General features: G+C 43.5%; 4 protein-coding genes across 20 annotated transcripts; 2 read left to right on the plus strand and 2 right to left on the minus strand.

The window, feature by feature from the left end:
- The first annotated feature begins 235 nt into the window (after positions 1-235).
- Positions 236-346,307, plus strand: DNAH14 (dynein axonemal heavy chain 14). The gene is made up of 86 exons (XM_078078658.1): positions 236-247; positions 546-637; positions 6,352-6,497; positions 23,180-23,323; positions 28,671-28,801; positions 31,413-31,565; positions 32,674-32,786; positions 42,804-42,866; positions 47,482-47,626; positions 51,299-51,430; positions 62,130-62,380; positions 88,953-89,082; positions 94,436-94,715; positions 95,173-95,218; positions 95,306-95,403; positions 105,775-105,941; positions 106,630-106,974; positions 112,753-113,094; positions 117,026-117,395; positions 118,935-119,125; positions 122,288-122,533; positions 127,392-127,513; positions 129,676-129,847; positions 139,896-140,000; positions 140,089-140,207; positions 140,940-141,014; positions 153,570-153,657; positions 156,524-156,777; positions 161,236-161,467; positions 162,151-162,204; positions 163,504-163,649; positions 165,857-165,925; positions 166,550-166,736; positions 167,567-167,643; positions 172,134-172,305; positions 181,569-181,658; positions 186,223-186,357; positions 190,074-190,289; positions 194,505-194,598; positions 195,880-196,088; positions 197,059-197,311; positions 209,087-209,171; positions 211,908-212,137; positions 221,215-221,331; positions 223,542-223,700; positions 224,808-224,943; positions 226,519-226,580; positions 227,478-227,662; positions 228,598-228,726; positions 229,945-230,082; positions 230,969-231,136; positions 232,094-232,264; positions 235,181-235,348; positions 236,051-236,143; positions 243,471-243,668; positions 245,592-245,753; positions 247,691-247,882; positions 249,232-249,410; positions 253,336-253,444; positions 253,975-254,100; positions 255,959-256,053; positions 258,993-259,152; positions 262,557-262,688; positions 263,341-263,436; positions 272,746-272,886; positions 273,769-273,984; positions 278,702-278,932; positions 279,639-279,760; positions 281,464-281,708; positions 284,727-285,148; positions 285,227-285,413; positions 291,448-291,684; positions 293,395-293,480; positions 297,553-297,709; positions 298,600-298,810; positions 302,391-302,493; positions 304,382-304,609; positions 311,159-311,356; positions 313,254-313,453; positions 317,155-317,315; positions 318,217-318,413; positions 338,488-338,600; positions 339,471-339,610; positions 341,909-342,072; positions 345,552-345,698; positions 346,092-346,307. The coding sequence occupies exons 1-86, from the start codon at positions 236-238 to the stop codon at positions 346,305-346,307; spliced, it is 13,878 nt and encodes a 4,625-aa protein (XP_077934784.1).
- A 2,052-nt stretch (positions 346,308-348,359) lies between these two features.
- On the minus strand, positions 348,360-370,322 carry LBR (lamin B receptor). Of its 5 annotated transcripts, none has more exons than XM_078077837.1 (16): positions 370,230-370,320; positions 368,932-369,101; positions 368,443-368,526; positions 366,128-366,306; positions 364,416-364,619; positions 361,532-361,615; positions 361,089-361,284; positions 359,663-359,859; positions 358,632-358,686; positions 355,668-355,859; positions 355,028-355,131; positions 354,020-354,145; positions 351,390-351,558; positions 350,041-350,121; positions 349,821-349,943; positions 348,360-349,450 (listed from the first exon to the last, which is right to left on the minus strand). In XM_078077837.1, the coding sequence occupies exons 4-16, from the start codon at positions 366,290-366,292 to the stop codon at positions 349,290-349,292; spliced, it is 1,857 nt and encodes a 618-aa protein (XP_077933963.1). In that variant the 5' UTR covers positions 366,293-366,306; positions 368,443-368,526; positions 368,932-369,101; positions 370,230-370,320; the 3' UTR covers positions 348,360-349,289. The 5 variants fall into 5 exon arrangements, with proteins under 5 accessions (XP_077933963.1, XP_077933962.1, XP_077933964.1 ...); XM_078077836.1 differs by having other exon boundaries at positions 368,932-369,178; positions 370,230-370,312; XM_078077838.1 differs by lacking the exon at positions 354,020-354,145 and having other exon boundaries at positions 368,932-369,178; positions 370,230-370,313.
- Positions 370,323-388,548: 18,226 nt separating this feature from the next.
- LOC144382654 (uncharacterized) lies at positions 388,549-400,480 on the plus strand. The gene is made up of 2 exons (XM_078078659.1): positions 388,549-388,971; positions 399,943-400,480. Exons 1-2 carry the CDS (start codon positions 388,549-388,551, stop codon positions 400,450-400,452), a joined length of 933 nt encoding a protein of 310 aa, XP_077934785.1. The 3' UTR covers positions 400,453-400,480.
- A 7,333-nt stretch (positions 400,481-407,813) lies between these two features.
- Positions 407,814-544,021, minus strand: ENAH (ENAH actin regulator). Of its 13 annotated transcripts, none has more exons than XM_078077842.1 (16): positions 543,635-544,021; positions 477,888-478,053; positions 468,194-468,371; positions 447,117-447,173; positions 442,257-442,341; positions 428,119-428,459; positions 426,168-426,962; positions 423,858-424,162; positions 422,835-422,980; positions 422,625-422,682; positions 421,957-422,005; positions 420,256-420,322; positions 417,620-417,682; positions 414,279-414,357; positions 411,314-411,371; positions 407,814-410,730 (listed from the first exon to the last, which is right to left on the minus strand). In XM_078077842.1, exons 1-16 carry the CDS (start codon positions 543,637-543,639, stop codon positions 410,693-410,695), a joined length of 2,490 nt encoding a protein of 829 aa, XP_077933968.1. In that variant the 5' UTR covers positions 543,640-544,021; the 3' UTR covers positions 407,814-410,692. The 13 variants fall into 13 exon arrangements, with proteins under 13 accessions (XP_077933968.1, XP_077933965.1, XP_035924820.1 ...); XM_078077839.1 differs by lacking the exon at positions 543,635-544,021 and adding an exon at positions 543,328-543,504; XM_036068927.2 differs by lacking the exon at positions 543,635-544,021 and adding an exon at positions 543,328-543,495 and having other exon boundaries at positions 426,168-426,278.
- Positions 544,022-576,716: the final 32,695 nt, after the last annotated feature.

Here is a 576,716-nt window from a genome sequence, read left to right on the forward strand (position 1 = left end):
TAGATTTCCCTCAGTAATCAGAAAGAGAACGCTTCTTTTTCATATTTCAAAACCCACTCCCTTTTGTTCTGTTCTGTCTAAAGAGTGCTAGTAGTATATGGATATGGCCTTTTAGTACTTAGTGAATGGTGAAACAAATTTAACAGCTTAGGCCACCAGTTCTATTGACTTCCTTATGTTCTTTCTGATGATTTTCCCTGAGGAGAGGATCTTAAAACTTAGCATTATCTTCAGGATGGAATTTAAGGTAAATTAGAATTGTATGTACATAAACCCATCAATGTAAGAAAGAAAACCTTGTGTTAGAGAGGAAGGTAGACGATATGGAGGCTGCCCTGAGAAGAATAACTAGCATAGTGAAGGGTCTGGAAAGCACAGTATATGGAGGAAACATTTGAAGGTAATGGAGATATTCAATTAAGTCTAGTGGGAAGTTCAGAACCATATATGCAGTTTTGAAACCAATAGTCATAGCTGTGAAAGCATCTTTTATGTTTAAAAGGTAACATGAACATATTTTTTTTTTACAGGCTGTTACTTCATAGTTCTGTTTAGAAAAAAATATTGAAAATACACCCATTGATTTGACAACAGTAAATCCAGACATGGACAAGGAGAAAAGCAACACAAAAGCAAGGTAAAATAAGATATAATAAAATTAAAATTTCAACAATATATGACTAGTGGTAAGCCATTCTGACAATGAAGAATGTACAGTGTCATGTGAGGAATGGATGAGGTGCTGGAGTTTAGCAAACCTTAGGGAGGGGTTCCTGACAAGAAGGGCAGATTAACACCGGCTCCTTCCCAGACCAGTCTTGGATATGCCAAAAACGTGAGACAGGAGTTGCTGGAAATGAGAAGTTAACCAACAGCTGAAAAACCCTGGGAAGGCCGAAGGTGATTAGGTGTAAGCAGACGGAGAAGAGGTTGGAGAGATTCATGTGCTTCCTTTTTCACATTCCTCTCGGTGGATCAGCATCCACTCAGGAAGAAAATAATGGAGTGAGGAAGTACTTGAAGAAACAGACTTCTATTTAAACCTGATGGGTTGAACTCATGCTCTTACTGCTTTCCTTCCTGAAATCCCACCAAGTGATCAAAAAGGAGTAAACCCACAAGAGAAGGAAAGAGGAGACAAACACATGGGAGCTGCCCGTGTCGTTTTGGAAGCTTGGGAACAGAAGGATAAGTGATTACTGATTTTGCAGAGCTGGCAGTGCAAACTGAAGGTGGAAGGGTGAAGCCCGGAAGCAGCTTCTTCATCCCTGCTGCCACCTGACCTCCCACCTCTAAGGATCCTCTCGAAGTGGCAGTGGCAGCGAAAGCAGTAACCTGACAGTTTGTAGAAGAAACAGAACGCAGATCCCCTTCCTTAACCTCACTCAGCCAGGAGAATGTTTCTTCCTTCGTTCCAACAGAAGACATCCAGGATGTGGGGACACCAAACACAGCTGAGAGTACATTACTGTACCCAAGTCATAGGGAACCTTAGTATTCTTCCTGTGCTGGACTTTGAGGAAGCTCACAGCCAGAATCGAAGCATATTATTCTCTGGGAATCTGGCCAGCCAACAGGAAAGATAAGGCCACTTGGGAAAACCTCAACCAAGCCTCAGATATCCCACAGTGAAATCTGCCAGTTGACAGATTCCACCAGTGCATGAAGAGTGGTCTCATTGCTGCCTCAGTGATGATTCTTAAATATGAGCAGATGACCCATGATCGTTTGAGGAAAGTTTATAGCTTGACGGAAACTCAAATCATAGAAGCCTGGAGAAAATAGACCATGCAGGGAGAAGAAAAGTTCAGTAACAACCAGCACAAGCTTATCCTGGGTTGTCAGGTGACAGAAGAACTAGCATTAAGAGAATAAAAAATAGGGGACATCTGGAGGAAAAAAATAGCTTTTGGAAATTAAATATGTGATAACAGAAATGGAGATTGAGAGAATAGGTGAAAGATAAAGCTGAGAAAGTTCTCCAGAAGGAAAAAGGGAAAGCTAGAGATAGAAAGTAGGAGAGTAAAGATAAGAAGGAGGATACGTAGGAGACAAAAATAAGATGATAGAAATAAATTCCAAAAATTCCTGTAATCACAGTAAATGCAAATGGGCTACACTTTGGTCTTTTTTTTTTTAATGTCAAACTGGATTAATGCATGTGTGGAAACATCTTAGAAAGCTAAAGGGTACCAACAGATGAAAAGTAAAAAGATGCTTTCATATTCTCTACTGGGTCATAGGGAACAATTACAAGACTTCACCATTGCAGACCGTAAAACTTGTTTAAACAAATTCTCAAAACATCTCAATAGATCTACTTCTTAATCACAGTAGACATCAGTTACAAGAGGTTGACTTGAAAACCAGTCTACATTTGGAAATATGATGTCTGAAAAACAGACACTTTTCTGAAAGAGCCCTGCCCCAGGAGGAAACAATGTAGAACTGAGTCTAGAAAAGCAAGAAACAAGAAGGAGTTGAACTTGCCCGGCTAATCCTGTTGCACTTACAGGCGGTGTGGTGTAGCCGATTCAGCTGTGCAGAGAGAAATTTATAGTCTACAGCTTACATTACCAAACAAGATAGGCTGGAAAATTAATGAGGTAACAATCCATTCCAAGAAGTTAAGGAGAAAAACCTGAACAGACTAAACCAAAACAAAATCGAGGGAAGGAGATAAGCAGTATCAGAAATTAACAAAATAGAAATCAAAGAGAGAGAAAATCAGGAAAAGCAGCCGCTGTCGATCAATCGGCAGATCTTTGACAGAACGGAGCAGGAAAAGGGAAGTCACAAGTGGACGGTCAGAGTTGTGCATTGCACAGCTCTAGGAAGCTCCGCTTAGCGTGTGTTCTCTCTACGTACTGCCTCCCTGCTTTACAGGGGGAGCGGAGCAGTGCCAGGCAGTGGCTCTGTAACCACTACCAAGGGGGTGGGAGATGGGAGCTCCATCAGCACAGAAGGGTCTGCAGTTAAAAAGAGGAGAAAATTAACTATTTCATGGCAATTAGTCTGAAACAAAATGTCAACGTTTTAAGAAAAGTATGAACAAAATAGGCTCAATAAGTAATAGGCAAGGTGAACTTTTTAAAGTTTTTATTTAAATTCTAGTTAGTTAACATACAGTGTTACTACAGTAGTTTCAGGTGTACAATATAGTGATTCAGCACCTCCAAAGGACACCCAGTGCTCATCGGGACAGGAGCACTCCTTAATCCCCATCACCTGTTTCACCCAGCCCCCCCCACCCTCACCCTTCTGGTACCTCACTGTGTTCTCTACAGTTAAGAGCCTCTTTCTTGATTTGCCTCTCTCTCTTTTTTGCTCCCCTCTGCTCATTTGATTTGTTTTTTAAATTCCACATGAGTGAAATCATACGGTATTTGTTTTTTTCTGACTTATTTTGCTTAGCACAGTACTCTCTGGTTCCATCCACATCATTGCAAATGGCAAGATTTCATTCCTTTTTATCCACTAAAATTGTTGAATTTGTAGTTATGAATCATGATTGCCTCCCCAACTTCCCCTTCCCCCATAGACCACACATACTAGGCTCAGGCAGATTTCCAGAGTTTCTGAGTTCTAACAAATTCAAGAAATGAATAATTCCAATCTTATACAACTTCTTCCACAGAACAGAAAAAGAGAAAATTGTCCCTAAATTGCGCACACACATCGGGCGGGGGCAACGGGAGGGAGAGAGAGAAACTTAAGCAGACTCTGTGCTGAACTCGGAGCCTGAGCTGGGGCTCAATCTCATGACCCTGAGAGCACAACCGGAGCCAAAACCAAGAATCCAATGCCCAACCCACTGCGCCACCCAGCGCCCCCATTTATACAATCTTCTAAGTCAGTTTCATTCATAACCTTAGAAGCAGAAAACCCTGAATAAGATACTAACCTACAGGTTACAGTAGCATATAAAAATGGATGATACACCGAGATCAAATTGAATAGCTTATCTCAAAAATGCAAGGTTAGTTCAGCATTAGAAAGTGCATCAATACCAATTACCATTAATATAGTAAAGGAAGAAAAGCCTTTGATAGAATGGATTATCTCTTAATGATAAAAACCTTTAGCAAACTACATGATTAAGGGCATTTACCAAAAACCTGAAGCAAGTATTTTTAATGGTTGGGTCTTAAAAGTGTTCCTTTTAAGTTGAGAAAAGTGGCAAGGATACTTGCTATTGCCACTTCTGTGTGACATCCTGTTAAAGGTCCTAAGTCAATAAGACAAGAAAAAAAAAAGATGAAAGCTGGAAGGTTTGAAAAAGGAGAAACAAACCGTAATCATTTTTAGATGATATGATGTCTAGTAAGAAAGTACAAAAGAATTTACAGTTTTGTAATTAATAAGTTAATTTAACTTAGCAAGGCTGCTAGTTTAAAATCAGTGTATGTAAGTGAATTTCATTCCTATAGTCCAGCAATAGATCGAAAACTTATTTTTAATCATAACTACCATTTGTAATAGTAATGAAAAACCCAGTACCTAGGAAAAATCGTGTGTTTGGCCTTTGTGGAGAAAATTACAAAATTTAATTGAGAATGCAACAAAATTTATATGGAAAAGCAAAAGGCCAAGGATATGTAAGCACTCTTTAAGAAAAAAATTTGGAGGCATGAACCTACAGCTGTGACAACTATAGCAATTAAAGCAGTGGGATAGAAAAACAAGGATAGACAAATAAAAATAAAGAACCAGAGGTGGATACTTGTATACGTTTGGAGTGATGCAGACTTGTATACAATTGTATACCTGGAGTTACAGGTCAGGGAAGGAAAGGATGGGGGTGTTTAGTAATACATGGTGACAATTGCATATCGTTATGGAGTGGGAGCAGGGAGAATTGGATCTACCCTTCACATCATACCCCAAACTCAAGGATGAACTATAAGACTTGTGGAAGGCAAAACTTTAAAACTATTTGGAAAAATAAGAGTTTTGTCAAGATTGAAGTAAGGACAGATTTCTTAAGAATAAACACAGATTGTAGGGGCGCCTGGGTGGCTCAGTTGTTAAACATCTGCCTTCAGCTCAGGTCATGGTTCCAGGGTCCTGGGATCGAGCCCCGCATCGGGCTCCCTGCTTGGTGGGAAGCCTGCTTCTCCCTCCCCCACTCCCCCAGTTGTGTTCCCTCTCTTGCTGTGTCTCTCTCTGTCAAATAAATAAATAAAATCTTTAAAAAAGAAAAGAATAAACACAAATTGTAGATGCAAAGATAGATAAATTAGGTTATATTAAAGTGAAGAACTTAGATTTATGAAGACTTCATCAAGAAAGTGAGAAGTTGAGTCCAAACCAGAAGAGGTTTTCAGCACATGTAAAATGACAAAAGATTACGATATAAAATGTGAAAAGAACTTCTGAACATTGTTAAGAAAATGGTATACAATTCACTATAAAAAAAAAGAAAAAAGGATATGGATTAGACATTTCAACAAAGAGGAAACTGTTCAAGGTGTTTATAAACCAAAGGGGACTCAGAATGCTCAAGGGAGAAGGGTTTAAGAATACCTAATAAAGGTGTCCATGAACAAGTATGAAGAAGTTGTGTTCTGTCTTTGAAGAGAAAGTTTGCTTTCTTATTCATGTGACTAAATATTTTTGTTTAATATACCAATGGGTAGTTTTGCCCACTGAGCAGCATGTGAGGATCTACAGAGCTCTGCATTTCCTCCACCTTGCAAAAATATGGTCTATGGCATAAGTCAGCTGTAGGCACTGATTTTGGATTCTGTTCTTATGAAAAGATTTTCTAACATTTACAGATAGGCAGTTGGCTAATGTATTGTGAAATATTTGGTTTTAGTCTTGATAAGGGTGGTTGTTGGTGTTGGTTTTATAAAGAAGGGTAATATATGAGTATTGAATTTCAAAAAACTGTATTCTGACCTCACTCTGCTGCTAATTGGTTAATATTTCATCTTTTAAGTTAGATGAGGGTTCTTAAGTCCTTTCCAGCATTAAAATTTCCATGATAATATCAGACCTCTTTTGCATTTAACTAGACTCTCCATGTTTCAGATCTGCTTTTTATATTTTTTATTATTTATTTATTAAATTTTTTTTTTTTTTTTTTAATTTTTAAGTAGGCTCCACATCCAGCATGGAGCCCAGGGCAGGGCTTGAACTCACAACCCTGAGATCAAGACCTGAGCTGAGATCAAGAGTCGGACACTTAACTGACTGAGCCCCACAGGTGCCCTCAGATCTGCTTTTTAAAGTGTATCAAAAATTGCTTGAAAGATAGATATTATATTGTACAGTACAGTATAAGGATTTAAACTTTGAGTCCTAGAGTTTGTTAACCATAGTGTCTTACTTTCTTTGTCATATTAGACTTCAAAAATATGAAAAGCAAGAATATGAAGATGTCACCCTGTCAGAGGATCAACCAGCTAAAGTAGCAGAAAAAGAAACCTCGAAATATAAAACATTCAGAATGCTTTCTGTACCCCTGAAGTCAGAGGAAACAGGAGAAATCTGTCGAGATTACTACTCTCCAGGCATGCCAGTTTATGTTTTCTTTTATGGAGATGGAAAGAAGTTTTCATAGCATTAACTTAAGAATAACAAGTGAACTACACTGCAATACTAGTCTATTTTCAGAGTACGAGGTTCGGTACTTTATTGATTTCGTTAGTCGTAGCTGTTGGTGAGATCTTCAGATATAGAGCTTGTCTCTTAAAAGGAACGTGATCTAAGTAATCCTCACCATAAAAACAACAGTGCTATCGCTGCCACCGCCAAGAATATCTGACATTTCTGGAGCAACTTAGAGTTGACCTCACTCTTGCCTGCATGTCATCTTTCTTGGGGTTTGTGTGAGGTGAGGACCCTCAAGTTGGGTCCGTGTTCCCTGAAGGCCCTGCTGCCTTCTGGCTGTGCTGTGACCTCCTCTGTGCTCTTGTCTGCCGGGACCCTGACTGCTCCTTCACGGGCCCCTGTTCGTCTTCCTTACCTCCACTTGTTCCCCCCAACTGCACTATTAACAGTATGTAAAACGATTTGTTTAACCACACTTCCTTTTTTACCCTGCTCTTCTCTATCCTCACTTTTACAAAGCTTGCTCTTTGATCTCCATCCATGGCCCCTTCTCCCCCCAGCAGCCTGTTAGCTGTGTCCCTAACTCTTCCCACTTCTCTCCTCTGCTCCTGGGTTGGCAGAACTGCAACTCAGTGTAATTGTCCGTTTTCCTGGCCTTCCGCCTCATACCGGTAAGCCTTTTTGCAGAAAACTTTCTCACTCACGTGGGTTCGTTCTTTTCCTCAATCGTGGTCTCCAGCATCAGTGGGGCGTTCAGCACTGCCTGGTGCCCTTTTATGTCTCCATTGAGCTTTGCCTCTCATTACTCACTGCATCTCTTTACACTGTCACAGTTTAACCATAAGCTTGTCCTTGATTATGCTTCCTACTTTATAAAAAATAAAAATAGAAGGAATCAAAGGGAAACCTCTAACTTGCAGCTCCCTGGCCCCATTTTGGTACTTGTCTCACTTCTGCAGCTCCTTTTTTGCCACGTCCTCAGGAATGTGGGGTCATCTTCCATTCTGATAGCTCTTCTCTCTCCGTGCATAAACACACTGCAGGCTCCCTGTCTTCGACCAAATAGCCCAGCAGCACTGTTGGGCCTGTGATGCCTTTTTGCACGACAAGAGCAGGCCCCCTCCCCCCCACATACTTCCTTCTCCTTCCCTCCTCACGTGAGTTCTGACTCCCATTCCACTCTCCCCAGTGTCACCAGATACCTCCACATGGCTAATTCCTAGTAAAACGAATTAGTCTGTACATCAAATAATCTTTCTCTTACTGGACTAGTCTACAACATTTTATTCTTTTGACCACTTCCTTCCTTCCTTTTCCCTTGACTTCTGAGGAGACTACTCTGTCGGCTCTCTGTCTACTTTTCTGTCTGCTCTCTTTTGGTCTCTTTCATGGATCTTTATTCCTTTGTCTGCCCTTTAAATGTTGTTGCTTTTCAGGTTTTTTAGGTTCTGCCAAAATTAGTGTTCCCTCTGTGGACTAGACCATAGCTTGACGATTTTAAATAACAATACATTTTTTTTTATTTCTTATTAAGTATATACCCAGAGCATGTAGGTGCTTCTTGCAGTTGCCTTTAGTCTTTGTCTGAATATGGTATGTTTGCTTTTCTGAAGGAGCCTAAGAACTTTGGCATACATTGGGCAAGAATGTTTTATCTGACAGATTAAGACAGAGAGAGTGCCTGGGCCTTCTAGCTAAGTGTTTGCAGGCCTGACAAAGCTTCCTTTCCAGCAGAGTGGAAAGTAGAAGTACCCTGACCCTTCTGTTACTTTCCTCAGTAAAGAGGGAGCAGAAGTACAAGCTGGATAGGAATATAAGGGCCAGGCCGAGCAACAGCTTGTTGGCTTTGTTAGGGATTTGGGGCATTATACCATGAAGATAAAAGCCACAGAAAGGTTTTACACCAAGAGTTAACACGATCAGATTTCTGCTTTGCAGAGATCACTGGCTGCAGACTGAAGAATAGATTGGAAGGGAACAGGAATTGATACTGGAGCTCAGTTACGAGGCTTTGGATATTCTGAAGGTAGGATTATCAATTAGGGTAATGGGTTGGTGAGAGAGGTGGTGTCAAAGGTGATAGCTAGGTTTCTGGTTTGGTATAATGAATAGTGGTGCCACTCTCTGAGATAAGAAGCCCTGAAGAAGGGATTTGGGAACGGATCATGGTTCAGTTTGGGTCATGTTGCATTTGAACTACCTTTGGTCCATTCCAGTGGGGATGTCAGGGAAGCAGTTGACTATATGTGTCTGGGGCTCAGAGAAGCCAGGGCTGAGGTGATGCATTTGGAGTAATTATGTGGGTGGAAACTTAAGGCACAGCCATGGGTGAGATGGCCTCAGGAAAGTGTCTGAAGTGACACAGAGACAGGGCCAAAGAACTGTAGCAGCTCTGGCCTGGATAAAGGAGGGTGGCTGCAGTGCACACACAGGGATGGTCAGAGTCAGGCTAGAGAGAGTGATGAGCAAGAGGGTGGCTGTGGGGTGTCATAGAAGCCAAAGGAAAAAATGTCATCAAAAATGAAGGAGTAGGTCGTGGTAAGTTGCTGATGTAAAAGGATCCTGAATTCACCTCTTCCCACAGACACACCAAATCTACAGCCACATATGTGACAGTTTTCTCTGGAAAACACCCCAAAACTAGCTGGTCAACTCCTGTACAGTGGGTGAATAAAGAAAAAAGCCACTTCAAAATGGGTAGGAGAGGCCAAGACACAGTCTCACTGTAAACCGTACCCGTGGTACAGCAACCCACATTCAGGAGTGAACTCACAATCCTGAGCTGCTCCCTGAGGAGCAAAGAGTTGGAACCCCCACATTGGGCACCTCAACTTTTAAGACTTGCGCCTGAGAGATGAGCCCCCAAACCAGCTAGCTTTGAAAGCCAGGGCTTGGATCCACGAGACCTACAAGGCTACACTGAACTGAGAAACAGTTCTTAAAGGGCTCCTGCAGGCTTGCCACCCCAGGGCCCAATGCACAGGCAGGTGGGAGACTAAAAATTCCCAGTTGTTCAGTGAAAGAGGCCTATTTGCTTATCTTAAAGCTTTGCTCTGAGGTTCAGGCTTCTGATTTAACATACATCCAAGTGCCTACTGAAATGTTCTCCAAAAATGGAAGCTGGTAGATGCCATCCTTACCCTCTCCCTCTCCCTCGCTCCAGGTCCCCAGTATCTCCCAGAAAGGAGCATGTCCTCTCATCTGATTTTTGTGGCTGCCACCGTGGGGATACCACTAGATGTCCTGACTGGTGGCCAGAGGGCCTATACTCTCAGGTCCCATAGTCCTGTAGTAAGTGGAGAAAGAGTTCTTAACTGGCTCCACCCAGGGCCCAGCCCAGACCCAGCAGACTGAAACACACCCCCAGTCTCTCTGGGAAAGGGGCCTATTGGCTTGTCCTGGAGCTTCAGCCTGCAGGACAGGCTTCTTGTTTGGGGCACATCTAAGAGCCTACCTAGGTACTGTCCAGGGACAGAGGCCAGTGGGCACCATCTTGGTGCTCTCCTTCTGCTTCATTCTGGGTCACTGGGATCTCCTGGGGTGGGAACGTGTGCACTGGTCTGGCACCCTGATTTTTGCATCTGCCACGTAGGAGACGCCTTTTGACCTCCTGGCTCTGGTGACCATGGGGCTTGCACATGTGAGTCCTGCTGAACTGTTACAAGTGAAGAAACATTTCTTATAGGCTCCCTGTCCCCCAGGGCACAGAGCAGAGATAGCATACTGAGGTGCACCCACAGTCTGGGAGAATAATGTTGTAATGAGGGTTAATCACTTATATGCTAGTTTGAAGGTTAAAAGATAAAAGTAGTAAAAAGAACTACAAACACAAAATTTTGTTAATGGATACAGAGGATAAAAAGATGTAAATTGTGAACATCAAAGACATAAAAATGTGGGATGGAGGAGTAAAAATGTAGAATTTTAGAATGCATTCAAACTTAAGTTGCTATTGACTTAAATAGGTTGTTATAAATATAAGTTGTTTTATGTAAGCCTCATGATAAGCACAATACAAAAACCAGTAATAGATACACAAAAGATAGAGAGATGTAAGAATACACTATAGAAAGCCCTCAGATCACAAAGGAAGAGGACAAGAGGAGAAGAAAGGAACAAAGGAATTACAAAACAGCCAGAAATCAGTTGTCATTCTTTTAAATGTAAATGTACTAATTCTCCAAACAGAAGATACAGAATGGCCAAATGGACTTAAGAAAAAATGACCTATCTATATGCTCCTTACAAGAGTCCCACTTCAGTTGCACAAACATGCACAGACTAAAATGAAAGGATGGAAAAGATTCCATGCAAATGGAAACCAGAAGCTGTGGTCATAATTGACTGTAATGAGATGAAGAAGTCAGTATATAATAATGATGATAAAGGGGCCAATAGAGCAGGAGGTTATAACATTTGTAAATATGAACTCAACATAGGGGCACCTACATACATATTAACAGACCTAAAATTGATAAAAAGACAGGAATAGTGGGGGACTTTAACACTGCACTTAAATCAATGGGACAGATCATCCAGACAAAAACAAAAAAGTCCCCCAAAACAATAAGGAAACATTGGTGTTAACATGTAAGCCCAGATGGATTTAATAGATGTAGTAGAACATTTCATCCAAAAGCAGCAGACTACACATAACTTCTCAAGTGTTCATGGGATGGATGTTCGCTGAGATAGATCACACAACAGGCCACAAAACAAGTCTCAATAAATTTAAGCAGGTTGAAATCATGCCAGGTATCTTTTCTGCCACAATGGTAAAACAAAACAAAACAAAACAAAACAAAACAAAACCTAGAAATAAGTTAGAAAAAGAAAACTGGAAGATTCGCAAACATGGAGATTAAGCAACGTGCTACTGAACAACCAAAGGCTAGGGCACTTGGGGTGGCTCAGTTGGTTAAGCGTCTGCCTTTGGCTCAGGTCATGATCCCAGGGGCCTAGGATTAAGCCCCGCATTGGGCTCCCTGTTCAGCAGGAAGCCTGCTTCTCCTTCTCTATGCCACTCCTCCCGCTGTGAGCTCTCTGTGTCTCTCAAATAAAATCTTAAAAAAAAAAAAAAAAACTGGAGGGGGAGGAGCAAGATGGCAGAGGAGTAGGAGACCTAAATTTTGTCTGGTCCCAGGAATTCAGCTAGATAGGGATCAAACCATTCTGAACACCTACAAACTCAACAGGAGATTGAAGAAAAGAATAGCAACAACTCTCTGAACAGAAAAGCGACCACTTTCTGGAAGGTAGGACGTGCAGAGAAGTGAATCCGAGGCGATATACGGGAAGATAGACCACAGGGAGAGGGAGCCTCTGTCAGCTGGCTACTGGCAAGTGATAGAGCAGCGAAGCACAAAATCGGAACTTTTAGAAGTCGGCTCCGCTGAGGGACGTCGCTCCAGTGGCTAAGTGGGGGGTGGAACCCTCACGGGGCAGTGTGGTCTCAGGACCCTGGGGGTCACAGAAAGACCAGGGGTGCCTCAGTGTGGCAGAGCTCCCAGGTATCAGAGCAGGGAAGCTGGCTGCAGAAACGGAGCCGAGGAGTGGGCTCTCAGCTCGGGGTTGCCATAAACCGTGATCCGCGGCACAGTTGGGCCCCTGCTCCTCCAGCAGAGACCCAACAAATAGCAGATCTGGGGAGACTCCCTTCCTGCCCCGGGAGGAGCGGCGCGGGAGCGAACTGCAGGGATCTGCTGGGTTTGGAGACTCCACACGGGGTCGGTTGCCAGAGATAGAAACTCTCGGTCACAGGCCAGGTGAGCACAGAGTGTGGCCGGAGACCGGGGAGACGGGAGTGATTGACTGCTTTTCTCTGGGGGCGCACTGAGGAGTGGGGCCCGAGTTCTTGGCTCCTCCGGGGTGGAGATTGGGAGGTCGCCATTTCACTCTCATCCTCCAAAGCTGTACGGAAAGCTTGCAGGGAACAAAAGCTCCCGAGAGCAAACCCGAGCAGATGACTTAGCCCGTACCTGGCAAGGGTGTGGCAATTCTGCCTCCGGCAAAGACATCTGAGAACCACGGCAACAGGCCCCTCCCCCAGAAGATCAGCAAGAACAGCCAGATAAGACCAAGTTTACCGATCAATGAGAATGGCAGAACTCCAGCACTAGGGGAATACAGCACATAGAATTCATGGCTGTTTTCCCATGATTCTTTAGTCTTTCAAAGTAAATTTTTTTAATTTTCTTTTTTTCTTTTTCTTTTTTCCTCTTTTTCTCTTTTTCAACCAACATCTTATCAATCCCTTTTTTAATAAATATTTTTTATTTTTCATTTTTAGAGTCATATTCTATCCCTTCATAGTAGTTAACCTTATTTTTGGTATGTATATATATAAGTTGTTCTCTTTTTAAAATTTTGGGATACAGTTTCTTCTAACAGACGAAAATATACCCTAAATCTCTAGTGTATGGCTTTGTTCCAGTTTCCTGCCTGATCACAGTCTCTCCCTTTTTTTTTTTTTTAAAATCCTCTTCCTTTTTTCAACCAACTACTTATCAATTCCCTTTATAAAATCTTTTATAATTTTCATCTTTACAGTCATATTCCATCCCTTCATCATACTTATCCTTATTTTTGTACATATATAAGTTTTTCTTTCTTTAAAATTTTGGGAGGCACTTTCTTCTAACAGACCAAAATATGCCCAAAATCTAGTATGTGGCACTGATTTATGCACCAGCCTGATCATATTTGATCATATTCTTTTTTTTTTTTTAATCTTTTTCTTTTTTCCTTTTTCTTTCTTTCCCTTTCTTTCCCCCAGTTTCAGGTCTCTTCTAATTTGTTTAGTGTATATTTTTCTGGGGTCATTGTTACCCTGTTAGCATTTTGTTCTCTCATTCATCTATTCTCTTCTGGACAAAATGACAAGGCGGAAAAAATCACCTCAAAAAAAAGGACAAGAGGCAGTACCAACTGCCAGGGACCTAATCAGTATGGACATTAGTAAGATGTTGGAACTAGAGTTCAGAATGATGATTTTAAAGATACTAGCTGGGCTTGAAAAAAGCATGGAAGATATTAGAGAAACGCTTTCTGGAGAAATAAAAGAACTAAAATCTAACCAAGTCGACATCAAAAAGGCTATTAATGAGGTGTAATCCAAAATGGAGGCTCTAACTGCTAGGATAAATGAGGCAGAAGAGAGATTAGTGATATAGAAGACCAAATGATGGAAAATCAAGAAGCTGAGAAAAAGAGAGATAAACAAGTACTGGATCACGAGGGCAGAATTCGAGAGAGAAGTGATACCATAAGATGAAACAATATTAGGATAATCGGGATACCAGAAGAAGAAGAAAGAGAGAGAGGGGCAGAAGGTATATTGGAGCAAATTATAGCAGAGAACTTCCCTAGTTTCGGGAAAGAAACAGACATCAAAATCCAGGAGGCACAGAGAACCCCCTTCAAAGTCAATAAAAAGAGGTCAACACCCCGACATCTAATAGTAAAACTTACGAGTCTCAGAGACAAAGAAAATCCTGAAAGCAGCTCGGGGATAAGAGGTCTGTAACCTACAATGGTAGAAACATTAGATTGGCAACAGACCTATCCACTGAGACCTGGCAGGCCAGAAAGGACTGGCAGGATATATTCAGAGCACTAAATGAGAAAAATATGCAGCCAAGAATACTATATCCAGCTAGGCTGTCATTGAAAATAGAAGGAGAGATAAAAAGCTTCCAGGACAAACAAAAACTAAAGGAATTTGCAAACACCAAACCAGCCCTACAAGAAATACTGAAAGAGGTCTTCTAAGCAAAGAGAGAGCCTAATAACATAGACCAGAAAGGAACACAGACAATATACAGTAACAGTCACCTTACAGGAAATACAATGGCACTAAATTCATATCTTTGAATAGTTACCCTGAATGTAAATGGGCTAAATGCCCCAATCAAAAGACACAGGCTATCAGATAAAAAAACAAGACCCATCGATATGCTGTCTGCAAGAGACTCATTTTAGACCCAAAGACACCTCCAGATTGAAAGTGAGGGGGTGGAAAACCATTTACCATGCTAATGGACACCAAAAGAAAGCTGGGGTGGCAATCCTTATATCAGACAAATTAGATTTTAAACCAAAGACTGTAATAAGAGATGAGGGAGGACACTATATCCTACTTAAAGGGTCTATCCAACAAGAAGATCTAACCATTGTAAATATCTATGCCCCTAACATGGGAGCAGCCAATTATATAAGGCAATTAATAACAAAAGCAAAGAAACACATCGACAACAATACAATAATAGTAGGGGACTTTAACACCCCCTCACTGAAATGGACAGATCATCTAAGCAAAAGATCAACAAGGAAATAAAGACTTTAAATGACACACTGGACCAAATGGACTTCACAGATATGTTCAGAACATTCCAACCCAAAGCAACAGAATACACATTCTTCTCTAGTGCCCATGGAACATTCTCCAGAATAGATCACATCCTAGGTCACAAATCAGGTCTCAACCGGTACCAAAAGACTGGGATCATTCCCTGCGTATTTTCGGACCACAATGCTTTGAAAGTAGAACTCAATGACGAGGAAACTTGGAAAGAACTCAGATACATGGAGGCTAAAGAGCATCCTACTAAAGAATGAATGGGTCAACCAGGAAGTTAAAGAAGAATTAAAAAAATTCATGGAAACCAATGAAAATGAAAACACAAATGTTCAAAATCTTTGGGATACAGCAAAGGCAGTCCTAAGAGGAAAGTATATAGCAATACAAGCCTTTCTCAAGAAACAAGAAAGGTCTCAAATACACAACCTAACCCTACACCTAAAGGAGCTGGAGAAAGAACGGCAAATAAAGCCTAAAACCAGCAGGAGAAGAGAAATAATAAAGATCAGAGCAGAAATCAATGAAACAGAAACCAAAAGAACAGTAGAATAGATCAATGAAACTAGGAGCTGGTTCTTTGAAAGAATTAATAAGACTGATAAACCCCTGGCCAGACCTGTCAAAAAGAAAAGAGAAATGACCCAAATCAACATAATCATGAATGAAAGAGGAGAGATCACAACCAACACCAAAGAAATACAAACAACTATAAGAACATTATGAGCAACTATATGCCAGCAAATTAGATAATCTGGAAGAAATGGATGCATTTCTAGAGATGTATAAACTACCAAAACTGAACCAGGAAATAATAGAAAACCTGAACAGACCTATAACCACTAAGGAAATTGAAGCAGTTATCAAAAATCTCCCAATAAACAAGAGCCCAGGGCCAGATGGCTTCCCAGGGGAATTCTACCAAACATTTAAGGAGAATTAATACTTATTCTTCTGAAACTGTTCCAAAAAATAGAAATGGAAGGAAAACTTTCAAACTCGTTTTATGAGGCCACCATTACCTTGATCCCAAAACCAGACAAAGACCCCATCAAAAAGGAGAATTACAGACCAATATCCCTGATGAACATGGATGCAAAAATTCTCACCAAAATACTAGCCAATAGGATCCAACAGTACATTAAAAGGATTATTCACCACGACCAAGTGGGATTTATCCCTGGGCTGCAAGGTTGGTTCAACATCTGCAAATTAATCAATGAGAAACAATACATTAATAAAAGAAAGAACAAGAACCATATGATCCTCTCAATAGATGCAGGAAAAGCATTTGACAAAGTACAACATCCTTTCTTGATCAAAACTCTTCAGAGTATAGGGATAGAGGGCACATACCTCAATATCATAAAAGCCATCTGTGAAAAACCCACAGCGAATATCATTCTCAATGGGGAAAAACTGAGAGCTGTCCCCCTAAGGTCAGGAACGCAGCAGGGATGTCCACTATCACCACTGCTATTCAACATAGTATTAGAAGTCCTAGCCGCAGCAATCAGACAACAAAAAGAAATACAAGGCATCCGAATTGGCAAAGAAGAAGTCAAACTCTCACTCTTTGCAGATGATATGATACTTTATGTAGAAAACCCAAAAGACTCCACCCCAAAACTGCTAGAACTCATACAGGAGTTCAGTCAAGTGGCAGGATATAAAATCAATGCACAGAAATCAGTGGCATTCCTATACATCAACAACAAGACAGAAGAAAGGGAAATTAAGGAGTCGATCCCATTTACAATTGCACCCAAAACCATAAGATACCTAGGAATAAATCTAACCAAAGAGGCAAAGGATCTGTACTCAGAAAACTATAAAATACTCATGAAGGAAATTGAGGAAGACACAAAGAAATGGAAAAATGGATTGGAAGGACAAATATTGTGAAGATGTCAATGCTACCTACAGCAATCTACACATTTAATGCAATCCCCATCAAAATACCATCCACTTTGTTCAAAGAAATGGAACAAATAATCCTAAAATTTGTATGGAACCAGAAAAGACCCTGAATAGCCAGAGGAATTTTGAAAAAGAAAAGCAAAGCTGGTGGCATCACAATTCCAGACTTCAAGCTCTATTACAAAGCTGTCATCATCAAGACAGTATGGTACTGGTACCAAAACAGACACATAGACCAATGGAACAGAATAGAGAGTCCAGAAATGGACCCTCAATTCTATGGTCAGTTAATCTTTGACAAATCAGGAAAGAATGTCCAATGGAGAAAAGACAGTCTCTTCAGCAAATGGTGTTGGGAAAATTGGAGAGCCACATGCAGAAGAATGAAACTGGACCATTTCCTTACACCACACACAAAAATAGGCTCAAAATGGATAAAAATCCTCAATGTGAGACAGAAATCCATCAAAATCCTTGAAGAGAACACAGGCAGCAACCCTTTGACCTCAGCCACAGCACCTTCTTCCTAGACACATCGCCAAAGGCGAGGGAAGCAAAGGCAAAAATGGAACTATTGGGACTTCATCAAGATAAAAAGCTTTTGCACAGCAAAAGAAACATTCAATAAAACCAAAAGACAATCGACAGAATGGGAGAAGATATTTGCAAATGACATATCAGATAAAGGGCTAGTATCCAAAATCTATAAAGAACTTATCAAACACCCAAAGAACAAATGATCCAATCAAGAAATGGGCAGAAGACATGAACAGACATTTTTCCAAAGAAGACATCCAAATGGCCAACAGACACATGAAAAAGTGCTCAACATCGCTCGGCATCAGGGAAATCCAAATCAAAACCTCAATGAGATACCACCTCACATCCGTCAGAATGGTTAAAATTAACAAGTCAGGAAACAACAGATGTTGGTGGGGATGCGGAGAAAGGGGAACCCTCCTACACTATTGGTGGGAATGCAAGCTGGTGCAGCCACTCTGGAAGACAGTGTGGAGGTTCCTCAAAAAGTTGAAAATAGAGCTACCATATGATCCAGCAACTGCACTACTGGCTATTTACCCCAAAGATACAAATGTAGGGATCTGAAGGGGTACGTGCACCCCGATGTTTATAGCAGCAATGTCCACAATAGCCAAACTGTGGAAAGAGCCAAGATGTCCATCGACAGATGAATGGATCAAGAAGATGTGGTATATATAGACAATGGAATATTATGCAGCCATCAAAAGGAATGAGATCTTCCCATTTGCAACGACGTGGATGGAACTGGAAGGTATTATGCTGAGCGAAATAAGTCAATCAGAGAAAGACAGGTATCATATGATTTCACTGATATGAGGAATTCTTAATCTCAGGAAACAAACAGGGTTGCTGGAGTGGTGGGGGGTGGGAGGGATGGTGTGGCTGGGTGATAGACATTGGGGAGGGTATGTGCTGTGAATTTTGTAAAACTATTGAATCACAGACCTGTACCTCTGAAACAAATAATACATTATATGTTAAAAAAAAAAAAAGATAGTAGGAAGAGAAAAATGAAGTGGGGGAAATCAGAGGAGGAGATGAACCATGAGAGACTATGGACTCAGAAACAAACAGGGCTCTAGAGGGGAGTTGGGTGGGGGGATGTGTTAGCCTGGTGATGGGTATTAAACAGGGCATGTACTGAATGGAGCACTAGGTGTTATATGCAAACAATGAATCATGGAACACTAATCAAAAACTAATGATGTAATGTATGGTGATTAACATAATATAATTAAAAAAAAAAAACCAACCAAGGGCCAGAGGAAAAAAATCAAGGGAGAAATTTAAAAAAATGCCTGAGACAAATGAAAATGGAGATACAGCATACCAGAACTTACAGGATGTAGCAAAGCAGTTAGAAGAGGGAAGTTCATAGCATCACAGGCCTACTTTGATAAATGAGAAAAATCTCAATTGAGGAAGTAGAGAAAGAACAAACAAAGCCAAAGGTTAGTAGAAGGAAAGAAAGAACAGATCAGAACAAAAATAAATGAAATAGAGACTAAAAAGACAATAGAAACGATCAATGTCACTAAGATATGGTTCATTGGAAAGATAAAGTTGACAGACCTTTAGCAAGAATCACATACACAAAAAAACTTGAATAAATAAAATGAGAAATGAAAGAGGAGATGGTATAGTGGATACCACAGGATCAAAGAGACACTATGAACAATTATGCACCAACAGATTGGATAACCCAGCATAAATGCATAAATTCGTAGACACCTACAACCTACCAAGACTGAATCATGAAGAAATAGAAAATTTGAACAGAACAATTAGTATTAAGAATTTGAATCGGTAATCAAAACCTCCCAGCAAACAAGTACAGGACCAGTTGGGTTCACTGGTGAATTCTGCCAAACATTCAAAGAGGATTTAATACCAATCCTTCTCAAATCCTTCCAAAAAATAAGAGAATGCTTCCACACTCAGTTTACAAGGTCAGTATTACCCTGATATCAAAACCAAAGATGGCACAGGAAAAGAAAATGACAGACCAATATCCCTGATGAATATGCAAAAATTGTCAACAAAATATTAGCAAACCAAATTCAGCAATGCATTAAAAGCATGAAGTTCCTAAGAGAAAACATATGTGGAAACATCTTGGATATTGGTCTTGGCAGTGATCTGTTTTTGGATTGACACTAAAAGCAAAGGTGACAAAAGCAAATATAAACAAGTGGGGCTATATCAAACCAAAAATCTTCTGCACAGTGAAGGACAACACCAACAAAATGAAAAGACTGAAATGGAAGAAGATATTTGCAAATTATGTGTCTAATAAGGGGGTCATATCCAACATATATAAAGAACTCCTACAACCCAATTGCCATAAAAACCAAACTCCAGTTAAAAATGGGCAGAGCACCTGAATAGACACTTTTCCAAAGACATGCAGACAGCCAACAGGTAATTATCAGGGGAATGTAAATCAAAACCACAATGAACTATAACCTCACACCTGTTAGGATGGCTAGTATCAGAAGACAAGAGATAGCTAGTGTTGGGGACAATGTAGAGAATAGGGAACCCTCATGCACCGTTGGTGGGAATGTAAGTTGCTGCAGCCACTGCGGAAAACAGTATGGGGGTTCCTCAAGAAACTAAAAATAGAACTACGGTATGATCCCATAATTGCCTTTCTTCATATTTGTTTAAAAGAAATGAAAACTCAGAAAGATGTATTACACCCCCATATTCATTGCAACATTATTTACAAGACATAGAAATAAACTATTGATGGTTAAAGAAGCTGCAATATGTATATAGGATGGAGTATTATTCAGCCATAAGAAAATGAAATCTTGCCATTTGTGACAACATAGATGGACCTTGACAGCATTGTGCCAAGTGAAATAAGTCATCAAAAGACAAATACAGTACGATCTCACTTATATATGGAATGTAAAACAACAACCAAACTCAGGAATACAGAGAACAGGTTGGTGGTTGCCAGAGGCAGAGGTTGGGAGTGGGTAAAATGAGGGAAGGTGGTCAAATGTATAAACTTTCAGTTATAAATAAATAATGGGGATGCAATGTACAGCATGGTGACCGTTGTTAATAGTAGTGTGTTGTAAATTTGGAAGTTGCTAAGAATAAATCTTAAAAGTTATCACAAGAAAAAAATTGCAACTATGTGATGAATGTTAGCTAGACTCATTGTGATGATCATTTTGCAATATGTACAAATATCAAATCATTATGTTGTACACCTGAAACTAATACAATGTTATTTATCAATTATGTCTCAACTTTAAAAAAGGAAGGAGCAGTAGAAAGTAGTAATAGTCAAATGAGGACTGAAAATGCCCATTGAATTTACTGACACGAAGGATGTGGTCACTTGAGTGCTATTTAAGTGGAGGTCTGAAACTCAACTAGAATAGATTAAGAAGTAGGAGTAGATGAAAAAATAGAATAGTGAATACATGCAACTCTTTTGAGAAGTTTGTGAAGAAAGGTGAGAGAGCTCACCAACTAGAGGGAAAAGTGGTCTCGGAATAGGTGAAGCTTGGTGGCAGCTCGAGCTTTATGGTGGGAGCTTGATCCGCAAAGGAGAATAGTTAATGCAGGCATGAGGGGATGGGGTCCAATGGAAGGGCAGAAAGGATTGGTTTGGATGGAAGGAGAAACAGCTCCCCTATGAAGTCAGAGGGGCAGGAAGAAAGGACGGTGCAGGGGTGGGTTCGTTGGCTTACTTAGCACAGGCACGTTGAAGGAATTCCCGTCTGGTGCATCTGTGTGCCCTGGGAAGTAGGCATGGAGATCCGTTGAAGGAGAGCAATTGGAAGGTGAAGGTGCAGGGCTTTGAGGGGCATCTGAGCTAGCCATTGCAAAGCCAGGCGGGCAAGTGAGCCAGGCAAACAGTAGGATTTCAGATGAGTGTTCAGGGGCCATTTGTGATTCATTAACGTGGATTACGGAAGTTACCAGTCCACTCGTGTTTGGGCCTTCGTGTAACAGCACCGAGCTGTGCAGACATAGGCACACTGAGCATAGAGTTGGCTTCTTCCAGGGCCGCTGTTCTACCTAGGAGATGAGATCAAGGGTGAGCGTTGAGGCTACTGGCAAGAGTGTTGTTGAAAGACAACGTAATTTCAGCGGGGTCAAGAGCAAGATGAAAAGCAGCAGAGGGATGATGGGTAGTAAGTCATGGGGCCGTGAACTGGAGGTGCCGATGAGGTCAAGAAAAGTGGTGACGTCGGGAGTTCCGAGCAGGCTGGGAGAGGTCGGCTGACGCGGACTAGAGAGGAGAGGGTGTTTAGAGAGTCAGGCGGGGGTGTGGTGTCAGCCACCAGAGTAAACCAGGGGGTTTACTCCTGGGACAGTAGGCCCTCCCTGAGCCAGGGCTCCAGTCACTGAGCGGCCATGCCTGGGGCGGAAGCCAGCGAAGCCTGCAAGGGTCTGAGGTTGTGGGAAGGCATGAGCTCTGGGGGAGTGTTTTTTTTTGTTTTTTTGTTTTTTTTTGAGAGGGCAATTTGTAAGGATTTGGAAGTGGTGAACGGGAACAGGGAGAGAAACAAGCCCACTTTCGGATATCGAGGCATTTGGGGTGCTGGCTTATCAACAACCCCTGCTTGAGAGGCCTGCATGTTGGTGAGGTCTGGGAAGTCACCAGGCTCCCATTCAGGCCTGGGAGTGAGCGGGAGAAGCTCTTGGAATAGCCGTCAGGGAGAAAGGCAGGTTTGCATGGTTCTCTCACATACGTTCCACCGGAGCCCATATTTCGTCGTGCGGTCTCCTGAACAAGACTTCCGTTTTCTTACCTTTCTCTGTCCCCCACCTGCAAGTAAAAACCTTACCATCATTCAGTGTTTGATTCCATGGAGCAAGATGGGTGTGTGGTCTCTTGATTATACAAATAGGGACATGTTCTTTCTCTCTCTTTCTCTATCCCTCCGTCTGTGTCTCCTCTCAGTTATGATTATTGGCTGAAATAGAATTTACTGGCTGTTTCGCTTGTATTTGTTTTGTTTGTAATTATTGTGTCTTACCCCCTACTTAATTGTAGCTCAGTGCTGTACGCTACATAAATCTTCCTTAAATCAATGAGAAAGTGTAAAATTAATTGCTTTTGAAAAACTGCATTTTCAATAATTTCCCCATTCTTCATGCTGAGAATCCACCAATCAGGTAAGTCATAGAAGGAATCTGAGAAATAGGCTGTATGTGACTTTTCTGCATTTCTAAGCATTTTCTGACCTCAGTTATCAAACTATAGTAATAAAAAGCTTCTGTTATGTTTTTTACATTTTAAAGATTTATTATGATAAAATTAATATTTATCTTTGTAAGCACTTACTGTGTGCTTTTTTAAAAAAAAGATTTTATTTATTTGTTTGAGAGAGAGACAGAGAGAGCATGAGCAGGGGGTGGAGGGAGAGGGAGAAGCAGACTCCCCGATGAGCAGGGAGCCTGATGTGGGGCTTGATCCCAGGACCCTGAGATCATGACCTGAGCCGAAGGCAGATGCCTAACCGACTGAGCCACCAGGCGTCCCCTACTGTATGCTTTAAACATCCTTTTAACACTCTGTGAGGTTCTCACTTTAACAGTCCTCGTTTCACAGCTGGGTAAAGAAAGGCGGATGGGTTACTTACAAAGTAAATCACAGCACTGAGTGGCAAAGCTTCTAACTGCTTGGAATACAGGCGGTCTGACTCACAGCCTGTGCTCTTAAAAACTGAAATTGTATCCTGATCCACCGTATGGCCTGGCATGTGGAATTGCCATGGTATTATTTATAGCTCTTGCTGGTTACTCAGTTAATAATGCTTTTCTTTTCAGATTACTTCCAAAAAATTGGAACTCAGCAAGATCCTTCAAAACCCGATTCTCATAAGAAGAAAGAGAAATCAAAGGGAAAAAAGGATCAAACTCACGCTTGTCCAAAGGTTAAGAAAAAAAGGCTTGTGTCATATGATACAACAGGTGCGTAGTATCACCAACCCAGGCTTTTCAGAAGACGTGACATTTTTTTCAGATAATTTTGTGGTTTTATGTATTTGACTTTAGAAGAAACGGTCTAACTGAATTTTATGTGTTTGGTTGCTTAAAGAACTGTTAGTTTTTTTAAATCTTTTTGAAAATCTAAAATATCAGTAGACTGAAAAATTGGCAGAGTCTGTACCCTGACTATGTTCTTAAGTAGGAACAATCTCTGAAGGTTATGGTTATAGGATTGGAAATACAGTTGTATGGCTTTGTTTTATCCTTTTAGTAAAACTTTGTGGTCTCATTATATTTAATTATTTTGTGTCTTTGTCTGACACAGAGTTTAAATTCCCAAATAAATAATTCATTTAAACTGATTTTCCTCACTCAGGCTTTCCAGTTTGTACTTTCTCTATACCTGAAATTCTTATTTGTATTAATATCTTAAGTTTGACAGGAAAAGGGAAACCTTTCTGTGTTTCACTGATACACTGTGGTCCGAGGCAGATTAGTCATAAAGCTATTGAAACCTAAATAGGCTTCATGTTTTTAATTAAAAAAGAAGATCTTCACTATTATAAATGCCTCCAGTGGCACAAAACCCCCCTCCCGGCAAGTGCACACAGCAGCTGGGAGTTTGATGGAGCTTTGCTCCTAGGACTAGGTCAGTCTATGTGGCATTTTTGAGATGCAATGGGGATGTAAAAGGAGATTTTCCTGGGTGAGCCTGCCCTAATCTGATGAGCCTTTAAAAAAGACCAGAGCAGTAGTGGATGCCACACCGCTGCCTTTGAAGGGGCAGACTGCCATGCTGTGGAGAGGGCCCTGGGGCAAGGACCCCAAAGCAGACTCTCGTGGCCGACAGTAGTGCCCGGTCAACTGTTAGCCAGGCACGCAGCCCCCGAGAAATGACTTCTGCCAACAATCCAGGGGAGCTTGGAGGCAGTTCTTTCCCTAGCCATGTCTCCGGTTGAGGGCATCGTCAGCCAACACATTCATGTCAGCCCTGTGAGACCCTGAGCAGAGGACCAGCTAAAATTTGCTAGATACCCGACCCGTGGAAATTGGGGGGTCATAAACCCCCAGTTTGCGGTAATTTGTTATATGGCGGCAGAAAGCAAGTACGGAAGTAAAGTGGTAAACAAGTAGCTCAAGGCCCTCCCCTTTCCGCCGCTGTCCTCAGTTCCACTTGGGCCAGCTGACAGTCACACTCACATGGGTGACTGTCCTTTCCATGGATGCTTTTATGTGTTGTCTACATTTATATTTGTCCATTGCGGGAGTTTAAAAATTTGTCACATAGGTTTTGACACTCCTTCCTTCTAAAGCCCCGGAGCCTTGCACTTCTCCCTTTAAATGAAGGCCCAATTTAGTGACTCAGTTCTAACCAATAATGCAGTGGACGTGGTAGTTTGCAGTTGTACAGAGTAGAACATGGTGGAGTGATGCTCTGTGCCCTCCAGGACTAAGTCAGGACAGACATAGAGATCCTGTCTCCTGCACGCTCTCTGGGGGCCGCTGGTGTCCTGTAACACACATACGCAGCCCTGCAGAGAGGTCCACTGCAGAAAGAGCTAGACCTCCTGCGCATCGCCACGTGAGGGAGCTGACCGGGGAAGGGGTCCTCCAGCCCCAGGAAAGCCTTCAGCATTTTGCTTGCAGCCTCATGGGAAACTGAACTCCTGACCCATAGAAACTGTGAGATAATAAATACTTGTTTTAAACCTCTAGATTTTAGGACAGTTGCTCACACATCAATAGATACCTAATGCATCCATAAAACATATGGCATTATTTTGTGTATGACAGAAGTGCACACACCATATTGACCAGAATAAGCTAGATAGAGAAAAATGCATGTGGTGTGATTCTACTTATAGAAAGTAAACACTAGGAAAAATTGGCCTCTACTCTTAGAAAGCAGGATAGTGGTGACTTCTGTGGGCATGGGCTGAAGTGGGAATAGGAACTGGGCAGGGTTTCAAGGCAGACTTCAGGAGGCCTAGTGATGCTTTTTTTCTTGATTGTTCCAGTGCTGGTTCCAGGGTATATTAATGTCTGAAAATGCATCAAGCTGTATGTCTATGAATGATATGTGTACTTTTCTGTGTGTATGTTATACTTCAGTAAAAGCTTTAAAATATGCACATACATGATGTTTTATTGTGTCCTTTTGTAACCTGTCCTTTTGAGATCACTCATGTTGATGTGTGCTTTTCGAATTTACTCTTTCTCTTTCTTTTAAGATGCCTTTTTGTCTAGAATGTCCTCTTTTCTCTTTTTAACCCTCTCAAGCCTTATGTCAAGATCCATTTTTATGAGACTTCTATAAAGCTCTCAGTGAGGTCCCTAGTCTGCAGTGATCCTCTCCTTGGAGTTAACACAGTACTTACTAGCAGTATGGCTCATTTGACAATTTCTATATGTTATCTTTCATTATGAGGACACATTCACATGGTGGAATAATATAATTACTTACATTCTAAACTCCAAGGCAGCAGAAGTTCTGTTTTAAACCTTTTTTTTTTTTTTTTTTTTTTTGAGAGAGAGAGAGAGTGGGGGAAGGGGCAGAGGGAGAGAGAGAATCCCACACAGACTCCATGCCCACTGCAGAACCTGACGTGGGCTCGATCTCATGACCCTGAGATCATGACCTGAGCTGAAATCACTAGTCAGACGCTTAACCGCCTGAGCCACCCAGGGGCCTTTCTTAAACTTCTTAAAAGAACGGTTTTATTTTCATCCTAAAGATAGGTGATTTTACCCTTAAATGCCAGAACTCTTCATTAAGCACTGTCTTCACTGTTAACTCCTGTTGAAGGTTCTGTCCGGTGATAGTGCTTCTTCGAGGCTATAAGATTAGAAGGTGAGGGCACTAGAAGCTCAGCCCAGCACTCACTGATGAGGTTTTATTGTGTCTGTAACAGAACGGTTGTGTTACGCCGTTCTCCCTCTCTTTTTTTTTTCATGGTTTTTTTCTCTTGAAAGTTGCAATTTCCTGACCTAACTTACTTCTGGTACCTGTATTCTTGACTCACTGTGAAAGTGGAATACAGGCTAGTCTCCTCGTAGTTCTGATATAAAGAATTGCTGTCTTGGATCATACCATACACCCAGCATGCTAGGACAGTGCTTCACCCTGCCATGCTAGGTGTATAATGGATTGTCTCATTTTAGTAAATATCCGTGATTTTCTTTCTTTCTTTTTTTTTTTAAGATTTATTTATTTGTCAGAGAGCGAGAACACAAACGGGGGGAGCAGCAGAGGCAGAGGGAGAAGCAGGCCCCCGCTGAGCAAGGACTGACCTTAACGACCCTGGGGTCACGACCTGAGCTGAAGGCAGACACTTAAACGACTGAGCCACCCAGGCATCCCTATCTATGATTTTCTGAATTAATCTGGCTTTTTAGAAAAATTTCCCCCCAGCATTTTGGAGGATACATATTTTCTTTAAGTTTACTACTACTTATTCCGAAAAATCGTTATCTTAAATTTGTCCTAAATCGCTTCCATTCTCCAATGGTCTCTATCAGTTCATTAAATCTGCCGGGTCGCCACCAAGAATGGATGTGTTAATTTATGCTTTTGCAATATTGCATAAGAGGAATACCGTGGTCAGCAGTTGATATTTTCTAACTTAATTTTTTGCAAGTCTGGTGGGTGAGAATGGCTTTTTCATTGTAATTTTAATTTATTATTTTCTGATTACTAATGGGGTTGAATATTTTTTGGTATGTTTACTGGCCATTTGTCTTTTCCAATAAATCATTCACCGTTCTATCAAAATGTTTATTTCTTATTGGGAAGAACTTCTTAAATATTTGATATGTTAATCCCTAGCTTCTTATGTAGGTTATAAACATTTTATCCTAACTTGATGATTACAGTGGCTTTTCTGCTGTATAAATTGCCAAGTTTGAAGAAGTCAAATTTATTATTTTTTTTTAACATGCTTTGATTCTTTTTCAGGAACATATATTTTCTTCTCATATTTCTGTAATTCCTTTTCCACATTTACTTCTATAATCCTTCTATAATTTATGCTTGCATATAACTGCATAGTTTTCTAAATGTCTAACCACTTTCCCATTATGATTTATGAAGTTAATGATTGCTCTCCTGATTGAAATACCTTTTTCACTTACTAGATTGTTTTTCGTAAGTGGTCCTATCTCTGGTCTCTAATTGGTTTTGCTGATCTGTTTTCCTATGCCATCAGCATAGGAAGGTGATTTCGATAGGTGTGCGTTGTTATAGCCTAGTATGTATGGCTTACCGCTCAGCTGGATGTAAACACCTTGTGCCATCCCTTATGCTAGTGTCAGCCCCTCCCCTTCTCTCTTCTGTACCTAATACTAACTAGCTTTCTTCTCAATTAAGTATTTTAAACTTCTCTCCTGTTTAAGCAACTGAGAGGGCCCAGACTAGGGTGAGACAGGTGAGGTGCCTAGGGCACAAGGTTAGAAGAAGAATTTACTCTTAGGGTTGTGTAGGACCATATCCTGGTCCTGATGTTGTTTTATACAACAGTTCACGTCCTATTTAGTCCTGAGTTAAGAAAGCTGTTTTGATCAGTTGGTGATCTAGAGAACCAGAAATCTTGAACAACTTCATAGCATTGCTGGTTTTGCCAGCAGGGTTTCTGGGTTGCTTCTCTTCCCGTGATTTGTTTTATCAAGAAAAGCAGAAGGGCTAAGAGGACAAACTGTAGAGCATGGTGAATAAAAGGCAAGAAAAGGGAATGTTTCAAGGAGATTATCATTAGCTGCTAAGAGATCAAGAAAGACGGTCTCAGGAGCACCTAGGTGGCTCGCTCAGTTAAGCGTCCAACTCTTGATCTCAGCTCAGGTCTTGATCTCAGGGTTGTGAGTTCAAGCCCCGCCCTGGGCTCCAAGCTGGGTGTGGAGCCTACTTGTAAGGAAGAAAGGAAGGAAGGAGGGAGGGAGGGAAGGAGGGAGGGAAGAGTCTATTGCATGAGAATCTTTAGGAAGAATATTTCCACCTTGCATGGTCATCACTTTTTTCCTGATCCTACTGCTTCCACCCCATCTAACTGGCTCCTGTTCGAGTGTCTTTGCGTGCCAGCTACCTGTGTAACTGTGGAATTAGGTCTTTTGAAATATCTTTTTTAAATGGAAAAAATATTATTCCTTTTTTCCAGCTTCTGTTAAATTTTAAGCTATACTTTCTTGTCTAATTATATAGTCTTTGTGTAAACTTTAAGTATAAGTTTCCATTTAAATTTTTTCTCTATGTAGAAATATTTGGAATATTATACATTACCCTTAAGTGATGCCTGTACTCACATTTACATTAGATCTTTTTTTCAATGTTCTAAACCAGAACCAGAGGATGATGATGTCACAAGACATATTATAAGGCTAAGAGATAAGTTTGGTTGGCAAACGATGTTACCACAGCACTGTTTGGAGTATAAAAGTTCCAAAATTGTAATTCAGAAGATTATTCTAAAGGTATTAGCCTGTTTTATCCAGTTTTGTACTATAAAGGTTAATATTTAAAACTGTACCTTAATCTTAATTTCATTCACTTCACATATTATATCAAAATTAGACATTATTACATTAATACCGAATTACAATCATTGTTTCATAGTAAATGCTTGTGAAAGTGTTGGGCATCATTTCACTTGTCTTATTTCAAGGATGGAGAACAGATAAAGATATATGCCTGAAATTTGAATCTACTCTCATATTCCTGTTCATCAGGGGTTTTTTTTTTGTGAGTTAAAAAGAAATGCTAATGTACTTTTGTAACATTGTATCCTCGCTCTTACTTCCTGGTACCCAATTCTCTATCTCATTATCTTTGTATTTCCTTATCCTTTCTTTTTCGGAGAAGTTTTAGCATGTGCAGAGTCACATGACCAGAGGGTACAAGCAGCGATGAGGAGTAAGGTCTGCCTCCTGTGTCCTTCTTCATTACAAGAGATGGAAGATTGAACAGGATCATCTATAACTACTTTTAGACCCAGGGTTCTCCAAGGGCAATTAATTCCCAGGCAATCACATCAGCATCAACTTGGAGCTTATTAGCCATGCATAGTCTCATCTCCACTCCAGACCTTCTGAATCAGAAACTCTGGGAGTGGGACCCAGTGATCTGTACTTTACGAAGCTCTCCAGGTGATTCTGATGCACAATTGAGAAGTGTTGTTCTAGACCGGGGGCCAGCTAATTTTTCCTGAAAAGTGTCAGATAATGACTGTTCTAGGCTGTGCAGGCTCTCTGATCCCTGTTGTAATTTCTCAGGCCTGTCGCTGCAGCGCAGAAGCAGCAACAGACTTAAGCAAATGGGTGTGGCTGTGCTCCAGTGAAACTTTACAGAAATAGGCACAGAGTCCTGGCCGGAGTTTGCTGGCCCCTGCTCTAACCTGTTACCGGGAGGACAAATGGTCCTGGGATCACTGTCAGAGGCGGCATTAATGCAAAGCAGAGTACCATGCATAATGAAAGCAGAGTCACCCAGCTTTGAATCTCTATTTATATGCTCACTGTGTGGTTTTGGGCAAGTTCCTGACCTCTCTGAGCTTCAGCTTCTTTGAGCTTGAAATGGAAATAATAGTACTTAACCTTAGAGAGTCGTGAAAATTAAATGAGGAATGCAGGTGGCATAGTGTCTGGCACATAATGGGCATGGTAATTTAGAAAACACATAGCTGTGCATGAGCCAGATGTCCTTGGACTCACTGATAAGGGATGTTTCATTTGTTTGTAAAGAAAGGATTGAGAATTTGAAAAAATACTTTTAATTCAAAAACAATAATTTAATTGGAACGTATTATGCTTCTAATAAGTGGGTGATTTAATTACATACATGACCCATTTGGATAATGGTGTCTACATTAAGTTACTAGTATCCTCAGCTTTCTGGAACATAGAACAAAAATGCCTCAAGTGGCCACATAACTGTAACCAAGCCACGTACTATACAAATCATCACCTGTAGCTTATTTATTTCATTTTACTTGCAGTTTCTAAACTTGTTTCTTAAGGTTTCCAGGTGCGTATCCTATCAGAGGTCAGAATAAGACAGTGAGGGGTGCCTCGGTGGTACAGTTGGTTGAGCATCTGACTCTTGGTTTTGGCTCACGTCATGATCTCAGGGAGTCTGCTTGAGATTCTCTCCCTCTCCCTCTGCTCCTCCCCCCGCCCCCCCCACACTCTCTCTCTCTCATAAATAAATCTTAAAAAAAAAAATAATAAGACAGTGAGCACTTGGGACGATTAGGGAGAAACAGTAACAGTCTTCAATGAGGACAAAAACTTTTTTAAGAAGTAAAACTGGATCTGAAATTTTAAATTCCAATACTTAGAAAGTCTCAAAGTAAAAGAAATAAATTTCACTTAAAATTTTTTCTTAATATGAAGTGGCTGATTTCTCAGTAATGCCAGGTAAATAAAAAAGAGGCGTTATAGTATATTGCAGTGTCTCAGAGCATGGGTTTAGTCAGACTTGTATTCACATCTCAACTTGCCTCTTCCTGTCTTTGTGACTTTTCCCAAATTACCTAATTTCTCAAAATATTAATTTCTGCATCTGTTTAATGAGCTTAAAAAGATCATCATCTCTGCAGATAATTTAAAAGATTAAATTTAAAAGATTAAATTCTTGTGTATAATGTATATGAAACACTTGTTACTTATTAAATATTATTTACTTCACAAATATTAGTTATTATTATAATACTAAGCCACCATCATTATCAAAATAAATGATTAACATGCTCCAAAAGCTTCTGGTATTGGCAGACAAATTTACTGAAAGTGGAACATGGGTGTTAAAGATATATTGCCATGTTCTTTGTGTGAATAAGCATGCATTAGGAAGCATATAGATGAATTTTCATGAATGTTTCACCACATTATAAGAATGAAAATTACATATTTTAAATCTTTCGTAAGACTGATCTTGTTGAACTTTGGACACAATTTGATGTTAGCTTTCCTCAGTGATATTACACTTAATTTAAATCTAAAATTATTTCAATTTACTGAGTAATCTGTTGTTCAGCCATTTTATTACTTAATCTGGTCAAGTTAATTAAAATTTTTTTAACCTCAGGAACCTTTAAAAGATGATGGAGAATTTGTATATTGCCTTCCTCGGAAAAATCATCAAGTTCTCTATAATCCGTATGATCTTCAGGTGGTCTCTGCCCACAGAGCTAGACATTGCAAAGAATTTTGGATTATTACTGCATCATTTATCTCAAAGGTAATATAGAATGGGCGTTTTCAGCTTTTAGAATCATAATGGAAAAATATTATCTAATTTAGATTGTCTTTGTATGTTTCAGATAAACCTGGTCATTTGAGGGATAGTTTATGGTTAAGATCCTCTTTGGGAGAAAGTTACTTAACAGCAAGTTTTTTTCTTTTCTGTAGAGAGATAGTTTAAGTATTCAATTTTAATAGTATTTTTATCTCAAATAATTAACTGTAGTTTTTTTTTAAAGGAAACTAGACTATAGGGATTTGTTGACATAATAGGAATTACAATAGTAAAAGAAAAGTGTTTCCTCAGGTTTGTCAGAAACTTCATTGCCAGATGTAGAAACCCCCATTACACTCTTACATAGCGCTCTGATACCGCAAGTTGTAATTATAGAGTTACTTGTTTTGATCATTTTCTTAGTGTCTGTTTGCTTCCCCTTACCCTCCCAGCCTCCCAACTACACTGTAAGCACACGTGGGCAGGGCCACATCTGAATGAAGCAGATCTGTAGGTGTAGATGTGGAGATATCTCTGATGTGTATTATCAGCTGAAAATGGGAGGAACAATTTCTATGCACATAAGTACATATGTGCTGATATAGGCATACTTTTATTTACAGAAGAAATTTTAAAAAATGTTAACATTCAGATGGGGAAGAGCGACTCTGGGGAAGGGAATTCTTGATGAAAGGCCTGTGGTTCTTGGATGTCAAAATAGGGTATCTTGGTAATGGGATTATTGGTCCCTTTGGAACTACTACATCCCTGTAGTTAAAATTGAGCTCATAAATATTACTTTTATAGAAAATGTGCAGATTATGAGACTGAAAAAATGAACAGATATTTGTGAAAAGTATCTAAGGGTGAGGAAGAAGTTTCTCTTGTTCTTTCTCTATTGGAGCATGAGAAATAGCTTTAGAAAAATGGCAAGTGTAGAATCAGTGTGGGAAGGGAAATCAGGTTTGGGTATAGATGAAGTGGTGGAGGTCATATATAGAACAAGCTGAATTATAAAAGCAAGTAGTTATGAGGCAAACACAGGCTTTCTTAATTTCTTGAAAATAGTGCATATTTTTTGAAGAAATGGTTTTGTGCTTTATATTTACAGGTTACTAAAATAGGTGATGTAGAAGAAATAGAACTCATACCTACTTTGGAATGGCTTTTAGAAAGAACATGTTACTATTTATTACAGCAATTCAAGATATTTTCCAATTTTCGGTGAGATGAAAGAAAATGAAACCAATTATTTGTAGTATGGTCCTGTTGAAATAGCAACTGCCTGGTTGATGGGTGGGTTCTACTACATTATGCCATGTTTATGGGGAATGTTAGAGAGAATGGGGTATTCCATAAAAGTTTTTTAGACATGATAGAGGTGTAGGAAGATCCTGAACTCACTACCTCCCACAGACACAATAGACCTACAGCTATATGTGGAATAATTTCCTCTGGAAGAGTTCTGAAAACTCGATGGACAGTACCTCCACAACAGAGGATAAAGGCAACATGGAGATCGGTAGGAGAGACAGAGACCTGCTCTCATCAAAAACCCACCCCCAGTGCAGCAACCCGCAAACAGGAAGGATCTCAAAAATGTGGAAACTGAGGAGTGAGGAATGTTGCCCACATCAGGCACCCCAATCCTTGGGTTCTGCACCAAAGAGATGAGCCACCAAAATGGAAAACAATGGGAATGATGTCCAGGAAAACCGTAGAACCTAGGGAATGGAGAACCTGCTCATAAAGGGTTTGCATGCACGCTCAACTCACCCTGGGACCCAGAGCAAAAGCTGCACCTTGAAAAGCATCTAGGCCACATGTAAAGGAGACCCACTTACTATTCTTAAGTGAATGCCAGAGAAGCAGGAACTTTTTGGGACTCTTTCTCGGACAGAAGTGCTGGCAAGTGCCATTTCTGCAATCCCATTCGGCTTTGCTAAGGCCAGTGTTGGCAGTCCCTGTTTTGGCAATCTTCCTGTAACTTGGGCACACCCCATGCCCCCCCACACCACAGGTGCACCACAGCCATCTGGGCAAGCATCCCATCCATCCCTAGCCATAACTGCACCCCAGCTTGCCAGGTGAGTGCCATGCCCCTCCAATGCCACAGCCTTGCCACAGCCAGCAGGTGTGTGTAGCCCACACTTGGGACTCCATTTGAGCACCTGGCACCAGTGGCCAGAGGGGATTGTGCTTCTCAGCCTCACAGGTCACCTACACACGGCTACTTTAGGTTTGGGAAAGGTAGCTGTTTCCACCTAATATGTAGGGGAAAAAAAACCACACACAGAAAATCAGGCAAAATGAGACAGAGGAATATCTTTAAATGAAAGAACAAGACAAACCTTAGAAAAAGACCTTAATGAAATGGCAATAAGTAAATTACCTGATAAATAGTTTCAAGTAATGGTCAGAAAGATGCTTACCAAACTTGGGAGAGGAATGGATGAACACAGTAAAACTGCAGCAAAGAGCTAGAAAATACCAAATGGAAGTCTCAGAGCTGAAGTAGAATAAATTAATTGAGAAATACACTAAAGGGGTTCAACAGCAGACTGGATGAATCAGAAGAGCAGGTTAGACAGCGAGCTAGAGGACAAAGCAATGGAACTCACCCAGACAGAGCAGCAAAAAGAAAAGAGGTTTTTAAAAAGTGAAGATAACATAAGTGAGCTCTGGGACAATTTCAGGTGGAATAACATTCTCTTTATAGGAGTCCCAGAAGAAGAAGAGGGGGAAGCAGGGGCAGAAAAACATATTTGAAGAAATAATGGCTGAAAATTTCCTTAACCTGGGGAAGGAAACAGACATCCATATCCAGGAAGCCCAGGGAATTCCAAATAAGAAGAACCCAAAGAGATTCACACCAAAATACAGTATAATTAAAATGTCAAAAGTTAAAGATAGAGAATCTTAAAAGCAGCAAGAGAGAAATAACTTGTTGTATACAAGATAAACCCATAGGCTATCAGAAGATTTCTCAGTAGAAACTTTGCAAGGCAGAAGGTAGCAGCAGAACATATTCAAAGTACTAAATGAAAAAAATTGTGACCAAGAATAATCTACTCAGCAAGGTTATAATTCATAATTGAAGGAGATGAAGAGTTTTCATATAGCAAAAGTAAAGGACTTCATTATCACTAAACTAGCCTTACAAGAAATTCTAAAGGGACTTCTTTAAGCTGAAAAGAAATGATACTAATTAATGATGAGAAAACATGTGAAAGTGAAAATCTCACTGGAAAAGGTAAATATATAGTAAAGGTAGTGAATTAATTATTTATAAAGCTAATACAAAGGTCAAAAGACCAATATAGTAAAATTAAAACTACAATAATTAGTTAAGGAATACATAAAAAGTTGTAAAAAGTGACATCAAAAACCTAAAACATAGGAGAGGGGGATAAAAATGTACAGTTTTGGAATGTATTCAAATTTAAGTTGCTATGAACTTAAAATACACCAGTATATATGTAGGATGTTATATATGAACCTCATGATAACCATAAAACAAAAGCTTACACTGGATACATAATAGAAAATGAATGAGAAAGGAATCTCAACACTAAAGAAAGTTATAAGACATCAAGGAAAGAGAGAAAGGAAGAATAAAGGAACAGAGAGAAGCTATAAAAACAGTGAGGCATCCCACGTTGCCCAATTTCAAGCTATATTACAAAGCTGTGATCACCAAGACAGCATGGTACTGGCACAAAAACAGACACATAGATCAATGGAACAGAATGGAGAACCCAGATATGGACCCTCAACTCTATGGTCAAATAATCTTTGACAAAGCAGGAGAAAACATGCAATGGAAAAAAGACAAGTCTCTTCAATAAATGGTGCTGGGAAAATTGGACAGCCACATGCAGAAGAATGAAACTCCACCATTCACAAAGATAAACTCAAAGTGGATGAAAGACCTCAATGTGAGACAGGAATCCATCAAAATCCTAGAGGAGAACATAGGCAGTAACCTCTTTGACATTGGCCACAGCAACTTCTTTCAAGATACATCTCCAAAAGCTAGTGAAACAAAAGCGAAAATGAACTTTTGGGACTTCATCAAGATAAAAAGCTTCTGCACAGCAAAGGAAACAGTCAACAAAACAAAGAGGCAACCCACAGAATGGGAGAAGATATTTGCAAATGACACTACAGATAAAGGGCTGGTATCCAAAATCTATAAAGAACTTCTCAAACTCAACACCCAAAAAACAAATAATCAAGTCAAAAAGTGGGCAGAAGAGATGAAAAGACACTTCTCTGAAGAAGACATACAAATGGCTAACAGACACATGAAAAAATGTTCATCATCATTAGCCATCAGGGAAATCCAAATCAAAACCACACTGAGATACCACCTTACACCAGTTAGAATGGCAAAAATGGACAGGGAAAGAAACAACAAATGTTGGAGAGGTTGTGGAGAAAGGGGAACCCTCTTACACTGTTGGTGGGAATGCAAGTTGGTATAGCCACTTTGGAAAACAGTGTGGAGTTTCCTCAAAAATTTAAAAATAGAGCTACCCTATGACCCAGCAATTGCACTCCTGGGTATTTACCCCAAAGACACAGATGTAGTGAAAAGAAGGGCCATATGCACCCCAATGTTCATAGCAGCAATGTCCGCAATAGCCAAACTGTGGAAAGAGCCGAGATGCCCTTCAACAGATGAATGGATAAAGAAGATGTGGTCCATATATACAATGGAATATTACTCAGCCATCAGAAAAGATGAATACCCAACTTTTACATCAACATGGATGGGACTGGAGGAGATTATGCTAAGTGAAATAAGTCAAGCAGAGAAAGTCAATTATCGTATGGTTTCACTTATTTGTGGAACATAAGGAATACCATGGAGGACATTAGGAGAAGGAAGGGAAAAATGGGCGGGGGGAATTGGAGGGAGAGATGAACCATGAGAGACTATGGACCTGAGAAACAAACAGGGTTTTAGAGGGGAGGGGGGAGGGGTGATTGGTTAGCCCGGTGATGGGTATTAAGGAGGGCACGTACTGCATGGAGCACTGGGTGTTATACAAAAACAATGGATCGTGGATCACTACATCAAAAACTAATGATGTATTGTATGGTGACTAACATAACATAATAAAATTAAAAAAAAAAAAAGCTAGAAAACAATTCACAAAAGGTCAAAAAGTACATACCTACAAAAAAAAAAAATTTTCTTTTTCTTTTTGGTGAGCAGCAAAGCAAGGTTTATCGAGGGATAGCAAAGTGATAGTACAAAGCTCCCAAGGAGGGGAGGGGACCCAAAGAGTTGCCCTCAAAAACTGAATGTAAATGGACTAAATTCTCCAATCAAAAGATGTAGAGTGACTGAATGGACTTAAAAAAAAGACTCATGTATATGCTGCCATCAAGAGACCCACTTCAGGGGCGCCTGGGTGGCTCAGTCGTCAAGGGTCTGCCTTCGGCTCAGGTCATGATCCCAGGGTCCTGGGATCGAGCCCTGCATCGGGCTCCCTGCTCGGCGGGAAGCCTGCTTCTCCCTCTCCCACTCCCCCTGCTTGTGTTCCCTCTCTTGCTGTGTCTCTGTCAAATAAATAAAATCTTAAAAAAAAAAAAAAAGACACTCACTTCAGAAGTAAAGGCACACAGACTAAAAGTGAAGGTATAGAAAAAGATATTTTATGGAAATGAAGTCTGTTGTAGCTGTATTCATACGAAATAGACTTCATTACTTACAGAAAACAAGGTAAGGCATTACATAATGATGAAGGGGTCAATCCAGCAAGAGGATATAATATTTATAAATGTATATGCACCCAGCATAGCACCAGTATGTGTAAAGGAAATATCAACAGACCTAAAGGGAGAGAGACAGTGTGATACAGTAATAGGAGGGGAACTTTAACACCCCACCCATGTCAATTATTAGATCATCCATGCAGGAAATCAATAAGGAAGCATTGGCCTTACATGACACATTAGACCAGATGGACTTAATTCAAAAGCAGCAGAATACATTTCTTCTCACAAGCACGTGGTACTCTCTCCAGGATAAATAACATGTTAGGCCACAAAAAAGTCTCAATAAATTTAACAAGATTGAAATCATATCAAGCATCTTTTTCAACCATGATGGTATGAAACTAGAAATCAATTATAAGAAGAAAACTGGGAAAACCACAAAAACAAGCTTAAGCAACATGCTACTGAATAACAAAGGGGTCATTGAAGAAAGCAAAGAAGAAATAAAACACCTAGACTTTGGAAGCATTCCTTCCTCTTCCTTTTTTTTTTTTTAAGAAGAGTTTGAGAATAATAGGTATTAAATATTCTGTTTAGTAGAATTCACCAATGAAGCCAACAGGTCCTAGACTTTCTTGGGAAGTTTTGGATTACTGATTCAATATCATTACTAGCAATTGGCCTCTTCAAATTTTCTATTTCTTCATGATTCAGTCTTGGTAGGTTGTATGTTTCTAGGAATTTATCCATTTCTTACCAAACTTGGGAAAGGAAGAAGTAAAACTGGTTTTTAAAGATGACATTATATACTATACATAGAAGAACAAAGCTGTAGGTATTGCAATCTCAGATTTTAAGATACGTTACAAAGCTGTAGTAATCAAACAGTATGGTACTGGCACAAAAATAGACACACAGATCAATGGATCAGAATAGAGAGCCCAGAAATAAACCCACGATTATATGGTTAATTAATGACAAAGGAGATAATATGCAATGGGAAAAAGTCTCTTCAATAGATGGTGTTGGGAAAACTGGACAGCACCATGCAAAAGAATGAAACTGTACCACTTTCTTATACCAAACACAAAAATAAACTCAAAATAGGTTAAAGACTTGAATGTAAGACCTGAAACCATAAAACACCCAGAAGAGAAGTAGGTCATAATAAACTCCTTGATGCTGGCGACATTTTCTTGGATCTGACTTAAAGGCAAAGGCGGCAAAAGGAAAAATAAGCCATTGGAACGGCATCTAACTGAAAAGCTTCTGAACAGTGAAGGAAACCCATTAGAATGAAAAGGCAAACTACTGACTGGGATGAGATATTTGCAAATCATAAATATAATGAGTTGATATCCAAAAAAATATAAGGAATTCATCCAACTTGATGAAAAAAATAATCCAATTAAAAATGGGCAGAAGGGGCAGTGGGTGGCTCAGTCAGTTGTGTGTCCAGCTCTTCATTTCAGTTCAGGTCATGATCTCAGGGTCCTGGGATCAAGCCCCACATTGGGCTCCATGCTCAGCGGGGAGTCTGCTTGAGATTCTCCCTCTCCCTCTGCCCCTCCCGCCTGCGTGCTCTCTCTCTCTCTCTTTCTAAAATAAATAAATCTTCAAAAAAAGAAAATGGGCAGAGAATCTGAATAGATATTTTTCCAGGACCTACATATGGTGGCCAACAGACACATGAAAAGATGCTTAACATCACTAATCATCAGGGAAATGCAGATCAAAACCACAATAAGATTTTACTTCCTACCTGTCAGAATGACTATTAAGATTTGATGAGGATGTGGGGAAAAGGGACCCTCGTGCACTGTTTGTGGGAATGTAAATTGGTGTGGCCACTATGGAAAACAGTATGGAGATTCCTGAAAATACTAGAATTAGAACTACCATATGATCCAGCATTTCCACTTCTGGATATCTATTCAGAGAAAACGGAAAGACTAATTTGAAAAGATATATGCACTCCTTTGTTTATTGCAGCACTATTTACAATAGCTAAGATAAAGAAACAACCACAGTGTTCATGATAGATGAATGGATAAAGAAGATGTGGTGTATACATACAATGGAGTAGTACCCAGCCATAAAAAAAATTGAAATCATGCCATTTGTGTCCATATGGATGGGACCCTAAAGGTATTATGCTAAGTGAAATAAGACAGAGAAAGATACCATATCACTTCAGTTATATGTGGAACCTAAAAAACAAAACCTACACTCATAAAGACACTCTTTATGACACAGAGGACAGAGTTGTGGGTTGCCAGAGGGGAAAGGTGTTGGGAGGGGGATGAAGTGAGTGAAGAGAATCGGAAGGTAAAGACTTCTAGTTATAAAGTAGACCATGGGGATGTAACTCTTAATTTGCCTTTTGTTTTTCATGCATTTATTCATTAAATATTTATTGAGAGTTTGCTACGAACCAGTCATTGTTCTAGATGCTGGGGATAGAACAAAACAAATGTCCTGCTCTCAAATAACAGAGTGGGAGAGAAATAAACATGTAAATATGTAAAATATCAGGTAGAGAAAGAATGTTGTAATGGAAATCAGAGAATTAGGGAGCTGGGCCGCGTGTTGATTCAAGGTCATCATTTAAAAATTTATCTAGTTCTAAGTGACGTGACATGACATGACACCAGGATTCCTGAGATTCTGATCCCTCACCCAGAAGTCCCAGACTTGTTCTTTTAGTGTTTGTATCTAGTTTTTTTCTTTGCATATCATTGCCACATGATGTTACTTACATTAGTTTCGGGTGCACAACATAGTACTTCCGCATCTCTGGGTGTTTTGCGCTCCCCACGAGGGTGGCTCCATCTGTCCCTGTACAGCGCCATTGCACTCATCTTCTAATGTCTGTGTTTTCTTGTGGTCTGCTGCTATCTGCTGGAGGCTAGGAAAAGAGAGAGGTAATATTTTAAATTGTTAACATTTAATATGATAAAGAGTTGAAGTGTTTTTGTAAGAGAAGTGAATGATTTTGTGGCAGAGAAGTTACTACAGAACAGATACTTGCTGGTACTTCTTCTGTTCCCCTCTTACGGGCACTGGAGATGGAATCATGTAAAAAATAATACAAGGTCTGTGTTCCTCAAGAACTTCCATTCTAATGCAGGGAGATCAATAACAAGTAAATACGATTATCTCAGCTAGGGGTAAGGGCCAGAAAGGTAGTAAAGTGAAGTTAAGCAGAGACGTGTATGTGTTGCTGCTTTAGATAGGATGGCCAGGGATGTGCTATGTAATCCGAGGTCTGAATGTTGAGAATAGTTTCAGACAGTATGGCAAGATGAAAAGTTCTGAGGCAGATACGGGTCAGTGTGTATGCAAGGGTAGAGATGGTGCGGCTGAAGCTCTGGAGAGGTTGGGACGCGAGGGCGCCGGACCTGTGACGGCACCTGTCACGTGGCAGTGGACGTGGGTCACGGAGACACACTTCTGAGCAGGTCCCCTTAAAGAACGTGTGTGATGGCTGCATCCCTGTCCATCGGGCGGCAGCTTATGATAGTATGGAAAGTACTATTCTCAGAATCTGTTTATTTAAACTGTCAGTGTTGGACTTTCCACTGTTGTCCTTGCCTGTGATAAATCCTTGGGGTCCACTCCACTCTGAATAATTTTAATTGATTAAACTTTCGAAACACAGTTGGAACTGGGATGAGTCATCTTTTTATATGACATTTAGCATCAGTCAGTCCATGGTCAGAATGATTCATTTTCTTTATTCATGTTACGAAAAGTATAAATTAAAGTTTAGGCAGGGGGCACCTGGGTGGCTCAGTCGTTAAGCGTCTGCCTTTGGCTCAGGTCATGATCCCAGGACCCTGGGATCGAGCCCCGCATCGGGCTCCCTGCTCCGCGGGAAGCCTGCTTCTCCCTCTCCCACTCCCCTGCTTGTGTTCCCTCTCTCGCTGTGTCTCTCTCTGTCAAATAAATAAAATCTTTAAAAAAAAAAAAAAAAAAATTAAAGTTTAGGCAGGTTAAAACTTATAAATTCATTTGATTTTTATTCTTTTCTTTTATTTTTTTTTGAAGATTGTATTTATTTGAGAGAGAGAAAGAGCACAAACAGGAGGAGTAGCAGAGGCAGAGGGAGAAGCAGGCTCCCCGCTGAGCAGGGAGCCCGATGCGGGACTCGATCCAGGGACTCCAGGATCATGACCTGAGCCGAAGGCAGTCGCTTAACCAACTGAGCCACCCAGGCGCCCAATTTTTGAATTTTATTTTTAATATGTTCTGTGAAGTTTTTTATGACTAACATTGTAACAAGTAACATTCCAAGCAGAAAATGAGGTAAATCTGCAGCGTGGGTGGCTTCTGTTGGCTATGCGGTGTGTGCTGTGCAGGGGTGACCCTGAGCAGCAACACCAGCTTCTTAACCTCGGGGGCCTGCCTGGAGGCGTCGCTTCTGTGGCCTGGTGCTTCTGTGGCCCGATGTGGATGCTCCTCATGCCTTCAGTGGGGGGATTCGTCTGGGATTCTTTCCAGGGGTCTTCTGGAATGCTGAGGTTCTGTGACTGGAGAAAAGTGAGATAGTAACTTAGCTGGAATGCCTCCTAGGAGCCTGACTTAAAGTCAGAGTGCTAGATTGGAGGCATTTCTGATTTCTGAGGCCTCAGGTGTGCCCGTTTGCGTGACATCACGGGCTTCTTTTGGAGCTGCTTCCGGCTTCTGTGATTCTCAGTCAGCCAGTGAGATGGGTGGGTTGTCCTCTTGGGGAGTCCTGGCCCCACCAGTTCCTCTTGCTGCATAAGGAATCTCCCTCTGGCCAACAGGCATCACCATTAAATTCCTTCTCAGACAGATTCTTTGAGTTTTTAAAACTATAAATGCATCTTTTCAAAAACACAAATATTAAATATCAAAATGACAAACACTAGCTTAATTTTTTACATATTGGTATACAAAAATTTCTTATCAATGTACCTTTTCATCATCACTGGAAATTCAATCTTGACTCTTCTTGAAATATGAGTCTCTTTTAAAAATAGTAAGATAGTAAATGTATAGAGAGAAGAAAATATTTATTTATTTTATTATTATTATTTTTAAAGAATATGAATTGGGAGGAGGGAAAGAGGGAGAGGGAGAGAGAGAATCTCAAGCAGACTCCCTGCTGAGCGTGGAGCCCCACATGGGGCTCGATCCCATGACCCTAAGATCGTGACCTGAGCCAAAATCAAGAGCTGGACACTTAACCAACTGAGCCACCCAGGCACCCCCGAGAAGATTATATTTTTTATAGTTTTTATACTTATTGGGATTTTGTAACTAAATTATGTGTCTGTGAGAATTACAATGACTTGTTCTATGTTCTGTTGATAGTTTGGCAGAGAAGTGATATGATCTAGTATGTACTTCAGGTAAAATTTATGAATGAAACATGTGAATGAAACATGTTCTAGGGAATCTAGCATTCCTAAGATGTTACTAAATGTATTCTATATAAATACATGATTTGTGAATATGGAATATAAGAAATGTTTTTCTTTTCAGAGTTAATAAATCATTTGTTACTTGGAAATTGAATGTTAGAAGAATTAAGACAGAGAAGAGCAGGTAAGTTTTGATAGGCAATGTAATTTTAAAAATTTTATTTATTTTAAATATGTAGTATGGAAGCAGGTATAAGTCATTTTTCACTCAGTGATTGGAAAGTCACTTTATGATTATGATTAAATTTAACCTTTAATGGGAATGCCTGGGGGGCTCAGCCGGTTAAGGGTCTGCCTTCAGCTCAGGTCATGATCTCAGGGTCCTAGGATCGAGTCCCACATTGGGCTCCCTGCTCAGTGGGGAGTCTGCTTCTCCCTCTGCCTGCCGCTCCGCCTGCTCGTGCTCACTCTCTCTGACAAATAAAATCTTTAAAAAAAAATTTAACCCTTTATGATTAAATTTAACCTATCTTATTTTTAAACACTATTTATAAGTAAACATAATAATAAACACTGTATTTCCCGGTATGCCAATCTGTGATATGAGGAAATCATAGTACTATAAAGCACTTAGGATGTCTTCCCGTGGTCACTTGATTTAACTTTTTCTTCCTGAAGGGGAATGACTGCATCACAGCAGTTAGATGGCTGTTAATCCTACTTTGCAGGATGTCCAGCAGCCATATTCTGTTGTTGAACTTTTTACTTTGCGGTAACTCTGATTGAGTGCAGTTGTGAGAAATGATACAGAGATGATACCGAGATGCCCTGTTTTCCCAGTGGTAACATCTAGTAGACCTACTGTAGGACAGTGGTATGGTGACCAGCACAGTGGCGTTGACGTACTGAGTGTACAGTAGACCTCTGTTGTGGCAGGACCCCTCCTGTTGCCCTTCCCTCCCACTCCACCCCCCTGAGCCCATGGCAAGCACCACTCGGGTCTCCATTTCTGTGGTTTTGTCTTTTCAAGAATGTGTCAGTGGGACCCTGCAGTCTGCGATCTGTGGGAGTGGGGCTCCATCCAGGCTGCTGCCTCCGTGTCAGCGTTCCTTTGCTGCGGGCCGAGCGGTCCGTGGTTAGTCACTCCCTCGTTGAAGGACAGCTGCTGCCTTCCAGTTTTCATGTTAGACACAGAGTTGCTATCAACCTTCATGTGAACAGAAGTCTTCATTTCTCGGCGGGAAATGCCCGGGAGTGCCGTCCTGGGTCACACAGTAATTGCATGTTCAGGTTTCTTCAGAGATGATCGTACCATTTTTCATGCCCACCAGCAACATCCGAGACCATTTGGAATTATCACTATTTTTCATTGTAGACATTCTGGTGGCTGTGTGGTAGGATCTCATTGTGGTTTTTTTTTTTTTTTTTCAATTGGTGTATTTAGACCATGTACATTCAATCGAATTATTTATATATTAGGACTTAAGTTTGCCATTTTATTTTTTGGTTTCTGTTTCTTCTCTCTGCTTTCTGTTTCTTCTTGCTGTGGATTATTTGAATATTTCTTAGAATTCTTTTGGGATTTTTTCTATAGAATTTTTTAATGTCTCTTTTTGTGTGGCTTTTTAGTGGTTGCATTATATATACATAACACACAGTTTACTAGTGTTGTCATTTTATTAGTTTGAACTGTAGTAACCTTAGCTTTGTGTCCCTTTACCTCCTCCGTTTATAGTATAATTGTCTTAAATATTTCCTCTCTGTGCATTTGGCACTATATCAGAAGAGTTACCATTTTTGCTTCCATCATCAAACATAAGTTATAAAACCCAAGAGAAGGATAGTCTATAGATTTTTATTTTTGTTTTATTTTTTTAAGATTGGTTTATTTGTTTGAGAGAGAGAGAGAGTGTGGAGGCAGGGGTGAGGGGCAGAGGGAGAGGAGACTCTGTACTGAGTGTGAAGCCCACTGGGGGGCTCCACCTCATGACCCTGAGATCGTGACGCAAGCTGAAATCAAGAGTCAGACACTTAACCTACGGAGCCACCCAGGCGCCCTGCATTTTTAAAATGTGTTCGGTTTGGTTTGTTCATCATGTTCTTGGTTCCTTCTCAGTGTTTTGGGTTCCTTCTTTTATTGTTTTGTTGTTTAATCTCTGTTTAGAGAACTTCCTGTAGCCATTCTTTTTTTTTTTTTTTTTTTTTAAAGATTTTATTTATTTATTTGACAGAGAGAGAGATAGCGAGAGCAGGAACACAAGCAGGGGGAGTGGGAGAGGGAGAAGCAGGCTTCCTGCCGAGCAGGGAGCCCGATGTGGGACTCGATCCCAGGACCCTGGGATCATGACCTGAGCCGAAGGCAGACGCTTAACGACTGAGCCACCCAGGTGCCGCTTCCTGTAGCCATTCTTTTAGGGCAGGCCTGCTGGCAGCAAATCTCTTGCTTCTCCTTTATCTGAGAGTGTCCTGATCTCCCTCCCAGTGAGGAATGTTATTGCCGAATACAGGACTCTGAGTTGACTGTTCTTTCCTTTCAGCATTTGAAAACGTGCGCCCCTTTCTTCTGGCCTCCATGGTCTTCGAATTGCTTTTCTTCTATACATGTTTCTTCTCTTGCTGCGTTCGAGACTTTTTCTTTTGCCTTTGGTTTTCAGAATGTTGACTTTGATGTGTCTTGGTTGGGTTTCTTTGTCTTTATCCTGTTTTAGGTCACCCTGGCTTCTTGCACCTCTGTGTTTGTTCATCCTTTGACAAATTTGGTAAATTTTCATCCATATTTCTTCAAGTATTTTTTCAGCCCTGCCCTCCTCCTCCTCTCCTTCTGGGACTTCAGACACAAATGCTGGATCTTTTTTATAGTCCTGCTGTCCCTGAGGGTCTGAGGTGTTGTTTTTTTTTTCCCCAGTCTATTTTTTTCTCTATTGTTCAGATTGAGTAATTTCTATTGTTCTTTCAGTTCATTGATTTCTCTGTCCATTCCATTGTGCTATTGAGACAGTGTATTGAGTTTTTAAATTTTAGTTCTAAAATTTCCATTTAGTCCTTGTTTTGTCTTCTGTTTCTTTGTTTGACTTCTGTTTCTTTGCTTGCCTCCCCCCCCAGGGAAGGTGAAATTCCTGATTCCCTACTCCGCTTTCCCTGGAAACCCCCAGAGGAATGCTGGGGAAGCCTGGTTACCACTTGCCACAGGTGAAACTCCATGCTCTCCACGTGGCCTTTGTGTCCTGTGGTACCTCGCTGGAGTAGAATGGTTATTGTTGATAATGTTCTGTCCTGCTCAGCTGCCCCTTTCCTGATCCTGTAGCTGGACAGCAGACACCTGTTGGTATTTCCAGGTTGCTGGTTTCTCCAACTCCAAGCCTGGGATGGAGGAGGCACGAGAAAACCCAAGGACCCTAGTGCCATGTCATTTCTAGCCAGTCCGCCTTAGCTCCATGTCATTCCTAGCTGGTCCATCTTCTCTGCCTGTCAGGGTCGTCTTACGTTCCCTTCATGTATGATGTTCACAGTGTTTAGTTGTGCTCAGAGGGAAGAATGGTGAAGAGTACACTTGCTCCATTTTTCTAGAAGCCAGGACCTAGGTTTTAATAGATTTCTGTGGTGTATTTTCTATTATCAAGAAGTTCTATCTTGTGAGTAAAGTTTTGGAGAATGTAGTTAGTTTTCTGTTATAATAGAATGGAATTTGTTGGTGAGTTCCTCATAGTCCCTATGTTTGAATAGTCATCAGATGATGCATTATTTTTCTCTTGTCAGATCTCACCATCACAATTCTAAATTTTTTCATGCTTTCCCCACTGTTCATTATTTTTATAATGCACCCTCCCTAGTTTCCTCATAGCTGTGTTAAAATATGCAAATAAAATCAATTATATTTTTTAAGGGAAGAAAAGAAAGCCTTAAACAGTGTTGAGTAATGTGAATTCATTACTGTGTGACTTTTGATCATCATTCTCTTATCAAGATTGGGTCTGATTTTTGGGATGTTTCACTTTCTAGAATGTGCCATTTGTCTTTAGTGTGATCTCTTTTCCTCCCCGTACTAGATACTCGGGAATGTCATGAACCAATTCCACCTCTGTGAGTAGCTCAGGTTACGTGAGGTATGTGTAGTGAGGAGGCCTTCTTTGAGACAGACAGCACAAGGCTTTGGGACAGGCAGGGAGAATAAAGGGCCCATGGAACTTAAGCTTCACTAGCCTCATGGTATATAAAGCTTTGGCCAGTAAAATGGGAAGCCAGGAAGGGGCTAATTTCTGATAATTATATTTTTTGTGTAAAATACAGAAATCAGCCATAAAATCAGCCATCCCACAAGGGATCAGTGAAGGGCAGAAGACCCCCTGTTCTTTATACACTGTTGCACAGGGAAGTTTGCTTTTCTTGATCCAGTTTTTCTGGAGCCTTCTCTCTCCCATTCTGCTCCTTTCTCCCTCGGTCTGTCTTGTGTTGTTGGCAGTGGTCTGTCTCACCTTTGTGACCACGACCAGACAGTAGGAAGGGGCTGAGGAAAGAGAAGGGCCTGTCTTCTCTAGAATTTGGCTGGTTGGAGAATTTAAGAAACGTGTCACTGCCTACTATTTCAGAATTACTAGAACTCAGTGGCATAAACTCGTAACGTCATCCCTTGTCTCCCCTATTTTGTTCCTACTCAACGCACCCTGTACACAGCCTTGCTTTCAGCATTACCAGCCAAACAAACCTCATATGGATACAAAACAAATTATACTGGGTACCTCTAAATTCATTGTACTCATTTTTGAATGGGAGATAAGTCTGGAAATTCTTTTAACTTTCAGGTCGTTTTTGTACCGCCATCTTTTTTGGGCCGATGAGTTATTTCAAGGCTGTTTGCTTTATATAAAGGGACTTTGTGAAGATGCAGTTGATATCAAAAAAGGTAACGAACACGAAGACCATCCATCTGCCATATGCCTCATAAAGGTGGGTAGAAGTGCACTGCTCTACGCTAGTGTTTGTATATGGAAACCAGGAAGACAAATAGAGTTTTGAGTCAAAGGAATTCATACTGCTAGATCCATCAGTAAACGGTCACGATGCATGACTCATGTTCTAAAATACTCGCAAAGAACATTATTCCCTTGGATAGTCATTTTTAATAATTAACAACATTCCTTATACATAATTTCTTCCCTAACCTCAACCAAAGTCTGTTATGAGGTCTTTTCTCTATTTTCAAAACTCTAAATGTGCAATATCATTTATAAATAATTATCTCAACTACAATTGATAGTTACCAGCTAGTCTCTCAATATAGCATGTCAAGAAATTGTCATGAGTTACAACACAGAGGTTTTGGTTAAATTTATGAATTCGTCTGTTCCACAGTTCTAAGAAAGGGTGACCTTCTTAGTGGATGATTGAATTCAGTTTATATAGAATAGTTCTTTTAAAGAGGTTAAAGTACGTAGAAGTGTATGTTTTAAGTGTTTAATATACAATTGAACAGGATTCCAGCAGCTTTTACTTCATTTACCCACTGAGTGAGGAAGGTACTGAAAAGTAAAATTGATAGTCACCTAGACTTAAAAATAGTAAAAGGATGTGGACAAGTTATAAATTTGATCATCAACTCAAAAATTGTGTTGACTATACACATGTAATAAGTTTAATACTTATAAATCAGTAGCTTACTTTTAGAATTGATTATATACAGTGGCTGATACATGATAGATGCTTAATAAATAGTCTTTGAATGAAATAATGAAGAAAGATGAATTAATCACTACAGATCAAGTACATTTTTTATAGCTATATTGAGATGAATGTTTCAAGAGGATTACCATTCAAGTTAAGGACACATTTCATAGAGGAGTATTTTTGATATGGTTTTATTCTAGAAGGAGATTGGTCGGGCAGCTATATTAGATTGTTTTATGAGTGACTTAGGGGCAGAATTTATTGATTAATGGTGGGCAGTAAGGCAGAGGAGACTTCGGAATATCTGTGAATGCCCATGCCTGCTGGATGGTAATGCTAACGGAGTGACCTTAGACCCTATCAGCTTCCCCCAGAATGTCAAGAGGAAGGGAACACAGCTTTCCAGACAATTTGTAAATATTTGTTAATTATTATATGCAAAGGGGATGGATACAAACTAAAAATGAGTTACTGCTATTTTTAATTTGCTTACAGTTTATTGGAAGAGATAATTCTTTACATTTAAAAATGATTGCTAATTCCAGAGGTAGTCCCTCGGTTTTTCTGTTCATTGTAACTAGCCAGTTAGCAAAATATAAGGCAAGGGAGGTTTCCTGGCACACAATACCTGTAAAATACTTGTAAAATATTCTTGCCTCAGATATTCAGAGGAAGCAGTTAAAGTCAGGGCATGTTTCATGAAGGAAGCACATTATGAGCTAGGCCACGCTGGATTGGAATAGCCAGGCAGCAGAATGTGAGTAAAGCATTCAATATGTTTTTTTTTTAATTATGTTATGTTAATCACCATACATTACATCATTAGTTTTTGATGTAGTGTTCCATGATTCATTGTTTGTGTATAACACCCAGTGCTCCATGCAGAACATGCCCTCTTTTCAATATATGTTTGATATCAGAGTTACGTTGGGTCTTGAATGTTGGGCCAAGAATAACAGAATAAGGGAGAAGTAGGAGCAGAACCTGGGCATTAGGGCTGGGGCACTCCTAGTGGGAGTTGTGAAGAAAGTTAGCAAGAATAGGAGTTTCTGAGATTGTCTGGAAAGACCAGGGCCAATTGGAGGGAGAACAGAGTTTCATAGCCAGGAGAACCTGAGATATGGAGGTCAGGAATCTGAAGGTGGCCACTTGTATGTTAGGACTGCTGGGGATGCAGGTACCAATGAGGATTGACGAGGAGGCAGGGAGGACGAAGCAGGGGCAGGAGTGCGGACAAGGGACCGTTCAGAAGTTAGAGTGGAGTGCATGCTGGTGCCATTGTTCTGCCAGGATGAACCAGCACTGTGCAGGGGCTGGGTGTCTGGAACTGTATGGCGCAGGGCACACGTGGATCATTGTATCCAGACCTTCCCTTTCAACTGAGAAACCAAGTCCTAGAGAGACAGTGATTTATCCAAAGCCACAGAACCAGCTAAAGAGTTGGGACTTGGGGTTCAAGAATGATTGCGTTGGGGGAGGAAGTATTTTGAATGCTTAATAAAAATGTAAATTTGTATCCTACCCCTTTTGGGAGAAAGTGCGGTGAGTGGTGCTAGTAATCTACACTTTTTGCAAGCCCGCTTGGTGATTTCCTATGCAGAGTAAACATTGAGAACTATTCTTTTTTTTTTTTTTTTTTTTTAAAGTAGGCTCCTCCTTGCCTAGTGTGGAGCCCAGTGTGGGGCTTGAATTCACAATCCTGAGATCAAGACCTGAGCTGAGATCAGGTGTCAGATGCTCAATCCACAGAACCATCCAGGCACCCTGAGACCTATTTTTTTTTTAAAGATTTTATTTATTTATTTGACAGAGATAGTGAGAGAGAGCACAAGCATGGGGGGTGGGGGGCAGTAGGGAGAGGGAGAAGCAGGCTCCCTGATGAGCAGAGAGCCTGACGTGGGGCTTGATCCCAGGACCCTGAGATCATGACCTGAGCCGAAGGCAGAGGCTTAACCGACTGAGCCATCCAGGCACCCCATATTCTTAAAGAACAATTAATGAAAGTTTCTGAACATGTTATTGTAGGCAAATCAATGTGATGTTGGTTTATGGGAAAAACTGAAAGCAAGGAGATACAGAGTTAAAGAGATTGCTAATAGAGTGCTAGAATAATGCAGGTGTGAGCAAGGATGGCTTCAGGTAGGAGGTTAGCAGTGAGATCAGAAAGGAAGGGAGATTTTGAGATACATGTACTGGAAAAATCAGGACCTGGTAGCCAGATATGGGACCAGGAGAAGGAGAACACAAAGAAAGAGTTAATCCAGAATTTTAAGGCTAGAACAGCACTTTTCTATTTTTTTTTTTTGAGGGAAGTGTACATTTATAAAATATTGCAGTATAACTAGGGATAAAGATGTCTGCTATTTATTGATGAAAATGTATTTTGGCAAGAGAATTAACAGAATGTGGGAAAAATGAGAAAATTCTGAAAGAGGAAGGATGCTGGGATATACGTTGTTTGTGTATGGCAGGGCTTGGTAGCATAGGAGTTGGAATTTCTCCAGGCCACATTTCGAATGAGCTCAGTAGAACATGCATGTCACTTAGATTATGTAATTTTAGCCTCTTTATCCCACATTTAGTGCTCGTGTTTTTAAGTCTTAACACATAATTGGGATTTCAAAGGTAAAAGCAATTCCTGGATTTGGTGGTTCCCTTGGGTTCATAGATATTTCAAAAATACATCGAGTTTTGAATTTTTCTGCTGAGGCTTAATCTTAGTTACAATTAAAACAAGAATGTATTTTTCTGTCTTTTATCAAGATTTAGTTTAACTACTGGTGTTTGGATTTGAAGAACGTAAAAAGCATTTGGTATATAAAGCATAATGTATACAAAAGGAAGGATAAAATATGCTCTTTATGACATGAAGGTGTGACCATAATATTTTATATCTCTTTTTTTTGTAATGAACTTTGACTTTGCAACACTCAACGTTTACTGTCATTTAATTAGCTGGATAGGTCTCGAACATATTCTCTAGATGAATTTTGTAAAGAACAGTTACAGCAAGCCACCCAGGCACTGAAGCAGCTTGAGGATATCAGAGATAAAGCTATTTCCAAAATCAAAAATACAGTTTTACAGGTAATTCTTTAATTATAGCCTCTCTTTTTATACATTTCTGGTGTATTGAGTAAAGCAGTTGCTCCAGCTTGCATCTCTGGAAACAGTGGTGGAAACGGGCAGGTGGATTCGTCAGCTGACCAGCTAATGCTGCACATTTACTGGGTGCAGGGCATTTTCCAGGTGCTGTGTAGAGTGCAAATATTGATGTGTACAGGTGTATCCTCTGCTTTTTGAAAGTTCGTGTTACACCATGTTGCTTTTACAAAAGATCTATATTCGTGCCTGTTTTTGCTAGCTAAGTGAAAGAAATCCAGAGAGCATTTTCACTTTTATGAAAAAAAGCCAGAAGCAGAAATAGCCTTCAGAGTCCATTTTGCAGCGAGCTGTTATGGGGCAACACCTGGAGCAGCGAGAGGCCCCCCCCCCCCCCCCCCGCCCCAGCTCCTGCCCTGGGACCCACATGCAGCATCTCAGCATCAGGCCACCAGAGCTTTGGGCTGTTATCTGTGAGCGAGCATCTGTGCTTTTTCTTGACTTAGTTTGTGCATCCATTAGCAAGATGTGTCCTACAGTATCAGAAAAGCCTAACAGAGGTTATTTTTTGGGGTCTGGGAATGCTCAAAAATTTTTCCTCTTTGCTTTATGCTATTTTGGCTTATGGAAGTTTTCATAGCAACTCTACTTTTGGATAGTGGGGGAAACCTGTAAGAGAGAGAGAGAGAGAGAGAGAGAGCATGTGTGTGTGTAAATGCATGTATATGTATATTTACATATACACCTTCAAGATACTTCAAATCTAATCTGAGCTGACATATATAGGGAAATACAGTTTGTTACAAATTTCAGTATTTCTAAGATGAAAACTAATTGTTCAAGAGAAACATACCTAGATGAGACAAAACTTCCCTAAGGATTTTATAAAAAGGATTCAATAATACAATGAGCATTCTTACCTGAGATGCTGTGACTCATTTCACAGGGTTATTTTCTATAGCTTCCCTATATAGGGAATGACAACACGTGGAAGCATGGTTCACAAATGCAGTTTGTAAGGGACTGATGCAGTGTCTCTTCTTATGGGCTTGCTGCCTCTCTCTGCTGGTTTGTCGGAATCCAGGTGGATATTTGAGGCTCTCTGATGGAATAGGTGGACTGGGTCTCCCTCAAACCATTTTCAGATGTTATTTCTCTGAATTAAACTTTTTTTTTTTTTTAAGATTTTATTTATTTATTTGACAGAGAGTGAGACAGCGAGAGAGGGAACACAAGCAGGGGGAGTGGGAGAGGGAGAAGCAGGCCTCCCGCAGAGCAGGGAGCCCGATGCGGGGCTCGATCCCAGGACCCTGGGATCACGACCCAAGCTGAAGGCAGACGCTTAACGACTGAGCCACCCAGGCGCCCCTCTGAATTCAACTTTTAATAAATACAGGGTAGCAGTGACTTCAAGGCTTTGCTTCTTGACAAGAAGATGAAGTGCAGCTGTTTCACATCAGTGAAAGAAGGATCTCTTTCCTCATTGTATTCCGGAGTCACCCTAACCTCCCTAAGCCCCAGCATATGGGACACAGTTTGGGCTCTGGGACAGTTTGGCCAAGGATCGTATAAATCGATATGTCTTAGGCCACTGAGATAGTAGTTACACATTCTAGTGTCTCCCATTCAGCATCACCAGGATCTGGTCATAAATATTAAGAGATTTCTATTTAAATAAATTTCAGATAAGAACCCATTAGACCCACATGCCAACCAACCCTGTTTTTGAAATCCACCAAAATTATTCACTCCACGGAAGTAAGCAGATTTAATAAAAATGGCAAGATCATAAAACTGAGAATGGGCGTGAACAAAAAGGATATGGGGAATGGAAGTATCAATAAAGTATTGCATTGCTTTTTCCTCTTTAGGTGTTATCTCTCTAACAGAGACTTGTGCCCTATTTTGACATGGCTCTTTATTTTTTTAAATTCAAATTCAATTACCCAACATATAGTAGTTCATCATTAGTTTTTGGTGTAGTGTTCAGTGATTCATTAGTTGCATATAACACCCAGTGCTCATCACATCACATGCTCTTCTTGATGCCCATCACCCAGTCACCCCATTCCCCCACCCAGCTCCCTTTCCACAACCCTCAGTTTGTTTCCCAGAGTCAAGAGTCTCTCATGGTTTGGCTCCCTCTCTGTTGACATGGCTCTTTAGCCAACGCATGGCTGAGTTGCTGGGTCCCATCCCGTGCAGCTACCCAAGGCAGGCAGCATTCCCCATTTCCAGATTAAGTGTAATTAGAAAGCACTGACATTACCTCTACTATTTTGTTAGGGCATTTCATATTGAAATGCTAAGGACCATGATTATCAAGCTTTTGTGGGCAAGAGAATCACCTAGGAGGCTTGCTAAAACAAGGGGTCTCAGTTTCAGCCACTATAGCTGGGGAGTTCACATTTCTAACAAGTCCCTAGGTGAAGCTTGATGCTGCTGGTCCTGGAACCACTGCTCTAGAATTCCTCCAGGAGAAATTTTTTTTTTTTTTAAGATGTTACAGAGAGAGACACAGCAAGAGAGGAAACACAAGCAGGGGGAGTGGGAGAGGGAGAAGCAGGCTTCCCACTGAGCAGGGAGCCTGACGTGGGGCTCGATCCCAGGACCCCGGGACCATGACCTGAGCCGAAGGCAGACGCTTAACGACTGAGCCACCCAGGCGCCCCCTTCCAGGAGAATATTGACTGTTTATTTAAATGTTCAGACTCAAACTTGAAATGTGAATTGAATACACTCTAAGATTGTATTTATTTCTCACTGAATTTTCCTGAGCTCGGTAGAAGCATTGATTTCAAGAGAACTTCAGAGCTATCTGTTGGAAATAAAGTCACAATTTCAGAGGTAGATTTTAACAAATAATGAATCATGCTTTAAGTTTCAATGGCTGTACCCTTTAAGAATTTGAATTATTAAGCATTTGTCCTATCAATTTGACTTGCCAGGAAGTTTCACCACTCAGAATTTTTTGAAATGATGGACACTTCCATCATGTCACATAATTACTACTACTTTTTTTGCAGTGAGAATATTTAAAGCAAAGGAAACCATCAACAAAATGAAAAGGCAACCTATTGAATGGGAGAAAATATTTGCAAACGACGTATCTGAAAAGGGGTTAATATCCAAAATATATAAAGAACTTGTACAACTCAACACCAAAGCCCCCAAATAATCCAATTAAAAAATGGACAGGGGACCTGAATAGGCATTTTTCCCAAAGAAGACATAGAGATGGCCCATAGACCTATGAATGCTCAAATCACTCATCCTCAGTGAAATGCAAATCAAAGCCACAATGAGGTATCACCTCACACCTGTCAGAATGGCTAATATCAAAAAGACAAGAAATAACAGTGTTGGCAAGGATATGGAGAAAAAGGGAACCTCTGTTGGTGGGAATATAAATTGTGCTGCAATCACTATGGAAAACAGTAGGGAGGTAAATTAAGAATAAAAATACCGTGTGATTCAGTAATTCCACTACTGGGTTATTTACCCAAAGAAAATAAAAACACTAATTTGAAAAGATCTATGCACACCTGTGTTTACTGCAGCATTATTTACAACAGTGAATATATGGAAGCAACCTAAATGTTGGATGATAGATGAATGAATAAAGGGGTGGTACGTATACGCAATGAAATATTACTCAGCCATAGAAAAGAATGGCATCTTACCATTTGCAACAACATGGATTAGACCCAGAGGGTATTATGCTAAGTGAAATAAGAGACAAATACTGTATGGTTTCATTTATATGTGCAGTCTGAAAAAAGATGAACAAACACAACAGATTCATAAATAGAACAATCTAGTGGTTGCCAGAGGGAAGGGGCTTTGGGAATAGGCAAAATAGGTGAAGGGGATTAAAAGGTACAAACTTGGAGATGAAAAGTATAGCATAGGGAATATATGTTGTAGTAATGTTGTATGGTGACAGATGGTAAGAACATTTATTGTGGTGAGCATAGTATATTGTATAGAATTGTCAAATCCTACGTGGTATACCAGAGACTAATATAACATTGTACGTCAGCTGTACCTTGATTTTTAAAAATTGCAGCTTTCAGTGTGTGGATCTTTGACCTTCTTGGTTACCTATATTCCTAAGTATTTTATTATTTTGAGGCTATTAAGAATGGGATTGTTTTCTTTATTTCTTTTTCAGATTTTTTGTTGTTACAGAAATGCAACTGATTTCTGTATCTTGATTATTAGTTTTAGGATATTTTTGACAAATCCTTTAGAATTTTCTGTGTATAAGATTATATCATCTGAAAAGAAAGACAATTTTACTTCTTTTTTTCTGATTTGGATAACTTTTGTTTCTTTTTCTTGCCTGATTATTCTTGCTGGGCTTCCAGTACTATGTTTAATAGGAGTGGAGAGAGTAGGCACCCTTGTCTTGTTTCTGATCTTAGAGGAAAAGCTTCCAACTTTTCACCATTGAGTATGATGATGTTAGCTGTGAACATGTCATATATGGTCCTTATTATGTTGAGGTATGTTCCTTCTCTACCCAATTTGTTGAACATTTTTATCAGAGAATGTTGTATATTTTGTCACATGCTTTTTCTGCATCTGTTGAGGTGATCACGTGATTTTTATCCTTCAGTTAATGGGATATATCTTATTTTCTGATTTGTGTATATTGAACTATCCTTGCATCCCAGAGATATATCCTGCCTGATTATATTTTATAATCCTTTTAATGTGCTGTTGAATTTGGTTTGCTAGTATTTTGTGGAGAACTTTTGCATCTATATTCACCAGGGATATTGGTCTGTAGTTTTCTTGTGGTGTTCTTATCTAGCTTTGGTATCAGACTAATGCTGTAAAATGAGTTTGGGGGTTGTGCCCTCTTCAGGGTTTTTGGAAGAGTTTAAACAAGATTGGCATTAATTCTTCATTAATGTTTGGTAGAATTCACCAAGGAAACTGAATAGTCATGGATTCTTCTTTGTTGGGAAGTTTTTGATTACTGATTTAGTGTCCTTGATTGTTATTTGTGCTTCCTGATTCAGACTTGGTAGGTTCTATGTTTCTAGTAAATTATCTATTTCTTCTAGGTTAACCAATTTGTTGGTATATAACTGTTCATAGTCATCTCTTTTGATCAGAGAATTCAATCCATTTTTATTTAAAATAATTATTGATAGGTAAGGACTTACTAATACCTTCTTATTGTTCTCTGGTTGTTTTGTAGTTCCCTGTTCCTTTCTTCTCTTGATGCTTTCCATTGTGAATTGATGATTTTCCATAGTGCTGTGCTTCAATTCTCTTTATATTTTGTGAATCTCTTACAGCTTTTTGCTGTGTGGTTACTATGAGGCTAGCTATCACAATCTATTTTACACTGATAACTTTGATCACAACAAAACTCTACCATTTTATTCTTCCCCCTTTTATGTTTTTAATGACATAATTTACCTCTCTCTATATTGTATTTCCATTAACATTAATGTTAGTGGAGCTATAGTTCTTTTTAATACTCTCGCTCTTTAACCTTTACATAGAGGTCAGTGGTTAATAGCCCACCATATTACATTTTTAGAGTATTCCAAGTCTGACTATATTTTTTCCTTTATCACTGTGTTGTATATTTTCATGTTACTACCTAGCACCTTTTCATTTCAGCTTGAACACTACTTTCCGTCATTTCTTGTAGGGCAAGTCTAGTGGTAAGAAATTCCTTCAGCTCTTGTTTGTCTGGGAAAGCCTTTATTGCTCCTTCATTTCTGAAGGGCAGTTTTGCCACATAAGGTATGCTTCATTGGCAATATTTTCCCCAGCTCTTTGAGTATATCTTCCTACTCTCTCCAGGGCCATAAAGTTTCTACTTAGAAATCTGCTGATGGCCTTATGGGAATTCCCTTGTAAGTTATAAGCTTTTTTTCCCACCCACTCTCTTGCTGCTAAGATTCTGTCCTTGTCTTTGATTTTTGACAGTTTTATTATGTGTCCTGGAGAGGATCTCTTTGATTTTTGTTTACTGGCTTGTGAGTTTCATGAACTTGGATACACAAGTCTCTCCTCAGATTTGGGAAGTTCTCATTTTTTTTTTACAAAATTTCTTTTCTGTCCTTCCCCCCCCTTTCCTTCTTGGACCTTCAATAATTTGAAAATTGGTTCTTTTCTTGGTATCCTATAGATTATTTGGCTTTCTTTACTCTTTTTCACTCATTTTACTTTTATCTCTGGTTGGATAATATCAATTGATCTGTCTTGCAGTTCACTTATATTTTTTATGCTTTGTGAAGTCTGTTGTTGAAGCTCTCTGTTGAATTCTTCATTCAGTTACTATATTATTATTAGTTACTGTGCTATATGTTTAGCTCCAAATACCTGCTTGTTTCTTTTTTACGTTTTCTGTCTCTTTTTGAGCATATCATTTTGTTTGTATTGTTTTCCTGATATCATTAAATTGTTTACCTTTGTTCTTTTCTTATAGATCTCTGAGCATCTTTTTTTTTAAAGGTTTTCGTTAAATTCTAGTTAGTTAACATATAGTGTAATACTGGTTTCAGGAGTAGAATTTAGTGATTCATCACTTACATATAACACCCAGTGCTCATCACAAGTGCCCTCCTTAACACCCACCACCCATGAAATGAACTAGTTTGCATTCCCACCCACAGTGTCGGAGGGTTCCCCTTTCTCTGGATCTTCGCCAACATCTCTTGTTTCTCGTATTTTTTATTTTAGCCATTCTGACAGGTATGAGGTGCTATCTCATTGTGATTTTGATTTGTATTTCCCTGATGATGAGTGATGTTGAGCATCTTTTCATGTGTCTGTCGGCCATCTGGATGTCTTCTTTGGAAAAATGTCTATGCGTGTCTTCTGCCCATTTCTTAACTGGATTTTTATTTTTTGGGTGTTGAGTTTAATAAGTTCTTTACAGATTTTGGATACTAACCCTTCATCACATATGTCATTTGCAAATATCTTCTCCCATTCTGTAGGTTACCTTTTAGTTTTGTTGATTGTTTCCTTTGCTGTGCAGAAGCTTTTTATCTTGACAAAGTCCCACTAGTTCATTTTTGCTTTTGTTTCCCTTGCTTTTGGAGACGTGTCTAGCAAGAAGTTGCTGTGGCCGAGGCTGAAGAGGTTGCTGCCTGTGTTTTTCTCTAGGATTTTGATTCCTGTCTCACATTTAGGTCTTTGATCCGTTTTGAATTTACTTATGTGTATGGTGTAAGAAAGTGGTCCAGTTTCATTGTTTTGCATGTCTTGTTTTCCCAACACCATTTGTTGAAGAGACTGTCTTTTCTTCCATCGGATGTTCTTTCCTGCTTTGTCAAAGATTAATTGACCATAGAGTTGAGGGTCCATTTCTGGGTTCTCTATTCTGTTGCATTGATCTGTGTCTGTTTTTGTCTCTGAGCATCTTTAGAACAATTAATTTGAATTCTTTGTTGGAAATTCCTGGATATCCATTTCTTTGGGGTCAGTGACTGAGTTTTACTTTGGTGGAATCATGTTTCCCTGATTTTCATGATCCCAGTAGCCTTGCAAAGGTGTCTGTGCATTTGAAGAAGGAGTCACGTCTTCCAGACACTATGACCTGACTTTGATAAGGAAAGAATTTCGCCTGCAGGTGGGGCATGCTGGAGCATCTTGGGTCTTGGCGCTAGCGGTGCAGGGTGCCAAATGTGGGGCTGTGTAACTGCACCAGGTCCTGGGGCATCATGATGTCTCTTTGCTCAGGCCTCTGGGGACCAGAGCTTTGACAGCTGTGTGGTCCTTCGCAAATATTCTGGAGGTCTGTAGTGGCTGTAAGGATTTTCAGTAGTGGCTCCAGGTCCAGGGGCTCGGGACCAAGGCAGACAGTGGTGGTGGCCGGAACTGGTGGGGTGTACACACTTGGCTGTTCGGGTCATCTGCAGGTTTCTCTATAGTGGCAGGGGCTGGTTGGAGACACACCCATTGGTGAGGGTCAGGGTAAGCAGCAAGGTCCAGGCCAACTGTGGGTGCACGGGTGTCAGCATGTTCTCCTGTGGCTGCTGGGTCACACCACAGGGGCATGGCATTCAAGGCCAGTGACAGGTGTCAGGCCAGCAGCATGCAAATGCACCTGAAGAAATAGCCCAAGCATGTGCACGGTGGGGCTCAGTGATGGGGCTCTAGGGGGGTGTCCTGTACTCATGCACCCATAGAAACCTGGGCTGGCTGACAGTGTGGGGTCGGGGAGGGGAGGGGGCGGAGAGGGACTTAGGCAGCGGGCATCAGTGAATACAAATATCTGCCTGTCAAAAGCTAGTGAAATTGGCTGGGGGTCTGTGGCAGCTGTGCTGGCTACTGATTCCTTCTTCAGTGGCAAAAGTTGCCGTGTTTGTGTGTTGAGCAGGTCACTGTGAACGGGGATCACTCCCGCTGCATGGCTGCTATTGGCAGTCCATGTTTTTCTTCCTTGTTCAAGCCATCTCTGTCCATCTCAGCTTTGCTGGTCTGGGCAGGGTGAAATCGAAGTGGGACCTTTGTTCAGTGCCCCAAAGCCTGGGGAAGCTGGTTGCTCACTCTGCTCTTCCTTTCCTGATGAGAGAGGGGACTCTTTTAGCTGGGAAGTTTCCTCTTGGCACTGAGCAGTTCCAGCTGGGGATGGGAGGAAGTGGGCAAATTGAAGCTGTCTTCCTTCTCTTTTTGCGTGGTTATTCTCAGGACTTTTGTTTCACAGTGTTGCTGAAGTTTCTTCAGTGGACTCCAGAGTTCTCCCAGAGCTGTTTTTGTTCAGGGACACCTGTCTTACTTGTAGATCTTTGCTGGGGGCAGAGGCAGGGCTTCCCTACAGTGCCATTTGGGTGAATTTTTAAAACTGAAATGTGTGACTCCTCAGTGGCCAGACCCTAGGCAGCACACTAGAATCAGCTGGTGGGGTGGGATGGGGGGCTCTTAGTAAATATTGATCTCTGGGACCACCCTAGACTAATTAAATCAGAGTTTCTGAGGATGGAGCCTCTGCCAGCAGTGAAAAAGCTCCTCAGGTGAATCTAAAGTGCAGCTACTTTAAAAGGTGTTCTGGCAATGTTGGGGACTGCCCAGACACAGCACAGGCGTAGAACTGATGAAATGAAAACTGAAACCCACCATCAGGATGTGAACCTAAGTCAGACTTGAGATATGCCTGACCCAAAATATAGCCTGTGATGCTACAGACTATCTACCTATCTGCCTATCGGTGTCAGAATCTCCATTAACCTCAGAATGTTCAATAAAAAGGCCAGCATTGCCAGGCTTACTACTGTATACTTTTATATTGATACAGTTATTAAGCTATTTAAAATTCCTTTAGTACCAATGCTAAAAATCTTTATTTTGAATAGTTAATAGACTCTCCCTCACCATTTTACCAGTTAAAATGCATTTTGCATATGAAGTTTTCAAATCATGTGGCCACTCCTGGAAAAACATGACCTTTTCAATAAAAACATAACCTATTAATAAAGTCAGTATTTCATTTGTCAGGCCCAGCATAGCTGTGCCCATAACTGGTATATGAGTTATCTTGTCTTTTTTTAGCCCAATTTCTACAAGCATCTGTTGTATTAGTAAAGAACTACATCACCATGGTAAACCATTCCTCCAGAGAGTCAACCAGTACTGGAAAAAACTTGCCAAATTGATAATCAACTGACCTAATTCATTTTAAAAAGAAAGAAAAATACAAATGAAAAGAAAAAGAAACATGAAGAGAGGCAACATAAATGCAATTGTGTTTTTAAAAATTAGAATCGGGGCGCCTGGGTGGCTCAGACGGTTGAGCGTCTGCCTTCAGCTCAGGTCATGATCCTGGGGTCCTGGGATCGAGTCCTGCGTCGGGCTCTCTGCTCAGCAGGGAGTCTGCTTCTCCCTCTGCCTCTGCCTGCCGCTTCCCCTGCTTGTACTCGTGCTCTCTCTCTAATAAAAAATTAAAAATCTTAAAAAAAATAAAAAAATAAAAATTAGAATACAATTTGGAAAGGACTATCAAGCATTTAAGTATCAATGGAGCAAAAAATAAAAAGAACAACCAATAGGTGAACAAATACTGGAAATATTTTTAGAATTTTAAAGGTCCATCAATAATTTAAAAAAATGTTTATGTGTCTAAAAAGAAACAATTTGACCAACTTTGAGATTATTTTAGAGGACACAATTTAGAAGTTTTGGTGGTACTAGTAGTACTGATTTTATTCCCCAATAACATACTAAGTCAATTGTCTTAAGAGCTACATTGTTTAAAGGATAAAACTCTGACATCAGATTTGATGAACTTAAATTTTTTCTTAATTCTGTATTATGTATCGTATATGTGTTAAAAACAAAGTAATTGCTATAGCCTAGCATAAGGGAGGCAGCATTGGACTGGATTTTAGGATACCTATTATTACACTTGACTCTCCCCCCAGTAGCTCTACTCCCAATGGTATACTTGAGGAGGGTCCCTCTGTGTAGGAATGCTTAGATAACCATTAGTATATACTTCCTGTTTGAGTTCCATAAACTCATCTGCTTATAAGTGAGACCCCAAACTTCATAGGCTTCTTTTTTGTCTGCTGTTTAAATACAGTGCATAAAGTTTTCCAGGCATAAAGTTTTCATGAAAATTGTCATAATAATGTTTAGTTGCAGTGTTGTAATCATGCTATATTAACATAGGAAATTATCACTTGTTTCTCAATTGTTTATTGAACTGTAGGTGGCAGAAAAGAAAGAAATTAAAGAATATTTTGAGTCAAACGTCTCTGAAGATGACACAGTACATTTCAAGCTGCCTAAATATCGACGTTTATTAGAAACAATTTTGAGGTTTCTGCTACTGGTTGACTACATATTTCAGGAACTCATCCGTCAACTAATGAATACTGCAATCACACTACTTTTGGAATTATTTAATAATTCTGCTAGAATGCCATTTTCAATGGAAAAAAGGAATGAAGATCTCATTAAGTAAATCACAATTTTTTGACTTATAAAAGGAATTTATGATCATAATGTAATATATTGTCACTTATGGAGGAAATATCCAATAATTTAAGCTAGAATTTGAAAATTCTCCTCATAGCAAATTATATGTACTAAGTTTTTGCAATTATCTGAACTTCTTATCTGGTAATACTTTCATTAATAGTATGCATAAAATATAAGAAAATTTCCTTCCCCCCCTAAAAATATTCTGCATAGGCTAGGTTGCTATGTGAAGTATATGATACCCAGTGAAATTTGAAATTCAGATAATGAATAATATCTCAGTGTAAGTATGTCCCAGATATTACCTATACTAAAAATTATTGGAATTCAGTTTTAATTTGGTGTTCTGTATTAATTTGCTAAATCTGGCAATCCTATGTATAGGTATGCTGTATCTTCAAAGTTCAGAACTAGTTTTTTTTAATTTAATTTTATTATATTAAGTACATCATTAGTTTTTGATGTAGTGTTCCATGATTCATGGTTTTCGTATAACACCCAGTGCTCCATGCAATACATGTCCTCCTTAATAACCCATCTCCCCACCCCTCTCCCGTCTAAAACCCTCAGTTTGTTTCTCTGAGTCCATAGTCTCTCATGGTTCGTCTCCCCCTCCAATTCCCCCCCCCTTCATTTTTCCATGTCTTCTCCTAATGTCCTCCATACTATTCCTTATGTTCCACAAATAAGTGAAACCATATGATAATTGACTTTCTCTGCTTGACTTATTTCACTTAGCATAATCCCCTCCAGTCCCATCACATGTTTTTTTTTTTTTTTTTTTAAGATTTTTATTTATTTGACAGAGAGATAGCGAGAGCAGGAACACAAGCAGAGGGAGAAGCAGGCTTCCCGCTGAGCAGGGAGCCCGATGCGGGGCTCGATCCCAGGACCCTGGGATCATGACCTGAGCCGAAGGCAGACGCTTAATGACTGAGCCACCCAGGCGCCCCCAGTCCCATCCATGTTGATGTAAAAGTTGGGTATTTATCCTTTCTGATGGCTGGGTAATATTCAGAACTAGTTCTTAAAAAATCATTTGTAAGAATGATTCTGGAAGTAGCCAGCCACAAGGTTCAATTGGAATTTGAGGCAATTCCAAGTATCTATTGAAAACCAAATATTTTCACCTTTTTAAAAAAAAAATTATTGGGGCACCTGGGTGACTCAGTCGTTAAGTGTCTGCCTTCGGCTCAGGTCATGATCCTAGGGTCCTGGGATCGAGCCCTGCTCTCACTGTGTCTGTCTCTGTCAAATAAATAAAATCTTTTAAAAAAATTATTTATTTGAGAGAGAGAGAGAGAATGTGTGCACACTCACAGAGAGGGAGAAGCAGACTCCGGCCCAGCAGAGAGCCTGATGTGGGGCTCCATCCCAGGACCCTGAGATCATGACCCAAACTGAAGTCAGACACTGAACCACCTGAGCCATCCAGGTGCCCCCTATTTTCACCTTCTATTTAAATACTACTGTTAATACTTTTTTCTTATTTACCACAACTGGATCTATTGCTGTGATTTGTAAACTATGGAATATGAATTGACATTGTAGAATACTTTATGTTCAAACTGTCAAAATGTAGGAATGTCATTTTAAGTCAAATCAGAGTTTCAGTATCATAACTAGAGAGTGAAAAATAAATTCATAAAATTTTGAAGAATCTTAAAGATAATATACTGTTTCTCTAATTTGTTATTGAATCCAACGGAGCTTAAATCACTTTTCTAAAGCTTCATAAGTACTTTGAGTCAGTGCTAGGACTTTAACCTATATAAGAGCACAACTATTTAGTAATAGCACATTATAATTTTATTTTTCCTAAAACTACAGGTGTGTGTTTGTGTGTTTAGAAGTTTTTAATTTTGAACATAATTTTTTAAAAGATATTATTATAGTTAATTCATTATATAATAGAAAATTTGGAAAACAGAAATTACCCTAATTCATCACTTAAATACAATGTCTTATTATTTTGGTATAATTTCTCCTAGACTTTTCCTATGTATTTTTCTGTTGTAATCCTAGTGTACTATTTCATAGTTCATTTAAAAAATATAACATGTCTCATATATATATATATATATATATATATATATATATATATATATATATATATTAACGTTATAGGAGGAATACGTGTGTAGTGGTTCAAGTACATGTGTTTTTGGAGTCATACCGTCTGGGTTTTAATCCCTGTTTCATCTCTGACATGTTGTGTGACTTAGGTTAGCTAGTAATAGTAAGCTAGGAGACATAAATTCTTTAGACTTCAATTTCCTCATCTGAGACTAGAGATAACAATAATACCTATGTCATAATGTTGTTTGAGAATAAACAGAGTAAATGCCTGCTAAGTAGGAGCTATCATTATTTAATCTGTTTCCATTGACCTTCTTAACAGTATTGGTTTGTATTTCCATGATGACTAATGATGTTGTACATCCTTTTATACGATTATTGGCTATTTGTGTATCTTCTCTGAAGAAATGTCTTTTCATGTCCTTTGTCCATTTTTAAATTGTGTTGTCTTTTTATTGTTAAGTTCTCAAGAGCTTTTTTTTTTCTTAAAGATTTTATTTATTTATTTGACAGAGCGAGAGAGCACAAGCAGGGGGAGCAGGAGAAGGGAGCAAGGGAGCCCGATGTGGGGCTCGATCCCAGGACCCTGGGATCATGACCTGAGCTGAAGGCAGACGCTTAACCATCTGAGCCACCCAGGAGCCCCTAGGTTCTCAAGAGTTTTTAAAATATGTTTTGGGTACAAGACCCCTATTATTACCAAATAATAGATTATTTGCAAACATTTTCTCCCATTCTCTGGGTCATCTTTTCACTTTCTTGATAGTATCCTTTGGAGCAAAAGTATTTAGTTTTGAAAAAGGCCAATTTATTTTTCCTCTGATTGTACTTTAAGTATTGCCTAATGCAAGGTTATGAAGATTGATACCTATGTTCTAAGATTTTCAATTTTAGCTCCTACATTTAGATCTTTGATCCATTTTTGTTTTAATTTTTGTTTATAGTATGAGATAAGGGTGTAAATTCATTTTTTTTCCTATATGGATGTCCAGTTGTCCCAGCACTACTTGTTGATAAGACTGTTCTTTCTCCATTTAATTGTCTTGGCACTCTTTTTGACAGTCAGTTGACCATAGATGTATGGGTTTATTTTTGGACTCTAAATTTCATTCAGTTGATCTATATGTCTATCCTTATGCTGGTACCACACTGTCTTGATTACTGTAGCTTTGTAGTAAGTTTTGAAATTGCAAAGTGTGAATCTTCCAACATTGTTCCTTTTCAACACGGTTTTGGCTCTTCTGGCTCCCTTGGTTTACATATGAATTATAGAATAAGATTGCCAATTTCTGCAAAAAAAAAAAAAAAAAGCTGGAACTTATATAGGGATTGCATTGAATCTGTGGATAAATATGGGGAGCATTTCCATTTTTATAGTATAAAGTTTTCCAATCCATGAATGTGAGATTGTCTTGCCATTTATACAGGTAGTCTAATTTCTTTCAGTGGTCTCTTGTTTTTCACTGTGTATGTTATACTTTTTTTATTTATTCTTTTTTTTCATTGTTTTTATTTATTTTATTTTATTATGTTAATCACCATACATTACATCATTACTTTTTGATGTAGTGTTCCATGATACATTGTTTGCGTATAACACCCGGTGCTCCATTCAATACGTGCCCTCTTTAATACCCATCACCAGGCTAACCCCACTCCCCTCTAGAACCCTCAGTTTGTTTCTCAGAGTCCATAGTCTCTCATGGTTCGTCTCCCCCTCCAATTTCGCTCCCTTCATTTTTCCCTTCCTACTATCTTTTTTTTTTTTTAAACATATAATGTATTATTTGTTTCAGAGGTACAGGTCTGTGATTCAACAGTTTTACACAATTCACAGCACTCACCATAGCACATACCCTCCCCAATGTCCATCACCCAGCCACCCCATGCCTCCCACTGCCCACCACTCCAGCAAACCTCAGTTTGTTTCCTGAGATTAAGAATTCCTCATATCAGGAGGGGGGAAAGATGGCGGAGGAGTAGGGGACCCTATTTCAACTGGTCCCTGGAATTGAGCTGGATATCTACCAGACCACTCTGAGCACCCACGAAACCAGCCTGAGATGTAAGAAGATCTGGATCTCTACAAACAGAATATCGCAGGCGGTTGGTTTCGAGGTATGAAGCAGGGAGCCGTGATTCCACGGGCAGACATCGGAGGATAAATGGCAGCGGGAGGGTGCCTGGCCGTGGGGATCCTACACCGCTGGTGAGCGACAGCCTCGCACGCTGTGGACGGGGCACAGACGCGCAGACTGGTAGCGGTGGGGAAAGGACTTTAGGGCAGCACCCAGGGTGGAAACCCGGAGCGGCGGCGTTGCGCCTGCGAATTGCAGCCCCCAGGATGGAAACCCGGAGCGGCGGGGTCGCGCGCGTGTGAACTGGGAGCGGCTGGTGATTTTAGAAGCACAAAGGGCAGAGACGTGCTCCAACCTGGAGGCAGGACTGGGAGCGCTGCAGAGGGGCGCACAACCCAGGACGCTGCAGTTTATAGCAGCACGGACAGAAACGGAGACGGTGTGGCCTGGAGAGCTCACTGAAGAACAGACTGCGATCTCTCTCCTCTGAGGCAGAGGGTTGGAAACGGTCTCTTCTGCTCTGACTCGCGGAAGAGACGCGGAAAGCCGCCAGGGAAAGCCGCCAGAGAACAAAAGCCCCAAAAACTGATTCCCACTGAGCCCATCCCCTGCCACAGGGGCACAGGGCAACTCCGCCCAAACAGGGTTGCCTGAGTAACAGTGCGGCAGGCCCCTCCCGCAGAAGACAGGCTGGGAAAACAAGAGGCCAGCAACCCTAAGGCCCCAAGAAAACAGGTGCATCTTGCTTGGGTTCTGGTCAATAATTTGGACTCTATACATTCCCTCAAACACCCATCAACAGAATGACTAGGAGGAGGAGCCCCCAAAATAGAAAAGACTCAGAGATTATGACTTATGCTGCAGATTTACAAGTGGATGCAGATATAACCAAGATGTTGGAGATGGAATTCAGGCCAGCAATTGTGAAGACAATGGCTAGGATGGAGAAATCAATTAATGGCAACATAGAGTCTCTAAGGGCAGAAATAAAAGGTGAATTGGCAGAACTTAAAAATGCTATCAATGAGATCCAATCCAATCTAGATAATCTAACAGCTAGGGTAACTGAGGCAGAAGAGCGAATAAGCGACCTGGAGGACAATATAATAGTTAAAAAGGGAAAAGAGGAGGCCAGGGAAAAACAACTCAGAATCCATGAAAATAGAATCAGAGAAATAAGTGACACCATGAAGCGTTCCAATGTCAGAATAATTGGAATCCCGGAGGGAGTGGAGAGAGAGAGAGGACTAGAAGATGTATTTGAGCAAATCGTAGCTGAGAACTTCCCTAACCTGGGAATGAAACAAACATTAGAGTCCTAGAGGCAGAGAGGACCCCTCCCAAGATCAAGGAAAACAGGCCAACACCCCGGCATGTAATAGTAAAACTTGCAAATCTTAGAACCAAGGAAGCCATCTTAAGGGCAGTTAGGGGGAAGAGATTCCTTACGTACAGAGGGAGGAACATCAGAATAACGTCAGACCTATCCACAGAGACCGGGCAAGTCAGAAAGTCTGGCAAGACATATTCAGGGTACTAAATGAGAAGAACACGCAGCCAAGAATACTTTATCCGGCAAGGCTTTCATTTAGAATGGATGGAGAGATGCAGAGCTTCCACGACCGGCAGAAACTGAAAGAATATGTGACCACTAAGCCGGCCCTGCAAGAAATATTAAGGGGGGTTCTAAAAGGAGAAAGACCCCAAGAGTGAAACACAACAGAAATTTACAGGGACAATCTATAAAAACAACATCTTCACAGGCAACATGATGACAATTCATATCTTTCAATAATCACTCTCAACGTGAATGGCCTAAATGCTCCCATAAAACGGCACAGGGTTGCAGATAGGATAAAAAGACAGGACCCATCCATATGCTGTCTACAAGAGACTCATTTTGAACCTAAAGATACATCCAGACTGAAAGTGAAGGGATGGAGATCCATTTTCCATGCCAGCGGACCTCAAAAGAAAGCTGGGGTAGTAATTCTTATATCAGACAGATAAGATTTTAAACTAAAGTCTGTAATAAGAGACACAGAAGGACACTATATCATTCTTAAAGGATCTATCCAACAAGAAGATCTGACAATTGTAAATATCTATGCCCCCAACATGGGAGCAGCCATCTATATAAGCCAACTGTTATACAAAATAGTCATATTGATAACAATACGTTAATTGTAGGAGACCTCAATACTCCACTCTCAGCAATGGACAGATCATCTAAGCAGAAAATCAACAAGGAAACAAGAGCTTTGAATGATACATTGGACCAGATGGACCTCATAGATATTTACAGAACATTCCACCTTAAAACAACAGAATACTCATTCTTCTCGAGCGCACATGGAACTTTCTCCAGAATAGACCATATACTGGGTCACAAATCAGGTCTCAACCGATACCAAAAGATTGAGATTATTTCCTGCATATTCTCATACCACAATGCTCTAAAGCTGGAACTCAATCACAAGAAAAAAATTGGCAGGAATTCAAACACTTGGAAGCTAAAGACCACTCTGCTCAAGAATGTTTGGGTCAACCAGGAAATCAAAGAAGAACTTAAACAATTCATGGAAATCAATGAGAACGAAAACACATCGGTCCAAAACCTATGGGATACTGCAAAGGCAGTCCTAAGGGGGAAATACATAGCCATCCAAGCCTCACTCAAAAAAACAGAAAAATCCCGAATTCACCAATTAACTCTACACCTTAAAGAACTAGAGAAAAAGCAACAAACGATGCCTAAGCCATGCATTAGAAGAGAAATAATTAAAATTAGAGCAGAAATCAATGAATTAGAAACCAGAAACACAGTAGATCAGATCAATGAAACTAGAAGTTGGTTTTTTGAAAGAATTAATAAGATCGATAAACCACTGGCCAGACTTATCCAAAAGAAAAGAGAAAGGACCCAAATTAATAAAATTATGAATGAAAGGGGAGAGATCACGACAACACCAAGGAAATAGAAACAATTATTAGAAATTATTATCAACAACTATATGCCAATAAACTGAGCAATCTGGATGAAATGGAGGTCTTCCCGGAAACCTATAAGCTGCCAAGACTGAAACAGGAAGAAATTGACAACCTGAATAGGCCAATAACCAGTAATGTGATTGAAGCAGTGATCAAAAACCTCCCAAAAAACAAGAGTCCAGGGCCTGATGGATTCCCTGGGGAATTCTACCAAACATTCAAAGAAGAAATAATACCTATTCTCCTGAAGCTGTTTCAAAAAATAGAAACAGAAGGAAAACTTCCAGACTCATTCTATGAGGCCAGCATTACCTTAATCCCCAAACCAGGCAAAGACTCCATCAAAAAGGAGAATTTCAGACCGATATCCTTGATGAATATGGATTCCAAAATCCTCAACAAAATCCTAGCTAATAGGATCCAACAATACATTAAAAGGATCATCCACCACGACCAAGTGGGATTTATCCCCGGGATGCAAGGGTGGTTCAACATTCGCAAATCAATCAGTGTGATAGAACACATTAATAAGAGGAGGGAGAAGAACCATATGGTTCTCTCAATTGATGCAGAAAAAGCATTTGACAAAATACAACATCCTTTCCTGATTAAAACTCTCCAGAGTATAGGGATAGAGGGAACATTCCTCAAGTTCATAAAATCCATCTATGAAAAACCCACAGCGAATATCATCCTCATTGGGGAAAAGCTGAGAGCCTTTCCCTTAAGATCAGGAACAGGTCAAGGATGCCCACTCTCGCCACTATTGTTCAACATAGTACTAGGAGTCCTAGCAACAGCAATCAGACAACAAAAAGAAATAAAAGCTATTCAAATTGGCAAAGAAGAAGTCAAACTCTCTCTTGTCGCAGACAACATGATACTTTATGTGGAAAACCCAAAAGACTCCACCCCCAAATTACTAGAACTCATCCAGCAATTCAGTAATGTGGCAGGATACAAAATCAATGCACAGAAATCAGTTGCTTTCTTATACACTAACAATGCAACTGTAGAAAGAGAAATTAGAGAAATGATTCCATTTACAATAGCACCAAAAACCATAAGATACCTCGGAATAAACCTAACCAAAGAGGTAAAGGATCTATACTCTAGGAACTACAAAACACTCATGAAAGAAATTGAAGAAGACACAAAAAGATGGAAAAATATTCCATGCTCATGGATCGGAAGAATAAACATTGTTAAAATGTCTATGCTACCCAGAGCAATCTGTACCTTCAATGCCATCCCGATCAAAATTCCAATGACATTTTTCAAAGTGCTGGAACAAACAATCCTAAAATTTTTATGGAATCAGAAAAGACCCCGAATCTCCAAGGAAATGTTGAAAAAGAAAAACAAAGCTGGGGGCATCACGTTGCCCGATTTCAAGCTATATTACAAAGCTGTGATCACCAAGACAGCATGGTACTGGCACAAAAACAGACACATAGATCAATGGAACAGAATAGAGAACCCAGATATGGACCCTCAACTCTGTGGTCAAATAATCTTTGACAAAGCAGGAAAAAACATGCAATGGAAAAAAGACAAGTCTCTTCAATAAATGGTGCTGGGAAAATTGGACAGCCACATGCAGAAGAATGAAACTCCACCATTCTCTAACACCATTCACAAAGATAAAGTGGATGAAAGACCTCAATATAAGACAGAAATCCATCAAAATCCTAGAACAGAACATAGGCAGTAACCTCTTTGACATTGGCCACAGCAACTTCTTTCAAGATACATCTCCAAAAGCTAGTGAAACAAAAGCAAAAATGAACTTTTGGGACTTCATCAAGATAAAAAGCTTCTGCACAGCAAAGGAAACAGTCAACAAAACAAAGAGGCAACCCACAGAATAGGAGAAGATATTTGCAAATGACACTACAGATAAAGGGCTGGTATCCAAGATCTATAAAGAACTTCTCAAACTCAACACCCAAAAAACAAATAAGTCAAAAAGTGGGCAGAAGATATGAAAAGACACTTCTTTGAAGAAGACATACAAATGGCTAACAGACACATGAAAAAATGTTCATCATCATTAGCCATCTGGGAAATCCAAATCAAAACCACACTGAGATACCACCTTACACCAGTTAGAATGGTAAAAATGGACAGGGAAAGAAACAACAAATGTTGGAGAGGTTGTGGAGAAAGGGCAATCCTCTTACACTGTTGGTGGGAATGCAAGTTGATACAGCCACTTTGGAAAACAGTGTGGAGTTTCCTCAAAAATTTAAAAATAAGAGCTACCCTATGACCCAGCAATTGCACTACTGGGTATTTACCCCAAAGATACAGATGTAGTGAAAGGAAGGGCCATATGCACCCCAATGTTCATAGCAGCAATGTCTGCAATAGCCAAACTGTGGAAAGAGCCGAGATGCCCTTCAACAGATGAATGGATAAAGAAGATGTGGTCCATATATACAATGGAATATTACTCAGCCATCAGAAAAGATGAATACCCAACTTTTACATCAACATGGATGGGACTGGAAGAGATTATGCTAAGTGAAATAAGTCAAGCAGAGAAAGTCAATTATTGTATGGTTTCACTTATTTGTGGAACATAAGGAATACCATGGAGGACATTAGGAGAAGGAAGGGAAAAATGGGGGGGGGGGCGGAATTGGAGGGAGAGATGAACCATGAGAGACTATGGACTCTGAGAAACAAACAGGGTTTTAGAGGGGAGGGGGGAGGGGTGATTGGTTAGCCTGGTGATGGGTATTAAGGAGGGCATGTACTGCATGGAGCACTGGGTGTTATACGAAAACAATGGATCGTGGATCACCACTTCAAAAACCAATGATGTATTGTATGGTGACTAACATAACATAATAAAATTAAAAAAAAAAAAAAGAATTCCTCATACCAGTAAGATCATATGATACCTGTCTTTCTCTGATTGACTTATTTCACTCAGCATAATACCCTCCAGTTCCATCCACGTCATTGCAAATGGCAAGATCTCATTCCTTTTGATGGCTGCATAATATTCCATTGTATATATATACCACCTCTTCTTTATCCATTCATCTGTCGATAGACATCTTGGCTCTTTCCATAGTTTGGCTATTGTGGACATTGCTGCTATAAACATTGGGGTGCACGTACCCCTTCAGATCCCTACATTTGTATCTTTGGGGTAAATAGCCAGTAGTGCAATTGCTGGGTCATATGGTAGCTCTATTTTCAACTTTTTGAGGAACCTCCATACTGTTTTCCAGAGTGGCTGCACCAGCTTGCATTCCCACCAATAGTGTAGGAGGGTTCCCCTTTCTCCGCATCCCCGCCAACATCTGTCGTTTCCTGACTGTTAATTTTAGCCATTCTGACTGGTGTGAGATGGTATCTCATTGAGGTTTTGATTTGGATTTCCCTGATGCCGAGCGATGTTGAGCACTTTTTCATGTGTCTGTTGGCCACTTGGATGTCTTCTTTGGAAAAATGTCTGTTCATGTCTTCTGCCCATTTCTTGATTGGATCATTTGTTCTTTGGGTGTTGAGTTTGATGAGTTCTTTATAGATTTTGGATACTAGCCCTTTATCTGATACGTCATTTGCAAATATCTTCTCCCATTCTGTCAGTTGTCTTTTGGTTTTATTGACTGTTTCTTTTGCTGTGCAAAAGCTTTTTATCTTGATGAAGTCCCAATAGTTCATTTTTGCCCTTGCTTCCCTCGCCTTTGGCGATGTGTCTAGGAAGAAGGTGCTGTGGCTGAGGTCAAAGGGTTGCTGCCTGTGTTCTCTTCAAGGATTTTGATGGATTTCTGTCTCACATTGAGGACTTTTATCCATTTTGAGCCTATTTTTGTGTGTGGTGTAAGGAAATGGTCCAGTTTCATTCTTCTGCATGTGGCTCTCCAATTTTCCCAACACCATTTGTTGAAGAGACTGTCTTTTTTCCATTGGACATTCTTTCCCACTTTGTCGAAGATTAGTTGACCATAGAGTTGAGGGTCCATTTCTGGGCTCTCTATTCTGTTCCATTGGTCTATGTGTCTGTTTTTGTGCCAGTACCGTACTGTCTTGATGATGACAGCTTTGTAATAGAGCTGGAAGTCTGGAATTGTGATGCCACCAGCTTTGGTTTTCTTTTTCAACATTCCTCTGGCTATTTGGGGTCTTTTCTGGTTCCATACAAATTTTAGGATTATTTGTTCCATTTCTTTGAAAAAAGTCGATGGTATTTTGATAGAGATTGCATTAAATGTGTAGATTGCTCTAGGTAGCATTGACATCTTCACAATATTTGTCCTTCCAATCCGTGAGCATGGAACGTTTTTCCATTTCTTTGTGTCTTCCTCAATTTCTTTCATGAGTATTTTGTAGTTTTCTGAGTACAGATCCTTTGCCTCTTTGGTTAGTTTTATGCCTAGGTATCTTATGGTTTTGGGTGCAATTGTAAATGGGATCGACTCCTTAGTTTCTCTTTCTTCTGTCTTGTTGTTGGTGTATAGGAATGCCACTGATATCTGTGCATTGATTTTATATCCTGCCAGTTTACTGAATTCCTATATGAGTTCTAGCAGTTTTGGGGTGGAGTCTTTTGGCTTTTCCACATAAAGTATCATGTCATCTGCAAACAGTGAGAGTTTGACTTCTTCTTTGCCGATTTGGAAGCCTTTTATTTCTTTTTGTTGTCTGATTGTTGTGGCTAGGACTTCTAATACTGTGTTGAATAGCAGTGGTGATAGTGGACATCCCTGCCGTGTTCTTGACCTTAGGGGGAAATCTCTCAGTTTCTCCCCATTGAGAATGATATTTGCTGTGTGTTTTTCACAGATGGCTTTTTTGATGTTGAGGTATGTGCCCTCTATCCCTATACTCTGAAGAGTTTTGATCAAGAAAGGATGTTGTACTTTGTCAAATGCTTTTCCTGCATCTATTGAGAGGATCATATGGTTCTTTTGTTTTTTCTTTTATTAATGTAGTGTTTCACATTGATTGATTTGTAGATGTTGAACCAACTTTGCAGCCCAGGGATAAATCCCACTTGGTCGTGGTGAATAATCCTTTTAATGTACTGTTGGATCCTATTGGCTAGTATTTTGGTGAGAATTTTTGCATCCATGTTCATCAGGGATATTGGTCTGTAATTCTCCTTTTTGATGGGGTCTTTGGTTTTCGGATCAAGGTAATGGTGGCCTTATAAAACGAGTTTGAAAGTTTTCCTTCCATTTCTATTTTTTGGAACAGTTTCAAAAGAATAAGTATTAATTCTTCCTAAAAATGTTTGGTAGAATTCCCCTGGGAAGCCATCTGGCCCTGGGCTCTTGTTTTCTGGGAGATTTTTGATTACTGCTTCAATTTCCTTAGTGGTCATAGGTCTGTTCGGGTTTTCTATTATTTCCTGGTTCAGTTTTGGTAGTTTACATCTCTAGGAATGCATCCATTTCTTCCAGATTATCTAATTTGCTGGCATATAGTTGCTCATAATGGTCTTATAGTGTTTGTATTTCTTTGGTGTTGGTTGTGATTTCTCCTCTTTCATTCATGATTTTATTTATTTGGGTCATTTCTCTTTTCTTTTTGACAGGTCTGGCCAGGGGTTTATCAGTCTTATTAATTCTTTCAAAGAACCAGCTCCTAGTTTCATTGATCTATTCTACTGTTCTTTTGGTTTCTGTTTCATTGATTTCTGCTCTGATCTTTATTATTTCTCTTCTCCTGCTGGTTTTAGGCTTTATTTGCCGTTCTTTCTCCAGCTCCTTTAGGTGTAGGGTTAGGTTGTGTATTTGAGACCTTTCTTGTTTCTTGAGAAAGGCTTGTATTGCTATATACTTTCCTCTTAGGACTGCCTTTGCTGCATCCCATAGATTTTGAACATTTGTGTTTTCATTTTCATTGGTTTCCATGAATTTTTTAAATTCTTCTTTAACTTCCTGGTTGACCCATTCATTCTTTAGTAGGATGCTCTTTAGCCTCCATGTATCTGAGTTCTTTCCAAGTTTCCTCTTGTCATTGAGTTCTACTTTCAAAGCATTGTGGTCCAAAAATACGCAGGGAATGATCCCAGTCTTTTGGTACCGGTTGAGACCTGATTTGTGACCTAGGATGTGATCTATTCTGGAGAATGTTCCATGGGCACTAGAGAAGAATGTGTATTCTCTTGCTTTGGGTGGAATGTCCTGAATATATCTGTGAAGTCCATTTGGTCCAGTGTGTCATTTAAAGTCTTTGTTTCCTTGTTGATCTTTTGCTTAGATGATCTGTCCATTTCAGTGAGGGGGGCATTAAAGTCCCCTACTATTACTGTATTGTTGTCGATGTGTTTCTTTGCTTTTGTTATTAATTGGCTTATATAACTGGCTGCTCCCATGTTAGGGGCATAGATATTTACAATGGTTAGATCTTCTTGTTGGATAGACCCTTTAAGTAGGATATAGTGTCCTCCCTCATCTCTTTATTACAGTCTTTGGTTTAAAATCTAATTTGTCTGATATAAGGATTGCCTCCCAGCTTTCTTTTGGTGTCCATTAGCGTGGTAAATGGTTTTCCACCCCCTCACTTTCAATCTGGAGGTGTCTTTGGATCTAAAATGAGTCTCTTGCAGACAGCATATCGATGGGTCTTGTTTTTTAATCCAATCTGATAGCCTGTGTCTTTTGATTGGGGCATTTAGCCCATTTACATTCAGGGTAACTATTCAAAGATATGAATTTAGTGCCATTGTATTGCCTGTTAGGTGACTGTTACTGTATATTGTCTGTGTTCCTTTCTGGTCTATGTTGCTTTTAGGCTCTCTGTTTGCTTAGAGGACCCCTTTCAATATTTCTTGTAGGGCTGGTTTGGTGTTTGCAAATTCCTTTAGTTTTTGTTTGTCCTGAAAGCTTTTTATCTCTCCTTCTATTTTCAATGACAGCCTAGCTGGATATAGTATTCTTGGCTGCATATTTTTCTCATTTAGTGCTCTGAATATGTCCTGCCAGTCCTTTCTGGCCTGCCAGGTCTCAGTGGATAGGTCTGTTGCCAATCTAATGTTTCTACCGTTGTAGGTTACACATATCTTGTCCCGAGCTGCTTTCAGGATTTTCTCTTTGTCTCTGAGCCTCATATGTTTTACTATTAGATGTCGGGATGTTGACCTATTTTCATTGATTTTGAGGGGGGTTCTCTGTGCCTCCTGGGTTTTGATGCCTGTTTCCTTCCCAAAATTAGGGAAGTTCTCTGCTATAATTTGCTCCAATATACCTTCTGCCTCTCTCTTTCTTCTTCTGGGATCCCAATTATCCTAATATTGTTTCGTCTTATGGTATTGCTTATCTCTCGAATTCTGTCCTCGTGATCCAGTAGTTGTTTATTTCTCTTTCTCTCAGCTTCTTTATTTTCCATCATTTGGTCTTCTATATCACTGATTCTCTCTTCTGCTAGGATACTAGCAGTTAGAGCCTCCATTTTGGATTGCACCGCATTAATAGCCTTTTTGATGTCAACCTGGTTAGATTTTTGTTCTTTTATTTTTCCAGAAAATGTTTCTCTAATATCTTCCATGCTTTTTTCAAGCCCAGCTAGTATCTTTAAAATTGTCATTCTGAACTCTAGTTCGGACATCTTACTAATGTCCGTATTGATTAGGTCCCTCGCAGTCGGTACTGCCTCTTGTCCTTTTTTTTTTGAGGTGATTTTTTCTGTCTTGTCATTTTGTCCAGAGGAGAATAGATGAATGAGAGAACAAAATGCTAACAGGGTAACAACAACCCCAGGAAAATATACACTAAACAAACCAGAAGAGACCTGCAACTGGGGGAAAAGAAAGGGAAAGAAAGGAAAAAGAAAAAAAAAAGAAAAAGGAAGAGCTTAAAAAAAAAAAAGAATATGATCAAATATGGTCAGGCTGGTGAATAGATCAGTACCACACACTAGATCTTGGGCATATTTTGGTCTGTTAGAAGAAACTGCCTCCCAAAATTTTAAAGAAAGAAAAGCTTATATATGTACAAAAATAAGGGTAAGTACGATGGGATGGAATATGATTGTAAAGATGAAAATTATAAGAGGTTTTATAAAAGGAATTGATAAGATGTTGTTTGAAAAAAGAAAAGAGAAATAAAAAGGGAGAGAATGTGATTAGGCAGGAGACTAGAACAAAGCCATACACCAGAGATTTAGGGTCTATTTTTGTCTGTTAGAAGAAACTGTATACCAAAATTTTAATGAGAGAACAACTTATATATATATATACACCAAAAATAAGGTTAACTAGGGGCGCCTGGGTGGCTCAGTCGGTTAAGCGTCTGCCTTCGGCTCAGGTCATGATCCCAGGATCCTGGGGTCGAGCCCCGCTGTGGGCTCCCTGCTCAGCAGGAAGCCTGCTTCTCCCTCTCCCGCTCCCCCTGCTTGTTTTCCCTCTCTCGCTGTCTCTCTCTCTCTCTGTCAAATCAATCAATCAATAAATCTTTAACAAAAAAATAAGGTTAACTACTATGAAGGGATAGAATATGTCTATAAAAATGAAAAATAAAAAAGATTTTTTAAAAAAGGGATTGATAAGATGTGGTTGAAAAAGTGAAAAAGAAAAATTCAAAAAAAAAAAGAAAAATTAAAAAAATTAACTTTGAAAGACTAAAGAATCATGGGAAAAAAAGCTATGAATTCTCTGTGCTGTATTCCCCTAGTGCTGGAGTTCTGCCGTTCTCATTGATCGGTGAACTTTGTCTTGGCCTGCTGTTCTTGCTGATCTTCTGGGGGAGGGGCCTGTTGCTGTGGTTCCCAAATGTCTTTGCCGGAGGCAGAATTGCCCTGCCCTTGCCGGTCCGGACTAAGTCATCTGCTCGGGTTTGCTCTCCGGAGCTTTTGTTCCCTGCAAGCTTTCCGCACAGCTTTGGACGACGAGAGTTAAAATGGCGACCTCCCCATCTCCACTCCAGAGGAGCTGAGATCTCGGGGCCCTACTTCTCAGTGCGCCCCCAGAGAAAAGCAGTCAATCACTCCCGTCTCCCCAGTCTCTGGCCGCACTCCGCGCTCACCCGGCCTGTGACCGAGCGTTTCTGTCTCTGGCACCCGACCCCGTGTGGAGTCTCCAAACTCAGCACATCCCTGTGGTGCGCCCCCGCGCCGCTCCTCCCGGGGGAGAATGGGAGTCTCCCCAGATCTGCTACTTGTTGGGTCCCTGCTGGAGGAGCAGGGGCCCAACTGTGCTGCGGATCACGGTTTATGGCAACCCCGAGCTGAGACCCCGCGCCTCGGCTCCGTCTCTGCAGCCGGCTTCCCTGCTCTGATACCTGGGAGCTCTGCCTCACTCAGGCACCCCCAGTCTTTCTGTGACCCCAAGGGTCCAGAGACCACACTGTCCCAGCAAGGGTTCCACCCCCTGCTTAGCCACTGGAGTGACGTCCTCAGTGGAGCCGACTTCTAAAAGTTCCGATTTTGTGCTCCGTGGCTCTATCACTTGCCGGTAGCAGCTGATGGAGGCACCCTCTCCCCGCAGTCTATCTTCCCGTATAATGCCTCAGATTCACTTCTCTGCATGTCCTACCTTCCAGAAAGTGGTCGCTTTTCTGTTCAGAGAGTTGTTGCTATTCTTTTCTTCGATCTCCTGTTGAGTTTGTAGGTGTTCAGAATGGTTTGATCCCTATCTAGCTGAATTCCTGGGACCAGACAAAATTTAGGTCTCCTACTCCTCTGCCATCTTGCTCGCAGGTGGTCTCTTTTATTTACTCTTTTTTTTTTTTATTTTTTTTATTGTTATGTTAATCCCCATACATTACATCATTAGTTTTAGATATAGTGTTCCTTGATTCATTGTTTGTGCATAACACCCAGTGCTCCATGCAGAGCGTGCCCTCCTCAATACCCATCACCAGGCTAACCCATCCTCCCACCCCCCCTCCCCTCTAGAACCCTCAGTTTGTTTTTCAGAGTCCATCGTCTCTCCTGGTTCTTCTCCCCCTCCGATTTCCCCCCCTTCATTCTTCCCCTCCTGCTACATTCTTCTTCTTCTTTTTTTCTTTCTTAACATATATTGCATTATTTGTTTCAGAGGTACAGATCTGAGATTCAACAGTCTTGCACAATTCACTGCACTTACCAGAGCACATACCCTCCCCAGTGTCCATCACCCAGTCACCCCATCCCTCCCACCCCACCCCCCACTCCAGCAACCCTCAGTTTGTTTCCTGAGATTAAGAATTCCTCATATCAGTGAGGTCATATGATACATGTCTTTCTCTGTTTGACTTATTTCGCTCAGCATAATACCCTCCAGTTCCATCCATGTCGTTGCAAATGGCAAGATCTCATTCCTTTTGATGGCTGCATAATATTCCATTGTATATATATACCACCTCTTCTTTATCCATTCATCTGTTGATGGACATCTTGGCTCTTTCCACAGTTTGGCTATTGTGGACATTGCTGCTATAAACATCGGGGTGCACGTACCCTTTCGGGTCCCTACTTTTGTATCTTTGGGGTAAATACCCAGGAGTGCAATTGCTGGATCGTATGGTAGCTCTATTTTCAACTTTTTGAGGAACCTCCATACTGTTTTCCAGAGTGGGTGCACCAGCTTGCATTCCCACCAACAGTGTAGGAGGGTTCCCCTTTCTCCGCATCCCTGCCAACATCTGTCATTTCCTGACTTGTTAATTTTAGCCATTCTGACTGGTGTGAGGTGGTATCTCATTGAGGTTTTGATTTGGATTTCCCTGATGCCGAGCGATATTGAACACTTTTTCATGTGTCTGTTGGCCGTTTGGATGTCTTCTTTGGAAAAATGTCTGTTCATGTCTTCTGCCCATTTCTTGATTGGATTCTTTGTTCTTTTGGTGTTGAGTTTGATGAGTTCTTTATAGATTTTGGATACGAGCCCTTTATCTGATATGTCATTTGCAAATATCTTCTCCCATTCTCTTGGTTGTCTTTTGGTTTTGTTGACTGTTTCCTTTGCTGTACAAAAGCTTTTTATCTTGATGAAGTCCCAATAGTTCATTTTTGCCCTTGCTTCCCTTGCCTTTGGCGATGTTTCTAGGAAGAAGTTGCTGCGGCTGAGGTAGAAGAGGTTGCTACCTGTGTTCTCCTTTAGGATTTTGATGGAGTCCTGTCTCACATTGAGGTCTTTCAACCATTTAGAGTCTATTTTTGTGTGTGGTGTAAGGAAATGGTCCAGTTTCATTCTTCTGCATCTGGCTGTCCAATTTTCCCAACACCATTTGTTGAAGAGACTGTCTTTTTTCCATTGGACATTCTTTCCTGCTTTGTCAAAGATTAGTTGACCATAGAGTTGAGGGTCCATTTCTGGGCTCTCTATTCTGTTCCATTGATCTATGTGTCTGTTTTTGTGCCAGTACCATACTGTCTTGATGATGACAGCTTTGTAGTAGAGCTGGAAGTCTGGAATTGTGATGCCGCCAGCTTTGCTTTTCTTTTTCAACATTCCTCTGGCTATGCGGGGTCTTTTCTGGTTCCATACAAATTTTAGGATTATTTGTTCCATTTCTTTGAAGAAAGTGGATGGTATTTTGATGGGGATTGCATTGAATGTGTAGATTGCTCTAGGTAGGATTGACATCTTCACAATATTTGTTCTTCCAATCCATGAGCATGGAACGTTTTTCCATTTCTTTGTGTCTTCCTCAATTTCTTTCATGAGTATTTTGTAGTTTTCTGAGTACAGATCCTTTGCCTCTTTGGTTAGATTTATGCCTAGGTATCTTATGGTTTTGGGTGCAATTGTAAATGGGATCGACTCCTTAATTTCTCTTTCTTCTGACTTGTTGTTGGTGTATAGGAATGCCACTGACTTTTGTGCATTGATTTTATATCCTGCCACTTTACTGAATTCCTATATGAGTTCTAGCAGTTTTGGGGTGGAGTCTTTGGGGTTTTCCACATAAAGTATCATATCATCTGCAAAGAGTGAGAGTTTGACTTCTTCTTTGCCAATTTGGATGCCTTTGATTTCTTTTTGTTGTCTGATTGCTGTGGCTAGGACTTCCAATACTATGTTGAATAGCAGTGGTGATAGTGGACATCCCTGCCGCGTTCCTGACCTTAGGGGGAAAGCTCTCAGTTTTTCCCCATTGAGAATGATATTCGCTTTAGGTTTTTCATAGATGGCTTTTATGATATTGAGGTATGTACCCTCTATGCCTATACTCTGAAGAGTTTTGATCAAGAAAGGATGCTGTACTTTGTCAAATGCTTTTTCTGCATCTATTGAGAGGATCATATGATTCTTGTTCTTTCTTTTGTTAATGTATTGTATCACGTTGATTGATTTGCGGATGTTGAACCAACCTTGCAGCCCAGGGATAAATCCCACTTGGTCGTGGTGAATGAACCTTTTAATGTACTGTTGGATCCTATTGGCTAGTATTTTGGTGAGAATTTTTGCATCCATGTTCATCAGGGATATTGGTCTGTAATTCTCCTTTTTGATGGGGTCTTTGTCTGGTTTTGGGATCAAGGTAATGCTGGCCTCATAAAATGAGTTTGGAAGTTTTCCTTCCATTTCTATTTTTTGGAACAGTTTCAGAAGGATAGGTATTAATTCTTCTTGAAATGTTTGGTAGAATTCCCCTGGGAAGCCATCTGGCCCTGGGCTTTTGTGTTTTGGGAGATTTTTGATGACTGCTTCAATTTCCTTAGTGGTTATAGGTCTGTTCAGGTTTTCTATTTCTTCCTGGTTCAGTTTTGGTAGTTGATACATCTCTAGGAATGCATCCATTACTTTCAGGTTATCTAATTTGCTGGCATAGAGTTGCTCATAATATGTTCTTATAATTGTTTGTATTTCTTTGGTGTTGGTCGTGATCTCTCCTCTTTCATTCATGATTTTGTTGATTTGGGTCATTTCTCTTTTCTTTTTGATAAGTCTGGCCAGGGGCTTATCAATCTTGTTAATTCTTTCAAAGAACCAGCTCCTAGTTTCGTTGATCTGTTTTACTGTTCTTTTGGTTTCTATTTCATTGATTTCTGCTCTGATCTTTATTATTTCTCTTCTCCTGCTGGGTTTAGGCTTTATTTGCTGTTCTTTCTCCAGCTCCTTTAGGTGTAGGGTTAGGTTGTGTACTTGAGACCTTTCTTTGTTCTTGAGAAAGGCTTGTATTGCTATATACTTTCCGCTCAGGACTGCCTTTGCTTTATCCCAAAGATTTTGAATAGTTATGTTTTCATTTTCATTGGTTTCCATGAATTTTTTTAATTCTTCTTTAATTTCCTGGTTGACCCATTCATTCTTCAGGAGGATGCTCTTTAGCCTCCATGTATTTGAGTTCTTTCCGACTTTCCTCTTGTGATTGAGTTCTAGTTTCAAAGCATTGTGGTCTGAAAATAGGCAGGGAATGATCCCAATCTTCTGGTACCGGTTGAGACCTGATTTATGACCTAGGATGTGATCTATTCTGGAGAATGTTGCATGGGCACTAGAGAAGAATGTGTATTCCGTTGCTTTGGGATGGAATGTTCTGAATATGTCTGTGAAGTCCATTTGGTCCAGTGTGTCATTTAAAGTCTTTATTTCCTTGTTGATCTTTTGCTTAGACGATCTGTCCATTTCAGTGAGGGGGGTGTTAAAGTCCCCCACTATTATTGTATTGTTGTCAATGTGTTTCTTTGCTTTTGTTATTAATTGCCGTATGTAATAGGCTGCTCCCATTTTAGGGGCATAGATATTTACAATGGTTAGATCTTCTTGTTGGATAGACCCTTTAAGTAGGATATAGTGTCCTTCCTCATCTCTTATTACAGTCTTTGGTTTAAAATCTAATTTGTCTGATGTAAGGATTGCCACCCCAGCTTTCTTTTGGTGTCCATTAGCATGGTAAATGGTTTTCCACCCCCTCACTTTCAATCTGGGGGTGTCTTTGGGTCTAAAATGAGTCTCTTGCAGACAGCATATCGATGGGTCTTGTTTTTTAATCCAATCTGATAGCCTGTGTCTTTTGATTGGGGCATTTAGCCCATTTACATTCAGGGTAACTATTGAAAGGTAGGAATTTAGTGCCATTGTATTGCCTGTAAAGTGACTGTTACTGTATATTGTTTGTGTTCCTTTCTGGTCTATGTTGCTTTTAGGCTCTCTCTTTGCTTAGAGGACCCCTTTCAAGATTTCTTGTAGGGCTGGTTTTGTGTTTGCAAATTCCTTTAGTGTTTGTTTGTCCTGGAAGCTTTTTATCTCTCCTTCTATTTTCAATGACAGCCTAGCTGGATATAGTATTCTTGGCTGCATATTTTTCTCATTTAGTGCTCTGAATATGTCCTGCCAGTCCTTTCTGGCCTGCCAGGTCTCTGTGGATAGGTCTGTTGCCAGTCTAATGTTTCTACCATTGTAGGTTACAGATCTCTTCTCCCGAGCTGCTTTCAGGATTTTCTCTTTGTCTCTGAGACTCGTAAGTTTTACTATTAGATGTCGGGGTGTTGACCTATTTTTATTGATTTTGAGAGGGGTTCTCTGTGCTTCCTGGATTTTGATGCCTGTTTCCTTCCCCAAATTAGGGAAGTTCTCTGCTATAATTTGCTCCATTATACCTTCTGCCCCTCTCTGTCTTTCTTCTACTTCTGGGATCCCAATTATTCTAATGTTGTTTCGTCTTATGGTATCGTTTATCTCTCGAATTCTGCCCTCGTGATCCAGTAGTTGTTTATCTCTCTTTTTCTCAGCTTCTTTATTTTCCATCATTTGGTCTTCTATCTCACTGATTGTTTCTTTTGCCTCATTTATCCTAGCAGTTAGCGCCCCCATATTTGATTGCACCTCATTAATAGCCTTTTTGATTTCTACTTGGTTAGATTTTAGTTCTTTTACTTCTCCAGAAAGGGTTTCTCTAATAACTTCCATGCTTTCTTCAAGCCCAGCTAGTATCTTTAAAGTGATGATTCTGAACTCTAGATCTGACATCGTACTAATGTCCGTATTGAGTAGGTCCCTGGCAGTCGGTACTACCTCTTGTTCTTTTTGTTGAGGTGATTTTTTCCGTCTTGTCATTTTGTGCAGAGGAGAATAGATTAATGAGAGAACAAAATGCTAGCAGGGTAACAACGTCTCCAGAAAATATACTCTAAACAAATCAGAAAAGACCTGAAGCAGTGGGAAAAGAAAGGGAAAGAGAGAAAAAAGAAAAAGAAAGAAAAAAAGAAAAAAGAAAAAGATAAAGATAAAGATAAAAACAAACAATGGCAGAACAAAACAAAACAAAACAAAAACAGAATGTGATCAAATATGATCAGGCTGGTTTATAGATCAGTGCCACACACTAGATATTGGGTGTATTTTGGTCTGTTAAAAGAAAGTCCCTCCCAAAATTTTAAAGAAAGAAAAACTTATATATGTACAAAAATAAGGGTTGATATGATGAAGGGATGGAATATGAGTGTAAAGATGGAAATTATAAAAAATTTTATAAAAGGATTTGATAAGTTGTTTGAAAAAAGAAAGAAGAGGATTTAAAAAAAAAAAAAAGAAAGAAAAAAGGGAGAGAATGTGATCAGGCAGGGGAGTAGAAAAAAACCATACACTAGAGATTTAGAGTATATTTTGATCTGTTAGAAGAAACTATCTCAAAATTTTAAAGAGAGAACAACTTATATATATATGCCAAAAATACGGGTAACTACTATGAAGGGATAGAATATGACTTTAAAAATGAAAAATAAAAATGTTTTTTTTAAAAAAAGGGATTGATAAGATGTTGGTTGAAAAAGGGAAAAAGAAAAATTCAAAAAAAAAGAAAAAAAGAAAAAAGAAAAAAAGACAGTTAAAAAAAATAATTTACTTTGAAAGACTACAGAATCATGGTAAAAAAGCCATGAATTCTATGTGCAGTATTCCCCTAGCGCTGGAGTTCTGCCGTTCTCATTGATCGGTAAACCTGGTCTTGGCTGGCTGTTCTCGCTGATCTTCTGGGGGAGGGGCCTGTTGCCGTGGTTCCCAAATGTCTTTGCTGGAGGCAGAATTGCCCCACCCTTGCCGGTCCCGGCTAAGTAATCTGCTCGGGTTTGCTCTCCGGAGCTTTTGTTCCCTGCAAGCTTTCCATACAGCTTTGGAGGCGGAGAGTGAAAATGGCGGCCTCCCAGTCTCCGCCCCGGAGGAGCCGAGAACTCGGGGTCCCGCTCCTCAGGGAGCCCCCAGAGAAAAGCAGTCAGTCACTCCCGTCTCCCCGGTCTCCGGCCACACTCCGCGCTCACCCGGCCTGTGACCGCGCCTTTCTATCTGGCACCCGACCCCGTGTGGAGTCTCCAAACCCAGCAGATCTCCACGGTGCGCTCCTGCACCTCTCCTTCCGGGGGAAGAAGGTGAATCTCCCCAGATCTGCCGCTTGTTGGGTCCCTGCTGGAGGAGCAGTGGCCTGACTGTGCCGCGGATCACGGTTTATAGCAACCCCGAGCTGAGAGCCCGCGCCTGGGCTCCGTCTCTGCAGCCGGCTTCCCCGCTTCGATACCTGGGAGCTCTGCCGCACTCAGGCACCCCCGGTCTTTCTGTGACCCCGAGGGTCCTGAGACCACACTGTCCCGCGAGGGTTCCACCCCCCACTTCGCCACCAGAGTGACGTCCCTCAGCGGAGCCGACTTCTAAAAGTTCCGATTTTGTGCTCCGCGGCTCTATCACTTGCCAGAAGCGGCCGACGGAGGCCCCTCCCCCGCCGTCTATCCTCCCGAATAACGCCTCGGATTCACTTCTCCGGACGTCCTACCTTCCAGAAAGTGGTCGCTTTTCTGTTCAGAGAGTTGTTGCTATTCTTTTCTTTGATCTTCTGTTGAGTTCGTAGGTGTTCAGAATGGTTTGATCCCTATCCAGCTGAATTCCTGAGAGGAGACGAAATCCAGGTCTCCTACTCCTCCGCCATCTTGCTCTGCCCCCCTCTTTTATTTACTCTTAAGTATTTTATTCTTTTTGATGCCATTGTAACTGGAATTATTTTAAATTTTGTTTTGGAAAATTAATTGCTAATGTATTTGAAATAAAGCTGATTTTTGTATATTTATCTGGTATCCAGCAATCTTAACTTGTTTATTAGTTCTAAGTTTTTTATTTTTTTTTTCTCCTTAGGATATGCAGGATCATAACACCTGCAAATAGAGATAGTTTTACTTCTTTTTTTGTCCAGTCTTACATCTTTTATTACTTTTTATTGCCTAATTGCCCTAGCTAGAATCTTCAGTACAATGTTACTAGAAGTGGGAAGAACCCATTCCTGTTTTATTCCTCATCTCAGAGAGGAAACTTTGGTCTTTTTTCATTAAATATGAAAGAAGTTAACTGGGGTTTTTGCAGGTGCTTTTTATCAGGTTGAGGAAGTTTCCTTCTCTTGTTAGTTTAATGTTTTCACATGAAATGTTAGATTTTGTTAAGTGCTGTTTTTCTGTGTCAGTTGAAATAATCGTGTGCTTTTTATTTTATGCTAATATGGTATACTACATTAAGTTACATATATATGTGTATATATATATCTTTAAAGATTTTATTTATTTATTTAATTGACAGAGAGAGAGAGACAGACAGCGTGAGAGGGAACACAAGTAGGGGGAGTGGGAGAGGGAGAAGCAGGCTTCCCGCCGAGCAGGGCGCCTGATGCAGGGCTCGATTCCAGGACCCCGGGATCATGACCTGAGCTGAAGTCAGTCGCTTAACCAACTGAGCCACCCAGGCGCCCCATATGTATATTTTTATACATTGAACCAACCTTGCATTCTTGGGATAAATTCCACTCAGTTATGGTATAGAATCCTTTGTATATGCAGCTAGATTGAGTTTGTTGGTATTTTGTTGAGGGTTTCTGTGCCTCTGTCCAATAAAGGATATTGGTCTGTAGTTTTCTTGTGATGTCTTTGTCTGGTTTGGGTTCCAGGAAAATAGTGGGCTTTTTGAATGAATTGGTATAATTTCTTCCTTAAATGTTTGACAGAATTCACAAGAAAACCTATCTGGGCCTGGGGCTTTCTATTTTGAAAGCTTATGAATTGTTCAGTTTCTTTAATAGATGTGGTCCTATTCAGATTGTTTATTTTTCTGATCTTTATGAGGGTATGTGGAAAGATTTTCTTAAATGGTTCTGTGCCATTATCTTGCTGCCAGAAATTCCTCATAGGTTTATTTTCTACCTTATTTTTTCACCTTAAATTGAGATGTCTATTGTATCTTACTATGATTTGATACTGCTTTTTAACTCAGTCTGATAGTTTCTGTCTTTTGATTAGTAGGAGATTGAACCTGTTCACATTTAGTAATAAACGGTATGCTTTGCTTTTATTCCTTCCATTTTATTTATGCTTATTATTTATTTTACTTTGTTAATTTTTCTCTTTCACTTTCTCAATTTTCTCATTTTTGTTGATTCAGTTGAATGGCTCTTAATTCCCAATGCCTCCCTCTACCTCCTTGATTTAGTGTTTCTTATGCTTTTCAGTGTGTTTATGAAATCTCCATCTTCCTAATAATTATGATTTAAATTTTATCTCCATATTAGCATATATTTGTAAATCTTCACTTTTCCATAAAAATGCTTCATTTTTTTATTTCCCACAATTAAGAGTAATAGAATATTTTTACTTTTCCATCTTGCTGAAATGAGACATATGATTTTTTTATTGTAGTAAAATACAAGTAACACAATTCAGTATCATTAAGCACATTCACAGTGTTGTGCAACCTTCACCATATCCATTTCCAGAACATTTTCATCATCCTAAACTGGGACTCTGTGTGCAGTGAACAGTAACAATTCATTCCCTGTGCATGGCCCCCGTCCTTCCACCAAGCCCTCGTGACCTCTAATGTACTTCCTGTCTCTCTGAATTTACCTATTCTAGGTAACTTATTCGGTGGAGTATTCATACCATATTTGAACTTTTTATCTGGCTTATTTTGCTCAGTATAATGTTTTCAAGGTCCATTCACGTTGTAACACGTATGAGAATTCCTTTCCTTTTTAAGGCTAGATAACAGTATAGTATGTATACACCATGTTTTATTTATTCATTCCTCTATTGATGGACATTTGGGTCGTGTTTACCTTTTGCTCTTGTGAATGATGTTGTTATCATTTCTGTTTCTTTTGCTGATATGCCCTGAGTTGGAGTTGCTATATCATATGGCCATCCCACATATACCTCTCTGAGGAGTGTCCAGCTATTTTCCACGGTAGCTGCTCTAGTTTGATTCCCACCAGCAAGCACCAGGGTGCTAATCCTCAGTGACAGGATTACTGAGAGATACTTTTAGAAAATAGGAGCCATCCTAATTGTTGTGAAGTTATATCTCACAGTGGCCTAGATTTGTATTTCCCTAATGATGAGTGATACTGAGCATCTTTTCTTGTACTGATTGACCACCTGTACATATATCTCCTTTGGAGGAATGTCTAATTATTGATGTGTTCTGGATATTAATAAGATATAAAAGTTTGGAAAGACTATGTTTTTTTCCTTCTTATTTCTTAATCTAGAATATACAAGAATGTTTTCTCTGTCACTGAAAAGATAACAGATGATTACGAAGAATTTGTTGATAATTCAAACTTACGTGCCACTTCTGTTTTAAAGTCAGAAGTAAAAACGGAAGCAGATATTAATGAGGTAAAATGGTCTTTGAAAAATATAAGCATAGATTTTTTTTATGTAAAATGAATAAGTTTGGAATTAAAAATATGATTTATGATTATTCACAGTCTCTTGCACACGTGCACACACACACACACACAGACATCCTTCCCACTGTAGAAAGCTATAATTACACTTATATCAGTTGGTTCATTTGTTCACGCGTTATTGAGTACTTATTATTTACCAGTCACTGAGCTAGGCACTGGAATACAGCAGTGGGCAGAACACGTCCCTGACCTCTTGGAGTTTATATTCTGCTAAGAGAGACAGATAATGAAGCCATGAGTGCCATGAAGAAAAGCAAAGGAAGATAAGGGAATGCAGAGTGATGCTGTATGCTACTTTACATGGGAATGGTCAGGAGAGACCACCCTATCTAAAGTAGCAGCTACCCCCTTCGGCCCCCACTACTATATACCTCTAAATCTTTGCTGGTCTTCAGAGTACTTTTTTCGTTATTACTAACTCAAAAATGATACAAGACAAATATGAGAAATCTTGACAGAATCCTAGAAAAACTTTAATTAGGAAATCTTTTCTTGCCATGAAGAATTGTATCCCACCCCCCTAATATTTTATTGGGATTAAACTTTATGTGCTAGATGCTTGTCCTAGTTGGCAAAGCAGCATTTTTATGAGATAGCACTGTATAATATGTATACTTTACACATTTTTCCTTTAAAAATAGGTAGATTTGGTAACAAGGGAAAATAAAATATCTACATTTTTTATTTTAATTTGTATTTCTGTTATTACTGGTATATTTTAAAATATATGTTACTGGAAATTTTTGCCCATTAAGCTCCTGGATTGATTTTTCTTATTATTTTGTAGGAATTCTTCATGTCTATATTGCAGTTATCTTTTCCTACTAGATGGCTTGTTACTTTTATTCCCTTATGATGTATTATTATCAATAATTCTTTTTTTAAGATTTGTTTATTTGAGAGAGAGAGAGTGCGAGCAGGAGTAGGGGCAGGGGGAGAGGGAGGGAGAGAGAGAGGAAAACAGACTCCCGCTGAGTGTGGAGCCTGACATGGGGCTCAATCTCATGACCCTGAGGTCATGACCTGAGCCGAAATCAAGAGTCAGACGCTCAACTGACTGAGCCACCCAAGCACCTCTATTATCTATAATTCTTAATTTCAGTGTAATTGATTTTATCAATCCTTATATTTGTGTTTGTGTTTGTAATTATTTACCATCCTGAGTCATAAATATATTCTTCTCTATTTTCTTATGAAAGCTTTGGAGTCTTTCCTTCACATTTATCTCTAAATCTGTGCGTAGTGTATGTTAGGGTTCATTTTCATTTATTTCTGTATGAGTGACTGTTGCTCAGGCACAATTTCTTTACATCCCTTCCCTGCCGATCTGCACAGCAGCTCTTTCTTTATCATTTATCATATGTCTCCATACACGTGTCTTCTCTTTCCAAACTGTTACTCTGTCCCATTGATCTACTCGCCTGTTACTGTGCCGATCCCACACCAGATTAATGGTATAGCTTTGAAATAAGTCTTCTCCTTTTCTAAGAGTGTCTTGTCTATTCTCAGCTGTTTGCATTTCCGTATACATTTTAGAATCAGACCCTATTTGGATTTTGATTGAAATTGCCTAGAAGGTGGGGAGAGTTAATATTTTATGATACTAGGTCTTCCCACATGATTGTAAAATTCGTTTAAGTCTTCTTTAATGTTTTTCTATGTCTTTTATAATTTTTTTCATAAAAATCTTGTGGGTTTTTTTGTTTTGTTTTGTTTTGTGGATTTAGCCTGTGTGCTTTATAGTTCCAGCCCATACTCTAAGGGAATTGCTTCTACTAGTTCTTTATGAACACTTCAGAATAGAAATATTTTTAGATAAAAATATATGCACTGCTTTAATTTTTTCCTTAGGGTTAACATTAAATCAGCACTATGGACCTTTTTATGGCCTTCCATTTACATTGCAGAATTTCTCTTTAGACAAGGTTATACCAATTTCTATTAAAGACTGCCTTTTAAATGTATACTATTTTATACTTGCTGTTGCTTATTGATAACTGAAATCTGGGATTAACTGGTCTTAATTTTTGCGTATTGCTCATAATCTTAGATATTTTTCTTATGCTCATTAGCCATTTGTATTTCTCATTTTTATGACTTTTTGGTGTTCTTTCCCATTTTTCTGATGGAGTTTTTTTCTTACTGAATTACAAAACTATTTATAAAATACAGACCATAACCATTTGTTAGGCCATGAAAATATAAATCTTCATGCATTATTTTTTGTGCATTCTTCAATCTGCCCTCCATAGTTCACAGTAAATTTTTTTTGAAATATATTATTGATTACTGGAATATACATGTTAAAGTTTGCATAGGGTCACAGTGCTATGCTGCATCTGTACATTTTCTCACTCAACATTATGTTGTCAAGACTCGTGTCACATATCGGTGGGTCTGGGTCCAGATCTCACAGTGATATGCCACCAAATGCCCTCAGTGTGGGACTGGAAGTGTTGTCAGCAGATAGCCTTTAGCTGTCTGCTTTTTCAGAGATGGCTTCAAGTGCAGCCCCCTTGTTCAAGGTCATGCCCCTTTTTGGGGGAGGCCCACATGCAATGAACAATTGTTACAAGGATATTAAAAACTCTGAAGGGCCATTCCTGCTCCTGAGCTCCCCATGGCTTGGCCAAGCCTATGGTGTGGCCTGTATAACAGCTCAGCCTTCCCCTCTACCCACCCTGCTTGCTTTCTCTCCCTTCCACACATGTTGACCCAGGCACATTCCTTAGTGTTTACATCCTGCCTGTCTCAAATTGGCTTCCCAGGGAACCCAATCTATGACAGTATGTACAAACAGAAACACACACACACACACACACACACACGTACGTAATTTATCGTTTCTGATTGTTACACAGTATTCCCACTTTTCTTCTTTGAATTGCATATTGATACTTTTGAACATTTTTTCTATTGGGTTTCTTACTGATTTTTAGGACTTTTTGTGTATTCCAGATATTGATTCTTTGTTAATTTTAGACTTTGTTAATACTACCTCTTAACTTTGTCCTTGTCTATTAATCTTAGGTATAGATCTTTGGTAATAGAAATTCTTAATTTTGATGTTTTAAAATTCAATACTGATTCTGATTTTCCAGTTTGCTTATGAGTAGATTTGATGTAGACAGTGTTGTGATCCTGTGTATCCCTGGTTCCACTTTTGCCCCACAGCCCTGATTGTAGCATCTCGCTCATACTCTGCCCTCTAGTATCTGACCTTGGTTCTCTCCTATTTTTGCTAAACTCATGTTGGTATGGACTGAGTTTTTGAGCACATTCTAATATCTAGTCCAAGGGCGACTGACTGGCTCAGTCGGTTAAGCGTCTGCCTTCAGCTCAGGTCATGATCCCAAGGTCCTGTGATCGAGTTCCGCATCGGGCTCCCTGCTCAGGGGGGAGCCTGCTTCTCCCTCTCCCTCTGCCCCTCCCCCTGCTTGTGCTCTCTCTCTCTCTCAAATAAATAAATAATCTTAAAAAAGATAGATAATTATTTTATTTGGGATGTGTTGAGTCAGAGGTACCTGTGGGCAACCAGGTGAAAATATTTCTATTAGGATTTTGGAAATCTAGATTTGACTCTCAAGAGAGAGCAGGGCTAATTGGGGGAGGTCCCCACTTCCCATTGCATACTGTAGAATTTAGATGTAGCTATTTCTATCTTGTAATGTACAGTCTTGAGGAAATCAGACTATTTGCTGAGATCCATTCTTGTTGGCATGAAAAAAGACACCCAAAAAATTTATTACAAAAAGATTTTCAAGCCCCACTTCATATTTTAACTGTGGGCTTTGGAGTCACAGACCCACAACAAACTTTAGCCTTAACTACATGCTAGCAATATAGCCTTTGACAATATAAGCTTCCCGAGTCTGAGTTTTCTTTTTATGCATAATAAGAGTAATAATTTCTTCCTCAAGGTTACTGTGAAGATGAGGTGAAGGTAACCTGTTTACTATAGTGCCTAGGACATGATAAGTACTCATCAATTTGTAACTATATCAAATTATGGTATGCTATGAGTATACTGTATCAAGTATACTTCAGTATTTGATATAGATCCAAGTATACTGTATCAAGTAGTAAGTCCAGCATACATATTTCAAGAATGAGTCTATGCAAAATATGTATGTACTATAATATTAGAATGTGTGTAGGGGTTGAGGTCCAGTCATTATCAGAATTAGAGGTATTTTCCAGAAGAAGCTACACAACACATTATATATTTGTTTGGAATTGTCTGTGAACTTCTTTATTGTGATAAAATGTACATAATGTATAATTTACCATTTTAACCATTTTTACAAATAAAATTCAGTGGCACTAGGGCATTCACAATGGGGTGCACTATCAGCACTATCCATTTTGCAGAAGTTTTTAATCATCCCATAGAAACTTCCTATTTATTTGTGTGGAACATTTAAGGATTGCATATCACCCTCAGCATCTACTCAGGCTCTTTCCCCAGCAGCTTAATAGGGTGTTAATGGTGTTTGTTTATACTGTTAACTGCCTTTATTTATAAATGAATGGTCGAGGTTCTAACAGGCAAAATAGCTAACCACTGAGAAACATTGGGTGCCTCAGAACAATGGATTGCATGTGGGCTCTGAGGAATCCATTCATTAGTGGAGAACCCATGCCGAGACAGAGCCTAAGGGCAAACACATTGTATAAGTAAGATATTTATACGTAAAATACTCCGGCTATTTCTCGTTAGAGATGGATACCCGTACTAGGATATGTATGTTAAAGTGAGGAACTAGTGTCTATAGAAATGGATTTGAAGTATATTCCTGATTCATAATTCTTAATGTGGATTACACAGTAAAGTCTCCTGCTCAGCTTTTAAATGATTCAAATTCTTGGTATAAAATTGCTCAATCAATATATTGTAACCTGAAACAAATGTAACATTGTATGTTAATTATACTTCAATTAAAAAAAAAAAAGATTCTTGGGCCCTGCCCCTGACCTTTTAACTCATAATCTCTGGGGATAGGGCCTAAGAATTTGTATTTTTAATAAGCTCTCAGATGATTACTATGTAGCCACTCTGGCATTAATTTACAGTCTTCTGGGGGAGACTACTGCATTATAATGTACCTGTGTTTTACATTAACTTATTTTAACATGCAAATGTCAGTTACATGGTAACATAATGTTATTCAGTTATACTGAAGTTATTATTGGTCATTTAAAAGTTAGAGCTGTATCATTCTAATTTAAAGGAATGTTCTTTCAGTTAGAACTGTCATCCTAACGTGTCTATTCATTAGATTTTGAATAGGATTAAAATGGATGAGGATTTGAGAAAAATATATGCACCAGTATTTGAAGTAATTCTACACTTGAGTATTCCCGAAGAGAGTGAGTCTTCAGAAATTTCCACAGAGAACTCTCATGAGTCTGACAAGTCCTCCGAAGAATCTGAGTTGTGTGAAGAAGATGAGGCATCAAAAAATGAAGTTGGGTGTCTCATGAAACACTCCAGTGAAGAACTGCAAATAATGAAGAAACCAAAAAAAGGCTCTTACAACTTTGAAGGAATTCTTTCAGGTAAGATGAAGGAGACTATTAAGAAAGAAGGAAAATGTCCTAACAGCTGGAAAAGACAAATGAGAGAAAATTATAGTAGTTTATATAAGACCCGTGACTAGGTTGTAAATGTTAAGAATGCTCAAAGTGAGCATAAATTTAGATCATTTGTGGTGTGTGTAAGTAATAACACCATCATTCATTTTGGTCTCAGTACTCACACCATTTCTCACTAAAGGGACCTGGGGACCCCCTCCGTGAGGATGAACACCACCTGGGATGCTTGTTAACAGTTAAAGCTCTCGGACTCCATCAAGATCTGGGGGTGAGGTGTCCTGCTGGAACATTACCTTTTAGATGACCTTTCCAGCTTATTCTTAGGTGTTTGGGAACCACTGACACATGTCAATTGATCATTTAGCTGGTTTAAATACCAATCAGTGTTTTATTCTCTCTTTTTTTCAATGGATTCTTACAGACATCGAAATCATGACTGAGTTTGAGAATAAATACATATATGATGAGTAAGTAGTCGACATTTTAAAAATTACAAGTAATTATAATTTCTGTTAGTTACTGCATTTTTCTGAAATAAGCTTTTATTTTCTCAGATTTTCGGAATTTGCTACAAATCTCTTCTTAGCTCCCAACAGATTAGAGTTTTCGATAAAAATTCAAAATATGGTGACTGACATTGAAAAATGTATAAGTAAGTATTTTAAAAGTTTAGCTAGATACATTGCCTCCTTTGGCAATATTTTCTTAGATGTAGGCATTTGATGCTTATACCCAGAGATGTGGCACATACTACAGTGTATCAGGAGATCAGAAAGTCCCAGTCTTTGGGATCAGTGTGAACTTGGGATTATTTGAGGATGTGTGAATTACACGTACAGCCACAAAGTGCATAAAAGATGGGCATTAGGAAAATAGCCTAAGGTTTGGATTTTTCAATGATATACTACAGAATTTTATGAGACTTAAATAAGCCATATCTTATAGCGTAACAAGATTCTGTTTCCATCTTTTTAATTTTTTTATTGTTATGTTAATCACCATACATTACATCATTAGTTTTAGATGTAGTGTTCCATGATTCATTGTTTGTGCATAACACCTAGTTTGTTTCCTGAGATTAAGAATTCCTCATATCAGTGAGGTCATATGATACATGTCTTTCTCTGTTTGACTTATTTCGCTCAGCATAGTACCCTCCAGTTCCATCCACGTCGTTGCAAATGGAAGATCTCATTCCTTTTGATGGCTGCATAATATTCCGTTGTCTATATATACCACCTCTTCTTTATCCATTCATCTGTCGATAGACATCTTGGCTCTTTCCACAGTTTGGCTATTGTGGACATTGCTGCTATAAACATCGGGGTGCACATACCCCTTCAGAGCCCTACATTTGTATCTTTGGGGTAAATACCCAGTAGTGCAATTGCTGGGTCATATGGTAGCTCTATTTCCAACTTTTTGAGGAACCTCCATACTGTTTTCCAGAGTGGCTGCACCAGCTTGCATTCCCACCAATAGTGTAGGAGGGTTCCCCTTTCTCCGCATCCCTGCCAACATCTGTCGTTTCCTGACTTGTTAATTTTAGCCATTCTGACTGGTGTGAGGTGGTATCTCATTGAGGTTTTGATTTGTATTTCCCTGATGCCGAGCGACGTTGAGCACTTTTTCATATGTCTGTTGGCCATTTGGATGTCTTCTTTGGAAAAATGTCTGTTCATGTCTTCTGCCCATTTCTTGATTGGATCATTTGTTCTTTGGGTGTTGACTTTGATAAGTTCTTTATAGATTTTGGATACTAGCCCTTTATCTGATACGTCATTTGCAAATATCTTCTCCCATTCTGTCAGTTGTCTTTTGGTTTTATTGACTGTTTCTTTTGCTGTGCAAAAGTATTTATCTTGATGAAGTCCCAATAGTTCATTTTTGCGTTGCTTCCCTCACCTTTGGCGATGTGTCTAGGAAGAAGGTGCTGTGGCTGAGGTCAAAAGGTCGCTGCCTGTGTTCTCTTCAAGGATTTTGATAGATTTCTGTCTCACATTGAGGACTTTTATCCATTTTGAGCCTATTTTTGTGTGTGGTGTAAGGAAATGGTCCAGTTTCATTCTTCTGCATGTGGCTGTCCAATTTTCCCAACACCATTTGTTGAAGAGACTGTCTTTTTTCCATTGGACATTCTTTCCTGCTTTGTCGAAGATTAGTTGACCATAAAGTTGAGGGTCCATTTCTGGGCTCTCTATTCTGTTCCATTGATCTACGTGTCTGTTTTTGTGCCAGTACCATACTGTCTTGATGATGACAGCTTTGTAATAGAGCTGGAAGTCCGGAATTGTGATGCCACCAGCTTTGGTTTTCTTTTTCAACATTCCTCTGGCTATGCGGGGTCTTTTCTGGTTCCATACAAATTTTAGGATTATTTGTTCCATTTCTTTGAAAAAAGTGGATGGTATTTTGATGGGGATTGCATTGAATGTGTAGATTGCTCTAGGTAGCATAGACATTTTCACAATATTTTTTCTTCCAATCCATGAGCATGGAACGTTTTTCCATTTCTTTGTGTCTTCCTCAATTTCTTTCATGAGTATTTTGTAGTTTTCTGAGTACAGATCCTTTGCCTCTTTGGTTAGATTTATGCCTAGGTATCTTACAGGTGTAATTATAAATGGGATCGACTCCTTAATTTCTCTTTCTTCTGACTTGTTGTTCGTATATAGGAATGCCACTGATTTCTGTGCATTGATTTTATATCCTGCCAGTTTACTGAATTCCTATATGAGTTCTAGCAGTTTTGGGGTGGAGTCTTTGGGGTTTTCTACATAAAGTATCATATCATCTGCAAACAGTGAGAGTTTGACTTCTTTGCCAATTTGGATGCCTTTGATTTCTTTCTGTTGTCTGATTGCTGTGGCTAGGACTTCTAATACTATGTTGAATAGCAGTGGTGATAGTGGACATCCCTGCCGCGTTCCTGACCTTATGGAGAAATCTCTCAGTTTCTCCGCATTGAGAATGATATTTGCTGTAGGTTTTTCATAGATGGCTTTTATGATATTGAGGTATGTACCCTCTATGCCTATACTCTGAAGAGTTTTGATCAAGAAAGGATGCTGTACTTTGTCAAATGCTTTTTCTGCATCTATTGAGAGGATCATATGATTCTTGTTCTTTCTTTTGTTAATGTATTGTATCACGTTGATTGATTTGCGGATGTTGAACCAACCTTGCAGCCCAGGAAAAAATCCCACTTGGTTGTGGTGAATAATTCTTTTAATGTACTGTTGGATCCTATTGGCTAGTATTTTGGTGAGAATTTTTGCATCCATGTTCATCAGGGATATTGGTCTGTAATTCTCCTTTTTGATGGGGTCTTTGTCTGGTTTTGGGATCAAGGTAATGCTGGCCTCATAAAATGAGTTTGGAAGTTTTCCTTCCATTTCTAATTTTTGGAATAGTTTCAGAAGAATAGATATTAATTCTTCTTTAAATGTTTGGTAGAATTCCCCTGGGAAGCCATCTGGCCCTGGGCTTTTGTTGGGAGATTTTTGATGACTGCTTCAATTTCCTTAGTGGTTATAGGTCTGTTCAGGTTTCCTATTTCTTCCTGGTTCAGTTTTGGTAGTTGATACATCTCTAGGAATGCATCCATTTCTTCCAGGTTATCTAATTTGCTGGCATAGAGTTGCTCAGGTGTTGGTTGTGATCTCTCCTCTTTCATTCATGATTTTGTTGATTTGGGTCATTTCTCTTTTCTTTTTGATAAGTCTGACCAGGGGTTTATCAATCTTGTTAATTCTTTCAAAGAACCAGCTCCTAGTTTCGTTGATCTGTTCTACTGTTCTTTTGGTTTCTATTTCATTGATTTCTGCTCTGATCTTTATTATTTCTCTTCTCCTGCTGGGTTTAGGCTTTATTTGCTGTTCTTTCTCCAGCTCCTTTAGGTGTAGGGTTAGGTTGTGTACTTGAGACCTTTCTTGGTTCTTGAGAAAGGCTTGTATTGTTATATACTTTCCTCTTAGGACTGCCTTTGCTACATCCCAAAGATTTTGAATAGTTATGTTTTCATTTTCATTGGTTTCCATGAATTTTTTAAATTCTTTAATTTCCTGGTTGACCCATTCATTCTTCAGGAGGATGCTCTTTAGCCTCCATGTATTTGAGTTCTTTCCGACTTTCCTCTTGTGATTGAGTTCTAGTTTCAAAGCATTGTGGTCTGAAAATAGGCAGGGAATGATCCCAATCTTTTGGTACCAGTTGAGACCTGATTTATGACCTAGGATGTGATCTATTCTGGAGAATGTTCCATGGGCACTAGAGAAGAATGTGTATTCCATTGCTTTGGGATGGAATGTTCTGAATATGTCTGTGAAGTCCATTTGGTCCAGTGTGTCATTTAAAGTCTTTATTTCCTTGTTGATCTTTTGCTTAGATGATCTGTCCATTTCAGTGAGGGGGTGTTCAAGTCCCCCACTATTATTGTATTGTTGTCGATGTGTTTCTTTGCTTTTGTTATTAATTGGCTTATATAACTGGCTGCTCCCATGTTAGGGGTATAGATATTTACAATTGTTAGATCTTCTTGTTGGATAGACCCTTTAAGTAGGATATAGTGTCCTCCCTCATCTCTTATTACAGTCTTTGGTTTAAAATCTAATTTGTCTGATATAAGGATTGCCACCCCAGCTTTCTTTTGGTGTCCGTTAGCATGGTAAATGGTTTCCCACCCCCTCACTTTCAATCTGGGGGTGTCTTCGGGTCTAAAATGAGTCTCTTGCAGACAGCATATCGATGGGTCTTGTTTTTTAATCCAATCTGATAGCCTGTGTCTTTTGATTGGGGCATTTAGCCCATTTACATTCAGGGTAACTATTGAAAGATAAGAATTTAGTGCCATTGTATTGCCTGTCAGGTGACTGTTACTGTATATTGTCTGTGTTCCTTTCTGGTCTATGTTGCTTTTAGGCTCTCTGTTTGCTTAGAGGACCCCTTTCAATATTTCTTGTAGGGCTGGTTTGGTGTTTGCAAATTCCTTTAGTTTTTGTTTGTCCTGGAAGCTTTTTATCTCTCCTTCTATTTTCAATGACAGCCTAGCTGGATATAGTATTCTTGGCTGCATATTTTTCTCATTTAGTGCTCTGAATATATCCTGCCAGTCCTTTCTGGCCTGCCAGGTCTCAGTGGATAGGTCTGTTGCCAATCTAATGTTTCTACCATTGTAGGTTACATATCTCTTCTCCCGAGCTGCTTTCAGGATTTTCTCTTTGTCTCTGAGACTCGTAAGTTTTACTATTAGATGTTGGGGTGTTGACCTATTTTTATTGATTTTGAGGGGGGTTCTCTGTGCCTGCTGGGTTTTGATGCCTGTTTCCTTCCTAAAATTAGGGAAGTTCTCTGCTATAATTTGCTCCAATATACCTTCTGCCCCTCTCTCTCTTTCTTCTTCTTCTGGGATCCCAATTATCCTAATGTTGTTTCATCTTATGGTATCGCTTATCTCTCGAATTCTGCCCTTGTGATCCAGTAGTTGTTTATCTCTCTTTTTCTCAGCTTCTTTATTTTCCATTATTTGGTCTTCTATATCACTGATTCTCTCTTCTGCCTCATTTAACCTAGCAGTTAGCGCCCCCATGTTTGATTGCACCTCATTAATAGCCTTTTTAATTTCGACTTGTTAGATTTTAGTTCTTTTATTTCCCCAGAAAGCGTTTCTCTAATAACTTCCATGCTTTTTTCAAGCCCAGCTAGTATCTTTAAAGTGATGATTCTGAATTCTAGATCCCACATCTTACTAATGTCTGTATTGAGTAGGTCCCTGGCAGTCGGTACTACCTCTTGTTCTTTTTGTTGAGGTGATTTTTTCCGTCTTGTCATTTTGTCCAGAGGAGAATAGATGAATGAGAGAACAAAATGCTAACAGGGTAACAACGTCCCCAGAAAATATACTCTAAACAAATCAGAAAAGACCTGAAGCAGGGGGAAAAGGAAGGGAAAGAGAGAAAAAAGAAAAAAAAAAGAGAAAAAGATAAAGATAAAAACAAACAAAAACAGAACAAAACAAAAAAGACAGAACATGATCAAATATGATCAGGCTGGTACATAGATCAGTGCCACACACTAGATTTTGGGTGTATTTTGGTCTGTTAGAAGAAAGTGCCTCCCAAAATTTTAAAGAAAGAAAAACTTATATATGTACAAAAATAAGGGTTGATATGATGAAGGAATGGAATATGACTGTAAAGATGAAAATTATAAAAAATTTTATAAAAGGAGTTGATAAGAAGTTGTTTGAAAAAAGAAAGAAGAGGATTTAAAAAAAAAGAAAAAAAAAGGGAGAGAATGTGATCAGGCAGGGGAGTAGAAAAAAACCATACACTAGAGATTTAGGGTATATTTTGATCTGTTAGAAGAAACTATCTCAAAATTTTAAAGAGAGAACAACTTATATATATATGCCAAAAATACGGGTAACTACTTTGAAGTGATAGAATATGACTCTCAAAATGAAAAATAAAAATGTTTTTTAAAAAAAGGGTTGATAAGCTGTTAGTTGAAAAAGGGAAAAAGAAAAATTCAAAAAAAAAAAAATTAAAAAAATAACTAACTTTGAAAGACTAAAGAATCATGGTAAAAAAGCCATGGATTCTATGTGCAGTATTCCCCTAGCGCTGGAGTTCTGCCGTTCTCATTGATCGGTAAACTTGGTCTTGGCTGGCTGTTCTTGCTGATCTTTTGGGGGGGAGCCTGTTGCCGTGGTTCCCAAATGTCTTTGCCGGAGGCGGGATTGCCCCACCCTTGCCAGGTCCGGGCTAAGTCATCTGCTCGGGTTTGCTCTCGGGAGCTTTTGTTCCCTGCAAGCTTTCCGCACAGCTTTGGAGGACAAGAGTGAAAATGGCAGCCTCCCAATCTCCGCCCCGGAGGAGCCAAGAACTCGGGGCCCTGCTCCTCAGTGAGCCCCCAGAGAAAAGCAGTCAATCATTCCTGTCTCCACGGTCTCTGGCCGCACTCCGTGCTCCCCCGGCCTGTGACTGAGCATTTCTATCTCTGGCACCCGACCCCGTGTGGAGTCTCCAAACCCAGCATATCCCTGTGGTTCACTCCCACACCGCTCCTCCCTGGGTAGGAAGGTAAGTCTCCCCAGATCTGCTGCTTGTTGGGTCCCTGCTGGAGGAGCAGTGGCCCGACTGTGCCCTGGATCATGGTTTATGGCAACCCCGAGCTGAGACCCCACGCCTTGGCTCCGTCTTTGCAGCCGGCTTCCTTGCTCTGATACCTGGGAGCTCTGCCGCACTCAGGTACCCCCGGTCTTTCTGTGACCCCGAGGGTCCTGAAACCACACTGTCCCGCGAGGGTTCCACCCCCAACTTAGCCACCGGAGCGACGTCCCTCAGCGGAGCCGACTTCTAAAAGTTCTGATTTTGTGCTCTGCGGCTCTATCACTTGCCAGTAGCCAGCTGACGGAGGCCCCTCCCCTGCTGTCTATCCTCCTGAATATCACCTCGGATTCACTTCTCCGCACGTCCTACCTTCCAGAAAGTGGTCACTTTTCTGTTCAGAGAGTTGTTGTTATTCTTTTCTTCGATCTCCTGTTGAGTTTGTAGGTGTTCAGAATGGTTTGATCCCTATCCAGCTGAATTCCTGGGACCAGACGAAATCCAGGTCTCCTACTCCTCCGCCATCTTGCTCCGCCCCCTCTGTTTCATCTTAAACAGATTTTTATTAATTCTTTTCTAGCTATGTGTATACAATCTGAAATTACATGGCTATTACTAGCCCGACCAATGAATTTATGCCTTCTCCATGATCTAAGTCTTATAAAGATCTTAAAATAGCAGGACCCTTGTCAACTCTTTAAATGTTTATATTTCCTCTTGTTATTAATAAATTTGGGAAGGGATGTCTTGAGATGGTCAGATATCTTTGTTTCTTCTGAAAATTTTGCCCACTAGTTTTAGCATTTATTTGTGGATCTTGCCACTAATTAATTAGTGGATCCATTTCTTTATTCAGTTATTTATTTATATAAATATGGATTTACTGATCTGTGTACATATTCATGTATGTATGTAATGTATACATGTATGTGTGTGTGTGTATATATTTACCTGAGAAAAAACAAAGCATCTTGATCACCCCATCATTTCAGCTACCCTCATATAACAGCTATTTGCATTTTGCATTTTTACTTTCATTGGCATACATTAGTGAAATTATATTTAAAATATTTTATTATCCCTTAGCATTATATTGTAGACATTTTCCACATTCCTGCATATGCTCTTATAATTGTCACTTAGATGGCTGTGTAACATTCCATTACTGTGCAATAATATGTTGAACCATGAGTGCAAAGTTAAACATGCTCATTACTGCACGCGGTCATGCCGTTGACATCTGGTGCACAGCTTGTGGCTTCCATGGGACATTCTCACAGAGTAATTGCCTGAGGTTGAAACTGATGGGTCTAAAGTCTTCCTCTTACTGATTTGTGGTTCTTTTGGATTAAGAAAGTGAATCCTTAATGTTTAATATGAGTTTTAAGAAAAATAAGTAGGTTGTTTGGCTTGATATTATGGTGATATTTTTGCCATGGAGAACATTATTTTTATAGTATAACATGTGCAGAGCCTTTTAGAAGAGGCTCCAGGATGTGGTGCCCTAGTTACACAGGCTTGCCCAGTGACCACATCATAAAAACATTCTCCTACTTGTTTTCTAATTCTATTATGATTTCATTTTTATGCTTAAATATTTGATTGGTCTAACATTTATTTGGCATATGTAGACTTGTAATTTTTTCCCAGATGACTGATGATCTGTCTGTCCCAGTACCAGTCACTGAGTAATCCATTCCTCACCCTCACTGGTTTGAAATGCCACTTTTATCATTTATTATATTTTAATATGTTTGTTTATGGACTATATATAGTTGATCTGTCTGTAACTCATGAACCAGTACCATTCTGTTGTAATTCTGTAACTTCTTTTCTCCCCCAGGAATGTCCTAGGTTCACTGATACTTGTTTTCATCTGGGGAGTATAACAGTATTACTGTTACTTATTTTGTTGTTCGAAGTGTCTGGCTTTGCTTTTGCAGAACAGTTCTTTCCAAATGGGTCCTGTGCCCTTTCACCTTACCCTCACCCTTTGTTGTGACCGCTGTAGCTGCTGGGGCCACGGGATGCCCCAGGCCCCTCTTGTGGTTCTCCGCCTCAACCCTGGGGCGTGCCTGTTCCTTGTGGGGGTGGCGCTGCTGTGAGGCCCGTAGTGAAAGGAGCTGGGGCAGATCTGTGTCACACACAGAAGGTCACGTCAGCATCGCTGCTCTGTACCTCCTTGAGAAGAAATGTGTCAGCCAACACATACTGTTTGTGTGTGGTTCTTTTCCCCTGTGTCCTTCTCGTTTTCAGTCAAAAGTTTTCCAAAGTTCCTTGGATCAACTTCCTTGTTGTCTACCCTCTTCAATGAGGCTATAGAGTTTATTTGTAATGTAGCTAGGTTACTTTGTCCCAGTTGGTATTGCATCTTAGGTTCTCCCTGGTTGTCCTGGTTGGTCCTTCACAACTTTGCCTGTGGTAAGATTCCCTGTGTGTGGCTCGCAGTGAGTGGGCTCGACAGTTCCCTGTGCACCATCTGAGCTCCACACATCCCCAGCTTCCCCGTCCTGCTGCTTGACAGTCAAACCCTCCTCTACACCTTCTTGTCCCTGGCAACCGGTCTGCCTTTTCCAGAATGTCGTATAAGTGGATAGGTAGCCTTTTGGGTCCGGCTTTTTTCATGTAGAAAAATGCACTTAAAATGCATCCATATTGTTGCGTGAAGCAGTAGCCTGATTCCTTTTTGTTGCTGAGCTGTGTTCTCTTGTCTGGATGTACCACAACTTGTTTACCCACTCGCATCCGGTCTGTTCCATTTTGGGGCAATGGTGAATAAAATTGCTATAAACATTCACATACAGGTTTTTGGATGAACATAAGTTTTTCTTCTCTCTTGAGTTGTTAGTCACAGGTGGGATTGCTGGGTCATATGATAGGTGAATGTTTAATTTTATGAGAATTTCAAAGTGGTTGTATCATTTTGCTTTCCTGCCAACAATGTCTAAAGTTCCAGTCACTCTGCGTCCTTATCAGCACTTGTTATTGTCAGATTATAAAAAAAAAAATTTAGCCATTGTAATAGGTGTGTAGTGATAATCTCATTGTGGTTTAATTTACATTTCACTAATGACTAATATTATTCATCTTTTCATATGTTTATATACATACGCTTATGTACATTTTTTTGTGGTCAAATCTTTAGATCTTTTGCTTATTTTTTTATTGGGATGTTTGTTTCCTTATTGTCAAGTTGTGAGAGGTCTTTATATGTACTCTGGATACAAGTCTTTTATCAGAGAGAAGATTTGCAAACATTTTCTCCCAGTCTGTGCCTTATCTTTTCATTTTTTCTCACAGAGCTAACCTTCGTAACTCTGATAAAGTATGGCTTGTCAATTTTTTTTCTGTTATGGATTTGTTATGCTTTGGTATCTACAAACTGTTGGTCTAACTCAAAGTTACACAGATTTTTCCTGATTTTTTTTCTCTTGGGATATTTATAAATTTGTGCTTTATATTTAGGTATATGATTCGTTTTGAGTTAATTTCACATAAGGCATGAAGTGTACGTAGAAGTTTTGTTTGTGTGTGTGTTTGCGTGCAGACATCAGTTTTCAGCTAGACTGTAAACGCGCTGCTGGTGGATGCATGCTGCTTTCATGCTTTCCATGTGGCATCACGTAACACGGACGTTTCAACTATTTCTCAACTTAATGATTTTTTCTCAGCTTCTATTTTAATTATGCCTTGGCCCACCACCACCCCGTACCTGTGAGTGATTCTGTTGTTCCCATAAAATTAAATCCAAACTTTTACACCTGTCTTAAATTCCATTTATCAGTATAGAACACTCTCTAGCCCTCATAATAAATCAGCCTCAGTTACCAGTAGTTTTAGATTCATGGATAATTTTAAGGTGATGCTTTTGGTGGGACTCCTGAAAATACTAACTTTTGAATTCTGTATTTTAGCCAAGATTATTCCTCTTTGCCGAGATCCTCGCCTGTCTCTTTTTACTGAATTGTTTTTAATTACGAGTTTGCCTAATAAGACTGAAAGTGGAATGGCCTGTAAGAAGCCAGCCAGATGGCCAGATTGTCAGATCCTTTTTGAGATGGATCCTATCTACCAAAATAAAGTAAGTTTAAAAAGAGTTTCTCTCAGGGACTACTTGGCTCTAGGAGCAGAAACCCACGGAGATTCTTAGATTAAAGGGACTTGCTGAAAAATTCGAGTATCCTAACTTAGGGCAATGGACGTGTCATTTCCGGCTCATGTCCCCATCTGTCCTTCTCGTGGGCTTTCAGCTCCATTCACCTCTTTTGTTTTTTCCAACTTCTGCTACGAAAAGGAGCTTTCTCTTGCATGGTTCCCTCCCAGTACTGAATTGCCAGTGTGTTGACGTGCCTTGGCTGGGACTTCCCCATTCCGATCCCGCTGGGTATTGTGGTTCAGATCCACAGGAGAATCTCATCATCTCCACTTGGTTCAGATTCTGCCCGGTCAGGGAGCTGTCTCTTGGGAATGGGTGAGGTAACACAGTGTGGGGCTGCGCATGGAGCATCTGCTCTAACACAGGAATACATGACTGGTGTTTCTAGCAGCTTCAAACAACATGCTGACCAGAAAGAGAAATGGCCTGGACATTGAAAAAGCCATCTAAATTTCTTGAAGTCTTAGGTTTCCAACATAGCTCTGCAGTGTGGGTTCTGCACAAAACAGACCCCACAGAGAACTGTTGTTGTATGTATTCTGACAGAACCATCAGCCTGTCAGCCCACACTTGTTACTCTTACAATTCTGACCTGTTAACACTTTATTTACAGATTGCCAGTCTCCTGACTGTTGTTGGTAATTCCATGGGGCAAGTTAATGTTTACAGCTGCAAGTTTATAAAATACTGTTCCATGGTACAGAAGGCCAAAGCCATGAGTATGAAAATCTCATCGATAGACGAATTGACTTCAGTACAGTTTAAAACTATCCTGGCTAAATTCAGGAACTATCTTCAATATATTATTAATATGGCCATTGAGAAACGCATTGGTATTTTCAAAGTTGTAAGTCTCAATTATCAGTCAGAATGCTTACCATATGTTGAGAATGTCATACATCTGATCCACAACCTCTTGCGATCTGTAATTGAAAGAAAGAATACAAATCTACTGGAAGTAAGTATTGTGGAAATGCCTATTGCATGAGAATCTTTATGATCATTAGATTATTATTTTAAAATGTGTACTTAGGAAATATAAATGATGAGTGTTATCCTCAGAAAATTCTAATATGTGTTAATACTTGTTTGGGTCTCTGATCAGATATCACTTCCTCAAAGAAACATTCTTTGTCCACCATTTCTAAAATGGCGCCGCATGTTCCTTGTTACGTCTTTTCCCTGTTGGGAATCTTTGCAAACTTACGAACATGGACATGACATGATACAACTTGCATTTTCATAGGGACCACTCTGGCTGCAGTGTAGAGAATGGGTTGAAGTGGGACAGGACAGGGGGAAAGCTGTTTCTGGCGTCTAGGGGAGCGGTGACACGTGCCCGAACCAGGGCAGGAACAGTGTGGAGTCTGAGAAGCAGATGGCTTTGAGATCCATTAAGAGATGGAATCTTCAGGATGTAGTGATTGGCAGAATGTAAGGAATAAGAGAAAGGAATTAATGATACTTTGAGCTTTTGGGTTGGGTTGCGGGGCGAGCAGGGCTGCAGTGCGCGGCTGAGGGAGCACAGTGCTTGCTTCACCGCGTGACCGTCAGGCAGAGATGCAGAGTGCACGTCCGGCCATCAGCAGGGAGTCTGGACCAGAAGCACATGTTTAGGTGACCGGCAAACAGGTGCTCTTCAAGGTCACCCTTCAGGAGGCTGCGCCTGCTGTATGTGTGTAGCGAGGAAGGAAAAGGACCCCCTAGCAGAAGCCTGAGGAATGCCAATATGCAGGAGGCTGCTAGAGGGAGAGGGGCCTGCAGAGGAGCAACCAGAGAGGGTGAGGAAAGCAAGGGAGTGGCCTGAGAAAGAGGGAATGTTTAGTAGCTTTTAATGCCTCAAAGAGTTTAAGAGAGGGTTGGAAAGTGTCTGTCTTTGGAGCCACAACAGTCCTAAAACGCACACAGAATTAACCCCTATTTCGCTGAGGCTGGTATTCCCCAAGTATCAGAAACCGAACCCAGTGTACCGCCCAGCACAGCGGTTTCCCTGATGCACAAGGACGTCTCGGCGCGGGTGAGGCGGGCCTTTGCTCTGTCAGCGCCGCTCCCGTGACTAGGGCCGCTGCTGCCCCAAGGCCCTGTGCTTGCGTCTGGGCAGAAACACGGGGACGCAGAAGCAGCAGTGCGCTGTGTTTCACTTCGCTTGGCTTCGCCAGAACCGGGTCACAGTGCCGCCACCGGCTCAGAAGGACCTGACTGAACTGGCACGTCGGAGCTCCTCTGCCTCAGTGGTTGAGGAAAGCAAGCAGAAGATGGAGTGGGCTGGGTTTCAAGTCAGACTTACTGCATCTGCCGCAGTCGGTGCCTTGGCTGTTCACACCCGTCTTCCCACATAGTGAGTTTTAGGGGGCATCACAGATCTTACCGCTTACCTGGCTGGGTACTGAACCAACCGACTGAGAAATAAGACGACAGGTTAAGGCAAAAGAGATTCAAGGATTTCCTTTATTACTAATGAAGTAGACCTTGGAGAATATGGCTTCTGTTTACTTAAAATTAACCTTCCCCAAACGGAAGCTCAGACTTAGGGAGAGACTTAGCCCGCTCAGCACTGGTTGCCCTGAAACATGACCAACATCCTGGCCACAGTGAGCAGAGAGGAACGCGTACCTTCTGCGGATAGGTCGGCTTTTGAGAGGAGTGTCTAGGCTTTGCCTATCCACCTTCTCCTTCCAAACTCCCCAGTCCCAGGAGTCACTTCACCTTCCCCAGGAAGTGAGTGTGGGGTGGAGGGGCCACCAGGAAGGCTGGACGAGCGGGGGCCCCCGCCTCATAAAAACATCAGAAGTGGGGCTGAGTGCTGCCCCCCTCCCCCCGGCTATGCACACTCTATCAGTGTAATGTGGCGCTTAGTGTTCCAGTGAGTTCTAAACAAAGGGCAGAAGAATATAAACTGGTGGAGAAGGAACAGGATACGTGTAACTGAAACTTCCATCCTATGAAGAAGAAAATGGGGAAACAGCCACCTAAGGTGGTCTAGAGCAAATATCAAATCTTGCTGGACAGAAATACCTAGAGTTCCTTTATTTGAGGGCACGGTAAGCTCTGTGGCTGATCAGTCTGGCAGTCTCTGGCTCAGGTCTCTTGTCCCCGGTGACCCCCAGTTAGGTCCTGTAGGAGGACTCTCTGGGTTTGGTATTCTTCACCCCCTCATCCAAGCCGGGCATCGTGGGCTTGTACTCGCTGGGCCCTGAACAAGTACACCAATGAATCTCCTGTTGGCCTGAGTAGGGACACCTGCGTCTGCCTTAGGCAATGTCATTGATGGTTATTAGACTTGGACTTGCTTCTTAAAATAATTTTTTCCTGTTTGCTTCTGGTTAATTCCACACTTGAGTCGAGACATGACTTTGAACCCTGAGAACTTTTTATTTTTAGCTGCTGTCTGTTTGACACTTCCCTCTCTCCCCTAAAAGTGTGGTTCCGTATCTGATGCTGTTTGGAACATAGACTTGGGAGGAAAAGTTACACCCTTAATAGTCTCTGCCCGCAAGCTTCCTGCCAATCCTGTTGTCCCACCTTCTTCGGCGAAGGTGCCTGATTGAAGATAAGGGCTCTTCTCTCCTGCTAGGGCTGCCACTTTGAAGCCACCACTTTCATTCAGAGCGCAGAAACCGTTAGCTGTCTCAGCTTCTGCAAGCCTTTGAATGAAAGAATCCTCAAGTCGGCTCTGCAAAAGGCAGAGAAGAATTTTCTTATCAGAACATAGTTCCCTCAGTCTCTGCTTAGCTCATTTTAGCAAGAGTCTGTCTCTGAGGATTTCACTGGAAGTACTAAAGGAACCAGAATACGAGACCACGTGTTTCCGACTGTTTACCCAGTGCTGCAGCTGCAGTCTCTCAGTCCCAAGCACTGGCAAGACAACATGGTGACCAAAGACTTTGCTGGCCACCCTTCACCAAAGAAGCTGGCCAGGAGTTACAAAATACTCTCAACATGACAGTCGTCAGGGCAGTGAGAACCACACATCCATTTAAGTGGCCAGAATTAAAAAGACTGACAATAGCAAGTTCTGAGAGGATGCGGAGAAACTAGAATGTTCACACGTTGTTGGTGACGATGAAAATGGTGCAGTCACGTTGGAAAACTGGCGACTTCTTGTAAAGTTAAATTTTCACTTACCATTCGACCCAGCTACCCCATTCCACATTATTTACTTACAAGAAATAAAAACAGGTCCACACAGACTTGTACTCACATAGTCATAGAAGCTTTAACCACAAGTGCCAAAACCTGCCAACAATCCAGAGATCTAGCAAGAAGCAAGTAAGGAAAAACAAAACAAAACAAAACGGTGCATTCATGCATTGGAATAGCGTTCAGCAGTGAGAAGGAATGAACGAGTGCTACATACAGTTTGGATGGACTGCAAAAATATGTTGACCGAAAGAAGCCGAAAGGAGTTCCTGCTGGATGATTCCATACATATGGAACTTGACAAATACAAATTTAATCTGTAGCCACAACAAGCAGATGGTGGTTTTCTGAGGCCAGGAGTTAGGAGGGATGGGGCACAAGGCATCTTTTAGGGCAATGAAAGTTTTATATATGTTGATTACAGAGGTAACTAAAAAGGTGTATAGATGTGTTAAAACTCATCATGATGTACAGTTAACATCTTTTGTATGTAAATTTGGCTTCAACTGATTTAAAAAAAAATCCTGGCTTTTCCATTTACTACTTGAAAGACCTTAGTTAATATCCTTATTCTTGCTATACCTCAGTTTCTTTATCTGTAAATTGGGGATAATATTACTGACTAACCTAGAGAGTTTGTGAGAGTTAAATGAGCTACGGATTATAAAACCCTAAACACATTCTGGCACATAGTGAGCGCTAGATGAACGTGAGTCACTGCAAACTCGATTTCTGCACTTAGAAGGGTCAGGGGTTTTAGTTCCAGAAAACTTTCTGAGCTATAATTTTTTAAAAAGATTTATTCACTTATTTGAGAGAGAGAGCATGCGAGCGGAGGGAGGGGCGGGGGAGAGGGAGAGAGTCTAAGCAGATTCTGTGCTGAGCGTGGAGCCTGATGCGGGGCTCGATCTCAAGACCCTGAGATCACGACCTGAGCTGAAATCAAGAGTCAGATGCTTCACCGACTGAACCCTCCAGGTGCCCCTGAGCTACAATTGTTTTTTAGGAACCAGCTTTGAAAGTTGCTTATTCATCCTCTCTCTGACTCCCGCATGCCCCAGGTGTGTTTTTATGTATTTCCTGAGGCTTTGAGTTGCTTTCATTTATGCAGTTAAGGAGTTTCCCCTATTTTGATGAGAGTATTTTTTATCATAAATGAGTTGTATCAAATGCTTATTCTGCATCCCTTGAAACAATCACACATTTGTTTTCTTCAGTCCTTTAATGTGGTTATTACATTAACTGGCTTTCTTGGGTTGGTGGGTTTGGTTGCCAGCATGCACATGCACTGACTTGTACGTTCTTTGTAAGATGTTTGCATTTATGCTGGCAAGCGAGATTGCTCTGTGACTTGGCTTTACCATTCTCACCTGTCTTTGGTATCGGTGTACTACTAGTGACAAAGGGAGTTTGGGTGTGTTTCAGCTGTTTCTACCGTCTATTTTTTGCATGAAATTGGGGTTAGCTGTTTTCTTTGTGATACAAACCAGCATTTTCGTGTGTTTCTTTCTTTTTTTCTGGCATTTAAATGGCATTTGTGGTTAGAGTCAAGATAGCCCTGTTTACTGTCTTCTGTGTTGGTCATGAATTTCAATTAAATGTGGTAGGTACAATTATCAGCCTGTTACTAGACTATATTATCCAAGTTCATTAAAGGAAAGCTACTTGCTTAGGGTCACACAGTTAGGAAACTCTGGAGCTGGGATTCAAAACACAAGCCTCTCTGGTTTTAAAGCCTGTCCATATAAACTGTGGTGGGTTAACAGTGGTTATTTCTGAGTGGTGGAATAATAAGTATTTTCTACATTAAAAGCTTTTTTTTGTATTGCAGTTTTTGTATGAGCATCTATTTTATAATCAAATAGAATAAAGTGTTCAAAAAATTAGAGACATCCAGGAAATTAATTCAAGGCTGTGAAATTGAAAATTGAAATGACATTGATTCCAAAATTATGCATGAGTATTCATTAAGAGCCCTGAAAACATGAGGAAAAAATATGACAAAATTGTAATTTGAGTATAGAAATGCAATTATTTTGAAAATTTCATGGAATGATGTACATACTATACTTAGAAAAGTATTGATATTATACATATAATGAATACATACATTTATAATAGATAAAAATGGGATTTGGAATCAGACTTGGGTTTGATCAGTAACTCCCTATATTTCTGGTTTTAGGCTAATGAATCCCTCTGAGACTGTTTCCTCCTGTGCAAACTAGTGAGCAGATGTGCTATCAAAACAGAACTAGCACATCAGCGCCCCAAACGGGGTGGCGGTTATACATTGTTCACAATTCAGCCATACCCTTGCTGTAGCTATTAGTCTAGTTATTCATAATATTACTTCCTTAGTAGCATTTATTTTATGTGCAAGTTACATTCAGGTTCCGTCTGTTAACAATAGGAAGGATTTGAGCATGTTAATGCTCCAGTATTTAAACAATAGTTAGAATAATGTTTAGATGATGTCGTCATTTTTTTGTGAAATTATAATGATGTAAGTTAGTGAGAGATACTAAAAGAGTAGTCTTGTAAAATAGTGTCAGAACTCATTATATAAATCTCATTAATGTGTTAACAATTGCAGGTCGTGGAGTCATCACTGCGAAAGCTGGACTCTGATCCCACTGAAATAGAAGAATTTGTGGAACATTTTACTTTTTTGGATGCAATTTCCTCAAAAATATTTGCATTAGAAAAAGAGTACTCCACGGTTGCTCAGCTGCATTCCGTTGTACGGTATTACCAGATCCAGATTTCAGAAGAGCAAATTGCCATACACAAAATTCTTCTTGGCAGGTTTGGTCAACTAAAAACTTCTGTGAAGCTAAGCAAAACAAATAAAGATGCGGCTATTTCTAGATTCAGAGACAATCTGGAAGCACACATCACTGGTTTGCGAGTTGACCTCAGTAATTTAAAGGCCAAGGTCAGTATTTTGTTCATTAAATATCAACTGGATCTTAGTTTCACGTAGGCCTAAGCTTATAGGTATTTTCCTTCTGTGGAGTCTTAGGTCAATAATTTAATCCAAGTGATGTTAACCTAGAATCCACAGACAGAATCTTGGTGATTTGTGAGCTTCACTGGAGAGAGAAATTGCATGTCTGTTTTCACTAACCTCTAACTGAAATGTAGCCTTTTCTTCAATTATGAATGAATGTAGACAACAAACAGCAAAGCAGCGACTTTTCCCATACGATTCAACAGTCGGCCACAGGAGGCCTCTGGCCCGAGGGGCTGAAACGCCCCTGACATCTGTCTGGGCCTGAGTCTGGGCTGGATGTAAGGAGAGGTATGATTTCAGTCACTCATGGAGAGCAGACTGTGAAGTAAACCTCCAGCGTTTGCTGAGCCCTTCCCAAGTGTCAGTAACTGTCCTCCGTGTTTTACCCTTTTATCTGCCTGAAAAAAAGAAAATGAGACTTAGAAAGGTCAGCTAACCTGCTGGAGATCACACAGCAAGTAATAGCCAGGGCTCCAGAAACCTCGCTCCATGCCCCGTCTGTCCTCGCCGGCGCTGCCAGGTATTAGCGCCCAGGCAGTCAATGCAGTGTGAGCGCCTGGCGTGGATTAGACACAGCGTGACTCACTGCAGTTACTGGGTTTTCGGCTTCTCCATTGACACGGCTGATCTGCACCGTTTCGCACAAATATAGTGAAGACGAAACAAATTAGTCATGAAAGCACTTGATACACATACCCCATCTGCAGCCTTTAAAATCGTACTAGAAACGTACAGACGCTCCCAAACAAAAGTTTCGGGTGTACACAAGTTCTGTTTGTTAAAGTGTATGAGGTTGTGGACACTGCCTGAAATGGGGGTCTATGTTGCTGTCAGTTTACTGCCGAGTCCTGGGCAACCACACGGCAGGCCAGGGGCATTGGGCTGGGACAGGAGAGAGTTTGTGCCCTTGTCACCAAGGGTTCAGAGACCCTGCAGGAGTCGAGAGCCGGGGGCGACTCTGTAGAGCTGTCCTGAGCCGGGCCTTCGTTCCTGCACCCCCAGCCCTCCCAGGGGCATGACTGTGGGTGACTTTAGCTCTTTTTGGCCAAGGGCAGCTCCTGGGAAGGGGCTCAGCCATGCCAAGTGAGCGTCTGTCCTCTCCCCACCTACTGGGCCCTGCCCAGTAAGCTTTCATTTCTGCCGATTATGTTTTTCACTTCTAAACTTTCCACTTGGTTCTTGCCTACATTTTTTCATTTTTCTTTGCTAAGACTTTCTGTTTTCCCACTGGTTTCAAGAATATTCATCATTTTTTGGTGGAGCATTTTTTATCATACCTGTTTTAAATCCTTTGTCAGATCATTTTAAAATCTGTGTCATGGAGACGTTGGTGTCTGTTGATGGATTTTCTTATGTGAGTTGAGCTTTTCCTGATTTTTTATATGCTGAATAATTTTGTGTGATATATTTTGGATTAAGTATTGGGTTGTCAGACTGTGTCTTATTCAAACCACATAGAAGGTTGGTCCGGTCCCACGTCCCAGCCCATGCTCTTTGGGCGGCAGTCCCATTGTCACTGTAGGTGTAATGACTTCAGCAGGACAGAGCAGATGCGTCCCCCCATGCGCCATGCAGCGCTCCATCTCACACTGGGTGGTGGTCCCCGAGGTGCTGAACAGGAGCCAATCCGCATGTGTGCAGCTCACAGGGGGTGCACTCACTTCGCAGGGAGCTCACTTTCTGGAGTCTCTTGCTCTCTGTGATCGTCCCAGAATTTTCCACATTCCTGGCACTCTTCCTTTTCAGTCCTCTGTTCAGAAAGCTGGGGCTGGTTACTGTGCTCTGCCAGTCACTTCCATAACTGCACACACATCTGGGGCAAAGCAGCAGACACAGAGCAAGCGGTCCATGGGGTTGCCCCTCCCTGGAAGAGAGGACAGTTGTCTCCCCTGATGTCTTTACTGCCACCTGCTGTCACACTCCCTTGGGATTGTCTGAGGGCCGGGGTGGGAGAGAACAGGAGAGAGAGGCCTTCCACGCACCGTGTGAGCATCCGCAGCGGTCAGAGAAGAACAGGGGCTGCACGGCAGTGAGACCTGCATGGACAGCAGGGAAAGGGAGCTCAGGAGAGAATGGCTCGCCTCTGAATGCACCTGGCAGAGCTCAAGAGCCAGGCACCGGGAGGGGAGCGGCGCCTGACACATTACCAGGGGCAGATGTCCAGGGTGAGGAGGCCTCCGGCCAAACCAACCCGTCGGGATTCTGGCTGAAGACAGGCCAGAGTGAAGTCAGTCCCATTCCCCGGGGCAGTGGACGGTGTAGGACTTGAGCAGACGTGGCGGGTGCAGGCTCTGGCTAAACAGAAACCGGCCTTGACACAGACGTGCACCGATGGGCCTCAGAGAAGCTTTAGGAGCCTGACTCTGGTGTGTCAGGCAGAGAATCCTTGCCAGACCCTCTCCTGCTCCTGAGTCCCCAGTAGTAGTGTCTCCGGAACTCTCAGGTTTGTGGCCCTGAGGCTCCCGCCACATTGCCCACACACCGAGCAGAGGTCAGGGTCTGCTAGGAGGACACTGGGATCAATTTACCACTAATCTGGTGGCGCTTTGGATGACCGTCTGCGTCCCCGGCCTGCCTTGTACTCTTTACTTTCAGACTCCTCGGATGCTGCTCCTGGGGAGAGCCAGGGTGGGGCACACGTACTCTGTCTTCTGACTTTGTGTAACCTTTCACACGATTTCACTATTTACCTGATGGCTGAGATCATTCTGTGAAGATCTCGAGTGGAACACTGCTGGTAGGACTGGCAAAACGTGACGGGATATAAGCCAGTAAGATCATTTCTCCAACTATCTCCCCCTGAGATAGCTCACTGACAAACATAAATAAATATTAATGAGTGGAAAACTATGGGAGAAGCCTAAGGAAAACTTTATTATATGTCCATTAAATGAGCATCCCTTTTACAGATCATATATTAAGCTCTATCCGTTATCATGAGTACTGTTTATCAGTTTTGTACGGCATGACCACACCACACAGAACACAGTGTCACTTGTGATTCCATGGGTTGGATTTTTTAAAAGAATAAGGTGATAGGATCCAAATTCATTTATTTGTTCAATAACTTTTTAATAAAAATTACTGTCTACATCTTATTGTACTAGGTTCTGTGAGGTGTTTGGAAATAAATGGACGAAACCATCCTTAATCCTGAGAAGCTTATAATTTAATAAGGGATAAACTTCTACTTATGTCTTTGTTTGGAGGTCATTGTTGCAAATGTCCACAATCTCATGTGTAACATTTAAACTCTAATACAAGGCAACATGTGATAAGTACCATAAAAATAGAACAAAGTTAAGGGGCGCCTGCGGGGCTCAGTCAGTGGAACAGCGTGCGACTCTTGATCTCAGGCTTGTGAGTTCAAGCCCCACTTTGGGTATAGAGATTACTTCAAAACGTACAATCTTCAAAAAAAAAAAAAAGTACAAGGTTAAACAGGATCAGAAAAAGGAAGAGACCTCTGGAGTCAGTACCATGCCCTGGAGGCCATACCCTCAAACTGCCACTTACCATTGGATGATGTGACAATTATTTGTAACTTTAGAACTTTCTCGAAAAATTGTGAAAAATATTAACTCTCTTTCAGGATTGTTGTAGGGTTTTAGTAAGTAAGGTAACGTATTCCTTATCACAGAGCCCAAGATAGAGAAGGAACATGACAGATTATACATATGATGGTAATAATAATTAAATAATTAAAATGAATCTTAATAAACACAATTATAAATTAAGGACAGTGTCTCCCAATGATAATTGCAAATAAGGGTTGATAAGGCTTCGATTACGGGCTGACATGCCGTCAGTAAACACGTGTGAGTCCTGACCCCGTCTTGCTGTCGTGCTTTAGATAAGAACTCCCATCCTGTTGTGCGCTGGCAGCCGTGTGGACACCGTCACAGAGATGATGCGGACGCTCACAGAGGAAGCTGCCGCCCTGGCGCATAAGGCTAAGACCTACTCCAGCTACCGGAACTGCTTCAATGACGCCCAGTCCCATATGCACTCTCTCAACATGGAAGAGATCACACAGCTTGTCCTTGGGGAGGTTTCGGACATTGAGTACGACCTCACCTTGAGGAAGATACTGTGGGAGGTCCAAGAGGAATGGAAGACGCTCTTTTGGGAATGGAGGAATAGTACCCTTCGCAGTATTGATATAGAATCAGTCCAGAGAAACGTTTCAAAATGGATGCACAAAATCCTTGTCCTAGAAAAAGGTAAAAGTGTCTTCCTCGGGGTTCCCACCTACGATTATACACAGAGTGGCCCCTGGGCCGGGAAGATCATGGTCCTCGACCTTATTTCTTTACCTATTGCCCAGGCCTGGCCATTAATGGCCGGAGAGGCAGTACAGGAGCCTAGGGGTAGGAATCGTTCCTGAAACAAGAAAGAGAGGAAAACTTTGCAAAAAAAAAAAAAGTTAAGTACTTAAGAACAATGTTTTGTATCCTTTAGAAGTTGTTTCCCTGGGCAGAGTGGTGGAGGCTTCCCCATAACCGTGGCTCTTCCTTGGGCCACACGTGCTTTGATGACAGAGGCCCACCTTCAGAGCGCTCACCCACATCCTCACTGTTTACGCCTGCCGTTTGCTTTGGCCGGTGGGGAAAATAGCTAAAAAGTCATTTTGAGAGGTTTCCCTTCTGCTGATGCTCACATGTGAAGCACAGAGATGTTGTTTCTGTTTGGTCGGTTCTGTAAGATCTGACCTCTCACTTGGCAGGAGAGCTATAATTTCCTCTCCAGAAAAATACTTGAATCGGCTTGTTTTCGGATTATAACAGAAATAGAAGGATACCACGAGAAGTTTACAAAAGAGATAAGCTGGGGACAAACCTCCCAGAGCCTCACTGCTTCGACATAACACTCATTGTGTGCGTCTTCTCTCAGGGTTTAGTCCTGGGTGTTTCAGAGGACGGGGTGTGGAGTGACGAGCAGACAGTACCTTCTTTTATCTGTGGTTTCCCAGATAAAATCCTGCTATTTGCCAAAATGTAGATTTACAAACACTGAAATTATTCTCTTGTCCTTTTCTTTCACTGAGCCTTGAAACCATTTTATTATTCAACATGGCTTTACAAAAGAAGCCCCATCTGTACCAACTGGCTATTCAAGCAGATAGGCATACTTTTCAGTGCTCCTGAGTCCCCAACTCTGGCTGTTTCTCGGCCTCCTCTCTTTGTCTTTTATGAGTTGAGTAAAAAGGTTTTGAGGTTTAAAGTTTCAACTGCAGAGGTTGTGAGTCCTGGACAGCAGGGGTTTGTCAACGCCAGAGGACGGACCGGTCCTGCTCTGTGGCTAGATCTTTACTGACATTTCCTACGTTTCAGTGTGAAGTATTTTCTTTATGACATGATAGTGACAGATTTTTGCTCCTCCTTGATGTTCCTCCTTAGCAGAATTTAAAAGCCCCAAACCTGTCACAGTCTTTTGAATGTATGTGCATGTACCTATCTGTCTGTCTGTCTAGTCAAGAGAAACCTGGGAAACTCTGTGGTAGCTGGCTATCCCTAGTATCAGATTTTCCAAGAAAACTTGGCTTTGAAGGTCTCGGATTGTAATCACCAGTCCTGGTAACTGTTTCTCTTTGCTTGAATCCACAGTTGACTCTTCTGGGAGGGTGATGTTTATAAAACTCATCATCTTAATGCAGACTAATCCCTGAGAAACTAGAATTACACTAAATAGCAGACGTGTTTTCTGGTTTAAAAAAATAGGATGAATGGATCTTAACCTTCTGCCCCATTGCTATTTATTAGGTCTACCTAAAAACGACATGGTGGCCCGTCTCAAGCAGTCGGTGACGGAATTTAAGCAGGAGGTGCCTATTATCACGGCTCTGGGAAACCCCCGTCTCAAGCCGAGACACTGGGCGGCGCTCCAGGAGGTTATCGGAAAGTCCGTTTCTCTTGACAAAGACTGTACAATAGAGAATCTTCTAGCACTCAGGGTAAACAAATAATATCTGAAAAAAAAGTAGGTTGAAATACCAGAGGGGCTGGGGCACCTGGGTGGCATCGGCTCAGGTCATGATCCCGGGGTCCTGGGATCAAGTCCTGCATCGGGCTCCCTGCTCAGCAGGAAGCCTGCTTCTCCCTCTCTGCCCCGCTTGTACTCTCTCACTATCTCTCCTTCTCTCTCTCAAATAAATAAATAAAATCTTAAAAAAAGAAAGAAATACCAGAGGGGCCAATTTTAAGCAAGCAAGTACATCTACAAGGAATAGGAATTAGAAAAGGGAGTTTTTTTGTCAATTGTCTGGGAAGGTGGGAGCAGACTGGCGGGGGTCAGGTGGCCGACGTTACATGTAGCTGCGGGTTCGAGGGCGCCATTTGTTATGGCATCGTCCCGGTGGTTCAGAAACGGTGATTGTGCTTTTCCCGTGTGACAAATGAAGCTAACAGTGCTACTTCTTACAGAGAATCCGGGAACAGAAACATCCAAAGTACTGGATTCCATCTTACATAATATGAAAATGCATTAAGAGCATGTTAGGATAGCTCTGCCCATAACTCGATACTATAAATACACAGTTAGGAACTATTTGATTTGCCATATAGGCGTTGTTATAAAAATAGATTCCATGATTTTTAGTTAAAAGTTTTTCTGTTTTCAGACCTGATTTACAATAAGCTTCATTTATATTTTAGGCTTCGGGGTTAACAGTGTCAAATGTAATTAAAAACACTATTTTATAATTTTCTACTATATGATCTGTTATAGTGAGGAAATGGGAAATTTTAAGGAATTTAAAAAGAACTTATAAAAGGCCATTTTAGTTGATCTTTAAAATTAGGTTGCTGTGTATCTCGGGCCCTGGCCCCCATCTTCCTCCTGAACTCACATATCCACTTTCCTGTTTAGTATCTGCTCTTACATGTCTCAGAGACATCTCACTGTTAGGGTGCTCTGCCTCCTCTCCCCATCTCAGCTAAGGGCACCTCCATTGTTTTCCAGCTGCTTAGGCTAAAAATCATGAAATAATCTTTAAATCTTCTCTTGCTCTCCCAGTCCTCATCCCATCTAAATCTCTCATCTTTTCCTGGATCATTACCGGGCCTCCTGACTGATCTGTGTGCCAACAGGGAATTCAGCAAAATATCTAGATTATTTCAGAACATATACGTCAACAGTTAGGTTTATTCAGAACAGCATTCCAGAAATGTTGCTCAATTGAAATGACATTTTCCTTTTCAAAGTCTTGGGTTATTGGAATTGTCCCTGGGCAGGTCGGGTGAAGGGTGAAATTTGGCAGTCTAGCAGCAAGCAGTAAAAGTGAGGGCAGACAGGCCTTCCTGGGGTTGGTGACTACGGTAGCTCAGAGGGTTCCAGTGAGCTGTCCCTGCATTTCTAACATGAATAGATAGTTTAAAAAGGAATTCCCATGCAGTTTTTGGAGGATCCAAATTAAGAGAATTCAGCATCTGAACAAAAGTGAACACAGTCTTCAGCCTCTGAAATACTGTAGCCAGGAGTCAGAGGAACCCTTTCTTCCTGAGGTGGATTGTTTAGTAGTCAGAAGGGATAGCAGGCGATGAGCTGCCAATCTCACCTGAGCCCAAAGAGTTCCTGGAAGACTGTGATCATCCTCTTTCTACTGGACAGCTTATCCAGTATAATATGTGTACCTAGATGGACAGGATTTGGCCCAGAAACTCAGCCTTCATGTCCTAGAGCATGCGTGTCGTGGGGTCGACCCAGGGACAGCGGTCATGCTGCGGGACTGCCCAGGACAATCTGTGGCAGAGGTTCACTTGCCGTCCTATCAAAGGAATAAATGATGATGTTTAGTGACAGCCGTTTCTGTCCAGCGCAGTATGTAGGCTCTGTAAATCCTGTGACGTGAAAAGCATGTCCCAAAGTAAATTAAGAGGAAGAGGTCAGTAGTGTGCATAAAATGCTCACAATCACTTCATGGTTGATCTTTTTCACTTGAGAAACCAGGTGCTTTATCAGAGAGGCAGATAATCAATTATAGGCATTAAGATTCATCTGAAACCTCCTAGTATTACCTAGTTGATTGGGAGATCTGACCATTTGTCAGTCAGGTCCCAAACCTTGACCAGAAGGACTTGAAAGGGCTCAATGCACATGGTTGAAATTTTGCTCTACACATTATCAGTGTCTGGATTTAGTTACTAGCAGTTTCAGAATGTCAGCATTAAGCAACAAGTTCTTTCTTCAGCATAGAAACTTGATGGTCCTGTGGTTCCTTATCTGCCTTTGGCTGAATAACCTGTATCAGAAGGCAAGCCTCCTTCTCAGACTGTTAGTGAAGGCCATAAACAGTCGACTGATCCCACCATTCTGACACCCATCTGTGGCAGATGATGAACACTAGTCCTATTTGCTCAGAGTCCCCACTGAGCTGCATTACCAAAACCTAGGGATTAGGCATCACTCTTTAACCCCATGAAGATGACATATGGGAACAGTGGTAGATTCTTCTTTCAGGGATAGAAACAATTAGCCCAGCCAGTTAATTCTACGATATGGGAATGAGGAGCCCTCTGAGTATCTCTGTTGCAGTGAGTGAGCCTGGAGATCTTGTGTCAGGATCTTGTCCTGAGGGAACTGGCAGTTCATGCCCATTGGAAAGAAGGCCTATTTATACTCCACTAAAGTGTTTTGAGAGCTGTGTATCCTCATGGCGATTGGGCCAAGAAAGGGAAGCCATGGAAAGCTTGGGTCCATTAGGATTACATCCTCTCAGGTAATTGTATCTCGAGAATTATTGCAGAAAGTAAAAGCATGTCACAGAGTGAGGAAGCAGTTGGCATTAGTGCAGAGAAAAGAAAGCTGGAGGGGCTAATACCGTCTGCACGTGTACAGAAGGTGCTGTTACTGTTCTTCACATGGGCTCAAATTAGAGGAAACACGCACGGTGACTAGGAATTTCCCTGAGCGTGCAGAACGTGGAAGGGTTCGAATGGATGAAGCCAGCCAAGGGCCCTGTCGTGCGGGTCGGGATTCGCAGTCTCCGGTCAGGGTGTCACCGGGCTGGGACCAGGTCTCCAGGGCCTGGGACGTGCGCGTTCGTGTAAGTCTTGTGTTGTAAATGCATCAGGAACCATTCGTCCACTGAATATTAATGAATCTGTTTTCATCTTAGATGTTTCAGTACGAAAATGAAATTAACGAAATCTCCACCTCTGCCACTAATGAAGCTGCTCTTGAGAAGATGCTGTTTAAGATTATTGACCAATGGAACACGACCCCGCTACACTTAGTCGTTCATCAGTCAGAGACGGTGTCCATCCTGATAATTTCATCGATAGACGACATATTAACTCAGTTAGAAGAGTCTCAAATCATACTTGCAACAGTTAAAGGATCTTCCTCTCTCGGGCCCATTCGGGTAAATATTGGGGCAAAGGGAAACTATTGTAATTGTTTATAGTTTTATTTATCACTTTAATTTTTTGCATTTTGCAACCTTTTGAATTGTATAAATCACTCACATACTTACAAAGAAATGAGAATGAATGTTAGTAGTGTAAATACTAGAAGTAACTTCTAGAAATACCTGCATTTCTAGCAGAGCCCATGTCGAGCCCATTGCCTGCGGACTCTGCTTGCTGACGCGGAACGCTTCTTTCTCGTTTCCTGTGCTGTTGCTCGCAAGGGTTAGTCCTGCCTGCACCGCTGTGTGTCCTGCAGCCACTGCTGAACACCAGCCTGCTCCTCTGCGCTCGTATGGTTAGGAACTGAAGCACAGGGCCAGCAGGTATTCAGCATTCCCCAAAAGGCCCCTCTTTGGACTGCCCCACGTCCAATACTGTGGCCAAGAATCATTTATGAACGTCAGAAAACTCAACAGGCAATGTAATAATATACAGATACTTAATAGTAAAGTTACCATAACTGATAGAGAGAGAGAGAGAGAAATGTGGACCCATCAAGTGGAATTCCCATTATTTGCAAACACACAAACACACAAGCACTTAGAGAAAATGTCAGTTAAATGTCAGTTAACTGAACCTTAGACCAAAAAAAAAAAAAAAATCACAAAAAAGGGTTGAACCAATAGACTATATTCTCTAACCACATGTATTAAAATAAAAAACAGCAGAGAAACAGCAAAAAATAGGCAACAGCAAAACTATCACACACAAAAAAATCTGATTTCAAAGCATCCATAAGAATATACAGGAAATGTAATAAAAAAATTTTCATTAAAAAAGAATTCTAAATCAAACTTTGTCATAATTGGCTTAGAGCCCCATGGAAATGAAGGTTTAGAACACCAAATGCCTTCATTAAAAAGTAAAAATGAAGTTAGTAAGTGATATATCGCGCATCCTTCAAGAAGCTGAAAAACACGCGCACACACACACGGACTCCGGCTTCCAGTAAGATACACCGTCCTGCCTGAAATACCCAAAGCAGAACAGAAAAAATTGGAACTGTGGTTTTCAGGACACTTGACATCAGGCATTGAATGACAAGGATCCTAGAGAGATGAGAAGCAAACAAGAGGAGCCCCATGGTTGCCCCAACCTGAGTGTGCAGGCCTCGGTTGGGCCTGGCAACTCCCTGATAGGGGGAGACGCTGCTGAAAGTCAGAGGAGGCCAGAGGTTGCAGGGCGAAGTACCAGCGAGGATAGAACTCCAGAGAGCCGTGGAAGCTCCCTACTCAGGTACTCTGCAGCCCCAAGTGCTGGCATGTGAATTCCAGGGAATGCCCTGAAACCAGGGGGATGACCCCTTGAGAGGATCTGAGGGAACCATTCACCCAGGGCTGGGAATAGGGCCCATATTCACCAGCCGCAACAGGAGACTAGGATTTGTGAGCATTATAGACGGAGCACTGGAAAGGATCTTGCCACAGTAAACTAAATGCTGCTCTACAGCTCTTTAAAGCAAACCCCCAGCTGATGAAACTGTTTCTAAGTAATTTAACAGCACTCAGAACAAGAATATTTATGGGAATACAAAAATAGGGGCACCTGGGTGGCTCAGTCAGTGAAGCGTCTGAATGTTAATGAATATGTTTTCATTTTAGATGTTTCAGTATGAAACATCTAAAGTTTACCGAAGGAAACTGATCCAGAAGTGACACAGATGTCAGAATTAGATGAGGACAATGAAATGATTTTTTTTTTTTTAAAGATTTTATTTATTTGACAGAGAGCATGAGCGGGGGAAGCAACAGAGGGAGAGGGAGAAGCAGGCTTCCCGCTGAGCCGGGAGCCCGACACGGGACTCGATCCCAGGGCCCCGGGACCATGACCTGAGCCAAAGGCAGGCGCCTAACCGACTGAGCCACCCAGGTGCCCCTGCAACAATTATTTTAACTCTATGCCATATGTTTAAAAGTAGATATGTAGAAGATAATACAGACCAAATACAAATATGAAGACCAAAGTCAAACTTCTACAGATGAAAACTATAATATCTGACATGAACTATACACCAGATGAGATTGACAGCAGATTAGACATTGCAGGAGAGAAGTTAGTGAATTTAAATAATTTTGAAAAAGAAGAACAAAGCTGGCAGATCAACACTACCTGGTTTTAAGACTTACTGTCAGTTTTATATTGGTTTAAAGACAGAAAAATGGGACAGAATAGAGAGTACAGAAATAGACCCACATATATATGGACATGTGATTGTCAACAAAAGTTTAAAGACAATTCTGGAAAGAAGTCTTTTTAGAAATGGAGCTGGCAAATCGGACAGTTGCATGCAAAACAAATTTTTAAAAATCCTTCAAGCTATGTCTTGTAGCATTTATAAACTTTAACTCAGGAATGGATCATAGGCCTGAATGCAAAACCTAAAACATCAGAAGAAATTTTTGAAACATTGGGAAGAAAACATCAGAGAAAATTTTTGTGACCTTGGGCTAGACAGTTTTCTCCAATATGACACCAAAAGAGTGATCAATAGAAGGATTTCTATTAAAAATTAAAAACTTGTGCCCTTCAAAAGACACTTAATATCAAGGGGAAAAAATACAAGCCAAGACTGGAAGGAAATATTTGCAAAGCTTGTATTTGGTAAAGGACTTGTTTCAAGAATATATAAAGAATTCTCAAAATAAAAAAAGTAAAGAAATGGGCAACAGATTTAAGCAGACACTTCACCAAAGAAAATATTTAGATGGGAAATAAATGTATGCAAAGATGCTTCACTTCATTATTCCTCAGGGAAAAGTTAGAATCCCAATGAGGTACCACTACACACCTTATGGATTGACTAAAACGAAAAAGACTGATCATCCCCAGTGTTGGTGAGGATGCAGCGGAACAGGGAACTCTTGCACACTGCTGTGTGAAAGGTAAAATGTTACGATCGCTTCAAAGGTTTACTAAAAGTTAAAAAATAGACCTACCACATGATGTAGGCATTCCACTTGTAGATATTTACCCCAAAGAAAGGAAAGCTTATGTCCATACAAAGACTTACACCTGAATATTCATAGCAGCTTTATTTGTAATAGTGAAAAACAGGAAGCAACCCAGGTGTACACTTGCTGGATGGTAAATATATCATTGTCTATCTATACGGTGGACTACTACTCAGCCGTAAAAAAAAGAAATACACATGCAACAACATGAATGAATCTCAAAATAATTATGCTGAGTGAAAGAAGTCAGACCAGAAAGAGTACATACTATACGGTTTCATTCATAGAGAATTCTAGAAAATGCCAACTAGGCTTTGGTTTCAGAAAGTAGATCGGTGGTTGCCTAGGGATGGGAATAGGCTGGAGTGGGAGGAAGGGACTGCATCAGGGCACAAGAAACCTTTCCAGGGTAATGGATGTGTTCATTATCTTGATTGTGGTGATTGCTTCACAGTTTTAAACAGATGTCAAAACATTAAATTGTACAATTTAAAGAGGTGCCATTTACTGTATGTCACTTATACCTCAATAAAGTTATTGAAATATAAAATAGAGTTTAAATGAAATAGGGAGGTGCAAAGCAGAAAGGAGATCTAAATGAGTTACACATGGTTCCCTCCGAGGAGTCCAAGTTAGGGGATGGGCCAGTCTGCTGGTTTCCAGGCATTTTAGTACTAATTGATTTTTAACCATTTTCCTCTTACTTTAATAAACATACAAGCTGGAAAAAGATGTTATAGCCACACAATGTTTGTTTGTTTGTTTGTTTTTAATTAAAAGAATGAAGAAAACCTTTTAGTACTAATGTAAAGCCTCTCAAACACACAATTAAGTTAAAAAAAAACAAGTTACAAAACAATGTGTATAATATGGTTGCATTGATGTAAACTATTAAAGATATTACATGTACGTATGTACAAAAATATTTAAAGAAAGGACTGAAACAATATACATACCAAAAAATATTTGTTAAAAATAGAGCTACCCTGTGACCCAGCAATTGCACTACTAAGTATTTACCCCAAAGATACAAATGTAGTGATCTGAAGGGGCAAATGCACCCCAGTGTTTATAGCAGCAATGTCCACAATAGCCAAACTATTGAAAGAGCCCAGATGCCATCGACAGATGAATGGGTAAAGATGTGGTGTGTATATATATATATATATATATATATATATATATATATATACACACACACATATATATACACACACACAATGGAATACTACTCCGCCATCAAAAAAAAGAAAGAAATCTTGCCATTTGCAACAATGTGGATGGAACTAGAGGGTATTATGCTAAACGAAATAATCAGAGAAAGACAATTATCATGATCTCACTCATGTGGAATTTAAGAAACAAAACAGAGGAGGAAAAAATAAAACAAGATGAAATCAGAGACAGAGACAAACCATAAGAGACTCTTAATCATGGGAAACAAACTGAAGGTTGCTGGAGGGGAGGGGGGTGGAGGGATGGGGTAACTGGGTGATGGGCATTAAGGAGGACACATGATGGAATGAGCACTGGGTGTTATATAAGACTGATGAATCACTGACCTCTACCTCTGAAACGAACAATACACTGTATGTTAATTAATTGAATTTAAATTTTAAAAAATTAAATAAAATATGCATATATTAAAAAATATTTGTATGTTATGTAAAAAATAAAACAGAAAATTGCATGGACAGAACATATCAAATGTCTCCCAAAACTAAATGTAATTAGATTTACATTTATTTATGTGACCCTCCATAATACTGTCTGTATGTCAGTGACTGATAATCACTTTTGATGTCAGTATTTTTACTAAATGAATCTTTAGACTTTATGAATGTGTGTGTTCATCTTATAGGATCTTGTGGATGAGTGGGATCAGAACTTGACTCTCTTCTCTCATACTCTTGAGGAATGGATGAATTGTCAAAGAAATTGGCTTTATCTTGAACCAATCTTTCATTCTGTAGAAATACAAAGGTAAAAAGCCATAAAGAGTTTAAAAAAAAATGCATGGTGGGTGTTTATTGCCTATAATCCCTGAGAAGTCATTTCTTCAATAAACGCTCTAAAATAATCCACCTATGGGCACAGGAGTATAATCTGAATTTGTTTTTCATGGAAGATCGTAAGCATCATCTTTTTTTTTTTTTAAAGTCCTATTTCTCAATTATTGATATAAAGCTATTAAGGACTGGGAAAGGAGTGTCAGGTCATTGTAATCCCTAAACCACAATACTGTGTGTCTGTTTAGTTCTAGAATATTAGTGTGGTTTTGATATGAATAATAAACATGTTTTAAATAGCATTCATACATGAATGGTAGTTTCTTACTTTGGACCATGTGAAAGAATGGAGGTTATAGACAGTTGGTGAAAATTCTACCTTTTCTTTTTATTCATACCATTCAAATTAATTGGTTTCTCTTTAAAGTGACTGGTCTTAATAGTACGTAAGTTCTGACACATGTATTATCTGGACAGAATTTAAAGTGTTGACCATAAATCATACAAGCTAGTATAGAAGCCTTTCTGAAATAAGGTAGGAAGTCATAGAGCGTGTATTTATAAGGTATATTAGAGCAGATGATAGAAGACCTTGAATATCAGGTTAAGTGTTGTGAATTTTATTTTAGGGGCAAAGGGGAGCTATGAGAGGCTCACAAAAGAAAACTGTTTAGATGTGAGTACTGCTTTGCAGGGAACAATATCCATTTTCGTTATACATGTGTATTTCTTGTCATATGAATGCTTTAGTTTCTTCTATCTGTAGTTATTCTAGAGTTCCCAGAGGTGAAACCACATACCTAAGGAATGTACCCTTTGTGATTATAACAACTTACTGCCTTAAACTCGAACTTCAATATTACTCTTTCCTAAAGATTTCTTAATTGATGGAAAGATAAGACCCCTAGTTCAGAATGTCACCAAGTTGTTCTTCACAGGATTTGCGAGAGAAAAGGGGGCTCTTTTTTTTTTTTTAAAGATTTTATTTATTTGACACAGAGAGAGAGACAGCTAGAGAGGGAATACAAGCAGGGGGAGCAGGAGAGGGAGAAGCAGGCTCCTGGCTGAGCAGGGGGCCCGATGCGGGGCTCGATCCCAGGACCCTGGGATCGTGACCTGAGCCGAAGGCAGACGCTTAACTGCTGAGCCACCCAGGTGCCCCGAAAAGGGGGCTCTTAATGAAGTGTTGCTGGAGTCCTGTACAAGAGCGCTAAAGGAAAGAAGACACGGGTCTGTAATGGACCTGCCTTTGACTAGTGGAGAAGGATGGGGGGCACTCCTACCGGGGGGAGTGTGAAAAAGAGGAAGGGGAAGAGAGATTCATTAGCAAGGAGAATTGTTCAAAGGGAAAGCTGTCCATTCCCCTCCCACCATACTCACTGTGAGGTCACACCAGAGCCTCCTGTGGGTGTTGGGAGGGTGCCCAACAGAGGGGAGGTTGAAGGCTCCTCCCCAATAGGATTTTTACTGCGTTGAAGAAATTTTTAGGCCCATCGCCCAAAATGGGGACTGGGATAATTGGCGGGGTGGGGGGAGGGGGCTAGTGGAAGAGCTTGACGTGTATTGATTGCCCTGGGGCTTGGGGCGTTAGAAACTAGGCCTCGCCTCTTCTCTGGAGAGCTCTGAAGCATCCTTCAGTAGCAGAGCAGAGAAGTACGAGAACACGCAGTTACGGGGACCACAGGTGCTCACCCACAGGTGGCGGTGCCCTCTAGGGGACGTTGGGCAGTTCTAATGCCAAAAATCGCTTCTCCAAGATCAGTAGCTTCTTCTCAAGAAGCACTCTCCAGATCCCATTTCCTCTAGAATTTCAGTAGCCTTTGTTTTATTACATTTCCTAGGACACAGGTCACTTTTACTTTATGTAGAACTTGTGTATGCCTATCTTACATCTCTCACTAAGTATAATCTTGTTAAATGATGGACGCATGTCTGATTTATCCTGGTATTTCCTACCGTGTACATCACCATACATAATAAACACTATAAACTATCTTCAACTAATGATCAGCAAAAATAAAACAGGTCATAACATTTTAAAAATTGAACAATATTCTGTGGAAAATGCATTTAGATTATAGATTTTAATTATAGTACCTTCAAAAGATAAAATTATCTCTAATTTTCTTTCTAAAGGCAGCTCCCAGCAGAAGCAAAACTCTTCTCTCATGTGATTTCCATGTGGAGAGAAATAATGTTAAAAATACAAAACAAACTGGATGCTTTGCGAATAACCACCTCTGCAGGAGTCCTTGAAATTCTGCAAAATTGCAATACATGTCTTGACTATATAATGAAAGGTCTGGAGGTAAAACTATATAGCAATCCTAAAGTGGAGAATCATTTACTCTTCAAAATGTAATGTAATGCACAACAGAAACTCTTCCAATGCAGATTTTCTTTCCTCTATTTCCAACTCTCACCAACTATAGGGTTAATGAAAATACTATCAAAAAGAAAAAAAAAAAATTGGATAGATCAATCTAAATGGCCTTAGACAAAATACCACATTTTTTAAGTGCCTAGATTTCCTTATCTTTAAATTGGGAATAATGGTAGTGCCTACCTTGAGGGGCTTTGTGCTAAATGAGATAATGCATTTAAAGCATGAGAGCTGGCACAAAGAAAGTATTCAATGAATTACTTATATTAGCACTACGATTATTATTACATTGACAAAATCAGCAAAAATTGAAATGGAATAGTTTGATTATTTTATTTATTTTATTTTAAATCCAGTATAGTTAACATAAAGTGTTGAATTAGTTTCTGGGATACAATGTAATAATTCAACAATTCTATCATTATTCAGTGCTCATCAAGGTTCGTGTACTCTTCATCCCCTTCACCTGTTTCATCCGCTCCCCCCCGCCCCCCCCTCCCCCCCGGTAACCAGCAGTGTGTTCTCTACAATTAAGAGTCTCTTTCTTGGTTTGTCTTTTTATTTCCTTTGTTCATTTGTTTTGTTTCTTAAATTACACATATGAGTGAAATCATACGGTATTTTCTTTCTCTGCCTGACTGACTTCATTTAACATTACACCCTCTAGATCCACCCATGTTGTTGCAAATGGCAAGATTTCTTTTTTTTTAAAGATTTTATTTATTTATTTGAGAGAGAGAGTGAGAGAGAGCATGAGAGGAGAGAGGGTCAGAGGGAGAAGCAGACTCCCGCTGAGCAGGGAGCCAGATGTGGGACTCCATCCAGGGACTCCGGGATCATGAGCTGAGCCGAAGGCAGTCGCTTAACCGACTGAGCCACCCAGGCGCCCAAGATTTCTTTTTTTTTTTTTTTTTATGACTGAGTAGTATTCCATTGTATATACAGACCACATCTTCTTTATCCATTCATTTGTGGACACTTGGGCTCTTCCATAACTTGGCTATTGTAAATAATGCTGTGATAAACATAAGGGTGCATATATCTTTTTGAATTAGTGTTCTTGTATTTTTTGGGTAAATACCCTATAGTGGAATTACTGGATCATATGGTAGTTCTTTTAATTTTTCAAGGAACCTCCATACTGTTTTCCACAGTGGCTGCACCAGTTTGCATTCCCACTAACAGTACGCGAGGGTTCCTTTTTTCCCCACATCCTCACCAACACCTGTCGTTTCTTGTGTTTTGGATTTTAGCCATTCTGACGGGTGTGAGGTGTGATCTCATTGTGGTTTTGATTTGTCTTTCCCTGATGATGAGTGATGTTAGGCATCTTTCCATGTATCTATTGACCATCTGCATGTCTTCTTTGGAGAAATATCTGTTCATGTCTTCTGTCCATTTTTTAATGGGATTATTTGGGGGTTTTGGTATTGAGATGTATAAATTCTTTATGTGTTTTGGATGTTAACCTTTATCAGATATGTCATTTGCAAATATCTTCTCCCATTCAGTAGGTGGTTGTTTAGTTTTGTCGATGGTTTCCTTTGCTGTGCAGAAGCTTTTTATTTTGATGTAGTCCTGTTGGTTTATTTTTGCTTTTGTTTCCCCTGCCTCAGGAGAAATATCTAAAAAGAAGTTGGTATGGCTGATGTCAGAGACATTACTGCCTGTGCTCTCTTCTAGGATTTTTATGGTTTCAGGTTTTCACATTTAGGTCTTTAATCCATTTTGAGTTTATTTTCGTGTATGGCGTAAGAAAGCGGTTTCATTCTTTTGCATGTTGCTGTCCAGTTTTCCCAAGACCATTTGTTGAAGCAACTGTCTTTTTCCCATTGCATATTCTTGCCTCCTTTGTTGAAAATTAATTGACCATATAATTGTGGGTTTATTTCTGAGCTCGCTATTCTGTTGTATTGATCTGTGTATCTTTTTTTTTTTTTTTAGAGAGACAGAGCATGAGTGGCAAGGATGGGCAGAGGGAGAGAGAGAGACAGAATCCCCAGCAGGCTCCACAGAGCATGGGGCCGATGCACAGGGCCTGATCTCACGACCCTGAGATCATGACCTGAGCCAAAATCAAGAGTTGGACACCTAATCGAATGAGCCACCCAGGCGCCCCTCTATGTGTCTGTTTTTGTGTCAGTACCATATTGTTTTGATTACTACTGATTTGTAGTATATCTTGAAATCTCAGATTGTGATGCCTCCAGCTTTGTTCTTCTTCTTCAAGATTGCTTTGGCTTTTTGGGGTCTTCTGCGAATTTAGGATTGATTGTTCTCATTCTGTGAAAAATGCTGTTGGTATTTTGATAGGGATTGCATTAATGTGTAGATTGCTTTGGGTAGTATAAATATTTTAGCAATATTTGTTCTTCCTGTCCATGTGCATGGAATACCTTTCCATTTGTTCATGTCATCTTAAATTTATTTCATCAGTGTTTTATCATTTATAGTCAAAGTACAGGTCTTTCACCTGCTTTGTTAAGTTTATTCCTAGATATTTTATTATTTTGGGTGCTTTTGTAAATGGGACTATTTTCTTAATTTCTCTTACTGCTACTTCATTCTTAGTGTATAGAAATACAATGGATTTCTGTATATTGATTTTATATCATACAACCTTACTGAATTCCTTTATCAGTTCTAGTAGTTTTTTGGTGGAGTCTTTATGATTTTTTATGTATAGTATCATGTCATTCTGCAAACATCCTTACCAATTTGGATATCTTTTATTCCTTTTTTCTTGTCTAATTACTGTGGTTAGGACTTCCAGTACTATTTTTTGAATAAAAGTGGTGAGAGTAGATATCCTTGTCTTGTTTGACCATAGAGGAAAAGGTCTCAGTTTTTCTGTATTTAGGATGGTATTACCTGTGGGTTTTTCATATATGGCCTTTATTATGTTGAGGTATGTTCCCTCTAAACCTACTTTGTTGAGAGTCTTTATCATGAATGGATGTTGTACTTTGTCAAATGATTTTTTGTGTGTTTATTGATATGACCATATGTTTTTTATCCTTTCTCTTGTTGAGGTGATGAATCATGTTGAATGATTTGCAAATATTGAACCACCATTGCATCCTGGGAATAAATCCCACTTGATCATGGTGAATGATTTTTTTTAGTGTATTGTTGGATTCAGTTTGCTAATACTTTGTTGAGGATTTTTGCATATATGTTCACCAGAGATATTGACCTACAGTTCTCTTCTTTTGTAGTATCTTTCTGTGGTTTTGTTATCAGGGTAATGCTGTCTCATACTATGAATTTAGAAGCTTTCTTTCCTCTTCAATTTTTTTGAATAGCTTGAAGAATAGGTATTAACTCTTCTTTAAATGTTTGGTAGAATTCGCCTGTGAAGCCGTCTGGTCCTGGACTTTTGGTTTTTGGGAGGTTTTTGATTACTGATTCAATTTCATTGCTGATAGTCTGATCAAAGTTTCTATTTCTCCCTGATTTAGTTTTGGGAGGTTATAAGTTTCGAGGAATTTATGCATTTCTCCTAGGTTGTCCAATTTGTTAGCATATAATTTTTCATAATATTCTCTTATAATCCTTTGCATTTCTGTGATGTTAGTTGTATTTCTCCTCTTTCATTTCTTATTTTGTTTATTTGAGCCCTCTTTTTTTTTTTTTTTAGATGACTCTGGCCAAAAGTTTATCAATTTTGTTGATCTTTTCAAAGAACCGTCTCCTGGTTTCATTGATCTGTACTATTGTTTTTTTAGTTTCTATTTTGTTTATTTCTGCTCTGATCTTTATTATTTCCTTCCTTCTACTAGTTTTGAGTTTTGTTTGTTCTTCTTTTTCTAGTTCCTTTAGTTGTAAAGTTAAGTTGTTTGAGATTTTTCTTCTTTGTTGAGGTAGACCTGTATTGCTATAAACTTCCCCTTAGAACCATTTCTGCTGCATCCCAAAGATTTTGGACCATTGTGTTTTCATTTTCATTATAATGAGTACTAGGTATTACATAAGACTGATGAATCACTGACCTCTACCTCTGAAACCAGTAATACATTATATGTTAATTGAATTTAAATAAAAATAAATAAATTTAAAAACCAAAAAAACCCACAAAGTGTCCCCTTTAACATTTCTTGTAGGGTTGATTTTGTGGTTGTGAACTCCTTTAACTTTCATTTGTCTGAGAAACTCTTTATCTCTCCCTCTGTTCTGAATGAGAGCCTTGCTGGATAGAATATTCTTGGTTGCAGGTTTTTCCTTTTAGCACTTTGAATTGATCATGCCTCTCTCTTCTGGCCTGCATAGTTTCTGCTGCATAATCAGCTGATAGCCTTATGGGGTTTCCATTGCATGCAACTGTTTTCCTTTCTCTTGCTGCATCTAAAATTCTCTTGATCACTTCTTTTTGACATTTTAATTACGTGTCTTGGTGCAGACCTCCTTGGGTTGATTTTTTTTTGGGGGGGGGGTGCTCTCTGTACCTCCTGGATCTGGATTTCTGTTTCCTTCCCCAGATTCAGGAAGTTTTCAGCTATTATTTCTTCAAATAAATGTTCTGCCCCCTTTTCTCTCTGTTCTTCTTCTGGAATCACTATCATGTGACTGTTATTACGCTTGATGGTGTCCCTGAGTTCTCAACCTGTTCTCGTTTTTTATTACTCTTTTTTCTTTGTCTTGTCCAGCTTGATGGCTTTTGATTACATGTCTTCCAGGTCACTGATCTGTTCTTCTTCCTCTAATCTATTTATACCCTCTGGTGTATTTTTAATTTCAGTTATTGAGTTCTTCATTCTGATGGTTCTTTTTTATGTTTTCTATCTTTGTTGAGGGTCTCACTGAGGTCTCCACTCTTTTCTCAATTCTAGCGAGCATCTTTATGAGCGTTACTTTAAATTCGCTATCAGACATATTACTTATCTCCGTTTCGCTTAGGTCTCCTACTCTGATTTTGTCTTGTTCTTTGATTTGGGACATATTCCTCTGTCTCCTCATTCTGTCTCTTGCGTTGTCTGTTTCTCTGTGTTAGGAAAGTCAACTCTGTCTCCTGCACTTGAAAGTAGTGGCTTTATGAAGAGGTCCTGCAGTGCAATGTCTGTTCCCCAGAACCTGGTGCTTCAGGGGGTGTCTCCTATGTGTGTTGCCCCAGGGGTGTCCTCCCGTTGTGGCTGGGATGTGTTTGCCTTCAGTCCTGTTGTCTGCGATGGCTCCCTGCCTGTTGTGGGCAGAGTCTGGTGCCTGTGGTATTAGTGGGCTGCTCCGGGGCTGCCTTGGGCTGGAGTTGAGTCAGACCAGGCGTTTGCCAGAGATGCAGTAGCACCAAACTGCAGGCCCTGTCCCTGTGTCGTCCCCGGAGAAGCTTCTATTCGTGGGTGGGGCCTGCAGTCAGACCAGCTGCCTGCCCTCAGCCCACTGCTGGGGTCACAGTCAGACAGGTGTGTGCTTATCTTCCCCTCTCCCTGGGGCAGGACTCACTTTGAGTGGTGCTGAGCCTTGTCTGGGCCACGCACACACTGCCAGGCTTGTGGCACTGCTTTGACGGGCTCCTGCTGAGGGCATGTTGGAACTGGCAGGTCTGCAGAAGAGCGGGGGGTGCGGGGTACATAGTCTTAGCAGTGTCTGCAAGGTCTGCCGTGGAGGGGACCTGCGGTGGAGGACTGGCGGGAAGGGGCGTGTGTGAAGAGGAGTGTGGGGGGGCAGAGCTCACTGTTAGCATCCTTGGTGGGGAGCGATCCAGCTGTGCTGTTCCCACAGGTGTCTGTGGGCTGGGGGAGGGAAATGGTGCCTGCCGGCTCCTTTGTCCCTGGAGGGGTCTCCTGAGGATCTCTGTCCCTCCAGCACAGGCTCTGTGATGAGTAAACAAATTTCCCTCCCACAGGACTCACTTTTGGAGTGGTGCTGACCCTTGTCTGGGCCGCGCACACACTACCAGGCTTGTGGCACCGCTTTGACGGGCTCCTGCTGAGGGCCCATTTGGGGTGGGGGGAGTGGATCTGCAACATGCATGTGGGCAGGGGTGCAGGTCTGCTGTGTGAAGGGACCTGGAGCCGAGGTCTGGCTGGAGGGGGCGTGTCCACGCCAGAATGAGGGGGTTGCTGTTAGTAAGTTAGTTCCAGGCAGTGTCAGAGTATCTATGCTAGGGGAGGGAAATGGAACCTGCCAGCTCCTTTGTTTCTGGAGAAGTCTCCCACTGATCTCTGTCACTCCAACACAGGTTCTGAGATGAGTAAATGACGCTTTCCTGTGTGCCCCAGGTGTTTCAAACTGCAGCTTCTATGCTGTATCTCTGTGGGGCTCTTTGTCATGCAGTCTCTTTAACGGTGGGGACTCCCTTTCCTCTCTTCCTCCCAGCTCTCCCAGAGCTGAACCACTGATGTTTAAAATTCCAGGTTTTAAGTCCTGCTGGTTGTAAGAACTCACAAAATCTGACCCATCTCATTTTCAAAGCCAAATGTTAGGAGGATTCATCTGCCCCATGCTGGCTCCCTGTGAGAGGGTCTATTTCTCCCCCTCCCCACCCCCACCCGTGCTCGTGGGTGTCTCTCTTCTACCAACAGACCCACAGGTCCATTTAGCTCCCCACCACCTCTCTGCCCTTCCTCTCTTCTTCAGTGCGGCCTCTTTTCTACGTTTAGTTGTGGGGTTTGTTCTGGCAGTCTTCAGGTCATTTTCAGAGTTATTTATGCTGATGTGGGTGTTATCTAGGTTTACCTGGGCGACAAAGTGAGCTCAGGTCCTCCTACTCCACCATTTCCCCAGAAGTCCTCGTTTGATGATTTTATAAATTATTGATTCCATATATTTAAACATTGCCAAAACGCTTGTCAGCTAGACATACATATTTTAAAATACCGGGTTTTAATATCTGAGATTCGTGGTGAATATATTCACTTCACTTCATAAACCAAGATCTCTTTCTGGGTTTTTATATCTTTTCCTTGTTGAACACAAGTCACAGTGGTTGTGATGACCCCTCCAGAATACCCACATATGGTAGTTACAGCCTATAGAAAGTTCTCTGCCCAGGAAGACCCTCTGCTATATGAATCCATGATCTGGTTAATAATAGCAAGTTTACTGAGTAAAGATTGAGATAAGCCCTCTAATTATTTCTAGCGTTTCTTTGGACTATTACTAAGCATCATTACCAACCAGTAATTTTCCATTTATTCACGTATTGAGCACCTGCTTTATACCAGGTGCTGCTGCTACATGCTGGGACTCCCAAGATAATTCCCTACTGTTACAGAACTCAAGATCTATTATAGGAACCAAAGTAGAGAGATACTAGCATGTGATGTATGCTGTGATAGTTTGGGTGGTATGGTCACATGAAAGAAGAGAGATCAACCCAGCCTGGGAGAAGTGATCCTTCAGCTGGGTTTTGGAAGAATGTGTGAGTTAGGCAGGTAAAAGGGTCACTGTGTGTGGGTGGCTGGGTGGGAAGAGCATCCTAGGCAAGGGGGAAGTTCAGATCTGCAACCATGAACAAGTGTGGCATGTTCCAGAGACATAAACAAGATGGTACAAATGGAACCTAGTTTGCAAATGGCTAAGTGATGAGATTCCCCAGGGAGGCAGGGCCAGATGATGAAGGGCCTTGAATATCATAATGAAGGATTTTGAGCAGGGGAGTGAAATGATTCGATTTAGAAATGTCTCCCTAGAAAGAGCATAGAGTTATGTGTAGAAGGGGGGTGGTCAGTGAGAATAGATGAAAAGAACCCCGTTACAAGACTAGAAATCCTGGGAGACTAAGGTAAGACAGTGGTAGGGGTTAAGGAAGGTGGAGCCAGGAGCTTCAGATGGGCACAAGGAGGAGAGAGGAAGGAGGTCCAGGCTTGTGCCGAGATCTCTGGCTTGGACACCCAAGTGTAAGGGGATCCCAGTGCAGAGAGAGGAAGTAGGAGGGAGAGGCTTGTGTAGAATTATATAAGTACGTTTTGGACATGTTGAAAATCTAAGACTTATGGGACAGCCAAATGAACATCTGCAATCAGCAGTTGGGTATACAGATCTGGGGCAGGGAGAAGTGACAGGAGCCACAGAGCCCGCAGGACAGGCGGAGAGATGGGGTGTGCGCCATGTCAGCATTCAAGTGTGGGGACCACGAGGGATCCTGAAAGCAAATGGTAAGAAGTGGCCGAGGGATGAAGAAAAACAGGAGAGTGACTTCCCAGGCAGAATGAGGGACAGAGCCAACCGTCAGATGCAGCAGCGGGGCCGCACGGCAGGGCCCGGGGATGGCTGAGAGATGAGTCAGCAAAGATCCCGAGTTGATAGATGATCTTTTCTTTTCTTTTTTTTATTTATTTTTTACTATGTTATGTTAATCACCATACATTACATCATTAGTTTTTGATGTAGTGTTCCATGATTCATTGTTTGCATATAACACCCAGTGCTCCATGCAGAACGTGCCCTCTTTAATACCCATCACCAGGCTAACCCATCCCCCCAGCCCCCTCCCCTCTAGAACCCTCAGTTTGTTTTTCAGAGTCCATAGTCTCTCATGGTTCATCTCCCCCTCTGATTTCCCCTCCTTCATTTTTCCCTTCCTACTATCTTCTTCTTTTTCTTTTAACATGTAATGTATTATTTGTTTCAGAGGTACAGGTCTGTGATTCAGCAGTCTTGCCAATTCACAGCTCTCACCATAGCACATACCCTCCCCAGTGTCCATCACCCAGCCACCCCATCACTCCCACCCCCCACCACTCCAGCAACCCTCAGTTTGTTTCCTGAGATTAAGAATTCCTCATATCAGTGAGGTCATATGATACATATCTTTCTCTGATTGACTTATTTCGCTCAGCATAACACCCTCCAGTTCCATCCATGTTGTTGCAAATGGCAAGATCTCATTCCTTTTGATGGCTGCATAATATTCCATTGTATATATATACCACATCTTCTTTATCCATTCATCTGTCGATAGACATCTTGGCTCTTTCCATAGTTTGGCGATTGTGGACATTGCTGCTATAAACATCGGGGTGCATGTACCCCTTTGGATCCCTACATTTGTATCTTTGGGGTAAATACACAGTAGTGCAATTGCTGGATCGTATGGTAACTCTATTTTCCTCACTTTTTGAGGAACCTCTATACTGTTTTCCAGAGTGGCTGCACCAGCTTGCATTCCCACCAACAGTGTAGGAGGGTTCCCCTTTCTCTGCATCCCCGTCAACATCTGTCGTTTCCTGACTTGTTAATTTTAGCCATTCTCATGGATGTGAGGTGGTATCTCATTGAGGTTTTGATTTGGATTTCCCTGATGCCGAGCGATGTTGAGCACTTTTTCATGTGTCTGTTGGCCATTTGGATGTCTTCATTAGAAAAATGTCTGTTCATGAATAGACGATCTTTTCAAGCACTGTGACCGTGGAGGGGAGGTGGGCAAGTAGACAGTAGCTAGAGAAAAACAAAGTGCGAGAGGGGGCTGCTTACGAATATTTTTAATGAGAGAGAGGTAAAAGGGAGCCTGTTGCAAAGGAGAGCTTGCAAGTGTAGGAGAGTGATCAGTGACACAGGATGGCTTGTCTGGGATGTGGAAATGGGCGTTTCCTCCTCTGGAGAAGGGGGAGTGGAGTGAAGACAGGTGTGAGTGCAGCTAAGCGGTGGGCAGGGCTGGGGCTGGAGGGGCTGTGTACGCAGCAGCAGGGACGTGAGGTGACAACTTATTACCTGAGGACTGGCAACAAGCAGAAAGGTGGGGGCATGGGAAGTCAGTGCTGGTGGTCCGACGTACAGCGGGGTGTCTGTGTGCGTGTGTGTTCACGGGTGGGGTTTTTTGGGTTTTACTTTCATTTGTTTTAGTTGTCTTTATTAAAAATTAATTTAGCAATTTAAGAATCAATTAAGCATGGGCTCTTAGTTTTACTCCTGCTACTATGTATACTGCAATTTAAATATCATGCTTTTTGTGTGCAAATGTAGGCCCAAATGAGGCTGTGATCCTATCATGATTAAACATACATTATGAACTGCAGTTTCTTTTGGTTCTGGACAGGATTACCTTGAAATTAAAAGAATGATTTTCCCAAGATTTTACTTTCTTAGCAACGCTGAACTCCTTGATATTCTAGCTGATAGCGGAACTCCTGAGTCCGTACAGGTAATATTATTATTCTCTGCTCAGTGACATTATTTCCCAACCAGGTCAGAATTTTATAGTGTTATTGACACTTGTTTCTGGTCCACAGCCTCATCTTGTGAAGTGTTTTGAAAATATAAAACAATTACTGATATGGAAACAAGAAATTGGACCTCCTGCTGTGATAATGCTCATATCTGCTGAGGGGGAGACTCTTCTGTTGCCCAAGTAGGACCTATGTGTTATGAATTAAGCATTCAGACTCTATAAAACTTCACTATTTAAAACCTCTGTTTGGAAATTTCTGATATTTCGTAGAAGTTTGCTAAGCAAACTGTCTCTTCAAAGATACGTACTTAATGCAGATTTTTACTTTTCCATGTGTATATTCATTGGTATTATCCTGAATGCCAAAACGGGGTTTTATTATAGGCACTTAGGAAGGAACTTTACTATTTATTTGGTGTTGTTAATGCTGCCCCCGGCCCCCGATCCCCGGCCCGGCTGGCTGTGAACAGCTCCAGGCCGGTGTCAACAACTGGGTCCTGCCACCACACTGGTCCAGTTTGCCCACCAGCCTGTGGCATGTGGCTCCTGATGGGAGTTGATGAAAACATGCTGCGTCCAAGTGTTCCCATCCACCAGAGTCCCTAACCCAACCCTGATCTCAGCTGGCTGTTTAAAGAGCTTTGTGATATAACTTACCTACTTCGTCAGTTCACGTTTTACCAGAACCTCTTAATTTTGTAAATCCATGGTTTCGATGTCAGAATTCCCTAAAGTTAGGTGATATTTTGTCTGTGTAGCTTTCAAAATTGAGATCTAGAAAAAACAAAATTAGAGAATTATGGTCCTTTGGCCTGTGAATGGTGTAAGTGTAGAGAAGTTAGTCTACAGCCTTATCAAAGGAGTAAAACATGGATAAAAAGTGTTTGCAAATTATTTTTGAAAAAATTGTAGGAAAATTCGTGTAAGAAGTGCTGTGGAACAGTGGCTGGTGAATGTAGAGAAGAGCATGTTTGATGTGCTGAAAAAGTGAGTACAATTTTTAACCCTAAGATTACATTGTATGTATTTAAGCTTGGTTAATTATCTGCTAATCCAAGTGGGAAGTATCTGCAGAAATGTATGGAGTAAAGTTTCATGAAATGGGTTTTGATAGAACATGACAGCACATGGCTGAAGGGAAAATAAGCATTTTTTTACAGTGTGAATATTTCAGTTGGAAAGCATGATCAGGGAGTGCATTCGGGCGGGTTCTGTGTGCTTGGGACTCACGCTTATCTGCAAACTGGCCAGGAGCTGGACTCGTGGCGGCACGTTGCTGCCTGCTTTCTGAGACCCCATGCGCAGCAGGCTCGGTTTGCAGCCCACCCCACTTCTGCTTCCTCGCAGTGCTTGCTTGGTTCAGGCCTTGTAATGTTCTCCTTTGTAACTTCCAGTCCGTTTAGAGTGAAGAAAGAGCCTCAGAGCGTGAACTTTTCAACGAATTTCCTAGAGCCGTCTTGTGCATTTCTAATTATTTGTGGTTGGTTATAGAAAGGCTATTTATTGGTCTTGGGGTTTTAATATCTATATTTATGAATATGATCCTGAATGCCAACACAAGACTTCTAGAGCAGAGCAGATTATTACTTACTTCCATAAATAACCAGGATGACTTTCCTTGGCTCCATTTCTTCCCTGGGGTGACGTGATGAGAGCCAGATGTCTACGTGTGAGGGCAAGGAACCCTGAAAAATGCATCTGGACACTTGAGGGACAAACCGATTTTCACTTGTTGCACTGGGACTTTTGTCAGACAATCTGATCATTTACTGTTAATGATAGTTCTTTCTCTTTTTTTACAGTCCTTTTAGAAATGTCTCTTCCTCTTCCTGTTATTTAGGATGATAAATTTTGTGCAGTGTTGAAAAGTACAGATGACAGTGAGCATCCTTCTTTGGTTCCTAATTTTACTGGGAACATTTCTAACGTTTCATCGTTTGTTATGATGCTTGGATTTCTGGAATATACCCCTCATCAAAGTAAAGAGTTTTATTCTATTCCTTGTGTGTAAAGTTTTTAATAATTAAAGGATGTCTCATTTGTTCAAAGTTTTTTTAATGAATCTGTCAAGAAACCCAAATACTCTTTTGCCTTTAATTTGTGGTTGTCATGAATTTCCTTATGTTGAACTTCCCTTGATTTTCCTGTTCATTTTTTGGTCCACTTACTTTATTTTCTAGAAAACTGTATTAAACATTTCCTCCTTTTCTGTGGGTTTGTCCTTACCCTTTTTTTTTTTAATTTCTAGCATTTATTTCTAATAAATAACTGTGTCACCAGCCCTGTTGGCTCCCTTGACCTTGCCCCCATGTCTGCAAAGAGTCCTTTCATTGAACTCTCGAGGTACCCTTTGCATGCATGTGCCCTCCTGCTTCACTGCTCCCCATCCCGTTGTATGTCTTCCAATCACCAGGCTTTTGGTCTGGGGGGTTTCACTTACTGTTGTTATATTGAGTTTCTTCATGTCTTTTGGGGCAGCCATGCCAAAGTCATAAGCAGTTCCTTTTATCTAGTGAATACTCTTTAAATGTTAATGTACAAAGTGAAACATATTTTTATCAAAGCCTACAGTAAATATCTCTGATTTGTCTGCAGTGAGCATGGATCACTTCATAATACCCTTCCATCACCGCCTCCTTGTTGTAATCATGCAGGATTTTTTTCCAAATGGCGCTAGTTCTCAGTTTATGGATCAGTAATTATCTAGTCTTAGTAAGGTTCTTGGTTTGTTTTGTTTTTGTTCATTACCGATTCATAGGTCTCACATTTTAGAGTTTGTTTTCCTTGTGCCATATATATTTCCAAGTAATTTTTTCCGGAAAACATCTGTGAGTGGCAAATATTTTTATTTTTCCCTCTTGCAGGCTAGTTGAACGGAATTAATTTTAAGTTCAAATCCAATTTGTTGAATGCTAGCTCCCCAAAATGTGACCCAAACAACGTGTTGATAAGACAGAGCTGAGTGTGTGGGGTAAAGGAGAAGCCCTACTGAGACCCCCCCAGAGCGCCCAGGCGAGGAAGGGTTAAACTGGGATGTGTGTCCTGTTGCAGTCTGGTTTCAGGCAGGCCTTGCAGTGTGGGGCTTGATTACAGCTGGGTAGAGATCAGGGGACAGCCGTTTGGGATTGGAGGACACAGAGCAGGGGCTGCCCTTTGACGCTGGGTTTTGGAAAAAGCATCATTTTTGTTTTCACACGTGACAGAATGGTGAGGTATTATCTTCATCACGCATTCAATTTGGCAAAACAGTGTCTTCTACCTGGAACCTTTTCTGAGCTTTTGAGTACATACTTGCACTATTCCCTTTGGGGAAATGATTTCTCTTTCATCAAATATTGCAGGGCCTGGCGGTGTTTGATCTCACCAGAGCATGTTCGCACGGCACACGCCCTGCTGGTGGAGCGATTGTCAGATGCCAGAGATGCCCCTGATCTCCAAGAGCTTCAGCCGGTGTTAGAACCGGTAAAGGAGCGGTCTGTGGCTGCGTGAGCTTTGTTAACACTGCTTCCCCAGGTTCCTGCTTCTGTTGGTTGTCCATTCACAGTCAGACCAGCGAGCCCCTCTCCCTCTCCCAGTGGCTGCTCCTGGGAATCACAGCGGCCCCCTGTGCGCACGGCTGCGGGTCGCAGGACGGATGCGCAGCCCCAGGCTGGGAGTGGCACACCTTCCAGTGCATGTTCCTTTCCATTTCTCCTGGACGCTGCAAACTGCCTTTGTCACTTCCCTGGCGCACGGGTTCCAGCGCTGTTTCAGATACACCAGCCATGTCTTATGGGAAAATGCCGGGGTCGACAAACTTTGGTTCCTTTCTTCCCCTCTCTCCACTTCCTCTCTTCCTCCCTGTGCTTCCCACTGTGTTTTAGGATGTGTGGTGTGATTGCAGGCCCTACTCTGCTTCTCTCTCCAGCCTCATTGGCCCTCGGAGATTTCCATTCACAGTGGCCACCGGCCGCTGAGTAGGGGGCGGGGGGTGTGGGGACAGGCAGAGGCCACTGCAGTCCCTACTTAGAAAGCTCTCTCCTCATCGTCCTGAAGAGCCAATCCCACCTCCCTTTTGGGTGTGTCAAACTTGGCAAGAGTGTTCTTTGGTGGCTCTGCTCTTCTTTCTATCATTCAATCCAACTCTTCAAGTTGTGGATGCCCTGGAGCACACTTTCTTGTGTTCCAGGGTTTTCTATGTGTGTGCATGTACATATGTGTGTATGTAGAATATATATGACATAGGTATTATTATATAGTATTCATATATTATCTGTCATTTGAAGGGATATGGTTCACGATGAAGACAGGATTATTAGGTCAAAAATCTTGATTCACTCTCTCCCAAGAGACTATAAAAAATCAGAATAAATATTTCCAAAACCCTGGAGGAAATAAAATATGTGTGCTGTGTGTGTGTGTGTATTTATATAAATATAAACACAGGGAAAGTGTCAAAATAGAAGTAAGATCTTAATTAAAAGAAGATTTTGTCAAAAGAGAAATGGAGGGGCGGAGCAAGATGGCGGAGGAGTAGGAGACCTGGATTTCGTCTCCTCTCAGGAATTCAGCTGGATAGGGATCAAACCATTCTGAACACCTACAAACTCAACAGGAGATCAAAGAAAAGAAGAGCAACAACTCTCTGAACAGAAAAGCGACCACTTTCTGGAAGGTAGGACGTGCGGAGAAGTGAATCCGAGGCGATATTCGAGAGGATAGACGGCGGGGGAGGGGCCTCCGACGGCCGCTTCTGGCAAGTGATAGAGCCACAGAGCACAAAATCGGAACTTTTAGAAGTCTGCTCCGCTGAGGGACGTCACTCTGGTGGCGAAGTGGGGGGTGGAACCCTCGCGGGACAGTGTGGTCTCAGGACCCTCGGGGTCACAGAAAGACCGGGGGTGCCTGAGTGCGGCAGAGCTCCCAGGGATCGGAGCAGGGAAGCCGGCTGCAGAGACGGAGCCCAGGCGCGGGCTCTCAGCTCGGAGTTGCTATAAACCGTGATCCGCGGCACAGTCGGGCCACTGCTCCTCCAGCAGGGACCCAACAAGCGGCAGATCCGGGGAGACTCACCTTCTTCCCCCGGGAGGAGAGGTGTGGGAGTGCACCGCGGGGATCTGCTGGGTTTGGAGACTCCACCCGGGGTCGGGTGCCAGATAGAAAGGCGCGGTCACAGGCCGGGTGAGCGCGGAGTGCGGCCGGAGACCGGGGAGACGGGAGTGACTGACTGCTTTTCTCTGGGGGCTCGCTGAGGAGCGGGACCCCGAGTTCTCGGCTCCGCCGGGGCGGAGACTGGGAGGCCGCCATTTTCAGTCTCCGCCTCCAAAGCTGTACGGAGAGCTTGCAGGGAACAAAAGCTCCGGAGAGCAAACCCGAGCAGATTACTTAGCCCGGACCGGCAAGGGCGGGGCAATTTTGCCTCCGGCAAAGACATTTGGGAACCACGGCAACAGGCCCCTCCCCCAGAAGATCAGCAAGAACAGCCAGCCAAGACCAAGTTTACCGATCAATGAGAACGGCAGAACTCCAGCGCTAGGGGAACACTGCACATAGAATTCATGGCTTTTTTACCATGATTCTTTAGTCTTTCAAAGTTAATTATTTTTTTTAACTGTCTTTTTTTCCTTTTTTTTGAATTTTTCTTTTTCCCTTTTTCAACCAACATCTTATCAATCCCTTTTTTAAAAAAAAACATTTTTATTTTTCATTTTTAAAGTCATATTCTATCCCTTCATAGTAGTTACCCGTATTTTTGGCATATATATATAAGTTGTTCTCTCTTTAAAATCTTGAGATAGTTTCTTCTAACAGATCAAAATATACTCTAAATCTCTAGTGTATGGTTTTTTTCTACTCCCCTGCCTGATCACATTCTCTCCCTTTTTTCTTTCTTTTTTTTTTTTAATCCTCTTCTTTCTTTTTTCAAACAACTTATCAAATCCTTTTTTAAAATTTTTTATAATTTCCATCTTTACAGTCATATTCCATCCCTTCATCATATCAACCCTTATTTTTGTACATATATAAGTTTTTCTTTCTTTAAAATTTTGGGAGGGACTTTCTTTTAACAGACCAAAATACACCCAAAATCTAGTGTGTGGCACTGATCTATAATCCAGCCTGATCATATTTGATCACATTCTGTTTTTGTTTTGTTTTGTTTTGTTCTGCTTTTGTTTGTTTTTATCTTTATCTTTTTCTTTTTTCTTTTTTTCTTTTTTCTCTCTTTCCCTTTCTTTTCCCACTGCTTCAGGTCTTTTCTGATTTGTTTAGAGTATATTTTCTGGGGACGTTGTTACCCTGCTAGCATTTTGTTCTCTCATTAATCTATTCTCCTCTGCACAAAATGACAAGACGGAAAAAATCACCTCAACAAAAAGAACAAGAGGTAGTACCGACTGCCAGGGACCTACTCAATACGGACATTAGTACGATGTCAGATCTAGAGTTCAGAATCATCACTTTAAAGATACTAGCTGGGCTTGAAAAAAACATGGAAGTTATTAGAGAAACCCTTTCTGGAGAAGTAAAAGAACTAAAATCTAACCAAGTAGAAATCAAAAAGGCTATTAATGAGGTGCAATCAAATATGGGGGTGCTAACTGCTAGGATAAATGAGGCAGAAGAAAGAATCAGTGAGATAGAAGACCAAATGATGGAAAATAAAGAAGCTGAGAAAAAGAGAGATAAACAACTACTGGATCACGAGGGCAGAATTCGAGAGATAAACGATACCATAAGACGAAACAACATTAGAATAATTGGGATCCCAGAAGAAGAAGAAAGAGAGAGAGGTGCAGAAGGTATAATGGAGCAAATTATAGCAGAGAACTTCCCTAATTTGGGGAAGGAAACAGGCATCAAAATCCAGGAAGCACAGAGAACCCCTCTCAAAATCAATAAAAATAGGTCAACACCCCGACATCTAATAGTAAAACTTACGAGTCTCAGAGACAAAGAGAAAATCCTGAAAGCAGCTCGGGAGAAGAGATATGTAACCTACAATGGTAGAAACATTAGATTGGCAACAGACTTATCCACAGAGACCTGGCAGGCCAGAAAGGACTGGCAGGACATATTCAGAGCACTAAATGAGAAAAATATGCAGCCAAGAATACTATATCCAGCTAGGCTGTCATTGAAAATTGAAGGAGAGATAAAAAGCTTCCAGGACAAACAAACACTAAAGGAATTTGCAAACACGAAACCAGCCCTACAACAAATATTGAAAGGGGTCCTCTAAGCAAAGAGAGAGCCTAAAAGCAACATAGACCAGAAAGGAACACAAACAATATACAGTAATAGTCACTTTACAGGCAATACAATGGCACTGAACTCCTATCTTTCAATAGTTACCCTGAATGTAAATGGGCTAAATGCCCCAATCAAAAGACACAGGCTATCAGATTGGATTAAAAAACAAGACCCATCGATATGCTGTCTGCAAGAGACTCATTTTAGACCCAAAGACACCCCCAGATTGAAAGTGAGGGGGTGGAAAACCATTTACCATGCTAATGGACACCAAAAGAAAGCTGGGGTGGCAATCCTTATATCAGACAAATTAGATTTTAAACCAAAGACTGTAATAAGAGATGAGGAAGGACACTATATCCTACTTAAAGGGTCTATCCAACAAGAAGATCTAACAATTGTAAATATCTATGCCCCTAACATGGGAGCAGCCAATTATATAAGGCAATTGATAACAAAAGCAAAGAAACACATCGACAACAATACAATAATAGTGGGGGACTTTAACACCCCCCTCACTGAAATGGACAGATCGTCTAAGCAAAAGATCAACAAGGAAATAAAGACTTTAAATGACACACTGGACCAAATGGACTTCACAGACATATTCAGAACATTCCATCCCAAAGCAACGGAATACACATTCTTCTCTAGTGCCCATGGAACATTCTCCAGAATAGATCACATCCTAGGTCATAAATCAGGTCTCAACCGGTACCAGAAGATTGGGATCATCCCCTGCCTATTTTCAGACCACAATGCTTTGAAACTAGAACTCAATCACAAGAGGAAAGTCGGAAAGAACTCAAATACATGGAGGCTAAAGAGCATCCTACTGAAGAATGAATGGGTCAACCAGGAAATTAAAGAAGAATTAAAAAAATTCATGGAAACCAATGAAAATGAAAACACAACTATTCAAAATCTTTGGGATACAGCAAAGGCAGTCCTAAGAGGAAAGTATATAGCAATACAAGCCTTTCTCAAGAAACAAGAAAGGTCTCAAGTACACAACCTAACCCTACACCTAAAGGAGCTGGAGAAAGAACAGCAAATAAAGCCTAAACCCAGCAGGAGAAGAGAAATAATAAAGATCAGAGCAGAAATCAATGAAATAGAAACCAAAAGAACAGTAGAACAGATCAACGAAACTAGGAGCTGGTTCTTTGAAAGAATTAACAAGATTGATAAGCCCCTGGCCAGACTTATCAAAAAGAAAAGAGAAATGACCCAAATCAACAAAATCATGAATGAAAGAGGAGAAATCACAACCAACACCAAAGAAATACAAACAATTATAAGAACATATTATGAGCAACTCTATGCCAGCAAATTAGATAACCTGGAAGTAATGGATGCATTCCTAGAGATGTATCAACTACCAAAACTGAACCAGGAAGAAATAGAACACCTGAACAGACCTATAACCACTAAGGAAATAGAAGCAGTCATCAAAAATCTCCCAAAACACAAAAGCCCAGGGCCAGATGGCTTCCCAGGGGAATTCTACCAAACATTTCAAGAAGAATTAATACCTATCCTTCTGAAACTGTTCCAAAAAATAGAAATGGAAGGAAAACTTCCAAACTCATTTTATGAGGCCAGCATTACCTTGATCCCAAAACCAGACAAAGACCCCATCAAAAAGGAGAATTACAGACCAATATCCCTGATGAACATGGATGCAAAAATTCTCACCAAAATACTAGCCAATAGGATCCAACAGTACATTAAAAGGATTATTCACCACGACCAAGTCGGATTTATCCCTGGGCTGCAAGGTTGGTTCAACATCCGCAAATCAATCAACGTGATACAATACATTAACAAAAGAAAAAACAAGAATCACATGATCCTCTCAATAGATGCAGAAAAAGCATTTGACAAAGTACAGCATCCTTTCTTGATCAAAACTCTTCAGAGTATAGGCATAGAGGGTACATACCTCAATATCATAAAAGCCATCTATGAAAAACCTACAGCGAATATCATTCTCAATGGGGAAAAACTGAGAGCTTTCCCCCTAAGGTCAGGAACGCGGCAGGGATGTCCACTATCACCACTGCTATTCAACATAGTATTGGAAGTCCTAGCCACAGCAATCAGACAACAAAAAGAAATCAAAGGCATCCAAATTGGCAAAGAAGAAGTCAAACTCTCACTCTTTGCAGATGATATGATACTTTATGTGGAAAACCCCAAAGACTCCACCCCAAAACTGCTAGAACTCATACAGGAATTCAGTCAAGTGGCAGGATATAAAATCAATGCACAGAAGTCAGTGGCATTCCTATACACCAACAACAAGTCAGAAGAAAGAGAAATTAAGGAGTCGATCCCATTTACAATTGCACCCAAAACCATAAGATACCTAGGAATAAATCTAACCAAAGAGGCAAAGGATCTGTACTCAGAAAACTATAAAATACTCATGAAAGAAATTGAGGAAGACACAAAGAAATGGAAAAACATTCCATGCTCATGGATTGGAAGAACAAATATTGTGAAGATGTCAATCCTACCTAGAGCAATCTACACATTCAATGCAATCCCCATCAAAATACCATCCACTTTCTTCAAAGAAATGGAACAAATAATCCTAAAATTTGTATGGAACCAGAAAAGACCCCGCATAGCCAGAGGAATGTTGAAAAAGAAAAGCAAAGCTGGCGGCATCACAATTCCAGACTTCCAGCTCTACTACAAAGCTGTCATCATCAAGACAGTATGGTACTGGCACAAAAACAGACACATAGATCAATGGAACAGAATAGAGAGCCCAGAAATGGACCCTCAACTCTATGGTCAACTAATCTTTGACAAAGCAGGAAAGAATGTCCAATGGAAAAAAGACAGTCTCTTCAACAAATGGTGTTGGGAAAATTGGACAGCCACATGCAGAAGAATGAAACTGGACCATTTCCTTACACCACACACAAAAATAGACTCCAAATGGTTGAAAGACCTCAATGTGAGACAGGAGTCCATCAAAATCCTAAAGGAGAACACAGGCAGCAACCTCTTCGACCTCAGCCGCAGCACCTTCTTCCTAGAAACATCGCCAAAGGCAAGGGAAGCAAGGGCAAAAATGAACTATTGGGACTTCATCAAGATAAAAAGCTTTTGCAAAGCAAAGGAAACAGTCAACAAAACCAAAAGACAACTGACAGAATGGGAGAAGATATTTGCAAATGACATATCAGATAAAGGGCTAGTATCCAAAATCTATAAAGAACTCATCAAACTCAACACCCAAAGAACAAAGAATCCAATCAAGAAATGGGCAGAAGACATGAACAGACATTTTTCCAAAGAAGACATCCAAATGGCCAACAGACACATGAAAAAGTGTTCAGTATCGCTCGGCATCAGGGAAATCCAAATCAAAACCTCAATGAGATACCACCTCACACCAGTCAGAATGGCTAAAATTAACAAGTCAGGAAATGACAGATGTTGGCGGGGATGCGGAGAAAGGGGAACCCTCCTACACTGTTGGTGGGAATGCAAGCTGGTGCAGCCACTCTGGAAAACAGTATGGAGGTTCCTCAAAAAGTTGAAAATAGAGCTACCATATGATCCAGCAATTGCACTACTGGGTATTTACCCCAAAGATACAAAAGTAGGGACCCGAAAGGCTACGTGCACCCCGATGTTTATAGCAGCAATGTCCACAATAGCCAAACTGTGGAAAGAGCCAAGATGTCCATCAACAGATGAATGGATAAAGAAGAGTGGTATATATATACAATGGAATATTATGCAGCCATCAAAAGGAATAAGATCTTGCCATTTGCAACGACGTGGATGGAACTGGAGGGTATTATGCTGAGCGAAATAAGTCAAACAGAGAAAGACATGTATCATATGACCTCACTGATATGAGGAATTCTTAATCTCAGGAAACAAACTGAGGGTTGCTGGAGTGGGGGGTGGGGTGGGAGGGATGGGGTGACTGGGTGATGGACACTGGGGAGGGTATGTGTTCTGGTAAGCGCTGTGAATTGTGCAAGACTGTTGAATCTCAGATCTGTACCTCTGAAACAAATAATGCAATATATGTTAAGAAAGAAAAAAAGAAGAAGAAGAATGTAGCAGGAGGGGAAGAATGAAGGGGGGGAAATCGGAGGGGGAGAAGAACCATGAGAGACGATGGACTCTGAAAAACAAACTGAGGGTTCTAGAGGGGAGAGGGTTGGGAGGATGGGTTAGCCTGGTGATGGGTATTGAGGAGGGCACGTTCTGCATGGAGCACTGGGTGTTATGCACAAACAATGAATCATGGAACACTAAATCTAAAACTAATGATGTAATGTATGGGGATTAACATAACAATAAAAAAATTAAAAAAAAAAAGAAATGGAACTACATGTTGAGAGATAAAGCAGTGCTATACAAAGTTGTGAATAAAAGCAGGAAAGACAGGTCACGTAACAGCAAGCAAAAAGAAAACAAAGACATAAAATAAAAGGTCGTTTTAATTGATGAAACATACATTTGCCACTGATGTTGTTTTGAAATATATAGAAAGTTGTTATAAACCTATTTCTCCCCAGTGGCAGTGATAAGAAGAAAATAATAAGAACAGACACCATTTGCAATTACAGCAAAATTTAGAAGAACAAATATTCATTTTAAAAGTAAGCTAAATTCTTTTTTTTTTTAAGATTTTATTTATTTATTTGACAAAGAGAGTGACACATGGAGAGAGGGAGCACAAGTGGGGGGAATGGGAGAGGGAAAAGCGGGCTTCCCGTGGAGCAGGGAAACCGATGTGGGGCTCGATCCCAGGATCATGACCTAAGCTGAAGGCAGATGCTTAACGACTGAGCCACCCAGGTGCCCCAGTAAACTAAATTCTAAATTAAGTTGATAAGTAAGAAAAGAAGCCATCAAAGTAGAAGAAAATGAGTAAGTTTAGTGTCGAGAATTTCCGACACATGACGTCAGTGATGAAATGTGAAGATTGATCGATTTGACTATGTAGAAACTAAACACTTCTGAGTGAAACAAACCCACTGTAACAATATGCAGACATACTCTGTTGGCACATATTAACTTGATCTTAAATAAAAATGTCTGCATATTTTTCATGAATCCTATTTTTTCCTTATGATTAATTTTTTAAAATTAACATATAATGTATTTGTTTCAGGGGTACCAGTCTGTGATTCATCAGTCTTACACAATTCACAGTGCTCACCATAGCACATACCCTCCCCAATGTCCATCACTCAGCCACCCCATCCCTCCCACCCCCCTCCACTCCAGCAACCCTCCATATGTTTCCTGAGATTAAGAGTCTCTTATGGTTTGTCTCCCTCTCCAGTTTCCTCTTGTTTCATTTTTCCCTCCCTTCCCCTATGATCCTGTGTCTTGTTTCTCAAATTCCTCATATCAGTGAGATCATATGATACTTGTCTTTCTCTGATTGACTTATTTCGCTCAGCATAATACCTTCTAGTTCCATCCATGTCATTGCAAATGGCAAGATTTCATTCTTTTGACAGCTGAGTAGTATTCCATTGTGTATATATATATATACCACATCTTCTTTATCCATTCATCTGTTGATGGACATCTGGGCTCTTTCCACAGTTTGGCTATTGTGGACATTGCTGCTATAAACATCGGGGTGCACGTACCCCTTCGGATCCCTACATTTGTATCTTTGGGGTAAATACCCAGTAGTGCAATTGCTGGGTCGTAGGGTAGCTCTGTTTCCAACTTTTTGATGAACCGCCACACTGTTTTCCAGAGTGGCTGCACCAGCTTGCATTCCCACCAACAGTGTAGGAGGGTTCCCCTTTCTCCGCATCCTTGCCAACATCTGTCGTTTCCTGACTTGTTAAATTTAGGCATTCTGACTGGTGTGGGGTGGTATCTCATTGAGGTTTTGACTTGTATTTCCCCCTTATGATTAATTTTTAAAGCTAAATGCAAGGCTTTACTGCTAAAATTCATTTGATGGTTTCAAATTATTTTAAATACTGATTTTGTCATTGCTAGTATTAGAAATTCAAAGCTAATACGTATCATCTCCCCCTTCTAGTTTTACCACCCCAGAAACTCAGTGGCTCTATTGGAGAAGTACTGGTGTTATTAAAGGGAAATTTAAGGAATACGCGTTATGCATAAATGAATAAGGCTCTAACAACTCTAGCATTTGGTCCCATACACATATACCTAAGTTAGAATTAAAAAACCAGAGATCCTAAAGGAAAATCCCCTCGTGATGTTGTCATGCTTGATCATTAAATGGCCAGTATGATTACACGTAATAATAGAAATAAAATGTTTTGTTTGTAGGTTTGTAAGTCAAGGGGTCGAAGACTGGAGCTGTCAGACATTTTCTACATGGGTGGTGTCTCATCCAGGACAAGTGGTCCTCATGGTGGTGAGTTAGTTTGTGGCTATTCTGCCAAGAAAGCAAAGATTTAGAAATAAACCATTACAATGGGTACTGATACGTGTCGCTTACTTTGAAATGCATCAAAAAATGAGATGGATGGATTAATGGATACACGGACAGATATGTGAGAAAGTAAATATAACAAAAAATTAGTTAGAATATAGGTGGTGGGTATATGGGTGTTTGTTTTATAATTCAACTTTTTTATGGTTTTAAAATTGTTTCATAATAAAATGTTGAATGAAAATAAGTCATGAATTATTTTCTCAGGGATATCCCTCTATTGCATTGTATTTGGTGTCTATTGCTGTCATTAAAAAGTTGCCACAAACTTAGTTGCTTAAAACAGCACACGTTTGCTATCTCGCAGTTGTGTGGGTTGAAGGCCTCCCTGGAGTCGCTGGTTAAAATCAAGGTGTCGGCAGGGCTGCATTCCTTCCTGGAGGCTCAGGGCAGAGTCCCTTCCCTTCTCTTTCCCAGCTTCTAGAGGCCACTGGCGTGCCTTCATTTTTAAAGCCAGCCCTGTTTACATCTGTCTGCTCTTCTGTAGTCAAACCTCCCTCTGCTCGCAGGCAGAAAAAGTTCTCCAGGTTTAAGGGTACACACGGTCATACTGGCCCCACTCAGATAACCCAGAATACTCTCTCCATCTGAAGGTCTTGATTTCATCACACTTGTGAAGTCCGTTTTGCCATGTCAGGTGGCAATGGCACAGACTCTGGGGACTCACTCAAGGATGTCTTTCCAGGGAGCCTCCGTTCTGCCCAGTGTCACTGTTCTGGACCTCAAAGGAGGAAGAGAAACGAGGTGTGTGTGATAGCAAAGGAAGCCAAAACACGGGGTTCTTTGGAGAGCTCGTGAAGTAGTGGTTAAAGCCAGGACAGTAGGGAATTCCCCTGTAGACCATGTAGAATGAGAGAAGGACGAGGGTAGACCCCAGGGGACATCCCCCATTTAGCAAGCAGGCGAAGGAAGGGGCTCCATGAAGGAAAATGCCAGAGGCGTCCTGGAAGCTACGGGAGCAGAGGGCGAACTGGACTGACTTTCCTCTGGAGACAGTGAGCGGTTGTCATGTTAAAATGCTCTGGAGAGGTCTGAAAAGTCTATTACGCCTGTCGGTGATGAGAGTCCCCACGCACTTGGGGACAGCGGTTCTCCTGCCCTGATGGAGCTCAGCCCCATGAGGTACCATCATCAAGTGTTTGTAAAGCAGACTTGACTCTATTAAATTTAAAGATAGCATCACATCTTTTCACTGTGCCTTGCCCCACCACAACTCTCACGTCTCTGTTCAGATCACCTAGGATTCTGCACACAAATAATGATGTCCAATCTCCCCGGTCCCTTTCGTCGTGCATTTGACTGAATATTGATAAAATACTCGAAGATCCTGAGCTGCGAGGACTTGTTTAAGCTGTTGTCTACGAAGGCAGCAAAATGATGATGAATCAGTCTGGACATTTCTGTGGTTGACCAGGCATCCAGATAATCAGATCTGCTCTACGAAGAGATCATCCCCAGGTCCCTGGTCCTCCAAATATGCTGACCAATAAGAAGCGGCTTGAACTGAAATCATTGAACAGACTTTACCAAATTTCCTCCCCTGTCTGCCCAGCCTGCTGCTAATTTCCCATCCCAGTGCACCACTGACAATGTCCCCTTCTCCTGCGCTTCTGCATGTGGAGCACTGGGGGGGTGGGGATGATAATGTGCCTGAGTGTTCTGGCCACTGAGAATTTCAGTGCGGATTTATCCAAGCCACAACAGAGGACATTTCCCTTCTAGTTGTCTAAGGAAAGAAAGATCTGGTTCACAGCCCACCTCCCCAGAGCCCGCACTGACGCAGCCTAGCAAGGGGACCCAGCCCATCAGATGCTCTCTGTGAGGCTGTGACTCTTGAATAAATGCTTCAAACGCAGCAGGGCAGTGGCTTTTGAGCGGACTCCTCTGTGCTGTGGCCGTGACATTGGTTCCTGCCGCCTGGCCCAGACTCACTCCTGCCCACTTCCCAAGCCACGGCCTTTCGCCTCCTGTCGATCTGCCACGTCCTCTCAGAAAGTCAGAGTTGGTTTCTGCTGCATGCAGCCAAGAACACGGACTGATGCATCAGGTTCCACATCCTCTCCCCTTTTACCTTGCTCTGGAAAAAAGTCCCACCGCTATACCTCTTACCCTATGCTAAATATTCCAGTGTTTATTTCTTTATAGCCTTAGGCACTTCAAATTCATGAAATCCCAAGACGAACTCACTGTGCCCCTTCACCTCCAGCACGCTCTTCCTTCGGTAGGTACTATCCTAGGGACCGAAATCACAGTTCACCCAATCACAGGCCAGAAACCTACAAGCCTCCCGATGTATTCCCCTCCACTGACTCCCAGGTCAATGTGACATTAAGCCAGCGGCCTTCTTAAAACAACTCTGGCACATAGGGAGAGAGCCTCAAAGATGGATCAAATAACAGAAGTCCTACAGAGTTTCTGAAAATTATGATCACAGATGACATATTCTAGGAAGAGTATTTCTGGGTTCTGCTCAGCACACAGTCCTAATTTCATGCTGGAGTTTTCTACCATTATTACTATCCTGGGTTATTACTCAGTCTAGTGATGATGGCTAAGAATATCTGATTTTGAAAGTAGAACTATTGGTGGTAAATATATTTCAATTTATTAAAAAATAAGGCCCCATGAGCATTAATCAAATTCAGTGTCTAACTCTCAAATACATTCAAATGTGTAAGTTCTCTTTCACACACAAACGTACTCACACACACAGAGACATCATGAAAACATCTGGTTTAATTTATAAAGTTTATTTTTCAATGATCATCTTTCTATCTTAATTTTTCAGAGCCAGATCATGTTTTATAATGATTGCATCAAAAGTTTTATGAGTTCTCATTCAAGAGCAGAGTTGGAGAAGGTCCATGCTGGCGTGATCCATCACCTAGAAGAGATTGCAGAGCTGGTGGCGCTGGACACCAATAACTCCCGCACGCAGGTTGTCCTGGGAGCATTGCTCACGCTGTGCGTGCACTGCAGAGACATTGTGAGAGATTTACTGCTGAAAGGCATCTCCAGTGCAGGCGATTTTGAGTGGACGAGGTAAGTAGATCCCAGTTACGACTCTGCCTAAAATAACTCGTCACACAGCTACCTCTAGGTAGATTCATTCTCTACTGCAAATTTTGTCAAACCTGCCTTTGAATTTTCTGGGATTTATAGAAATTCTGGGCAAACTGTGTCAGTTTGAGTCCCCTATGCCTGTGCTTTCTTCCTTCTCTTTTCCGCTGTCCCTCCCTTCATTTTAACTTCCTTCATTTTTCTGGATTGGCTTCGCTCTCCCATCATTCCGCCAGAGTGCAGCCCTCCCTCAGGCCTCAACTCTCCCCTGTGTGCTGTACGTTCTGGAATACTCTAAACTGGGAAACAAACCAGAGAACATTTCTAGCCAGTTCTGTACCTCAGAGCTTCCTTTCTTCTACCAGGAGCCTGGTATAGTATATACTCATACATATATATTTCATATATGAAACACCACAAGTGTGAAGCTGTAGGAAAATAGAGCCACTGACCCTGGGGAGAAGAGGAGAGCAAGCATAAGATTCCTATGATAAACGTGAAGTTTCAAACTTCTGAGTTTTTTTTTTTCTAAAGATTCCTCTGTTCGTGGAAAAATAACTGTCCTGACTGCATAAGGTCTTTGATTCTCAAGAAAAGTTAATTTTTAAAGAAATTCTGCACAAGTATAAATTTCCTTATTTTAGATGTGACAATTCCTTTAAACTCTAGGGAAAAGGGAGCACAGAGGCTGATATATTTGACTAACACCACTTGAATTTTACTGAATACTTTATATTTGATATATATTCACATGTTCATTTTACTGCAGAAGTATAACTGTATACCACTTTTAATTGCCAAAGAAATATGCTGTATTGATGAACCATCACCCAAAAGTTCAGTATGTCATTATTACTTTCTAGTAACTCTCTTTGAAAGTGAAAATGACAGGTGGAAGAGCATACTTAGAAAAGTAAAATAGGAAAGACATGATTCTAATCAACTCTGTGAGCATCTATGATTCTAGGGCTACAGTTCCCAAGTTGTATGCCAAGGTGCCCCAAGGCCCCATGGGAACTCACAGAGTTGAGTTCTCACTGCAAAACATTTTAAACTTTTGAAGGACTCAGAGGGATATGTATCATGTGTCAGACACCAAGCAAACTTGTAGTTCAAAGTAGTTGACAAGTTTAACATTAGACCATTACGCATTAGAATCATCATAATGATGATTTCTTATTCTTGCAAAGCTATGTTTTGGGCAGTTGCTCTGATAAAAAAGCAAGCACTAAATGAAAACATGGTATAGGAAACAAAATTAACAGTATCCTATCTGATTCTAGGGTTTGAGAAATTGTGCAGTGCATGACAGGTACACACATCCCATTAGTAAGTAATGGTGATTATTCAAGAATGAAATAAAAATTTCATTTCTTTTCAATTTATTTGTGTATATTTTAAAAATAAGCTACCAAGTTCATTAAGACAAAAATACCTTTAAACTGCTTTGGGCCTAAAAATTAATGAAATTAACTGTGAAGTATTTCTTTTGACTGTGGTAAACAAGAAAAAAATTACTGATATACTACAGGTGCAGTAAATCAGGCAAGTTTGGGAACCCCTGTCCTAGGGGAAGAATAATAGGGTGAGTAAAGCTCTGGAAATTAAAATTTAAATGATGATTTAGTACTTGAATCATAAAACAAATCCTGGGTCTTAGGATAGCAGATAGCTTTTACTTTAGTTTATCATTCCTTTACTTCAGTACAGTAAAAGCCATATATGAGGAGCCCACAGCTAACATCATACACAACAGTGAAAAGCTGAAAGCTTTTTTCTTTAAGATTAGGAGCAAGACAAGGATGTCCACTCTCCCCACTTCTATTCAACGTAGTACTGGAGGTCTTAGTGAGAACAGTTAAATAAGAAGAAGAAAGAAAAGGCATCCAGATTGGAAAGGAAGAAGTAAAACTCTCTCTCTTTGCAGATGACATATGTGTAGAAAACCCTAAAGATGCCACCAAAGAACTGACAGTCCTAATAAAGGAATCCAGTAAAGTTGCAAAATGCAAAATCAATATACAAAAATCAGTTGTATTTCTATCTACTTACAATGAACTATCAGAAAGAGAAATAAAACAATCCCTTTTACAATTACACCAAAGAAATAAAATACTTAGGAATAAATTTAACCAAAGAGGTGAAATATCTGTACACTGAAAACTCTTATGACATTAATGAAGGAAATTGAAGAAGATGCAAATAAATGAAAAGACAACCCATGATTGAGGATTGAAAAAGTTAATACTGTTAAAAGCCCATGCTACCCAAAGTCATCTATAGATTCAATGCAAAACCTCTCAAAATTCCAGTGACCTTTTTCACAGAAATAGGAAAACCTAAAATTTGTATGGAACCACAAAAGACCTCAAATGTCCAAAACAGTCTTAAGAAAGAAGAACAAAGCTGGAGGTATCACACTTCCTGATTTCAAGCTATATTACAAAGCTGTAGTAATCAAAACAGTACGGCATTAGCAAACACATAGACCAATGGAACAGAATAGCCCAGAAATAAAACCACACATATATGGCCAATATATAACAAAAGAGCCAAGAATATACAATGAGGAAAGGACAGTGTCTTCAATAAATGATGCTGGGAAAATTAGACATCCCCACACAAAAGAATGAAACTGAACCCCTACCTCGTGCCACTCCCAGAAACCAACTGAAATGGATTAAAGACTTGAACATAAGACTTGAAACCATAAACTCTTACTTGAAAACATAAGGCAGTAAACTTGTCATTGGTCTTGGCAATAATTTTTGGATTTGACACCAAAAGTAAAGGAAACAAAAACAAAAGTAAACAGGTGGGACTACATCAAACCAAAAGCTTCTGAACAAGAAAGGAAATCATCAAGAAAATAAAAAGGCAACCTACTGAATGGGAGAAAATATTTGCAAACCATGCATCCACTAAGGGATTAATATCCAAAATATATAAAGAACACCTACAACTCAATAGCAAAAAAATTTTTTTTTGGATTCAAAAATGGGCAGAGGAACTGAATAGACATATTCCAAGGAAGACATACAGATGGCCGACAGGTGCAGGAAACACTGCTCAGCACTTATCATCATCAGGAAAATGCAAATCAAAACCACAATGAGATACCACCTCACACCTGTCAGAATGCCTATTATCAAAAAGACAAGAAATAAATTTTGGTGTGGATGTGGAGAAAAGGGAAATTTATACGTCATTGATGGAAATGTAAATTGGTGCACCCACTATGAAAATTGTATGGCATTTTCTCATAAAATTAAAACTGTAACTACCATATGATCCAGCAATTCCAATTCTTCGTATTTTCCCTAGTGAAGTAAAATCACTGTCTCAAAAAGGTATCTGTACCCCATGTTCATCGCTGCATTATTTATAATAGCCAAGATGTTCATTAACTGATGAATGGATAAAGAAAACGTACATGTATAGAATGGAATATCACACAGCCATAAAAAATGAAGTCCTGCCAATTGCTACAACACGGATGGACCTTGATGGCATTATCCTAAATGAAATAGGTCAGACAATGTGTGACCTCACTTATATGTGAAACCCCAAAACACTGAATTCATAGAAACAGAGAAGTGATTGGGGTTGCCAGAGGCTAGGGGCAGGGGATGTGGATAATGGATGAAGGAGGTCAAAGGTAACAAATTCCAGTTAAAAGATAAATAAGTTCTGGGGATGTAATGGATAGTGTGGCGGCCATAGTTAACAATACTTGATTGTATATTTGAAGGATGCTAAGACAGATCTTAAATGATGTCATCACAAGAAAAATAAATTCGTAACTATGTGAATGATAGATGTTACCTAAATCTGTTGTGATCATTTCACAGTATGTGCATATATCAAATCATTATGTTGTATACCTTAAACTAACACTAAGGTCTGGGTCGATATCTCTGTAAATCTGGGGAAAAAGAATACATACTCTAAAGCTACAACTGGGTTGCAAGTTTTACTCATAGCCTTATAGAGGAGAAAACTTATGGTTAGCCACACGATTCTCAGTGTTCCTAAGATAAATACCACAGTAGCATCTCTCTGAGTTACCCTTGTAGTCAGGATCCTGGTTATAATGAACAATGTCTGAGCCACATCTTTATTGAAAACCATAATACACTTCTTGGGGATGATTCTTGTATAAATCCTCTGTTTGTGCGGTGCCCACATCACAGCAAAGCAGCAGGACTCCGCGAGACCGTTTTCCTCGCAGGGAAATTGCTCTCATGCTGGTAGGATTCAGAGTTCTAATATTTCATGTCTAACATCGTCACTGATGAACTGTCCATAGCGCTTTTCATTTTGTTTTAACGTTTTTGTTCTTTTAGTCAACATCCCAGTTAATCTTTGTTATGTTTCTACATGTGAAAACTAAAACTAATTTTGCCCAAATAATATGCACACTTTTAATATTGTTTTCAGGCATTTGCAGTATAAATGGAATGACAAACAGAAGTTGTGCTACGTGTCTCAAGGAGATGCCAGCTTCACGTACGGCTACGAGTACCTGGGCTGCACTCCCCGGTTGGTTGTTACGCCCCTTACTAACAGGTGCTGGCTCACCCTCACCGGAGCACTGCTCCTGAATCTTGGAGGCTGCCCTGCGGGCCCTGCCGGCACGGGCAAAACGGAGAGTGTCAAAGATCTAGCCAAAGTAAGTGCTTCGGTAGCCAAAAATACTGGTTGTTCTGGTCACGCAAACCTTAACAGTATCTTAAATTTACACCATTCCTGCTATTAAGATGTTCGTAACTTTTAACAAACACCTTACCACATTTGTTAAGTCATGTAATTCATCCAGTCACTACATGTCTGCTGTGTGCTGGGACGTGGGACCTCTGCAGGCCAAGTATGCTTCTGTTTACTTGGGATTCGACTGTGCTAACTGATGAGTGAATGGCAGCATCGTGCCCTTCATTTATGGGTGATTTTGAGCTGCACACAGACTTCAACCTGGTCATGTGTGTGTGTGTGTGTGTGTGTGTGTGTGTGTGTGTGTGTGATAGACAGACACAGGGAGAGACAAGTAACTGATGAAAGTGGAAGATATAGTTGGATGTCCTGGAACGACGTCATTGAAATGCTTTTTTCTTAGTTTTTTATTCATTTACGTGTTTTAAAAACATGACTTTAGTGTTCCATGCACTAATCAACCTAACTAATAGTGTATGTGCATTTATACTCTACTAAGTTTTGTGAATTTCTAAATTTGGTATGTAATTCATCTGGAGATTGCAGTTTTCTCAAAAGAGTAAAGGCATTACTCTGGAAGTTTTAGTGTTAGTATTTTGTGTCATAATTCAAGAGATCTTTTAAAATAATTTCTTTGTTTCTCAGTCCTTAGGCAAACATTGTGTGGTCTTCAACTGTTTTGAGGATTTGGATTATAAGGTAAAGCTTATTCATATACATGCAAGAAAAAAATATTGTGCACGTAAAAGAAATAATTCATTAAGGATTGAAAGAACAAGAAAAATATTTCCCTTAGAGAGACATTAAGTATTAACAGAACTGTAAATGCTATTAATTCTTCTAAATTAATAGAATAGAAACTTAGAATGTAATAGAAACTTAAAACACTATGCAATTTGCTTTTATGCAACTGAACTACTTCTTAAGACAGTGGTTTTCAAACTTTTTGACAGGGGGATTTTTCCAAACAAAATCTGATATGGAACATGAATTTATTAAAAAAATAGAGTACTGCTCTATTAATCTAAGTTTATTTTATAAGTTCTAACCCTATACTTTTATTTACTGAAAAGGTAATCATTAAGAGCAATGAGGCTATTATAATTATCACAAAAATTTGAGTCAGGGTTTGTATTGATGATTACAATTTTATGTCAGCCTTACTTTGTTTTGGTGGCATATTACCAAAGACATAGCTCATAACATTCTGAAATATTTATTGAAATGTCCTGTACCTCTGCGCCGGTCACAGATTTACTTAAAGTTTCGAAACACTCCCATTTATTTTGTTGTGCATGTTAAGTCAAACCATTTACCTTTTATTACAGTCATTGTATTGGCAGCTAAAAGCACATTACCTGTGAGATCCTGCGTTTTCAGTTTGTGCTCAGCACATTAAAAATATCAATAAACATAAGTCAGCTGTTTGCATGAGTATTGTTAAGACATAGGGTCCCTAGTTTCCTCCCTGGGAACTGCCCTCCAGTGGGGTGAGCAGGGCTGGGAGCAGTGGAGTGGGAGCCAAGAAACCTGCTAATCAAGATAAATTATCTTTTAATGCAATACTTTTTTAGAATCAAAATTAATGCCAGAAACCCCATGATAAATGAAATATCAAAATGTTCAGGCAAGACACGACCTGATTCCCACAGCCAGTGAGAAGAACCGGCTTCTGTGTCTTGGGCGCAAGGGGCTCTGGTGTGTGCTCCCCGCTCTGCCCCGAGAACAGACATTCCCTCGCCCGTATTCATCCACATGTGTTGTGTTGGGCCTACAGCGTTCTGCTGGTTTCAACTGCCGGCACGTAGGCATCACTAGGTTCCCCATGCTGGGGGACAGGCCGTGCTGCCCTGCACCTGCCAGGGGCGCTCCGCGGTCATGCCCAGTGTGCTGGGGGAGGGGGGGCGGGGAGGGCCTGCACTGGCCTCGGGGAAACTGCAGAGCCGCACGGAGCCCAGGCCTACGGAAAGCTTTCACCCACGTGTAATTGTTTTCAAGATAATGGGAAAATTCTTCTTTGGACTGGTGCAGTCGGGTGCGTGGTGCTGTTTGGATGAGTTCAATTGGATTGATGTGCAGGTCCTCTCGGTGATTGCGTCGCAGATCCTCACAATCAAGGCGGCAAAAGACAGCTATTCTGTCAGGTACAGGGTGGATGTGTTTGGTCACTTAATGTTCGATATTTCTTCTCCAAGAAGGGCTTGGGTGTTGTTTTCTTTCTAAACACAGACCAAAAGGAATGACGTCTTGGATGTCTCCTTTGCTGGGCAAGTACCATGCGAACATACGTAACTAACCTTCATGCCAGCCTAGGGTACCCAGGCTCCCGTCCAGCCTTGGAACGGTCTCTGGGCCACCAGGACAGGTCACAGATCTATCCAGTTACTTTTACTTCGGGGTTTAAATTCCCTTAGTACCTTTCCATGTTATGATGTTGCACTTGAAGAAACTGAAGTATTTTTCTTTAATTCTACAGCTTTTTAAAAAACAAATTATACTGGCCACATACCTGAAGCCTCTCTTATCCCATTACTCTGAATTAATATACTTTTATTTTTTTAAAAATCCTGTAAAAATAATATTTGTATGTTAGGATTACTAACATTTACTAATCTAAGCAAAATTTTTTTCTCTTCAGAAAAATTCAGGAACTCACATGATTTACTTTATGGGCATAATTGAATTTGTGGGTGTAAAATTTCTATTACGATCTAATATTTCTTTTTTTTTTTTAGTTTTATTTTTTTAAGTAATCTCTACACCCAGCGTGGGGCTCAAACTCACAACCCCGAGGTCAAGAGCCACACACTCCTCTGACTGAGCCAGCTGGGCGCCACCCCCACCCATATTTCTAATTCAGGCTAATGGACGCTCACTTCTGGCTTTACTCTCAAGGGTTTTGTTCCCACCATGAGAGTCAGTGTCGCAAGGCCTCACACATCTGTGGGTGTAAGTGGGGGTCACAGGAGGCCACACGTCACCAGTTCTCAAATGCGCCTCACTGTCTGCCAGGCTTTCCTCTGTTCTGTCCAGGGAGTCCTCAGCTTCTGTTCCCAGTGTTTTTCCTTTCCAGCTTCGACCACCCTCACTGGATTCACCTGTCCGTAAGGTCACCAGAGCATTTCTCTCCATGGTCCCTATCTCTGGTGCTGACAACAGGACCCTAATCTCCAGGCCAAGGTTCTACTTCACAGCGGTCCCAAAATTATTTGATTGGGGAATTGGAGGCGGGCTGCATTGTGTGCTAACACAAGAACTCTGTGCCATGGCCACTCTTTGCTCTGTGGTGTCACCCAGGGAGAACTCTGTGTCCGAGGGTCTCCTCGGATTTTTTTCCCGGTTCAGTCAGGTCATTCACATGGTTGCCTTCTGGCCTTAGGCCCCACAAACTCTTTAGACATGATCAAATAAATCTGAAACCCCAGAGCACCTGGGTGACACAGTCAATTAAGCATCCTACTCTTGGTTTTGGCTTAGGTCTTGATCTCAGGGGGTTGTGAGTCTGCTTGGGATTCTGTCTCCCTTTCCCTCTGCCCTTCCCACCCGTACTTTCTCTCCCCCTGTCTCTCAAATAAATAAATAAATCTTTAAAAAAAAAAATCTGAACCCCAGCAGGGCTCACAACTTTGGCTCAAGATGACCCTCTTCTTTCCCCTTTTAAAATTATTTTTTTCGCAGCATGTGCTGTTTGGATTTAAGTGTAACACAACCTTAGGAACGTTCCCAAACTCGCTTATTGTTTTAACATACTTTGACTTAGAGAAAACAGTTCTCTTAGTAATGAATACTATAATGGACAGGCGAGGGAAATTTTTCCTTTACCTGTCTCGGTTCTTTTGGCTGGTCTATTAATTAAATTGGCATAAGATAAATTAACAGGAGAAAAGGTTAATTGTGTACATACATGAGCCTCACACAGACATGAGAGGTTCAGAGACAGGCAATTAAGGTTTGTATGCCATCCTGAGCTAAGGAGAAGGGGGAAGGGGTCTGGGGCTACACAGGGAAGAAAGAGAAGTCACAGGGAACTGGAAAGAGTAAATGTTTGGTGAACAAATATTTGTCATGCCCTGCAGAGACAGCGGGACAGAGAGGAATTTGAATGAACGGGCCTGCTGAGCTCCCCACAACTTACCACACCCGGCCCATATTCTCTGTAGTTGTCTCTGGTGAGAGCTGTCTTTCTGGACCCGTCCCTCTGTCTAAACTCTTAGAAACAGTTAAAGGGGGGAGGTAAAAATCTCTTTCTGAGTCTTTTGGGCCTTCATTGTCTTCAGCTAAAAATAATGCACATAATGAAGTGGCACATTTTGGGGGGTGCTCATTCTGAACCCCTTCCAATGTCTTGTAGGTTTGTACTGGAAGGAAAAGAAATTCGTATCAACATGTCTTGTGCAGTATTTGTCACCATGAACCCTGGGTAAGCATCAGTTAATCTAAGTTAGGAATGGAGGCAAAGTCGTTTTCTGAGATCTTAGCCATGATTCAGTTGTATGACACTGTAATATACCATTCACCGCCACCACCTGACTCCCTCCTCTGCCCGCACACTTATAAACAGCTACAGCTCCGTACTCGTCCACATGGGTGGTCTCACATTAAGTTTCTGACTGAGGGACATTTTCACTTCAGGAATAGCCAGAGAGAAAGGAAAAGGTCAGCTGCTGGTCACAAAGGAGACAGACAAAAAAGCGGAGAGTAGCAGAAGGAAGGGAACTTGGTGGTTACAAGGAGTGGAAGCCGGGCAGGCTCAGTAAACACCTGTTGAGAGAATGTGGTGACAGTCGAGGCAGGAGCAACCTGATGTGAGGTGCACTGTGGGAGGAGGCACAGAAAGAAAAGTCGGTAGAGGGGGAAGCTCCTGAGATGAAAAGTACAATAGAAACCGTCTTATACGCTTGTTTTCCCAAATGAAGGTCACGTAGGAAGTGAACAGGATTATTCTGGGGAAAACGATATTGTGTGGTTCCTCATCAGAACAACTGAAAACTGAAAAACTGCTTTTTTGTTGTTGTCGTTTCTTTGTTTTTCTTACCCTCTTAAGGTACAAAGGTCGAGTAGAACTCCCAGATAACTTAAAGTCTCTGTTTCGCCCTGTGGCAATGATGGCCCCCCATTATCAAATGATTACTGAAATTATGCTGTTTTCACTTGGTTTCAAATCTGCAAAATCACTCTCTGGAAAGCTGGTTAGCGTTTATGAATTAGCTAGTAAGCAGCTCTCACAACAGGTAACAAACTGCTTCTCTCAACGTAAAGATGATTATAGAAAATTCTAAATAAGACTTTTCTGGTCTTATTTAGACCAGGGATGACCTGGGGAAATAACGGAGCGAGAACCCCATCAGCGCTTCAAGGTGGCGAGCCAACGTGGATGTGAGGTGGTGTGTAAAATCAGTAGGGTTGCAAGCCTTACGTCCGGGACCTGGAGAGAATGATAGAGAAGCCGCTGTGTTAAATCATGGACTACTTCCTCCGTATGAGGGAGTTAGCTTCTATAGCAACGACTCTCACACTTTTTTGTGCTTTGAGATAATTGGGGGGATTTGTTAAAACACAAATCACTGGACCTTACCACCAACCTTCTGCTTGTCTGGGGTGGCCCTTGAGAATTTGCATTTCTAACCGGTTCTCAACAGTTCCTGATGTGGCTGATCTGAGTATCACGCTTTGAAAATGACTGTTCTGGGATATGCTGGCTTAATGAGTATTTGTTTATGACTCAGCATGGTTTGGACAACCAGCCACACTAAGTGTTCTTCTTTATCATATTCTTTCAGTTCCTCTCTCCAGTTCAGAGAAAATTTAATTTAGATACTAATAGTTTTTAACAGCTTTAATACTTGTGACTCTCTCTTTTAAGAAAGAGACTTAGGGGCATCAGTTTGGTGGGGGAAGTGAGGGCATTGGAAGCTGAATGCAGGCTTTCTTGAGTTACATCACGGTCTCTCTCCACAGGGTACAGATTAGGGATTTAACTGCATAGGATATGCATTTATTTCCAAGTCATCCCATTTTTCCTTCAGAAACTTAATAACTCAGATATTTTAATGCTTTATAGGATCATTATGATTTTGGCTTGAGGTCTCTGAAGACAGTTTTAATAATGGCTGGAAAGAAGAAACAGATGTTTAAATGGTGAGTTGAATTTTGAATCGTTAAGTCAAAGGGAGTTATACAACACAGGGAAAATAATTGGTAAAAGTCTAAGTTAACAATGACAAGATAAAACAGGGAGCTCCCAGAATGTCACAGTGAAATATGGTAGAGATGTTTAGGAACGTGAAATAAGAGGAAGAAAAAAATGCACAAAATCCCTGGGTACTTTTCCCCCGAAGAACCTATTCTTTAAAAAAATGTATCTTACCTTTAAATAATAAAAGATACACAGTAATAAAAGCCCTCACTTAAAAGAGCAGTAATTTAGGGGGCACCTCAGTGGCTCAGTCGGTTAAGCATCTGCCTTTAGCTCAGGTCATGATCCCAGGGTCCTAGGATTGAGCCCCACATTGTGCTCCCTGCTCAGTGGGGAGTCTGCAAAAAAAAAAAAAAGTGCAGTAATTTAATGAGAAATGTAAAACCTGTATGAATATACCTGTATGAGAAGTGTGTAAAACACATATGAAGAAAACATTTGTAAAGGACACAAATGAAAATAGGAATAAATGAAATAATATATCATGTACTTAATATCATAACATCTTAAAGATTTAAAGACCCTAAATGTTCATTTATGAATGGAAATACACCCCAGTGAAAATACCAAAGGTTTCATTTGTTTATTTTTGGGCAAAAGCAGATTCTAAGGTTCACATAGAAAGGGGTGTCTCAGTGGCGCAGTCGGTTAAGCGTCCAACTCTTGGTATCAGCTCAGGTCATGGTCTCAGGGTCGTGAGATTGAGCCCCGCATCAGGCTGTACACCCAGCAGGGAGTCTGCTTGGAGATTCTCTCCCTCTGCCCCTCCCCCCCACTCGCACTCGGTGTGTGCACATGCACTCTCTCGCAAATAAATAAAATCTTTAAAAAAAAGAAAGATAAACAATTAAAACCTATTATAGAGCTTCATTGGTTAAACACTGTGGTGCTGGCTTCTGAACAGAGAGCAGCAAGCCATCGGGACAGAACAGAAGCCCAGAGACAGGACTGCACACGCTGGGCATGTAGTCTGTTGTCAGTCGTGAGACAAGAACAGACTAACAACTTTTCAGTGATTGCCATTGGGAAAACTAAACTGCCATGTGTGTGAAGACGCAGTTGGAACCATGGCCACTGTTATTTACCTGGATAACAGGATCAAAAAAGGACTAAAAACATAGAAGTATTTGAAGAAACAAAATGTCCTTTATATGCTTGGACTACAGAAAGCCTTTAAAACTAAGACTCAAAAATCTAGAAGCTATAAAGGAAAAGAGTGACAATGGTCAAATAACACTGTGAGGTAAGGAGCCGAATGATGAGCTGGGAAGAAGGATATTTGCAGCTCTCAGCGCAGGGAGTTAGCTCATCCTCATAACATGTGAGGACTGCCTAGAAAACACGGGGAACAAATGGTATGGAAAATGGGCAAAGGACAGTTCTCAGAAAAAGAAACATAAAAGTTTTTAAATATATGAAAATATACTCAACCCCACTCTTAATCAGAGAAATGCACATTAAAAATTGAAATGTTGTTTCTCATCAGATGGGCAAAAATACGAAAGTTGGACGGGACTTTGTTGGTGAAACTATAGGGAAACGGGCATTTGTTTTCATTATTGCTAAGGGGCGGACCTACTTGTGTGGGTTTGATTTGGGACTGTATTCATGTATTACCTATTAAAAATTAAATGAGAAAAACATGAATATGTTGTAAAAGGACATGTCAATATGCCATTTACATGAACGCAGTAAATGTTATAGATTGTTTGTGGTACCTAGATATAGCACCAAGCACAGAACGTAGTGTGGGAGGGGAAGAGTCAGGGATCAGGCTGTAGCTTGACTGTAGTATGTTCTTTCCTAAAAATGAAGGAACTGAGTCATGTATTGCAAAATGGCCTAAGATTGATGGCAGGTAAATGGGTATCTGTTAGGAAATGCTTTGTAATTGGGAAGAATTAGAGACCGGAGTACCAGGACTCAGCTTCCTGACGTCCTCCAGTCCTCCAGTCTTTCTTACATACGAGTACCTGTTCCAGTGAGGGAGTCCCTGATCCGTGTTCTTCCTGTCACAGAAAAGCCTCCGTTCTCCCAGGCGCCTGGACTGCGGCTCCCGTGTCCCACGTGCTGTCAGTCTGTCTGCTGCCATGGGGAGCGGCTGTCTTCTGTCTGTGCTTACACAGCTGTGACAGCCCACCTCCCTGGTCCCCCCAAAGCAAAGTAGATGATGTGATTGTGTGAAGTTGACTGTATTATGAACAGGATTGGGGAATTTTTATCAGAGTAAAGCACAGCAAGCATTTAAAAATAGACTGTTTTGCTTTTTAAAAATCCACTGGCCCTCCCTGACACCAAAAACTATCATTGTTCTTCTTGTCTGTCCTTTTCCCTTCCGTCCCTTCTGCTCCAGCCCGTTCTCCCTCAGGCTCCTGGCTTTGCCTCCGGGCACCGAGGATACCACAAAAGTCCCTCATTTCCAGATGCTTTCTCCCACCTTTTCTGTCTAGAGCGCATTGGCGGATTCTAGCTCTAACTCCCAAAGAGTTCTGAGGTGCTTACATTTAAAAAAATAATAAAGGACTGTGAATTCGCTTTGTAGGTTTACCATAACCAATCACTACAGACTTGACGTCTTTAAACACCAGAAAGATGTTTTCTCCAAATACCTGGGACCAGCAGTCTGGAATCAAGGTTGTGGGCAGGGCTGTTGTCCCTGCAGGGGCCTTGGGAGAGAGTCCGTCCTGGGCTCTGCCAGCACCCCAGGGCTTGTGGGCGCATCACGCTGGGGTCTGCCCCGTCTTCCCACTGCCTGCGTGTCTCTCTGCCTCGCTCTCGGTAGGAGCACGTGACTGCTTTTAAGTCTGGATCATCTGGGATAAACTCAGTCACGTCTGTTGCTGTATGGGATAATATTCTCAGGTTCCAGGGATTAGCAGGTGAATTTATCTCTGCGGGACATTTTTGTCTGCCTCCCGCAGGCAGCTTCTCTGTCAGTCCCAGAAAGGAGGTTTCCCTATCTCCCCTTTGGTTTAGAAAACAAACTGCCCAGGAGCTGGAATCCTAGGATGTCCTTGGTAGAAAAGATTTGCTTTGTCAACAGCTGGAGAATTAATATCTCTTCAGGTAAACACTTAACAAAACTTACCATAGTAAGCCCATAAAGTGAGTCTTAACTAATTCCAAGAATGGGTAGGTATCATGAAGACAATCAAAATGGGTAAAAAAAAAATAATAATAATAAGGTTTAATAACTATCCTTTTCTTGAATTTTAGTTGACGTTAGTCTAGAGATTTCATTTTTTATTCTTAAATGACAACAGATATTCCCTATGATAATCTCAGATGCCATCCCCCAAATTATTCTTCTGTAGAACTTTAGTCAAGTCTTATTTTTATATCTAATAGCAAAGTATCATAACAATATAATTATATATAAGCTGTGATCGCTTCCAGATATAGTGGTCATTTCTTTCTTTCTTCCTTTCTTTCTTTCTTTCTTTCTTTCTTTCTTTCTTTCTTTCTTTCTTTCTTTTTCTTTCTTCTTCCTTTTTTTTTAATTTATCTTCCTTGAATGTAAAGCAAGCTCTGTCTTGGGAAAAAATGAGCTCGCTGACACCCAGCAGCTGTCTGACCTTGGTCATGTTGAGTATTACTCTCCCTCCCTCTTAAGTGGTTGAAAGATTAATGAATTCTTTGATTAAAGAACTAAGCAGAGTGGCTGGTAAAAAGTGCTCACTAAACGTTAGCTATTAGCTGTTTTTATTAAGGATCAAAGACCTAAGAATCATCTCTGTCCTGATGAAGAGTTTTGGACATTGTCCACAGGAGGATGGGAGGGCCCCTCCCGCCCAGAGAACGTCTCTTCCTTTGCATCTCTGCAGCCCGATCGTAAGGCATGCAGTTCTTTCTCCTGGTTGCATGTTTAATGTGTACAATATGTACTGAAGTGTTCAATAGGCAAAATATTGTTATTATGGGGCAGTATATATGTGATGACTTCTTACATCTGGGGGCTTTCGTGACAACAACCAGAAACCTTAAGCTGGCGTGAACGGCAGGGGGAGTTCACTGTTTCTCTCCTTCAGACACCCCAGAGGCGGGCAGGGGAGGATTGCTCTGACGAGGGTTTCAGGTTTATTTGTCTCTACGGGACCACTTCCGTGGCGTAACTTTGGCCACAGTTGCCAGCTGCATAGCCTGCAAGCCTGCTTCCCTGGCTCGCCTAGAGATTTTGAGTAAATCGCTGTTATTTTTAATTTGATATTAGTTTGAATTCGTTCTGTTATTTGCAGAATCAGTGACTGGGGAGTGGACAGTTCGAGACCAGCCCGGGCCCGTCTCTGGATCCGGGGACCACATTCACCTCACGCACACCGCAGAGCTGCTTTGCAGTGAGGGAGAGGAGGAGGGGCTGTTGGGAGAGTAACGGCCTTCAGTGTCAGCGAAGCATACTTGCTCACTTTATCTTTCTTTTCTTCTTCCATTAAAGTCACACCAATGACCATCTTTCTGAAACGGATGAGACTCTGATCATTATTGAGGCTCTGAGAGAAGCTAGTGTGCCAAAATTTCTCCCTGAAGACGTCCCACGTTTTGAAAAGATTATAGGAGATATTTTTCCTGGAGTGGCAGTTTCAACAGCAAATCAGATTGCCTTGGAGGTAATAAGACTTTTGAAAACCATCACAAATGATTTAGAGGTGGAGCGTTAATTAAGATAAGAAACGATGTAAGTAAAAAAATATTACCGCTCTTCCGGAAACACTCTACTTATGTTCTAATTGGAGGGATAAACATATTCGGAGATGTATTTCTCCTTGGGAGAAAAACAGTGTTGCGGCCTCTGTCAAGGAAGGCTGCTACTTACGTTGTTCCCCAGTTTTCTCGTCTTTCCAATGGGAATGATAATGTTTCCTCTTCCTACTTTAAAGGGGTACTTTAAGGATCAAATTAGATCAGAATTATGAAAAAGGACATTACAATGTGAACTTTTGTGGTCATAAAAATGACATACTGTGACTGGAGAGCCCTCTATTTCCTCTTACCTCTGCCGCCTTGCGGTCACCGCCACTGTCCAGGTGGGGTGTCGACCTCTCTCCTGCTGCCCTCACACACAGAGCCCACAGAGCCCCCAGCAGACGAACCCAGAGTCAGGTCCCCCGACACAGGTCACACTGCCTTTTGAAGTCTGACCACGTTGGGCTACTTTGCCGTGTGTCCTTTTACCTCCCGCAGCTTTTTCCACCCTGAACTTCTCTCTGCTTTCTGGCTCTTCCTGGGTCCTTATCAGGTCTCAGGCCATCAAACCCAGGCATTCCTTTCTCTGGGGCCCTGCCCAATTTTTTGAAACACTGTTTTTTAAGTTTATTTTAAAATATGTGGTTTATGTAGCTTATAGTTTAAACAGCTTCATAATTATTTCTTTTTAAAATATAGGTATAAGCTATGTGCACAGCCTCATACCTGGCAGGCACAGAATACATATTTTGAAGCATACATGAAGCGCTTAGCGAAAGAAGATCATTCATGAGGTTCTGTAGGAAAGTTTGCGAAAATTTCCCTTGCAAACCACCCAGACCAGGTCTTTTATGACACGATAGTTCTTTCATGGTTCTGGTCTAGTTGGATTTCAGTAGGCTCAATTTCATTGAACTAGAGAGTATTCTCATTGTACTCATGTGTTAAAATGCTCTGTGTGGATTTGAACAAACCACTGTCTCACAGCCCTTGCAGTTTCCTGTTTCTGATGTTACTCTCCCAGGCAGGTCTCATTGTCTTAGCTTGGGTTTTCTTCACTATATAGATGACCTAGAAGTATTTCTAATTGTTTTCTTCAAAAAACAGCTTTTTATTTATTTAATACATCTTTTTGATTCCTAATCTTTTAATATCCATATTAATATTTTTAAATACCTTCCTTTATTCCTCTGTTTTGTGTTTTCCCTCCAGCTGTCTAAGTAAGATGAATAGTTTATTTTTTATTAATGTAAGTTTATAAAACAAGGGGCATCCACGTGGCTCAGTTGGTTAAGCATCTGGCTCTTGGTCCCAGCTCAGGTCTTGCTCGCAGGGTTGGGGTGCAAGCCCCACGCTGGGCTCCACGCGGGTGTGGCACCTACTTAAAAAACAAAAAACAACAAAAGAAAACTATATAACTTCATCCAAGCACTGCTTTAGATATATAGGCTGTAAGTTCAGGTAGATAGGGTTTTCCTAAGCATTTTTTCTCAGAAATTTGGTAAGATAGTTAGTACTTCCTTTCTTTCCTAAAACAGAAGTTTTTCATGCTTTTAATTTCCAGGTAAAGGATCTTTTTATTTTCTGATTTTGTTACCAATTTCTGGTCTTACTGAATTATGATCAGAGAGTATTATCTTTGTTATTTTTCCTTAAGAATTTAATTTAGACTTTTGTATGGCCTAATATATAAGTAGTTTTTGTGAATAGTCCCTATGTACATGAGAAGAAGGTATCTTCTCATGGACCACAAATATAAGACAGAGTTTGGTTTATCTGCATTTGTTATGACTGTTCAATTAGCATTTGTTAAGAGCAGCACAGGGAACCTGCTGGTGAGCTACAGTTCAACAGAGACACTGAAATAGAGACACTTGTTACTCACGGGCCGTGGAGCAAGTTCGTGGTACAGGCCTCCAGAGCCACATGGGGAGGATGAGGCCGGGTGCAGGCAGAGAGGCCGGCCCCGGGGCACACGCCTTCATCAGGGTCCATGGCCGGACTGCTTTTGGGGTTCCCAGGCTAAGGCTGGATTGGCCAGTTCAAACCAAGCAGAGCGGGACTTTGGTAAGTTCCCCATGGGTGCCGTCTAAGGAGCGTGTAAGGGGCAGGCCCCGGCAGGGGGGACATCCTACCAGCAGCGTGCACCTGCTCACGGCTTCGCGGGCTGCCGTTGGGGCCTGCGCTGGTGTGAGGGACTGGTGTCATGTCCCCGCAGGCTGTTCTGTGGGGCTGAGCAGATGCAGAGGCAGCAATATCCTGAAGCAGTTTAGCTAAACCCTCGACCCCATTTTCTCTCTCTTATCAGTGGTACTTGCACTTGTTTACTAGTTTTCCTTGGACTCAGGTGCATTCATGTCTCCTATTAACACATTCCTGTTTACTCTTATAATCTCTGCTTCCTAGTGGTCGTTACCATGTTGTTTGACACACGAATATCAATTACAAATCATTGTATGAGTTGCACCCTTCAATACGTAGTGCTTTTGTTTTCTTGTCTACAGTTATTTGGCTTGAATTCCACTTTGTTTGTTAAGACGGTTACCCCATGTTTTGTTTGCCTTGTACACTTTTGGACTTGTTTTTTTTTTTTTTTCAAACTTTATCAATTCCACAAAGTGAAGTGGTTTTTAAATTTTGTTTTATTCTACTGATTTTTATGCAGGTTAGTATTTTTATTCTAAGGGTAACTTTATACATCTTTATAATAATATCTCCGGTTTTCCACTTACTTGGATATTATCTGTTAGTCCCTAATATGAACAATGATGTATGTCTTCTTTTCTCCTTTATGCATTTCTGTCAATTGCTGGCCTTATATAGTTTGAAAATATAAGTGGTATATATATTTATATCTTATTCTTCTTCTTAAAGTCCTCATGTGAGTGAAATCCTATGGTATTTGTCTTTCTCTGACTGACTTATTTCACTTAGCAATATACTCTCTAGATCCATCCATGTTGTTGCAAATGGTAAGATTTCAGTCTTTTTTTATGGCTGAGTAATATTCTAGTGTGTGTGTGTGTGTGTGTGTGTGTGTGTGTGTGTGTGTGTGTATCTCACATCTTCTTTAATTCATTCACCCGTCAGTGGGCATTTGGGCTGTTTCCATACCTTGACTGTTGTAAATAATGCTGCAGTAAACATAAGAGTGCATATTTCTTTTCAAATTACTGTTTGCATTTCTTTAGGTAAATACCCAATAGTGAAATTACTGGATCATATGGTGATTGTTTTTATTTTTTTTTTTGAGGACCGTCCATACTGTTGTCCACAGTGGCTACACTAGTTTGCATTTCCATCAAAAGTGCACAAGGGTCCCTTTTTTTCCACATCATCGCCAACACTTATTGTTTCCTGTGGGTTTTGTTTTTTTTGGGGGGGGGGATTCTTTATTTTTTTTTAATTTTAATTCCATTATGGTTAATATACAGTGTTGTATTAGTTTTAGGTATACAACATAACAATTCAGCAATTCCATATATTGAACGCATTCTTATTCCTCCCCCTCCCACATTTTAGGTATATGGTGGCATACTTTACATCCTTTTATTTTGTGAATCTCTTGACTGAGTTTTATAGATACACTTATTTTTACCTCTTTTGTGCTTCCTACTTTTCTTACTCCTGCTTATGATCTTTCCTTTCCACTCAAAGAATATCCTTTAACATTTTTTGGAGGGCTGGTTTAGTGTCATTAATTCCTTTAACTTTTGTTTGTCTGGGAAACTCTGTCTCTCCTTCTGTTCTGAATGAGAGCCTTCCTGGTTAGAGTATTCTTGGCTGTAGATTTTTTCCTTTTAGCAGTTGGAATTTATCATGCTGTTTCCTTCTGGCCTGCAGAGTTTCTGCTGAAAAACCCACTGATAGTCGTATGGGGTTTCCCTTGTATGTACCTGCTTTCCTTTCTCTTGCTGCTTTTAAAATTCTCTCTTTATCACTACTTTTGGCCATCTTATTTACTTTGTGTCTTGGTGCAGACCTCTTTGGGTTGGTTGTGTTGGGGGCTCTCTGTGCCTCCTGGATCTGGATTTCTCTTTCCTTCCCCAGATTCAGGAAGTTTTCAGCTATTATTTCTTCAGACAAATCTTCTGCCCCCTTTCCTCGCTCTTCTCCTTCTGGGATCCCTGTCATGTGACTGTTATTATGCTTGACAGCGTTGCTGAGTTCCCTGGGTCTATTCTCATTTTGCATCACTTTTTTCTCTCACTGCTCAGCTTGATTACTTTCCATTACTCTGTCCTCCAGGTGGCTGATCCATTCTTCTACTTCCTCTTGTTTGCAGTTTATTCCAGGTGGTTTATTTTTAATTTCATTTAGTGAGTTCATCATCTCTAATTGGTTCTGTTTTGTTTCTGATCTCTTTGTGGAGGGTCTCAAAAAGTGGAGGTCCTCCTCTTTTTTCTCAAGTCTAGCAAGTATCTTTATGATCACTATTAATTCTCTACTAGGTGTATTACTTATCTCCATTTCACTTAGGTCTCTTGCTATGATTTTGTTCTCTTCTTTCACTTAGAACATATGCCTCTGTCCCCTCATTTTGTCTAATTCTTTGTGTCTGTTTCTCTGTCTTAGGAAAGTCAGCTCCCTCTCCTCTTCTTGATGGAAGTGGCTTTATGAAGAATTGGCCCTGCAGTGCCCTGCAGTGCAGTGTCCCCTGTTCCCCAGAACCCGGAGCCTCAGGCATGTCTCCTGTGCGTGTTGCCCTGTTGTGGTTGTGCTGCATTTGCCTTCAGTCCAGTCACCTGCGGTGGCTCTCTTTACCCTGTGCGGAGAGTTTGGTCCTTGTGTTGATAGTGGGCCAGTGTGGGGCTTGAGCTGGGCCAGACCAGGCATTTGCCAGAGCTGTGGTGGCACCAAAGTTCAGGGCACTTTCCCTGCGTTGTCCCCTGAGAAGCTTTCCTTGGTGGGTGGGGCCAGAGTCCAACGGGTGTGTGTGGTTATCTCCCCCTCTCCCTGAGGCAGGAGTGACTTTGCAGCGGTGCTGGCCCCTGTCTGGGCTGTCTGCACACACTGGCACGCCTGTGGCGCCGCTGGGAATGGGCTTCTGTCCAGGGCACAGTGGAGGGGGCAGGTGTGCAGGAGAACGTGGAGGGCCGGGATGTGCAGAGTTAGCCAGGTTTGTTGGGTCTGTTCCGGGAGGGGACCTGGAGCCGGAGCCTGGAGCTGGGGCCAAGCAGCTGTTAGTGAGGCAGGTAGAGAGTGTTCCCACGGCACTGGTTCCTGCAGGTGTCCATGTGTCTAGGCTGGGGGTGAGGGAGGGAAATGGTGCCCACCAGCTCCTTTGTTGTTGGAGAAGTCTCCTGAGATCCCTGCTGCTCTAGCACACATTCTGAGATTAGTAAGTAAACCTCCTCCTCGTGTACCCCAGGTGTTTTTCAAACTGCTGCTTCTGTACTTATCTCAGAGGGGCTGCTGGTTCTGCTGTCTCTTGAAGGACAGGGACTCAGCTTCCTGTCTGCAACTGCTGATTTTTAAAGTTCCAGGTGGTAAGCCCCACTGATTGTAATAACTCACAAAGTTAAGCCCCTCTGGTTTCCAAAGCCAATGTTATAGGGATTCTTCTTCCTGGTACAGGTCCCCAGGCCTGGGGTTCCTGGGCTGGGGTCTGCTCCTCTTCCATGCCTGCGCCTGCAGGTCCCTCCCTCCTGCGGACAGTGTCGCAGGTCCATTTGGTTCCCAGCTGTGTCTCTGCCCGTCCTACCCTCTTCAATGTGGTCTCTTGTCTACATTTAGCTGTGGAGAGTCTGTCCTGCCAGTCTTTGGGGGATTTTCTGGGTCATTTACCCTGATGTGAGTGTTATCTAGTTGTATCCAGGGGATGATGTGAGCCCAAGATCCTCCTACTCCACCATCTTCCTTGCAAGTCTCTCTGGAAGCTTTGAAAACTTTCATTTTGTCTTTGATATTCTAAATCACACTTTAAATTCGCTAGTTATGTGTTTTCATATTCTATTAGCCATTTTAATATGGAGCCATTTATTTTTAGTTCTCTATGTTGACAGGAAGGGGACTTCGGCTGTGAGATTCTTTGTTCCACATAATTCAGTGAGTTGGATTTTTCCAGACCAAGAAACTGTAGGTCCAAACTCTAAGCTAAATAGGCTTAACTATTTTCATAGCACTTACATGCGTTTTAGGTTTTGGAGATTTTTCCGTATTCTTATTTTAATGAAAATGGAATCTGAGATCTATAGTTATCTATATATCTGTCTTTGTGGTTTTGTGCTGTGTGGCTTCCAGGAGACGTACAGTGGATGGTTGCACCTAAGCTATTGCCTACATTTTGCATATTTATACTTACATTTTGAGGATTTTCACTCTGCTAAAAAAAGGGAAGGAAGATGTTAGTTGACAAGTTTTGCTTTCTCTGTCTTATATAAACATCTTTCCATCTCTCCCCGGCGGGGCCTACACATTCCTTCCTCTCCTTTCTCTAGATATGTGTTTACCTTTAACATTTTTCAAGTCACAGCTAAAACAAATAACATTGCCATCATAATAGCATTTCTAGGTGCACGTTGATGGTTTGACTTTTTAACCTTATTATATATTCATCTCTTCATCAGTTTTATAAGCATCCATTTATTCTGCTACTTTCCCTTCATATAATTTTTACATTGATAAATATGCAGGCTATCAACTGTTAAATAAATAAATAAACTGTTAACAAAATGTTGCCAAATACTAATGTATGGCTCAAGAAATGGCACAAAGTTCATAATTTATAGGTCTAATATTAAATTTGGAATAATCCAGTCTTTTATTTAATGGTGTATTTTTGATGGTTTACACAGTGACCAGTCACATATAGCATATCCATATAGGAATATATGTTGTTAAATAATATATTGTAGGTGTGCTGTTTACACTTCTTGTTCATTTGAGGTACAGGAATCTAAATTGCATGCAATAGGCAATTGGAATCTCTCTAACTTATTCACATTTCTGTCTCTAACAATATCTACAGTGTGGGGGTGGGGGTGTCGTTAACTCAGGGCAACCACAGGATTAACAGAATTACCGAAACCATATCCTGGAATAAATGATGTATAGTTTGCCATGCAGTTGACTCTACAGAACATCATTTACACCCATAAATACTTTACAGTAGGATTATGATTTTATTTCAAAACCTTCCAAAGTAAGGAATTGTGAAAATCTTTAACCAGGAGGGATGACCTGTCTGAATATCTCTTCTTTTGATTATCCCACTTCTGCTGATCCTCTGTGTATCCCATGCTATCCCTAGTCCACTCCTGTGGACTGTTGGCTTACATCCAGGCAGGTGTCTAGGTTTGTATTGTCTGTGATAGAGAATTCCTAGCCCCCGCATCTAAAACTGCTCGACGTTCAGGCCTTAAGGGTGTGTCTCATCACCTCCATTTAAAAGAGTTTGCTCTCATTGCACTACTGGGTATTTACCCCAAAGATACAAATGTGGTGATTCAAAGGGACACCTGCACCCCAATGTTTATAGCAGCAATGTCCACAATAGCCAAACTACGGAAAGAGCCCAGATGTCCATCGACAGATGAATGGATAAAGAAGAAGTGCTGTATATATATATATATATACAATGGAATATTATGCAGCCATCAAATGGAATGAAATCTTGCCATTTGCAACGACGTGGATGGAACTGGAGGGCATTATGCTGAGCGAAATAAGTCAGAGAAAGACAATTATCATATGAGCTCACTCATAGGTGGAATTTAAGAAGCAAAACAGAGGAGGTAGAGGAAGGGAGGGAAAAATAAAACAAGATGAAACTAGAGACAAACCATAAGAGACTCTTAAGTACAGGAAACAAACAGGCTTGCTGGAGGGGAGGTGGGGGGGGGATGGGGTGACTGGGTGGCGGGCATGAAGGAGGGAACATGATGTAATGAGCACTGGGTGTTGTATGCAGCTGATGAATCACTGACCTCTACCCCTGAAACTAATAATACACTATATGTTAATTAATTGAATGTACATAAAATAAAATTTAAAAAAATAAAAGAGGTTTCTCTCAGCTGATTTCCAACCTCCGGTAGCCTGGCCACAGGAGCTACGTTTTCTCCATTTGCACAGTCCTGCTGAGTGTCTGTGTCTCCTTCAGCAGCACCTTTGCCCCATCGTGGGAATGCAAGGAATGAGAAGTGCAGTAGGAGAGGTCAGTGAGGAAAAGGATAGATCCCGCTTTTTTCTGTAGGCAGTTACCGATAGTATAGACACTGAAATAAACCCCACTTTATTTTTTTAAAGGTTTTTTTTTTTTTTTTTTTTTTGAGATAGAAAGAGAGAGAGAGAAAGAGAGCACTGAGCCAGGGGACAGAGGGAGAGGGAGAAGCAGACTCCTCGCTGAGCAGGGAGCCCGACGTGGGACTCGATCCCAGGATGCTGGGATCATGACCTGAGCTGAAGGCAGACATTTCACCCACTGAGCCCCCCAGGCACCCCTAAACCCACTTTAGAAGGAAATGGGGCTGCCCTTATAATTCCTGCATTAAAATATTAAGAATATTTCCAAGCTGCAGCCACTTACTGGATGTTTGAATGTCTAACCACGTCAAGTCCTCAAACTTACAAATTATACTTACTATCCTAGAATATTCTTAACAGTGAAACATTAAAATAATTGTTACAAAGCTGAAAAACTACCTTAATGTGATTGGAATTACACAAAGATATAGACTCTTTTAAATTTTCTTTTAGTGTATGATAAATAGACAATGGTACTATGGTAACAATTCTTAAATACATCTTAAAGAATGAATTCTTTTTTTAAAGATTTATTTATTTAGAGAGAGAGCATGAGCTGGGGGAGGGCCAGAGGGAAAGGGAGAGAGAGAATCTCAAACTGACTCCTTACTAAGGGAGGCGGGGCTCAATCCCAGGACCCTGAGAATGGGACCTGAGCTGAAATCAAGAGTTGAATGCTCAACAGACTGAGCCTCCCAGGCACCCTAAGAATGAATTCTTAAACTGGGGGAGGGTCTATAAGTTTGCTACCGGGGATCTGTGAACATAACATATTGTGTGTATTATATTTTGGGGGTAAGTAGTATCTCAGGTTGGTGAAATTAAGAACTACTGTCTTAAAGTGCAGTATTCGGTACATCATTAAGAGAGATTTTGTAGGATTATGTATTAAGGGTCTAATTTGCAATGCACTTTAAATTAATGTATTTATTTTCTTTAGAAAGCAATATTTATTGCAACACAACAGTTGGGCTTACAAATATGGCCAGCTCAGAAAAAGAAAATCATACAGTTTTATAATCAACTTCAGGTAAGTGTGGAATGGCATGTTAGCAGCTCTTTGCTCCTGAATTTTAATAGTTCTGATCAAGGAGAAAACCAGGATAACAATGAAGTGATTGACTCAGTTATTTACCCTCACTTAACTTTGAACAGATTAATCTTCTTCCCCTTTGTCCCCTTACCACATGATTCTAAAAAACCCTACACATATGGTATAAATGTTCTGCCTCACATAGCTATACCTTCTTTGAATTTTCTGTCCCCATGAATGAACCTTTGGAAAAGACGGTGCATTTCCCTGATTATTAGTAAAATTGTACATTCTCATATCTATTTCTTTGCCATTTGAGTTTCCTACAAATTGCCAGATTATGTAATGTACTCATTTATCATTTGGGTTTTTTGTCTTTCTTACCAAGTGTGTGTAGACTTTTCATTACGCATTTTAATATCCTATCTCCTTATTGTTTATATGCATTACAGGTAAATTCTCTAAGTCTTAGGTTTTCAGAAATGTTCCTAGTGTTCAGTGGTGCAGGAGACATTGTTAATGCATTAAAGTCCATTGATCTTGTTTTTATGGTTTGTGTTTTTGTGAATTTTTAGAAATCTTTTCTATCCTATTTCATAAAGATATTTTCTATGATTTTTTTTCTAAAATTTTTTTGTATTTGCATTTCCTACTTTTAAATTGTCTGGAATTTTTCTTTAAGATGCCAAATATGGATCTATTTTTCCTCAGATGGATAGCCAGTTTTCCCAAGACTTTTCCCCACTGATTTGCTATTTCTCTCACATACCATGTTTCCAATCTAAATTTTTCTTTGTTGATGTCTTCCATATTTTATTATTTTGGTCTTTATCTTATGACAACACCAGTCTTAATTGCCATAGCTTTACAATAGGTCTCCATATCTGGTAGTACCAATTGTAAGAGAAAAAAAGAAAGCTATCCCTGACCCTCTTAGGGTTCCTGGCTGAGTCTGAAAATCAAATTGACAAAGACAGATTAGCAGGAGAAAAACACGCACATTTTACTGTAATTGATATTTTTTTTACAAGGGAGCCTTCACAAGAGAATAGAGAGACCCAAAGAAGTGACCAGAACTGGAGGCTTTATACCTTTTAAATAAAGAAACAATGACTTTGTGCAGAGTTGGCGGGGCAGAGGGGTTTGGGCTGGGGGGTAGTAGGTGTGAAGAAGTAACTAGGAAGATACGGGCAGTCGAACCAGGTTTGCTCATACAGCCTGTCAGCCCCACATTCCCCATAAGGATGTTTCTGTCCTTCGGGTACGAGGAGGGCACCTCTCACGTGGGACTTTTATGACCTGTTTCAGGGAAGAAAGGTGAGGTGGGGGAGGTCAGAGTGAGCGTCCTGCTTCTGCCGTGGGAAAAGACTCCTCCAGCTTAATCTATCTAACACGCCAAGGTCAGGGTGCCTGTCTTGTCCTGAGCCCTGCCATAATCCTCCCTCTTTGTTATTTTCCCGATTCTTCGATAATCATTTGATTGACTGCCAGTAAAATAATAAAAATTAAAATTAAAATTAAAAAATCCTATTTGGATTTTTATTGGGATAGAATTGAATGAATAGCTGGTGGTGAGAATTTTCATTTTATGATATCACATTTTTCCCTTCATGAACATATTGGGTGGATTTAACAAGTTAGCCTGGCACAGCTTCACGGCGGCAGAAAGCACCAGACTCCTGGGTCAGAAAGGACCGTTTATCACTCAGCAACAGCAGTAGCTGTGTCCCCAAGATTTAATTCTCAGAGGAGACTATCTTCAATAGTCATCCGTCCCCCCCTACTCCATGGTCCGAGGCATGTCCCCCCTAGGTGTCTGGGTTTTTGCTGTGCTTGCATTGCCACAAAATTGGTATGCCCCAGTTCAGCAATTATCCTTATATCCCCATTCACTACCCTTATGGCCTAAGACCAGGTCAATCCAAGAGAATCCAGGCAGTTGAACCAGAATTAAATGTGAACCCTCTGGGCCCCATTTTGGAATGTGTACAATCAGGGTGGCCTGGGGTTGTCATTAGGGAACAGAAAGAAGCACCATGCTCAGGAATGGTTAGGATGAATCCCAAATTCTCAAAATAGATCTCTGTAATCCCCCATCTCTTTTATGCTGATAATTACCCAGGAAGCAGATGAAAGGAAATGATCCCCTTCTAGGGATGTCCACATTCAATGACCAACCCTCCCTGGTAAGGTGTGTGGACAAAGAGAAGGGAAGGGGGATGGAGTCAGAAATCTTTGGAGTCAGTCTTTGAGAAGGCTGTTCCAATGCTCAATAATACCAGATGCGTATGGATGGTAGGGAACAGAGAAGGCCCATAAAATATCTTGACCATCAGCTCATGGTTAAGAGACTCTTGCAATAAAAGGTATACCATTGTCAGACTGCAGATGGTCCAGAAATCCAAATGACACAAATTTCATCTCAAGAAACATAATGGTGTGGCTAGAGTTAGCTGATTGGACCAAAACAGCAGTCCCATAGCTTGAAATAGTTAGTGTTAGTGAGTCACCACCAATAGCCCCAGGAGAGGGGGGCACAGATCTGATGTAGGACCTGCCAGGAGTATGTGGGGGTCATTCGTGCCCCAGGCAGTGCGACTTTTCCCACCGTGAAACTGGAGTCTGGAGTGCAGCAGTAGTCCCTGTGTCACAAACACATAGTCCTTTGTGAGTTCTGTGACGGAGAACACGTTGCCACATCCAGTGTGACGTGTGTCCATACAACGATCATGATAGTCTGGGAAGGGCAGGCTTGATCAGCAGCTTGATTCTGGGTCCTTGTCATGGGTCCACGAGTAACTCTGGTAGTTTGCTTAGCAGCCCCGATTTGTTTCCACAGTTCACAACCCCAGAGAGGATTATTTTTAATCTTGTAGTCTGTAATTTCCCAAGGGACAGACCAAATAGCTAGGCCACTGCCCAAGCCACAGAGTTCTCACCATGAGCAGACCTGACACGTCTGCTCTTGGGTCTTCATAGCTGGCTCTGAGGAGGAACAGCGGGAGCCTTCAGGTCTCAGCTAGGCTGAGCCACCAGTAAACCAGACCAAGGCATTGACGGGATCTTTGTAAATCAAGGGCTTCACTGAGCCAGCAGCTTTGCTCCAGGAGGGGAAGTAGGGGGTAAGGTTGCTCCCAGAGGGACAGCTGCCCCTCTTTCGTGTAAAGCCAGGACACCAGTGTGGCCAGTTAGCTGCGTTCTTGAACATCTAATTCCATTTGTCATGCAAGGCTTCTGGACCCCTTCTCACCTTGCCAGTGATAGACCAGAGAACCACAAACCTACATGAGGATAAAGAGATTAGAATGGAAGTGAAAACTCTTTTAGCTTTATCCGTATTTGAATTTTAATGTATTTATTTGATACATTATTAAAGATAATCATTTCTTTAATGCTATTACAATAGTCTACAAGAGATGGTGACGGACACTTTTTAAGAGCTTTAGCATCTGACCCTTTCCTCCTTGGCTTAGTCCATTTGGGCTGACATAACAAAATACCATAGATGGGGTGGCTTAAACAACAGACATTTATTTCTCACAGTTCTGGAGGCTGGGAAGTTTAAGATCAAAGTGCTAGCAGATTTGGTTTCTGGTAAGAGCGCTCTTCCTGGCTTGCAGATAGTCACCTTCTCGCTGTGTGAGATCTCACATGGTGGAGAGATGTTGAACTCTGGTCCCTCTCCCTCTTGTAAGGACACTAATCCCATCACAGGCCCACCCTCTTGGCCTCATCTAAACCTAATTACCCATCAAAGGCCTCACCTCCAATAGTATCCCATTGGGTGTCAGCCTCAACATTTGAATTTTAGGGAGATGCAAACATTTGCTCTGTAACACCAATTGTGATTGGGTTGGGCAGAAGAAGATAGGATCAAGCAAATTTTATAAGAGATGAAGAACTTTGGACAATGGGTACTTAGTGGTTTTATTAACTAGATCAGGAAATAAGAGAAGCAACAAGTGGGAAAAGAAGGTGTAGATTAGATTATGTTGACTCTGAAAATCATGTGAGACATCCAGATGGAAGTATCTAGTAGAGCACTGAAATGTCACTCAGGCACATAGAACCAAAGACTGGAAAAAATAAATGCATTAGGAAGTCATTAGCACTTAGGTTGTAGTTAAAGATATTCAAGTTGATGAGATTGGTAGGGCCAATGTAGAGAGAAGAGAGAGAGAGAAGGATGAATTAGGGAAGACTAACATGGAAATGACATTCAAAACTCAAAAGAGAGAAAAGACTAGAGAAGAGGAAAGCTGAGATAAATCATATTACAGAAGCCAATCTTAGAGAAAAGTACAGAAATAAAGGAGATTTAGAAAAAGATAAACTGTCAAATATTAAGAATTGAAAGTTATCCTTTGAATTTTAAAATTCGGAGATTTCTGTTTATTTTGACATTAATCTAGTCAATGAAAACAGAACCCAGATTATAATAGATTAAACAGTGATTTGAAGGAAGGGTTTGTGAATACAGAGATGTATTACCTTCAGATTTCAGCTTAGCTTATCCATCAGTGAACCAAAATTAAATCATAAATCTGCACTTTTGTTTTAGGCTTGTGTTGGTGTGATGTTAGTAGGTCCAACATGTGGAGGAAAGACAACAGTCAGAAGAGTTTTAGAAAGAGCATTAACACTATCACCAGTTGAAGACTTCCTATCAAGTAAAGAAAGGGAATCTATTTCACAGGTAAATACTAAGTAGTATGTTTCCCTATTTCTTCAGATCTTACTTTATACTTCAGTAACATTTTATGTCCTATTTACATAAGTATAGTCTTGTTAAATTTATTGCTAGGAATTTTGTAGTTAGGAATCATTGTAGTAAGTGGGATTTTTTTTTTGAATCTCAAACTAGTAATTACTAGTGTAAAATAAATTTATTGGATTATATATTTTGTATTTAGTCACCTTCATGGACTGGTAACGTTAAATTGTAATTGTTTTTATAGGTGATCAATTGAATCGTCTTCGAATGAATATAATTTTGTCTCGTAATATTTATATAATTTATATTACTGCATTGATTAACCCTCCAAGACAGTGTTAACTGTAATAATATCTTGTTCCTTACTTTATCTGAAATGCAGTTAATATTACTACATTTGATATGGTATTTGCGGGGTGCCTGGGTGGCTCAGTCAGTTAAGCGTCTGCCTTTGGCTCAAGTCGTGATCCCAGGATCCTAGGATTGAGCCCGACGTCAGGCTCCCTGCTCAGCAGGGAGTCGGCTTCTCCTTCTCCCTCTCCCCCTGCTTGTGTTCCCTCTCTTGCTGTGTCTCTCTCTGTCAAATAAATAAATAAAATCTTTAAAAAAAATAATAATAATAATACTGTATTTGCTTTTTGTGTATGATAAAGTTCTTTCATACATTGGGAATTTTCTTCCGTTCTCATTATACTTTGGTTTTGACTTTTGGAATTTATGAAATAACTTTTCAGAATCCATTTTTTATATTTTAATTGGTTAATAAGCTATGTTGATAGATTTGCTAATGTTAAATTGTCCTTGAATTCCTAGAATAACTCCTGATTTTTCATGATATGTATATATATATTTTTTTTAAATGACATTTTTATTTTATTTTTTTCACATTTTTATTTAAATTCTAGTTAATAGTGTAATAATGCTTTCAGGAGTAGAATTCAGTGATTCATCACTTATGTATAACACCCAGTGCTCATCATGACAAGTGCCCTCCTTAATCCTCATCCCCCATCTAGTCCATCCCCCACACCCCTCCCTCCATCAGCCCTCAGTCTGTTCTCCCTCATTAAGAATCTCTTATGGTTTGTTTCCCTCTCTTTCCCCCCTTCCCATATGTTCATCTGTTTTGTTTCTTAAATTCCACATATGAGTGAAATCAGATGGTATTTTTATTCCATATAAGGTTAGATTCCAATAAATAATGTGTACTTCAGTTATCTTATTTAAAGACTCAGCAGTCTATTCTGAAAGTTTTAGAAAGTCAGCTTTTCAGTTCTGCAGATTTTTTTTTTCAGCTAGTGTGCAGTTTCTTTCCATTTTTAGTTCGTTCTTTCAGTAAGCAAGAAAATTTGTTTTCTTTTCTGTAGTTCTCAATATATGTCTTTCTCCTTCTTGATTAAATTTATTCCAAAGCATTTTATTCTTTGGATGCTATTATAATGGACTTGGAATTTCTTAATTTTTGTTGTTGCTGAAGTGTGTTCATTGCTGCTATATGGAAATGAACTGATTTTTGTGTTGATCTTGTATCCTACAAATATGCTGGTTCATATATTAGCTCTAGTAGTTGTTTTGTAGATTCTTTGGGATTTTCAAAAATAGAATCATGTCATATTTAAATAGAGATACTTTTACTCTCTCTTTGCAATTTGGATGCTTTTTATTTTATTTCTCACCTAATTACCAGGCTAGGACTTTCAGTATAGTGTTTATAGCAGTGGTGAAAATGGGAATTCTTGCCTTGTGCCTGATTTTAGGGAGAAAGCTTTCAGCCTTTCACCATCGAGTATGATATCATCTGTGGGTTTTTCATAAATACCCCTGATTATAGTAAGGAAGTTCCTTTCTAGTTTGTTGAATGTTTTTATCATGAAAGGGTGTGAAATTTTATCAGATGTTTTTTCTGCCTCTCTTTTTGTGATCATGCAGCTTGTTTCTTTTGTTGTGTTAGTATGATTGATTTTCTTTTGTTGAACCCACCCTCCATTGCTAAGACAAAGCTCATCTGGTCATGGTCAATCATTGTGCTGCTGCAGTCAGTTTGCTAGCACTTTCTTGAGGGTTTTTGCATCTCTATTCATAGAGGACACGGGTGTGTCGTTTTCTTAGGGTGTTTTTGAGTGGATTTGGTATCAGGATAATTCTAGCCTCATAGAATGTGTTAGGAAGTATTCCCTCCTTTTCTGTTTTTTGCAAGAATTTGAGTCAGGTTGGTGTTAATTCATTTTCAGATGTTTGGTAAAACTCATCTACTATCTGATTTTGGACTTTCTTTCTTGGAGATTTTAATTACTGATTCAGTCTCTGCTTGTTACAGATCTGTTGAGATTTTCTATTTCTTCTTGAGTCAGTTTTGATAATTTTTGTTATTTCTAGGAATTTATCCATATCCTGGAGATTATATAATTTGGCGTACAGTCATTCATAGTGTTTTCTTATAATCCTTTTAATTACTGCAAGGCAGTAGTAATGTCCATACTTTATTTCTGTTACTATTTATTTGTGTCTTTATTTAATACATATTTCCTTTTTTATTGAGGTATAATTGACATATAGTATAATATTGTTTCAGGTGTACAACATAGTTATTTGACATTTATATATATTGTGAAATGATCACCACTAGTCTAGTTACCACGTCACTGTACAGAATTAATATAGTATTGTTGACTATATTCCCCATGCTGTGCATTGCAGCCCCATGACTTATTTATTATATAGCTGGAATTTTGTACTTCTTGATTCCTTTCACCTATTTTGGTCCCCCTCCCAATACCTTTCCCCTCTGGGAACACCAACATACTCTCTGTATCTATGAGTCTTGGGTTTGTTTTGTCTTTTAGATTCCACATATAAGTGAAATCAGGTGGTATTTGTCTTTCTCTCTCTGACTCATTTCCTGAGCATAATCCTAAGATTATTCTTGGCTTGTCTCTCTCTCTCTCTTTTTTCCCCTTTTCTCATTTGTTTTGTTTCTTAAATTCCACATATGAGTATTATATAGAATTGTTGAATCACTATATTGTACCCCTGAAACTAATATAACACTGTATGTTAACTACAGTGGAATTAAAATTAAAAAAAAACCAATCTTCCAATCCATATATGTGTGTATATATATATATATATATATATATAATTTTCTAGATACAAGTCCCTTATCAGAGACTATGATTTACAAACACTTTCTTTCATTTTGTGGGTTGTCTTTATTTTCTTGATGGTATCCTTTGAAACACAAAAGTTTTTAACCTTGATGATCAAGTTCAATCTATTTTTTCCATGTTGTTACAAATGGAAAGATTTCATTCTTTTTTTAATGATGAGTAGGATTCCATCATATATATACGTGTGTGTGTGTGTGTGTGTGTGTGTGTGTGTGCATGTGTATGTATACACACCACATCTTCTTTATCCATTCATCCATCAGTGGACATTTAGGTTGCTTCTACATTTTGGTCATTGTAAATAATATTGAAATGAACATAGGGGTGCATGTAACTTTTCAAATTAGTGTTTTTGTTTTCTTCAAATAGATACCAAATTGCTAGATCATTAATTGATGATCAGAGATTATTAGGGTCTCTTTCTTTGGAGGGTAAGAACTCTCCTAAAACTCTTTGGTGTTAACAGTGCAAAAATTTAAACAATTGTACTATAGTTAATGCCTTTAAGAAACCACACTGGATTTTTTTCAGATTCCAGGAAGAAAAGGAAAAGTAGATATTTGTGTTTTAAATCCAAAGTGTATCACTGTTGGTGAACTATATGGACAACTGAATCCTAATACTATGGAATGGACTGATGGATTATTATCAACAGCAGTTCGAAATTATGTATATTTTAACACTGCAAGGAACTCAAAGAAAGACAGCGATTTTGGACTGAAATCAAGAATCTCAGATGCATCTAATGTAAGTTAATATGGAAGGATTATTTTTATTTGATTATTGTGGATTACTTTATTGTTTAAAGATTGATATTTAAGCATTATTAGATGCTTACCAGTATTAAAGTAAATTTAAAAATTATTATGATCAGTTTTAAAAAAGGAGAAAAATTAGAAGCTATTAAAAAAACAGAAAATATGACACTGTGCTTCAAAATGCTTGGTAAACAATAAAATAAAATGAAAGATACTGGCTTTTAAAGTAACACAGAGTGGGTTAAGTGTAAGCGGAGGATGATCTAGTGATTCTGTCACCACCGGTATACCTTATAAATGAATGAGGTATGGAAATACTTTACTGGAAAGGTGAAAAAGTTTTTGATACAAAATTCATCACAAAATCAACATAAATCGCAAACAAAAATTTAAATGTTGTATTCTCATTAGTTATAAGTAGAAAATACTAGTAAATTTCATTAGCCAAAATATATTAACAGAAGAATGGCGTTTACAACCAAACAGATAAGCAAAGATTTTTTTTTAAGTTTTTATTTAAATTCCGATTAGTTAACATAGAGTGTAATATTAGTTTCAGGTGTACAATATAGTGATTCAGCAGTTCCATACCTCACCCGGTGCTCATCACGGCAGGTGCCCTCCTTAGTCCCCTTTCCCTATTTTCCCCATCCCCCCACCCACCTCCCCTCTGGTGACCATCAGTGTGTTCTCTAGAGGTAAGAGTCATTTCTTGGCTTGTTTCTCTTTCTCTCTCTCTCTTTTTTCCCCCTTTGGCTCATTTGTTTTGTTTCTTAAATTCCACATATGAGTAATGTATAGAATTGTTGGACCACTATATTGTACACCTGAAACTAATATAACACTGTATGTTAACTACACTGGAATTAAAATGAAAAAAAAATATTAAGTCTTCCAATCCATATGTATTTTTTTTCCCTAGATACAAGTCCCTTATCAGAGACTATGATTTACAAACACTTTCTTTCATTTTGTGGGTTGTCTTTATTTTCTTGATGGTATCCTTTGAAACATTAAAGTTTTTAACCTTGATGAAGTTCAATCTATTTTTTCCTTTGTCACTTGTTTCTTCATATCTGAAGAAAGCTTTGTATAATTCGAGGTCAAAAGACTTTCTTCTATGCTTTATTGTAAGAGTTTTATAGTTCTCACTTTTATATTTAGGTCTTTGGTCTATTTTGGGTTGATTTTTGTGTTCAGTATAAGGAAGGGATCCCAATTCATTCTTTTGCATCTGAATATCCAGTTGTTCCAGAACTATTTGTTGAAAAGCCTGTTCTTTCCCACATTGAATTGTCTTGTCACGCTTGTCACGCTTGTCACGCTTGTCAAAATCAACTGATCCATAAATGTAGGGATTTATTTCTAGACTCTCAATTCTGTTCCATTCATCTTTGTCTACCCTTATGCAAATGCCACGTTTGATTACTGGAGCTTTGCATTAAGTTTTGAAATAGAAAGCAAAAGTAGTTTTTAAGACCTTGACAAACTGATTCTAAAATGTGTATAGAAGAACCAAGATCCCTGATATTCCTGAATTAAAAAAGCAAAGGGAAGAATCTGGATCTGCCAGATGTCAAGAATTATTATAAAATTGGGGTACAACAGTGTGCTATTGGTGCACACTGAACTATTGGTGCAGTTCTGAACTATTATGTGCCTATGATGTAATGTAAGAATGTGTAGAGAAAACAACAGAATTTTGTAGAGAAATTGATAAATCACATTTAGCGTGAGATTTTATTGCATCTTTCTCAGTAATTGATAGAGAAGGAATATAGTAAAGTGGCCGTAATTAAATTCTTTATACTAATTGTCACCAGTTAGAAATGGAAATAAGAAAAATTCTGCTAACAGTGGCAAAAATCTATAAAAAATATATTGGAATAAATGTAAAAGAAAGGAACTTGTCATGGGGGGGGTAGCAGGGAGGGAGACAGGAATACCTATACAGTTGGCAAAAATTGAATAAATGAAAGAGATACTGTATTCCTGTATGGAAAGACTTCCATCCTAAAAATGCCAATCTATACCAAATTATATATAGATATAATGCCTTTCCAAGCAAAGTCCCACTTTAAAAAAATCAAATTAAATGACTTTAAAGTTCATTAGGAAGTATAAATGTTCCAAGAGTTCAAAAAAATCTGGGCAGAAAACCATAGTGCTTTTGTATTTCTAAAATGTTCTATATTAATTTTAGAACAAATCCATACTGTAATCAAAACAGTGAGGTACAATATAATACAGTGACCGTAGCTAATAATACTGTATTGTATATTCAAACGTTGGTAAGAAAGTGGGTCTTCAGAGTTCTCACCACAAGAAAAAAATATTTACCTATGTGCGGTGATGGATGTTAACTAGACTTATTGTGGTGATCATTTCACAATCTATACAAATATTGAATTCATTATATTGCATACCTGAGACTAATGTAATGTTGAGTTTTGAGTATATTTCAGGAAAAGAAAAAAAAAGATAGTACCTTTCAAAACCTGAATAAAGGGGCGCCTGGGTGGCTCAGATGGTTAAGCGTCTGCCTTCGGCTCAGGTCATGATCCCAGGGTCCTGGGATCGAGTCCCGCATCGGGCTCCCTGCTAGGCGGGGAGCCTGCTTCTCCCTCTGCCTCTGCCTCTCTCTCTCTCTCTCTCTGACTCTCATGAATAAATAAATAAAACATTTTAATAAAAAAAAAAAGCTGAATAAAAACCCCAGAACGTACTCACACAGAAATGGAACCAGACGGAGTCCAGAAACATTCAGATATATATAGGAATTTAATATGCTACTGAAGTAATATTTCTAATCAGCAGGAAAAACATTCCTTACTGAATTCACTGTTTATATAGTTTGCTATTTTCTGATGTGAAAACATAGAAAGACCCTTACCTCATTCCCTACCCAGAAATAAAATTCTAGGGGCACCTGGGTGGCTCAGTCGGTTAAGCGTCCGCCTTCAGCTCAGGTCATGATCTCAGGGTCCTGGGATCGAGCCCCTGCATTGGGATCCCTGCTCAGCGGGGAGTCTGCTTCTCCCTCTCCCTCTGCTCCTTCTCCCTGCTCTTGCTCACTCTTTCTCTCTCTCTGTCAAATAAATTTAAAAAAGAAAGGAAAGGAAAGGAAGGAAGGAAGTTAAAAAGTTCCAGATGAAATAACCAACTAAATATAAAAATGAAATTATAAAAACATAATAATATTTAGGGACATAGTTTTAGAATTAGGAAGACCTTAACTAAAACTGGGAAAACCCAAAAATCATAAACAGAAGATAAAATTATTTGACTGTAAGTATAAGAAAATGTTTTTTTCAATAGTAGCAACAAACAGCTTCTGGAAGAAAATATTTACATCATCTTATAGGAGTTAGTGTCCCTGCTGTAGATGAGGTGCTGTAAGAAATAGGCGCGAATAAGAAAGGATGGAACAGCTCGGGAGATGAGGAAGGCTGTGAATAGGACGTTGATAGAACACATGAAAATTGTCGACATATGAAAAATGCTCAGCCTAAGTATCAGTCAAAAAATAAAAATTGTAACAATGATAGGTGTCACATTTTTTCTCATCAGGTTTTCACAACATAAGAATGTCAATAGCTGAAACATTTGGTGTGAACGAAAGATGTGGAGAAACAAACATTCCTACATCTTATTGGTGGGAGTATTATTGTCACAAACAATTTCAAAAAGAAATCCAGTAGAATTTATTAAAGACTAAAATCCAGAGAACATTTGACCCATAATCCCACATTTAAAAAAAGAATCTAGAGAAAGAAATGCAGTAGAACATAATGACTTAGGTACAGGGCTGAGAAGTGCAGACTTTTGCAATAGAAATAATCATGGGAAATAGCCTTGTCCCTGATGAGCCTTGAGTATTGGAAGTGGCTGGCTACCATCTGCTGAGTTGCAAGGCCTGTGCCAAAGCGTGGTGCTCACTCCTGTGTGAGGTCTCTCTGTGGAGCCCACTCTGTGCCCAAAGCATTGCTCTAGTGTTTGGTCGGCTTCCCCTACTCTTGGGGGCAAAGAAAACCAGTGCTAACCAGCTGATTATATGGGACTCAACCCTGTTGAGGAGATAAATAATAAAGTCTGCCAGATAATTAAGACTTTCCCGTTTTTATACTCAAGAGAGCATATTGACATACAGTCCATTGGGCTTGGAAAGCGTGATCAAATTAACATTATTGATTACATATTTTAGGTTTTCAAACTCGATTTCTCTGATGCAGCAGATACTGATGTTAATATATTTGAGAAGGAGGAGGGGAAAGATGTTAACATTCCAGAAAGTCAGGGTAAGTGTTATTATTAGATTCAATAAAGTGATTGATTAACTGAGAAGACAAACTGAACCAAATGAGCTTTATTACTATCTTTAAAAACATTTTGATTAATGATATTTTGTCCTTTTCCTATGTATTTTTTCTGAATTTGTTTATTTAGAATTTGGGGACTGTTACCACATACTATGGTATGTTCATCTCCAATTCTGTTATAGAAGCAGTAGGTCTCATATAACCCTTTCAGTTTCTAAAGCAACATTAATATCTCCCAAGAACCAAGTAGATATTAAAGTTAGAAGTGACATTGTGTGGAAACCTAACTAATGTCGCCTCTGAAGTGGGACTCGAGACAGTGTGCGTATTCCCAGGCCAAGCACTACAACCCAAGCATACTCCTCTAAAAACAGTTGCACACCTGCTGTGTGTGTGCGGGGGATGGAGAGCCTGTGCGGGGCGGGGGAGGGGGGGCTCTGCTCCGGAGGAGGGGGCAGGGTGCTGTTGGAGCCCCATCCCCACCCCCACCGGTGCTGTCACGGCCCCATGGTGACCCTCTAGCCACACATTCGTGCTGAAAGAGGCTTCCAGAAGTCCTCCATTGTTGTGTGTCCCTTCTTGGGGTTCAGGTTCGGGAGCATAGTCCTTGAGCACAGCAAGCTCCCTTCCAGGGTTTGAAGACAGGCCCCGAGGCACCTATGTCAGCCAGTCCGACCATCCACATCCTGGCTGTCCTCCCTCTTCTGCTGGGCTCTCATGTCCTTCAGGTGGCTCACTATTTTCTATGTCCACAGTGACCCACACGTTCCTCCCCTAGCTTGACCAGTGGATTTTCTAGAACTGTGCAGCAGGGCGGTGCCTGTAGCAATGGACAGAGCAATCAGTGGGGTCACAGTGTGAGCTACCTGAAATCTTTTTGAGTCTTTCCTTGAAGGGCATCTGCTTCCCTTTCCTATTTCCCAGAGGCGGCACATCCGCACAGTGTCCAGGTGGAAGGGGAAACTCACAAACCGCATTATTATGGAAAAGAGAAATCCGTGGATCTTCTCTTATCCAGAATCTAAGGGCTGATTATACAATGCAGTAATCTAAGAATATTGAAACAATGTTTCAAGAATTACTAGCTATATACTGTGGATAGTTATTTTTATTTATTAAATGTTAGAGACTGCATATAAACATATTTGGTCTAGTGTTTTCTAGGATATCATTTTCCAAACGAAATAGAAAATTTGCAAGATTGTGATAAAAGGAGACTGAGATTATTCTCAGTTACCTTAAAAATATCTTTCTCTGCAGACTACGATTGGCAGTGGATTATTTTAGATGGTCCGGTGGATACGTTCTGGGTAGAAAATCTAAACTCTGTGCTGGATGATACCAGAACATTATGCCTGGCAAACAGTGAGAGAATTGCCCTAACTAATAAAATACGAGTGATTTTTGAAGTAGACTGTCTCTCTCAGGCCAGTCCTGCTACTATCAGCCGATGCGCAATGGTCTATATGGTAAGTTTCCAAAAACACATTTCTTAAAGAAAATGTATTGTTAGTCATTATCTACAGCATTTCTGATGATTGTTCTGTCATTGCCCCTGGACTCAGCAGGGTGATTGCAGTGGTTCAGTTTTGTGTCCCCTGAAGCCTCCTAACCCAGAAGTGAGTATGAGCGTAATTCCGACTGCTCCGTACCTGCAGGGTCCGTGTTCCCCACAGCGGCGAACGAGTGCGGCCCTCGCTAGGCAGGCCAGGCCGCGGGCATGGGTTATTTCTCCAGGAGAGAAATGACTGCCCCAAAGCCTTTTCGCTCGTGCTCTCTGACCCTCAGGCCTCGTGGAACCCATGGTGCAGGGGATGGAAGACACAAAGACTAAGTTTCTTCTCTCCAGGACATTAATTACCAGCCATGACTAGCCCTGTGTTCTGACCCGTTTAGCTCACCGTGGCGAAGCTACATGCTGCCTTTCCCGTCACCACGGCGAAGCTACATGCTGCCTTTCCCGTCACCACGGAGGCAGGACCTCAGCGCTCCCCCCTCCATGCAATCCCCCAGTTGCTTCTAGTCTTGTAAGACTGCTCACAAACCACACATCGTTTCAGAGACGGGTCATTCTTTTTTTTTTTTTTTTTAAATCCAATTAATTGGCATATAATGTATTATTGGCTTCAGAGGTAGAGGTCAATGATTCATCAGTGCTCATTCCATCACATGCCCTCCTTCATGCCCATCACCCAGCTACCCTGTCCCCCAACCTCCCGCTCCTCCAGCAAGCCTCGGTTTGTCTCCTATGATGAAAAGTCTCTTATGGTTGAGACAGGTCATTCTTTAAGCTGTTTTGATCAGTTGCACTTTAACGAATGATGATTCTGAACCATATTTTGCCGGGGGCAGTGGTGAAGTAAAGAGACTGTAAGAAAGAAGATGGACACACTATTTTTCTTTATTTACATAAAATTATCTTGTGCTTTATATTGTTAGGATCCTGTTGATTTGGGATGGGAGCCTTATACGAAGTCATGGCTTTTGAAAACTTCTAAAATTATGAGTCAAACAGGAGTGAGTTGTCTTGAATTCATGATGAAAAATAGTGTTGCAGATGGACTACAGTTTATAAAGAAGTATCAGAAATATCAGCCATTTCCTGTCCAAGGCGTAACGATCGTTATAACTCTGTGCAGAATTCTTGATGCTTTCTTTGACTTCATGGGTAAAAATGGAGGCTTTGGAAAATGTGAGTTTTTCCCCCTTATGTTAGTGGTCTTGTATCCTAGCTCATCAATGCCAATTATATTCATCACCTTCTATTGAGTTTTATAAAAGAACACAAAGGAAGGAACACTGGGAATTTTTAGTCTGTTGGAAACAACAGCAGACATGCACATGGAACAAACTAGAAACCATTTATAAAGGAGCACATCAATAAGGTAAAGTGATATCATATGTTGAAGTGTCACAAGAAAAATGAGTATAAGGAATCCTAAGAGGGTCTCTATTAGGGAAGAATGCTTTTGATGTGTTTTAAAGATTCTTAGAGATAGAAATAGTGGGGAAGATGTGTCCAGAACCCAAGGTGTAAACTGTAATCATGCAAAGGTGTAAATGTGGAAAGTAGCGTGAGGTGAGAGCAAAAGATTCAGAAAATAGTGTAGCATAGTCTCTGGACTCAGGACGCCTACCTTCAGACACTGGTTCTTATCTGGCTCCCAACGAGACGGGTAATTAGTACAGGCTCCCAACTCTGCCTCTAAAACCCAGTTTGTGATCCATCAAACTAACAGACATTGTGAGAAATCCCTGGGACGACAAGATGGTTAAGGTCCCAGTTGGGGGAGCAGCAGTCCTGAGCAGAAGAGAGCTGGATACCATGGCTGGGAGAATATTTACGTGGGCCTCTCCCCTTCGCACGGCTCTGAGCAGACCATCGGCCTTCCCTTTGCAGGTCAGCACACCACAGCCCAGCTAGATAGAGGCTGCAAGAACATAGCGTGTTGGCAGTGACGCCTGACTAGGTTAAGGAACAGCTACAAGCATATTTCTTCCCACTGCCAATCCCCTTTGTGTCTTAAAGTCTAAGTGATTAAGAGAAAGAGACTGCATTTGAAAAAGAGCAGTGTCAGTGTGGATACAAGTTGTTAGCGCACAACTTTCCTGCCTGGAAGAGTGTCCACTTCCCCTCCAGATGCACAGTTCTAAATTCATCAGAAGCATAAGCCAGGGAAGTGGGAGTACTAGAAACAAGGCAAGAAGGAATTAGGAGAAGGAACACAGTAAATGGTTGAATGCTGACATGGTTAGCTGGATGACAGCACAGCCCAAGGGCTCTCCCGGGTCACAGCGCACGAGGCGCCAGAGAGAGGAAATACCGCATCTGTGCCTGTGTGCACTTCAGCAGAACTAACTAGAAGTAGTCATTTACATAATATATGCGTACGTGTATGTTTATGTTGTGTGAGGGTGTGTATTTAGTTGAAAGATGAATAAAAGTTGAAAGTTTAGTATCCATATAACAGAACCTCCAGAAAGAAATTTTTTAAAGTAAATAGAAGGGAGGAAGTATTTCAAGAAATAATTACCAAGTTGTTCTAGAATTTGAGAAAATATAAGACCTAAGATTGAATAGGAGCCTGGACTATTAAATAGATTAGGAAAGTAAAAACCCACACCTAGAAGTATTATATTGATATTTTTTCATTCCTCCTCTCCCCTCCCCCCCCCCCCCCAGTTCTAGGATGCTCTGTTCTTTTGGTTTGTGGGATTTTTTTGTTTGTCCTTTCTTCATATTTCAGTTTGAATAACTTGTGTTGATTTATAATCCAAGTCACTGATTCTTTGCCACATGCAGTCCAGTGGATAAGCCCATTGGAAGAATTCTCATCTCTGTCATTGTGATTTCTATTTCTAGCATTTCCATTTGACTCTCTTTTTATAGTGCTCAGTGGTCTGCTGAAATTCTCTCTCTGTTCATTTTATGTCAGATGTTTAACAGTTTGATTGTAGGGCTGTTTTAAATTCCCAACACCTGGGCCATGTCTGGATCTGTTCTATTGACTGCTTCGTATCTTGGCAACAGGACTCTTTTTCATGCTTATTTTTGTGTCTCATAATGTTTTATTGAATGCCAGAGATTGTGGGGAAAGGAAGAGTAGAGACAGGTGTATTGAGTTTATACCTGGAAATGGTTACACCTTTTCTTCTGCCAGATTGTTGAGTTAATAGTGGGGAGAATTGAGTCTGTCTGGACCAGGACTTGGCTTTATTGTTGCTTATATTTACCTTCAACTTCAGAGTCTCTGTGCTCCCCCATGTCCTCTGGAGATAGATGGCTGTTGTTGTTACTTGGTGTAAGGCTCACAGTGGGAGCAGGGATGATTTCTGGGTTCTCCTACTCTAGCCTCATTCTAAGGCGGGCTCTGGGCACCTGAGCCTCAGACCTGGGGTTTCTCAGCAAAGAAACAATTTGTTGTGATTTAAGACTATCTAAGATTAAAGGGAGATTCTAAGAAATTCCAGAGAGAAAAAGCCAAAAGGATTATAAGAACAGTTTAACACAAGATTTCTCAACAGCAGTACTGATTAAGGGAAAAAATGTCTTATCTTCAAAGCATTGTATATTTAGCTAATTAAACATATTCTCAGATATGCAAAGCCTGAAAAAGTTTAACACAAGAGACTTAAGGAGTAAATACTGCAAGAAATGGATTAAGGAGAATTATATGAGATATTGAAGTTAGATGTGATGAAATAATTTAGTAAAACTTAATGCAACCAAAGTAAACAAAGAACACTTCTCAGAAGTATTAATATAAAAATTCAGAACAAAATTTTAGACAATTCCAACATAAAGTGGATAGGAAGGGAGGAAGTGGCAGTTCAAAGAAAGCTGAGAGAGAATGATTACCTGCATTGTCTGAGGAAAAAACAGAAGCAAAGTCTAAAAAGTGATGGAGAAAAATAAACATAAGTATAATTTTAATGTGTTAGGAGTAAGCCTCCGAGTAATAATAAAATCCATAGAGGGACGCCTCGGTGGCTGAGTCAGTTGGGCATCCGACTCTTCGTTTCAATTCAGGTCGTGATCTCAGGGTCGTGGGATCGAGCCCCGAGTCAGGCTCCACGCTCAGCAGGGAGTCTGCTGGAGATTCTCTCCCTCTGCACCCCCCACTCATGTTTGTTTTCTCTCTCTCCTTGGAAGTAAATAAATAAATCTTTTTTAAAAATAATAAAATCCATAGCTTTAAATATGCAAAGGAATATTCTTTACAACAGAGGGTAGCAAAGGAAACCAAAAGAAAGAAATTTGAATAACAAAAAAATTGATCCAACTTTAACAATAATTATAATAATATGAGTTAAACTCCCTCTCATTTAAAAGATAGAAACTGATTTCAGTTTGTTTTATAGTTTCTTTTTTCTTATTTCAAGTTTTTATTTAAATTCAAGTTAGTTAACATATAATGTCATACTGGTTTCAGGTGTAGAATTGAGTGACTGATCACTTATCACACCCAGTGCTCATCACAACAGGTACCGTCCTTAATCCCCCCCCCCATCTAACCCATCCCCCTCTCACCTCCCTCCATCAGCCCTCAGTTTGTTCTCTATAGTCAAGAGTCTTTCATGGGTTGCTTCCCTCTCTCTCTTTTTTGAAACTGATTCAATTTTAAAACAAACAAATAGTAACTTTTTCTCTACAAGTATCATCATTAAATCAAAAGGATACAAATGGAGCTGCCACTTTGGTTAAACAGTTTGGCAGTTCCTCTAATGTGAAACATAGTTACCATTTGACCCAGCACTTCCACTCCTAAAAAAACACACCCAAAAGAAATGGAAATGTGTCCATGCAAAAAGTTGGACACAAATGTTTATAGCACCACTATTCATAATAGCCAAAAAGTGGAAACAAGCCTGTTAAATGGGTAAAGGAATATTATTGGGCCATAAAAAGAAATGAAACACTGATTACATGCACAGTATGGATGAACCTTGAGAACATTATGCTAAGGTAAAGAAGCCAGTCACAAAGAGCATACACTGTATGAGTCCATTTCTCTGAAGTGTCCAGAATATGTGCATCTTATGTAGGTTGTGCTTGCTAGAGGTTGGGGGAAGGAGGAAATAGGCAGTTCTGCTAATGGGTGTAGAGTTTCTTTTTGGAGCGATGAAAACATTCTAAAATTATAGTGGTGTTGTCTGCACAACTCTGATTATACTAAAAGCCACTGAACTGTGCATTTTTAAAGGGGGAATTCTATATTATATGAATTATATCTCAATCTATTATTTACAAAGATGGACATGGAATGGCTGGAATAAGGGGTAGAAATAAGATACATAATGTAAATGAAAAGAAAGCCAAGCTGTCAACTTAAAATATCAGCCCAAATTTTATTTTAGCATGAAAATTATCTTAAGCATAAAAGACTAAGACCTACTAAGAACATTTAGAGATATATATTCCAGATTATGATACCTACACAGCCACATGGAGGGAGGGCGAGAGAGAGGGGAAATATATAAACAACAGACAGAAGAACTAAGTGTTAAATAAGCAAATCGGTAATCACAGATACTTTAGCAGCCCCTCTTGGGAGGCCTCCCAGGTAAGCATACAGAGAAATTCTTTACATCCTGCAGCTGAAGGGAAATGAAAGCTCCAGGCCAGGACTTGGTCATCAGAGTGGCCATGCTTTAGAAAATGACCAACCCTGACACTCAGGGTGGAAGCATCTGAGCAGACATCACCCCAAATACTGACCCCCCCCCCCAGGCTCAATTCTCCAAAGTGTGTGTTACTAATAGGTTCAATGCTGGTGGCTCTGGAGACCAGAGCAGACAGCAGGGGCGACCATTACTGAACTAGTCTCACTGGAGGGCCTAATGTAGTGCTTACTGCCAGAAACCAGAAGAATTCAGCCAAACAAGGGTGGGGGAGGCAGAGATGATTCTCAGAGTTATTAAGATAAGTTATTAGTAGAATAAGATATTAAGATAAGTTATTAGTGGATAGTAAGATATTAGTATCTAATATATTAGATCGTATTATATATTAGATATTAGATTAGATATTAGATTGTATTAGATGTTAGATTAGATAGTAGATAATGAGATACAAGATAGTATCTAATATATTAGATAGTAATATGTTAAGATAAGTTATTAGTAGAATGTAGCATCCCTAGAGGCAAAATATATGGGCAACCAACTAGGTACCATCAGCTTGTATCATGAGCAAAAGTCCAAGATGAGTGATCAGGAGGGGAGGATAGCTGCCTCAATAATAAGTCAGGACCCCCTGCCCATTTCCAAACCCAAACCAGCTTTCAGGCCCAGAACTCACTGAATAAAGAGGAGGCTGGGACCTTCTGCAATATCATGGGAAGTATTTCTAAAAATAATTATACTGGTCCTTCTCCAAAGGAGACTGCAGCCATTTACTTGAGTAACTTACACTAGGGAGAGAGGGATACTCAACGGTTTTTAGAACTGTTGGACACAGGGTCTGACTGATACTGATATCCAGAAACCTAAGGCATCTTCATGCTCCCCTTCCATTAGAGTGGGGCCTGTGAGGGCCAGGTAATAAAAGGAACAGGGACTCTTGACCAAGGTTCAATTTACTGAACTGGCTATTAAGAATTCCACTGGGAACTAAGAATTTAATTTTTTAATGCTATTGTTTAAGTTTTAAAATCTTAATTTCCATTTGGTTATTGCTGGTACATAGAAATACAATTGATATTTTATACTGATAAAGACATGAGTGTTGTATTTCCAATCAGTGTGCATTTTATTTCTTGTATTTGTCTTATTGTACTGGGTAGGACCTCCAATATAAAGTTCATAGATGTTTTGAGAGCAGACATACCATTTTTTCTCCCAATCTGAAGGAGAAATCATTCATTTTTCACCATTTCAGTATCATTTTAGCTATAGGTTTCTTTCATAGACGTTCTTTATCATGGATAGTGTTTTCTTTTTTTTAGTTTTTTCTGCATATATTGAGATTATTAAATATTTTAAATAAAGCATTTTCTAATTTCCTTGGTGATTTATTCTTTGTCCTATGGTTGGGAATGTGGAGGAGTTTATTTCCAAATATTTAGGGACTTTCTAGATGTCTTTTGTTATTGTTATTAATTTCTGGTTTAATTTTTCCTGTTATAAAATGTACTTTGCATGATTTTAGTGCTTTACTTTTATTGAGACTTGTGTGATAGCCCAGAAGTTATCTATCTAGGTAAATGTTCCTGTGCACTTGAAAACAAGAATATCAACTTAGTCTAGTTGATAGTTTTGCTCAAATTTTCTTTATCTTTTCTGAGTTTCTTGCTCCATATTCTATCGGTTAATGAAAAAGGAGTATTAAAATCTCCAACTGCAATTGTGATTTGTCTTTGTATCCTTTCAGTTCTCTAAGTTTTCCCTTTGTGTATGTTGAAGCTGTTATTAGGTGCATACATTTAGACTTGTTATCTCTTCTTGGTGCATTGAATCCTTGGTTAATTATTTCTTTATCTCTGGTAATTACCCTTTCTCTAAAATCTACTTTGCCTGATATTAACAAAGCCACTTCTGCTTTTTTATCAACATCTGCTATACTTCGTTCCATCGTTTCACTTCTAACCTGTGTTTTTGCATTTGAAGTGCCTTTCCTGTTGACAGACTATATTTGGTTGTCACTTTGTTATCATCTGATGGTCCCTGGCTTTCAGGTGGAGCATTTGGACCATTTATTTAATATGTAAGTTTATACATTACATAACATATATGTAAATACAGGAGCAGTTTGAGAGACTAACAAAATTTATTCAACAATACAAAAAATAACCAAACATAACTTCTAAAATAACACATGTAGTCACTGAATGGAAAACTGAGCGGATGGGCTAATACTGACTTAGTTTTATCTAATGCTGAAAAGGGAATGAGCAAACCAGGGTATAAAAAAGATGGCACGAAGACAGGGAAATTCTCACATACATTTGTTTGAAGTTCCAGAAAAATCATGAGGAAAAGGCTATATGCAAAAAGTAAATGGGTGAGAATTTTCCAGAACTGGTAAAATAGATGTATTCTCAGTACAGAAGGTGAAACAAATCTCAAGCAAGATAAATAAAATGAAGCACTCACCTACATTTACCATCATGAAACTACAGAGCACCAAAGACAAGAATACATTTGATAGGTAGAGAAAGGGAGACAGATTACCTACTAAGGCATCATAACTAGATTAACAAGACTTTTCAACAACAAAAATGGAAGCCAGAAAACAATCTAATGTATAATATAGGCTGAGAAAAACTAACTATTAATGAAAAACAGAGATGATTTAGACAAAATAAATAACAAAAGTAGCTCAACAGATCAATAAGAATAAACATTTTAGTAAATTGTGTTGGATTGACTAATTATCTTTATTTTTTAAAAAAAGAGCTTGTTGCCTCACATTATACACAAAAACAAAGTAAGTCTCAGGTAGATTAAAGTGACTAATTGAAAAAAAATGACACTGGAGAACTTTTAGAAGGAAATATAATAGAATGTGTTCATGATATTGAATCAATGATGGGCTTCTAATATACAAAATTTCAGAAAAAGATTGGTGTATTTTTCTATAGAAAAATTAAGACTGTTTCTCAAGCATCAAAAGTTTGAAAGACAAGCCCCAGATTGTAACACATATAACCAACAAAATATTATTAGCCAGAATGTATAAAGTATATGGATTAAAACCTACATGTATCAACACACATGATGCTCCACAAACCTAATGAGTAGAATAAGCAAACTGTTAAAGTACGTACATTTGACACCACATATATAGATTTTTAAAATCCTAAAAAGTGAAACTGTATACATTTTAGGGATACATACTACTGAAATTATTTTCATTGCTCATGACAGTAATAAACAACAACTTCAGCCTGGTAGCAATGTCTGCAGGATACAGCTAGAATGTGACCTGAAAGCTGCAGACAGAGGTCTGTGGATGTATTAGGAATGCTTCATAGCTCAACCCAGAGGGAGTCTTAAAAAACACTTACTGTTCAGGTTTTATACTTTTTATATACTGTGACTATTGCACAATGAGTATTTTTTATGAAATGTACAACTCGTACTATGGAGGTAAAACAGATCAACAAAAACAGTGATCAAAATAATGAAATTTAAGAAAAGGGGGAAACAGAAAGCATGTTTAAACACTTCAAATAAAATGACAAACAATACCAAATATATCACTGATTGCAGTGAAGATGAAGATTCTCAAATCTGATTTTTCAACCCTACTATAAAAGACACACTTAAATCATAATGAAATGAAGATCGAAAACAAAGTAATGGGGGCGCCTGGGTCACTCAGTCGGTGAAGCGTCTGCCTTCAGCTCAGGTCATGATCCCAGGGTCCTGGGATCGAGCCCCGCATCGGGCTCCCTGCTCAGCGGGGAGTCTGCTTCTCCCTCTCCCTCTGCTCCTCCCTGCCCCCCACTCATTCTCTCAAATAAATAAAATCTTTATTAAAGAAAGAGTAATGGGAAAGATACACAAGAAAACCATTAGCTGTACTTGTACATATGTGTTATGTGTACATATTCATCTATATATGGGTTGGCAATAGTAATAGGAGGCAAGAGGAGTTGTAAGCTAAAAACATTGAAGGGACAAAGGAAGGGCATTTTGTGTTGGTGTAATTGTAACTATCCAATAAGAAAGTACACAGTTATGAGCATTTATGCAATTAACAACATGCCCTCAAAATACTTAAATCAAAAACTGACAGAATTATAGGAAATTGTCAAATCCACAATCGTAAAAAAATTTTTTTTGATGATTTGACATTTATTGTCTAATTTTATTGAGAAATAATGACATCCAACACTGAATAAGTTTAAGGCATACAGCATGATGGTTTGATTTACATCTATTGTGAAATGATTACTACACTAGGTTCAGTTAACATCCATCTTTTCATATAGATACAATAAAAATAAAAGGAAAAAAATTGCTTTTTTTCATAAAGTTTTATTCTCATGGTTTTCCTTCTTTTACCATTTCAACAGATTTGTTTTCTGTTGTCTTTCAGATTTTAATTGTATTTTCCCAATTTATAAAAAAGAGTTTTAAGTCAGAAAAAACAAAACATAAAAGAACCAAAATTATTTTAAACAAAAAGTCATAAAAATGATAACCATCCTCATCAGTTCATTTAGTTCTGTGTAATTAATTGTTGTTGATCTTGATCTTTTGGTATCGGTTTTATGAATTTGTAAGTTTTTTTATTAGAGTTCTGTAAATTCTTAGTTCAGTATCAGCGCCCTGTCCTCAGTAGTCTTTTCTGCGGCTCTTCTGGAACATGAAGCATTAGAGGAAAACAACTGTCTCTAAGTGACAAAAGACTTAAAAACAGCTCTGGTTAAAGATCTGATGAGAGTTCATTATAATGCAATTGACAAGGAGATTTGATTATTTTTGTGATATCTTAATTTAAAAAATAACTAAAATGATTGATAACATTATACTAAGACACCAGATTTGTAGGAATTTCATATAATTTTTAGAATATTTACATTAATAACATACATCTTTTTATATATAACCTAAAGAAAATTTAGTATCACTTTTATTTGAGAATGCTTTCTGTGTAATTTAATATTTCAAATAAGCCTAATTAGTTGAAAAATCTCTCTTTTATAGGGAGAGATAGCAAATCTTTTGAAATGGTCCAGGGACCTGCTTGAAAATCTCAAAGTTATTTCAAAGTCAAAAAGACTTCCTTTAGAATTTGATTTGGGGGAAGTTTATCAGAAATTTCACAAAGTTTTTTTTTTTTTTTTTTTTTTTTTAAAGATTTTATTTATTTATTTGAGAGAGAGAGAGAATGAGAGACAGAGAGCATGAGAGAGAGGAGGGTCAGAGGGAGAAGCAGACTCCCTGCCGAGCAGGGAGCCCGATGCGGGACTCGATCCTGGGACTCCAGGATCATGACCTGAGCCGAAGGCAGTCGCTTAACCAACTGAGCCACCCAGGCGCCCTTGAAATTTCACAAAGTTTTAAAATACTTGATCAAAGAGGATTGTATCACTGTGAAATTCATATTTAGTTATTAATTTAACCAAAGTGACAAAGACTTGAGGCAAATACAAAAAGTTACATAGTTGTTAAAAAACTTAGCTCTTATACTAGAGAAGACTCAGTTTTCTTAAGTAATCAAAGACCTGATAAAAACAACATGAATCCCTGTAGATTATTTTGGTAAAACACCAATCATTGTTTTCTAGGCAGATTACTTAAAAGGTAAAGAAAAACCTCAAAAAAAAAAAGAAAAAAGAAAAACCTCATATAATCCTATCAAGAACAAATCAATAGTCCCAGAAAACTTTGTCTTTTTAGCAGATTAAAGAAAATTAAGTTTTAGTTTCACATAAGCTCATTCTTGATATTAAAGCTTATTTTTCTTTAAGCCAATTAATAGAGATCTTTTATAAATTAATTTTGACAATATCGTCTAGATACAGAAAAATGTTATCCATACACGGCATATATCCGTTCAGACACATAAACAGACAGACAGACACAAAGAGAGCCCCTATAGCTCCAAGAGTAACATTTATCTGTGAATCCGGCACAATAACATAAAACTCACTGGTTTATAAATAACTGTTGAGTTCCAGTTGTGTCTGTGGCATATGGCACAAGGGGCTGGAAGGATAGAGGGGAGGCCGGTACAAATGCCACCTGGTCACAGGGGTCTTCTCACAACTACGAAAATTTCCGATAAACGAAACTTAAAATTCTTAAGAAAATGTTTAACCTTACAGATAATGAAAAGAGCATTTATTTGAAAATGGCATAAAATTTTCATCTAATACAGAGATTTTTGAATGGGGAAAACACATCAACAGCTAGAATGTATTAATATATAAACTCTCACAGAAGCTATTCAAGGTATAAATTGATTCAGCTTTTCTTGGAGAGCCATCTGGCAATATATGTCAAGAATATCCATGTATTTGCCCTAGAATCTCTCATTCTAGGAATTCATTATAAAGAAATAATCACAGAAGTGTACAGATTTATGCACAAGGAGTTTTATTTTATAGCAGCGTTATTTATTATAAAACAGCAAGAACCTGAATTCCATCAATAGGGGAACGGCTTCAGGAACCATAGGGCAGCCATGTCACGTTTCAGTGGGAGACACGAAGACACACTTAAAAAGCAAGATGAGAAGCCAACTCTTCTTCACTTTTGATTTGGGTTTAAATTTTAAAATACTGTATTTAAATATTACGTATTTATATAAAGGACCATAATGAAATGCATCAACATTTAATCATTTGTTAACCTATGTGTGGTAGAATTATAGAGTGATAGGTTCTACAAGAAGCCTATATTATTTTAATATAAAGAAAACAAACATTATAAAAGAGAAAATAAGCTAAAAGGAAGAATGAGTAATCGCTCACTCTCTCTGTTCCTCTGCGGCGTGCACGACGTAGACAGAACAGGTGGGTGACGGGGGTAGGAGGGACATGGGTACAACCTGCCTAAAGTGCACCTGTTTGATGTTTGTTTTAGTAAATTCATTATTTGAAATTACATAGCTTTCTTTTCTAATCCTTCACTTCATTAGGACCCATTTACTATTTAGTTTGTAATGTACACCACTTTTGGAGGTAGTTACCTGAATGTCCTAAAGTTTTCATGTTGGAACGATCCAACTTACAAAAAAGTTGCTAGAATAGAATGAAGAAAAAAGTATGTTGATTTATGCTTCTAATAGATTAGAATCACTTCAGACAATTGCAGGTACATTCTCTGCTCCTCTTCTCTTAGAAAGGTAACTCCCACTTTGGTCTGATAAGTTACCTACGTGATAATGCGTGAAAGAAAGATGTTCTGTGACAATTCACAAATGAAACAATGTTGAAGGTTAAACCTCACTAAGTTACCAGGTAAATTTGGGGTCTGTTGTTCACTGTGAAAAAAAACTCTTCCCTTTTAGGTGAAGATTTGAAGGACATTTCAACTGAGGAGAAAAGTTCTTCACATTCAAAAGTTTCTGTCAAATTCAAGAGTATAAAAAAGAGGTCAGTTACCTTCATTCAACAGACAACTGTTTAAGTACCTACTAAGTGACAGACCCTCAAGCAAGCTCAGGATTACCCGTCAATAAACCAGGACCTTTGTGACTTATAATATCAAAATTCACTTAAATTTATCTTACTGCAGCTTAAATAGAGCCCTTGTGTATCTAATGCGAGTTTACCAGATTTTGATGCTAAGTAAATTGGATAATATGAATACATCTGTGCAGACTCTGTACATATTTGAGAAAGGAATAAAATTGGCATGAATTTATTTCATGACTCTGCCATTTATGACCTGAGAAATGTTGAGCCAGTTACTAAATATTTTTAAGCTTTGATTTTGTCATTTATAAAACTAGAATAATAATGTGATGTGCTACATGTCTACAGTAGTGCCTGGTACATAGTGAGTGCTCAATAAATTATAGAAATTATTAGCTGTGCACGTCTGCCATTTTGCAAAGTGGACAGGAGAGCCAGTGTTGAGGCCTTCCTGTATGCCATTACAAGGCCCTGACACATTCATGTCACATTTTCTTTTAAATGACAGAACATTTGGGGATGCCTGGGTGGCTCAATCATTAAGCATCTGCCTTCAGCTCAGGTCATGATCCCAGGGTCCTGGGATCGAGCCCCGCATCGGGCTCCCTGCTCAGCCGGGAGCCTGCTTCTCCCTCTCCCACTCTCCCTGCTTGTGTTCCCTCTCTCTCTCTCTGTCAAATAAATAAAATCTTTGAAAAAAAAATAAATGACAGAACATTTAAATGCAGTTTTTACTCTGTCAACTCCCCCTTTGATTCCCCCTCTTGTCCGCATCTTCACTGTCCGCATCCTGCCCAAACCTTCACTGTTTCCTACCTGTCCTGTTGCAAGAGCCTTCCAGTTGGTTTTCCCAGTCCTTCTAGTCCATTCTCAACATGACAGCTATACATTATTGTAAATTTTTGTTAAATGGTGAGTAGCCATAAAAGAATATTTGTAAAGTATGTGCAAGATACAAACGGTATACAAACATCCCTGTACACACCACATAGCTCTAGAAAACACTTGTGATTTATCTTTGAGGTCCCCTGTGTATCTGTCCAGATCTTATGCCATCCCATCATCTGAGGTAACTACCAGCCTGGATTTTGTATTTATCAGTACATTTCCGAACAACGTACTTTTCACCTTTACATGTTTTCAAACTTTAATGCAATCACTGTGTTCTTGGGTGACTTACATTTTTTTGTTCAGTGTTCTATGATTAATTCATTGTGCATGTAGGGATTCTTCATTTCACTGCTGTCTACTAGTCCATTGTATAAACCTGTTGATGGACATATATGTTGTTTTCAGTTTTTGTTATGACAAATTCTACTGCGATTAATATGCATGTGTCTCCTGGTATTTATATGCAGACGTTCAATTTTTTTAAGGTTTTTTAAAATGTATTCATTTGAGAGAGAGAGAGAGGGAGAGAGAGAGCATGAGCAGGGGGAGAGGCAGAGGGAGAGGCAGACTCCTCACTGAGCAGGGACCCCGATGCGGAACTCAATCCCAGGACCCTGAGATCATAACCTGAGCTGAAGGCAGAGGGGGCTTCACCGACTGAGCCACCCAGGTGCCCCGCAGATGTTCGGTTTTTAAAGAAACATACACTACAATAAATAAATAACAAATTAGAATGTTTCTTTTTTATCGACATTTCATGCCTTCCCATTACACTCAGAATGGAAGGACAGAAGCCTTGTAGAGCATGAAAGCCGACCTCTGCACCGACTCCCCAGCTTCTTGTCTCAGTTCCTCAAACCAGCCTTGATCCTTTGACCTCCTGGTCGTGGCACATGTGTTCCTTGTGCTGGAAATGTTAATCCTCCTACATTTTGCCAAATCTCACTCAGTCTTCACGTCCCCAATCACCTGTCACTTCTCCCCGGAGGCTGTCCCTGCCTCCCGCAGGCTGACGCAGTCCCCTCTACCACCGCTGTGCCCAGCACGTGTGACTGCCTTCCTTACTCACATCGTGGCTTAGCATCCATGTTCTTGTGGAGAGAAGGGGTCATGTTCACTTTGTCCTGGGGAGCTGATACATAGTAGGAATTCAGTAAATATTTGCTGAATGAACTATCACACGTGACTAGAAATTTTAAATAGAATGGTGCATGTGCATTGGACATTCATGATTGCCAATAAATCCTGAACTATTTTAAATGCCTTGAAATCAAGCCCAAACCTCTCATTCAGTCCATCAGCATCAACGCTGTCACTAGAGAGCCTCGGGGTCCACAGACCAGGGTGACCTTGCTGGCCCAGACTGGACGAGACTCTCCTCAGACTCACAGGGCCTGGCTTTAGCCAGGTAGAACTAGATCAGCCTCTAGAACTTGGTTGAGAGGAATACAGAGTGAGGGACTATTCACTTATGTTTTTGTACAGAGAGACCAGATCCTCTCCCAAAAGATAGGTAAACTCTCAACTAATAAACTGACCTAATAAATAAAAGTGAATCATTTGTACTAAATAAATGAAATAAAGGTTGACTACAAATCTCTTACACAAATGGTACCTTAAAAATAGTAGCAGTGTATAATTTACATGGCTTATCAATGAAAATTGTACATTAACCTTAAAACATTTATGTCAACACCTAACTGTATTACAATTTTTAATAATGAAACTTTGACATGATATTGAAATCACTGAACTTCCTTCTAAAAATTTTAACTCTCACCCTTCCACGTGTGTCTGCCCCAGAGCTGAAAATACATGGTATCTGGAGAAGAATCCTGATAAATTAAAAATTATGCTTCAAAAGCTCTTCGTGTTTGCATTTACTTGGGCGTTTGGAGGAACTTTAAAGCGTGAGGATGAGCATGAAGATGACACAGTACTGTATTCGAGCCACGAGCCTGATACTCCTGCCAGAGTGACCTACGATTTTGACAACCTTGTGCATGAATTATTTGAAAGCAATCCACATATAGGTAAGTTCTAGGGGAAGCAGTCATAATCATGCTTACTTTAGAATATTAGTTTGGGGGCGTCTGGGTGGCTCAGTCAGCCGCTCAGTCCGACTCTTGATCTCAGCTCAGGTCTTGTCTCAGTGTCATGAGTTCAAGCCCCATGTTGGGCCCCTTGCTGTGTGTGGAGCCTACTTAAAAAAAAAACACAGATACTTTGTCAGAGCCAATATAAATCTCTGGATAAAATTTTAAAAAAAGAGAGACACCTGGGTGGGCTCAGTCAATTAAGGGTCTGACTCTTGATTTTGGGTCAGATCATGATCTCAGGGTTGTGAGATGGATTCTCTCTCTCCCTCTGCCCTCCCCCCCCCTTAAAAAATTAGTTTGAAACTCTTTATGGTTGGGCTCAAATTAAAAGGCCCATCTTTTAAAATGTGAGATTAAAGGTAAAAGCACATTCCAGTACTCTTACTCCAGCAAAAGGAGACTGAAGTATATTCGATTCCTGGTTGATTCTTGTTTCTAAGGAAGCTTTAACACAAGTAAGACAGAAGAACTAAGATAAAGCCTTGAAACTATGGCCTCAGCCCAGTTGAGCCCACTAGCCATATAGCTGGATCTGTATTACACATATCATCATACACCAAGAACTTCTGTAGGTTGTAGCTTCATTTACTTTTTAAAGACTAATATTGTAAAAATTATTTTATGAAGTCTTAGATTTCTTAATTATGTGTGTTTTTTGAGTCAGTTCTAACAAATGTAATCTAGTCTAATATTCTGGAATGGTAAGCCTTCCCAATTAGCTGTTACTGATTAAAGGAACTTGGAACAGATGAAGAGATCCTTGGTGCAGGGACCAAAAAGGCACAAAATAGTGAACATGAATATATTTAGAAGAACTTTGTTAAATAAAGATGAGAGCTAAAAATATTTACCAAAAGTACAGATTTGACCAGTTTGTGTGATGTTAACTCTTAAAGTATCCTTTTGAAATTATTTGTAAAAGTTCTACTTAAGATATCTTTGATCACAAAGTCTTATGTTATTTCCTATGGAAATTAACTTTTTTTTGTTGTTATGTTAGTCACCATACAGTACTTCATTAGTTATTGATACAGTGAATCATGGGAAATTAACTTTTTAAAAAATATTTTATTTATTTATTTGAGAGAGAGCCACAAGCAGGGAGAGTGGCAGGCAGAGGGAGAGGCAGAAGCAGACTCCCCACCGAGCAGGGAGCCCGATGCCAGGCTCGATCCCAGGACCCTGAGATCATGACCTGAGCCAAAGGCAGATGCTTAACTGACTGAGCCACCCAGGTGCCCCAGAAATTAACTTTTAATATCAAAGCATTGCATGTTAATTTGTTGTTGAACTTAGTGATTCAACTGGATATTGCTAACTCCTAAGATAAACAAACTGCCTGATTTATTTGTCAGGCAGAAATACCTCAAATTCCATTATTTCTTCTCCCTGTGAACCTAAAGACAAGACAATAAATTATACATCATATTAGATTGTTTATCTTAAAATGATGAATATGAAATTTTGTTTTGTCATCTGAAGTACCAGTAGAAAAGCTAGTTTGAGACAGGGGTGTAGGAATGAAAGGAGAGGCAGGTGGTCGCAATCGTAAAAAGTACAAAACCATCAGAATGGAAATGAGAAGAGAAAAAAGGGAGTCCAGAAACCTCCCACTTGTAGTCATCCTAGTCATCCTATGAACAAAATTGTAAAACACAAAATAATTAATACTAAGAAAGTCTACCAATAAAATCACCTATCATTAAATTAATTCATTCTAGGTGAAATTATTATAGCCTAACAGACTTTAATATAAATGTATTTAGGGTTCTTTTTTGAAAGATTGATAAAGATTTTTTAAATAAATAAGCATATATGAAGGAAAAAAAATATTGGAAATGAAAATAGAACATATGGCTATGAAAAAGGACCAGATAGAAATTCTGTAGTCATTCAAGTGAAAGAGTCAGTAGACCAGATGAACTCTATCCTTGGGACCATCAAAGAAAGAATTAGTAAATTGAGGGGTGCCTGGGTGGCTCAGTCAGTTAAGCGTCTGCCTTCAGCTCAGGTCATGATCCCAGGGTCCTGGGATCAAGTCCTGCATCGGGCTCCTTGCTCAGTGAGGAGTCTGCTTCTCCCCTCCCTCTGCCTGCTGCTCCCCCTGCTTGTTCTCTCTCTCTCTCTCAAATAAATAAAATCTTTAAAAAAAAAAAAAATGAAGGCGAGATAAAGACTTTCCCAAATGAACAAAAGCTGAGGGAGTTCATCACCACTAGACCTGCCCTACAAGAAATGCTAAAAGGAGTTCTTCAAACTGAAGTGAAAATGTTTATTAGAAGCAGGAAAACATATGAAATTATAAAACACATTGGTAAAAGTAAGTATATAGTCAAACTCCAATGCTCTAATACTGTAATATGGTGGTGTATGAATCACTTAACTCTAATATAAAAATTAAAACCCAAAAACATTAAAAATTACTATAGCCGCTTAGATGTGTAATGGATTCACAGTATAAAGAGAGATAAATTGTGACATGGAAAACATACAGTGTGAGTGGAGGGTAAAAGCGTTTTTGCATGTGATTGATATTAACTTGTTATCAGCTTAAAAGATGTTTTATGTAAGTTTCATGGTAACCACAAACCAAAAACCAACAGTAGATACACAAAAGATAAAGAAAAGGAAATTAAAGTATACCACTAGGAAAAATCATCAGTTCACAAAGGAAGAGAGGAAGAAGGAACAAGGGAACCACAAAACAGCCAGAAAACAATCAGATGACATTAGTCTTTTTGCTTCTCAAAATTACTTTAAAAGTAAATGTATTAAATTCTGCAATCAAAAGATATAGAGTATATAAATGGATTTTTAAAACAAGAGCTGCCTACAAGAGATTCACTTCTGATTCAAGGACACACAGAAGCTCAAATTGCAGGGACAGGAAATGATACTCCATGCAAATGGAAAACTGAAAGAGAGGCTAAGCTATACTTATATTGGACAATATAGACTTTAAGTCAAAAAGTGTAAAAACAGACAAGGTCGTTAAGTGATAATAAAGGAGTCAATTCATCAAGAGGATATAACAACTGTAAATGTATATGTACCCAACATCAGAGTACCTAAACTTATTAAGCAAATACTAACAGATGTGAAGAAATAGAGACCAGTCCATTAATAGGGGAATTTAATACCCCACTTTAAACAATGGATAGATTGTTCAGAGAGAAAAATCAATTAGGAAATATTGGAACTGAGCTATACTTTAGAGAAAATGGGCCTACCAGATATATAGAGAGAATTCAATCCAACAGCAGCAGACTACACATTCTTCTCAAGCACAAATGGAATATTCTCCAGCATAGATCATATGTTAGGTCACAAAAGAAGTCTTAACAAATTAATAAGATTGAAAATTATACCAAGTATCTTTTCTAACCATAGTGGAATGAAACTAGAAATCAATACCTTGATGAAAACTAGAAAATTAAAAATATGTAGAAATTAAATGACACACTTCTGAAATATCAATTAAAAAAATTTTAAACCTTGAGAGAAACAAAAATGGAAACACAGCATGCAGTAACTTATGGGTTTCAATAAAAATTTCTTAGCAGGAATTTTATAGCAATAAATGCCTACATGATGATAAAAGAAAGTTCTCAAATAATCTGACTTTACACTTCAAAGAAAAAGGAAAAGAAGAATAAACTAGGCCTAAAGTTAGCATAAGGAAAGAAATAGCAAAGATCAGAGTAGAAATGAATTAAAAGAGACCAGAAAAACAATAGAAAAGATCAATGAAACGAAGAGCAGGTTTTTTGAAAAGATAAACAAAATTGACAAACCTTTACCTAGATTAAGGAAAAAATAAAAGAAGACTCTAATAAAGTGAGAAATCAAAGAGACATTGCAATAGACATCATAGGAATACAAAAGATTGTAACACAGTACTATGCACAATTATACAACAACAAATTAGATAGCCCACAATAAGTGGGGACATTCCTAGAAGCATACAATCTGCTAAGGGTGAATCATGAAGAAATAGAAAATCTGAACAGACATAAGTAATGGGATTGAATAAGTAAGCAAAAAAACTTCCCATCAAACACAAGTCCAGGACCAGATGGCTTCACTGGTGAATTCTATCAAACATTGAAGAAGAATTAACACCAGTCCTTCTTAAAATCTTCAAAAAAAAACTGAAGACAAAGGAAAACTTCCAGTGTCACTTTACAAGGCAGCATTACCCTAATGCCAAAACCAGATAATGACACCACAAAAAAAAAAAAAAAACCTCTACAAGCCAATATTCCTAATGAATACAGATACAAAAATCTTCCCCAAAAATGAGCAAACTAAACTCAACAGCACATTAAAAGAATTACAAACTATGATCATGCAGGATTTGGGGTGCAAAGATGGTTAAGTTTATGCAAACCAATAAATATGATGCATCACATTAAAAAAAAGGAAAGATTAACAACATATTATTTCAATAGATGCAGAAAAGGCATTTGACAAAATCCAACATCATCTCATGATAAAAACACCAAACAAATGTGATATAGAATTAACATATCTCAACATCAAAAAGGCCATAAATAACAAGCTCACAGCTAACATCATACTCAATGGTTAAAGAGTGAAAGCTTTTCCTCTAAGATCAGGCATAAGACAAAGGTTCTCACTACTCCAATTCAACATAATACTGAAAGTTCTAGCCAGAAAAATTAGGCAACAAAAATAAATAACTGCGAAGTAGGTCAACATAATAAATCCTTCTATGAGAAACTCACAGCCAACATCATACTCAATAGTGAAAAAACTGAGAGCTTTTCCCCTAAGGTCAGTAACAAGACAAGGACGTCCACTCTCACCACTCTTATCCAACACAGTACTGGAAGTCCCAGCCATAGCAATCAGACAATAAAAAGAAATAAAAGGCATCCAGACTGGTAAGGAAGAAGTAAAACTCTCACTGTTTGCAGATGACATGATACTAAATATAGAAAACTATAAAGACTCCACTGAAAAACTACTAGAACTGATAAATGAATTCAGTAAAGTCACAGGATACAAAATCAATGTACAGAAATCTGTTGCATTCCTATACAGTAATAATGAAGCAGCAGAAAATGAAGTTAAGAAGACAATCCCATTTAAAATCGCACCAAAACCAATAAAATATCTAGGAATAAACCTAACTGAAGAGGTAAAAGACTTGTACTCTGAAAACTCTAAAACACTGATGAAAGAAACTGAAGATAACATAAAGAAATGCAAAGACATTCCATGCTCATGGGTTGGAAGAACAGATATTGTTCAGGTGTCTCTACTATCTAAAGCAATCTACAGATTTAATGCAATCCCTATCAAAATATCAATGGCATTTTTCACAGGGCTAGAAAAAACAGTCCTAAAATTTGTATGGAACTGCAAAAGACCTCAAATAGCCAAAGCAGTCTTGAGAAGAAAAACAAAACAGGAAGCATCACAATACCTTACTTCAGGTTATATTACAAAGCTGTAGTAAACAAAACAGTATGGTACTGTCATAAAAATAGACACATAGATCAATAGAACAGAATAGAGAGCCCAGAAATAAACCCACAGTTAGGGGCACCTGGGTGGCTCAGTTGGTTGGGTGTCTGCCTTCAGCTTGGGTCATGATCTCAGGGTCCTGGGATCGAGGCTCGAGTAGGGCTCCCTGCTCCGTGGGAGCCTGCTTCTCCTTCTCTCTCTTCCCCTCCCCCCAACTCTCTCTCTCTCTCAAATAAGTAAAATCTCTAAAAAAAAATAATAAACACACAATTATATGGTCAATACATCTTCACAGCAGGAAAGAAAATGCAATGGGAAAAAGAGAGTCTCTTCAACAAATGGTGCTGGGAAAACTGGACAGCCACATGCAGAAGAATGAAACTGGACCACTTTCTTATACCATACACAATAATAAACTCAAAATTAATTAAGGACCTAAATGTGAGACCTGAAACCATAAAAATCCTAGAGGAGAACACAGACAGTAACCTCTTAGACATGGACATAGCAGTATTTTTCTAGATATGTCTCCTGAGACAAGAGAAATAAAAGCAATAAACTAATCAAAATAAAAAGCTTCTGCACAGCAAAGGAAACAGCAAAACTAAAAGGCAATTTATGGAATGGGAGAAGATACTTGCAAATAACATATATGATAAAGGGTTTGCATCCAAAATATATAAAGAACTGATACAACTCAAACCCAAAAAACAAATAATCCAATTAAAAAATGGGCAGAAGACATGAACAGGACACTTCTCCAAAGAAGACATACAGATGACCAACAGACACATGAAAAGATGCTCAACATCACTCGTCATCAGGGAAATGAAAATCAAAACCACAATGAGATACCGCCTCACACCAGTCAGAATGGCTAAAATCAAAAACACGAGAAACAACAAGTGTCAGCTGGGATGTGGAGAAGAGGAACTCTTGCACATCATTGGTGGAAATGCAAACTGGTGCAGCCGCTGTGGAAGACAGTACTGAGGTTCCTCAAAAAATTAAAAATGGCACTACCCTATGATCCAGTAATCACACTATGGGTATTTACCCCCAAAATACAAAAACACTAATTCAAAGGGATATATGCACCCCAGTGGTTATTACACCATTATTTACAATAGCCAAAATATGGAAGCAACCCAAGTGTTTATCGGCTGATGAATGGATAAAGAAGATGTGGTATATACATACAATGGACTGTTACATAGCCATAAAAAAGAATGAAATCTTGCCATTTGCAACAACATGGATGGACCTAGAGCATATTATGCTAAGTGAAATAAGTCAGTCTTGAGAAAGACAAATACCATATGATTTCACTCATATGTGGAATTTAAGAAACTGAACAAACACATGGAAAGAGAGAGACAAGCCAAGAAAGAGATTCTTAACTCTAGAGAACACACTGATGGTCACCAGAGGGAGGTCAGTGATGGGGAGTCAGGAGGGCACTTATCATAATGCAAAAAAAAAAAAAAAAAAAAGATGAGAGAAAATAAATAAAACATCTTTGAAAAGAATGGGAAAAAAAGAAGTAAAAGGCATCCAAATTGGAAAGGAAGAAGAAAAATTGTCTCTGCTTGCAGATGATATGATCTTTTATACAGAACATCCTGAAGAGTCCACCAAAAAACTTTTAGAACTAATAAATTCAGTAAAGTTGCAGGATTCAAAATCACACACAAAAATCACTTGTGTTTCTATGCACTAACAATATACTAGCTGAACAAGAGTTTAAGAAAATAGTACCATTTATAAGTGCATCAAAAAATAAAATACCTAAGAATAAATTAACCAAGGAGATAAAAGATCAGTACACTGAAAATTACAAGACATCAATGAAATGAATCAAAGAAGACACAAATAAATATGAATTGAAAGAATTAATATTGTTAAAATGTCCATACTACCCAAAGCCATCTTAGATTCAGTGCTACCCCTATTAAAATGGCAGTGACATTTTTCACAAAAATCGATAAAACAATCCTCAAATTCATATGGAACCAGAAAAGACTGAAAAGCCAAACAATCCTGTGGAAGAAGAACGAAGCTGGACGCATCACGCTTCCTTATCTCCAACTGTATTACGAAGCAATAAAAATCAAAACAGTATGGTGCTGGCATTGAAAACTGACACATAGACCAATAGAACAGAATAGAGTCTAGAAGTAAACTCATGCCCGTATACCCAACCAATTTTTTTAAAAGATTTTATTCACTCCAGAGAGAGAGGGAGAGGCAAGCAGGGAGGGACAGAGGGAGAGGAAGAAAGAAGCTGAAGCAGACTCCACGCTGAGCACAGAGCCCATTGCGAGACTCGATCTCACAACCGCAAGATCATGCCCTGAGCCAAAAACCAAGAGTCAGACGCCCAACTGACTGAGCCACCCAGGCGCCCTGAGCCAACCAATTTTTGACAAAGACACCAAGAAGATAGTCTCTTCAATAAACAGAATTGGGAAAACTGGATATTCGCATGCAAACTGAATAATGAAGTTGGACCCCTATCTCACACCACTGACAAAAATTAACTCAAAACGGATTAAAGATGTAAATGGAAGACCTGAAACTATAAAATTCCTAGAAGGAATTGGCATTGGTCTCGGCAATGATTTTTTGGAATTGGCACCAAAAGCAAAGGCAACACAAGCAAAAAATAAGCAAATGGGACTGCACAAACTTAAAAAGCTTCTGCACAGCCAAGGAAACAACCGAATAAAAAGGCAGCCTATGGAGCAGAGAAAACATTTGCAGACTACATATGTGATAAGGGGCTAGTATCCCAAATATACATAGAACTCCTACGACTCAGTAGCAACAAAACAAACGAACAAAACAACCCAGATGGGTGGTTACCAGGGGTTAGGACAGAAGACAAAAGGGGTAGCACTAGGGAGTTGTTCTAGGGTTTTAGGATTGTTTGTTATCTCATCCATTATGGTGATTACGAAATACATTCAGGCAGCAAAAAACTCCTAGAACTGTATACTCCCCAAAAATGAATTTTCTGGTATATAAAAATTTTATTAATGATTCAAAGAACTGTATCAAATATTCACACTATTATCTTCATATGGTGAAGCCATGACTAAATTCTTTTGCTTTTATTGTTCTGTATTTTTCGGAATCTATTAAGAAAATTTATTACTTTTATAATGGAAAAACAAATGTGCTTTACAAATAAGTGGCAAAGTTATCTAATACACTGGTTTGACTAAAACCAGTATATCACTGTCATTTAATGATATCCAACACGTGATAATAAGCGGAACTTCTGGGTAAGATTTCAAAGGATATCAGATCATGATTCACCTTGCTTTCTGGATATAAAAAGACATTTTTATGCAATTAAAGATCAGAAGGAAAAAAAGGATGATATACCCTTGGTGAATAGTTATTATTTCTGATTCAACAATCAGATTTTTCACATAGAGATCATATCATGAATGAAACATTCCATAAATGAACCTTTCTTACTGGATTTATTTATTTGTCATTTTCAAATGTAGGCATCAATCTACCATCCGGTAAACGTTCTATCTTTGGCTATTTTGTGGATTTACAGCAATGCGAATTCATACCATGGTCAGAATTACTTCCTAGTATTCAGACACTAATTCAAAAAGGTAAGAAGAATTACAAGAATCATACTCTAACTTTTCTAAAATGTTGAGAGTACTTTATATATAAAAGTTATATCAGCAACTTTGAAGATTGATATGTTCCAAGTTTGTGCAGAACCAGTTTAGATCTATGTTTACGAAGCATGCCTTTAAGAAAATAACCTTTGAGTATTGCTTTCTGAGAAACTGGAATCTATTTGATTGAGTCAATTGTGCATTGTAAAACTATAGCTCATTGAAAGTTTTACTTTACTAGAATATTTAGTATTTTAATTAGCTGTGGTTATTGAAAGCAGAAAAGGGAGAGGACCTCTTTTAAAATAGGAAAAGCATATATGTAAGAACTACACTTGGTTATAAAAGAAACAGCTAATTAGAAAAGAAGAATCATACCTTCACAAATATCCATAAATGCCTCATTGTTCTTATTCTCAATCTTCTGCATACTTATAGAAAACAAAGATACAGAAAATTGCTGTACCACAAGAGCTTGGTGGAAGCTTGAGGCAGGAACTTAATGATCAAGCTTCATTTAGAGTTCTTGCAAATCTAAGAAATTCAATAAATGCAAATTAACTTGAATTTCTTTGAGGTCAGGTTTCTCTCCTCAGTGAATTTCAAAGTTTGGTTATAAGACTTTCTGGCAGAAAACCAGAGGTATCATAATTATGAAGCATCCAGAAAGTTCTAATTTTGAATTAATTTATACCAGCATTCTATTGTATAATATTTGTCACAGTAAGTATTAGTGGGTGATTATATTTATTTAAAACCTCTGAGTTGTATATCATATGTTAGTGCTATATGTTATTTTAATCCTTAGCTTTTACTACTACGTACAAAAACACAACTGAATACCAATGCAGGTAACTCAGTATCTTAGTTTACCATTCCTGTGGGAAACCATAAGTATTTCCTCCAAATCTGAGATACCACTTCCTCTGGTCCCACCTTATCCTAATTGTAGGCAACAAGCTTAGAAGAAATTAAACCCTCCCAAGCTTTCAAAGCCAACCTATAACAGGAATCTAAATGTCAGAACATCACAATATCATCTTCAATAGAGCCTGTGCAAAGTAAATCAGAGGTCCTGGTACTAGACCGGTCTCTGGCACCAGAAACAAAAACATAACAAAACTCCACATTTTGTTCATGTAAGAATCCAGGAAGATTCTCAGAAATGCCATTAATGATACACGGTGCTTTGGAATGAAAACACTGGAAGGCACCTTGTCAATATATATCAAAATTATAAATCATATGCCAATTTATACTAACCCAGCAACTCTGCATGGGAGAAGCTGTGTGCAGAATGACATGGGTATATTCTATAAACTCAGCAAAAGACTGGAAAGACCATAATCTCCATTGCTGGAGCACTGGCAAGAAATCTATGATAACATTCATCTCTAAAATGTACTCAATTTTTAAAAGTTCCTGACCAGCATACATAGTACGGGACCTAGTTTCTAGAATACAGGAATGAGAAAGAGACTGTTGATCACATACCTTTATACACTTTAGAATCGTGCACCATGTGAGTGTGTCTAACATTAGAAAAGCGACAACAAGATGAGCAAGTGAGGTCTCTGTTGTGGAGAGCCCTTCTGAGAGGTTTGGCTGCATAACCGTGGAAAGAATGGGGGCGGTGTTTGTAAGAAGCTGTGGGATCAAGAGAGATTTGGTTTAGTTTTGGTGTGTGTGTGTGTGTGTGTGTGTGTGTGTGTGTGTGTTTGATTTCATATAAAATTGCCCATATTCAACTGGTTTTTACTAAATAAATGTCAGTTCCTGTCGTTCAACCAATAAAAAGATGGAGATACTGGTACATAAGTGTTTGTACATCGGAAAGTCAACAGAAACAAAAGACAGATAATGGGGGGAGAAGGCTTACCCAGGAAGGGAAGTTCTTCTAAAGGGCTGCAGGAGGCTTCAGCAGGAGAGCTGCTTTCTTCCTTTCGCTGGAGGGAAGGACGAGGAGAAGGGGCATTGTGTGCGGGCGGTGGGAGAGTCTGAGGAATGGGGGGTTGGTTCACCAGCTGAGTGTGGGTGGAAGGAACAGCTGCTGAGATCAGCAGGGACCCCCCCCCCCCGGCACTGGCATCAGCTCTATACAGAGCTGTACAATGTACAGACTTTTCCAGAAAGTATTTAGTACCTCAAAGATTAACGTTTATCTATAGGTCATTTGAAACTTTTTAACTTTACCTTAGGAACATCGGTACTAGTGGACCCTGAAGGATCGAGTGAAAACCTCTTGAAGATCCCAGAATTTGGAGAGAGCATCAGTCATATTGCCACCAGAGATACAGTGTCCCTTTCCTTCCTCATAAGCCTTCTTTTAAAGAATTTCTGCCCTGTACTTCTCACAGGTATTAAGAAGATTTAAAGAAGGAGAATTTATAGAGTTAGGAACAGGCTTAGTAATTCTTTAGCCTAAACATTTTACTTTATAACTGGGGGAAAAAATATTCCCTGAAAAGCTTTAGACACCATATCAATATATATTCTTATCAGCAGTATATGAATGCCCATTTCCCCACGTTCGCTGGTAGAGGACATTATAAATCTTCATCCTCCTGTTCCTTCCAAGACAAATTCCAGAAGTAGAACTATAGGATCAATGCACGCACGGCCTGCACAGCCTCTGGGCTGATGGCCTTAGAGGGTCCCTGATGGTCTGATTAAATGTACTCACATAATTACATACAAGGAACAAACGAAAAGAACCTGCCTGATTTAAAAAAAAAAATTACACACGCAGTTCCTCACCCCATTGCTCAAAGGTTTCCGTCTTTGAACATTACCCCATGAGTGATTCAATACAGCCCCACCTTCCTTACCTTTACCAGCTCCCTACGCTGTGTTGCCCATCACCAGGGGCCATGGTAGTGCTCCCGAGTTCCGTACAGAACATATTGAGGCAAAATGAGGCTGGAACTCTCAGACAATCCCTACCTTGCCTCCAGTTTGGCCTAAGAAAATTCTTACTCTTAATATCCGGTGAATTGTAAAGTCGTGACCCTGCAGTAGTTTGTCATCACATCTCTCCCCCAGATGGTGCCGGCAAAAATTCTCAGGGAAATGAATTTCGTTAGCTGTAAGCAAAAAGATTTGCGATAGGCGTAAATGAGCGTTCAGTTAAAAATAATGGTTAACTCTGAATCTGTCCTTTTATAAGAGATGTAAATAATTTGAGAGGATTTCGTATTTACTCCCTGATTTACCCAAATCTTAACCATGGAGCACTGGGTGTTATGCACAGGCAGTGAATCATGGAACACTACATCAAAAACTAATTATGTAATGTATGGTGATTAACATAACAATAAAAAATTTTAAAAAAATAAAAAAGGGAGAAAAGAATCCGTATTTTTCATGCAGTTTTCAAATAAAATGTTACTGGTTCATCTTAATATGTTAGCATCTATTCATTTCCTTGGCTATAAATCTAACCTAATGTCTTTTTTTCACCTCAGGAGACCCTGCTGTTGGGAAAACCAGTGCCATTAATGAAATGCTTCAGAAGTTGGAGGGCCCTGGAGCGCTGGATGTGAAATATGGCTCCATCTTAGGAGAAGTCCTACTATACAATGAAATTAAAAAATCAAGGTTGTATATTTAAACGCTAAATTTGATTTGTCTGGTAAAAAAAAAAATGTTTGCTTTAATATATAAATGTGCCTTTTTAAATTTTTTTTTATTTTATTTTTTTAAAGATTTTATTTATTTATTTGACACAGGGAGACACAGCGAGAGAGGGAACACAAGCAGGGAGAGTGGGAGAGGGAGAAGCAGGCCTCCCGCGGAGCAGGGAGCCCGACGCGGGGCTCGATCCCAGGACTCTGGGATCATGACCGGAGCCGAAGGCAGCCGCTTAACGACTGAGCCACCCAGGCGCCCCTAAATGTGCCTTGTTTTAAAAAGCAAACCTGTTATGTAAAAATGCAAAATTCTTCCAAAGAGAAGTGAAGAAGAAAATCTGTACTTTTCCAAAGTATTTACACCTAGATTAATTCCTTTAAATGACGAATGTTTACGTTTATTTTAAATACAACTAAATTTAAAATCTCCTTTTTCTTACGTAGCAAAGTGCAGCTATAAACTATTTTCCTTCTTGGAAAAATGCACCTAAAACATACTAAAAAAGTGTTGCATATAATTGGTTTTCTTGCACTAGAATTTTCATCTTATCAAATATAAAATATTCTTTAAACGTGGGGCTCTTAATCTCAGCTCAGGTCTGATCTCAGGGTCCTGGGTTCCCAGCCCGTTGGGCTTCACCCACACTTGGTGTGGAGCCTACTTGAAGAAAAAATTTCTTTACAAGGAACTTTGTTTCTCCGTGTCTCTTTCTGAAAGGGGGGGGGGGGGAAGCAATGAAAAAGAGTTCTAAATTGTGCAAATAAAATGCAAAATTTTAAAGTTAATTCTAATTAAAATATGGGAGAAGCACACTGTTGTTTGAACCAAATGACACTGTTGGATTCCTCCCAAACCGCAGCCCATCTCCCACCTGCACTCGCCAAAGCTGTCCTGTCTTCCCAAGACATCTTGAATTCCCCCACTTGTCTTTCCAACACTACTGGTAGCCGGAGCACTGTCACCTGCATGTTACATGAATGATTTTGGAATAAATCCTACTACACTTAAATAAGGCTGTAAAAAAATCAGAGAAATAATTTTTGAAACATTTAATGCCATAGGAATCATTCCTTATCTGAATTATTATAATCATAAATAACGGCACTAAAAAAGAAATCTTACTGTAGGCTCACTATTTAAACTGAACTGGATTTTAAGAAAGAAATCACATTACAAAGAAACACCTGAAGGCATGACCAAAATAAAGGTGGAAGGGGCTTCTGTTGAGTCATCCACAAGGGAAAGCACATTTTATAAAGGGACCAGTGTGTTAGTGGCTTACTACCCATCGGGGATACCAGTAACCTGGCGCCCCAGGATTTGTTCAGTTTGTTTGTGAGAATAATCCTGTGGTGTTGGACTTAATGTGGCAGTGGCAGCACGATCTTCTCTGTGAAAGTGTAAGCAGGAAAAAAGAGTATTTGTTTTCTTGTAGGAGAATGAGGTAGAACCCAGCACACACTGCTACTTTGATTATATTTTATTCATATGGCTACTATGGTAAGCAAGCTGATTTTGAATCTCGAAAACCTTTTCTTCCAATAGCCTGAAGCAAAATATCAGCATCTTGCTTTCTGAAACCCACAAGACAGCCGCTGGAAGTCGAGGTACGCATTATGTTGGGTGAAACTCCTTCCTATCAGGTCACTGCATGCTTGTCTGGAATGTCAGAATGAACAGATTTCCACTGATAGCTTAAAATCGAGAGTACTGAAAGATCCCCACTCCCTCCTCAGACTGCCGTGCCCTGCCCAACAGCTGGGGTGCTGATGGCGGAGTGTCCCACAAGTGGGGACCCCAGCGTCTTGGGGGAACTTTGGACCAAGTCTGGAAGCACCTGGAGGCAGTGTTGTCCTCTCCTGTTCCTTTATGCTTGTCCGAGTAATGCAGGGGAGAAGTTACTGGATGAGTTCTCAGATCCTCCTGGAGAACTCGGGCCGAGTGGTTTGGGAGCAGCCGCTCCATTTCTGAAGAGGAAAAGCAGGGGCAGCCCCCAGACAGCTGCAGATCGTGAAGGTTCTTGCCTGGCCAGAAGGTTCTTGCCAGAGGAGTTTTTGGTTTTGTTTTTACTTTTATATTTGCCGTAGCACCATCCCGAGTGGCCCTTGTGGAGGATGCTGTCAGGGAATGTGTCCTAAGTCTGATGCCTTTGGTGGACGCAGGTGCACGCTGCTTTTAAACCTCTCCTGGGTGCTTTCAGTAGATACATACCGTCTTGCACATCCCAGTACTTTGAAGTCATAAAAAGGTACCAGTGTCAGTTGTGCATAAACTACAGAGAGTTCTCAGAGACCCCGCAGACCACGTGGAAGGGAGGAAACCACTGGAAACATTTCACAGTTGGTACTCCTTCTCTCACTGAATTGTCCTCAGAGTGATTTCTTGCAAATGACAACAAAAGAGTAAAATTATGTAACGTTCATATTTCCTAACACCTTAAAATAAATCACAAATACTGTTAAAGTACTCTAAATTTGTGTTTCTTTCCATATTTGGCATAACAGATAAGCCTATTAAAAAGCCAGCAGTCAGAACTGATGAAAGTTCATTGAAAAGTGATAAGAAAGGAATTATAGTCTCAACAGTAAATTTTAGTGTCAGTATCACAGCTGCCAAAGCCAAGGAGATGGTCCTGAAGAAATTAGTAAGAAGAACCAAAGACACTCTTGGAGCGCCAAAGAACAGCAGGGTAAAATGCCTGCCATCCCGTTGACTAATCTGCTTCTGCCACTCTAGCCATAATGTGATTTGTTTTATTTAATAATCATAAACAGAGAAAGCACCCCTGCACATTGCTAGAGAATGCACTTTATAAATACTGATCAGTATAATACTGATCAATTATACGGATTTGGAATTACTAAAGCCAAAAGAAGCTCTTGGAATCTAAATTAAACATGACCAGATAAGACAGAAAATGCTTTAGATGGTTTCATAACGGTGTATTTGACCACATTTTCTTCCCACAACCATGAGTTGGGACTGTTAAAAACCAAAATGCAACTGAGTAAATTTTAAGGATTTATTGGCTTTACTCACTTATTCATGAATCTGTTAGGCATCCAACTAGCAGAAAGAAAGGAGCTTCCAGGAGCTGTACAAAATGAAAGACTTTACAAGCAGAAGGGCGGGATGGGGGGGCGGGGGGCGGGAAGCAAGTTATCCTGGCAAACAGCGTGTGGGTTGTGGTGATGTCACCTTCCCCCTGGGGGTGGCAGGGTGTGTCAGGACGACCTCCCTAGAGCTGAGTGACTGGCTTCAGATCCCCTTCTGGGAGAGCCGAAGCTGTCATTAAGTCTGGGTTGGGTGGCCTGGGGCTTACCAGGGACTCCCATTTGGGGCTTGTTGTCTTATTTTTAACATGACGATAAGAGGAAGGCAAGCCTAAGGGAAAGGTACCAAGAGAATAGCCTTGTTGGGGGCGGCCGCTGTTTTGAAAACTTACTGTTTTCTAAAGTCATCTCTTCAAAAAGGAATTTGGTCTCCTGCTTTTGAATAGAAAAACAGGCATGTCGTTTCATATAACTTTGTTCTTACACCATAGTGTAGTTAGTATTCCTAATGTGTAACTGAAGGAAAGGCAACACCAAGTGATATGTTTTAAAACCTTTTGTCTTGCTCAAGATTGTCCTGTTCATTGATGATCTGAACGTACCGGAACCAGATACGTCCGGAGCTCAGCCACCCCTGGAACTGATCAGGCAGTTACTAGATATGGGAGGTCTATACAACACTGAGAAGAACGCTTGGAAGGTACAGCATATACAAAGATTTTGTTCCCATTAACAATGAACTAAATGTTCATAACCGAGTTGAGTGAGTTGAGACATTTGGGATGAACACACAGAACACATCAGAAACCCTACCTGAACCATGCCGAAGACATCTTTGTCATTCCACACGGCTCCGTAGGATTCGCTGTTAGTGAAAATTCCAAGTATGCCATGTAGGTTTAATTTCTGAGTCAAATGCTCACCATTATTAATCACATCAGCAGCTCATCAGGTTATGCAGCATCAGTGAACACATAGGAGAAAAGCTAGTGAAAATGCGCCCCAGCACGTGCATCTTACTGTCTGTGTAAGAGCGCTCTGCGTCTTTCTCTGCAAGATCACTGATCAGGGATGTTCCATAGCACTGCACAGTCCAACAGATTCGCAGGGCGGTATTCTGGGCCGTTGTTTCCATTACCTCGAACCAGTCAGAATGGCTGCAGTTTTTGAAAAAGCAAATGTACTTGTCTCCTTACTTGGTTCCTTCTCTGGAAATCACGAGCCCTGCACTCAAGAACTGACTTTGTCTGTGGAATTAGATGGCTGTATTACAAACAGTTTCACGTCTCAGACAAACCTGGGCCAGGGATCCTGGATGCCACCCTGTCGGCTCAGACACCAGACTATGTGAACCACCCGTTATCCCGCAGCCAAGAGAAGAATCCAGATGCAGCCCAGGCAGGGAAAATCCAGGAGACTGGCCTCTTGTGGGGTTTCTGTGGCCGGGGTCTGGCCTGTTACAAAGCTGTTACAAAGCCCGCCGTGAGCCCGTGAGCCAGTCTGCAGGACCAAGGCCAACTCTGCAGCGCTCCGAAGGCACGGTGTGTCCATGGGCCGTGACCCTCGCAACCCTGGCTTCCCTGGGGACTCGCTCCGTGCTCCTGAGCCCTCCCTCATCACCAGAGTCCTCCACTCGCCTCAGCATGTTGCTCCGTGTCCAGTAATTGCTTTTTCAAAGTCAGGCTATGGCTTGATGACATTTAGAAAGCCTCCTAGAAGGAAGCTGTCTCGAAATTGCATTTGAGGGTTTCAGTTACTTCTAAGAAGATCAATTTCTATTGCGGTCACAGTTTTTGTTTTTGCAGTAAATCATCTTTTCGTCTAAACATTGAAATCTTCTGTTCACTGGGGGCTGAGAAATGGGTGATATTTTACTTTCTACAGATGCATGTATTCGCCCTTTTCACTCTTCCCACAGAACATTCAAGATCTTTCTCTAGTGGCAGCCTGCGGCCCTGCAGCAGTCAGGAGGCACGTCAGCCCGCGTCTCCTCAAACACTTTTCCGTCCTGGTGCTGCCTCATCCTCCACAGAGCGCCCTACGCACTATTTTCCAGGTAATGCAGTCAGTTCATTTTCTATTGAACAAGAATTTTAATTCCATAGTATAAGAGAAGATGTGAAAACTTAAAACCACTGATATTGAAAGAAAATTCCCTCAAGGGGATGGGTTTTGTACCCCCCCCACCCCTTTCTGGCCTGTGGTTGTAATTTGCCTCTAAATAACTGAAACATAAGCCAGTGTGCATTAGAAATACATGTGGTACACGTTTAATGCATGTGTAAGATGTGCATCCTACGACTTCATTCTCAAAGACCCTGATCCAGCATATCTGGGATGGAGCTCAGGAGTCTGCATTATTAACAAGCTCGCCTAGAGTTCTGCTATCCTAGTTTGTTCTCTTTGTTTCTTTGTAGAATACAAAGTAAGAAAATCTGAAATATCTGATTAGAAAAATGGCTTGACTTGAAATCTAGTTTGATGAGAAAAATAAATTTGAGGGGCACCTAGGCGGCTCAGCTGGTTAAGCGTCTGACTCTTAATCCTAATGTAGAAGAATATATATACATACACCAAACCAAAATGAGAAAATAATTCTGTCACCTTGTATTCCATCTCGTAACCTCTCCTGGAGAGCAAGGGGGCAGGACAGTTGTCAGCACTCCTGGTACACACTCAGGTGGGGCATAAATTGTCCCCAGAGTGCAGCAACACCTGCCTCTAGATCATTCACCAAACTCAGACCAAGGAGAATTTCCCCGGTTTGCGACCCTTGCAGTGTCTTTGTATTAGTCTGTTTGGTTTAAAGTGGATTCTAATTACTAACATTTTAAATGTCATTAATCCTCCATGATAGTACACACATCTCCTTTTTAGTAGGGATTAATTAGGAAGAAGCTGTGCTTAAACTTTGAGGCTGACTATAAAATTTCTTTTTAAAGGCTCATTTGGGAATGTATTTCTCCATCAATAACTTCACATCCAACGTTCAGAAAAGTAAGGATCAGATAATATCTTGTTCTCTTGCTGTCTACTATCAAGTATGTCAGAACATGTTGCCAACCCCAGTGAAATGCCACTACCTCTTTAATCTCCGAGATATCTTTAAGGTGTGTTTTAAAATCCATTTTCTAGCTTAACTTTAAATTGTAAGTTGAGGAAATGTAATTTTACTGAATTGACTCTCTTTCTCTCTCTCTCCTCTTTGCTCCACTGTCAACATTCAGTTGTTAGAGAAGGGGGGAAAAAGAAATCCAAGTTGATGAGTTTTGCTGTTTATTAGCAGTTTCTCCCATGAGCCATTTAAAAAGAATCATTAAAATAATGCCCTGCAGAGAATTCAGTGATGAAGCCACTCAGACTGTTAGAATATTGGCTGAGAGTCTCAGCAGGGAAAGCAGTGGCAAGGGTATTACACGGCTTTTGGTTTTGCTTTATTTCTGAGATATTAGTGCAGCTCTCAGAAAATGAAAGCCTGTATGCATTTCATAAATATGCTTGCATTTCCCACGAGTCTTGCTTTTTATAACAGGAAATGTTGCCAACCATGCTGACTCAGTTACTAGCCTTGATCAAATAATTTTCAGAATTAAAACATTAAGAAAAACAATTTTTGAATTCGGTCTTTCTCTCCTTGCCATGGACCTGTGGTCCAAAATAGTGCTTATCATGTTTGAAATGGGTTATAAATTCTTTTAATCCAATTCAGAATGTTAGAACATGCCTGCATGAAGAAGCATGTCCCGGTCACCACCTGCACCCCTGGCTCCAAGTGAGCCCCAGTGGTTAGGACCCATGGCTTCCCGAGCCGGCGAGGCCTCCACTAGGCCCAGCCGAGGGGTCCTTAGCCCCTTTCCCTCCGGGGGGGTGTGCCATGCCAGTTTTCCCTGAGTTACAACCTGCCCATCTCATCAAAAATCAAGTTTATCACTTGGAGGAATGGACACTTCTCACCTCAGATCATCGCTTCTATTTGTATGGAATCGTAAACCTGAACAAATTGAGCCTCTGCTTCACAGACTACCTGCTAATGTTCAAAATAAACCTTAGGTTTCAATCCCTAATAGCTCCTCCTGGGACTGCTGCAAGCCGAGAAGGTCGTCGTTAACTCCAGACAGATGGCGGCTCTGTTCTTAGTTCACGAAGCCACCCGAGTGTTTCACGATCGCCTAATGGAATATACCGAAAAAGGGCTTTTCTATCAACTTCTCTCAAAGGAAATTGAAAATCATTTTCAGGTAAACCTATATTTTAAAAATTATTTTAAATGGTATCTCAGGCAAAAGTGTTGTTTTCTAAAAGCCCTCAGGCGTTTCTATAATATTAATAACAACATTATTAATATCATTAACAATCCCATTTTCCACTTGATAATGTCTAAATGAACATGGATTTGATGGGATGGAAATGACAAAGTCTTGATGCCCTTGCTCGTGCGTTTGGCCTTCAAGCCCTGACACAGCTCATGTTTCTCCAGGCCTGGCAGAAGCGCTCAGTCCCCGTAGCTCCAGCGCCTTGAACTTTGGTCTCCACGGAGCCCCTGGGCTCCCAGTCCAGAAGGAAGGAGAGCAGTTCAGGAGACTGAACCACACCACAAGCTGGTGGGGAAGCACAGGGGTGAGCTCAGCGCCTTCACGAGGCTGCGGTGTGAGCTCCTCTCGAGAGAATTGGGGGGGGTGGGGTCCTTCGGAATTCCTTCCAGAGGTGACTCCTCCTTCCTTTTCTGTCTTCTTTGGTGGTGCTTTCTCTCGTCCTGTTCATAGGAGCCCAGGAAATATAATGAATTCACAATAGAAAAAAAAAAGACTTTTGGGTATGAACCTTATACCTAAAGATACAAACATGCACATAAACTCAGAATGCAACATATACACATATATGTAGATCTGCGTTCGTGTGTGTGTGTGTGTGTGTGTGTACTGTGTACGTGTACATATGTATGTTTAAGACTAGTCCCAAATCCAGAGCTTTTAAAAAATATTTTCGAGACACTCCCATCATTATTTCCTTTCAGTCCAGGCTCTCTGCTCTTCAGCCCAGATGAGAGCTCTCTGCGCTCAGCCCAGCCCAGCTCCTCCTTGATGTGATTGTTCATGTCAGCGCACAGCCCCTGCCCTCCCATGTCTCCACTGAGCTCACAGGGGTGATCCTTTCCCGCCTGCTAGACCAGCACACCTCCACTCGCTTGTGGAGTCCCTCACACCTGGCCTGCTGTCCTTGGTGATGTCCTTGCTGTCCTTGCTGCTCTTCGGTGGTGCTTCAGACCTCTCTTGTCCCTACTTTTACCCCGTTTCCCCTGCTCAGAGACTAGACTCCCCAGCCCACTTGGGTACCATTCCCGCTTTTCTTCCCTGGCAACCTGAGAAGCACTTGAATATAGAGGCTACCCCCATGGGCCCTGCCCACCTTCAAAGCCCAGCCCGTCCCCTGAGCAGCTGTGGAGCCCTGGCAGGGGACCCCCCGTGTCTCCGTTCCCTCATCTCTGAAGTTAGGGTAGCAGCCATACCCACTTGTAGGCTGTGCTGAGAATCAGCGGCACCCCTTTGTGTCTAGAACAGTTTCTGACATACAGTAAGCACTCTATAAATGTAAGCTGTGGGCAAGAACTGGACTTTCTGTCTACATTTCAGATACAGACAGGTGGTTCGGCAGAAAGAACCTGAGCTCTAAAGTTAGACCTTGGTTTGTCTTCCAAGTCTGGCTCGCGGTGCTCGGGGTGCTTCATGCTCAACACACAAAACCACTTGCAAAACCATTCCCGGTCTTTGCCTGCTGTGCTCCCTGCACCTCCCGGTGCCCTGGCCTGATGTTGCCCACCTCCGTGACCGCGCCGGAAACCTCGGCACCTCAGCCGCACGTCCCAGCTGGAATGCGGCATCGGCGTCCGTGGTCTCTCCTGCCTCTGCCTCGACACCCCTGGGTCCCCTCTGGCCAGCCTTCAAGATTCAGCTCGCGCTTCCTCTTTCAGTGGATGTTGCTGGCCAACACCGCACCCTTTCCGCTTTGAGGGTCCCTTCTTTGTGTTCTCCCAGGACTGTGGACTTTCCTATCCTAGAACTTACTATAATGTAATTAGTTATCTCTCTCTCTAACCTGTGGGTTCTATGAGAACAAAGTCATTGATTTTTATCTCTACCTAATCACCAGAATTCAGCATCCTTCCTTCCTCTCAGTTGGTGCTTGATAAGGATAACTGGGAGGAAGGGAGGGACTTTGCTAACATAACTAGAGAGAGATCATTCCCCCAGCCCCCCGGGTGAAGTTTGCAAACTCCCTCCTGTAAATGGCAGGGCAGTCCAGGTTTTGGACTTTGCCGGACGACCAAGCAATAGATGCAGAGGCGGTAGGACGTGAGCTCGCACATGCTTCAGGGACACACGGCTTGCCCTGTGGACGGACAGCAGGAACCGCTGCAAGACCCCAGAGTAAAGACATATTGACCCATCTTGCTTAAGGACATAAGGATATAAATTAGTCCTCTGAGAATTTGCATTTATATGGTATCATTTAATCAGTTGTTTGGCTTATTTTCATTTTTAAAAAATAAAATGTGGTAAGGCTAACAATTGTTGCACTTACAATGTGCCAGACACTGTTTCCAGAGCTTTCTATATCATTGCTCATCTTAGTCTCTATAACACCTCCGCGATGGAGGTCCTGCTGTTATCCTCACTTTACAGATGAAGAAACTGAGGCAGAGGGGGCTAAGAACTTGCCCCAGGTTACATAGCTAGTTAAGTGGTGGAGTCATCCAAACCGGGGAGATCGGACTCCTGATATCCTCTTACCTGTCATGTTATCCTGCCACCCAACCTCATCTCCTAGGTGCCTGCTGGGAATTTCCAGCGCTGGACACCTGATGGGGGTGGGGGTGGGGCTGCTGAAACCTAGTGGGAGGCGCAGGCCTGCAGTGCAGGTGCAGGAACTCCAGGTCAATGTATTCGGTCTCCTTTGCAACCCTTGTATGGCACCAGATGTACATATTCTGAGAAAGGGCCCACAGGTTCCATAGCACAGCAAAGGGGAAGAGCCCCCAAGGCTTACCTGGATCTGTTGTGCCAAGAGCGTCTCTGATACAGATCTGTTCCATTCGTTTTGATAACAAGTAGAATCTGGCTCTTAACACATACTCTTAAATGATGATCTTACAATAGATTCAGTGGACCAAAGAAAAACTGATGAACGACTCAATTGTATTTGTGGATTTCTTGGATATAAACAAGCCTCATAGGAAAAAGATCTATCGGAATACCAATGACTATAATAGACTTGCCAACGTGCTGAATGAATTCCAGAAGAAGTTGAGCTCCACGTCTTTGGAGGTACGTACAGATGTGTGCTGTGTAGACTCTGAGGAGTGCTGTGTGTGTGTGTGTGTGTGTGTGTGTTAAACACACACATGGATGGGTATATTTCTTTCACAACAGATATTTTCAAGACGTATGTGCGAGTGAGAGAAAGAGGGGCGCCTGGGTGGCTCAGTCGGTTAAGTGTCCGAATTGCTTTCGGCTCACATCGTGATCTCAGGGTCGTGGGATCGAGCCCAGCGTCAGGCTCTGTGCTCAGCAGGGAGTCTGCTTGCAATTCTCTCTCCCTATGCCCCTGCGTGTCCAAGGCAACAGCAAGGAGCAGCATCCCTGCCACTGCTGTCCTGGGCAGACAGGTGTCAGACCGGGGGCCCTGACAGAATCACAGATGCCGCTACCCCGTCTCCTGGGACTCTTCCCTTACCACGAGTCCCACCCAAGATAAAGCAGCAGCAGAACAGCCCCGATGCTGTTGTTCTCCTCCTCCTCTCTTCACTCGAGCCTGGGACTCCCCAGGTCTTGCTCACGGCAATACTGGCATAGGGACTCCTCGTTATGCAAATTTATTTTTCAGAAATGTAAACCAGTTTAGGGGTCTAAGTTGCTGGATTACGAAAATCATCAGTCTCACTCCCGGATCCTTGTATGTAAAACTGCAGCGAACTTTTGACTTTTCTATGCCTGTAAGCACTTTATTTGTCCCATTTCCTCTGCTAGATTTTTCATTCCATGGTGTTCTTCAAGGAAGCCATAGAACACATCGCAAGAGCTGCGAGGGTCCTTCGGCAGCCAGGGGGTCACATGTTACTGGTAGGAGTTTAAATTGTTCAAATACATTTAAGTTTCAAAATAACAATTGAGGGAATCTGATAAAATCTACCTTGCTTACAAAAGTTTTATTTATGCAGACTTTCTCTTTGTGAAAGCTTGCAGCCACTGAGTCCCACACAACGTGCTCTTCCTCTCCGGAGTTTGCATAAGAAATTTATCAGCACATAAAAATGCTTGTTTTTAGAAGCGTTTGATGTGAATAAAAGTGACGGAGCTGGCAGTATCTCTAGCATATCCTCAGCACCAACGTAGTGTCTGTGCAGGTGGATCTTGACCTTGAAAACAGTACATTTCCTGGAATATGGATTTAGAAACTGAGTCTTTGCACAAAGTTCTACTTCTCATGAAAACAAGTGGGAGATAAATTCTTGGCAAATCCCCAAACAACCTGAGTAGACAAAAGCTTTCAGAAGGCTAAATAAAATCCAACACACGCAGCCAATTATAGGAATCACAGTATTTATGAACATTTAAGCTATTGCTTATGCCTATTATTTATGTATTTTATACTTTTGTTATTTATAACTAGTTATTTAATTCACATCATTTTTTCCCAAAAAGACTTGTTTTGCATTCAGAACTACTAGAGCTTTATTTGAACAGACATGTATTAAGAGTAATTAAAAGGAATTAAAAACTGAAAAATAGAATTAAGGCAAAAATACAAAAGCAAATATTTCCTCCATCGAAACTATTCCTTTACTAACCTCGCCCATCTCATAAATGGCACCAACATAGATATACCACTCTAGCCAGAAACCCAGGAACCCCTCATTCTGGACGCTTTCTGTCACACCCCACCCTCAGTCCGTCAATACATCCTGGAAATACAGCTTCCGAAATATATTTCAAGTCTGCACACTCGTACACATCTCGATTGCCTCCACCCTACCCGAGCCACTACCACAGCCCCTGGGACTCCTGCCTCCCCTGTCTCTCCCCTCCCCTCGGCCCCTGTCACTTTGTCCCTTTATTCTGCCTTTTCTCCCTAGACCTTAGCGTTATTGGATCTTACGTATTTAACTTTTCATTTATGTATTACCTGTCTCCACATTTAGAACATAAGCTCTGTAAGATCTATGATTTTGTCTATTTCAGTTAATAATGGATTATTTTTTAACTCCCAAATGGTACATACTCTCAGTTTGCTTCTTTTTACCACAAAGTGACTTTCTTTTCTAATAACAAGTGAGTTTACAAAGAGTTGTCAATTCTAAAATCCTGAGAATGCATTCAGAGCAATTTTTAAAGACCTAACGCTCAACTAGAAACTTGCCTCTTTAACAATGCTTTCTCATGACCCTATCGTCCTATCAGAGCCCCTGTTAAAAATACAAGGCAAAGCATGGCAAGTCCCTGTTTCCTCTCTGATCCTGTGACTACTTTGCCCAATTAAACATCATCAATAGATCGATAGGTCTTTGCACTGGGATTCACTTGTGTAAAATGGTAATATAACTGGAAGCTGACCTAGCCTATGCGGCTTCAGCAGGGAGAAGCAGCCGGAGGGAGCGTAAGGACTTGATGAAGAACGTTTAAAACAGATTTAAAAAAATAATCATGATCTAGATTGGTCAATTCAAATGAGATTAGTTGAATAGATAAAGAAGTAAAAAGCATATCATACATGACTTGTTAAAAGTAAACATTACTGGGGCACCTGGGTGGCAGTCGTTAAGCATCTGCCTTCAGCTCAAGTCATGATCCCGGAGTCCTGGGATCGAACCCTGTGTCAGGCTCCCTCAGGGAGCCTGCTGCTCCCCCTGCTTGTGCTCTCTCTCTCTGACAAATAAATAAATAAAATCTTTTAAAAAAGAAAAAGAAAAAAGAAAAGATGGAGAAAGATAATTCATGCTAATAATTCCCATAAGAGAGTTGGAGTGGTTATACTAATATCAGACAAAATAGACTTTCAGGGAAAAAAACAAGTGTTCAAGAGAAAAGAAAGATGTTATAATGATAAAAGCATCAATCATCAGAAAGATATAACAGTTATAAACACACACACCTAACAGCTAAGCCCCAAAATATATGAAGCCAAACAGACAGAATTGAAGAGAGAGAAATAAGCAGTTCAGCAGCAAGATTGGAGTCTTCGATAACCCCATTCTCAATCATTGCTAGAGCAACTAGATACAAAATCAACAAGGATATAAATATGTCAATAATACTGTACAAACAATTTGACCTAATTGACATAGATAGTAGACTCCTTCCAACAAAAACAAAATACACATTCTTCTCAAGCACGCATGGAACAGTCTCCAACATAGACCATGTGCCAGACTATAGAACAAGCCTCGATACATTTAAAAGGATTGAAGTCATTCAAAGTATGTCCTCTGAACACAATAGAATTAAAGTAGAAATCAATAACAGAAAGAAATTTGAGGGTGCCTGGGTGGCTCAGTCGGTTAAGTGGCTATCTTCAGCTCAGGTCGTGATCCCAGGGTCCTGGGATCGAGCCCTGCATCGAGCTCCCTGCTAGGTGGGAAGCCTGCTTCTCCCTCTCCCTCTACCCCTCTTCCCTGGTCATGCTCTCTCTCTCATAAATAAATAAAATCTTTAAAAAAAAAAAAAAGAAAGAAATTTGAAATATTCACAAATATGTGGAATTTTTACAACATACTCCTAAATAACCAATGAGTGAAAGAAGAAATCACAAGAGATATTAGAAAATATTTTGAGATAAGTGAAAACACAGCATACCCAAAGCAGTGCTTAGAGGGAAATGTATATAAGCTATAAGTGCCTAAATTTTTTTTTTTTTTAAAGAAAAATCTCAAATAACCTAACCTCCCACATTAGGAAACTACAGAAGAAAAGAAAACTAAACCCCAAAGCAGAAAGAAGGTACTAATAAAGATGAGAGAAGAAAGTAGAACAGAAAAACAATAGAGATTATCAATGAAACCAAAGCTTTTTTCTCTGAAAAGATGAACAAAATTGACAAACCAAGAAAAAAAGAGAAAGAAGAATCCATTATTAAAATTTTTTAAATCAGGAATTAAGGATTATAAGAGAATAATGTGAACAACTGTGTGCCAGCACATTGGATAGCCTAGATGAAATGGAAGAAGACACAAATGACTGAGCTAAAGAAATAGGAAACCTGAATTGTGTCCAATTGTGTCTGAAAAGACCTAAACAAAGAGATTGAACTGGGAATTTGAAAACTTCCCATGGAAAAAAAAGCTCCTGGTCAAATGGCTTCACTGGAGAATTCTACCAAATATTTAAGGAAGAATGAGATCAATCCTTCACAAACCCTTCCAGTAAATAGAGGAGGGAACAGCTCCCAACTCACCCACGAGGCCAGTATCACCTGATACCAAAACTGGACAAGACACATCACAGCAAGAGAAAACTGCAGGCCAATATCCCTTATGAATATAGTTGTAAAATTCCCGCACAAAGTATTAGCAAACAGAATGCAACAACATATAAGTATCATGCGTCATGACCAAGTGAGATTTATCCTGGGAATGCATGTTTGGCTTAACATCCAAAAGCAGTAATATAATGCACCATATTAATAGAATACAAGGCAAAACCACATGATCATATGTGCAGAAAATACGTTTGATAAAATCCAATACCATCAATGATTTTTTTAAACTCTCAGCAAAAAGGAATAGAAGGGAAGTTTACCAACCTAATAAAAGGCATCTATGAAAAACTTTCATACTTAATGATGAAAGGCTAAATGTTTTTCCTCTAAGACTGGGAACAAAACAAAGATACATTTTTTTCTCACAATTTCTATTCAACCCTATACTGGAGTTTGTACCCAGTGCAATTAGATAAGAAAAAGGAAAAAAGGGCATCCAGATACTTACTTTACAAGAAGTAAAACTGTCTTTATTCACATTCCACATGATCCTGTTTATAGAAAATCCTAAGGACAACCTACCCAATTAAAAATAAACAGACATCTCACAAAATCATATAAAAGGATTCTCAATATCATTTGTTGTTAGGGAAAACAATGTGATAATCACTACACACCTATTAAAGTGACCAAAATTAAAAAAAAACAAAAAACAGATAGTAGGAATTGCTAGCAAGGGTACAAAGCAACAAGAACTCTCGTTTATTGCTGATGGGAATGCAAAATGGCACAGTCACTTGGAAGGATAGCCTGGTGGTTTTTTACAAAGCTAAAGATAGCCTTACCATATAGTCTAGCAATATGTTCCTATGTATTTACCTAACATATTTGAAAAATTACATCCTCACAAAAACCTTCCCATGTGTAATTACAGCAACTTTATTAAAAAATTGGACACAATCAAAATGTCCTTCAGTAAGTGATAAACTGGGGTACAATGGAATATTATTCAAAGATAAAAAGAAATGAGATATCAAGCCACAAAAAGACATGGACAAATCTTCAAGGCATATTGCTAAGTGAAAGAAGTCAGTCTGGAAATATTACACACTGTATGATTCCAATTATATGACATTCTGGAAAAGGCAAAACTATGGTGATGGTAAAAAGATTGGTGGTTGCCAAGGGTTTGGAGAGAGGAAGGAAGGTGAAATGCAAGATATTCGAGCACACTATTCTGTGCAATGCTGTAATGATGAGTACATGACACCACACATTTGTCGAAGCCCGTAGAACTTCACAGCACAAAGAGTGAACCTTAGTGTATGGAAGTTCCAAAGAGTCATTTAGGAGGTCTGGGGAATCCCAGGATGGAATGCAGAATGTGACGAAACAACCAAACTGTGTCACAGTGTGTGCAACAGTCTCCCTGAAGAGGGTGGAAAGGAAAGGAACTGACCTAAGGAAATTTGGAAGGGAGTGGAGTCTGTAAGACTAAAGGCAAAAGAAACTGTATGTAAGCTAATAAAGTGGTTTCCTGTGGGAGTGAGGTCACCATTCTGATACCACTGTGCATATATATCACAACTGAGTAAGTAAAGGATGGCAGGTGGTGGGAGCCAGGTTTCTCACTGTTGGAGCGGGAGCTTACAGATAAGCAAGGGGAAGAGGCTAGAGTGAGCCATATGGTGATGGATGAGAGTTGAAGACAGCAGTTGAACTCCTATTTGGCTTCATGTATATGGTTTCATACATTTATAGGAATGTGTGTATGCAAAGGTCAGCATACAAAATTGGAGCATAACTCTGCACTCCTTAACTGTGAGCTATTAGTGATTTTTCCCAAAAGATGCAGTATGAAAGGGGGGAAAACAGTAACTTCACAATGGAGAAGGCTGACATACAATACTTTATCTAGGTGACCAAGGTCAGCATCAACAGTGATAAATCATGTTGATAAATGACACTTTATCCCCGTGGTCTTCCCTCCCAGAAACACATAACCCCAGTCTAGTCAGAAGGAAAACATCAAGAAAATCCCAACCGAGAGGCATTCTGCAAAATGTCTGACCAGCACACTTCAAACCCGTCAATGTCATCAGAACAAAAAAAAAAAGAGAGTCTGAAACCATCACAGTCAAGAGGAGCCTCAGGAGATATAACTAGTAAACACAGTTGAGAATCTGGGATCTACACAGCTGTATCAGACTGTCCACGATGACTGGGCTTGGAGGAAAGAAGAGACATTTGGAGACATAAGGCAAAAGGCTGACTCTAAGATCCACTGACTAGAAATCTTATTGACGTGGGGGAAACTTACCAGTAGGCCTCTCTCTTCGGGGTGTCTTCAGTGGAGTGCCAGAGACGGGCGTGAGAGATCACGTTCAGAAGGCGTTCATCTTGGTTCTCTATGTAGTTCTCCGGATCAGCGGCGAGGCTAAGCACTTTCTCGGGAAGGCCTTCTATTAACTTGGCTTTGGTAAGCCAGAGGGCCTGCTTTACGCCTTTGGGGTAATCAATCACAAAAAAACAAAAAAACAAAAAAAGAAGACAATTCAGTAAGAGTTGGTTAAGTGTGTTTACTAGTTATATCTCCTGGGACAGAAAATGGATGTTAGGTAAAAACTAAGGAACTCTGAATAAAGTAGGGATTCTAGTTAATAATGGATCGATACTGTTTCATTTAATGAGAACAAGTATATCCTACTAGGTCAATGTTTGTAGGGGAAACTGGATGTGGGGTGTATGGAAATTCTCTTTTCTATCTTTGCAATTTTACTGCAAATCAAAAACTCTCCTAAAATCAAAAAGTTTATTTTTTTAAGTGGACAAAAGATTTAACTAGATATTTCACCAAAGAGACATGAATGGGAATAAGCCTATGAGAAAACTACTCGCCATCATTTACCATTCGGGAAAGGCGATCTGAAAGCCCATGGAGATATCAGCCCGCATGCGCTTGCACGACTGCTGTATCAAGTGTTGGCAAGGTTGTGGATAAGCGGGAGCTTGCACACGTGGCCGGCGCGAATGTAAAATAGTACAACTGCTTTGAAAAACAGTCTGACCATTTCTTATGAAGTTAACCCCAATTTACCCTTTAACAGAGCAGTTCCGTTTGTCTGTATCAACACAAGAGAAAGTAAAGCAAACGTTCGCTTTACGACTTGCACGTAAGTGTTCCGGGAGCATTATTAGAATAGCTGCAAAGTGGACATACTCCCAAGTGTCCCATCAGTAGGTCCCATCCAGTAGGATACTATTTAGCAATAAAAGGGAACAGACTACTAATAGACACTACCACATGCAAGAACCACAAAACCATCATGCTAAGTGAGGAGGCAGATGCAAAAGACTTCATATTTACTATTCAATGGATAGGAAATCTGTAGAGACAGAAAGCATACTAATGGTTGCCTGGGACTGGGGTTGAAGTGAAGACTCACTACTAACAGGCCTGGGGGACAGAACTATTCTAAGACTGGATTTACTGGTTGCAAACCTGTACATTTACTAAAAATCATTAAATTATACACATAAAAAGAGGTGTAGCCTGTAAGTTACACCTCAGCAAAGCTGCTAAAAAAGGTAATACTTTGTCATTATTACCAAAGAGCACCTAAGTGGTTATTGCTCAGAATAAATAGGAAAAGACCTATCTAAATTCTTCTAAATGAAAAGTCAAATACTGGCAGTAATGTAATGATTTATAACCTGTCGATGCTATTTTTCAGATTGTGTTATCGTTCCTTCCAGTCAAATTATCTCATATATTTCAAGAGACTATAAAGAGAAAAGTTGAAAATATTGAATGTATATGAAAGCCCTATAGAACTTTGATAAATACTGTAATTATATTTCACGTATTTCCCGAAAAGGTTATAAAAATATGTATTTTGGTGATAGGAAACCATGCATTGCAACGTGTCTGGGGCGTACGTAGGAACCGTATGTTGGCTTGTTCTTCTCGCACAGATTGGCACAGACGGCTGTGGGAAGGAGACCTGTGCTGCTCTGGCCTGTTACCTGACAGAGTGCCGACTATACCGGGTGCCCACGTCCCACAATTATGCCTACATCGAATTCAAAGAAGACTTTAAAAGGGGCTTCATTCAGGCAGGATTGGAAGGGAACCCCACTGCTCTGATAGTTGCTAGTTTAAACCCAAAGCAGGTAAGTACTTTTTGTCTTTAGCGTTTGCTAGCATTTGCCATTAAGTAGTGCTCCTCCCCCCCCCTTTAATATTTGAAAAGAAGGTATAGTCCTGCCGGCCTGCCCTGGTTTTCCCGCTCTTCTGTCCTCCCCACTCCCAGCCGACAGCATTTATATATTTGTCCTCATGCTGCTGAGAGTTCTGCAAAAGCATCTTCTGTCTTTACAATTTTCATTCTAATTGACAAATGAGAAGTAATTGGTCCACGTAGCTGAACTAGTTGTGGAGTCTGTGTTTTGCAAAAAACACGGTCATCTGAATCCACTGTGTGTGCATGAGCTCCGCAGCATGCCAGCCACACACTCGAGACTCCCATTCCTCCCCTCGGTCCTCTTGCTCCAACGTCACTGTCACATTTAGGACTCTCCTTGTAGTTATAGTTCACGTATTTCCCTAAAAGGTTTACACACAAGCAAAAAATGCTAATCACCCAACTACTGTTCTCACCTGTTATCTGGCATAAATTATGCCCTTCCACAGCCTAAACGTCATGGGCCATCTCAGATTGTATTTACTTCTTTGTGGCAACATTTCCAGACACATGTAGTTATGAGTGTTGTTTCAAACTCGCATCTTGTTTTCTCTCCTCATGCTGGGCCTCTCTCCCCGGGGTTGTGGTTTTCTTGCACATCGCACTTCAAGAGTAAGTCCGGGTGCTGTGTTGTTATCTGCTGTTCTCCAGAGTGTCCAGTTTTCCACTTTAATTATATGTCCTCCCTTTCCCAAATCTAAATACCCTGCTCTGTTCATCAGCTTGAGGTTTCTGCCAGATACTTCTCTGGATTTTGGAAGATGTCACTTCTCCCATGCTGGAAGCCTGCTGTTATAATTTAAGAAATCATTTTTTCAGAAATGCACTATCAGTTGGAGCTGGGCTGAATGTGCTTATCCACTCCCATGTCATTCAGGACTTCAAGGTCACTGGATCTCTTCTCCCCACTTTCCAGCTTTCTCCTGGCCATATCATTGCTTTCCATGTGAATCCAAAAAATGGTGTTATGACTCGTTAAATTAACATTTGTTAAATGGAGCACAGGGGGCTGGATGGGAATCCACCGTTCAACAGAAGACCACGAGAGAAATTGAAATCGAGAAGTTTCTTAGAGGTCCTGGAAGAAGTACACAGCATGCCTTGAGGGGCCACCCGGGGAGATCAGGGCAGGGTCAGGCCAGGAGAGGCAGGATCCGGGGCCCGTGGGTGGTGTGACTTAGGCTCCTGCTAGGGCCAGATGGGTCCACTCACACCCAAAGAGTGGGGTTTTGGCTAGGGCCATGGGGCGGTCTGTCTAAGGGGCGTGTAAGGCCCGTGGGCCGTGGGAGGTGGGATGGCTGCTGAGCGCAGGCTGTCGGGGAAGTCCTACCAGCAGTCAGCACCTGCTCGTCCCTCTGCTGGCGGCTTGCACCAGGGGCTGGTGTGAGTGTAGGATCCCCGCAGGCTGCTTGGTAGAATGAAGCAGATGCCGAGGCAGCAGCACCCTGGGGTAGGTAAGCGAACCCCCTGACCAGGAGGAAATGATCCGTGTGTTTAAGAAGCTCCATTGGTTCTCCGTCAGTTGTGGGTGAGACAGGAGATCAGCCAGCCCCTCGGCAGCTCTGTCGGCTCTCCCCTGGAGATGGTCCTCCCACTCGCTTTCCTTCCCCGCCTGAAACGCCAGGAACCCATGAGGGTCTCAGGAGTATCCTGAGGAGGTGATGATGCTAAAGATGCTTTTTTTTTTTTTTTTTTTTTTAGCAAAGCTTGGATTTTCTCTCAAAATCAAAATGCTCATATGTTTTAATAAAAACTCTTTCACTGCTCTTTATCCTGGGTCTCAATTTGGCATGTTTAGAGTGGAAAACGTAAATAACTTACTCATTCCTGATGTGTATCTGTTTCATCTAAGGAGTCGTTTTTGGAGGATTTGAACAACATTCTCAATTTGAGGAATATACTTGACCTGTTTGAAAATGAGGAGCTGGATTCCATTGCACTTAGGATGAGATCTTTTGCTGAACAGTCTGGTTCCATTGATAACAGGCAGTCTCTACTTGCATTCTTCCAAAAGGTACTCTTCTGCGGCTTGGCTTTACCAAATTACCATGTTAAATGACAAGTAGACTACATTTATAATTCTGTACCTGATTTTCAAGTTGGATAAATTTTTTTTTTTAGTTCTTTAAATGAGTTTTTAAGTTAAAACTAGTGACTAGATCCCCACACACAGACACGCCATACCCTTAGGTAAATCCAAGGTCAGCGAGGATCTGGGCCTGCCTGGCTACCAGTGTCTGAAGAACATGATAACAGCAAGAGACAATGACAAGAGAAATAAGACACCAGGCTTATTTCTTACACTGACTTCCCTCCCTGACCACGGTTGGTAACAAGTCTGTAAAGGCAAAAGACCCGAATTCTTGCATCCCTTGGAATAGCCCTGGAATTGGCCAGGGGGTGATGGGCACAGACAGAAATAATCCAGACAGAGCCGGTGATATTCAGAAGGAACTCAGCAGTGGGGTCCGTCTGGAGACAGTCCAGACCAACGAGCTAAGCTTTCTGCATCTTTAAGGCACAATGACCAGCCATCGGCTCAGCGGGGAGAGAGAGAGGAGACAGGATCGCCCAAACCAGACCTTCAAAGGAGAGCACCGCAGGCCTACTTACTTCTCGGGCCAGTTCCTGTCAATGATGGAGTCATCTGCAAATCGACCTGGCCCACCATCCATCCTCAGTGGACACTTAGTGATCCGGCACGAGAAGATGTAAAAAATTCCACAAATGGAGTACACAATTGAGGCAGAACAATGTCACATGAATGGATGCTTAGATTGGGTGATATTTTTAAATGCAGTCATCCTGATAACTTGTGCCCTCTAGTGCCTTGTTACTAAATTGGTTTATATAGATTGTGATTGGCAAGGAAGAACAAAGAATTTCTCATTGGAGAACAGTGCCCTCCAGAAATAAAAAAAATAAACCAAGAATCCCAGTTAGAAATCAATTTTAATTATTTATATGTCTACTTTATACCACACTTGCAAAAATGATTTGAAGTGTCTTACAGTAATGAGTGAAGAAGTACTTGAAACCGTTAACATGGAATATCTTCAAGGAAGAGTTTGGGGATGGGTAAAGCAAAGAGAGCTAACTTCATTTTTAATTTAAACATTTCTCTGTTGTATGAATTCTGCATTGAGCAGTTTAATTTGCCTTCATACATTTTTTAAAGATAAAAAGGAGGAAAAAGAATCTTACACTTTCCTCTTCTGTCAGCTTTACCGCGCTTCTTTGGCAAAATAGGTTGCTTGATACTCAAACATCTTACCACTTTGTACAAATTGAACTGTTTGAGTTGGAAGGAACATTGACTCACTGAAGCTGCTTTCAGTTATGTGGTTTCATTGAACATGACACATGGACATGAGGAGAGACTCTGCGCCCACACCAGTCCTTCCGAGGAGCCAGGAACAGTAGCCGCACAGCCCAGCCTCGTGGGGGGAAGGAGGCAGGGAGATTTCAGGGAAGCCAGCCCTTTGCCGAAGACCTGCGAAACTGTAGCGGGTCTAATACCGCGTAGTGCTAACCCTTCGGGGGTTTACTACTGCCCCCCCTTGTGCTCTGCCCACGACGTCGGTCTGTTTCTCTCTGTGTCTTTCAGCTTTCATTCCTCCGACCACTTCCCACTCTGAGTTTCTGGGAATCTCAGTGGCACACCAACCCAGAGCAAAGAGTGAAATAGACCCGCCTCCCTCTGATGTAAGGTCCCCTCCTGAACAGAACTCGAGCACCACACCCGCTCGTGTGACTTGGTTCATAGAGGGGATGTTCCGGGTCACGGAGGGCAGAACCAGGCCTCTTTCCTCGAGAGAGCTCCACGGGACTTGCAGTCTCCTTCGGAAGGCGCTCAGAGGGCACCTGATCACCTCTAGTAATTTTTAATGTAATATTTTTTCCAAAGCGGGGGATTCCATTTTAACAACTTATATCTTTATTAATTTTCAGAGGATCCATAAAAATCTTCATATTTTTATGACTATGAGTCCCGAAGGACCGACCTTTCGCCAGCACTGTAGAGCCTATCCCTCTATGATTACCACCTGCACGATCGACTGGTATGAGAAGTGGCCAGAAGAAGCTCTCCTTGCCGTAGCCAATTCTTTCTTAAGAGAAAAGGTGGATTTAAAGAACAGAGAGGTAAATACAACCTCTTTTAAAAATCTGATCCAGGGGCGCCTGGGTGGCTCAGTTGGTTAAGCGACTGCCTTCGGCTCAGGTCATGATCCTGGAGTCCCTGGATCGAATCCCGCATCGGGCTCCCTGCTCGGCAGGGAGTCTGCTTCTCCCTCTGACCCTCCCCCCTCTCATGTTCTCTCTCTCATTCTCTCTCTCTCAAATAAATAAATAAAATCTTTAAAAAAATAAAATAAAATAAAATAAAAATCTGATCCAAGGGAAGATTTCAGGTTATTAACAGCATCTGGCAGAATTATGTCTCTGAATAGCAGTGAATCCTGGGTAGGTGAAAATAGGCAGCTCTGGGCAAAACTATGAAATAGGTCAAGTGTTTGCCTTGACTCTTTATCAGTTCCCCATCTCTTTAGCCCCCTGGCCCGTCCTGTGTCACAGATGCCCAGATTCCTCACTGCCTGGGTCTCTGCACGGTCTTGCCCTGCGGTCGCGGTGAGCAGCAGGTTTCCCTGCAGGGGACCAACCTCCAGTTGGCACGCCAGGTGCCATGGTAAGGACGCTACAACCTTCTGGGTGCTCCCTGTCAATCTCTCTGGTTTGGCGACAATGAACCACACGCAAAATGAGCCCAGAATTCATGAGTCCAGAAGTAAGTACGAATCTTTTCGAGTGCAGCCCCACCGAAGACCCCAGAGCAGCCCAGAAGTCAGTGCGGCACCTGGAAAAGGGCTGCGACCTCACATGGGAAGCGTCCAGGAAAAGTGAAGGCCAAGGGTAGAGTCAGGAAGAAAATGCAGCTGGATTAAAGGGGACCAGGTGATTGGCCGCCTTGGTGGGCTGGAGGTGGGCACCAGGGCTAAGTCCTGTCTCCGAATTTTCTCCAAAATTAAGCGAGGGGCACTTTCTCCTCTAGTTTTCCCACCCACATATCATTATATCCTTTGAGGATGTAAGGACATTTTTGCAGCTTTACTTCACTCAAGGAAGAGAGGTGGAGTCTCTTGTAATTGATAACCTACTTTAGGAAAGGAAGATGGGAAATTTAAAAAAATAAAAAGGCACCATGAACCCAGGCCATTGGTGATGGCCCCCGAAATCCTGGATGGCTGCAGCAGAAATGAGGGTAAAGCCTGGTAGCATGAGTCTGGCATGTCCTTAACCACCGGCCCTATTGTTGCTTCATCCACCCTAACACCATCCAAACCACTAAGACTTCTCTATTCTTGGTCCCATTAACCCAGGACCTTTTCTACCTCCCCATATCTCAGAATGATAAACTCTTTCAAGTTATTTTCTCTTTCTTTATGTATATTTATATTGCTTTCTCTTGACTCTTAAAAATTATTATCTTGCAGAACTTAAAAGAAAAACTTGCCCCAATGTGTGTCCAAATCCACAAAAGTATAAAAGACTTGAACACAAAATACTTCCAGGAAAGTAGGCATTATTACATCACGCCCAGTAGCTACTTGCGGTTCCTGGATACGTTTGCTCACATTTTGAGGTCACGAGAGAAGGAAATGCAAACAAAGAGGTAAGAGTTCGAGACCAAATCAGAAATATATATATATTTTTTAATTGGTGCTTTTATTTGTAAAAAGAAACACGAACACAAAAGAGGAGCCCGAATCTGCCTTTCCAGTGAGGGGAAAGGGCAACAGTGGCACAAGCCCTTCAAGGAGGTGAGGCATTCTAAGGCTGCCGGTCGGTGGAGACAGGGAGGGGGTGTCGAGCCATCGCTAGATCGCATCGTGAAAGCAAGAGCAGCTGCAGGTGCCACCAGTCATGGCCTTTATCCCAGGGACGACACCAACATACCAGGAGCCCGATGTCTGCGTCACAGACAGCGGGACGCCCCGGTGCTGCAGACACCGTGTCCAGGTGCCGCTGGGAAGGTGGGTGAGAAAACACGGGGCAGCAGCTCTCAGACCTGATCAGAGCCCCAGCGACACCAGAAACCGTGTCCTAACAGCCTCCGGGAGGACAGGAACATGAGCGGAACCGGCCTCGTAGCACCTGCCCATGAGCATCCCACACTGTGCTCCAGGAGGCCACAGGGGGTCTGACGAGGCCACGAGCAGTCGCAATGAGGCCTGCATGACCCACATCGGGGCATGGGGGCTGCCAGGACCCCCAGGCAGAGCTGCTGCCCTCCGGCGACATCCTCCAGCCTGGCCTGCATCCTGCTACAGGAAGTGGGGGCCACCCGATGAGACACTCTAATTAACCGTACTGCTAGGGGCTTGAAGCAAGTCCATTCTGTGTCTTCAGCGACCCTGGAGGATGGTGCCCGTGACTGACTCCCGCCTGGACGATAGGCCACAGCCAGGCTCCCCATGTGGAGCCAGGCCAGTTAGGAATGCTGTTAATCCGGGTGCGCCCAGACGCGTTGGCGGCCACACATAACTCAGCCTCAGACGCGCCGCGGAAAGCCCAGGACAACGGAAGTGTCTCCTCACCTCTCATGCTAGAGACGTTAGTTTGCGTCCGGCAGACCAGCGGAGGCCAGAAGCAGTGGTGGCCTCAGCAGCGGCCTGATGCGGACACAGCTCAGGGGCTCATTTTCTCGAGTTTTTGTTAACGAGGCTGGGTGGGGCATGGCAGATTCAACGTCCGCTCCATTTAGAGCCGTTGCTGGGGTCCGTGAACGCGGTGAGGCTACAAGGAATCCTGTCAGTTTAAAGGTGAACCTTGTTCTATTAAGTAAAGACTCTCCAGTCCTGGAGGTCGGGGCTCCTGGGTGCTTTCTCCAAGTCCTTAGGTTGAGCTTTTTGTTGGTCGGTGGTTAAACTGAGGGTGATGACGGCAGTCTGGATAAATCGGCCCGATGCCCCCCACACAGGAGTCAAGAGATAAAAGGATCCTTCCAAGTTTCCAAGGTGTCCCCTTCCTACCACGGGGGGCGGGGGGGTTGCCCTCTATCTGCAACCACGAGACGGCGATCGGTGCAACCAGTCCCTGTCCCTGCTGTGTCCTCTGTTCCCCGGCTTGCCCGTGCCTCACGCACACCATCAGCCCAGACACCTGTCTGGGTGGCTCGGTGGTTTCTATGCCTTGTGCTAGCCCCCCCGATGTGTGGGTCAGACCAGGATGTCCCCTTATACACATGGTCTCTACCATCGCTCTCCATAACTGCTCACATCTGTCACGTGAGAAGGTGAGCGGTCCCTGCTCCCCAGCTCCTCTTCGCTACTCGCCAATTCCTGCAGCCCCGTTTCCCAGGGTGAGACATGGGAGAAGAAAAAGTGGGGAGGGTTCAGTGTGTGGTCTGGGTCCCTTACAGCCAATCCACGTCTGTCCCCCACCCCAGAACTCATAAAAAACATTCCGTTTATAGGGAAGGTAAGTCCCGAAATGCCTGCCTTACGTGTGTGCTCCCCTGGGAGCTCAGCTTCAGTAGCCCCACTTTGTTTTCAGTGTTGCTAAGAGTTCATTTTATTGTTAATAGCACCTGCTTCTTGGGAGTCGGCAGTGGCCGACATATGCAACACAACAAATAACAATCTGTTTACGTAGGTGAGTAATACGTGTATTTTAGGAAGATCCCTCTGGTATTAGAATGGGGGATAAATTGGAGAGATAGAAAACTCAAAACAGAGATTTGAAAGCTATTGTAGGAATCTGGATGAGACGTTTTGAGGACCTGTCCGAGGGTTAGATCAAAGTGGGAAATGCCCGACAGCATCCGTGTCATTGACCTTGTGCAGGGCATGGTTGATGACATCCTTTTAGGTTAGGAAAGCCAAGAAGTCAAAACGGATTCTTCCACAGGCTTTTTCCTCCTCCTGCTAGAGTTGGGACTAAAATTTTGTTGACTGACAGATCTGTAGTCTGCTGATTTTACAGTAATTGTGCTTATTTACTTTATTCCTTACAAACTGTATGTTTTCCATTTTTTATCCTAGTGAATATGTAAATGGAAAATTTTCAACTTATTGCTTCTTTTAAAAAAAAAAATCTTTTCACTTTGAAATAGATTCACTGGAAGTTGGAAAATAGTAGAGAGAGGTCCAGCTTACAGCTTCCGCTCAGTTCCCCTGTCGTTACATTGCCCGGACACTGGCATTGGCGCATGTGTGTCCCTGGCCCCATGCCCCATGCCATGTGTGTGGATTTGCGGAGCTGCCACAGCAATGGACATGCAGGACTGGCCCATTGCCACATGGCCACAGCTGCCCACCACCCCCCGCCCCGACCGCCCCCAGCAGTTCCGGCCACCATCTGGTCTCTGTCTCCCCCTTACACGGGAACCAGATTGGCTTCAAGCAGCATAACGCCTTGGAATTCCATCGAGCTATTACCCGTACTGATAGTTTGATCCTTTCTGTAAGCACCACGCGGTATGGACGTGCCACGGTTTGTGCCACCCCTCATCCGTGGGAGGAGCTGGGGTTGCGTTCAGGGTAGAGCGGTTCTGAATGGAGCTACTAGGAACACGTCTAGGAGAAATGCCAGGAGCGTGATCGTTGAGTCATACGGTAAGTGTATGCCGGGTTGTAGAGAAAATGCCAGTGCTCCACAGTGGCCGAGTCTGAGGAATCCAGCTTCCGCGTGTCCTTGCAAACACACGGGACATCGCACGTGTCTCCATGGGCCACTCTGCACCTGGGCGTCCTTTTGGTTTAACATCTCTGTAGCATTGGCACATTTTCTAAATGGATTTTTCGATTTTTCTCTTTGCCGAGCTTTGAGAGCTGTCTGTTCTAAAGAGGAGTCCTCTGTCCGATATATGGATTGCAGATATTTTATCCCAGCAGTTACTTGTCATCCTCTGGACAGAATGTTTCTGTTTTAATTTTGGTGAAGTCCAGTTTGTCAAATTTGTTTTTCTTTCTCGGATATGCTTCTCTTGTCAAGTCTGTGAACGTGGCCCTGGATCCTGGAGACTTTCTCCTATGCATTCTTCTAAAAGCAGCATAGTCCCATCTTTTACCCTTCATTCCACAGCCCACTTTGACTTAGTTTTGTGTAAGGCATGAGGCTTACGTCCATGTTCGTGTTGTATAACCAGTCGCTGCACACCCTTTGTTGAAAACATTTCCTTCCTCTATCACTTTTGCACCTTTGTGAAAAGCTAGTTGACTGTGCTTGTGTGGGTTTGTTTCCGGCTTCTCTGTCCCGTTCTGTTGACCGACGTGCCTGACCCTCTGCCAAGACCCTAGTCCTGACGACTGTCACTACCTAATCAGTCTCACAGTCAGGTAGAGAGGTCCCACCCACTCTATTATTTTGCAAAATTGTTTTAATCAGCCTTTCTATATAAATTTTAGAGGAAGCTTGTCTGTATCTACAAAAGAAAAATCATACTGCAATTTTGGGGCATCACATTAAACTGTATATCATTTTGGCAGAGAATTGACATCTTTACCATGTTGTCTTCCAGTACAAGATTGCAGTATATCTGGCCTTGCTGATATTTCACTACATCTTATGCCTTCTTAATACTTTTCCCTCCTCAGGAATCATTTTTATATGGGTCTATCCAAGATCCTGGAAGCAACCACTCTTGTCACGGATATGCAAGAGAATCTCTTGATTCTTGGCCCGCAGATAGAACAAAAAACAAAGGTATATCTGGTTTGAAATCTCGTTTAAATATTTTATGGTGTAATACAGAGCAGTGTTGGGAAGCAGAGGCTCTCATAGTTGGCAAACATGAATTAGGATTCCAGCTTTGTTAGCATGCAGCAGGTAGCCCTGTTGGCCTCAACTTTCTTATCTGTAAAATGGGTAAGACAATAACAATAGTGACAGCATCACAGTGTAAGCACTCAGTGTGACAGCAGACCCACGACTAGTTGTAAAAGCTCACCTAGCATAATTCTGCCGTTGTTAGTTACATCAACCTGATGTAGCTCGTGTGGTAGCTTGCAGTCTGCAGCGTGTTCTAAAACTCGACATGTGTCGGAGGACATGATATTGGCTGTATTCATCCTTTCCAGTTTAGTCTGTTCAACAAATACATTTCAGGATGATTTTGGTAAATTTTATAATAATGAAATGAGCTTTATGAATTTTTCTTGAAACGAATTTCTCTTTAAAGAAGAGATAGCGTGTCTCTTAAAATTCATTCTCAGAAGAACCGTGTGTCTCATTAGGAAAAGGAAGCCCTAATGGAAAAACTGGAGAAAGATTCACAAGTGGTGGAGAAGGTCCAGATGCTTGTTAAACAGGATGAAGAAATTTTGGCCGAAGAAGTAAGAATAGTGGAAGAGTATGCTCAGGTAAATAACCGATCACAATTATTTGGAGATTTGCAAAATGATTGCCCACTTCTTCGTGTGAGAATTATTTGTAGTATCATTTCCTGTGGAATGTTCAGCCTAGTTGATAAAAATGTGGTTTTCATTTTTGATAGTCGAGGACAGTTTCTTTCAACTTCGTAACTCATCACTGATAATGTCATGAATATTTTTAACGTTGCCATCAATTGGTATAAACAAAACTGGCATTTCAGGATTTCTTGGGCAGTGAATACTTTTAGATGTGTGTGAATTGAGAGCATTCACTAACCGGTTTTCTACCAATGTCTTCCTTATAGAGTTGTTTTCTGATATTTATATTTTCATTAATATCAATAGTTTTTACAAACTCAGCCAGAACCTTGACTTTTTCCAATGTGATTGTATGATGCCTTCTTCTTTGTGAATTGGATTATTAAACAGAAAAGAGCCAGATCATTACCTCTATCCTAAATGTATTTTTTTCCTCTTAATAAATTATTGCTTTTGGGGTAATCTGAACATTTTCATCATATTTTGCTCCTCTAACAAAACAATCTCTATTGATTTTAACACTTAATCACTTCTGTTTTATAGTCCACAAAGTTTTGTCTTAATTATTTGTAAATTAAGATTTTAAAATTATAAAATAAGGCACCTTTCACACATCTCTATGTAAGGAACCTCTAATTTCTCACTTATTTCACTGAGATATTCCAAAACATCTTTTTAAATGCAGTAGCTATTACCCCAAAACTTAGGAATTCTGCTGGCTTGTTTTTGTGTAACTCCCACCCAAAAAAACAGACACTGTCTGGTACGTTTAGAATAGTGTGCGCTGCGATATCTGGTGTGATTGTGATGGAGTGAACTTCCATTCGGGGTAGGTATCAACGAGACCCTGACCCTACACTTACAGTCTCACACATCTGGTGCATGCAAGCACTTTCCACAGACCAGACTCTGGATCGGTGTGTTGCAAACCTTGTTTCTCCTCCATTACCCACGTAGCTCTGGTGCTAGGCCCCATGGCATAAATTATTACAATATGTCCCCTGGCCGAGCGCCTTAATGTCACCTGCCCAAGAAAGCCAGAACAGAGGACAGCAAAAGTATTTCTACAAGGCATTCCTAATTGAGATAGCTTGCAGTAATTTAATTATACAGACAGGTGACTCTGTGCGGACCCCAAACATGTCCCCGGCCATTCCAGCGACACCTGACCCAAGAGGAAACCTGATTACAGTTACAGTGTCTAACTTCTACAAGCGTAGCAAAGACACATGGCCCTGCCAACATTGGCGGAGCTCCTTCCAGGGCCCGGGGGTAGGCCTGGGCCACTGAGGGGGGCTCTGAAGCTTAGACTTCATTAGCTGAGCAGTAACCCCCTGTCCTGGGACCATCCCTTGAAAGGCTGTTGTTACTGCCCACCGAGTCTGATGGAGAAGGCCAGAACCACACACAGCTTCTCCTCAGGGATGGAATAAGGCACTGCCCTTAGGATTCCAGCACACATGCCCGGCAGTGTAAGTAACGCGCATCCTAAAAAGGTCAAATCTACTTTCCAAGTTCAAAATATGAAAATGTGGGCACCTGGGTGGCTCAGTCGTTAAGCGTCTGCCTTCGGCTCAGGTCATGAACCCAGGGTCCTGGGATCGAGCCCCACATTGGGCTCCCTGCTCTGCGGGAAGCCTGCTTCTCCCTCTCCCACTCCCCCTGCTTGTGTTCCCTCTCTTGCTGTGTCTCTCTCTGTCAAATAAATAAATAAAATCTTTAAATATATATATATATATATATATCAGTGTATGGTGTGCAACCTTGTGCACTCATACACGTTTGGGGGCCCCTAACTTTGTTGCAGGAAACTGCCCATGAAGTAAAAAGCGTGCTACCGGCTCTAGAAAAGGCTGTCGTGGCTCTGAGCGCCCTGGAAAAAGCGGACGTCGCTGAGCTGAGGTAGGTCACCTGAGTTCGTTTGGAGCTGGCGAAGCTCAAAATAAAACATAAACACGTGGCAAGAGTGACCAAGTATTCTGTTATTTTTAGACTGAGTCGTTCTTAGCCATCTTGGTGACTTTATGCGTGTTACATACTGTGTGTCCTCCGCATTGTCGCACCATCAGCCATACGGCACGTCAGTATCTTATGTCGCCTCGAGAAAGGAAAGCTCCTGCCAACCAAACTGCATGTCGCACAAGAAGAAATGAGACGCTCCAAGGTCCAGAGCCTGATCCCAATGTTTCTAGTTTGAATCTCTGGGTGAGATGCTCTCGACTGGCATTCATGGCCCAACAGACAAGAAGACTTTGCTGTCACCTCTCAGATGTGTTGAGTTGTCCATTATTTACCGGAAGTAGTATTTCCTATTAAAGATGCAGAAGTAGGCCAATCTACGGTGATATTTGTCACACGTGCTTAACTCTGGTGACAAGAAGAGAAGAGGACAAACAAACTGTCTTTAATCAGTGTGCCTCTCCGGGGAGCGCCACGGTGCTGAAGCTGCTCCTTCAACTACATGAAGGGCAGACATGGAGAGAGAGACAAGCAAGAGGAACAGAGCAGATTCTCGACCTCTCTCTCCTGTTTGACCTCATTCACCGGAATGCGTTTTCACACATCCGTGCAGCAGAGACGCTGAGTGCGCTGCGCCCTGGGCCCCAGTCTGGCCGTGGAAGTGGGAGGGGCACCAGTTGCCAGTGGCATGGAAGCAGAGAACTGAGCGGATTTGCACGCACACCAGAAAGGTGTCTCAAGGAAGGGTGTTGTAAGCAGGAGACCTGGAAAGCACAAAAGTCTGAAGGCAGAAGTGTGCTTTGTGGGCCTGGGGAACTTCCCACGCCAGGGGGGCTGTGGCCCATGAGCGTGAGGGGGTGGCCGTGGCCCCCACGGGCGAAGTGGCAGTGTCCATGCCGCCCCAGCATCACCACCCTGTGCCTCGTGCCTTCATTCCAGAAGTTCTGTTCTCTCAGTTTTTCTCTGGCAGATATTCCCGAGAGAGGGGTCAACGCAAATGCCTGTGAGCCTGATTTCTGAGGGCAGTGTGTGACCTGGGTAAGCTCACAGGCTCTGCTCCAAGCTTCCCAGGCCGGAACCCGGGCATTGCCTCTCTGTGTCTCAGCTTCCCTTTTATGCAACGGGGATAACAGGTGATCAGAGGACTGGATGAGTTAAAACATGTCAAGTGCTTGGAACAGACTCTGTCAAGGGCTCAAGTTATTTCAATGCAAAGAGGTTTCCTTGGATCAAGCAGGCCCACTCCCCTTCCCTGGCTAAAAAAACCTAGCCTTTCCAGGGATTCCCTCCATATGCCTTGGGGGTTTTTTGTTTGTTTTTTAGGATTCTCCCTTGCGATATTGCTAATGTGCATTTTACTTTGATTCCACCGCCAGAGAAATGGGACACCTTATGATAGGAATTGTTAGGATGCGTGGCAGAGACATCCAGCAGATACCCAGTCCAGCCCGTTCTCTTTCCTAGCTGCTGTTTCCAGCGGCAAAGTGCAGAGGATTTCCCCATCACAGGATTAGCAGCATTAGCTGCTAGAAGAAGGAGGGAGATAGTAGAAAATACAGATTGGAGCAAACCAATAAATGTCTAAACCAAAGGACTCCTGTGGAGTAATTAGGCCTTTAAAGCAGATTTCCAGGGTAGGTAGGTCTTGCTTTGAATCAGGTATTTGTTTCTGGAAAGTGACATGTAGGTGGGACTATATAGTCAATTGAATCTCTTTTCCCTTTAATTTACATTAAAAAATTATAGATAATATACTTTATCTTAATTTGACTATATTCCCATTATGTTTGCTTTAGAAAGAGTCAAATGTAGGCAAAATGGAAGAAAAGCTTATTTCTGGAGCTCTCCTTTCTCCCCTGTGGACCTTATCTCTCTTTTCCTAGTTCCTCTGTTACAACCTTTCTCCTTATTTCATATAGTTTCAAAAACCATACTGATAATTTCAGAAAAGCCATCTGATAAATTAGTTCTAAACAAAGTGTTAATGATTTAATTATTTGGTCCTGAAAAATATCTGTGTTTTAAAAGTAGACTGTAAAAGAGAACAAAGATTAACCTAAACGAATGAATCTCTAATGGTGAAATTAAGGCAGGGGGACCTTCTTGGTAACCCCTGTAGATAGTGTTGTGCACGTAAAGTTGGCCCCATTGCCTGCCTTCTTTTGGGAAGTCTGTATGGTTTCATTTGGGGGAGACTCATTACCATGGATGGACCCATCCCTTTTGTTCCCAAGTCCCAAATGCTGTTGCATAGCAACCACCACCCTCGTGGCCTTTCACCGAAACTTACTTCTTGTGACTGTTCTTCTGACCCCCTGGCTTTCCAGAGTTTGACCTTCTCATTAGCAGTGCAATGGTATGTCAGCTGATGAGGACACAGAGAAGAAGCTTCCAGTGTTCAGATAATCACACCCAAGAGACCCGTCCCCGGCCGCCCGCCCGCCCGCCCTCCCTCCCACACTCTGCTGTATCTGTGATTTTATGGAGGAGTTTTAGGTCAGGGAGGAGAAAAGTCAGAGGACGTTTTAAGGGGAGTGGCACAGTTGTGTCTGTCAAGTAGTCATTAGCACCTCCGCACTGGGATAAAACATGAGGGTTCCTGCTTTAAAGAACTCTGCAGTGAGTACTTTCATAATGAAAAGAATTAACCTCTAACTTAGCTGCTGTTCATATTTAAGTTTCATGCATGTCATCTTCCTAAAGCAGAGATACCCATATATTAAACATACCCAGATGTTTAAAAATACCCCAAACTGCCATAGCTAAGTAGTTACCCTCACGAAAATGCCTGTTCAACATCTGTGTATATTGTCTTCCGAGACGGTTTCAGGGCGCATTTGACACCAGCTGTGAGGCTGATGAGGTTTCCACCACTATTGCAGAGTGTACACACGGCCTCCCTTCCTCGTGCTGACCGTCATGAATGCAGTCTGCATTCTTCTGCAGAAGAAACCTAACTGGGCTTCAGCGAAGTTGCTTCTTTCAGAAACTGGTTTCCTGAAAAAACTGGTTAACCTTGACAAGGACAGCATCCCCGAGAAGGTAAAAAGCCGACTCCTAATTAACGCATAACTGATGCATTCCATGCTCATAGCCTATAGGAGTCCAACAGAAGTGTTAAAATTGGCATTGTGCATTAGAATGGAAAGTCAGTGGTGCACGTTAAAAGATGAGAGAGTAAGCTCCACAACCAGACGTGGCAGGTTTGTTAGGCGTGCCGAGGAAAGCAGTGTGTCACCCACATCAGGGAAGGCCCTGTCTCAGAATCTCTTTAATGAGAGAATAGGCCAACAGAGGGTAGACTAAAGTAGACTGTAAAAGAGAACAAAGATTAACCTAAATGAATGAATCTCTAAATGGTGAAATTCATTACACTAAGAAACTGCAAGGAGTGGATAAAAGTGTTTGAAATGTCTTAAAATTCAGATATAATTGGTATATAACATTAATTTCAGGTGTACAATATAATGACTCGGTATTTGTATATATTGTGAAATGATGGCCATCGTAAGCCTAGTTATCATCCATCCCTACACAGTTACAAATATTTTTTCTTATGATGATAACTTTTAAGATCTACTCCATAACAACCTTCAAATACACAATACGATATTTTTAACTATAGTCATTATGCTGTACATTCCATCCCCAGGACTTATTTTATAACTGGAAGTTTGAACCTTTTGACCCCCTTCACCATCCCTAACCCTCCCATCTCTGACAACCATCAATCTGTTCTCTGTATCTATGAGTTCAGGTTTTTGTTTTAGATTCCACAGATAAGTGGTGTCATCTTTCTCTGACTTATTTCACTTAGCGTAATGGCCTCAAGGCCCATCCATGTTGTCACAACTGGGAGGATTTCCTTCTTTTTTATGGCTGAGTAATGTTGCATTGTGTGTGTGTGTGTGTGTGTGTGTATTTTTTCTTTATCCACTCATCCATCAGTGGACACTTAGTTTGCTCCCATGTCTTAGCTGTTGTAAATAATACTTTAATGAACATAGGAATACATATATCTTTTCAAGTTAGTGCTTTTGTTTCTTTTGGATGCATACCCAGAAGTAGAAGTGCTGGATCAATGGTAGTTCCATTTTTAATTTAATTGAGGAGCCCCCATACTTTCTTACATGATGGCTGCACCAATATATAATCCCACCAACAGTGCACAAGGGTTCCTTTTTCTCCACATCCTCGCCAACACCTGTTGTCTCTTGTCTTTCTGATCCTAGCCATTCTGACAGCTGCAAGGTGATATCTCACTGTGGTTTTGGCTTCCATTTCCCTGATGCTGAGTAACATTGAGCCCGTTTTCATGCTCCTGTTGGCCATCTCAACATCTTCTTTGGAAAAATGTCTATTCAGATCTTCTGCCCATTTTTTAATCAGATTGGGTTTTGGGGTGTTATTTTGTTTTGTTTTTGTTTGGGGTGTGTTTTGCTTGTTTGTTTTGCTATTGAGTGATAGGAGTTCTTTATATATGTTAGATATTAATCCCATCATACATATGGTTTGCAAATATTTTTTCCCATTCTGTATGTTGCCTTTTCATTTTGCTGATAGTTCCTTTACTGTGTAGAAGCTTTTTAGTTTGATGTCTTATTTATTTATTTTTGCTTTTGTTTCCTTTCCTTTTGGTTTCAAATCCAAAATCATTGCCAAAATCAATGTCAAGGAGCTCACCACCTGTGTTTTCTTCTAGGAGTTTTATGGCTTCAGGTCTACATCCAAGTCTTTAATCCATTTTGAGTTATTTCTGTGTGTGATGTGAGATGGGGTCCAGCTTGATTCTTTTGCGTGTGACTGTCAAGTTTTCCCAATACCATTTATTGTAGAGATTGTCCTTTCATCATTGTATATTCTTTTTTTTTTTAAGATTTTATTTATTTATTTGACAGAGAGAGATATGGCAAGAGAGGGAACACAAGCAGGGTGAGTGGGAGAGGGAAAAGCAGGCTTCCCGCCAGAGCAGGGAACCCGATGTGGGGCTCAATCCCAGGACCCTGGGATCATGACCTGAGCCGAAGGCAGACACATAATGACTGAGCCACTCAGGCACCCTCGTCATTGTATATTCTTATTTATTTTTATTTTTTGGGGGGGTAGGGGAGGGGCAGAAGGAGAGAGAGAATCTCAAGCAGTCCATGCCCACCATGGACTGGGAACTTGGGGGGCCCAAATCTCAATTGCTGTTGTTTTCGGTCACCCAGTTTGTGGTAGTTTGTCACAATGCTCACAGAAAATGAATAGAACTGGATAATGTGTAGAGGCTAGAGGAATATCCAAACCAGCAGGAGCTGGGCTGAGAGCTCTGTGCGGGGGCAGCAGGTAGATTTGTAGATGCATACGTGGCACTGTCCTTGATTCATTCAATAACCTTCCAAGGGACATCATGAGACATGACGATAGCTTACAAGATCAACTCCTTCCTTCATGTTATGAAGTTGACATTGTAATAGGGAAGTCAGACATCAAACAGCTAATAAGACTTACAATGATTACTTACAATGATGATCTGTGCTATTAGGAAATACAGGGTAATATATGAACAAAGTGACTTTTTTAGCAGAATGTTAATGGTGACATCCATATTATTCCTGAATTAATGTAACAACTACTCACTCTCTGAAGCATTCTTAGCAAAAATGATTCCCTGTGGTTTTGTTTAAATAGATCTTTCAAGCTACAATAATAGCTCATCTAAAGAAATTATTAAAAGCATAACAGTATTTTAAGTAGTAATGAAAACACCAATAATAAGTTGATAATGGACCACCTGCCATCTAAATTATTCAGCAAAATGGTTCTGTCCTACCAGGCAAGAGAGCAAATGCCTGGTTGGAAAGGAAGAGAAAAGGAATCTCAGTCTGAGAAAGATTTTATTTTGATTATGGCTCCCCAAAGTAGATGAGAAATAATATATACCCAACTGGAAACAAGGTTGTCTATGTAGATGAGGTGGGTGTGTGGGCCTGTGGCACAAGTAAGCCAGAGTGTCCTCGGGGACCCCCGCATGCCCGGGCCTCCCTGCCTCCACCACTGATGACACAGCCCTTTGACTAGGGACTGCCCTGCCGATATGCCCCTTGGGGATAGAAGGTGGGGGACGGTGTCCGTCTGTTCACACCTCAGGTGCGCAAGAGGGAGACGGCAGACCACCTTGCCCACCAAGTCCACAAAGTCCACCTGCTCACTCTTTGTTTTACAATGAAGGCCCTTTGGTGAAATTCCAGCAAAGCCACTGGGCCAACAATGGCAGTAACAAGATGGCTTCCCTCCTCTGCTGCCAGAGACGCCGTGTTCCCAGCTGTGGCTCTGGGTCTACGCATGAAGGGTAGTGGAGTATTTCTCATAGGAAATACAAGTTTATTTTAATGTGGACTGGGAAAAACTTTGGGTCAGTAACATTTCATTTTCTTGTAATACACGAATTGTGTTATCTCTAGGTTTTCACGAAGCTGAAAAAAATTTTAATCTTACCTGATTTCAACCCAAACAAGATTGCTCTCGTTTCTGTTGCCTGTTGCTCTATGTGCCAGTGGGTCATAGCTTTGAATAACTACCACGAAGTACAGAAGGTACGCTCTGTCCCCCGAGTGTCGGTAACAGCCCAGAAGTCACACGAGAGCCCCAGAGATAATGTGCACTTCACAAGGCGTACGTGAACTGCTGAAAATAATTCTCCTAGTGAAAACCACTTTAATCAAAGTTACTACGCTAACAGATATCTATTTTATTTATTTTATTTTTATTATTATCTTTTTATTTTATAAATAAATATTTATATTTTTAATTTTTATTTTTTATTATTTTATTTTATTTATGGCAACTATGCTCTTGTTTTATTTGCCGGTTTTCATGTTTCACCATATTAAACTACTGGGTATCCCTCTTTTTTTTTTTTTTTAAAGATTTTATTTATTTATTTGACAGAGACACAGTGAGAGAGGGAACACAAGCAGGGAGAGTGGGAGAGGGAGAAGCAGGCTTCCAGCAGGGAGCCCGATGTGGGGCTCGATCCCAGGACCCTGGGACCATGACCTGAGCTGAAGGCAGACGCTTAACGACTGAGCCACCCAGGCGCCCCTGGATATCCCTCTTGTACACATAATTCTAGGAAAGCCGATTGTAAGAATTGACACTTAACAAATGTCTTTCAAACATAAGGGACATTTTTAACAGTGAACTTGACATTTTTTAACACTTAAATGTTGTGGCATTCTTTTTTAGGTGGTGGGCCCTAAGCAAATCCAAGTAGCTGAAGCTCAAAATGTCCTCAAAATTGCACAACAAAGGTTGGCCAAGAAACAAAGAGGTTTGCAGCTGGTAAGACATTTGTTTGCTTGTTAAGCTTGCAACAGCTTTCTGTGAAGTAGTCAGAAACACCAAGAAAAGGTCATTACCTCAGTAGAGTTTTATCAGTTTAGGATAAAATTAGGATAATAATAAAGGTAGTGAAGAGACTGTGATTGAGTAAATAATACAGGGACTATATGTAAAGGTGACTTCCACATAATAAAACACTCAATAATGCTAATTATTACCGTGTCATTAATATATTAATTTACCATTTCACCAGATTTCTCCCAGGAGAGCTTTGTGACTTCTTTCTACCAAAGGCTTACCCAATATCAATCTGTGATCTTAAAAAACTGTGCTTAACCTGTTTGTATCAATTACTCTGTTGTTTTGTGGAGACATGGTTATTTCTTAAACCTCTCGGTATGAAGTTAAAACAGGGATATCATTATGAGAGCGAGGTCGCCAGCCCGCACACAGGCATTCTGAGAGGGGGTGACCCAGCAGGGAAATGCAGCCCAGCTTCTTGGTGTCTTGTGTTTGCGTGGATGGTCTCTCTCCCTACGCCCGCCCTCATTCTGATGTAGCTATCCACATTGTAAAATGTGGGGATTTCACTTAAAATTTGAATTTCGGTCTTCACTTGAAAATTCAGAAGCTCTGGCAGCCATGGGCTGGCACTCTCACTTGGCTATAAGAAGCCCCCAACTCACTTCAAATATTTATGTCACCTGCCTGCCCCCTAGGCATTTCTTGCAAACTCAGCTATATAAAGAGTATTGGACATTTTTGGAGAAAATTAACAAATTTTTACTGAATGTATTTTATATTGATATATCATTTTATTGCTAATTCTTTGTTGCCACTTACGATGTACGTATACAGTCATATTTAGAGATGTGTTGCTTAGTAGCTAACATTTACGGAGCATATACTGTGTTCCAAGTGCCACATGGAGGCTTTATACAGTCTTTCGAAGTCTATCCTCAAGTCAGCTTTCAGAAGGAGATGTTTCCAAGGGAGAAAACTAAAGTCAAAGATTCAGTAAATTTGTCCAACACCTTGAACCTCTAAGTGGTGCCCACGCTCTAACCCAGGCCTGTCTAACTCAAAATCACTTACCTGCTCCACTAAAAACACTCCTCTGCATGAGTGATATGCAAACCATCCAGCAGCTGGTGTGGCCCAGATGCCAACCAGTCATAGAGCAGCGTGGGGTCTTGGAGGCCACCTGCGAAGACGGAATAGTGGGGAGAGGGCCGGGGCAGGCAGTGGCAGGGCTGGGGGTGCTCTCCAGGGCATGGCACAGGACCACGTAGCAACCACTGCAGAAATAGTTCGGTATTTTAACAACTGGCATGGCTCCATCAGCCTGTTTCTGTCCCACACACAAGTTAATGAAAGGAGCAGACCCAGGAAAGGAAAAAGTTTGCTTCATAATTTAAAGAAAAAAATTACACATTATACAACTTGGTAAACAGGGAGTTTGAGAAGAAATACAGTTGACCTTTGAACAACACAGGCTAGAACAGCAAGTCCGCTTCTACCTGGATTGTTTTCAGTAAATACAGCACACCACTGTAAATGTATTTTCTCTGCCTTATGATTTTCTTAATGACATTTTCTTGTTTCTACCTTGCTTTATGATAAGAATATAGTATATTCTTATACTATATATAAGTATATAATACATAGTATATGCAACATATAAAATACGCTTTGTGTTATCAGTAATACTCAATAGCAGGCTATTAGTAAATAAGTTTTGGGGAGTCAAAAGTTATATGTGGATTTTCAGCTGCATGGGGGGTTGGCACCCCTAACCCCTGTGTTGTTCAAGGCTCACCTGTAATTTTTAATTTAATGGAAATGTCCATTTGTTGTTTTTCAATAATTATTAGAAATTCTATGTAAATAAATTTAAAAACCTGAATGATGTGCCCGGTTTTCAGGAAATTCTTAGTCACTAAAAGTCAACTAAAAATAAACTCAAAAGCCTAAACAAGCAAAAATCAGAGCTTTCAAAGGTCTGAGACAGAACAACCAGACAGCAGATAAGGAAAGAGAGGAATGAAGAGCACAGAGAACCAGTGAAACCTACAGACACTACGGAACACTCCACCCAACAGCAGAACACACAGAAAGGGTCTTCATGGATGCTTAAAGGCAGATATCCTATAAAGTATCTTCTCTGACCACATGGAATGAAGTTCGAAACCAAGAACAGAGGAAAACTGGAAAATTCACAAATACATGAAGATCAAACAATAAACTCCAAAGCAATCAATGGGTCAAAGAAGAAATCATAAGGTAAGGTCAAAAATACTTAGAGACAAATGAAAACAGAGCACAATGTGTCTAAACTTATGGCATGTAGCAAAAGCAGTGCTCAGAGGGACATTCATAGCTATAAATTGCTACATTAAAGAGAAGAAAGATCTCAAATCAACAACCTCACTTTGTACATTAAGGAACTAGAAAAAGAACAAACTAAACCCCAAATATAGCTGATGGAAAGAAATAATAAATATTAGAGCAGAGGTAAACAAAATAAAGAATCAAAAGACAAGAGAAAATCAGTGAAACCAAAAGTTGGTTCTTCGAAAAGATCACCAACGTTAACAAACCATTAACTTAGATTCCTAAAGATTCCACCAAAAACACTGGTAGAATAACCAAAGCCAGTAAAGTTGCAAAATGCAAAATCAATATACAAAAATCACTTGTGTTTCTATACACCAACAACAAACTATCTGAAAAAGAAATTAAGAAAACAATCACATTGACAATTGTGTCAAAAAGAATAAAATGCCTAAGAATAAATTTAATCAAGGAGGTGAAAGACCTGTACTCTGAAAACTGTAAGACATTGATGAAAGAAAAGGAATAAGACACAAATGAATGGAAAAAGAGTCCGTGCACGTGGCTAGGAAGAGTTAATATTGTAAAATGTCTATACTACCCAAAGCAAGCTACAGATTAAAAGCAATCTCCATCAAAATTCCAAGGCATTTTGCACAGAAATAGGACAAACAATCCTAAAATTTGTATGGGGCCACAAAATTTGTTATCTTTTGTTTTTTTGATGATACCTGTTCTAACAGGTGTAAGGTGATATCTCTGGTTTTAATTTGAATCATCTCTGATGATCAGTGATGTTGAGTATCTTTTCATGTCTGTTGGCCATCTGTATGTCTTCTTTGGAAAAATGTTTAGTTCCTCTGCTCATTTTTTTAAAGGTTTATTATTTATTTATTTAGAGAGAGAGAGAGCACGCATGGGTGGGGGGAGGGGCAGAGGGAAAGGGAGAGAGAATCCCAAGCAGACTTTTCGCCAAGCACAGAGCCTGATGTGGGCCTCCATTCCACAACCCTGCGATCATGACCCGAGCCTAAATCAAGAGTCGGACACTTAACCAACTGAGCCACCCAGGTGCTCCATCGTCTGCTCATTTTTTAATCAAATCGTTTGGTTTTTTGTTAGAGTTGTGGAAGTTCTTTATATATTTTGGATATTAGCCTCTTATCCAACTGTTTTACAAAACTGTTCTCCCATTTTGTAGGTTACCCTTTCATTTTCTTCCCTTTCATTTTGTTAATTGTTTATTTTGCTCTGCAGAAACTTTGAAGTTTGATGTACTCCCAATTGGTGATTTTTGCTTTTGTTGTTTATGCTTTTGGTGTTATATCCAAAAAATCATCACCAAGACCAATATCAAGCAGTTTCTTCCCTACATTTTCTACTAGGAGTTTTATGGTATCAGTTTTATGGTATTTTGATTTATTTTGAGTTAATTTGTGTGAGTGGTGTAAGGTAGGAGTCCGTTTCCATTGTTCTGCATGTTTTCCCAGCACCTTTTGTTGAAGAGACTGTCCTTTCCCCGTTGGGTTGTCTTGGGTCCCTTTGTTGAATATTAGTTGACCATATATGCCAGGATTTGATCCTGGGCTCTCTATTCTGTTCCATTAGTCTGTGTGTCTATTTTATGGCGGTACCATACTGTTTTTATTATTGTATAGAAATGCTACTGATTTCTGGATATTGATCTTATATCCTGCAACTTCACTAATATTGTTGATTAGTTCTAACAGTTTTTTGGTTGAGTCTTTGGGATTTTCTATATGCAAAAGCATGTCATCTGCAGATAGTGACACTTTTACTTAATTTCTTTCTGATTTGGGTGCTGTTTATTTCTTTGTCTTGCCTGATTGCTCTAATCAGGACTTCCAATACTATAGTGAGTAAGGATGATGAGAGTGGGCATCCTTATCCTGTTCCTGATCTTAGAGGAAAAACTCTCAGTTTTTCACCGTGAAGTATAATGTTAGCTATGGGTTTGTATTAACTGCCCTTTATTATCTTAAGGTTTGTTCCTTCTATACCCAATCTGTTGATGTTTTTTATCATGAAAGGATATTGTATTCTGTCAGATGCTTTTTCTGCATTTATTTTGATGATCATGTGACTTTTATCATTCTCTTAATATGATGTAACATATTTATTGATTTGCATATGTTAAACCATCCTTCCGTCCCAGGGATAAATCCTACAAGGTCATGGTGTACAACTCTTTTAAAGTGTTCTTAACTGACTGAACCACCCAGGCGCCCCTCTTTTAACGTGTTCTTGAATTCAGTTTGCTGGTATTTTGTTGAGAATTTTTGCATCTATATTCATCAAGGATATTAGTCTATAGTTTTATTTTTCAGGTCAGTTATTTTATTTTTCTGTGGTTTGGAATAGATAATTCTGTTTCTTTATTTTCCTTGACTCTCTGTGTTGATCTCTGTGCATTTGATAAAATAACCACCTCTCCCTATCCTGACAGAATGGTCTTGTGTAAGATATAAAAACCTCCTCAGTCCAGCCTGAGCTCCTGCTTGTCTCCCACACCATGGCAGTGCCCAGGCAGCCTTGTTTGTTCTTAGAGGCTCCCAGAATTCAGAATTAGTGTCCCAAAGGGGAGCATGTGAGTCAGCACCTAGATCAGGCTCCCTGGAATCCTGTGTAAGTAGTTTTTTTCAGGGACAGATTGGGAGATGGGTGTTTCTGTCTGAGCCCTCGGCACTGAGCCAGTTAAGAACCGTTTCTTGGTTTGCTGTAGTTCTATGGGACCCACAAACGCAAGCCACCAGAGACAGGTGCTCAAGTGGTATATCCTCTGGACCACCGCCACCAATGCCGGGGCACCTACCAGCCTCCCAGGTCCCTGGGGAGGATCACAGTCAACCCCTAAACGTGTGCTAAACTAGAAGCCTGACCCGCAGGCCGCAGCCTCTTTCAAATAGCTGGGAGACAGGCATTTCTATCTGCCTCCTCTATGCTGAGCCCTGGGGTGCTGAGGCGGGGGGGTGGGGGGAGCCAGTTAGAAAGTATTTGCTCCAGTCGGGATGCAAGCACTCTTGGCTTTCACTCTTAAAAGTTGAGACACTAGAGGTTGGGTTCAAAACCTTTGCCCTCAGGGGGAAGCTGGAGTTGTGAGTTCTCCTGTTTGTGTCACTGTGCCAGGGGTGAGGATTATGGTGAGAGTGTGTCTCAGCCTTTCCTGTTGGGATGTGAGGACTCTTCATTGGCCCAGAGTGTCGGAGTTGCTCAGCTAGTTTCTGGATTTCTTTCATGGGGAATTTTTCCATGCGTAGCTGTAGGTTTGGTGCATCCGCAGGCGCAGGTGAGTTCAGATGCCTCCTCCGTCACCATCTTGGACAAGAGCTCCCTATTACATATTCTTTCATGCTTGGTATGTTCGATTTTGGTATTTACTCCAGTTCTCCTGATATTCATGATTTTTTTGTGTACTTTTTGTATTTTCATTCATTTACCCAACAAATTCTTATTTATAATATTGTCCATTTGTTTTTCCTATTATCAAGTGGTAGGACAGAAAAAAGTAAACTCTAAATTTCAGTCAGAACCGTACTTATTAATAGGCTACGTTCCCTTCCAGCTCGCAACCAGGGCCTTCACAAGAAGTTTCTAATATTTTAACTCATTGAACTCAAAAAAGTGTATTTGAAATGTATATAAAATGTTAATGGATACACTTAGTGTTTTAAAAGTGACTGTAGTAGTTAACTCCACTGGTTTGAAGCCCTTCGTTGAGATTTTCTTCTCACTCAGTTATGTACCGCCTCCCATTTTTAAAAAACTAGGTCTTTTATTCACCTGGGCCCTAATATAAAAAATATTTCCAAAAAATCTAGGGAACTTTAGGGGAAATAAATAATGCCACGACATATGATATCACATGAGCATTCATTAAAAATGTTCCTTTGGGGAACATAGTGCCTATCATAAAAGGAAATTTCATGGGTTTACATGAAAAGATGTTCAGCATCACTCATTGTCGACCTCGGAGAGTTGTGGACCTGGGGCGGCGAAGGAACTAAGGAAAAAAGACGACGGTAGAGCGAGGCACAGGGGACCCTGAGCAATCAGCCTGAGGTGCCGAGGTTTATTTTCCATAATCTTATATACCTTCTACAGCGATATAGATCTATAATGATTTACATCAGGGGCTTAGTAAGGCACATTCTTCCATGTACATAGGATTAGTCCAGCGAGTATGATAACAATCTTTAAAGCAGGACAAAGGAACAAAGAGGGGAGTGCACAGTGTGCTGTTTACAGGACAAGGGAACAAAGAGGGGAGTGCACAGTGTGCTGTTTACAGCTGGCTTCCTATCTACAAAACATCTTCTGCTGCGTACTTTAGAACTGACCACACACGTCCCAAGGGCTGTGGGAAACAGAACACCACAGCAACCACTGGTGCATGTTTGTTCAGACTCCGAGATCTCTGAGAAAACTGGAGATTGCAGGGTTAAAAATAACCCAAAAGGATCAGAGTGAAACGCCCTTGGGACATGTGTGGTCAGTTCTAAAGTACGCAGCAGAGGATGTTTTGTAGATAGGAAGCCAGCTGTAAACAGCACACTGTGCACTCCTCCCCTCTTTGTTCCTTTGTCCTGCTTTAAAGATTGTTATCATACTCGCTGGACTAATCCTATGTACATGGAAGAATGTGCCTTACTAAGCCCCTGATGTAAATCATTATAGATCTATATCGCTGTAGAAGGTATATAAGATTATGGAAAATAAACCTCGGCACCTGGGGCTGATTGCTCGGGGTCCCCTGTGCCTTGTTCTACTGTCGTCTTTTTTCCTCAGTTCCTTCGCCACCCCAGGTCCACGACTCTCAGAGGTCGACAACTCATCATCAGGGAAATGCAAATCAAAACCACAGTAACACCTCACACTTGTCGGGATGGCCAAAATCAAAAACACAAGAAACAACAGGTGTTGGCGAGGATGTGGAGAGAGGGGAACCCTCATGCTCTGTTGGTGGGAATGCAAACTGGGTGCAGCCATTGTGGACAACAGTATGGATCAGTGGTACTGATCACTGCCATATGATCAGTAATTCCACTACTGGTTATTTACCCAAAGAATGTGAAAACACTAACTGGAAAACATACATGAACCCCGATGTTTATAGCAGCGTTATCTACAATAGCCAAGATATGGAAGCGGCCCAAGTGTCCATCGACTGATGAATGGATAAAGAAGATGTGGTATATATACTATAAAATATTACTCAGCCATAAAAAATGAAATCTTGCCATTTGCAGCAACGTGGATGGAACTAGAGGGTATTATGCTAAGCGAAATCAGCCAGAGAAAGATCAATGCCATATGATCTCATTCATATGTGGAATTTGAGAAACAAAACAAACGAACAAAGAAAAAGCCAAAAAAACAGACTGTTAACTCTAAAGAACACACTGATGGTCACCAAAGAGGAGGTGGGTAGGGGAGTGGGGGAATAGGGGATGAGGATTAAGGAGTGTGCTTGTGAGGAGCACTGAGCAATGTATAGATTGTTGAGTCACTATATTGTACACCTGAAACCAGTATAACACTGTACGTTAACTACACTGGAACTAAAAGAAATCAAATGACAATACAAAGCAAAAAAAAGAAAAAGGAATTTCATTGTGTTTAATTGAATCGGTAAATCCTACACTTGAATATTTATATAGCTCACTAGGTCATGAGTAGCAAGAACATTTTCTCAGAATAATCAAATCAGAGGGCATGAGCAAGCAAACAAAAACAGCATTTTATATTAGAGTAGAAACAACTGAGTAATTATTATGGGTGAACCAGGAATAAATAAATCGTTAGAGTAATCATGCCAAAAGTAGCTAATGTGTATATATATTTTTTTAATTAGGTATTTTCACCAGGATAACATCTTTAGAATAGGAGGGGGAATTATAAATTAGAAACTGCGTTCAGTAAGCACAATTTTGTACATATGATTTCATGAACATACTGTGTTCAAGTCTCTATGCTAAACACTGTCTTCAAAGATTTTGAGAAGACACAAACATCTTTCAAAAATATAAATATAAAATATAAATAGCAATATAAGGATAATATAAAGATAATAAGGCACAACCCAAGAGATAATATCAGGCAATTAATAATTACTTCTCACGACTGTTATAAACAGTACGTCAGTGTGGATGTGACAGGACTGAGGCTTCGTGACAGCTAGAATGTAATATGAATTTTAAAGAATGCCTCGGATCTACATCCCTTTAAGGAACGATTTCAGGGTAAGGGAAGGATGTGAGCCAAACCCCAGAGGCAAGAACATTTAAGAAGTGTGGACAAAATGCGGAAGAAAGCAGTCTGGCTAGAGGGTAATATTGGAAAGGAGACGACACTGGGGAGGGAGGTTGGGGTCGGATCAGGGAGGCTTTTATTGATGGAGCCAAAACTTCGGGCCATATCCGTGGGTGATCATTTCTATAGAAATTCACCAAATGCTTTTGAGCAAAGGCATTATCAAGATAAGTGCTAATTTAAGAATATCATTTTGTCAGCTATTCATGACGATACCTTTCCCCCAACAGCCCAGGCATAGTTTAAGGCCCCTTTATCCTACCAGCCTCACTTCAAAACCCCATTAGTTCCTCCGGGCTGGTCAGTGTATCTGGAATGAGAAAGTTCAGTCATTTTCTTGGAGAAGGAAACTGGATATAACATTCTCTGTGTGAAAAAGAAATCAGAAAATGATGAATCTTCAAATGCTGAGCTTGTATGAAAGCCTGTTGAGGAAAGTGGCATTTTAAAAACAAACTGGAGTATCAAGGAATCATTTATTTACTGACTACATTTTTATTGTTAACATAGCCCATCTCTCCAGGAAGATTTTCCAGGATGTGAAAATGAAGTGGCCATGCACTGTATTTATATAAGTGACAATTAAACTCTTGAGGCAAAATGAGAGTAGTAGTGTGTCTCAATAATGAATGAATTGTCTTTCAGGTTGAAGAACATCTGCTGTTTTTGCAAGCAGCCTACAAAGACGTAGTTGCTGAAAAACAACTCTTAGCCAACAAAAGAAAACTGGCCACCAAGCGCCTGCAGTGTGCATCTATCCTACTAACCACGCTGGAGGATGAGAAGGCATGACTCTCTTTGGCTCTGTATCTCCTTCAGTAATTTCTCCCGGGCTTGACAAGCCCCAAGATGCTATTTCACCCAAGGTTGTATTATGTACCCCCTAAAACTATCTTATCATCCAGTTGTTTTTTACTGAGATCAGTAGGCACTCGTGATAAAAATAAAGGAGTTCTGGTCAAGTGTCTTAACCCAGAGGCAACAGACTACAAGGATCCAACCTGACTTTCTCTTGCTCCCCAGACCGCAGTTCTCCAGTCTGATGAGGTCCACGGTAAACTGTCAGTAAGCTTTCCCTGTTGAGCACAGGGACAACCGAAGCCAAATGCATAAACCAAGAGTGGCTAAAGGGGATGAGATGTCATAAGGAAGAAGAACATTTTATTCTTCTCTGTCAATCCTCAGACCTCTTTTATCTCTTTTTTTAAATTTCTGCTGATCTTCTCTAAGATTCAACTTTCTGGTCTTAAAATAGCTTTTACTTAATAGGATATTGAAAGCGTCAAATGAGATTTTCAAAGTAAAATTCCTGTTAGACATGGAAGGATTTAATAAATATCGGTAACTAGTATTATGGAACCCCATTAATAATATAATGAATTGTTATTTTAAAATTATCCTGCTTTATGACTCAGAGGACTTGACGTGGCTATCGGTGCTAACAAATGTAACACTGTTGACAAATCCAAGAATAGGACTCATGTTCCCCTTAGAAAACTGTTTGTTTTCTAATATTATCCAATACTAATTTTAATGCAAACACAGCATGAGAACAGTAATAGTAATAGCAATGCTGGATCCAAGTTGGAGACCATGAATATCTTAAATGTCTCATAATAGTATATTTTATGTCAAATAACAAGAACTCATTTTTATTTTAACATTTAGACTCGATGGCAAGAAACAATCAATCAAATAGACAAGAAGTTGGAAGGAATTTTGGGCGACATACTTATTTCTGCAGCGTGCATTGTCTACACTGGAGTGTTAACAGCAGAATTTCGCCAGTTAATTGTGAACAAATGGAAGACTCTTTGCCCTAAAAACAACATTTCTTTGTCTCCTAACTTTTCCTTAATTGAAGTCATGGCACAAAAACACGAGGTAGTAACATGTTTCTATTATCCAGTTAAGTGGCTGTTGTTGATTTGAATTTTGGGTGTAAATGCATTTTTTTTTTTTAAACTGGGATCCTCTCCCCAAATTGTTTTGATAAAGGAAAATACTGTAATTTGTTCCAGGTCTTTAAAAAAATTTTTTTAAATTATAGTTCTAATGCTGCAGCTAGTTACGTCTCTTATTTATCATCCTCTGGGCAAAAGTCACAGAAAATCCTCTTACTCACTGTAATCCTACTGCCTCGCCCAGTTTCTGTCCCAGAAGCCCCTTTCATTAATAAAATTGGTGAACTCAGGGCGCCTGGGTAGTTCAGTCGGTTAAGCATCTGGCTGTTGATTTTGGCTCAGGTCATGATCTCAGGGTTGTGGGATCAGGCCCTCTCTCCCTTTCCCCCTCCCTACACTCGCTCACTCATTCTCTCTAAAAATGAATAAATAAAATCTTTTAAAAAAAAAGTAAAATAGGTGAACTTACTGAGCCACAGGTAGTATTCTTAGAAAGAGCCAAAAACATAGACCTCACATTTATCAATAAATATTTATTGTCTATCTATCTATGTTGAGGGGATAAAAAAGAAATACACCTTTTTTTTATTCATCCCCAAAGAGTAATTTTATTTTATTTTATTTTTTTTTAAGATTTTTTATTTATTTATTTGAGAGAGAGAGAGAATGAGAGACAGAGAGCATGAGAGGGAGGAGGGTCAGAGGGAGAAGCAGACTCCCTGCCAAGCAGGGAGCCCGATGCGGGACTCGATCCCGGGACTCCAGGATCATGACCTGAGCCGAAGGCAGTCGCTTAACCAACTGAGCCACCCAGGCGCCCGCCAAAGAGTAATTTTAGATTGATTCCCCCACTGATAACCCAACTTCAACTGACCATCCAATCTCAGAAGCAAATACTGGCTTCTCATTTTCATAATGCTAATAACCAACTTAAACCCAAATATATCAATAATTACATTAGATGTAAGTGGTCTAAAAGGTCCACTTAAAAGGGTAAGATTCTAAGACCATATAAAAATATAAACCAAAGCATAAAACAGAAACCATAAGTTATTTAGAAAGGACACATCTAAAACGTAAAGGTTGACAGTAAAAAAAAAAAATGGGAGGAAATTTACCACAGATTACCAAAAAAGGACAAAATAGACTATAAGGCAAAAAAGGATTACTAGAATTAAATAAGTTTATGTTACAATAAGAATTCATTTAAGTCTCCAAGAATGTTTTATCAATTCTGAATTTGTACCTACTAATAAGACTTCAAATAATTTTAAAGCACACATTAAAAGAAATATAGATAAAAATGGACAAATCTACAATCTTAGTGAAAGATCTTAACACACTTCTTCCTATAACTCATAGAAAAAGAACACAAAAATGAGTAAGAATAGAGAAAATTTGAGCAACATAATCAGCAAACAGACTTAATGAGCATACACAGGACACTGCAGCCTACACCTGAAACCTACACATTCTATGCAAGCACATGTAGAACACTGTCCAAAACTGACCATATAACCAACCACAAAAAGTTTCAACAAATATCAAAGGACTGAAATCACAGAGTACGTTATCTGTCCAAAAGGCAACTAAGCTAGAAGTCAATAATTAAAAGCGTCTTTGAAAATCCCCATATTTCTGGAAATTAGGACATACACTCCCAAACTAACCATAGGTCAGAGAAGCAATCAGAATTGAAAAAATGAAGCATTGGTCAAAGCTTTTCCTTTGAGACTAGAAACATATCCACCGTCTCCACTGTATCTAACACCCTAGCAGAGATCCTAGATAGTGCAGTAAGGCAAGAAAAAGATATTAGGATTGGAAAAGAAGAAAACAAAAAATAGAAATTCTTGCAGATATGTACCTAGAAAATCCAAGAGGATCTATAGATACATCATGAGAATTCATAAAAGTTTAGTAAAGTTTCTCAATGTTTCTGGAATTGAAGTCAGTATACAGAAACTGATTGCATTTCTCTACACCAACAACAAACAGGGTGCACAATGTTTGTAGATACCATTTATCATAGCATCAAAATGAATCCGTCAAGAAGTTGTGTGAAACTTACAGAAATAAAACTATAAAATAACTATTGGGATAAATTTTAAGAAACCTAAATAAGTGAAGAGTTATGCCATGTTCATGAACTAAAGGACTCAGTATCTTGAAGCTGCCAATTCTTCCCAAATGGACTGTAGATCCAGTGTAATCCCAATCAGCATTCCAGCAGGTAGGGGAGCAGGTATGTGCTTACCTGACAAACTGATTCTGAAAGTTAAAAGAGAAGGCAGAGAGCCAACGTGTCTAAGATATTGTTGATGAAGAACAAGGTGGAAGGACTTGCTGTATCAAATATCGACATTTAGGACATTTAGTTGGGACAGTGGAATTATTTATCCATTTGTGTCCCAGTGCAGGACAAACACCACCACCAATGGGGCAGAACACAGAGCCCAGAAACAGACCCACCCGTACGTGGACATCTGATTTATGACAAAGCTGATACCGTAGTGCAGTGAGGAATGGGTAGTGTTTTCAATAAATAGTGAATATCCAGAAGCAAAAAAAAGAAAGAAAAAAGAAAGAAATTTGATCATTACCTCACACCATATATAAAAATTCAATTGCAACTGAATTGTGGACCTAACTGTGGAAGGCAAGTTAGTAAAGCATAATTTAAGAGAATATGTTCATGACCCCAAGAAAAGATTTTTTAAGCAGAACTAACCATAAAGGAAAACATTAATTGAATTACATTAAAATTTAGACTTTCTGTTCATCAAAAGACAGCACTCAGAAGATACAAAGAGAAGTCAATGAATAGAAGAAGATATTTGCAATAAAAAGAACTACTACCAATCAGTAAGCAAAAGACATACAAGCCAGTAAATAAGTGGGTAAGAACCTTGAACAGGCGGCTCACAAAATCACCAATAAACAGTTGAAAGGTGCTTAACCTTATTATTCATTAGGGGAATGAAAGTTAAATCTAAAATGAGATACGGTAACACATCAGCCAAAAGGACTAACATTTGAAAGACTAATAATTTTAAGAGCATGGATATGGAGTAACAGAAATTCTCATACACTGCTGGTGAGAATATAAAATGCCAAAATCATCTTAGAAAACTGACTTTAGCTACAAGTATTAAAAATACACATCCCTGGGGTGCCTGGGTGGTTCAGCCAGTTAAGCATCCGACTCTTGATCTTGGCTTGGGTCTTGATCTCAGGGTCGTGAGTTCAAGCCCCATGTTGGGTTCCATGCTGGGTGTGTAGCCTACTTAAAAAAAAAAACCCATGACCAACATTGCTAGGTGTTTATCCATAAGAAATGCATATGTAAGTTGATCAAAAGGATATAAAAGAATGTTCATTGTAGCATTATTCATAATAGCCCAAAACTTGAGAAATACTCTAAATGCCCTCACCAGTAGAATGGATAAATAAATCTAGGTGTGTTCGTAAATACAGCAGTGAGAATGAATAAATACAGTTATAAAACAACACAGATGAGGTCAGACAGAAAAGGGAATATCTTGAAGATTGCCTTTATCTAAAGTTTCAAAATTAGCCAAATGAAATTAGAGCATTTAGGACTTTGATAAAACAATAAAGAAAAGCATGGAAGTCAAAATGATTTTTTTTTAAGATTTTATTTATTTGACAGAGTGAGGGAGCAGAAGCAGGGGGAGGGACAGGCAGAGGGAGAGGGAGAAGCAGACCCCACTGAGCAAGGAGCCCGGCGCAGGGCTCGATCCCAGGACCCCAGGATCATGACCTGAGCCAAAGGCAGCTGCTTAACCGACTGAGACCCCCAGGTGCCCCCTGATTGGTTTTTTTAGAATAGAAACTCTTGGGTCAGAAGTTTGTCTCTCTCCCCGCACTGACCTTGGTTCTCCTGCACCTGTGCAGACGGAGCTACTCCTGGGTTTCAGGACTCTTCATCCCCTGTCCGGTTTCCTTTTGTGTAGACTTCGAGAGCATGCAGTTCTTCACAGGCTTAGACAAAATACTACTTTCCTTTAAAAACTGACACGTATCCTTGGCTTCTCCGGGGACGCTCTGCCACCTTTCACTGGACCATCCCCGGGTCCTGTTCCTTCTCTGACCTCCATGAGCCTTCCTGGCTTTTTCCTCCCAACCTGCTGGTACTGCCCTGAAGTCAGAGCTGCAGGCAAAGACTCTGTAAGGATGAGAAGTTTATCAGTCTTGGAGTCAGCGTCTGAGTCAAACCCTGGGTCTGCATCTTCCTCCGACAGGATGACCGTGGGCAGACCCCGGTTCCTCCTCCCGAGAAATGAGCGTTGTTGTCACAAATGAGCTAGATAACATACGTGTGTGCTCGGCAGGAGGTGGGTGTACAACAGAGGAACTGTAATTACCTCTGTATCATTCTGTGTTCTTGCATGGCTCATGTGTGCATTCGAGCCCAAGATCCTTGGGAACAGTTCTTAACTCTCTCCCATATCATCTTTGTTGTGATGGGCATTTGTCCTTCCTGATGAACAGAAAAATGTCACTTAGTGAATAATTACTCATCTTACCAAAATTTCATATCCCAGCATTTTAAATTGTTCATCTCCTTCGTCCTTTTAAAGAGTATTTGATTTTTCTAAAGGCAGTGACCCTGTAGGATCCTGAAGATGTGAACAAGTGTATGAAACCGTAAGGTACCAATGCTCTCGTTCCAGATCGGCCGATGGCATTCTCAGGGGCTCCCCCTTGGTCAGTATTCAACCGAGAACGCCATCCTGATCAAGAACGGCCTGCAGTGGCCGCTGCTGATTGACCCGCACAAGCAGGCGTACAACTGGATCCGGCAGATGGAAGGGCCCCGGCTACAGGAGCTCTCCATCAAGGACAGCGGTTACATCCAAACAATTGAAAATGCTATGAAAACAGGAGGGAGTGTCCTCTTGCAGGTATTTGGGCAGAATGGCCTCACTCCCTAATTCCATGCAGCTGACATATACACTGTGTGCCCCGAGCATAGAAACTAAAAGCTTTGAGTTACAGGTAACTTTGTCAGGGAAAAAATAATAAATAAACAGGGGCGCCTGGGTGGCTCAGTCGGTTGAGCATCCAACTCTTGATTTCGGCTCAGGTCTTGATCTCGGGGTTGTGGGATCGAGCTCTGTGTTAGGCTCCGCAGTCAGCGGGGAGTCTGCTTGGAGAGTCTCTCTTTCCCTCTCCCTCTGCCCCTCCCCCCTTGCGCATGCATTCTCTCTCTCTCAAAATACGTAGAATCTTTTTTAAAAAATAATAAAATAATAAATACAGTGACTTTTCAATGTTCAATTCTCTCAGATCAGGCTTTCTTTGGTGTCCAAATACTAAAAAAATTTACTTTTTATTTTTCTTAGAGACAAGAAAGAGTGGGGGAGGGGGAGCAGCAAAGGTAAAGAGAGAGAGAATCGCAAGCAGACTCCCTGCTGAGCACAGAGCCCGATGTGGGGCTCGATGCCACGACCCTGAGATCATGACCTGAGCCTAAATTCAAGAGTCAGACGCTCAACCGACTGAGCCACCCAGGCGCCCCAGATATACATTTTTTTAAATGCTCTGTCTTTTTAACTGATTGATTTGTTATAAGATGAGCTTTTTATTTATGTCTGTTGGGTTTTTCAGAATCTCCCTGAAACATTAGCTCCAAGTTTGAAGGCAATTTTGAAGAAGGATATCCATCAGAGAAGAGGACAGTATTTCATAAGGGTTGATGATTCTGAGATTGAATACAATTCCAAATTTAGGTAAAGTCTCTCCCTATGAAATTGAGTCAAATGTTCATATTTTTTAAGACAAATACTATTGAAGGCCTGTATTTCCATACTGGTAAGCTTCTCCCGGAGGAAAGAGTGAGGTTGCATTGTGAACGTTTTGTCTGTCTGCGTGTCCGGTTGCCCTCATCAGCACACGGAATAGAGAACTGACTTCTGTTTATCAAGCTTTCCAAACCAGCATTCTCCATGCTGTTCCTGATAAGACCCACAGGTCCAGGGGGAGTCCCCAGAAGGTGTACAAAGCCTGGCCCCACTTGATCAACAAGAACTCCAGTTGATCTGTTTGCCTAACATTTTATTTCAGCAGGAAAACCTTCTGCTGCTTTAAAAAACAAAATCCATATTGGATATCCAGAGCAAAAAGAGATTCCGCATGGGCTGATAAAAACATTGTATCCATGTTCCCAGCAGCAAGGGACCTTCCGGAATGCAACCCCCACCTTCCTACCTCCCCCCCTTGCCAACGTCACAAAGCTCTTTTATAGAGTCAGATTTACTTACCACTATAATTCCCACTCTGCCCTTGAATTCACTGTGTGAGCGAGTCGTCAGCAAGGGGAGCTGGAAGATGGGTTTACTGATGCCCAGCCGGTGCACTCCACTGCCTTACAGGGGTCCTAACACTCTGAGTGCTTGCGTGGTCCGTGGGTCCTTGCCCCTGGGCCGGGCTCCACAGCCTTGCCCCTCACCACACTTACACAGCCTGGACTCCCCTCGCCCAGCCTCCCTCCTTCTTGCAAAGTATGTTCCTCAGAACAACATTCTAGGGTGTCACTCAAGAAAGGGCCCCATACTTCTTAAAAGCGCTAGGCTAAACCAACAGGATTCTTTCCTCCAAGGACATGACACCCCTTCAATGTGACAAACACTCTCCAGGGCGCAGCGTTCTGCAGGACACGGTTCTTCCTTTCTCCCTGAACATTATTGCTTGAGCAACAGCTCTAGGAAGGCTAATGATGTAACATTTTGCTGAATTGCCCACCTGGTGCCCATGTTCGATTGTGTGTTTGAGGAGGTGGTGGAGGGCACCCCTGTGGGGGGCAGACAGGACCCGGCTCCCCACTCTGTCACTGTGTGGCCACGGGATGTGAGCGACTTATTGAACCTCTCTTCATAAAATGGAACGAGGAGCTGTCCCTGCTGGGCTGCGTTGCTGGGGAGACTAAGCAAGGTCAAGAATCACTCCTGACCCTCCCTCCCACCCCGGACCACCCCACTCCAGACTCACTCACAAACCAGTCTCCTGGCTTCCTTCTCCCCCACCCCCCAGCCTCCCACCCAGGTTACTCTCCGGGCAGCAGTGGTCCCTTTAGGGAAGGTCGTCCTCCCTTTACTCACACCCTCCACCAGGCTCTCACTCACTCACAGCAAAAACCACAGTATTGACAATCATCTAACGGCGGGTCAAAGCTCCTACTAGCTAGCACTTTACTTTCCTCTGTCCCAATGTTTCACCAGATATAGTGGGGACATCTTGTATTTCTTAAAGTTGTAAATAGCAAACGTATTCACACAGTGTAAAGCAAGAGCCTCTTCTGTGTACAAGGCTGAACTACACTAAAAATTAACCTTCTTTACTTCCAGGAGAAATATTTTTTCCATTATTTAATTAGTTTCATTTTTTTTTTCCTCTACAGACCCTTTGACTAACGGGTGCCTTTCTCATTCTTTAGGTTATACATATCTACAGAAATAGACAACCCCCATTTTCCTCCATCAGTGTATAACTTTGTTACAATGATCAACTTCACCGTAACATTCCAAGGTTTGCAAGAAGAGCTCCTATCTACCATATTAACTCATGAAGTTCCTTCCTTAGAAAATCAACGTCTCCAACTATTGGAGAGTATTTCCCTCGATGCTACAACCCTTGAAGAACTAGAGGAAAAAACGTTGAATGTACTGCAGAACGCACAAGGTTAGTGCAGGTCTTTAGTGATATTAGGAGACCTTTGTGTACCTCTGTGAAGGACGGAATGAAAGCTCTAAGAACCACATTCTGAATTGGTACCCAAAATATCAGATCTGCATTTTCACCAGATAACTGATTAATATGGGTGGAAACACCCCATTTCTAAAATTAAAACACTGTGGATGTTGATGTTCCTACATTCCTACCTCTGCTTTAGCTCATTATACTGTATGACATTGGCCACGAGATAATCATGCAAGATGTAAGAAAAATCTTATGGAGGCCACTCCGTCATATATCTGACATCTGTTATATGTATCAAGTTAGATTGTAGAGACCAAAAGATGAGGTTTTCCCCAAGTATTAATAATTAAAATATACCAGGACAGAATCCAGTGACTTACTCATATGTGTCCCATTAAAATATGGTGTTTTATTAAAACAGCAGTAGAAATTATTTTCCTCTTCAACACAAACCATAGTCTTTAAATTTTAACAATATAATTTCTAAACAACTAAATCTAAAGCACTGTAAGTTCCTGGGGGCACACTGACCTATCTGCTCCTAAAAGTGGATCTGGATATCCAGTTTCAACATGCAGGATGAGGTACCCCCATGCTAATAACAATGCTCAGACACTGGGTGGGTGTCCTACAATTCAACTCCATTCTGACCCGATCTACCCCTTAAGGTTTCAGTCGGACAAGGCTGCCCCTCCCCACACATGGGCTCCAGATAGAAGTTCCAGCAAAGCCCCTCCTGAGGTTTGATTAGTTCGCTAGCAGACTAGAATTCAGGACAACACCTGTTTGCTCACTAGATTACTGGTCTCTTCTGAAAGGATGAACTGGGAACAGCCAGGTGAAAGAGATGCGTGGGGCGAGATGTGGAGGATGGATGCGGGGCCTCTGTTGGGGGTCACTGTCCTGTCAACCACCCCACCCTTAGATGGAGACTAAAGTCACCTAATTAACATAACAAAAGATGCCTTTATTCCTCTCATCCCCAGGATATTCAGCACTCTAAGCCAGAGATGGGGACGAAGGCCTCCTGTATATTTCCTATTATATATACAGTATCGCAGCTCCTGACTCCTCTGTGATCAAATACTTTTTATCTAGCGGTGGATTGCCATTCTCTCTTAACTGGTGACTCAGTGGGGCTTGAAAGTCTCTCCGATACTTTAGTTCCCTCTTAAGGCTCTGACTGTATTCCTTCCTATTTTAATTACACCTAATACACTATTTCTGTGTAACACACAGCTGAGCCATGCTTCTGTTCATGACAAGACTAGGACGAGGTTGCGTTGACCAGGTTGTCACATCTGTTTCTCTGGGAAGGTTGGAATGAATCAGCAGCTGATCACTCCTTAGGGAGCAAAACCAGGACACCTAGGGATGACGTGACCCACAGGAGGTGACTGTTGGTCTAACAAGACTCACAAGTATAGCCTCTCCTGTTCTAGGAACCACTGTATGACAGATGTCATGTTTGGCTGTAACTTTTGCCTAAATTGGACAAAAGATAGATTTAATGAGACAAATGGAAAGTTGTTTATGATAACACCCATCACACTATAAGATTTTTTTTAAAGACTAACCTTTTACAAATAGTGGTTATAATATAAATTGTTCTTGAAAAAAAACTAAATAAAAAGACTCCTCGATTTGGTACATATTTTTTCCTCCCTTTTCCCAAGTTTTAGTAAAGTAGATCATCCTTACTGTCTCTTTGTAAATAGTGTATCTTTAGGGTGGCCGCCCACTCCTTGTGGGCAATGGTGTGGTGGGTGGGGACTCAGAAGTAGCCCACAGCCGAGGTCCCAACATTACTAGAAATCTTCAGTAAAATCAATCAGAATATGGTATCCAGGTCATGGAATGTAATACTCCCATAATTCCTTACAATGATGATATGAAGCTGTGTTTAGTTCTTGATATGGATGTAATTTTTAAATGTTTTTGGTGAGGTTTGATGGGGTCCAGAGCCAATGGCCAAGAGAGAATTCTTGAGACATCTTTGGTGCAAAATGGTGGTTTTATTAAAGCACGGGGATGGGATCCGCGGGCAGAAAGAGTTGCTGTCCTGGGATTGTGAGGAGCAACTGGTTATATACCTTGGTGGTTGTGGAAAGTGAAAATAAGAAAAGTTCCCAAAGGACTTTCATATGCTAAAGAAGATCCTCAGGACACTGGAGGCCTTGCTATTGTCAAAACAAGGTGGTTTTTCCCTCTAGCAAGGCATTCACTTGTAGACAGTGAAGACAGTCGGAGCTTCCTGGAGGAACCTTATGCTCAGCCTGCCTCAAATACTTGGCAATGGGCTGCAGATTATAAGGACATTTGATGGTGTCTACATCTCCTTCTGCCTTTGTTTCCCACATCAATACCACACTTTAAGAGGACTCTTTTCAAACTAACGTGTGTGGTGTAAGCATCAAGGATAGTGAGGAGTCTGTAAATCGTATCATTAACAAAAGCACTTGAGGAAAATGGGAATGTTCATAAAATAGAAGAGTTTATAATGGAAATAGGAGAACCGTCTTGAATGTTTGAAAAGGAGAGAATTATTCTGTTTCTAGAGCAGTGCTTTTTTTCAAAAGGTAAGTTGTAACCTGTTCATGGAATGAGAAATCAATTCCGTTGGTCATTACCAACTTTATTGTTTAGTAAAATAGAAAACAGTAGAGGATATCAGAATGCACGTGCTATTTTCTGGAAATTTTGTCTCCTTGTCTATGCGGATGATGGGTCATTCCTTATGACCAAGTGGCTACTTATCATGTGCTTATAATGAAAATAGCATCCATCTACTAAAGTAATATAAAGAAGAGATGGGGGGCATGTGTGCTATTAACCAAATTATTCAGAAATACAACCTGTCTTCATTGAGCAGCCCATCTCCCAAATAAAACCACCAAAAATCCGGAAGTAAAAAACTCTTATGGAAAGATTTCAGAATGAAGGAACTGCATTTAATATTCCAGTGGGTTTTATTTAAATTCATTTTTTGTTTGCCTTCAGAATGTGTGTTAGATGATGAGGAAATCGTAGACATCTTAAGAAAAGCCAAAATGACTTCAAATGAAATTTCAAAGCGCATCAAAGCAACAGAAAAAGCGGAAAGTCAAATCCAAGAGACGCGCAAAAGCTATCTCCCCATTGCTACCCGAGGTGCCCTGCTCTACTTCCTGGTGGCCGGGCTCGCCCAGGTCAACTGCATGTACCAGTTCTCCCTAGACTGGTTTCGCCAAGCGTTCATTCAAGCAGTAGTCTCTGGAAGAAAAGAACAAGAAGAACCCGGCTCCAAAAGGGAGAAGATGTCTCTGAAGAAAATTCGTGATACTACAAACCTCTCAAAAGAACCGAAGTTAGAAAGTGAGGGAAATCTCTCCCAGAGACATCTTAAAAATTCAATTGATGTGTTGACAAGAAGTATTTTTAAGGTGAGACATCCTTGCATGTGAATTTTGCATATGTATTTAATCTAGGCCGGCTGGGCTAACTCTCCATTTCCCCTCTAGGTGGTCTCTTCAGCTCTATTTAACCAACATAAACTGTGCTTCTCCTTCCGGCTCTGCATCACAATCATGCAAAATAACGCTAATGGTGATGACATCGGGTCCCTACCGGATGAAGAATGGGACCTCTTCCTACATTCTGGCATGTTGATAAATATTAAAGGTGTGATGCCCCAGGTCAAACTTAATAGTAAGTAAAAGGTACTGCTCTGAGTTCTGTTAAAAGCCATTAAAAACATGTTTCCCTGAAAAACACGGAGAGATTTTTAAGGTGCTCCAAGTCAGTGCTTCCATGTGGGTTAAACTAAAAGCAGCTGAGGTCAGGTGTGACGTTTAATTCATTGCTGTGTCCTTATATGTTGAGCACATAATTGGTACTCAGAAATTTCTGAATGAATGAGTGGAAGGCATTTGCCATGGTTATTGTAATCCTAATCTGTAAAGCTGAACGCCCAATGCTAGACCTTAGGGACATGCACGCGTGTGCACAAGCACACACGTGCACACACACGTTGATTAAATACCACCTAGAGTGATATTTTTAGGCTTCCAAGTGCAGTGGACGCCTCGTGGGCCGGCTTTTCTGCTGCGTGACCTTGTCTCCTGGTCACAGGTGGGTGGTTCAGGAGTAGAGTCCTGATGGCACTCAGACCCACCCTCCTGGAGACCCGGTGTCTGACCGTGAGGCCCAGGGCCTGAGAACTGCCGGATGTTGGGTTAACAGTGGTCGCTGGTTCGTCTCACGTTGGTGCTCGGTTACTCACATATATTTTTTGTGACTTAAAATTACAACACAGCATAACGTCAACGTACTTCATGCCACTGAACTGGACGCTTAAAAATGGTGAAGAAGGTAAATTCTATGTTGTGTATTTTACCACAATTAAAAAAAAATAAATATACTTAAAACTGTACGACACAGGAGGATTTGAACAGATTCCACTGTTCAAGTGTGGAATCTCTGGGAGAGATTTCCCTCACTTTCTAACTTCGGTTCTTTTGAGAGGTTTGTAGTATCACGAATTTTCTTCAGAGACATCTTCTCCCTTTTGGAGCCGGGTTCTTCTTTTTCTTTGCTTCCGGAGACTACTGCTTGAATGAACGCTTGGCGAAACCAGTCTAGGGAGAACTGGTACATGCAGTTGACCTGGGCGAGCCCGGCCACCAGGAAGTAGAGCAGGGCACCTCGGGTAGCAATGGGGAGATAGCTTTTGCGCGTCTCTTGGATTTGACTTTCCGCTTTTTCTGTTGCTTTGATGCGCTTTGAAATTTCATTTGAAGTCATTTTGGCTTTTCTTAAGATGTCTACGATTTCCTCATCATCTAACACACATTCTGAAGGCAAACAAAAAATGAATTTAAATAAAACCCACTGGAATATTAAATGCAGTTCCTTCATTCTGAAATCTTTCCATAAGAGTTTTTTACTTCCGGATTTTTGGTGGTTTTATTTGGGAGATGGGCTGCTCAATGAAGACAGGTTGTATCACTCTAGTCACCTGCAGTGTCTTAGGAAAATTCCTGGAAAATTTGAACCACAAAAACTATGCTTGTGCAAAATGCTTAGGCAGAAATCACCACGTGTAGAATCTGTTCAAATCCTCCTGTGTCGTACAGTTTTAAGTATATTCATTTTTTTTAATTGTGGTAAAATACACATAACGTAGAATTTACCTTCTTCACCATTTTTAAGTGTCCAGTTCAGTGGCATGAAGTACGTTGACGTTGTTGTGCTGTGTTGTAATTTTAAGTCACAAAAAATATAAAGCTAAAGGTGGTCTGACATTCTCACTGAGGAAGAAAAGGTGGTGGTTCTGAGACTATTAGCAAAGACTTCAGTCAGAATGGAAATATCAAAGAATTGCTCTGGCAGATACCAGACATTTGGAGAGTTTTGTTTTGTTGTTTGTTTCTACTTGTACCAAAGCCTGGTATAAAGTAGATGTTTGGTAAACGAATGTTGAGTTAATAAATGCTCTTGTGAGTTTACCAAGATTCTTGGGCTTGCCAAAACGGACAACAATGACTCAATATCTTAAACCAAAATAAAAATTAAAATGTCTAGAAGGATTCTGGGGTATCTCAGAAAACAGCAAGGAAAATGTGAGTAACCGAGCACCAACGTGAGACGAACCAGCGACCACTGTTAACCCAACATCCGGCAGTTCTCAGGCCCTGGGCCTCACGGTCAGACACCGGGTCTCCAGGAGGGTGGGTCTGAGTGCCATCAGGACTCTACTCCTGAACCACCCACCTGTGACCAGGAGACAAGGTCACGCAGCAGAAAAGCCGGCCCATGAGGCGTCCACTGCACTTGGAAGCCTAAAAACATCCTCAGTATATTTTAAGAAACAACAAAAATGTAATAGCTTCCATTTTTCTAGTTATACAAGTAGTACGTATTTATTAAACAAACCATTCCAACCTACAGATAAGCAAAAAGAAATAAATAATGTAATTCCACAATCTAGAGATAATCACTATTAATATTTCTGTGGGTTGTCCTTCCACTAGTTTCCCTCCATATATATATTCTTTACATATATTCATATTCATATAGGAATATTCATGTGTATTCTTTCAGGTGACTTTGCTGTACAGATTTACTTTTTTCGAAATTAATAATATGTCAAAGGTAGCTTCCTACATCAATAAATATACTTAAGACTTTTTAATGTCTGCACAACATTCCAATATTTGAATGGACCAAAACTTATGTAACCACTCTCTCAAGTTAGAGACTTGGGTTTCCTATTTTTTCTTATGCTAAACAGTAAGCACAATGATTGACATATAAAGTAGCTTTTCTGACCACAACAGAATGAAACTAGAAATCAGTATCACATGAGAAATCCAAAAATATCTGGATATTAAACAACATACCTTTAAATAACCAGCAGGTCAAAGAAATTACAAGGGAAATTAGAAAATATCTTGAAACAAATAAAAATTAAAATGCAATATAACAAAACTTACGGGATACTGCAAAAACAGTACTAAGAGAGAAGTTTATAAATGCATACATTAAAAAAGCAGGTCTCAAATACACAACCTAACCTGACACCTCAAAGAACTAGCAAAAAAAAGAACTAACCAACTACAAAGCTAGCAGAAGGAAGGAAACAATAAAGAGTGGAGCACAAATAAATAAAATAGAGCATTAAAAAAAATAGAACAATCAGCAAAACTAATAGCTGGCTTTCTGAAAATATTAACAAAATTGACAAACTCTTAGCTAGATTAACAAGAAAATAAAGGAAGACTCAAATAACTAAAATCAGAGATGAAAGCAGGAACATTAAAACTGATGCCACAAAAATAAAAAGGATGATAGGAGACACTACGAAATGTTATATGCCAACAAATTGGACAACCTAGAAGAAGTGGAAATGTATAATCTACCAAAATTTGAACAGACTTATAACTTGTAAGGAGATTGATTCAGTAAGCAAAAATCTCCCAACGGAGAAAAGAAATTTTTCTTTTCTGCACTGGATGCCAGTGCTGGGCCAGATGGCTGCACGGGAAAACTCTACCAAACATTTAAAAAAGAATAAACACAAATTTTCCTGAAACTCTTGGAAAAAAAAAAGAAGAAGAAGAAGAATGATGAGGAGGGAATACTGCTAAGCTTGTTCAGCATTTCCCTGATACCAAAGCCAAAGATTCTACAAGAAAAGAAAACTACAGGCTGATATTTCTGATGACTATAGATGTCAAAATTCTCCACAAAATACAGCAAACCAAATTCAATAGCATAGTAAAAGGATTATACACCATGACCAAATGCAATTTTTTCCTGGAATGCAAAGCTGTTTCAATATAAGAAAATGAGTCAATGTAATAAGCACATTAACAGAATGAGGACAAAACCACATGACCATCTTAATGATGCAAAAAAAGCATTTGATAAGATTCAACTCTTTAGTAATTAAGAACAGTCAACAAACTGGGAATAGAAGGAAACTACCTCCACACAATAAAAGTCATTTGTGAAAAACCCACAGCTAACATCCTACTCAGTGGTGAAACTCTTGAGTTTTTCTCTAAGATCTCGAGCAAGGCAAGGATGCCCCCTGCTCTCACCACTTGTTTTTAGCATGGAAGTTCTAGCCAATGCACTAGAGAAAGAAAGAAAAGGCATCCAAATAGGAAAGGAAGAAGTAAACTATATTTGTTCACAGATGACATGATCTTACATGTTGAAAACTCTAGTCCATGAAAACACTGTTAGAGCTAGTAAACCAATATAGCAAAGTTGCAAGATACAAAACCAACATACATCATCAGATGCATTTCTGTATTATGCATTTCTATATTATGCATTTCTATACATTAACAACATATATAATGCATTTCTACACATTAACAACAAATAATATGAAAAGGAAATTAAGAAAACAATCCCATTTGTAATGGCAGCAAAAGGAATAAAACACTTAGGAATAAGCCTAACCAAGGAGGTGAAAGACGCATATACTGAAAACTACAAAACACTGCTGAAAGAAATTGAAGACAACACAAATAAATGGAATACATTTACCATGTTCATGGATTGGCAGACTTAATATTGTTAAGATGTCCATACTAACCCAAAGCAATCTACAGATTCAATGCAATTCCTAACAAAATCCCAATAGAACTTTTTGCAGGAATAGAAAAATTCTTCCTGAGATTCATATGGAATCTCAAGGGACTCCAAATAGCCAAAACAATGTTGAAAAATAACAAAGTTGGAATCATCATACATCTTGGTTTCAAGCTATATTATGAAGTGGTGATAAAACAGCCTGGCACTGGCATAAAGACAGATAAATAGACCAATGGAATGGAACAGAGAGCCCAGAAATTAAGACATATATGGTCAAATGATCTTCAGTGAAGATGGAAAGAGCACTCAATGGGGAAAGGACAGTGTCTTTAACAAATGGTGCTGGGAAAACTGGGTATCTACGTGCAAAAGAACAAAATTGGACCCTTATCTTATACCAAATACAAAAATAAACTCAAAATGGATTCAAGATCTAAACATAAGACCTAAAACTATAAAACTCTTAGAAGAAAGCATAAGGGAAAAGTTTTATAACACCGGACTTGGCAATGATCTCTTGGATATGACACCAATGCTCAGGCAACAAAAGCAAAAATAGACAAATGGAATGACATCAAACTTAAAAACTCACCATCGACAGAATAAAAAGGCAACCTACTGAATGGGAGAAACAATTTCAAATCCTATATCTGGTAAGGAGATAATGTATAGAATATATAAAGAACTTCGACCGCTCAACAAGAATCCAATAACCCAATTTTAAAACGGGCCAAGGACCTGAATAGACATTTCTCTAAAGATGAAGCACGTGAACAGATGGTCAATATCCTCAATCATCAGGAAATGCAAATCACAAGACCATATCCAGTAGGATGGCTACTGTAAAAAACAAAACAATAAACCAGAAAATTTAAAAAGTGCTGGCGAGGATGTGCGGGCATTGGAGCCCTCGTGCGCTGTTGGTGGGACTATGAACTGGTACAGCTTTCACAGAAAACAGTATGGAGGCTCCTCAAAAAATTAAAGTTAAAACTTGCATGTGAGCTAAGAATGCCACACTGGTTATACAGCCAGAAGAACTGAAAGCAGGGTCTCAGACTGCTCTCTGCACGCCTGCGTCCCCAGCAGCAGTGTTCACATAGCCAGTAGGTGGAAGCCATGAGTCCATCAGGGGACACACAGAACACAGTGTGTAGTTCCAAGGGAGTATCATTCAGCCTTTAGAAGCAGGAGACCCTGGCACCTGCTACAGCACGGATGAAGCTTGAGGACACGACACCGAGGGAAAGAAGCCAGTCACCAAGAGACAACGACCATGTGTGTGATTCCACTTACCTGAGGCATCCGAAATCGCTGGAATCAGAGAGAGACAGAGAGTACAGTGGTGCTGCCCAGGGGCGGGGGAGGGCTGTTTCATGGGGGCAGAGTTTCAGATTTGCAGGGAAAGGTCTGGAGATCCGTTTCACAACAACAGGAAGGTACTTAACATGGATGAACACGTACAAATAGTTCAGAAGGTAAATGTTAGGTGTTTTTACCACTATGAAAAACTTGCCATTTATGTAATTAGTTTTATGTAAAACCCCTTTTCCTTAAAAACAATATTTATTTAGTCTGCCTTTAATGAGTAACTCAAAGGTAAAGGGTATCGGCCCTCTCCCTCTTCCGGTAGGCATGTATGAGACGTGCGGCAGTGGGCATCTGCAGTGGGTGTCGGAATCCCAGTGGAGACAATGCCGGTATGTCAGCAGTGAGCTCAAGCCCTTCTCTCTCCTGTGCAAATCCCTGCTGTCCAACGTGCCCCAGTGGGAAGCTTTCAAAACCAGCCAGGCTGCCTATTGCCTGATGAGCATCCCTTTTCCTCCAGAAAGTGCCTCAGTGGAGGAGAGTAAGAGATCACCGAAGGAAAGTAAGAGAGCATTCGATGTTTTATTTAACCTAACCAATGTGCATGGGGATGGTCAACTTACTGACGTAGCTCAGTATCCCAGCAGGAATGTAGCTCTGCTGTGAGCTTCTGCCCCAACATAGGACCCTTACACCCATCTCCTCTGCTCTTGTCTCTGGGATGGGCAGCCGGAAACAGAACCGCTGGGTCAAAAGCATACGATTTTTTTTTTTTAAAGATTTTATTTATTTATTTGAGAGAGAGAATGAGATAGAGAAAGAGAGCATGAGAAGGGGTAGGGTCAGAGGGAGAAGCAGACTCCCTGCCGAGCAGGGAGCCCGATGCGGGACTCGATCCCGGAACTCCAGGATCATGACCTGAGCCGAAGGCAGTGGCTTAACCAACTGAGCCACCCAGGTGCCCAAAAGCATACGATTTTTATGTGAACTGTTGCTGCCAGGTTGCTCGTCTTAAAAGTCCGGGATAATTTACATTTCCAGCAGCAATACATGACTTCTCCTTTTCCAAGAGGGGTATTGATCTTTTCTTAACTCTTGCCGATCTGAAAACTTTAAGGTACTTTAATTTGGATTTCCTGACTAGCACCATGTTTAAGTACCTTTTCAGATGTTTGTAGTGCATTTGGACTTCCCTGTTCACGTACTTGGCCCATTTTTCTTCTGAATTATTCATTCTTTTGTGGCCTTCTGTAAGAACCCTATTGGCATAACAGATAATCAACTTTTTGTTTTGTTAAAGATACCAACCTGTTCATTCAAGTATTTTTAAAAATTGGCCAGTGACTTTTGGATTTGTTTATACTCTCTCTACCAGGCAATGGGGAAATGTCTGTATGGCCAATTACATCTACTTTCTTTCTTTTATAGCTTCCTGATTTCCAGTTCTGACTAAGAAGTTCTCCTCTTCCCCTAGAGTTTTCTCTCTAGGTCATTATTTTGTAAAGTGAAGATCTTTTTATTCGGGGGGAAAAATCAGATTTATCAATTTGTAACTAGATTTTCGTGTATCATGGACTTTTTTTTTTAAGATCAACACACCCATTTTAGCCCTATTCAAAAAAGCTATCTCTGTAATCCACGTTGTGTTTAAAGTTAGACACGGGGAAAATACATGGAAGTAGTAGGAGGCAGAAATGATAGGTACACCAGGATAGTTGGAAATGCACACGTAGGACCCCTTTGCAGACTCTACTGCAGAGGGGGCAGTATTAAAAACACAGATCTGTAAAAAAATTTGAGAGTCTTGTTGCATTTCCACCTGATTCTCATTTCCAATATCTTTATAGGTAGATTATGACGAGAACTTTCTAACCTCTAGAGTTATTAGTTTATACTCACTGGAAAAACCTCACACATGCAGGAGCAGGTTGTAAAGTGTTGGCCTGCCCCTGCTTCTCCTGTCAGTTGAGCGTCCGACTCTTGATTTTGGCTCAGGTCGTGATCTCAGGGTCGTGGGATCAAGCCCCGCATCTGGTGCTCAGTGGGGAGGCTGCTTGGGATTCTCTCCCTCCCCCTGCACCCCTCCCCAACCTGCACACGTGTGCATGTTCTCTCTCTCTCTAAAGTAAATAAATCTTTAAAAAAAATTAAAAATAAGACATGTTTTTAAAACAAACTTTAGAGTTTTATAAGAGAATTTTCATTGTGTGTTTCTCAGTGATCCAAGGCACTTGATTGTTCATGTCTGTTTCTTTCCCTAAATTATATCTAGCTGAACTTCTGGATGAAAAGGAAGAAGTACGTAGTCCTGTGAATTTCCCCTGGGAGAAACTCAGTGCATTTCAGAGACTTATTCTGGTAAGATGTGCTGTGAGAAAACAGTGATTTTCTACATGTTTTGAGCACTTTATCAGTAAGTTAAACCATTCAAGTTTAAAATTTTTTTAGCAAAATGTATGGATTTTTCAAGTACCGTTCACGTTAGCGGGGCACACTCACACTCCGATCAGGTGGCACTCCAGGCCCCCTCTGCCCCCGTGCACGCCCCCCCCCAGAGAGGAGGACTTGGAAAACGGGTGCCTGTGAGGGATGGAGAGTGGTGGTTCAGTGCCTTCACCCCGTCCCTTCGGGTCCACCTCCTGCAGACTGTACACCCACGCTCTGCTCTCCACGCCATCAGCGGTCCGGGCACAGACCCAGCCTGTGAGGGCTCCGTGTCAGGAAGCACGTCCATCCTGCCACTGTTAATAAAGGTGATATTTTACCTGACTCCTCCTGCTTCACAATCGCGGAAGGGGGGTGCCACTGGGGATGCAAATGGGTGTCGGCCATGAGCCCCTTAAAACAGCTAAAGCTTAGGGTGTGCTAAGCATTTTGCAGACATTGTTTCATGTAATCCTCATAATAATCTTGGGGGGGAGCTATGATTATTTCCCCCACATCACAGAATTAGGGGGCCAAGGCTTAGAAATTGCCTAATGGCTGTGACACCTGGGGGGCTCAGTCGGTGAAGTGTCTGCCTTCAGCTCAGGTCATGATCCCAGGGTCCTGGGATCGAGTCCCGAATCAGGCTCTCTGCTCGCTGCCCCTCTGCCCCTCCTTCCTGCTTGTTCTCTCTCTCAAATAAATCTGAAAGAAAGAAAGAAAAGAAGAAAAAAGAAAGAAGAAAAGAAAAGAAAGGGGGGAGAAAGGAAAGAAAAGGAAGAAGGGAGGAGGTGGGGAGAAAGAGAGAGAAAGAAAAGAAAAGAAAAGAAAAAAAAAGACAAGATGAGACCGCTAACAGAGCCAGGATTGAAACCCAGAGCGTTTGTAAAACCTGGTTCCCGGCAGTAACACTACTTTTCCCAAGGGAGACCATCCTCGTCCTCGGTTCATCCTCATGAGCCTGCAAAGCTTCTTTTTATTTCTGCATCTGCCATCTAGCTTAGGGATGGAGAAACCCCTCCTCTCTCTCCCCTATCAGCCCTGACTTCATGCAAACGCCAGCCCGGACAGCCGGTCACCCTTCAATTTCTGCATTAAATTTTATTTTTGTCTAACACTTTAAAATTCACTCCAGAGAGAGGTTGCCCCCCAAAATTGCATCTGGCTTACAGACATTTCACTTTGTTTTGTTTCTGCAATGATTTAAGTGTAAATTGTCACCAGACAAACGGGTTTGAACCTCTGGAGATCTGTCTTACGAGACTTCAGAGTCTTTAAAGAGAATGAAGATATCACACACGACTTAAAAACTCTGTGTACACTTCTATCTTGAAGTGAGTTGTCTTCTATTTGTTTTACTGTGGCAAAATATAATTTCATTTAATCCTAATAAACTCTTTTAATTCTGAGAGATTCAGTGGCATGAAGTACATTCACAATGTTGTGCAACCACCACCTCTATTTCCAGAACTTTCTTATCCTCCCAAACAGAAGCTCTGCACCTGCGAACTGATAACTCCCCGTGCCTTCCTCCCACTAGACGCTGGCAGATACTGTCCTACTTTCTGTCTCCAGTCGCCGATCCCAGGGACTTCATGGCAGTGGAATCATGCAACATTTATCTTTTCGTGGCTGGCGTAGGGTGTTCGGAGCTCCTCCGTGTGGCAGCAGGTGTCAGAGTCTCCTTCCTGCTCAAGGCTGAGGACACACCACATCTTCTTCCTCCGTTCATCTGGCCGTGCACACGGGTTCCTCCTTCCCCTGGGCTGTCGTGAATAACGCTGCTGCAGACAAGGGTGTCCACGTTTGGTTTGTGTTGTTCTTTTCTTTGAGCCAAAATTTGCAAATTGAGAGATTTCACCAAAAAATCCATATTTCCAGTTTTTATTGCAAAAGTAAAAGATCAGGCAGTGCTGGGTCTGCAGGCAGCAGGAAGAGCTGGAGCTGAGCGGTGCTGGCCCCAAGGACCGTTGTGCCACGGTCGTGAGCCACGGTCATGAGCCACGGTCGTGAGCCACGGTTGTGAGCCACGGTTGGTCGTCTGTCACCACTGGCGATCACTTCCTCACAGCGACGGTGACTGTTAGCCGCCAGCAAGCACCATAGTTCCAGCTTTGTTTTTCCTCCGGGGAGAATTGTTTTCATTCTGTCCAACCTGCTTCTCTAATTCATGTTACCCACCTGGCAGTGTAGACAGCCTGCGACCCCCTCTCTACCTGTGGCTTATTGGCCTCGTCATGACAGGAGCATACATTTCAGCTGTCCTAACTGACAAATGCTATAAACACGTCACAGTCTGTGTAGCACAGGTCCAGCCATGGAAAACAGGAGGGTAGACAGAGCAATGCTCGTATGTGCGTAAGAAACTAGTGGTTTTCCAGAAAATAGGACCTCCATTTTCCAATTTCTAGTTCTTTGTATTATTTGAATTTTACGTAGCCGGTGTGTGTTACCCTAACAGCAAAATTAACTTTTTAAAGCCTGTGCTATCTTACCTTCCCCAATAAGCTCCAGATGATTCTAGTTTGTCAGCTAGAAACTTCATGAGTGGAGCGATCCTATTTTCTAACCCCACTGTCAGAAGACATGGTCTGATAAAGGGTCACGTGCACATGACAAAGAAATTGAGTTAGAATATTTGAAACTGGGTCTGGCCCGTAAAAGTCGGACACCGAGATTGCCACAAGAGAGATTCAGTTAGAATGTGTTTGAAAGGCTCCACCTGGGGCAGGATGAAAGCACAGAGCTCCGTGAGGGCAAGGACTCGGTCCAGTCCATGCACCGCTCCCCATCGCTACAGCTCTGCGGGAAGATGACCGGGGCGGGGGAGGGCACGTGAGGACAATTTCCAGAATTATCCGTAGCTGCTTAGAAAGCAGCTGGCTGAACTGAGCTCAGCAGAACCCCATTCCTTCTGGTCCTGCTTTCTCTCCCCGCCTCCAGTGTTAAAACTTATCGCTCTGCTCCATTGGTCAATAAAGTGAGGGAGCTGCCGCATGATGGTGACAGCCGGTCACACCCACGTCCGGGAGCACAGACTCTCAGGGCGCCGTGTCGGGACCACACCTGACCATCCGTTGCCTTACATTGATTCTAGCGCTTTCATGAAGTGGATGCACTGGGCAAGCTCTACTCTTAGACCCCAGATGCTTTGTGTGCTGCCAATTTTCATCTAAGTCATTTAAGTCAAAGAAAATCAAGATTCATTTTTCCAAGGTGTAAGAGAAAAGAGCAGAATTTGACATAATGATCACATGTATTATGTTAAACAATGAAATTGCCAATACTTGGCAGTTTTTGACCCGTAAAAATGGTAGTTTCCCATGGTTCAACCTAGGGCATCCACACAGATCCACACACCGTTTCAGCTTTGCCTTAAATGATGGGGCCTCTGAGGCTGAGGACAGAATTCATGGTCATTTTATAAAAGGCACGTAAGTAGTTTGTATGAAACAATTTTCATGGAACAGGTCTTTCCTCCAAGATTTGCAATGATTTCTTCCAGTGGACCCTGAGCCTCTACTTACCACATGTACAGTTTCCAAACTCGTTCAGCCCTAGGGTTCTTTCTGGATCCGCACTCCATTTGCGGTGCTGTTTATCTTCGTGCTACTCCTGGAGGAGTTAGTCGCCTTCTGGTTGTGCCGTCCTGATTTTCATCCTGCTCAAGACACGTCCAGCAGAGCAGGAAGAAGCCCACGGGAAATTTCTCTTTGCAGCATCAGGGACCATAACTGGGATTTTTACATCCAAGGCAAGATCTCTGTCGGAGTGTGAGAGGGACGGAGGCACAGGGTGGCCCTGGCTCCGAGGAGGGACCACAAGCCAAGGTGGCAGCTTCTCTGCCACGCGCGGACTCTCCATTACACGTGCCCAGCACGAGGAGCTCCGTCAAACTCCACCCACGTGGATAATGAACACTTCCTCGCTTTGTTCCATTTGCCACAGGGACCATTCCCTTGGGCGGTTTTTAACGTTACCTTCTCTTCTGTGCTTTCTTGTTTAGATAAAAATTCTTCAACCAGAACATTTGAAGAATTCAGTGAAAAGGTTTATAACTGAAAAAATGGGAAGTGAATATGTTCTCAGAACTGGAATTAATTTGAGAGAGTCATATAAAGAATCCAATGCCAGAACTCCGATAATATTTATTCACTCCCATGGTAAGATGCCACCCTCATACTCCGAGGAAGGTGTAGACAAGTAGGTTCTGGGTTGGGTGTTTTTATGTTTAAAATATTTTCCTATTCTTAGTTAAGTATTTTGGAAAAGGAACTATTTAAACTATATTAAGACTGAATATTTCTAAAAATGTAAAAGAACAAAGAAGAATAAAATTTCCCAGATTCATAACCATGGAAAAACTTACCCATGCTAATTTTCTGTGCAGAAAATATCTCCTAAACACATATTACTGATCTGAAAGTTGGGATGGCCCTTGTATTTGTTAACTGTTTTAATCCGTTGGCTCATGAAAAGATAATACATAACAAAAAAACACTAGGTGGCCCTGCCAACCCAGCCCTTGTGTACCTCAAAACTCCAAATGCTTTTTCCCCTTGTCTTTGCCCCACAGACCCTAAGCAAAATATTTTCACTTATCTTCTGTTCTTTGTCATCTCTAAATCAAATGTCTTCAGAATTCACCATATTCAGACTTTGATTCTATTGGGCAAAAAAACTTCCTGAAAGTGCGTGCACGTGTACGCTTCCTCCTCTGTAACCTTTTATGTAAAGCAGCTGTCCTTCACCTGACACACTCTTAGTAGCTGCTATCCATTTCCTGAAGACATAGCCCAGAATGGCTGCCAGGGCTCTAGCCCTCACGTCCACGCTCTAAACAATAGAATGGGAGAAAGGAAGTATTAAACATGTTAACAGATCTTGATCTCAGCTCAGGTCTTGATCTCAGGGTTGTGGGTTCAAGCCCCGCCCTGGGCTCCACGCTGGGTGTGGAGCCTACACTCAATCAATCAATCAAGCAAGCAATATGTTTTCTGGAGGGAATGAAATGAGATTATAATTGTGTGAACGTTTCCATGTTTCTGTGCAGGGACTGACCTCACCAACACTGTCCTGAAATTGGCACAAGAGTTAAAAGGAGGAACAAGTCACGTGACCATTATTTCCCTGGGCCGCAGCCAGGCTGCCAAGGCAGAGGAGCTCATCATGAAGGCCCTCCCCAGGGCTGCACAGTGGGTCTTCCTGCAGAACTGTCACCTTGCAACGTCGTTTATGCCGAGGCTGTGCACAATCATCGAGTCGTAAGAGCTTTACGTGATTTGTAAGGGATCAGATGAGTGAGCAGACCAGTGAGGTGAGACTGAACGGCCATGTTTAAGCGATGAGAAAGTAATGCGCTGGCCGCTCAGGGGAAGTTAGGCTTTCTTGTGAGGGTTCTCTTTTCTCCAGGATCTTTAAAACTGCACTAAGAAATACCTTGGTTTTTTAGGGAAAAAAACCTCTCTGGTCTTTACTCTCCATGGCCTTCATCAGTTCTGTCCTCTGCTTCTCAAGCCCTCCTGCTCCGCAGATGAACCCACCACAGCCACACATCCGTCCGGCCCTGTGGATCTAAACCACAGTTTTTAATATGCTCCATGATTCCAGGGGCGCCTGGGTGGCTCAGTCATTAAGCGTCTGCCTTCGGCTCAGATCATGATCCCAGGGGCCTGGGATCGAGCCCCGCATCGGGCTCCCTGCTCCGCAGGAAGCCTGCTTCTCCCTCTCCCACTCCCCCTGCTTGTGTTCCCTCTCTCGCTGTGTCTCTCTCTGTCAAATAAATAAATTAAAAAAATCTTAAAAAAAAAAAATATATGCTCCATGATTCCAAATAGCAGAATGTAGTAACTCACATCCCTCCTTCCAGTGGTGATTTATTTCACGGCCTGTAGTTTGTACTTGCTCTTTCTCGGGCTGCCTCTCCCAGACTTGCTCACTCAGGCAGAAACTTCCAGAGGCTCAACCTTCTTGTTGGCAGTGGAAGTGGTTGCAAGTCGATTGCTGTAACTTTGAGTGAATAATTAACAATGTTTTATTTATTTTTTTAAGATTTTATTTATTTATTTGAGAGTGAGCATGCACGAGAGGGGGAGGGGCACAAACAGAGGGGGAGGGAGGGGAGAGAGTCTCAAGCAGGGCTCCATCTCACGACCCCAAGATCATGACCTGAGCCGAAACCAAGAGACTGATGCTTAACTGACTGAGCCCAGGCGCCCCAGCAACGTTTTAAGTTAGTAAAGTTGTAACCAGTTGTGTTCTGGAGTTTTCTCTCCAGCTTTGCCTTTCTGTTGCTTTCCTGGCTGCAGCCGGTGCTGGATTTCGCACGTGTGCTCAAATAAGGGCCGCGTCGTCTTCGTGCTGCTATTTGTATGTCGTGAGCGTCCACAAGGAAACTAAACCAAAATGCAACTGCCCTGACTTAAAGTTCTAAAAACTTCATTAGCATCATTCATTCTGTTCTCAGACCCTATGGCTTTTAGCAGTTTAAAAAGTATTTGATAATTTCTTTTTCACATTTACTTCATCACTGAAGAGAGCTAGAAGATGAAGTTTGCCTAGTTGTATGATTTCAATAGTTGTAAGCTTTGGAAGATGACACAATAATGTCTTCCAGGGCCTTCAGTCATTGTTCATTCAAAAACTATTTCTAGGGCACCTGCCGATTTGCCAAGAGTCATTCTAGAGACTCAGGACACTGTATGGACCAGATGGACATTGTATCAGCCTTCCAGAGTGTATTAAGATAGAGAGCAACAACAGAACGGCAGATAGTGATGTATCATTCTAAAAAAAGAAATTGGAGGAACGTTCTGCAGAACAGAATTTCAGAGACTTAGAGTAATTAGCAACGTGTAAAAAAAGCGTTCTATATAATCAGAGTATAATTAAGAGAAATTCATACTTCTTTATCAAATCAAGCCTATAAGTATTTAAGACTATCACCCAGCAGCCTACTGTGGGAGAGAGAAATGTGAAGCAAATTTCTTACGTTTAAGAGTTAAGGAAACATGTTCACAACATATTGCTAAGAGGAAAAACAGGCTACCAGCAGCACGTACAGCATAATATTTTTATTTAAAGAAAAAGAGAGAGAAGGGCGCCTGGATGGCTCAGTCAGTTGAGCATCCAACTAGTGATTTTTGCTCAGGTCATGATCTCAGGGTCATGAGATTGAGCCCCCCGTCGGGCTCCACTCTGGGCATGGAGTCGGCTCGAGATTCTCCTTCTCCCTTTGCCCATTCCCCTGCTTGTTCTGTCTCTTTCTCTCTCAAATAAATAAGTAAATCTTTTTCCAAAAAGAGAGAAGAGAGAAAAGGAAAAAATGTATACTTACACCTAGTTAGTGGGATTTTAGATTATTTTTGTTTTCCTGTTTAATTTTGTATTTGTTTTTTGTTGTTGTGTTGGTTTGTTTTTGTTTTTGGGGTTTTTTTTTTTTTTGCTTTTGTTGTTTTGCACATTTTACAAAAATAATTTCAGACATGAAGAAAAGCTGCAAGAATAGCACAGAGGCTCTCCTACACACGTCACCTCTCTTTCCCAGCTGTTAACATTGGCCGTGTCCTGTCTTTCCTGTTTGTACGTATGTACGCCACTTTTTCTGAATCACTGAAAGTAAATTGCCAACATGATGCCACTTGACCCCTACATACTTCAGCATGCTTATTGATTATCTAACCCACAGGACCTTACCATATCTAGCCTATTGGCCCAATAATAACTTTTACTGCAGAAAAAGAAAGACAAAGTTCTGGTCCAGGTTCTAATTCAGGATTTCTCGTAGCATTCAGTTGTTGAGTCTCTTAAATCCTCTGTATTCTAGAATTGTTCCTCAGTCTTTCTCTTTCATAACTTGGACATTTTTGAAAAGGACGAGCCGGTTACTTTGTCAAATGTCCATCTGTTTGGGTTTGTCTGCTGTTTTCCCATGGTTACATGATGGTGAGGCAGCATGGCAGGAATGCCACCGAAGAGATGTGTCCTCCTTGCTGCACATACCCGGAGGCACACAATGTCCATCTGTCCCATTACATTTGACCGAAGTGGCATCTGCCACCTGTAGGGTTTTCAGACCAGGTCAACATCTCAACCTTTCACCCACTGGTCTTAACAACCACTGAGAATGTTTGACTCAATTAGGACTCTATTATTTGCCAAATGGTGACTTTCTAACTCCACAGTTCCTTCTAAATTGACCAAATGATGTTCTACCCTGAGGAAGAGGCTTCCCCCCACCCCCGTTTATTCATTGCTCTGTTTGTATCAGTCACGGGTTCCCGTTTTATTCCATGGCATATCGTCTGTTATCACCGTCATTTATTTTCATGTTCAGTTATTTCAGATTTGACCCCTGGAACACGTCATTTTGTTCTTATTTTGTCATTTTTCCAAGGTTTTTTGCAATGAGCATGTATCACTTTTGTGTTTATAGGTGGAAAAACTACTTTTCAAAACTGGAAATTACTGGGTCTTGCGCAAATTTCTGTGCAGCATGAAAGGCCACGGTGGACTAATAGGGCCTGTAGATAATTACTGCAACAAGCTCTAGGTCACTTCAGACATTGAGATTCTGTGATTCCTAAAACATGTTGGTTTGGCTTAAATTTTTTACACTAGGGGCGCCTGGGTGGTTCCGTCAGTGAAGCGTCTGCTTTCAGCTCAGGTCGTGATCCCAGGGTCCTGGGATCGAGCCCCGCATCGGGCTCCCTGCTCAGCGGGAAGCCTGCTTCTCCCTCTGCCCCTCTCCCCTGCTCGTGCTCTCTCACTCTCTCTCTCTCAAATAAATAAAATCTTTAAAAAAAATTTTTACACTAAAATATTTATAAATTTTGTATTTTGCAGATTTAATAGCCCAGATGTGACAATAGACCCTGAGTTTAGGCTGTGGTTAAGCTCAAAATCGGACAGTTCTTTCCCAATTCCAATTCTTCAGAAGAGTTTGAAGGTAAGGACAGAGTAGAATAGATTTTGATGTTGCCTGAGGAGCACGGTTTGAGTGTAAAGTATCTTGCATTCATAATTCTGAATTACGAAGGGATTCCTGACTCTAGCATGCTGACCTTCTACTCTGTGCTCACCATGCACAGTGGGCCAGGAAGAACACTAAGATAGTAGATGAGCTCCCTGCTTTCAAATGATTCACAGCTTGATAGACATTTTGTCCAACCAGGATGCTTAGAGTTCCAACAGTTATAAACCAGAACGCATGATCTCTGTCCTTTTCTCGCCCTTCTTCTCTGGCCTTTTCCTGTCTCTGCTCCCCCAAACATCCCACAGTGCAATCTCTGGAAATGCTCTGGCAGGAAGCAGGTTGAAAGCAGGTGTTGGGGACAGGGGACCAAAGGCTGGCAGGGAGGGACAGACATAGAACTTCCAGGGACGTTTCACCTCAATCTGGTCCATTGCTCTAATTAGCAAAATACAGCTTCACTTCAGATATGAACAACTTTCTTCCCCAAGATAACATTTTCTCTCTGTCTCTCTCTCCCCCCTCTCCCACTGCCCAGCTCCCCTCCTGCCTCCCCCCTTCATATGTCGTTCCTCATGGGGCTGTGCAGATTTTTACTTTTGGAGACACAAGCAGGAGTCTCCAAAGATTCAACCCTGAGCCTCAGGGCACGACACTCTGCAAACACTTTCTCATGTGTGCAGTCAGGGCTTTCTCAGCAAACGTTGCACACAATCCGCATTAAAGGATATTGAAAGGTAAACATGCCTTGGAAGGAAGAGAACGTCTGCTCTACTAGGCGCTTCTTACAGCTACGTGTCCCAAGTTCTCAGGCTGATAAGACTCATAGCCATTTGCTTAACACTCCAGGGACTGTGAAGACCCAGCTACCTCCTCCTCTCTCCCCAGAGAGAATCTCTTTGCGTTCCAAAGCAAACTGGAACGTCTCTCTGTCTCTCACTGTCTCTGGAAGGAGGGGCTGCTCTGTAAGACGTTCTATATAAGCACCAAGTTTCATCCCCGCTATACACACGCTCAGGGTGCATCTGGCCCCCCACCGTCACCCCGTGGGGATCAGAGCATGGGGGAGCACCATGAGCTCTGATCCTTGATCCAGAAACATTGGTTCATGTACACACACATCCATGTGTCGTATATACAGACCCACACAGATCTGCACATCCACACGGTTTTTATACATGAATACGTGTGTGTACGTGTGTGTCTGTGTGTGTATATGTGTAAAATGTGCAAGGAAGGGAACATTTCAAACCTTGTACAGTTTGGGAGTTAACAGCCATGCTCTTTAAAAAGCCCCCTCCAACTGAGTCTCTCCCCACTTCACCTCTGCCCCTCCTCACTGCAAGTCTCCTAGTTAGGAAGTCAAGCAAAGGGAATTTTAATGGAAGCTAAACAGCTGGGTAGTACACCAAGTTCATTGTTCTCCTTTTTAATGTCGGTGCTGACGAGATGGTTCTGTTGGCTCCACTGGTTCTCTGTCTCCTTTGCTTGGGCACCCCCGCCCCCCCCAACCCCCCATCTGTCGCCTCGCTGAGGCTGCTTGGCCACCACTGAGAGTTTTGACGACAGTAGCTCTTCACTGTCAAACTTTCCAGAATGCTGTGCTTCCAGAATGCTAGACTTCAAGCAAACAGGAGTGCTTTTAATGACAGTCTTAACTTTTCATTTTAAGATCTGAATTGGAACAGTAGGAAATCAGGTACAATCCTTTAACAGAAATTTTCAAATGAAAAAAGACTAACACAAGAGTTCTTACTTGCCAATGACTCTTGCAAACAGTTACACTCAGCCCGCTCTCTGAGCAAGCGTCCCCTCGATCAGTGCCTCCACTCACCTGCTGTCATTACTCATCTCTGTTTTAAAGATCGCAGTGGAAAATCCCCAGGGACTGAAAAGTAACTTACTACAGACCTTTGGATATGGTGGGAGCGGAGAGGTAACAGAAGAGATATTTGAAAAACCTGACTGTGGACCCTCGTGGAAAAAACTTTTATTCAGTTTATGTTTTTTCAATGCTGTGATCAATGAAAGAAAAAATTACGGAATACTGGGCTGGAATATTGCTTATAAATTTAGTTCTTCGGACTTGGCGGTAAGTGTGATATCTTCCAAATAAACACTAATGAATAAATCACAATAGGATACTAACTGCCTAGTGTCTGTCCACACAGATACTAAGTATCTTCCTGGTGCTGGAAAATGAACTCTGTGACCAGTAACAAGGGCTAATGTGGAGAAGCATGAACCGGGAAGCCAGCTTTTCTGGAAACAGATCACAGCCCCCCACCTACGGATGTACAAGCATTTAATCCGGTGGGCGGTGGGCGAGCTAACGAGCTCTCAGGCTCTTTGTTCCCTTGGCCAAAAAAGAAAAAAAGCAGGATGGGGGAAGGGAGGGCGGACACCAGCACCTACTTGAAGGAGTTTTATAAGAAGCCGGCGGTTAACATAGGCTAGGCTCTCAGGACAGTGCCTGACACACAGAAACCCCTGCAAACGTGTCTGCCGTTTCTACCAGATTTATTTAAAGTAGGAGCTTGTACTGACCCACCGCAGGGGGAAACACGTAGCTTACTGTCTTTCTTTACTATTCTCTATCTAGAACCTTCTATTTGCTTCACGTTGCCTGGTGTTTTTTTTTTACAGCCAAAGTGAACAGGTGGTGACACCTGCTTAAATTTTCACCAGGTTAGAGCAGATACCAAAAAACTTTCTGAGCAAAATCTTGATTCTGCCTCTGGGTACCTGCCCCCAAGACCCATCCTGGAAGGGCACCTTTCCTTCCCTTCTAGGGCCTCCTGAGGCTTCACAGCTCTCTGCACTCTCAGCTGCCTGTCCCCACACGTGCGAGTGCACGCTTGTGCCCCCAGCCAGAGCCTGACATGAAACAGCCGTGCCCTGGGTGTTCGCCAAGGAATACGGGCTCAAGCACATTTGTCCAAACCACACTCAAAGCTTAATCAAAAGGCTAACAGTATACTGGGGGAGAAATACCTGTAGCGTATATTATGCAATGGCTAATAGGCTGATTATATAAAGATCTTTTTTTTTTAAGATTTTATTTATTTGACAGAGAGAGACACAGTGAGAGAGGGAACACAAGCAGGGGGAGCGGGAGAGGGAGAAGCAGGCTTCCCGTGGAGCAAGGAGCCTGATGCGGGGCTCGATCCCAGGACCCTGGGATCATGACCTGAGCCGAAGGCAGATGCTTAACGACTGAGCCACCCAGGCGCCCCTATATGAAGATCTTTTATAAATTAATAAGAGAAAGAGAACTACCCCAATGGGCAAAGGACCTGGTTAGGCATTTTGCAGTGTAAATACAAAAAGGCAAAAAGATTATGAAAATGTATTCCATTTCATTAGTAATTGCGATGTTAATTTTATGTATCAACTTGACTGGGCCCCAAGACCCCCAGGTGTTTGGTCAAGCATTATTTTGAGGATGTCTGTGAGGGTGCTTCTGGGTGAGATTCATATTCAAATCAGTAGACTCTCTCTAACGTGGTGGGCCTCATCCAATCAGTTGAAGGACTGACCAGAACTAAAAGGAAATCCTCCTGCCTGAATGCTTCGAACTGGAACATTGGCTCTCCCTGGGTCTCCTGCTGCCAAACGCAGGTCTTGACATGTGTCAGCCTCCATTGTTACATGAGCCGTGTCCGAATGGTAAATCTCTGTAGACATATATGGTTCTCTGGAGAAGCCTGACGAATACAGTAATCAAGGTAACGCTCATTAAAATCTCATTAAGATGAGACGGCACCTTTCACCCCGCCCCCCGGTGGCTAAAACAAAGCAGCACAAATGCAGAGAAGTGGGGGCTGTCTCCTGATGCTGCTGCGATTGTTACTAACTTTCTGGGAGGCAAAGAATGCCTAGTATCATTGATTTAGAAAGATAGCTCACATTTATAGGCTCGCTTAATGAAATTACTTATAACAGAGACTGAACGTATGATGTCATTTCTGTGTATATATAGAACTCATTTCCCTTGCAGATGGTTTTTAAAGAAATACATCCAAACCATCTACCAGGGGGATGAATGGTAGGACTGGGATGGCCAGTGTCAGCAGGGGCACTTTGTCCTGCGCAGAGCTTGGGCCAATACCATCAGCAGCTCTCGGTGCAGGCTGGAAGTTGCCGGATGGTGCCCTAACTCTGGCATTTTGCAGAGAGGCCTGACCGGAAACAGCTGGTGACGTCATGGCGCTGTGGTCCAGAGAGGTACCCTTCCCCTCCTGCCTTCCCCCTCTTTGTGTGGCAGATGTGAGAGCAGCCTTGCCAGTGGGAGAGAAAGCCTGGGTGGGTGCCAAGCTTCTGACCATCTGGAGGTTCCAGCTGGGAACTTCGTGCGGAACGGGCTCTATGCACAGCCCCCCTCAGGAACGAAGTGGGCACTTCTGGTTCCCTGGGAAGTTGAGTTTGGACATGGCTCCTCCCACTTGGGGGAGTCCCCGCCAGCCAGCTGGTGGTCGGGCAACTTGGGGTTTGCTCAGGGGACTGGCGGTCTGACCGGTGCTGTGTCCTAGCCCACGGGGCTTAGCATTAGTGGACCCTCCACCGCACGCAGGGCTACGGCCACTGAAAGCTTCCCCAAAACCAGGACCTGAGCCCCATTGACAAGACCAAGAGAAACAACCTATCTGATGAGCCCCAATGGCCAGGGAGAGAAAGAACATAAGCAATGGAACAGAAAGCTGTCAGAGGCCGTGAAGAAATACGCGTTTCACACCTGTACACATGCACATACATGTTTCATGTGCGTGACTTTTTTAGGTGCGCACATATCACGTTTTTTTTTTTTAACTTATTGACAAAAGAACCAGCAGGATGGTAAAACTGATTTTTAAAAATATAGGAGAGCAGAATTATTTGTAAATACTGAGAGAAATTGTAATGAAACACGATTGCTAAGTTACATCCCAAACTGATAAATGCCCTGCAGGCAATAAAATTGTGCCTTTGGTTTGTAAGTTGCTTTATGAGCCAGACAGCATTTGTATTTCTCTAGGACAAAATTCATCTGCATTGTCATCAGAATCACAGGCAGGGCTCTCAGTTTTCTGTAAGTTAGCAACTACTCTGACAGAACTTTCTGTGCTCTGACCAATAGCACATCAAAACAAAAGTAGGTGCTCCTGGAATATTCGATAATCCCCTTGAAAGAGTGCGTCAGACGCTGTTTCAGTGGGGCATGGAAAAGATACATGCTCACCCTTTTACCTATTTCCAGATTTTGGAGTTTTTATTTTTTTAAAAAAGATTTTATTTATTTGAGAGAGAGAGAGAACAAGCATGGGGAGGGTAGAGGGAGAGACACACTCCCTGCCAAGCAGGAGCCCGATGTGGGACTCAATCCCAGGACCCTGAGATCATGACCTGAGCAGAAAGCACACGCTTAACCCACTGAGCCACCCAGGTGACCCTAAATACAGATTACTTAAAAGGAAGACTCATACTACAAGAAAAATTCCTCTAATCGCCTTAAGCTAAAAATACTAACCTGTCTCAGCAGAACCTAGAGGTGGGGGAGGAGGGGCTTATGGTGCAGGGAGGAGTCCCTGTGAAGACAGGAAGGAGCACAGAGCAGTGGAAGGGCAGAGGAAGAAATGGGAATATGGACGCTTCCATGGGGGGCGGGGGGTGGGTCATTGAAGTCTTCTTTCCATTTGAAAAAAGAAATGTTATTTTAATAGGAAATCAAGGAAAGGAAAGGTCACCTATAATGGAAACACTCTGACGTCTAAATTAGCAAAGAAGAAAAAGGAAAATAGCAATCTGATCAAACTATCGAAAATAAGAAGAAGGGAGAGAAACAACCAAGTACAATAAGTAGTAGCAAAGTCTTATGGAAGGAACATTATCAAGCATTATTTGAAATGTAAACGGACTGCACTCCCTCATTAGGAGACACATGCAATTTGTATGAAAAACATTTAAATTAATGGAGACAGCTTAAAACTACCAAGAGACTAAAAACAGCAACAAAGCAGGAATGGCAATGTTCATATCAGACAAGATAGAATTTAATCTGAAAAAGCACCAAACAGTAGAAAGAGAAACAATTTGTGAAGATACAACATTCGTGAGAAGAGTTGACTTTATTATAGAGAGCCTCCTCAGGCACGGTTTTAAGTGGTTTATGGATTGGTTAACCTGAGCCTCACATCAACCCTATAAAGAGGATGGTATCATCTGCATTTTACCGTTGAAGTACAGAGAGGCTGAGGAAGTTGCTGGAACAGACAGGATTCAAACACAGGTGGTCTCAGTCACACTGTGTGTTGATATTCGTCAGACAATAGCCTGTGGTAGCACACACACACCCACGTGTGTGTGTGTACAGACACATACATACACATGTACATCACATGTGCGCATTCTTGTGTAATTGTTGTGGGAGTTTCAAAAACCTCTTTCAGAATTAGCTCTGATAAGCAAAAGTAAGACCGATACTAGAATAATATCATCAACAGACTTGGTGAACAGAGGTGTACAGAACCTACCATCCCTCTAGCAGACAATAAATACTTCTTTGATGTATCTAAGGAACTCTTAGAAAACTCAACCATGAACATGGCCACAAAGTAAAATCTATAATTATGGGTCACGTGCTCTGATCACAATCTAAGAAGTAATAAAAACTTGGCCCCAAAAATCTTAAGGTGGAAATTAAGAAACATACCTCTAGATAATTCTTTTATCAAAGAGGATATTAAAAGGAAAAATCACAAAATATCTCAAACACAAAGGAAATGAGATTCCTTCATACTGAAAATGATACAACAGTACAAAAATATGCTCAGAAAAAAAATAAACTATGGTCTTAAATATCTTCATTATTAAGAAAGGCAGTAAATTAATATTCATCTTAAGAAATTAGAAAAAAACAATAATATGAACTAAAATAAAGAATATAATTTTAATGGTAATAAAATAATATACAAAAATAGAAAGGAGAAATCCAAAAATTGGTTTTTGATAAGACAGATAAAGTTTGAAAATCTATATGAACCCAATGATTTCTGGGAAAACATGAATTATCAAAATTGACTCCAAAAGATATGGAAATTTTGAGTAGATCAATTGCTATAAAACATTGCAAATAACACCAGAATGAAATGGTTTCATGGCTTAGTTTACTCTGGACTTTAAGAAACAGAGATATTAATATTATTTAAGCTGTTCTAAACCTTAGAAAAAGATGGCAATCTCCCCAATTCATTTTATGAAACCATAATTTTAATATGAATACCTGATAAAAATAATATACATAAGAAAATAGGTTAATTTTACTTAGGACTCGATGGAAAAATTCTATATAACCTATTAATAGGCTTCAGCAATGAATCCAAAGAATAATACTCTATAACCAAGTAGGATTTATTCCAAGAATGGTTCAATATCTGGAAATCCATAACTCACTCTATATGATCACATCAGTAGATGCAGAAAAGGCTTTTATTATGAATGTGGGCACCATTCCTGACAATAATTCTACAATATAGGATTAAAAGGGACTACTGAAATATGGAAAAGGCCACCAAAAAACTATTTAAAATATCATTTTAAATAGCCAACACTGAAGTTATTTTTACTAAAATCCAGAATCAAAAAAAAAAAAAAAATCAGACAGGGATGCCCATCCTCACCATTGACACTCAGCATTGCCCCAAAGCTCTAGTCAATGCAGGACACAGAGGATATCATTCCCATCAACGATGTAAAATCATGTTCATTCATATTAATGATGAGGGAATAAGACGAAAACTGTATATAAGAGATCCACTGTCCAGTTGCAGGGTGGGCGTATGCTAGCCTAGCATTTTTGGAAGAAAGGGAAACAAGAGGAAAGGGAGGGAGAGTGCTGGTTGTAGGAGGCATGGGGGCGGGAAAGGAGGAGGAATGGGGTCCACTTACTTTACATGGAGTTGTGAGAACGTCTGTGCACAGGGGACCCAAGAAACGGGGCACAGAGGGGGCTACGGCACGGGGTGGGGAGTGTCTGATGGCGAGAGCAGGGGATGTGAGGAGGACACTCCCATTCCCTTGTTTACCCCGATGTGCCTCTGAATTTAGCGCCACCAGCTGGTTTTGTCTATTCAAAATAACAATTGTAATTCAAGAATTCAATGTTTGTCCAACAACAAAAAAGAATTAATGGATGAAAATGTAATCCTAATATTTTTATTCCTCTTGCTATTTCCATATACAATTGACACTTGAAATGCGGGGATCAGGGTCACTGACCCCCTGTGTGGTTAAAAATACACATATAACTTTTGACTCCTCCCAAACGTAACTAATAGCGGACTATTGACCAGAAGCCTTACCGATAACATCAGTTAACACGTATTCTGTATGTTGTATGTATAATATACTGTGTTCTTATAATAGCCCAAGAAAAGAAAATGTTATTGAGAAAATCATAAGGAACAGAAAATACATTCGAAGGACTGTGAAAAAACGCACATATACAGGGACCCACATAATTCAAACGCATTGCTGTTCACGGGTCAGCTGTATTTTTAAAGAGAAAATATCTGTGTCTGTTTGAGAATTGATGATTTTATGTTAAAACATCCCAGTGAGCTGCAAACACGTTCTGAAATAATAAAAACTGGTGGATTTTCCAAAGGTCTCCATCAAGATTTTGGAAAGTGCCCTGAGCACACAGTCCAGTATTTCGTGGCCAACACTGCGCTACCTGATTGGGGAAGTGATTTACGGTGGCCGGGTGACCGACACGTGGGACAGGCGATGTTTGAACACCCTTCTCTACAAATTTTGTAATCCTGAAGTGCTGAGAGAGGACTTCAGTTTCTCCAGTGATGAAGTAAGAAAATGTATTTCCTTACATCACTCGCTTACCTAAGTGTTGTTGCATTCTTTAAAATCTGTGTTTAAAGAAATTTTAATGTTCCCTTTCAATGGCTCTTATTAACTTCCAGTGTTTTTTTAGAAGATTTTATTTATTTATTTGTCAGAGAGAGAGAGAGCATGAGCAGGGGGAGTGGGAGAGGGAGAAGCAGGCTCTCCGCTGAGCAGGGAGCCCGATGCGGGGCTCGGTCCCAGGACCCCAGGATCATGACCTGAGCCGAAGGCAGATGCTTTACCGACTGAGCCACCCAGGTGCTCCTGTTAACTTCCAGTCTTACAGACATAATTTAGCATTACTCTAGCAGTTAACATTTCATCTATCCATCCGTACTCTCCAGGCCAGAGGAGACCTGGATATGACCTCTGTTCCCTCAATCATCCTGATTGACAGCGGTCACCCTGATGGCAACGTCCTCCTTCCCATCTTCCATCACCTCCCCTGTGCAAACCCCTATGCCTCTGTAGACCTGTCCCTTCACAGAGACCCAGACGGAAGACACACAATGGCCCCTAGTCCCCAGACATCCTGTGACTGTACTGGGTGAAGGTCGGCAGCTCTGGGCCTGGGACCCTGTCTCACTTCCTGGGAGCACCCAGAGGTCCCTGTCCCCATGCCCCGGGCTCTTGGCTCTGCCCTCTGCGCCATCCTTCCAGTTCCATAGAAAGGGGCCCATTTTTATAGCTAACCAGTTTCTTCAGCAGCTTCCCTTCTGCGGTTGAACTGCAGTCTGGCGTCCTCTTCACCTTCTACTGTCTCTGTCCCTTTCACACCAAGCTGACACCGTTCACTGTTACGCTCTGTGACTTTCTGGAACCAGTTTGTCATCCTCTCTAATAGAGGTGAACCAGCACATGTCCCAGCAGCTCAGCTATGTCCTGGTGGCTCAGGGTTCCCGGGGAGTTACGCCCAAGACGTCAGCTGGGGCTGCGGTCACAGGGCTTCACTGGGGCGGGAGAAGCCACTTCTAAGGCCACTCACGGGACTGATGGCCAGAAGCCTCAGTGCCTCCACGTGCGGGATCCCCAGGGCGGGGGAGGGGGGGGCAGCGTGGGGGTGGCTCCTGACCACCACCGATGCGGGATGTCAGGGGATCGGGGTCGTGCAGCCGGCCATCCCCTGAGCAACCAAACCACCCAAGAGAAACGAAGCTGCAGCACCGTGTACGAGCTGGTCCCCTCCGGTCCGCGCTCTGTCGGAAGAAGCCGGCCGCACAGTCCAACCTCCGTTCCAGGAGAAGAGAAGGCAGCTCCGTGTTTCAGAGGGATGGAGTCCAAGAAGCCAGATAGTTACGTTCGTCCCCATTGCTAAGTAGGGTTTTGAAGGCCCGTTTTCTCCCAGTTAGATGTGACTCTGGGAGTCAGCCTTACTGAGCAGCACCAGTTACAGTGAGTCGCAGGAAGATACTGCCGATGGCCTGGGAAGGAAGAGCCCTCCTATGCCCATTAAGGAGCTTGTCAATTTTTGAAATTTTTATTATTGATTTTATAACTGGAATTTTGCACCTTTTGTCCATCTTCCCCATTTTGCCCACCCCCCACCTCCCAAGTGGTCAGAATGATTCTTCAGCTCAGCGTCACATTCCTTGTATAGGTCTTGCCACAGTGAAATGGTGTATGGAGGCTGGACTGCGTCCGCTGTGGGTATGGCGCAGGGAGGCAGCGGGCAGTGAGAAGCAGCCTAGCCTTTAAAGTCTCTCTTTTCCCAACAAGAAAGTTATTGTGCAGATCAATACAACTGCACCTAGAACTAAGAAGGGTCTTCTGTATACACTTCATGGGCAGCAGTGTCTTCATGCATTACGGAATGTAAGAATCGGTCTGGGCAGAGACTGACGATGTGGTTAACTCTTCAGAGACGTCAGCCAGTGCCCAAATCTGCGAGCATCAGGGACTGCATACACGTCATCCAGTCCTTACCTGACGACGACCCTCCGGAGCTCTTAGGGCTGCACCCCGAGGCCATACGAGGCTGCAGGGAGATCCAGGGCCAGAAGTTCATTGACAGCCTCATCGTCCTGCAACCCAGAGCCACCACTGCAAACCTCATGATCAGGTAAGAACCCACTAGGACGAATGTTTAGCTGGAAATCACTAAATCATTAAGAATGTTTAGTTGGAAATGAATATTTAATAATTTGAAGAGATACAATGCTGAACTTGTGGATAAAGAAGTCTAAAATATAGTGTAAAACCTAAAACACAGTCTAAAAATAGAGACTAAATCCTCCAAATGACAGAGGTGAGTAGACGCACACAGGAGTGCATGTGCATGCACACAGAAATATAATTACCAAGCACGTGGCGGGTACTCAGTAAATGTTTGTGGAATGAGTGCTGGTACTCTACCTAGTGAGTGGCATTTTTAAACTGAATTAGTCTCAGTGTGAAATGTCACATTTACTTCTATAGGACAGGGAAGGATCCCCGTCACAATAAGTAAGAGGGCGGTGTGATCAAGAGGGGTTAGCTCTGCCCTTAGAGGCCTGTGTGGCTTACACTCTGTTAGTCACACTGCCCCGGTACCCTCTGCTTATCTGTACATAGACACATCACCTGTCTACCCATCAGGGCCATCGTGAGCTTCAGACGGTCTCACAAAGGTACCCCAAACTCTCCAGCCTCATCAGCCTGTAACTGTAAGATAAGGTCATATGTGTTAAGGCCACGACTACCTGGGGTGAGCTCCCCAGAGAAGTGTGTTCCTGCTCTGCTCACTCAGAGCTGCTCAGGACACAGGCAGCACACACAGACTGGCTCTGGGTTCAAATCCCAGCTCTGTCACTTGACTTTGCAAACTTGGGGGTGCCAGTTAAGTCTTTTGTTTCGGGTTCATCATGTTTAAATTAGAAATAATAATAGTGCCTAGCAGGGCTGTGCTCAGAATACAAGTTCCTTATGTAAGTTCGGCCTAAAAATCTAGTGTTCCAATTTGCAAGTCTAGGATTTTAACAAGCATTTTTAAAAGGTCTTTGAATAGTGTTTGGTTCCATCTACAAACTTAAACACTTTCAAATATGGTAACATTCATTACAAAGTTAACGTACTTCAGCTAGCTGACTGCCAAACCCTCTCGAGTCTTTCAGTAAGTCTTATAAATCTAATAATTAAACAAATATGCTGGATCTTAAACTCTCTTACTTTTTTTTATTTATTTACTTGAGAAAAAGAGAGAGATAGCGAAAGAGAGAGCATGAGCAGGGAGAAGAGGGAGAAGCAGATTCCCTGTGAGCAGGGAGCCCGAGATGGTGACCTGAGCCGAAGGCAGATGCTTAACCAACTGAGGCACCCAGGTGCCCCTCTTATATTTTTAAATCTATCAACTTAGGTGGTTTCAACCTAAAGTCATAAATTTATTTTTTTAAGATTTTTTATTTATTTATTTGAGAGAGAGGGAACACAAGCATGGGGAGTGGCAGAGGGAGAAGCAGACTCCCCACTGAGCAGGGAGCCCGATGCGGGGCTCGATCCCAGGACCCTGAGATCGTGACCTGAGCCGAAGGCAGACGCTTCACTGACTGAGCCACCCAGGCGCCCCTAAAATCATAAATTTAAACCAATTTCTCAATTATCTGTTTTAAGTTGGAGTCCCAAAGCTGACCTTCAGGTTTTAAGAGCCCCGAATCTTTTAACTATCCCAAATATTTAAAACACCAACATGTACAGATTCCCCAACACAAAACTATTGTTACTTTGATTTTGATTCTGTTAGTCTTGTCTACACCAGCTTCTAAATCTTCCCCACGTTGAGAGATGCTAAGCAGGGACCAGGGGCATCACTGTCCAGGATGCGTGAGTCTGCCTTCTCAGGGCTTAAGGTTGGAAAAAACCCAAGCCAATAAACTAAAACAGAAATGTCAACCACAACATGAATTGATTCTTATTGGCAACACTCATAGGATGCCTTGAGCCCTGATTAGAGTTGTCAACAACATAGTAACAACCTCAAAACCTGTGAGGTGACAGTCACATCGCCCACACCCCTGGGTCTCAACGACGTGTGCCCCAACAGACGCATAGACTCACAGACTGGGAGTTACGCTTCATTTGCCCTGCAGGAGAGCTGGGAACACCGACTCCACTTGGGGCCTCCGTGCTCTCCCCTCTGGTGCACAGGGGCCCCCACTCTGGGTAACTACCCCATGACCTTACCCTAGGCCCCTCCTTCTACAGAAGCTGTGGGTTGAGGCCTGGGTTTTGTGGAGAATAGCTGCGTACCGTCAGGATCTTCCATCCACGGATTCCCCCGTCAGTAAGTCACCCTGAATAAAACTCTTCTCCGTCTGGAAGATACTTGACTGACCCTCCTCCACCTTCTAACAGGCTCTTAACATACACGTGTATTTTTTTCCACTTACCTCTCAAACCTCTGAACCCATGGGAATCCTGTACTCTTAGGGTCTTTCCTGAAACTCCTGCTAAAATGATATCTGATTGGATTCTCACTATGGCTTTGGCTATTTGGTGACACAAAATAGACATACCTGAGCACTCATTTCACTGACTGAGTGAATGTATCCTAACTATTTACAATATAGAAGGAAAGCTGCACACAGAGAGGAGGAGGTCATTGGAAATCTTCCAGTATGTCCCCAGAATATCAGCTTAAATTCCCCGCACATCCTACACTTCTCAATAGTAATTCTGTACTGTTGGTCTTCAACAAATACACCAGTCAGAGATGAGATGATTGTAAGGGGCTGCTTCTCATGAGCACGTGGAATAGGTTAATTGTGTCCCTCTGGTTCATTTTGGGGAGGCTATGATTACTGCAGTTAGGCTGCCTTTACTCAAAACGTACTTGAAACTTCTCTGTGTGAGCGGACTTAAAAGATCTGTCCCGTTCGATGTAACCACCTCAGTGGTAGCAAACATTTGCCCTCTGGAGATGTTTGCTTATTGAAATCGTCTGATCTTTTGCATCCTGATGAATCCCACCAAGTAACCCTACTTTCAAGTCAAAAACTAAGGTTTTCCTACTGCATTACCTGCAGCGGTAGCTTCCAGACTATCACTTTTACCTTCCAGGACGACCCTCATTTGGGTGTGTGACCCGGGCTGTTACTGAAAGCCGGTCCCTGCTGGTATTCAGAGTAACTGAGCGGGACGCAAAGTAGGTACATCCCATGTCCGTCTCCTCCACTCACGGTAGGGAGGTGCGGTCGCCATCCCAAGCCCCGGTTTCAAAGAGCTGCTCCAGCTTCAGCGTTTCCTGGCTCTGTTTGTGTCCCCCTAACACAAGGATGCGCGGTCAGGTTGCCTGCTTTTCTTCATTCCGCTGGTGGCACTTCACGCACGTGCATTCAGAGGATGCAGAGTTGACAAGTTTTAAAGTTTTAAAACTTTAAAAATACGGGGTGCCTGGGTGGCTCAGTCTTTAGGCGTCTGCCTTCAGTTCAGGTCATGATCCCAGGGTCCTGGGATCCAGCCCCGCATTGGGCTCCCTGCTCAGCGGGAAGCCTGCTTCTCCCTCTCCCACTCCCCCTGCTTGTGTTTCCTCTCTCGCTGTCTCTCTCTCTCTCTGTCAAATAAATAAATAAAATCTTTAAAAAAAAAAACCTAAAAATCATGTTTTGTTGTAAATGTCCGCAGTGCACTGGGCAGTTTCCTCATCTGTAAAATGCAGCAAACTCCACGGTCCTCGCCCGTAGCTCTGTGGCTCTGGGAGGCTGTGTTGGCCCTCAGACAGGACCCATCGGAGGGCTCTCCCGATTCAAACAGATCTGAAGCTCGTTCTCCTCCTAATTCTTTCTGCAGTCGTGAGCAGAGTAACGATGAACTGGTGATGGAAATTTTATCCGACATGATAAAGCGGCTGCCAATGTCTGTGGAGAAGGAGGAATGTTCTGGAACTCCCAGCACCTTGAAGTACATCATGTCCAGCCCCATTTGGGAGTCTCTTTATAAAGGTATCCAAGGTAAGCAGGGGACATGAGTGGTGGCCTCAGGGAAGGACTCTGGCAGCAAGAGGAAGGAAGAGCGGAGGTCCCACCAAAGGGAGCGCAGAAATACAAAGCCTGAGTGAGCGGGAGAGCGGACTCTGTCCAAGCTGAGAGATGGAGAGCAGACAAGAAAACGATGCTGTGGCTTTGTCTTTGCTTCTGTTTTTGTTGAGGCTGGGATGGGGTGAGGTGGGGGGAGGGGTGGCCCCAAGACTAGAGGGGAGGGAGTCATCCTTGTGGCAAAGCAGGCCAGGAGCAGCAGGGTTCGGAGGGGCCCTCGACTCTGAGCAGCAAGGCTCTGGGGGGCCAAAGTGCAGGGTGGGGCAACCGGCCCGGTTAAGTTGTCAACATCCGTATCTTAACCCTCGAAAGAAAGTTCATCTGGGGACCCAATGCTGAGCAGTAGTCTATGCGGTCAGTGCTGTTGCTGAGTCTGGACCACAGCCGGCCAACGAGGGCTATGGCCAAATCCAGCTACCGTTCCTTCTCGATCAACCTAAATGCGAAATGTTTTTTACATGATTTTATTGGTTAAAAAAAAAAAAAGAAAGAAGAATATTTTCGGCACATAAGTATCATGTGAAATTCCAGTTTGAGTGCCCACAAATAAATCTTCATTGGCGTGCAGCTGTGCTCACTCATTTTCATGTGTGGGTGCCTGTGTTCACATGGCCGAAGCAGGGCTGAGCGATCGTGACACAGGAGGGCCCCAGAGCCTGCCCCAGTCACTGATTTTTGGCAAAAAAAAAAAAAAAAAAGTGTCTCAATCCCTGGTCTGGACACATGAAGTTCCTTTGATTTCCAAAGCCTATATTTCTCCATATAAAGCCTCCTTTTATCTGAAAACTAACATTATTTTCTGTCTGTTTAAATCCAGGCTATGATCCCCTTATCCATTGCGCCTTGCTATCCTTTCTGAGCCAAGAAATTGAACGGTTTGATAAGTTCTTATTGGTTGTGCATAAGTCTTTGAAAGACCTTCAACTTGCAATAAAAGGGGAGATCATCCTTACCCAAGAACTGGAAGAAATATACGGCTCTTTCCTTAATATGCGAGTACCCATGCTGTGGCAGGTAAGCACTACCATTCCCAGCTCGCTTGCTCCCCAGGGCCTTGGTGAAATACTCCGTTACCACTGACCTACTTGTGGTGTGAGTATGTATGAATTTATTGGCAATTCCACTTAGATAAATTTAAGACGTATTGTTAAATTGTAAGTTTCAGAAAATGATGTCATTTTAAAGATAATAAAACCTATATACTTACGTGCACGTATATGTGCTTATAAAAACACACGTGCCTCGAGATTCAAGATACCCAAACAAAAGTTTTGGGAGAAAATGCACAAGCAACTCCTAAGAGTGGTTGCCTGACATGGGGGAAACTTGAGGGTCCTGTGGGCGGGGAAAGAGGCTTTAATTTTACATTTCCTATATCAATCACTGTATCTTACTGTACTATTTTGATTTTTTATCATATTTATATCTTTTTAATTTTTATTCCAGTATAATTGACATACAGTGTTAGATTAGCTTGGCGGGGTATAGGATAGTGATTCCACAATTTTATACATTACTCAGTGCTCATCGGGACAAGTGTCCTCTTCATCCTCATCACCTGTTTCCCCCTTTCCCCCCACCCACCTCCCCCTCTGGTGACCAGCAGTGTGTTCTTCATAGTTAAGAGTCTATTTCTTTGTTTTGTTTTAAGATTTATCTGAGAGAGAGAGAATGAGCAGGGGGGGAGGGGCAGAGGGAAAGGGAGAAGCAGACTCTCCGCTGAGCAGGGAGCCCGATGCGGTACTCGATCCCAGGACCCTGAGATCAAGACCTGAGCTGAAGGCAGATGCTTCACCAACTGAGCCACCCAGGCGTCCCAAGTGTTTTTTGATTTGTCTCTTTTTCTTCTTTGTTTTCTTAAATTCCACATATGAGTGAAATCATATGGTATTTGTCTTTCTCTGCCTGACTTATTTCACTCACCATTATACTCTCTAGGTCTATCCATGTTGTTGCAAATGGCAAGATTTCATCCTTTTGTATGGCTATGTAATAGTCCATTGTATTTATATATACACCACATCTTCTTTATCCATTCATCTATCAAAGGACACTTCGGTTATTGGTTATATTGGTCTTGGTTATTATAAATAATGCTGCAATAAACATAGGGGTGCATATATCTTTTTGAATTTGTGTTTTTGTATTCTTTGAGTAAATACCCTTTAGGGGATTAATGGAAATGCAGTAATTCTATTTTTAATGTTTTGAGGAACCTCCATACTGTTTTCCACAGTGACTGCACCAATTTGCATTCCCATCAACAGTGTAGGAGGGTTCCCCTTTCTCCACATTCATTCCAACACCTTTTGTTTCTTGTGTTTTTAATTTTAGCTATTCTGACAGGTGTGAGTCCATATCTCATTGTGGTTTTGATTTGCATTTCCCTGATGATCAGTGATGCTGAGCATCTTTTCATGTGTCTGTTGACCATCTGCATGTCTTCTTAAAAAAAAAAAAAGATTTGAGAGGGAGAGCACAAGTTGGCGGGGGGGGGGGGTGGGAGAGGAAGAGGGAGAGAGAATTTCAAGCAGACGCCCCACTGAACACGGAGCCCAACGCAGGGCCTGATCCCATGACCCTAAGATCATGACCTGAGCTGAAACCAAGAGTCAGATGCTCAACCGACTGAGCCACCCAGGTGCCCCCGGCATGTCTTCTTTGGAGAAATGTCTGTTCATGTCTCTGCCCTTTTTTTAATTGAATTGTTTTTGGGTGTTGAGTTGTATAAGTTCTTTATATATTTTGGATACTAACCCTTTATCAGATATGTCATTTGCAAATATCTTCTCCCATTCCATGGGTTGCCTTTTAGTTTTGTTTCCTTGGCTGTGCAGAAGCTTTTTATTTTGATGTAGTCCCACTAGTTCATTTTTGTTTTTGTTTCCCTTGCTTCTGGAGACATATCTAGAAAAACATTGCTATGGCCAATGTTAGAGAGATTACTGCCTGTGCTCTCTTCAAGGATTTTTATGGTTTCAGGTCTCACATTTAGGTCTTTAATCCACTCTGAGTTTATTTTTGTGTATGGTGTAAAAAGGTCGTGCTGACTCACTCTTTTGCATGTGGCTGTCCAGTTTTCCTAACACCATTTGTTGAAGAGACTATCTTTTTCCCACTGTATATTCTTTCCTCCTTTGTTGAAGAGTAATTGACCATATAACTGTGACTTAATTTCTAGGCTCTCCACTCTGATCCGTTGATCTATGTGTCTGTTTTTGTGCCAGCACCATACTGTTTTCATCACTACAGCTTTGTTGTGTATCTTGAAATCTGGGTTTGCGATTGGATGGAAATCTTAGTTTGTTATTCTTTTTTGAGATTGCTCTGGCTATTTGGGGTTCCATACAAATTTTAGGATTGTTTATTGTAGTCCTGTGAAAAATGCTATTTGTACTTTGATAGGGATTCCATTAAATCTGTAGATTCCTTTGGGTAGTTGGGACATTTTAACAATATTTGTTCTCCCAATCCATGAGCATGGACTATCTTTCCATTTGTTTGTGTCCTCTTCAATTTCTTTCATCAGTATTCTATAGTTTTCAGAGTACAGATCTTTCCACCTCTTTGGTTAGGTTTATTCCTAGGTATTTTATTATTTTTGCTGCAATTGTAAATGGGGCGGTTTTCTTAATTTCTCTTCCACTTTGTTATTGGTGTATAGAAATGCAATGGATTTCTGTATGTTGATTTTGTATCCTGCAACTTTACTGAATTTATCAGTTCTAGCAAATTTTTTGGTGGACTCTTTTGGGTTTTCTATATATAGTACCATGTCATCTGCAAATAGTAAATCCAATTTGGATGCCTTTTATTTCTTGTCTGATTGCTGTGGCTAGCACTTCCAGTACTATGTTGAATAAAAGTGATGAGAGTGGACACCCTTGTCTTGTTCTTGATCTTAGGGGAAAAGTTCTCAGCTTTTCACCACTGAGGATGATGTTAGTGTGGGTTTTTCATATATGGCCTTTATTATGTTATGTTCCCTCTAAACCTACTTTGTTCAGGGATTTTTTTTTATCATGAATGGATGTTGTACTTTGTCAAATGTTTTTTCTGCATTTACTGAAAGGATTATATGGCTTTTATCTTTGCTTTTATTGATGTGATGTATCACGTTGATTTGTGAATATTGAACCATCCTTGCATCCTGGGAATAAATCCCACTCATTCGTGATGAATAATTTTTGTAATGTATTGTTGGATTTGGTTTGCTAGAATTTTGTTGCAGATTTTTGCATCTATGTTCATCATGGATATTGGCCTGTAGTTCTTCTTTGTGTGTGTGGGGGGGGTCTTTATCTGGTCTTGGTATCAAGGTAATGCTGGCCTCAGAATGAATTTGGAAGCTTTTCCTTCTCGTATTTTTTGGAACAGTTTGAGATGAATAGGTATTAACTCTTCTTTAAATGTTTGGTATAATTCCCCTGGGAAGCTGTTAGGTCCTGGACTTCTGTCTGTTGGGAACTTTTTGATTTAATTACCAGCAATTAAATTGAATCAGTAATCTTGAAATTTTATATTTCTTCCTGATTTAGTTTTGGGAGATTATTCATGTTTCTAGGAATTGATCCATTTCTTCTAGGTTGTCCAATTGTTGGCATATAATTTTACATAATCTCTCATAATCCTTTATTATTTTGTGGTGCTAGTTATTATTGCTCCTCTTTGATGTGGTTATTTGAGTTCTGTCTCTCTCTCTTTCTCTCTCTCTCTCTCTCTTTGAGGAGTCTGGGCTAGTTCTATCAATATTGTTGATCTTTTCAAAAATCCAGCTCCTGGTTTCATTGATCTGTTCTATTGTTTTTGTAATCTCAACTTCATTTATTTCTGCCCTAATCTTTATTATTTCCTTCCTTTTACTGGTTTTGAGTTTTATTTGTTCCTCTTTTTCCTGCTCCTTTTAGGTGTAAGGGTTAGATTGTTGGAGATTTTTCTTCTTGAGGTAGCCCTTTGTTGCTATAAACTTTGCTCTTATAACAGCTTTTGCTGCAACCCAAAGATTTGGGACTGTTATATTTTCATTTTCATTTGTCTCCATGTATATTTTTAATTTCCTCTTTGATTTCTTGGTTGACCCATTCATTTTTTTTTTAGTAGCATGTATTTAACCTTCATATATTTGTGTTCTTTCCAGATTTTTTATTGTGGTTAATTTCTAGTTTCATAGCACTGTGGTCAGAAAAGATGCATGGTATGACTTCAGTCTTTGAATTTGTTGAGACTCATTTTGTGGCCTAATATATGATCTACTCTGGAGAATATTCCATGTGCACCTGAAAACAATGAGTATTCTGCTATTTTAGGATGGAATGTTCTGAATAGATCTGTGAGATCATCTGGTCCAATGTATCATTCAAAGCCACTATTTCCTTATTGATTTTCCATTTGGATAATCTGTCCACTGATATAAGTGGGGAGTGAAAGTCCTTTAATATTATTGTATTAACTATTTCTTTATGTTAATTAGCCACTTTATGTACCTGGATGCTCCGATGTTGGGTGTATAAATATTTACAATTGTTACATCTTCTTGTTGGATTGTCCCCTTTATGATTATATAGTGTCCTTCTTTGTCTCTTGTTACACTCTTTGTTTTAAAGTCCATTTCATTCAATATAAGTATTGTTACCCTGGCTTTCTTTTCACTTCCATTTGCATGATAAATGTTTTTCTAGTCCCTTCACTTTCAATCTGCACGTGTCTTTAGGACTGAAATGAGTCTATTGTAGGCAGCATATACACAGGTATTGCTTTTTTATCCATTCTGTCACCCTGTGTCTTTTGATTGGAGCATTTAGTCCATTTACATTTGCAGTAATTATTGATAGGTATGTACTCATTGCCATTTTGTTACTCATTTGTTTTTATTTTTTTTATGTTATGTTAATCACCATACATTACATCATTAGTTTTTGATGTAGTGTTCCAGGATTCATTGTTTGCGTATAACACCCAGTGCTCCATGCAGAACGTGCCCTCTTTAATACCCATCACCAGGCTAACCCATCCTCCCACCCCCCTCCCCTCTAGAACCCTCAGTTTGTTTTTCAGAGTCCATCATCTCTCATAGTTCATCTCCCCCTCCGATTTCCCCCCCCTTCATTCTTCCCCTCCTGCTATCTTCTTTTTTTTTTTTAACATATAATGTATTATTTGTTTCAGAGGTACAGATCTGTGATTCAACAGTCTTGCACAATTCACAGCGCTCACCATAGCACATACCCTCCCCAATGTCTATCATCTAGCCACCCCATCCCTCCCACCCCCCACCACTCCAGCAACCCTCAGTTTGTTTCCTGAGATTAAGAATTCCTGATATCAGTGCAGTCATATGATACATGTCTTACTCTGATTGACTTATTTCGCTCAGCATAACACTCTCCAGTTCCATCCACGTTGTTGCAAATGGCAAGATCTCATTCCTTTTGATGGCTGCATAATATTCCATTGTATATATATATACCACAACTTCTTTATCCATTCATCTGTCGATGGACATCTTGACTCTTTCCACAGTTTGGCTATTGTGGACATTGCTGCTATAAACATTGGGGTGCACGTACCCCTTCGAATCCCTACATTTGTATCTTTGGGGTAAGTACCCAGTAGTGCAATTGCTGGATCGTATGGTAGCTCTATTTTCACCTTTTTGAAGAACCTCCATACTGTTCTGCAGAGTGGCTGCATCAGCTTGCATTCCCACCAACAGTGTAGGAGGGTTCCCCTTTCTCCGCATCCCTGTCAACATCTGTCATTTCCTGACTTGTTAATTTTAGCCATTCTGACTGGTGTGAGGTGATATCTCATTGAGGTTTTGATTTGGATTTCCCTGATGCCAAGCGACGTTGAGCACTTTTTCATGTGTCTGTTGGCCATTTGGATGTCTTCGTTGGAAAAATGTCGGTTCATGTCTTCTGCCCATTTCTTGATTGGATCATTTGTTCTTTGGGTGTTGACTTTGATAAGTTCTTTATAGATTTTGGATACTAGCCCTTTATCTGATATGTCATTTGCAAATATCTTCTCCCATTCTGTTGGTTGTCTTTTGGTTTTGTTGACTGTTTCTTTTGCTGTGCAAAAGCTTTTTATCTTGATGAGGTCCCAATAGTTCATTTTTGCCCTTGCTTCCTTCCCTTTGGCGCTGTTTCTAGGAAGAAGTTGCTGCGGCTGAGGTCAAAGAGGTTGCTGCCTGTGTTCTCTTCAAGGATTTTGATGGATTTCTGTCTCACATTGAGGTCTTTCATCCATTTTGAGTCTATATTTGTGTGTGGTGTAAGGAAATGGTCCAGTTTCATTCTTCTGCATGTGGCTCTCCAATTTTCCCAACACCATTTGTTGAAGAGACTGTCTTTTTTCCATTGGACATTCTTTCCTGCTTTGTCAAAGATTAGTTGACCATAGAGTTGAGGGTCCATTTCTGGGCTCTCTATTCTGTTCCATTAATCTACGTGTCTGTTTTTGTGCCAGTACCATACTGTCTTGCTGATGATAGCTTTGTAATAGAGCTGGAAGTCCGGAATTGTGATGCCACCAGCTTTGCTTTTCTTTTTCAACATTCCTCTGGCTATGCGGGGTCTTTTCTGGTTCCATACAAATTTTAGGATTATTTGTTCCATTTCTTTGAAAAAAGTGGATGGTATTTTGATGGGGATTACATTGAATGTGTAGATTGCTCCAGGTAGCATTGACATCTTCACAGTATTTGTTCTTCCAATCCATGAGCGTGGAATATTTTTCCATTTCTTGTGTCTTCCTCAATTTCCTTCATGAGTATTTTATAGTTTTCTGAGTACAGATCCTTTGCCTCTTTGGTTAGATTTATTCCTAGGTATCTTACGGGTGCAGTTGTAAATGGGATTGACTCCTTAATTTCTCTTTCTTCTGTCTTGTTGTTGGTGTATAGGAATGCACTGATTTCTGTGCATTGATTTTATATCCTGCCACTTTACTGAATTCCTGTATGATTTCTAGCAGTTTTGGGGTGGAGTCTTTTGGGTTTTCCACATAAAGTATCATGTCATCTGCAAACAGTGAGAGTTTGACTTCTTCTTTGCCAATTTGGATGCCTTGTATTTCTTTTTGTTGTCTGATTGCTGTGGCTAGGACTTCTAATACTACGTTGAATAGCAGTGGTGATAGTGGACATCCCTGCCATGTTCCTGACCTTAGGGGGAAAGCTCTCAGTTTCTCCCCACTGAGAATGATATTCGCTGTGGGTTTTTCATAGATGGCTTTTATGATATTGAGGTATGTGCCCTCTATCCCTATACTCTGAAGAGTTTTGATCAAGAAAGGATGCTGTACTTTGTCAAATGCTTTTTCTGCATCTATTGAGAGGATCATATGGTTCTTGTTCTTTCTTTTATTAATGTATTGTATCACATTGATTGATTTGCGGATGTTGAACCAACCTTGCAGCCCAGAGATAAATCCCACTTGGTCGTGGTGAATAATCTTTTTAATGTACTGTTGGATCCTATTGGCTAGTATTTTGGTGAGAATTTTTGCATCCATGTTCATCAAGGATATTGGTCTGTAATTCTCCTTTTTGATGGGGTCTTTTTCTGGTTTGGGGATCAAGGTAATGGTGGCCTCATAAAACGACTTAGGAAGTTTTCCTTCCATTTCTATTTTTTGGAACAGTTTCAGAAGAATAGGTATTAATTCTTCTTTAAATGTTTGGTAGAATTCCCCTGGGAAGCCATCTGGCCCTGGGCTTTTGTTTGTTGGGAGATTTTTGATGACTGCTTCAATTTCCTTAGTGGTTATAGGTCTGTTCAGGTTTTCTATTTCTTCCTGGTTCAGTTTTGGTAGCTGATACATCTCTAGGAATGCATCCATTTCTTCCAGATTATCTAATTTGCTGGCATAGAGTTGCTTATAATATGTTCTTATAATTGTTTGTATTTCTTTGGTGTTGGTTGTGATCTCTCCTCTTTCATTCATGATTTTGTTGATTTGGGTCATTTCTCTTTTCTTTTTGATAAGTCTGGCCAGGGGTTTATCAATCTTGTTAATTCTTTCAAAGAACCAGTTCCTAGTTTCGTTGATCTGTTCTACTGTTCTTTTGGTTTCTATTTCATTGATTTCTGCTCTGATCTTTATTATTTCTCTTCTCCTGCTGGGTTTAGGCTTTATTTGCTGTTCTTTCTCCAGCTCCTTTAGGTGTAGGGTTAGGTTGTGTATTTGAGACCTTTCTTGTTTCTTGAGAAAGGCTTGTATTGCTATATACTTTCCCCTTAGGACTGCCTTGGCTGCATCCCAAAGATTTTGAATAGTTGTGTTTTCATTTTCATTTGTTTCCATGAATTTTTTTAATTCTTCTTTAATTCCCTGGTTGACCCATTCATTCTTTAGTAGGATGCTCTTTAGTCTCCATGTATTTGAATTCTTTCCGACTTTCCTCGTGTGATTGAGTTCTAGTTTCAAAGCATTGTGGTCTGAAAATAGGCAGGGAATGATCCCAATCTTTTGGTACCAGTTGAGACCTGATTTGTGACCTAGGATGTGATCTATTCTGGAGCATGTTCCATGGGCACTAGAGAAGAATGTGTATTCTGCTGCTTTGGGATGAAATGTTCTGAATATATCTGTGAAGTCCATTTGGTCCAGTGTGTCATTTAAAGTCTTTATTTCCTTGTTGATCTTTTGCTTAGATGATCTGTCCATTTCCATGAGGGGGGTGTTAAAGTCCCCCACTATTATTGTATTGTTGTCAATGTGTTTCTTTGCTTTTGTTATTAAGTGCCTTATATAATTGGCTGCTCCCATGTTAGGGGCATAGATATTTACAATTGTTAGATCTTCTTGTTGGGTAGACCCTTTAAGTAGGATAGAGTGTCCTTCCTCATCTCTTATTACAGTCTTTGGTTTAAAATCTAATTTGCCTGATATAAGGATTGCCACCCCAGCTTTCTTTTGGTGTCCATTAGCATGGTAAATGGTTTTCCACCCCCTCACTTTCAATCTGGGCATGTCTTTGGGTCTAAAATGAGTCTCTTGCAGACAGCGTATCGATGGGTCTTGTTTTTTAATCCAATCTGATAGCCTGTGTCTTTTGATTGGGGCATTTAGCCCATTTACCTTCCGGGTGACTATTGAAAGATATGAATTTAGTGCCATTGTATTGCCTGTCAGGTGACTGTTACTGTATATTGTCTGTGTTCCTTTCTGGTCTATGTTGCTTTTAGGCTCTCTCTTTGCTTAGAGGACCCCTTTCAAGATTTCTTGTAGGGCTGGTTTGGTGTTTGCAAATTCCTTTAGTGTTTGTTTGTCCTGGAAGCTTTTTATCTCTCCTTCTATTTTCTTTTTTTTTTTTTTTTTGTACTCTCCTTCTATTTTCAATGACAGCCTAGCTGGATATAGTATTCTTGGCTGCATATTTTTCTCATTTAGTGCTCTGAATATATCCTGCCAGTCCTTTCTGGCCTGCCAGGTCTCTGTGGATAGGTCTGTTGCCAGTCTAATGTTTCTACCATTGTAGGTTACATATCTCTTCTCCCGAGCTGCTTTCAGGATTTTCTCTTTGTCTCTGAGACTCGTAAGTTTTACTATTAGATGTCGGGGTGTTGACCTATTTTTATTGACTTTGAGGGGGTGTTCTCTGTGCCTCCTGGATTTTGATGCCTGTTTCCTTCCCCAAATTAGGGAAGTTTTCTGCTATAATTTGCTCCAATATACCTTCTGCCCCTCTCTCTCTTTCTTCTTCTTCTGGGATCCCGATTATCCTAATATTGTTTCATCTTATGGTATCGCTTATCTCTCGAATTCTGCCCTCGGGATCCAGTAGCTGTTTATCTCTCTTTTTCTCAGCTTCTTGATTTTCCATCATTTGGTCTTCTATCTCACTGATTCTCTCTTCTGCCTCATTTATCCTAGCAGTTAGAGCCTCCATTTTTTATTGCACCTCATTAATAGCCTTTTTGATGTCGACTTGGTTAGATTTTAGTTCTTTTATTTCTCCAGAAAGGGTTTCTCTAATAACTTCCGTGCATTTTTCAAGCCCACTAGTATCTTTAAAATCATCATTCAGAATTCTAGTTCCGACATCGTACTAATGTCCGTATTGATTAGGTCCCTGGCAGTCGGTACTGCCTCTTGTTCTTTTTTTTGAGGTGATTCTTTCCATCTTGTCATTTTGTCCAGAGGAGAATAGATGAATGAGAGAACAAAATGCTAACAGGGTAACAACATCCCCAGAAAATATACACTAAACAAATCAGAAAAGACCTGCAACTGGGGGAAAAGAAAGGGAAAGAAAGAAAAAAGAAAAAGAAAAAAAAGAAAAAGATAAAAACAAACAAAACAAAAAACACAAAAAAACAGAATATGATCAAATATGATCAGGCTGGTGCATAGATCAGTGCCACACACTAGATTTTGGGCGTATTTTGGTCTGTTAGAAGAAAGTCCCTCCCAAAATTTTAAAGAAAGAAAAACTTATATATGTACAAAAATAAGGATTAATACAATGAAGAGATGGAATATGACTGTAAAGATGAAAATTATAAAAGGTTTTATAAAAGAAATTGATAAGATAAGAAGTTGGTTGAAAAAAGAAAGAAGAGGATTTAAAAAAAAGTGGGGGGAGAATGTGATCAGGCAGGAGACTAGAACAAAGCCATACACTAGAGATTTAGGGTATATTTTGATCTGTTAGAAGAAACTGTTTCTTAAAATTTTAAAGAGAGAGCAACTTATATATATATACCAAAAATAAGGGTAACTACTATGAAGGGATAGAATATGACTCTAAAAATGAAAAATAAAAAATATTTATTAAAAAAGGGATTGATAAGATGTTGGTTGAAAAAGGGAAAAAGAAAAATTCAAAAAAAAAAAACAGTTAAAAAAAATTAACTTTGAAAGACTAAAGAATCATGGGAAAAAAGCCATGAATTCTCTGTGCTGTATTCCCCTAGTGCTGGAGTTCTGTCGTTCTCCTTGATCGGTAAACTTGGTCTTGGCTGGCTGTTCTTGCTGATCTTCTGGGGGAGGGGCCTGTTGCCATGGTTTCCAAACGTCTTTGCCGGAGGCGGAATTGCCCCGCCCTTGCCGGTCCGGACTAAGTAATCTGCTCGGGTTTGCTCTCAGGAGCTTTTGTTCCCTGCAAGCTTTCCGCACAGCTTTGGAGGACAAGAGTGAAAATGGCGGCCTCCCAATCTCTGCCATGGAGGAGCCGTGGACTCGGGACCCCGCTCCTCAGTGAGCCCCCAGAGAAAAGCAGTCCGTCACTCCTGTGTCCCCGGTCTCCGGCCACACTCTGCTCACCCGGCCTGTGACAGAGCATTTCTATCTCTGGCACCCGACTCCCGACTCGGTGTGGAGTCTCCAAGCCCAGCACATCCCTGCGGTGTGCTCCCACGCCGCTCCTCCCGGGGGAGGAAGGTGAGTCTCCCCGGATCTGCCGCTTGTTGGGTCCCTGCTGGAGGAGAAGTGGCCCGACTGTGCCGCGGATCACAGTTTATGGCAACCCCGAGCTGAGAGCCCGCGCCTCGGCTCCGTCTCTGCAGCCGGCTTCCCTGCTCCAATACCTGGGAGCTCTGCCGCACTCAGGCACCCCTGGTCTTCCTGTGACCCCGAGGGTCCTGAGACCACACTGTCCCGCGAGGGTTCCACCCCCCGCTTAGCCACTGGAGCAACGTCCCTCAATGGAGAAGACTTCTAAAGGTTCTAATTTTGTGCTCCGTGGCTCTATCACGTGCCAGAAGCGGCTGACAGAGGCCCCCTCCCCTGCCGTCTATCCTCCCGAATATCACCTTGGATTCACTTCTCCGCACATCCTACCTTCCAGAAAGTGGTCACTTTTCTGTTCAGAGAGTTGCTGCTATTCTTTTCTTCGATCTCCTGTTGAGTTCGTAGGTGTTCAAAATGGTTTGATCCCTATCCAGCTGAATTCCTGGGACCAGACGAAATCCAGGTCTCCTACTCCTCCACCATCTTGCTCCGCCTCGCATTTTGTTACTCATTTTATGATTGTTTTTGTAGTTCTTCTCTGTTCGTTGGTTTTCTTCAGTGATATACTTGGATTTCTCTATTTTTTCCATATCTATTACCAGTCATTTGTGGAGTTTGCTCTTTTTTTTTTTAATAGAGTGAGGGGGAGGGGCAAAGGGAGAGGGAGAGAATTTCAAGCAGGCTCCATACCCAGCGAAGAGCCCAAGATGGGACTTGATCTCACCACCCTGAGATCATGACCTGAGCTGAAATCAAGAGTGAGACGCTTCACTGACTGAGCCACCCAGGTGCCTCTCTATTACCAGTTTTTGATTTGTGGTTACCATTGAGTTTGTATATAACATCTTATGTGTATAGGAGTCTATATTAAGTTGATGGTCACTTAAATTTGAGCCCATTCTAAAAGCACTAAATTTTTACTCCTCCCCATGGTTTAGGTATATGGCATCATACTTTACATCCTTTTATTTTGTGAGTCCCTTGACAGATATTTACATGTATACTTATTTTTACTGCTTTTGTGTTTTCCTGCTTTTGTGTTCCCACTCGGAGTCCCCTTTGTCACTTCTTGTAGGGCTGGTTTAGTGGCCATGAATTCCTTTAATTTTTGTTTGGGAAACCTTTTTTCTCTCCTGTTCTGAATGATAGCCTTGCTGGATAGAGTATTCTTGGCTGCAGATGTTTACTTTTAGCACTTTGCGGGCCAGATGGGAGCAGCAGGATATAATCAAAGTTTCTGCTGAAAAATCCACTGATAGACTTAAGGGGTTTCCTTTGTTTGCAACTGTTTTCTTTCCTCTTGCTGCTTTTAAAATTCTCTCTGGATCACTGCTTTTATTTACTTTGTGTCTTGGTGCAGACATCCTTGGGTTGGTTTTGTTGGGTGTTTTCCATGCCTCCTGGATCTGGATTTCTGTTTTCCTTCCCCAGATTCAGGAAGTTTTCAGTTATCATTTCTTTGAGTATTATTTCTTCATATTATTTCTTCAAATAAATAGACTCCTATACACACACATTTCCCCTTTTCTCTCTCTTCTCCTCCTGGGATCCCAATCATTCAACTATTATTATTCTTGACAGTGTTGCTGAGTTCCCTGGGTCTCTTCCCACCGCCCCCCCAACCCCTCACTCTTTCTCACCTATTTCAGTTTGATTGCTTTCCATGACTCTGTCCTCCAGATGGCTGATCCGTGCTTCTGCTTCCTCTAGTCTATTTATTCCATCTAGTGTATTTTAATTTCAGTTGAGTTCTTCATCTGATTGGTTCTTTTCTGTTTTCTATCTTTGTGGAAGGTCTCACGGAGGTCTCCACCCTTTTCTCAAGTCTAGTATCTGTATGACCATTACTTTATATCTCTACCAGGCATTACTTTGTATCTCTATCAGTTACTTATCTCCATTTCACTTTGATTTCTTGCTCTGATTTTGTCCTGTTCTTTGATTTGGGACATATTCCTCTGTCTCCTCATTCTGTCTCTTGCGTTGTCTGTTTCTCTGTTAGGAAAGTCAGCTCCATCTCCTGCACTTGAAAGTAGTGGCTTTATGAAGAAGAGGTCCTGCAGTGCGATGTCTGTTCCCCAGAACCTGGTGCTCCAGGGGGTGTCTCCTATGTGTGTTGCCCCAGGGGTGTCCTCCCGTTGTGGCTGGGATGTGTTTGCCTTCAGTCCTGTTGTCTGCGATGGCTCCCTGCCTGTTGTGGGCAGAGTCTGGTGCCCATGGTGTTAGTGGGCTGCTCCGGGGCTGCCTTGGGCTGGAGTTGAGTCAGACCAGGTGTTTACCAGAGATGCAGTAGCACCAAACTGCAGGCCCTGTCCCTGTGTCGTCCCCAGAGAAGCTTCTGTTCGTGGGTGGGGCCTGCAGTCAGACCAGCTGCCTGCCCTCAGCCCACTGCTGGGGTCACAGTCAGACAGGTGTGTGCTTATCTTCCCCTCTCCCTGGGGCAGGACTCACTTTGGAGTGGTGCTGAGCCTTGTCTGGGCCACGCACACACTGCCAGGCTTGTGGCACCGCTTTGACAGGCTCCACCGAGGGCATGTTGGAACTGGCAGGTCTGCAGAAGAGCGAGGGGTGCGGGGTACATAGTCTTAGCAGTGTCTGCAAGGTCTGCCGTGGAGGGGACCTGCGGTGGAGGACTGGTGGGAAGGGGTGTGTGTGAAGAGAAGTGTGGGGGGGCAGAGCGTGCTGTTAGCATCCTCGGTGGGGAGCGATCCAGCTGTGCTGTTCCCACAGGTGTCTGTGGGCTGGGGGAGGGAAATGGTGCCTGCCGGCTCCTTTGTCCCTGGAGGGGTCTCCTGAGGATCTCTGTCCCTCCAGCACAGGCTCTGTGATGAGTAAACAAATCTCCCTCCCACAGGCCCCAGGTGTTCTTCAAAATGTTGCTCCTGCACTCTGTCTCCACAGGCTATGTGTTCTCTCTCTTTAAGGGCAGGGACTCGGTTTCCTCTCACACTCCCTGCTCTCCCAGAGCCAAACTTGCTGATTTTTTTTAAAGTTCCAGGTGTTAAGCCCCACTGATTGTGAGAACTCACAAAGTTTGGCCCTTCTGGTTTTCAGAGCCAAATGTTTTGGGGATTTGTTTTATCTGTGTGGGTCTCCCACGCCTGGGGTGCCTGGGGTGGGGTCTGCTCCTCTTCCCTCCCTCCCACAGATGGTCCGCACATCCTCACAAACCCTTGCCAAGTCAATCCTTTTTATTCATGAATTACATCTTTGCAAATTTGCCTGCCTGTTAAAAATTATTTAAAGATTTCATTTTAGAGAGAGAGCACAAGTCAGGGGGAGGGGCGGGTGGGGGAATCTCAAGCAGACTCTTCGCTGAGCATGGAGCCTGTCATGGGGCTCAGTCAACAACCCATGAGATCATGACCTGAGCCGAAATCACAAGTTGGACGCTCAACCAACTAAGCCACCCAGGTGCCCCTAAGAATTATTTCTAACTCCAAAATTGTACTCCTGGTGCTTTGATAGTCATTTACACACATGTACAGTGGGAAAAATGGCACTCCCCCTACGTGCACATTCCCAGTTGAGATCGAAAAGGCGATCTTCTCTTTCTTGTTTTTTCTTTTCACAATCTGTTTAGTGCTACATTTTTCACATCTTTGTGCTTTTTATTGGTGATTTTACTGCTTTGAATGGCTCCCAAGCATAGTGCTGAAATGCTGTGTAGTGTTCCCACACAGAAGGCTGTGCTGTGCTTTATGGAGGAAATACATGTGTTAGACAGCTTTGTTCACCCATGAATTATAATGCTATTGGCCATGAGTTCAGTATTCATGAAATCAATACTATATAGAGGTCTTTAAACACAAAACACACATAAAACAAGATGATTTACTGACTGGGTGACAAAGGTGATCGATCAGGAGCAATATTTCAGTGTTCACTAATGTAGTGTTCATGAAAATTTACTGCAAATAAGGAGAATCAACTATATATGTGTGCATATATGGAGATAACTGGAAGAAAATATACGAAAATAAATTTTCTCTAGGTGATAGAAGTATGAGTGATTTCTATTTCTACCTTATCCTCTCTATATTTTCGCACTTCTACAATGAGAATATGTTGCTTTTTGCAGATAGAAAAAACTGAATGACACTTTTAAATTAAAAATTAAAAACAAAAGATGAAATGATTACTGGGTCTTAGCCTTAAGCAGAAAACCAAGTTTTAGAAACAGAAAATTTATTAGAACAGGAATAAAATCAGCCATGAAGTTCTGGTAGCATGGAGGAGGAAATGAACAAGGATTGTTGAAAAGGTCACATGATGTTGAACACAAAACCATTGCTCCAGAAGGTAAATTCTCCCTTTATACTAGCCCTCCCTCAAACCCTGACTCTTGCACCAGATTAAAAACCTATATAGACAGATGAAAGGATGCTTAACATCAGTTGTCATCAGGAAAATGCAAATCAAAACCCCAATGAGCTAGTTTCATGCTCACCAGGATGAGTAGAATCAAAAAGGCAGATAATAAACATATGGAGAAATGGGAATCCTTATATACTGCTCCTGGGAATGTAAAATGGTGTGGCCACTGTGGAGAATGATCTATAAGTTCCTCAAAAAGTTAAACAGCGTTACCATTTGACCCAGCAATTCCACTCCTAGGTATATACCCATGAGAAATTACAACATAGGCACACAAAAACTTGCCTTGAATGGTTCCTAGCAGCGAGAAGATAGAAACAACTCCAACATTCCTGATGAATGGACAAACAATATGGTAGATATGTAGATCACATCGATATACACAAACACATGTATGCAGTGGAATGTTACCCATCCACAGGACAGATGTACTGACACGTGCTACAGCATAGATTAACCTTGAAAACCTGATGCCAAGTGAGGGAAGGCAGCCACAGAGGACCACATGTGGTAGGATTACATTTCCAGGAAATGTCCAGAACAGGCAAATCCACAGAGACAGAAAGTAGGTTAGGGATTGCCTTGACAAAGTGGAAACCACAGTCCCGGATCAGCTCTGGGAGAAGCTGAAGTAGGAAGAGAAGAGGGATGGTCTAGACAACACCAACCCAAAGTGGAGGGGAGGAGCTGAGGAGCCAGTGAGAATAAGAGAGGAAGTTAGGATTGAAAGTGGTCACGGAAGCCAGGGCAAGAGTGAGGGCAGAGGTGACCTGCAGAGAACAGGTGCAAAGCAGGACAGGTGGGGGGGGTGGGGGTGGAGTCATGAATAAGAAAAGTAGAAGGTCGCTGGCGACTTCTGAAGAAGCACCAAAGGCGATAGGTTCAGAGTCGGTAGGAAGAGGGGGCAGGAACCGGTGAATTTGTCAAGAAACCAGACCATAAAGAAAAGGGGGGGTCATGGGGCGAGGGCTGAGGGGCCTTTCTATTCCCCCACAACAAGTAGGATTTTTTTTTAACTTTATTGAGGAATAACTGACAAATATAATTATATATATTGAAAGTATACTATGTGATGATTTGATAAACATTGTAGAGTGATTGCAAAGATCAAGATAATGAACATCACAGGTAATATAGTTAACTCTGGTTTGTGTGCATGCTGGTGAGAATGCTCCTGATCTACTCGCAGCAATGTCCGAGTGCACGACACCACGTTATTGACTACACTCACCACGTTGTCTACCAGCTCCTCAACGGATTCTTCTTATAACTGAAAATCTGTGTCCCCTGACCACCATCACCCCCATTTCCCCCTCCCCGACCCCTAGCAGCCACCATCTTATTCTCTGTCTCCACAAAACTGGCTTTTCTTCTTTTAGATTCCACACATTAGTAATACCGCATTTATCTTCCTCTGTCTGGCTTATTTCACTTAGCATAAGGCCCTGCAGGTTCATCCGTGTTGTTGCAAATGGCAGGATTTCCTTCCTTTTTTATGGCTGAATAATATTTGATTGTGTGTATATACCACATTTTCCTTTTCCAGTCATTCATTGAAAGACACTTCGGTTACTTCCATATCTGGGCTGTTGTGACTAAAGCTGTGACGAACATGGGACTGCAGATTTCTTTTCAAAACATTGATTTCAGTTCCTTCAGATACATAACCAGGAGTGGGATTGCTGGGTCACGTGGTAGTTCAAGTTTTAATATTTGAGGAACTACCATACTGTTTTCCATCATGACAATCATTTTAGGGGCGCCTGGGTGGCTCAGTCAGTTAAGTGTCCAACTCTTGGTTTCAGCTCAGGTCATGATCTCAGGATCATGGGACTGAGCCCTGTGTGGGGCTCCACGATCAGCACGAACTCTGCTTGAGATTCTCTCCCTCTCCCTCTTCCCCCTCCCCGCTCACACAGGTGTGCTTGCTCTTTCTAAAATAAAAAATAAATGAATCATTTTGAATTCCCAGCAACAATGTGTAAGGGTTTCCTTTTTCCACATTGTCACCAATACCTGTCTTTTTGATGACAACCATCCTACCAGGTTTGGGGTGATATCTCCTGGGGGTTTGGTTTGCATTTCCCTGATAACTGGTCATGTGGAGCACCTTTTCATGTACCTGTTGGCCATTTGTGTATCTTCCTTGGGAAAATGTCTCTGCAGGCCATTCACCCATTTTTTACTTGGATTGTTGTTTTTTCGCTGTTGAGTTGGATGAGTGCTTTAGGTGTTTTGGATTTAACCCCTTGTCAGGCTTGTGAATAGTTTCTCCTATTCTGTAAGTTGCTTTTCCAATTTATTGGTTGTTTCCTTTGCTGTGCAGAAGGAATATAGCCCCACTTGTTTATTTAGCTTTTGTTGACTGTTGCTCTGGTGTCTTACCCAAGAAATCATTGCCAAGACCAATGTCAAGGATCTTTTCTCCATATGTTTTCTTCTAGAAGTTTTATGGTTTCAGATTTCACATTTAAGTCTTTGATCCATTTCTACTTTTGTGAGAGGTGTAAGATAGGGATCCTATGCCATTGTTTTGCATGTAGATATCCTGTTTTCCCAGCTTCGTTTGTTGAAGAGACTCTCCTTACCCCAGTTTGTGTTCTTAGCACCGTTGTCAAAAATTAGTTGACCATACATGACTGGGTTTATGTCTGGGCTCTCTATTCTGTTCCACTGGTCTATGTGCCTATATTTATGCCAGTACCATATTGTTCTTATTACTACAATTTTGTAATAGAGCTTAAAATCAAGAAGTGTGATGCCTCCAGCTTGGATCTTCTTTTTTAGAGTTGCTTTGGCCATGCGGGATCTTTTGTAGTTCCATACAAATTTTGGGAAACTTTTTCTATTTCTGTGAAAAATGCCATGGGAATTTTGATCAGGATTGTATTGAATCTGTAGATACTTGGGGTAGCATAGACATTTTCACAATATTCTTCCAATCCAAGAAGACGGGAAATCTTCCCATTTATTTGTGTCTTCCTCAAGGTCTTTCATCAGTTTTTAGTGTATAGATCTTTTATCTCCTTGTTCAAATTTAGTCCTAAGTATTTTGTTATTTTTGATGCTATTGTTGATAGGATTGCTTTCTTAATTTCTCTTTCAGATAGTTTGTTGTCAGTGTGTAGGAACGTGACTAATTTCTCTATGTTGATTTTATATCCTCCAACTTTACTGAATTCATTTATTCTAACAGTTTTTTCGAATCTTTAGGGTTTTCTATATATAAGATGATGTCCTCTGCAGAGACAATTTTACTTCTTCCTTCTGAATTTGTATGCTTTTTATTTCTTTTTCTTGCCTAATTGCTACGGCTAGGACATTCTATACTATGTTGAATAGAAATGGTGAGAGTGGACATCCTTGTCTCATTCTTGATCCTAGAGGAAAGGCTTTTAACCTTTCACTATTCAATATGATGTTAGCTATGGGCTTGTCATATGTGGCCTTTATTATGCTGAGGAACATTCCTTCTATACCTAATTTAAGTGTTTTTATCATGAAAGGATGTTGAATTCTGTCAAATGCTTTTCCTACATCTATTGAAATATGATTTTTATCCTTCATTCAGTTTATGTGGTACATCACATTTATTGATTTGCCTATATCGAACCATCCTTGCATCCCAGGGTGAATCCCACTTGATCATGGTTTATAATCCTTTTAATGTGTTCCTGAATTGCTAGTATTTTGTTGAGAATCAAACAAGTAGGATTGAGTGTCGGGTGGCTGTGTATTTAGGATAGAATCACACGTTAATAAACAGGGTGGAGAATGGAAAGCTGAAGCTACAGAAGAGAGGAAATACTCCAGAAAGGCTTTGCAGAGCATGGGCAGGTCAGGTCGACTCAGAACTGGAAGGAGCACAGCAATTCAACAGTAGGCAGTGGATGGGTTTATAGGATTTGGTATAGGGGAAGGCCAGGGTGTTGAAATTGCTCACATCTAATGGCAAGTAAAGTTAAGCTGCCCAGAGAAGGGGAAAGGAGAAGATCAAAGGACTTGAGGAGAGTGATGAAAGCCTCCAGCCAGGATGGAAATGGCAGGTGTTCTGTCCAAGGCACAGTTAAGATAATGCTGTTCTCCCTGGGTATTCCTATTTCTCATGTGCTCTCGGCTGGAAAATGGCCCCCTCCTGCCAAGTTATTTCTCCCTGGAAATTGCGTACATTACCAAAGTTGGCAGATACGTTTCTGATAACCCCAAAGATAAGTGCTTAAAAAATGATGTGCCTGTCTCTAAATCCCAACAGAAACATGCCTACAAGTCCTGTAAGCCCCTGAGTTCCTGGATTAATGATCTCATCCAGCGAGTGAATTTCTTCAATACTTGGGCCAAAATGGCTTACACTGCAATACATCATCGGTATGGACAGAAGCCACTTTGTGTCTCTTCCTTATTTGGGCTTAGAGCTTAATGGTTTACCATGTAATTTCATATGCTTGGTCTTTGGGGTTCTCAGAGCAGCATGTGAATTTAGCAAAGGGGACTGCTGTCTTTAGTTTAGGATGAAGGCCTGGAGACACATGGGGTGCTGAGGGTCCTGTCTGCAGTCCGTCCACTCTAAGGGACAGACAGGCCCGGACCTGGTACCTGACTCCTTCTGTTACTCTACACTGTGTCCTGGGAAACTAGCAGGGGGAAACACAAAAGGAAAGGAGAATCTGTTATGTGTCATTTTTAAACGTGTTTAATACATAAATCAAAATCAGTTGAACACGAGAGCAGCCAACACTCCAGGAGTGCCTCTCCCATGTCCTCACGTACCTGTCACAGTGGTCCTGTGACACGCAGGAGGTTCTGGCCTCCATTACCCTCACTGTGGACATGAGCAAACAGAGGCACAAGACATGAAGTAGCTTGCCCAGTGCTTCGTACCCTGAAAGTGGGAGTATTGAGATTTGAACCCAGAAAATCTGGTTCCAAACTGCCTCTCGGGCCATGTAACTCTGAGTGCTGGGCCACGTCCTCTTAGAGAAACAGCAACTCTGGAACAATCCACAGATTCCTCAGGGCACAGCCAGGACCCCCCTGCGGAGCAACACCCCTCGTCACCCAAATCCATGGCTTCCCGGCACGTCCAAACCACAGCTGGTCCTCACTAAAGTGCAAGATTGGGTCCTGAGCGGGGAGAGCTTGAGATGAAAAGGGAAGGAGGGGCCTCAGAGGGATGGAGGCAGAACGTGTGTGATGGCAGAGCCCTTGACCTCTCGGCCCCTGGTCTGCCTCCAACAGGTATATGAGATTTGTCACAACCTGGAAGCATTCCATTCTATCACCTACCCAAACCCCCACATGCCCTGAAGATGAGCACAGTGATTTCTCTGAAGGATTTCCTGCAAGATACTGGCTCCCAGCTTTCTTCTTCCCACAAGGTGAGTGTGAGAACACAGGCAAGTCTGTGCCCAGGCCCCCCACTGCCGGCCCCCCTCCTCCTCCCCTCCAGCATGAGACCCTGCGTCCCACAGGCACCCTGCACCAGGGAGGTCTCTCTCCCTCCCACCCTCTTCCTTTCCTCACCCCTACCACCGCCAGACCGCACCTGCACCTCGCCAGACCTGTAGGCCATTGATCTGTGAGGCCCGAGGCCGACACCACGTCCCTCTCAGAGGCCACTACCTTTTATCAGGACTCGTGGAGGTGGGTACCTGCCTGACGGGTTGAATCTGTGCTTCAGCCACTTTCATTGATTAGTAAATGGTGCTGGGTCTTGGGCGCCATGCTCAGCACAGCCAACCTCGTTCCAACAGCGTGTGGTTGGGGGTGTGATGAGGTGGCAAAGGGGAAACCCTAAATCGTAAGCACTGCGAGGGCAGGCCCAGGTCTGTCCTCACACCCTGTCGTATCCCTAGCACCTAATACAGCTCCCAGCACCTAAAAACCTCTTGGCAAATCTTTGAAGAATGATTAAGTGATTTTCTGTGTGAATATATATGAATAAATGAACAAAGGAATACGTCTGGAGCACAACATGGGGGGACAGATACGAAGGTCAGGGAAGGCGACTCAGGAACAGCTTACTGCCCGTGAGGCACGTCCAGGTGCGTGCAGGTGGAAGGACGATACTTGCACACTGACGCGAGACTCACGGGAGCCAGGGGCTGTTCCGAGGACATTGTGGACACAAGCTCATCAGGTCTCATGACCATCTTACGGGGTCCTTCATATCATCCCTATTCTCAGAGAGGAAAGCTGTGGCGCAGAGAAGTTAGGTGGTTTTCCCAAAGTCACACAGCCAGACACACCTGTGGCGAGTTAGGAACGTGGTGGGTCTGACTTGGAAATCCACGTGTGTCCCCGTGGCGCTGAACTGAGTGTTGGAGCCAAAGGGCCAGATACGAGAGGGGAAGCGCACACTAGGGAGGTGGAAGGTTCCCACGGCCGAGCGCAAGCCCCACAGCGGGCAAACAGTGTTGGATGAAGCTGGGAAGGTGGACGTGGGCCGGCTCTGGGGCGCATAGGGCCCACTGGGGAGTCTGCCCCCTCCTGCAGCCCAGGGGCCACGGCCACATTTCAGGCCAGGGAGGAGCACGGGTGGAGTCTGGGTCCCAGGCAGTTCGGAGTCTGCTTTATTCTCCAGGCGGGAATTGGTGGTGGCCCAGAGGGGACCTGGACAACAGTCCTACATGGACCCCAAGGGAGAAGAGGGTTTGGAATGGCTCGGACAGCTGGGTGGACACTGACGTCCTTTACTGAAATCCAGATGCAGGGGGAGGAGCGAAGTGACGAGCAGTGAGGGGACAGCCACCTGGCCAGTCGGAGACATTCAGAGAAGACAACACAATGGCCGGTGGGTGGTTGGCCATTCAGGGCTGGAACTCAGGAGAGATGGGGGCTCCACAGACGGCAGGGCAGCATCGCGGGATGCTCGGGCCACCACGGGACAGCTGCTGCCAAAAGTAGTCCCCTCTCCCGGAGCCTGCAGAGCTCTGAGAGGCCACGGAGGAGGACAGGAGCCCTTCGGGCTGGCCAGCACGGGTGGCCTCGGAAAGTTACAGGGAACTTGGAGAAAGGCCGTCCCAGGCAGGTGGCAGGTGCATGGACACCACGTGAGGTGCCCACAGCAGCGAGTAGAGGACGCGGGCTGCATGGCAGGGGCTCGACTGCCCAGGGGAGGCACTAAAATTCCCTCTGTGAGCGCTGGTGTGGTGGATTCTGGGCAGGGGCGTGAAGTTCCGGGCAACGTATGCAGGATGGATTAAACCAGGAGGTGAGGAGCTGTGTTAGGAGTGTTGGTATTCAGACACAGAATGCAATCCAAACCTGAGCAAAACAGAGTAAGTTCTAGGCTCAGACGAGTGGAAAGGAAGTCAAGGGGTTGGGCTTCAGGAGCGGGTGGTTCCAGGTGACCTGTGTTACTCTCAGCCTGCCTCCCCCTATCCTAGCTCTGTTCCCACTGTGTTTGGGTCTCCTTTTCCACTGCACACAGCATTTCTCGTGCAACCAAGGGGAGAAACAGCCACCACAGCTTAGCAACTCCAGAGGACACGTGCCTTCCTTTGCCTAGTGCCTGGAAGCCATTTCTTGAGAAAGACTCTGACACCCTCGGGTCTTATACTGTCCCTGGGACCCAGCTTTGTTGCTCCCCCAGCCCCCAGGAACCCTTGGGGAGGGCACAGTCCCTGATCCCCCAGACCCCCAGGGAACTGGTTGGTGTGTGTTTGTCTCCAAAGCCTTTCTTACTGCTGTGCTTCAAGACTACGGACGGTCCCAAGGAATCTCCACAGACACCCTCACTTTTACCCACCATGTGACCTCGGACAACAGTGACATCAGAGACGACGAGTTCTCCATAATCATCCAAAAGAAACTCAACATCGCCAGGAGGGCCTTTAAGGTACTGGCACGCTTAAAACAGAGTGAGTGTCCGTCTGTCCAACCAGCCACTCCCTCCGCAGCCTGTCTGCGGCCTTCCCCTGGGCCGGGCACTGTGCGAGTCCTAAAGGTATGTGCAAATCCTCATTTTCTCCCTTTTTTTCCTTAAGCGAATTACTACTTTTTCACACTTGTGAAATGTAAAACTTCTTAACCATTTCTAAGTGTACAGTTCTGTGGCATTATGCACGCTCAGTGTCCGTCTCCAGAACTTTCCTCCATGTAGATATGTGGAGAAAGCGAGCTGTCTGCTCTCTTTTCTCGAGGCGCTAATCCTATTGGATCCGGACCCCACCGTGCAACTTCACGTAACCCTAATTACTTCCTTAGAGGCCGCCTCTCTAAATTCAGCCGCGCAGGGTGATGGGGCTTCAACGCCGGGATCGGGGGGACGGGATGTTCAGTCCATAGCTGCACACCTCCCCTGCCAGTGGTCACCTGGGTTGCTCTCATCCCATCTATCGTGAATAGTGCTTCTGTGAACTTGGCTGTGCAAGTATTTGAGTCCCTGCTTTCAATTAATTTGGGTGCGTGTCTAGGAGTGGGATTGATCATTTGGCAGTTCTGTTCACCTTTTTGAGGAGCCTCCATACTGTTCTCCAGAGTGGCTGCACCAGTCTGCATTCCCACCAACTGTGCCCGGGGGTTCCCCCACATCCTCGCCCACACGTCATTTTCTGTGTTGTGATAGTAGCCATCCCAGTGGATGTGAGGTGGGGGTCTCACTGCAGTTTTGATGTGTGTTTCCGCAGTGATGAGTAATGCTGAGCACCCTTCGTGTGCTCGTTGGCCGTCTGTGCATCCTCTTTGGAGGATATCTATTCAAGTCCTTTGCCCGTTTTTTCACCAGGATATTTTGTTGTTGAGTTGTAGGAGTTCCTTATGTAGTCTGGTATTAATTTCTCATTGGATGTGTGGCTTGCGAGGATTTTCCTCAGTCCTGTGGGTTAACCTCTCCGCTCCAGGACGGCGTCCTTCGATGCACAGAAGTTGTTCATTGTGATGTAGCACAAGGTTGTCACAGCTCAGAAATTACCAACAAGCCCCAAGTCACAAAGCTGTCTGCCACGTTTCTTCTAAGAGTTTTAATAGTTTTAGCTCTTAAGTTTAGGTCTTTTGAGTTCATGGTCTGTGCGGTGTGCTGATGTCCAGTTTTCCCAGTGCCATTTGTTGAAGGGACCTGTCCTTTCCCCATTGAATACCTTAGCACCTTTATTGCAAATCATTCGAACCTGTTTATTTCTGGGTTCTCTGTTCTGTCCCATTGCTCTATACGTCCATCTTTTTGCCAATAGCACACTGTTTGGATTACCTTCACTTTATCATAAACTTTGAAATCAGGAAGAGTAAGACCTCCAACTTTTTTCTTCAAGATTATTTTGTTTACTCAGTTGTCCTTGAGATTCCTTAGGAATTTTAGGATGGATTTCTCTGTTGCTGCAAAAAATGTTATTGGGATTTTGATAGGGATAGCATTGACTCGGTAATGACACAAGTGTTTCAAATCCATGACCTCATCGTCCCTTTTGAAAACGGTCTTGTGTGTGCTTTCTCTTCTAGATGAATTTGACACTAGGCCTATTATGTTTCATTTTTTAACTTGGGATTTTGATCAGCTTGCTGTACATTTATGTATAAATTCGGGGGAGAATTGCTATCTGTTTGAGTCTTTCCATATAGGAACATGGTTTGTTTTTCCATTTATTCAGGTTTTGTTTTCTTCACACTGGTCTTAAAAATGTATGGTTACACTGTTTTCCTAAGTGTTTATAATTGTTGCTATTGTGAATAGGATTTTTAACACCCTACATCTTACTCTCTGTTGTTTGCTCTCTCACCTGCGGTTATTCAAACTTGAGGTAAAGACACCAAATGCAAGTTTGGGGTTTCCTTAAAGCCACCCTCAGGTTTAATCATTTGCTAGAAAGACTGGTAGGACTCCAGGAAAGCGCTACACTTACAATTACAGTTTTATTATCGCAAAGGGATACAAATCAAAACTAGCCAAAGAGACACATAGGGCAGAATCTAGGACTGGGAGGGTCCCAGACACAAAGCTTCCATGCCCTCAGGGATGTGTTACCTCCTAGTGTCGATGTAGAATGACAGGATAGAGTGCTCACCTGAGCTTCGGTGTTCAGAGTTTCTGACTGGGGTTTCACTACATAGCCATATTTAAGTGAATCACTGCCCCACGTGGCTTCTCCCATCCCTGGAAGTCGGCCTGATGTCACCTGGCTCAATGTCCCAACCCCTAATCTTATGTTTGCTCTTTCTGCATGGCCAGCCCCCATCCTGAGCCATCTCATTAGCATAAACTCTCTGGGGACCAAGCCTGCAGGGAGTGGTCCCAGGAATAAAATCCTGGGATCCAGAGATCACCTCCCAGGAACCAGAGAGAAGGCAAACCAAAAAAAATGTTTTTTTAAGATTGTATTTATTTGAGAAAGAGAGCAGGGAGAGTGGCAGAGGGGCAGGGACAAGCAGGCTCCCCGCGGAGCAGGGAGCCCAATGCAGGGCTCAATCCCAGGATCCCGGGATCACAACCTGAACCGAAGGCAGATGCTTAACTGACTGAGCCACCCAGGCGTCCCCCAAATTCTTTATTATACATCCTTCTACTCATTTCTATTTTTTTCCTAATTTAAACTGGTCAAGTTTGTCTACTTTATTTATCAAATACGCCAAATTTTGCCTTTATTAACTCTAATGGTGTTTTCTGTTTACCTTTTTAGTTCCTTCTGCTTTCTGGGAGTTTATTTTATTGCCCTTTTACTAGCTTGTGTTTATTTTCACTGAGGCACAACCTATAAAGAACACAGGTATTCCACTCAGCCCCCCATCAGGCCATAAACGAGTGCAGCCAGCACCCCTCCAGGGGGACATCCCCTCCCAGGTGGTCCCTGTTCTGGCCTTTCTCAGCCTCCACTGCGTCTCCTAGTTCCGACTCCCCGTGAGCAGGACCGTGCGGTCTGGACCCTCCCGCGCCTGGCTGCTTGTGCTCCATGGCAAGTGTGCGAGATCCGTGGCTCTGCAGGGTCCCGTTGTGTCCGTGTATGACTGAGCTCCCCCTGCGGGCCTGGAGGGCTGTCGTCTGGGCAGGACTGTTACAATCAGAGCTGCTTTAGCATTATACTGATGGACACAAATCCTCTTTTGGCTTGGATTTATACCTGGGAACTCAACTGAGGGCCACGGCTAGCCGTACGGTTGTTCACGGGGGCCGCTGCGATGCACAAAAGCACGGGGAACGTGCAGGACTGAGATGAACAGCAGCAGCCCTCACGGACCAGGAAGACTGAGAACCTGGGCAGACACCCCGGGCTGGGCTGGGCTGGGCGGGAAGCGCTCCGTCCCCTCCCGGACCCTGTGGCAGACAGCTGCTGGGAAAGGCAGTGTTGTACTCGGGGACCCACTGACGCCACCTCTCTTTGATCTTAGGGCACAGACAGCACACACATGGGAGTTCACATTTTTGGTTTATTCATCGAGGGGGCAAGGTGGAATCATGAACAAAAAGTTCTAGAAGACTTGCCACCTCATGAGCTGTGCTGCGATTTTCCTGAAATCTACTTCTTGCCAACAAAGGTAACCCCCACGTGTATACCACCAAGTCAAGCCCCCAGGGTTTCCCTCGGGGACAGCAGGCTGTCCCTCCAGTCCCCACTCCCTGTGGCTTCCCTGAGACGTCTGATGATACATTTCAGATGACAAACAACATTTAAAATAGCCCAACATACTGTTACCATCTGAAATAAATGCTATGCCAACATCCAATGTTGCTTCTCAAGACTACGTTCTGGGCAGTCCTGACGGGTCAGCCGGAAAGTTCTAGTCTCTGGCATAACCTGCATGCGCAGCCACAGAACCACTAACCAGAAATGCGCGCAATTTACAACCATCCCCCAAATCTAGCACATGAAAGATGGGAGCTCCTGGTTTGCAACATGACCATTGGAATTTTTTCTTTTTCTTTTTAAGATTTCTACTGAAAGAGCAAATGCTTCTGAGCAGACAGATTCCGAGCTCTACACGTTCGAATGCCCCATCTATCAGACACCTGAGCGGTCAAGAATTTTGACAACCACTGGCTTACCCTCGAACTTTCTAACCTCTGTGTATTTACCCACAAAGACACCTCCTAGTCACTGGATCACAATGCAGGTCGCACTGCTGTGTGAGAAGAATGAGAAATAAATGTACATACCAAACCATTTCATGCTTGACTCCAGCCACACTGATGTGTTTCGAGACCATCGCATGTAGCCAGCACCCTTCACGGAGACATCCGTGTTCAGCCAGACCGGACAGGTGCAGCCTGCCACGCACTGCCCCCCCCCCAGCCCCTAGCACCTGCAGGGGGACCCGCTGGCTGCTCTCTGTCCTCAGCACCCAGGCCCCAGGCGCACACCTCCAGGTGAGCACCCAGGCCCCAGGCAAGCAGGCCTCCCTTTCCAAGCATGGAAACCTCCGTGCCCAGCGAATAGCAGTACTGATTTCTGCGGTTACCGACAATACAACATGCACAAGGGCTAGTTCTTGGGAATTCGTTCCAACTGCGTGGAGCCCAGAACAGGACCTCCTGGCCTGACTGCAGGCTTCTGAGACAGGTGGATCTTCTTCTCTTAAAGAAGGGGTCCTGGGACGTCACCAGCACTCATCCCACTGGAACCCCAAATCCCAAGCGGGTGGCAGGTTGGGTCACTATCAACATGCGCTTCTGCCGGCAGGATCTTTGTTACCGAGCACGGTGTGGCGCGCACGTCGGAACTGTGATCCTCAGGCCGCCACGTCCCGTGGGGTGTCGGCAGCGGCGCGACGAGTCTCGCCCGGGCTCACTCTGCCTGGAGTGTGACCCGAAGCCACATCCGTAGCCGCCTTCTGTCGACGGCGGGTGTGCAGGCAGAAAGCCCCCGGCGCGTGCACAGATGACCAACAACCGGCTGTCCCTGTGGCGGGCAGGCAGCACGGGGCCCACACCCACACCCAGATCCGTGAGAGCCACAAACTAAATGGTAACATCTTACTTTGGTGTCGTCTACGCACTTGTCTGAAGGTAACCATCCCAAAACCACGTAAGCTAGTTACATGCAGCGGTGTTGAAAACAATGAGCCTAGTCCCTGTCGGTTAGAAATGAAGAAAATGCTAAAGTAGCTTCCAGAATTAGACACAGTTTGCTAACAGTCCATGAGCTCTGGAGCCGCGGTCCTTTCTGCCTGCAGTCCAGGACTAGAGGCCAAGGGGAACGGACACACAAACACCTCACAGACGCGCACGGTCTTTCCACCATCCTTAGATGCTTGTGGGGCTCAGACAGGCTCGGAGAGTAGGACCGACCATGAGGGTTTGGCTCGTTTCTCTATCTTCTCAAACAAGGACGAAAGAGATGGCCCTTCTGTGAGCCTCAATGCCAAGAGCTGTGGGCCCAGCTCGCCTTTTGGACCCCCCCACCCCCCAGCCCAGGAGGGTGGCGGTGGTCACCTCCAGGCTCCTGTGTCACGGGCGGGGCAAAGAGCCTCTCAGATGCAAAGGACAACATCTTTTTTATTTCCAACTTTATTTCCAACTTAAAACTTCATCATAAAACTTGTCAAATGTGTCAAAAACAAAATGAACAAATTATAGCTGAGATCAGAAACGGCAACACTATGCTGGCAAAGGCTCTTTTCTCATTCCCGGAGAGAGAAGGAAATGTCCTCCTTTCTGCCCCACAGCTTCCTTGGTCAGTCGAGCACAGAGCTCGCGGGGACGCGCTTTCCGACACCAGAGAAAAGCAGAATCAAAAAGCTGCCTGCTTCCGTTAGTGCGAAGAAAACACGGACAACTGCCCCAAAACAAGCTTTCAAGAGCAAACCGACTTCAGGGTCACACTGACGGAGGCCGGCCCCACTGCCCTGCGGCCGCACAGCACAGGCGTGCACCCAAGTGTCTCATATGTAAAATGCATCCTTAAAAACCCAAACATACACACTATATTCGTTAGATTCCCCTATATTTAAGATAGTGAGAACAATTTAACTTTGAACACAAATTTTTAGTGAATTTGCTACTGTTCCATTCTAGGACAATTAATAATGAGACTCCACCAACTAGAATTTAATAGCCACAGCCACCCTACACACATGCAGTAAACTACAGCAGAGAAGTGCTTTGGAACGTTTGTTTTAGGTGAACGCCTCCTTCAGGGAGCAGTAGTCTGTGACTCGGAGGGAGGGAGGTACAAAATACAGTATGAACGGCGCAACCTCAACAGTAGCAAAGCCACGGCTTTATTAAAAAAAAAAAGTAAAAAAAAACATACAAAAATATCAGCCTGAAATGGCAAGTCTTCAAACACCAATCTGTGTAAAAATGTTTAAATAGTGATGTTACTGCAAAAATATATATTCTATTTTTTTCTATCAGCAACAGTTTATAAAGGCAAACGAACGGCTGCGGTTGAGGTAGCAAAGCCAAATTCACAAACTTTGGATTGAGAAAAATACCCTTCCTATGTTTTAACAGCATCTTTATACAACATTAAATGAATTCTAATTGTTTTGCAATTTTTAATTGACATGTATTACTTTATAAAACTTAATTTAAAATACTGCAAATGTTTTCGTTAAAAACATATTTAGTTCCTGACTATGTCACATTCAAAATACTGTACAGAAAAATCTGAAGTCCCCATATATTACATGAAAGCTATGTATTTACATTTTCAAATGCAGTTCTAGAAGCTGAGGGTAAGTGAACTGCTCCTAACGCTCCCCCTTCATCCGTGGCTGCTAACGAGCTCTCCCCCCACTCTTCGCAGAACGCAGTTAATGCAGGACGGGGGTCTACGCTCAAATCACTTAACTAGTAGATGATTTAATTCCAAAGGAAATGGATGAAAATTCTCTTCTCTGAATATAACAAAACATAAATGTGCTTCGAAAGTCACAGTTGGTTTCATGTAAGAAACACCACCGACAAAAACAATCACAATTTGAAAAGTCACCAAAACCCAGACACCCATGGTATTCTTTAAGAATGGATCCTTTCCCATTAGAAAGCAAATTCTAACACCTTTACCTGTTTCCTTCTGTTAATTGTTGTGATTTAATAACAATAAACGTGGCAAGGTGAAGAGGCCACTCGGCCCCGCAGTCCTGACCGGAGAAGACAGACGCCGTCCGGGCCCCAGCGAAGGGCTAGTAGACGTAGGGGACGATGCGGTAGGGCACGCGTTGGCGGTACTGCTCCCAGGCCCGGCCGTACTTCGTCCGGCACTGGCGCTCGTCACGCGCCTCGCGGTGCACCAGCAGCATGGCGAAGTAGATCACATAGAAATAGGGCAGAATGTGCTTAAAACCTGCAGAGTGCGGCAGCGGATGCATGAGGTATGGTATCTTCACGGGCCTGACACTGTCTTCCCTGCTTTTCCCCCCAGTCCTCCCAAGTGAACCGCGAGATTGTTCCCTTTTTCCCGTGACGGGGAAGCCCCCCACCCCCACCACGTGGCAGAAGGTGGCGTCTGCGGGACAGGCTCTGCAGGGTACAGGGACAGCCATGCCCTCCCACACCGAGTCCTCGAGTCCACGCTAACTTCGCTCCCCCAGACTCAGCTCAGAAAGAAAGTGATCAGGTGCAACTGCAGGTGTGGGAGCTGCTGCAGCCAGGGGGAGCACCCGGCCCATCCCCCTTCCCAGGGCCCTGCGACGGTACCCGTGGACAGTGCTCACCACAGGGGAGGGACCACGCCAGGGCCATGATGAGATCACCCAAGTAGTTGGGGTGACGAACAAAGCCCCACCATCCAGAAACTAGAAGATTTTTTCCGGTTGAAGTATGGATAGTTTTTAAATCTAGATAAAAATAAAAATACATTTATAACGATCTCTACACAAACAGACACACAAAATCTTTGTGCTGGAGATAACATAAATATAAACCAATACTTACGTGCAAGCTTTGGATCACTGGGATTTTTCCGGAATGCATTTTTCTGAGAATTTGCACATCGGAAGATTACGTATCCACAAACTGTAATTTTTTAAAACTTGCACGTTAACAATTTAGATAATCAAATATTTAAAAACATTTGTAATCTCACTTAGAAATGATTTCATGCTCTGAGGAAGTTTCCAAAGGACAGGAATACCCTGAGAGGTTCTGAGCTGTTCTTAACTCAATCTCAGAATGTCAAAACAAGAGAACGATCCTGAAAGTTCACCATCCACCAGGGGAATGCAAAACCAATCAACACGGTCACATCCACAAATACAACTGGCTACAGCCCGGGCTGTAATTCCATCAAGGCCGGTGTCCGGCAGAATCAGGAACACGGGGCAAGTCCTCTGGTGCCGTAGCACCTACAACCGGGAACACGGACACTGCAGAACTTAAAATCAAACTGCAGCTCGGACCTGGTACCAGGATGACCTGCACAGAAATACCCGCCAAGTCCCACCACGAGCCTACAAGCTGGCTGGTTGATTTCAGGCTTCAGATGTCTCATCGGCCTTGACGTATCACTGCCTGTTAACCACCATCTCGTCCAGCCTCCACACAGCACTGGACACGGGGCGTTCACCCGTAAACTAGGCGCACACCACCCTGAGTGACACCCAGGCATGGTGAGCTTGGATAACCAAACCAATGATGAAACTAAATCTTAACCAACGTCTGGAATTTCTTCTGCCATGGATACTAGTTAGCGTAGGAAAACTCACTGTATCATATGAAGCTCCTGCTGATTTTCCTACCCTACCTCGGGTGCGGGCATTTAACAGTGTCCTAGGAGAAGAGCCACGCTAACGCTCGTCCACACCTGCCCACGATGCTCCTTGGCTCCCACCAAGCTGCACTCCCCACCCCTCCAACCCTTCCCCACCCGCTCACAACTGAGATCAAACACTCTATCCTCCAGTGAGTCTACACTGACTGATGTTCCCCAGAGACGTTCTCTCCACCTTCAACGCAACCTTCCTCGGGCTATAAGTCCCCCGCTAGTGCGCCAGGCCTCACACGTGTCTGAGAGCAGGCGGGCCTAGCACGGCAGGACCAACCTTCCTGCTTTCCAGGGTGCCCAGCAGAAAAAGCAGGCCCTGCAAAGGAAAAACCGCTGAAGGACAAAGCATCCGTGCTCTCTGCAAGCGCAAGAAATCTTTTTGTTTCTCACCCATCACAAACTACTTCAAACCTGAGCTAGTTACGGCCATTTAAAAGGGCGTGTCAGAACGTGTAGCTGCCAGAGCACAAGCGACTCGGTACACGGTACTGAACACGCAGAGGCGGAAATCAGTACTCACGTTTCAGAGCAATAATTAGAGAGGCCATGGGCCAGGACACTTCATTGGGATGGCTGACGAGATAAAAGGCTTGAAAGCTGTAGATAAAGGGAACCCACACCAAGTCTCCAAAAGCCAGCATGAATCCAAACCCATCGTGGGTGATGTCCATGGTCGTCAACAATGCTTCCTGCGAGGAAAGAGCCGGAAAAGCCATTTTTAAAGACCTTCGGGGGATGAAAGCTTCTATGTTTCAGGTATACAAATAAAGTACTGGTTTCTAGTCCAATTTATACAGAGCTATTGGGGGGGCGGTCTGGTTCCCGGGCACGTATCCCTGCCCCAGGTCACTCCGCCACCTCCATCTCTGGTCACCGTACCTGCTCGCTCTGCAATGTGGAAATAACGCATCTCGGAAAGGCCACCGTGCCTCCTGCGTTTGCCCGGGGCACCCTTCTCTGACCTCAGCCTACGGCTCCCCGGCCAACACCCCCCATGCCCCCCGAGCCACCTTCCTTGATCCTCCCTGCCCCCTGACCAGACCAAAGCCACACCCGCTCGCAGGCTAAAGCGAACGCCCGAATGGGCCCCACCACTCTCCACACCAGGCCGCAGGAGGAAAGGCAGGGGCCCCGTGTTGTCACCTCGTCCCCCCAGCACACCGCTCGCCTGCTCTGCAGTAAGTGTTCTCCGGGTTTGCCCGAGAGCCTGCCTTTGTGCCCATTGCCCGTGTGCCCATCTACCTTCCGATCGCGATCTGGCTTTTCACGTCTGCCTTCCACGCGGGCCGCCTGGCCGCATGAGCAGACGCGCCCTCTGTGGGCCTGGATACATGCAGGCCGGACTCCGGATGCAGAGCCGCCGCCAGGGTCAGAACTCAGGAGGCCCTGAGATTCCCAGACCACGGAAGAATGGCAAGTGCACACTCTGGGGAAGGATTGCTGGCCCAGGTCAGAGAAACAAAGGGGTCCCTCCAAAGACCGTTCTCTACCAGAAAGACCACGGCACACGACAACGGGAGTCAGCCGCTCTCCAGAGCGCCCACTGCTGGGCACACAGGCTCTCAGCCCTCCAGGTGATTCCTGAGCGTGCTGCCGACCGCAGGGATGGGGGGGGGGACGAGCACCACCGGGAGCGGGCGCAGCGAGGGGGCCCCCAGGGCAGCCCCGCAGAGAGGCCAGGGAACGCTCCCTTGTGTTTCATCACTCTTCTCGGTTCCTTCGGGTCCCCCGACCTAGTGAGGCGGTGGCTCAGCCTCCACCCGGCGCCCGGCAGCAGCCAGAGGCTGAAGGCGGCCCTGCCCCGAAGGCTGCGGGGCCAATGATGCACGGGGACGACCCCCGCCCGACTGCGCCCCCGCACCCCTTCCCTGCACTCGACAGACGTGGCCACACGTGCGGAACCTGTGATCTCCAGCCACGTCAACAGGGACCGCCACCACGGGTCAGAAAACTGGGAGGAGGAGAAACTAGAACTACTAATCACCGACAAGCTACCAGAAAGGAAGCGAAAAAAGCCTCTGAGATGATGAAGCAACAGGGAAGCCTCGTCTGCCTTAGGCGACTGTCCGCCGGCCTCCAAGGGGCCACTCGTCACCTGACAGCAGGAGGCCACGCCCGCACGACCAAGCACGCTTCTGGGATCGGGGTTTTCTTCCAAAAGCATGTCGCCGCGGGCAGAGACGCGGACCATCAGGGCCGCGGGAGCTCAATGAAGAGCCATGAGCTTGTAGCTGAGGCTCCTTGGCCTCCAGAGGCCCTAGCACTCCCGAAGACAAGGCAGATCACTGGAAGACAAGCACCGGGCTTTCCGAGTTGCTCTGACGGCGCTCTCGGCGGCCGGCCTAGCCACCGACCCCATGGCCCGCGGGAGCCACCTCCGACTCCAAACGCCAAGAGACGGGCGCGCAAACTGGCCCTGCGACAGGATCACATCGGCTGCCAATTGTTTTTAAAACCGAGAGAAAACTCACTGTGAAATCTGGAGGCACAGATTACAAAGACACCAGGAAACTGGTAACCTGGGTGTAAAAAGGCCTGAGGAATACATTATTTTCAAGGGGAATCTCCTCAGTTGAGATGAAGAGTCTTCAAGGAGCAGAAAACACTGACGGCTTCTCAGCGTGAGGAAAGCCTCGGGTTAGGAACCTGGCCTGACTTAAGCTGGTTTCCTCCATTACTGGGACTTCTGACTTTCTATCCATCCGGCCAGAGCTATCTGTGTATTTTCAAACACCAACAATAAACCGCCCCCCCCGCCCAGTATGTAAAACTAGCCGTCTCTTGATAATCCAGAAAGCACTATCCTAATTCAATGATGATCTATCCATCTTTCATTTGATATGGTAATTAGGAAACTGTGATTTATTTATCAATCAATCACACCCACAGATCTTAAATACTTCGCACCAAGGAGCACTTGACACACACAGAGAAGCACCAGCAAATTCCCAGACACTTCCCATGCATTAGCGCTCACCATGTCCGCTCCAGGGGCCGCGGGGATGTGCACACACTCCAGGCCTCACCAGCCTGGGAGGGGTGCACCCCCCCACCCTGTGCGGGAAGCCGAGGCTCCGAGCAGTCAGGCAGGCCACTCACCCGCACTCCAAGCCCTGACTCCCAAGGCCTCTGCTCCTAGAATGAAATTACCTCGTTCCAGAGAGCGTCCACCACATACAAGAGCTGGAAACTGTTAACCAAAATCATCGCCAAGGATGGAGCAGCTCGATCCTGTAGCTTCATCTCAGCCAAAAGCATCACCAAGTTCACAACCACCTAAAAGAAAAGGGGTGAGTACCATCTCATTCCCCAGGCCCTTCGCCACCACGGGGGGAGACGGTCACCTCACCGCCAAGAAAGCCGCAGCATCCACCTGACCACGCAGCGACCTGCAGGGCCGAGACGCCAACACCATGAACCCAGGTGTGATGCCCCGGGAAGGACACGCGGTCACCTCCATGGGACACTTGTCAAAAATGCATCACTCACACCAATCATGACAAGACACCGGGCCCCCTACACGGTATGTGACCCGCACGCTGCAAGTGGCCAGGTCACACGAGCCAGGGAAAGACTCCAGGAGACAAAGCGGAGTCACAACCACGTGCCCTGGAGGGCTGTCCAGCAAGGGTCCCGGGACAGAAAAAGGCCAACAGTGGAAAAAAGAGGGGAAACTTAACAGGCCTGTGGAGTTAGCTGATAATGCTGTAACAAGGGTAATCTGCTGGCCCCGAGGCTCCATGGTTGTGTCCCATGTTCATGCGGGGGACGAGCAAGGTGCCAAAGGGAATCCTGACTCTGTTTTTGCAACGCCCCCACAGGTCTAAAATTAGGTCAAAATTCGTTTTTTCTTTTTAAAGACGACAAGAATACATTTTTTCTTATGTGAATTTACCTACACTAACGCGTTCCTGCTATAATCAGAATAAAACAAACCCTTAATGTTTCATGCCTATAACAAGGGCATCTTAACCCCGAGGAGTCTATCTGCAGGAACAAAATACTTCAAATACAGATTTGTGGAAAGTTATAATCATTCCTAAAAACAGATAAAACTATTCCTAAAACCCACAGTTTCCTTGAAATGATCTACAGTTTTTTCTAAATGCAAGACTACTGTGTATGCCAGAATTGAAATTTAAAGAGAAGACGACATACCCATCCGATCAATCCGGGGCGCAATTCACAAAAGTATTTGAGATCAAAGGTACCAATCCGAGGATTAAGTTCGCGGCCAATGAAGAAATCATAGATGGCATTTCCTGGAAGGAGAAAGTTCTTACGCAAACAGTACGGCAATTGGGAGGCTTACAAAGAGCACTGCTGTCTGCCGTCCGGGGTCCCAGGCCAGCCCATCCAGGTGTGGCAGGGGGCAGCGCGGGCGGGTGCGCCAGGGAGGACAGGCCATGAGGAGCCATCTGGAAGCAGCGAGGCCTCGAGGGCCAGAGCCCATGATTTTAAGGGAACCGGAGCTTTTTTAGTGATCTCCGTGACTTGGCTTGGTCTTTTTAAGGATGTTTACTATTTCAGACCAAAGGAGAAAATCATCCTAAATTGTGATGCTGATGTTACTAAAACGTTGGTGACTATACGTTAAGTCACGACAACAAAAGGTCTTACTTGTCATCCCATGACTGAAAAAGGAAGAGAATCGACTAGGAAAGGAGGAGGGAAATATCGAACATATGTTTTCCCTTTAAATGTATTTTCCTTTACATGTTTTCTCCACGCTGTTCTTCCTTCCTTTCCCCGGGGGCCCAGAGCGGCAGCGGGGGGGGGGGGGGGGAGCGTTGCTCACCGGAGCTGGCGGGGGCCAGGGCGGCCGGGGGCGCCCCCGCAGCGCGCACAGCCAGGTAGGTGCTGAGGGCCACGGTAAAGGCGAAGGCGGCCAGCACCAGCTGCAGGAAGTGCTGGTACACGAAGAGCAGCGGCACGCCCCAGAACACGGCTGCCCCGATGGCCGCAGCCGTCAGCAGGAGAGCGTAGAACCCTAAAAACAGGGCAACACAGAAACCTTAACGCAGCCATCCCGAGATGTACATCGTGACGCAACGCGCAGCATCCTCTCGCCAGGCTCACTAACATCGGGACTCGGGCTCGGCGCGCATGGCAGGTAACCTTCCGTACAGAACCCAGCACTCGCTCAGCTTTTCCCATATTCTAACATACTTAAGCTATTCTTGTGCGCTACGAACAGTCCTTATGCACTTCTAATTAAGAGAAAGCTGAACATGCACAGAAATTCACTATTAAAAAGGTGAGAAGGGGGCGCCTGGGTAGCTCAGTCGGTTAAGCGTCTGCCTTCAGCTCAGGTCATTATCCCAGAGTCCTGGGATCGAGTCCCGCATCGGGCTCCCTGCTCTGCGGGGAGTCTGCTCAAGACTCTCACTCTCCCTCTGCTCCTCCCCCCAACTCTCTCTAAAATAAATAAATCTTTTAAAAATAAATCTTAAAAAAACTGTGTTTTTACTTGAAAATACCTGATTGATAATGGTTTCAGAAGATCCCAGTTATATTCTCCCCCCAGAATACAGATCTCAGGACCCCGCCCTCAGAGGAGAAGAGAGGCCCCCAGGGAACCCTGGCCCAGCCAGCCCTGCTCGGCTCACTACCCAAGCGGCGGGCTCTGAGGACTGCCTGCCTTGTCTCTGAGCTAAAGAAACAGCTTTTGCTTCCAGGAGCTGAGTGCCTACGAGAGCGGTGTTCTGATTCGGTCAGCAGGTTACACTTGGACAAACCACCAAACACAGAATAGAGGTAGCTGTTACTTACCTATGAATTCTAAAATCACAGGTCTTGTAAAGCAAAATGGTCACCTGCAGTTTATTATTTAAATCCACATCCTCCACATACCAGGTTTAGTCCAAAGACTTTTAGGTATTTTAACTTTAACATTTTTTTTTTAAAGATTTTATTTATTTATTTGACAGAGAGAGAGAGAACACAAGTAGGCAGAGTGGCAGGCAGAAGGAGAGGGAGAAGCAGGCTCTCCGCTGAGCAGGGAGCCGGATGTGGGGCTCGATCCCAGGATCATGACCTGAGCCAAAGGCAGCCGCTTAACTGACTGAGCCACCCAGGCGCCCCAACTTTAACTTTCTAAAACAGTCATTTAACTCTCATAAAATTGATGAATATTAAAGGCAAAGGGTAGCAGATAAAGCAGCTTCCTGCCCTGTAGCCCGTGTGCACTACAAATCATCATTCGGAGTGTCCTGGGGCTCTCCTTGGCTTTATGGGGCTGAAATCTCACGCCAAGAAATCTAATGCTGGAACTGGAGCCACCGGATGGGGAAGTCGGAGAGAGAAGGGTGGAGCAGCTAGTCCGGCTGCCACCCAGGCGCCGCATGCAGTCCGAGGGGAGTGAAAACATGACCGCCTCGAGAAGGAAATGAATGCCCAGGGAGCCCCACAAACACAAGGGTCAACAGGCCTGAAGGCAACAATAATGCCCCCGCCCACCTCTCCCCAGCCTGGGCCTCGCTGCGGGGCGAGGCTCACGGGGGCTGCAGAGCCTAAGCCGGGTTCTAGCAGCAACAGGCGTGGTGGAAGCCGTCGAGTGCGCAGCAGCGGCGCATCACACGCGGTCCCGGCACCGAGCGCGGCCCACGCTCTACGCGCCTGGCACGGGCCGCACCTCGAGTGTCTCTGCCTGCCCTTCTAGAACCCAGCAGAACGGTTCCAGACAGAGCAGGCACTGACAAGTCACAGGAAGACGTACCCAAGGTGAGAAAGGTAACAAGGGAGAGGATTCAAACGGCCAAGAATGAAAACCTCTAATGCAATCCCCAGGGCGTCTACTCACTCTTGTTGCTGAGGGACAACCACACGGTGCACATAGCTCCCGAGAGCGGGTCAGCTGCACTGGATCTGGGTCTTCACGCACATCCTCCGACGCAGCGCGCCCTCCCACCGCGGGGGCCCTCCCACCTCCCAGCCCGCGGCTCAGAGTGAGAGCACCTCCTGCAGGCCAGTCCCCCTCCCGGCACCAAGGGTCCCAGGGGAACACAACCAAGTCCCCCGGCCCCTGGCTGTCAGTCACAGCCACTACAGAGGAAAACAGGAGAAAGGACAGAAGGGATGAGCACCAGGTGACAGACGAAGTGTGGGATCACTATATTGTTCACCTGAAACTCACATGACGCTATATTCACTACACTGGAATTAAGATAAAAATAAGAACTAAAACAAGGGGCGCCTGGGTGGCTCAGTCGGTGAGGCGTCTGCCTTTGGCTCAGGTCATGATCCCAGGGTCCCGGGATCGAGTCCCCACATCATCGGGCTCCCTGCTCAGTGGGGAGCCGTCTTCTCCCTCTCCCTCTGCTCCCCCCCCAACTCACGCTCTCACTTGCTCTCACTCTCTCAAATTAATAAATAAAATCTTTTAAAAATAATAATTAAAAGATAAAATATAAAAAAGGAGAGAAAGTGACCCGAGGGCTTCCCTGAGCAGAGCGCTGACAGGGGTGCCACTGGACACTCGGGGGGACAGTGTCCCAGCAGGAGGCTGGCACATGCAGCCCAGAGACACCCAGAGGCCGGTGGCCGTGGCTCCCGGGGCAGCATGGGACTTCCGGGCCTGGCCGTGCCCCCGGGCCCCGGTGTTAAACACACAGACAGGTCCGATCAATTAGCCGTGGAGCCCACGGGCAAGAACACGCGTTAGTCCCGCCAGCGGCCAGTGGCTCGGACACGCGCAAGAGCACAGCGCTCACGGGCTCCGGGCGATCATCAGACTCAAGCTTAAGGAAAAAGAAAAAATCACCGTTCAATCTATACTTGAGTCTTCTTCCATCAGTAAGAGGCATGCCTTCCACAACCTTAACAGAAAAAAAAAGGGTTTTTTTAGTTTAAAACGTTAAAAAGCCCAACACTCTAGCAACCTCTACATCTTAAATTTCGACATTGTTCTGTAGCCCAGGCAGTGACAGGCTGTGAACGCGGACGGGCTGGCGCACACAGACCCCGCGGAGAAACTGCTCGGCCGAGGCTGCCCGACCGCCCCTGCCTGGAAACTGCCACCACCCTATCCGCCTCCGGCTCCCACGTCTGCAGGGACAGGGCACAAGCCCGTCAGCCCCACATTGAGCCCAGCTACCCTGGCCCACCTGCCGCGTGCGGGCTCATCCCACACACTCCTGTGCTCTTCTCGTTACACACGCACACACACGCGCGCACACACGCGCACGCTCACTTAGCCGTTCGCGGATTCTCTGTCTCCAGGAGGCGGTGAGCACTTCCGGGTCGGGGGCGCTCGTCTGTTCATCTGCAGTCCACCCCCCCCAACACACACACACTCAAGAAACACATGGCTCCATCGGGATGAGTGAAAAAGTCCACCTGCCCAATGGCAGCCACATCCTACCCCCCAAAATGACTATTCAGAAATGCTGCAATTCGTAGGAGATAGGAAGCACTAACACAGTGTCATCTGTCTTGGGCCAGACTCCTCTTCCCTTTCACTGGCTGCGAAAGGGGACCCAGGAGAAAGGTGAGGCCTGGTGGAGCTCACAGCCTTAGCAGAATCCCGCATGCTAATTTCAAATGACCGCCATAGGATCCTTATCTAACAACTACTGTGCTGGGCCGTAGTCTGTAAATGAGTGAAAATAGACATGTACATGTATATCTGTAAAATCTTTCACCATAGAAACTGCATTTCTTATTGAAAGTCATCTAGTTTGAAGTAGGCTTATCTAAGTTAATCTGAATGTGTGTTTTTACTGTAGAGCTTTACCCTAAAAATGCCTGATGGGGGGGTGGGCAAGACATTGTGCCCTCACAACGGAAACTTACCTTCCCGACTGGCAGTAAGTAGAACAGAGCCTGAAGCAAAAACCAGAGGAGGTAGACCCCAAACACTCTGGTTTCCCACAAATCAGACAAAGCTGGCAAAGGAGGCGGGAAATTCAGAAGACTGGGCTCTTTCTGTTTGCACATCAACAGCAACAGGAAGAGGAAGGCGGGCAGGCCAAGCATGATGAGAAACACACCTGCAAACAATCAGTGACCATTCAAGCCTCGAATTTCAGTCCGGTTTATCTAGTGGTTTCACTTTTTCAAGGCAGAGCCGAAGGCTGGCTAACCATCTGACCGACTGCTAGGGTACCATCAGCTCCTCATCTCTACCTGTCTGGCCTGTGGGCCCGGAGACAGCAAATCAGCCGAGGTCCAGCACCGGACAGCTGAACTCCGCCTCACAGACCAGGCTCTCATACATTTAAAATCCAACCACCACGGCAGCAGACACGTGGAGATTCCGGCAAACTAGAGATCGGAACATCTAAAACTTATCAGCCTAATCATAAAAAAGCTAACAAACTATCCCTAAGTTTTTAGCAATTAGGACAGGATCCCGTTCACGGAGCGCGTGCGCACAGTGATGCTCGGGGCGCCTGGGTGGCTCAGTCGTTAAGCGTCTGCCTTCGGCTCAGGTCATGATCTCGGGGTCCTGGGATCGAGCCCCGCATCGGGTTCCCTGCTCAGCGGGAAGCCTGCTTCTCCCTCTCCCACTTACCCTGCTTGTGTTCCCTCTCCCGCTGTCTCTCTCTCTCAAATAAATAAATAAGGTCTTAAAAAAAAAAAAAGCACAGTGATGCTGGACACCACCTCTCGCCGCCCGACCAGCCCAGTTACAACTTACAAAACACAAGGCAATTAAGCCAGGGGGTATTCTTCTTTTACTAGTATTTTCTTTTACATGAAATTTCATCACTTTCAAATTACTACCCACTTCAGAACACTAAGCCTTTGAACACTTCAGATCTTGGATGCTCACAGCCAACCTGTCGGGCAGGTCTGGCAGACGCCCTGACCCCATTCCATGGACATGGCCTCTGCCCACGGGCACGGCTGCGCTCGGGCTCCGCCCCCTCGGGCCTCATTAGTCCATTCTCCCATCCCTAATTGTCACTGTCCTCCACATACACCTCCCACACCAACCTTCCCTTTACCTTCTGCACTTCTTTGTTCGAAACCTACTAACAGATTGCTGGAAGTTTTAAGTATAGCCACACGGGCACCCTCTCCACTCTAGGACGATCCTCAAAACTGCTCCCACGGCAGGACTTTCTGCCTGGAAGGCTCCTCCCCAGGCTCCCGCCCGGCTCAGACCCAGCCTGCTTCACACTCCTTCAGAGGAAGGCCTTTCCTTCCTGGCACCGCTCCGCCGCACGCTCACCGCCACCGCCCTCCCCACGCTAAGCCCGGCGCTGCTGCCTACCAGGGACTCCGCCGAACTCCAGACCCTGGGTCTGCGTGGCTGGCCCTTCAGAGGTTTTCAATAATGTAGACCCTTTTGTTGCAACAATGTTTTCTTCCTTAGAATCTATGTCTTTTAATTTGATCTCCTCTCTTCTTGGCCGAAGGCTATACTGTGTAGATATGTAACTACTTTCTTCTGACAGATGGAATTTTTCCTAATTAAAAAACAGAAAATAGAAATGTTTATGGCCAGTAATTATCATTGATGCTACCACATTAACTGATTCAGCATAAGCTGTTTACCAACAAGAATAAATTTGTTTAAATTATATTCACTCTTAATTTAAGGACACAATCTTAGAAGAGATCGTAAGAGAACACTATGGTGTTCAGTGTGACTCTTGAGGGGAAGTCACATTTACAAAGAGGACAAGTGCCAGAGACGAGAAGGACACCCCGTACCTCAGTGTTTCTGTGAGGCAGGCCATCCCTCTCTGTGCGCTCAGGCTCCCCATTGTACCTGTTGATGCTGTTCCCAAACGGCTTCTAAGGTGAAGAATACAAACCATTGTAAACTTAAGAATCATACCTTATTAAAAAGACCATGCTGGCAGAAATTTGCTATTATGAGATCAAGCAATAAAACAAACCAAAGATTCTCACAGCTTCAATCCTAAGGGATTTCAGCATACTTTTGTTAAAAAAGAAAAGGAATAAAAGATTAGAATCTCCCAGTCTTGGAAAGAGTGGACTTTGCAGTATAGATCTCTACACGAGATCTTTCATCCTTTAAACATAATTAGACTGAGTGCTACAGTGTCACGGTTCAATGGCAGATACTCTAATATTTGCTATGAGTTAGAGAAAGTAAAAATTGGTCAATTTAACCACTGAGTGGTTAAAAAGGGGGGGAGGGGAGACATTCACTGCCCCAAACTAGCCACCAAGGGGAAATTAAGACATGGTGGGTACTTAGGGAGTGCCGCCAGTGACCTTGCTGCCTGGTTTCTATGGAGCCCTGAGCCCCCTCTGCCTGTGTCCCTCTCCTCACACTCTCCAGACAGTGGAGGGAACTTCTCATCGGACTGAACCGGGGAAGTGTGTGAGCTTGCGAAAGATTTTTCAGGCAATGCATGGCTGAAATCTGTCACTTTGCTCCTTTCTGCATCACTGACAAATGAGAACACTAATAAACCAAGAGGAGGAAAGCAAGTTAAAAACGTACTGGGGACGCCCACCGGCAAAGGGCCGCAGTGAGATAGTGTCAAGTTCTAGCTCAGAGCAGTCAAACTGAGCAGTGCGAACAATCAACATACACTTAAGTCGGCCAAGGCACCAGCGAGCCACTCAGCAGCACACGGAGCTACGGAAAAACCACGCTCTCAGGGCACCTGGGGGGCTCAGTCGTTAAGCGTCTGCCTTCGGCTCAGGTCATGATCCCGGGGCCCTGGGATCGAGCCCCGTATCGGGCTCCCTGCTCAGCGGGAAGCCTGCTTCTCTCTCTCCCGCTCCCCCTGCTTGTGTTCCCTCTCTCGCTGTGTCTCTCTGTCAAATAAATAAATAAAATCTTAAAAAAAAAAAAAAAAAATACCACGCTCTCCGTACTTCCAACGTCCGCCATATAATCTGTAGCCACCCTGTGACCCTGTACCACGGGCTGGTCGGCCAGCCCCAAACCGTGCTGACGGCAAAGTGACAGATGCGCACACAGGGAGGTGAGTTACTGCAAAAGGTCACGATGGGGCAGCCACGTGACCGCCAACCTACATGCAGCACAGTGGGGCCCTGCCCATGCAACACGCCAACCTCAATTCCAGGGTGCGCACACGGTGGCCCAGGGCTCTGCTGGAGGAACACAGCCAGTCTGTGGCTCTTGGGTCACCGGGACTGTAAGAAGGTCACACTGTAAACACAGAACGGGCACTAGATGCTAAAAATGAAAAAGTGGGGCGCCTGGGTGGCTCAGTTGGTTAAGCGCCTGCCTTCGGCTCAGGTCATGATCCTGGAGTCTCCGGATCGAGTCCCGCATCGGGCTCCCTGCTCGGCAGGGAGTCTGCTTCTCCCTCTGACCCTCCCCCCTCTCATATGCTCTCTCTCTCTCATTCTCTCTCTCATAAATAAATAAAATCTTTAAAAAATAAATAAATAAATAAATAAATAAATAAATAAAAATGAAAAAGTGACAGAAAGCATGAAGCATCTGTTCCTTAAGCTGAGTCCGCTGACTGGCCCTCAGAGCCGCTAACAGACGGAATGTTCAAGCTCACCAGTAATCACCAAAAGCAAGGGAAAGCGGCGAGCTGACGGTCTTCGGCAATCAAATCGACCAAAAAAATTATCATTATAATTCTCAGAATGAGCAAATGGGCATTCACACCCTACGGATATTGGCAGAAACCTTCTCGAGGCAGTCTGGCCACGTGCGCTCCAGCCTCGAGTCTGCTCTACCATCTGAGCTGGCCGTTCCACTTCTAACCAAGCACTGATCTTCAGGAAGTATCAAATGTTGTATAAGAATATTTGTTCACTAGACAGAGAAAAAGCTAAGCCTGTCATTAATAAGAGAGCTGATGTGAGCAACCACGTCGCATTTGTACAACTTACCAGCCGGACAGTTCCATACAGCCAACGATGTACAAAAACATAACGCAGTTTATTCCTAATATTTTAAAATTTAAAAATCTGACCATAAAACAGTGTGTACCTAAATCTGGTTTTTTAGGATTATTAAAAATCTGTATGCATTTATCCAGAAAAGAGATAATATAAGTGAACAGAATAAAAGATAACCTGCATTCAATTCTTTTTCTTCAAACTCATTTCCATTTGGCCTACCATCTAAGATATCCTTGTGCACGGGCCTACAGGTTCTGTCCACCGACCTTTCCAAGCTTCAACTCAGAAAGTAATTCCATTAAAGTTATCATCTTGGAATAGGGCAAGTGATCGAGTATAATGATGCCAAGAAACCAAGCGTATGCTTTTGTAACACACAGTTACATTTCCTTATTTTATACGTGAACTTCTATAAACTATAAAACTTTTTCAGTTCAACCTACAATCTACATCTATGTGCAATTTAAACACTGCCTTTTTTAAAGCCATGATATTAAATAGCACTCTTGTAACTTGGCATTCTTTTTCATTGGCATTTAAAAATATTATACTTCCTATTCTTCTATTGGTTTACGTAACCTTCCAAAGTCAGCACCTTCGATGCGATGCTTCCCTGACCCTTTACTATGACTCACTATGGTCTGAGTAAACATGCACACGAAGAGGAAGATGGTTTGCGACCGAACCCAGGACAAGGGTAAAGGCCTCCCGTGAGCCCCGACACACGCACCAACACCAGCGGGGTCAACTTCACTTCCAATACTTCCTTCCTCATTTCCTTAATGTCGGCCTGGTGCGAAGCAGAGGCGGATCGGCGGGAACTTCTAGGTGGTCGACCAGGGGATCGGGAGCGCGACCTTGACCTACTCCCTCGGCGTCTGGAAGGAGAACTGGAAGTTGAGCCACTTTTCCTTTGTCTAAAGGAAGTTAAAGGCTAGAGAGGGACAAGAAGGCACAGAGCTTTAGCACAAGACAGACCTGAACGAGAAGAGGGCGCCAAGGCGTGCCCGGTACCATCGACTCTGCGACCACCCCAGGCATCAGGGCAGCCGAGGGCCCGCTGGACCAGGCCGAGCAGATGCTGCCACAGTGGCCCACCTCCCACGGGACACGCGCGGCCTTTCCACTCCTGACTCTTCTCAGAAGGTACTGCCCCGGAGTGGGTGTGTCCGAGCCAACTAGATGTGCACTTTGCCAACAGCACCTCCAAGAGCAGCTACCAGACACCGAGTCAAACCAAGATGAGGGGACAAGCGAACCACATACAGTAACAAGAAACCGAGTCCCACAGGTGCGCTCTCAACAACACGCCCGGCAGATCTGGAAAGCGGGGGGCAAGGCTGGGTTACTTATGAGCAACATCTCGCTCTGCCCTCTTCTCTCCCACCTGATTTTGTGTGGCCCAGGAGCTAAGAATGGCTTTACATTTTGTAAATGACGGCAAACGACAAAAGAAACATGAAACTTTGTGACACATGAGAATTACTTGAAATTCTCATTTCAGCGTCCATAAATAAAGTTTTATTGGAACACAGCCATGTCCACTCACTTCCAGACCGCCTCGAGCTGCCCTCGCATTGCAGAAACTGTATGGCCCGTAACACCTACAATATTCACTATCTGCCCCTTTGTTCAAAAGCTTTGCCAGCCTCAGGCGAGAGTACTCAAACTGTGGTTCAGAGGCTATGGGTTCAAGAACTGTTTCTTACTGATCTACAACAAAAAATGAAATTGAGACTAGACGTGTAGAAATCCTCACAGCATTTCAACATAGTGATTTTATGCCTGTTGAATCTAACACTACAAAGTTAGGGCTTTTACTGCACGCATCTTTCTTCCAAGCGTCTAGTAAGTCATTTATGGTATTTTATGTAAGCACTTCTACACCATGGACCAGATCATTTAAAGCCCAGGCCCCCACCAGAGAGGCTGAGAAACCCTGGGCCAGACCTACCTCTAGTTAATGTCACCCTCCTGATGAAATCCTCGGTGGTCGGGATGAAGCCCAAACCTCTCTGGTTCCGCTCCTGTTAACCCTCGGCTGGCCCTTGCCCACCGCGCACTTGGCCATCCCTGTCCGCCACCCCCCTCCACGCCTCTGGCCAGAGCCATGAACCTCCATCCCCCGGGTTTTCCCCATTTGGCCTCAGCACCCACCCGCGTGTCCTCTGCAAGCCCTCCCTGAGACCCAGCACCACCCGCCAAACTTCCCTCACCGAAGGCATGACATCAGGGACATGATCACAGAAGGAGGTCTTCTCCCAGAACTAGGAGCCTCGGGGACCAGGACACCATGCTGTACTCGTGCCTCCCCAACCCGAAGCCGAAGCGCGGCCCCACTACTCCACACAGAGCCAGAACTGACCGCTCTACACCTAGAAACACACCACTAGCTATTTCCCTGCCTATAAACAGACTCTGGCAAAGCAAAGGAGCACTTACCTTGATATCATTCTCCTTCAGTTCAAGTTCGGTGCCGTCTTTGTACTTGACGGTGTAGAGCTGGGAGTGGCTATCATGACTCAGAATTTCGACTTCATAGTAAAGCGAACTTCCAGGCCACCGACCTCTTACCACCTCACCGTCGGCGAATTTCCTACTCGGCATTTTGAAAAATCAGCCTAAATAGTTTAAAAGAAAAAAACAAGGAGTCACTGCATGTGTCTTTTTTCAGAGACTGCACACTAAAATACAACTTTCCAAAGTGTTTAACTGGCAGAGATTTTAGGACCAGAAAGGCCTTTGGGGAGGTGGGGGGAGGGGGAATATCCGACCCCTTAGTCCAAAAGTGAGAACAAAGTATAAAGATGTTAACCGGTTTTTCCAAGGACATAAAAATAGCAGGAAATGGCAGAGTAGGGATGCACAGAGGCTGTTCTTTGTGCTAGGGCGTATCTCATCTGCAGTCACTTTACCCAGGATGATCTCGCCACTGTGGTACCTGCCGGTGACACGAAGATGCAGCAGGACAGAAAGGCACCAAGTGGTTTGCACTCTGCAAAATGCTATCACCCGAGTGACCAGATTTCTTGCTATTCAACAAGGCAGTCACAAAGGACCCATTTCCTGATTTATAAATCTGCATACGGGGCACCTGGCTGGCTCGGCTGGTACAGCATGTGACTCTTCATCTCTGGGTCAGGAATTCAAGCCCCACACTGGGTGTAGAGCTTACTTTAAATAGATAGATAGATAAATAAATTTGCATATAGCCTTACAAAGGCTTTAAAAATGTATTTAAAGAAGAAGAAACCAGCCATCTGGGAAAATCAAGGATGTATAATTAACATTACTATAACCCACCAAGAAGGAGAAAAATAATTCCAAACCCATACAAATAGCAAATTTGGGGTGCTTTCATAAAGTTTTCAAGTCTTAAAGCTAAAATCCCAAATGCACACCAGGCAAGTCCGCGAACCACACACGGGCCTTCGTCCTAGCGGCCCTCTCAGGCCCGCAGCAGGCATCCACCCTCAGTTACAACGTTCTTTCCCACATGGCCCCAGAGCCACGTTTCAACAGCACTCCAAGAAACCACACACAGCCCGCAGGAATGACCACTTACAGGAGGCCTGCTGGCCCCCCTTCTTCAATTATCAACTGGTGCTGGGTGCTTCCAGCTCTCGGGCAGCAAGCTTTCCGCATCCACCGAGCGGCAGAGTCCCACTGCCACGTGACAAAGCCGAGCGCCTCCCGCCTTCTGCACCAGCCGCTGAACAAGCTGCGGGCCTCGTCTAAGAAGAGAAATGCTCCCCAAATCACCTTGCTCTGGCCACCTGCTAGATGGTCCGGGCCCGTAAGCACGCCTCCTCACCCCGCTGCCGCCAAGACCCAATTGGACAACGCCATGTGGGCACCCCAGCAGCTCTCTCGAGTTAGGAAAGGACAAAGCGGCATTACCCCACCCCTCCGGGGGGAGACCTTTCATAAGCACATTTCTTCACTGTTAATTGCCTGAGAAAATACTTCACAAACTTCACTTGTTTAGAAAGATAGGAGCTGGGCTGGGAGATGAAAGCAAACCCAGCCACTTATCCAGTGATTAGAGGGTGCCAGCCCGTCACATGTGAGCAGAGAGGGTGCTCTCTGCCCGCGCCCACCTGAAATAGCATCGCGGGCTAATGAAGGGGTGTGGGCTCGGACAAGGGGGAGAGGAGACGGAAGCTTCGGGGTGAAGTCACACCTGGCTGAGGCGGCACCTGAGGGGCACTTGGCAAGCAGGGGGCAGTGGACGCCTTGAGCCATGGAGGAGGGGGACAAAAAGGAAGGTGACAACAGCAAACCTTGCCTGTTTCAACATTCAGGTCCGAGAGCCTCCAAATACTGAGAAAGAGGAAGGAAATGTGCCGCCCTTCTCTCTTCTCTCGTGCCCCCCCTCCTCCTGGGACCCCCTAAAATCACAGCACCGTTACTGATACTGATGCTCTGAGGCTGGTCAACCAGGTTTGAAAGAAGACCATTGTATCTTGCTACACGAAGATGCCATCAAGTTTCAAACAACAACTCTTCAAAGACTGGAAAAAATGATTTTTTAAAAAGCCCTTGGAGCAGATACTGCACCTTGCTGAACACTGACTTACTGCCATCTTTCTGTTACCCAATTAAATATTTTGGGTTACATAAATTAAAATACGTGGTAGATATCTGTTAGGTCGCTAAGCTTAATTTTTTTTTTTTGGACAGCCACATGCAGAAGAATGAAACTGGACAATTTCCTTACACCACACACAAAAATAGACTCAAAATGGATGAAAGACCTCAATGTGAGACAGAAATCCATCAAAATCCTAGAGAAGAACACAGGCAGCAATCTCTTCGACCTCAGCCGCAGCAACTTCTTCCTAGAAACATCGCCAAAGGCAAGGGAAGCAAGGGCAAAAATGATCTATTGGGACCTCATCAAGAAGTCTTTTTTTGACAGCAAAAGAAACAGTCAACAAAACCAAAAGACAACCGACAGAATGGGAGGAGATATTTGCAAATGACATATCAGATAAAGCTAAGCTTAATTTTTTTTAAATGACAACTAAGCATCGGGACTTCACAGTGATGCTTCCCATGGCGGCTGAGGAAGAAAACCCAAGCCGGCCTCTCCTTAGGAGACTGCTGTGGTATCCACAAATGTTCCAGAAGATGAAACCACAGCATTAGGCACACCTCCACTCTGCCCAAGCTCCTCCCACACTTGTGACGGCGGCCACCTTCCACCAGAATCCCCCGCGGGAGCGAATGGGCCAGGCACCCACCTGACGACGTCCTGCCCCACACGGGAAGGCCTCCCTGAGGGCGGAAAGGAAAAGCCTGTTGCCTGAGCACCAGCGCCCCGGCTCTTCCTCTGAAGCCACTGCTAACTTGCTTGGCAGCGCTGGGATGCTCACACGTCTGGGCTCCGCTATGTTATCAGCACCACAGAAGGCTGCCCACCAGAAAGCACAGCGTTACAAGGGCCTTTGGTCATCTTGCCCTCACTTTTCCAAACCGGTCCAAACACGGCTGAGAAAGGGAAGCTCAAAGTAAGCCGGACCGCACCCCTCCACACCTGGGCCCAGGGCCCAAGGCCAGCTCTGCAAACGCCCGGCCGTGCCCCCGCCCCGCCCCGGCTGCAGGATGCAGAGGGAACACCAGCGGCCAGGCCGGCCCGGGCAGACCGCGCGACCGCCCTGAGGGATCTCAAGGCGCCAGGGTAAGGTCCACTGCCCTGCGGCTCGTCTTGGCTCTCCTCCGCAGACAGCTCTCGGACGCCAGCTCGTGATGCCGGTGCTCCGTCCACACCGGGCCCCGCTCTGGCCCCGCAGCGCCCGGCCTCCCCGCCACGGCTGCGGCCACGAGGGCCGGGCACCGGCACACGCGTGCACGCGGCGCGGGGCTGGAGCGGCAGGTGCTGCAGGGGAGCGCGGCCTCGGGGGCCCTCGCGCGGCCGGGGCGGGGGGGGGGCCGGAGCGCCCGCGCCGGCGGGAGCAGTCCTCCCGGGCCAGGCCCTCCGCGCTCAGCCCTTAGAAGTGCCCCTTGAGGCCGCGGGCCGGTGTCACGACGAGAACTTTTTTAAAAGCCTTCAAACGGTGAAAACACAGGCTCGAGCGCGCGCAGCCCGCTTCACCATCCGCTTTCAGAGCGTGGGGGCCCGGGGCCCGGTGACAGCGAGGGCGGACGGCAGCCGCGCCCTGTGCCCGTCAGCGCATCCCCTCCCGCGCCCCCTCGAAGTCCCCCGGCCCCGTGTCCCCCCGAGCCCCCGTCCCGCCCGCCGGGACCCCGCATCCCCGCGTCCGCGCTCCCCCCGTCCCCGGCAGCGCATCCCGCGTCCCCCCGCGCCCCCCCGCGTCCCCGTTCCCGCCGCGGCCGCAGGCAGGGGCCCGAGTCCCCCCACCGCCGCCCTCCCGGCCGACACCGCCGCGGCGCGCCCAAAATGGAGGGAGGCACCGGCGATTTCCACCTCGGTTCCACTTCCGCCGCGGCCCCCCTGCAGGGGGAGCCGAGGCCGCGCGTCCCCGGCCCCCCGCCCCCCGGAGGCCGCGCCGCGCCGGGCGGCGGGCACGGGGACGCTCACCTGCGCCGGGCTCCGGCGGGACGCGAACGGCTCCGGGACAGTCGCCGAGCAGCACCCGGCGGCGGCTCCGCGCGCACGACGCCGCCCGTCGCGCCCGCGCCCGCGCCCGCGCCCCCGCCCCCGCGCTCGAGCGCGCGCCGCGCCCCGCCCCCCATGGAGGCCGCCCAGGGCTCCCATTGGCCCCTCGGCCTTTTGAATCGACCCCGGCGCCGCCGATTGGTCGTGCGCGTGGCGCGTCCGCCCCGCCCGGCCGGCCCGTGGGGCGGCGGGGCGGCGGGGCGCGGAGCCGGGCGGAGCCGCACGGTCCGGCCCGCTGTCGCCTTATCGCGGCCGCCCAGGCGCCGCGCCCCCGTCCCGCCCCTGAGCTCCCGGCCCCGCTCGGCGAGGCGTCGCGCACTTCGGGCCACGGCCGGCCTGGTCAAAGAGATAATAAAAAGCTGCAAACGTTCAGTTCGCGCGGTGATGAGTCCGGGGCCTCAGGTGCTTCCTGCGAAGACGCTGGCCGAGCTCTGCCAACCGCGCGGGGCCTGCGGCCGCCTGGGCGCTGGCTCCTCTGTCCTGAAGGCGGCGGGACCGGGCCTGGGCCGCGGGCGGGGGGGCGCGGGGACCGGGGGTCCTGGCCGGAGGCGCCAGACGGTACCCAGTAATGTGCGGCCGGAGACCGAGAACTCTTGCCCTGCGCGCTGGGCGACCACCCGCACCCCACGAGTCCGGTGCTAATTGGCCTCCAAAGTGCCAATCATTACATTAACTCCGAATCTGGTATGGATCTTAAACCTTTTTTTCTCCAAGTTACCATTATTGGTTAGTTGGTTTCCTTCCTTTGAGGTTGAGAGCTTAAAGAAGTCCATTGAAGTTCCGCATTTTGCAATGTGGTCTTCAGGTATTTCTTAACCCCATGCTAGGCCAGCCTAACTTACTGGGTGCATTTAAGTGAATTTCAACTTTAAAAACACTGTCAGTTAAATTATAATAGTAAACAGGTTTTTGCAGTGCGGCTTTGGTCTCAAGAGTTCTTCCTCTCAGTTACAAACCACAAAACACTCAGGTTTACTACTGAAATAAATAATAAATAGGAGCTAATGCATTGAGCTTTCTCAGACATTCACATCCAGTGTGAAAGTTTTCATCAGAGCCTTTCCTGGAAACAAGTTTTGACATCAAATTGTCTTCATTGTCATGGAATTTTCGTGGAGACCTGAGCCACAGAAATGCACATTGCACTCCAAAGTCAGAAAACCTGATTTTTGGCAAAGCCGTAGGCCCACATTGTCCTAATAATGTTTAAGGTAAGATAATATTACCCCTGCCTCATTTTTTTTGCAGCAGATGACCCAGAAATGAAAACTCTATTCCAGGCATGAGGGGCCCTAAGACAGTCATTATTCCTAATGGCTAAGCAGCGCTATGCTGTTCGTTCTCCTCTGTCCTGCCCAGGACCAGGATTTCACTGCACTTCCCTTGAGAGACGCATTTCCTGGATCATTTCCGTTTATGAAATAAAAGATATCTTAAAAAACACACATTGCATTTTAAAAGTCAGGTTTATAAAAAGTCTCATAACAAAATGAAGTTAAAAGATTGTAAATTACTAGAATGAGCTAACATTCTACCTTATAAATTACCAAAAACTTTTTTCAAAACAACTGATTTTGACATCAGAGAAAGTAATTCTCGGAGCACCTGGGTGGCTCAGCCAGTGAAGCGTCTGCCTTCGGCTCAGGTCATGATCCCGGGGTCCTGGCTTCGAGCCCTGCGTCGGGCTCCCTGCTCGGTGGGAAGCTTGCTTCTCCCTCTGCCGCTCCCCCTGCTTGTGTTCCCTCTCTCGCTGTGTCTCTCTGTCAAATAAATAAATAAAATCTTTAAAAAAATAAAAGTAATTCTCTTACTGTTTATTTCTAGTTAGTAGACAGAAGTATGTTGCGAAAAATCAGATTAATACCTATGTTAGTTTCTCAATAAAGGAAGGATTGGTATTTTCCTCTCATTTTTCTTGGGGAGTGGAGAATTTCCAGGGTTAGTTCTCAGAGAGATGCTTGTCAACCACAATTAGCCAGTTGTGGATTTTCAGAAACTGTAAAGTCAGAGTCACTTAAAGAGCCCTGTCTTGGCACTGTGGTCAATAATGAGGCAGTGGGGAAGCAAAGCCAGAGACCACACCGGGGCCAGGAAACCCTGCATGGGAAACAGGAGCTTCGTGCACTGTGATCCCCCATGGAGGGTCTTTGCTTCTGCTTCGCAGAGGGTCTGGGCTATGAGGACTGAAACAGTTCTTTCGGGAAGTAGGTCTAGGCACAATTTAACGTGGCATGAGGAAATCCAGCTGGACACCTTTGGTAATGTTTTTTTGGTTTTGTTTAAACCTGGGCGCCTGGGTGGCTCAGTCGTTAAGCGGCTGCCTTCGGCTCAGGTCATGATCCTAGAGTCCTGGGATCAAGTCCCACGTAGGGCTCCCTGCTCAGCGGGAAGCCTGCTTTTCCCTCTCCCACTCCCCCTGCTGTGTTCCTGCTCTCGCTGTGTCTGTCTCTGTCAAATAAATAAATAAAATCTTAAAAAAACAAAGATTTTATTTATTTATTTGAGAATGAGAGAGCGTGCACAAAAGGAGGGGGCACAGAGGGAGAGGGAGAAGCAGGCTCCCTGCTGAGCAGGAAGCTGGACGCGGGACTCGATCCCAGGACCCTGAGATCATTACCTGAGCTGAAGGCAGACTTTTCACCGCCTGAGCCACCCAGGCGCCCCGGTCCTGTTTTATAAGGAACAAGGAGTTCTACACTGGAGGTGCAGAAAGCCCTTCATGATGTGGAAGTACCCCAGGGGCCATCTGATAGCACATTTCTACTGATGGTGTTTGATCTGAATCATTCCTATTCACAGAAACGGAGCTCGTGGTTACCGCGGTGGAGTAATCAGGTCCATCTCGATAACAATGACTTTTTCATCTTTATTTGAAACACTTACACTTATGTCTATTTGTAGCACTTACCTGCTTCTTTTTTCTTACTGTTTCACTATCAGAGGAAGACGTGGATCCAAGTACCCTGCTGTCCTCAGTTTCAATGGAAGAACTGAAGCAAAGGAATATCTTAAGCAATTCAGTATGATTACGTGATTTTTTTCTGCCCAAATATTCAAGCTACACACTACTGAGAGCTGTTGGATACGTATTCAAGCCGGTTCTATACAACGTGTGTTCTGAATAAAATAATTCAACAGACTACTGTGCTCCAAATAGGTTTTAGGTTGTACAATTAGAATGCTCTTGCTTCAAAATACAGTGAAGAAACGTAAAATGATTATGCACATTTTATTTTTGCATATTTAAATTTATGCAAATTACAATTCTGTTTAAACCACTAGCGTCCATCTCAACTATTTTCTATCATCACCCTCAAATGTGTTTTACGCAGATCTGATTGCACCGGATACCGTATGAAATGAAGATTACTGTGATCTAAAAGTGAGTCTTCGGGGGCGCCTGGGTGGCTCAGTCGTTAAGCGTCTGCCTTCGGCTCAGGTCGTGATCCCAGTGTCCTGGGATCGAGCCCCACATCGGGCTCCCTGCTCCGTGGGCAGCCTGCTTCTCCTTCTCCCACACCCCTTGCTTGTGTTCCCTCTCTCACTGTGTCTCCCTCTGTCAAAAAACAAATAAAATCTTTTAAAAAATAAAAAATAAAAATAAAAGTGAGTCTTCGAAGACGGGCCCTGGGAAGGCAGACAGACAGACAGACAGGCAGGCAGACAGACAAGCGTTTCTTCAGAGCCCAGACTTAGGGCATCAGAATTAAGGGTCCTGGAGGAGGGGCGCCCTGGGGGGGTTCAGACACTTGATTGCGGCTCAGGTCACGTTCTCTCTGTCCCCCTCAGATGATAACTTTGCATTTCCCCCTCCCCCAGCCCGACAGCCACCATTCAACCTCTTGTCTCCAGTCCTCTGGCCGCCCCAGGGGCCTCACGCCGGTGCAGGCATGATGGCCTCAGGTTTCATCCCCGGGGTAGCAGGGGTCAGAATTTGCTTCCTTTCAAAGACGGAGCCCTATCCCCTTGGATGTCCATGGCGCATTTGGCCGTAGACACGTGGGCAGCTTCCACGTCTTGGCGGCTGTGAACAATGCTGCAGAAGTCTGGCTGCGTCAGTTCCTCGGGGTATACATCCAGAAGGGGAACTGCGGGATCATATGGTCATTTTACACTACATTCGTTGTTTTAGGAACCGCCATTCACGTTGGCTGCGCCCATTTTTACACCCCCACCAACCGGGCATGAAGGTTCCAATTTCTCCACAGCCTCAGCAGCACTTGCTCTTTTCTGGTTTCTGCTTTTTTTTTTTTAGTACCCATCCCAATGGGAGAAAGCTGGTCCTACCAACATCCTAATAAAATACATTTGTGATTTATAAATATTTGTATTACATCATACATGCTTAGTCAACCACATGGGGCACCCACAAATTCTGACTTAGGATGTGCCCATTAGCACATCGAGCATGATTGCTCGAAGACACTCAACGGTATTCGTGCCGTGCATTTTTTTTAAGCACAACGCAAGATGGCTTCCAGCACAACGCAGCTCAAAATCTTGCTACCGACTTGAGGCCAAGGCTAAGAGCGAGAAAAATGCTGGCAAGCGTGTGAAGAGCTCTTCCCATTTCCTGAGGAAAATAGGATTTGAGAAGAGCTGAAGTATAAAAGCTTAACAAAAGTAAATTACCACAGAAGCACAGTATTGGCTCGAGTCACTTCTCAGTGTAGGTAAGGCAGGGTGGAGGAGAGCGAGCCTCAGGGACTGTTCTTTGCAAAACAAGAGAACACTTCTCCAAGGGGAGCCGGGTTAGCAAACGCTGGAGAAGCCACTCTTAACCCATCCGAGTTTCCAAGGAGGAGAGACACGTGTCAGACCCTGTGGACTGCAGAGCGAATGTTTGGGACACATAAGCATACAGAGTCCAGTGTTACATCTTCCTTTGAAATACACACGGGGGAAGGGGGGCGCCCGGGTGGCTCAGCTCAGCTCATGATCTTGGGGTCCTGGGATTGAGCCCTGCCTTGGACTCTGTGCTCAGCTGGGAGTCAGCTTGGGATTCTCTCCCTCTACCCCTTCCCCCTGCGCGCACGCTCTGTCTCTGTCTCTCTAAAATGAATAAATAAAATATTTAAAAACATATACACACACAGGGAAACGGTAGCCAAGAGAAAGGATGACTCTCTCTCAATTCCAAGAGCCCACGCCAGAAAGAGCTAGAGGCATACTGTCTGCAGACGTCGGAGTCGGGGAGACTTGCCCTGGGACCCCGGCCTCTCCCCCAACACTGGGGACCATAGGCAAGGTACTTAGACTTTATTTTCAGACTGTTTCCTTATCGGTAAAATAAGAAAAATAATAGCCACGATTCCCAGGGCTGTTGTGAGGTTTAAATTTTAAAAAGAAGGAATCACAAAATACTTCTGATTCAGTGATTTATTAATTTATTGATTCAGCAAAAGTGCATTGAACTGTCATGATGGAAGAAATTTGAAAACAAAATTTAAAAAAAATTTTACAACAAATTCTAGGAATGCCTGGGATTTTTATGTTTATCAAACTATGGTATAAATTAGTGGGGGGAGGATGAAGTGCCTGGCTTTTCGGGGATAACTGCAGTAAGGCTTTCCTGTAAGGCCCCACATACTGCTGGACGGTCGGACCGCCTGGAAAAGCAAGTGGACCAGCATGCTGTTGTTGGGAGCACAGCCCCGCCCCCACCCCAGGCAGGGAGCCCGCCGTTCCTTTGCCATCCCAAAAAGAGTTTAGAGTAACTAGAGTGGAAAAAAACCGTCTCTCCCAGTGTTTGGAAGTAACTCAGAATCCAAAAATATTCCCCCTAAAAGTACTCGTAGTGCTTCGTGATTTCACAGGCGCTGAGTGATGGCAAAACGCCAGGGACCAATTGGCAGAAAGTCCTACGATGGCTTGAGTGTGCTCTTTGCCCACCACACTTGCCCGCCACACACACCCCGAGACCTCCGCCACATCCTCTGCCTTTAAATACATTTTGCAGCAAAGGAGGCAACTCACAGCAGGGCCTTTGAGACTCCCGCCGCCCCGCCCCCCAGGTCCATGCACTGAGGATCGACCTGAGGCTCCCGGAAGAAAGCGCTGGCCGCAGGGAGAGAGGGGAAGCCGCGGGGCATGGGGAGGGCGCGGGGCATGGCACCCGCCAGCTTTGTGGTAACGCTCGGGGCTCCCAAAGCTCACACCCATGCCCATGTGGGAGTGAACTTGCTTTGTCTGGCCATGAGCTCAGGAGCGTCTCATGATGAGTTTCACCTTCTGTTGGGGAGATTTGAGTTGTTTTTAAATGTTTATCGCTCCCAGTGCCCGTGTGCCAAATGTTAGAAATTCTGAATACACTTTGTTAATATTTAACGACGTCCTGAGCTCCTCTCCTGGCTCAGCTGCTGCCGGCGGGCGGGGGCAGGGGGTAGTTCTGGTCACATGTCTTTCAAGGAGAGAGCAGTTTCAGGCGCCTGGGTGGCTCAGTAGGTGAACGGCCTTCGGTTCAGGTGATGATCCCAGGGTCCTAGGATCGAGTCCCGTGTCCGGCTCCCTGCTCAGCAAGAGTTGGCTTCTCCCTTGGCCTCTCTGCTTGTGCTCTCTCTCTCTCTCTCAAACAAATAAAATCTTTAAAAAAGAGAGAGAGTGGTTTCAAATTGGCAAGCAGGGATGGCGGAGCAGGGGATGCCTCACGAGCTCGCTGTGGACGGACGGACACGCAGGCAGGCTCACCCGTGCAGACAGAAGTCTGCCGCCCAGCTCAGGAGCCCTTCCAGAACCTCCTGGTGGTGAGCCCCCGAAACCGAAAGCAATGGGGCCGGGAGCTCTTCCGCTGTTTGTCAGGCACCTGAAGGAGCTCAGAGAGAATAAAACAACATCTGAGCCCTTTGTTTTCTGTTTCAAGTTTTTAAACAGGAAGAACAGGAACAAGAAGAAAGAACAGGAGGAAAAAAGGCTCCTTTGGCAAGAGAATCCTGCAGCAAGGCCTGGGGCACCTCCTTTATTCCAAGACTCCCTGGAGGAGGGGTGGGCCCCCATCAGGACGCTCGGGGCCCCCCAGAGCCCTAGGGGGGCCGTCAGGGTGCACCAGGCCCCGCAGGGCCAGCAGAAGGGCCCGTCTTGGCCAAGAGGTCTCCCATGGCCTCGTTTTAGTGGGCCTTTGTGTCCGGGCATGGGGCATGGGATAGGCCAACAAAGATCTGTTGGATGGATGAGAAACAAACACATGCGGGGACAAAAAAGGCTAACAACGAGTGAGAAGAGGAGATGAGGCAAATGGAGGCAAATGTGCCACCCTGGGAGGCTGGGCCTTGCTCGGAGGACACAGACGTCCTGGCTCAGGAGGGACGAGACCGCCAGCGTCCGCCCAAGTCGCTGCCCAGAGGCGCGGCCCCCCCTGGCCTCTCCTGGGGAGGGATGACGGAGAGTGGGCCGAGGGCAGGGCAGCCCTGAGACATGCTGCGAGTGGAGGTGGGGTTGTGCATTCACAGAGATACACTGGAGGGGCAGAGCCCGGACCGTGGGAGCCGCCCCCGCTGGCCCCCGCCTGCTGCCCACATGCAGGGGGGACACGGGGCCTCGGAGAGGTGCCCGGGAGCAGGAGGCCAGCCAGGCATGGCTCAAGCCCCGCCTAGGTCCCAAAGAGATGGGACAGGATTCAGAGACGCTTCCGTGGATCCCTCAGATCCACAGCTCTGGGCCCGCGATCGGCCGGACAGGCTCCAGGAGGAGGCCTGCTGGTGCAGCCGGCGGGCGGGTGGGCAGGGCCGGGCCGCAGAGCTGGCCGTGGGGGGCGGGGGGAGGCCTGGCTCTGACCTCACTTCCTGGGGTGTAAGGTCTTTGCAGGCCCTGCGCCTGAGCAGGAAGTGGGCAGGCCCCGCTGTTCTGCCTGGGGGTTCATGAAAGAAGGAACAGACAAGTCATAACCTCTGCGGTTTGGTTTATGTTGCAACATGGAAACCAGGAAGCTTATCTTAGGGGAGGCTGAGGTGCCAACGTCAGGGGGCTGGGCCTCGGCTGCTGGAGGCCGAGGGGGCGGCCAGCCTCCGTGCCCCGCGGGAAGCACCAGGTCCTGGCGGCTGGCGAAACCATAACACGCGGACGCGTGCCCCAGATGTGATCATGTCATCAGAATGGGCCCGTCAGAACACAGTTTACAAGAATGGTATTGTTTTAAACACAAAAGGAGTTTGATTCGCTCTAAAACCGACAGCCCCTCCCTGAGCTTGACGTGAGTGAGAAGCAGCTCGAGTCAGTGGGTGACAGGAGGAGGGGACAGGCTGACGCCCTCGGGTGGGGTCACAGGGCATCCCAGTGGGTAAAGCCAACGAGCCAACGTGTCCTTCTAAGTCTGTGGGTCTTGTGGGTCTTGAAACATCAGACAGATGGTCAGGAATTGCCACCTGGGTCGGCAAGCGCTCACTCACTGTCAGAAAGTTCCGCGGGCAGGGACCAGCGTTTCAGTGGGGCTGAAGGTACGGACGCTCAGTGACAGGAGCTTCCTGGCCGACCTCACCGGCTCCCAAGGCTTCGGGGACCACGGGGGGCGAGGAAACCAGCGTCCCCGCAGCTCTGCACCACCTGCCACCTGGCGAGCGGGCCTGGGAGTGCTCCTGCCACATGGTGTCCGGAACGTCTGCTCTTCGCCCACCAGTGCCGCTCCTCCCACGTGTCTCCTTGTTCCGAAAGATGGGATCCCGCTAACCAGGTTTCCAAGTGCACCCCCACGTGGACGCCGCTGCCGCCGTGTCCCCGGCCCCCAGGAATGCTGGCACAGGGGGCGCCCCCAGGGTGAACACCAGAAGCACTTTGATCTTAACTAGCATTTGGGATTTAAAATAAATACCCGGTTCCTGGGGCCCGGCTGCCTGGGAGTGGGGCTCTCAGGGTCTGGGGCAGGTGGCCCCGGGGGGCCACACACGGAGCTGAGCCGAGGCCCGGGTCACCTCCACCCAGCTGCCTGGGTGTGTCCCGGAAGCCGGTGCCCCGGTTGGCAGCCTGGCTCTGTTTGGCTTCTGAGATCAAGGACGCCTGTGGGGGGGTGGGGGTGGGGCACTGGGGCTGAGCAGCAGGACGCCGCTGCCATTTTCACACGGAGCAGGGGGACGGGAGTATGGCTGCAGAGACCCCCAGTCCCCAGCCCTCGGGTCGCGGCTGAGGGGACCTCCTGGGGGAGCCGGGGAGCGAGTCCCAAGTCCGGCCCAGAGAGGAACAGGTGCTTCCGCCTCTGGGCCTTGCTGTCCCCCAGGGGTCCACGCCCGGGCTGCGTGCGCTTGCCTTGGGAGGGCATCCTGCCAAGCGGTTCCTGCAGCATTTCAAAAAAAAGGCCCCTTCCCAGGGGCAGGACTCATCCTGTAAATTAAAGGGTTCGTGTCAGAGACACTTTTAATAATGCAAAATGTTGTTGCCAGCAAGACAATATACAGTCGGCACCCTTGAGAGGATGGCATGGCGCCGTGAGCCTGTGGTAAGCCTACAGCCCACGGGACACCAGGGAAGGGGACCACGAGGTCTTGCGGATCGATGGTGGACAAAAGCCACGTTGATTGAGCACCTGTGGTGTGCAGGCACTGGGGGACAGCCTGGCCATGGCCGAGCGGGAGAGACCAACAGGGCAATGGGCCACAGCGTGGGGACATTCCAACGGGACCCAGCAGGTTGGGGAGAGGCTGGGCCCTGCGAGCAGCCCCCCTGGCTACCTGAGCCTCCATGTGCAAAATAGAGAGAAAACAAAGCAAAACAAAGCAGCCCCCAGGGGGGCAGGAGGCCTGGAGCAGGGGCAGCTCAGGCTGGATCTCGGCACCCATTCCCCTCCTGGAGCCCTGGTGCGCGTGTCCGCGGTGCTCCGGACAGGACTCGGGGCATCGGGGTGGACTCCTAGCACAGTGGCACCCGGAAGGGAGGCCCCGAGACTGGGCTGACCCCTCTGGAGCCCCTCCCCAAGGAAGAGATCCTACTGAGGGTGTCTTCACTGATGGAAATACGATTACCATTGAGCCAAACCCTCGGGCTGCTTCGTCTGGTAGAAGCTCAGCAGGGGATGAATGACAGTCCCCAAAATTTCATGTAGCCTCCGGTGAGCGATCACGGCGATTTCTCCTTTGATCCTCACAAATAACCGAGGGGGTAAAGGGGCAGACCCTTCTCACCCACTTTGTACAGATGCGGAGACTGGTGGTGCTGAGGTGCGTCCCAGGGCCAGCAGGAGGCGGAGTGGGACGGCGCCAGAAGCCAGGCCCGTGGACCTCTCATCCAGGGGTCTACCAGTCCTCGGCACTCGACAGCCCCTGCCTTTGCCCTGCAGGCTTGATTTTCTCTTCTGAAAACGTGAGCTCAAGTCACTTGCCTGCTTCTCTCACGCTGGTGCACAAAGCCCTTCCCAGGCCTCATCCCCCTCCCCACCCCTCTGCGCACTCAGCTCCAGCCACCCCAGCCTCCTTGCCATTGGCTTCTACCTCAGGGCCTTTGCACATGCTGCCCTCTCTGCTGGAACACTTCCCGGACACTCTGTGGCTCTCTCCCTGTCTTCTTCAGGTCTTGCCCCCACGTCACCATCTCGGTGAGGCCTTTCTTGACCACTCTGTTGAACAATACAACTCACCACCAACCCCACACTTCCTTTCCTTATCTCCATGGTACTATCCATCAGACATACCTATGTCGCTCCGTTTACCTTCCCCAGTGTCTAGGACTAGAAGAGTAGCTCCCGCAGGGCAGATGGGTGGTCTGCTTCCCCAGCCCTAGAGCAGTGCCACGGGCCATAGCAGGTGCTCCCTGAACTCTAGGGGAATGAAAGGGTGAGAGACTCCACTGGGTAGAGTAAGCCACAGATTGCCCCTTTCTTCACAAGGACAGAGGCGGCTGTGGGGTGATCAGACGCCCCTTGAACGGCAGCGTGGCGACCGGAATGATACCCATTTGCAGCCAAGCCCCTGCGGGCCAGTGACCTCCTTCCACAAGGACTGAGCAACTTAACCTGGTGATCCTCTGGAGATGAGCACCTGAGACCCTCCTTTATTCTGGCAGAACACTATCTCCTGGAACTTTCTCTAAGAACCATGCCTGCCAGAAACCTTCAGACTTCACTCTGTCCCCACCTGTCAGACTTGGTCGGGGGGCGGACAGGAGACCCAGTGGGAGGCCAGGAGAGGACCCACCAGGGCCCGGGAGCTAGCTCAGTGCGGGCATGCGGGTGTCCCAGCGCACGGTGCCCCGTGTGGCTGTTACAGGCGTGTGCACCCCCCACCCCCCCAGAAACGTGAACCCCAGCCCCAGCCGGCCGGGTCCCCTGCAGGGATGAGACGAGGCGGCGGTCAGTATCAGCGGGGCGCAGGGCGGCCCAGGTGATGGACCTTCTCCGAGGCCTCAATTCCCTTGACTGATGGAGTAGAAGCGTGCTTCTCACGCCCATGTTGGCTGCAGCACGATTCACCACAGCCATTACTCACAACGTGTCCACGGATGGGTGAACGGACGAACAAAATGTGGTTTACTGTGTGTCTTGGACAGAATATTCTTCAGTCTTAGAGAAGAAGGAAATCCTGACACCTGCTATGGTGTGGATGAACCTGGAGGGCGTTATGCCAAGTGTGGAAAGCCAGCCACAAGAAGACAAACACATCATTCCACCTCTATGCAGTCCCCAAAATAGCCAAATTCAGAGAAACAGAAAGTAGAATGGTGGGTGCCTGGGGGGCACGGGAGGAGGTGCAACAGGGGGGTTCCTGTTGAACGATCGCACAGTCTACGTCTGGGAAGATGAGACGGTCTGCGGATGGGCGCACAAGCATGCAAATGTGCAGATCGCCTCTGCCCTGCGCACCCCACGTGGTCGCAGCAGTAAAGCGCGTGGGTAGTTTACCACGATCAAACACGTGTGTTAAACTTCCAAGCTCAGCTGCTTAGGTGAGTATGTGGGTGCATTCCGGCTGCAGATTCCCTCGGCTGGGGCGTGTTTGGGCACTTCCGTGGACGGAGGCGCACGGCGTAGAGGGCAAGATCGTACGTTCTGGAAGCACAGTTCCCCCGTGGAGACCCCGGATTCTCATCGGGCAGCTGCACGACCTCGGGAAGTCAGTGTCTGCAGTGACACACGGCAAATCCTCCGGACAAGCGCTACCTCTCGCCAGGCGCTGTGCAGAAAGGGGCGCCGACTGCGCAGGGAAAGCTGCTCCCCACCCCGTCTCCGGGCTGGACTGAGCACAGCACCCATCGCCGGCAGCCGTGCACCCTCACACAGGGCCGTGTGCTTTCCCCGCCGCCGCGGGTCACACCCAGCAGCCCCTGAGCACCAGCTGGTCCGGCATCAGTCGTTCCTTCCACCTGTACTCACTGAGCACTTTTTCCGGGCACGGAGAGCTCAGATGGGAGCAGATGGGAGCAGCACTGCCCGCAGGAAATGTGTCTTCTAGCGGGAGAGTGACCGCAGCCCCTCAGTCCCTGCCCGCCCCCCCACCCCCCGCCACCCGTCGGCGAGTAATAATAGAACAGGGCTGTAGCATGGAAATATCTCCAGCCAGGGGACAGGATACCACGACAAGAACACAACTAAAATCAAAGTGGTCGTTGTTGCGAAAGGATGTGGCTCAGGCCAGTGAGGACCCCTGCCCGAGGTTGGCTGGAGGGGGTCCCCCATGGTCACTCTAAAGGACCACTTCCTGGGCACGCCAGAAGGACTTCGTGCGGGAGGCTGCCTCTGGTCACTCGGGTCACCGCTGAAATGTTGTCTCCAGGAGCTCTTTCCCCCTCACCTGACCTCCGGAACCCCTCCAATACTCCTCAGGTCATTTCTGCTACTTTCTGCAGAGTGCTTAACGGTATTCGATCCTAAGCTGCTCATCAGTGGCCTTCCCCCCTCCCTAGAGTGAAAACTCCCCAGAGCAAGGCTCGTCTGTCCACACGGGACGGACGCTCAGGGCACATTCGTGAATGAGGAGGCCCAGCCATCTGCACTGTAATGAGTTCCCACGGTGATCCCGAAGGGCACTTGGGTTAGGGGCCCGTGGTCTACCAAATGCAGCCAGCCCACTACCTGACATTTCCCACCTCGTGTCTCGGCCACCCATTCAGCCGGAGTGACGGAGACGTCCGGTCCGCCAAGCAGCACAAGTGGCCACTCCTGCTGGCCCCCCACACAACCCACCCACCCTCACAGCGAGTCTCGGGAGACCAGGACCAGTGTGCCCACTCCTCCATGGTCCACAGGGAATTACAAGAGGTCTTTAGGCAAAAGGGTGACCCAGATTATTATTTTTTTATTCAAGAGACCCAGAAGAGTCCCCAAAAATCCTGGAAAAGAACAAAGATGGAGGTCTCACACTTTTTGGTTTCCAAACTTACTCTCTGTACAAATCAAGACTGTGTGGTACCAGCACCAGGATGGACATACAGATCGATGGGATGGGACTCAGTCCAGAAATACACCCTCACATTTACAGTCCATTGATTTTTGACAAGCGTGCCAATACAACTCAATAGGGACAGAATAGTCTTTGCAAGAAATGGCGCTGGGACAACTTGATATTCACATGTGAAAGAATGAAGTTGGACCCCTACCTCACACCATACACAAAAAATAGCTCCAAATGGATCAGAGACCTAAATGTAAGAGCTAGAATGATAAATCTTAGAGGGAAATATAGGTATAAATTTTGTGAGATCAGATTAGGCAATGGTTTCTTAGACACGAAACCAAAAGCATAAACAACCAAAGGAGAAACATAGCTAAACTGGACTTCATCAGAATGAAAAGCTTTTGTACTTCTAAATGCCATTAAAGGACACTGTCAAGAAGGCGAGAATACAACCCACAGAATGGGAAAAGGTTTCCCCAATCAAGTATCTATTAACAGACTTGTTTTAAAAATATACGAAAAACTCTTACAATTCAATAATGAGATAATTAATCTAATTTTAAAATGGGCAAAAGATCTGAGTAGATGTTTCTCCAAAGAAGACATACCAATGGCCAACAAGCATATGGAAAAACACAACATTAGCATCGGGAAAATGTGAATCAAAACCACACCGCTCCACCCCCACTAAGTAGAGAGTAAAGAAAGAAAGGAAGGGAAGAGAGACAGAGACAGAGAAATACCAAGTATGGACAAGGACGTGGAGAAATCAGAACCCTCGAGCCGTACGGAGAGGACTGTGAAATGGTGCAGGCGCTCTGGGAAATAGTTCCTCAGAAAGTTAAACTTACAGTTACCACAGGACTCCTAGGTGTACGGAGACATGAAAACGTATGTCCGCACTAACACTTGCCCATGAATTTCCTGGCAGCATTACTCAGAACAGCCAAAAGGCAGAAACAACTCATTGGGTGTCCGGTCCGTCGTCGGGCAAATGGCGCGAGGAAATGGGGCATCTCCGAACCGTGGAGCATGACTGGCCAGAAAGAGGCGGGATGACATGGAACAGTGTGGATGGTCCTCAAAAACATCATGCGCAGGGAAAGAGGCCAGTTGCAAAAGACCACACAGTGTGTGATTCCATTAATATCAAACGTCCAGAACAGGCGAATCCATACAGACAGGAGGTCTGTGGTTGCCCGGGGCTGGGGGTGGATGCAGAAATGGGGAGTGACTGTCAGGGGCACGGGGCTTCTGTCTGGGGGAGAGAAATGTTCTCAAGTGGGTTGTGGTGATGGTTGCACACTGTGAATATACCACATACTACAAGCCATTGATTATACATTTTAAATGAATGAATTACACGGTATATGAATGATCTCGCTCAGTAAAGCTGTTGTGTTTTTTTTTTTTAAGATTTGCCTATCTGTTTTAGAGAGTGAGTGTGCACGCGGGAGGGAGGCTCAAGCAGACTCCGCATTGAGCGAGGAGCCCGACTCTGGGCTCAATCCCACAACCCTGAGATCAGGACCTGCGGGGGAAACCGAGAGTCGGACGCTTCACCGACGGAGCCCCCAGGCGCCCCGGCTGTTGTATTTTTTAAGGTGTTCTCCAGCTGGAGCGGGAGGGTGAGAGGGCAGTGAGGAGGCTGTGAGGGTCATTCAGGGAGGACGTGACAAAGGTCGGCGTCCAGGCTGTGGCAGTGAGGATGCAGGACTGGGAGCAGAATCTGGAGGGGAGGTGGGGCCCAAGGATGTAGTCACGGGCCCAGCTGGCGCGCCTAGAGGACTCAGTAAATACTACCTGCACGGTGGTTCCGTGGAGTATCTCCTTTATTTCTTCTTCCCAAAACTCTGTAAGAAGGGCACAGGTTTTATGCTGTGAGACGGGGGCTCAGAGGGGTTCTGGGGTCGTCTCACATCCGGGGTTCCCTCCTGCCCTCTCCCGGGTCTCAGGATGTCTGCTGGGGGCTGGAGGGCGGGTGGGGGGGTGGCGGCCAAGGCCCAGAGGGGCTGCATTCAAGCACATAAAAACCCAATTAGCCAAAGATACATAAAACAATCCCCTAAAAATAACCCCCTGAGGAAAGCCCAGCTGTGGTGTAGGCCCCGCCGCACCGTCCACGCGGGGCGCTGGGCTCTGGGGAGCCGTGTCTGGGGGAGTCGGCCAGCCCCCTGCTCCCCTGTGGACCCCGACCCTGCACGGGGGTCCTCTGCCCCCCGCCCCCCATCCCCCACCAGTCCAGGGAGCACGCGGTGGGCCATCTGGGCCGAGGAGAGCCGGGAACCCAGCAGGCCGGGTCCAGGGGCACAGGGCGCTGCGGGGACGGGCCGACGGGGCAAGTGCGGTCATGCTCGGGTGCAGGGGAACGTGGGAGGGACGGAGACCCGCCTCACCAAGACCTTGGGATCGCGGTGGGCTGGGGGCGGGCAAGAACCAATAGAGTTTCATTGGAACGCCGACGTGCCTGCCTTGTGCCGTGTCCGGCCGCGGCCAGCACACCTCGAGCCTGTGTGCCTGACCTGCAGAGAAGGTCTGCCGCCCCTGTTGTGGACAGTCTTTCACCCTTGAGCGAGAACAAGAGGACCAGGCCTCGCTGGCCGCTGGAGCGGAGTGGGCCTGGAGGCAGGAGCCAGGCGTGCAGCCATGGCTGGCCCCAGTGGTCAGGGCCGAGGATGCTCAGCTGCCCCGGAACGGCAGGCAGTGCCCTCCGATTCGCACTGGTGGCCTGCAGCACTGGGTTGAGGAAGAGTCTGAGGATGTCATTCTGCTCAGCAAGAAAGATGTCACTGCGCAATAACCGGGGGTGGAGAAGGGCGGGAGGAGGTGGAGACACGAGGACCCCATGTTTTCCCCTCACATTAAAACGTCCGTTTCCATTGAGTTGAAAATAAGTAAAGCCTGACTGCTGAGATTTCTTCTTTGCTGACAAATAAAAGACGTCATCTTGGGATTCGCTCGCGTCTGAAAATTCTGAGCAATTTCTTTGTTCCCCTTGTTAATGACAGGCCCCTGGAGGCTTGTCTGGGCGTCTGTCCAGACCTGGCCCCTGCCTGCGAGTCCACCCCGCATCCTGAAGGAGGAAGTGAGCAGAGGCGGGGGCCGGGAGGAGCGGTGCGGAGGTGGCGGGTCCCGAGGGGCTGGTGCCCCCAGAGCCCAGCGCGACCAGCAGAGTCCAGCGGGGGCGGCTCGTGGGCCGAGGGACACACGCAGCCTGGAGGGCGCGGGCAGCAGGGAAGGGCTTTCTATCCCTGTTGCCTCTGTAACCGCTCACAGGAGGAGGGACAGTGCCGCCCCCAGGGGCAGTCTGGGCATCTGGGGCCCGGGAGCAGACCCGGGAGCCCGGGAGCGGGGCGGTCCAGGGAACGCGCGGGCCTGGGAGCGACAGGAAGTAAAATCCGGGAAAGTGACAGGACGACGCTCAGAAAACGCAATATGAAGCGTCGTCTTTCTGAGCGAGCGAAGGGGTCATGGCAGGATCCTCCGGTGCCCGGGTCAGCGCAGACGGGCAGGCGGGCGGGCAGCCGGGGACCGTGGCCCGGGTTGCTGCCTGGCCCGCCCACGACTCGGGCATCGTGTGTGGTGCGCGGTGCAGGATGGCTGTAAGATTCACTGCACGTAAGGAGCAGAATGGGAGGAAGGTCCCCTTCTCCCACCCGCAGAACAACACACAGGCCTTCGTGCTCCTCGGCCAGGCTCTCAGAGGCAGAAGCAGGGACGGGACGGACACGAGCGGCTTCTTGGTGCTACCAGGCCCAAGCGGAATCCCCTCAGGGTCCTGGGGCCCCACCGGGAGCGAGCCTGGGCCTTGGCTCCTCCAGAGGGAAGGCCAGACTGCCCAGGGACGCGGCGAGGGTCCCCTCTGTGGGTGAGTCCACAGAGCTTCCTGGTGCCGAGAGCAGAACAGGGGATCCCCCTCAGGGGCATCTCGGAGCCCCTGGGGGGGCCAGTGCTCAGGGAACAGAAGGAGCCGCGGTGACCGCACAGGACTATGGCCCAGGCCTTCCCCCCCAAGAGCCTGGGATTCCCCGCGAACCCATGGAGTGGGAAGGGGTCCCCAGAAACCGAACGTGGGTGACCCCCGTCCGGGAGGTGCAGGTTTGAAGTCAGATTAGTGTCATTTGGGACATGGTGTTTGCTGCTTTCACATTTCAGCATCACAGAGCGGTTCCACGGGTAGGCGGGTAATGGAGACCCCGACTTTTACCAAAAAATGGCAATTCACTGGAAAGAGGATGAGCAAGCAGAAAAGACCTGAAGACAGCGCAGTGTCCCGGTACTGGGGCACCGGCAAGGGTCCAGCAGAGCCCGGCCGCTCAGCTCTGCTCCCTTCCCCCAGGCGGGGGTCATCATCCGAGCGCTTACACGTCCAGGCCCTGCTAGGCGCTTGCCACGTGCCAAGCACTGAGCGGACAAGTCCACCTGGGCTGTTGAGTCCTCACGACAACCTCCTGAGGTGGGCATTACTGTCGTTCCCCCGGTCTGCAGATGTGGGAGCAAGGCACAGAGAGGTCGAGTAACTCACTGAAGGTCACACAGCCAGGACCTGGAGAGCCAGGAATCTCTCCACCGCTCTCCTGTGCTGCTTCCGTCAGGCCCCGGGCGGCCAGCCTGCGCGTGCCTGCTCCCACACACCTGACAAGTCACCAGGGAGGACAGGCAGGAAGAAGGCGGGCGGTCTACGCGGTGACCCGTTTCCTCATCTCAACTACACCATACCCCCCACCCCCCCGAGGAAACCAAGCCCCAGCACATAAGTGACAGGCCGGGGCCACGGCAGCTGCTGGGGGCGGCGCTGGGGCTGTCTGGCGCTCACCTCGGCCTCAGCAAGCGCGGGGCGGGGGGCGGGGGGCGGGCTGCAGGCCCGGTTGGTGCCAGGGCACCCAAGTCAGATAAGCCCCGACCTCACGCAAGGCTGTTCCCATCGAGTCCCGATGCCGGAAGCCGCTGGAGGAGGGGCAGGGAGCACGGTCAAGGTCCCCCTGGCCCAGGACGGCAAACCACCTGCTGAGACTGCAGAGCCGCCCATTTCCTGCCCGGGTTCTGTGTCAGGGTGGAGGCCGGTGTGCAGCCTCCGGGAGGGGACAGGGCAGGGGCAGCCCGGGGCCGCTGGGGCCCCCTCCGCTCTGTGCCCGGAGGAGGCCGGGGACGGAGTTGCCGCGGACAGAGGCCTGTGGGGCCTGAGAAGAGGCTCCTCGGGGTCAGAGGCCAGGACTGGCCAGCCCACCTGGACATGGGGAGAAGGGGAAGGAGCTCCCTGGCCCCGCGGACTGTGCGAGTTGGGCCTCCTCTCTCCTGCTTGTTCTTCCAAACCAGAAGAAAGGGACTTGAGTTCCACCTGCTGGCCCTTCCTGAGGGTAAGGGGGCCGAGCGCTCGAAGGTGGGGATGACCTCGTGGGCCCTGGGCCATGACCTGCTCGAGCCAGAAGTCCGGGTGGGAGGCCCTGAACTGAGAAGGCACGGCCGCGGGGGGCATGGGGGGCTTCTCCAAAACCATGCACCTGCTCCTTGGCTCCTTCCAGAAACACACGGAACTGAAAACCAGGCGCCTCGCCGTGGCCCAGGAGAGCTGCGTGCCCCTCAGATGAGGCCCTTGAGACCCCTGGAGGTGTTACTGGGCAGTGGAAGGAGGGCTTTGCACCAGGCAACCCCCCTGCTAGCTCTGGGCCCAAGACCGTGCACAGAAAATTCTAGAAGGAGGAGGGAGTACAGCAGACTCAGAGAGGAGCCCCGTGTCCGCCCCACACCTACTCAGCTAGAGGCAGGGCCCGGAAGGTGCATTTCAACGAGCTCACCCCAGAACGTGAGGCCGTAGCTCGATGGCCCATTGGCGCGCGCCTCCCCCACCTCCCCCCACGGGGGTCTCTGCCCGCACATTCCTCAGAGGTCTTTCCCGACCCCCTGCTCTGACAGAGAAAGAGGCCATGGTGGGTCTAGGCAGGTCCTGTGTGCACCGTCCGGGAAACCCTTCTACTGCAATGTGAAGCTGAAATTTAACTGCGTGCCCTGTATTTTTATTTGCAAAATCGGGAATCCCTGAGGCAGGGGGGCTCTGCACCCCCAGCTCCCTGAGACAGGAGGGGCCTTGGCAGGTTGGAGTTCCAGGGGCGGCAGACGGGGTGCAGCGGCCACCCCCGGCCCTGCCCCCTCCCCCACCCACCTGAAAGAAGGCAAATCACTGTCTGGGGCTGCCTGGGCACCTGCAGAGGGACCTCGGGGCCAGGAACAGACCTGAGCTCGCTCTTCCCCCATCTCCCGGTCCCGTGCCCGCCGTCTGCCCCAAGCGCTCAGGCATCCTGCCGCGTCCCCAGGGGATCGCACAGCCCCGGGCACTTTGTGGCCTGGGCCAGGGTTCCAACGTGGGGAACTGCTCCATGCGGGACCCGGGGCCCCTGCCCGGACCATGAGCTCCCCGCACTTGATGCCGGTAACTATGGCAACTCGGAGCTGGGGTGAGCTGGGGTTGCTTTGTGTCCTCCCTTAAGTCCTAGCCCCCAGTACCCCAGAAAGTGACCTCATTTGGACACAGGGTCTGCGAGGTTATAGCAAACAGACGTTGGTCTCTCTGCCCCCGGCTCCTGACACTGGCGGGGCTCCTGGAACCCTTGCCATTTCCTGGGTGACAGGAGGGTGTCTTGTTCTAATGAGGCGACTCTGGGCGGGCTCCCAGGTGGAGGCGGTCATGAGGAGACCAAGCCACGATTAGGAGATTGGAACTTTCAGGCCTGCCCCTCTCTCTGGAGAAGGGAGAGGGGCTGGAAATGGACTTAGTGACCGGTCACAGCTATGTGATGAGGCCTCTATAAAATCCCGAGAGCAGGGGGTTCGGGGAGCTTCTGGAGGCGCGGGGAGGGTGGTGCTTGGAGCTCGCCCCACACGTCTCTTCCTCTGGCTGGTCATCACCTCCTGTAATAAGCCGGTCAACTGAGTAAGTACTTCCCCGAGTCCAGCAAATTAACTGCCCCCCCAAGGAAGAGATCGTGGGACCTCCCCGATTTGTGGCCAAGTTGGCAGAAGTTGCGGGTCTGACGTGGGGGGCCGTCTTGCAGGACCGAGCCCTGAAAGGCGTGATGCCCGGGTTGCCAGCGTCGGAACTGAGTTCAGTCATGGGACACGCGCCTGGTGGCACAGCATTGCCTGTTGGCGGGAAAGCCCACACGTCTGGGATCAGCGGTGTCAGAAGTGAGATGCTCCATGTGAGGAGGAAAGGAGACACAGGGGGAAGGAACACGGCAGGCGAGCTGAGCTGGAGTCGTTCCTCGCAGACTATCTCAAGAGGTCGTCCCGGGCCGGCGAGGTCACTGGGGTGGGCCATGTCCTTGTGGGAACGGGGACTGGGACACAGAAACGGAGGCAGGGAGGACCAGGAAGACGCAGACGGAGGACGGCCGTCTACAGGTCACCGAGAGAGGTCTCAGTAGGAGCCAAGCTGCCCACACTTTGATCTCGGCCTTCCAGCCCCCAGACTGAGACGTGGCACGTTTCTGTGGGTTCAGACACCCCACCAGGGTGCTCTGTTACGCAGACTCGGCTGGCGAACCAGGACCCCTGCGGGCTGTGCCCTCTGTCCGGGCACCCCCCCATCCCTCCGTTTACTCAGCTGGGAGCCTCCACAAGGACACGTCGGCAGGGAACCGCAGGACACCCTGGGCTTCTTGGGTCCCTTTACTCTTGTCTGAGGAGCAGGCTCGCCTTGGCTCGGGAAGAAAGCAGCCGCTGGTGCTACCCGGGGGTGGGGGGGACCCGGCCCCAGGCTGGCCTCCGGGTGCGGGTGCCTTGCTGAGGCATTTGGGGACTGGCTGCAAAAAGCTCCCTGGGAGCCCAGAACAAGACCGTCCGGCTGCGTCGCCAAAGGAAAGCAGTGGGACTTGATGTAGCTGGAAGATGCGCTCGCCTGTCTGCGGGGCTGGTCTGTGCTCTGGGGATGGACGGACGGGGAGGCCGCGCTCGCCCAGGCAACGCTGTGCAGCACGTCTCCGTGTGTTCGCGGCACCCCGCGCAGCACACACAGCAGGTGCTCGCCCTTGCCGAGCTCCCCGCCCGCCCCAGCCAGCCGTGCTCAGAGGAAGGAGGTAATCCGCAGGCTGGGGGCGGTCAGCTCGGCGGCGGGCGTTTTCGACACCAGCTCGGGAGCTCCCGTGTCCCAACCAGCTGTCAGAGGCAGTGCTGGGTCACCTGGGGTGGCTCCTGCCATCTACTCTGCAGATGGGGGCCCTGGTCCCACGAGCCCTTCCCAGGGTCGGGTTGGAGGGTGGTGTGGGTACAAGCCTCCCCAAGACCTGCAGCAGTGGGGGCCATTCCAGAAGCCGGAGTGAAAAATCAGAGAGACATCCACCCGCCCCCCCGCCCCCAGCAACCGAGTTGGGGCTTCAAGGGTGAGCATGACACGGAGCTGCTCCGGACAGAATGTCTGCCCCCCCAAATTCATAGGTGAATCCCACCTCCCACCGTGATGCCATGAGAAGGCCTCTGGGAGGTGAGTAGTCATGAGAGGGGGGCCCCCTCCACCTCCAGAGCTGGGAAAAAGCCCCCACCAAAGCCCCCAGGCTGAGCTGCTTTGCGACCGCATGGAAATGGACCAACACAGGACCAGACTTGGCTTCTTTTCAGTGGTTTTTAAGGAGAGAAATGCCAGGTTTGAGTGACTGTCACCTTGGGTCCGCCTCGGGACCCCCGAGCCAGGGGAAAGTGGGGATGGGAGCAGAGGGGCGGCAGCCCTGGAGCTCTGTGCCTGGCCGGAGTGCCCGGGCATCCTGAGGGGAGGCTCCAGCACCCCCAAGCTTGCATCCGGCCCTTCTGCGGGCACAGCAGGGAAAGGGGACGGACACCAGCGGGCAGAGCGACCCTGCGGCCAGCACACTGGGCCTGAGCTGCAGGCAAGGACAGGCTGGAGGTGAGTGAGAGGCTCAGGTCCAACACTGTCACCCTGACGAAGGCAGTGGCCTTCCCACCCTGCCTCCTCCTCTCTGAGCTGCCCCCTGCCCGTCACACAGAGGCTCCTCCTCAAGACGGCTCTGCTGGACGCCAGACGAGATGGACAGGACTGCCTGAGTCCTCCGCCCAGTCTTTACTGGGGTCCAGGCCCGGACGGCTGGGAGACCACCCCTCTGCACTGGGTGACTGTGGGGGGGCCGCGGGAGGGCCGTGCAGCCTACGGCCCCCTCCCTGGGGCAGACCCCGTGCTAGGGCGGCCTCTCAGGGGAGCCCTGGGCTGTGGGGCCCAGACCTGGCTTCAGGCCCTGCTCCACCCCTGGCTGGGGTCCGGCCAGGCCACTGTGACCAACCGGACACCAGCCTCTCAAGAAGGGTGCTGCCTGGCACCGGGAGGGGGGTCAGCTGATGGCTACCCTGAGGGAGGGTTGGCCTCAGCTTTGGAGCCCTGGTCAAGGTCATCTTGTTGGCCCCTCCAGCCAGTGACAGAAGGAGGCAAGGTTGGAGAGCCTGGCCACGTCCACCCGCGTGGGCCCCTCTGGGCGGCAGCGTTGGCTCCTCCCACTCACCCCGCTGTCTCCCTTTTCCTCCCCCGGCCCTGCTGCCCTCACCCCGGCCTCCTGGAGCACCTAAGCCCAGGCTCCCTCTCCAAAGCCCGTGCCTCGGTTTCCACGAGGGGAGTGTGACCGCCCAGCACCCAGCAGGCAGGGTGCCAGGAGCAGGAATGGGGCTCCCCACCCCTGGTGGCCTCAGTGTCCACCCAGCGGAGAGGCGTCCACTACAATCAAAACACCTGAAGAGACGCAGGGGAGCAGCAAGCAAGCCAAACCAAGGTCTCCCAGGCACCTGCCCCCGCCTGCCCAGCACTGCCCCCCTCTTCCCCTGCTGGGGTCAGGACGCTGTCCCTCCTCAGCCGGGGGTGGGGGACATGCCTCCACGCTCGCCTCGTCCTCCCCCCACCGGCCTGCAGCTCTGTGGTCACGTGCTCAGGGGAGATTCGCTCCCACAGTCTGTCCCCAACCACAGGGACACTGTGGCCTCGGAAGCCGGGAGCCCCGACCCTCCTCCTTGTGGCCCTCCTGCCCCCAAGTCCTCCCCCGCCCTGGCCACTCAGTCCGGACGTGCCATTTGCTGGTGGCTTCCCCAAAGTGGGGTACCCAGGGCTCGGCACCGCTCCCGGGAGGGGTCAGGTCAGCTGGGCCCACGACGGCTCCACACACACCTTCTCGTGGACACACCTTGAGGTCAGCTCTCCTGGACTCGGTGCTGACCGTGCAAAGAGCCAGCTGCACGTCCATCTCAGTCACTGCCACCATGCACACCTTAGCCTCAGTTTCCTTAACTGTCAAATGGGGCGAGTATAGCACCTGCCCAGCGCAAGGCGCGGTCAGAAGGAGGAGTGACGAGAACGGCCAGCGGCCGCCACGGGGCACCCGAGCACCGCCGCCCAGGCCCGCAGGCCGAGGCCAGGCCGGGGTGGGTCCCTCGCTGCACCTGCCACCCGCAGAGCCGGCCCCGGCCCGCTGGCCGCCCCTGCCCCGCGCCTCACCTGCCCTACTGGAAGGCCGAGTGTGTCGGCGCCCCACGCCCGGATGCGCATCCCAACCTCAGCGGCTGTGGCCGATGAGCAGGTGTGGGGACGGTGTTCCTGGGAGGGACGCACCTTTACTAAATGGAACCAACCCGGAGCCGGCCGCGGCCAAGAACATGACAGAGCTGAGTCCGGCCCAGTCTTCTCCGCTCACCTGGCCTCCGGTGTCTCGCGCTGCTGGTCCTCACTGCCCCCCATCCTGTTCCCGCTAGCCTGCAGCGGGCGCCCACGGGCCTGAGAGCTCCGGGGACGGGGTCCCCTCTGTGGAGAAGCACAGTTCGGCAGAGCTGGGAAAGCAAAGGGTCTGGGGAATGACCCACGGGACACGGAAGCAGATGTTTGAACACCACCTCTTCCTCTTGCCAACGAAATGGGGCAAAACCTCTTTCTGGTCAGGGTGGGGAAGGGCACAAATGCTTACACAGTCCCCCTTCCTCCTAGTGGGGGATGAAGCCAAGGGACAGCATTTCGAGCTGGATCAGAGTAGAGAAAAAGTCCCGTTTCCAAAGTGTCCTCCAGGACTGGCACCAAGGGAAAATCAGGAGGACATCTCTCTGACAGTTAATTTTACGTGTCAAATTGACTAGGCCATGGGTGCCCAGATATTTGGTCGAATATTTTTCTGGTTGCGTCTGTGAGGGCGTTTCTGCATGAGATTAACATTTAAATCAATAGACTGAGTAAAGCAGATTGTCTTCCCAATGTGGGTGGGCTCCACCCAATCAGTTGAAGGCCTGAACAGAACAAAAAGGCTGAGGTCCCCAGAGCAAGAGGGAAATCCTCCTGCTTGACTGCTTCTGAGCTGGGACTTCAGTTTTTTCCTGTCTTCAGACTTGAACTGAAACATCAGCCCTTCTTGGGTCCTGAGCCTGCTGGCCTTCAGACCAGAACTGTATCATCACCCCTCCTGGGTCTCCAGCTTGCTGACTACAGCCTCTGTAATCACATGATATACCAACATATGATATTCCCTATAGTATATGTGTATATACACACATCCAGTTGGCTCTATTTCTCTGGAGAACCCTGACTAATGCAGGATCCTAATCCAAAGAGCAACACAATATCATCCTCACTCTCTGCATTGGCAGAGACAAGTTCTTTGGGCATATGGAGGAAAATGGTACGTGTGCAAATGTACTGAGTCAACATATCCTCTTTGGAGACCGTCCTTGGAAACAACTGTATGCGGTGGAAGTGTCTTGTGCACATAAAGATGTTCATGAGGACATTGTGTTTTCCCTCCTGGCCACAATGATCGCCTCAGGGTTGGGCACATGGCCAAGCCAGGTCAATCAGCATAAATGAGATTATATTCAGGAGATTTTGTAGGAACTGATTTAAAAAAAAAAAAAAAAAAAAAGCTTGCTTTTTCTTCTGAGAAGATCGTTGTCCCTTAGGCTTCTGGCAGCCACCTTGTCACCATGAGGGAGACGGCCAGCCTGAGAATCTAAAGCACAGAATAAAGTCTTAGAGCCACTTATGCCCCAAGCCAGAGAACTCCCTTAGTCTTTCATTGGCATAAGCAACAATTTCTCTGGTTTGATTCAGTAAGTTTAACGTGTGTTTCTATAATCCTGACTGATTCCATAGGGGTGAACTGCTATAACAGTGGGACACCAGATCATCCAATGGCCATCAACAGTAAGTTGATTAAGTAACTATCCAGGATCCTAAAAACAAAATGTTTCACAATTAAACAAGAGGATGTGGGTCTATATTTGTACATGTAGAAACTAGCCCACATTATATTAGTAAGTTTTTTTTTAAAGGTAATAAAACAGCAACAGAATATGATCTGGGAAGAGTATGTAGCAAGTACCTTACCAATAGTCACCTCTGGGGGGTAGAACTGAAATTCAAAAAAAAAATGTATATATTTTTTATATATTTTGTATACTTTATAAATATATATTTTTTATATATGCATTATAATTATATATTTTAATTATATAATTTATATATTTATTATAGCTTATATTTTATATATAATTATATATTTTATAAATACATATTTATATATATATGTTATAATTTTAGTGTTGTCTTATCCTGCAATGCTAACTTGTTACTTTTCTAATCAGAATAAGAAACAATTATTTTCATTTTGGAAAAAGAGAATATTTGACAATTTTTTTTTTAAAAGATTTTATTTATTTCTTTGACAGAGAGAGACACAGTGAGAGAGGGAACACAAGCAGGGGGAGTGGGAGAGAGAGAAGCAGGCTTCCCGCTGAGCAGGGAGCCCGATGTGGGGCTCGATCCCAGGACCCTGGGATCATGACCTGAACCGAAGGCAGACACTTAACGACTGAGCCACCCAGGTGCCCCTGACAATTTGTGTTTTAGAGCATTTTGAGTATCCTGGTGTCAAAATGGCCACTTACCAACACATCGGTTAGAATGGTGGGAATCCATCGGCAATACCCAATGCTGGTGAGCACCCCCTTGCTGGTGGGGATGCAAAATGGTGCAGCCACTTTGGAAGACAGTTTGGCAGTTTCTTACGAAACATACTCTTCCCAGACACTCCTTGGTATCTGCCCCAAGGAGGTGAAATTCTCATCTGTGCTCCAGTCTTCACATGAATCACCCAAACTCAGAAGCCTTCTGTAGCTTCTATGCCCTTGCTCCTCAGTTCTCCCAGCCTGGGACACCCTTCACACATCTACCCTCCAAGGTTGATCTCAAATGCCACCTCGGCCACAAAGTCTCCCTCATCCCCCAGGCCTTCCTTTGCACCCCCCCCCCCCCCCAGTGCCTTGCTCCTGTCTGTTAGGAACTAGAAACTCTGACTAGCAGTGGCTTGAATACATCAGGAGTTATTTTTCCTTTAAGTATGGAGGAAGGTGGTTGCTGATTAGTTCAGTGACTCAGTAACATCAGATCCGAGGTCTCTGAGAGTCTCTTGACCTTCCCCTCATGACTACAAGATGGCTGCCATTGCTCGGAGATCACACACTCACCTCATGGTCAAGAGAAATGAGGGGCTGGGCAGGGTAGAACGTTTCTCATTTGTCTTTCTTCAATCCAAGAGCTTCCAACAGGTGTCCTCTTACACCTCATTGTCGAGAACTGGCCCACTGGCCCCCCTCAGACCAGGTCCGGACCTCCACTTCTGACACCAAGCGAACTTAACTGAGACCTGAACAAAATGGGGTCCTGTCATCAGGAAAGAAGGGAGGGGGGAAGGCTTTTCTGGGGTCCTTTTTGACACTCTTTATCCATTTCACCTCCACCCCGTCTCTAGCGACCACCAATCTCTTCTCTGAGCCTCTGAGCTTGGGTTTTGTTTTTTAAGTCCCACAAACAAGTGAGGTCAAATGGTATTTGTCTTCCTCTGACCGACTTCACTTAGCACGATGCCCTCAGGTCCAGCCACGTTGCTGCAAATGGCGAGTTCCATTCTTTCTCATGGCCGGATAGTATTCCGTGATCATAAATGAAATCATGTTTTCTCCGTTCATCTGTCCATAGACACAGGTTGCTTCCATGTCTTGGCTGTTGTAAATAAAGCCACAGTGAACATGGGGTGCAGGTAGATTTTCGAAGCAGTGTTTTCACTTTCCTCCGAGAAATATCCCCAAGTGCCATTATTGGATCACAGGGTAGCTCTACTTTTAACTTTTTGAGGAAACTTCACAGTTTTCCACAGTGGCTGCCCCAGCTTGCATTCCCACCAACAGTGCACGAGGGTTCCCCTTTTTCCGTATCCTCGCTGACACCTGTTGTTTCTTGTGTTGCTGATTTTAGCCATTCTGAGAGGTGTGAGTCCGTATCTCATTGTGGTTTTGATTTGCATTTCCCTGATGATGAGTGATATTGAGCATCTTTTCATGTGCCTGTTGGCCATCTGGATGTCTTCTTTGGAGAAATGTCTATTCTGATCCTCTGCTCATTATTTTTTTTAAAGATTTTATTTATTTATTTGAGAGACAGAGTGAGAGAGCGCACAAGCAGGGGGAACTGCAGAGGGAGAGGGAGAAGTAGGCTCCCCGCTGAGCAGGGAGCCCGATGTGGGACTCGATCCCAGGACCCTGGGATCATGACCTGAGCCGAAGGCAGACGCTTTACCGACTGAGCCACCCAGGTGCCCCCTCTGCTCATTTTTAAATCAGATTTTTTTGCTATAGAGTTGTGTGAGTTCTTTATATATTTTGGATTATTAGCCCTTTATCAGATATATGATTTACAAATATTTTCGCCCATTCTGCAGATTGCCTTTTCATTTCGTTGTCTCCTTTGCTGTGCAGAAGCTTTCTAATTTGATGTCCCACTTACCTATTTCTACTTTGCTGCCTTTGTTTGGTGCTTATCGAATGGCAATGCATGGTCTCTGCTGCGCTCCCGCCTCCCAGCCTAGAGGATGGCACTAGACCCTGGAAGGCCTCGTAAGGGATGCAGACTCGGTTTTGGGTACAGCAGGGAGCGGGAGGGACATGCTCTGAGCCGCATGCAGAAGCTGCCGCTATGGCCTGGATGCAGGCGAGGGGGGAGAAAGGGCAGGGCGGCCACGTTAGGGTGCGCCGGGAGGCAGGGAGCTCCTGGCCCGACTGGGGCAGGATGGGAGCCAGAGGAGCGGGGAGGGGCTCGTGCAGTCCCAGGTGAGGTGGGCCAACGGATGAGCCACAGCAGCCCGGGCTGAGGGCGTGGTAGCCTGGAGCTGGAGGTGCTGCAGGTGGCAGGTGCACGCAGGTGCTGGGCTCCAGAGATGCACCCGGCAGCCCCGGGGGGTCAGGGGGCGAGGGCCAACCGTCCAGCGCAGAGACCGCGAGAGGCCGCTGGGAGAGGAGGACGTGTTAACCAACCAGGACCCTTCTGGCTGGGGGCTTACCGCTCCCGGGCTGAAACAATCCTACAGCAGGAGACCAGAACTTAGACCCAGTACCACGTGCTGTGGCCTGGTGAGCCCGAAGGGCCCCCCGGGGGACCAAGGCGGCCTCCGCCAGCCCCTGCTGCTGGCTCTGCTCCTGACGGCGGGGGTGCGGCAGGTGGCTCCCCAGCAGGGGGAACGGGAGGCCGCTCTGGCTGGGAGCACCCACGGGAGAAGCCGAGGTGCTCTGACGGCGCCCGGGGTCCTGCTGGGTTGTTGGCCGCCAGGCCCACCTAACAGGACTCGGGAGCGCGGCACCAATGGCTTGCATTTCCTGTCCCCACAGTGGGAGGGGAGCAGTGCCTCTACTGATGGCCCAGCAGCCCACCCAGGGCCCCTGCCGCCATCGCTCAGAAGTGAGGGCCCTGCTCTCCCCAAGGGGCCAGTCCTTTCTGCTTTCCCTCTCAACACTGCAAACCCATTTCAACTGGTTATATACCTTTTCCAGGCAGGGCCTAGGTGTGTGCACACACGTCCAGCCAGACACCGCTGTGGGCCGGCCGCACGTTTGTATACCTTCTGCAAACCTTGCCACCCTAGAAACTCAAGATACCCTCTTACACATCAGAATCGATCTCTCTCCTGGGGACCTCTGACCCTCTGCAGCAGCCAGTCTGGTGTGACCCATGCTGGGGTTTCGGGGGAAAGTGTGCGTGCTCCCCCACTCTCTCCCACCGCCCCAGACACCACCTCTTGCCACGCCTCCACAGGTGCTTTTATCTCCCAGCCCACCCCCAGCCCGGCTGGCAGCTGGGCGCCAGGAATCTCCTGCGGGCAGCACCCATATGTCATCAGCTCTGTAATGTCGGTGGATGTGGCTCATCAGGGTCCCCGACCCCGCTGCTGCACACACGCATGCACACGCACATGCAAGGGCAGGGGCCGTGTTTCAGAGGCACCTCATCAACTCTTCTCTGTCTTCCGGTCTTCCAGGTGGACGAGGCTGGCAGGCTCCAGCATCGGGACGGGGCTGCCTCCCAGAATTTGGCCCCTGGCATCATCACCTTCTCACCTGCCGCCGAGGCCCTGAGAGAACTTGGCACGGGGCCGCCCTCGGGCCCAGGGGCCGCGTTGAGCCTCTTGCATTTGCAAACCAGCTGGACCTGGCTCCTCCCCTCTGCTGGAGGGAGTGACACACAGGACAGCCCCGCAGGACAGGGACGGGCCGAGCTGCCCCTGAAGGTGACCCTGGGCCAGACACCCGGAGAAGCAACTGCGGGTTCGGCAGACACGTGCCAGAACATTCTGGGTGTGGCTGCCTGTGAAAGTCGAGCTGGGGACTGCGCCATCACACACAGAATACTGAGGGAAAGAAACCAGACCCGGAAAAGCACCATTGCACTTACATGGAGCACAAATGAGGTCAGACGTCAGGACAGGGCTGGCCACGGGCGCAGACAGTGGCTGGGAGGGGGCACGAGGGGGCTTCTACAGTCATGCTGATGTCATTTCCCGAGCTGGGTGCTGGTCAAGTGGGTTCAGCGTGCTGAGTCAGTGAGCTGTACGGGTATGTGCCTTGTCTGTGCTTTACTTCAATCAAAAAAAGAAGTCAACGCGGTGGGGTGTCCCGGCTGCACCCCCTCGGGGGATAGCGGCAGGCAGCAGCCTCGACCTCTGGCTCTGCCGTGGGCCGGTATCTACGGAGCTGAACACAGGCACCTGCTCTGACCCCGCAGTTCCACTCCCAGCCACGCACCCAGCCACACCTCCCCGCACTCCCCTGGGCCAGGTCTGCGACTGCCGGGGAGGGTCAGAGAGGCCCTCTTGAGTTCTGGGGCACCCAATGTCACGGCCAGCTTGGCCCATCTGTGGCGGGGACCCCCAGCCCCTGCAGCTACGTTTCCCTCAGCACAGAACCACCACGAAGGTACAGCTGGGATGGCCTCTGAATTCCCAAACACTGAACTTTCCAGCTGAGAACAGAAGTGCTAAACACCAGTCCCAACGTGCAGGGCGCACTCGGGGGTGGGGGGGGGTGCTGGCTTCACCTCGCACGTCACCCAGCCGCCCCGGGGTGTCCTGCGGTCATGACTCCCAGCCCAGCATCCTGGGATATCACTTCTCACAATGCCTTCCCAGGGACGGAGGGCCTGGCAAACGTTTCCATCATACCATCTCTGAAGGGATGAGCCCTGTGTCTAATAACGGGATTTAGCCTGGAACCAGCAGCATCAGAGAACACAGGACTGCCGTGTGCCTCCCCCCCAACCCCGACAAACTCCTTTCCGGCCAACCTCGGGGGCTTCTCGGGCATTTGACCCAGAGAGGAGAGGTCAAGAACTTGAGCAGAGGCTGCAGGAAAGGAAGAAGTTGCTCTAGTCAGTCGGGGGCGGGGGCGGTGGGGGGGGCAGGGCCATCATCCCAGCGAGCCCCGCACTAACCAGACCCAGATACCCTTGTCTGCAAGGCACCGCCTGAGGACGTCCGACGTGGATTCCTCATTAATGACATGGGGTCTTGGACGTGCCTTCCGTTTTCCAAGCTCACGGCATCGAGGGACTCTGCAGGGGTCCCACTCTTGGATCGCACCCTAAATGCAGTCGATGGTACACAGCACAGGGGCATCTGGGAGGCCCGGAGGAAGACGAGGGTGTGCACACAGCCACTCACTAACCCAAAGGGCTCCCAAGGAGTCTGGGCTGTGGCCCTGGACGTCTCCAGCCAAGACACCGCCGAAGTCGCGGGGCACTCTGGTGCGCGTAGGGAAGGGCAGCACCGGGTACGGACACAGACAGCCTGACACCCTCCCCTGAGGTGGGGTGACATGCGGAAGGTGCCCAGAGAGAGCTCTTGAAGCTTTCAGAGCTGAGCGTATTTTTTTTAAGTTTTTATTTATTTGAGGGGGGGGGGAGAGTGCGAGCAGGGGCAGGGGCAGAGGGAGAAGCAGACTCCATGCTGAGTGTGGAAACTGACACAGGTCTCGATCCCAGGACCCTGAGATCAGGACCTGAGCCGAAACCAAGAGTTGGTCGCTTAACTGACTGAGATTAAGGAGCCCCAGGACTGAGTGAATCTCATGTCAGAATCACCACCAGTAAAGCGGAACACAAAACTCTCATGCCATCTTCGGAAAACTAAGAGCAACTGGTACAATGAACATAAGTCTCCTCTGAATTAATTATCTCATCTTTTTATTTTAAAAGAAGAAAGGAAACCAAGCAGCTGAAGGGCAGAGCAGTTAAAACAGCAAAGCTGCTGAGGGAAGAGGAGCGAGAAGTGGGTCAGATCCCAGTGACGTGGCGGCTGGACGCAGAGTCGGATGCAGCAAACCTCCATCCCATCAGGTCCCGGGGCTCACCGGGCCCCGTTTCTGGAAGCTGAGCCTTTGCTGTACACATTCTAGATGCGTCACCCGCATACAGGTCACACTTCATGGTCACGCGAAAGGCACGCAGTTCCCACAGCCACCCGGAGGGCACCACGTCCCGAGCAGGCGCTGCGCCTGCCTGCTGGGTCCTTCTGCGGGTCCTCTTTCTCTCCTATTTGACACTTTGGTGCAAGACCCGGGGCTGCCTGATCCTCCGTGCCCTGCCGGCCAGCTTCACAGCTCACCCTCTCATCCACTTCCCCTTCCCGAAGGGAGATGCCAAGCTCCGAAGGTAATGCTTCCCAACAGTGAGACCCTCTCACTGTTCACTGTGTTCACTGGGTTCACTGATGATTTGAGCCAAGCCAGCAATTTACAATTTGTTGCTTTAAGACAAGTTGCTCCCAGTTTCCTCCACTCCTGAAACTGAGCCTGGCCCATAACTCAGATTCCATGAGATAAGACACATGAGTTCCGTCTGCATATAAAACACAGCCTTGTGTGTGTTTAAATCAACCTTAACTTTTCTTTTTTTTTAAGATTTGTGAGTGAGTGAGTGAGACAGAGAGCACAAGCAGGGGGAGAGGTAGAGGGAGAGGGAGAAGCAGACTCCCCGCTGAGCAGGGAGCCCGACGCAGGACTCGATCCTAGGACCCGGAGATCATGACCTGAGCCGAAGGCAGAGGCTTCACCGACCGAGCCACCCAGGCGCCCCTCAACCATAACTTTTAAGGCATGATTTCCATCCCTGCTGCTGTAAGAGGCTCACTCCCAGATTATAAAGCCTTCATTTTGTGGGCTGCATGTGTTCACATCTTTAGCAAAGAAAACAGCTCTGCATAATCTTTAAGGACATAAATGCCTATTTCCAGCTTTAAAATTTGTAGTGAAGCAAGATAACCCGAGAGACTAACCCATCTGGACCATAAGTAAAGTCACCTTTGCATTTTATCTTTTGTGCTATTCTACTGAATGCTTTTGGCCTATCGACCTGGCAGGTCTGGAAAGGAAAATGTATTTAACATTCCAAATCTCTTCGTGGAAATGGTGGAGGTTGTCCTTCTGGCCAGAAAGCCAATTCACGGCCTCCTGCGTTCCCAGAAACAAAATACAAAGCTCCAAACCAGATGCCCACTCTTGGCCCCCAAGGTCAAGTAAAGGAGGGTTTGAGGTGACAGAAAGCTTCCCGCCAGCACCACAGGGCCCGCCTCGGCTCACAGCCGACTCGCTGGCCCCAATACACCCACGCTCTGCCCCCCAGCTACAGACTCGAGGTTTTCAGTGTTTCCTATAATTACAGACTGCGGGGAGGCTTCCTCATTCAGTCTTATCAAGCAAACCAAAAAAAGAATTTCTATGAAAATATGTAAATACTGTAATTGAGTTTGGGATATTTTGCATCAACTACAGATGTCTCGAGATAGAATTTTCCTTCTAGCTCATTCACTTTTGTTAGAAACACTTCATTTTCCCAAAAAAGAAACACTCCTAAAACGAAGAGCTATCTTATTGCTAACAAACACAGAATCCCAAAACACTCGCACACCCACCGAGAACTGAAGTCAATGTCCGCGCAACAGGGCTCCTGTTGTATAACCCAGACCTTCCAGGGCGACCTCTGACCGTGCCGATTACCTTCCTCTTGTCGAGGCCAAGCAAGGACTCAGGACAACACTCACTCCAATGGCCCAGAAGTTGCTGGGATTAAACTGAGGAGCTGGGGCAAGTGACAACCCGTGTGCTTCTACAGAAGGACAGGAGGGTCGGGGCACAGCAGGCTCAGGGGACAGGGAGCCGTGGAAGAGCGTTCTCCCCAAGAAACACAGGAGGGCAGCTTCACCCCATGCAGCTCCTGGACCAGAAAGAGTCCCAACAAGGACGTCCTGTCGCGGACGCGGGGTTGCAAGTCTCACCGATCGCACGGCACGGGGTATCCATGAAGAGCAGCGGCTTCGGGGTGGAGGGCTGTGACCAGGAGAACGCATGGACGCTGCCAAGCAGATACCCGTCGTCCCCTCGGGCACCAGCAGCACCTTACGTGACAGCCCTGACCTTGACGGTCACCTCGCGGATCCTTCCTTATTGTTCCCACGCAGGATGCGCATTTCTCAGTGATTAGGGTCTAAGATTTAAAACACTTAAAAGCTGCACTTAAGATTGCAGAGCGAAGTCAGGGCTTTCTTCCCTTCTCTTGGATCAAAAAAGGATCAACCAACCAGCCAGTGGCCACAGGGGAAGGTGGAGGCAGACCTGGGAGGCCCTGATCCCGCGGCCCCAGGACCTCCGGCAGAGCCTGCAGGGCCCCGCGCAGATGGGGAGCTCCGGGCACCAGGCCCGGGAAAGGGCGAATGGGTGGCTTCCTCAGGAGTCCAGGAACACCGCCCCCTTTCAGAGGCAGCACGAACCTCAAGTTCAAGGTCAGCAGCTGACACTGCCCAGGGCAGGCGCAATGCGGGGAAGGACGGGGCTGTGAACACCGCCCACCCCATTCAGCAGATGAAACGACGCCAGGCTTCAACACGGCTCTCTTCTGAACATCTAACCCTCCCAGCAGTTTTCTCACGGAAATTCTCCTCTCCGGAGATTCTGGGGACAAAGTCCGTGCCTCCCACGGAAGCTCCCAGGGCTGCTCTGGGCGCCGTGTCAGTTCCTCACTGGTGCCACTGGCCAGTCCCCAGCGTGGCGGCGACAGCCCACTGGGAGCACAGACGCCGCTGCCGGACTCGAGGGTGCGCGGAGTCAGGGAAATTCGGAGCTGCCGGGCACCTGACGCTGTGGCAGGCAGGAGAGACCACGTGCGCCCCTGGGTTCACCCTGTGGGGGGTGGGCGGCAAGGAAAATCCCAAGTTGGTATTTCTCGTCTAAAATATAATGAAGCACATTGAAAGACGTTTAAAATGCCATTCCTGTTTTCAAAAGGGACTTATAATTTCCACAGGTGTGACTACGGGCGTGGAGCGCTAGGAGTTTTAAGAACCAGCGTGAAGAAGCTGCCCATGGCACGTGCGTCGCGAAGTGTTAGCCAAAAACCTTTCCCCGGCCTCTACAGACAGGAACCCAAACCCTTGTGCCTGCTGGGGATTCAGTGCCCCTCCCCCAAGCCTCACTTCTCGTGCAGTGCAAAGGCCCAGCGGCATGCTTCTCTGCACATCTGCCTTCCTGGGAAAACCACCACGTATGAAAACAAACCCACCCACAGAACACTATTGGCTGCGTCAGTGATTCCTTCTTCACATATTAAAAAAATTGTTACCCACCGCTAAAGAAATCATTCTCAGAAGCGAGGGGGAAAGAGTTAAATTTACACACGAGGAACTTGGAGGTTGCCTTGGCACAAATTTTTCATTATGGCGTAACCATAAACTTAGTCCTCCAGTGAAATATGCAAGCGTTCCTAACAGCAGTCATTAAAACAGAAAGTTGTGCTCTCTCGTGTCTAGAGGCTGGTGCCCTGGTGCGTAGACTTCAGTTTAGGGAGTTTCTGGGCCACAGACACCTGTATAATTCAAAGTCTTCACATCTATGATTTCTTCAGATTTAACAAAAATAACCAATAAACGTGGCCATCATTCCTTTACATCCTAAGTCGCTATGACCATGTCACAGACTTACCCTCTCATAAAACCGGTTACCTTATGAAGAAAAACTACTTAGAAAGGCAGGTCAATTCACACCGCTTGTACTGGGGCATTGTGTGAATGTGTGTCCTTCCCAGAAGACCCCGGCCGCCCCTCAAGGGAGCGCCCCGCGGCCGCCCCGTCATCCCCAGCCGCCCAAGGTTTGCTGTTGTAGCTGTTTCTTTTCTAATCAGTCTTAGACTTAAGCTGAAAGCTTCACTTTTCTAGTATTATTAAGATGTAAAAATCTCTCGATTCTCAAAAACTCTCTAGAGACAACCGAACGGGGACACGGGAAGCCCACGGCCCATCGGGATGTTGGCCCCCCGCGCGGTGCTCGGTCGAGGAAACGTCCTTCCCTGGAGGGCTGCCCGCTCTAACGTCTTCATCAAGTGTGCTCAGACCCCAAAGAAAGCTACTCTTGAGTCAGTGTTCTTCACCCCTTCTGCATGGCACCGAAGGCCCCTAGAACACTTCATTCACATTCACAGCTCCTTATACATGCTCCAGGTTCTGACAACTTCAGAGCACCCGAGTATAGACTTTTCAGGGACATGTCAGAGGTATTAAGCATCAGCCCTTTGGATGCACTCTGGGGACCCCTTTCACATCCCTTAGAGTTCTGAGGAGACGTACGGACACAAATCCATCTTTCTAGTAAAAACAAAAACGGCACAACAACAACAGGTTTGGGGTTTTGAAGTAAACATCTTTAGAAAAGGAGACTACAGGACAGAGACATGAAGGAGCAAGAGCCCCTGGAGCGTTCTTGCGCACAGTGCACTTTATGTGGTGCCGTTTTCAGGCTACGGGGTTATAAAGTTATGACACAGCATTCCTTGGTAAACTGTGCCGTGGAGGGTAACACTTAGAACCAAGAGGCCAACTCTTCACAACAGCACTGAAGGTACATACAGCTCTCAGGAGACACACAAGCTGTGGCTAGGCACGTTGAGAAGGTTGCAATCTGTTACTTAATTCACTTTTTTTTTTTTAAAGAATTTACTTAGAGAGAGAGAGTGCGCGCAGGGGCAGAGGGAGAAGCAGACTCCGTGCTGAGCGCAGAGCCCGACGCGGGGCTCGATTCCACAACCCTGAGATCATGGCCTGAGCTAAAACCAAGAGTTGGGCTCAACCGACTGCGCCTCCCAGGGGCCCCATGTTGCTGAATTCACTTCTGAATGGGAAGTGACTTCTGGTTTGTACACGAACATTGTGATTTCTACATGCAGAGAAGCACGCGCCTGAGACGGCTGACACTTTTGGAGCTGTGGACGGGGATATGCTGCAGGCGCCCACAGCCAGTGGGGAGGATGACGGAGAGAATCCCGGGGTGTGGTGAAACCGGAAAGACAGGGCTTACTGTACCTCTAATGAAGGCATCAGAATTTCAACAACAGACTCCAAATCAGTCAGCTCAACAGTGTCCCTGCTCATACGAAGTCTTCATGAAATCGGCGTACGAAACACCACAGATCAGACGTTCCTATGCTTAAAATTCAGGGCTTGCTAAGGCCCTTTCACCCACAAACTACATAAGGGAAACAGTAACTGTGTGAGTTCCAGGGTCTACGCTGTAGAACAAAACAGTAAAATATTACACCTCTGTTGCGCTCTTGACGGGAGGAGTAAGCCACCGCGCCGAGGCGGGCCAGGGGACACGCAACAGCCATTTGAAACAAACGGAGGAGACACATGATCACGTCTTCCCTCTGTCTGTGTTACTCAGTATTTTCAACTTAGGAAATCTGGAAGAAACAGTGACGAGCTGTGTAAACTTTGGGGAGTGAAGTCCTGGGCTTTTCACATTCAGAAGAACTTATTTTAGAGCCGACAGATTATTTCATAGTGTCATCTAAGCGTCACAAACAAGCAACATGTATATACTGCAAGTTTATTTCAATCACACAAACGAAGTTAGCGGTAGGAAATGTAAATGAAACAGTACGGTAAAAATAGCAGAGAACCGAAAAATCTAAAAAGGAAGCACACCTAAAGCATGAGAATCCAACATTCATTAGTGTTTCATCTTCAGTTCGGATTGACACGTGATGCTTGCAAATTGTGAACAAACTGTGAAATCACGACGACTACTCTGGAGAGATTTCAGCACCGGCGTTAAGATGTGTACATTCAGTTGGTTTGCAATGGACTGCTCGCCATTTACAGAGCGTATAGGACAGATTTGTCACGGGTCAGATCACAGTGTTGAGGAAAGAAGTGCCTTCCTGTCATCAGAAAGGACCCCCTGAACTGCACTCGGCTTCGGACACCCAGTGAGCACAGAGCACGAACACCGTCGGCATGACGGGCTCCAAGGAACATCACCCGCTAAGGAAAGTCACCTAAGCTTCTGCTTCCCATTTTAGTTACTGAAATCTCTAACGATGACAAAACTGTCCCGTAAGACAGTAAATGTGTACAGTGATTGGGAAGAACACATTTAGCGATCCGGACGAACGCACACTGATGGAACACGCTGTGACCCAGCACTGGCCCTGTCCCGTTACACAGACCTCCTGGGAGAATCGGGCCAAGGCACGAGACACCGAGTGCCTACGCCAGCTCCGCACTAAGATCCAGCGTGTTGCTGTAAGTCTTTTCTCTGACTTTGGACCACTTGTACCCAGTGTTCTATCCTACTAGAGACTAACTTCACCAACAAAATCAAGTGACTTCTCACCAGATTTATAGGGGACGTGAGCGTTTATACCATCCAAGTGTTTGCATAATCAAAAGGACAATAATAAAGATCAAAGTGCCTCCAATTTCTTTTAGAAGACAGGACTTTAGAGGCTTGCTGCAGCTTGAATGCCTTTCCTACTACTGCCTGACGATGAATGGTGGATACAAAACTGTAGATGTGAATTATGATAGCTCATCCATCACAGATTAATCTAAAACTGAAGTCTCTACAGAAACAGGAACTATTTTAACAAGGAAAACAATTCCCTCACTCAAACCTTTTTTGAATGGTAAACTATGCTACTGACAAGCTGTCTGACCAACTGAGGTTACAAAATCTAGAAAGCAGATGAAAATGGATTATTTCTTCAAAATTTTAGTAAAACTTCAGATAATCAAAGATTTCAAAGCAAATATGGCACATAACTGAAGAATAAATCAAGATGGAGAGTCTGGAGAATTTGTGATTTCCTAAATTAAAAAAAAAAATCTATCATTGCAACATATAGAATTTCTCCCCTATTTTAATCTCCGCGAGTTTCCAGGAGAAGGGCGTGGGTTACATGTGCACGCACAGGCGTGCACACCACGTGCACACCCGCATGGGGGTGAGTGGACCACCTAGGTCCTTCTTCCCACCACGTGAGTCTTGCTCGGTCACAACAAGAGAACCATGCAGAGCCCCTCGCTGGTCCCCTCGGCCACGTGGTGTCTGTGACCTTGGTTGCTGTGGACACGGCTACTCCGTGTGTTTCCATGTAACAAAATTCAAAAGCAGCTTCCTGGTCAGGAACATGTACCTGAACACCTGTCCAACTGCAGGGCACCTAGGTAGTAAATAACTGCCAAATTCAGGGATCGAATTTTCGAGTTCCACAGTACAATGTAAACCATGTGAAGCTCAGAATCATGTTTCAGACCATTGAAATTACTCAAGTTAAAATACGAACAGCTGAAGACATGATGTAAAAGATTGAGTACTTGGTTCTGCTAACATATTTACCAATTAAAGTCACAAAACAGTCCTCATTAGTATTCATGCAGGTCGTTGAGAAAACAAAGACAGTGCAGAAATTAACTTTAAAAGAAAAATGATTCCTTCCTTTCCTCCCACCCACCCGAGACTCTACAAAAGGTTTTCCCTGGGACCAGGCCTGAAAAGGCCGCTACGTATTAGTGGGACATGCATTACTGTCTGCAATTAAAAAAGCTCATTTTGTGGTGGTTGTAATTACATTATAAAAATGTCCACATGCATAAATCTAAAAAAGGTTGAAAACCTACAGTTAAGTCTACAATATATTGTTTTACATTTGACCACTGGTGTGTATTATGTAGGAGAGATTTGGTAAAGCATTTTAACAATTTAGGAAGGCATCTAAATCTTTAAATTCTGGACGATTTTTATGTTTTAATCTACAAAATTGCATGAAGGCTAACTCGAGAGACTTCCTATCATTCTAAAATTCCTCAAGCCAGACAAATCATTTTTAGGACACTTTCTTATAAATATCACCCTTGGAAAACACATACAATTCCATTTGTTGCACATTTTAGGATCTTAACCTACACAGGGCTGATCTCCATTCCTCACGGAATATCAAATGTGATAGGAAGACAAACCTGAGAGAAACATTTACAATATAATAGTGTAACTTGCTCAATTCTTCGTCAGCACTCTCTGAAAACAAACTTAAGCCTTTCTCCTCTTTATTTTAGCAATGGATTGTGAAAAACGTGCTATTTTGTCTTGACATGAAAATATTTCAATGCACGGCGATCTTGCCTGATGGGTTTAGTATTTTCTGCATAACTATGAAACAGGAATTCGCATCCGACTCTTCCATCCTATTGAAAAGGTCAGAAAAAAGCAGCAAACTGGGAGGGAAATAGCTTATCGCCAGAGCAACAGCATCTGAAGGCTCGCGAGGATGTTGGTTTTCCTCCTTGTTTGTCTCCACTGTCTTCGTCACAGCTCACAAATGTAGGGGTTTGTTGTTGTTAACAGCTGTTGTTCGCAGGGGTCTTTCTCCTTTCTCCAGACTAAAGTCCTATTCCTCCTCGGCTCGTCTCTCTATGCAGAATTGGACTTGCTCAGTTCTTGCCTGATCGCTGGGCACGAAAAGGAAACGTATTTCAAGTCAATACAACGATGAGGTAAAATCAATGAGTGATTCACTCCTAAGAAATCTCAGTGGCTATCTTCAAACTCCCAGTAATAAGAAGACGAACGGACCCTGTATCTTACACTGCACAGACCTGTGTTTTCTTGACACAAAGACGGTACTGATTTATGTACGTGCAGGCGCACACACACACACACTTTCTCATTTGCGCTCTCCCTTTTGTGTGCAAAATGACAACACGGACTCTGTGGGGTCAGAGTCCGCAGAGAAGGCAGCGAGGTGGGACGCGAGGCCAGACACGGGCCCATCCGCCTGGACCTCCATCTGACGCTACTCAAGCCCTGACACATAGGGATCTCGTTCATTCCTATTTTCACAAATAACTTCCACCGTAAGAAGGAGAGGGCTCCTCCCTGACATCCTAATAAGCCAAGCGAAGGACAGGATACTATGCAAAAGTAATTGTTTTATGCCCTCAAGTAATAAACTGGTTCTTTCTTTATGTGCATTTCCTTAAAAAAGGGTATTCTCAAACATTACAAGGACAGCAAATCTGTTCATATACTCACCATCAATGAGCTCTTCTTTTAGCTTTGTTAGTTCTTTTCTCATTTCATCTAAAATGTCCTAAAATATGAGAGAAACACATCAGGAATACAGAAAAAAAAATCACCACTACATATATTCTTGGTCATACAGAATTTTAGGAATATACGAAATTTAAGGAATGGTCTGTGTTGCCGGAGTCCCTCCCAGACAAGGCTGTCTTAGAGTAGGCCGAGCAATGATTCTGTTTTAACAGTCTTCCCAGCCTTTGCTTATTGTAGCCTAGCAAAACATGAAACATTAGAATGCACTGCCATCCAGTGAAAGGTAGGATTCAGGTAATTTCTAGAACAGGAATAGCTCTGCCGTCAACCTCGTCTTCTTGGAGCAGTCTGAAAGATGGCCCGTAATGAAATTTCAAGGAACAGGAGAAGTAAACTAGACGAGCAGATCCTGGCCAATCTGTGATCTGGTTTGAAGTATGCGATTCCTTAGGAATAACACCACAGCTGCCAAACCGTGCTTCTAGGAATCCGAGACTCCCCTGGAGCGGCCTCACGGGCTGCCCTAACGGGTAGGACGAGGGTGGCTGGGCCCCTGCTGGACCTACACGGTCCGAACCGATAAACGGAAGACACAGCCGCATGCAGCCACCAAGCACCTGAGACGTAGCCAGTGTGAAATGAGATGCGTTGCTGGGGAAAACACACACCAGATTTCAAAGACTTAGCGTGAAAAAAATAACGTGTAATAATGAGTAATTTTAAAATAGTGATTACATATTGAAATATTATTTTAGTTATATTAATTATTTAAATATATTAAAATGAATTTCACCTATTTCTCTTCATTTAATATGGCTACTAGAAATGTTACAGTACTTGTGTGATCCCTATTTGTATTCTGATTTAATAGTTCTAGATGCTCCTTCCTCCATGAAAACCACTCCACCTTCAAATATTTTGCAAAATCTGTATTTATAAGTTCACTTCGAAATAATAGACAACCACCCTACCCCCACCCAAACTTAAAAAAAATCACTAAGAACAGGGGCTCCTGGGTGGCTCAGTCAGCTGAGCGTCTGACTCTTGATTTTGGCTCGGGTCATGGTCTCAGCCTTGTGAGATCGAGCCCTGCGTCCAGCTCCAGGCTGGGAATGGAGCCTGCTTAGGACTCTCTCTCTCCCTCTCCCTCTGCCCCTCCCCTCCCCAAATTACCAAGAACAATGTCACATGCCAGCTAAAAGGGCTTTGACAAGGTGACACAATTTGAAGAATAACACCTCCCCTTTGGATGGATTACTTTCCAATATGTGACCCTCTTTATTATTGCACACCTCGGGTAAAATTAAATCGCTCTATTTAAGGTTCATTTTCTTAAAAAGCTTCTCATGTTTAAAATAAGGTTGAAACTATCAATTAGTATAACTCCTCCACTTTACCAATGACAAAACAAGCACAGAAATTATTAGTACAAACTATCAGATATCCTTATTCAAATTATTATTAAAAGCAGCCCTAACAGGAAACCTTTCCTCTCTTCTCCACTACACTTCAGATAGCCAAGAATTTACCACGTTTTCAAGTGTGTGCAAGCGTCTACTTTAAAGTGTTTTTCAAGAAAAGAAAGCCATGTTTAATATACAGGAAAATTAGGCCTTGATTATCAATGACCTCAAGCTTCCTTTTCAAACTATATAATTCAATTTAACTTTTCAAATAGCTTTGCAGTATAAAAATTAGATTTATCTGAAATTATTGTTAGTATTTCTCCCTTTAATTCGTATTTGACTTTAATTTTGAACTCCTATGACTGCAACATTCTTGGTCCCTTTTTGAGCTCCCAGACATTTGACAAAGGAGCGACAGCACAGAGAACACAGGCTTTGAGCAAAGATCTCAGGGCTCTGATCCTGACACAGTTACTGACCGAGCTGTGGGACTGAGCCATGGAATGAACGCCTCAGAACCTCGGACGTGCAGAGTCTGGGTATAAGCACTGCCTGCCCGGCCTCCCACGAGGGCGAGAAGACAGCACTGTGCTAGGAGCCCAGCCAGCCCCTGGCCTGCACGTCCACCAGCGGGTCAGTACGAGACTGCGACAGGGAGTGGTGTGGGTCACTGTTCTCAGAGGTCCCCAGGGTGCGGGGCCGGAAGCCCAAGGCAACCCTGCTCGCTGCAGCAAACCTGGGTTCAGGTCTGCAAAACTGACCACTGTCTTACTAATAAGGTGTGTACACTGGCCCTCCCTTTGAAGTTTTTTTTAACACTACCAATTTTTTTTTTAATTATTTTACCTCTTCTGGGAATAAAATATTTTAAAGACCCACACATCTTCTCACCTATCACTCCTTCCCCTTTCTTGTTTGAGTACCTACGTGTATAATGCAGAGGTATCCAAAATATGGACAAGATCCTTTTTTCACCATTCAGTATTCAATACTCTCATTTTTGATTCCTTAATGACCACGGGACCCTCCCCAACACTACAGATTTATATACTTCTGCAATATTTTCTTAGCATACATTCTTGGAAGTGAAATTGCTGGGTCAAAGGTAAGATATTTATTTTTAAGGCTCGTCATCTGTTTTCCCAACTGCTTCTAGGAAATGAAAGTATACGAGAGTGCCCATTTCCCTCACGTTCTTGCCAAAACCAGATTCGCTGGGTCCATTTTTGCCAACGGTCAGCGGAAAGTGCAACCCCATTTTCCTTTTACAATTATACACCATGCACTGACATTTAAAGTTTATATTATACCGTTAAGTCACCTGCCCCACTCTCCACCACCGCTGGAACTTTACGTGAACACACTGACCAAACAAAATGAAGATTTGAAAAAAACAATACAGTAGTCATATCACTGTTTCATTTGCATAGAAAGACCTAAACTCTATATTCTTTTCCAGTACATTCACCACCCATCAAATGCCAGCACACCAGACATTTTTCCAGAGAGACCAGTGCATGCGGAGGGAAAGCGCCTACCTGCTTCAGCCTGTCGTAGTCTAGCCCCTCTGTCTGGACGCCATTGGCACTGGGCTGTGATGAAGGTGCAGATTTTGGTCTGTACAAACGGAATTTCCAGGACAGGTAAATAACACTTGGGATGTTTAAGAGTTTACAAAAAATTGCAAATTTACCAACCCAACACCAGGTTTCAGTACTTAAAACACAGATGTTAAAAAGTTAATTGTCAAAGTTGCAGGACTGATTAGAACAGAAAACAAAGTATTTTTCACTTTGCTCAATGTTTCCAGTTACTTGTAAACAAATCAGACAACGGTGATGGGATGAAGACACTTCTTCAGTAAAGGGCAGAGGAGCGCGTTCTCTGGGAAACGGGATCGTGTGCAGCACGCTGACGGGGACGGACACGCCAGACCAGCTGCGACACTGAGGCCCGAGGAGTGCAATCTCGTTCTTCTGAAAGTGTGCAGAGCCTACTAAACATCTGGCAGACCAACCACTAAGATACATCAGTTTACAAATTCGATGCCTTGGTTTATGGGATAAAACCATTTGAGTAATAAGCATGATTCATTCTATGTGTTTCATGCCATTTCAAGCATCCAAATAAATAAGAATGCTGGGGAAATAATTAAAAGTATATTCATATCCAGTTGGCTATGTGGCTGTTTCCAGACAAGTTTTTATGGAGATGCCATCTGAATGACGTGTTTACAACTAATTTTGTTAAAAAAAAATAATAATAATAGGGCGCCTGGGTGGCTCAGTCAGTTAAGCGTCTGACTCTTGGTTTCAGCTGGGGTTGTGATCTCAGGGTCGCAGGATTGAGCCCCACGTGGGGTTCCACACTCAGTGGGGCATCTGCTTGGGATTCTCTCTCTCCCTTTCCTTCTGCCCCTCCCCCACGTGCGTGCACGCTCTCTCTCTCCAATAAATAAATCTTTAAAAAAAAAAGGAAATGCCACACAGAAGCAGTTTGCCAATTATTACTACACATTCAGAAGTTTAGCTTCTATTAAAAATTCTACACGAAGAAGTAAGTCTTAGAAATTAGGTATATTTTAAGCAAAAGTTTCAATATCAAATAAACCAGTCATGGCTCCTCTCCAATTCCGGCAAGTAGAGGAAATCCCAGGGGAAAATCTAGAGTCTTAACTGGGCACTCCTCGGGCGCCTGGGTGGCTCAGATGGTTAACTGGGCACTCCTCTATGTTCTGGTTCAGTATGGTAAGTGGCTACGCTTTGAGGACCACAACTCGGTGCAGATGAAAACTATCAGCTGAGTCACATGTCTTTAGGTTTGCAGAGGACCAACATCACAAATCTGAACCAAAACTCGGTACGCACCGTAACTTTTCCAAGTTACGATTTCGTAACTCTTACAAGGCATATTATACTCCAAACCCACAGGCATTGTTTGTGAAAATGAAATACTGAGCTAATCTGCTTTCATATCAAACATATGGCTGCTTAACAAGCTGTCATGTAAAGCAAGTCAACCAGTTTTATTTTATGAGATCTCTGCTGCCCTGCTTGGATGAACCAGGGAAAACAACTTTCAGAAAATTTCACTCAGTAAGCCCTGAGCTAGGCATGGGGGGGCGGTGGAAGAGACTTACTTACAGGACACATTTCCTTTCCTCTAGAGAAGATACACCTTCTCCCTTCACTGAGGGGCCAGCTGCAACCCCCGGTCACAGAGGAGGTAGAGAGAGCCACAGCAGACAAGGCAGGTGTCCTGGGCACAGGCCGATCTGGGGAACACCCTTGACAGTCCACACACTGCATTTTATTTACCCACGCTCTCTGTTCCTGCTCGCCAGACTGACACTCCTAATTTCTCTGCTTTTCTTTCACTTTTCACATTTAATTGGTACAACCAGTGAATGCTTTTCTCCCAGGTTATATAATGAATATCCCCAACATTCACATGAGCAACTGTAGTCCGCTAATTAACCGGCAGTATGTTATGAATATATCCATACTTATTAAACAATACAACACATTATTGTTACATAATAAACTATAGAGGAAACATGCAATTAAGAAATTTTAATTCATGCTAACATGCAATCCACCACCACCACCACCACCACCATGATAATTAACTAAAGGGGGGAACTTTTCATACTGAAGGAAAGAAGTAATCACCACTTTTTTAAAAAAGGTTTATCAACATTATTCTATCGAGGGGCCCTACGTGGGAAAGCAGCAAGAGAACTGAGAAGATTAACAACAGAAAATCTCATTAAATGCTATTTTCCTATGTACTAGCAAACTTTCCAAGTAAGTCTTTTGGTGACAATGATTAAACCACCTTGAAAAAAGCAGGAAAAATGATTTCATGCGTGTAATATAAACATTTTATGCAGATTTAACTGACTGACAAACTTATCAAATATTTTAATCATCAATGGCATGAAAGTAATTTGGCCAAATACAGTCTGCACAACCCCTGACTCACTGCCACAGACACCCCTCCATATACTATTTAAGTCATGCTCCCAGGAGACTTGATGTGTATATTTAAAAATAGGTGCATATGATAACATGGGCAAACCTCGGTGATTTGTAATCTATGGGTTTTCACCATAATTGATAACAAAGTATGAGGCCTTCCCAGAGGTTTCTGTGTTACCTCTAAACAGCTGCCTATCAAATAACTACCACAATATTTAAAGCCCCTGTTCCTCCAAATCAGTTCTAAATATAAGCTTAAACACTTGAGGATTTTTATAAAAAATTGTCAATTTCTTTAATTAAGAAGGAAATACATGGTTCTTAATTTTCTTAATTAAAAAATGGTGTAACAGGACTCATCCTGGAAAACCACGTGCCCAGGACGGGAGACGTCAGATTGGTAAAGGCACGCAATCTGCTGCAACGGACGGACGAGACGCGGATGTTCGTCCAGGAATCCACTTTTCACAAGTGTGGCTGTAATGTAGTCCCGTGTTCCACTGACACAGAGTACAAATCTTCTTCTCTACCTTTTAAAGGCTTTGTCTCAAGCTTCTAAGGAGAAAAGCCTTCAGAAGAAAATGCAAGAGCTGCCAAGTGGCTGGAGAAGACACAGGGGGCCTCAGACCCCACTCTGGCCTTGCTGGTGTGTCCACCACTCATAGGTACCCTGATCTGACTAGAAAATGAAGGCAGGGGAATGAACCTTACTAACTTTTCTACTTAAAATCTCTTAAGTGTTTTTTAAAAATTGCTCTAAATAAAGCTAATATGAAAGATTTGATCTTCCTCAAGCATCTCCCCTTGTGGTGATTACCAATCCAGGTAGAAAAAGCTCAGCCCTATCCTCAACATGTTATTTCGAAGTCTCAAACCACAAAGTCACATCAGGATGATACCTGTGTAATGAATCACAGGACCTGTTGTCAAAAACAATCTGATTTTTCCTTGGAGAATCCCGTCTATGAAGGGGAAAAACCATTTAAAGGGAAATACAATAGAGCTTTTAAAAAAACAATTCGCACTATGTTCCTGTTTTATAGATTTGTAGTCACAGCAAAACAATGAAAGGAGTCCATTAACCTTAAAACAATAGTTTTTTTCCCCAATACAAAAGAAGGTACTTGGACACTAATTCTGGTTATTTAAGATACTCACATTTGACAATTACAGAGAACAAAAAGGAAATCGTGGCGCAATAACCACTTTTAGAGATTGCAGACATAGTAAAAGCTGCTACACAAAGTATCAATAAGTATCAAAAATCACTGTAGTTTGAAGTACAAAATTAACTCTTCTCAGAAAAAAAGCATGGAAACTCTTTTTCTACCTTGAATATCAGATCTGTGAGCTCTTACTGAAAACCATATGAGAACTCACAAATTTTCCAATGGGACATTCCAGTCAGCTTCAGGTAATTTTAACGACAATATTTTTGCTTTTACCCTACTATCTGGCATCTTTGCTTAATAAATAGAGCACAATGCAGTACACCTCATGTGTATGACAGGGTATTGATCCATCCTATCACTAACATAACCTCGACATGGACATTCCTAAGAGAAAGGGGTACTTTCACCACCACAAAAGGATGAGGTGCACTTCAATAAAAACAAAACATCAAGTGGCCGTATTAATACACTGGCTCTCAGCAGGAACAGGGGAGAAAACTTGGGACGAAAAGCCATCCAGTTTAGTCCTTCCAACATACTTTTTAAAGTCTTTCATGGCTTAAAACTGCTTGGGGTGAAATTTTAAGACACGTATCACTGGCTGGATCAAATCAAAAGGTAGGAGTGGTCAGGAAGCGACGGCGTTTCCAAATTTCCATTTCAGGAAAGGAGAAGAAAACCACCTACCAGAGCAGGACACCATAACGATACACTACTAGATAATAAGAACCAATATCTGGTTAATCTACAGAAAAGTCTTTTTTAAATGGTGATTTTCAGAACACTTATTAAACTTCCTTTAGAAGTGTGAAAAATCTTTCAAAGAATATTTTTTAAATGAACCCAAACATGTCAAGGAACTTTTATTCCATTTGGAGAACCTATTTCATGTCCCTCCATGGACTTAGGGTTCACTTCAGGCTCACTATGGAACCCATATCAGTAAGGTAGGGATGAAGAGTAGACACAAAGAGAAAAATTCTTCCCGTCACATTTATGTCTTCAAAAGATACATGGGACATCACTGTTCTGTTCTCTGATACGTACTTGATAAATCAGGCTTCAAAATGTGCTCGTGGAGAAAATCTATAAAAACTACCAGAGACGCATTGGAAGGCCACATCAATCAGGTATCTGATAAACACAAATGTGCAATTTTTCTACTCTATTGAAAACATGTCCACCAAAAGCAATTCCTGCATTTTCTCCTAAAATCAAATACATTCATCTTATAGTCACTGAGAAACTAAAAGCTTCTATACAGTCGAAAAGGCACTGAGGAACTTAAATAACTGTGTCATCACCAAATCTTTCCTACAGGAACAAAGAACCACATAAAAACAAATCCAAATTTAGATTTAGGCTAACACTGAACAGATTTGTGGCAATGCGAGGTCTGTCCTTGTATTTTTCTATTAGAGTCAAGTTTGCTTTTTAAGAGGTAAAAATAAAGCAAACAACTCAGAGAGAAAAGGCCAAAAACTTTTTAGTCTCTAAACACATACTTTTTTTCTGGAAAAAAATGTAAGTCCTTTAAACTGTCTCATAAATCCAGAAAAAGTTTCATCTACGTGCAAGACCTGAGATACAAATTTGGTATGACAATAAAATATGCCTAGCTAAGAAACGCTGAATTTGCTAAGACCATGCCTCACGCCCACTGGGAGAAATTCACTAGTCTTGTTTCTGGGCACTATCTTTTCTAAGTTGATTGTAACTAGAAGTTCCAACTGAGACAGAAATCAATCTTTCTACTTCACAAATTCAAAACTTCAGGTTTTATTTTGCTCTCTCTTAAACACTGCAGGCATTTCTCTCCAGCTGCTTTTCAATTTAAAATATAAAAGTTTCTTTTAAAAATTACATTTACAAAATGAAGGATGTCATTGAGACTACTGGGGAAATGTGAATATGTTACATAATACCATTGTTCAACATTAAATTTGAGAGCAACAATGGTACTGGGATTACACAGAAGGATATCCCAGTTCTTACGGAAAATGCTGAAGGATTTGCAAACTGTTCTCCAACTCTTCAGAGGAACATGAGTGGAAGGGAGGCGGGCAGAACTGGTAACTGGGGAATCTGGGTTCCTCCACTATTCTCTAAACTTTTCTGTAGTTTTGAATTTTTCAAAATAAAGAAATTGGAAGGAATAAAAGCTATCTTAAAATTTCAGACAACCTGGCTCACAATAAGCATCCAATCACTAGGAAAAATACGATGGTGCTCAGTGGTCTCCAGCAGAAGGATTCCAGATTTCATCTGCTCCTTTGTACTATTTCAAATCTACCATTGGAGTTTGGAGAGGTTAATTTCTTTTTAGATACACATGTAGCATAAAAGTCAGAAAACAAACATACCTGGAGATAACAGGTGACTTGCTGCCATTCATTGTATTTGTTCTTTCCCAAGGTTTTCTGGTTGGTTCTTTAAAAATAAGGAACATAAGTTATGAAGTATCCTATGTGCTCCCAGAGTTACTTATTGTAAAACAAATAATGAAATACTAAGTAACATCATACATGTTTATGTAAGTAATACAAATGAAAAATTTTTAATTACAATTCTGAACTTTAAAATCTGTAAGGATTCTAATTTGTACAACTTCAGACATTAAAATGAGAAGACATTAGTAAGCAAGTGTGACGAGCCCCCTGGGAAAGCCACAGGCTGCGAAGTCTCCGACACTGGAAGCCCACACACCAGGAGATGCACGGCCTCTCTAGCAAAGCAGGGCTCCCTCTTAGAGATGGAGTTCTCAGCTTGGGGTCTGCATAAGCTTCAGGGAGGGCATGAAATTACGAGCAAATCTGTATAAAAATACGGTCATCCCCAGGGGGGAGGGGGCGGGCAGGGGGCGGATTCATAGTTCTTTTCAACTTGTAAACGGTCCTGTGACCCTAACTTACAGTGGAGTTCTACAGTATCAGCATATATGTTAATTTTGGCTTCTAGAAGAAAATAAAGCTATTACAGTAAGTAGTTCATAAACCAGAGAATTTTTAATGAAAGTAACATCAACAAACTGATCTGAGTCCTATTTAGAGGAAAAACAATTCACAAAGTCACAATATTAACCACAATACAGCCATCAAAATATTGAATAATCACCATTCAGTAATGAGAATGTGAGACTTTTTTTTTTTTTTTTTTGGCAAATGGGTTACAATCACCAAAACAGAATTTTTTTTTTTAGAATTTCTAAACAGTGGAATTCTAGAGGTCGCTGGTAGTCTCCAACTCAAAATGGGTAGGAATTAACATGGACATTTCTCTATAAAAACTTCTCATGGGCCATTCTAGATATTAATTCATCGAAATTACCAAATTTATTATTCACGTCACTTTATTTCAAATTAGATAAAAAGCTGAACAGGTAGACCAGCTCTTCACTTTAGTCAACACACGAAACGGCACCTCACATCCTCGTCACAGACGCCGTGCTGGTCAGATGCCTCCAGGGAGAGGCAGTTTGTCCATATTCTACGGAATATACTCGCAACCTAGTCTTCAACATCAGAAACCTCGCTGAGTTCAACACCACTTCCCCAAAGCTGTAACGAGGCTTCTTTTCTCCTTACAAAAGAGAAGCTTTATCTCCCTGATTATCAGTATTACCCCAATGTATGGCTAAAAGGACAGCGCTCTCTCTCCATTTGAGAATGCCTTGACATGGACATGAGTGCTAACTACCTGCTCACCTAAACTTCACCTTTAAGAATCCAGGACTAAAAGGACTTCTCTTTCATCTGATGATGTATGTCTCCGTGCTCTAGTGAAGAGCCTCAAATCTTCAACAGCAGTACACATGGAATGTGTAAAAATTATGATTTTCAAAGAAAGAATCATCAGGAAAAAACCTTTGGGTTTTAATGGATCACTCCATCTCACAAAGGCAGAGGAAAAGCAAGTCACTGCTTTCAAGCGTGAACGAAAACTTTAACGCTTTCATCACCAGGAAGGAACCTGGTCCCAACATGGGTAAATGGGGCATTTTTAATTGAGGAGTATTAGTATTTCGAAAAGGTTCATAAAGGTTAAAATAGACCTCCTGAACTTACCAGGTGTACTTGTCGATGAGGCCTTAGAAGTTACGGGCTCCGAATCTTCCTAAATAGAAACACTTATTAATCACATGGCACCCGCCAGAAACCTGGAGCACAGACTCAGGGGCTCACACGCTTCCATGTCCAACATGCCTGCTGCATTTCCCACTGTGTCCTTCATTAGCCTCCTCTCCCTTCCACTGCAGCCCAGAAATGCCTCCTCTGTCCCCCACAGGCCCCCATCCTCCTGAGCGGCACCAGCCACCGCTACTGAGCCGGACGTTAGCGACAGGCGGGAGGAAGGGTGCCGAAGCCCAAATGCAGCGGGGAAGCAACGGCGGGCGCACAGCTGATAACCACAGGGCTCCTAGGGGATTAGTCTAATTCCTTCCTTCTCAATGCAAGGAAACGGAGACCCTACGAGATTCAGGACATCGAGTGAATGTACGGCATTCGCTCCACAACTGAGTGCAGCCCCTTCCCCGCGGGTCCCCATGCCTTGCCCGTCGCACACAGAAGGCTATGAAAACGTGATACATCACGCTCGAAACAAGCCATTTCTAATACGTGAAAAGCTGAAATAAGGAATTCTAAGCTCCACCTAATCTCAGATATCACTTCCTGAATGAGCTACGCCTGGCTTTCCTGTTTCCAGTTGCAGTAGACTCTCTTTATGAACTTACGTTTTTGTCCTCTTTTTGTTCTGTTTCTATTGTTGATCCCTTTTCAGCAATTCTTCTCCTAGAAAGAAGATAAATCAGATTTTTAAAAAATTCATCTCTTAGTATAAAAACTACTCTGAAAGGGAAGAACGGCATCTAGTTAAATTGTACTTGAATAAAATAAACACAATCCTCTCAATTCCGAACATGTTCACATAGTTTCTCACTCACCTCCTGGCCAGCAGGGCACTCATTTCTTCCATTAACCCACTGCCTCCTAAAGGAAGGGGTCCATTCCCACGACCCGTGTCTGACTTCGATGAGGCCGGGTTCACACCAATGGTAGTCCCTCCACTTGGTAAAGAGGCATCCTCCATCTTAATGAGAATATGGACAGATAGTAAACTCCTGTGTTTAGGACATTAATTTCAATACAAACATCCAATTATTATTTTTTAAATCTTTTTAAGAACCAATGGAGTGATTGGTACTAACTTTATATTAATCAGTGGAAATTCCATCCAAGTTTACATCAACAATAATGGAATAAAACATTACCACATGTCTCCCTGTTCCATACACTGAGAAGGACACGTCACTCTGGTGGCAAAAAAATGCGTAATCTGCCAAAACATGCATAATCCAAAACTAATCTTGAGAAAACTATCGGGGAAACCAAACTGAAGGGCGAGCTCACCAAAGTCAACCTCACGTATGAAACAGTGAGGAACTGTCCCAGTTTTATGGCAAACTCGGGACGTCACAGCTAAACGTACTGAGTGATCTTGGGCTAGAAAACTGCCGTAAAGGACAGTGTTGGACAAATACGTGACATCTGAATACATTTGTAGATTAGAAGAGTCCAAACTTCCCAGTCCTGATCATTCTCCAATGGGCACATAGGTGAGCGTCCCTGTTCCTACAGACCACACGCCCCAGTGTTCAGGGAGATGGGAGACGTGGTGTGTCTGACTCACTCTCAATTCAGACAAAAAGGGAGAGTGTGTGTGTCCCGCAGAAGGAAACACATACACACAGAGAAGAATTATGCAAATACGGTAAAATGTGAAGTGGTGAGTCTGGGTGCTGGGTTTACAGAAGCTGTATTCTCTCTCGAGTATAAACTGTCTCAGTTTTTTGAATCAGTGAAGTAACACAGGGTTCATGAAATGAGAAGACAGTCAATCCGCTATCCCAGTCACTGAGGGAGAATAGGCACAAGCAGAAAGCACAGAGATGTGGAGGTGCATTTACCCGGGACACTTTCCTCAGTTTCGCTCCGGCGATGGCAGCCGCAAGTCCAGTCAAAGGGCGATTGTCTTCAGATGCGGATCCGGCAAAAAATCCAGATGCAGGGAGGGGGGGAGCGGGAGGCGGAGGGGGAGGGGGGGGCGCTTGATTAGGAAGAGGGGGCGGAGGGGGCGGGGGCGGAGGCCCCGAGGCAGGGAGCGGAGGAGGAGGGGGAGGCCCCGGGTGGGGCGGCAGCGCTGCTGGAGCTGGGGCGGGACCCGGGGGGAGCGGAGGTGGGGGCGGAGGTGCAGGTGGTCCCAAGACAACGCCTGAGAGAAAGAGACGTTAAATAAGACCGTCAACAACAGAGCCGCGGGTGCAATCTTGTGGAAAGGGATGCAGGATGCCATGCTAAATTAAGTGGCCTCCGACATTTACTACCTATTAATGAGTTCCATTTAGCATAATGTTTAAAGTCTAGATCAGTGTTAAAAAGATACTAAAATGCAAAGCAAAGTATTTAACATCTTACTTCAATGTTAGAGCTTTATTAACAGAACTGTGCGACAAGTCACCTAGTTACATCTTTGGGGGTTCATGGAGCCGTTTAAGTGCTTATAAAATCTGTGATGGAAGCAGTTCCCCTGAAGAAGTGAGCCCGTGTGTAGGACCGCAGTTAGGGCTGTTGGAAGTAACAGACCCCCAAGAGTCTGTGTGAACCTGTAAAGGTTGAGACCCTTAAGCCTACCATAGTGAAGACCGGTATTTAGGCGCTGATAGATGGCCGCAGTGGCTGGACTGAGAACAGGAGGGAGGGGCGGGTCCCCAGGTCAGCATCTTAAAAATGTTCCACCTTTAACTCCAATGTGTACAGAATCACTGAAGTAAAGGAATCTACTAGAACAAAGTACAACCTGAAAGTAACTACCAGAAATAATTAAACATACAGAATTTGAAGTTCCTTTTAGTCTAGAAGACAGGGGTAAGAGAGAAATGTCTCCAAATCTTGTAAAATCACAAAGAGAGTGAACGAGAACTTACTCAGTATCAGAAGACCGAGCTAGTAGGCACTCTCCCTCCTTGAAGTCTTTTAAAGGGGTATTTTAGGACAAATAAGATGTTATTTGCACACTGGGTGGTAATTTTTTGAAACTGAAAACACCAGCAGCTCTTAGAGGAACACAGAGCAATGGACTGCCTCCCTCCCTCGGGCTGTGGGCTTGTAAGGGCACAGCAGGTGGGTCCCGCGACCTTGTCAGGCTCACTGTGCCCCATTACCGTCACGTGACACGAGCCTGCACGTACTAGAATTCTGACTCAGTGTTTAAGCAAAATCGATGCGTCAACAGGAAAAACATAGACACAGCAATAACAGGTCTTATTACTTATCTTAAGAACAAAGATTTTTTTTAAAGAAGGGTATTTAATTAAATCCAGGCTATGACACCGTTTCTTTCTACGTACAAATTAGTTGTCATATTCCTTCCTGTAATTCTTGCTAGATCCTATCTTTAAAAAAAAGTGTTGCCAAGTGTCTTCTTATTCACTTATGGAACCAGGTCCTTTTCTACTTACAAATAATCCAAACTTAGACGATTACATCCTCCCCCCCTGTTACCATGACGGCCAGTTGGGGCGAGGGGAGGCAGTGGGGGGGATAACTGTGGAGGATGCTTGTTCTCTTCCAACTATCCCTTCAGGCCACTACTTCTTGTACTTCTGGAGCACGGGAATCCCCTCGGGCATACATCAGGCCTGCAACACTCCCCACCCCTCGTGCAAAGTCGGGCTGCTCTTCACGATTTGGGGTGTACCTAGTCCAATGTGGGAAGCCCAATACAGGAGAGGCCAAAATGAAACAGGGCCCAAGAATCAGAACTGTTCAGGAGGAGACTCGAGGAAGACACATCTCATGACTTCAGTTGGGCACCAAATAGAATCTCTCAATTTCCCACAAAGTAAAGGAAGACAAGTTAGGCAGGCCATGTTATTTATCGTGTAGAGAAATAAGTCAAGTAACGTTTTCCTAGTGGGATTTACAGGGAATGTGTTGCGGAGGCCCTCAAATACCAGAACACCCCTCCAGCTACGATACCGCGGAAGACACGAAAATCCAAAGCAGTGCGGACACTCCCCACCTTGATCCTCCGACTGCACTTAATCCAGGAAAGAGCCTCTCTCATCTTGGACTTGTTTAGGTTACACAGAGTTGGGCACAGTGACACAGGGCTGTTCACCTACCAGAACCACCCTCCCCGTGCCTCTAGGCAGTGACCGCCACGGACACACCACGTTTCCAGGGTGCGTTGTTAGTAGCAACAACGGAAGCCTTACCCTGTTGGGCTGGAGTCTCGGCCGGCTGAGAGGCTGCCTGCAAGCCTGGCTCAGAAGCAGAGGAGTCCCCCAGCACAGAGTTTAGAGGAGTCTCCGCAGAGGCAGGGGCAGCTGCAGAGGGAGAAGGGAGAACACTAGGCTTGGATGAGGGAGTTGAGGCAAGAGGGGTGCTTGGAGGAGGAGAGGCTTGCGATCCACAGTGTGAGCGCGGTGCGAGGGAAGGCAGCGGAGGTGGAGGCGGCGGCGCTGCTGGCCCTGAGGTAGGCGGTGGGGACACCGGACACGGGACAGAGTCAAGCGGCCCATTGGGTGCTGCTGGTGACGGAGGCATTGGGGGCACAGGAGAAGAGACACAAACAGGGAGGACAGGCCTTGGACCGGTCGCTTTGCCTGGGGGGCTGCTAATCATTACTGGAGGAGATGGAGGGAGGGGCGCGACAGTGGAAGTAGACCAGGCACAGGGCTTCGTAGCTGGAGGCTGAGAAGAGGGTGTGTTCGCAGGAGAAGGAGGCCGAGAGGTTTTGTTCAGAGGACGAGGAACTGTAGCATAATGGGGAAGAACGGGGTGGAAGGCTGAACCTACAGATGCAGCAAAACGTGTCGCTGAGTGTCGAAGTGGTGGTGTAGGGGGTGTGGAAGGAGGTGGCAAAGCGGTCACTACAGCAGAGTCAGGAGTGGCCTCCGACACTGGAGCTGAGATGACTTTAGCATAGGATGGAGGAGGTGCCGAAGGAGGCTGGCAACTGGCATACTCAGGAAGTGGCGCGCTATACGGGGAGCTGTCGGAGGATGGAGCTGCACAGAAGGTGGGGAGCAGCAAGGACAGGATAAAAAAGGAGAGAGAAAAAGGGAGCTAGTAAAGCCACAAAACCAGCATTCAGACAAAATGTACACATGTAGACCACAGTTAGTACCCACGAACTAAGCACGTGTGCAAGAACTGATCTCACCCGAGAACGTGTGAACTTGTTCGTGCATTTTGAGACCCAGAGGAGGAAGAACTGTTTTCTTTTTCGCTGATAAGCACACTGATAAATTAAATGGCTTAGCTTATCCTTTGCAAGAACAAGACTGTATCTTAATTCTCATTATTTAGCCCACTAAAAGGACATTAAAATTACATGAATAGGACCACAAACAGGAGAATACGTCTGCTGGTCTTTTAAGAACAACAAATAGCGAAACTGGTAAAAAGTTTTATAAAGGGCTAGGAACCCCCTATTCAATGCTTATTTGTGGATAAGTGTTGTTTTGCTGGCTATCACCCCAGCAAATAATTAGGCAGTTAAAAACAAATTATTGCAAACAACAAACCAATCGACCACACTGAGAACCATGCTGAGACCTTTGATGTAGGCCATATGGAATAGAAAAATAATTCTTAAATCCTATCCCAATAAATGTCAATTTTAACGTATGTCTCAAACTTTCAGTTTTATCTTAACCCTTACGTCTTTCAATAAATTCTATCAGACTTGGAAATTTTCACTAAAAGTCTGCAATACTGGGACATCCATAAAATACTAGTCAGTTGTAGAGCGGGTATTTTCCTCCTCGGACAACTCCAGAGTGCAGTCAAGCACATTTCTTGAATCCTATAGGATTCAGGACAGTTTAAGCAACCTCCGAAGGGTCATACATTCCTAGTCCACCCGATATAAAACATTTCCCATAAAAAGACACTTGCACTTTACAGCCAATTTACAGCAAGTCAGAAGAATTAGAAAGCCGGACCACACAGAGCTTTCCTAAGTCTCCAAGCAGTAAGTGCCACACAGAGAGGACCAAGAACTGGCAAAGTAGCAAGTGCTGCCCGTTTGCCCTGTCCGCCCGTCCTGCCTGCCCCCACCCCGCCCCTCCGGGCCCCCTTAGCCCCGCCCTCAGCCCCCCCCCGCCCCCGGCCCTCTCAGCTCCCCCCTCCCCACGGCAGAGCGAGGCGCGCACTTCTTACCGGCCGACAGCCTGCGCTCGCGCTCGCGCTCCCACTCCAGCTGCTCCTGCCGCTCGCGCTGCTCCCGCTGCTCCTGCCGCTCGCGGTCGAGCCGCTCCAGCCGCTCGCGCTCCAGCCGGTCCTGCCGCTCGCGCTCCCGCTGCTCCCGCTGCTCCCGCTCCCGCTCGCGCTCCAGCTGCTCCTGCTCCAGGCGCTCTCGCTCCACGCGCTCCCGCTCCAGGCGCTCCCGCTCCACGCGCTCCAGGCGCTCCCGCTCCACGCGCTCCAGGCGCTCCCGCTCCCCGCGCTCCCCGCGCTCCCCGCGCTCCAGCTCCTTCTGTCGCTGCTGCTCTTGCAGCTGCCTGAAATTTAAATACTGAAAAATCAGAACTGTGCGACAAGGGCCACTCACCACTAAACACCCAGTCCCTGAGATGAACCTACGCGCGCCTCGGTCGTGAAGCAGATACAAAGTGGCCGGAGCCCGCAACCCCCATCCGCCAGTGGAGAAACGGGACACACACGACGGCGCCGCAGCCGGACCACCCGCACAGGACACTGGCGTCTCACTCCACTCGCACTGTTCACGGGGTAAGCGGTACAACAAATGAAGGCCACGTCCCTGTGTCATGCTCCTCCGAGGAAACACCGTGGCCGGCCACAGCCGAAGCTCGACAGCAGTCGGATCACTACCGGCAGGCCCGCCGAGGGAAAGGCTACCCCATCTTGAGGCTCTGGACACATGGCTCCAAACTGTGCTCAGGCACGGGGCTGGGCTCCCCAGCAGCCCAACAGGCAGGAATCCCCTTCTCCGCTCCAACAGCGAACGCGATCCCCGTTTTCCAGCGGCGGCGGAGAGCCCGCTCCCAGACAGCGCGCAAGTGAGACACGCCGCACGCGCTCTCCCACCGGCTTGCTCCAGACAGGTCATGCTCCCTACTCACTTGACGAGCTCCTTTCTCTATCAGAGGTAAGAGCCCTTTGTCACAAACGCTGGTCGTAATGTTTTTACTTTTACTTTTACTTTTAGTATGGCTTTTTAGAAGCCTTTGATTTGTAAAGTTTCATTTAAAACCGTAATGTGTTAACTTTGTTGAAGTTGTGATCTGGCTTGTAACTTTTACATAGAAAGTCTAGTGCTGGTATTCCTCTATGTGATCTGCCTCTGCGATCTTTCTTAGCCCCTTCTATATCATTACATGTTTTTTACAACAAAATCCTTGGTTATATGAAACTCATCTTGGGTTTGGGATGTGTATGTAGTACTGAGTGAGCTACGTCACAGCACCATTTAGAGTCGCTCATGGCCCTGATTTAGGATGCCACCTTTATGTGTGTTAACTGTTTCTGATATTCCAGAATGTTTTGGTTGGTGGATCTGTTTGTTTAGTATGGCACCAGTACCTTGATACTTCGACATCTGAAATAAATATCTAGTAGGGTGCAACTATCCTCATCACTCTTCTTTTTGACTTTTTCTAGATGATTCTCAGATACTTAGCTTCTTCTGGGTAAGTTTCAGGATCACTTTGTTAAATTTACCCCTTCTGCCAAGACCTATCCTTCTCAATCCTATTTAACGCTTTATTAAATTTGAAGATCAATGAGAAAAACACATGTCTTTTAATCTCCTTGTCTAAGAATGTATGGAATGTCTCGGTATTTATGCAATTAAATTAAAAATCTCCTTTCACTCTAGGACTTCCAACGCTGTGATTATATTCAAACCTAAAGAGGCCCAATGTATATGGCTCTGAAACATACAGTTTGCTTTTAATTTCCATATATGTAAGTAACAGAGAAAGCAAATGTCTCCAAGTACCCACTCGGACCTAAACGATAGTCTTGCTATAAAAGTTAACTCTCCCCAAAATAAAAAACCACCCCATCTTATACATAACATATTTCATAGCATTGTGGGTAAGGTTAAATGAAGCAATGCCTCAAAAAGCTCTTTAAAAAGTTCCTGGGGCATAAGAACACTCAATTAATGTGAGCTACCATCAGGAATTTCACGTGAGGACTTTTCTTGGACTGGCTAATAAACTGCTGGGTCCCCGCAGAGGCAGAGCTAAGTGACAGAGCGTGGATGCCAGGCTTTGTCCCTCCCAGCACCACTAAGAAGCCACCAAGATTTCTCCAGAAATCTCTCCCCTTCATGTTTCCTAAACAGACTATAAAAAGGAAAAAGCCCACTTGACAAGTGAGCCAATCCCCCTTGTCTCAGAAAAGCAGGAAGGCTCTCTCCGGGCCTATCCCCGTCCTTAACGGTACCTGCATGGGCAAGGGGGGGGGGGGTGTTCCTAGAGCAGTGCTCAGTGTGAGCAGCCGCTGGGTCAGACACCGGCTACAGAGTTTAAGGCAACGCCGCCGAACAAAGCACCAGCTACCACAGCTTCTGAGGGGTAACAATACTGCTTCAGGAGTGAAGGCAAAAATTTGGGGTATTCACAAGGATGTTCTCAATAATAAATTAGAGAAGAGTCGGTTCTTTTTGTAATGACCTCTAATAAATGAACTTGGCTGGGACTTACATTTAAAACACCATATGTGTCAAAAAATAGGAGCACACTCTGTAATGTGATACTCGAAGCAATCTACGTGATCCAAAAGGGAAAGATACACTCGTACTATTCTAATTAGAACATACCTCTGTCCAGAAGCTAAGGGAAACTGTTTAGTTTCAGAGTACAACAGCTCACCAAGAAATCCAGGATGAAAAGATACAAGTTCCTAGGCCTTTTTCCGTTTCCATGCCACCTCTTTCATTTTATTCTTATCAACATAATACAGGTACATAAAGCTTATTAACAAAAACCAACAGTTCATTGCTCTAACCTTCCCACCCCTGTTTCTAATTACTGTCAACTCTTTTCGGACATTTCTTTTAACTTCAGGTACTGCCTGCAAGTAACTCCTATGGCCCCCTTACCACACCCGAGCCTCTCCCAGCACAATCACAGGAGAGTACGCATTCCTGGTGTAATCAACAGAGTCTACATCATTAATACAGCTACACCATATAGTATCCTAAGACTACAATGCATTTCTCTTATTTTATTTATTTAAAGTAATCTCCACACCCAACGTGGGGCTTGAGCTCACGACCCCAAGGATCAAGAGTCACACGCTCTTCCAATTGAACCAGCCAGGTGCCCCACACTGCATTTCATATTGACGTTCTTTGGTTTGATTTGTTTTGTTGTTGTTGTTGTTTTAATATTTTATTTATTTGACAGAAAGAGACAGTGAGAGAGGGAACACAAGCACGGGGAGTGGGAGAGGTTCCTGCCGAGCAGGGAGCCCGATGCGGGACTCGATCCCAGGACCCTGGGATCATGACCTGAGCTGAAGGCAGATGCCCAACGACTGAGCCACCCAGGCGCCCCTTTGTTGTTGTTTTTACCTCCCAGCTGACGGCCACTCCTCCAAACAACACAATGCTTTTATCACAAAAAGTAAGCTTAAGCCATAGGCAGAAAGCCAGGTCTCAAAGAATTTTTGCATAACGACATTTACAGCCAGGGAGTCCTGACTTAGGAATATTATTCCACATGTCAGAACATAATATTTATTCGAGGGTTTTCAGTCCTTAAAGATCAAGAACATCTCCTGGATGTAGGAGAGGAGTACGATGCCAGAGAGATTCTCCAAGTTCACGGACAGTGAGTGGAGCGGGCAGTTCATACAGCTGCATGAGATTCTGCTGACTATTTTCTTAATTTGAAGGGGAAAAAAGGTGGTAAGAGTCCCTGGCTAATTTTTAGCCTGCTCACTGAAAAGATGCATATCTAAATATATTTCCCAAAGTAGTGTGTCAAAAAGAAAATCTCAGGCTTACAGATCTTTAGTAGCATGAATAATTGCCACCTAAATTGGACAATATATAAACCTGACATTTATGTTTTGACCTCTAAAGCAGGACATCTGTATTATCTTTTCAGGGAACAGTTTCCAAGTTTGTAAACCCTGCTTTTCTTAGAAATATCACTGCCGACTCACAGACAGGAAACGCACATGACTCTTCTTCCCAGAGCTGTGTCTACAACTGTTCTTACTCACTGTTAGAACCATCTGAAGACTTTTTCAAAATACAAGGGCTTGAATTCTGAACTATGCAAAAATTCTGCCAGACTAACTTTTAAGCTAGGATATGCGTTTTACATTAACTTGAAAGTTTGAGAAAATACACATTTTTTCAAAGACAATTATAGTGCAAACGACCATTATAGCCACCAAGAGCATTTAAAAAACATCAGAAATAGTTCCTCCTACCACCAAAATACCTATTTCCTCGAAAGAGCTATCCCCAAATGCAGAGATGCCCAAAGCACTAGCCAACGATGAGGTTAATAGCTTTTTCTTAAATACATTCGGACATAGATTTAGTTTATGTTGACACAAAGACTTCTTGTTTTTAAAGCAAGCAAAATATAATTAAAGTTTAAAAATACATTTCATTCACCTTTACCTATGTGGGAGAGTGTTAGGTAGGTCAAGAATGATTTAAATTTTGACTCAATGAAGTATAGGAGAGCAGACTTGGAAAACAATCTGAGCTGATAACACTTAGTAACACTACAATGTTCCTGACATTTGTCAGAAAAAAAAAATTACATGAATACGTTCTGATCACATCATGTGGGTATCTCACTTCTCTATTAGCAAACAAACAAAAGGGGACAAAACGAAACAAGACAATCAAGATGTAACCTTAAGGGGCCAGTACTTACAGGAGGAGGTGGTCGACTCTTGGTCCATCCTGCCTATGAAGGCCGACTGGGGGACTATAAACCCTCATTGCTGCCCTGCTACTTGGGTGCTGGGACGACCAGTCCCCTTTTATAACTTTCAGGTAGTGGTGCTGATCTGCTAACTATTTATAGACATTAAGTAAACTGAGCTCTATGTTGAGACTAAACACAGGACTGACTCATGTTTCTTAAGTATGTTTTTCATCACTGTCAAAGAAGCCAAATATTAATAATATGAGTGGACACCAAAAACTGATATTAACAAATGAAACAAAAATGAGTAGAAAACTAAGCTATACTACCATCATGTGACAACAGGAAAGGTACGGGACTGATTAACATCCAAAGGCAACATTCGTTTCTTCAACTCGAACTCACCCTCATTAAAGTAAAATAATGAAAGGTATAAAATACACACACAGTAGGACAACAAAGCTTGTAACAAAACAGGAATCCCTTCCCTGGGAAGGGACCCTCCCCACTCCTGATTTCGCTCTCCAGAAGCAACTACTTTCAATCTGGTACGGACAGTGATTTGTTCCAAGCAGCTCCTTCTTAGTCCCCCAGACTGACACGTTATCTGCTGACATCCTACTGCACAAAGGAGACAGTTCCTAACCCTCTGACTCACAGAACCTCTCCCTCATTCTTCCAACCAAACCACACCGCCACTTTGGATACATCAACATTCACTTACATTATTCATGGCTGATCACATTTACTTTTCAGAGCAATTCTTCTTGCTCAGGTGTTAAAAATTACTATTTTTTTTTCCATTTGATTCTTCTTCTTTACACTATCCCTGCTTCACCCCAAACTCTCCATCAGAACTGTAAAGCCTCTCCAGGTAGAGCCTGCTCCACTCCACTCTCCAACTTCCGGCAACGGCTGATAATTCTTGGTGTTGCTTGGCTTACAGATACATCACTAGAGTCTCTGCCTCCAGCCTATGATTTTCTCCCCGTGTCAGTCTCTGTCTTCACAGGGCCATCTTGCTTCTGTATCCTCCTCTTCTAAGGACATCAGTCATACTGGATTAAGAGGCCCCACCCCACTTCAGTATGACCTCATCTCAATAAACAAATCTATTTCCATACAGGGTCACACTTTGAGATACCGGGGATTAGGACATATCTTTCTTGGGGGACACAATTCAATCCATAACATCCCTCATCAATACAATTTTGGAAATTAGAAAGTGGATGGCCATTTTTTATCTGTCACATTATATAACCGATGTTTTTCAAAGTGCAGTTGACCTTTCTAAACAAACCAGATTCTAAATATGTTGTTTAAACGTTTCTTTAGTAATTAATTTCCTTTTTGGAACTATTTCAGAAGCCACAAAAAACAACTTAAAGAATAAGAATTCTTAGCTATTAATTAAAATAATCCATTAATAATTTATAGTTCTGAGCAAAAATCCTATCAAATTTGTTATACATACCCAACATATATATGCCTGAGGAGCACATTATTCCTAACATTCTCTCCCTACCCATCACCTTCTATTTGATCACCAAGTACAAAGAACGTGCCCGTCTTCAAAAATCAACTCATAATACTCCTAACAGCTTACCTAAAAGCAGTAACAGAAATATATCATTTATTATAAAATGAACCTTATACTAAAAATAGAACTACCCAAGTCTTACAAGTGAATATTATGATGCAAATGAATCTTCATTTTCATTACCCTTATGGTGTAGAAAAGAGCCAATTAGGGAGCCAAAGTTAATAAGGTCACAAAAAAGTTGGCCGAGGGTACTGTAATGTGCCTCTGAAAATAAAATCAAACACAAGAAAATTTGTTTCTGTATAAATAACCACATGAAAAAATTTTGGGAATAGAATCTAGTGAACACCCAACTTCAGAGCAGACTGTGCTGCATACCCGGCCGTCACCGTGTGTCCCTGGCTGCGGACCGCGGCCCAGCCACGCCCTGCTGCAGAGACAAAGGCCAGTGCCAAGCGTCTGTATAAAAACATACTCCAGGGGCGCCTGGGGGCTCAGCGGGTGAACTGTCTGCCTTCAGCTCAGGTCGTGATCCCAGAGTACTGGGAACGAGCCCGCATTGGGCTCCCTGCTCCGCAGGGAGTCTGCTTCTCCCTCTCCCTCTGCCACTCTGCCTACTTATGCTCACTCTCTGTCAAATAAATAAATAAAATCTTAAAAAAAAATTAATTAAAAAAAAATAAAAACATACTCCAAAGTGTCTTCTTCCAAGTAGGGTTTCACCAGGGGCAAAAACAGATCCTACGGGAGGTAGGCCAAAGGAGAATGGCATTTACCTTTCTCATAATTTGAGAATACTAACGTGTTAAAAAGTAAGGTGCCTTTTTATTATACGACAAATTCAGGGAAAAAGCACTTTACAAGCTGGATCCAACCTACTCATCTGACTGTTCGTCCCGTGTCACAGGGCTGTCTGCACCCTGTGCCCTTACACATCTGCTCTTTCTGCCCGGAATGTTTCTCCCTCCTAGGACCAAAATTCCTACTGCCCTTCCTCTTCAAGGCACAGCTCCGAGCACATCTCCTCAGGGAAGCCTCCTAGCGTCTCCCAAACAGCACAGATAGAAAAGCCTGAGCAGCATGAAAATGGCGTATATTATCTTCTTTAACTGTCCCCCAAGCTGTACAAACTCATATATTTTCTGCCTCTCATACCTAACATGTACAGATGTATGAACTCAGTACCAGAAACTTCCTGGCTTTTTCTCAGAAACTTTATTCAGGTCTCTACTCTCAAGGAGCCTGTAATGTTCGCTGTGGAGGCGAGACTCAGCTGTAAACTGAATAAATGGTAAAATGTAAAATAAGGGAATGTGTGATGAAGTTGTAGGAGTTCAGAAAAGCAGCCCCCGGTACACCTGGAGAAGAGTCTACAGACCACGACAAGGCAGTCAGAAGAGGAAAAGCCGAGGGTGGTGTATTGAGAGGCAGCCTGGAGAGAGGAGACAGATGCACAGGGGGTGCGCAGGGGGTCCTCAGACGTGAGCAGGGCCGGCCCTCGGGAGCGCTGAGGGCGAAGTGACGCGGCAGGACTGTCTGAACTCGTATTCAAGTCTCCCCCCACTCCAAGATTCTATTGGAATTCCAGAAAGTCTTAACTGTGCATAAACAAACTCATGACAAAGTAGAACACTGAGGGGTCGTCAGCAGACCAACTCTACCATCAAGGTCTGGAAAGCAGGAACAGCAGAGAGGAGTTAAGTCTAGACCTCTTTCCTCAGTTTCCATAGACAAGTATATCCAAGTGCCCATTCAACATCTTTACGTGGATGTCCAATGAACATCTCCCTCTCACATTCTCAAAGTTCACCTCTGGTACGTCCCAAGGAAACCTGTTCCACTCACACAGTCTTCCGCATCTCGGTTAAGCACAACTCCATCCTTCCCATTCACTTAGGTGAAAAGCCACGACTCCCCCTTCTCTTGTACCGCATACATACCCCCCAGAAAGTGCCAGAATCTGCCTTCTCGCCATCTCTGTGACTTGGCGGAAGCCACCATTACATCCTGCCTAGTTTCTGTTAACAGCCTCCCTGGTTTTCCCGCTGGGCTGCGCTCACCGCCCCGGGCCTGCCTCCATCCGTGCTTCTCCACGGGCTAGTCTCAACAGAGCAGCCAGACGGATGTTAGTATGGTAAGCCAAATCATTTCTATCAAGGCCATTCAGGGGCGCCTGGGTGGCTCAGTCGGTTGAGTGTCTGACTCTTGATTTAGACTCAGGTCATGATCAGGATCCTGGGATTGAGCCCCATGTCCACACTCTGCAGAGAGCCTGCTTGAGATTCTCCCTCTCCCTCTGCCCCCCCATTCTCTCTTCCCCTCTCTAAAATAAATAATTTTTTTTTATAATATTTTATTTATTTATCTGATAGAGAGACACAGAGAGAGAGAGAGGGAACACAAGCAGGGGGGAGTGGGAGAGGGAGAAGCAGGCTTCCCGCGGAGTGGGGAGCCCGATGCCGGGCTCCATCCCAGGACCCCGGGATCATGACCTGAGCCGAAGGCAGATGCTTAACAACTGAGCCATCCAGGCGCCCCTAAAATAAATAAATTCTTGAAAAAAAAATTCAATGGTCCCTCTTTCTCTCAGAACAAAAACTGCCTTCTCTGCAATCATTGGGCAGGTGCTGCACGATAGGACTCTCCATTAGCTTCAAACTCACTAAGCACTCTCCTTTCTGTTCTTGCTCTCTCTGCCCAGGCCGCCGTGGCCTCGTCTGTCCTCATACACAGGTGCACGTGCACACACACACACAATCCTGCCCCAAGGTCTTTGCACTGGCTGCTCCCTCTGCATGCAAAGCACTTCACCCAGACATCTGCTTGGCTAGCTCCTTCCTTGTGTCTCGGTAAGACCCATCCTGACCAGCCTATTATAACCAGTCTCCCCTTGCCCCTCTGCCACACACACTCCCCTCTACTCAGCTGGGCCTCCTCCCAGAGCACCAGTCATCTTCTGCCATGTCTACCATTTACCGTCGGATGGGGTAAGGCTGTTTAGGTCCCCCCCACCCCATCCCGGTGTGTCCTAAGCACGGGGAACAGTGCCTGGAACCTCCTCGCCGCGCTGCAGAGCAAAGGCAACCACAACCAGAACACATACTGAGAGTAGCTGAAGTGCACGCAACAAGAGGAACCAGGGAGAGACCTCCCATGAGGCCAGCAGACACAGAGGACAGGAGAGGGCGGCATGGCCATCAGATCAGACTGATTAATAAACTCGCACCTTGTCTGAAGAAGACTGGGATCTGCCAGCCCTCTCCTCCCCAGCCTTAGCTCAATGGATGGGATGGCACTTCCCACTGAAGACTGTTTTTGAAACAAACTCAACATGCTGCCTTGGGTGAGTCAGGGCTTCTGGTGGAACTAGGAGTAGCTCAGCATTTGCGGGTTCCCCACAATTGTACCCTAAAGGAGAGCCCGCCAGCCTACATGCTCCACCCACTTCCACAGACCTCCGGGCGGCCCTCCTGGTCAGGGAGGAACGTGCCCAGCAGAAATCTTGCCTCCACGATGCAAGAGGAAAGCCAAGCCAAGGACTGATGCCAATCAATCTCATCTGTTTAGAAATAAATGGACCACTAAAGATGACCAGATATTTGAATAAAACCACTAAAACAAACAATTCAGCTCTACAGGAAGGAGAAGATTCAGGCAAAGGAAGAGAAATAGGAGAGGCTTAAGATAGAATCATGAATTTGGAACAGACTGTTAAAAAGGGAATAATTACAAAATAGAAAAAACTAGATTCATCTTTCAATAGACGATCTACTACTGTGTTGTCCCCGTTGGGTGGCCGTGAGCCGTGCATGTGGCTCCTGAGCATTTGCAATGTGGCCTGTCTGGACAGAAATGTGCGGTAAGTGTAAAACACATACCAAATTGTGAAGACTTGGTATGAAAAATAGAATGAAAAACACCTTGGCAATTTTTATACATATTTCATGTTGACATGATAATACTTCAGATAGACTGGGTTAAATAGAATATATCATTAAAATTAATTTCACCTGTTTCTTTTTTACTTTTGCTAGTATAGTCACTAGAAAAATTTTAATTACATATATGGCCCATATTGTATTTCTACTAGAAAGTGCTGGTCTAGAATATATCGTTAAAAATACCGCCAAGAATACAGAACAAAACAAGAAGCAAAAAATGAGAAAAGAGAAGTATCATGAGGAAATAATCTAGAAGGGCCAGCATTTGACTAGTAGGAGTTCCCAAAAAAGAGAACAGAGAAAACACAGAGAAGAAATGTTTAAATGGCTGTTAAGTCTTCAAATGGAAAAGGTCCATTAAGTACTGAGCTAAAGAAAAAAAATTCAGGAAAAAGAAACCACAAAACCCAAAAACTTTAGCTAGTGACCTATTCCTGAAAACCCAGATTACTGTGGTTGACAGGTTTAAAGGATTCCAGAAGGGGCGGGGGAAGATCACCTGCAACATAAGGACAGAGCTAACAACAGATGTCGAAAGACGGCAAATGTCTAAACTATGAAGCGAGAAAACCTGGGGGTGGGATGGAAGCGCAGGGACGGGGTGTCACAGAGCGAGGAGTGCAGAGACCACTCAAGGGAAGACGCAGGTTCAATCTGAAAGAGAAACCAGCAGCAGGACTAAAACAACAGCTATTGGAAGCCGGCCAGGCAGGTGGACAAATCATACTTCCTAGTGGGGGGGGTCGGGGTCAGCAGCCCCCAGCCATCACATGACCATCAAGAACTAGGAACAGAATCCTATTATCTTCATGCTATTGAAGAAGCCATCAGAAGTACTAAACGTAGAAATGGTTAGGCGTGATTCATTCTGGAGATTAATAGAAGGGAAGGGCACAGCTGCATGCAGGTGACCCTCCCCATCTTATGCTCTCCGGTGCCATATGGGGGTCTACCACGTGCGAATGACTTTAAGAACTGATCTGACAGTAATAATGTGGGAATAGCTGAAAGGGGTCTCGGTTAAAGACTGGAAAACCCACTAGAAAACAGTAGCGGTACAGAGAGAACATATACCGGAGAAGCTATTAGTCACAAGTGTCAGAAGAGTAGATCCAACAAGCTGTTAGAGAAAGAAGTCACAGGGTGCACTGGGACAGGGACGGTGAAGGAAGAGCATTACAGGCCTCCCGCACAGAAAGTCTGGGAGAAATACTAAAGAGAAGAAAGCATGCACATGAAGAATGACATCATGAAGGTTGACACTGCGGTATTAGTGCGCACACCCAAATGCGTGAGCTCCACGACAGGAATTCTCACTGCCGATCAACTGTTGGAACCGAGAGGGTCCGTGACCCTCTGAAATGACACACATAAATGCACGTCTACATGCGTATCAGAAGGGTGGGGACTGGGGGAAAGAGGGCACGTTTCCACTGCTGTCACCCAATTCTCAAAAGGACCCATGACACTGCTCCATTTCGTGGGAAATATCTCACTGATCTCAGGTGCAGAGTCACAGCTGTCCATGTGGAAGCCACCAGCAAAAGACAGTTAAGAGGAAGCTACAACATGAAACCCAATCACGTCTGTCAAGGTAGACCGTGTACAGAGGGAGAAAAAGGACAGCTCATGCGCACGCTCATGCAAGAAGCCGAAGGGGCTCGAGGGACAGGGGGCGGCAAGGAAGAACCTCTGCAGGATCAAAAGGAAGAAAGGCAAAGAGGCAGATGTGCATGAGGAGAAGAAATCTCAACTAGAAAAAAGTCAATGCTGGAAGCAGCACTTCCAGGAGATTTGAGCAGACACAAAACAGATTTCACCAGATAAAAAGGGAAATGGGTGGGAAAGAGAGAAGGGAAGGGACAGAGATAAAAATTAACACTGACAAAGACAGTGGTCTCCAATAGGTTTCCCTAAAACAAAGAAGAGGGGCGCCGGGCTGGCTCAGTCGGTGCAACATGTGACTCTTGATCTCGGGGTCGTGAGCTCGAGCCCCACATTGGGTATAGAGATGACTTAAAAATAAATCTTTTAAAAAATTTTAAACATAAAAAATTTTTAAAAATGAACGAAGACTCTGTGTGTCGCTATGGACAGAAAATAATTTTAAAATTTACACCCATTTTTCAGAATTTTGGATTTCACTCTTTAAAACAACTGAGTTCAAGTCTTGAACTAAATAAGTAATATAAACAACATCCAATTTCCAAGCCCTGTGGTACCTTCCTACATACAAGCAGACAAGCCTCAAGTCCAGGGTGGGCTGCAGGGCCTGCCAGCACTGGCAAGACCAAATCAGATACGGGCACAGTATTTTCACAGCATTTAGTAAAAATTCACTCAATACTCATTTCCACTAAAACTGCAAGTTGCAAGTTGCGCACAACCTCCGCGCAGTGGATCACCCATCAGAGACCCTTAACAAACCAGCGGCACCCTCCGCTGGCTCCAATTTCTATTCTGTATTTTCCTCAGCCAGCAACTGTCCCAGGGCCACCTGCTTGCCATGCCATGATGCCAGAAATTATCTGTTATGTTTGGGTTCTCTCCTGGTTCTTCCTAGCTTTCTACAAATGTTATTCCCAATAATACTATGATCATTTTTTTAAAAGATTTATCCATTCATTTGAGAGACGGAGAAAGAGAGAGAATGCAAGTGGAGGGAGGGGCAGAAGCGAAGTAGACTCCCCAAGCACAGAGCTTGACCTGGAGCTTGATCTCACAACTCCGGAGATCATGACCTGGGCTGAAACCAAGACTCAGATGCTCAATGGATTGAGCCACCCAGGCGCCCCATGACCATTTTTTATTAATTACTTTTCCGTGTGTGTGTGTGTGTGTGTGTGTGTGTGTGTGTGTAAGGGGGGCAACAGAATCATTACAATTTCTAACTCTTGGAATTGTTCTGGTGTGTTTAAAACACTCAATATAGAACCGAAATTCTATCTTTTAAACTCTCCTTATTTCTACAAAAACTTAATTTTATTTGTATCCGTTATAGCATCACTCCCAAGAGTTGGATAGATTTTCATCAAATTTGGGGGCTATTTCTGGAGCGATTGAACTGAATATAAAAGGCTGTGACAAAAACAAAATTCATTTCGGGAGGGCCTTTCCCAAGAGCTAAGCAGTTACACCCCCAAAGCAGCCAACACAGAACATAGTAGAGATCCTTCTGTCTGTCTGTCAGGGGAACATGACACACATTTCAAAACAACATGGAGAATCTGAAGAGTATTTCAAATGTGAGATCCAAATCCAAGGTCACAAGAAGAAATGCTGGCTTGCCATGGAGCAAATGCTTGTCAAATGGAAGAATCCATCTATGTGGTGGTTATCAGCTCTCTAAAATAAAACAGGTGACCTACTAGTGGTAAAAAGCAACATCAACATCTCCAGAAAGTTTTCATTTGTTTAAAATGGGACACCTGGTTTAACTAACTCAATTTTTGTTACTGTACGTACCTGAATTTTATATAACTATTTTGTTATGAATTTGGTAGCTTACAGTTCAGAGACTTCACTAATTCAGAAACAACTATACCTAAATGAGGCTGTATTCGAATTTCCAATGTATTTCTTTATAAACTGCACTGAAGCAACAAGATAATATTATTGACCTCACCTAACCAGCAATTTAATCATAAACAGAATGAGTCTGTATTCCATTACTAAGCACTACGGTAATATCTCAAGATCAATGACTTCTATGAACAGCCAACACGACTTCAACTTTCTAGTTAAATTAGTTATGTGAAAGCCATAATGACCACAGATCAATTTATAACTGCTATAAAAATAAGACTCCTTGAAGCGAAAGTCACTTTGTATGCTGCTAAGTGACTTTTAAACAGCTCACAAGACATAATCCACTTTTGATATTAGGATGCTCACAGGGCTTCTGCAGTAGAAAGACAAACTGCAAATAACAACTTATAAAAAATTTACCTTCTTTGAATTTCCAATTCTTCTTGTGATGGGCCATTTTGAACTTGGGCAGGTAGTTGAGAATTTTGTCTAGGCAATGTTGGCCCTAAAAGGGAGGAAAACATTATAGATGAACATTATCTTTATAGTTAGCTGGACAGAGGAGATAAAATCATGAGAAGAATAACATAAAACCATCACATATTTACAAATGTATCTTCTTTTTCATTTAGCAAAATAAAATATAAGCTTTACGTAACACATAGCAAATGAAAGACTGCAACATAATACTGTCATCATCTCCAAAAGGCTTACTTGAAACAAATGGAAAACATCAACAATAAAGGAAAAATAAACATTTATATATGAAGAGCTTGAGGAAAACAAGTGTTTAATGAGCATCTGAATAGGCACCTGAGCTGGACGTTTCTAAGACAATGAGACATTCTCTTTGGGGTACTTATTCATGAAGTGGAGAGGGAGAACTTAAATGAAAAAATCAGAATTCAAAAACTCACCTAAATAGAACACTGGAAATGAAAAACAGGAGAGAGAGAGCATGAGAACCTTATTACTAGGGTGAAGAATGCTAATGCATTTATCAAATTTGCCCAATTTAAGCTGCCATTTTTATTTAATGGCTTGGCATTTCCAGCACTAGTGAAAACAAACATTTGCTAAACTTCTATATATAATTAACCTACTTATCTGAATTTTTAATGTAACAGAGGTAATCTTAATAACTTTTCATTTGGGGTTAAAACAAAAACAAAAACAAAAACAAAAACAAAAAAAACTACCCAAAAACCAAAAACCTACATCCAAACCAACATGGCTCTGTCACAAGAAACTAAAGACCATCCATTCCCACATACCATGTGCAATGCAGACCCATTTTTACCATCTTATAACAAATGCCACTAGATATGGGACATTTTAGTGTCACTGGATATAAAATTAAATGTGTCATGAGAGAAATAAATACTGGACCTAATATGCAAAGCCTAGGGTTAAAACAGATCAATCTTGAAATCTAAGCCAGTAAACAAGAGAATCCAGTAAACAGTAAATCTAGTGTGCCAGCAAATGCCCCTAACAGAGATCTTCAAAGTGTTGTGCAGGCCGCTAGTACTAGAAACAGGTAAGAGGAACGCTTCTGTGTACTAGTTCAAATTCTTGTAAGTCTGTGCTAGGGAAGTAAGCCTTGCAGCTAGAAGGATAAGGCTCCTGGCAGTGTTGGTACGGTACTGGCATATCCCAAATCTGGAAATACAGATAAGTGGATCTAAACTTACCTACTGAATTTTTTTTCTCATCTCTTTACCCATTTCTAGATTAATCATATAATTTGTCCTCGAAAAGACAAGTTACATGACAATTGCAGTGATGTATTTCATGAGATTTCCTAAGTCTGCTATTTTGAAAACCACATAAAGGAAATATTAAAATATATTAATCCTATGTCATCAGCAACAACAAAAAATCAAAAAGCTTTTTAAATTAATGTTAAACACGCACTTAAATTTTTGCATAAATGAAAAGTAGAACTTGTCTAGTAAACAGGCCAGAATTCTTTCCTGCTTTTGGAAATGAACATACTGATGTAAAAACTGACTGTCATATTAAGCCATACACTAACGTCTATACTCTTAGAAGGAAAAGATGTCTTTGTCTCTTCGGCAGAAGGAGGGACAAACAGAAGATTGGGGGTGGAGGGTAATCTCGAGAAAATACAAATGATTTGGGGGAAGTATTTTTATATCCAAAGTTACATTTATCCAAAAATATTAAATGTGAGCATTTAGCCTGGGCAACTCCTGAGACCATTCTGGCTTAATTATTTTTTAAAATAATGTTTATTTAAGTGAAAAGCTCACACTGCTCCAATAATTAAACAGCTGGATGCCACGGGGTCGGAGAGACTTCTCCAGCACCCATCCCAAAGAAGAATACTAACAGACTGCTTACATCTAGCACAAGCATTTGTGACCTCTACAGTGATACTGACAGATGAAATTCCCCTATATAAATCTACCCATTTAAGTTTTAGCTCAAATATATAAGTTCACAAAAAGTGTGTCAAAATTTCAACTCAATCCTGATTTTATTAAACAGATTTTAAAAAAAAACTAACAAGTTTGACTTAAAAAAAGTTTCAATGAGAAGAAATTATCTTTTAAACAGAAACTGTTTTGGATTTTTTAACAAACTTGTTTTAAAAGGTTTTAAAAATGTGGGGAAGTATTCTCTGGGTGATATCATTAAAAAATTAATCTACCACAGTTTATTAATGCAGCTAAAAGAGGAAAACTTAAGGAAGATCCTTTTAAAATGAGGGGAATTCTGATCCCAGAAAAGCTCTTACGAGTGTTTCCTACATGGTTCTTTGTGGTACCGGGCAGCTTGTCTTTCCACAGACACCTCCTCCGTGGTGGGCCGGAGAGGAGGGGCCTTCCCCTGGGGTCTGTATTTAGTGTACCTGTATTTAGTCTGGCTGTCCTGTCTGTTTCTCCTCCATCAGTACCATAAGTCATGATAATGAGCACACTGAAATTCATGTGCATTTCAAGATAATGTAAATACACCATAAGCATTGAATAGAAGAGTTCGGGGTCACTTAAGAACTCCCGGGACACAGTTTCATGTTTCCTTCTGGTCACTCTGTGGGGTCATTCAAGGGGTCGATCACACCAACATGAGGCTCATGACATGAAGCAGCAACTAAGAGCAGTCGAGGCTGCCGGCAGCTGTTGTGTTTTCTGCACTGTAACTATTACCTCATGTCGGTCATATCCTAAAAGAGTATCTGTCTTCTCACAGAATCCAAAAAAAGGCACTTTCCTATCCGGTGGGCAAATGACAGCATTGCTATGAGCATCATGTGGTGGCTGACAGTTCTCTTTGGGGAAAAAAGAAACACGTGAGCCTGCCTCGTCCCTACGGTGGTGTCATGAAGACAGCAGCTAACTTTGAGGGTTACTCTCTCTGTCTTATTACCAGAGCCGGAGACAAGGACTGATATTAATCTGTCCTGGCTAGAATTCATATAGCAGAGATGTGACTTAGTTTCTAATAAAGAAAATATGTCCATGTCACTGATAGGTTCTCTATAAATGATGGAAAGCAGAAGAGAGTGTCTCTCGAATCCAGGAATGAATGGCATTTCAGTCTTGACTTAATACTGAGTTTTGGCTAAAGCACATTGCACCTGCTGTCACATTTTAATTTTCACAAATCTGGTTTCACACTTAGCCACAGACTGCTTAAAAACACAGGACTAAAAGACCAGGAGGTGTTATTATACACAATACAATCAAGTGTAAACTTAGCAATGTGGTAATTATATCACTGTACACAGTTAAATCAATTAAAGGTAATAATGGGGAAAATCTGCTTTTTAACACGTTATTTTACAACTTAAAAATTCACCTTTATTAAGGGCAAATCAATCCTCTCTGCAACTGGGTAAACTGTATCTATTATTCTGCATGTGGAACTCAACACAGTAAGTAGCAAAGTACAGAACATCAAGTAGGTTTTCAGAATGAACTAAAAAAAGTCCAAGTAACACCAATACGAATAATAACTCATGGCTAGTTCAAAAGGTGGCCTAGAAGAGCCCCCAGGAGGAGGCCGAGAAGCATCGCTAAGAGTCACTGATTAAACCCTAGGGAGCAGGGAGTTATGAAGACCAGCAGCACAGGCTCACTGATGGGACCGTGTCGCCCGGAACAAGCCGAAAATGGAGCTTTAGGTGATTAAGAAATACATCAGAGTTTTCATTTTTGGAAATTTATAACACATGCTTCTTTGCCTAAACCAGCAGTACATAAATTTTTAAATAATTCTAAAGAGAATTAGGTAAAGAAACAATATCAGAAATACTGAAGAATCACATCAAAAATTAAGTCACATGGATAAAGTACATATACACAGCTGAACTGTTTATATAAAATTTTAGCAGTATTATCACTTTATAATTTTATCTCTCATAGAATAATCGGGCCAGTCAAGGTAAACAGGAGTAAGAAATATATATATATATATATATGTATGTCAAAAAAAAAAGTTCTAACAATTACAAAGTCATTTTTTGAACTTGGTTTTTCAAAACAGAAAGTTTTAGAATCAAATAAGGATAAAAACAATTCAGAGGAAGGTGTGCGTGTGTTGTGTGTGTGTGTGTGTGTGTGTACGCGTGTGTGCGTGTGCGCGCGCACGCTGCTCTATCCCTGTGTAAGGGCACGAGCACGCACCTGTCTGACTGTGACTCAGGGCAGCTAAGGGACGTCTCCGGCTCATGCATGCGAACAACACATCCGTGTGCGCGCGTGTGCACAGGAGTACAAGAGCACTCTGTAAGCCCAAGCTCACTCCTCACCTACTGTAGAAAGAAGGCGGTCACTGAGAAGCCAAGCCGGGGAAGCAGCAATGGCTGCCATCCGCCTCACGACCTGTGCGCCTAACAACTTCACTCAAGTGGAGCAAAAGCTCCTTCAGATAAGACACACTCACATTCCTCAAAACATACTAAGGTAGATATAATTCTGTCCCTTAAATTATAAATTAAAAGACTGCTTCAAACAAAATAGTTGAAAACAAAAACGAACAAACAAAAACCCCTCTCGTTCATGTTGCAAGAACTGCAGAAGAATTCATTCTAAGACCCTCATCCTAACTACACCCTCACTAAGAAGTCAACTCAAAAGCTGACCGAATCACCTGCATGAACCACAACAGATAGCACAACATAAAACGTAGCTTGCTGGATACCCCGAATACCACAAGCCAGACTATGGCCTACAGAAACAAAAGTTATGGAAATGTGCAAGTAGTATGTACCACAGCTTGAAAAAGTAATGTAAACATAATGTTGCTTACCACAGAAAATACATCGCAAATTAGTGCTGTCCTGGGTAGCAGCAACCTTGCTCTGGGCTGCAACAGACACCTTGGTGTTAGAAGAAGAACTTCACACAAACTAAAAGGTGCTTTGAAAGGTTCAAAATGTTTTTATACATACGTCCTATCTAGATCCTCATTTTGGAAGCTCTGTAATTTAATAAAAATGTATCTTCTTTAATATAAACTTTAAAAAGAATTTTTATGTGTAATCTTATTTGTGGAAAAACCCTGTAATAAGCCACAGACCAAACAAGGCACTTATAGCTCTTTCCAGAGTTAATCAGAGAGTGCAATCGATTTACATTTCACAACCATATTTTGAAAAGTAAATGGAACTGAGCTATAGGAGGTCAGCATCCATGGCTGACTTAATTTTACAATATCTACCCTCTTTCGGTATTGCTCATTTAGAAGACTTTGCCCCTCAGAAAAACTCAGGGGAAACACAAGATTAACTTAACCTAAGAAGAACTCATTTCTACTAGTAGAAAAAGACAAAAGCCATTTTAAACAGCCTGTAGCAATTAAAGTGTTTTACAGTCACTGATGTAAGTAAGAGTATCTTTATTGGCTTTGCACTCTGAAAAAACATCAAAACTATTTATTGTTTTACCAAGCCACATTTTATCGTTCCTTTTTCCCCCCCAATATGTTTATATACTTGACAAAATATCTTATTAAAAACATGTGGCCACTTCAAATAGCCATTTACTATTTAGGCTACCTACATTAAAATTTACCCTAAGTATTAATGAAGTAAATTCTCTTTAACAGAAAAAAACTCAGTAAGAAGGTGCTAATTTATGAAACGGGGAAGGGCTTATATAAAATCAAGGTGACACTCAAAATTGGGATGGGAAAAACAAAATTAAAATTTTTCTTAGTATTACATTAGTGACATTCAAAACTTTATATCAATAATTTTCTAAAATTCCAACAAAATTCTTTTCAGCGTAGGATTTTCTTTTTCCATTGGTATTAGCCCAAAAAACAATGAACAGATTAAAATATATTGACTCAAGAAAGACTGCATAAAGGCAAACAAGACAGTAGTTTAGATTTCGCCTAAACCGTATTCTTTAAATAATACAATTTATGCTAACTAAAAGTTTGCATAGAATCAGAACCAAATCAATTTAAAGACTGTACATCTGAAAATGGTAACAAATCTTAAACAATCAGAATTTTAAAATCATTTTTAGAAATTAAGATTTAATATCATCCAATTAAGTTTAAACCTTGCTTTAAAAATATTACATATAGCAGATATTTTCAAACACAAACAAAATAAATAAGTTTGAAAAACATCACCTTTGCTAAGTACTTCCAACAACCCCGTCTATTATTATTATTAAAGCCGCATTACATTCACTATAATGACAGGAGAGAGACCACAGGCATATAACATGTCTACCAAGTCAATCACACCATTTCAAAGGAGATAAACAATTTAGGAAATTTTCAAGTTATATTTTAAGTTTAAACTTTAAAAGACTCTGTCTTACCGATGTCTGTAAATGACTACTTCTGTAAAGCCTTTATTAACAAACATGCCTGGTCTTCAGGTTTTACCCTTCCTTTAATTCATGTTTAAAGGGAAAAAGAGTAAGGAAAATATAAAAACTTACAAGAAAGCCCCGAGAAATGATCTCGTCTCGGACAGCAAAGCACCTGCCACGCTGTGCTGCCAATCATTTTGGCACAGTCATCTGACCACCGTCAGAATGCAGGGAGACCATTCGGCCTGCATGAGACCCCACACTGTCCACCAAAAACTCCCACTCTTCTCACAGTTTACACCTACAAAGCACCATTCTTGCCCTCGGTATCTTCAGGCACCTTCTTTCTACACACTTCTACTCCTCGCCACCACATAAAATACTGATCTCCATTCTACTGCAGTCGGCACTGAGGCACGTGGCCGGGCGGACGGCGGCGCTTCCTGCCGACTGACTGCTGATGCCACTGTCTCTGGGCTCAGCCGGGGAGGAGGGGGAGTGTGGGATGCAGCAGTCACTGCTCGGACTGGGCGGACGCAGTAACAGGACACCTGCAGCATCCTCACTGTCAGGGCGAGGGCCAGTGCTCCCTACAGCTCCCCCCACCCCACCCCGAGAGACCACTTCTCTCCAAGTCAGCCACAGGACTAATCAGGCTCGGCACTGAGAGAAGCATGGGCCCTGCAGGAAAGCACGCGCCAAGGGGGTTAAGATGCACACAAAACACAAAATTTAGCATCTGCACTGGACTTTTGTTTTGGAGAAGAAAAATGACCTCATCTATCAGCCACCCTGCCATCATGTAGTCTGCAAAGCAGCGATCCCTCAGGCTCTGCCTGCCACGCTGTCTCTCCCCACAGGTGTTTGGTCCAAGCAGCGAGAAGGCAGCAGCCTGGGCGAACCGGCCGCAGCAACCATGATGGGCTGTTGGCATCTGATCAGCATGACGGATGCTGCCGCCAGATAATCACAACAGCAAAACCCCAGGTGCAGTCCCGAGGCAAGTGCTAACGGGGATACTACCCATCTAGGCATTTTTTTCTGAGGATTCAATGAGATAATGTTTGCTTAAAGCTGGTTTTACTTCAATTTACTCTGTAGAAAGCCAGTCTGCTGAGTGGGCACATACATCGTCAGCTTCTAAACGAACAGTGTTCGTGCTTTTGACCATCAATGAGGCCCCCAGGTATTACCCTCGTGATCGCAAAGTTCTACGACACACGTTCTGAAAGGGGATAAAAGCAAATGTGTGTCTGTTCTCAGGCGGCTAGAAGACAATGGAGGAAGACACCGCAGCAGTGTGGCTGCCTGCTGTGAAAAAACAAAACAAACAAAAGCAGGTACCACGGGAATCACGGGAATGCAAACGGTGCAGCCGCTGCAGAGACACTGTGGAGGCTCCTCAAAAATTAAAAACAGAGCTACCCCATGACCCAGCAATCTCACTTCTGGGCATACATCCAAAGGAAATGAAAACAAGAACACCCGCACCCCTATGCTCGTTGCAGCCTTAGTCACTCACAGTAGTCAAGATACGGCAACAACCTAATGTCCATCAGCAGATAACGGGTCAAGAAGATGCAGAGCGTGCGTGTGTGTGTGCACGTGAGAGAGATTCCATTCTGGAATCTTACGGAATACACACAATGGAATATCACTCAGCCAGAAGAAAGAAGGAAATCCTGTCACTTGCACGAACATGGATGGACCGTGCAGGCATCACACTAAGCGGAATGAGCCAGACAGAGAAAGACAAGACTGCATGGCATCACTTGTATGTGGACTTTAAAAAAAAAAAAAAAAATCCAAACTCATAGAAACAGTAGAGAAGTGGCTGCCAGGGCCTGTGTGTGTGTTGGGGGGGGGGGGGCGGTAAATAGACAGAGGCTGGTAAAAACGTACAAACTTTGAGCTGTAAGATGCGTGAGGACCAAGGATCTAACAGACACATGGTGACTGTAGTTGATAGCACTGTACTGTGTAACTGAACTGTGCTAACTCACCCAAATGACACACACACACACACATGAGGTTCAGGTGGTAGATGTGCTAACTAACTAGATGGGAGGGACTCTTTCACAGTATATACACTTTAAATATCTTACAGTTTTGTTCTTCAATTATACCTCAGTAAAACTGAACAAAAGAGATACAGACATACAGACCTAGGTCTCATTCTGCAGGGCTCTGCACCAGCACACATGAGAATTACAACAAAGAGCAAACTGTGTGCAGAGTGGTGGCATTTTTAAAGTGGCATTTTAATATTTTCAAAAAATTTTTCACATTTCGCTTTAAAATATGTACAGTTTTTAATGAAATATTTATATACCTCAGGAAGTAGAGCATCATGCATCTCTAGCCACACATGAAAAAAACGCCAACACAGAAACTTCTGTCGTGTCGCTGTGCCTAGTCTTAGCCAAACTGTACATGCGATGGGGCTCCCCTGCCCCCTTCATTTGTTTAATCCTCCCCAACTTACGGCCTCAGATACGCTTTATTCTCTTCTCAGCAAATGGAAGATGGCTGCTAACAGCTGACAAACTGCGGAGAATTCAGCAGAAGCTTGAACAGCGACAGTCGCGACATGCCCCCAGCCCACACCTGCTCCGTACACTGTTTACCTTCAGCTGCAGAATCAAGGACTCTATCCACAGCTACAGAAACTGTCAAGAGTCGACCATAATGTACCAATCCTGCCACATCCTGACACTCGGGAAGGCGAGAGTGACCTGCGTCCCACGTCCACTTCTCTGCAGAGCAGAGCCAGCCCCCCGACCACCCTAGAGGCCCCCCCTGCGGCCAAGGGCACTGGGACGCACATGCGCAGGCAGGCGCGGCTACTTCAACAAACAGGATCAGCCTATTGCTGGAGCGCTGGCTGGGCCTCTAACCAGCACTGTGATCTCCTCAGTGGCACAAACCAGAAGTCCAGGGCCCTCGTCACCCCTTCCTTTTTATTACGACTAGTGAACCTACTGCCAAGCCCCTCCTGTCACCTCGAAATCCCTCTCTCCAAACGGCCTCCACCCCAGAGAGTGGTTTTCATAGAGGGATGCACTTATCCCAGGATGCTAAACGTACATTGGCATGGGAGAGAAATCAGCATGCGCTTATCCCAGGATGCTAAACGTACATTGGCATGGGAAAGAAATCAGCAGCACTTCTATTTCTGTTCATTCTTCTCTCATCCTTTTCTTTTAACGTTCCATAATGTATGCAGTATGTCAACACCAAAGTACACACACACATACAGAGTAGGTGGTAAGCGCAGACGCTCCAAGACCACCAGCCCTGTCACAACAGCACCACCTCCCGAAGCTGCCCATTCTCATCTTGGCACCACCCCCTTCCCCTCAATAGCCAGTGACACCTTAACGACTGAACCAGATCAAATCGCCTCCCTTTGTAAAATGTCTTCAATTGCTTCCCACTGCTCTCCAGACGAACCTCAAACTCCAGCGCCTTCTCCCCATGGCATGACCACTCCCTCTCTCATCCAGTCCACGTTCTGTCTCCCTAGGCTCCAGGCACCTGCTCTTTCCACCTTTCCAACGTGCTCGGTCGAGGCTCCTCCGTCTGCACGGCCACCTTACCCTGCCCATGCCTTCTGCCCACAGTGGTCCTCTGCTGGTCAGCGGGAAGATTTCCTTCTGCACTAACGCGAACTTGCCGGTAGTCAACACTCAACTCGAGTTCCTCAGCCCCGAACAACGAAGACAATCATTCCCCCCTTCACTGGGAGTTCTTTTTCCTACTTCAGGTTTTAGCATATATGTTTCCTCCTGTTAGCCACTTCAAAAAATTTGACAGGATGTAATAAGCATAAATAAAAATTAGGTAGTTATCAAATTATCTAAGAAATTTGAAGAATCTGTCTGAAGACTTAGGAGAGAGGTTTCAGTACAATATTATAATTAGGCACAGTGGTCCAAACTTCTATGTGGGCGAGAGACAGACAAAATGGGCCCATGACAGCTTACAGCACTGGAGACTAGCGGGGGGAGAATGACCAAGGCACCCAGCTCCACGGGGAAGGCTCACGGGAGATGCTATCAGTGACTCGAGGACGCCTCCGATTGTTTCTCAGGAAACACACCACCTCACTCCCTTACCCACAGGGAAAGAGCAGAAACGCTTGTAACCTAAAAAAGTGATTACACTCTCACCGTACAGCACAGAGACTTTCAAAGACCGTGTCTCTTCGCTCCTACTTTTACAAGACAAAAAGAATTAAGAGAACCAAAAAAAGTATAAAGTTTCTAAGCTAATGCTCTTGGATGTGGAGAAAAATGAAGGCAGGGCAACTGTGGGCAGGAAAACTGAGCGTGGAGACAAAAGAAGACAACCGTCAGACATCTTGCGAATCGGTCAAGTGCTTCGCTCCGTGTGCATTCAGCTCAGCATAATACTTCTGCTGCAATTCACCAAGGTTTAACAGGTTGAGTTTTTTTTAAACTGAAGAATCTGCGGAAGGCTTTCTGCTTTGCTTTTAAGCTCTCTACTTTAAAAAATGCTACGATTCAGTCATTACTTTGACCGTACACCACAGTCCGACAACTTTAAAATAAGAAAGCCAACTGTTGAAACGTGAAAGTCCCACTGGCACAACTTAGCACGCCTAGACATGTGACACATGCTTTTTATTATGCTTGACTTCTCAAACTGCCACGGGTGACCCATGCTACAAGACAGCTGAAGCGCGAACACATCACGCTGAATAACAGCTGGTCATCTGATTCCACGTATAGGGAACGTCCAGAATAGGCGAATCTAGAGAGTAGCTCAGTGTCGCCAGGAGCAGGGAGGGGTGGTGACGGCGGCTTCAGGCTGGGGGGCTTCTTTCTGGTGTGATTAAACGGTCTCAGGCTGCCTGCAGGGACGGCTGCTCAGCCCAGCAAAAACACCAACCGCTGCATTGTACGCTTCACGCGGGTAAACTGTGTGCGAGCTCAAGGAAGCTGTGAAGGAAAAATATAATCCCATGCTGGGTTTGTGTTCTTCATCTCGAAGCCGTTTTTAACACAAACTTGAAAAATATTTCAATACCTATCACCTTTCCCTTACGGAAAATATAAAAGGTGATTATCTCTGGGTGGTAGGATTTTGGGTATTTTTTTACTTTCTTCTTTATGCTTTTCTGTACTACTTAAATTCTTACAATAAGAACATAACTTTTTAATCAGAAAAAAACCCACTTATTTTCCCCTGAAAAACAAAATGCTCTGCTAGAAATTACAGCTCCATTAGCAAAGAGCTCTGGCCGGCTGAGGACCCTTGTGGCTCTGGCCTTGGATCGCAGAAACGGATACAAACGATGAAGGAAGTGACCCGAGTAATAACAGCAGGGTGACCCCGAGGGTCTGGAAGGGCAGCAGAGCCAGGATGCCCATTCCAAACTCCAGAGCTGGTGTGGGAAGGCCCGTGGCAGTCCCCCCGCCAGCAGGAATCAACACCAAAGGCGTTCCTTAGGCAGGGACTCTGAATACCCGTGCACTCGGGATGGGTCATCCCAGGGACGCCAGGATGGCGGTCTCCCTGTCCGCGGGGCCCAGCGCCCAGCTCTCATCTTCTCTGCACAGGAACGCCAGATACTCCAGCACGTAGACCAAGAAGCAACTTCTACCGAAAACCACACCAGGCAACTAATACTTATGATGAAGGTGTCGTTTATTTTTGAAACTCAAAAAGATGTAAAGTTTTATTAAAAGGATAATTTGGTTAAATACATAAAACACAAAATAAGCTGGGCTTGTTCACGTGATGCGGGGTTTACCGCCTGGGGTGCTGGTGGGGGGGTGGGGTGCACCTGTCAGCAAGGATGGATGCTCTGCCGACACCAGGAGCTTTAGTCTCTGAAATTTAATTACATCCACAACAGTATGTACTTTTATATCCCTACTCTTTATTTTTTTTATTTTAAAGATTTTATTTATTTACTTAAGATAGAGTGAGCAAAGCAAGGGGGTGGGGGGAGAAACAGAGGCAGAGGGAGAAGCAGAGAGCAGGGAGCCCGACATGGGACTCAATCCCAGGACCCTGGGATCATGACCTGAGCCGAAGACAGACGCTTAACCAACTGAGCCACCCAGGTGCCCCCAAAATTAAGGAAACTTTAAATTAGGAGTGTCACAGGTTCCCACTCTTAATACTCAATAAAGTACTTCTTTTTCAGGAAAACTGTACACTAAATACTTATCTTTTAAATTATATTTTTAGTATTTTAGTTTAATTGTTAGGTTTCAATTATTCTACTTTCTTCATTAGACATTTTTCATGTTAAATCTGAATCTTTTAACTACTCACCCTCTAAAAATAAGATGTAAAAGCAGCAGCAACTCACTGTTATTTAAAAACAAAATGGGGGGCTGGGGGTCTTCAGTATCAGCAAAAGCCCAGAAGGAAACATCATGAAACGCCAGGACCACCCGCTGGAGCCTAAGGTCTTTTGGATGCACTGTGTGATTGCGGAGTTATTACTCTGTACTGTCTACTCAGAGTTAGCGGTCTGCCTCGCCTGGCTTGCAGATGCTCAAAGGTAACGTCTGTGCCATGTTCATCATCCTAGTGCGAGCAACCAGCACGACCAGCTTGGCACAAAGTAACTGATACATTTGTTTAACTAAGTGGTTTTTTACAGAATTCACGCTCATTAAACAGAACTTGTTGAAGGTGTGGTAGCAGTAGTCTAAGTACCTTTACATGTATCAATCCATCTAAATGATGCAAATGGGTAGGATGGATAAGAGAATGAATCAATCTGTACATAATTAAAAAGGAGAGATATATAAGACCAGAAATATTTAAACAAAAGTCAGGGAAATAAACCTGTTTTTAAATAAGAAAAACAACCTTTATGTGGATGGAGAAGTGGGAGTTCCTGTAAAGCCTAATTCAGTATAATGTAAAGAAAAACCCAGAAAACCTGTATGTGAAGTTTTTAATGGACTGTACCTTCCAGGAAAGAATGAATTCTTTAAAAGGCAAGGAAGCTGCCTCGGCCATAGCCACTTCCCAGAGCGAAGAAATTCAGGTGAAGGCAAGTTCTTTGCCCAGTCCTGACAACCAAGAGCCATCAGAAGGCAGGGCACAGGAAGGAGCAACCTTAAAGGTGGGCAGGACTTGAGAAGCCAGGGGCGTGTGGAGAAAGGTAATCTGGCCGTGCATCCTCCTAACAAGCTTACCCTGAACTTGTTCGTAAGCAAGTCCACACTCGACTCGCGGCTGCTATCACATCACTATTCATAGGAAGATCAAGTTTTAATAACACTTGCTCAAAATCATACTTCACTAAGTAGAGGGGAAGTTTTGGCAGAGAAATAAAAGCTGCACTAACAGACAAGGTGAAACCTCACAGTCCTGAACACCTAGGGCTTGTGCGGAATGCGATACTCGAAAATAAAACTGTGCCATCTAAACGGAAGCAGATGTGTTTATTTAAAAGTGAAGAGATGTCATTCAAGCTGATTTCCCCAAAGAATAGTACGTATCCCTTTGGAGCAGTATAACAGTTAGGGCTTCCTAAGAACAGAATTCTCGACACTCCAACATCCATTCATGGAAATGATACTATCAAGTACTATTCCTGCATTAAATATACTTGAGAGCCGTTTGTAGATCCCATCTTAGTCCAAATTAGCAGGCTGTGGGTTACATTTAAAAAAACATATCTAAGTGTCTTTTGGCCTTCAGCAGACAGAGATGCTTTGAATAATTTGATCTGTTTGTGCCAACAGAATCTGCTAGTAAAGATTAGCAGTGTCTAACTGTCACTAACTTTGGTTCTGCCTAATTTATTTATTCAATCCAGAAATTAACAGTTTAACACTGTTCTGAGAAAACATTAAGTCCCTCAGCGGTGAAAGAAGAAACAGAAAGCTGAAAACCTGGACGCAGGGGGGTGTGTTTACTTAATGCAGAGCCAAGAGGGGCCAGCTCCCGAGAAACAGGGGCCACATTAAGGAGTCTACTTTGTTCTAAAAACAAGGGAAAGCTAGCACAAGGCTATCTGGTGCCCACGAATCTACCCTGCCCCCATCAACGTAAGGTCCATCCCAAGCAGTACTTGCAAACAGAACAGAGACCCACTTCCTGGGAGTTCATGTCACCGCATCCAGTCGATATCTTCAAATTGGGAATGTACGATTCTAAGGCTTAAATATACAAAGACTAAGGGACTCTAAATCTGAATAAGAAAAGGTAATTATTTGTGTTTAGTATAGCATTACCACAGTAAAGATCAGGACGGTATTTGCAAAGGAGACTCCTTACTATAAATGCATTTCTTCCTACATGAACGACACTGTCATAACCAAATACCCCCGAGAGTTTCCACAAAGCAGAAGCCATTTGTTTTCTGGTGTGAATTTTCCCAGAAATTGCAAAAGCCCACAGAAGCAGCAGGTCTACCTTACAAGAACTACTTTCGGTATCTTCCCACGAGCAGCTCGCTGTGTTCATTCTACCTCACAACTGCCACTCTGTCTCGCTCGAGGGACGCACACTGCCAGGCAGACATTTCTGACCTCGTCTGTCTTCTCTACGCAATTCACAGCCCCTTTAGGTCCATAGTTTTGAATTACTCATTTTTGTTTCTCTCAGAACACGTAACCTAGAACCTTACTAAGAGTACAAATAATTCAGTTCCCTGTGGCTTTTCTTCTTTTAGATTATGAGACCACCTACCTCTTAGGAATTTTTTATGGATTAGGGAAACAATATTCTTCAGATATACAATACTGATTTCAGTGATACCACTGTTTAATACCATCTTCAAAAGACTGATTAGAATATTTCTGTCTTGCCTAGAACATAAAAACAGAAACACCCAATGTTCATTCAGAGGCAGCAATGTACACGTGCTCTTTGCTGACTACAAACACAGACAAGTCCACAATACACCATCCCATTTACAGACTGATAAAAGCACGTTCAGCTGTAAGAATGGCGGGGCAGGCTTGGCTGCCACGGTTGTGCTGTGACTGGTCTCACCGGAGAAGTAGTAGTTCCTGAGATTCAGTTCTCATCAATGAAGAACAAGACAGATTCTGTTCTATTAGAGCTTCTCCCTACTCCCTACATCCTTATTTAAAGATGGAAAGTCCTACGAAACAGGTATCAGAATTTCTGACATCCAGCAAATGCTTCTCCAATTTATGGGCAACAAATAGGATTAAAATTCAGGAATACAAGTAAAGTAAGTGTATATAATTACTATTCTCTTGCGGTAAAACACACAGATAATCAAGGATGACATCCTCGGATCACTGCAGCACCACTCATTAAATTTTAAGCTATCTGTAAAGAAAGCTGAGAAATGTTCCCAGCTAGACGTGCGTCAGACAATACCTGACAAGATGTCCCACTGCCAGAGAAGCAGAGAAACAAGAATGAGAGGCAGAGAGAATAGAGTGCCAACAAACTTCAGGCTACGGGCACCTTCTATAAGACTGACATGTGCAGATTAAACAGCAAAGTCCTGTCTCTGTCAGCCATTCGGTCACATCCATCTTGGAGCGGGACCAGATGGAAGTCCGCACCATAAGACTAAAGCCACACCCGTGAACAACGTGGTGTCAGACTTGAGCCACAGACGTGCTGAAGAGCTTTCCCCAAACAGCTAGTGGTCCAGAACTTACAAGTCTAGTAGCAGATATTTTAAAGCTCATTTATTGTGAATCATACTTTCCAGATTCACCGATTGGAACATCACCGGGAAAATCACACATGTACCAATGAGAAACCGAAGGACCTGAACTTCTAAGAGGCAGTGCTCACACAGCAACAGTGGTTACTGGTGCTGGAGAGAAGATGGTTTCAAAGCTCCTCATGGGGCAATTTTTATACGTGCAGCGTGAAACAGACCTCCACTCTCCCTGTCGTTGACAGGTGGTGCCGGTCAGGACAGGAGTGCCCACTTCCCCGACACACCCAGCCTCCAGGAAGTCATCCTGTTGGGAAGGAGAGAAGACACAGAGCAGACAGAGGGAAGAATGACGATAGAAGAACGGCTCCCGGGTACAGGCAAAGCTAGGCTTATCTTAGAGACACAGGGTCCTAAAGAGATAGAAAATATGGAATCCTCAATTCTCATCCACTAGACAATCTTATCCAGTAGACAAGAGCTCTTTGCTAGGCTGCCTGGAAAGGACTAAAGCCATTGGAAATTCTCTTCTCAGTCAACAGTCTCCCGATAAGGGAGGGCAGTCACCCTCAAAGGTTCTGGTCACGCACCCCTCATACTCTTAAACATCATTAAAGACCCTGAACAGCTCTTGTTTAGGTGAGGTATAGCTACTGTTATTTGCTGTAATAAATAAATAATATTCTTCCAGTTCTAATTTCTAGTAATTCATTTTAAAAATAATAATTAAAAATTATTATAGTAATTATTTCCCAAAACAAAAATTATTTCCCAAATAAAAACTATTAGGATAACATGGCTTTATATTTTTATAAATTTCTTTAATGTTTGGCTTAGTAGAATACAGCTGGATTATTTTATTTGCTTTTGCATTCAGTATGTTATGGCACCTTGTTTTGGCTGAAGTATAAGAAGGAAAAAGGAGTGCCTTACAGACTCCCTGAAAGGGCCTAGGAGAGGGTCCTCAAGGGTCCCTGGAGCACACTTTTAAAATCCTGAGTTAGGGTTTTCAACTCAAAATTTCTGATGCTGCAGGTGGCTTGGCCCAAAGAAAATGAGAATATGGAGAACAACTGGGTGGAGGCCATACCCGAGAGATGGCAGCAATCTCTCCGATGACTTGGGGACAACGAGAGCGTCTGCAGACGAGTGGTAGCTACAAGGTAAACGTTCATTCAAACTGTCCTCCAAGCGACCAAGAACTAGCTACAGAGTAATTCCAAATACGACTCAGTGCAAATGCTGGAGGATAAGGCTATACCGAACAAACGAGAAGGATGTGATACCGTAGTGTTCACTGTCTGCACTAATCCACAGTCACTTTCTAGTCCCAGAACTTCAAGGTAGCTCTTGCAGGTGAATGCGAGACCAGAAAGCAGAGGCACAGAGGGAGGCCGAGGGAACAGGACCTGCGAGAGGCAGCCTTCCAAGGGAATCTGGCTCTGGTACCTTCACTGAAAGTAAGGATGCCTATGTTCCATCCTGGGGAGAGCAGAGATCTATCACCCAAACCACTTTCCAGAAGCGCTCAGTTCCCCCATGGAAGCCCAGCTGAGAAAGGCAGAGACACAGGCAGGAAACGGAGGCTTGGATGTATGATGGGCAGGGCATAGGGACTAGAAGCCTGACTCAGCAGCGGAATCCCTTCACAGCTGGAAACCCTCTTATTACTTTAATGAACCCTCCTGGACTAGACGTTCAGAGTGGGCCTGTCCAAAGAACCTTTTTTCACAAGGAATTAGATATGGAACTGGTCATGTGTTCAATTCAGGTATTGGGACTATTTAAACTTTTCTTATTGGCATCTTGGCACAATCACAAAATCACACAAAGATCAAAAAAATCCCTACAATGTCAACAACAGTCAGTCAGAACTGCTGATAGGCTTTAAGTATCTTTACAAAGAGCTGGTAACTTTTAGTCCTAAGCAAAGAGATTTAGTATTTGAGTTAGTGGTTGTGACATCATCTATCACTACAGCGTATGGCAGCCACTGTTCTTTTGGCTTTCCAAACCCAGGGAGGTCACCTCACAACGACTGCGGCTGTCCTGTTGCAGTCTCGCGGCCAACAAACTGAACATCACTGCTCCAGCGAGAACGGGGTCGTGTCCCACAGAAGAGGACACGTGCATGTGCTAACTCCGGCAGGAAGTTACCAAACTGGGGCGCGCCTGGGCGGCTCAGTCAGCTGAGCCAATTCGGCTCAGGGCGTGATCTCAGGATTGTGGGATTGAGCCCCGTGTTGGGCTGTGCTCAGCGGGGAGTCTGCTGGAGATTCTCTCCCTCTCCCCTTCTCTCTAATAAATCAATCTTTAAACTGGGGCTGAACAGATTTGCTCTCTGATTTCATTTTAAAGTCTGTAGAAAAAATTAATAGTTTCTTTGCCTGTACTGTGAGCTACTGAAGACAAAATTTTGTCTACATACCTTCCCTTCTGAAACCTGGGCTCAGGTTCACAGTACAAATCAACTTTATGCTGAACTATGCTTTCATGTTTCCCCTCTTTCTTGCAAACATAACTGTCGTACCACGTCACCCACAGACGCCCTGCTCTCCCACGGACCTCTGCCACGGTCGTGTCAAACGGGCAGCCAGAATTCTTAATGAAAGCAGTTACCTAGAACGATACTGGTTTCCCGTGCCAACTCACCTCTCACTGCGATCTCTCCTGTTTCACTTTCCCCTCTACTCTCGTGACTTCCGTCTCCACGAGGCAATCTCATGCTTGTCCCCCTCGCCTCCGGCAGCTCCCTCTTCACACCACCGCCACTTTCTCAAGTGCAGCATTGTTCCCCTTACTCCCTTAACTCTGTGTCACCCATGGCTCTCAAAGGCCCTTCTTGATCAGATCTAGCTTCTGACTTTCTCCCCAGAGGACAAAACAGGCCCCTGCTTGGCAAACACGGCTCATTCCTTCCCCTTCTGCTCTCCCACGCCATCTCCGGGCTCCCTGTGCCTACACTTCATCCCCCTTCCAAAATCAGCTCAAAGAGCCACCTCATCAACACTTGCCCAGTTGCTCCAATGAAAAGAAACCTCACTCCCCTTCAGATAGGATTTTATCTATGCCTCAGCGATGACCTCCTTTTGGGGATGATGGGTGTCGTCTTATCTCCCCTCCAAGAGAAGAATCCTTGAGGAGGAGATCTAATTTCCCCTTCCATTTAGATGCACCCCTATGATAGATGAATTAACTAACTTCCTACGAGGAAAAAAAAGTAACAAGACAGGTCTTCACCAGGGAGTAAAGACAAGGAAGAGGCTAGAGAAAATCTAAGTCTCTCTGCCACTTTTTCTTTCTTGAAGCAAGTTAATCCACACAGCTGAATTTTCCAGGTATTTATAAATATCAGGATTCAAAAATAACATCTTATAGTTTAATAATACTAATGTCTCAATTCCCATAATGATAACATATTCTCAAAAGGAAACAGCTTTAGAGAAGGCACCCCGCCACCAGAGGAAGAGACAGTCTCTGACTCCAATTATAAGTGCTTTCCACTAAATCACAATAAGACCTTGAAATTTTACCAAAATACATAAAACAAAAAGTAAATGAAAGTTCTTTTCTTTCCTATTTTCTCACCCTAAATGACTTTCCTCAAACTCTTTTTTTTTTTTTTTTTAAAGATTTTATTTATTTGACAGAGAGAGAGACACAGCGAGAGAGGGAACACAAGCAAGGGGAATGGGAGAGGGAGAAGCAGGCTTCCCGCAGAGCAGGGAGCCCGATGCGGGGCTCGATCCCAGGACCCTGGGATCATGACCTGAGCCGAAGGCAGACGCTTAACGCCTGAGCCACCCAGGTGCCCCTCCTCAAACTCTTTTTAAATGTGCTTTGAAGGCAAGAGAAATGAAGCTACAATGAGGACTCCTTACAACTTGCAGCCCACTGATAAATCCCTGAGACATACAGCGTGTAACACCCCTACAACTCCCTCAAGGATTTTTTTTAATGTTTTATCAATGAAGATTTGCTCTAGCCAGTGTCACTTCACTCTGATAACCATAAACGCCTAGGATATGCTAAAATTCCTCTTTCAACATGTGGCCCACTGACACACATCTGAAGGGTCTCATGACTAACGCTTTGCTAAAACAATAGGGACTAACCTTACCTTGACAATAGCTAGCCCTGTGAGGTCTTGGAGACCTTGCTCTCAGCATACACAAATTCCTTAGAGACTTACTTCATCCCTAACCCCCATCAGTTACCCCTCACAATCCCAGCACAGCTCTGTCTGCCCACAGGTCCTGTCCCCGTGCTATAATAAAAGCACCTTTTTGTACATACATACATACATAAAAATGTGCTTTGAAGATGTTGATTTGAAAAGCAGAGAAATGGCCTCAGGGCCAGAATCCCCAACTCCAGCTGTGCCTCCCCCTCCAGGTGTATGACTCAAGGGAAGTCCCATCTGTCCTGCTGATCTTTGTAACTGGACACTGGGGACACAGCTCCTGCAGATCAACCTCACGTTCCTGTGAAGACTGTGAATTTACAAGTGGGGGAAGGTGCGGAAGAGGTAAGTATAAAAGCAGTACGTGACCGTACCCACAAAAAGACTGTCCCACCCACCTGACCCCCAAACCTGTTACTCACTGCATCCTGATGAGCAGCTAACATTTCGTCTGTCTCAAAAAGTTATTTCAGTAAGATAAGTTGATTGAGGAAAACTCAGTGAAAAATACTGTCCAAGATGACCTCTGGGATTCTTCTGAGGTCCAATTTCGTATGATTTTATGAGAGAATTAAGAAAGTGCTCCAAGGGACGCCTGGGTGGCTCAGTTGGTTAAGTGTCTACCTTTGGCTCAGGTCATGATCTCAGGATCCCAGGATCAAGTCCCACATCGGGCTCCCTGCTCAGCGGGAAGTCTGCTTCTCCCTCTGCCTGCCTGCCTGCCCCACCCTCTCTCTCTCACAAATAAATAATCTTAAAAAAATAAAAAATAGGGTGCCTGGGTGGCTCAGTCGTTAAGTGTCTGCCTTCGGCTCAGGTCATGATCCCAGGATCCTGAGATCAAGCCCCGCATCGGGCTCCGTGCTCCGTGGGAAGCCTGCTCCTCCCTCTCCCACTCCCCCGTTTGTGCTCCCTCTCTTGCTGTCTCTCTGTCAAATAAATAAATAAAATCTTTAAAAATAAAATAAAATAAAATAAAAAATAAAAAATAAATAAAGTGCTCCAGATGCAGTGTGTCCAGAATCAGATCCGTAACCCAGGGCCCAGAACCGCACCCTCTCCTCTCCTGCTCTGGCTAACGCCATCTTGGCCGGTAGCCTGGACGATGACCAGTGGCTGGAGGGACACATCCGTAATCACCTTACGGCACCCCTGCCTCCTTCCGGGCCTGCTCATCCCATGTCACCGACACAGATCTTAAACGCGATCTCATGCAGTGGTCTAACCCAGGGCAGGTCCCGTGACCTTCTATAAGCTGCACTCTCATCTCCAAGGGAAGGACGACACCCGCAACCCTGCAGGGTTATTATAAAGATCGTCAGTAATACGCGTGCCCAGTAAGGGCCTGGCATTCAGCAGGTACCTAATAAACAGATCATTGTTCCTGCCTATGGAGCAGGATACAACAGCAGGAAGGAAAGGTGTCACCTCCTCCTCTCTCTGCTCCTCTCCTGGCCGTGAGGGTTTCATTTTGGGGCGCCACTTTTCTCACCCACAGCATCACAACAGCACCCTAACCAGGCCAGGCCTGGGGTGCACACTCACCGGCCCATCACCTCCGTCCGACGGCACACACCTGCTCACAGAAACACGCACCCGGCCCCCCTCACAGGCGGCGTCTCCCCAGCCCAGCGCCGGGCCACGCAGAGCCCTCAGCAGGACACCGGGCCCTTCCCCGCCTTCCCCACCTTCTCTCTCAGATTTCCCTCCTCTGTAAATTCCCACACCCAGGCCACAACACCACCTCTCAGCCTGTCTAGAATGTTCTCCTACCACGGCTGAGGCCTATGCTTTCTTCAAATCGTACCTCTGACATCATCTGCCGTTCGAATGTCCCCTGGACCCCGGAGTTTCCGTTGGTTCTCCCCAGGCCTTTGTGCAGACCTCACTCACAGCCTCTCACACACTGTACCCTAGCGTGCTGATCTTGTTTCCAGCAGCTCCTGCCCCACTGAAAGCCCACAGGGCAAGGCGCAGGCCTGCGCCGGCTGCCATTATTCCCTGGGCCTGACACAGGGCCTACGCTCCAAACATAGCTGATGGCGTCTGTGAGAGGACCTCAGTATTGGTCCCATGAAATGTGCCATCTGCAGGGCTGAGAAATCAATGTCACTGTTGACTGAAGGTATTTCTAGAAACTTTCTGAGATTTCTAAAATCCAATTAATTCCAAAACATATCTCCAAGAGATTAAAAAATGCAGAGATAAAATTCATATAAATGCTCATACTGAAATGTGTATCAGACCAAATTTCCAGTAAGAAAAAAATTAATGGAATCTCTATATAAAAATATTTTTAAAATCTAAAAAAAAAATTTAAACATAAGAATCCCATTGTGTTCTCATCTTCAATAGCTATAAAAATCTAGCAAAAGCAGTCTTAGTTAATGGTAGAATATTTAAAGGTTTCCTTCTACAAATGTATGCTTAATCTTGGTCGAGAAGAACAAAAGCAGAATATACTTACTGGCTATGCATATGATTTTCCTTTTTAAAAAGTGAATTTAAAAAATTATTTCCTATTTTCAAATGCCCCGAACCTTCCTCAAAAACAAATTGTGCAAATTTACCTCCACTAATCATCACAAGGACTAACTTTACATTTTATATAATCCACAACTATTATCTGCAAAACTGCTATAAATGTACTTGACAAACAACACAGGAATAAAAAATATCAGTCTGGATAATGCGATCTGAACGTGTTTAAAATCAAGTCTATCATTAGAGAAAGGGAAGAGATAAACTGTAGCATTTGGTATAGAAGAACGAAGGCTAATTCAACTCTTTTTCAAGAATGTTAGAACATGTGATTTGTGTTTTTTAAATTCCAAATATAACTTGCTGTATTTAGCACCTCCTGTACTTTCCAGTATATTAGATAATTGCACACCAAGTTAAAAACAAAATAAAGGAAAACATTCCTGCCACCCTCCCTTTTCATAAAAGAGATGGAAATCTCACACACACACAGAGCACCTTATAGGTCAGTATGAATAGCCCCAAAGAAAGTAGGTTTTTCTTCATTTAAAAAAATTTTTGAGGGTTTAGAGAACTCAGGGACAAGGGAGAGGGGAAAGGAGAACAGTGCGATTATGGGTTTTGGCAAAAGAGACCGGCTAGTAACTTCAGACCCTGCCCTAGAGAGCCGCATGGTGCCTCGGTGGCCCTGGGCTCTGACCCCCACATCAGAGCGGCGCTACGGTTTTCTCTGTGAAGGCACTGAGATTCTCAAGACGATTCTGTTTGAACAAAGGTGTGCATAACTTCAAAAAAACCTGAAAATCACTCAGAAGGATAAACCAACATTCAGTGGGTAATAACCATATTAACAGCTAAAAAAACAACAAAACAAAATGAACAGAAGTATTCAATATGAAAAAATGGTTTTAAAACATGGCAAATCACTAGGCAGCAGGAAAGACCGATGTCTGCAGTCACTTCACCTTTGGGAATGTTTGTTTCTGTTGCTTCTGATCAGAGGTTCATTGGGTATACTGTTTGCTTAGGGAGGGGACACCAAGTTAAGCTTTTTCAACGTGGCTCTGGCAGGAAGACAATAGATGGTTTCAGCAAGAAACAGGCTGTGAACCCACAGCAAACGGCTGTGGAAAGGGAAGGTGCACTCAAGATGAGAGGCGACATCACTGGGTACGTTTGTTCAGGTGGACGGACGGGCCACTAAATAATCCAGGGGGTGGGAGGGGAGGACACTGTGTCCCACTGTGGAGATCTACAGAGAAAACTCTACCCTTCTGATTCTCAGCACCCAAATCCTCCTGTGCATCCACTTCCAAGCCAGTTAATACCGTCAAAGATCAGAAATTAGTGCTTAACTACAGTAATTTAGGAGAAAAGTCATTTTCTAAATAAATCATTTCCCGTGCTTTGTTTTCTCTGATGAAATTGCTAAAAACCAAAGCCTCTCTGCAGGGAGATGGTTAAGTCGGGCCCCCTTTTCCACCACTGTCCCCCTCCCCTCGGCCCACGGCATGACAGGCCCAGGCTGTGACACAGAAAAGAACAAATTTCGAGATCATCTAAGAAGACTCTATTAAATTTTTTTGCCTTACCAAAATGCTCGTAGCTAGTAAGAGGATGGGCGAGTTTCCCACTTGCCAAACTTTCTAGAATGCGAAAATTACAAGAGAATGTAACGTAGCCTCTCCACACTAAGACTCATTAATATTTCAAAAGATGGATATCAGAAGAAAAAACATTAGCATTTGCATTCTGAAAACAAACTACAGGACTACACACTGATAAAAACAATCCTTTCCATTGGGTTAAAAACAAATTGATGACAAGATAAGAAATAATCATTTTAACCACTTTAGTAACATTTAGTTCCTAATATTATCCATGGACACTCTTTTGAAGGTTTAGAAATAAAAATGCTAGTTCATTTCAAATATGGGGAAGCCAAAATGTCAGTGTCCTACGTACAGCCTCTACACTTTGGGTCTTTCATTATTTGGTGTGCAGTTGGCCTCTTCGTAGGGTATTAAGAGCCACGATTCTAGTTTCTCTGCTATGGTGAGACCACGACAAGGGGGCATTCTACCCCTGCAGCAGAAGGCCGATAAGAGACGGACATGTGGGCATTCAGAGCATCTACACCTGAGACGGTGCACACCCGAGGGCTTCTCTCTGCTACCCTCTGGACTTACTGACAAACCAGGAGCTCCAGAGGTTTCTCAAAACAGGTAAGATGTAAGAGCTATGTACCAATGCTTTACAGAAATCTTAATTTCCTCAAAAGAGCTCATATAAAACATCTACAGGCATAAAAAGGTGGTTTCGGCAAGATTCCAAAATGTCTTCTTACTCTGAAATTCGTATCTGAAATAGACTAACCCACGAGCTAGATGTTTCAACCCTTCTTAGAATAAGACACAGTATAAAAATTTAACATATCTATAACAGGTTTTGAAACTCTATACCTTCAACAAAATATCAAAAATTACTCTCTCTCTCCTCTTAAAATATATAAATACATTTTGCTTATGGCACATTTGTATATTCAACATCACTACTAAGTACGCAACAAAAGCAAGAGAAATCACATTTACACTGTTTTACATATAACTTATTTTTAGAATATAAAATCTATCTCTCCCCAAAGAGTTCACCACACATTGGCATTTTTCCTCTTCAATCTTGTGAACCAAAACTAAAACACAGTTCATCTCTGATGCATACACAGATTTAAATCCTGGGTTCTTAAACAGTGAATTATTTCTGCTTCTCTTTTTAACCACCATGCAGTGTAGGAGGAGATGCAATTCATGGCTCGTACCACCTGAGGGCACTCCTAAAATCTTTAAACAACTTTCAGGATCAAGTTCTATGAACGTGGAGGAAGGGAATCCAGTCCTACTTGAAATTCATGGGCTCGGTAGTGACTTAAAAAACATGTTTCAGAAAACATGTGTTTCTTCGTACAAGGGCAAGATGATACATACACATAACTTCTATCCACTGCATATCCTCTGAGCCTCACATCATGCAAGAAAAGCTGAGGTTCTAGAGGAGGAGCATAACTATCTTCAAAAGAGAGGGTTAAAAATTGACTAACCAATCTCATGAAATTATCCTTCTAGACCGTATGTTTATCGTCAACAAACCAAAGCTTTGTTTTGAAACTCAAGAATTAACTTCAAATATATTTCACATTCACATATACATGGCACTTCGAGAAAACAAGTAAACCCAAACACCGTACCTGTTTCCTGGGAATTCAACACCTCTAAGGCATGCATCATGGCACTTGCGAAGACATTGGCATCCTCCTTGCTGCCAAAGTTGAGGCCATACACCTGTCGAGCATCTCGCCACTGGTGGAAGGTCTGCGTAGCCTGATTGTACTTCAACCCCTTAGGGATGGCACAATTTATCACCACCTGAAAGACAGGGATGCCTCACGGAGTCAACCTAATACTCAGCAGAATCAACAAACCCTGACTGGATGTACTCATTCAAACCTGTTCCTCACGGGCCTTGGCAAAAAAAAAAAAAAAGGTTAAAAACCATTCTCTCGGGTAAAATCAGCCAGCAGAAATAACAGTCTGATGGAAGGTAAGCTGTCTGATGTTACAAAGGTCTGGCCTTAAAACAGTAAATCAACAGAACAAAAAAAAAAAAAAATCTACACCCTCATTAAATATATTTTAACCTGCTTATTGAAGTACTGTACATGCAGAAAACATATAAAACATAAGCAGTGAACGGTCCCACACAGCCAAAATCCTGATGCAGAAAAAGGAATGTTAACACCAGAAACTTCCTTTGTAAGTCCTTCACCTCCCCACAGGCGCCAGCCACAGTTCTAGCATCACAGATCTGTTCTTGGGCTTCTGAATTTACGTAAGCGGAGCTACACGATACCTACTGTCAGGGCCTGCTCTCCGTTCCTCAGGACTGTTCGTGGGAGTCAGCTCTCCGTTGCACGCAGCTCTGGTTTATTCTTTTTCACCGCTCTGTGGTGTTCCATCGTACCAACCACGCTTATTTACCCATCCTCCCATTCATGAACATTTGCATTGTTTGCAGTTTGGCGCTATTAAAAACACTGGTTATGAACATCCTACTAAATGTTTTCTGCTGCACATGGGCACCCATTCTGTTGAGCGTATACCCAGGAGTGGAGTTGTCACAGGCCAAAGACATGCTCAACTTCAGCAGACAACTCCAAGTAGCTTTGCAAATTGGTTCTATCAATTTTCACTTCCATGGCAGCATACAACAGCTTGCATAAGCACACATACAACATTACAACTGCAATTGTCTGCCTTTATCTGAGCACTTCTGGTAGGTATGAGTACCATACCACTGTGGTTCCAGTTGCATATATCCCTGATTACTAATGAGATTTAGTACTGTTCCATGTTCTAACGGTTATGTGGATATCTTCTATGAACACCTGCTTAAATTAAATCTCTTGCCTGTTTTTCTACTGAGCTGTCCATCTTTTTCTCTGCTGATTTGGAAGAGTACTTTATACATTCTGGATAGGACCCCACCGCGGGTTATCCAGGCTGCAAATACCTTCTCCCAGGGTGCAGCCTGCCTTGTCACTCCCTGAACGGTGTCTTCTGATGAATACAAGTTCTTAACTTTTATTCAGTCCAAAGTAGTGATCTTTTCCTTTCATGGTTAATGCTTTTTGTAACTTGTTTAAAAAGTGCTTCTCAATTCCAAGACCACAAAAATATTATCCCATATTATTTTAGGAGCTTTACTGTTTTACTTTCATAGTTACATCTCCTAATCCACCTGGAAAGTTTAGCCTCTGGTGTGAAATAAGGTTCGAGTTTCCTTTTCATTTCAATATGGCCATCCAATCAATCCAGCATGATCTATTAACTATGCTGCAGGCTTACTTTTTTCATAAATCAAGTGTCTAGATGGCTCTGTTTTGTTCTACTGGTCAACATGCCTATCTCTGAGCCAACATCACAGTGTCTTAATTACCGTAGCTCTATCCTAAACCTTGACTGCCACTAGAGTATGTCGTCCTTCCTCTGTCGTTCTTCACTGTTGCTGTGGCTAGCCTCAATTCCTAGTGTGCAGCTACAGTTTTATATTCAGATTATTAATTCTGCATGACTTACACAATCTGCCTGTCTCCGCTTTTCACTGGAGGGTTCAGTCCATTTATTATGTTTCATGTAAATTATATACGAATTTGGGCCTAACTCCATCCCACCTTCTTTTTTTTTTTGAAGATTTATTTATTTATTTATTTGAGAGAGAGAGAGAGAGAGAGAGAGAGAGAGCACATGAGAGGGGGGAGGGTCAGAGGGAGAAGCAGACTCCCTGCTGAGCAGGGAGCCCGATGCGGGACTCGATCCCGGGACTCCAGGATCATGACCTGAGCCGAAGGCAGTCGTTTAACCAACTGAGCCACCCAGGCACCCCTCCATCCCACCTTCTTTAAGAGTGTATTATTATTACCCTTCTACTAGCTTGCTAGTTATACAAGCTTTCACTGCCCTAGAGAGTATGACATGCATCAACACCTCACTGTTACTTTATACAACAGATGATCACTGAAGATTTGCCCATATTTACACCTGCTGCTACTTTTTATTCCTTCTGCCCTTTCCAAGCTTCTGATCATGAGGAACACATTTCAGAATTTCAATTTCTTTCAATATAGATCTTGTGATGAATTCTCTCCATTTTTGTCTGTCAGAAAATGTCTTTAATTCACCTTCATTTTCGAAGAGGATTTTTATTACGTAGGCCACTTGTTTTCTTTCAAGCCCACTGTCTTCTCAGTTTTTGCTGCTTCTACTGAGAAGTCAGCTGACCATTTGCTGCAGCATCTCCAAGCTGTTTTGTCTTCACTGGCTGCTCACAGGTCTCACACTGCATTTAGTTTATAATGATTTCATATGATGGGTTTATATATGGTTTTCTCTGTATTTATCCCACTTAAGGTTTACAGCATTTCTACGTTGATGTTTTATTGTTAACTTCTGAAAATTCTTTTTCGTGACCTCAGTTTTTCTTTTGTCCTAGTCTCTCCTCTCCTCATGCGTCCAAGGAGAGGATGCGTTTTCACTACATCCACAATCGTCTTTTTTCTCTTAATTCCCTTCATCTTTTTCACCACCCCCCATCCCTCCCCTCTGGCAGTGCCCCATTTATTCTCTGGATTTATGAATCTATTTCTGTTTTCTGTTTTTGTTTTTTAGATTCCACATGTAAGTGAAATCGTATGGTATTTGTCTTTTATTTCATTTAGTATCATAACCTCCAGATCCATCTATGTTGTTGCAAACAGCAAGGTTTCATTCTTTTTTATGGCCAAGGAATATTCTCTTGTGTACACACACCACATCTTCTTTATCCATGTGTCTATCAGCAAACACTTGGGTTACTTCCACATTTTGCCTATTGTAAATACTGCTGCCATAAACATAGGGGTGCATATACCTTCTGGAATTAGTTTTTGTTTCCCTGTGTTTTTTTATGTGCCCATATTTTTCCTCTCTCAGAATTTCTTAGTTTCAGTTTGAATATTTTCTTCTTCTTTTTGGGGTGGGGGGCAGAGGAAGAGAGAGAATCCTAAGCAGGCTCCACCCCCAGCACAGAGCCTGATGCGGGGCTCCATCTCATGACCCCTAGATCACAACCTGAGCTGACTGTGCCACCCAGGCACCCCTGAATATTTTCTTCTGACCTATATTCCGTTTACTGCTTCCCTTTAGCTGTCCCTAGTTGGCTGTAAAACCCACTAGCGAACTGTTAACAGCACTGAGCTTCCAATTCTGAAATTTCCATGTGGTTCTTTTTTCAAGTTTCTATTCTCTGCTGAAATTCTCAACCTTGTGCTAGTTCCTTGAATATGTTAAGCAGAGTTACTCTAAAGTCAATTCTGGATTCCCAGTGGGTCTGTTCTGTTACCACCCCTCTTGCCTCCTCACGGGCCTGGTGATTTTGATTTCATGCCAGACGCTGTGTGTGGACAACTGTATGGAAATTGTGAAGCCTACAATGACGTTATATTTTTCCAGGGAAGAATCACCCATTTGCTTCTGGCAAGCAGCTAGGAAAACTAACAATCTGAAATCACCTTAATCCCAGAATGAATGAAGTGATTAGAGGCTGGGTATCAGTTCCCGTAAAGACCAGCCTCATTCTGAGGCAAACCTCTTCCCAGGGGATGGGGCTTGGGGGTCCCGAATCATGGCCCGAGGCTTACCAAGAAAACCCTCCCTCATGAGCAGGCTCTAACTCCCGAGTTCTTGTTCTGCTAGTCCCAGGAATCCGCCAAAAGCTCTGCTTAGTCCTCTCCTTCAAAACTGAGACGTGCCTCTAGGTAAATAGAGGTCTGAAGCTGGGCTCACTTCTCTGGTTCTCTCTTCTTGCAGATTATGGACCCGTAATTCGTTGTCATGTAGGCACTCCAAACACTTTCCTCTTATTATTATTCTGTCCAATTGTGTTAGTTCTCAGAGAGAAGCTCTGTCTCTATTACCTCATCCACCAATACCCAAACTTGAAATTATTTTTAAATAAGATGACCTCTTAAAGACATTATTCCAGACACAAACTGACAAATACTGTCGGACTCCACTTATCTGAAATACCTACAATAGTCAAATTCATTAAAAACAACAGGTGGAATGAAGGTTGCCAGGACTATGGAAGAGCAAACAGAGACTGTTTCACGGGTTCAGTTTCAGCATGGGAGGAAGATGAACAGTGGTGATGGTTGCACACCCATGTGAGTGAACCTAATACGACTGAACTCTACACTCAGACGGGTAAAATGGTCAATATTACGTGATGTATATTTTACAATTTAAACAACGATGGCCTCTTGTCATGTGATGTTTGTACGTATCGGAGCGGGGGCCACAAATCATCATCAGAAAATTATAAGCCCCATTTGAAGGTGGATCTATATCCCTGCTTGGCAAATAATCTGAAAAGGTCAGGCAAAAACAGCGACATTCACTTTATCAATCGTTCAGCAACAGAATATTAGAAAAGAGGAGGAAAATGTTACTTAAATCAAATTATGTACATCACTAGTTCACTTCCACCACAGGGAGAGATTGAACGTGTTGATTCAACTACTTCGTTCATTTCTAACTTTCAAGGATAGGCAGTACTGTACATAATCTCAAGAAACTTAATTTTTTATTTATTTTTTACATTTTATTAAGTAGGCTCCATGCCCAATATGGGGCTTGAACTCACGAACCTGAGATCAAGAGTCGCAGACTCTACTGAGCCAGCCAGGCACCCCTCAAAGAACAAAAGTAAAAGGGAAAGCAGATATGTTCACATAAGACTAACTGCTTGCTGGAGGTCCACAAGGGATGCCACCAGATTTGGACTTGATCATCACCCTCAATACTTCCCATCCAATGAGCCTGAGTCTGGATGAATGGTAATGTTCTATCCTCCATGTGCTCACCCACTTCCAGACATATCCTAGCAGAGCAAACCATACACTGAGCATCTACTCTTCCTTGTCTTCTTGGCTCAGTATCTGATCCTGTCTATGAAGTCATTCACGACCCTCCCTCCCCGTCTTCTCAACAAAATGACGGTTTCTGTATGCTGCACTGTGCTGCGAATTACATTTACCATAACTGAAACAACTTCTTTACTGCAGCTTTCTTTCAAATGTAAGCACAGTGCTTAGAACATAATACGCACTTAGAAAGTGTTAAGCAAAAAAAGGGGGGGAGAATATTTTAATACGTATGTATGTAATATGTGTGCATTCAATCTGAAAAATAAATGGGGGATGATTTTTTTTTAAATGGCTCTCACTACAAAAAATTTAGATATTATTTAACAAAGTATAAAAACATGTTTCCACTTTAAACAGACTGATAACCACTAAAAAATGTAACAAGGTAGCAGTGCCTGGCTCAGCCGGGCAAGCATCCAACTCTTGGTTTAGGCTCAGGTTGTGATCTCAGGGTCGGGTATCGAGCTCCGGGTCAGGTATCGAGCCCCGGGTCGGGATCCATGCTCAGCAGGGAGTCTGCTTGAGATTCTCTCTCTCCCTTTCCCTCTGCCCCTCCCCTCCGCTTCCTCTCTCTAAAATAAATAAATCTTAAAAAAAATCAAAAAAGGTTAACAAGATGGTCTGGAATGAAAGGAAACCAATTAGGGGCGCCTGGGTGGCTCAGTTAGTTAAGCGTCTGACTCTTGATTTCAGCTCAGGTCATGATCTCAGGGTTGTGAGATCAAACCCCCCATCGGATTCTCTCTCTCTCTCTCCCCCTCGGTCCCTCCCACCCCTAAGAAAGAAGGAAAGAAAAGAAAAGAAAAGAAGTCAATCATTTATCAGATATATTCTTAGGTACATTATCATTTTTGATACTTTAGCATATCTTTGTAAAATACCTGCACAACACAGGTTTAAACTGTATGGGTCCACTTACATACGGACATGTTTTTGAAACAATCCAGTGCTATAAATGTATGTTCTCTTCCTTATGATTTTCTTAATAGCATTTTCTTTTCTCCAGCTCACTTCATTGTAAGAACACAATGCCTAATACATATAACATACAAAATAATGTGTCCATCGACTATTTATGTTATCGGTGAGGCTTCCGGTGAACTGTAGGCTATATTAGCAGGTAAGCTTTGGGGGAGTGGAAGGTTATACATGGATTTTCAACTGCACAGGAGGTGGTGACCCCTACCCCCATGTTGTTCAAGGGTCAGCTGTATTTTCAAATTGTTTATTGCTAGGTACACAAAAATACTAGTGATTTTTATAAACTGATCTTTTATCCAGCAAACATGCTCAACAATCTTATTAGTTCTCATATCTCATCTGCAGATGCTCCTGGGATTTTTTATGTAGACAACTGTATCACCAGGAAATAAGGTCAGCTCTGTTTCCTCCTTTCCAAACCGTAGAGCTTGGATTCCTTCATCTTCCTATCACTAGGTTACCTCCCCCTCTGCACTGCTAAATGCAAATGATTAAAGCTGAAATCCCCAAGTAATTCCCGAGTCTCATGGTAATCCCCTCCAACACTACACCATCCTGTAAGGTGTTGGATGTATGTTTATACTATGCATCCTTATTAGCGTAAGAAAATTCATTTTTATGCCAAATGTGCTGAAAATTATTATGTATGGATTTTATAAAATGCTTTTTCTGAATCTCTCTCTCTCTCTTTTTTATAGGCTTTTTCCTGGTAAATTACATTAATTAATTATCTAATGTTAAACTAGCCTTACATTACTGAGATGGAGACAAACCGTATTGGTCAAGAGGTGGTAATTTTTTTCCATATAGATTGCTGCATTAGGTCTGCTAGTATCTTACTGAGGGCTTTTATATCTATAGGTCAATGCTCATACTGAGGCTGGCCTATAATCTTCCTCTCTCAAATTGTTCTATGTTGCAGGTATCAAAATTATAGTAGCCTCATAAAATACTATTCTTTAGAACCGTCTGTATAAAACAGGTAATATCTTAAAGGTTTTTAGATTTTGTTTGTAAAGCTCTGGACACCCTCCCTCCTTGTTTTTTAGATTTTGGGGGCAGACTATTAATTATTGATATATTTTATGATTGTCAGTCTGTTTTTCTATTTTTCTGCCAGCCTTGGTAAATTATATTTTCTACAAGATGACCTATTTCTTGGCTAAAGCTGGTCATAATATTTTTTTTAAGATTTTTATTTATTAATTATTTGACAGAGAGATAGCAAGAGAGTGAACACAAGCAGGGGGACTGGGAGAGGAAGCAGCAGAAAAGCTGTTCATAATATTATAATTGATTTCCTTACTATAACTGTAACAATCTTTTTTAATCCTAATACTGTTTATTTGTAACTTTTCATTTTTTGTTTGATTCTGCCTATTTTTCCATTCAATGAAACGCTTTTGTGTTAATAATTTCCATTTCTTTTTTATTTATTTAATATCTCCTTTTATTTTTAGTATTTCCTCCTGCTTTCTTTGGGTCAAGCTCATTACATGCCATGAAGATCTGTCCAAAGAGCAGCTTAGATGTTTTACCGGTTTCTACATGTAACATCCTGTCACTCCAGTCGAAGTCTTTTATTTTCTAAACATTTTTTAATCTTCATAATGATTTCATCTTAGTGTCACAAATTATTTAGAAGTTTTTTTTAAATTTCCAAACATTCCAAGAAACATTCCATTTATCAAAACCTAGAAGTCATAGTTTACTTATGAATAAAAATTTCAGTGTTTCATATGAAAATTTCCTGACATATTTCTAATTATTTTTTTCATTCATTCAGGCATAACTGATACATAACATTATATTTATATAATATAATAATATCCAGGTGTACAATATAACGATTCAATCTAACTATTTTTAAATAGTCATTTTCTTTTCTACCAACATTTAGATACTTTTAGGGTCGTTAATCAGTACTATGAAATGACCAAAGCATCAAATTTACCAAATGTATCGTACTGGTTTGACATGTTGTATTAAAAATGCTGAGCCATTTCTAGCAAGTTTAAGTTGTGCAGTCTTCACTTTCTTCTCTGTAATAGCATCTTTGGGAGTGTCTGATCTGTCTTGGGCCTGACTCATGCGGGGACACAGTGTCGGAGGGAGAGCCCTCTGCAGCACCTGGATTCCTGACCAGCAGCGAAGGGTCCTGGTACACAGACTGGGAACCAGAGAAGGGCTGAGCAATGGGGCGGAGAGTGGGAGGGGGAGACCGAGGAGGGAAAGAACAGGGCAGGGTGGGGTTCAGGGTGGCCAACAGAGGGAGAAGGGACCCTGCGAAGGCAGGAAGGGGGGCAGGCTGGGCAGTTTGCATTAAGCAGGGGAACTGCTCCATCCGCGGAACGACTCCGTACTGCATGCGTTTCTGCAAGGTGTCCCAGGAGGGTCACCAGTGTCTGTTAATTTCCGGACCACGGTTGTGTAAATGAAGTTGGAGGCTCCCATCTTTCAGAAAGCCACACACGCCTTTGCCTCCCAGGCTGACGGTGTGCAGGCTGGGGTGGAGCCCCGCCCTGCACACAAACTGTGGTCTCAGAGCCCGACCGCTCACAGGCCCACAGCCACCGCACGCACCCGTGACGAACCTGAGTCCCTAGGTGCTCGTAGTTCATAACCACCACCCTAAAACACAGGGCTGCTGCAGTGTCCAGCTGCACACGACATCTCAGGGTGTCCCAGTGGAGACCTGTCTTTCTTCAGTTAAGGGCTCAGCTGGAAATTTGTTCCATTTTTCCTGCATGTGGCTAACACTGGTTGATTCCACCATCTTATCGGAACCAAAAGTATTTCATAAAGCTGTCCTTTAGAGAAGTTCTTGCTGCTATTAGCATATACTTAATGCTAGTAAGACCCCATCTACATTTTCCTCTATCTACTGCTCCTGGTCTGTTAAGGCCCAAGAAATCAACTCATCTGATAAATTCAGTGACCTTTCTGAGAAATCCAGGTCAGGGAATTAATAAAAGCTTGGTTTTCATCCTAGATAGGCATTGCAAAAGCCTAACTATTCCAACAACTTTAATACCACAATTTTTCTATCATACATGAATTCAACAGTATTTTCTGAAATTATTTACACTTTCAACTCCTTCCGCTAGCCCCACACCTTCGGCAGGAAATCAATTCCTTAAACATACAGTCTGCTCCTTAAGTGGTATTTCACATTTTTGTTTGTCCTAAATTTACTTTAGATTCCCAAACCTAGTTAGCTGGCAGGCCAGAAGACCTCATGCATGTTCATAATTTAAAGTCTTACTTATATTTTTGTGCAATTAGCTCTAAATCCTCACCCTTAGGAAGGCAAACCAGTACCCAGTTCTCCCGCACAGAATATGCTGAGTGCACCGGCAAAACACGACTTCAGTTTACTATTTTACACGTCCTTTTGTGATTCTAGACAACTTTCAGTAAGGATTTAGCAGACCCTTACCTGATGGTCCTGAATCTTCCTGCCCACCACTCGGAACGTGTTGTTGCCTGTGTGGTGGTATATGTGAACCCTGCTGAACCCAGCTGAGCCGCCAGCTGGTACCCACTTCTTGTTGGCGTCATCATAAACCATCACAGCAGCTCTTGCCTGACAGATACTCTGTTCACTGCAAAAAATAAAACACGCAAACTTAAGATACTTGAAATATGCTAAGTTTCCCAAACAGCTATACAGAGTTAGCCAACAATCAGTGCTTTCCTGGGTGCTGGAACAAGAAAGACAGTGGCTTCCTGCCTTTATGGGCAGAGCCTGATGGGGAGAAGAGACCAAAAACCGAAGTATGATTAGGGACCATAGGAGGCCCGGATCCACGAAGAGCACAGAGAAAGCAACACAAGAACTGTTTTCTAACTGAATACATTGAGTATCTAACACGCTCATGAAACTGAATACAACTACAAGTATAAATTAACCATCATTTGTTCAAATGCACATCTGTTTATAATACTGGTGACCTGTGATTACCCACTCTTTACTGGCAAGAGTAGTTTTACCATCAGGCTTGCTTCAAGTTCTACAAAACAAATTTTGATAAGCTCTATCTTCCCCTTGAAATATGGAGTGGCCACTAACAATCAATGGATGTGGCAATGGGACTAAGTCCCTGTTTCCACTTCGGCAAGACAACATCCTATGTCCTGAATTTCTTCATGTAAAAATGAGGTAATTTCTAAAGATTCTTCTAGAGTTTTAATTCTAACCTTCATAGACAAATATTAAAGGAAAGGCTATTTCTATGCTAGAATCTAAATCTCAGCTTTGTTTCAACTATTTGTTACCAAGTAAGCCTGAGATACAGAAATAAAATGTAGAGATGATCTTAATTTCCTATTAAGTACTAGGTTCATCTTTTAAATATTCTAAACTACTACTAGGGGAAAAAAGACTGATTTGAGGGGCGCCTGGGTGGCTCAGTGGGTGAAGTGTCTGCCTTCGGCTCAGGTCATGATCCCAGGGTCCTGGGATCGAGCCCCGCATCGGGCTCTCTGCTTTATCTCTCTCTGTCAAATAATAAAATCTTTAAAAAAAAAAAAAAAAAGGCTGATTTGAATTTTATTACTTCATACCATATCTTATTTTTTAAAGAATCAAATACCAAGAGTGAGCAACAGAAGAAAACAGATATGTTGTGCTGACCCAACTAAAATAACACAATCTCCACAGTGAAGACTTATCGGATGCTTAAAGCAGAAGTTAATGGAGATGCCCCCAAGTAGCTCATCCAACCTCATCCTTAACAAAAGCACCACTCATCTACCAATTTTAACCTCAAAGATTTTAAACAACTAATCATGTGGGTTCTTGGCCAATGTCCTCAAAAACAAAAAGTCACTTTCAGGCCCTCTCCTCTTCCTCACACTCCTGCCCCATCCCTCAACAGCCTGTGGTTTACTCTTGTCACGTGACTTGATGACAGAAGAACAGGGGAGACCCACAGGGGTCACAGCACTGAGCAACACAGTCACTTCAGAACATCATTATTTCTAATTTTCCATCAGAGAAACTTTACAAAAACTTAACTCGTAACAATATTTGTGCAGCACACACACTGAAATAGAGTGGTACTGTCTAAATTTTTATGTTGCACTGAAATTTCTTGGTAAACTAGTCCTGGGAATAAAAACAAGTTAATGACAAAAGCTTGAATTATTTCTAAATGCCTGATTAAAGAGCATTTGTCAGCACAGAAGCTGAAATCTCTTCATCACTCACAAGAGAAATACTTGTGAAGTGACAGCATTTTCAGGACCTCACACAAAGATTATGTGAAACAAGCTAAGGCAAAGTGCCCCTTACAACATATCATCCAAGAAAGAAATCTACTACTAATCGTAAATAACAAAACAGTATTTTCCAGTTTTCAAAAAAATTAGTATTTTGGACACGTCTCCTAAGATTCATAATACAATGTCTCCTCCAGAAGTCCCAGTGGGATCATAGAAGCCAAAGCAATAAACCCCCTTTTGCTGTAAATTAAGTCATTCCATGACTAAAAAAACCAAACCAAAACAAAACAAAACAAAAAAACCTTTTAAATACACATAGGAAATCTAAAACCAAGAGAGTTAGACATACTGTCCCCACTTTTTCCTCCATTTTTCTCCACCATTGCTCTGGAGTGGGCTGCTGGAGACATTCCAAATAGTGAAGCACACAGTTAACTCAACAGCTTTAACTAATCCTTGATTAATCAAGATACATACAAACTACTTAGCAATCAAATGTCTGGTCACTTCCATTTCCCTGGGAAAGCTATCACCACAGAAACAAAGACAAAGAGACACATCCAAGCAGCCAAGAGAGGACAGAAATGCCAAAATTTGTTGACTAGTTTTCTAATGAAGATGAAAAGAAATCTTCAAAATGAGATGCTAAAAATACAAACCCAGCTCTAAGCGAAGCCAATAAGCACAAAGAAAAGCCAAAGATTAAAGAGAAGAAAAAGTAACAAGGCTGTGTGGCAAGCTGTGAGGGACAGGTTATGCCCGAATAACTCTGTCGTCCTAGAAGCCACAGCAAGGCCCAGACAAGAAGGGACAGCATCACCCGCTGGGGTCCTCAGTGACAAATGCAAGCCAAGTCCTTCCAATTCCATTCCACAGCATCTGAGGACCTCTCCTCACTAGACAGACATCTGTGTTGTAATAGAAATTACCTGCTTTGTCCCAGCTCCAGGCACAGAGATCCTAAAACCCCTGGGATCTCCCAGGCAGTAAGAGTGTCTCGGGTGTGCTAATCAACAGCTCTATGCTTGAAGATGGGGGCTGGCTACCAGAAATACCACGCCATGCTTAGCGGGTGGAAACTTTCAGTTCCACCCTACCCCTCGCCTCTGAGGAGGGAAGAAGGGCCAGAGATAGGGTTCACTCACCAATGGGCAATAGTGTCCTCCATCATGCCTACATAATGAACCCTCCATCAAAACACCCCAACGAGCTCACACTGCAGGGCTGGCGGGGTGGCAAGCCGGTTGAGGGCATGGAGGCTCTGTGCTTGCCCCATACTTTGCGCTATGTGTCTTTTCCACCCAGTTGTTCCTAAATTATATCCTTTATTGAAAACAAACAAAAACAGTAACAGTAAGCAAAGCAGTTTCCTGAGTTCTAGGAGTTGTTCTAGCAAATTACTGAACCTGAAGGGAGGTGGGAGGAACATCAGAATTTGTGGTCAGCTAGGCATTAAATGTGTGGGTAGCCTAAGTACCCCATCAGTAGCTGGTCCCTGAAGAGGGGCCAGTCCCAGGGGACTGAGCCCTTAACCTGTGGCGGCTACGCTAACTCCAGAGAGTCAGTGTCAGTTGGTACTGGAAAAAAGAAGTGGCGGTTGGTATGAGAAGAAAACCACACATATACCAACTCTGATTACAGGTGTGCATAAAACAGGCCAGTGGCTCCCAGTTTGGGATTTCATGAACCCACAGACTTCAAAAATAGGCTGCAGGAATCAATATAGAACTGGATGGCAATATTTTGGTCTACTTGCCAGGGAGGAGATGGAGGAGGGAGGAAACACCACATCAACTTACTAAAATGAGGATACTTTGGAATTTAAAAATTTCAAAATAAAAATCATGTAATGTAATGTAAATGTAAATGTAACAACTAGCTTTCTCTAAAATTCTCTACGTAGGCCACTTCCCCCCATTTCTCCCTGGTCCCAGTGAAATACTTAACAAGGGCCTTAAAGTAAGACTGGCCTCGGTCCCAACAGAGCCACCCGCATACTGAGGTGTGTGCGAGCGATGGAGCGATGACAGACAGCTTACAGGTTCTTCTGATAAGAATTTCCAGCTTTCTCTAGGATTTTTAGCTGAGAAAGTCAACGGGTGAGCTTGCAAACTGCTGAAATTATATATATATGCACAGTCTCTCAGGGAAAAGTGAAATGGAAGGCAGGCAAGATTTAAGTACCACAGCTACTGAAGAGTCAAAAAGAAACAAAAAATGTTTTAAGAAAATGCAGATCTAACAAGCACAGCAAAAGAGACAAAAATGTTATGATCCTCTAAACAGCCTTCTATCTGTGTTATAACAAGTCTAAAAAATAAACAGCTAGTCAGACTCTTCAACATTCTGAGTCAGTAAAGGAACTGCACACGAGATTAAATTAGTAAATTACTGTAGTTTTGTGAAGATCAGGAACGAAATCAGTTTCACTTTATGACCAAATGCCATTGGTACACATGGCTGACTATACTTCATCTTCCTGATACTAATTTTGCTCTTTTATTTACTTACTGCCCCACGGAGGCTCACCTGTGGTAAACTTCCCAGGTCTGCACAACCTCTACTATACTACCAACCCCCTTCAGAAGGAGAATTCGCATCTTGTCTGTTGTGATACTGAGTCATTCCACAAACTAAGATGTAATTCAGAAAATAAAATATTAAATAAAATTAGACAAGAAAGTTGGGAATTTTAAAGATAGGATTTCCGTCTTATGCACTGATACCAACTTTTGCTCAGGTCTGAAATGTTATAACATTCCCAGCATTAAAGACACTTAGAGTAAAACCATGTTAGATTTCAGTTCAATCCCACAGACACTGCTCACACCCATAGTGCACAGGCCTGGGGCACAGAATGAACGGGCGCTAGGCCATCTAGTTATAAAAGATTATGCACCCCAACTGGAATAATAAACATATTTTTCCCGAATAGGAAGTAAACAATAAATAGCGTGTTCTATATGGTGTAAAGCGCTCATAGAATCACAAATCACACTCAGTTCACCACTGTGGGATCCGGCCACCCTGCAAACCCAGGGGTCATTCCAGAACCTCCCCCCGCCCCCGCACCCTCATCTGCCCAGGCCCTCAACTAGTCATCACAACCTGCCAATCCTAATTTCCCATGACTTCCTTCCTTCCTTCCTCCCTCCCTCCCTCCCTCCCCTTTGCGTCACAATGCTCAGAAGCTCTGGGCCCTCCCTAGTTTTTTACTGGATTATTTCACCAATCTCCTAACTGGTATTTCTAAATGCACTCTTACTCCCTCCCCCTTTTTCTAAGTCAAACTGGATCATGTCACTCTCCGGGTGAAGACAGTCCAAAGACTCATTTCAGGATAGACTCTGGCTTCCAAACACGGCAGACAAGGTCCACTGTCTTCCTTAATATCCTATCCTTCTTTCAGATACTTATTGATGAGTGCCGGGTACCATTCCAGCATCCTAGTGCTGGGGGCACGTCAGTGCTCCAAACCTTCCAAACCCCAACACCACAGTGACAATTATGCCATACTTGTCCATATGTCCACACCCTGCCCTTGCCTTTCCCTCCACCCATCTGCACGCTTCCTCTTCCCCAAATACCTTCTGCCTAATACTGAGCCGTCCCCCACATTTTAAACCCAAGTGTCACATCTTCTTGAAAGCTTTTCCTGCCCCACATCCCCAACAGAACTCATTCTGTGTTCTCACAACACACTCCGCACATCACCTCTCCACTGGCGTCATGTTAAACCCCTGCAGGGCTGCCACTGTATCTTTTCTTCTCCCCTCGTGAAGACTGGTTAAAGCAGTGAGAGACAGTAACTGCAAGAAGTAAAAAGACTATCTGCCAGCTTTGAGTAAGAACCCCAAAATATGCCGGGGAAAGTCCCCTTTCTGACTTCCAATGTCCCAATGGACAACCATCAATACCCATCAATAACACCATCATTAGCACTCAAAAGCCATGGCCCTACGCTCTTCTGCTCCCAGCAGCTGGCCAGTGCACTTACCAAGAGTCAGCTGCATTTGTGACCGAGTGTGTTCACTCTGATTGTGCAATTTACTAAACTGATACCGTGTGAGTATATAGAAATTCTATGAAATTAGGTTCAATGTTTTGGAAAGTTTCTCCCAAGGTTAGAGTCACTGAAGAGCTGTGAGCCACACATAAAAGGTGGAGGGCTCGGCCAGGTCTGGTGAGGTCTACAGTCAGAAGACTTTGTGTGCGTCTCCGTTCTCCCTCCACTTCTAAGAAACCAAAGCTGCAACTCAAGATAAGGCACGGGCCTGCCTTAGGAAAGAAAAATAATGTAGAATTCTCATCACCACACCAACAGTAAAGCTTACCAGTAAAAGGCTACAGAATTAACATATATACTATAAAGGAGATTGAAGCGTTTAAAGGCATAAATCATTTTTAAGGACACCAAACTTGAACGAGTTCAGTGACCCAACCTTCACAACCAGGACAGGTCACACCGGATTCGAGGGCTTCCACTACGGGGCACATTTATGAAATGCTGATGAAGCTTTTCTCCTTCATATTCCATCCAGGAAAAAAAAAGAACCACCTTACAAGACTCAGAAGGAAAGTTGCCTGCTAGTAACAGGCGCCGCTGAGGGACCCAGGAAGGAGGTGAATGCTGACAAACACAAACACAAGGAAGGGCAGCAGACAATCTGTTTTCTGCAAGACAAGAAAACCATCTGGGAGGCAGCAGCTCCGCATATGTAGAAAGGCAAAACTTCCCGTAAAGACCACACAGGCGTACACCACTCTTCTAAGAAATACTAAAGTTAAAAAGGGAAAACATCAACGTGTCACCACCAAACCCTTCATCCCGCAACATCTATGTTCATGTGTGAAGTCCAAATGATATCTAGTATAATAACTGATCCACAGTCACCAAAGGAAATGATCAGTCTATCTAAAGCAAAACAGCATGTTTTAGAAAATGTTTCAGCACATTTGTTAGGTTATCCTGTAGGATGAAAAAAAAATCTCTTAAAATGGGGAGAAACCATTGAGTTGGATAAAATGTAGAAAAAGTACCTTTGAGGAGGCACTCACTGCATGCAGCTGTGTGTGTTCAGAAGTAAGGAGGGCAGCCCCCAAAATCCCTATGGACTACCTGGCTTTAATTATGACTAGCTCTTACTTGAGCAAGTCTAGAACGTGCATGATCCTATCAATGCGACAAGAAGAACCCGGCTCGGTCCACAGTGCAGCTGGAGAGAGAGGAGCGGCAAAGCGAATGAAAAGGCCCAGCTCTGGAGTGCTCAGAACCACACGGGAGGAGGAGGCAAGGACGGGAGTTAGAGGAGTCTGTGGGGAGAGAAGAAAATGAAGCTGAGCTGCGCTGACATTATGGGAGCAGCAGGACAGGAAAGAGCCCGGATGGGAGCCTGCCTCAGTGCACAACTCAGGCTGGGCACACGGAAGGAGACCCGGCCTCGCTGCGAAGGAGCGCAGGCAAATTCAAGCCCTCCTGCCTTCCCCGGGGTACACAAGACGACTAGGTACCCAAAGTAAAGCAAATGGTATTTTTCTAAAAATTAAAACCAACTGCTTCAGGAGACTGTGCTCTACAACTATCTATAGACAAATATTTAAATCCTAACAAAATCAAGGAGGGAAAATGTACTAAGGATACTACTCTCTAGTATCTAGTACAGACTGACACATCCCCTCTTAAAGTCAAGGTCATAAAGAATCCAAATCACTTTACATCATCAAAGAACTAAAACCCAGAGACATCTTGGTGACAGAGATCATTAATTACTGAGCCAGTGCTATGGAGAAAATGACACTAATAAAAACATGACTATATGAATACATCACAAAGTGTCACACACTGTCCTATGCGCTTTGCCTTTATTAATTCGTTTATCTATTTACCATCCTTACTGGGTAGATACTTGTCAACCTCCCCACCTTACACGTAGGGAACTGAGACGGGGCAGAAGTGGGGTTCAGAGCAACGACTCACGACCACTCTACTTGAATAACAGAGTCTAACAATCAATTACATTAGTTCATAAAACTACCTCCTCAAAGTGTTCTACTCTTCCCACATTATTCTTCATGTTCTACTTAACGTGAAGCTAAGGGAAGAGAACCTGGATACAACAGACTCTTGAACATGGGTTTCAACTGTTATGTGGATTTCTGATGGACACAGTGCAGTCCTGCAAGTGTTTTCTCTTCCTTATGAGTTCCTCAACATTTCCTTCTCTCCAGCTTACTTTATTGTGAGAACACAGTGTACAATTCATAGAACATACAGAATATGTGCTCATCAACTGTTCATGGTATCGGTAAGGCTTCCGGTCTACAGGAGGCTATCGTAGTGAAGTTTTTTGGAGTCAGAAGTTATACATGGATTTTTGACTGCGCAAGGGAAGAGCACCCTAACCCCATGTTGTTCAAGGTCAACTGTTCATACAATGGAATATTAGTCTTTAAAAGGAAGGAAATCCTGACACCTGCTATAACATGGATGAACCTTGAGGACATTATGCTGAGTGAAATAAGCAAGACACAGAAGGACAAATATTGTGTGATGCCATTTATGTGAGGCACCCAGAGCGGTCAAACTCACAGAGACAGAAAGGAGATCGGTGTTTGCCAGGGGCTGGAGGGGGTGACAGGTGAGGAGTGATTCAATGGGTCGAGTTTCAGTTTGGGACAATGACAAAGTTCTGGAGATGGATGGCAGTGATGGTTACATAATCATGTGAATGTACTTAAGGCCACTGAACTGTACACCAAAAAAGGATTAAAATGGTAAATTTAGTTATGTGTATTTTGCCACAATGAAAAAGAAATATATAATAGCTTTAGCTATTAAGAAAATGTAAGAAAGTATCTTTTGTCCATCAAAGAATAAAACTGTATTTTATTAATCTTACTTGCATTTGGTTAAAGGTTGTATCTTAACACAAGTTTTAGGAAATCAGTATTAATAATGAAAACAAAGATGATATTTTCTAGAATGAATCTAACTTGTTATAATAAGAATTAAAGTTTTGTACTCTCCTTTGAGATACTCTGCTACTCTGATTTCTTTCTTTCTATAAGACTTCTGTTTGGGTTGTTACTGACGACCCACTGCTTCCTTGTTGTAAACTCAGGCTTTAAAATCTCTCGCTCGTGTACATTTCCCGCCCCTGCTGTAACTACACACTATGAGAAACAATTCACATCTCCTTACCTCCTTCCAACAACGACCAGACAGGGGGCTCCCAGTGCCCCCCCACCTCCTGCTACTCATGCCCTTGTGTGATCTTCTCCCACTGTCTCTGGGCAGGACCCAGAGACCTGCTTCTATTCTTTGGCAAAAGTTATGGAATGTCACTTCCAAGGTTAATTTACAGCAACAGTGGCTTCCATTTGTGGGGAAGGCCCACATGACAAGGCCACCCCCCAGGAAGGAACTGACCCCCTCAATCCAACAGCCCACAAGCAACTGAATCCAACCAGTAACTCTGTGAATAAGCCTAGAAGCAGATTTCCCAGGGGTGACTTGGGTCAGGACTGCAGCCCTGGCCAGCATCTTGACGGCACTTGCTGAACAACTCGTACCCAGATTCCTGATCCACAGACACCGTGTGGTAATGAACATGTATTGTTTTAAACCACTGAAGTTTTGCTGTAATTTTATTGTACAGCCATTAATAACTACTATACCACACAGACTGGACACCCTCTTGCCTGTCCCTAAGACCTTAAACTTTTCCCCCATTATATTAGTTTCAGCTGTACATATGATTCAGTATTTGTATATATGGTGAAAGTGACAATAAATCTAGTTGACATTCATCACCACACATAGTTAAATATATCTGTTCTTGTGATAAGAACTCTTTAAGATCTATTCTCTTAGCACAAATGTACAAAGTATTTCTTAAAAGCCAAGATAATCTCAAACTCATATGCTCCATGGCACTTAGCAGATGACAGACACACAGGGCACATATTCTTTAGCTAGCCCCCCATCTCCTTAAATTGAACTTGCAGTGTCAAAGATCAATTCTCAATGCACCAGCAAACCTAAAACCTCATTAATAGCATGAGAGCTCACACAAAGTATAGACATTTAGAAACAGTCACAGAAGGGAAAAATATGTGGAGACACTTCACCTGGCAACACATACCTTCACTGTCCTAGCAAATCTTCCCATTAACAAGAAATTATTCTCAGAACAACTGATTAGAGCTTGAAATATTTCACCTTTTTCCTGAGGCTTTTTGCCTCACATTCCTTTCATCAGGTTATATAGCAAAGCAGCCCAAAGTACTTCCAAGCACTGCTTGAGTTAAAAATACCCAAGGGACGCCTGGCTGGTTCAGTCAGAGGAGCATGTGACTCATGACTCCTGATCTCGGGGGTGTGAGTTCAAGCCCCACGTTGGGCGTAGAGATTACTTAAAAATAAAATCTTTAAAAAAAATTTTTAAAAATAGCAAGTATGGCTGATTTTAGCTATAAAGACTCCAGACAGGGCCAGGCTAGGCCAGACTTGGAAGTAAAAACAGGTGTGGGGCAGAGGTGGATGGGGTTTCACTTATTTCTCTTTATAGTCTCACTTTGGAAGGTTATTAATTTCCTGAGGTAATAATTCAGTGAACATGTGTGAACAATAGGGAAAAAAACAGGTACCACATGAGATTAAGAAAGAACTGAGGCAGAATACTGTAGGATCTCAAAACTTTTTCCCCCACAAAAATCTATTCCAGGAGGGCTCTGCTTCTGGCCAAGTAATGGCCACATGAGCTCCTTCCCAAATGACCCTCCCATTGGTAAGGCCATAAACTCTGGGTAAGATGTACAGAACAACAATCTCAAAGTGCTGAAGAACGATGGGAAGGGAGTCAGCTCTGGTAAGAAAAGGAATGATACGGGAAGAGACCCCTGATTTTTAGAGCTTTCAGCCTGAGGACAGGTCCCAGAGTCAGTGCTCCGTGGCAGATGTACCCCAACAGAGAACGCCAGTCTTTCTAGTTTAAAGAAGCAAAAGCTATAGAGTTGAGGGCAATCCAAGGTGCTAGAAAGGTGGAGGATAATTCTAGGGGAACAAAGCGGGTGGAGGAAGGCAGGCTAGATTCGGTGTACACACTCTGCCTACATCTCCTGGTGAGCCCTACAACGACGCATGTGCCGGCACTTTCTGAGCAGAGCGCCCAGCTAAGGCTGACAGGCTGGAACTGAAACACCACCAGCTGCCAGAGAGACTGAACGTGCAGTTTAAGTTCAGCCAAGCTACCGGCCTGCCGGAGCAGCATCACCAACACCCTTCAGAGCGCCGCAACGGAGGCCAGAGGCTCCGCAGCGTATCCCGGACCGGGTCCGTCAGTCCGTGAAAATGCGCAGCGGAGTCCAGAGAAGGGACAGATACGAGAGCCCAAGCACAAGATGAAGGTGAGCAGTGCTGGACTGAAGCAGCTCCTAAGACGTGTTCAACGACATAAAGTACATGTGCTTACAATGGAAAGACAGGAAGTATGAGCAGAGAAATTTCCACTACCAAAAAATATTTTTTTCTTTATTGTTAAGATGATAATTCTCTGGATGGCTTAACAGAATGGAGATGGCATGGGAAAGAATTGGTACACTTTACAATGTATCAATAGAGATAATCCAATATAAAGATGAGAGAAGAGAAGAGACTGGGGGAAAAAACAAGCAGTGGTTCAGGGAGCTGTGGGGAGTAGCAGCAGGTCTAACGTACATGCAGGAAGAGTCCAGGACCAAAAAAAAAAAAAAAAAAGTGAAGCATAAAAAAACAGAGACGTAACCACCCACAGGCATATTATAGTCCAAGATAAAGAGAAGGGCTTGAAACACCAGAAAAAAATGAAACATCACATACAGGAACAATTCAAACACCATGGACTTCTCTTCAGAAACAATCGGAACCAGAGGACAGAAAAACACGAATGTCAATCCATACCTCACACCACGCAAAAAAAAATTAGTTGAAGACACATCATGAACTTAAACATACAAGCTAAACTCAGAAAGGTTTTAGAAGGAAATAGGAGAGTGTCCCCATGAACTGGGTGCAGGCAAAGTTTCAGCAAAAATCATAGAAGAAAAAAGTCAGCAAATTAAAATTTACTCTCATCAAAATACACCTTTAAGAAACTGCGTATGTATGAATATTAATTATAGCTCAATAAAGCTGTTACAGGAAGAAAGGAAGAAGGGAGGGTGGAGGGAATGTATAGGCAAGGAGCAGAGAAGGAGAAAAAAATACAAAACAAATCTGGCACATATCCAGGATCTGTTTTTAAAACTACCACTAAATACAGATCTTCCTCGACTCATGATGGGATGGGGTTACGTACTGATAAACCCATTTTAAGTTGAAAATGCTCTAAGTTGAAATACATTTCATACACTTGACTTCCTGAACTCCTAGCTGAGCCTCGCCCACCTTACCCGTGTTCGGAACACTTACATTAGCCTCTAATACAAAGCCTGTTTCAGTCAAGTGTGGACTCTCTCCCGTAACTTACACAACACAGGACTGGAAGTGAGACGCAACACGGTTGTGTGGACACAGCATGGCCGCATCAGTTGCTGCCCCCGCGCCGGGGTGGCTAACAGACCTGGTGAGTGCCCAGACCACCACAACAGGACAACGGGTAGTTGTGGTCCGTTCACACGATGCCCTAGCACCGAGCAAGAAAACAAAACAACTGGGACCTGCAACACCCGCCGTGAAGGAAGACTTAAACGCAAGTCCGCATTCCGAGACTCCTAACAAATGAAGTTCTAGAACTGGAAACGTGACTTGATAGTAGAAAGTGAGGAGAAGAGCAGTTATCCGTCGGCGGAGAAGGATGAAAGCCAGGATGACACCCTCTCCCCCACAATGTTGTGTGTCTTGAAAGGGGTTTGGGTTACATGGGTGTGTGCATCTGTCAACTCACCCCACGGTTTATTTCACTGTGTATATTTTGCCACAAGAGGAAGGAAAACTATTACTGGGCCCTGGTTAATGGTATACATACTGAATACCTAAAACACCGTGCACTGGTGACTGTCCCTTACTTCTTGGACATTCATCTCAATCAATAATTTATACACACACACACACACACATATCTGTAAACGGATAAATGGACAGGCATGTGATGAAGCAAGTCCAGGAAAGTATTAATGATCACACAGATGGTTGCCAGAGGTGGGGGGTCGGGAGGAGTAGGGTATGGAGGGGTTCAAAAGGCACAAACTTCCAGTTAGAAAATCAGTCCTGGGGGTCCAAAGTGTAGCAGGGCAAATCTAGTTAGTAAAAATGTCTTGTATATCTAAAAGTTGGTACAACAGTAGATCTTAAAGTTCTCATAAGACAAAAATATTTGTAACTGTGTGCAGTGACATATGTTAACTAGATTTACTGTGATGATCAGTTCCCAACAGAAGCATCAAATCACTATATGCTGTACATATGAAACCAATATGTCAATTATATCTTGATAAAAAAAGAAAATATATATACCCACACACATACTTTTTCTTCACATTTGTGCCAAAATCCAATCAATATATAAATTTCACACTGCTGAAAACCAAAATCCTGAAGAATGTTAAAAAAATGTTAATGTTAAAAAATGTTAATGGTAGAATCTAGATTGTGGGTATACATATTTTCACTGAATAATTCTTTCAATAATTCTTTCAACTGTTGTGTATGTTTGAAATTGCTCATAATAAACTTGTGGGGAAGGGGGACTAAGCTTAACTAAGTATTCACACCTCTGTGGCGTTCTCTATAAAGGAGCTAATTTTGCACACACCTCATACCTGTAATGGAAATTATGCAAGAACAGTACATTTTTAAAGCTTTGTTAATAAAAAGGGAAGACAAAAGACTGGCATGTTTCATTTCTCCATATTCATTCAAATAAGAATTCTAAAAGTTTTAAATTGGATCAGTTTTGAAACAATGTGAACATAATCAAAGTCTGGCAGCAGTGTAGTGACTAATCCCCTCCCCTGTTGTGTACACACACACACACACACACACACACACACACACACACACACACACACACACACACACCCCCCCCCCCAAGGCTTCCTGAGTCCCACAGTTCCAACAGTAGCCGTAAGCGCCACAAAGGTATCGACAGCCCATCCTTCTCTCCTGAGCTCCAAACCCACACAGACAACCGCCTAGCATGTGTTTCTACCTAAATGTCACAAACATACCTCAAAATACCACCTCTTTTCTTCCCTCACCCCGTGTGCTCCTCCCTCTATTTCCCATCCCGGCGGAAGGGTACCGAAGACCCTGCTGTCTGGACCCAGCTAGAAAGCCCGGCCCCCAACCATCTCCACCAGCCCCCTCTTCCTTCTGTCCCACTCACTCACAGTGCATTCTTTCCGTCCTGGATTACCGCCCTCTCTCCGGCCGCCTGACAGCAGCCCCAGCACCGGCACTTCGAACAAGGAGAAGCATCCAAATAGTACCCAGAAAATGTACCGTCCCACTATTTCCCCATAGGAGACTCTAGTTAAGGGTATTTTAATTAGGACTTTTACAAAACAGATTTACACTTCTGCTGGCTTAACTAATGTCATTTTCAGGGAAACTGTGAAAGACAGTTTATTATTCACATCACCTCATCAGTTTCATGGTTAAGGCCAGTAACACCGAGATCTTAGATTTCCTTCTGGAACTAGCTTGAGGTCCACATCCATCACCCAAATCATCGATACACAAACTGGGCGCTTCTCCCTCCCAGCGCCCGCAGTTGGGCTTCCAGTCTCTCCCTGAAATCACAGCAGTGCCGGAGCCCGCAGAGCGGGTGTCTAGATGCACCGGAGCCCGCAGAGGACCTCCCTTCCAGCGCCGGGCCTTGCTGAGCCTCAGTTCACTCCCCTCTAGAGCGAAGTAAGAGCATCGGCCGCATCAGAGAACAGTCCTGAGAGCATGAGCATGGGCGTCAAGCGCTCCAGGGGTCGCACACGGTGAGTAGCCCACGACGCTCACCGCTCTTCCTACCACAGCAACAGCACTGGGGTGAATGAGGGCCGCAAATAAACGGGGCTCCAGAATCGCAAGTGAGCACTCCACCACCACGGAACAATGACAGCGCCCCCTCAGCATGTGACGCGTGGACAAGCCGCCTGAAGGTCCTCACCGTGGGCGGAGTCATCTCCTGACAAACTCGGGGCTCCCCACTCGGCCAGCCCGGTGCGTGCGTGGGGTGAGCGTCACCGACTCCCTATCATCTGTGCTCAGTGGGGCTCACTTCACGTGTGGCCACTGAGGCTACAGGGAATGTCTGTGACTCGGGAATTCAGCACGGCCTTGAAATGTCACCAGCGCCCTGCCTCAAAGGCTGCTGCCTAGTGCATCTCTCCGGGGCTGGAACACAACCCTCACTTCTTGTTTAAAATGAGCTGCTACCGCATGTGACCTAACAAGGGTTATGACCTCTCCAAGTCCTACCAAGTTGCTTTCCTGTTTTTAGTATTTGAATTAAAAGTCAACTTAAAACAAGATATATGTGAATATAACATCCAAGTACTTTGAACACTGAGTCAAACTAAATCAACTATAAACGGATGCTGCTCGTGCTGGAAAATAACCAGCTGAGGCAAGCCTGGTTTTCCTATCATCCTAAGGAAACCCTTAATTTTCCAAGAGTACTTCTTAGACATTCATGGGTCCAGACCAGATATTTATACAGTTTGGCAAAAATACTCAACATTCACTAGCTGCCAACCCCTGCTCAAAACGACTTCTTACATTGTGAAATCCTATCCTGAATTCTGGCCTGTCCACCACAGCTGGGAAAGCACATTCTCACCTCTTTTCCGTAGAAGGATCCTCCACACAGACCAGCACTCCAGCCCCTACACACGACAGGCCAGATCACTCAGCACAATGAGCTAAATCAAACAAGGTCAGCATACCTCAGTTCTGGGAACTAGACTATACGACCACCACACAACACAAACCCCAGAAAAGATTCCTGGACCATTATCTGAGATGGCACACAGTGGACCTTCAACACACATACCCTACTCTGGGAGCCCTGAAGAGCCTACAGCCAACACAGATCTTGCAAGTTTCATATTAAAATTTAATGAATATTTTGCAATTCACTCCATCATACAGCCAGTTTTAGTATGTTCCCTCCCCCAAAATCTTCCAGTAAAATGGACACTCCAGGTAGGTATACCACATTCACCTGGTCTGCTCCACACACTGGCACACCACAGCCTGGCCCCAAGGGGGTACAAGTACCCCAGTACGAAAAGGCAGAAGTACCCAAGAGTGCTGTAGTGCCCCAGGAGGAAGCCTGAATTTCAAGGCCTTCACACCAAAGCCTCCCACAGGGCCGGGGAGGGGGCATGATACATATAGATGGGAAGTCAGCAGTCATGTGTTACTGACAACAGAACAAACATGATAAAAGCAAAGAGTGACTTAGGCGTCACTAGCATATGATGTTTTGTTCACACACTTTGGCAGGGTGTTCAGAATGTAATTATAGCACAGCATGATCGAAGGGAATTACTGGCCGTCATCTTAAAACCAGCAGCCCACTTTTACCTCCAGAGATTTCGGAAGGGTCTGTCCTATGCTCTACAAAACATTCAAACAAGGTGGAGTGGTAATTATTACATGTTTAAGAAAAAAAAGTGCTTGATGAGAAGGCCTCCATGCTGTGCTTTTCTGATCTTCTGGGCAAAGCAGAGTTATCGATCAATGGTTGCCTGCAGGCAAGACAGTTCGCTGTAACCTGCTGGAAGCGCACCTGTGATTCTCACACAGTCTCAGCTGTAAACTTCTCTTCCATCTACCTGAAGAAGCTGAAATGGGCATGCATGCAATAAAAGTGTAGGTGAGGCGAGTTTATTATCCTGAGAACCAAGCACATTGCTTCTCTGGTACCCTGCTAGATTCAACGTTTAGGGGCAATTTGGTCTTAAATGGCTGTAAAAAGTGACAAGCCACGCAATCTTTATTTTTTCAACTTCAGTGACAACATTTTCAAGCAGAGCACAAAATCTATTTCTGGAATTTCTTCTGGGAAATTACATCATGACAATCTACTAACTCCCGTTATTCCCACTGAGGCAACAGTCTCTTCTCTCCATTCTGTTAATCGTGCTATTTGTTGCTGAGCGTCCGGAAAGCCTTCTTCATCTGACCACCCTGTTAATAACCACTGCTGCTCCATCCTACTCCCAGTTCACACCCAAGCTGCCTTCTCAGACCGGCCACTTCCCACACCAGCCCTCACATAGGTCTGCGAGAACCACCAAACTCCGGTATCACCCTACCCCAGATGATTCCCACCGTATTCCCACAATCTGTTAACTAGACCCAGCATCCCAGCGTAGAGAGCTGCATCACCTCTACCCACAGTGTTAATACTCGAAGCATATTCAAGTACTTGCTGAACACCAGATGAGCAAATGAATGTACAACATCCACGTGAACCACAGCCCACCACTATTTAATCTTTTCAAACTTTTTAAAATTAGAGATCACCTTCCAGAAATAACATGCCACTTTGTATTTGAAGTCAACTGGGGTAAATGTCTCTTACTTTACATCTTTGCTAAAAGTATAATCCATGAAGGTTAGATACTACGCACTAAACAAATATACAGAACTGATACAATTTAGGAAAAATAGGCATATGGAAAATAACATATACAGTGTCAGATGTATTTCACTGAAGCTTGGGAGCAACTCACTCTTAAAACCACCACGTTAATCATGGCACAAAGATTCAAACTAAATCTTTCTACTCATCAATTAATTTTAACAAAATGAAGTATGAAACTGAAGTAGATTTAATGAAATGAATCTTGACATGAGTAGGTGGTCACTCTTACTGTAGCACCCAGCAAAATGAGGGACAAGTACTCTCGACTTCTGCCCAGTCTCCAAATCATGAAATGTGCTTTGTCATGACAAACGGATACCTAAAATACCGCACGTGCGGAATCAGAACATTCTAACGTATGATGCTCCTACCCGTATTCTCAGGGGTTAGCTTAATCTCTTAAATGTGTAGCAGCTGACTATCAGCTGGCATGGGACCTAAATCCTGACCCTATTTCTCAAAGTAATTCACACAACATCTCCAAGCAACAGCTGTGTAACTTTTATAGTATACCTAAAAATGTAAAGTTCAAACACTAAATGAATCTCATCTAACATTTAGGAATATGACTGAACAAAATACAGTCAACTCAATTCATGTTAAAGAAGTAATTTAGCAGAAGGCAACATTCAAAATGATGAGTAATCCAATTCATAAAAAATAAAAACGTTTTGGGGCTGCATTTTAATTTTAGAAGTGCCCTCCTTTTTCCTCAAGATATATAATGCCTGCAACTAACCACACTCAGAGTATTCTTTTTATTATTATCTCCCTACTACTAAAGAAGATATTCCATTTGGCTAAAAATTTAGAAACTATAGTTTTCTCAGTATCTTGACATAATTCTCGGCCCTCCCACAACCGTAACCGAGAAAGACTTTTCTGAAGCTGCCTCACTGTGTCATGCCACCTTTTAATACCGTTAACTCTGCAAGTCCCATTGCTCCTGAGACCAACAACTACGTCTCACACAAAGTAGTCCTCATTGAAAAACCCAATTTTCAGGTACTTTTCCCCTCAGTGACAATCGCAACAGGGACCTATACTGTCCGAACCGGTCCCTCCACCAGTCAGGCCTGCTGCTTGATAGCAGAGAATCTGGAGGGCTCACGTTGAGCTCAGCCCTCCTGGGTCTTCAATTTCCTGATCTCTAGAATAAAAGGGTTCCTGAAATTACCCAAGTCACAAAATAAGAGGACCACATACAGCCCTAGTAATGCCGTACAACTTCAGATGGGGGGTTGGGAGGCCTGGCTTCAAATAAGGCTTTTCCAAGAAGTTTCACTATTTAAATTTACCAAACAGCATTAAATTATGCTACAAGAACAACAAAGACTACAAATATTCTTCTCCAATTATTAAGCCTGAAATGAGTAACTTAACCTATTATGTTGCTCCACATTAGTTATAACAGTTTCTAGGAAATTTTACTTACTTGGTCTAGGATTATGGTTCAAAATCTGATCTTCTAGATAGCCATTTCTTTTCAGAAGCCACTAAATAAAAACATAATCAGGTGAGGGGCGCCTGGGTGCCTCAGTCGGTTGTGCACCTGGCTCATTTCGGCTCAGGTCATGATCTCAGGGTTGTGAGATCAAGCCCCCCCTTGGCCTCCACGCTCGGTGGGGAGTCTGTTTAAGATCCTCTCTCCCTCTCCCCCTCTCTCTAAAAATAAATAAATACAACTTAAAAACATAATCAGGTGATAGAGACACAAGCTGGGTGGCAAAGGGTTAAAGATCATGGTTTATCTTGCAGTTGGACAGGCTGTTCTTCACACAGCTGCCACCTTAAGACTTCCATCTCTCTCTCTAATGTTCAGATGAAAATTAAGCATCTGACCAGTGAGATAAAAATGGTAAATAAGTTGAACAAATGGACACAGCTGTTGGTGGCACTGTTTCTGTCATTCCGATGAGCGCCATGGGGCAGAAGACTTATGGGAACCGCCCCCCCATCTCTCCCCTCCGTTCTCCCCCACTCTGGAGAACGCAAGAGAAGCCCTCCAGTCACGCCCTGGACACCACTCCTATCCAAAGCAGCCACGCTTTTATGTTTCTGTTCCGGAAAGAGACAAACATCCCGCCAGGGGTGACACAGGACAATTTAAATCTCTACCCAGAGAGACTCTGCACTCTGTAATGGTAGTGCCTTGAACAAGGCTAACACTGAAACCCAACCTGTAACCCAAACCAGAGGACCCTATACAAAATAATCTTTCTTCATCAAAAAGGTCAAGGTTAAGAAAGACTGAAGGAGCTGCTCCGTATTAAAAGACACGTGATAATGAAATCCCACATGCCATCTTAATCGACTCATGGACTAGGAAATACGGTTTTCTTTTGCTACACTAAATCTGAACAAATTTTCGTAAATAATGCATTAGGTCCACAAGGTATATTCTAAGATCATATTCTATGGTGATCCAGATCTAAAGTCAACCTGTCGGAACTTTTCATTTAAACCTTTACTTTTTAATCAGTGGCATTAAGAATTTCCCTCTATATAATATTTTTTTACAATTACTATCTAGTTATATGCTTCCCAAAGACCTCCATCTTCACAAACCTCTGCAAGGTCAGTACTCTTAATTCCTTTTTAAAGATATGGCAGCAGCTGCAAAAGCCTGAAGGAACCAGAGAAGAATGCCCGGCGGGACCCAAAGCCCCTTCACACGTGGTCTGTTACACTCACGTCCCGTGCGGTCAAGTTCACAGAGAATGAAGGTGCTTCTCTTACAAGAGTATTCCTATATGCTCATACATAAGTGTCAAAACTTTATTTGTAATTACTTTAATTTACTTTAATCATTTAAAAAGAAACTATAAATTATACCATCTCTTGCTGTCTTCTAAGCTAACCCCACAGGAACAGGAAAGTGAGAAGGAAGGAAAGAGGAAGAAAGGAAAAAAGAAAAAGGAAAAAGAGAAAAAGAAAAGGAAAGACAGAAAGTATATCCATAATAAAAGGAACTAAAAACCCCACATAACATCAGTTTCTGTGGGCAAGGGGAGGCCTCACAAGAACATGAAATGTAATAAGGCACTTGTCTCATGAGAGAAGGTACAGTCTTTGGGAAATTTTTAAAACCAACAAAAGTAAATAAACATACACGTTTTAGGTTAGGAGCAAATGGTGCTCAAGCACACATGCATGCACACAAACTATAACTTTGAAACCAAAGGGGGAAGAGTCCATCTATCCAGGGGAAGGCAGGAGAGGCAAAAAAAGAATAAAAGGAAAGTAAACGATATAAAAAACGATTAAAAAATCTATATAAAAAAGCTGGAAAAGGAGTAATGCCAATAAAATATAAAGGTAAAGCAAAATTACAGAAGCATGGTAGTTAACAGAATAAAACTACTATCCTATAATAATATTTGATTCATGTAAAAATCAATGGATGCTAAACACTGGGTTGCAGTTGCTGGATATGCATTCGGACTCAAAGCATCACTCCACAAAGTACTTATTAATAATGAAGAGATGTGATTCCACACCACCTTAACCAAATGATCAAACCTAACATCCCAGCATTGGAGATGACAGTCATCACGGGCCTCCACATGATGGGCTGGAAAACATCCCTACGTAACAGAAAACTCCTGCCTCAATGGTCAGCCTACACGTACTCAAGCAGAAACAATCCTGCACCTGGCCAGGACTCCTCAAAATGGCAACAGCAAGACAGGAAAAAAGGCTGAAGAACCATTTTCAGCATCTAGATTACAAGAAACCAGAGACAGGATGGACAGATGGAACTGATGAATGGAGGGAGGGAAGAGCAATAAAGAACGTGTCTGGTAAATTTAAGGAACTCTGGGTGAAGAGAGCATGTTAGAAAACACAGCATCGAAGTTAAACACCAGTCTGATAACTTCACTGTGATGACGGAGCAAGGTGCCCATGTTGTTCACATTCGGGGGAACTGCGTGCAACTCCCAAAGGGTGCACCAAACACACAAAGAAAAATTAGAAAGCAAATATGAAAAAATATTAACTAGTGGTGAATCTACATAAAGAGTACATTAATTTTCTTTGTAACATTCTTGTAACTTTGAAAATTTTCCCAAAAAAGTAAATTTGAAGGAATATAAAGATATATAAAGAGGGGGCGCCTGGGTGGCTCAGTTGTCAAGCGTCTGCCTTCGGCTCAGGTCATGATCCCAGGGTCCTGGGATCGAGCCCCGCATTGGGCTCCCTGCTCTGCCGGGGAAGCCTGCTTCTCCCTCTCCCCCTCCCCCTGCTTGTGTTCCCTCTCTTGCTATGTCTCTCTCTGTCAAATAAATAAAATCTTTAAAAAAAAAAAAAAGATATAAAGAGGTTATATACTGATGAAAACAGAAAAATAAGGTCTATCCACCATGAACACATTCACTCTACACAATACACCTTGAAATATCTCTAACAGAACTGTAGGGAAAAAAAAATTGACAATTATTCTTAATTGAATCTACTGTTCAGAATGGACAAATCAAGCAGACAAAATATAAGCAAAAACATCTAAGTCCTGAACAACACAATTAGAAGGCTCGAATTAGAAATACACAGACTGCCACCCGAATAAAAGAGAAAATACGCAGGTTTTCTAGCATATCTGAAATATTTATATAAATAAGCCATATACTGGGCAAAAGGAAGCCTCATTAAATTCCAGAATCTATCTTATAGATTATGCTCTGATACAATGCAATAAAATCAGAAATAAATAATAAAATAACTACTTAAAAATTCCCAAATTTGGAAACCAAAAAAAGTATAATTACATAACCTTGAGATTGAAAAGGAGATCGATAAAAGAAACATTTAGAAAACATTATGTGTTAGAGCAAAGGCAGAACTTATGAGGAAAATACGTGGCTTTAAACACATGTATCAAAAAATAGAAAAGGTTGAAAATTTTTAAACCAAAAGAGAAAAACCAAAAAAATAAAAAGGGAAAAACGAGATAAGCAGAAATCAATGAAGATATAGACCAAGAGAACTGAGAAAATTAACACCAAAAGCTGTTATCTTAATAGTAACAACTCCTTTGGGGCGCCTGGGTGGCTCAGTCGGTTAAGCGTCTGCCTTCGGCACAGGTCATGATCCCAGGGTCCTGGGATCGAGTCCCGCATCTCGCTGCTCTGCGGGGGGGCCTGCTTCTCCCTCTCCCACTCCCCCTGCTTGTGTTCCCTCTCTCGCTGTGTCTCTCTCTGTCAAATAAATAAAATCTTTAAAAAAAAAATACTAACTCCCTCAAAATAATAATAAATACTAACAACCCAGATAAAACTCTGCTAAGAGTGGTAGAAAGAAAGAGCTAGAAGACCCAAGAGTAGCAAAATCATTAGACAGATTTTCCTAACACAGGAATTTTAACTAAACACCAATGAATGTGTAATCTAGATGAATGCCCAAATTATCACAGAAAATAGAGGATCTGTATTCAGATCAAAAGATTAAAGAAACTGAAATGGCAATGCCCGTCACCCACACACACACCACACTCAGACACTGACACACAGAGACACACAGACACACCACACACACACATTTACACAAACATACCACACACACCACACTCACACAAACAAAAACTCCTGAGACTATTTTTATTAGGTAAATTCTACCAAGCTTGAAGAAACAGTTTATTCTTATGTTAAATAAGTGTGTTCAGAAAGTAAGAGCAAAAGCAGCCTGGCCCATTTAATCAGACCGGTGTCATCTTGATTTGAAAACCAATAGGTCTAAGTTACTGACCAACCAAATCCCAGTAGTGTACTTTAAAAAAAAAAAAAAAAAAAGATTCTCCATAGTCAAAGATAAAAGAAAAAACATGATTATCTCAATAGAAGCAGAAAAATATGAAGGAACCTAACAATTTTTTATATGTTATCAAGAGAGGAACAGAAGAGAGTTTCCTTCTTTTGGTAAAGGTGATGTATACCAAAAACCTATGACAAATATAGAGGAACTTCAGATGCGTTCCCCTTAAGTCAAAGAAGAACTGCAGACAGCCTGGCCAACACCGAAAAAGGAAAAAGAAAGAGCATAATGCTCAGAAGGAAGAGAGAAAACTGGCACGAGTGCCGCTGACATCATCGTCCATTTACGAGAACCCATACAATCCACTGCCCCCCCAATCTGTACATTTGTGCAATCTCAAATTCTAGTTGGCTTCTTCAAAGAGCTCAATAAATTGACCTAATATATTTATGCAAAAGCAATGGTTAATCAACACCTAAATCAACCTGAAAAAGCACCAACTTGCACAATCAGATAGGGAGACATACTATTAAATTACAGACACAACACTATGAACAGTAAGGTGTGAGCACAAGAACAAGGGCCAAGTAGAAAAAAATGGAACTTTCTTCGTGACACAGGATGAAATGATAACTTAATAAAGAATAGAAGGGGGGCACCTGGTGGCTCAGTCGGTTAAGCGTCTGCCGTTGGCTCACGTCATGATCCCAGGATGGGGTCCTGCATTAGGCTCCCCACTCAGCGAGGAGTCTGCTTCTCCCTCTGACCCTCCCCCTTCTCATGCACTCTCTCTCTCTCAAAAATCTTAAAAAAAAGAAAAAAAAAGGATAAAAGGGCCCCACAAATCAATGGCCAAACAATGGATTGTTGAATCAATGGTCTTGGCCATCCAAAACGAGGACCCTACCCTAAAACAGTCATTTTCCCTAAGTAAAATTAAGTAATTCAACAAGCATTTAAGATTACATGTGGAACTTCTTGAAACTTCAAAGGACTTTTTTAACAACACATACAGTTTTTTATTAGAGTTCAAAATACATGTTTAAAAGCTAGGACACTATTAAAAGAATAACCCTTGAAAGAATTTAAGATATGATAACTTGTAGCTCCCGTAAAATTTTTAATTATACAATACTGAAAATTAGAAAAAACTGGATGAAGTACACTTTCAAACAGAAGCATGCTTTTCTCTTTCTCCACAACGCAGTTCTATAAAGCTAAGGTTAACACTAGTATCAAGCTTCAGATTCACAAAGGCAGGGAGCTGCTATTTATCCTACCAGAGCCTCAGAACGTAGGAGAGGCTCATGGCAGGCACGTTGGGCCCCGAGTCACGCTTATTTTCAAAGACAACACTTAGGGCCTATCAATCAAAAGGACTGTGAAAACTACATTAAGGAAAACATCTGTATTTACCAAATGTAGTTTTAAAAATCAGAGCATGAGCCACTATACAAAATCATAAAAACGACCTCACTTTATATAAAATTTCACAAATTTAAGTAGCATATGGCTATGGGACTGAATGGTCAAAATAAAAATTGGTAGTCACTCAGAATTATAAAGAAAAAAGGATCATGGCGAAATCAGAAATGTGTTACATAAAACAAACGAAAATACCACCCAAAAGCCTTTCACATATCCGGCTTTAAGTGGTCAATCTTATTTATTCAACTATAATTCAAGGTAAAACTTTCTGTGAGCACTATAAATTTCTGCTAGGAACTTCTAATAAGCAAACACTTGTGTGTATGCCAAAAAATGTTTAGTAATAGTACACATTATGAGTAAAATAGTAACAGTCATTCCACTAAGTAAACTCAGAATCTTAAACAAGCTATTTTTAGTGGTAGACAATAAAAACAGGAATTCCTTGTCTCTTCATTTTGAGGGGAAAAAAAAAAAAAAACTCTTAGAGGATATTCCAGGCAAATTAAAGTCCAGACTCTTTTACCATTTTCGGCCAACGAAGTTACTACTGTTCCTTTTTCTTTTGGACAATGTCAGTGCCTTGAGAGACAAGGGAGGAACAGAGCCAAAGGGGAATAGGGCTTCTTCCTAGAAAAGGGGGAGAAGAAGTGGGTGGGAAAAAGGCACCGAGCGGTTACTGAACAAGGGAGGACTGCACAGAGTGACTTATCCACTTGAAGTGAACACCATGGTATAAAAATCCTATGTGTTAACATAGAACACAAGACTATGTTACTAACAGTATGCATATGACCCGACAGTAGAAATTCTCCTTTTTTTATTCAGCTGAATATCACAAAAAAGCAAATATTTTACAAAAATTTTCAAAATTCCACCATTTACAAAATGGTGAAAAAATAAGATTTGAAAATAAAGCATAATAGAAATGTAAGTAAGCCATTAAGAGAAAAGATTACAAAATGTCTGCAAGCTGACTTTAGTCACCATTAATTAGACATTCCAGTAGGGGTTGTCAAGGGTTAAACAATACACAAAGGGGATGATGTCAGCCTACAGCACTTATTTCTCACAGGGTTTATGAAGGAAAATTTGCACAACAGAAAAACAATTCCAAAAACATGAACCTAGAGCAATCAAGGGCTTGTTCATCTCTGAAATGCAAATAGGAAATACCAAATTAAAAATCTTAAAAAAAAAAAAAACCCAATATCTTGTAAACAGGCATATTACTTTGAAAACACAGTAAGAACATCAAAAAATAAAGCTCAGAACATATAAAACAAAGTGCTACATCTTCCCTTTCAACAGTCATCTATGTCACAAAAAAGTACTACTAATGATGGCTAAACAAGTCGTGAATTATTATAATCCAATTTTAAAAGATTGGAGACAAAGATCTAGCTCTTAAATTTTATTGGGGGAAGAAAAAATAAAGCTGCCATTTTTTCTTAGTATTTAACCAAGATGTCAAGCAAGATGTCACAGCTAAAACTAGCCCCTTGGGCAGACAGTTCAAACAGTTCTTGTAATGTGCAAGCTACAATCAAGATACAGTGTGTGCTTGGTGTGGTAACCTAACCAGGTACCAAGCAAAACTCAAGCACCGTCACAGACACAGGTCAGTTACTGATCTCCACTGAAAACCAATGGTGATTTACAACAGGAGTCCCTCTGAAACATGGTGTACTCTATCTTACGCTGTTTTTAAACTAACATCACATGATTAGAAAAGCAAAAGCAACGAAATAGATGTATTCAAGAAATTACTTTAACGCTAACTACAATTAGATGGAAACACATACTCTGTCTTGAAATGAAAAATGATAAATACTATTTAAAATTTTTAAATTCTATCAAATGCTGATGAAATTTCTAGTGAAAAGGTTTGGAATGCCAAAAACGAAGAGCACTGACTGAATCAAGGATTATACTTCCAACCATTAACGAATCTGACTGCTGACAGCTCACCTTCAACAGTTAGCTTCACCTACTCCCTGGGCGGGAGCTTCACAACCATATCCTACTCAATTCTTGGAATAATCATAGCAAACAGGTACTGCTGCTATCCCCATACTGCAGATGACAGATACTGAGACTCAGATGTTAATGAGCTTGCCTATGGTTAGAAAGGTACTAAGTCATAAACCCAGGATTCAAACTTGAGCCATCTGAGCCCAGAATGCTTCCCTTAACTACCAAATGTGTATGTATTGGTCTTCTGGGTTTCAACTTCTTCATCCCCGTGCAATCAAAGGTTCTAACTAACAAAATGCAAAAACAGCAACAGACGTTTCAACTATTAAACAAGAGGGATCTAGAAAGCACTGGAAAAGAGAGATCAATCAATAAGAATAACACAAATGCCCCGATATAAAAATGGACAATTCACAAAACGTTCAGAGAAAACGGACAGAGATGAAAAACACCCAAGTTAGCTATAGCAAAGAAATACAAGCTAAAACAAGATATCCTTTTAAACCCTGATAATGGCGGTGTGGGAAAAGGGTCTACCTTGTTGATAATAGTGAAATGGCACAAGCATTGCCAAGGGCTATTTGTCCTTATGCATCAAGAGCCTTTGAAATGTAGATATCTGCTGATTTGGCGGATTACACTGTTTATAAGTGTATTATATAAGTGTATTATGTATGTGTAAGAATGTTAAACCAACAACCACTCATGATGATGGGAAATTCCAACATGGGACCAACCAGGTAAATACTTTTTCACGTTGAACCTTATGAAACTGCCGATATTCAGCCACTTGTGAATAGAAATGCACACAATAGCTTTTAAAATACTATGTATCTATATTTAAAGTTGACTTTTTAAATATTAAACAGGAAAAAGCAGGATACAAACCACACTATTTCAGGTAAAAAGAAAGACCAATAGGAAGAGAATCTCTGAAGAGTCAACTCCACGCTTGGCACCTTTACCGACATCATCTCTAATCTCCTACAGTCGCCCTGTAACGTACTGTGACTCTCAGCTCACAGGTTTGGGAGCATATCTCAGACAGGTTAAATAATTTAGGGAACTAGTCAAATGCAAGGCAAGGATTCAAAGCAGACCTTCTATGTCTGACTTCAAAGCCCTTACCATCTCCAATAGGTTACTTAAGTGTATTAGAACTAATATTATAACATAATATCAATAACAGGAGGACATCCAGGACATGTTTAAAAAATTGTAATGAAATAATACTGCTTTCAAAGCATAAGAGACCATGAAAACACCTTTTGTGGGCTCAGCTGTGCCCCCCCCAAAAATCCTATGCTGAAGCCCTCACCCCCAGCACCTCTGAACAGGACTGTATTTGGAGATCAGACCTTTAAAGAAGTGATTAAGGTATAAGAGATCATACAGCTGGCCCCAATCCAATCTGACTGTCGCCCTTAGAAGAAAAGATTAGGATACAGACAAAGGCAAGAGCCTGTGAGGACAGTGAGAAGGTGGCCATCTGCAAAGCGAAGAGACAAGCCTCAGAAGAAAACGGACCCGCCAATACGTTCATCCTGGACTTCCAGCCCCCAGAACGGAGAGAAAATGCGTTTCTGTCGCTTAAGGCACCAGCGTGTGGTATTTTGTTACAGCGGCCCTAGCAGACCACCATGGTGCCCTTACTCTGGAAGTCCGAAACACTATAAAACCTAAACCTGACATCTCCCCCATATTAAAGAAAATATGCTTTTAGATAGATTACCCATAAAGCACCAAAAGAGAACATCTTACAAATACTTTTAATGAAATATGAGATCATTTAAGAAATACATCTCAATTTAACTTACTGGAATTACCGTATTAGTTTAAAAGTTTTGGTAGCCCATTCAAAATAAACATGAATAACCTTACAATCCCCGAACTAGCCCTTCTTACACATATCCAATAAGATAACCTACCTAGGTCCTGAATAACGCAGCAGACAGTGCCAACCGCCAAGACCCAAGACTGCCTTGCCGCTCACCCCTCCCTCGGCAGAGCGGAGTAGTGGTGTGTCTTACAAGTCCAACACTAAAATAACGAATGATTTTTTTTAAAGGCAGAGACCACAAGCAAACAAACAAGAGCAGAGGACTGCAGCAGACTAAAGAACACACAAGTTGTCTCATGGAGTCACTGGGGGTGGGTACAAAAAAAAGCCTAGAAAGCCTCAGGAATCAGGAGTGGGGAAGGCTAAAAAGAACTGGTTGAAACACCCCAGAAGGAGTCATCCATCAAGCTCCCAGATCCTGTAACCCAAGCAAAGAAGCAGACATGGAGCCCTCTGCACTGGCAAGTTCACAGGAGAAGGACGTGAACAAAGGGGTTTCTGAGGGAGGCCCACCAGGAATGGCCTCCCCCCAGCCAGCCGCAGGGTCTCCGCAGTCCGACTTCTCCCCTCAGGCAGGAAGACCCCTTTTTCCCTATGGGAAAAAGGACCTACAGACACTGACAGCTGAAGGTCTCTCTGAGAAAGTCGGATCTAGCAGTCTGGCCTACAGAGCGGCACCCCTCTGTAAGCTCTGGGCCGAGGGAATGTGCCTCCCAACTCACAGTAAGAGTGTCACTTAAATGTGACAGCCAAGGACTGTAGAACATTTGAGAAATCCTCCAATTTGAAAGATAAGAAACAAAACAGAGGGAAGGGAGACATTTTTTATAAAACAAAAACAAGACAACGCAGGGAAAAAGAAAATTTTCAAATTATATATAATTAATATCCTTAAAGGGAAATATTCATTGGTGAAATAAGCATGTTATTAGAAGGAATATTCATAAAACAAACAACGCTTTGAAATTAAAAAAAAAAAACAACAGTAAAAAGTTCGTGAATCCAGTAAGAGTTGAAACATAAATAACAACAAAGATAAATGGGGGGAAAAAAAGAAGATAAAAGCTGGTCCAGCCAAAGAACAAATAATCCAATCAAGAAATGGGCAGAAGACATGAACAGACATTTCTGCAAAGAAGACACCAAATGGCCAACAGACACATGAAAAAGTGCTCAACATCACTCGGCATCAGGGAAATACAAATCAAAACCTCAATGAGATACCACCTCACACCAGTCAGAATGGCTAAAATTAATAAGCCAGGAAATGACAGATTTTGGTGAGGATGAGGAGAAAGGGGAACTCTCTTACACTGTTGGTAGGAATGCAAGCTGGTGCAGCCACTCTGGAAAACAGTATGGAGGTTCCTCAAAAAAGTTGAAAATAGAGCTACCGTATGACCCAGCAATTGTACTACTGGGTATTTACCCCAAAGATACAAATGTAGTGATCTGAAGGGGCAAATGCACCCCAGTGTTTATAGTAGCAATGTCCACAATAGCCAAACTATGGAAAGAGCCTAGAAGTCCATCAACAGATGAATGGATAAAGAAGATGTGGTATATATAGACAATGGAAACAATGGAATATTACGCAGCCATTGAAAAAATGAAATCTTGCCATTTGCAACGACGTGGATGGAACTAGAGGGTATTATGCTAAGTGAAATAAGTCATCAGAGAAAGACAAGTATCATATGATCTCAATGATATGACGAATTTGAGAAATAAGACAGAGGATCATAGGGGAAGGGAGGAAAAAATGAAGCAAGATGAAACCAGAGAGGGAGACAAACCATAAGAGACTCTTAATCTCAGTAGAGGGGAGTGGGAGGGATGGGGTGGCTGGGTGATGGACACTGGGGAGGGTATGTGCTATGGTGAGCGCTGTGAATTGTGTAAGACTGATGAATCACAGACCTGTACCCCTGAAACAAATAATACATTATATGTTAATAAAAAAAAGAAAGAAAGCTGGTCCAAAAGGCCCAGAAACCCCATAACAAGAGCTCTTCCCTTTCAGACAGCCCATTACCAAAGAAATGAATTGCTTAGCATTGAAGGGCATATGCTTCTAGATTTAAAGCATCCATCAAAAGCCAGCACAATGAACAGGTTTTTACAGACTCACATTAAGACACATCACTATAAAGTTTCAGAGCACCAGGAATAAAGGGAAGTTCCTAAAGCTTCGAGAAATAAAAAAAAAACAGGTTTCTTCCAAAGAACTGAGAAGCAGAATGACATCCAATTTTTCAGAGCAACATAGGGAACTCAAAGACACTGGAGCAACACCTTCAAAATCCTGAGGAAAAATAATTTCCAGCCTTGACTTCTAACCACAACAAAATTACCAATCAGGAGGAGGCTCTAAAAAAATATTCTTAGACATTGTTGGTCTACAAGAACTTGCTTCCCATGCCCCACTTCTCAGAAAGCTACAAGCAGTAAGCAATACAGAAAAAAGGCAAAGAGCTTTCCGAGGACGGTGAAAATTGTACTGTAAGTTGGCCAAAAAAGCAACTGGTCCAAACTGGAACAGAAGGTTAAAGGTATCCAAGAAAAAATAAAAAGCCGCTGAAGGATGGCCTGGTATCTTTGTACTGAAAGGAGAGGTCACCATCGATGGGAGAGTCTGAGGCTGAGAAAGCGGTGAGAGCATGGAAAACGAAGCACAGAATACTAAGATTCACTAAATCTAGATACGACAAAGTCATCTGCAAGGAAAATGTGACCATGGTGTACGACAGAGCTCAGATGTAGACAGAGCTCAGATGTAAACGGTATTTATGTAATCATAACAATACAGATCTTGGTTAACCAAAATTTGTTTCATAACTGTATCTAGAAGATGAAAAGAAAAACACACATAGTGGGGAGGGAGGCGGGACTAAGAAATTAAATTCCTATCTTCCGTAACAGGAAGTCAGGGCATCAATTCTAAAACTGGAGCAAGTCAAGAAATGTTGGAAATACCAAAACACTGCAGAAGAAGCACGTAAAGGTGGCAGGAGTTCTTCTGGATCGCTGGATTCTAGAGGAAAACGTACAGGGCTAGGATTGCCTTTTTTTTTTTTTTTTTTTTTTTTTTAACTCTAAGCTCTGTGGAACTATTTGACCTCATAAACTCTGTACTACTTTGATAAAAATTAAATTTCAGAATCGTGCTTTAGTTTTTAAAAATCATGCTTTAGGGGCGCCTGGGTGGTTCAGTTGTTAAGCGTCTGCCTTCGGATCAGGTCATGATCTCAGGGTCCTGGGATCGAGCCCCACCTCGGGCTCCCTGCTCGACGGAAAGCCTGCTTCTCCCTCTCCCACTCCCCCTGCTTGTGTTCCTGCTCTCGCTATCTCTCTCTGTCAAATAAATAAATAAAAATCTTTTAAAAAATATAAATAAATAAATAAATAGATAAATAAAAATCATGCTTTAGAATAATATTTAATTACACAGGGAAGTATTCACAGTACATTATCAAGAGGGAATCACATTACAGAACATTATGTTCAATAAAAAAAATATTGCATTAAAAAAAAACAAATAGAAAATACACATACCAAAAGTGTTTTTTTCTGGAGTAGTGGCATTATTTTCATATTCTTATGTAAGCTTTTCTGTATTGTTCAAATTTTCTAGAATATACACACATTATTACTTTGTAACTGAATTCATTCAAGAAGGAGTAAAAGGTAAGTAGAGCCCAAAGACCAAAGAATTAAATTAATAATGATTCCTGTCCCAATAAGTCACTTAGGACCCACTATGTGGTTAAAAATAAATTTGTGATTTTTATAATTACTATGAAAACCCTGGGGGACACGCTTAAAATTTAGCAAGAAAAAAACAATGCCAGGTCCCCATGTCAGAAATTGTTCTCATCCTTTTCAAGTGTGCTTACATTTCATCTGTCTTACACTTCACACCAAGATTACAGGGCTCAGAGAGCTGACTTCCAGTTTCACAACTGTAGATGGAGTGGTCACTTTGAAAATTTAAAACGTAACCAAAATGCTGGTATAAGGAAAACAACTCAGAACTTCTCTTATGTCCAAAACAGAACTAAAAGTAAAAGAAAAAAAAAAAAAAGGGCAACCAACAAAGTAGAGGAAATATTTATAAAACAGAAGCTAGTACAATCACTACAAACGCTGGATTTGGCCCACACACGTGTGTTCGGGGGACAAAACAAATACTCGAATGTTCATGACATTATAATATCCCAACATTAATCCAAATGCTCATCACAAGTCGAATGGATAAACAAACTAGCATTTCACAGACTGGAATTAAACGAACGATATGCACGAATGACACAAACCTGACGTTAAGCCAAAGCACCCAGACACTGAATACATACCGTGTGATTCTATTTATGTAAGTACCAAAACAGGCAAAACTAATCTTCGCCGCTACAAGTCAGACAGTGGTTACCCTTTGGGGACAGACTGTGACTGTGAGAAAGCAGGAGGGCAGCAGGGTTCTCTTTCCGATCTGGGTGCTAGTTACATGCATCTACCGGGTTAGTGAAAACTTACGATATGTGTACTTTTCCATACGTGTTATTCTTCAATAACAATTTTAAATCGAAGAGTGGTAATACTCATCTGACCAACAAGCACATGAGAAGATACTCAACATCAGTAATTACTAGGGAAAGACAAAGAAAAAACACAAGATACCACTTCACACTTACTAAGATGGCCACAAACACAATAAAACCCAAAAAAACAAAAACCTAAAAATTAGTGTTGGCCGAGGATGTGGAGAAATTGGAACTCGCATACACTGCTGACGGGAGTGGAAAATGGTGCAGCCACTGGGGAAACCAGTTGGACACATCGCCAGTAAGTTAAACAAGATTTACCGTATGACCCAGCAATTCCACTCAGAGGTCTATGTCCAGAGAAACTGAATACAGGGCCTCAACAAATACTTGTACATAAATGTCCACAGCAGTCCTATTCACAACAGCCAAAAGGTAGAAACAACCCAAATACCCACCTACAGATAAATGGAGAACCAAATGTAGATATCCATATACCAAGCAACGGAATGAAAAGGAATCAAAGTGTGAAAAACAATTCAGTACTGACACTTGCTACAACACGGATGACCCCTGAAACCCTAGCTAGATGGCAGACCACAGACATAAAAAGTCATATATCCTGATTCCATTTATATAAGATGCCCAGAATGGGCAAATCTGTCAAGTCAGAATGCAGATGAGTGGTTGCCAGGAGCTGGGGGGGGGGGGGGGGACTGCTTCATGGGTACAGGGCTTCCACTTGGGAGGATGAAATCTGAGCCCAACAGTGCTGGCAGTCACACCACATGACAAAGGTACTTAATGCCACTCACTCATGCACTTTAAAATGGTTACCATGGTAAATTTTATGTTGTATCTATTTTACCACAATAAAAAAATGTTTTTGAAAAAAGGTAACTCTTAAATGCAGGCCAGGATACGGTTAGCACTTAAAATGAAAACAATCCATTTTGCAAAGAATTTTGGCAATAAATAATAAATAATTCATCTTTGTCTTAGTTCATATTTCTCCTGAGAACCCTAAGAAACAAAAAACACTTTAGATCCAAAAGTGCTCATTGTAACATCTGTAATAGCAAAAAACCCCACAAAAAAACAAAAAACAACTAAATGCCAAGCTATTAGGGAATGGGTAAGTAAATCAACAATATATTTATAAAATTAATTGTGCCAAAACTAAAAATGTTTACTGAAGGCATCCATTATAAAATGGGGGAATGTTTATATGATGAAGCAATTGTGATTAAAAGGAAACAATACAAATTCTATAAACACAAGCCAATTATTGCAACAAAAGACTCAAAGAATGTTTACTATGGGTTTGCTATGGACACTGTATTTTCATCCTTGAACAAAGCAAGCTCTTTCTCATCTCAGGGCCCTGGGACCTGCTCGGTCTACTTGGAATACTCTTCCTCCTCATCTCACATGACTGTCACCTCATCTTTCAGGTCAACTCAGACTTCACCCCTGAGAAGGGCCTTTCCTACCCACTCCCATCACGACAGGCCTCGGGTGCACCCCCTACTCCGCCTTTTCCCACCCCACAGTTCATCTTCTTTACACTTAACTGCTGATTTAGTGGTACATACTGTTTCTCCATTCCCTACCAAGAAAATATACCCCCTGGTTACAGGGACTCTTACCTTGTCTATATGCACATCCCAGACAACTGTACCTGCCAACCATAAGGAGTATTTGTGAAGCTAATCAATAAATATTCATTGACAGATTAATGTGTTCCCTTTACTTTTCCACAGTTTGTCTATTTTCTATAATAAGTATATATTATTTTTGTTTTTAATCCTATTTTTAAAGATTAAACTACTTCAATGTGTAAATATTACTTATCAAGCCAAAGAAAATACAGAACTTCATTGGATATTCCCTAAAGATAAGCTAAGGGTCTAGTTTTCAATCATAACCACAAAAATAACTAATCATAAACCCTTCCTAATAAAGGATAATGCCCTAGTACCTTTATAGCCTCTTACCTATTTTCAGAAACTTAAGAGAGCTCAAATTTCTAGTTCCATAAGGTGTTTATCACCTTTCCCCACACCAATCCTCCCTTCATTCCATCACCCATGACCTTCCCCCCACATACATATCCTTTGAGTGCCATTTTAAAAGAGTCACATGTAAGGCATGAGAATTATTTCAGAACTCACTGAAAACAGTATGCAAAAATATTAAATGATGTCGAGAAGTAAATAAATTTAATTTCACTCATACACATGAATTTCAAATTAAGATACACTAGAAAAGCAGCCTAACTACATTTGCTCTTCTGTTAATCTGAGGTTGAAATGCAGTTTCACAATAACATAGCTATACGTAGTATTTATAATTATATTTATATTGTATCCACATATAAAAATTAAAAAGAAAAATATCCTTTTCTGAAGAAATAGCTAGTTGAGTCGTTCAAGAATCAAAAGTGCTACCACACTTTGTAGAGGTCAATGCCAGATTCCAACAAAATACAAGCATTTAAAATTTACTGTCATCGTTTCCATCAGTGATTGGAAAACTGTGCCCATCCACTAAATCAAGGTTTGAAGATGCCTGGCTTAAGTGCTAAAAATCTACTGAGCTCAGGTCAGCAAATGTAACCTTGAACATTAAAAAAAAAAAAAAAAAGATATTTCTGTCATTTTGTCATTAGAAGAACTTTGCCAATCTACTGACAAATGTGCCAGCCATTTTAAATGTAGATTTAAGTTCTACTCACAATGATACAACCAAACTACATACATAAATATACCTCCAAATTCTTTTACCTTATCCTTCAATGCTCAGAGATTCCACCAGAGACCTTCTAGATAAAAAGACCTGCCCAGGTAACACAGAAAGACCTTCTAGCTGTTGACTGACAGCTTGCGGTCCAAGCCTAAATAGACCCAGGCGTTATTAAGATCCTGGCTCATGATTTAGACACATTATAGGTGTTATTAAGATCCTGGCTCATGATTTAGACACATTATCTGGTATATAAAAGGTCAGCATACACCCACATTAAAAGTACCCACCGCAGGTTCTTATTTCTGTAGTATTAAATAAGTGTTCATTCAGATGATCAAAAGAATCTCAACAGAGCAGTACTAAGTCACAGGGTGGCAATTAATTTAGTCTCTTCTGTAAAGTCTTGATGTAATTAGAACTATCAGAACAGGTGAGATATCTGACCCCATGGATGCAACCCAAACCCACTAGGCAAACTTGGGATTCAACCAGCTAAGTAAATTCCATTACCAATGCTTCTACTACCAATGCTTCTAGAAATTATTAGAATTTAAATTCTAACACAAAATATGGATAAATCATGCCTCATACTGCCATCCAAACAAGAGGAAGGCATTTGTGTCTCTGCCATTGCCAAAATGGTTAAATAATATGCAGCTAATTTTTTACATTCTGCTACCACCGCTCATAATTAAATTCTGAGCAAAAACTAAGAGAAGACAGAAGCAACATTTTTAATTTGTTCAATACTAGCTGTCAACTACTCTTTCAAGGAAGCTCCCCTAAACAGAAAGGTTATCAGTTAGAAGCATTACCAGCCAGAACTAAGTGAATGTAAGGAGAGTGAGCGGAGAAAACATTCATCCTCGAGGCAAAGGAACACGATTTCAGGAACCAGGAAGCAGATTTCAGCTATATACCAATGTGCACCTAATCCCCAAACAGACTGTTCAGCAGCTGCTGCCCCAGCAAAGTAGCCTCCATCCTCATCCAAACATCCCCCTGGAGGAAAATGACAACTCCCTGAAAGCAATCAGCCTTCCTGACATTCAACTTTTCGATAACTGGGAAAAAGAAAAAGCGAACCAGGGGCTAATATCCCTAAAAACTAAAACCACCAGCAGCTCTTTGTACAAAGGGCTCACCCATCTCTCTTAAAAAAGAATGGCCATCCAGATAAAAAACTGGCCACAGGGATTGCTTTTAACCAACCAGTTGCCAATTTAGAATTCCTGTCTCCTTATCTCTCTCCTTCCAAGAGAATACAGCACAGAAATAAGGAGACAATAATTGCCTCTGCTCCTACCGTCACTCCTGCTTCATTGCTCATTAGTAAGTAGTTCAGGGATCCTAGACAGGTGCTCAGGGCTCTCCCCATCCATTCGTTCATTCTGTCCAGAAAGATTCTCTGAGTGCCCACTAACTGGCAAGCACTATCCTACCTTGTTTTCCTCTGAATCACTGATGAATCCTCAGTGATTTCTGTACCAAAACTCAACCAGAAGTTTTATATTCTTCTTACAACACTGAAATGAAAAAGCAGAAAGCCACCTCCGTGCCTTAAGTTTCCAGTTTTTAACTACCTTTATACCAGCAACTACTAGGAAGCCCCTTAAACCAAACCAAACCTCAAAGGATTCTGCCACAGTAGAAAGGCAGAAAGTTAAGAAAGCCCCAAGACCCCTACAATGGCATACCCTGAATTGCAGAGATGCTCAACCCACACTGATTCATCTCCCAAAAAAGCATTTGTCAATGCTCTGAGGCCGGTGATAAACACGCCACACGGACTACCAGCCTGTACCTACACGGACACTCAGAGAAACGACACGGCTTCATGGAACAATACTTGCCGTTCCCACTGCCACGTATTCTAACATGTTCCATTCTTTCAATTCTGATCAAACAGTGTCAAAAACCCAGTTCGAAGAGCACCACCGTAAAACACTCCCTGCTTGCCCTGCTGCCTCCTTCCCAGCCTTATTTTGGAGACCGAGGAAGGGAGGCTAACTCCCGGAGAGAAGAGCCATCCGAGCCTAGAGACTCAGGGAGTCGCTGTTCTCCAGGCAGAGGAGGGAGCAGCACCGAGGGGAAGGGCTCTGCAAGCCCGGGCATTCCACTGTGAAACTCTGAAAGGGTGGTCCCGGAGAAGTATCTTTAAGACACGTCCACGGTCCATTCTGTGGCCCCAGTATGTGTCAAATCACAGACACTGAAAATCACTGGTGATAACTGAATATACTGAGTTGCCCATATCTGACGGGTTTTTTCCAGAACATCTTAAGTTTTTTACCCTTTCTATACAGGTTACCTAGACCCCTTTTGACTAGACATCCGTGGATGGCCAGTAACCGCCTCGAGCGAGTGCCAGGCGGCGGCCCGCGCACACCCGCGGCAGAGTCCGTCGGCAGGGCGCCCCTCCCGCGTCCCTGCGGAACGCCTCGCGGGCCTCGCGGTACTGGTCAGCTGGGTCGGCCCGGGGCGGGCGCTCGGGCCGGGGGGCGTGCGCCAGCGCTGCCCGGGGCCGGACCACCGCCTGCTTGCTCCCGGTTTCCAGCACGATTACGGGCACACAGGCCTGCCCCTTTTCATCGGGGTCCAGGTCACGGGTTTTTGTTCCGAACGTGGTCTAAACGTGCACTCTGCCGGAAAGTCGGCTCCGACCCTGAAGGCCCCTCACCACACGCAGGGCCGCGCCTCGTCAGCCCCGCGCCTCGTCAGCCCCGCGTGCCGCCATCCTGGCCCTCCCAGGATGCCGCGCGCAGGCTGCCCGCACTTCCGGTCCCCGGCCTCGGGCCCCCGAGGGTGGCAAGTGGCCCGGGGCTCACCCTAAGAGCACAGGGCACCCGAGGGCGCAGCCCGTCCCAGGAGGAGCACCCGGCTGTGCCCGGCACGCCGCCCGCCCCGGGCCTCGGCCGCTGCCCACCGCCCGCCCCGGGCCCCGGGCCGTCGAGTTCTCCCCGAGTCCCTTCAGCCCAGACCAGCGGAGGACACGATCCTTTCGAGTCCCTGACACTCCAGCTCTCGGCAGAGCCGCGAACTAGTGAACGGTAACAGGCGTCCGGCACGGGGTCTTCTCCGGAAAATCCCTGCCCCACTTCCCTGGAGGAGTGCCCGCACGCCCTCCAGCCTAACCGCCGATTCCGGACACGGGCGGGCCCCCCGTGCCCCCAGCTTGGGCCATCACAGAGAACCGTCCCAACGTCTCCTCCTGCTCCTACCCGTGACCCACACATGGCCGGACCTCGGGGTGACGACTCTCCGCCTCAGGGCACCGGGCTGAGTCGAGCAGACGGACAACACTGTAGGCTCTCACTGACACGGGGAACCTCAACAAGCCGCAGGGACAAGCAGGCGGGGACGCCGTCGGAGGGACACCGCTGTGAGCCAAGTTCTGGGGCGCCCACAGCGTGGACTCCCTTGTATTAGTCGGATGTCGTCAAGACAGTAACCTTCAGTGTCCTCCCCACAGAGAAGAGGGGAGTCATGCGAGGGGATGGAGGGGTTAGCCGACCTCACTGGCGTGACGCTTTCCCGACAGACACGTATCAGATCTTCACAGTGCACACTTCAACTCCCCCGTTACTGTCAACGAGATCTCCATAAAGCTGGGGAGACAGACCGGTGCCCACTAAACAAACACGAAGGGTATTTATACACCATGAGGATCCTGTCCTCCACCCACCGAAACCCTCAGTGGTTTTTCCTAAATTAAGTACTTGGACCTCTCCCATATGGCACGTGAGCCTCCAGCAACCGAACACATCCCACCACCTGGGCAGCTCTGGCGACTTCAGCTTCCCCTAACTAACACGTCCAAGTACAAGCTCTCTGCAGCACGTGTGTCCTCCTCCAAAGCTACCCCACAGCCCATGGGGACAGCAGCATTTGGTCTGGTGGACAGGGGCCTTTCAGACCCACTTGCGCTCTGCCACACTCTCTCTCCGAGCCCCGCTCGTCCAAAGCAGCTGAAAATCTGTTTCTACCCCCAACATGAAACAGTCTGTGTACTATCATGTTAGATGCGTAGAGAGGGTGTTTTTAATGTCATCAGTCAACTCTTGAAAAAAAGTCTTGTTATTATTAAGACCATGTAACAATATGGAAAAGTGTTCATGATACCATGTTAAATCAAAGACACCAAAGGTCATGCATCTTAAGTGTTAGGGTTTATAGGTAACTTCCTTCTCTTTCCTGTAGTCCAAATTTTTGTTGACAGTGCTTCTAATTTTAAGTTGAGGGTGATGGATATGTTCCCTAGCTTGCCTGTGCTGACGGTTTCAGGGGCACAGACATGTCAAAACTTATCAAACTGTACACCGTATATATAAAGTGTACATCAATGAAGCTGTTAAAATGTCTCAGTGGTATGCTTGAGAAACTGCGGCAAAATGACATAAACCCAAACCTCAAACATGGAACTACATGGAAACATGGAAAGGCTGGAGGGGAGGGACCAGACAGGAATCTGCTCCATAAAGTCACCCCGAGAGTGAATTTCAAAAGGAAAGGACAAATGGGAAAAGAAGATATGCTTCTAAAGAAACACCCCCCCACACACACACCCAGGGCACAGAAGCCTTCTCTACTTGAAGCAAAAAAAATACTCGTAAGTTAAGGCATTAGAAGTGGAACTTTTGTATTGCAGAGATTTGGGATTACACTAAAACCCAGAAGAAAAGCAGCCAAGAACTTTCAAGACACTAGAGTTCTTACCATGGATTTAGGAAATCTCAGGAAAAAATAAAAAAAAAATAGAGAAAGGGACAAGATAAAACAAAGAGGTGGCAGTTTTTTTGTTTGTTTAGGGATATATGCTTATGCTTCACTTTTGTATTCTGTTGCCCCATTTTTTTGTATTTTATCTATAGTTAGTAAATTAGTCCTTTTCATTTGTTTTCTAAAATGTGTTTCCCAATTTTTTTACTTTGCTAAATATTAGTAAGATACTTCTCCAAGGGCTCTCAGATTAAAGGGTAACCTTTTTGTGTTGGGTAGCTATTCTAAAAAACAACCTGCATTAACCTGGTGAGTGAGAGAAAGAAAGGAAACAGCCAACAAGTCTTTTTATCAAGCAATCAAAACCCCGTAATTTCACCTATAAATCCAATCAATGACTCTCTCGTTAACAAATCTCTTGGAAGAGAGATTTTAAAAGTTAAAAGCTTCGTAATTCAGTGGCGGTTAAGCAATCTGTCCTCGACAACGAATGGGTGCTCTGTCTCCCACATCCGAACTCTAACCACAGGGGCTGAAGAAGCCAAGATTAAGGTCCCCTGAAGGGGACATACCCAGGATCCTGGTTCTTGTGACACCTGGCACGGGGTAGATTCTCCCCAGGCCAATCTTACATGGCGTGTACATCACTGCATCACCAAGTGGGAAAGCTACGAGGTGAGTGCCCCGACCTGGTGGGATGTGAAGTGGCTTTTCCCCTACTCTGATATCTGATGGTGGAGTGCTGTAGTCAACAATGTGGACACGGAACACTCATCAGACACCGGGTCCCAGGATCCCTACTCTCTTACATGACCCACTCCTGAAGGTGGTATAGGCAAGGGCCAAGCAACAGTTTTAATATAAAAAATGAGTTTTCAGGGGCGCCTGGGTGGCTCAGTCACTTAAGCGTCCGACTCTCTTGATTTCGGCTCAGGTCATGATCTCAGGGTCCTGGGATCAAGCCCCCACACCGGGCTCCACGCACAGCAGGGAGTCTGCTTAAGGATTCTCCCTCTCCCTATGCCTCTACCCTTCCCTCCGCTCATACACACGTGCACGTGTGCTCTCTCAAATAAGTAAATCCTTTTTAAAAATGATTTTTCATTCTAACAGTCAAAAGATATGAAACCTCTAGTTAGGGGGTGGATATTTAGCTTTCAAAACTAAGATAGGAGCAATCACTTAAACCAAAGATGAAATACAGATAAAATTTACTTTCTAATAATTCTCACCTCGAATTCTAGTTTTCTTGACTTACCTAATGCAACATTTGGTAGACAAGTGATTTTCTTTTTCATTGCTCAGAGAGTTTGTAAGAAACGAGATGTTGTCTTACCAATTTTCTTTTAAATTTTCGTAGGAAGATGTTGAGCCTCAGCCTTCTTTTATTACTGTAAAGGGAGTGCTGCAAGCTACGTTCCTCAACAAGCTCTATAATCCTGTAAACCTAACAGATCACTAAAAAATCAATCAACCTCTTCTATCCTAAGACCTCACCTTTTAGACCCATTTCCTGTCTTTTTTTATATAACTCAATTTTGCCACAGTCCTCCTTAGTTGAAGATCATATGATGGGTATCTGCTTCCAGATATCCTTCTCCCACTTCGCAAAGTGTCCATCCCCAGCACCACTGGGGCTCGTCACAGAAGCCCAGCCCACTGAGAAGAGGGGCGGCGACCCCAGCAGGGCTTTCACCAGTGTTAACCCAGGGTGTTTCTAGCTGAAGGTTACAGGAAACGTTCTTTGACTTCAACTTACAAAGGCTAGAGGAGTGCGCCTCTGGAGAAACTGAGTGAAAAAAGACTGTAGAGACAAGAATGAAGCCAAGCAAAACGAAGAGACAGAGTAACTCCTGGTCAACCAAAACTGCTAGCATTCTTCTCATCCCTGAGGCCCGAAGGCGGCTGATTCTGGAAGCGATGTACTTCTTCAGCTGACCTGAATGTCCATCAGTGTCAACGAAATCATCTTACCTACCATATAGACACAGACCACCAGCGTACGTACAAACAGGGTCGAGCCCCACCGAGACTGATGAGCACCGCTCAAGGATAGATACCTAGTGACTTCCGGATTTGTGTCGACTGTGTATTAACATTCCATCTCTTCTATTTTCCCCTCAGTTTTATAAGGGCAAAAGCACAGTCACAGTCAAATCAATGCACATCACACTCTCCAAGGACACTGACGGCAAACCGCGAGCTGGCAGCTCGTCCGCTGTACCAACCGCCCACATTCTTGTGTGTCAGCTGACATGAAAAGTGCTAACCTGGGAACCAGGAGCAGGGTCTGTGGGCACGGGGAGCATGAGAGCTCCCACAAGTAAAATCCCTGAGCAAGAACTTCTGGACTCAGTCATCCGGGAGGATGCAGGCAAACATTCCTACTAGAAGAAAACGATGGGATCTAAAGCTTACAAAATGAGGTAGAAGACATTCGTTTTAACAGTTTAGCCCTTTATGTTATTGTTCTATTTAAGACTCTAAGAAAACACTGTCATTGCAAGACCTAGTTCTCAATCAGTATAAATTTGCAGGAACAAACTACACACGCGGATTGGGACACATGGTATTGAAGGTGCCTGTTACATACACAAATGAATTAAGTTCTCAGAGGGATTATCTAGAGCTCACGAGACAGACTGAGACAGAAGTTTAAATCTGGAAGGCAGCAGCACATGGGGGCAAAGTAAAACTGGGAGGAATGCAAGTCTGAGGAGGAGAAGAGAAAGACACCGGAAGGAAGGACCAAGGGACGCAGCCAATGTGATAAAGAGAGAAGCAAGAGCTTCAAGTCCCTTAAGTCCAAGTGGTTCAAGGCCAGGATGGCCAACTGTGCTGAATGCTGTGACAAGGCTCGGGGTGACCAGGAGTCCCTTCCCTCAGCCTCCTTTACTCGGAGAAAACATTCCATCAGCATGTGACAGCTCAGAATCCTGTAACAACCTTTTAGAGAAAAGCCACTTTACCTCCAGAATTGCTAGTGATTTTCTAAATAGAGAAGAATCAGTAACTCAGGCTACATCCAAGAAGCACCCCCTGGACAGGTGGCTCCTGAATCTCATTTGGGATGCCTCTGCTGACCGTACAGAGCCCCCGGCAGGGCAAAGGAGAGAGCCAAACCTATTCCTGCCCCCAGCTTCCAAGGGAATGGCATTTCGAACACTCACTACTTTGTCCCACATCCTCCAACTTATCAAAACAATGAAAGCATAAAAAGTCAGTTGCTTCATGCATCCAAAAGGGCACTGCATTAAATGAGAGCTTGCTTACCTGGGCAGCGAATGCATCACCACAGAACTTAAAGAGAGCTGGAGGCGACAGGGGTAGCCAGGCCCTCCTTCTCCCAAACCCGATCCCAGCAGCTTTAGAATCTAGGTGTGATTCAGGATAAAGGCCCAGCAGAGCCATGAGTCAATTCTTCTAGATTTAAAGGTCAACATCAAAACATTCTCTGCTGCCGCTGCTTGCCGTGAAATGGACACTTCATATATTTGCAGGCTGGCATGAAAACTGGCACAACACTTTTGGAAAACATTTGGCACTATGATTCAAGAGCTTTTAAGACTGTTTCTATTTATTTGGAGATCTAATACTATTTCTGGAAATCCATCTTAAGGAATTAAGTCTGCAATTAGGAGGGAAAAAAACGCTTTGAGTTCACGAAAGCATTATTCATTATACAAAATCACAAAATAGCAGTTTAAAAGGAAATAGGTAAATTACAGTGAAATATGCAACTAATAAAATTGAGTTTTTTAGAAGCATAGAAAGTGTAAAACATTAAGTGAACAAAACAAAAAATGCGGAGAGCATAATCAAACGTGTACATAAAGGCACAAAAATAAAAGGAGGAAATTTTTTTTTTTAATGGTGCAACAGTGAAGAGAATTGGAAGGATAGAGCAAATCTGGTTGATCAGGATGGGAACATACAAATCAGGAGGGATCCAGGTCAAGGAGTCTCAAGGCAGAAGATATGCCAGAATATTCACTGGGGGAGGGAAACGGTCAGAGGGAAGAGTAAGTTCTTTAGCTAAAGAATGCTAACAGAGGGGCGTCTGGGTGGCTCAGTCACTTGGGCATCTGACTCTTGAATTCGGTTCAGGTCATGGTCTCGGGCTTGTGGGATGGATCCCCGCATCAGGCTTGCGCTGGGCGTGGAGCCTGCTTGGGATTCTCTCTCTCCCTCTGCCCTTCCCACCCCTCTAAAATAAATAAGTAAATCTTTATTTAAAAAATTAAAAAATGGGACTAGAGATATGGTCCCCTGCGGAAAGGAAATCCATCATCTCTTGCATCAACTAAAAGCCCCAAGGGCACCTAGCACTGCCCTCTCCTGTTTCACTCTGGCCTACTGCTCCTTATTCAAGATTGTCAATATGAACATCAACTCCAGGTCCTCCATGAAAAAGAGTAGCATGAACTCAGAAATACTCAGAAGCACAAGATCCAATGCCGACTGGCTTTAGACTTCGGATGCATCACATCAGAATCCCCTCGTAACAACCTAACTCCCTATATACATGTGTACTATGCTACCGGAAATAATGTGCATTCTGCGCTCTCTCCCAAAAGGAACAGCGTGGGAAACGGCCCAGAAATGGGCTGGAAAAGGGCACTAAATCCCCAACACGTAATTAACTGTAACATTTATAATTTTATACACAATTCACAATAGAAAATACAAACGGCATCCTTTTAAAATTTAGGACAGATACGATTTATAGCCAAACTAAATTCATTAACAGTCCAAAACGCTGGCAAAGGATATTAAATTTACTTGAAAGAGCCTGGTAGCTTTTTTTTATTTTTGGTAGGTAATTTTGTTAAAATCATTACTCTTACCACTGAATAGAAAAGAAAGGGACTCAAAAGAGGATGCCGTCTTGTGGTGGCTGAGCGCCCGGGTCTGGGCTCTGGGGCCGGAAGCCCACTCCCCCGGGCCGGCTGTGTGTCCTGCTCTCTGCCTCACACCACGGTGCCCACTTGGAGCACAGCAAAAGCACTCACCGTCCAGGGTTGTCACGAAGATTACACAAGTCAGTTTATCAGAAGCACGTGGAAGACAGCCTGGCCCAGGTCACCAAATGGCCGCACAAGGCTGTCCCTCAGCCCTGGAGGAGGACTGAGGTGGCGGTCGGGACAGCACCGTGAACGCACCGAACACCAGACAACCCACCCCTGAGACAGTACATTTGACGGTATGTATACTGTACCACCATGTTCTAGAAAAAGGCTATTGTCTGTCACCCACTTGCTATCAAAACATTTCAATTTCTCCTGGAAAAAAGTCAACTATCAGATTCTACATGAGATCCTATACAAGGCTAGGAATCCTATAAAAATAATCTTTACCGGGGCGCCTGGGTGGCTCAGTTGGTTAAGCGACTGCCTTCGGCTCAGGTCACGATCCTGGAGTCCCTGCATCGAGTCCCGCATCGGGCTCCCTGCTCAGCAGGGAGTCTGCTTCTCCCTCTGACCCTCCCCCCTCTCATGCTCTCTCTCTCTCTCATTCTCTCTCTCAAATAAATAAATAAAATATTTAAAATAATAATAATAATAATAATCTTTATCAAGGAAGGGATTCTTATACCAACTTCTGGACCTGTACTTTTAAAGAAACAAATAAAGCTCTGATGTTCCGATTACTTAACTTGAATTTTTCAGCAAAAATGTATTCGTTTTTGAGTAAACAGTAACAAAACAAAAACACAAATACAATACAAAGCAAAAATATAAAATCCTTTCTTTGAACACGAGCATTTCAGTGTAATGTCTACGTGAGAACAGAAAGACCTCCAAGGCCATAAAGTAACCAACTAGAAAAAGCAAGGAAAATCATCTTTAAATGTCTGTTTTAAAAAGAAACCTTGCGAAAGAGCCCCAAACCACTTCTCTCCGATTACAAAATGAGCATGTGGTGCAGAGGGACACAGAATACCAATTTCCAATACCCTGTACTGACTGACAATGCTTGTTGCTGGGCAACAAGAGCCCACAGGCTGGAAACTGCACAGAACTCCTTTTCTCCACTTGCCAAGCCACAGTTAACCCCATCGCCGCTGAGGAAGGACTACGACCAACACCGCAGCCTCCTGGTATAAAGTCTAAAGCCACAGAACCACAAGCCCAAATCCCAGCCCATTTCCATCTTGAGAGCAACTGAGATGCCCTTACTATGCGGGTTCCCTACCTAGGAGAAAAAGCCGCTGCCCACTGGACACATTTCTTTGAAAAGCATCATCTGCAAAAGTTGGTTTAAAAAAAAAAAAATCCTAGGTAATAACATACCGACACATCTTTTGTTTTCGTAATTTAAAAGAAGGCCCTTGAGTGTTTCAGATTATTTTCTAAAAATCGTAATTTATGAACAAGGGCTGTAATTTTCTAACTTAAATTTTTTCTGACTGAAAATGTTATTTGAACTATTTTTAAGTACTCTCTATACAGGTAACTAGTAACATTTCATAAAACTTTTCTTTTACAGAATTCTACTTCATCCAAAGACCAAAACATAAAAGTTTGTCATTACTCTTGCCATGGCTTTAAACACGTTCACTGTTCTGGGATTTCCCCATTTCTTTTGCACAATGGCTGCCATGCTACCTTAGAAACAGATTAAATACCAGATAAACTTCCAGTGGCTCTCAAACTTTTCAAAGACAAGAAGGCCGTTTAAAGTCATGACTTGTACTTTTAACGTATGTTGACTGAGAAAATGTGATTGAAAAGCACTTTGGGCGCCACATGGGTGGCGCAGTCGGTTAAGCGACCGCCTCTTGATTTCAGCTCAGGTCATGGTCTCAGGGTCGTGGGATAGAGCCCCACCTCCGGCTCTGTACTCAGGGGGAGTCTGCTCAAGATTCTCTGTCCCTCTGCCCCTCCCTCTCTCTCTTTCTAAAAAAAATTATATATAAAAGCATTCTGAATTTACTGTCTTTGAAATTAATCTGCATAATATGTTAAGAGCATGTACAAATATACTTGAAATAGGATGCATGTGAATTGAAGGTTGGCAGCTTTGGATTACAGACAAAGCTTGGTGCACACAGGTGTACAGGTGCTCTGTGAAATAATCTTACAGCTGCCCCCAGAGCCCACAAATGGGAAGTCATTAATCTATCAGACAAGTTCGAATCATTCTGAAGACCTAGGGTAAAGTGCCCATAGGTTTGGAAGTGAGGCACTCCCAGACTTGGGTCCAGGATCCGCTGCTTGCTGGCCATGCATGCTCTCTCTCGTGTTCTCTCTCTCTCTCTCGGACCAGGGCATCGCCGAGGGTAATCCCCCCCCGCCCCAACCAGTATCACTCCTTTACCTGTCCTTCAGAGACTTACAAAATCTGGCCCCCCTGCCACACTGCCCATAACTTCCTTCCTGCACAAACTCCAAGATGAGAGCAGAGACAGCACTGGATGTGATCTTAAGGATAGGACATCAAATGTGAGAAGCAGCACTGGAAGGTAAAAAAAATTACAGGCCATATAAAGTCTCAGGAGCAAGGTCTTTGAAATTATGCAGGACTTTGATTTGAAGCCCAGCTGTCATTCACCAACCACGTGACTAAGCCCAGGCTTCCTCCATGGTAAGTGACGACACCAATCCCACGGCTTATCCTAATCCGTTATATAAAGTGATTCACGGGATGCACTTAGCAAGTCGCCTGGCCTGCCCTTAAATGTGCAACAAATAGTAGCTTTTACGCATATCACAGATCGACTTACTTTACAGAAGGAGAGAACATTAAAAGTTGTCATATGTCACTGGCTGGCCCACTTGGTTTGTACCCAGCGTGAGCAAAGGTTCGCCTCGGAGACACTGTACCTCTAGCCAGGGACTCATGCCCTGTGCCCGGCATGTATCGGGCTTCCTGATCAGCGAGGGAAACTCATCAAGTCTTTGGGACACAAAAGTTAATCGTGAAAAGATCTTTAAAAACAATGAGCTAAGTTTATGTTAAATACTTGCACTGAACTAACAATGAGGTATAACAATTTCTTTCAATGGGTTTTTTTTTTTTAATTTCAGTTATGTTAAAAATCAAAAGCTGGTGGTTTTTCATCTTCATGGAGTTCCTAACTTAGAAATGGGATTATATCAACCGATTCTCAGGACAGATTTTCTTTTTTGAATTCTATTTACAAGTTGTGGTTATGTTACCAAACTAAAGTCTAAATAAGCAAACAGATGTGTCTTTTATAATAAAAGTAAGGAACAGCAGAAAAATCACTTTTCACTTAAACACAAAACACTTAAATGTTTTAAATGTCGAGTTTTTTTTAGTTTTTCAAAATTGTTCAGTAGTTCCTGACATTATAGAATTTAGGGCAATAGTTCTTGACTGGGGTGACCTTTCCCCCATGCACCATTTGAGGCTGTCTGAAGACATCCCTGGTTGTCGCCACTGGGGAAGGCTGCGGTGAGCTCACTGGGGAAGGCTGGGGTGAGCTACTGGCATCTATGGGCAGCAGCTGGGGCAGCCCCCACAACATAGAAACATCAATAAAGCCTGATTTAGAGGTTGGGATTCACAGTGCAGAAAAAAATACTAACCTTTCTTTCAAAACGACTAGAAATATCCAGTTTTCCCAGCATCATCAGTTGAAAAGATTATCCTTTCCCCATCGAATGGTCTTGGCACCCCTGTCAAAAGTCAACTGACTACAAATGTGCAAATTTCACTTCTGGGCGCTCTGTCCAGTTCCACTGGTGTGCTGGGTCATATTCATGCCAGCACCACACTGCTTGATCACTACAGCTTTGTGGGAAGTTCTGAAATCAGCAAGTCGGAGTCTTCCAACTCTGCTCTTTTTCAAGAATGTTTTGACTATTCTGGGTCCCTTGAAATTCCATCTGAATTTTAGGGTGGGCTTCTCTATTTCTGCAAAAAAAAAATGCCACTGGGATTTTGACAGAGATTATACTGAATCTGTAGACTATTGTGGGTAGTACTGTCATCTTAACATTAAGTCTTTAATCCATGCACAGAGCTCTGTTCATTTAATTAGGTCTTTAATTTCTTTCGGCAATATTTTATAGTTGTCAGTATACAAGTCTTTTGCTTCCTTGCTTAAATTTATCCCTAGGTATTTTATCCTTTGAGAGAGTAGTGTAAATGGAGCTGCTTTCTTATTTTCCTTTTCAGATTGTTCACTGCTGGTGATAGAAACACAACTGATTTCTGTGTGTTAATCTCATGCCCTGCAATTTTGCTGAATTTATTTCCTAGTTCTGGTAGCCCTTATATACGTTTTGCATGGCTTTCTATTTAACGTGTGCATATGCATGCCTTCCTCTGTATCTGTCATCTGGGGCAGTTAGCTGATCAAAGGGAGACAGGAAGGAGACCAAAGCTGTGGCCCATACCCCAGTGGGAAACTCAGACAGGAAATGATGTTGAAGTTCTAGCCCCCCCTACCCTCCGTACCTCAGAATGTGAGCTTACTTGAAAACAGGATCATTAGAGATGTAATCAGTAACAGTGAGGTCACACTGAGGTAGGCCGGGCCCTTTAATCCAATAGGACCAGTCTCCTTAAAAGAGGAAAACACCACGTGAAGACAGAGACACACAGGGAAAGATGGCCATATGCCCACAGAAGCAGAAACTGACTGATGCATTTATAGAAGCCAAGGAATGCCAAGGACTGCCAGCAAACACCAGAAGCTGAAGAGGCAAGGAAGGAATTCTGCCCCAAGACTGTAACATAAAAATCCCGAGTTTCCAGCCTACTGGCCTGCCCTACAAAGTTCAGATGCAAGATCAACTCGTCTGAGTTTCCAGCCTGCCTTACAGAGTTCAGACGTCTCAGGCCCCTTCACCATGAATCAATTCCAAACAGCCATCAGTAAAGGGAAAGAGTAGATTTGGAGATCACAAAAAATAAACTGCCTGCTTCATAATTGTACCCATGATCTGCATAAAAACATCACCGATTTTAGTACTTTGTACAGATCCAAATACAACTGCACCAATTAATCAGTTAAAAGGAAGAGAAGTGCTGATTGGGTGACAGGATACCTATTTGTATAAGGTTTCCAGGCAGAAAAAATATAGACTTGATGTGTTGTCCTTATACTTTCAAGTATATGACATATTAACATTTACATATGAAAATTTTTTATCCAAATATTACACCATGACACCCTCACTTTGTCACTTATTCATACCTTTACACGTCACTTGATCACAGGGGTATAAAAACATGCTGTGTTAGACCCAAAATTGTTCAAAGTACTGTCTTAATACCTTTGAAAATCACGACTCAGCTAAAGAATTACAATGGGAAGGCCTAGAGCAATCAATAATCATGAGTTTAGTTTTCAAATTTATCTTTTATTTTTTATTATTACTTTTTTTTTAGATTTTATTTATTTGACAGAGAGACACAGCGAGAGAGGGAACACAAGCAGGGGGAGTGGGAGAGGGAGAAGCAGGCTCCCCGCCGAGCAGGGAGCCCGAAGCGGGGCTCGATCCCAGGACCCTGGGATCATGACCTGAGCCGAAGGCAGAGGCTTAATGACTGAGCCACCCAGGCACCCCTCAAATTTATTTTTTAAAAGTTACTGGAAGTCCCTGATGATACCCAGCATGTTACAAAGCGCCTAGGGCAATGCACCTGAGTCAAAGCTTACCTTTAATTTTTTGAGGGAAAACCTGTGCCTGGAGTACCAAATGCTCTGGAAGGTGACAGATGCTAGCGGTTCAATAAGGGAGTGATCACTAAAGACAAAGCGGAAGAGAAAGCTGAAGCAAGAGACTGAGCGGGCACCCAGACAACTTTCCGGAAGATGGAACAGAAGGAACAAGACCAAAATCCCATGGGCACCTTTGGGGAACCACAGACAGATCATTCTGAAATGAATGCCTGGCACGGAGAACATGGCGGCAGGTCTGTGGAGGTGCCCGAAGGCCCGCCCGGTGGAGACGTCCTGCCTGCGGGCCCCAGGTACAGGTCAAGGTTCTCAGGAGCAAGTGTGGGGCACTGCGGCCATGCAGCACCTGAGCATCAGGACGGGAAGGTCGAGGAGGAGACCTGAAGGCTCCAACCGGGGACACAGGGAGGCTGGTTCCCCGTGACGCAGACGATGGTTCCACAGTTCAGGGCTCTGCTTTTCAATCTGATGCGGCCTCCTAACACATTTTAAACATCATTTTAAAATACCAGTTCTCTAAGAGTTCCCTGCTCTTAAGAGTGCCTAAAAACAGAAGTCTTTCATATTCGAAGTTAAAGAAAAAAGGCCAAAGAACATTCAGAAGCCTAAACTTATTAAAATGAAAGTAAAGGTACAACACAAAGAAAACAATAACTAGAATACACCAAATCCATAAATCCTCTAAATGCACTATGGGGAACTGCAAAACATGGCAATGGATTGTTAATCTCATTTTGCACAGGAAGACTCTGAGACCTGGACAGCCAAGGGAAGGTCTCACAGCCAGTAAAGAGCAGAATGGCTTCGAAACCAAAGAGGATTTTGTTAAACTTGACTATCTCTTCCCAAAATGAAAACACCCTGAAAAACTTCCATATCCAAAGGAATATAAAAAGATGACAGAGAGATTTTCCTTAAAGTAGATGATCTGAACAAAATAACAGACAAGTGTAACAAAATACTAAAGCAACACAAAATAATGCTGTTGATCTGCTGTAAGTAAAAAGCATACTACAAGAGGGACACCTGGGTCGCTCAGTCGTTAAGCATCTGCCTTCGGCTCAGGTCATGATCCCAGGGTCCTGGGATCGGGCCCCGCATCGGGCTCCCTGCTCAGCGGGAAGCCTGCTTCTCTCCCACTCCCCCTGCTTGTGTTCCCTCTCTCGCTGTGTCTCTCTGTCAAATAAATAAAATCTTAAAAAAAAAAAAAAGCATACAAGGGAAAATTTTTAAGTATTATCTGCAGATGACATTTTGAAAGAAATCAAACACAAATATATGAAAAGATCTCTACCCTTGTGATACCATATACCACTCCTCAAAGCTTGCGAAAAGCGATTAATGGCTACTTTCCCAACTAAACTACAAGCACCAGGGAATGCATGTCTATGCACATCTTTACCTTTTTATTTTTTTTTTTAAAGATTTTATTTATTTATTTGAGAGAGAGAGACACAGCGAGAGAGGGAACACAAGCAGGGGGAGTGGGAGAGGGAGAAGCAAGCTTCCCATGGAGCAGGGAGCCCAATGCAGGGCTCGATCCCAGGACCCTGGGATCATGACCTGAGCCGAAGGCAGACGCCCAACGACTGAGCCACCCAGGCGCCCCACATCTTTACCTTTATAAAGTGGTTTCTGAGGATGTATCTTACAGGGCCACATCACTAACTGTGTGATCACAGAGGAAGAAGAATCACACAGGAATTGTGCATGTAGACCAGGACCCATCTTAATTCTAACAGTGGAGGGAGGCCACTGAAGCGTGTTACACAGGAGATGAGCTGACCACACGTGAACTGCAGAAAGAGCTGACTACTGCAGACAGCAGACTGGATGGAACAGAGCCATACAATAGCGAATCCACATCTATAAAAACGTAATACAGGACAAAATAGGTCCGGGGTCCTGATAGGATGCATTGCCAGACTCCAACAAAATGCCAGGTTGCCCAGCAACACAAAAGGAACCCTAACACAGAAACATCCACTAATGAACTCACCATTTTTGACATCGGTCCCCATCAGATATCTGTGCCAGGTGGCACCGGCCCCTGTCGGTCCATTTCCCCTCTGCCCCGTCAGTCTTTGAGTGACTGGCACGGGCTTCAGTGACAAAGCAACGCAATGCAAACCATGTACAAGTTGGAAGTGCGAGCCTTCAAGAAGTCACTAAAAACAAGGAGAACCGTTTCCAACCAGTGGCAAAACCACAACAATGAAAATCTGAGAGGGACCCTGATGGGACAGGAAGGCGAGGGAAGTTACCAGGCGGGAAGCATGCGCTGTATCCTCACCTGGCTGGTGGCTACAGAGACGGCACATACAGTAAAAACCCATCAAGCTGTATGGACATTTATAACGAATACATTCAGCTGTACGTAAATTACACCTTTGGGGGCGATGACAAGAGATGATCCTCCTCCCTCCAAGAATGACGGGGTCTGAATGTGAATCCAGCCTGGGGCAGAGACCAAAGACCAGGAGCCGTGCGGGGAGCCAGGCACCGGCTCTGCCTCTGGACTCCCAACTACAGGTCAGTAAACGTGAATGTTTAAATACATTCAGTCTGTTACTTGCAGCTGAAAGCATTTTAACAGATACAACCAGTGAATAATTGGAGAAAGCTAACAGAGATGAGGTAACAGGAGGTCAAAGGAAATAACTGGAAATCAAGGTAAACCCCCGGCCTTACCAGCGGAGCCCTTGAGTATTCTGGCAAAATGACTCTCTTTGGGATTATACTAAAAAAGTCTATCACAACAGGAGGAGTATAGTCCATCCTATCTTACAATTTTTAAAGAAAAATGATGTAAAAACAAGCAACTAACACTTGCTTCATTCTTGTTCCATTCTAAGAATTTAACACAGTTGCAACCATAGCAAGAATGTTTTCATAATTTTGTTTCATTTTTCAAGATTAAAGCCAAATAAGGCCTTATCTCCCAAGCCCAGCTATCTCTGAAGTGTCACTCAATCTATTCTAGGTCTATTCCTTCTACATGGCCTTGCTCTTGGACCAATTATTTCCAGAAAATAAAGAACCCTCAGATGATGAGATCACAAAGAAAATAAATCATTCACTCACACATCAACATTTTAGAAAACTCAAATACCCACTTCAGTTCACACAAGTTAACCAGAACAGAGAGGCCCCAGGGCACACTGGTTAACAGTGTGAGCTCCAGAACCAGCCGGCCGGGACAGGACCCCAGGTCCACTGGTTACTAGCAGGTGACCCTGGGCAAGTCGCTTAGCCCTCTGCAGCTCAGGGTCCTCATCCACAAAATAACAACAGCTCCTACTACCTTACAAGTTATTAGAAAAGTATCAAGTAATACGTAAAGTATTTCAGGCAATGAGTACTCAATAACTGTTAGCGATTAGATTTCAAAATCTAAGAAAACCAAAGAATATAAATGCCAACGTTGGAATTAAGTTCTTAGCAAGGGAAAAACTTCTTTAAAATCCCAGGCATTATGTTTAAATACAAGTGCATATATTTTAAGTAAAAAATAAGACAACCAAATATGGGAACAGATGTTGTACTAGCAGTGTAAACGAGCTAGAAGTTGAACTTCTAAATATAGAACTTTTTTAAAGGTAGCACATCAAACCTATTGAACTAGAAACTACGTGATGCTGCACCTTCCTAGAGCTGATGTGAAAAATCTGAATACGGAAAGAGAAAGAATGGAAAACTTGGTATTATCAAAGGGTCAATTCTGTCCTCTACCCATTATTAACCCATTAACTTAGCACAATTCAAACTAAAACCCCAACAGATTTGCAGATATACCTTTTCTTTTTTTATTTCATTTCTGTTTTAACTGATTAAATAATTCTACGACTAATCTAGAAGAATGCACTAAATGAAAAAGTAAATAAAATTTTGAAAATCCTAAGAAAATGAACAGTAACTTCTGTTAGTAGACATTAAAATATATTCTAAACTTGGAGTCACTGAACCGTGAGGAAACAGCACAGAATTAGATAATTGAGTCCAGATCCAGAAGCCAGTATTTATGGAAACCCAGGACACACGAACATGGCATTTCAAACCAATGCGAAAAGGTGGGTTAGTCAACAAAAGATACTGACAGATGACCAAACACTCAATATTTAGCTTGAGGCTAACCTAATCTCTCCCACCTGACATCACAATAAATTGCAGGTGGCTTACACTAAAACAAATGAAACCATCAAAGGAAAAGAAAACGTAGGGGCGTACACATACAACTTCCCACTGGAGAAGGCGTGACACCAAAGGCAGAAACAATCAAGGCAAGGACGAACAGAGGTGACATGACAAATGGTAGTGCTTCTACACCAAAACAAGAAAAACTAAAAGACATGGTGACAAGTCTCCTCCCCCGCAGACCCAGGAGACAAAGGAACAGGTTGTGGGCTGAGGTCTGACAAGAGCTTGCGCACTAAGACCGCCACTTCTAAGTGAGAGACAGACAGACGCATGGCGGAGCCCAGCCAAGGGATGAAAACGCACCAGCAGCAGGTGCGCCCGGCCCGCTCACACACGTTCTACTAGGCAACTGATCTACCTGCACAATGAAGGGCTCCTTGTTAACGACAGAATAAATCACTGCAGGAAAGACTGAACATCCCACAGGGAAAACAGACAATTCGCACAAAAACAGAACTGTCCCATAATCACGTGAGGAAATGTTCAACTCTCCCAGTAACCAAGGAAATACAAATCAAAACACTGAGGGGCGCCCGGCTGGCTCAGACAGCGGCACGCGCGACTCTTGATCTCGGGGTCAGGAGTTCGAGCCCCACGCTGGGTGTAGAGATGACTTAAAAGAAACTTAAAAAACAAAACACTGAGATAACACCTTTCGCCTACACATTGGCAAAGATTACAAATGTTGATAATGCCCTAAATTGGCCAGAATGTCAGACCACGGGCACTCTTCATCTGCTGCTGCTGATCTGGTAATGTGTATCCAAAACTAACAAAATTCCCTTTGGTCTGGTAAACTCATTTCATTTACTATTCACTTGAATATTTATTGTGTACTTACAGAGGCCCGTGCTGGGAACTAGGGATACAGCTGGATCAGGACTTTAATAATTAGGGTTTCATTCTAAGAGTACGAAGATGCCCCTGAAGGCTTTAGCAAGGAATAACAGCAGCTGATGGCCACCTTGAAGATCATTCTAACTGCTTCGCGGACAACGGAGCGGGGGAGACAAGAATGGAAACGAGGAGACACTAAACATGAGGGGTGCCTAGCCGGCTCAGTTGGAGAAGCGTGCAACTCCTGATCTTGGGATTTTAAGTTCAAGCCCCACGTTGGGTGTAGAGATCACTTAGAAATAAATCTTGGGATGCCCGGGTGGCTCAGTCAGTGAAGTGTCTGCCTTCAGCTCAGGTCATGATCTCAGGGTCCTGGGATCGAGTCCTTGCATCGGGCTCCCTGCTCAGCGGGGGAGTCTGCTTCTCCCTCTCCTGCTGCCCCTCCTCCCTGCTCGTGCTCTCTCTCTGACAAATAAAATCTTAAAAAAAAAAAATCGAACATGTGCACAAAGACATATAACCAAAGATGTTTATAGCAATGCTTTCATAATAACAAAAATAATGAAAAAAAAAGAACCCTAGAAGTCCATCCCCTAAGATATAAATTAAGTAGATTAAGGTCATCCAAAGCATAGTGAAAATACTGTGCAGTCACTTAAAATTACACAGCTCAGGATTCAGTGACAAGGATTACGTTGAAAGGCGCCAATTACACACCATATAATGTAGTATAACTTCACTTATAAACAGTATGATCTCACTTTTACTTAAAACATACACACACACAAACACGTTTATGGCTGCATATGTGCATTATAAAAAGCCTAGAAAGCTACAAATCAAAACAGCAAAATTCTAGATGGTCTGGGTTTGATTATTAACATCTTTATACTTTCCATACCTTCTAAAATCCACATAAAACCTGTACTGGAAGTTTATAATGGAAGCAAAAAAAAGTCACTAAAACACAACACTGATCAGACATTTATTTGGACAATAGTAATTGGTTTGTTCTCTCAAAATACTACAAATACAACGATTAAAGAGATTACAAAGTCATAAGAGTAACTCAAGGTTTTAAATTAAAACTTGTGATTCATGAATTGTTAAATGGTTAAAAACTGACCTGTCCCAGTCTGCTTGCAACACTGGTCTAAGAGGAGGTGGAAGCCAGGGAGGAGGGGAAGGGTCATCTCAGGGCTGCAGGACAATGCAGGACAAACACAGAAACCACAGAAAGATCCCCCACCACACCTGCACTCCCCTGAGATCTGACCTACAGGGCTATTCATTCGATCACACTCGTGCTCTGCGGTTCTCGAGGAAGCTTCTTCCTGACCGAGTTGACGAGGGTAACACGGAAACCAAAAGCACAGAAGACTGAGGGCCACCCCCCCCACAGTGACAAGTAGTCATTTTTGGACTTCATGCCATGAGATGCACCGGTTACCGAGACCAGAAGTTCTAGAAGGCCTTCAGCCCTGAAAAAGTCTTCAGCCCTGTTTAAAAATGTCAAGACAAAACTTTCTCTGGTGTTGAAGGATACTGTAGACACACCCAAGAAAACTCACCAGCAGACTACACAGTTTTCCTCGGATTCTCATGGATTTGCTTCGTGAACTCTCCGTGACCTCAGCCATCCGTACCAGAGCGAGGGCTCCAAAGTCGCTCAGGCCCCCCAAGGGCACCCCACCAAGGTCTTCCCCAGAGCACTCCCTCCTGCCTGGCTGCCCACAGACAAAAGCCCAGCGGTTCGGTCTTCAATCTCTCTTCCCCAGAAAATAGGAAGATTAGTCCAAAGCTGACAAGATGTCAGAAACCATGTGAAGCGAATGGTACCATCTATTCTAGTGAAGAAGTGAAAAGAACAACCCAAGGATGAGGGAGTAGGGCTGAACTAGAACTCATACCACAAAATTCACCGTTTGAAAGGATCAAATTTAGGCCCCCCTAAATTCAGTGGGCCGTGCAACTGTCACACCGTTCAATTCCAGAACATTTTCATCCCCGAAGAGAGAAACCCCGTGCATACCCACAAAAGCAGCCACTTCCCTCTCCGCCCTCCGTCTCCCGCTCGGGCCCTGGCAACCGCTCATCTTCTCGCCGTCTCTCCACGACGCGCCCCTGCCGGACACCTCCTCCTGCTGGAGCCCAACCACATGTGGCCTTTTTGTCTGACTTCCTCCTCCTGGCAGGTTTTCACCCACTCCCTGGGTTCCTCTGGACGGTCAAATATGACTCCCTCGCGTGGACACACCACGTGTGGAGGAGCCACTCGGCACTCAGTGACCATCTGGGTTGTCTCCACTCTCTGACTCTTCCGGATAATGCTGCTGTGGACATCCGTGGACCAGCTTCTCTGGCATCTACACCTGGGAGTGTAACTGCTGGGTCCACAGCGACTCTATGTTTCACTTTTTAAGGAAATGCCGAGCTGTGCTCTAACGCAGCTGTACCATTTTACAGGGTTTTTCACATTGTTAAAAACCGAAGAGACGTCAGACTTTCATAGAAATAAAGGATTAGCTCCTCTCAAGTCCGTTTTATGGGCCGAGTGTCATGCCAGGGTTTTATATAATTTCTGATTTAGTTTTGCCAACAATTCTTTTTTTTTTCTTTTTTTTTTTTTTTTTTTTAAAGATTTTATTTATTTGACAGAGAGACACAGCGAGAGAAGGAACAAGGCAGGGGGAGTGGAGAGGGAGAAGCAGGCTTCCCGCTGAGCAGAGAGCCCGATGCGGGGCTCGATCCCAGGACCCCAGGATCATGACCTGAGCCGAAGGCAGACGCTTAACGACTGAGCCACCCAGGCGCCCCTTGCCAACAATTCTATAATGCAAAAAGCATCTCCATCTTACAGAAGATCTCAAACTAGAACTTACTCAAAAACCAACTAATTGGTAAATGTCAAAACAGAACCCAAACTCAGGCTGACTTCAAAGCCTGTCCACTTCACCCTCTGCCATGCCCACCTGTACACTCAGATACCTGGACACTGCTTCCCACCAAAATGGTTCTTTGGAAAATCTACATGTTAATTAAATTTATTAGAATCATTATAAAACAGAAGCTTACCCATGTACAGAAATTTCTAGAACATATGAGGTCTCCTGCATAAATCAGCTCCCTCATTTATTTTCTTTAACAAATAACATTTACGTGTAGAGTTACTTAGAACCTATCTACAGACCGCCTAAATGTTACACAGATGAGCTTCTTCCATCAAAGTTCTACCAATGACAAGACAAAAAAAAAATCTGGGTACCTTCTGCTACAGACTGAATTGTGCCCCCCAAAATTCGTAGGCTGAAGCCCTAACCCCCAATGTGACTCTATTTGGATATGGGATTTTTAGGAGGTAATTAAGATTAAATGAGGTCATAAGGGTGGGGCCCTAAATCCATAGGACTGGTGACCTTATAGGAAGAGGAAAAGAGATCTCTGATCTATGTCTCGGCCACGCGGCAACACGCAGGAAGGCAGTTTGCCACAGGTAACGGGAGCCCTACCAGAGCCTGGCCACACTGGCACCTTGAAGTTTCTGTGGTTCGAGCCACCCAGTCTATGGTATTTTCTGTTGTGGAAGGGCTGAGCTAAGAAATACATCTTCTTCGTGAGTATCAGAAACTATCCAATTATTGGCATTTTAAGCACTGGTAAAAATCAAAACAAAGGAGGCACTAAGTGCAGCAGAAACAAGCTAACCCAAGGGACACACAAAAGCTTTTTGCTCAAAAACTGTTGCAACTCCCATGATCGAAGACACTGAAAAACAGGAATGTACTGAGACAGTGCAGGACCCCGGGATCCTCCAAAGGGCTTTGCAGTTAGACAAACCAGAGTCTCACTCTTTGGGCCATTTCCGAGCTTTGTGTTTGAGTAAGACACAAACTCTACGGCTATTCGTGTGGTCCAGATAGTGGCTTTTGTTTGAATTAAATTAACATTGATTTACATGCCACACACTATGATATACCCTTTAGTACCCAGCACAGCTTAAAGAATGTTACAGGTGCGGGCACCTGGGTGGCTCAGTTGGTTAAGCGACTGCCTTCGGCTCAGGTCATGATCCTGGAGTCCCTGGATCGAGTCCCGCATCGGGCTCCCTGCTCGGCAGGGGGTCTGCTTCTCCCTCTGACCCTAACCCCTCTCATGCTCTCTGTCTCTCATTCTCTCTCTCAAATAAATAAATAAAATCTTAAAAAAAAAAAAAAAAAAGAATGTTACAGGTGCTCCAAAATTGGTGGTTGTTACTGCCAGCGAACAGATTCTGGAAAATACTACCCCGGCCAAAGCCAAACACTGACACGAGCACCCTCCATTTGCCAAATATTTTACCGATACCGTAAATATAAAAATGCAATCCCTGCCCTCAAGGAGCTTACAGTGAAAAAGGACAGATAGCTCCAGAAATTTATAAAACAATGTAATAAATGCAAAAGCAAAAAAAAAAAAAAAAATAGAGTATGTGGGACCAGAGGGGAATGGCTGGGAGGTAGATAAATCTGGGACTACATCCCAGATGGTTGACAAAGAATTCCCTTCTTGCTTTCTATTCCAGAGAGCTTCCTAAGCCTTTACTTGGGGAACCAGCTACTGAGGTGCAGCTCAGCTCAGACTCTCTCCTTTAACTGTTACCTACACTCAATCCCATCCAACAGTTGGGGGGGAGGTCTGATTTAAATGACACAGAAAGAGTTTACTTCTCTTCCTCTCCCACGACCACATAAAAATTGAAATCACATTTTCCCAAATCCTTCTTACATCCATAATAAAGACTGGGTGTTTTACAAGTTATACAATCACCCTAGATTTAAGCTGTGTGTAGGGTAAGGAACCAAAACCATCAGTATGGGATGTCATTTCTTCTAGACCAGCCACATGGGTAGGTCTGCCTAGGTAGTTTGCTTATTCCAACTGGGCTAGCAAGGTATCCAAAACCTTGAATACTGTGCAAACCTCAGTAAATTTTCTCCATTAACCCAAACTGTGGTCAAGATTTAGTCACTTAATATAACATCTAAAACACAAACAGAAGCCTGAATACAAAGCCCTGGCATTTCCGCAAAAATGCAAATTTGGCTCCAAATAAACCTCTGTGGGTAAGTCAGACACCCAACCACGACAGTGTAAGTGAAGATCAGTGAGAACAGAGACACTAGGATTTGCACCCCTTCATGGATATCCCACTTGACACGTGTCACAACAATCCTGTGAAATAATAGCATATCCCCATTTTTACCAGTTTGCTCAATTAACGAGCAAATCCTGAATCTTCTGAGCCCTGATCGTACGACACTCTAAAATGTGTATTAAGCTTATTATTACTATAAAGGACGGTAACAAAAATCATAATAAGTCTTTCAAAGGTTCTAAATATCCACAGAGGAAGGAAACAGTAAAAGATTAGTTTCCTGCCTTATGAAATAAGAAGGCCAGACTGGATCAGGTGATCACAGAAGGAGCATGCCAGGAAACCGTCCCACCACCATTCTCTGGGACCGCACGTCCCAAACAAACCCTGATGCTGGGGATAGCACGCACTCTTTCCCACCAAGCCCAGAAATGCATTTATGTCTGTATCAACAAGAGAGCCACTACCAAGAGAAGACGAGCAAAATGTAACCTACTTACCATCCCTGAACTAGAAGAGGCCCAGAAAGGTAAAGCAGACTACCCAAAAGTTATATATATAACTAGTCTAAGACAGAGCTGAGCTCCGAAACAAGAGGAGCAACGTTACTGTAGGCGGCTATACAGCATGCAAGCATCTTCTCTTCCACGATCATGTGACCCCCACTACCCAGTCAATAACCATCCCCATTTTTACATAGTTTAAGATCAGTGAAATCATGGGATTAACTCCAGGTCCTCCAGCTACCCGTGGCTTGGATGAACCCTTACAACCCCAGCTCACCTTTTCTTTCTAAGGTGAGAAAGACACAAAGCAGTGAAGAGAAGCGTGGACCATTTACATATAATATGGACCCATGAATGTCAACCCAAAACTCTTCTGAGCTCTTCTTACCCACAAGCCTACATGCAATTGTGTTACATCACACAAGCTCCTCCTTGCATAAAAAAAGATCTTGGGGGGCGCCTGGGTGGCTCAGTTGTTAAGCATCTGCCCTCGGCTCAGGTCATGACCCCAGGGTCCTGGGATTGAGCCCCGCATCGGGCTCCCTGCTCCGCGGGAAGCCTGCTTCTCCCTCTCCCCTCCCTCTGCTTGTGCTCCCTCTCTCGCTGTGTCTCTCTCTGTCAAATAAATAAATAAAATCTTAAAAAAAAAAAAAAAAAGATCTTGGAGCGCCTGGGTGGCTCAGTCAGTTAAGCACCCTCCGACTCTTGATTTCAGCTCAGGTCATGATCTCAAGGTGGTGGGATCAGCCCTGCATTGGGCTCTGTGCTCAGTGGGTAGTCGGAGTCTGCTTGAGATTCTCTCCCTCTCCTTCTGCCCCGCCCCCTGCTTGTGTGTTCTCTAAAATAAATAACTTTTTTTTTTTAATAAATAAATCTTTAGGGGCGCCTGGGTGGCTCAGTCGGTTAAGCGTCTGCCTTCGGCTCAGGTCATGATCCCAGAGTCCTGGGATCGAGTCCCACGTTCCAGCTCCGGGCTCAGATGGGAGCCTGCTTCTCCCTCTCCCACTCTCCCGCTTTTGTTCCTGCTCTCGCTCTCTGTCAAATAAATAAATAAAGTCTTTAAAAAATAAATAATATTTAACCAACTAGTTAAAAAAAAGCAATCATTTAAAAGGCCTACACTCGGGGCGCCTGGGTGGCTCAGTCGGTTAAGCGGCTGCCTTCAGCTCAGGTCATGATCCTGGAGTCCCGGGATCGAGTCCTGCATCGGGCTCCCTGCTCAGTGGGGAGTCTGCTTCTCCCTCTGACCCTCCCCTCTCTCATGCTCTCTGTCTCATTCTCTCTCTCAAATAAATAAATTAAAAAAAAAAAATATTTAAAAGGCCTACACTCTATTAATATTACATATGTACATACCTACCTCCAACACAAATCATCTTATACTTTTGAAATATTACAGAAATGAAAAATAGTAAAACCAAGAAGCTGGATGTTATAGTAACAAAACTACCAGTTTTTTGGGCCTCTGTCTTCTCGCTGTCTTGTCTAAGGAAATACACTTTCTCAACTCTTAAAGCATCTTCTTTAAACAAAGTATTAGCCAGTAATTCCATATACAGCTTTTTATATGTGTAGAATGCCTTTAAGATTGTCTCAAGAATGTAAACCATTATCCAGTCCCCTTCTGCCTGGGAATATTACACCCACTGAGCCTGCGATTCCTGAAATTGAAGTCATCTGAGAGATCTTATCACAAATACTTAAATGGCAACATATTCATCATATCCTCTCTTCGGAACTCTGACCAACTTAATGGAAATTCCTGCCCATGCATTCCTATTTCTGGATGCACTTTAAACCATCAGTACCCCTTAACACAAAGACTCAATTTAATACTGTAATACTTATGTCCTACTGTACTTAAAAGCATCATTGAGATGAAATCAAATATTAATATAACCTGAAAAGCCCTTTCTTAAGCACCAAAATATCCCAAAGCTTTTTGCATCCGGCACAAGAACCTTTTACTTCCACACCAAAGCAGCCTACTTTCCCGGGGATCTAAGGAAACGTGTACACAGGAGTTGCACAAACCACCTACCAAATAATCCAATGCCTACCAAGTGAAAAGCTGATCCTCTTTTGTGCTCTTCAATTATTCAGAATTCGCCTACAAAGGATCCCTGTGGACTACCTGAATGAACCTTTCAGACCTGTGAACCATGTTTTGCTTTTATGCTACCAGAAAGCATCAGTATGATCCTCCCTCTCCAAATTTAGTAAGGAACAGAGCAGTAAGCTTAGAAATTACAAATTACTCGGCATTAGAAAAGGAACTTTTAAGTGAAGACATAATTTACCTGTAACAGCCTAGCAACTACACAGGACAGTGATCAAACCTCACTGAACACCCAAAACTTCACCTTTTTTTTTTTTTTTTTTTTTGGTTCATAACCTCTGAATCAGAAAGCTTTATGATTTTATTTTAAAATACCCCAATTTTTGCTGTTCTACATTTCTCAATGTTGAGATAAATTTACCCCAAATTTGGAAAAAAAACAAACAAACAAAACAAAACCTTGTAACTTCTGGTCTGCAAGACTCCCTACAGCACTGAGTCTTTAAAACAGATCAACAATACATGGTCTTAGAAGATATAACGTTACATATGTTTTATTACAGTTCCTGCGTTTTCAAGGACATCAGTACCCAGATTAAAAAAAAAATAACAACAACAACAAACATGCTCAAACCCATGGTTCAAGTTTTTCCAGCCATATCTTACAGAGATTATGCGTTTTGGTCTGCACGCCGTAATTACATTTTAAACTGATCCATTACATTTTAAAATAAGTTGTGTGGAATGACTAAGGGAAAGGGGTCACTTACAGACACGGCATTAAACACATTTTTAAGGCCAACAAATGAGGGTTTGTAACTTGGAATCAAAGAAAACAGCATTCAAATTCCCAGAAAGCTGAAGCGAAAAACACAGCCATGCCACACAAAAACATATTTAAAAATAAAAATGGTAAAGTGTTCAAGCTTGATAGAAAAAAACAAAGAAAACCAGCGTTTCAAATGGAAACTACTCCAATTGGGAAAGAATCCCAATGACATGACATTTTCTCGCCAAAGCGAAGGCATCTGAAGGCTCTATCGCTGAAATCTCATTGTATGGCGTTATGAAGGTCTTGGCAGCGGCTGGCCAGGAATCTCCAAAACAAAGGGGCCTCGGCCGCAAGGGCAGCGAGAAACCACCTCCCCCACGAGGCCGGCGCGCAGGCCCCCGCGGGACCCCCGGCGGCGGCACCCGGAGGCCGGTGCGCCCCGAGCCCTGCGCCAGCCCCCGGGGCGCGGAGAGCGCGGCGCATCCCCGCGCAGCCTCTCCCACGAACAGGGCAGGCCGAGGGGAAGCGCAGCTCCGCGCGGCTCCCGGCGCGGCCGCCGCAACCCCGCGTCCCGACGGCACGCTGGCGCCTCGACTCCGGGGCGGCCCCGCGGACAACCAGAGGGGAGCGGCCGCTGCAGTGCCTCGCGGTCGCCCCGGACGCCAGCGCGCCCTCCAGACGCAGGCCCGCGCCGCGCCCGCGCCCCCGCCCCGCCGGCGCCCGGTCACCTTCCAGCAGCGCTCGGCGCCCACCGCGCCGCGGCACCCACTGCCGCACACTCGGGGCTCCCAAACTTTTCTGCCCCCGCCCCGTCCCCCCCACCCCCGGTTCCAGCCGGGATGAAGGCGCACGACTCCTCACCTCCGCCCGGAACAATACCCGTCTCCCAGCAACGCGCACGCAGGAGCCCGCGACCCCCTCCCCATCCCCATCCCCGGGCCGGGCCGAGGCGCGCGGGCGGGGGAGGGGACCGGCCGAGCAGGGCCTCGGGGACGGCAGGCGGCGCCGCGACGAGACCCAGCGCCGGGCCGCGGCGGGTGCGGAGCGAGGCCCGAGGGACAAAGGGACGGAAGCGCCGAGGCCGGGCGGCGCCCGCCGGGGGTGGGGGCCTCCGCGGGGTCGCGGCGCCCGCCGCACAATGGCCCGCCGCCCCCGCCCGCGCCCTCACCTCATGGTGCCGGCGGCCCGCGGCTCCCCGGCGGCCGGGGACGCGGGGGGCGCGAGCCGGGGCCTCTCCTCCGGGGGCGGGGACGCGGCTGGCGGACGGCGGACGGCGGCCGGCGCGCGGCTCCTCCTCCGGCGGCCGGCGCTACACCATGTCCCCACACAAAGCGGCGGCGCCGGCCGAGCGCTGAGGCTGCGAGGGCGGGGGCCGAGGCGGGCGGGCCGCCGGCTGTGCGTCGTCGTCCTGCGGGAGCGCCCAACCGCTCTGGGAGGGAGCCCGCCGGCGGGCCGAGTGCAGGCGGCGCCGCAGCCGCGCAGGAGAGCCGCGAGCGCCGCGCGGGGCCGGGGAGGCGGGGCGCGCGGCCGGGGAGCACGCAGACGCCGCCCTCGCTCCCGCCCCGCCCCCTCCCCTCCTACTCCTCCTCCCCGCCCTCTCACCCCCCGGGCGGGGGCGGGGGCGGGGCGGGGCGGGGCGGGGGGCGCGCGGCGAGGGGCGGGGCGGCAGCGCCCCCGCGTCGGCCGCCGAGACCCGCGGGCCTGCGGAGCGCTCGGCGGAGTCCTTTTGTGGCTTCGGGCCCGCCACCTGCGCTCTCCCGCGCCCGGGCTGCGGGGCGCTGCGGGGGCTGCGGGCTCCCCGGCGGGTGCCTGGGCGGGGGCGGGGCGCCTAATCGCCACCCGGGGGCCGCGTTGTCCTCCGGGGCCGCCCGCGCGCCGCTCCAGCCGGGAGACACGCGCACCGGGGGCGGGCATGACCTCATCGCCGAGCGCACGCGGTCCCGAGCCGGGGGCTGCCGCCGGGGGGCGCGGGCCAGGCCGGGGGGTGAGGGGTTGGAGGCGACCCCGCGACAAGGGGTCAAGGTCCCGTCTTTCACGGGGCTCCCAAGTCACCTGCTTGGAGAGGTCGCTGCGGAGTGTGGGCGCCGCAAGCTCGTGGAAAGCCACGGGGGCGGGGGCCGGCCTCCAGCAAGGCAGAATTGATGGTGTGGGAGGTTGTCGGCCTCCAAAAGCAAATCCACTAATCAAGTAAGAATTCAGACTGGACAAATGGCAGGCGTCCCGTAGTCCCGACGACAAGGAGGAGGAGCCGGGGGGGGGGGGGCACTGTACAAAAGGTGGCTGGGATGGAAAAGGTCCCCTGCTAGCGGGTTCCGATCGCCGCACCATCCGGTCCAAAATGGAGGACCTAGCATGACTCCAGGAATCTGTGCAAAAGTTTTGGTGTGTTCTTTTAAGATGGACATACAATTCCCGCTGCAGCTATGACAGTTGAGATCATTTGCACTTGTAAAAGAAAAGCGAGTGAGCGACAGTCATGCTTGGTCAATGCCTGACTCGTCTCTAATGGAACTGTGCGGCCCAGTTTTCACCATAAAAAGCTTCCTGGTTTCAGACTGGACACTGAGGGGTTTTCTTTTCAGAACCTGCAGCCCCAAACCGACAGCCCTATAGAAGCAGGGCCTGGAGCTATGGCACAGGACCAGGGTGGCCTCAGGTAGTAAAAAGCTCCGCGGGTCTGCTTTAACACGGTGTACTTGGAGAACACTAATTTCCACCCACATACCTAATTACAGGTTACCGCCACAGAGTATTTAATTCAGGGATCTCCAAGCACTGAGGGAGAACAGCCTTGCCAGTCAAGTGTCCTTGTTGCCATATTGCAAGCAGAGACAGGGCTGGGTGCGTCCGGGCGTTAGAGACCACAGCTGCTCACTAGGAGGTTCACCGTCTTACCATCCACATAAAAGACACGCAACCTCAAAGACGATCCTCCAAATCAACCAAAGACCATTTGCTGTGGAGGCCTTTTTCTTGGAAAAGTAATAAAAAGACACGCTGAACCATCTTGGGGGAGGTATTAATAAGACATACTCGACCACAAAGAACTCGCACCAATTTGCCCAATTTGCCCTGGTCCTTTCACAGCACTACAGTAAATCCAGCAGAGCAATGTTTCAGGGAAAACTCTCACAAAGGGCCAAAAGGGGGTGGAGGTTTTGCTGTAATGACTCAAACCACCTCCTGCCAGAAAATGCTTTACAGATGACTCCATAACCTACTTCTCGTTTGTGAAATTTAATCCATCCCGCACTCAGTAAGCAATCTATCACATCATCTTTGTCCTAACAGCAAACATTCCAATGGTATGGGCACCAAGTTAAGCAATCTGGGTGGAAAAGGCTGCTCTTATTGTCTACGCGTTTATTCAAAATATACCAGCCAAGAATCTTGGCTGCCTACGACCATTTCCATCCCTTGGCGTGGCAGCTCTCCAGCTTGCGAGTTGGGCGTACCATTGCCCTTGGCTTTAGATATTGCAATGGGTGGCCCGACCTCCAAAGGTCATTCTGTGGCAGGGCAATTTGTTGCTTGTGACAAAATGTTGTTGCTCCTCGTTCATATTTGGTTTAACAGTCAAAGAGGGGCAAAGAAAAGCTTGAGCTGGGAAATCACAGACGAATTCTGGTCACAGAGGAAACTTTATGGCATGTGTTGCCATCTAGAATAAAAGAATTTTAGAGATGGAAAGAATCTTAAGTCCCTCCCACTTGTTTTTCCAAAAGGGGAAAGGGAGACCCAGAGAGGTTAACTAAACTGCCCTTTGTCACACAGCCACTTTGTGGTGGAACTTAAACCCAGGATTTCCAATGACAGGTGTAGTCCTCTTTCCACCACCTCATACCACCTAACTCTGGCAGAAGTAACAGTGGGGTGAGGCGGTCAGAGTTGAAGCTGGTCCTCTTCTCATAAACCCTGCTTAAAAATTAGCTGGGATTATGTGTGGCTTGGCTGGATGGCAAAAATGGTTTGAACTCCTCTTGGAAGGGTTGCCCAGCCAGAAGCCCAATGCCTGGCCTTTATGTAGGCACCCAGACGTTTGAAAGGTGAAGGCAGGCAGGCAGGCATGTCTACCTGCTCTAGTTGAAGATGAAGAGGAGACTCTTCATCAAAAGGAATGGATTCTTGGGGCGCCTGGGTGGCTCAGTCGTTAAGCGTCTGCCTTCGGCTCAGGTCATGATCCCGGGGTCCTGGGATCGAGCCCCGCATCGGGCTCCCTGCTCGGCCGGGAGCCTGCTTCTCCCTCTTCCACTCCCCCTGCTTGTGTTTCCTCTTTAGCTGTCTCTCTCTCTGTGTCAAATAAATAAATCTTAAAAAAAAAAAAAAAAAAAAGGAATGGATCCTCTTCTTAAGGCTTCTTAAGTGTGTGAGCCTCCACTCCCCTCCTCCAGCAACACCCCAGCTGAATAGGACCGTAGGAGGTCTGCCCCAAGCCCTAGGTATTCACAGCCTTGATGTTGGTCTACACATCTGTTAGCAGTGTGCACCCAGGCGTAAGATGAAACAAAACCCATGCCTCTGCTGAAGATGAGTTTGTTGCAGGAGTGTTGTCAGTCTGGCTCAGAGGGTTCTCTCAGAACACGCCTTGTTTAAATCCGTCTGATAGCATCAGTGTGGGCTTGTCCTCCATTTATGGGCATGAGGAGGATGTATGACTAATGCTACTCACCAGTCAGGAAGTCAGTGCTAAGGATTGTAGGCACAGTCTCCCCGGCACCCAGAAAAGGGCTCTCCCCTGAAAAATTAGGAGTTACTTAGGGACGGGTGGGGAAGAGCAGGTAGTTTAGAGTGAACGTGATTGTACACTTTCTTCTTCTATCAATGTTTTTTCTTGTGTGGCAATTAGTTCACGGCATATTTTTTATCTCTCCAAGAAGGGAAAAAAGAAATAATGTAGAACATGATATTCCAGTAGGATTCAAGATATTTTTCTTACTCATCTTTCAGCTCTGGCTGCCCATATATAATCTGGGTCCTAAAATATTATCAGAAGACATAGACACGAGAGGAAAGTATTTGCCTCTGACATTTGCATTTTTCTCCCATTTGTCATTTTTCTCCCTTCCAAATTAGGATTTATTCAGTTAATCTCATTTCCTCTTCCCAGAGTCTCTTTTCTTAGCACTTCACTGTGGAAACTTGACAGAAGATTCCTAAATCCTGAACGGTCACACTGGAGTAACATTAATTGGTAGACACCATATTCTATAAAATGCAATACATTATTTCCACAGAATTCAGCCACAGCTTTGATTTAAAGATTATTGGGGGGGAGGGACAGCGGGAGAGAATCCCAAGCAGACCCCACATTGAGTGGGGAGCCCAATGTGGGGTTCGACCTCAAGACCCGTGAGATCATGATCTGAGCCAAAAGCAAGACTCAGATGCCCAACCGACGGAGCCCCCCGGCGCCTTGGCCACAGCTGCTATTTAAAGAATACGGCAGGTGGGCTCCAGTTCTAAAGATTTATTTATTTATTTATTTATTTATTTATTTATTTATTCGTGAGAGAGAGCGAGCAAGCACAAGCAGGGGGAGTGGGAGAGGGAGAAGCAGGCTTCCTGCTGAGCAGGGAGCCCGATGTGGGGCTCGATCCCAGGACCCTGGGATCATGACCTGAGCCGAAGGCAGACGATTAATTGACTGAGCCACCCAGGAGCCTCCCCACCTTTTTTAGGATTTTTTTTTTTTATATAGGTGGGCTCGAGTTCTAGATAACACTCAAATCATGGTGCTTTACAGATTGGATTGAAAAGAAGCACCACCACAATCTAATTCTGAACTCTCACGTCTTCTAAGATCTGCAGGTAGCTTGGGAAGAACTAGTGGTTTCCCCTCTTTCTTGCATTTGCATTGATGTACTTAGCCCATTTACTGTAGTCTGACTCGAGAATACCAGCCAATCATCTTAGGGACATTACGATCAGGTGACAACTGATCTTGGAGTCTTTCCTCAAAGGGGATCAGGAGGAAAGTTAATAAAGAAAAGATGATTTTCTGCCTAATCGCGGTAGCGAAGAAAGATAGTACCACTAGGCTATATCCTGAACGATCAAGCTGTCCAAAATGAACCCACACGGCTTCACGGCACACCGTCTGTGGCTCTTCTCACACCGCCAGGTTGTTGCAAAGTTCATTAAATATCCCGATTATCTTTCTCTTTGAAACTGTTGCTAAGCACGCTGATCTGGCCAAAATCTAGTTCGAGAAGTGATCTTTGAACCTTCATTTCCTTAAGTTTAACGTCAAAATCCAGCCTCTGGTCAAGTCTTCCTACAGTTGAAAGAAAAGCAGCAACCTCCACGCATTTTAGCACCTTTAAGTCATTGATCATTAGCACCAGCTCACGATGAGGGAAACCAATGATGTCACATCCATTCTGTGTAGGAACGGATTGAGTCCCTGAGCAAGGTAGCCGGCGGCTGAATTCTTCCTGCAGCAGTAAGCGAATTGAATTGCAAATCAAAAATTAAGGAAATTAAGGGCAGAATCCTTCCCCTCTCCTGTCAGTGCTAATAACCCCTGCCTCACATGGAAGCCCAGTGGATAGGCTCCTCATCTGAGCAAAGTACGGGTCTTGAGTCACAGGAATGTGAGCGCTGAGGGGGGCTCAGTGATTGGCTGGCCAGTAATGGTATTTGCTAACCCGCAAGGCATTTACATACCTCAGTTAATCCTGCCAACATTCCTGGGAAGTGGGGCCCATCATGGTCATCCTTGCAGCTCATGCAAGTGAAGCACAGGAAGGTTAAGCAGTTGATGAGAAAGCCAGAAAGACCATTCCACGGGCCCCACTCAGGCTGTGCACCAGAAAGCCTTGTCTATGTCACTTCCTCTGATTAAAAAAAAGAGAGAGAGGGCGCCTGGGTGGCTCAGTCGTTAAGCATCTGCCTTCGGCTCAGGTCATGGTCCCAGGGTCCTGGGATCGAGCCCCGCATCGGGCTCCCTGCTCGGCGGGAAGCCTGCTTCTCCCTCTCCCACTCCCCCTGCTTGTGTTCCCTCTCTCGCTGTGTCTCTCTGTCAAATAAATAAATAAAATCTTTAAAAAAACAAAAAATAAAAAAAGAGAGAGAGAGAGAGACTCACGGTCCACTTAGGAAATGGGACTAACATATTTAAAAACCAAAACAAGCAAAACACTCTCAGGTCACTTACTTCTTCCTTACGACCCCAGGTCGCCACGACAGGAGGCCACCCGGTAAATCATGACGCTCCGGTCACCCGGTGGGAAATAGCGCCCCCCCCAGGCACAGGTTTGTGTCCTGAGTTCACGGTCTAGTACCTCACACAATGGAAGCACTCAAATGAGTCTCTCCAAATGAGAGACCTCTAATAACGTTTGTTCGTTTGTTTTCCAGAATAATAACGCTACTGAGAAGCGACAGGAGGTACTATACTCCTTCAGCTCGCCTTCACCCCCACTGTCCCACGCACACAACTAGCAGAGGGGTATGGAGCTTAGAGGAGCAGTTTCTTAAACCAACCCGGTGAACCAAGAACTTATGTGGAAACGCTTGGAGTATGTTGGAATGTGTTGGAATCTGTTTCTCGTTGAATACACGGCAATCAACAAACGAGGCCAAGCCCAAGTGTGTTTTTAAAGGTGCCTAGAGAAATTTCTACATTCTCTTTATTAATCTTCCGGTTGGTTATCAGAGAGCCTAGATAGGGAACACCACACCCCCTGGGTGACCCCATGCTCTCTGGAGCTTTGGTCGTTTGCAAAGCAATGGGGCACGGAAGTCTTAGTCGAGGATGAGAGTTATAATCTCTGAAAAGGACTCATCTACTTCTTGGTGAAAGACTATTTTTTTAGGACTGAAGGACTCACTAAGAATGTATCATCGAGGGCGCCTGGGTGGCTCAGTTGGTTAAGCGACTGCCTTCGGCTCAGGTCATGATCCTGGAGTCCTGGGATCGAGTCCCGCATCGGGCTCCCTGCTCAGCGGGGAGCCTGCTTCTCCCTCTGACCCTCCCCCCTCTCGTGCTTTCTCTCTCTCATTCTCTCTCTCAAATAAATAAATAAAATCTTTAAAAAAAAAAAAAAAAAGAATGTATCATCGATGCACATGGTTATGATATGTCAGGGAAAGGTCTTGAATGCAACCCCACTTACTGTCTTAGCTTCCCGTCCATGCTTTCTTGTCTAACTCAGGTGGCATTTCATATCTGTCGAGCATCTCGGCATTAACTATTTGGGGACACGTGGGTGGCTCAGTTGGTTAATCCTCTGACTCTTGACTTCGGCTCAGGTCATGACCTCAGGGTTCTGGGATCAAGTTCCAGGTTGGCCTCCACCCTCAGCAGGGAGTCTGCTGGAGACTCTCTCTCTCTCCCTCTCCCTCTGCATGCCACAAGCCCCGCCTGGAGAGCACAAGCAGGGGGAAGGGCAGAGGGAGAGGGAGAGGGAGAAGCAGATTCCCTGCTGAGCAGGGAGCCTGATGTGGGGCTTGATCCCAGAACCCTGAGATCATGACCTGAGCCTAAGTCAGACGCTTAACAGACTGAGCTCCCCAGGCGCCCCCTTCTTTTAATATATAAAATAAATAAATCTTTAAAAATAAATAGCTCCTGTTTTGTGTGTTTTTGGCAATGTTGCCTTCACTGAGCATCTCGCCCAACTTGAGTTTACTTGGCATCCCTCACTTATGAACAATATTTCCCTTCAAAATTTCACAGTCTGGCCTTTTCCTTCTTTTCACCTTATTTTCTCTCCTATTGCTAATGAGACGGTAGTCTCGACTTGCTTTATTTGAGTTATTTATATCTTCAGGCCTCTGTTTAGTGTCAAGTCTGGTTTGGTGCTCCTTTCTTACCGAATGATGCCCAAATTAAGTTAAGAAACAATTCCTAACACTCTGGCCTGTGATTCTTCATGGTCCCCTGGTATCCCAAGCACCGGATAGTCTGTTTAATATTGAAAGTTGATGTATCTAGCCAAGTGCATAGTTTATGTCAGGTTTGACTCATGGAACTTTCCAAAGGAACCATGTTCTATGAGTGGGTGGGGGATACAAGTAGGGAAGGAAGCGTTAAAGCAGTCTAGGTGTAAGCGAAGATGCACAAAGCTGTTGTCATGGGGCAGTTTGATCTCTTGGTTGACTCCTGCTCATCTGGCATCAATCCATAGCACACGAGGCACTTAATCCTCTCCTAATAACGGGGTTTCTAGTGAGAGGATGCTACGCGGAGTATAGAAGGAAGGAGCCCTGCTGCGAAATGCCACTCAGCCCCTCCACCACTGCTAGCAATGTAGCCAAGAAAAGGAGCTTTTCTGCTTTGACCCCCCATCCAGGTTCTTTCGTCAGGATTCTGATGGCGACGGACAGAAACCCAATTTGAAGTAGCTTAAGCAAAAAAAAAAAAAAAAAAGAATTTAGTTATATATTTCTTTTTTAAAAGATTTATTTCTTTATTTTAGGGGGAGAGGGGCAGACGGAGAGGGAGAGAGAGTCTCCAGCAGACTCCACGCTGACGGCAAAGCTCGACCCCACGACCCTGAGATCATGACCTGAGCTGAAACCAGGAGTCGGACGCTCAACGGACTGCGCCACCCAGGAGCTGTGTATTTCAAGTATCATCTTCAGATGGGCTAGATAGCTAGATGCAGGGCTCAATGTCACCATCTCCAGCTTCGTGTTCTGACCTATTCTCTCCTACTGTACAAGGTTCGATTTCACGTTCTGCTAGCACTGTGATCCCAAAGCTGGACAGTCTGTCCAACCAGCAAGGACTCTGGACCAGCTTGAGCCACATGACCACCTGGAACCAGTCACTAGGACCAGAGTGAAGAGGTTCTCCAGTTGGCCAGGACCAAGTCATGGGTGCACCCTGTGGTGACATTTTTTATAAAAATGGTCAAAATAAATATAATTTATTATATACTAATAGATAGTATTTATCTATTTATACTAATAGGTAATATTACAGTGGTCATAATAATATCCGTGCCTCTGGCTTGGTCTCCCACACTGATGCTCAGCTTGGTCATGTGATTTGTTTTGGCCAATGAGACAATAGAAAATGTGACACAAGCAGAGACTTATAAAGGCTTGCTCATTGGGGCCTGCCCTGACTTGTTGCTCTCTGGAAACCAAAAATGAGATGGACGCATAAAGGAAGCGGGGCCGGTTTGCCAAAGGACAAAAGATGACATGGATAGAAGAGAGTTGCCCAAGTTGAGGTCCTAGACCAACAGCCTGTCAACCCCCAGACCGTGAATGAGGGTTCTAGACCATCCAAACCCTCCTGAGCTGACCCAGACCAAAATGACTTCCGGGTCCATCTGTGGAACCATGAGAAATAACGGTTATCATTTTAGGGCCACTGAAGATATGGGGCAGTTTGTTAGGCAGCAAGACAAACTCATTCGCCAATTCTCTTCTTCAAGATGTGCCCACGGTGTTCGAGGACAACGCTGGCTTCTGCCCTGAGGAGAAAATCTGTTCTGGAAGCTCTTGCCCCACCTGAAGAATGTCCACGTTGGCCCAGGTTCTGACACCAAGGGATGCTCCGAGGACTCCTGAGTCCATGTGGTGACATCACAGCTCCTCGCTGGTTGGTTGGTTACTATATTTTACAGTTCTCCAGGCAAAAGAGAGCAGGAAATGCCAGATGGGCAAGTATGAGCAAAATGATAAAAATGTGGGGCCTTAGAGGTACCCAGTGACATGCAGGTAAGACAGGAGTTCTTGAGGTCATGCTCAAGAATTGCAGCTTGTAAGCTGAGCAATCGATATTCTTGTTCCCCTCTCTGCTACATTTCCTTTTGTTATCCACAAATCTTTAGTGAAGTTTCGCTGGAATGTTCCAAACTGCTCCCAGCTGGTCCTCAAGACCTGAATAGTCTTTGTTGATGCTCAAGTTCAACTTTCTAGTGGGAACAGCACCCCTCTTAGGCCATCAGGTTGGTGGCAGAGGTAAATAGGAGGAAGATACTCCCCCTAATTGACCAGACTCTGCAGAATCACCTGTCACGGTTCTCAGTGAGGGACCGTTGTCTGGCTAGGGAGCCAGGCGGGAGTTTGGCTAAAACCCATGTTTCTTTCCAATTTGAACAAGACACTGGGGTCATCCCTCAGAAGAGTTCAAGAAGGCCATTTCTCTCCAAGGAGAGAAGAGGAGAGGAAGCGAATATTCCTGGAGGGCTCAGAGCAAAAGTTCAGATCTTGGCCTCCAGACATACCAGGCAGTAGCCCAGGGGCGAGACTGCAGGGAAGCTAAAGTATGGGCAAGATCCAAGGAGGCTATAAGAGGCAAACGTAGAGCTCAAGACACTTAGGTCTGACGGAAGTGGACATGGGGGTCAGGAGGAGGGAAGAGCCAGGACGGGGGCGGGGAGGGGAAGGAAAGCCCTTTACAAATACCTGGGGCAAAGTGGCTCCCGGAAACCAATAGATTACATATCGACATACGTGTCCCCCTGCCGGAGGACCCCTCTGTGGTTTTCTCATTAGGGTCCCAAGTCACTCTCCACTGCCCTGAGCAGGTCGACTGCATTGTCACACTAGAGGACATGAGACCCATATGAAGCACCCCCTCTTAAAAGGTTGCAATGGACAGCTAGCTGGCACTAAGGGAATGATTCCTCATGTACTAAAGCCTGGGAAAGGCAGGGACGACTGGTGTCTCAGCGTCAAAACCTCATCTTTCGTTCGTACCCTCCGAGTATTAGCTTCTTCACAAGGCTACGAGCACAGCCGCTGGCACCTCCTGGCTCCCCTCCTTCTTGGCCATCAGAGGGACCGCTCTACTCCAGTGAACTGCGGGCAAAGGGACAGACACACGCCCCGATGGACGTGCTTGGGTCGTGTGCCCGTACATGGTCCAGCTGGGGTCCCATGCATGGCCAGAGAGCCCTCCTAGAACCAGACCTCTGCAAGGAAAGAAGGGAGGCTCCTTGAAAGAAGAGAGGGGGTTTCCTCTGAACACGGAAATAAGACCGTTGCAAATTCTTCTGGCCTCCTTACCAAGTTCTGCTGATTCCCAGTGGGTCACTCATTTAAGGAGTAAGATGGAAAATAACAGAATAACGTCTAATAATGGCATCATGGCTATGAACCAAGTTCTGGGCAATATCTCTCTCTCTATTTTTTCTCATTTCATCTCCGTCCATATTTTACTTCTCCACATTTCTTTTTTTTTTTTTCTTTTAAGATGTTATTTTTGAGTAATCTCTACACCGAACATGGGACTCCAACTCATGACTGTAAGATCAAGAGTCGCATGGTCTTCCAACTGAGCCAGCCAAGTGCCCCCCACATTTCTTCTCACCTGGATGTATAACAAAAATCATGAACATAAGAATAAAAATGAAAATAAAAATGGGTCCCTGGGTGGCTCTGTCGGTTAAGCGTCTGCCTTCAGCTCAGGTCATGGTCCCGAGGTCCTGGGTTTGAGTCCATCATCAGGCTCCCTGTTCAGTGGGGAGCCTGCTTCTCCCTCTCCCTCTGCTGCTCCCCCTGCTTGCACTCTCTCTCTCTCAAATAAAGAAATAAAATATTTAAAAATAAACAAACTTTCTTCAAACAGCAGTATTAAAGGTAACCCAATGGTTTAAAGCCTAAATGCATAAATAGAGCAGAGATGCATTTAAAGCATAGAAAAAGATAAAAATAACATTTCAAACGGGTCGAGGTGGTGTGTGAATCCTTAAATTATTTCTAATTCTAGTGGAGTTTATGACTACCCCTATTAACATCTAGTTGAGCTGCTTTTTGCTGCTGTGTAGAACAGGGGCTTTGTATTATACCGGCTACTGAATTTTACTGTAAAAATCTCTCCCTTTGGTTTGTTGGATGGAACAGGAGGTCCTTTCTGTATTTGTTTCTGTCTGTGTCTGTTTGGATTATTTTAAGACATCATTTCATAATTAAATAGAACCAAGATGAAAGCCTGTAAAATCAGATCCACTACCATGTTTTTAGTTTATTTCATCCAGCAAGTTCAATTTATTATTTTTAAATAAAATGTATTGTGCTATCATTTATATATAATAAAATGTATCCACCTCAAGTGTACATTATTTCAATGAGTTTGGGTAAATTTACATGCCATGTGACCACCATCACAATCAAGGAGTAGAAAAAGTCCATCACCTGAAAAAACTCTTTTGTGACTTTTCTTAGCTTCCTTCCCTCACCCTCAGCCCGGCCACCACCCATCTGCTTTGTGTCATCATAGATTAGATTTGTTTTTTCTAGTGCTTCATATAAATGTAATCGTGTCAAATATACTCTTGTGCCGACTTCTTTCACTCGACATGATGTATTTGCCATTTGTCCATGTTGTTATGTATATCTGTAGACCATTCCTTTTTATGCTGAGTACTATTCCATTGCATGGACATACCACAATTTGTTTACCCATTTATCTGTTGATAGACATTTGGGTTGTTTCCAGTTTTTAGGCTATTATGCATATAGCTGGTATGAACATTCATGTGTGAATGTATGTTTTCATTTCTCTTGGGTAAATATTTGGATTTGGAATGGCTGGATCATCTGGTTAGTATATATTTAACTTTACAGAAAACTGCCAAGGTGGTTTCCATATTGTTGTACCATTTTATATTCCTACCAGCAGTATGTAAGAGTCCCCATTTCTCCACATCCTGTCAACACTTAGTATGGTCAACCTTTTTCATTTTAACCACTCTAGTGGATATGTAGTGCTATCTCATTGTGGTTTTAATTTGTGTGTCCCTGGTGACTAATGATGTTGAGCGTCTTTTCGTGTGCTTATTGGCTGTCTGTATATCTCCTCTGTTCCTCATCATTGCCACTCATCCGCATTTAGGCTCTCTTGTCTAGAGTGTAAATTGCTAACTCAACTTCAGTGTAAATCAAGGGCTGCTCATATCCTCACCCTACCTATAACCCTTCTGTAGAGCCCTATTTGCTCAGAATACAGTCCATACTTCTTAGCATGGCATTCAATGCTTTGACCAGTTGAGCCACACAAGACTTTTTAGGACCAATTTCCTGCCATTTTTCTTCCCTATCTTTTCTCCCTGACCCCCATTCCTCCCCACACTTGCACCTTAGATGTTGACCGTTCCCTAACCGTGCCATACATGCTCATGGGGTTGTGGCTTTCTCATGCCATGTATTCTCCCGGGGGTGCCCTTTGCTCTTCTCCACGTGAATACAAAAAGTGTTCATTCCTTAAGGCTCAGCTCAAAAGTCTCCTCTTCTGGGAAGCTTCCCCAACCTGCTCAGGTAGAACTCACAGCTCTCTTTGTTTTTCAGCGGTACTCAGCGCATGCACTGCTACCGCGGTCCTCAGTACAGTCTGCTGGGTGCCTGGTCCCTGGGGCTGCCTGCCCGGAGTTTAACTCTTCAAGAGCAGCAGTGGTGTCCTACCCCTTCCTGCATCCCAAGGACTTCGCACAGACTCCTGCTTGGTAACACCGGCTGACCAAATGGGGATGCGTGACTGAGCCAATACACCCAAAACCTGCCTTGAGACCAGCGGTCACCCTCTGGAGACCTGCATCTCCTTATCTATACATTGAGAGTAGAAGAGCCAACTCATAGTTTCTTTCCAGGTCTAACATTTTTTAAATTCTATATCTAGTATTTGAAATCCAGTAAAATAGTCGATTTCACCATATTCCAAAACCAGATGAGACAGGTCCAGGGGCGCTAATTAGGTAACTGGGTTGTTGTTGAGTTTGATGCTTGGAGGAGCAGCATCTGATTCATTATGAAGTGACAAGGTGAAAATGGTGGCACTCTTCTCAGTCACCTCTTCTGGCAGATGTGAAAATGAAGAATTGCCCCATCTGGGCCTAAATCTACAATATGCAGCAGCAACAGCATATTCTTACATTTTCCTACAAGTTCGTGCCTTTATGTTTCTATGTGTCATGGGCTTTTCTCTCCTACAGTTTGAGGGAAGACAAAAGGAAGAATGATAGTACTTAGGAACATACAGTCTGCTATTTAGTTGGATAGTCACGATTAAAGCAATCTAATAATTATGACTTAAATTGTAACTTGTAGTATTTATCATCTTTAAAAAAAAACATTGTTTACCAAGTATATCAAGTTAAAAATATATGATGAAGACATTTTTTCCATACGGGATATGACAAATATTGTTTTAAATAATGCAAATTATCTATGATATTTTTTTGACCTATAACTCTAGAAGTTTCCTTCCCACATGATTACCCTGGAAAAAGTTCGAAATGGAAGCAGTCTATGACAGCTTCTTAACTTCTTCCCAGGATTACGCATTCGTTAGCTGGCGACCGCGAGAGCCAGCTCTACATTTTGGATTTCTTTTTTTTTTTAAGATTTTATTTGTTTATTTATTTATTTGACAGAGAGAGACACAGCAAGAGAGGGAAAACAAGCAGGGAGGGTGGGAGAGGGAGAAGCAGGCTTCCCGCAGAGCAGGGAGCCCAATGTGGGACTCGATCCCAGGACCCTGGGATCATGACCTGAACCGAAGACAGTCACTTAACCGACTGAGCCACCCAGGCGCCCCTACAATTTGAATTTCAAATGTAGTAAGTGGTAAACCATTTGTAAGACCCAAAATACACAAAGCTACAGCAGCAACAATATCCTTTGCAAGCATTTCAGAAGACCACAAGCACACTGCCAACATTTATTAATTGTTCTATAAAAAGACACACATGGAGGCATCAGCCCCAAAGGTCTGACAACATCAAAGCACCGTTAAAATTACTGTTAACTATCCATTAACTCTGAAGCGAAAGCTGCTCATGGAATTATATCACAATAACCTTCCAGGATGCTTTCGTAGTTTTTAGGAATTTTGTCCAAATTAGAAACATTCTTTCTCCCCTGACAGTTTGAGAGCTGCATTGAATTGACCCCTACTACATGTGTCTTTTCCATAAGTAGCAGATCAATATTCCTGCCATTTAAAAAAAGGTACCAGACCAGAACTACCTCTCTGGGTGTCTGTCTTTCACCATCTGTAAAATGAGCGTGACATGATCTCAGGGTCCTGGGATCGAGCCCTGAGTCGGGCTCCCTACTCAGCGGGGAGTCTGCTTCTCCCTCTCCCTCTTCTGCTCCCCCTGCTTGTGCGCTCTCTCTCTCTGTCAAATAAATAAATAAAATATTAAAAAAAAAAAAAAACATTAACCAAAATTCTCTCTAGACAGTGGCATCATTTTCTTTTACTTACTTTTCTAGTTTCTATATTTCCTACAATGAGTATGTTATTTTATTATAAAAAGTTATTTTTTTAAAGATGTATTTATTTATTTTAGAGAGAAGGGGAGAGAGAGTCTCAAGCAGACTCTCCCTGAGCACAGAGCCTGACACGGGGCTCGATCCCAGGACCCCAAGATCATGACCTGAACTAAAACCAAGAGTCAGATGCTTTACTGACTGAGCCACCCAGGCGCCCCAATGAAAAGTTATTTTTAAAAAGATCTTTTCAAATAATTGATTATAGACCTCTTTGAAATAGCTAGCTCTCCTGTGCCTTGAAAACACGATTTTTTTATGATTCTAACTGCTGTGCAAAGTGAGACATGCCGCTTAACTTGTTCTTGCTTCGTGTAGGAAACCCCCACGATCCAGAGGGGTGTCTGAAAGCTGGTAGTCTTCAATATCTAAAAGATAACCAAGAGCCACAACATTAAGCAAAAAGGGCATTTGACAGAAAATGACAGGTGTTGGCGAGGACATGGGGAAAGGGGAACCCTCATGCGCTGTTGGTGGGAATGCAAACTGGTGCAGCCACTCTGGGAAACAGTGTGGAGTTTCCTCAAAAAGTTAAAAGTAGAGCTACCTTACGACCCAGCAATTCCCCCTCTGGGTATTTACCCAAGAGAACCGAAAGCAAGGAGTCAAAGAGATATCCATTCAGCCACGTTCAGCAGCATCATTCACAATGGCCAAAAGGTGGAAGCAACCCAGGTCTCCAATAGCTGAACAGATATACAAAATATGGTATATATCCATACAATGAAATCTCATGTGCCTTAAAGAGGTAGGAAGTTCTGGGGCGCCTGGGCAGCTCAGTCGGTTAAGCGTCTGACCCTTGGTTTTGGCTCAGGTCATGATCTCAGTCAGGGTCGTGAGGTCGAGCCCTGCATCAGGTTCTGCGCTCAGCGTGGAGTCTGTTTGAGATTCTCTTTCTCCCTCCGCCCGTCCCCCCCAGCACTCTTTCTCTATCTCTAAATAAATAAATAAATCTTTTTTTCAAAAAAGGAAGGGGGTGCCTGGGTGGCTTAATCGGTTAAGCGTCTGCCTTCAGCTTGGGTCATGATCTCGGGGTCCAGGGATCGAGTCCCACAAGGGGCTCCCTGCTCAGCGGGAGTCTGCTTCTCCTTCTCCCTCTGCCCCTCCCCCCTGCTCATGCACGTGAGCTAGCTCTCTCTCTCTCTCTCTCAAATAAACTAATAAAAATCTTTTAAAAAATTGGCCTCATTCTATTCTTACAATTTGATAGCCTGGTTTTCTTCCTTCTGTTTCCAAAACAGCAGGAAAAGTTTAAAATTCGCAGTTTGGGTTCTTAAAGGAATAAGCTCCGGTTACCCAGAAAAGTCTCCCATATTGGCTGATACGGAGGAGTGTGCTTTCCGCCCCAGGGCTAGACAAAGGCGGTGTCACCCGTCCAGATGCTTGCGGTCATTTGAGTAACCCCACACAAGGCCAGCCCCCCATCGCCTTGGTGACAGTCTCCCCGGGGCCACTCTGCATTATTCTTTCCCCTTCCCTGAGTGCCTTCTCTCCAGGCAGGTGCACCTGCACTCCAGGCTCACAGGGCAGGGGGCAGCCTGATCCCACCCCCTCACCAAAAGGGGATTCTGGCCTTTCCCCTCTCTCTGCACTTGGGCCCCAGACCACTAACTACCTCCGGCTCGTAGTATTTGAAGAAGCGCGGGACGATCACTTCTGGCTGATCCCATGGCAAAGCACTGGAAGCAGAGCTATGACCCCCCTTGGGGTTGGGGCGGGCTTCCTTAGGGAAATCAGTTTTGAAGTGCTGGGGGGAAATGATCGGCTTTTACATCACAAAATGTAAATACCACAGTTCTGGCCTGGAGAGACAGAGACAGACAGAGACAGACAGAGACAGGGAGAGAGAGGCTAGCGGTTGACTGTGGTCAACCTGTGGACCGCGCTCTCCTGGGCGGCCCCTGGGCCTCTCACCCCCTTCAGTCAGAGCAGCTTCGCCTTCATCAGGAAACTTTGGGAAACCATACACAAAAATTCAAACGTGTTTCTGCTTCTAGAATGGCGGTAAATGTTGAGGACTCTCCAAAGGAGACAGAGTTAAATCCCACCCTCCCCAGTCCCTGGGAGAGCCACCTACCCGGGGGCCTAGTCACTCAGGAGGCGAGGTCGTGGTGATGCCGTTTATCCCGCGCAAGGTGACTTGTTAGTAGCGAGGCCAGAACTCACAACCTGCATGGAATTAATCCTTCCCCTCAGCCCGTCGTCTCTGCCTCTGTCTGTTTTCCGAGGATTAAATACTCTGACGTCAAGAGAGCGCCTAGAGTTTATGTTCATAAGACCTGGCTTCCAGCTTGGTGCGGCTGCTGCGTAGGTATATGACTTTCGATGTGTCACGGAGCTTTTCGGAAAGACGGTTTTCTCACATGTAAAACTGTGTGTGAATCCCCGCCTTCACCTCCTCTCGGCTTGTTATGAAAGTCAAATGAAATGACCCAGCTTTTGTGTTTAAATTGATTTTGAAATATGTATGTTGTGTCCTCAAATGATCAACATTTTTACTTACAGAATGTCTTACAGCCTGATTTGCCAGAGGCCACATGCCTCCTTTTTTTCCCTTTTTATTTTATTTATTTATTTTTTTGAGAGAGAGAGAGAAAGTGGGTGGGGAGGGGCAGAGAGAGAGGGAGAGAGAGAATCCCAAGCAGACTCCCCACTGAGCATGGAGCCCGACGTGGGGCTCGATCGCATGACCCTGAGATCATCACCTGAGCCGAAACCAAAAGTTGGACACTCAACCGACTGAGCCACCCAGGCGCCCCTCTTTTTCTTTTTTAAATGAGGGAAGAACGTGTAACATGATCCCATTTCAGTGAAACTGAAAACTCAGGTTTAGAACACTGTTGTCTGGAGGTAGTAGGGAGATGGGCCCCCACGAGACCAGGTCAGAGGGTCAGACCAGCTTAGCTACCATTAAGGTCTTCCTGATTGGCTTCCATGGACATTTACTTAGAAATGTTCCTGTAATTGTGGAGTCGCCTACCAGAGGCTGTACCCGACCAGGGGTTCTAAATGTAGGGGCCAAAGGACCCCTGAAACTCTGAAGAACCTCTACTTTCGAGGCTTTTTTAGAGGTAGAACTTTTCTGGGCCCTCTCCGGCACGTTCTGCACGGGCTCTTGGGTGCCCACCTGACTCATTGGACTGCTCACCTGCGCCACCACCAACCTGGCCACGCCACCTCCAACCTGCCCCCGCCACCCCCACGCCGCAACTGTGTCTGACTCACAATAGCCATCCGAAGATGGGAGAGGTCCGAAAATGAAAAAAAACATGAAAAATAATATCTCAGGTGGAAGCAACCCCAGTGTCCACCGATGGATGAGCGGATAGGCAAAATGTGGCAGAACAGAGACAATGGGATATTTTCCAGCCTTAAAAGGGAAGGAAATCCCGGGGTGCCTGGGTGGCTCAGTCAGTTGGGCGTCTGCCTTCGGCTCAGGTCATGATCCCAGGATCCTAGGATCGAGCCCAATGTCAGGTTCCCTGCTCAGCGGGGAGTCAGCTCCTCCCTCTCCCTCTGCCGCTCCCCCTGCTCAGGCTCTCTCTGTCTCTCTCAGCATAAATGAACCCTGAAGGCATTATTCTCGGTGCAACAAGCCTGTCACAAAAGGACAAATATTGTGTGATGTCATGTACATGAGGGACCTGGAGTAGGCACATTCCTAGAGACAGAAAGTCGTATGGAAGTTACGAGGGCCTAGGGGAGGAAGCAATGGGGAGTTAGGTTTGGCAGTGTGGAATTTACATTTTGCAAGATGAAAATGTCCTGGAGCGTGAATGAATGTGCTTCGTACCACTGAACTGTCACTTAAACATGGTTAAGATGGTGAATTTTATGATTTGTGTATTTTACCACAGGAGGAAAAAAAAGTAACATCTCCTAGCAAAAAGTTAGGGATCTCTAGCGAAACTTGTTTTTTTCCAGAAATCAAAGACAAGCGCTTATTACTTCTCTAGAATGTTCTGTCTTCTACTCATTCTGGGATGGGCTCGGTAAGTAAATTACATCTTTATTTCACACCCACATAGGAATTACAAGTGGGCGGAGGGTGATTTGGGCATCTAGAAAAAGTATAATAGCCGTGGTAACGCAAACTCCAGCAAATTCTCCCAGCAATTCCAGAAACTGCTAGCTACTTTCCCCACTCCCTGTAAAATGTCTAAGTTTTCGAAAATCTTAGGTGTCTTTGACCCCTTTTGGAAACGTAAGGTAGTGTTGTACTTCACTAATTACCCATCTATAAATTCATTTGTCTTAAAACACAAATAACATTGATGGAACCCCCAAAATTCAGTGAATTGAAATGCCTATCTACACAGGACTGCATAACCAGGAACAGAGACAAATACTCGGCTTCAGTATAACCTTTGGTCCAACACTCCTACCCTTGTTTGAAGGAGAGACTCTTGTTCCATGGAATGACTTCTTTAACAATGAACCATTCATTCACTGGTGATTGCACCAGAAGGAGAGAATTACCAGTTCTTCAAAGTAGCTTTTTAAAGCATGAAATTAGCCTTCTGGGGGGTGAGAAAGGCCGGGAACAGGTAGGGGTGAGAAATTGGATCTAAATTAATTCAGCCCAGGTTCCCCAGGACCTGGAAGCTGGTTCCACATTGACATCCTCTGTCTGAATTCTAAATGGGTGGCCCTATTTCTGTTTTTAATGCAAAGAAATCTTCATCACACTGAACACGGCCGATCTAAGGGAGACTTTATCTGGTCAGCACAGCAGAAGGAGCAAAAGCTGAATGGGCTGAGTGACCTCCTGCCCTCTCTCTGGAAGCCAAGGTGGAGAGGGGTACAGCAAAGGTAGGTGGAGGAGAGCATCTACTTATCCTCTTCGGAAGATGATTTTTCCTCCAGAATCGTCGACACAGCATTGTTCAGCTGCGTTGAATTCTCCTTAAAAGTAGACAACTCTGTTCAGGGGGCTCTTATAACGAGGAGAAATCTGTGATATCATACCCTTATTCACCAAAATTAGCAATGCGTTTTAGGGCAGGAAGAAATGAGTTTCTGGATGACGAAGTTTCTGGACGAGGGACAGACAGTTCCCACAGAAAGCCAATTGGAATGAGGAGCTGACCTCGGGGAAAAAGAACACAGACCAACACAGATCAGCAGGATGAGCCTGCACGAGAGAGAGAGGAGTGGGCAGTGCGAGCTCAAGCTCTTCACCCACCTTTGATGCTTGAGGACCAAAACCTTTTCTCCCTAACTTTGAACACAAGGACCAAAGCCACCAATGTCTACATTAGCGTGACTTCCTTATCCCACTGTGTTTATCAGAATTGCTTTCCTGGGGCGCCTGGGGAGCTCAGTCTGTTAAACGTCTGCCTTCGGCTCAGGTCATGATCCCAGAGTCTTGGGATCGAGTCCCACATCGGGCTCCCTGCTCAGCGGGAAGCCTGCTTCTCTCTCTGCCTCTGCCCCTCCCCGCTACTCGTGCTCTCTCTCTCTCAAGTAAATAAATAAAAACTTTAAAAAAAAAAGAATTGCTTTCCTATGCCAGGAGACACTTTCACAGGCAAATAACCTTATTGTTTGTTACAGGAACTTCCAACTGTTTCAGCAGAAAGCACCAACGGTTTTTGTCCAAAGACCCTTTGAAACCCAGTCTCAGAATCCTGGCCTTGCCGTGCCCAGCATCATAGGACAATCTTTACCAGATGTCCTCAAGCCTCCGTGTTGAAAGATCTGCCTGAAACCAAAGGGCCAGTCCTCAATAAAATCTGACCTTGCCTTTTCCCCTTGGGGACCCTCCCAAAGCTCTGTCGAGGGGGTATTCTCCCTTCTCGAAGTAAGCGATAAACTCCGCTTTCTCCCATCCCTGGGTTGTGCTGGCTTTATTTGGGGACCCAGCACGTGCACAACACACGAGAAGGTTAGTTGATAATCGATATCGATTGTGGCCTAATGCTTTACAATTCACCGAACAGTTTCCCCAGCTTTGTCTCACTGCGCCCATTTACCACTGTGAAGAGGAAGCAGGGGAAGTCAACTTCGGTGTCATGACAGTATCACACCCCAGAACAGGAGCCCAAGGAGCCCACGCGACTTACTTGAGGTTAAACAACCGATTAAAAGGCAGGGGAGACTCTTTATTGCAGGTCTCTCGAGTTCAAAGGTTGAAGGTCAAACTGCAGAGGTCATCATCACGACATTTTGCATTCGAGTAGGAAATAAAGCATTTGCCTAAATCGTAAAGAACCAAAATGTATCCGTTTGCTGGGACCACGGTAACAGAGCACCCCAAATTCTGTGGCTTAGGCCAACAGAAATCATCGTCTTGCAGTTCCCGAGACAAGAAATCCAAAGTCAAGGGCGCCTGGGTGGCTCAGTTGGTTAAGCGACTGCCTTCGGCTCAGGTCATGATCCTGGAGTTCCTGGATCGAGTCCCACATCGGGCTCCCTGCTCGGCAGGGAGCCTGCTTCTCCCTCTGACCCTCCCCCATCACATGTGCTCTCTCTCTCTCTCTCATTCTCTCTGTCTCAAATAAATAAATAAATAAATAAAATCTTTAAAAAAAAAAAAAAAAGAAATCCAAAGTCAAGGTGTTAGGTGACTTGTCCTGATGGCTGAGGGGAAATTGACTCCCAGGCTCTTGCCTAACTTCTGGTGGTTTTCTGGCAATTTTTCGCATTCCTTGGTTCTTGCCAAGAGGCTTCAATCTCCGCCTTTGTCTTCACACGGCGTGTTCCCTGTATGCATGTCTGCATCCAGATTTCCCCTTTTTAGTTTAGTATTTTTATTTTTTTTTAGATTATTTATTTATTTATTTATTTGAGAGAGGGCACACTCACAAGAGAGCCGAACGGGGTTGGGGGGAGGGGCAGAGACCGAGGGAGAAGCAGGCTCCCCGATAAGCAGGGAGCCCAACGCAGGGCTGGATCCCAGGACCCCGGGATCATGACCTGAGCTAAAGGCAGACGCTTCACCGACTGAGCCACCCAGGTGCCCCCAAATGTCCCCTTTTTGATGAGGACACCAGTCATCTTGGATTAAGAGCCCACCCTACCCCTGTATGAGCTCATCTTAACAAATCACATCAGCTGTGACTATATTTCCAAATAAAGTGACAATCTGAGGTCCCAGGGGGCACATGGATCTGGAAGATAAGCTATTCAACCCATAACACAAAGATGTGAACCTTTCTTCCACCTTTGCAAGCCCAACAACGGATAATTGACGCTTCGATCCCAGTAAATCCGGAGAGCCAGAGATGATTTTTAAGACCGTGTACTACTTTGCCACAGTGTAGAGACACCTGATTCCTTAGGGCAGATGGATTTCCTGGGCTGCTATGGGGCTGATTTTCCTTTATTCTCAGTAATAAGTAATCATGAATACTTCATGGAAGCCATTGTTTGTATTCAGATTACAGGACACACCCACCCCCACCACATGTGGAGAGCGAGACCAACAACTGAGTCGTGTCCACCAGAGAGCGTGGGCTGGGTCCCACGCATGCCATCTTACACTGGTGCAAATGGGCTCGTGCAAAAGCACAGTTCAAAGAAAACAAACTGTTTTCATCACGAAACGCAGACAGGGAAAGTGGTCTCTCACTAACTTGGGTGAATTTATTCCAGAAACCTGTTCTGCTTTAACAGTCAAGGGCCGATCCCATGGGTGAACATTCTACTCCTCAACAGGAGTCTCGCCTGATCCCATTCACTGGCTACAAAAACAGGTTCAGATCTGTGTTGTCGAAGCTTTCACACAGTCAGCGAGGACGGCCCAAGGGGGTTGCTCTTTCTCTTCTTCTCCTGTTTGGTCCATTTTTTGTTGGTTGTGATGGAAATCTCTATTTCGAGAGGGAAAATGATAATTGCTTACAGGAAACAGATGTTTTTTGAATCAGTGGATTAGATGTTTTTATGACTATTGATTTGGGCTTCATGTAATGTTGCACACATTCAGACATGAGATAGACGGATGCATATGTGAAACCTATCTGTAAAGGATGAACTCGAACAATAAAATCAATACAGCGAAACTCACCACCCAGCTGAAGAACCGGGACATCATCTGTCACTCTCCCCTCCCCTGTGTAACCTACCTGATCCATTGTTTGACTTTGCTGTGTGTGGAGCTTTATAAAAGTAGCCATCTATGTCACCTTCTTTGCTCAGCTCTTTGCTTTCAATATCGTGGCTCTGAGACGTACCCATGTCCGCATGTCGCTCTCACTCATTCCTTTCCAAGGTCACACGGTGATTTAGCGACGCAGCCGGGACTAGAATGCAGCCGCCCCCGACCCCGCTATCTGTCCCACCCTGCTCGTAGGCTGCTTCGGAAACAGAGCACGGAAACGGAGAGGGTGCAGGAAGCCCCCAGAAGACCGATCGCACGGAAGCAGGACCTCACAACATCCAGGAAGAAATGAGTATTGAGCCCATGGCTCGGTATATGGAAAAGACCATCACCTCCCCTGTGGACACTCTCAAAATGCATGAGTGTAGGGAAGGCACCAGATTCTCAGAAAACAGCCTATCCTCCGCCGCTCAGACATTTCTCCTGTCAACACCTTTCTGGCCGAAAAGAAGGAGGAAAGCCACACTCAAGGTCCTGTCTGCTGATCTTTAGATCAAGAAGGAATCCCACGTTATAGCATTGCCTTCTATATTTCTGTCCCTTTTCTCCCTTCTTTTAAAATTCAGATCGTTGAACAGATGAGGGTCATAGCTAAAAGTAAACCCTCATTTTCTGGCGCTACCTGTGATGTCGTTGACCGTGTTCTCCGGCCTCCAGAGTCCACACCAGACTCACAGGCAGGTGGGTGCACGCCGGTCAAGTCAAGCCTCGGTTCACGAGCAGCTTCCAGAAGCTGGCGGCATGGTTGGGGCCGGGGGCTGCGTTCTGCTAGGAGACGTTCAGCCCGATCACTGCTGGACTCCAAGCCACCTCTCATCCAGATACCTGACCCAGATTTGTCACCAAGCACCGGGGCTCACACCTCCCCGCGGACGGAAGTGTCGCTAACTCTGTCTTTAGCAGAAGGAAACCGAGGGTCCACAAAATGAGGCAATAGGCTGAGTGGCTGGGGCCGTCTCCAGCCAAGTTAGAAATAAAAATGGATTTTGCCAAAAAACCAGGAACGTGTGCTTCTCTCTGTTTTTCTTTGGGCAGACACCAAAAGGTGATCAACATGCAGAGGGTTAAAAGTGGGGGTACGTACACTCAGTAGTGTGGGCTCAGCGCAGGCCATGTTGGAAAGGAATCATAGAAAAACGGTGCTCTCACTAAGCTTCGTGACGCCGGCAAATTTGTGGGTTTGGGTTAACCGAGGCTGGAATTCCGGAGAATTCCAGAACTCAAGTAACCCAAGAGTGGCAGGCCACGGGAATTTCTGGCGGTTGGGTTAGAAATCTTCGATGTCAGCATTCATGCTCAGCCGAACTCAACATTTTCAGCCAATAGGTAAGTAACTTTCTTTCCATTCTGAGGCCGACGCAGAGCCCGGATGGAACAGAGGAGCAGAAAGTCCGTATCCATGGTGGAGAGGACTCTCCGTCCTCCCCAGTGGCTCCTCATGCCTGGCACTGGGAGACAGCAAGGCAGTGACCACGCTGTGCATTTGTCACCTGATCCGTAGGCTGTCACGAGTCCTCAGCTGGCTGTGTCTGAAGGCTCCAAGTCCCCTGGAGGACAGGGACGCCCTTATATTCTTCTGCAGGTCTCGGTGCACACGCCGGCCATTCTGTGAGCCAGGGTTTGGTGGGGACGCGCCCCCCCCCCCCCGCCCCATGTGATTGCAGGACACACCAGGCAGCTGTGGGAGAAGCTGAGGGAGTCGGATGCCTGAGGGGGCTGCAGGGTCCATTACTGACCCGCCCCCCCCCCCACAGCAGCACCGGTGTGAGAGCAGGGCTGGTCCACGGGGAATGCTCCCCTTTGCATCTGGGGGTGCGGCTGGGGGACAGGGAAGTGGGGAGATATTCCCCAAGGGTAGAAAATCTCAGGTAAGATGAGCGGGTCCTAGAGATCCCCCCATTAGCCTGTGGCTAGCAAGGCTGTACCGTGTACTCAGCCACTTGCAAGAGCGTAGATCTCAGTTTCGTGTTAATCACATGCAAAATAACAATAGTAAGAAAAACAAATGAGGAGGGAGGGAGGAAACTTCCGGAGGTGATGGATGTGTTTATGGCACAGACTGTGGTGCTGGCCTCAGAGGTGGATACTTAGCTCCACACCCACCAAGTTGCACACATGAAATGTGGACAGCTTTTTCTAGGTCAATCACACTTCAATAAAGTGGGAAAGAAAGGAAGAAGCACTGGGTGTGGAACGGAAATCAGCAAGGACCAGCCAGAGCCCCCCAGCCCGTGGGCCCCTGCCACCGCCTGGAACCTCAGCCACCTTCCCAGAACAGGGGCTGTGGGTTTACTCCCACCTTTCAGATCTGGCCCGATGTCTCGCCCAGCATCCTACAGAGAAAGAGGCTCTGGAAACCTGGTTCCCGCTAAACCTAGTTGACACCAGACAGCGCCCAGATGTACCCGAGGCGCCCAGAGTCCAGCTGGTCACTTTCTTTTTTCTTTTTTAAAGATTTTGTTTATTTATTTGACAGAAGGAGAGAGCGAGAGAACGAGCAGGGGGAGGGGCCGTGGGAGAGGGAGAAGCAGGCTCCCCGCTGAGCAGGGAGCCCAACGTGGGACTCGATCCCAGGACGGAGCCACCCAGGCGCCCTCACCTGGTCACTTTCTAGCATCGTGGGGAAAGCCCAGGCCTGGAGGCAGCAGACCAGGAGCTCCGGTCATGGTTCCACCCTACAAATGTGTTCTTGGCCAAGCTGCTCACCCTCTCCGCACTGCAGCAGATAACAAGCCTTCGTCCCTACAAGTCTATGCAGAGGCGAGAGAGTTAAAATATTAGCAGTGAGCTTTGGTAACTTCCATCCAAAGCTTCTAGAACATACTGGATTCTGCTGCATCCTTGCTCTCTGATTGCCCTGCTGTGTGCTTCAAACATGCCCACTGAGAGCTGAGTCTCCTAGCTAAAGCATGGGTCTGAAAATCAGAAATTCCAGCCAATGTTTCTCTAACTATACTTTTGGCATGCTCTGAAATTTGGAGCAAGTCATTAAACCATTCTCTGCTGACGTTTACTCACATACAGAATGGAGATAATAGCATTCCAACAACAGTGACTGCCCACCAGCTAAGTCCCTTAAAGCAATGAGTCCCTCAAACAGTGACCTGGAGCCTCACCAGAGCCGTGTCTGCAAGATGTCCAGGGCTAGCTGTTATCTCCTTTTTGGGGCAATGGATAAGATTATGCCAGGGTTGGGGTGCCTGGGTGGCTCAGTCGTTGAGCGTCTGCCTTCGGCTCAGGTCATGATCCCAGGGTCCTGGGATCGAGCCCCACATCGGGCTCCCTGCCCCGTGGGAGGCCTGCTTCTCCCTCTCCCACTCCCCCTGCTTGTGTTCCCTCTCTCGCTGTGTCTCTATCTGTCAAATAAATAAATCTTTAAAAAAAAAAAAAAAGATTATGCCAGGGTTTGCTAAGCCAGCAAAACTGCCCCGTTTCACCTCGAAGCCGAAGCTTCGGGGCTTGCTCCCTTTAACGATGTGCCATCCAACGCAAAAAACGATCCATTTCCTGGTTCCGATCTAATCACCTGCAAAGCAACAGAGGGGCCTGCCTTGCTGCGTCCGCTGGCAGTGGGAACGGCGAGCCGAAGGAAGGGGGGATTCGGGGCCAGGCCAGGGTGGAGGAAGCAGGACCCAAGCCAGGCAATGCCATCTCCCTGGGACCAACCACCTTCTGTGGAGGACTGGGGAGTCCAGCCAGGGGCCTTCTCCTGAGTCCACAGCTCTGAAGAGCACAAACTTCACCCCCTTCGCCGCTTGGCTTCGGAGGGTTGAATTCACCGTAAACAGGGGTTCAAAAAGTAACGCACGATGATATTCGCTTCACATTTTTCCGTGAACGTGGGCTTCCTAGGTCTGAGTCCTTGAGTGGCTAGCCTTAAGAATTTCAATGTGGGGCAGTCGACGCTTCAGCTCGTTGTCCCGACATCCGTAAGTGTCGATCAGAACCCACGGGCAGGTGCAAACATACGACACTTGAACATAAAGAATCATCTCTTGCCTTCACAGGTGATAAAGCCCAGAGTGACATTTGTCAGCCCCAGCTTGCCTCTCTTAGCCTGAGTATATTTATAGAGGTGAAGCCCTGTATCACCCCATCCACATTCTTCCCCGTGTCTCTGTGATCCAGGGCATGCTTAAGCAAGCTGACTAGTGGACAGTAAGTGAGGTCTGGAATATTTATATAGAGTCGAGGATGCACATACTTTGGTATCTGAAAAGCCCCGCATTAAAAATAGCCGTCCAAATATTTCATGATCAAAAGACTCCATTCCGAAGCCCTTTGTTAGCTCCTTTCCCTCTTTCATAACTGAAAGACTTCTATGTGACTGACTGCATCTGGGGCGAGCATCATGTTTGTTATGTTTATACAGTAACCCAAAACTCCGGATAAATATTTATGTAGTTACAAAACCTCTAGCAGGCCCCAAGCTTGGAATAATCTGAAAGAAAACTAAACACTCCATTTGGGGCAGCCGTAAATCCCCTGTTGTTGACGAGACTTGGACCTCGGGAAAGGAGGGGTAAGCCCGAAGAGCTGCCGTATGCCTGCCCCGAGTGGGCTCGGGGGGGTCGGGGAGAAGGGAGGAGAGAGGAAGGGGCCGCCTTGGCCGGTCGGCGCTGAGCGTCCCGACAGCTGGTAACGAGCAGAGCGTCCTTTTGCACCTGTCGGCTGTTGCCCGGTAGACGCCTGCACGATAAATGAATAATGGGCTCCTCGGGGCTCTTCTTACACTAAAAAATTCAGGGCATATGGTTCTGGCCAGTTCTCTCTCCCATCCCATCGTTGGGTCACTGCGGAAGCACATTTGCTCCCCAGGCCATAAAAAGGAGTATCACAGCTTTTAGGAGAATATGGGAGCGGACGACGCAGGGCATCCGTCCTTGGGGACATGATCTCGAGAACCCACGTTGGAAACCTTCCCGCGGCATCTGTTAGGGAAGGGCTCGGGGTAAGCGAGGCGGGAATGTGGAGAGAAGAACAAATGGGAGTTGTTCCTTTGGATGCATAAAGACCAGGAGCACGTTGGCACTGGTCATCCTTGAGAAATTCCACGAGAGAGGGAGAGAGGGAGCAGAGGGCGCTCCCGGGCATGCACGCACGACAGGGTGGCTGTGGGCGCACAGTAATTTGGGGCCAGGGATGTATGAAGTAGTAGCAGCAGCTGTGCTTGCCTCTCGGGGTCGTTGTGAGGAGGAAGCACAGCCACAGAGAAGCTGCTGAGCCCGACGTCAGGGCACGTACGCGGTGGTCACCAGCCCAGCTTTGCAGACGCTGCCTCGCCGCCTGCCCCCGGAGGAAGCAGCTCCCATCAGACACCGTCAGCTGAAACGACCAGAAAACTCTGAGCGGAACGTCTCCACGAGGTCTTTGACCTGGAGCAAGGATGTTCCTGGTCCTGTTCCCCGAAAGCTCCGGCCTTGGGCGGGGGCGGGGGGAGCAGTCTGTCTCCACCCAGGAGAGAAACCCTATCCTCACTGGGGCTGAGTCAGCAGAAGCTGGCCTCCGGGTAGGGCAGGCTGTGGGGCCTTTCTGTCCTTGAAGAGGTCAAAGCATTTCTGGAGGCTTTGCTCACGGGGCAGGGGACACGGGGTGAGACCTGAAATAGTCCCCAGCCAGGGCCGCAGGCCAGTTGGGTGTCCTTGGTCACGCATCTGACCCCAGGCCTGGGGATCCCCGACAAGTGGTCCTGAGAGCCTCACATTTGTTCTCTGTCTGGAAGCCAGCGGGTGGGGGTGGGAGCCAGACTCTGCCCCCCCACACTGGCGACCTCCCGCCATCCCTCTCCTCCCCACGGAGGTTGTGGGGCCTGAGGGGGACGGAGGATCCCCCTACTTTGGAGCAATGAGAGGACTCTTCCTTCATCCTGTTTTCTGGACAGTCTGGGGTCTTTTTCCACTTTGAAATGCGGGTAAATTTCTCCTCAAAAGGAATCCGACCCCAGGGGCCCTCTGAAAGGGCTGTGAGCACTGAACGTCGTGTGAGGAGGACTAATGATGCTAACGGGCCTTTCCTGAGCATCTACTATACGCACTATCGCACTGAGTCTCACGGAGTGGATCCCCAGTACCCCGGTTACGAGGGAGGGGCCAGCGAGGGGCCACGGCAGAATCCACTCACCTGTCCCCCCGACAAGGGGCCGCCTGGGTTTTTAAGGAGTATCTCGAAGCATTTTTTTCCTTCTTAAAAATAGTTTATAAAGTTTCCTGGTTATAAAAGTAACTCACATTCATAAAATTTGGAAAATGTGAAGTGCGTTAAAAAGTAGTCATTCTACTCCCCCATAGAACTTTCCAAGTTTTTCCTAAGGTACTTTTCTGTGCATCTATTTATAATATTTCTTTTTTCCCCCCAAAATGGGGAACTGGAAACTTTTTAGACTTTCTGTAGATTTGTAAATCTACTTAAGACACCAGGAAGCCTATTTCACCCAGTGAAGCAACTATGGACTTCTCAAGTTCAAGTAATGTTCAGAGAGCTGACCAGGCCATTTCTAAGAGGGGACCAAATTTGGCAAAATGTCCATTTCCACCCCGAAAGAGGCTTTATGTGCCCGACGATCTGTTTTCCTGACAGCCGGACCACAATTAGCATCATTACAAGTTCTTAAACCTCTTTGGGCTTTAATCTTGCTCCAGATGTTAGAAAAATTTAGTGACTGAAAATGGACATACATTCAAGTCTTCAGCTGCCAGCTCAAGGTCATGGGGATTATAGCTTCGTTCTCTTAATTTGGAGCTTCAGCCAGACCCCGTCGGAAGGATTTCCCCTCCGTTATGAGCCAAGGAGGCTTCACTATGCATACAGGTTAGCGTTTCACATTTTCGGTCGGCCGCCCACACAGCTGCGTGTGTTCCTTTGAAACGTCCCTCCTCGGCCAGATAGCCCTTCGTGGGCTTCTCTCGAGGGCACGAGAGTTTACACACTGCTCTGATTCTATCTTGGCCCCTGAGATACTAACCAGTATTCTTGGTGGTAGGGGCTGCTTTGCTGGAAAGACAGCCGTTAGTCCCGAAAAGTCCCTCATGTGGTAGACTTACGGGCTTCTTGAGAGTGTGTGTCTAGAACTGCAACGTCTTCTCTGCCCGGACGCACAGCTTTGACACCCCCTCTGTGCACAAAGACACAGGAACTGTCCTGGCACTGCAGTAGGTACAGAACAGAGGATACTTCATCCCCGAGGGTGGCACAAACCCTTTCTACTTCTTCTCGAGGGAGCTGGATGGTGCTGAGGGGCAGTCGCAGGCTGCAGGCCGGCTGCACCGACCTTCCAGCGGCTTTTCCGTGTGGCTACACGTCCACTGAACAAACGGAGCGGACGCTCTATTTCGCCGGAGCCCTGTGGGCTAAAGATGGAAAGAATGTGGGCGCGGGGTCACGGACCACAGTGGTGGCGTTCTGTGTAATTTGAAGACAAGATTCCTTTGCCATGTGTCACTCACCTCCTATGTTAGCTCCTTCGTCAGTATTTCGTAACCACCATTTTTTTTTTTTTTTTTGCCAGTGCCCACATGCAAAGATGGGTTTGTATTAAAAAATAAATGAGAACAGCACATTCCACATTCTGACGCGGTGTAGCTGCGTTTTCCACCCAAAGCCTCAATGCTTGCCCTTTCCCTTTCAGGAGACAAAACACACAAGGCAGAATGACTGCCTCCATTACGGCTCCTGCTGAGAAGGGGGACAGGATGTCAGCAATAAAAGCAAAGCCTTCTTCCTTTGAATTATCCAAGCGTCCAAAGATGGGAACAGCCCCCAGGGGGGAATGCCGCGCCGTGCCGTTTGATCTGATTTTGCAGACCGTCCATTTCCAATCGGAGAGCTCAACTACACTCAACAGCAGGAGTCAGAAAACCAGATTTCCAGGGGCTCCACTGGAGAGACATGCATCTTCCTCATCTAACAAGGAGACGGGAAGTGGGCGCTCCAGGCTGGGCCATCCAAGACTCAGGTTCTTCTTCCTGTCCCACCAACCTTACCGTGTGGGATTTTGTCCTCGGGCTTGGCCAGACGGCTGCTGTGCCCCCAGGACTCATTTTTAAGGCAGGAGGAAGGGGACGGGGCCAGGCTAACCAGACGCTGTCCTTGCATCTGGGAAGTAAAACGTCTGCCTGAACCCAGGGCAGATTCTGCTTTTTCTCAGTGACCAGAGCTGGGTCACGCGGCCACTCACAACAGGCTGAGCTCCTTGCAGATGTAGGCGGTTGTCCACGCGTGTTCTCAGAGGCGAGGGCATCACGAAGAACCCTTCTTATGTGACACCAGCCCCCAAAGTTCTGTGCATATGTGAAAATGTCTGTAATGGGTTGTTAATTCCCTGTTATAATAATTATGAAAACGCATTGAGTTTAAATTAATGGAAAAGTAAGACTTGTTTTTAAAAGGTAAAATCTGACCATTTTAACTCCACACCCCCTCCATTAAAACCCTTTGGAAGCTTTCCATAGCTCTTTTTTTTTTTTTTAAGATTTTATTTATTTATTTGAGAGAGAGAGAAAGAGAGCAGGGCAGAGGGGAAGAGGGAGAGGGAGAAGCAGGCTCCCTTCTGAGGAGGGAGCCTGATTAGGGACTCGATCCCAGGACCCCAGGATCATGACCTGAGCCAAAGGCAGACGCGTCACCAACTGAGCCCCCAGGCGCCCCTGTAAAAGGCAAGTAACTTGACTGTGCTTCTGTGTCCTCACCCATAACTAGGGACAATGACAGCACCGTTGTGAAAAGCATTGAGCTGACCAGTGCCATGCAGAGCGTTTTGAAACATAATATGAGTATCTGATAGGATTATTCGGCGATACAGGGGAGCGCCAGGGGGTACAAAAGAAGAAAAGATTTTTAAAAAAATAAAACTTGGTTTTGATTAAAATAACACTTGGGCTATAAAAGCCCAGTGAACAGAGATTGATATCAAAGGACACAGAGAACAAACAGCCCGCTGGGAGGACGGGAGGCCGTGTGAGCCTGAGCAGGCTGAAACCTGGCTCTGACCTCAGCGCAAGGGAAGTATCTGCACAGCAGAGCTGGGAAATTCGTGCACGGGTCTCATGTAGGAGAACTTGCAGTCGGAGAGGGAGGGATAGAGGCGTATCTGGGTTTTGCTCTGAGATTCTTCTCCAACTCAGAGTAGAGGCCTGAGATTCTATCAGTAAGGCTGCATCTTCTTAGTTGAAGGCTTTAATGCAAAAAGCAAGGATGACTCACAGGTTTCATTGGAAGGTCTTGTCAGTCATTTACACTTTAGTATGAAGAAAACATCTGAGGGAGCCTGTTGCTCACTTCGTACTCTAACCCCACCCTGCCCCTGCAAATCCTGCCCACTGTATTCAGCTCAGCTGGTACCTTATGCTTGAAAATCGCCTCGGGCGTGTCCAGCCTCGCAGTTCTCCCGCTACCCTGCCCTGCCAGACGGACGGACGGCGCTACGGAACTCAGCACGTACTTGCATTCTGCCATCCACTGCTCCGCGCATGTTCATCTCAGTCGCATCTCTGCGTTCAGGGACCACCCGACGCTGTCCATGTCCCCCTGCCCCCAGCACAGAGCTGCACGCAGCACTGGTCCTCAGTAGATTCCCGCTGGGTGATGCGGAAGGTGAGGCAGAAAGCCCCGCACACCCATGTCAGTGGGGTCGGGGCGGGCCCCGGGGTCCAGGCTGGGGAAGGGCATTCATTGGTGACCTGGAGAGGGCATTCTCCGTGGGGAACTGCCCTAGGGGGGCGAGGAGGAAGGAGCAAGGGGGCGCTGAGAACAGGGCAGGCAGGACATGCACGAGGAAATCCTGTTTCCTCTCTCTCTTCTCCTTCTCCTTCCTTACGATCGTTTTCTTTGTCTTATCAGGGTGGGATGGGCCCGCCGCCACGTGTCCGCATGCGGTGTGGGCACGAGGACCCAACTTCCTACTGTGAAACGGCGACCTCAG

This window comes from Halichoerus grypus, chromosome 7, assembly GCF_964656455.1.
Source record: "Halichoerus grypus chromosome 7, mHalGry1.hap1.1, whole genome shotgun sequence".
Classification (NCBI taxonomy): domain Eukaryota; kingdom Metazoa; phylum Chordata; class Mammalia; order Carnivora; family Phocidae; genus Halichoerus; species Halichoerus grypus.

Coding starts and splice junctions, on each gene's coding strand:
- LOC144382654 (XM_078078659.1), top strand. CDS start 388,549: ATGCCGGAAGCCGCTGGAGGAGGGGCAGGGAGCACGGTCAAGGTCCCC. Junction 388,972..399,942: donor CCTGCTGGCCCTTCCTGAGG/GTAAGGGGGCCG, acceptor CCGGTCTTCCAG/GTGGACGAGGCTGGCAGGCT.
- LBR (XM_036068914.2), bottom strand. CDS start 366,292: ATGCCGAGTAGGAAATTCGCCGACGGTGAGGTGGTAAGAGGTCGGTGG. Junction 358,687..359,662: donor ACTTACTGCCAGTCGGGAAG/GTAAGTTTCCGT, acceptor TTTTCTGTTAAG/GTTGTGGAAGGCATGCCTCT. Junction 351,559..354,019: donor TGGACGCTCTCTGGAACGAG/GTAATTTCATTC, acceptor CTTTCCTCGCAG/GAAGCATTGTTGACGACCAT.
- ENAH (XM_078077839.1), bottom strand. CDS start 543,398: ATGGGGATGGGGAGGGGGTCGCGGGCTCCTGCGTGCGCGTTGCTGGGA. Junction 422,683..422,834: donor AGTGCCCTGCTGGCCAGGAG/GTGAGTGAGAAA, acceptor TCTTCTTTCTAG/GAGAAGAATTGCTGAAAAGG. Junction 414,358..417,619: donor TCCTGTGATTCATTACACAG/GTATCATCCTGA, acceptor CCGTTTGTACAG/ACCAAAATCTGCACCTTCAT.
- DNAH14 (XM_078078658.1), top strand. Junction 62,381..88,952: donor AGGAATGAAGATCTCATTAA/GTAAATCACAAT, acceptor TTCTTAATCTAG/AATATACAAGAATGTTTTCT. Junction 122,534..127,391: donor CCTCTCTCGGGCCCATTCGG/GTAAATATTGGG, acceptor TTCATCTTATAG/GATCTTGTGGATGAGTGGGA.